The following is a 530,982-nucleotide window of genomic DNA, read 5'->3' as shown; positions in this document are numbered from 1 at the left end:
ATTTTTGCAAATATTTTTATGGAGAATATTTTTTCTTTGACGACATCCTTCTAAAATGGTGCTTTGATGCTGATTTTTGCACAAACTCACACAATGTACGGCTTAAACCTTTTAATACTTACTTTTAACGTCTTTTTGGACCTAACGTAGAATTTTATGATTTATTTTGATATGATATGATCACGTTTAGTCGGAATTTTTAGCCATGTTTATTAATCAGCAATATTGCCGAAGATAACCTAAATGCACGGATTCCGAGGAATCTTAATCCAAAAATGTCCACAAGTTTGGAATAGGGAACAGTTTATTCCCTGCAGGTAAGATACCCAAGGAATCCTGATCAGTGGTCTAGAAATCATGGAATTCTTTTCTTAAAAACGTGATTGCTGGGACTTTGCATTTTCATCTGTAATGAACACAAATACAGATATCAATTTTTCAATTGAGATTGGCCGATTTTTTGCATTCAATATCAAATGAGAGAATTTGGCCCAACTCCGATCCGGGTTAATTATTAACTATTTTTATAACCTCTCTATCCTTTAGCGACATTTTTCACCGGAATTGTTTCAAATTTGGTATTTGAAGTTCGTAATGGAGCCTATGACAGAAAATTGTCTGTGCAGGTCCACGTCTTCGTATAGGCCTCATATAACGGCACCTCCCAATATTCGGTATTTTGATGATTTTAGCGACATTATTCACCGGAATTGTTTCAAATTTGGTATTTGAAGTTCGTAATGGATACTAGAGCCTATGACAGAAAATTGTCTGTGCAGGTTCACGTCTTCGTATAGCCCCCATATAACGGCACCTCCCAATATTCGGTATTTTGATGATTTTAGCGACATTATTCACCGGAATTGTTTCAAATTTGGTATTTGAAGTTCGTAATGGATACTAGAGCCTATGACAGAAAATTGTCTGTGCAGGTCGACGTCTTCGTATAGTCCGCCTATAACAGTACCTTCCAAAATTCGGTATTTTGATGATTTTAGCGACATTATTCACCGGAATTGTTTCAAATTACGTATTTAGAGTTCGTAATGAGAACTACAGTCTGTGACAGAATATTGTCTATGCAGGTCCAGGTCTTCGTATAGGCTCCATATATCAGTACCTCACTATATAAGGTATTTTGACTATTTTAGGTACTATATTCATCGAAATTGTTTGAAATTTCGTTTTTTAAGTTCCTAATAGGTGCTACATCCTGTGACAGAAAATTGCCCATGGAGGTCCAGATTTTCGTACGTACCCAAGTATACCCAATATAACGATATCCCTATATTGGGTTTTTAATGATTTTAGCTACATTATTTACCTGTTTTTTTTCAAGTTTCATATTTGAATATTGTAATGGCTTATGACAAAAGTTCCCCATCTTCGTATAGACCTCAATATAACGGCTATATTCTGTATTTTTCAGATTTTAACAGAATTTTTAACGGATTTTCCTTTTTTTTAATTTCCAAAGTAGTTCCAAATGGTGGAGGGTATTCAAAATTCGGTCCGGCCGAAATTACTGTTTTTTTTTACTTGTTTTTAGGTAATTTTAGTAGCACCAAGTTTTCGACACAGTTCTATATTACATATACCATGCCTGGTACCACACCAAATTTGAAAACATTTTAATATTGCGTTGGCAATTAAGTAGAGATATATTTAAACATTGTTCGAAACGGGTGAATTTGAAGGAATATTTCAATGTTTTCAATCCCCGTGGAAGATGGTAACAAAAGTTTGTTCGGGCGCACTTTCCACCTCTTTTAATTGTTGAAATAAAATATGCCAAAATAATATGTAGAGGGAAGAACAGAACACATTTTTCCAATTATGTATTTATGAAGAGACAGTATACAAATTAACAAAATTATTTCCCTGCGATAGGTAATAGGATATGTTTAAATAAAATGGAATTATGTATTCTCCTATACTATTTGTTTTAGGCAATTACAAAATTTTCTCGTGGCCATTTGAATTTTGCCCAGATTTGTTGGTTCTTGCTGCCTTAATAGAAGAAACCCGTTGGCATTACGGATACAATTTCAAATGAGAGCATTTGCTAAATTAGTTAAAATTCAAAAAAAAAAAAAAAAAAAACACAACATCCGATGGATAGATGGATGGGATGTGCATGATTATACCAACAAATACCAGGCATCCAAGAAAATATAGCTAAAAAAACGATAGAATTCCATAAAAATGTGTATATAGGTGTACGTACACACAGTGTATACACTAGCTACATTGTATGTGTGTACATACATATAGACTTCGGAATATGTATGCGTTATAGAGATTTCGTGATACAAGAAATATGCAATACATATCGATGAATATTTTTAGAATTTCAAATAAATCGCAGACATATTCGTGAGAATTTCTTAACCCACACATGTAGCCACATGTGTGTGTGTATGTATCTATTTCCTCTCGCTGGTGTACACCACTCAAACAAAAGGTCATATTGGAAAATGCAAACAAGACGTAAGGTGTAACCGAGGAAATGATCTAATAGGGTAGGCGATCGCCCACAGACATGACGACAATGTCCTCTTGAGAGCAGTGGCTTCTGTTTTCAAGTGTGTGTTTCGAGGGAGGCAGTTTAGATTAACGCGCACACATGTGTTCTCAGCGGCAGCAGCAGCAGCCATCAGCAGACTTGAGGCCCGCACTTGAGGAGTTGAGATTTTATTGTTTTGTTTTGTAGTCTTGTTATTGTTACAGGGCCATGGCAGCCTCTGACGCCAGACAGATGCCAAACATCTGGTGGCCATATTTGAGTATTTTTAGAAATCACTTGAAATCAGTTTGAATGACAACCTAACCCCCTGGACTCCTTGGGCTGCAGCCAGCCATTTGAAATGGGGGGCGCATGCGTGTATCATTTTTAGACCTACACCAATCTGCTTCCTACACCACCCCCCACCCTCCCCTTCCAAGGGGGCAACAATGAAAATGCCCATTTTCTTATTTTATTTTAAGTGTTGTGTTTATCTCTCAATTTATGTTTTCTTTATTTTCTCGCATAGTTCTAAAAAAATTTACAATATCTTTTGTTCTCCTCTTTCTCAGGTCCATGATTTTTTGTTGTTGTTCTTCTTCTTTTTTTGTTGTTTTGATTAAACTTAAAAATAATTAAATGATAATAAAGGGGGGAAGGGGAAATTATAATAGAATAGTTAAAGTTAAAATGAAAATTGTAGAATAATTGTTTGTTGTTGGAGCGTTATGACCCTCGAACACAACGAGTGCATCCGTGGGAAGGCACTGGTGCTGGTCAGCAGGAGCAGCAACAGCAGCAGAGCATTCGTCAGCGAGTGTATCGGTGTGTGAGGTCGCCGCCAATGATGTTGTTGATGTTGAGTGCAGCTGGAGGGGGGCGTGTCGCTTAGAAACACTTGCGGTGGACAATGCCGGGGCCGGATTCGTCGTATTCTTGCTTGGAGATCCACATCTGTTGGAAGGTGGAGAGGGAGGCCAAGATGGAACCACCGATCCAGACGGAGTATTTGCGTTCTGGGGGAGCGATGATCTTGATCTTGATGGTGGATGGGGCCAAGGCAGTGATTTCCTTTTGCATACGATCGGCAATACCGGGGTACATGGTGGTGCCACCGGACATGACAATGTTGGCGTACAAGTCCTTACGGATATCGACGTCGCACTTCATGATGGAGTTGTAGACGGTTTCGTGGATACCGCAAGATTCCATACCCAAGAATGAGGGTTGGAAGAGGGATTCTGGGCAACGGAAACGTTCGTTACCGATGGTGATGACTTGACCGTCGGGAAGTTCATAGGATTTCTCCAAGGAGGTGGAGGCGGCAGCGGTGGCCATTTCTTGTTCGAAGTCCAAGGCAACATAGCACAATTTTTCCTTGATGTCACGAACGATTTCACGTTCAGCGGTGGTGGTGAAGGAGTAGCCACGTTCAGTCAAGATCTTCATCAAGTAGTCGGTCAAATCGCGACCAGCCAAATCCAAACGGAGGATGGCATGGGGCAAGGCATAACCTTCATAGATGGGGACGGTGTGGGAGACACCATCACCAGAATCCAAAACGATACCGGTGGTACGACCGGAAGCGTACAAGGAGAGAACAGCTTGGATGGCAACATACATGGCGGGGGAGTTGAAGGTTTCGAACATGATTTGGGTCATCTTCTCACGGTTAGCCTTGGGGTTCAAGGGGGCTTCAGTCAACAAGACTGGGTGCTCTTCGGGGGCGACACGCAATTCATTGTAGAAAGTGTGATGCCAGATCTTTTCCATATCATCCCAGTTGGTGATGATACCGTGTTCAATGGGGTACTTGAGGGTCAAGATACCTCTCTTGGATTGGGCTTCATCGCCGACATAGGAGTCCTTTTGGCCCATACCGACCATCACACCTTGATGGCGGGGACGACCTACAATGGAGGGGAAGACAGCGCGGGGAGCATCATCACCGGCGAAACCAGCCTTGCACATACCGGAGCCGTTGTCGACGACCAAAGCAGCAACCTCATCATCACACATTTTGGAGTTTTTGTGTTGTTACTGTACGAATTTACGGAGGGGGAGGGAAAGAAAATAAAAAATGTCGGTTAGGAATGCAACGATTGTGAGATTTTCGGGCGGGGAAAATATAAAAAATAACGTGGCGGTGAAGAAAGTAATTCTTTTGAGTGGTAGTTTTTTTTTGGGTGGGGGTAGTACTGAGAGTTGTTTCCGAGGTTTTTATTACGGAATAGAAAAGTATCGGAAATTATTTTCGAGTTTTGCCTTGTTAAGAGCTAAAATGGCCCAAGTAACGTAAAATTTGAATACAGACGTAGTTGAAATTTATCTTTTTTGAAAATAAAAATAATCTTTATTTTGAGTTTTTTCATCTGAAAATTCCAGTTTTTTTAGAATTAATTCTTTAGGAATATATTAGTGATCTCTTCGTGGGAGTTGAAATGACATTTTCGAAACGTATACTCTCTCAGTGATAAAATTATTTTGTGTTTTCACTTTTTTACCGGATTTCTTTTTCTGGTAGTTTTGAAATGTGGAAAAATATGCCTGAATTTCTCATCAGAATTTATGTTTATCCAATTTTGTTTTTAATTTCAAAATAAATTTATATATATTGGATTTTGAATTTCAAAAAAAAAATCGTTTCAATTTTTTTTCTTAATTTGAAATGTGGAAAAATATGCCTGGATTTCTCATCAGAATTTATGTATATCAAAAATATTCTGATGCAATTAAAATGTTTTTTTGAAATTTATATTTATTGGATTTTAAATTTTAATTTCTTTAAACTACTAAATTTATATTTATTGGTTTTTAAATTGTAATAAATTGAGTTTAAGATTTAAAAATTTTGTGCCAAAAAATTGTAATTTTTTAAATAAAATTTATTTAAATTAAATTTTGAAATTTAAATTTGTTGAATTTTAAATTTTAATAAAGATAGTTTTTAACGTTTTAAAATTTGGAATGTTTCAAGTCTTTCAGAATTTTTCTTTTTCAAATAAATTAATTTAATTTTTTTTAATATTTAAATTTAATTTTTCCAATTACGAAACATTTGCGGATTTTTTTTTTTTATAATTTATTTTTCATTAGATAATCCAGGATATATTTTTTTGTATTCCAAATGTCTGGGAGTAATCCTTTTTGAGATGTGTCTATGTGCAAAGATATCACTTTTCAAATTTTCACCAATTATTCACCACTTTCTTCAATACCACTTATATTTTTTTAATTTTTCAAATATTTTTTTTTTAATATTTTTCAAATACTAACCGTTTACAAAAGAAAAGCTAAGAGACTAAATCAACACTTTCGCTGTAGAACTGCGAGTGACTGCTGGATTCTGATGTACTAATATTTATACCAGACATTGGAATTTTTGTATCTGAACAATTGGTACATATGATTTTCGTTACCCACACAGGCTCACGGCGGCCTCCCATACTCTGACAAAAAGGCGATGGCCATTCACACACATGGAAAAAGGCGCAGGCGTTGCATAGTTTAAGGAGAAATTTCAATACTCACGATTTTGAAATTCATAATTTTTTTAGAGAATTTTTGAAAATTTCTCAGTGTTTTCACTCTCTCTCTCGATATAGGGTAGAGAGCATATGTTGTTCTCTTTGAGATTTGAATATTTATTTTTGTATTTTTTTGTTTATATCCTCCATGTGTGATCTTTCATATCTCTCAACAAAAATCTTAACACACAAATGCATTTGGCCACTGAGGAGGATGGTGTACGTGGGGTATGGGATAGTCTACATATGGAGGCAGAGGGAGGTTATATGAAAAATCCAACAGCGCCAAATTTTGCAATATTAAAAAAAGAATTTCTCTCGATAAAACAAATTATTACATATCTTGAAAGAAATTTGTTGCTGTTGCTATTCTTTGTCTATATCACAACATTGGAATCTCATCCCATACATGGGAATGGATTCAAGAAAATGGACAAACATGAAGTATTTCGAAAGTAACAACGAAATGCAATTAATCAGAAAATGGTTTGGAATACCTAAAAAAATCGAATCAGTTCTTAAATTTCTATTAAAATATATTTTATTTAAATATATTTAATTTATTCCTAAATATCCTAAATAAATTATAAGTTTTCATAATTATCTCGTTCAACCCTTTCCCAAATATCATTGTAATTGTTAATACATATGTTTTTTTTGATTAATTACTCTCTGAGATCGATCAATTAATTAATTATAGATGATCTCTCCGAGAGCCAGAGTCTCAAAATTACTCAAAAGAGCATTCGTTTGTTTGTTGTTTCTGTTTTATTTCTTCTGAAAAACATAATTATCTAAAAATAATTTAAAAAGTAGGTGGTTGTTCCGAATTATTAAAAATCTATTCGTTGTTGTTGCTGTTAACGCTGCTGTTGAATTTCTTTATAGAAAATTCCAACAACAACGACAAAAACTATTAACCAATACCATTGCATGGGATCTGCTCTCGTATAGTATCACAAATTCATATTTGTTTTTCGAGTTGGCACAGGAGAATTATTGAAAAACAAGAGGAAGAACAAGCAGCAGCAGCCGACCAAAAAAAAAAACGGCAATTCAATTTTCATAATTTCTGAAAATATCTAAATCAGCTTTGGTTCATTTGAGAGCAGTACAAATTTAACAACAACCCTACACAGATGTTGTCAACAATCAAAAATTACAAAAACAAAACAGAAAAAATATTTGCAAATGAACCTACACAAAAATATTGAGACATGTTCCCAATGCCTTCCTACAACACACATTCTCCCTCTTCGAGTCTCTTGGGCCCGGAACCAATTTTCTTTCTTTGTTGTTTTCTTTTTTTGCTGAAATTTGGTTTTAAATCTAATTAAATTATTTTTGGTTGTGCTTTTCTATTTTTATTCTCCGCCATCGATACATATTCGAATATTATGAATAAATCGCATAGTTTCCAATTCTATGTCTCGCTCTCGGCTGGGTGACATGACAAAGAAAATACCTTTTGTCTTTGGAAAACATTTTTAACCGATGATGCATAACCCTAATCAACGCCACCCACAGCAGTACTCAAGAGATCTCTAAGGCATTTTCCCCCCCAAGACAATTTGTTTACACCTGACGGACATGTTGTTAATTCCCAATGTGACAACAACGCTGTGGCGAGATCGTCAATTTGTCTTTGTTCCGGGCAGTGCAACTTGTTCAAAGGATATTTTGATCATTTCATAATTTAAGGATAGACATTTTATTTTTATGGTTCATAACTACGGAAAGGGTCGGAACTTCCCGCTATAACACATCTAAAGCGAAAAACGAACTTCTTGTTAAAAGTCAATGTTAAAATATTCACATTTAAGAACAGCTGTACTCTAATATACGATTGAGTCAAATACGTATTTATTTTCGATACCAAAAGAAAACATTCGAAAAACATGTGAAATGAAAACTTTTACCAAAAAATAGTCAATTGAAAAAATAAGATCTTAATTTTAACGAATATGGTTATTATTTTCTTATCAAAAAAGGACGCAATCACAACGGGAATATTCTTAATAGTGGGCCCATATTGGACACTTTTGGCAAAAAAATATTCTACCCAAAAAAAAAAAAAAAAAAAAAATGGGTCATCAATTTTTATTTTTGACAGTCGTACCCACTTTCAAGCAGATTCATTCCAACTGTTCGTGTTAGGTCTTTTAGTAATCAAAATGTAAAATTTGTTCACTTGGACAACATTTTTAATCAAAACTTCAAGGTTTTATATATTAGTTAATATATTTTTCAGAAAGAATACTAGGAAACCCCGAAAAATCTTTCATTTTGGAATTTACCGTGGGGGATGTTAGTAAAATCATTGCACAGTGGACCCAGATTTTTATCCAAAACTATCCAATTTCTATCCAAAACTATTTCAAAGTCTCCATATGTAAACTCTAGAAACCAACAGAGACCTAAATATAAAATTTCTTTCCCTTTACCCAATACCAAATATACTAACATCTAGTACACATGTCCGAAACAATCTACATCTCTCCATCCTAGACAGTAACAGTTATCTAAAATTAGTAGCATTTAGTACATTTCGAACAACTATAGTACACATTTGCAAAACCAACACCAGATACTAACAGAGACCTCTATATCAAATTAGAGGATTGCAGCTCTCTACATTCACTCAATACCAAATTTTGTACCATTTAGTAATTTTGTATAATTTTAAGCAGAACCGTTCCATATCCGACAGACATCAACAGTTATCGTAATATAAAATTTCACGGTTTCAGTTCTCCTAATACCAAATTTAGTACCATTTTGTACTTTTCGTACATATAAAGTACACAATTCAAACTTCACAATTGTATCTCTACCCCTTCAACCAAGACCAAGTTTTGTACTTTTCGTACAATTACAAACCACACATCGCATTTCAAACCACCCGTAAAACTGAAATCCAGATACCAAAAAAAAATCTCAATATCAAATTTCACAATTGTATATCTATCCCTTCAACCAATGTAAGTTTGGTACTATTTAGTACATTTCGTACAAATATAGTATACACCTCCATATTCCAACTTCCATTTTCCAACTGAGACACATTTAACAAATCCAGCGCAATCCCTTCAACCGGTAACAAATTAACATTCAGCACTTTTCGTACAAATATATAATGCATTTCCAAATCACCGCGAAATCTCAAATACATATACAATTGGCAACCTAAATATCAAATTTCAAAATTTTAACCCTATTCTCTATTCAACCATGACCAAGTTTAGTACAATTAAAGTACACATTTACAAAACCACCTCCATAGCACAATTCCAGGTGCCAACAGAAATCTCAATATCAAATTTGAGGATTCCAGCCCTATCCCTTCACCTAAAACCAAATTTAGTACAATTTAGTTCGAACAATTACCTCCATATCTTAACCACAGACACCAACAGTGACATCTATATCAATTTTCAGGATTTCAGCTGTATTTTTTCACCCAGTTCCAGTTTTAGTACCGTTTAGTACTTTTCGTACAAATATAGTATACATTTTCAAAAGCACCTACATATCTCAATTCCATATACCGACTAAGACCTGAATATCAAATTTGAGGATTCCAGCGCTATTCCTTCACCCGATAACAAATTTAATACCATTTCAAACTTATTTTCTAGCCTTGATTCCGATAACAAATTTCAAGTTTTTAGCTCTTTAGTTCCAAGGTCTATTGGCCTAATCCGTTTCAGAACATTTGGTTTCGATCTAGCGATGTCCGTCCGTCTGTCTGTCTGGCTGGTGCGTACAATAATTCTCGAAGAGAGTATCCGATTTATTCCAAACTTGGTACATCGTAATATTATTGTCAAATTCAACCGAGTTCGAAAATGGGCAATATGGGTCCACTCCTTTTGGTACCTCCCACACAAAATGTGGAAATTTTCAAAGAACAGATTTTATTGCACATAAAGGAAAAGGATGATCCGATTATGATCCAACTTTGCAAATACTAACATTTGCATTACTAGGTCAGGTGCGAAAATGGACAATATCGGTTCATTTCATCAAGTACCTCCCCCACAAAGGTTTACCCATTGTGAATAATTATCACTCGTATAAAATGTGATTTAAGAGTCTGATTGTCTTCAAATTTCACACATCCCAATATTTTCATTAACCCAAGGTCTGACGCTAAAATTGAATACATCGGTTTACTCGTTCTTGTACCTCCCACACAAAATATCGAAATTTTCAAAAAAAAAAATAAAATATATATATATATATATAAAATATATATTTTCTGCATAGAAAGATAAACGATGATCCGATTTTGCTCCAACTTTGCATATACTAAACTTTGCGTCAGTGCTAGGTTAGGTGCGAAAATGGAAAATATCGGTCCACTCCATCAAGTACCTCCCCCACAAAGGGTCAAAATTTTGAATAAATATAACTCGTATAAAATGTGATGTAAAAGTCTGATCAAATTTCACACATCCCAATATTTTTATTAACCAAAGTGTGAAAATAGAATGTATCGGTTCACCCCTTCTGGTACCTCCAACCTTCTGGTACCTCCAACACAAAATTTTGAGTAACCATGAAGCTCATAAAACGCAAAATTAACAGCCGATTCCATTCAGACTTGATACATCTCAATATTTCTATCAACATAAGATTTGTTATTAAGATGGTAGTGATCGCACAATTTCCTCTGGTACCTCCCCCAAATAGGGTTCAAGATTTTGAAAAACAAAAATCTCAAAGAAACTCTCTAAAAATTCCACACATCCAAATATTTTTGCGAACGCAAGGCCTGTTTTAAAGACAATATACATCGTATCTGTACAGGATGAAGTATGAAAATGGAATAATTCGGTCCCCTATATTCTATATTACTTTTCCAAAAATATCCCATATAAAGTACAGGAAGTAGTCGATATAGTTCAAATCTGGCACGTTTTAATATTTATATCAGTCTTAGGTTATATACGAATTGGTCAATATTGGCAAACTGATTCGGAACTTCCCCCATAAAGGTTCAACAGTTTGAATAATCATAACTCAAGGCTGGGGGTATACATCTGTTTTTTTTTTTTATAAATGTTATTGAATATCGCTTGTTTAATACCTGTATTCACTTACAACAACTACGAATTGCATTTATAAATAAATTATTTATATCTTGAGATATTTGCAATAAAACAATGTGCATAGGTGGTTCTGGTGGTAGAACAACCACGCAACGTTTGCTATTTGCACAAATCACAAATATTTTTGTGGGCTATTTTGAAAGGCAAAACTGAACATAATGAGATTTCAATTTGAATTCGTTACATTTTTAATGTAGACATTAATCAAAATTATAATTGTAAGCGACAACAACAACAACAATAAAAATGGCAAATATATGAAAACACTCCTCCTGTCAATTTTCCCATGTTTCGTTCGCTTCACCTGTTCAGCCTGGTTGCTACGATGTGCATCAGCGTCGTCATCATCATCATCATCGCCTCATTATGACAATAATGAGCATCTTTGAGTTCTTAGTCATTTCACAGATAATTCCTTTGCAGAAAATAACGATTTCTGATCTTTGCATAAATATTTGAAATGACATAAGAACAAGAAGAAGAATGCATGTCTATTTTTGGTACAAAGTACATATACGAACGAATGCAACAACAAGAATTATTTAATAAACATAAAAAACACATCGAGGTAAAAAAAAATAATAACAAACAACAACAAAAACGAAAACAAAATATGACAAAATCCATTTCGAGCAGCGGCGCACCTTTTAAGGATCGAATGCACCACCACAACACAAGACGCTCGCTCACAAATTGCAAGCAATAATCATTGGGTGATCACTTCATCGTCGAGTAGCTGGCTGGCTGGCCGGCGTTCGTTCATCCAGATAATGAGCATGGCGAACGTAATAATGACGACGTACCGATGATGATATTTGTAGATCCAATAAATACAACAACAGCCAACAACAAAAACGGCAAACAACAACGAAATGTCAGTCAACAGAATTATGATTGGAGACTAGAAACACATAAACGCCAAAATGAATAACATTTTCAGTGTCTGGTTAGTTGGGGCTGGTTTTAATGCAGGGTAATTATTTTTAAAATGGAATACTTTTGTGGCAAATAAAAAGCCATCAACGCACGGGCACTTATGGCGCGGAGCGGTAGAATGCCAACCTTTATGTTTTACAAATTGATGGCATAAACAAATTGTTAACTTGGCAAAGTGTTAATAAAAAAGGAACACAGAGTTTATAATTTCACAAATGGCAATAAAGGGTTGAGGAAGGTATTTGCATTACAAAAGTAGGAAGTAATTTACACTAGATTAGAATTACACTAAGCTACAGGAAATCACACCATGTCAATTCAAATTTAACAAAGATTATGGTTAAAATTGTTTAATAGCCGCATGTGAACAGATGGACACACATATATACATAGACATATTGACACCCAAAGGAAACCGTGAGCCATTATCCACACCAAATATGCCCCAGGATCCTCATTACCAACAGCGAAATGCGTCGCATAGTGGTTAGAGTGAGAAAGTGCCTCTCTGGCTGCAAATTTCAGATTATTAAGCTCGTTTCTCACCAAATTCAAATAAACCGCAGTTGATTTATTGGGGGTGACATTTTAATTAAATGACACCAAGGGTATACAAATATGTGTTATTATGAAATGCACAAAATCTGAAAAAGGAGCCTTGAGAAATTGTACAAAAAAAAAAAAAAAAAAAAAAAATAATAATAATAATAGTAAATGTAAACTAAGATTAGTATTAAATGAGTAAACAAGTAGTATTCAAAGTATTTTTATGGAAGTTCCGTCAGATGTGGCCTATACCTATATTACATTTTCTGAGTTCATTTACTCAAAAGAATCCAAAATAGTATCGGTCGGTTTTGCCGGCAGATGTATACCCTCAGCCCATGTTCGATTATTTTAAAATATTCGTATCGGTTCTAAATAAATATGATATAAATATATAAGACTAGTAAAAAAGCTGTAAGTTCGGCCGGGCCGAACTTTTAATACCCTCCACCATTTGGTACAAATTTGGCAATTTCCAAAAAAAAAAAAAAAAAAAAAAAAAAACGTTAAAAATTCTGTTAAAATCTTAAAAATACCGAATGCTTATACGACGACGTGGACCTGCATAGGCAACTTTTGTCATAAGTTAATACAATATTTAAATGCGAAACTTGAAGAAAAATCTGTTTATAATGTAGCTAAAATCATCAAAATTCCGAATATGGGGGGGGGGACGGTATATGGGGGCTATATGCAGACGTGGACCTACATGACCCATTTTCTGTTTTATGCTGCAGTATCTATTACGAACTTCAAATACCAAATTTGGAACAATTCCGGTGAATAATGCCGCTAAAATCATCAAAATACCGAATATCGGGAGGTACCGTTATATGGGGACTATATGAAGACGTGGACCTACATGGCTCATTTTTTGACTTAGGATGTAGTATCCATTACGAACTTCAAATACCAAATTTGAAACGATTCCGGTAAACAATGTCGCTAAAATCATCAAAATACCGAATATCGGGGGGTACCGTTATATGGGGGCTACACGAAGACGTAGACCTGCACAGATAATTTTCTGTCTTACGCTGTAGAATCCATTACGAACTTCAAATGCCAAATGTGAAACAATTCCGGTGAATAATGCTGCTAAAATCATCAAAATACCGAATATCGGGAGGTACCGTTATATGGGGGCCATATGATAACTTGGCCCATTTACGAACTTAACCTGCCTACTGGCAAAATATACATGTGTGCAAAATTTTAGCCCTCTATCTCAATTTGTTCGAAAGATAGCGTGATTACAACAGACAGACGGACAGACAGACAGACAGACAGACAGACACACAGACAGACAGACGGACATGGCTTAATCGTCTTAGAATTTTACGCTGATCATGAATATATATACTTTGTTGGGTCTGACATGAGTATTTCGAGGAGTTACAAACGGAATGACAAAATTAATATACCCTCCATAGTATGGTGGAGGGTATAAAAATCGAAAATTTATATCCAATTTATAGGAAATCATAAATTCCATATTCATCTCAGGATTCTGGTTGAGAGAAATAATTTTGGAAATTGGAAATTGTAAAGAATCGCTGAGTTGTTTCGCAATTTATGACAGATAAAAGTATTGAAAATTGTGTCCATTTGTGGGTGAGATACCAGAAGGTGTTCGCATATATATATCATCTTCATAACAGATCTTGGGTTAGCAAAAATGTTTGCATGTATGAAATTTGAAGAGGGTTGGATGCTTATTTCGCCTTCTTTGAGCGTTTTGGTTTTCAAAATTTTGAAACCTATGTGGGGGGATGTTGATTCCGCTTTTTTATGAACTTCATGGATATTCGAAATTTTGAGCGTTTGTGGGGGACGTAGCAGGAGGAGTGGACCGATATATTCCGTCCTACTACCAGATCTTGGGTTCATAAAAATAGTAGGAAGTGTGAAATTTGAAGACAATCATATTTTTAAGAGTTAAGAGGCACTTGATGGAGTAGACCAATATTATCCATTTTGGCACCTGACCTAGAACTGACGCAAACATTAGGACTTCTAAAAATAGAGAAAAATTAGATTTAGATTGCTTCCCTTTCTGTGTAGGTGGAAAATGGACAATATCGGTTGACTCTTACCTCCCCCACAAAAGGTCATCATTTTTAATAATTATAACTCGTGTAAAATGAGATATATGAATCCGATTGTCCTCAAAATACACGCATCACAATATTTTTTTAACCCAAGGTCTGGTGTGAAGATGGATAATATCGGTTCTCTCCTTCTGGTACCTCCCCCCACAAAGGGTCAAAATTTTGAATATCCATAAAGCTCATAAAACGCGAAATTAACATCCGATTTCAAGGGTCAACATTTTTAATAACCAAAACGATCATAAAATTCAAACTAAGCATCCGGTTCTCTTTAAATTTCACTCGTCACAATATTTTTTTAAACCAAGGTCTGGTGTGAGGATGTAATATATCAGTCCACACCTTATAGTAGTCCCCCCACAAAGGGTCAAAATTTTGAATATCTATGAAGCTCAATCGCGAAATTAACCTCCGATTCCTTTCAGACTTGGTACATCTCAATATTTCCATCAACGCAAGATCTGTTATGAAGATGGTAGAGATCGGATCATTTCTTCTGGTACCTCGTCCACATAGGTTTCAAGATTTTGAAAAACAAAACGCTCTAAAGAAGCGAAATAAGCATCCAAATCTATTCAAATTTCACACATCCAAATATTTTTGCTAACGCAAAATCTGCTATGAAGATGATATATATCTGCAAACCCCTTCTGGTACCTCAGCCACAAAGGGTTACAATTTCCAATACTTATATTTTTCATAAATTGCGAAATAAGTCGGCGATTCTTTTCAACTTGTTATATATAAATATTTCACTTAACCAGAAATCTGTATGATTTCGCATAAAATTGGATATAAATGATCGATTTCTTTTAAATTTTGCACAAACCAATATTTTTATCTGTGTAATATTGAGTATGAAAATGGAATACTTCGGTCCCCTATATCCGTTACCTCACGCATATTTCTACATTTAAAAAAAATGTGCACATATCTCACATAAAGTATAGGAAGTAGTCGATATAGTCCAAATCTGGCACGTTGTAATATTTATATTAGTCTTAGGTCAATGTTGGCCAACTGCTTCGGAACCTCCTCCATAAAGGGTCAACAGTTTTAATAATCCATAACTCAAATCTGGTGGTATACATCTATTGGAAAACCCGACAGATATTATTTTAATTGTTTTTAAAACCTTTTGGGTTTCGATCTGAAATCAAACCCCATTTAAAACTCTGTCTATCAAGCAATTATGTATCGAACTTTCATTATCCACCCATAAACAAACACATGAAAATATTTAAATTGAATGATATATGGCAAAGCTATAAAATAATCGAAATAATACGAATCCGATTAGTGGTAAGAAATATCCACAACCGTGTATGTGTGTGCGTGCGTATGTGTTTGGCACATCAATAGCCTAGCGACGCCTAGTTGTTAGCTAATTGCATCCTATTGCTAAATAATATAAAAATTCTTCTTCCATTACAGTGGTGATGGAATTTATTCGCCCAAAATATTTCTTGGTGAGATTGGGGATTTTGTTGTTGTTGTTTGTGTATGCTGTTTTAGAATATTGCCAGTAAAATTTATTATCCTCAAGTACATACGTTTGGAAGTACATACATACATATGTATGTACATTGGTCTACGTACATATGTATTTGGACTTTTTTATGTACACACCAATACATATACACGTTTTTATTTATTTTATCCAAATTTATGTGCGGCAATATTTATAGCAAAAAAAAAAAAAACACAAACAAGAAAATTTTCTAATTTTTCTTTTCTTTGAAATCTCTATTTGAACATTTTTCTCCAATATTCATAAGTGTTGGTCCGTATGTGTGTGTGTGAATGCATCTTGACCTGTAAGTTGTCGATCTTGAAAGAGATCATTTGAATGAGAGATCCCAAATCGGAGAGCAAAATCTGTTGGAGGATTATTCTCCAAGTTGTGGGAAATGCTTGTTAGGCGTTTCAACGTTGTGCGCATGTCCGTTTCCGCTCCGTGGTTCACTCTCACTCCGCTTGCCTTGTCGAAATTTAAATATTTTAAATGTTTACCCACCCATACAGTGACACCCCCCGCATATGAGACACATGTATACATGTGCATGTGAAAATATTGTTTTCCAAAGGCGGCGAAACCGAACCGAACCAAACCAAAACAATGTGTGTGAATAATTTTCGGTTTGTGTGAATGTTCAATGTCCCAATCCAAATGCCATGCGAAACCTAACCAAAACAGTTTGTGTGAATAATTTTCAGTTTGTGTGTGTGTTCGAGTGAGCGCAGTAGAAAGAAGATTTTGAATTTGTTTTTAGAAATGTTTTCAATTATTTTTGGAAATATTTCGTAGTGTTTATTTTATTTGTTTTTCTATTTTTTTTTTGTACATCCTTCTCCTCTTGTGTTTGTATGTACCGATGAACGGACGGACGGACGGACGGACGGGTGCATGAAGAGGCGAATGTATGGTCATAACGACAGATTTAATGGCGGGGGCACCGGGAGGCTGATACATCCATATTCGATTCACATTTCGTCTGCTGCTAGGTAGGTAGTTGGGTAGGTGGGTGTGGGAGTATTGCTGATTTTTTTTTCTTTGCCAAACGTGTATGTACACATATGTATATCGCGCGATCTTTACAGTGACCGATCGCGGGACAGAAGGCCGGACGGACGAACGGACGGGCGGAGGCAATATTTTTTAGTTTTGTTAAATTTTCTTTTGATTACACTATAGAAAGCCGTAATCACCGTCATTGCCTCAGTTTCGCCTACACATTGGTCTAGATTCTCTTTTGATATTTTTCGTAATTTGGAAAAAGTTTTGAAAACAGCAAAAAAAAAAAAATGAAAATTCCACGTCAACGAAAAAGAACTTTGAAAATAGAATCCATTTAATAACCATTTGTTGGCAATAATAGTTTTCATCCAAAAAAAGCAAAGAGTTATAGAAATTCAGTCAAGTCCATACCAAAAAAAATATACTTCTTTGCTGGAATCGAAGCGATTGTGGAAAAGATAAAAGTGTATTTGTGCCAGTATTAATTGTCAACGTAAACAGCAAATGTATCCAAATTTAAAAGTACTTTCATTGGAAATTTAGAAAAGCAATACGTCAAAAAATCAATCAAAAAATATTTCAAAATCCAGCTCCTACTTAAATTTTGAAATACGTGTCTCGAATGTCAATGGTCGTAAAAGTGTAACACATTGGAGCTCATCTAATTACTCTAATTTTATAATATAATATGAAAAAATAATTATTTTTTTAGAAGTTTCTAAATTATACGTTCGGAACTCTAGAGATGATATCATCTCGGTACCGTAAAGCAAAAGTCCAAATGTTGACCATAAATGTACAAAAACGTATCTACACACAAAACATTCACCGAATGTTAATAGTCGTAAAAGTGTTACTTTTGAAATATTTTTGTGGATTTCTGACCAAAACTAAACAGTAATTTTATTTCTAATTAATCTATTTTTTTAATATAACATAAAAAAATTATTTGCGTACTGAAATTTTTTAAAAGTGCTCAAATTATGTATTCAGAACTTATATCATCTCTAAAGTTCCGAACACATAATTTGAGCACTTTTATATACTTTCAGTACTGTCAAGCAAAGCCCAAATGTTGACCATAAATGTATAAAAACGTGCCTACGCATAGAACTCTCGTCGAATATTTTCCAACGAATGCAATGATCTTTTTACAAATTCTTTCAAATTTCAAGTCTTCAAAATTTCAAATTTCCCAAAACGTGACCGAAGATAATCATTGTGGTGTAAGCTCTAATGATGAAATAAGATTGTGGGTCTTGGGGGAGTCTAAGGGAAGTGGTGAGAAATCGGGTGAGATGCTCCCACCCTAATACAAAGTAAATGTTTATCAAATATTTAAAATAGTATCAGTCGGTTTTGCCGATAGATATATACCCCTAGCATTTGGTAATGATTATTCAAACTGTTGGCCCTTTATGGGGGAGGTAACAGAAGAAATGGTCCGAACTCTAGCATCTTTATAACAGATCTTGTGTTGATGGAAATATTGAGATGTACCAAGTCTGAATGGAATCCGATATTATTTTCCCGTTGTATGAGCTTCATTGATACTCAAAATTGTATCCTTTGTGGAGGAGGACCGGAAGGACTGACATCCTCCCACCAGACCTTGGGCTGATAAAAATATAGTGATGTGTGTGATTTAAAGAGAACCGGATGCCTATTTAGGATTTTTTAATTGTTTTAGTTCTTCAAAACTTTGACCCTTTGTTGGGGGGGAGGTACCAGTGGGAATGATCCGATCTCTACCATCTTTATAACAGATCTTGTGTTGATAGAAATATTGAGATGTGCCAAGTCTGAATATAATCGGATGTTAATTTTGTGTTAAATGAGCTTCATAAATATATTTAAAATTTTGACCCTGTGTGGGGGTGGTACAAGAAGGAGTGGACCCGTATATTCCATCTTCACTCCAGACCTTGGGTTAATTAAAATATTGTGATGTGTGTAATATTAAGACAATCGCACACTTACATCACTTGGGTAAAAAATATTTTTTTTGTCATAGAAGTTATTTTTAAAATAACTTCTGGGGAGAATATCCCAGACAAAAAAAAAAAAGGGAACTGATGAGGATTGGTGGCTCTTTCCGAAACCTTCCCTGCCTTACCCCCTGGTAAACATTACTTTCATTCTCCACTAATAAACAAACGTTGTTTTTATAAAAACAACAACAAAGGTATAAAGCCTGACTATTTTGCAACAAATGTTGTGGGGGAGGTACTGTATGGAGTGGACCGATATTGTCCATTTTCACACCTGACCTAGCACTGATGCAAATATTAGGGTTTGTAAAGTTGGAGCAAAATTGGATTATTCTTTCTCTTTCTTCCAGAAGGAGTGGACCGATATTGCCCATCTCGAACTCGATTTAAGTTCGACAATAATATTACGGTGTAGCATGTTTGGATCGGATAGTCCCTTCGAGAGTTACCGTGAGCACCAGCCAGCCAGACAGACAGACAGACGGACGGATGAACAACGCTAGATCGACTCCAAATATACTGAAACCGATTTGGTCCAAAGAGACCCATGGTCTTAAACCCTTATTTCGATGAGGCACGTTTTGGCCGTATCAAATAATATATACCCTCTCTAGATATATTCCTGAGGGTATAAAAACCATCATATATCATACTTACTTTCCAACCTTGATTCGCATACCAAATTCTCCATCCGTTCAAATAATAATAAATGGTAAAATTTTAGAAATTTAGTACCAATTTAGAACTTTTCGTTACCTAAAGATAAAATGTCCATAAACCCTTTGGTACATCTATCCTGCGCTGCATCAGTGACTGTCATTCGAATTTTTATTTCTAGATAATTTTTAACCCTCAGCTATATGTCTACAGAGGGTATATATGATTTGATACGGCCAAAACTTGTCTCATCGAAATAACTCTTTTAGACCCTAGATCTCAAGGACCAAAATCCGTTGTAAAGATGGGATCTGTCGCTTCACCCCCTCTGGTACCTCCAAAACAAAGTGGTCTAAATTTTGAATAGCAAAAGGCACATATAATGCGGAATTAGCATCCGATTTTCTTCAAAATTCACACATCCCAATTTTTTTTTTTCAGAATTGGAGGAAGTGGTTATTTTGGTCCACTATATTTGTCACCTCACACATGTCAACATTTTCTATTTAACCGGACAGATATTTTGGCCATATCAAATTATATGTGCCAAACGGCTGAAGGTATAAAATGTCAAGATAATTCCAGATTTTTACTCTTTCGGGACCTTTGGAGACACTAAAAGAATTTGAATTTTTGTGCGACTGGCGACAATAATTATAATTGATTTTATTTCAGATAAGATTATTATTTTACGTTTTTCTACAAGCCTGGAATTTATGCAAAAGCCGTGAATACCATCAAGATGTTGATATGTGACACTAGAGTACCTTCGAGTGAAAATATATCAATTTTTTAGTCCTTTTTCGGATATTACTGATGACATGACATTCCCTGACAAATACATTGTTCTGCGCCAGGTATCACATCTACGATTCTTTTTTTCAATTTACAGAATATTAAAACTCCTGAATAATAACGTTGATCAATCCTCTCCCTTACAGAAATTTCCTGTGAAGACATTTGGCAATCTTCAATCTTGTCCTCCGCTGCACCACCAGCCAGTGGACCAAGAGTTCCACGCCAAATACAAACAAGGCAAACAACAGCAGGATAAAATGTAAAGCAAACGGACCAATAACCTGGTCCAGGGTTAAACTTTTAAATGGCTCCTCATGGGCACGTTGGATTTCCTCAACGATTTTACGACGCATATCCAAATCACGGGCCCATTTGTGCAGATGACCCGACTCAATGATGTGCTGTATGACCGGATTGATTTTGTGCAGCAAATGGAACTTCTTCGGCAACAACATGGTCACCAGATAAACATAGATGTTCTCGTTGCGATCGAAGCAGTAGAGATTGTCACGCGGTATGCGGGGATTGTAGAAGGAGTGCTGTCGTGAAACTGCCACAGCCAATTTGGGATCAACAGCTGCCCGGTGCAGGCACTCTTCAATGTTGTAGCACATGTGGAAATGTTCGCGAACATAGCGGAATGTCTGAATGGGGAGAGGGGAAAAAATCAATTAAATTTTTCAAAATTGTAATTCTATTGATTTGTCGATTGGCCACCCACCTCACCCTCCTTGCTCAAGTGACGCACATTGTCCACACTGCCCATGACGTTCATGCGATTGGCGTAGATCTCTTCGATGTGACTAATTTGATAGGAAGATTTCGGCGTTGTAAGGGTGCTAATCAAAAAGCTCTGGTAAACATTGCTGAAAATGAGACCCATGAAGAAAGTGGTGCCAAAGCACAGCTGCAGGCTGGTAGGTATGCGGGGCAAATTCACCGCTTGACTCAGCACAACACCCATTACATAGATATTGATGCTGAAATAGCTTTTCATGATGTGCAAACGAAGTTTCAGGAATTTCTGGGACATGGCTATGCTCAGGGAGGCGGTAAGTATAAAGGTGAGCGTAAGTAACCATGCTTTGGCATCAAAGGTGGACATGAAATTGAAGAGATTATGCGAACGCCTGGCCTTGGCCACACACCACGTCAGGTCATCTTGCAGATAGGGTATTGTACTAGACACATATTGACTGATGCTGGGATCCTCATCGATGCCACCAATTACCATTTCAATGTCGCTGGAAAATAAATTTGGAAGTTTAAAAACTAATTATCTATTCAGGGGTGAAAATTGGTTAAAAAAATTTAAATTAGGTCATAACTTTGAATTTTTTTGGTTTGGGCGCCAGAAAGCAGTTTGAGACACCAGAAATAAATTAATTTTGCAGATTTAGCTACTATTTTAACGAGGTTAAAAATTTTAATTTTTAAAAAGTATTAGTCGGTTTGCTTCAGATTTATGCCCCGGAATGTGACCAAGAGTAGTGAAATAACTGACTGAGAATCTTGAACTTTTGCACGAGGGTTAGACGAGGCTGGCGTGTAATAAGGCTGTTTTTTTAATTCGTGCAGAAAGGGTACGAAAAGTTCTAAAATTTACAATAAAATAAATTAAAGTAAATTTGGAATAAGAGCCACTAATGGAATGCACATCACATGTTCAAAGGGTATTTGGAAATTTGAACTTTAAGGTTACGAAAAGTTCGAAAATGACACTAAACTTCAAAATGGTACCATTTGGTTTTATGTGACGGGTAAAACTAAAAACTTGAAAATTGAAACAAGGTTGGAAAGTAAGTTTATGAAGGTGATTTTGGGAATGTGTACTAAGTGAGTAAACTGTACTAAACGGTACTAAATTTGGTACAGTTTGGTTTGGGCTGAACGGATGGAGTTGGAATTTTGAAATTCTGTTAGTGGTTGATTTTTGATAAAAAGGTGGTTTTGAAAATGTGTGCTACAAGTATATGAAAAGTACTAAATAGTACTATATTTGGTACAAATAGGTACTGGGTGAACTGAAATCTGAAATTTGGTATTAGGGTCGATGTTCACATGTAACCAGGACATATGGAGGTGGTTTCGGAAATATGTACTAATAATTGTACGAAAAGTACTAAATGGTACTAAATTTAGTATTGGGTGAAGGGATAGATATAAAAATTCTGAAATTTGATATTGAGATTAATAATGGTATCTGAGTTTGAGACTTGGCGGTGGTTTGAAAATGAATGTGAGTATTTTGAATGGTTTGTAAATTGTTAGAGCTTCTGTGGGGAAGATAACAGAAAGAATGGACCGGTATATTCCATCTTCGAGAGATTAATAATGGTATCTGTGTTTGAGATTTGGCGGGGTTTTTTGAATGGTTTGTAAATTTTTAGAGGTTCTGTGGGTAAGGTACCTGAAAGAATGTCCCGATATATTCCATCTTTGAATCAAAGCTTGTTAGAAATATGCACCAATTTCGGACCATATCGGAATGTTATCAGGTGCACACACAGACAAACTCTAAATGTCTTAAAACGTATTAAGTCTAAAAAAATCTAAGAACCTACCCATCAATCAGCTGCTGAAACAAATGATAGACATTTGTGTTCTCCACCTGCATATCGATGCTGATGTGCAGTCGTTCGGCTATCGTCTGTATCATTTTATATTCAATGCCATTCAGACGGACTTCCACACCGATGGCAGTTAAATCATCCTCATATGACTTGTAATCCGACTCTACAGCATTATCATCACCCTCCATATAGTTTTCATCATCGCCGTAATCATCTTCGGCATTATTGTCCTCCGATTCTAAAGGTTTTTCATTTTTATTATTTGATGGTATGGCATCATGCAAAGCTTCGTTGAATATGAAGGGTTCCCAGGGACGATAGGCGGCCACCAAGGGGCAGCCACTTAAATCTTTAGGGAATTTATCCAAAAACAACGCCCGATACATTTCTTCAATGTAGAATTTGGGTTCTTCGGATTGCGTTTCACGTTTGATTTTTCGAGATGGGGGTTTTAAGGAATTAGATGTAACTGAGTTCAAATCTTCCGAATCAGAGCGGGAATTGAAGTGATAAGTTGGAGGAGTGGGTATTTGTGAGACTGGTTTCTGATTCTGAGAAGTGTTGCTGAGATTATTCATGTTAATTGTTTGGACCTCAGAAGTAATGAAATTTGTTGAATCAAATCCTTTATTTTTTGTAAATTTGCCTGAGAAGATTGCGTTATTTTTAGAACGAATGAGCCGTTTGTTATCTTTTTCCTCAACTTTAGAATTAAAGGCTTGCAGGTCTTCAGAATAAGCTTCTTGTGAGTTTTCTTGAAATGATACGTTCGTATCACCCAAATTCTCTTCGCTTTCATGCGACTCATTGGAAACATCTTCCTCCGATTGGCGCCCAATTGGTGATTGGGTAGTGTCGAAATTATTTGCATTTGTTGTTGCTGCATCTAATGCAGAATTCTTTTCGGTAGCCACATCAACGTTATCGTGGGAACCATGTTCTGTTGTGGGATCTAAATCTTCGGCATTTCCTTCAAGTTCGTCCGATGATGTTTCTTTGTCCTCGCTTGAGTATTTAGCCGTACTTTCATTTACATCATGTGAGAATGTGGTAGTAGACGTTTCTTCAATTAGATCGGTATTTACTTTGGGTCTCAAGGAGGAAATTTCTTTAGAAGTTTCAGACGAAGTTTCTTCCGATTTGTCGGAAGTTGTTTCCTTACTTTCATTGTCTTTATTAGATTTTTCTTGCTCCAAAGAAGTTTCTTCCTCACCCACTTCATCCCTATCATCATTGGGGTTTTCACTTTGAGTTTCATGTTCCGAAGCGGATTCTTCAACTTCTTCCGAGTGTGTTTCTGTTGTTTTTGAAGTCATTTCGTTGGGGTCCTCTGCAGACTCTTCCTGTGGTTGCTCACCTTTCCCTTCCATGTTTCCATCCTCTGGCATTTCATTGCTGTCTTCACTCTCCGATGTATTTTTCTCTTCTTCATCTTCTTCTCCTCCTTCTTTTCCACTATCATCATCATCATCCGACCCAGATTCATCTTCAGCCTTTGAATGATCTTCCTCTTCCCCTTCATTCTCCTCCCCCTCCTCCTCCTCCTCTCCCTCTCCCTCTTCTTCTTCATCCTCCTCCTCATCTTCATCCTCATCAAATTTATCTGTATCCTGATAATCACACAAATCTAATGTCTCTATGGTTATCACACGATTACCACAATTATTGTCCGGATGATAGGGAAACACTGACTTGCCATAATAATAGGTCTCCTCCTCATTTTGCCCAATCACATTAACGTTGTAGATCTTCTTGTTCATGAAATTCAAGAGAACTTCTATCATTATATCTGTCATTTCCTCGGCAGTCTCTTCCACCGACGACAAATACACCACAAATTGGGCCAACGGATTCCAGTTGATGCTCAACTTCCAATTTTCAAATATCTCATCCATATCCTCATCGTCCATATTGTCGATGATCATGAAATAGCACTGTGGCTTTTCGTGTAAAATGAAATTGGGCACATCGGAGTCACCTCGTTTATTGGACTCTCTGACCACAATGGACCAGGGGTTTTTTGGCAATGAATGTAGTGCCTGTAACAACGACTTTTGCAAATGCAACGATGCCGAGGTAATGGTATAATGTAGCACCGCCCCTGATAGGGCTTCGCCAGAATGAAAATATTTCTCTAACAAAGCCACAGTACAAACGATTTGTCCCGGATCATCTTCAGCCACCTTCATGAGATTCATGCCAAATCCTTGGGCGCTGCCATATTTCAAACCGAAACATACCAAAAGGTGAATCCAAAGATATTTCATCACGCCGATTGCAGGATGTTGAATCGTGTAATGTTACCAAATTACTGAACATGTTTCGAAATATTTCCAGTTTATTGTAATTATCGATGGAGGTATTTAAATATGCAGCATTGGCGTGTGCCTTTTGGTAAACATTCGATATTATCAGATACGAAACGGAATGATGACCAGTAAACTGATAACAAAGAGAAGCCTCATAAATGAAGCAAACAAAATTATCCCTAATGGCTTACAATTAGAATGAAGCAAGAATCTTGAAATTTTGGGTGAGGGCCACTCTTGGTCCGAAGGTTTGAGATAAGGCTGGGTTTTTGGAAAGTTCGGGAACAGTTCTAATTTAGCTATCACTTACGGATCGATCTGATTTTTTCCTGTAGATAGATCTTGGTCTCCTGATTAAAAAAATGGGGGTCATAAACAGGTTTCTTTACCCGAATTTTCGGCTAAAAAACCGAAATTCAACCGGGTTTTTGGACCCAGCATGGGTATCAAATAAAAGCAAGTATCCTAGGAAAACTAAAAATATACATTGGTAGCAGCCTTCGGTCAGAATTAAAGGCTTTCTCCTATGGACAGATATAAATTCCTAACTTTTTCTTAAAACTTAAAGTTTTTCAGAATAACCAGCCTTAGTCCGGGATTTAGGACTTTCTCCCTTGAACAGGTGCATATTTAGGAAACACCGACAAATGGTATAAATTTCAGACCGATTCGAGAGTAATAGCTAGGATTGAGCCGAAACTCGTAATAGAACGGTACGAAAAGTACTAAAATGTACGAGCTAGAACTCACTTCAATTTGGAATGAGGGTCACTAATAAAGCGTATGATGAATGTACTAAAGAGTTTTGGGAAATTCGCACTGTACGTGTACGAAAAGTACTAAAATTTACCAGATTTGGTACCATTTCGAATCGTGTGAACGGTTAAAGCTAAAAACCTGAAATTTGGAATGAGAATCAAGGTTGAGGAGTAGAATCGATAAACATATCGATTATACAAACCGGTTATTTTTCTGTTTTAGAATTAAGATTACTATTGCATTGAATGACTGACGTATGTAGGTATTTTTGGAAATTCGTTCTTATGTCTACTAATTAGTACTGAATTTGGTACAATTTAAATTTTGAAAAACCCGATAGAGCTGGAATATTTGGTCTTGGGTAAAGAGATAAAATTATTCTTACATTTGTTGGAATAGTACTAAATAGTCCTAAGGTTGGTATTGAGTTAAGGGATAGAACTGGAATCCGAAATTTGATGTTGTTCGTATCTAGAATTGAGATATGGAGGTGGTTTTGGAAATGTATACTATAATTGTAGTATATATATAATATATATAATAGTAGTATATTTGGTACTGGGTGAAAGGATAGAGCTTATAGTATGAAATTTGATAATTTGAGAGAAGGAGCGGGTTTTGGATATGTGTTCTATAGTTGTACGAAAAGTACTAAACTGTACTAAATTTAATATTGGATGAAAGAATAGGGCTGGAATCCTCAAATTCGATATTCACGTCACTGTTGGTATCTGAGGTTAAGATATGGAGATTATTTTGAAAATGCGTGCCTTAAATGTACAAAAGGAATTATATATTACTAAATTGGAATTAGGTAAAGGGATTGATCTGAAATCGCAAAATTTTATACTGTTGGTGTCTGTAGTGGAGAGAAGTAGGTTTGGTTTTCGAAATTCGTACTGTGAATGTACGAAAAGCGCAAAATGTGCCGTTGGGTATTGGGATAGAGATTGAATTTTGAAATTTGTTATCTAGGTCACTGAGAACTAGGTGGTTTTGGACATGTGTACTAAGATTGTTCGGAATGTACTAAATAGTACTGAATAGAGCTTAAATATTAAAATTTGATGTTGAGATCACTGTTGGTTGTTTGTATTTGGAAATGTGTACTATAATTGTACTAAAAGTACTATATAGTACTAAATTTGGTATTGATTAAGGGGTGAGAGATAAAATTCAGAAATTTGATATTTTGATAACTGTTGCAATATGAGGTTAAGATTTGGAGGTGAGTTTGGATATGGGTACTATAATTGTACGAACAGTACTAAATTACACTAAATTAGACGTTGAGTGAATGTATAGAGCTTGAATCCTGAAATTTTGATATTACTGTTGGTTTCTAAACGAACTGTTCGAACGAATCTAGAATTTTAGGGTGGACTTTTCGCTGACGAAGTTGTGGGCACTTGCTAGCCTTTTAATAAATGAGCGGTATGATAGTCGCTTTACCATGGCTAAACTCAAAAGTTAAAAAATGTTTTTTTTTTCTTCGGGAAAAGTTTGTAACTTTTACACGACAACAGATTCATTTTAATTTATAATTTCCATTTTTTATCAATAAATTGCCTTTTGGGAATAATTCAATTAATCCTATACAAAATTAAAAATTTTGTTTTTTCATAAGCCTTTCTTAGATTTTTTTGTTTTCACAATTTGTAGACCTTGGGGACATACCTGTCCCTTCCAAAATTTTTATAAAAAAAAGATTTTTGAAATCTGTAATGCCAAATTTTTTTTATAGGATAACCGATAATTTACTTGTTTGATCCTTGTAACGAATAACTCTTCAGATTTACTTTTGGATGACATTTTTCTGGATAAGAATGCCGAAGGTAGTATGTGGGTATTATAATTCTAAAATAAGTTTCGTTAATTTAACCCAAAATTTCCATTTGTTTTTAGTTTCCTTTTGTAGTGTAACCAAAAAAGGAAGGTAAAAGCAACAGTTTATGCCCACCATTTTGGGGTTTGTTGTAACTGTGATTGAGCCACTCCTTGGGGGATTGATGTTAGATTTCGTTGCGGCGGCAAATGTTTGTTGAACAAACAAGACCACCATTCCGTCAATGGAGACAAAAACCTTAATAAATTCAAATCACGAAAAAATCGAAAACAACTTTACCAAAAAAGTAAACCTTTTGTTTGGTTGGATTGCAAACATAACGGTAATGCTCCCTCCTTGTGGCTTTGTTGAAACAGTGCTATAACAAAGCTTTGGGGTCTTTGACGTTGACCCCACTTCTTTTTTATTCTAAGCCATTAACATCTTAACTGCATGTGGTGGCCATACTCAAGGAGCGGCTAATTACATGCAGCCTATCATGTGCACACTCTAATTATTTCATTTGTTACCGTTCTATGCAAAGTTATTTACAGAAAAATTTAAGCGATATTATATTAGAATCTAATATAACTAGCCATTCTCCACAAGTGGTGTGGTGATACAAGTTCGAGTTCGAGTACATGGAGCAATGTTGGAGTGCCAGCCAGCAGTCAGTCGCTTGATTAGCTATTTTTCTTTATTTTTTCGTTGGGAACAGACAATGGCCAGAAATTCATCAATTGAATCCGCCATCAAACTGGTTTAACTTGGCCTTTGATAGAATGGCAGCCAGGCAACAATCTCCGCGGAGTGAGAAATGCATAATTTATTTGTAATATTGGATTTTTATTTTGAAAAGTAGGTGAGAACAAATCGGAATCAAACCCGTTGTGACCAAAACTAAAATACAATGTTTAATTCGGTCCTAGACATGTTTCAACGTTCGAATGTGATAATGATTGACATTTTTGGAGTTAACGTGAAAAAAATGGAAAAGTTCGATTAGATCGAGAAGAGATCAATTTTAATCTGGTTTAGTCGAATATGCTGCATATTCGACTTTGAACAAAAAAAAAAAAAAAAAAAAAAATAAAAAAAAAAATAAAAAATCAGGATGCTGACGAAGTCTCATAGATATTGTTATGGTGAAGTAAAAGCTCTGGAGAGGACAATTGACATTCAAGGGAAAATTATATATTCGAAAGAATTGTAGAACAGGCTGTAATTCTCCCCTTAAATGCTTCTAACAATCAAGTTGTAGGGTATGGCCATCTACAAATACAGGGTGAGATAAAAAAAAACTACAACAAACTCAAACGCCACAAGTTTAACTTTTTGTTTTTACTTTTATTGAATGAAAGCGAAATATGTCGGAAATAACATTAAATTTTAGAAAAAGTTTAGATTTGTTCGAATTGGTCACCTTTGGCACGAATTATGGCCTTTAATCGTCACACGCTGCCCTAATGTTGCTCTGCGGTATTTTGGCCCATTCCCGGCGAATCGCTTGCTTGAGGTGATCGATCCTTTGGTATTTTTTAGTGCCAACCTAGCTTTCCAAAATACTCCAGACACAATAGTCCGGAGGATTGGTATTCGAAGATTTTGGTGGCCATTGTGCGCTGGAAATGAAGCGAGGAACCTCATATTGTAACCATTCTTGGGTGGCGTGTGCTGAGTGCAATGGTGCTGAGTCCTGTTGGAATGTCCAAGTTCTGCGGCAAAAATGTTTGCTTGCCCAAGGCTTTAATACACCCTCCAGAATATTTTCGCGATAATATTCTGGATTTATTCTAATGCCACGGTCGATTAATACGAGAGGAGAGCGACCATCGGCTGTTATGACGTCCCACACCATCACCATGGCCGGCGCTTGAGTTCTGGTGGCCAACCGAAGGTGCACATTTTCAGCTGACCTCTTTGGCAAGTAAACACGATCATTTTGTTTGTTTACAAACTCCTGGACAACGAATTTTTTCTCATCTAAGAAAACCAAGTTTAGCAGTCCACCTCTTTCGGCCAAGCGAAGCAAATCTTTAGCTCTTTTGAGTCGATTTTGTTTCCGTTGCGGTGTAAGTTCTTTTTCTTTTTGGAATTTCAATGGCTTTACCCCGAGCTCATTTTTCAATATTTGACGAATGGAATATTGCGATATGTCCAGCTCACGAGCCATTTTTCGGCCATTGCGACGCGGGTTTCGATCAAGTCGCTTCTTTACTTTTCGAACGATTTCGGCTGTTTACTTCCGTCCACTTCCTTGACGTCAGGCTCCGCTAACAGTATCACGGTAACGAGCGATGATGCGAGATACAAAAGACTTATTCACATTTAAATGCTGCAGTGCTCTAACGATAGCCACTTGTGGTTTTCCAGCCAAATGTAAAGAAATCACGCTTGAATAACTTTTTTTCTGGAAAATTCTCACCAAAAATGCTTTTGTACGCTTGTAAACAATATAATTAGCTGTCACTGGAATATTTTTAACAGCTGTCGGATGAGTGGCTTAGAAATGACAGCAGTCTGAAGTTGTTTGCAGTTTTGTCATCTCACCCTGTATGTATCAAATTTTTCAGAATACCACGTTCCCTTTTATAGCTTGGCGTTATGTTTAACAAATCAAATTGTTTTATTAATTTTCTTTTTGGTCTATGACAAAAGAGGCGGCACAAGGCAAAACAAATCCCATAATAGCTCATGTCCACCACTCTGTCACAGCGTCTAAGCTGATAGATGTAAGCGTTCCAAATAAAATGTGTGCAGCCGGCAATTGGTTTGAATGTGACTGAAATTGCAACAATAGCGGCTGGAAGCTGTAAATGCATTGATTTGCAACAATGTTGTTGTTGCTGTCGTTGTTCGTGTCTGTGTTGCTAACTGGAACAGGCCTTATTGGGAATTCTTTGGGCATATCGTTTTGGAATCTATAAAAAAATTAAATTAAAAATGTATGGGCATTCACAAGTGCTCTGCAATAAAAATCATTTGACACGGAAGCCATTGGTCAATGGAGGCAATTAGATATGAATGAAATTCAATTGGTCATGAGGTAAGTAAATCAATTTTGAGATTTATATAATTTTTGAGGACAAACTAGTTTCAGTCGATAAATTTGGATTGGACTTTTATTTAAATATTTGAAAATCAATTCAACCGGATTTGAGTTTAACAAGTAAAAAAGCAATTAAGATCGGCGATGCCGGACTTTAGATACCCTCCATTCTTAGGAAAAATACAAGTTTTTGAAAATACGAACTTTAGGGTTACGAAAAGTTTTAAAATGGTACTTTATTTCTAAAGATGTACTACTTAATATTAATTGAACAAATACAGGGCGAGATGAAAAAACTGCAACCAACTGGAAAACAACAAGTGGATATCGATAGAGCACTACAGCATTTAAATGTGAATAAATCTTTTGTGTTTCATATCACCGCTCGTTACCGTGATACTGGAAGCGTAGCCCGACGTTAAGAAAAGTGGACGGAAGAAAACAGCAACATCAGCAGAAATGGTTCGAAAAGTGAAGAAGCGACTTGATCGAAATCCGCTCGTGAGCTGAACATATCGCAATATTCCATTCGACAAATATTGAAAAATAAGATCGGGGTAAAGCCATTGAAATTCCAAAAAGTGCAAGAACTTACAACCGCAACAGAAAGAAAATAAACTCAAAAGAGCTAAAGAGTTGCTTCGCTTGGCCGAAAGTGGTGAACTGCCGAATTAGATTTTCTCCGATGAGAAAACATTCGTTGTCTAGCAGTATGTAAACAAACAAAATGATCGTGTTTACTTGACAAAGAGGTCAGCTGAAATTGCGCACCTTCGGTTGGCCACCAGAACTCAAGCGCCGGTCATGGTGATGGTGTGGGGCGCCATAACAGCCGATGGTCGCTCTCCGCTCGTATTAATCGACCATGGTATCAGAATAAATGCCGAATATTATCGCGAAAATATTATGGAGGGTGTATTAAAACCTTGGACAGGCAAACATATTGGCCGCAGACCATGGACATTCCAACAGGACTCAGCACCATCACACTCATTACGCGCCACACAAGAATAGTTACAAAACAAGTAAAAAAGCTGTCAACTTTTAATACCCTCCACTATTTGGTACAAATTTGGCAATTTAAAAAAAAAAATAAATAAATAAATAAATAAATAAAATCCGTTTAAAATTCTGTTAAAATATTAAAAATACCGAATGCCTACACGACGACGTGGACCTGCATAGGCAGCTTTTGTCATAAGTTATTACAATATTTAAATGCGAAACTTGAAGAAAAATCTGTTAATAATGTAGCTAAAATCATCAAAATACCGAATATAGGGGGTTCCGTTATATGGGGGCTATACGAAGACGTGGACCAGCACAGACAATTTTCTGGCATGGGCTGAAGTATCCATTACGAACTTCACATGCGAAATTTGAAACAATCCCGGTATATAATGTCGCTAAAATCATCAAAATACCGAATATCGGGGGGGTACGGTATATGGGGGCTATACGAAGACGTGGACCTACATGGCTCATTTTTTGACTTAGGATGTAGTATTCATTACGAACCAAATTTGAAACAATTCCGATGAATAATGTCGCTAAAACCATCAAAATACCGAGTATCGGGAGGTACCGTTATATGGGGGCTATATGACAACTTGGACCTACATGTCCCATTTACGAACTTAACCTGCCTACTGGCAAATGTGTGCAAAATTTTAGCCTTCTATCTCAATTTGTTCGAAAGATAGTGTGAATACAACAGACAGACACACAGACAGACGGACATGGCTAAATCGTCTTAGAATTTTACGCTGATCAAGAATATATATACTTTGTTAGGTCTGACATGAGTATTTCGAGGAGTTACAAACGGAAATGGTGGAGGGTATAATGAGTTTCCTTGCTTCATTTCCAGCGAAAAATTTCCGGATACCAATCCGTTGGATCCGTTGCATCTAGAGTATTTTGGAAAGCAAGGCTGGCACTAAAAAATACCAAAATACAGCAGAGCAACATTCGGGCAGAGTGTGACTGTTTCATAGGCCGTTTGAAGGCCATAATTCGTGCCAAAGGAGACCAATTCAAACAAATCTAAACTTATTCTAAAATTTGGTGCTATTTCCGACATTTTTTGCTTTCATTCAATAACATTTAAAAAATGTAAAAATGATCGCGTTTGACTTTGTAGCAGTTTTTTATCTCACCCTGTAGAGGAATTAAGCAAACTTGAGAAGGATTTATGGTGCAACTTTTTGTGTAATATCTTTGGAAGAAAGTTTTCTTTTTGAAAGTTTTGCACATAAAAATTTACGAAGTTGGGCTTTACCAGGGGAAAAATTATTGAAAATATGGTGGCCAATTTAAATTAATCTACATAATTGTTTGTAAATACGACATGTATTATTTACCAATATCCATTTCACATTGTTAATTACATATTATTGCAAATAAAAACGAATAATTCTTGATGTACAGCTGACAAGAAAATTACTAATTTGATTGAAACTCTCAATAACAATTGTCCACCATGAATGACAAATCAAACTACTGCCCATGCCTTTTTTCTAATTCGTTGTAGCATTTACTCCACCTGACAATTGCAGCGAATTGCAAATCACTTTTTTTTGTCAACAAAACTAATTAGAATTGCATTGTCAAGTCAGGATTTCCTGGGTTATTCCAATAGAAACGTCATTACGGCAGTAGCAACGTTTCGTTGGTCTCTCACATCAAATGCTCTTTTAGCACAATCTATGTTAATGGTCTATTTTGATTCGATTCGATACGATTTCAAATCATATATGTGCCGTGGAACAAAAAAAGAAGTATATCAATATTTATATTTTTTCTCATTGTCGTACTAAAAATACAACTTGTTTGCAAACAAACAAATAATCGTGGTGTGAACCCTTGTTGTTGTCGTCGTTGCTATTGCTGAACTGTGTGCTGCAAAATACCGCCAGGTGGTTTATGAGATTGGTAATGGTCATGTTATAGTTTGGCAAATAGAGGGCGAATTTAAATATCCCGCGGAAAAGACAGATATTTAAAAGGAAATAATCTTGAAATTTTAAAAACCGATTTTCATAGCGCTGAGAAACTTTATAAAAATATATTAAAAATTAAAACTTACATTCTTGATTCAAATGTTGGAGAAAGCAAGTATAACAGTTGAACCAACAGAAATATCAAAAAAAGAAAATAAAAAAATAGAGAGCTTTAGCCAAAATAGCTCAACCATAAAAAAATATGAATTCATATATTCAAAGCTCTGTGTATGGCAAACGTGTTAGTCTTACTGTGCTGTGACACAATTTTAATAAAAGATTTATTATTAGCTTGGCATTAAAATGTTAACAATTGATTTTGCTGGTAATGTTTACTTCAATGGACGGACATGTTCTCATTTAGGGATCATTTTTTGAAAAATTAAATCTATTTGAAATCGAACAAATGTTTTTTTTTCTTTTATCACAAAATTCAAATCATTGATCACGAAAAAAATTTAAAATTCATTAATATTTTTTAAAAGTGTTTGCCCATGATGTTAGGTACGTTTTGCAATTACATCAAATAAAAGTCTTATGTTCGAATATTTCAAAAAAAGTACCAAGAATATTAAATCAAAATACTCTCATCAATCGGACACATAAATATCCTCTACATGTGAACGAATCTATATGTAAACCAGCAAGGAAAGGTTATATTGCGCATGTAAGGGACTTTAATATCAAATCGGGTAAAACATGTGTATGGGAGCTATAGCTATATCTGAACCGATTTTCACCAAATTTTAAGTACTTACTTCAGTCGGAATTGCAAAAATTCAATTCAGTCTATTTGGGCTGATATTAGCCATTTGCCGTACAATAAACCTGATTTCGGATAAAGATATATATAGGAGCAATATCCAAATCTGATCATTATAAAATCTGATAAAGGTTTTTTGAGCTTCATAAGTTATCTGGTACCAAATATCATCCTTGTGGAGTGCATATTACGCATGTGAGGGACTTAAAACCCCAAATCGGATAGAACATATATATGGGAGCTATAGCTATATTCTAGGCCGAATTCGATTGGATGTGCTGAAACACATCCTATTTGGAGGAATACATTTGGCAATAATATGAAAATAGGACGAAGATATATATGGGAGCTATATTTAAATTTGGACCGATTATCACCAAGTTTAAAGGGGTTCGTCCTTGGTCCGAACAACTGATTTGTGGAAAGTTTCATTTCAATCAGACAAAAAATGCGACCTGTATTTTGTTTACAAAAATACACGGACAGACGGACGGACATGTATACATCGACTCAGAAAGTGATTCTATGCAGATCATCAAAAGGAACTATGGGTCTATCTCGCTTCCGTCTCCACGTGCACAAAGATATAATAGCCTGACTACAGTGTGGTGTAGGGTGACTGATCTAGAATCAAACCCGAGACGAAACGGCTGAAGCTAGGATCATAAAAAAAGGATCTTAGGTCTGTGTTAAAGCTGGAATGTTGGAATTTTGTACTAAATGGGTACGAAAAGTACTAAAATGTGCTAAATTAAATACATTGTATTGGACAAATTTAGAATGAGATTCACTCATGGAATGCAGGAAAGGTGTACGAAAGGGTATTTGGAAATTCGAACTTATAGTTATATTTTAAACTTAAAATTCGAATTTTCAGTTCTAAAATGGTACCGTTCCGTATTATGTGAATGGATAGTTCTAAAAACTTGATATTTAATATGAAAAGGATGGAAAGTATGTTTGACATATGAAGGTGGTTTGGAAAAATATTCGAACTATACTAAATTTGAACAGTTTGGTATAGGGCGAACGGATGAAGCTGGAATTTTTAAATTTTGTATTGGAGCCCCTTTTGGTGGTTGGTTTTTGATGCATAAGTGAATTTGGAAATGGGTGCTACAAGTACACGAAAAGTACTAAATAGCACCATATTTGGTACAATTTGATATTGTCTTAACTCATAGTGCTTAAAATCTGAAATTTGGTATTAGGGTCGCTTTTCATGTGTAGCTTGGTTAGATGGAAGTGCTTTCGGAAATGTGTACCATAATTATAATGTACAGAATGACACCGTATTTGGTACGCGGTGAAAGGATAGTAATACAAATCTGGAAATTGATATAAGATGACTGATGGTATCTGTGTTTGAGATTTGGCGACGGTTAGAAAATACGTCCTATATTTGTACGAAAAGTACTAAGTGGTACTAAATTTGGTATGGGGTGAAGAGATAGGGATAAAAGACTGAAATTTGATACTTAGATTTGAAATTTGATATTGAGAATACTAATGCTATAAAAGTACTAAATTTGGTATTGGGCTGGAATCCTCAAAATGTTATATTGAGGTCTTTTTTGGTAACTGGGGCGGTTTTAGAAATATGTACTATAATTGTACGAAAAGAACTAAATGGTACCAAATCTGGACTTAGCTGAAAGGATACACATAAAATTCTAAAATTTGGTATTGGGATTACTGATGATATATGCTGTTGAGCTTTGGCGATGATTTGGTAGTGCGTCCTATATTTGTACAAAAAGTACTAAATGGTACCAAATTCTGTATTGGGTGAAGGGCTGGAATCCTCAAATTTGATATTGAGGGTTTTTTGGTAACTGATGTGGTTTTGGAAATGTGTACTATAATTGTACGAAAAGTACTGATGATATAGTTATGCTTTTGAGCTTTGGCAATGATTTGGTAGTGCGTCATATATTTGTACAAAAAGTACTAAATGGTACCAAATTCTGTATTGGGTGAAGGGATAGGGCTGGAATCCTCAAATTTGATATTGAAGTGTCTGTTGTTACATAGACTTGAGATATGGAGGTGATTTTGGAAATACATATTATAATCGTACGGAAAGTAATAAATAGTACTAAATTTGGTCTTGGGTGAAGGAATAGAGCTAAAATCCTGATGTCATATAGATGTCACTAATGGTGCCTATAGTTGAGAGAAGGAGTTGGTTTTGGATGTACGTACTATGATTGTACTAAATGGTACTGATTAGGTTATGGTGGAGATTACCGAGCTGAAATCCTGAAATTTGATGTTAAGGTCATTGTTGGTATCTGAAGTTGAGATATGGAGTTTTTTTTGAAAATATGTACTTTAACTTTATGAAAATAACTAAATGGTACTTTTTTGGTATTAAGTGAAGGGATATATCGGAAATCCCGAATTTTTTTAAGAATGTAACTGTTGGTGTTGAGAGAACGAGGTGTAAAATGCCATTAAATGTGCCGTTGGGTGTTGGGATAGAGATGGAATTTTGAAATTTAGTATCGAGCACTGTTGGGTAGATGTGGGTGGGTGGAAAGTGGTTTTAGACATGCGTGCGATGATTTTAATAATTAAATAAACAATATTATTTATCCCGGAAGGCTTTGATAAAATATAAATCTGACCTAAACAATACAATTTGAACCTGACGTATGTGTGATATAATATTGTTATGTGCCTATATTGGGTTTTCCCTTCACTGTCTATGATTTTTTGCATTTCCAGCAATTTTAAAATCTTGTTAAAGGTAATTTTTGTATTTAATTATTTTCTTTTTTATATACAACAAAGTGTGTTCACAAGAATAAGTCAAAGGTTTTTTGTGGTCAACTTTAAAAATTTATCTCAGATGGTCCAATGACTTTACAACTTCCTCACGCAAGGTTACATTCAATTTCCTTAAAAATGGATTATGTAACAAAACAGAGTTTACTTCAACCCATTGCCCTTTCAAATACAACAAAAAAAAAAAAACAGAAGCAACAACAACATGTGCGTTAACTCGATAATGCTCTAATGAATTTAAATTACGGACCTCTGAAATGTTGTGATCATGGCAAGGTTTTTTCTTTTCCTTTCGTATTTCGATTCGAAAACACCCTCTTCTTTTACCAAAAAATTATATTTAATTGCATTAACTTGGCATGTTCATGAAATCGCCGAGATCAAGTTAAGTGGACAACGGACCTTGTTGTTGTTGGTTGTGCACTGAACTTCATAAACGGCGACCACGATTATTCCACCCTCGCCAAATTGGACAATATGCTCAAGATCGGTGGCCACCCATTATAAGGCGGACGGGCAGAATACAAAATAATAGCTTCCGTCATGCTTCAGGCAAAATCACACAAAAGAATGCGACGACGACAACAAAGACGGGCAGCGGCACTGTCACATTGTCTGCGCGTTCACATAACGCCAAGACAATGAACGGTCGAATGAATGGCTGGCCAGCAACGGCTATTATCTTCAAACATTTTTCAAATTATATCAACCAAAAGCGTCAAGTCACACAACAGCCAAGTTTTGAAGTTGAATTGCAGCGGCGAAAGGGGCAGCAGTAATCGTTGAACAGGTATCATTCACAGCTTGGCGTTTTATTTTTTGTCGCTTGAAAATGGTTAAGTGATTTGTTTCGAATTTTGTAGCCGAATTCAAAACTGCATTTCAAGAAAAATGCTAGACAACCCATTGACAGACATTGTCGCAACAGCAGCAGCAGCAGTCTTTGGCTCTAGATGTTCTAACAATTGGCATGATCAATTTATGTCAGCAAAACTGTCTTGAGCGAGTGGGTGTTGTTCGGTATCAACTAACCGTGAGATTTTTAAACTTTGTCGATAATTGGATCTATTCTTTTCGGAGCAATTATTTCTTTAGAATTGTTTAATGAGGTTTGCAGTTGTGTGTGTGTGACTATGAACTAAAATAGTGTTATAGATGGCATAAACCAATCACATATGTTATGGGTTTGATAGAAATAATAGGAAGCGACTTAAAAAAGAATGACATTATCCCATTGGAAATTTCGAAGTAGAACATTGGATATTTCTTTTGATGGGGGATATTATACCTTCAGCCATATGGCTACAGAGGGTATATATCATTTGATACGGTCAAAATGTGCCGACCCTAGGTCTCTTTGGACCAAATCCGTTTCAGAACATTTGGAGTCGATCTAGCAATGTCGGTCCGTCCGTCTGGCTGGCTGGTGCGCACGATAATTCTCGAAGGGATTTCGACCTCAAAAGGTCGAAATTTTCCAAAAATATATTTTTTACACAGAAAGAGAAAGGAGAATCCAATGCTGCTTCAACTTGAAAATCCTAATATTTGCGTGCGAAAACGGACAATATCGGTCCACTCCTTCTGGTACTTCCCCCAGAAAGGATCAACATTTTAAATAATTACAACTCTCATAAAATGTAATGTAAGAGTCCGATTGTCTTCAAAATTCACACATCCTAATATTTATATTAGCCCAAGGTCTGGTGTTAAGATGGAATATATCGGTCCACTCCTTCTGGTACCTCCACCACAAATGGTCTAAATTAAAAAAAATAATATTAAAATAATATATTTTTTCTGCACATAAAATTTTGTACAGATCTGTCTTTTGTCTTCAGGCAGGTCAAGTTCGAAGATGGGTTATATCGGTCCACGATATCGTATAGCCCCCATATATCCCCCCGATATTTTGACGATTTTAGACACATTTTTCAACGAAATTGTCTTAAAATCCACACAAGGGGTTCCTTCGGAGTACTTCTACCCCTTAGAAAAGAATTGTCTAAGTAGGTCTACGTTCTAGTATAGCGTACATATAACATTACCTCAGGATATTCGTTATTTTCATAATTATTGCGACATTACTCACCGGAATTATTTAAAATTTCGTATATAAAGTTCGGAACAGTAACTACAGCCTATGAGACGAATTATTATGCAGGACCACGTCTTCGTACAGAGTGAGATAAAAAAACTGCAAAGCAAAAAAATGTCGAAAATAGAATCAAATTTCAGAATGAGTTTAGATTTGTTCGAATTAGTCACCTTTGGCATGAATTAGGGCCTTCAAACGGCCAATGAAACCGTCACACGCTGTCCGAATGTTGCTCTGCGGTAATTTGGTCCATTCCCGGCGAAGCGCTTGCTTGGGATGATCGACACTTTGGTATTTTTTTAGTGCCAACCTTGCTTTCCAAAATAATCCAAATAATCCAACGGATTGGTATCCGGGTATTTTGGTGGGCATTGTGCGCTGGAAATGAAGCGAGGAACCTCATTTTGTAACCATTCTTGGGTGGCCATGCTGAGTGCGATTTTGCTGAGTCCTGTTGAAATGTCCACAGTCTGCGGCCAAAATGTTTGTGTGTCCTAGGCTTTAATACCTCCAGAATATTTTAGCGATAATATTTGGCATTTATTCTGATGCCACGATCGATTAATACGAGCGCAGAGCGACCACCATCACCATGGCAGTGCTCGAGTTCTGCTGGCCAACTGAAAGTACACATTTTCAGCTGACCTCTTTGGCAAATAAATACGATCATTTTGATTGCTTTTTCACTTGTTTTATAACTTCTTCCTCGGCTTTTTCCGAGTTGACGACTGAAAGTAACAGAAAAATTCGTTTTTGGCGCAATGTGTCAAAGAAAGAAATATTCTACACAACGTTTCACTATAAATCTCAGAATAAACCAAACATCTAGGTACAATGGTTTTTTAAGAAAATTAAATTCGAAAAAGTGAAAATGATGTGTTTGCTTTTTATACCCTACAACACTATGTGTTGGGGGTATTATAAGTTTGATTGGGCCAGAATTTATGTAACACCTCGAAATATTGGTTTCCCATATAGGAAAGTATATATGGATCTTCCTAGCTCGCCGAGCTTAGTCGATCTAGCTATGTATGTCCGTCCGTCCGTCCGTCTGTCCGTCTGTCCGTCTGTCCGTCTGTCCGTCTGTCCGTCTGTCCATGTTAATTTGTAATCACTCTACAGGTCGCAATTATGGCCCGATCTTCACGAAATTTAGAATGTAGGTGGGGTTAAGGTCAGAATAGAACCCTATTTCTTTTGGAGACGATCGCATAATATTTAGGGGTTGAAATGGACCAAAAACTGAAAAAATTCCTGATTTTGCAGTTGCTCTACAGGTCGCAATTATAGACCAATCGACGCGGAATTGCGCATGTAGCTAGAGTTAAGGGCGGGGAAGAAGCCTACCAATTTGGGTGGTCATCGGATAATATTTAGCGGGTAAAATAGACCATATCTTTTTTGTTGAAAAAATTCAAAATTTTTCATTAAACCGCGAATATTTTAAATCCCGGCAAAATCACAAAGCCATGACAAGGTTACTTCTGATCTTTACATTGATGTTAAAATCCAAAAAATCGAATATATAGCAAATATATGCGATATATATGTCTATCAAAGAAGATATGCTTGAAAGATCTCTTATATGTCGAGAACGGCTGAACTGATTTCGACAGTTCTCATTAATTCAGAATGGCCTCTTGGCAGGAAAGGAAAAACGTCTAAAAAACGCATACAAATATCTCTCTAAAGATGAAAATATTGATTTTGTAAAATTTTCTCATATTTTTTCAATTTTGTCATATTTTTGGCATATTTTCATTTTTAATTAAACATTTGGTCATATTTCTACAGCTAACAAAACTAAGTAGTTGAGATATTAGGATATCATATACAGATCGCATTTATGGCCCGATCCTTACGAAGTTTTGCATGGGGATAAGATGAGGGTCAGCATAGAAGCCTACTCTTTTTGGAGATGATCGCCATATATTTAGGGGTTGAAATGGACCAAAAAACTGCAAAATTGTCAGGAGGTCGTAATTATCTCCCGATCCTCACGCACATTTGAATGGGGGTTACCGGACATTGCAAAAGCCAAGCAGTTTTGGATGGCCATCCAAAAATATTCAATGTGTGAAGGAGTTTGCCAACTTTTGTAGACAACATACGAAAATGTCCATTCCAGTGACTTTTTGGAGAATTCACAAACACAGGAAAGACGCAATTCTGACTATTTCGTTAACGCTGATTTCATTGAAGAATATAGTCAAATGTTTGTATCTCATATAGATGCGTTTCAGTCAAAAACCAATAATAAATGTTAATATTTTGCCACTTCTGAGAGATTATAGGTCTTTGGGAAATATTGGTTCCAGATCTAGGAACACCATTTAATTTGCTATTATTTGAAAATTAGAGAACGAAACCTGATGGTGGAATTCTTTCGAGTATCTCGCCTATATAAACTGTATCGTTTATTATAGTGTTGTAGGGTATTCAACGTTCGGCCCGCTCGACTGTAGCCTTTGCTTACTTGTTTTACTATTAATTTAACACGTTCATCTTCCTTTATACTTATTTTTTTGAGAAAAGTGTCAAAGGAAGAATTATTCTGGATCAAAATGTATGGTAAGTCTCCGAACAAAAGAAACTTGTATAATCAATATTTACCAATAATATATACCATTAATTTTTTTTTTTTTATTGAAAAAAACTTAATTTTTGAAAAATTTGGCAGTTTTTCTTAATTTGCTGAAATTTCTTTTATAATTTCACTGTCCAATATTTAGTCTAATGGTTTTGTCTGATTACCTTTCTCCCAGTAATAGTCCAGCAATTTCTCTCTTAGAGAGTAAGAAATTTTGTCCGGCAATATTTTGCAAAGTCTCAGTAAAATAACTGTCAAAATTGCTCTTCCGAATTGTTCTCTTTTGCAGAACTACTACACGCTTTTTTATAGACTTCTTTTATCTGTTACATTTTGACATAAATCTCGAATGCCATTAATCGTTGTGATATTAGTATTTCTAGAAAATTACATAAACTGAAAATGTAATTAATATGGCAAGTGCTAAATGTTCAAATCATGTTTCTATTATAAAAATGTTTTAATTTTCATTTGCAGTCTCCGTGCAGTAGATGATGATCTAATTTTGGATCATTTGCAGTTGGGTCCCAAACCTCCTAAGTAGTTGTTATTCCAAACATGGCATCTAAATGACATGAAATACCATTCTAAAACGAAGTTGTATCCAACACCACATGTATACATACGGACATACACCTGTCAAATATGACATTAAATTCTAACATAACACTTTGCTATATTTTCTGTTGTTTAATTCTTAATGTCGAACTAAATAAATTAAAACATTCGGACATACAGGTGAAGTAGAAAATTGTGTGTGTGGCAAGCGAAGCGGTGTTAATGTGACGACGGATGGTCATGTACAGATACATACGTATGTATGTGAACAGTTCTAAATGTCATGTAAACATGCATTTCGAAATAAAATCGAGAAATCGGAATTGCGGAATTAATTAACAATGATAAGAAAAAATTATTCCTGTATAAATTTAGTGATTGACGGATTCATCAACGATAGGCGAAACGGCTTAAGTTAGGATCATGAAATTTTGCATGTGGCCAATGTTGGTGGGTAGGGGTGGTATAAGGCTGAGTTTTTGACATTTCTAGCGTGATTACAACAGACAGACAGACGGACATGGCTAAACCGACTTAGAATTTTACGCTGATCAAGAATATATATACTTGGTTTGGTCTGAAATGAGTAATTCGAAGCGGAATGACAAAGTTAATGTACCCTCCATAGTATGGTGGAGGGTATAAAATGTTGGTATTGGGTTTTTTTCTGGTGGGTTGGGTTAATATAAATAGCTGGAGATTGTGATAAAATGGAGATGGTGATAGATTTGTGATAAAGAGTTTGTTTGGGAAATGTGTTCTACAAGTTTACGAAAAGTACTAAATAGTACTATATTTGGTGACGGTGATGGGATAGAGATAATAATCTGAATTTTGATATCTCGATTAGCATATGTGTTCAAGATTTTGCGATGGTTAGTAAAAGCAACCTATATTTGTACGAAAAGTACTAAATGGTACTAATTATGGTAATTGGTGAAGTGATAGGACTAGAATCCTCAAATTTAATATTGAGATATGGGGATGGTTTTGGAAATATGTACTAAGTGTGGGAGGTGTACTAAATTGTACCAAATTTAACAGCTTGGTTAAGACTAAACGTGGAATTTTTAAAATTTGTATTGGGATCCCTGTTGGTGGTAGTTTTGTGATAAAGATGTGATTTTGAAAAAGTGCACGAAAAATACTAAATGGTACTATATTTGGTACAATTGGGTGTTGGGCGAAAAAATAGGGCTTGAAATCTGAATTTTGGTATAATAGTCGGTGTTCAGGTGTAGCCTGGACATATGAGGTGGTTTCAGAAATGTGGACTAAAATTGTCCGAAAAGTGCTAAGAGGTATTAAATTAGGTATTGGGTGAAGCGGTAGGGCTGGAATCCTCGAATCTGATATTGAGTTCTCTGTTGGTATTTGGAATCGAGAAGTGGAGGTGGTTTGGAAATATTTGTACCAAAAGTTATGGTGTTTAGGATGGGGAGATGTATAATGTTTTGGACATGCGTACTAAATGTTACTAAATTTTGTATTGGGTAAAAGGATAGGACTGAAATCCGGAAATTTTATATAGAGGTCTCTGTTGGTGTCTGTGATTAAGATATGGAGTTGATTTTGGAAATGGGTACTGAATGGTGCCACATATGGTATTGAGTGAAGGGATAGATCTGAAATTCTGGCAGCCTGGGAAGTCTGTAAACTTAGTACGATGTATTTGTTTGTATCAAACTGATCAAATTGTTAATTGGGAGTACTAAAACGGCCTCTCGTGTCACTATACAGAAACTGACGCACTTTGGGTTTGACACATACTTTTCATATTCGTATCAATCTCCATTTTATCACGCTCTCATACATATTTCTTTTATTGGCAATATAAATTGCACAATAGCGCCATGGCAATTACTTTCAGTTGGCCAACTAACAATGGCCAATTATCTCAAAAATTCTTGACAATAATGTTTTATTGATCGGCGGCCTGTCGCCATTGGTTTTGAAACAAAACAACAACAATTTCAACTAAATAATTTCCAATGCAGATAATGTCACTATTAAACGTTTTTGTGTTAACTGACAATTACCATTGTTTTGAGCCTAGCTGGGCATGCAACAATGTTGCACGTTGTGTCGTTTTAATTTGAAAATGTTTTCTTGGAATAAGTTTTAAAAGGAAGAATATAGGAATATAGGAATAAAGGAGGAATATAGGCAGGATGAATATAAGTTTTTTAGAACTGTCCCGAACTCATTTACTCAAGATGTAACAAAACTAAAAACAATCAGTTTTGAGATTAAATTCGTTTTAATTTGAAAATTTAAAAAAAAATTAAATTATTTTCTTTCGTGGAATAAGTTTTAAGAGTGACAGGACGAATTTAGGGTAACGTTTAGGAATTTCGCTAACTTTTAACTCAATTACTCAAAATTTGTCAAATCTTAAAAAAATCGATTTCGAGATAAATGCTTTAAAGTTATCGCTTGAAATTTGACTTCCATAATTTATATATACAGGGTGAGATGGAAAAACTGCAACCAACTTCAGAATGCTGTCATTGTTAAGCCACTCGGCAGCTCTTAAAATTATTCCAGTGACAGCTCACTATATTGTTTACAAGCGTAAAAAAGCATTTTGGATAGAATTTTCCAGAAAAAAAGTTATTCGTGATGGAATTCAAGCGTGATAGTGTGATTTCTTTATATTTGGCTGGAAAACCACAAGTGGCTATCGTTAGAGCACTCCAGCATTTAAATGTGATTAAATCTTTTGTGTCTCGTAACATCGGTCGTTACCGTGATACTGGTACCGTAGCCCGACGTCAAGGAAGTGGACGGAAGAACAACAGCAACATCAGCAGAAATGGTTCGAAAAGTAAAGAAGCCACTTGATCGAAACCCGCGTCGCAGTGACTGAAAAATGGCTGGGGAGTTGAACATATCGCAATATTCCATTCGGAAAATATTGAAAAATGAGCTAGGGTAAATCCATTGAAACTGCAACAGAAAGAAAATAGACTCTAAAGAGTTGCTTCGCTTGGTCGAAAGTGGTGAACTGCCGAATCTGGTTTTCTCCAATGAGAAAACATTCGTTGTCCAGCAGTTTGTAAACAAACAAAATGATCGTGTTTACTTGCCAAAGAGGTCAGATGTGCACCTACGGTTGGCCACCAGAACTCAAGCGCCGGCCATAGTGATGATGTGGGCCGCCACAGCCGATGGTCGCTCTCCGCTCGTATTAATCGACCGTGGCCTCAGAATTAATGCCGAATATTATCGCGAGGGTATATTAAAGCCATGGACACGCAAACATTTCGGCCGCAGACCTTGGATATTCCAACAGGACTCAGCACATCGCCACAGAACTCAGCACGCGCCACCCAAGAATGTTACAAAATGAGGTTCATCGCTTCATTTCCAGCGCACAATGGCCACCAAACTCTCCGGATACCAATCCCTTGCATTATTGTGTCTGGAGTATTTTGGAAAGCATGGTTAGCACTAAAAAATACCAAAGTGTCGATCACCTCAAGCAAGCGCTTCGCCGGGAATGGGTCAAAATACCGCAGAGCAACATTCGGGCAGCGCGTGGCGTTTAATGGCCATAATTCGTGCCAAAGATGACCAATTCGAACAAATCTAAACTTATTATAAATAATTTTTTTGCTTTCAATCGATAAAATTAAAAAAAATGTAAAATCCTTAAAAAATTCTGTTAAGATTTTAAAAATACCGGTGTCTATACGACATGGACCTACATGGGTATTGTTTGTCATAAGTCATTACCATATTCAAATTTCGAACTTGAAATAAACGGTGAATAATGTAGCTAAAATCATCAAAATATCGTATATAGGAAGGTAGCGTTATATCGGAGCTGTGCGAAGACCTGAACCAGCATAGACAATTTTCTGCCATAGTTTGTAGCATCCACGACGAACTTCAAAAACGCGTCTCAAACAATTTCGGTGGGTATTGTACCTAAACTTGTCAAAATACCGAATATAGGGAGGTACCGTTGTATGGGGGCTATACGAAGACGTGGACCTGCACAGACAATTTTCTGTCTTAGGCTGTAGTATCCATTACGAACTTCAAATACCAAATTTTAAACCATTCCGGTTAATAATGTCGCTAAAATCATCAAAATACCGAATATCGGGAGGTACCGTTACATGGGGACTTAATAAAAACGTGGACCTAAATGGCCCATTTACGAACCTAACCTGCCTACTGGAAAAATAAACATGTGTGCGAATTTTAGCCTTCTATCTCAATTCGTTCGAAAGATAGCGTGATTACAACAGACAGACGGACATGGCAAAATCGACTTAGAATTTTTCGCTGATCAAGGATATATATACTTTTTTGGGTCTGACATGAGTATTTCGAGGAGTTACAAACGGAATGACAAAGTTAATATACCCTCCATAGTATGGTGGAGGGTATAAAAACAGTTTTGAGATAAAAGTATTTTAAGTTACCGCATGAAATTTGACTTCCATAATTTATATATATTTAATTTCGCCACACTTTGAGTAAATAGGCGAGGGAAACTTACCTACTTTTCTCGTGTAAAAATTGTTAATTTTTAAGCATTCAAAATACACTTCAGCCGCTTTGAAAAAATTAACGGTTGATATATTTTAACATATTTTTAAAATACACTGTTAAACTGCTTTGGCTTCCTTGACATCTGGTCGGCATTCATGGCCATGCAAATTGGTTAGCATGCATGTTGCGTGCCAATAAATCCATTTATCTTCGTGGAACAAAACTGGAGCTAAAAACCGGACTTATCCGTAATCCTGTTAAACACAGCACGAATCATACATTTTTGTGCAGTCTTTTTTTTTGCTTGAATAATTTAACTAACCCATCACATCATGGAAGATAACCAACACCTGTTTGGGAACCAAAGCGGAGATTGCAGATAGAGAGTGAGAGAGCAAAAGGCGCCGCCATGAAAATTGAAATATATAAACAAATACGATTTAATTTACAAACTTCGCAATTCGGCGCATTCATTCCTTTCACTTTTTTCCTCTTTTGTCAAACTTCAATTTTTGAGTCATTTCATTTCTTGGTGGAAAATTTTGTAATGCTGACAGACGAGACAATTCAAGAAAAAAAAAAGAAAACAAAAATGACAACAAACATCGCATTTCCTTAACAAATCGTCATCACCCATACAAACCCACAGCAGATGAAAGCCTACAAAATTGAAATTCAATCGCAAAAGTGTGACTCCATATCTGAGGCAATATCTAAAAATAAAGGTACATCATATGGATAAAGTTTCGTGTCGGTTTCTTATATGGCTGTATTTATGTAGTACCAGTGTATGAGTGTTTGTGTGTAACAAAAGAAAATATTAAAACTTGTGGGCCCATATTTGAATTACAAAATTGCCAACTGAATGATAAATTACGTTATGCGACGCAAGTTCGCTTATCAAGGGAAAAATTAATAAAAACAAAACTCTCCCCATTTAAAGGAATGTAACTGTGGTATTTTGTACGATTTGTACTATTTTACCAAATGTGTACCACTAACTTTGAAAAAATCCTGTTTTAAGTTATATTGAATAACATATTAATATAAGTGGACAGCAGTTCGGAAGTACTCTAATGGAGTATAATACTTTTTATATATTTGTTGTCAATAACAAGTAAAAAACCTGTAAGTTAGGCCGGGTCGAACTTTGAATACCCTCCACCATTAGGAAAAAATTTGGCAATTTTCAAAAAAATAAAATCCGTTAAAAATTCTGTTACATTCAAAAAAATACCGAATATAGCCATTATATTAGGGTCTATACGTCGACGAGGACCTGTATAGGCAACTTTTGTCATAAGCCATAACAATATTCAAATACGAAACATAAACAAAAAATTCTGTGAATAATGTTGCTAAAATCATATATGGGGGCTACACCAAAACAGGGACCTGCACAGACAATTTTCTGTCAGAGGCTTTAGTACCCATTACGAACTTCAAATACCAAATTTGAAACAATTCCGGTGAATAATGTCTCTAAAATTATCAAATTACCGAATATCGGGAGGAATCGTTATATGGGGGTGCTATACGAAGACGTGGACCTGCACAGGCAATTTTCTGTCAGAGGCTGTAGTACCCATTACGAAATTCAAATACAAATTGAAAACGATTTCGGTGAATATTGTAGCTAATACCATCAAAATACCAAATATCGGGAAGTGCCTTTACATGGAGGCAATACGAAGACGTGGACCTGCACGGACAATTTTCAATACCAAAAGTCCTGCAGACATAACATACATTTGACTAAAATTCTATAAACTTACTCCATTTCGTTCGGAAGCTAAAGGGATTTCTGCTGAATCGAATGGAATGAGCAAAAATTGTGATGTTTGGAATCACTGATGCAGTGCAGGAATCTTGAAATGTTCCACGAGGATCAGTCTTGGTGCGTAGACGTGTGATGAGGATGGGTTTCTGGCAAATCTTACAAAAAGGTACTAAAATGTACTAGAGTACTAAAATGTACTAAAAATTGAATAAACGGAATGAGCAAGAAATATAAAAACAGTTTTTGGAAGTTCGAACTTTAAGGTTATGAAAAATTCTGAAATTGTACTAAACTTCTAAAATAAAAATTCCATTTAATATTACGTGAACGGATCGAGCTAAAATTTTGAAATGTAGTATGAGAATTGGGGTTGGAAAGTAAGTTTGAAATATGAAAATGGTTTTGGAAGTGTGTATTGCAAGTTTACGAAACGTACTAATTGATACTATATTTGCTACAATTTGGTATTGAGCGAACAGATACTGCTTGAAATCTGAAATTTGGTATTAGGGTCAGTGTTCCTGTGTAGCCTGGACATATGGAGGTGGTTTCGGAAATGTGTACTATAGGTTTACGAAAAGTACTAAATGTGTACTATAATTGAACAAAAATTTAATTATGACGAAGGAATAGAGCTGATATTCTCTAAGTAGATATGGACATCACTCTTGGTGCCTGTGGTCAAAAGAATGAGGTGGTTTTGGATATGCGTACTATGAACCTACGAGATATCCTGGAATCCTCAAATTGATATTGTGGTCTGTGTTGGTATCTAGGTTCGAGATATGGAGTTGGTTTTAGAAATGTGTACTATAATTGTTTAAATAGTACTAAGTGGTACTAAATTTAATATTGAGTGAAGAGATAGTCTGAAATACTCAAATTTTATATTAAGGTCACTCTTATTATGTGGAATTGAGATGTGAAGATGGTCTTGAAAATGGGTACTATAATTTCACGAAAAGTACTAAATTGAGTATTGAATAAAGGGATACAGTTGGAATCCTGAAATTTGATATGGATGTCGCTGTATCTAGGATTAAGATATTTTGGAAATATGTGCTATAATTGTTCGAAAAGTACTAAGTGGTACTAAATTTGGTATTGGGTGCGACGTACTAGGTGGTACTAAATTTGGGTGAAGGGAAGGGGCTGGAATTTTCAAATTTGATATTGAGATCTCTCTTGGTATCTGGAATTTAGATATGGAGGTGGTTTGAAACTATACGTACAATTGTACGAAAAATGCGAAACAGTACTAAATTGGCTTTTGGGTGAAGATAAAAATGTGGAAACCTGAAATTAGATGTTGATGTCTCTGTTGGTATTTAGAAATGAGATATGAAGGTGATTTTGGAAATGTGTACTATAATTGTACGAAAAGTACTAAATAGTACTAAATTGTGTATTGGGTAAAGTAATAGAGCTTAAATCCTGAATTTTAATATGGATGTCACTGTTGAATTTTGAAATTCGAAAAATAAAAAATTGTGTTCAGCGACGAAGCTCATTTTTGTTTATGGCTGTTTATGGGCTGTTGGCATCGTGTAATTGTACTTCTTTAAAGATGCTGCGAATCGTAACATTATATGGACATATTGAGAGGCGAGTTCGTGAACATTTGATTTCATGTTCGGGACCGGTCAATTGGCAACCTAGCTCCTTATATTTAATGCCTTTAGACTATTTTTGTGGGGCAATGTTAAAGCTTATGTCTGACAGAAAATCAATGCACTAGAAGACAAGGGAGAGCTGTTGTTCTTGAACAGCCCGGCTTTATATGTACAATCCGCTTTAAAATGAACTAAAGCTCTAATCTCCCAATATACACGTATACTAATTATGAGTTCGGAAATGGGCAAAATCGGTTTACTCCCCACAAAAAATCGAAATTTTCAAAAAAAAAAAAAAAATAAATAATTGTTTACTGCACAGAATGAGAAAGGGAAGTCCAATTCAGCTCCAACTTTGCAAATCCTAATAGTTGCATCAGTGCTAGGCCAGTTGCGAAAATAGACAATATCGGTCCACTCTATCAATTACCTCCTCGCAAAGGGTCAAAATTCTGAATATCCTTGAAGCTCTTAAAACGCGAAATTAACATCCGATTCCATTCAATATTCCATCAACACAAGATCTGTTATAAAGATGTTCGAGATGTGACCATTTCTTCTGGTACCTCCCCCACATAGGGTTAAAGATTGTGAAAAACCAAACGTTTAAAGAAAGCGAAATAAGCATCCAACTCTCTTCCAATTTCACACATCCAAATATATTTGCTAACACAAGGTCTGTTGTGAAGATGGCATATTTCTGCGAACACCTTCTAATACCCCACCAACAAAGGGTTAAATTTTTCACTTCTTATATTTGCCATAACTTGCGAAGGAAGTCAGCGATTCTTTATCACTTGCTATATCTAAATATTTCTCTCAAGAAAAATCTGAGATGAATATGGAATTTATGATTTCTCATAAAATTGGATATAAAGGTTCGATTTTCTTATAATTTTGCCGATACCAATGTTTTCATCCGGATTAGATGCCTTGTACCTCACGCACACTTTAATATTTTCTAATAATGATCAAATATGTCATATAAAGTGAAGGAATTAGTCGATATTCTCCAAACCTGGTATGTCGCCATATTTATATACTTATTTAGGTCCGATATTAAATGGACAATATTCCATCGGACCCTACTCCATAGAGGTCAACAATTTGAATGATCGAACATAACTTGTTTGTTGTACATTCCACATAGAAAAGTTATTTTAGATCTAGTTGAGCTCCCCTGAAATGGTGTATGGTATCATATAGTCAGTTGTGTCCGACTTTTGCCTATGTCTCGATTACTTTCTAATGGAATTTATTTACATACAATGGAATTTTATCTAAAATGTTTTTCCTTAAAGTATTATTTATTAGCTTTTATTTTACAGAAAATCGAAAAACTCCTACAGATTTTGTTCTGCAACAGAAATACAAAAAATATCCTACCACATAGCTAAACGTGTGCGAATGGTACAAAAAAAAAAAACAATTTAAAAAAATGCATTGAAAAGACATTAAACTACGCAGAGCAATCTAAAGATTTGCCGCTTTGAGTCGAAACCAAATTCGTTGGTCTTTCAGTGGCCAAGAGTATCACGCGTCACGCCAACTTCATTGAAAACAAAACAATTGCCTCCGTCGGTAATTGTGACATTAAATCATTTATGGCAATTCATTCCAAATGATTGTAATACACATTCATACATACATATTTTGTTTTTTGTAAATTTATCTATTGAAGACTTCTGTCCTTAGTCAGGGATTTGTAAATACCGAATTGTTGAAGTTGATGGCCACCATAGCCAGTTTGTTAGCAACATACAAACGTGAATTCATGTAATATGTAAATCTGTGGTATCAGCTACTGGCAGCATTATTAATTGACTGTGATTTTATCAATTGACTGACGACACTTGGAGGCATAATTTTGGCTAAATTGATATTTGGCATATCGGGTTATTCACAGTTGGTTAGTAAACCATTAGCTAAAGTGGATATAATTTGTTTTGGGAAATCGATACACCCAAGCAATTATGAAAGAAATATATTGCTGCCACTGATCATTGAGAGCCCTTGATCATTGAGGAATAATTTTAAAGGTTGACATTTCCAGACTCGAAATTAAGAATTCGTATTTGACGAGAGCTCAGATTCAAACCTATTTTTACGCAGGTTTTTTTCATTTAATTCTCTATATCCGATATTTTGCAATTGTAAAAATTGCATCTTCGGGGGATTTGCCAAGAAAAAACGTCGAATTAACTTCAAAACTATGATAGTTCTTTATATTCAATACTTTTTTGTAAAGCCCTAATTTTTCAATATCTGCTTGAACATTAAAAGTTATGCCTTCAAGCTAATTTCATAAATTAACACATTTACAGGAATTGAGACTTCACTCATGTTCGCTAGGGCTTGTTAACACATGTAAAGAGATTAGGAATAAAATCAATAGCTACCAGCTAAAAAAATAAGATAACATCTAATATTCAATGCAATTTTTGTAATTTTTAGGCTCTTGTTTCAATGTTGTTCAATGCAGTGTTGTCGTCTTGTTCGACGATTTTGTTTGATGTTGTGAATATCAGTTGCGTTGTGTTTGCACAAGTGTGCCACACACTGAAATTCCTGGCGCCTACCGCATTTGCCACTAGTTTGGACGTAATTTATTTAATACAACCATGTTTATGTCAACGTCTTGATCATTGACAAATTTGTCAATGTTTTTCGAGAAAGTTTATCCTCAAGGCCACAGTTTTTTGTATGTTAAACCATATTCGTCCATAAAGCAGTTAAAAGAACGACAAAAAATTTGTTTTATTTCAAAAAAAAAAAAAAAAAAAAAAAAACAAGTAAGGTTTTACAGGCCAATATTATCTCCGTTTTAACTAAAACGCCATCATACAATTTTGTGAGGAGCTCAATAGATGCAGCCTCAGATGAATATTTCCCAACCTTTGCTTCTTGTAATCGATATGTAATGGCATATTTTCTCTTTGGTTGATGCAGAAATTTATTTAGAAATACAGTTTTTTTTTTTCAAATTTATCAGGCCAAAAAAAAAAAAAAAAAACAAAGAAAAAATTATCGGTCGGTTTTGCCGACAGATGTATACTCTCAGCCAATGTTCGATTATTTTAAAATATTTTGACTTCTGTTATGAATTTTCAAACTCTTGACCCTCTATGGAGTGGGTTTTGAAAGAATGGATCAATATTGTCCATTTCGTATCGGACCTAAATAGATATGATAAAAAGATTATTATAAATATAAGAAAATTGAACATTTATATCCAATTTATGGGAAATCATAAATTCCATATTGACCTATATTTAGATAAGGCAAGCTGAGTTGTTTCGCAAAGTAATGACAGATAAAAGTATTGCAAATTTTGTCCCTTTGTGGGTGAGGTACCAGAAGGGGCTCGCAGATATATAGCATCTTCACAACAGATCTTTGAAGAGAGTTGGATGCTTATTTCGCTTTCGTTGAGCGTTATGTTTTTCAAAATTTTGAACCCTATATGGGGCAGATTGCCAAAGAAATGGACCGATTTCTACCATCTTATAACAGATATCTTGTGTTAATGGAAATATTGAGATGTACCATGTCTGGAATGGAATCGGATGTTGATTTCACATTTTATGAACTTCATGGATATTAAAAATGTTGAGCGTTTGTGGGGGTGGTACCAGAAGTAGTAGACCGATATATTCCGTCTTACTACCAGATCTTGGATTCATAAAAATAGTACGATGTGTGAAATTTGAAGACAAATCTTAATCTTATTTTTTTAGAGTTATAATGGGAGAGGTTCTTGACGGAGTGGACCAATATTATCCATTTTGGTACGAGACCTAGAACTGAAGGAGTGGACCGATATTGCCCATCTCCGAACTCGATCTAAGTTTGACAAAAATATTACGATGTACCATCAAATCAGATACTCCCAAAGAGAACTAGGGTCTTAAACCGCTATTTCGATTAGGAACCTTTTGGCCGTATCAAATGATATATACCCTCTGTAACCATATAAAAATCAAATACGCTTTATTGTTGAGGTAATATGGGCATGACCTTTTCTTCGGTCTCTTATTTGCCTTCAGACCGGAATTAGCTTCTTCTTCTTGGTTCTTCGACTCGAGACACGGAATACGGAAGCAGGGGATTTGGGATGGTTCATACAAGACTTCTGGATGGACTGTATGTTAGAGACCTTGATAAGTACTCAAGCATGATCTATGAGGGATCACAGAGGCTCCAACCCTTATGATTATAAGAATAAAAAAAGCTAGGGCTAAAAGTGCTCAAAGTACTCAAACAGGATATAAAAAGATATGCAATGTTTCTAAGGATACTCTGGATATTCAAGGATTGAGGACTTAGAGACATGGATAAGTACTCTAAGGAAGAATGTCAATGGTTAATACTGCTTTAGTCACATACAGTCGATCGATGTACGCTATACGACTGTCTGCAGTTACGAAGTCTAGTAAACGCATTTATTTATTTATGAGTCCATAGCTTTATTTATGGGTCCATAAGGTATATGTCCACTTAATATGTCCAAAATGTGCGAACGGTATATAGTGATTTAAGTACATCTGGTGGTGCACACTATAACTATCTGACATTCCCATATTTCTACCGGTATTAAATCTAGATCTCCTAGTGTTTCATATATTTCACTGTGATCCTAATAAGGAATGCACAATTCTAGCTCTTTTCCAAATTAAGTACCATTAAGTATATTTTGTGAATGTTATAGTACGCATTTGCAAATCAACCTCCTCAACCTCAAAATCAAAACAGTTGTCCTAGTCTCAACATTTATATATCCAGCTCCATTCCTACATTCCCTACCGAATTTTGTACATTTCCTACACTAAAAATCATAAATTTTCTATAACTGTCCATTGTCTAACCCATACTTATATTTTATGTCAAATTGAATACCATTTAGTACATTTCGTGCAATTGTGTCAAGATTTCTAAATTTGCCCCTAAATTTAATACCTCTTAATACTTTTCGTACACTTATTGTACATATTTCCAGTACGACCTCTCTGTACTAAATTTCCACACTTTAGCACTGTTCTTACACTTAGTAAACATTTCCAAAACCCCCTCCTTACATTAACCTCATTTCTAAAAATTGATTTTGATACTAAAGCTCACGATCGTACTCTATCTTTTCGCAAAATTCAAAAGTGTACCAAATTTAGTGTATTTTACTACGTTTGTTTATTTTATTGTTCGAATTTCCAAAAAGAGTTTGGGTCGTCTCACCCTTACGCAAATTTCAGATCTGGAAAGCAAAATTGTACGACAGTTAGTACCATTAGAACAGTTCTTACACTTAGAACACTTTCCCACAAATCACTTATTTATATCAATCCTATTCCCCTAGCCTTAAGAAATTTCGAGAAGATGCCTCTATCCGTTCACATAATTTCAAGTGGAACCAAATTTAGTGAATTTTAGGAGTGTACTCTGGGTACACATATTGTTTGAATTTCCAACAATTCTTTGGCTGGTCTATCCTATACAACATCTTCATTCCAAATTTCAGAATTCCAGCTCTATCCATTCTCCAAATATAATAATTTGTTTTGTTAATACAATTTTTTAGGTTTTGAGTTTTGTTGCCTCCAAATTCCAGTTGGCATTCAACACCCAACCTCGATTGACAATTTTAATAGTTTCTTCAAAAGAATTTTCCATTGCAGATTTCGAATGCTGCTTTGACAGTTGTGTGTCAATTAGCCCACTTGCCATTCTAAATAATTTATGAATTGTAATAAATAACACATCTAATTAATAAATTTGCAATAAAGTCTTAACTTTATATATTTTTGTAACATTCAAACCAATAAACCAATAAGCGCCGCATAAAATGTAATATTTTATTAGCTGCTATAAGCCATGTTGTGTCTTGTAATTGCCACGCAACTAGACAACCACACAAGACGCCAAAACGCACTCGTTAATGCTGGCCAAAATAGGAAGTATGTTTGGCCAATAATTATTCATTGAAGTGTGCGTCTGGGAAATAATTAATTTTATTTAAAAAAAAAAAAACAAAAATGTCCAGAACATTTTTTTTTTGGGAATTAAGAAAAATATAAAACAAGTAGATTGAAATTTATTCGTAGGTCACTTTTTAAATGAGTCTTTAACTCCTCGTAAAGACAAGGGACAAGGGTCTGCACTATAGACAGATTTCGTAAAAAATGTGTAACTCCAATGTGTCATATTATTGGCCGCACCGACATCCATCCATTAAATGACATCGTTGACGATAAGTCGACTTTTATATACAAAATTGTGCCACTGTGACTATCTCTAAGTTCAGATCGCCGAAGGTATCAGCTTTTTGCACTATGTTTACATTTCCAATTAGTTTTGGGGTTTTTTGTTTTACTTCGCGAGGTGTTAAAACCTAGCTAAGAAAGCAAAACCAACAAAAAAAAAAGATAATAATAATAAAAAATATGTAACAACAACGTCTTAATGACGCTGCAATGGTAGAGTAATTTGCTACGTAAAGTGTTGATACGCCATACCCCTTCTTCCCAGGCATAGGAGGTGAACATTGTTTTGTTATGATTCCATTTTCATTTACCACCATTCATTCCGTTAATAATAGCTTTGAGTTTTTGTTTTGGTTTTTTATAAAAAAATCTCAATTGTTTCATTTTTACCAAATGTTAAAACAAATCAACATTGAATCGTGAGATTTGTAATGTTCGTTTCGTTCGGTTTTTATAAGAGTTTCGTTCGGTGTTTCCATCTCTTATACGTATTGTTATTTTTTCTTGCAATTGCTTATTTACTTTTGTTTACGAAAATGTAGTAACAAAACAATGAAAAAATGTTATTGTTGCTACTGAATGCCAGTTGCTGGCATTCGGAATGCAAAGGTATTGAAGGTAATACTTGTCATTCTTTATGTGGGTCATATTGAGAGTAAAGGGTGCTTAGATTATTATTTCACTGTCAGACTACACCCTTTAAATTACTTCGTTAAATAGAGTATAATTTTCTGCCAGACTAGGGAAGAGAGCATTATGTCTGTGTGCATATGTATGTAACATTAAGGTGACAAGATAGACCCATCGATTCTTTTGATAATCGTCATAGAATCCCTTTGTGTGTAGTTTTGCAGCCCTTTTGTCTATCCATGATTTTTGTTTAAAAAAATCGTACTTTTTGTCTGAATGAGAAAAAATTTTCTCTATGTATTTCTTTGGCCTAAGAACGAACCTTATTAAAAATCCTGGAAAATCGTTCGGAATTAAATATAGCAGCCATACATAACTTAATACCAAAAAGATACGAAAAGTACTAAAATGTATTCAAAATTGAATACTTTGTATTGACCAACGGAATAAGCTAGAATTTTGAAATTTGTAATGAGAGTCTTTGAGGGAGTGCAGGAATCAATGCGAGAAAGCAAGTTTGATATAGAAGGTTTTTTTTTAGAAATGTGTACTAAGGGTGCAAACTGTACAAAATGGTACTAAATTTGTGACAGTTTGGTTTAAGGTGATCGGTTGAAGCAGGAATTTCAAGGTTTTGTATTGGGATTTCTGTTTGTGGTAGATCTGAGAATTAAAGTTGGTTTTGGAAACGTGTTCGAAAATTAGTAAATTCTAAATTTCGTACAATTTGGTATCGGGTGAACAAATAGTGCTTGCTTGAAATTTTGTATTAGGGTCACTATTCATGTGTAGCCTGGACACATGGAAGGGGTTATGGAAATGTGCACGATAATTGTTCGAAAAGTACTAAGTGGTACTAAATTGGCTAGTGGGTGAAGGGATTGAGCTGGAATCCCGAAAATTTGATATAGGGGTCTCTATTGGTATCTCGGATTCATATTTGGAAGTAGCTTTGGAAACATTGTACGATAAGTACTAAATAGTACTACATTTGGTATTGGGTGAAGAAATGAAGCTGACATCCTAACATTTGATATGGATGCCACTATTGGTATATGAGGTTGAGATATAGGGATTTTTTTCGGATTGGGGTCATTGTTAGTTTCTAGGGTTTACATGTGCCAAGATATGCAGGACAAATTCAAGAAATCGGATGAACAATATATATGGGAGCTGTAGCTATATCTGACCCGATTTTCACCAAATTTGACATGCTTGTTTCTAAACTCAATTTAATCGTAGGTGCCACATTCCATCCTATTAGGGCTAATATTAAACGTTTGCTGCACAATATAAGGTAAATCGGACGAAGATATATATGGGAGCTATACCCAAATCAGAACCGATCTCGATGAAATTTAGCAAAGATATTTATGAGTTGTATTTGGTATTTTTCCCCAAATATAGTTGTTGCAGAGTGCATATCACGGCTGCGGAGGGAAAAAATAACAAATCGGATGAACAATATATATGGGAGCTATTATTTTCTACTTATTTTCAAGCCTAATCTGGTCGTATATGCAGAATTCCATAATATTTGGGCTAATATTACACGTTTGGTGCACAATAAAAGGCAAATCAGACGAAGATATATAGTGGACCTGTATCTAAATTTTGACCGATTATCTTCATTTTCAATAGGGTTCGTCCTTGGGTCAAACAAATTATTTGTGCAAAATTTCACCTGGATCGGACAATGGATTGACGGATGCAGATCATCAAAAGGAATTATGGGTCTATCTCGTTTCCTTGTGGTATCGAGTATCCTAAAAGAAGACATTCGACATGAATATCTATGTGGAAGTTTGGATTTATGACTATCTTCTAAGCGGGGAAATTTTGTATGTGTCTTTTTTTACAAATAAATATTGCTTCAGGTTTTCTCTAGACATAATCTAGTATTTTTCCATTATAAATCATCTTTCTATGCCAAAACCTATTTAAAACTGGTTAACATAAAGTTATATACGCCTGTATGATTCAATGGCATTCGGTGTCCAAAATAATTTTCCAATCAGGCTCATTTATGTTGCGTTTCAGGATATTTGTTTATTTCCACTTCCTCTTTGTCACTGGCCGATCGTTAATGATTTAAAAGTGTTCGCAAATTAAATGGCCAATTTTATAGGAAATTTTCGCAAAAGAAGTGCAATAAAATTTTGTTAACTCGCCATAATGCCATGGACGGGATGCATTCGTTTCTGTTTTTGATGGGCGGGTGCTATGATGCACTACACCCGTGCTCCCATCTATCGGTTGCTTGGGAGTGAGCTGCTGCACAACGGCGCATTAGTCGCATTGCTCTGCGCGTTGCGGCGCACGTTAGACTCATTGAAGTTGGCACTCTTATAAAACCAATGGTTTTCAGCAGCGGCCATTCAGTCAAATAGCAACTTTTGAACAATACGTTCGGTCGGTCGGTCGCATGAACTTACCAACGCTGGTCGCTTGAACGAGATCAGTGGTGGAGCGCTTGTTTCCAAAGACGGTAGCTTAAAAACTCTAATTCCGACAAAATAATAAAACCATAACACTCACAAAAATGTAAGAAAATAGCATCGTTAAAAAATAACTCTAAAAAAATAAGGAAACCCGAAAAAAAGTAAAAACAAAAATAAAACTGAAGTACATAAACCGTGTGTATGAAGTATGTGTTTATGATGTGGTTCAGAGTAAATGTTAATGGCCTGTTTATTGTTTGATAATATCTGTAGTGGACTGGATACCGAAATGTCCAAAACTGAAACTAAAAAAAATGTGGAAAAGAAATTTCGATTTCATAGATTTGCATCCGGTTTAAGAAACAGCGTCTCTGTGACACAGAAACCATGGAGAAATGTCAATAACGCCGAAAACGTTTGCCGGCAACCACCTGTTATGAGTGGAATCCATATTTTGTTAGCTGTCAAAATGAAAGCCGCCAAAAAAAGTAAAAGCGCAATATTTTCATTTTCAAGTTTCTTCGCAATTTCGTGTGGGAAGTGCTGCTAGCCGCCAGATGTGTTTGGTTGGGTGTGCAATGTTCGCACTTTACATGACTTGTTTAATCTGCACACGAAATTATAATATCGATGGTCCTGATTTGATATGTAAAGGATTTTAAGAGTATGAAAATAATGCACCGTAAATTATTTTTGAAATATTAAGGAAGTGAAATTTTGATTAAATCTCTGCTGGAAGTTTCATCTGTTGCTGTTGTTGTTTAATTCAAATTGCATTCACTGTGAATTTAGAGACTGAACTATGAAAATTGTTTTGGGCAAAAAATTATTTGATCAAGATATCCACATATAAATGAATACATGTAATGTTTATCTACAAACTGTCTGTGTTGATTATAGAAATATGAAAACTGCCTTTTACACAGTAAAAAAATGTAAACAGTGTAGAGAGCTCTATAGGACCTGAGATAAGATCGTATAAGAAAGTAAAACAATTAAAAAAGCAGCTAAGTTCGACCGGGACTTTTAATACCCCCCACCATTTGGAACGAATTTGGAAATTTTCAAAAAATAAAATCCTTAAAAAATTATTTTAAAATTTTAAACTATTCTATTCTATTTAATGACGCTAAAATCATCAAAATACCGAATATTGGGAGGTACCGTTTTATGGGGGCTATACGAAGACTTGAATCTGCACAGACAATTTTCTGTCATAGGCTGTCCATTTCGAACTTCAAATATCAAATTTGAAACATTTCCGTTGAATATTGTCGGCAAAATCATCAAAATACCGAATATTGGGAGGTACCGTTATATGGGGGCTATACGAAGACGAGAACCTGCACAGACAATTTTCTGTCATAGGCTGTATTATCCATTTCGAACTTCAAATACCAAAGTTGAAACAATTCCGTTGAATATTGTCGCTAAAATCATCAAAATACCGAATATTGGGAGGTGCGTTATATGGGGGCCATATGAAAACGTGAACCTGCGCAAACAATTTTCTGTCATAGGCTGTAGTATCCATTTCGAACTTTTAAATACCAAATTTGAAACAATTCCGGTTAATAATGTCGCTAAAATCATCAAAATACCGAATATCGGTAGGTACCGTTATATGGCGGCTATATGAAAACGTGGACCTACATTGCCCATTTACGAACTTAACCTGCCTACTGGAAAAATAAACATGTGTGCAAAATTTTAGCCTTCTATCTCAATTCGTTCGAAAGATAGCGTGATTACAACAGACAGACAGACGGACAAGGCTAAATCGACTTAGAATTTTAAGCTGATCAAGAATATATATACATTGTTGGGTCTGACATGAGTATTTTGAAATTACAAACGAAATGACAAAGTATGGTGGAGGGTATAAAAAGGGGTATTAAAAATTCTAATTTAAAAAAAAATATTAAAATCGTTGACTAACATGGCAGATTTCCTATAAGGAAAGGTAATATAAAATGCCCTTGTGGAAGGTACTCAATTTCTTAAGATTTTTTACTTCAATGACCAGTAAACTGAAGTAGAAGCTATCATTTACGTTGAAGATTTGGAATTGAGTTATGGTGGAGGCATTGGAAATGTGTACTATAATGGTTCGAAAAGTACTAAATGTAACCAAGCACGAAATTTCATATTAAGGTCTATTTGCGTACTATAGCTATGCGAACTAAATTTGGTATTGGATATTTGGTATTTGATACTCCTGAAATTTGATATAGATGTCAATGTTGGTATCTGGTGGTGGTTTTGCAAATGCGTGCTATAATTGTTCGAAAAGTACTAAATGGTACTAATTGTACCCTCAGTCATATGGCTACAAATGGTATATTATTTGATACGAACAAAATGTGTCTCATCGAATTATTGGGTCTCTTGGACCAAATCCGTTTCTGGCTAGTGCGAACGATAACTCTTGAAGTGGGTATCCGATTTGATCCAAACTTGGTACATCGTAATATATTTGTCAAACCTAGATCGAGTTCGGAGATGGGCAATATCAAAAGGACGAAATTTTCAAAAAATATATTTTCTGCACAGAAAGAGAAAGGATAATCCAATTTTGCTCTAACAATAATATTTGCCTTAGTTCTAGGCCATGTGCGAAAATGGACAATATCGGTCCACTCCATCAAGTACCTCCCCCAAAAAAGGTCAACATTTTGAATAATTATAATTCTTATAAAATGTGATGTAAGAGTCCGATGCCTATAAATTACACACATGGCAATATTTTTATTAACACAAGGTCTGGTGTTAAGTGGGAATATATCGGTTCACTCCTTTTGGTACCTCACCTACAAAGGGTCAACATTTTTCATATCCATGAAGCTCATAGAACGCGAAGTTAACATCCAATTCCATTTAGGCTTTGTATATTCAATAGTTCCATCAACACAGGATCTGTTATTAAGATGGGAGGGATCGGACCATTTCTTCTGGAACCTCACCCCATAGATTTCAAGATTTTGAAAAACTGAACGCTCAAAAAAAGCGAAATAAGCATTTAACTCTCTTCAAGTCAGAGATCCTGTACAACTTCCTATATCTAAATATTTTTCTGACCAAAAATCTGAGATGAATATGGAATTTATGATTTCGTATAAAATTTGATATTTATTGTAATTTTGCCCATATCAATATTTTTGTCCGTATTAGATGAAGTATGAGAATAGAATACTTCCGTAGAACGTATCTGGTTTTGCGGTCGATTTTCGGTCAATTTTACTTATTTGTTTATTTCCAGCGCACAATGGCCACCAAAATCTCCGGATACCAATCCGTTGGACTATTGTATCTGGAAAATTTTTGGAAAGCTAGCTAGGCACTAAAAAATACCAAATTGTCGATCACCTCTACCAAGCGCTTAGCCGGAAATGGGCCAAAATTCCGCAGAGCAACATTCGGGCACGGTTTCGTTGGCCGTTTGCCGAACAAATCTAAGCCTATTCTAAAATTTGGTCCTATTTCCGACATTTTTGGCTTTCGTTCAATAAGATTAAAAAAAAAAAAATGTAAAAATTATGGCGTTTGACTTTGTTGCAGTTTTTTTGTTATCTCACCCTTTATATGTTTCATCCGATTTGGTGTTTTAGTTCCTCACATTCGTAATATGCATTCGTCAAAAATGATATTTGGTACCAGATATCAGATACAGCCCAGAAATACCTCTGCCAGATTTAATCAAGATCGGTTCAGATTTGGATATAGTTCCCACATATATCTTCAATCGATATCTGGTTAATTGTGCACCAAATGACCAATATCAGTCCAAAAGTCTTGAATTTTGGTACATCCGACCGAAATCAGTTAAGAAGCAAGTACATCGAATTCGGAGAAAATCGGTTTAGATATAGCTACAGCTCCCATATATAGGTTTTATCCGATTTGGTGTTTTAGTTCCTCACATTCGTAATATGCATTCGACAACAATGATATTTGATATCATATATCTTATAGAGCTCAGAGAACGGTAAATAGTTGGATAAAGCTCCCATATATAACCTTAATCCGATTTTAGGTTTATTGTGCAAAAAATGGTTAATATCAGCCCAAATGGAGTGAATTTCGGGACGTAGAATTCGGAATGTGGAATTCGGCTCCGATACATATTTGGTTTTTAATATAATCCTTCTCGAAGTGATATCATGCATTCTACAGCAATGTTATTTGGTGTAAAATATTAAAATGTCTCCGTCAAATTTAGTGAATATCGGTTCAGAATTGGATATGCCTCCCATATATTAGTTTCCTCTGACACCAAACTATAACTGCTCTAAACCCAAATGTTGATATGTGGCTTGATCTACTTCAAATAAATTATTGTGTTACGGGAGCTCTACTAAATATGCACAGTGGTCCTCGTCCGACTTTTACTTACTAGTTACTATTGAAGAAGATCTGTAAAAAACAATAATTTTGAAAACTACTATTTACCGTTGATTAAAAACTATTGTCGAAATACTTCAATTAGTAGGTCATTTTCTATTAACCATGACATTGACCACAATGTCAACTTTCTTCTGCCAAGAAAACAACCCACAAAATTAATGCTTCACTAACGGCAAAACAGAGGGCCTGTCTCAAGAAAGAAACGTGTGCTTTTAAAAACAATTGTTAACAAAAGTTGATTAATTAAACATTATTGCAAGCGATTTGTTATTTGACCAACAAAAATTGAAATGAAAATAAATTTCAAACTAAAATCATTCGAGATTTATTCAGGTGGACATATGCACATTACCCTCCCCACAGAGAGCATTTTTAATGAATGAATATGCATGGCTTGCGAAAATCAGTTTCGCTCACACCGCAATGGGGCCACCACTTGGAGCCCATTCATCAAAGTGTGAATCAGCAGAGATGGCATAGAATTGATTTGGTGTTAATTAAATGGTCTATTTCATTGTTAGCCAAAATGTGTTACCATTCTTTTTTATTGTTTCACTTTTTTGTACAACATATCATTGTTGTTGTTGCTGTTGTTACTCTACTTGTTCATACAACAAATATGTTCAAGCTGTCGTTCTTTTTTTTAAAAGCTACTGTTATATTTAAATCTTGATATGAGCCGACAAAAAAATTTTGTTCCCAACCTCATGTGTTTATTTTGTTGTTGTGTGTGTGTTTTTTTTTTTTTTGTTTCATTTCCCAAGCCACTCCAACAACTCCAACATAACACCAAAAACATTAATAGTTGCCCGCCTTTATTGTCTGCTGCTAAATATTATGCAACTGTTTCACCAACCGATTCTTGTTAAGTTTCAGGTCTCCACACTTTTTGTTGCTGCTGCTGCTGTTGTTGTTACCTTCAAGAATTTCGCTTTTAACCTGTGCAGGGTCGTTGTTGAAATAATGACATGTCGAAAAAATATAGATGGCAATTTACATATTTTCAGTTCTAGTCACAGGTTTTTTTTGAAGTTTACTGAGAAGGATATTAGTAAGACGAATGCAGAATGGACCCACATAAACATTTTCACATTTTTCGAACAATTATTGCACGCAATTGCAAAACCACCATCAAATCTCAACACCAGATACCAACAGGGACCTCAATTACGAATTTCGGGATTCCAGTTCTATACACTCACGCATTTCCAGACATATTCCATATTCCGATCCTAGACATCAATATACATCATAATATTAGTTTTGAGGATTCGAGATCTATCCCTTAATTCAATACCAAATTTAGGACTTTTCGAACAATTATAGAACACATTTCCAAAACCACCTTCACATCTCAACGACAGACACTAAATTACATATATATCAAATTTTAGAATGCCAGCTCTATCAGTACTTTTCGTACAATTAACGTACACATTTCCAAAACCAGCCGCATATCTCGATCATAGATTAGTACTTTTCGAACAATTATAGTGTACTTTTCTAAACCACCTCCAAATTTAAAACGTTGATCTCACATTATCCCTTCTCCTAATAAAAAATTTAGTACCACTTAGTACTTTTCGAACAATTATAGTACACATTTCCAAACCACCGCCAAATCTCAAACACAGATACCATCAGTAATCTAAATATCAAATTTCAGAATTTCAAGTCTATAAATTCGCTCAATGCCAAATTTAATACCATAAAATAAATAATGAATAAAAAATTTCAGATTTCAATCAGTTTCCGTTCACCCAATACTAAACTGTATCAAATACAGTACTATTTCGCGCACTTGAAGTACACATTTCCAGAACCACCCCTTTATCAAAAACCTATCACCAATACAAAGACATATATAAAATTACAAAAATTAAGATTCACCCGTTCACCCTGGACGAAACTGTTCCAAATTGAGTACAAATAAGTGCGAATTCCATAACAATAATCATACAATCCAATATAAATCTTATTTCCAAGCTTCAGGATTCCAGCCCTACCAAATTTAAATTGTACTAAATCTAGTAGCAATCATAAACTGTACCGATTTCAGTACTATGTACATATAACTACAAATTTCCAGAACTTCCAACATTCCCCAATCCTACATTCCAACAGTAATCTTAATTCCAAATTTGAGAATTCCAATTCTTCCGGTTTTCCCAAAAATTAAATTGGACCAAATATAGTACCATTTGGTACATATAAGTGCTAATTTCCAAAACTAGCTCTATATCCCAATCCTACACTCCGGCAATAACCTCATTTCCAATTTTAACGATACCACCTCTATTGGTTCATCCAAATTGTACCAAATATAGTACCATTTAGTACACATAAGTACGAATTTACAAAACTTCATACATTCCTTCGACAATGCAACAGCAGTCTTATTTACAAATTGCAGCATTTCAGCTCTATTGGCTCTCCCAAAATTTAAATTATACCAAATATGGTACGGAATAAAACAGCATCACCAGCAAAATGGTTCGAAAATTAAAGAAGCGACTTGATCGAAACCCGCGTCGCAGTGGAAAATGGCTCGAAAATGGCTCGTGAGCTGAACATATCGAATATTCCATTAGGCAAATATTGAAAAACGAGCTAGGGATAAAGCCATTGAAATTCCAAAAAGTGCAAAAACTTCTCCGATGAGAAAACATTCGTTGTTCCGCCGCCATGGTGATGGTGTGGGCCCTCATAACAGCCAATGGTCGCTCTCCGCTCATATTGGCATCAGAATAAATATTACAGAATGGTTACAAAATGAGGTTCCTCGCTTCATTTCCAGCGCACAATAGCCACCAAAATCTTCGGATACCAATCCGTTGGACTATTGTGTCTGGAGTATTTTGGAAACTAGGTTGGCACTAAAAAATACCTAAGCCTCCATCACCTCAAGCAAGTGCTTCGCCGGGAATGGGCCAAAATACCGCAGAGCAACATTCGGGCGGCGTGTGACGGTTTCATTGGCCGTTTGAAGGCCATAATTCGTGCCATAGGTGACCAATTCGAACAAATCTGAACTAATTCTAAAATTTGATGCTATTTCAGACATTTTTTCCTTAGATTCAATTAAAAAAATGTAAAAATTACGGCGTTTGATGTTGTTACAGTTATTTGATGTTGATTTTATTTCAAAGGTTACGAAGACTTAAGAACGCATTTCTTGAACACGACAAAAATAATTCATCCATACATGCAGCAGCCAATTAATGTCACCATAACTGGTATCACAACTTTTTTACGTCCTACAGAATGTCAGGCTAAGTAAAACCATGGCTTAAAAGGTTAAGAGACCCAACCTCTTTTTTCTGTTGTTGGTTTTTGTTTTATTTAACAGTTCTCCTTCAATAATTTTTCACAAACAAAAATATTCCAAAGGCAAACAATCATGCCGATGTAGATTTCTGCTGCTGCAGCAGCAGCTCCACCATTCTGTTTAGTATCCATAACGTTCACCGGTAGATAATTGCCTTCATTGGCTTATTTATTCTTGAGCTCATGGCTGCCGCGTACATTGGATATCCGTTGTTCGGCAACAACCTCACCCTATACTAGCACCCCAAACCATTTGCTCAATATAATGTTATTTATTTTAGAATTTCCACCGTTTCTTATCTGAAATGAAACAAACCGCACCGCACCACAAAGGCAACAACAATGAGAGCTTTATTAGCCAAATTTGTAAATGTCAGAAATGTGGTTTAGCAGAAGTGGGCGTGTCTATCTAAATGATTTTTACAAATATACGGTTTCGCAATAAATAAAGGTTTAAGCGGCGTGGGGGTGGGCGAAGCGATGTTCTTAACTATCTCTTTGTTGTCAATCTTTCGGAAAACGAATATTAATTTGGTGGACCATTTTTAAATATTACTTTTGAAACAAAAGGAACGAAAAAATTGATGCAACTAATTGCCATGTATGTTTGTGGGGGCGTGTGGTATCATACATTTGTTTGAAAATATTTACCGAGCGACTTTTGTGTTGATCTGTTTCATTGATCTATTGTTTTTTGTCCGTCTCTTTTTGCTTTTGCAAAAATAAGAACTGTTTTTATTTCAAATATTTTTTTTTAATTATTAGTTCAAAAACTCTTATTTGTTGACCAATTCAAATATTTAAAGAATGCAAGTATGTGTGTGCAAATGGCTTTTAAACTCTAATAATATAATGCTTTCATATGACTTGGTGTGGCAATGATCTCCAAGAGAAAAATGGTAGCAACAAATTGCAGACAACCAAAAATTTGGAAACAAAATTTAATGCTACGAAAAATTCTAAAATTTTACTAAACCTCTAAAATGGTACCATTTGGTACCAAATAAAATTTGGTATGAGAATCACGGTTGGAAAAAAATTGATATATAAAAGTGGTACTAGATTTGGAATAGTTCGGTTTAGGGTGAACGAATGAAGTTAGAATTTTGAAATTTTGTATTGGAGTTCCTGTTGGTGATTAAGATGTAGTTTTGAAAATGTTTACTAAAAGTGCATGAAAGGAAGAAGATAGTACCATGTTTGGTACAATTTGGTATTGGGTGAAAAAAGGCTTGAAATCTTATATTTAATATTAGGGTCGCTGTTCATGTGTAGATTTGATATATGGAGGTGACTTCGGAAATGTGTATTATAATTGTACGAAAAGTTCTGAATGGTACTATATTTGGTATATGTATAGAGAAAAAATTCTGAAATGTTATATTTAGGTATCTGTGTTTGAAATTTGACGGTGGAAAAGTACTAAAGGGTACTCAATTTGGTATTGGGTGAATGGATATTGGCTAGAACCCTCAAATTTAACATTAAGGTCTCTATTGGTATATGGAATTTAGAACATGTGTACTAAGTGTGCGAATTGTACAAAATGGTATCAAATTTAGAATAATTTGCTTTAGGGTTAATGGATGAAGTTGAAATTTTGAAACTTTGTACTGGTTGAAGGGTTTGTAAAAAGGGGTGGTTTTGGAAATGTGTACAACAGGTACACGAAAAATACTAAATAGTACTATATTTGGTACAATTTGGTATTGGGTGAATCCGAAATGTAGTATTTATGTGTAGCCTGGGCATATTGAGTAGGTTTCGCATATGTGTACTATAATTGTACGAAGAGTACTATAATAGAACTATATTTGGTATTGGATGAAGTGATGGAGATAAAATTCTGAAATTCGATATTTAGATAACTGTTGAGATCTGAGGTTGAGGTTTTGAGTTGGGTTTAGAAATTCGTCAAACATTTGTACGAAAAGTACTGAGTGGTACACATTTTGGTATTGGTTGAAGGGACATGGCTGTAGCCTAAACTTAGATCTAGTGGAAAGAAGGAGGTCCAATTTTTAAGATAAGTCCCCCAAAAAGGCGTTGTCTATCGGACACCGATTGAAGCCTTCTAACTTGGTACATATGTATCAGATGGTACGTATCATTTATTTGCCTTATCGATTTTTTGAACCCCATGCCTCTATGGATGAAATCCGCTACGGGACATTTAGAGTAGGATTAGTCATTTCCGCCTGGTGGTCTGCACGATAACTCTCCAAGGGGGTTTTCGATTTATTTAACAGGTAACACATTTCCATATTTTTGTCAAACTGGATCTGGGGAGATGGGCAATATCATTTCAATTCTTTGAGTACTTTCTCCACAAAAGTTCAAAGTTCAAACATAAATCTCTCGTAGAAAGTGACGGTAGAATATCGTAATATTATTACCAGAACTAGATAAGCTAAAAAACAGATTCTGTGTATCGGTCCATTCTTTTTTGGTACCTCCCTTGTATAAGTAAGTCCTAACTGGTAAAATTTTAAAAACTTGTAAACTTTATGTAAAATCCATACAGATTTTTTGAAATCTGAAATAAAAGAAGTACTTTTGTTTGGCGGTATCTTGACCAAATCCTCAGACTGTCAGATTTGTAGGCAAACCGACTTATGTCTTATCCATTTCAATTGTTTTGGTACAGTAGTCATTACTTCGATCAAAATCCTTAACATCGACCAAATTAAAAGTAAAAATATGGGGAATATAATAGAGTTTGCAAAATAATCAACTTCATCGATTTCGTATCATTACGGGCAATCTGATTTTGTAAACTTGGCTGAAACTGCTACAGGAGGCATATATCCTCGCCTAGTTGTAGAAATTGTTTTCCAAATGTAGAAGGTATGATCTCATTGAAAGTTGTGTTCTCCAAGATGACGGTTTAAGACTCCCCAAAAAAATAATTTGTTATGTTATCATTTTGGTCGGCCATAACACCTAAGATGTAATTTGAGTCCTAAGTTGCCAAATTTGACACCACGTATTACTTAACTAATTTGGATTGTCTTAAGCTTTTAATTTTAATTTCCGCTCTTAGTTTTAGTGTTCCAGAGCACTTTACAACATTAAAATGTGATTCGTGGTCATGTCAATTGCCTCATTATTTTCTTTGGTTGCTTTTCAAGGTCATTATCGCAATTAGCTCTGTTGCGTGCGAATAAAGTTTTCAATTAAGAAAAAAATTGGGTTCATTGGCTACGCACTTTGTGCTAATCACATTTTGCATTGTGGTCTTTTTGAGGGAATTTTCCAAAATGCGTGTTATTGACACTGCGCCACACAAAAAAATAATTGCAGGGAAATAAGAGGTAAAAAGAAGACACGTGTATTGGCGCTTGGAAAGTTTACATCGCAAAATAACCTAAATGTAGGTTAAGGTAAAGTTCCCCTCTCTTCCACACTTTTGGGAATTTTCGAATTGAAATCCCTCGGAGTCCGTGAATTTTATGTGTATAGTGTCATCGGCAATATTGCAGATAAAAACAGAATTATTTTTAACCATCAAGCATTAAAATATGGTTAAAAACTCCCTTTAAAGGGATCGTAGCAAGTTAAACTATTCTTCAAAGTTAATAATGGCACTAAACCTATAAATTGGTACTATTTGGTATTATGTGCTAAAAACTTGAAATTTGGTATGAGGTTGGAATTTAAGCCTGGTGGAAATTAAAGTGGTTTTGGAAACGTGTAATAAGTGTGTGAGCTGTACTAAATGGTACTAAATTTGAAACAGTTTGGTATATGTTGAACAGATGAAGCTGGAGTTTTTAATTTTTTTAATTGGGGTCCCTGTTAGTTTTTTTTCCCGCTTTTGGAAACGTGCACCACAAAAAAGTACAAGTAAAAGTACAAAAAGTACTAAATAGTACTTTTGGTATTGGGTAAACAGATAGTGCTTGAGATCTGAATTTTGGTATTAGGGTTGCTGTTCATGTGTAGCCTTTACATATAGAGGTGGTTTTGGATGTTTAAATTACAATTGTAAGAAAAGTACTAAATGATACTAAATTTAGCATTGGGTGAAAGAATGGAGGTGAAACCCTGAAATTTTATATTGAGATCTATGTTGGTATCTGGGATTGCGATTTGGATGCATATCCGTTGGAGGACGAAATATTAAAAATAATAAATAAATTAAAAAAATAAACAAAGACTTCGAACTCTATTTTATTAAACTTACAACATTTAAAATAAAAGTCGAATTTAATAACTCAAAGACAAACCGAAAAATATACCACCGGGATCAACTTTTATTACCCTCAACCTTTTGGAAGGAACTTGCAAAATGTAAAAAAATTAAAACAAGTAAAAAAGTATCTGTCGGTTTTGCCGACCGATGTACGAATACCCTCAACCAATGTTCAATTATTTAAAAATATTTTGACTTCTCTTATGATTATTCAAACCCTTGGCCCTCTATGGAGTGGGTTTTGAAAGTATGGGCCAATATTGTCCATTTCGTATCGAACCTAAACAAATATGATATAAATATTGCGACGTGCCTTCACTTTACATGAGATATGTGACCCTTTGTGGGGGAGGTACGAAGGAATGGTGGAAGGAATGTGCGTATACCCTCAGCCAATATTCAATTATTTCAAAATATTTTGACTTCTCTTATGATTATTCAAACCCTTGGCCCTCTATGGAGTGGGTTTTGAAAGAATGGGCCAATATTGTCCATTTCGGTACGAAAGAATGGTCCGATCTCTACCGTCTTTTTAACAGATCCTGTGTTGAGAGAAATATTAAGATGTGTCAAGACTAAATGGAATCGGATGTTAATTTCGCGTTTTATAAGCCTAATGGATATTCAAAATGTTGACCTTTTGAGGGGGAGGTACTAGAAGCAGTGGACCGATATATTCTGTCTTAATACCAGATCTTGGATTCATAAAAATATTAGGATATGTGAAATTTGCAGACAATTGGAGTCTTACATTACATTTTATAAGAAGTATAATTATTCAAAATTTTGACCATTTGTGGCGGAGGTACTTGGTGGAGTGGACCGATATTATCCATTTTGCACATTATCGTTTCTCTTTCTGTGCAGAAAATATATTTTTTGAAAATTTCGACCTTTTGTGGGGGAGATACCAGAAGGAGTGGACCGATAACACCACACTTTTAGTTAACATAAATATTGGGATGTGTGACAATCGGACTCTTGCATCACATTTTATAAGAGTTGTAAATATTCAAAATTTTGGGGGGTTCTTGATGGAGTGGACAGATATTGTTCATAGCACTGATGCAAACATTAGGATTTGCAAAGTTGAAGCAAAATCGGATTATACTTTCTCTTTCTGTGCAGTTAATTATATTTTTTGAAAATGTTGACATTTTGTGGGATGGAGTGGACCGATATTGCCCTTCTCCGAACTCGATCTATGTTTGACAATAATATTACGATGTGCCAAGTGTGGATCAAATCGGATACTCCCTTGTAGAGTTATCGTGCGCACCAGCAATACAGACAGACAGACGGACATCGCTAGATCGACTCCAAATGTTCTGAAATGGATTTGGTCCAAAGAGACCTAAGGTCTAAAACCGTTATTTCGACTAGGCACGTTTTGACCGTATCAAATTATAGATAACCTCTGTAGCCATATGGCTGAGGGTATAATAAAAATCTGCTGTGAATATGCTATATATCGGTTTACTCCTTCTGCTACCTCCCCCACAAAGGGCCATCAATCTCATAAAGCGATAAAATATCATCCGATTCCATTCAGACTTGGCACATCTCAATATTTCCATCAACACAAGATCTGCTATAAATATAATAAAGATCGGACCATTCCTTCTGCTACCTCCACACAAAGGGTCAATGTTTTGAATAACCAAAACGATCATAAAATCCGATATAAGCATTCGGTTCTCTTCTTATTTCACATATCCCATTATTTCTACTAACACAAGATCTGCTGTGAAAATGGGATATATCGGTCCACTCATTATGGTACCTTTCCCAGAAAGGTACTATAAACTCATTAAACGCGAAATTAACATAAGATTCTATTCAGACTTGGCACATCTCAATATTTCTATCAAAACAAGATCTGTTATAAAGTGATAGAAAACAGACCATTTCTTCTGGTACCTCCTCCACAAAACGCTCAAAGGAAGTGAAATAAGCATTGATCTCTCCTCAAATTTCACCCATACAAACATTTTAGCTCACACAAGATATGTTGTGAAGATGATATATATCTGCGAACCCCTTCTTATACCTCACCCACAAAGGGTCACCATTTTCAGTACTTTTATCTGTCATAACTTGCGCAAGAAGTCAGCGATTCTTTACAATTTGCTGTATCTAACTATTTCTCTCAACCAGAAACCTGGGATGGATGTAATGATTTTATTTTCTGAAAATTTCCGAATTCGTTCCGAATGGTGGAGGGTATTTAAAGTTCGGCCCGGCCGAACTTACTACTTTTTGACTTGTTTAACTTGTTTTATTCGTATTAGATGAAGAGGAATGCTTCGATCCCCTATTTCTGGCACCTTACGCACATTTCAACATCCTCTAAAAATTATCACATATCTCATATCAAGGGTTATAGTCCAAATATGACACGTTGTAAAAACCGACTGATACTCAACTACATAACTCAACTATGTATTTTGTCTATAGGAGTTTATAAAACATTCAATCCAATACAATGTAAAATTCAAAATTATGATCTGAGAACATTTGTAGTACAAGATCTCAAATGATCATGTGTGTCTACAATCACATATGAAACAAACTCCACTATTTACGGAATATTACGACGCACTGCAATAATAAAATTATAAATTTATTTTAAAATTGATTTGTGAATGTTTAACATTTTGTGTTCGGCAAACTCTTTCACTTGGCACACACACATCAAAATGAAAAAATTATGCGCTAATGAAGAAACAAATCAAATTTCCTCTCTCCCAAAAATGGATAAATTACAACACACACACATTTATATCAAATTATTACACCTCCAAACAACATTTCCCGTGAGTCCGCAAGAGATTACGTTGATTACAAGTTATGTTTCAAATCATGGAAAAATTTGCAGATATAAAACACGCATTTTATAACTTTCAACAATCAATGCTAATAAATTTCGAAAAATATTAGACAGAATTGGAATATGAGTGTTTGTTGTAAAGCATTTTTTAGCAAAAAGTTGACATTTTGCAAAATCAAAACGTTTAAACATTTGCATGCCCAGTTTATGGTTTAAATGACAAACTCCGGCAAACATAAACAAACAAATATGAATATTTATTTAAGTCTGTCAATAACTTGGCCGTAATACGACTCTAAGCTTAAAGACCCGATGCGGATCTAATTTAATTAAGAAATTGAAAAGGCCAAACTAAGAGAACCAATCTACACCAGACCACAGCAAAGCCGAAAGGTATTTTTAAAGGCGAAATAACACTCTTACCAGGCCATAATTATGGACGGACAGACAGGCGGACAGACGGCGAGACTTACAGGCGTTTAGACAAACTTAACACGACAAAACAGAAAACTTAAAATGTAACAACTTCAAACTGACAATATGTTGATATCGCAAGTGTCTAGTGAGTGCACCCAACGAACAAAACCGAAAGCAACAAAGAATCATGCCAACCCTCCAACAGACAGTCAAGCATTCATTCAGCCAAGCAACCAACAACTAGCCCGTCAATCGTCACATGGCAGACAAAACAAATCCACACGCTATTTTTAATGAATGGAGTGCAGACATGATCGTAGTAAAACCTCAAAATTGGTCCATGAAATATTTCTGCCAACTCTGATGCTGGCAACAGCAACAGCAACGTAACGACAAATATCAACAACGACAGCAACAACACAAAATGAAACCCATAATTGTAACAAATAGTGGTAGCCAAACAAAAAAAAAAAAAAAAACAAAAAAAAAATAAAAACGATATTGTTTAGTAAGTCACCGGCAAAACATATGCTGACAGTGGAATAGAGGGGCTAGTTTCGTTAGAGATTCAAAAGTACTGCTACATATAGCTAATTTACTTAAAGAGAGTCATTTTTCAAAATTTTGCAGAAAATAATTTTTAATTTTGATCGAAAAACGATCACTTTGCATTAAAAACAAAGCTTTTCAAACAAATTGGTTAAGCATTGATGCTCAGTGCCATTGCCAATCATTGATGTGGGAAATACAGGAATTATTAGGCCAAATATCTTAATAGACTTCCAATCTAATTTGATAAGCCTAATCGTGCCTCATAGAAATAATATCCCTCAAGATAAATTTAAATTTAGATAAAATTAGGGAAGACACAAACCTGGGTGATTTTTTTTAGGGCTAATATAGAGATGGATGGAGGGAGATATGTAATAAACCAGAAGAAGATTGAAGTTATTTTAAATTATTTTACTTTAGGATGGATACAAAGGAGTGCTTTCCAAATATCTGAATCTTATAGGCATAAATAGTTTCAGACTTAGGAAAACTTTCTGAAAAAAAAACAAGTTAAAACTTATCAGTCGATTTCGCCGACACCTGTATGCCCTCAGCCAAGGTTCGATTATTTAAATATATTTTGACTCATGATTATTCAAATTTTTGACCCTCTTTGGAGTAGGTTCAGATGGAATGTGTCGATATTGTCCATTTCGTATCGAAGCTATATAAATATGATATAAATATCGCCACGTGCCAGGTTTGGACTATATTGGTTGATTCCTTAATGTGCGTGATGTACCAGATATAGTCGACCGAAATATTCCTTTTTCATACTTCATCTAATACAGATAGAAGTATTGGTATGGGCAAGAAATTCGCTTTTATGATCTTCATGGATATTCAAAATTAGCCTTTGTGGGGGAGGTACCAGAAGGAGTAGACCGATATATCCCATCTTCACAACAGATCTTGTGCTAGTAGAAATAATGGGATGTGTGAAATAAGAAGAGAACCGAATGCTTATATCGGATTTTATGATCGTTTTGGTTATTCAAAACATTGACCCTTTGTGTGGAGGTACCAGAAGGAATGGTCCGATCTCTACTATATTTATAGCAGATCTTGTGTTGATGGAAATATTCAGATGTGCCAAGTCTGAATGTGTTCGAATGTTAATTTCGCGTGTTATGAACTTCATGAATATTCCAAATGTTGACCCTTTGTGGGAAGGTACCAGAAGAGTGGACCGATATATTCCATCTTAACACCAGACCTTCGGGATATATAAATATTCGGATGTGTAAAATTTCAAGACAATCGGAGCCTTTTTTCACATTTTATAATTAAATTTCAAATTCTGACCCGTTGTAGGGTAGTTACTTGATGGAGTGGACCGATATATACCATCTTCGCACCAGAGCTTAGGTTAAAAATCAAATTTTAGGTTTTAGGTTAATTTAGGATTTAGGTTAAAATCAAATTTTTAAATCAAATTTTATGAGAGTTGTAATTATTTAAAGTTTTGACCCTTGGTGCGGGAGGTACCAGATGGAGTGGACCGATATTGTCAATTTCCGCACCTGACCTAACATTGATGCAAATATTAGGATTTGCAAAATTGGAACAAAATCGGATTATCCTTTCTCTTTCTGAGCAGTAAAATATATTGTTTTCTGAAAACTTCAACCTTTTGTGGGGAAGTTACCAGAAGGAGTGGACCAATATTGCCCATCTCCGAATTCGATCTAACTTTGACACAATATTACGATGTGCCAAGTTTGAGTACTGTCAAAGTATGTCTCTCATTTTCCTGATTCCTGTGAAACACTGTTCCACATGGCACCGGCATTTCGTGAAGAACAATGATCACATAATAATGATCGAATACAACACCACCAACAAAAAATCAAAGCAAATGGTGTACTGACAGTTTTAGGGTATTGGTAACATTTCAAGCCAGCTATGCCGAAGTTTAGCCATGGGAGACGCTTGTTTGTCTTTTGAAAAAGTTTGTTTTTCTTATTCACATCTGTCCGTCGTTCGTTTGGTTGTGTTGCTTAAAGTCAAATTTTTTTTTGTGTAAAAACTGGAGTGCATGTTTTGTTTTTATTTTTGCTTTTCTTTTCATTTTCATCATTCTTATTACCTTAGTTTAGACGAGCGAGTCGTTTTGGTCACAGCCACCCTGGGGTTGTCACCAAATAAAGATTCTGTCGTTTCCATTCTGGCCCCCATAATGAGAATGGTGCTTTACAAATTAAGCAACATTTCGGGCAATTAAAATGTAAATTCGGAATTTCCAATTATGAATTGAATTCCAAAACTATGTGGCAGGTATGCTTTGGATTCTGGTATCATAAGGAATATCTTAATTTGCTTTATTTTCTGCATTGTCATTTCATTCCATTCCTTTGATCATTGATTTCCAAATGCAATTGAAATAACTTTAGAGATAAATCAAACAATGAAAAGTATTGAAACTCGTGTAGCTGCTGCTGCTGCTGCTGCATTTAAGCAAATGTTGTTGATTTCACAGTTTAGAGTTTTTTTTTTTTGCTACTTTTTTTATTTATTTATTTGTTTTTTTTTTTTTTTGCTGAAATGTTTATTTTTTTTGAGATGAGATAAAAATCTTTTATTCTGCACCAAATGCCAGGAAAACTCAAAAACAAAAAAAACACCAACTGCATTATATTGGTTACTGCCATTCTTGTGAAATCTTTGGAATTGTTTTTGTGCAGATATAAGATACAACCGCCGTCATCGGTTGTTGTTACATAGCGCTTTGCTTATGTTGGATTCGTCGCTGTACCCGTTTAATCGCACAGATTTCAATGTTTTAGTTTTATGCTTTTTTTTTGTTTCTTGCAGACCAATGTAATTCAAACACTCAGTACAGGGTTACTAATGTCATTAGCTAAATAAAATATATTTTTTTTTTTTTGCCACCACAACACAATCTGTGTTCCGATATCACAAATATCAAAACAGCTGGAGTTGGAAATAAAAAAAAAAACAACGGCAATGAAAACTGTTAAAGCCTGCCGAGGTATTAGAATTAATTGAAATGTATAAAGCAAATTTTAATCTGTATGCTAGCCTTTTAGGGTTGGCATAAATATATGAGTTCTCTTTTCCCATACCAACAAATTTTGTTGAAACATATCTTCCTCAAAAAAAGAACTAATATTTGGAAGCCAAAAATTTGGAGATGAAACTAACTACTTTCAGCATGACCAATACCTTAAAAATTGGCATACTAGCTTCTAGACTCAATTCGGTCGTAAGTGCTAAATTCCATTCCATTTGGACAAATATTAGACGTTTGGTGCACAATAAAAGCTAAATCGGACGAAGTTATATATGGGAGCTATATCCAAATCTGAACCGATCTCGATAAAATTTAGCAAAGGTATTTCTGAGCTGCATTTGATATATTTCGGATGAAAAATATATATGGGAGCTATAGCTATATCTGAACCGATTTCGATCAAATTTGGCATACTTATTTTCAGGCCTAATTTGGTTGTAAGTGCAAAATTCCATACTATTCGGGCTGATATTACACGTTTGGTGCACAATAAAAAAGCAAATCGGACGAATATATATATGGGAGCTATATCTAAATTTTTACCGATTATCTCCAATTTCAATAGGGTTCGCCTTTGGGCCAAACAAATGATTTGTGCAAATAAAAGCGACCTGCATTTAGTTCACAAGAATACATGGACAGACGGACGGACAGACATGCATAAATCAACTCAGAAAGTGATTCTATGGAGATCCTCAAAAGTAACTTTGGGTCTATCTCGATTCTTTCTTCATGTTTCAAACAAATGCACAAAGACATTTCACAGATATATATCATCATCACAACAGATCTTCTATTAGCAAAAATGAAATTTGAGGAGAGTTGGATGCTTATTTCGCTTCGTTTTTCAAAATCTTGAACCCTATGTGGGACAGGTAGCAAAAGAAATGATCCGATCTGTACCATCTTTATAAGAGATCTTGTGTTGATGGAAATATTGAGATGTACCAAGTCTGAAATGGAAACGGATGTTAATTTCGCTTTTTATGAGCTTCATGGATATTCAAAAATGTGAACCTTTGTGGCGTGGGTAAAAGAACGAGTGCACCGATATATCCCATCTTCACAACAGATTTTGTGTTAGTAGAAATAATGTGATGTGTGAAATATACAGAGAATCTGATGCTTATTTCGAGTTTTATGACCTTCATGGATATTCAAAATGTATACCCTTTGTATCTCTACCGTTTTTATAACAGTTAATTTCGCGTTTTATAAGCTTAATGGGTATTCAAAATTTCGACCTTTGGGTGGGAGGTACCAGAAGGGGTGGACCATCTTCACACCAGATCTTGAGTTTATAAAAATATTGGGATGTGTGAAATTTTAAGATAATCGGATTCTTACATCACATTTTATAAGAAATATTATTATTTAAAATATTTACCCTTTGTGGGTGAGGCACTATATTAGGATTTGCAAAGTTGGAACAAAATCGGCTTATTGCTTCTCTTTCTGTGCAGAAAATATATATATTTTTTGAAAATTTCAACCTTTTCTGTGGGTGGTACCAGAAGGAGTGGACCGATGTATTCCATCTTGGCATCAGACCTTGGGTTAATAAAACTATTGGGATGTGTGAAATTAGAAGACATTCGAACTCTTACATCACATTTTATAAGAGTTGTTATTATTCAAAATTTTGACCCCTTGTAGGGGAGGTACCTGATGGAGTGGTCGGATATTTTTTTCGCACCCAACCTAGCACTGATGAAAATATTAAGATTTGCAAAGTTGGAGCAAAATCGGATTATCCTTTCTCTTTCTGTGCAATAAATTATTTTCTTTGAAAATTTTGACATTTTGTGTGGGAGGTACCAGAAGGAGTGGACCGATATTGCCCATCTCCGTAGTCGATCTAAGTTTGACAATAAAATTACGATGTACCAACGTTGGATCAAATCGAGAGACAGACAGATGGACGGACATCGCTAAATCGATTCCAAATGTCCTGAAACGGATTTGGTCCAAAGAGACCTAGGGTCTAAACCCGTATCAAATGAAATATACCCTCTGTAGCCATATGGCTGAGGTAATAAACATGTAAACAAAACGAAAGACTTAAGACACAAGCACATCAATTAAGCTGTTATACCTTACACTGTCTTACAGAGAGTGTTTGTCCTTTTCATTTGCACCTTTTTTATAATAAACTAGCTGAACACGGTGCGCTTTGCCACCCCTATTGATTTGATATGCATTCAAAAATATTTGTTGGTTAAAAAAAAACGAAAACAAATTCAAATATTTAAAAACCTAATTATTGTAATACTTGTATGCGTAAACAAACAAATAGCTCGGTCTACCAACGTGTGAACGTGCCAGGAACAGCTGACCATGAGAAAAGTAGGAACATGTCAAATTTAGAATATGTCAAATTTATTTAATTTCAAAAAAATGTATAGCCTATGTTACTTTCAGGCGATTCTGTAGTTTATTTGAAACTTTCAGGAAAATCTGTTCAGCGGTTTTTGAGTCCATAACTTATAAACAATCAAACGTACAATCATTTCCCTCTTTTATATGTACAGAAGATTTAGTTGTATCAAATGTTTACAGTTTATGAACACCTGTAAAATCTTTCCAAAATTTTCAAAAAGAAAACCCTTTTAGAGGAATTTAAGAGAACTCAGATACGTTGAGAATTCAAATAATATTGTTTTTCTAAAAAAATATATATTTATTAAATTATTGAAAATTATATTTACTTTGTACAAATTGTTGTCACGATCATTTGATACATATCCAAATTGAAAATGGTACCAAATTTTGCGATTCTATCGTAAAGTACAACCGCAGCAATATGAAATAAATGACCAAACAAAACTGGCAAGAGGTTGTACTTGGACAAACAAAAACCAAAGAAACTCAACACAAAAAACATGCGTTGAACATTAAACAACAAGACTTTACAGTCCTTTCGTGGAGGAAAAAAAAATTGAATGCAAGTCCAGATCATGAAGGAATGCAAAACTTGGTATTTTTTTATTTTTCCGATACAAAATTTCGGCTAGACATTTTTCTCTTGAAACAAAACACAACTTTGCTTTAAACGTTGTTTTTTTTTTCTATTTTGGTTTTTTACAAAATATTCCAAAACATTGTTAAGACAACGGCCGGTCATTTATTGCTGCAAACAATGTTCGGAGCTTTGAATTTAGCTCTCGAAAATTGCATGACGTAATTGAAAGTTCAATGCAGAACTCCGAACTTATCGAAAGCAATAAATAACGTAGACAACATGGTGCTCCGATTGTGTCATGTCAAGTTGTTGGGTTTTTTCTTGTTTGGGTTTGGGTTTGTTTCTATTTTAGCTTTTAGATAAAAATGTCTGTCTGTCTGACCGTTTAGTCACATTTACGGTACTATGGTCATTTCGCAATAAGAACATTGCATTTACATGGCCATAAATTTTGGAATATTTATATTTTTATTGGTTCGATATAAAATAAAATGGGAATTATTGAATTGGAGTGATATGACAATTTGTTTTAAAGACCCTTAACTGATCAGTGAAAATAAAATCATTTTTTTTTCATTTGTCATTTCCAATTTTTTTTTTTAAATAATACAAATGTAAATTTAATATAGATTTTACGATACTCTTCTCAATATTCTTTTACTTGAAGCAGTTGTTTGCCATTAAAACTTAAACAAGAAAGTAACTACAACACCCTTTAATGTCAAAACACACGTATTGAAATACAAAATGCAATAAATTAATCAACCCAACAGAAATTCCTTTCTAAATGTAGTTCAGAAATGACATGGAAACGTTGATCAAAGCCCACTTATGAAAATAGGCCTGCCAAAATCAAAATGAAAACTAAGAGAAACAAAACTAAACAAATAAACGAAATACACCGACCGACCGACCGACATTTGCGACTCATGTAACTCTCACGCACGCATGCGTGCCTTAATCAACAAAACGCCAACATTTCGACACATGTAAATTGGTTGAAACAACTCGAGATGAAAGGATTACAGCGAACAAGTAACTGTTGGTTGGTTGGTGTTGAACAAAAGTTATGACTAGTGTTGTCTTGGGCGGAAAAATCGTTGTTAGGATTTGGACAGGCATTTATCATAAATGACACTATTATTTTATGATAAATGCCATTTAGGCAATTAAATCGGCGATAATTGTAAAATTACACATTTTATGTGGTATTATTGTTAATATTATTTTTTATTTTATGACAAATTTAGCAAAAAAAAAGTTAAAAAAACAAGTTAAAAAGCAGTAAGTTCGGACGAGCCAAACTTTGAATATCCTCCACCATTTGGAACGAATTTGGATATTTAAAAAATATTTTAATAATAATAATAAATAAATAAATAAAAAAGCTGTAAGTTCAGCCGGGCCGAACTTTGAGTACCCTCCACCATTTGGTACAAATATGGCATTATTCAAAAAAATAAAATCCGTAAAAAAGTTCTGTTAAACTCTTAAAAATACCGAATGTAGCAGTGTATTAGGGTCTATACGACGACGTGGACCTGCATAGGCAACTTAGCTATTACAATATTCAAATGCGAAACTTGAAAAAAAATCTGTTTATATGTAGCTAAAATCATCAAAATACCGAATATAGGGAGGTACCATGGAGGTTATAAAACGTCTGCCATACACTGTAGTATCCATTACAAACTTCAATTGCGAAATTTGAAACAATTCCGGTAAATAATGTCGCTAAAATCATCAAAATAACGAATATCGAGGGTACCGTTATATGGGGGCTGTACGAAGACGTAGACCTACATGGCCCATTTACTAAAATACTAATACCAAAAGTACTGCAGACATAATACACATTTGAGTAAAATTTTATCAACCTACATCATTTCGTTCGGAAGGTAGAGTGATTTCCACAGAAGGAAATACGGACGGACATTGCTAAATCGACATCGAATTTTATGCTGATCAAGAATATATATACTTTGTGGGGTCTAAAATGTATATTTCGAGGTGCTACAAACGCAATGACAAACTTAATATACCCTCCATACTATGGTGGAGGGTATAAAAATAGAAGCCGTTAAAATTCGGTTAAAATCTTAATAATAATAGGGAGTTACAGTTATTTTGGGGTCTTTACGAAGACGTTGACCTGCAATTTTCAGTCACAGGCTGTAGTGCCTATTATGAAGTGCAGTGAAGTGAAAAATAATGTAGCTAAAATCATCAAACCACCGAATATGGGGAGGTTATATTGGGGCTTTACTTTAACGTGGACCTATATAACCCATTTTCAATACCAAAAATCCTGCAGACCAAACACATATTTGAGTAAAATTTTATAAACCTACTTTAATTCGTTCAGAAGCTACAGTGATTTCCACAGACGGACTAACAGACAGACGAAAGGTTATCGTTAAATCGATGTAGAATTTTATGCTGATCAAGAATATACAGGGTGAGATAAAAAACTGCAACCAACTCCAGACTGCAGTCATTTCTAAGCCACTCGCCCGACAGCTGTTAAAATTATTCCAGTGAAAGAAAACAGCAACATTAGCGAAATGGTTCGAAAAGTAAAGAAGTGACTTGATCAAAACCCGCGTCGCAGTTGCCGAAAAATGGTTTGTGAGCTGAAGATATCGCAATATTCCATTCGGAAAATATTTAAAAATGAGCTCGGGGTAAAGTCATTGCAATTCCAAAAAGTTCAAGAACTTACACCGCAACAGAAAGAAAATAGACTCAAAAGATCTAAAGAGTTGCTTCGCTTGGCCGAATGTGGTGAACTGCCGAATTTGGTTTTCTCCGATGAGAAAATATTCGTTGTCCAGCAGTTTGTAAACAAACAAAATGATCGTGTTTACTTGCCAAAGAGGTCAGCTGAAAATGTGCACCCGTTGGACTATTGTATCTGGAGTATTTTGGAAAGCAAGGTTGGCACTAAAAAATACCAAAGCAAGCGCTTCGCCGGGAATGGGCCAAAATACCGCAGAGCAACATTCGGGCAGCTTGTGACGATTTGATTAGGCGTTTGAAGGCCATAATTCGTGCCAAAGGCGACCAATTCGAACAAATCTAAACTTATTCTAAAATTTGATGCTATTTCCGAAATTTTTTTTTCATTCAATAATATTTCAATAATTTGAAAAAAACAAGTTAAAAAGCAGTAAGTTCGGCCAGGCCAAATACCCTCCACCATTTGGAACGAATTTGGGAATAAAATCCTTTACAAAATCTGTTAAAATTGGTGTTTATACGACGTGGACCTACATAGGAATTGTTTGTCATAAGTCATTACCATATTCAAATTCAAAACTTGAAATAAACGGTAAACATCAAAAATCAAAATATCGTATATATGGAGGTACCGTTATATCGGAGCTGTGCGAAGACCTGGACCAGCATAGACAATTTTCTGTCATAGGCTGTAGCATCCATTACGAACTTCAAATACGACATCTCAAACAATTTCGGTGGGTATTGTACCTAAACTCGTAAAAATATCGAATATAGGGAGGAACTGGTATATGGTACCTACATGAAGACCTGGGCCTGCATAGACAATTTTCTGTCACAGACTCTAGTTCCCACTAAGAAATCTAAATACCTAATTTGAAACAATTCCGGTGAATAGTGACGCTAAAATCATCAAAATACCGCATATCGGGAGGTACCGTTATATGGGGGCGATACGAAGATGTGGACCTACACGGCCCATTTCCTATGCCTAAAGCCCTGCAGACATAATACACATTTGAGTAAATTTTTATTAACTTACTTCATTTCGTTCGGAAACTAGAGTGATTTCCACAGACGGACAGACGGACGGACATTGTAAAATCGACATAGAATTTTATGCTGATCAAGAATATATATACTCTGTGGGGTTTAAAATCTATATTTTGAGGTGTTACAAACGGAATGACAAACTTAATATACCCTCCATACTATGGTGGAAGGTATAAAAACAAGTAAAATAGTATCAGTCAGTTTCGCCGACAGATGTATATCCAAGATTTGAGTTATGATTATTCAAATTGTTGACCCATTATGGGAGAGGTTCTGAAGCAGTTGGCCAATATTGACCAATTCATATCTGCATAAGACAATGTGACAGATTTGGGCTATATAAATTTTGTGCTTTAAATGAGATATGTCACATTTTTTTTTGAAAATATGGAAATATGCGAGAGCTAACAGATATCGCTGATCGAAGATAAAAATATTAGTATGTGCAAAATTTGAAGGAAATCGAATCCAATTTTATGTGAAATCATAAATTTCAATAAATGACATATTCAAATCAGATTTCTGGTTAAGAGAAATATTTAGATAAAGTTTTCAAGAATCACCGACTTGTTTCGCAAGTTATGACAGATATAAGTATTGGAAATTGTGATCCTTTGTGGATGAGGTACCAGAATCTTTATAACAGATCTTATATTTATGGAAATGTTGAGATGTTTCAAGTCTGAATGGAATCGGATGTTAATTTCGTGTTATATCAGCTTCATGAATGTTCAAAATGTTGACCCTTTTTGGGGGAGGTACCAGAAGGTGTGGACCACCAGACCATGGGTTAATTAAAATATTGTGGCGTGTAATGTGCAGACAACCTGACACTTACATTACATTTTATACAAATTATAATTATTTAAAATGTTGACTTTGATGGAGGAGGAGGGGAGGTACTTAATGGAGTGGACCTGCTCGCACCTGACATAGCATTGATGCAAATATTAGGATTTGCAAAGTTGGAGCAAAATCGGATTATCCTTTCTCTTTCTGTGCAGTAAAATATTTTTTTTTTTTGAAAAATTCGGACGTTTCTAGGGGAGGTACCAGAAGGAGTGGACCGATATTTCCCATCTCTAAATTTGATAATAATATTACGATGTTCCAAATTGGATCAATTCGGATACTTGCTTCGAGAGTTATTGTGCACAGACGGACGGTCGTCCTGTCCTGTAACAGATTTGGTCCAAAGAGACCTAGGGTCTAAAACCGTTATTTCGATGAGACACATGTTAGCCGTACTAAATGATAATTAGACTTCTTCCCAAATAAATAATTTGAATTCCTCCTAATTGGTGTGCTTGTGTCTTAAGTCTTTTGTTTTGTTTTACACTCCGTTGTGGCGAATTTTTCACTACTTGTACAGCAACCAAAACTATTTCGTTCAAATATATTCAATGAGATTTTAAGTTGTTTTTTAATAGATAATTGTTGAAAACAATTTAATTAAGAATAACTAATAAAGAATTCATGACAACTGTAACACGCGAATTTGGTTAATATTGTAATTATGTCGGTTACAATGTATTTTATCTTGTTCGGAAACGCAAACATTTATTCTATGCAGATCTCGCCGTCTTTCTGCCCAGGTACTTCATTTTAATTGACCACAATCACAACGACATTACACAGTTAATTGAGCGAAGCATTGATTTTAACGCCACCAATTATGATATTTTCAATGCGAATTATGTCGACGTTGGTTTGGTGGTAAACTCCATAAAAAACACTTACAGATACCGAGTGGTCTATCAGCTCAGTAGCTCAGACGATTTGGTTGTTGGTCGCTTGGTTGACTTGTGCCACCAACTTGTAAATGTTTTTCAGATTTTTTTGTTCATAAAATTTAATTTGCATTCATTATTTCTTATCGGCTCATTGATTCAAATTTGTAGGCTTTCAATTCAATTAAACCTAATGATCGAATATCGTTAATGGATTCGTTACGAAATTTTGAATGGCAAGTCGGCAAGAAATAAAATGTAACTATCGTCTATTATGTTTCGATGGAATAAAATACTGTAATTATTATTTATTATTTATTGATAAAACAAATTATCATAATTCACACATAAATTAAGATTGCAATGAGGCATGTTTGATGATAAGTTCATGCTGTGTGAACTAAACATGTCGGAAGTTATGAGAACATTTGTAGTTAACGGAAAGCTATGTTAAATCTGTGTAAAATCAAATAAAACGAAATCAAATTAATGTTACAATTTGTGAAACTATTCGAAAAAGCGTGCATAATGTGCAGGTGTTTTTGTGGTTGGATAAATTATGCCGCCAATTAAAAATAATCCATTTGATTTACTTTCAAAAGAGGGCATATTACTTTTTTCCTTTTAGCGGAGTGAGACTTTCTTTCGACCTTGAGCAAAATGCAGGGGAAACCATTGTATTTTGTTTGACCTTGAGATTAAAATACACTTCTTCTTATGTGATGGAAAACTGTCTCCTAATTAATGTGCTCGTGTCTTAAGTCTTTTGTTTTGCTTTAGACTCTTCTGTGGTGAACTTTTTAAATTTTTTCATTAACCAAAATTAAACATTATATGTTGAATAAAGCGTAGTACAAAACCAAAAAAAAAAATGAATAATGAATAATGAAACCTGTTGGAAGTATTTGATAAAGATTAGCATATATGTTTTGTTCAAGCCAAAATTTGAGAAATTGGATATCACATAAAGAGAAAAAAAATTGTACGAGCGCTTTTAAAATGCTCTTCTTTTGCTTTCAAAATTTTGACCAATAATATATATATATATATATAGGTATATATATATATATATATATATATATATATATATAGATATATATATATATATACATATATATATATACATATATATATATATATATATATATATATATATATATATATATATATATATACATATATATATATATGTGCAATCATAAATTCCGATAAATTACATATTCATATCAGATTTCTGGTTAAGAGTAATATTTAGAAATAGCAATTTTTAAAGAATCGCCGACTTGTTTCGCAAGTTATGACAGATATAAGTATTGGAAATTGTGACCCTTTGAGCGTGAAGTACAACAAGGGGATGGCAGATATATATCATCATGTTCATAACGGATCTTGTGTTGGTAAAAATGTTTTTTTTTTTTCAAAATCTTGAAGCAGAAGACATTTCCGTTCTGTACCATCTTTTTAACAGATCTTGTGTTGATGGAAATATTGAGATGTGCCAAGTCTCAATGGAATCGGATGTTAATTTCGTGTTTTATGAGCTTCATGTACATTCAAAATTGTGAGCCATTGCGGGGAAGGTACCAGAAGAAGTGGACCGATATATTCCATCTTCTCACCAGACCTTCGGTTATTAAAAATATTTTAATGTGTGTAATTTAAAGACAATCGGACTGTTATATCACATTTTATAATTATTCAAAATGTTGACCCTTTGTGGGGGAGGTACTTGATGGAGTGCACCGATATTGTCCATTTTCTCACTCATGCAAATATTAGGATTTATTAGGAAAGTTGGATCAAAATCGGATTATACTTTCTCTCTCTGTGCAGTAAATTATTTTCTCTGAAAATGTTGACATTTTGTGTGGGAGATACCAGATGGAGTGAACCGATATTGCGCATCTCCGAACTTGATCTAAGTTTAATAATAATATTACAATGTACCAAGATTGGACCAAATCGGATACACCCTTCGAGAGTTTATGTGCGCACCAGCCAGCCAGACAGACAAACGGACGACCGACATCGCTCGATCGACCGTTATTTCGTTTTGACCGTATCAACTGATATATACCCTCCGTAGCCATATGGCTGAGGGCATAAAATTTGAAATTCAGAAAAAAATACAAATAACATTTTGGTCGAAAATTGTATCCCTCAAACGAGTTAACCAAGGGGTCTTTTTGGTCCTTTTTTAAAAAATATGGTTAAAAACGCGTTTAAGGGATAAAGCCGTACAAAAAACAAAATACTACGGTATCCCGAACAAACAAGCCACACTGTTCTATTAATAGACAAGGCACGGTCGACGAAGGGGTTTTTGTTGTAACAGACAAAACCAACTTACATGGTTATGCTACTTCGTTCAGGTTGAACGAAAGCATAACAAGTGGAGAAAGATGTAAATGTTTATAAGTGCGGTTGTAAGATTTAGAAGATTTTCCAAAAGAATTTTAGTATTATTTAATTCTTTGGTTCCTCTTCTATTGAGCTTACGATCTCGTCACTTGGGTAAAAAATGTTTTTTGTCATAGAAGTTATTTTTAAAATAACTTCTGGGGAGAATATCCCAGACAAAAAACAAGGGAACTGATGAGGATTGGTGGCTCTTTCCGAAACCTAGGTATTCCCAGTCTTACCCCCTGGTAAACATTACCATCGTTCTCCACTAATAAAACAAACGTTGTTTTTATAAAAACAACAATAAAGGGATAAAGCCTAACCATTTTGCAACAACAAAAAAAAGCCGTACATTATGTGCGTTTATGCAAAAATCATCTGCAAAACATCGTTTTAGATGAATGGCATCAAAGATAAAAATATCCTTCATCAAATTTCACTATAAGTTATGGCTTAACTCTAGTTTAGTAAAAACTCTTCAATTTTTTGAATTGTTTTCCAGTGATACGTAATTTGAGCCTGATTCTGGGAAACTTGGGGACGGCCTCGGGAACCCAGATTTTTGACCCAAAAGTCCGGGTTCAAGACCTGGGCTAGACCCAGATCCACTTACCCTATATAGACAATATAATTATCGTTGGAAAGGGTATGATAAAATATCAATCCAACAAGTGGTCACATGAGATTTTTTATTGAAAACATACTTTTAATGAACTGGTTAGAATCGGATTATGCGGGTGGAAAGACCCTTATCTCTGGACTCGAAAACAGTATTAGCTCAAATTGTATCATTTTGGAAATGTAAGAGTTTCAGCTATAATTTGGCACCATAATGGACCATTTTTCGATTTTTTGGAGTTTTATAAAAAATCTTGGTACAAAAAATTGATATACTGACTATAACTTCCGAACCGCTATTAATAACCCCGTCATGTGATCACTTGTTGGATAGGTAAACCTTCAAACGATATCTATATATTGCATATATCGGGTAAGTAAATCCGGGTCTAGCCCGAGTTTTGGACCCGGACTTTCGAGTCAAAAATCTGGGGTAAACACAAAATTAACATCCGATTCCATTCAGACTTGGTATATCTCAATATTTCCATCAACACAAAATCTGTTATAAAAATGATAGAGGACCATTTCTTCTGGTACCTCCCCCACATAGGATTCAAGATTCTGAAAAACACAACGCTCAAAGAAAGCGAAATAAGCTTCTAATTTCATTCATCCAAATATAAAACCACAAGTGGCTATCGTTAGAGCACTCCAGCATTTTAATGTGAATAAATGTTTTGTGTCTTGCACCATCGCTCGTTACCGTGGTACTGGTAGCGCCCGACGTCAAGGAAGTGGACAAAAGAAAACAGCAACATTAGCAGAAATGGTTCGAAATGTAAAATAAGCGACTTGATCGCAACCTGCGTCGCAGTGTCCGAAAAATGGCTCGTGAGTTGAAAATATCGCAATATGCCATTCGGCAAATATTGAAAAATGAGCTCGGTGTAGAGCCATTGAAATTCCAAAAGTGCAAGTACCTAGAACCGCAGCAGAAAGAAAATACACTCAAAAGAGCTAAAGAGTTGCGTTGCTTAGCCGAAAATTGTGAACTGCCGAATTTGGTTTGCTCGGATGAGAAAACATTCGTTGTCCATCAGTTTGTAAACAAACAGAATGATCGTATTTACTTGCCAAAGAGGTCAGCTGAAACTGCTCACCTTCGATTGGCCACCAGAACTAAAGCGCGGGCCATGCTGATGTTGTGGGCCGCCATAACAGCCGATGGTCGCCTTCCGCTCGTATTAATCGGCCGTGGCATGAGAATAAATGCCGAATATTATCGCGAAAATATTCTGGAGGGTGTATTAAAGCCTTGGGCACGCAAATATTTTGACCACATACCTTGGACATTCCAAAAGGACTCAGCACGCGCCACCCAAGAATGATTACAAATTGAGGTTCCTCGCTTCATTTCCAGTGCACAATGGCCAGCAAAATCCTCGGATACCAATCCGTTGGACTATTGTGTCTGGAGTATTTTGGAAAACAAGGTTGGCACTAAAAAATACCAAAGTGTCGACTACCTCAATCAAGCGCTTCGCCGGGAAAGGACCAAAATACCGCAGAGCAACATTCGGGCAGCGTGTGACGGTTTCCTTTGCCATTTGAAGGCCAAAGGTGACCAATTCGAACAAATCTCATTCTAAAATTTGATGCTATTTCCGATATTTTTTGCTTTCATTCAATAAAATGTAGAGAAAATGTAAAAATTATGGCGTTTGACTTTGTTGCAGTTTTTTTTATCTCACCCTCTATATGGGGGCTATACCAAAACGTGGCCCATTTTCAATACCAAAAGTCCTGCAGACATAATATACATTGGAGAAAAATTTTATCGACCTACTTCATTTCGTTCGGAAGCTAGAGTGACTTCCACAGACGGGCGGACATCGCTAAATCAACATACAATTTTATGCTGATCAAGAACATATACTTTGTGAGGTCTAAAATGTATATTTAAAGGTGTTACAAACTAAATATACCCTTCATACTATGGTGGAGGATATAAAAACAAACAAGGACCATCTCGATATTATTTTATTTAACTTTATATACTTTTCGAATATGGCGAAAATATGGACATGTTTGGAATTCATTTTTAAAAAATATTTTTACTGCTTGTTTTCAAAACTTTTTTTCCTAAAATCCTCAAAAATTTGGTTAAATTTGAAAAATTGTTACCCCATGGACACGATTTTGTAGAAAAAGGTACAATTTTTTTTTTTTTAAATCATCTCGTTATCTCGAATTTATCTCAATTATGGTACTTAAACTTCTATCCGTTACTTTGCCTTTCCTTCAAACAAGTTGACCAAACTTGGCCAATAAATCATAAACTGACAATAATTGACTACCGAACATAATGTTGACATTAAACGATTATAAAATATTGACGTTTAGCCAAATATGGCCGCTTAATGTGACCAATAAAATTAGCAAATTAATTACATGGTTGGGGCTGTAACGTTTTATTTCGATTTTTTCTCTTTTCAGACATTTACCCAACGCCTTTTAACGATCTGCCGAGCCGTTGTGGCTGCTACCGCTGTTGTTGTTGGTTCATTAACATTTTTACGAGCAAACATTTTTTCGGGTACGTTTCCATAGGCTCCAAAAAGTGCAACCAACCAGCAACACGTCGCAATAGTCAGTCCGTCAGTTCGTCACTCTGTCAGTCAGTTATTAAGTGCAGCAGAAGGCCATTAAAAACCCCCAATAGATAAAATACCAGCAACTTGTTGGCTGGCTGTGCTGTGCCGTGGTGTTGGGTAGGTAGGCAAAATTGCCAGTTGTTGGCCTCTGTGTCCGCCAAGATTGCTGTAGTCATACGGCTGCAACCATTATGACGTCTAAATTATGCTTTGGCCTTGTCTTGGCCATACTGCTGCCGGTGAACTTGTGCATTGGTGTGCACCTCAATGCTGCCGGCCATCGTTTGCATGGGCACGTGCAGACGCATGCGCATGGTCATGTTCGGCGATCATCGTTGGAAGTGGTTAAGCAATGGAAAGTCTTCACATACAACTTCCTGCCTCATGCTCCGGTCCAAGATGTGAACTTTTATAATCCAGCGAATATTTTATCCACCGGTTTGGCGGTTATGAATGATCGCATCTTTATGGCCACGCCCAAGTTGTTTGCTGGGGTACCATCAACGCTGAGTTGGATTTCCCGGGGAGAGTTCGATGAGTCACCTGTCTTGAATGTAAGTTATTATAACTTTTTTTCTTTGGCAGAAGTCATGGCAAACAATATTTTTTTCTGTTGCAGGCCTACCCGGATTGGTCATACTCCACCACTGGACGCACTGACTTTAATTGCAGCGACTTGGTTCTGGTTTCGGTTTATCGCATGCGCGTCGATTCTTGTGGTCGTTTATGGGTTTTGGATGCTGGTATTTCACGTTCCCTCGAGGATTATGAGAAAACCTGTCCGCCCAAGATCTTGGTGTTTGACGTCAAAACAAATCAAGTGGTGCGGCGCATCGATTTTCCTGCTGGCGTCCTCAGAGGCGAGTCGTTGTTTACCAATCTGGTAATTGATGAGACAACGGCCAAGGCAGGCACTTGCGATAATGTGTTTGTCTATATATCGGATACAGTGGAACCGGGTAAGTAAATAATGCATTTGGAAAAGTTGGAGAGAAGAAAAAAATAAAACCAAACCGACAACATTTTTAATTTATGCTTGGCCAAATTATTGGACTTCATTCTTTTGTGGTCATGATTAAATAACAATTCGCCGGTATTTGTTGTAAGAATCTTACCACAAGACTTGCCAAAGTCAGTAGACCATTGTTTGGTTTTTGTTGTTGTATTGAGGCAATTGCGTGATATAATTTATGGCAGTGGTTTAATGTTGATTTATTTGGTTGCAATTCAAGAAAAATAATTCAAAAATTCAGTTTTTTGGCTTTTTTTTTTTTTTTTTTTGTTTTTGAAAATGGTTTGATATTGAAAGCAGTTTATTTATTTGGTTGGTTTACCAAATTGGATTCATATCCGCCTCGATGATTTATTGGAATTTTTCCTTAATTTTTGAGGTTATAATTTTTGTTTAGGTTATAGTTTTTTGGAGATAGAGTAAATCACATCAATAGTTCCAAAAGAAAAGGCTATTATTTTGGTAGAACAGGGGATAAACTCTCGCATTGCTGTTGAGGTTGGAGAAAATACTCATACATAGGAATACAGGGTGAGATAAAAAAACTGCAACAAAGTCAAAAGCCATAATTTTTACATTGTTTTTAATTTTATTTTGAAAATGTCGGAAATAGCATCAGATTTTAGAAAAAGTTTAGATTTGTTCGAATTGGTTTCAATGACATCTTTGGCAAGTAAACACGATCATTTTGTTTGTTTACAAACTGCTGGACAACGAATGTTTTCTCATCGGAGAATACCAAATTCGGCAGTTCACCACTTTCGGCCAAGCGAAGCAACTCTGCAGCTCTGTTGAGTCTTTTCTCTCTCTCTCTCTCTGTTGCGGTGTAAGTTCTTGCACTTTTCATTTCATTGGTTTTACCCCGAACTCATTTTCAGTATTTGCAGAATTAAATATTGCGATATGTTCAGCTCACGAGTCATTTTCCGGCCACTGCGACGCGGATTTCGATCAAGTCGCTTCATTAGTCGATCGAAACTGTAAAATAGAGTTTGCTCGTTTTGTTTTTTCTACCCCCAGGACTTTGAGTGAGTTTTACTCTTTACTCTAATTCGAACGAGTTTTTCGGATGCTTTCAGAAAATTTCGTACGATTTTGAATGTCTAATTTATTGTTTCTCAATACAACAGAAAATACTTAGTAAATCTTATAAAGAAGATTCTGGTTGTGGCTCACTGACCAACACTTATAAAAAGTTTAAATACAGCCAATTCGCTTCACATAATACGAAGAGCATGTTTTCGAAATTTTCCAGATTCCAAAAAAATCGAACAAATTTCGATCACGAGTTGTACAAGTAGTTTACAATCTCTTTTCCCGTGTTAGAAATGCTCGCGAGTGGGTGCGCTAGAAGAATACGAATACATAAGCAGTTTACTTTATTGGGAGCGCTCACGAGTACTTCTGTTTAAACAACTATTAAAAAAACCATCTAAGCTCGGCCGAACCGAAACGATTCCCTTGAAATATACCGTTATAATTTTAAAATTCCAAATATCAGGTGTTACAGTTATATGGGGCTATACGAAAACATGGACTTTTAATGCCAATTGCCTGCCAGAGAAGGTAATGCCGTTTACAAATTCCAAACACCATTTTAAAGATAATTCTTTTGAAAAAATTAAGCTAAAATCATCGAAAATACCGAATATTGGGAGGTACCATTATACGGTGGATTTACATGAAAATTCACACCATAAATGTACGAAAAGTACTAAAGTGTACTACATTTCGTACCACTTCATATTATGTGAACGATTATAGCTAAAAACATGAAATTTGGAACGGGAATCAAGGTTGAGGAGTAGAGTCGATGATAGGAGATAGTTTTGGAAGTATTTACCTGTGTATATGAAATTTACTAAATTTAGTACAATTTGAATTGTAGAGGGACGGAGGGAGTTTCAAAATTTGTACTTATATGCACGAAAAGTACTAAATGATACTAAATTTGGTACAATTTTGATTTGAGTGAACCGGTAGATCTGAAATTCTGAAATTTAGAAATAAGATTACTATTGCATTCTGGGACAGAGGAATGTAGGTAGTTTTGGAAACGCGTACTTTTTTGTACTAAATTTGGTGCGAATTAAATTTTAGAGAACCAGAAGAATTGGAATCCGAATATTTGAAAATAAGGCTACCATTGCATTGTAGGACTGAGAAATGTAGGTAGCTTTGGAAATTCGTACTTGTGTCTAAATTTTTGGTAAACTAGTAGAGTTGGAATCCTGAAATTTGAAAATAAGACTGTATGATGTAGGTATTTATTAAAATTAGAACTTAAGTGTAAATTTTGTATTAGGGTCCCTGTTGTAGGATTGTAATAAAAATATAGTTTAGGATGATGGTGGTTATGTAGTACAAGTACACGAAAAGTACTAAATAGTACAATATTTGGTACAATTTCCTATTGGGTGAACATATAGTACTTGAATTCTGAAAGTTTGGAATGAGAGTCACTGATAGAGTGCAGGATAGATGTTTCAAAGGGTTTTAAGAAATTCGATCTTTAAGGTTACGAAAAATTTTAAAATGGTACCAAAACTCTAAAATGGCACTATTTGGTATTATGTGAAGGGATAGAGATTTGGTATGAGAATGAAGATTGGAAAGTGCGTTTGATATATGAAGGTGGTTTTGGAAATGTGTACTAAGTGTGGGAAGGGTGAAGCTGAAGCTACAAAATGTACTAAGCTGTACGAAATTTGGTAAAATTTGGTATTGGGTGTAGAGATAGGGCTGGAATCATCAAATTATAAGTGCAAGAAAATAAAGTACTTAAAATCTGACATTTCGTATTACAGTCGCTGTTCATGTGTAACCTGTACTTTGGCTTTAAAAAAGTCCTACTAATTCTTATAAAATATTTTGTCCTTCCAGGTATTGTTGTGTACGACAGTGTACGCGACACCACATGGAGAGTGACGCATCCAGCCATGTATCCGGATCCAGATTTTGCCGAGGCTAATATTTTAAATGATCGATTTGTGCTAATGGATGGCGTTGTTGGTTTCACATTCGATCCACAAAAGGCCATCGTGTATTTCCAGCCATTTGCAACAGATAGGTGAGCAGTACTTTTAAAATCAGTATCCTACTATGAAAACAACTTATTTTCATACTCTATTTTCCAAAAGAATATTTTCAGTGACCCGCGAAGTATTGCGTGCCGGACCCATAGCCATCAATCAAGTCTTGCCCGTTAAGTTGGTGGGCAAGAAATCGTCGCAGGGCATTAGTTTGGCCGTATCTCCCATAGATGGCAGCATTGTTTTCAGCCCAGTGACAGAAACTGCTGTGGCCACCTGGAATCCCATAACCAATGAGCAGCATATTTTGGCCCAAGATACCACCCATTTGCAATTTGTATCGGATATGACAGTAACCGAACACGACAGGGGTTATGTTTATGTCGTATCCTCGAAATTCCATCGATTCTTTTTGAAAAATCTCGATAAAGAAGAATTTAATAATCGGATTATCCGCATACCTCTGCCAGGAGGAGCGAAGGCGGCAGTGGCACAATTTCCACAAAGTTATCAAACCAGTTCTTTCCCCGGTCTACCAGTACCGTTGACTTTGAGTAACTATTATCAACTTACAAACTCCCTACAACCCAAGGCCATAAGTCATCATGCTCTGGATAATGGCTATTTCTCACGACCCTCGGGCACAAGTCATCCCTATGAGTTTGAAAATGCGGGCATCATTAATTATTCGCTAAAGAATCCTTTTAATAATCTTAATCAAGGTGAATCATTCCCACCACCCAAGGAGTCCAGAAATCAGGATCAATATTCGTTTTTGGAAAGTCTTGCAGAATCGCCCACACATCCAACATCCATTCCGCCAATTTTCTATCATCAAAGACATGTGCGAAATGTCAAAGGCGCCACGAAACACTAACCAATATTAAACAATTTCTATTTCCATCTCCCTTACATAAGTAAAGAACTCCTTCCTTCCATCCTTCATATGTATGTACAATAAGAATGTGTCGTTTCAAAAAGCAAATGCATCAGTTCAAATCAGTGTAAATTTATAACAAATATCGTAACTCGCTTTTACGAGCAGTGTGTGAGTGTTGTGCAAAAGCAGAGCATACCTTAAGGCGCCATCACATTATCAAATACTTGCCAGTAGCAGCACAACGAGGAGTCGTGGTGTGGTAACGAAAAAAAAAGAAACGTGTAAATATTTAAAATTCGTTTAAACTGTTATACTGTCATAAGTGTGTGTAAATAAATTATTTAAAATAAATATTGTATTCGTATCTAAAATAAATGGCTATGGCGTTTTCATTAGTTGAAAAGGGTGAGTACGAACTTGTGATTTTGGAAATTCAAGCTTGTTAATTAATTATCAATATTAATGGAAGGTAATTAATTTAAGAAACTACATAGATTAACACCAAAGAATATAAGACAAATTGCGAAAGTATTATTGGAAATAATATAAATCGGAAAATAACTTAGTTGTACTTTTTCACAATTTAAAAATAAATACAAGATAATATGACGTAAACCTTGAATTAACGAATTTTTGATTACCTCCTCGATATGAACGTTAAAATTATGACCCGATCGGTTATCTTTGAAATTCCCATAATTTGGGGAGAGCGTACATGGGCGATTAGCTACTACCCGGGTTGGCTGGAAGGCTGGGTTTTTGGTACAATTTGATACTGGGAGAACACAGAGTACTATACTATACTATAATATACTATACTACATTATATTATACTACTATACTATACTATATTATACTATACTATACAATACTATAGTATACATTAAGTACTAAATAGTACTATATTAGGTATTGGGTGAATAGATATAGATATAATTCTGAAATTTGATATGACATTACTCATGGAATATGTTTTTGAAAGTACGTCCCATATTTGTACGAAAAGTACTATGGTACTAAATTTGGTATTGGGTGAAGGGATAGGGCTGGAATCCTCAAATTTGATATAGATGTCACAGTGTGTGTGTGTGGTTGAGAGAAGGAGCTGGTTTTGGATATTCGAAGTATAATTGTACTAAATGGTACTAAATTTGGTATTGATCTTAAATAGTGAACGGTTTGATATGGAGGTATCTCTTGGTATCTGGAATTGAAATATGAGGGTGCTTTCGGAATTACGTCCAATATTTGTACGAATCGTACTAAATATTGAATTGATAAATATTGGGTGAAGCAATAGAGCTGAAACTCAGAAATTTGATGTGGATGTCAGTGGTGGTATCTAAAGTTTAGTTTTGTAGCTGGTTTCGGAAATGTGTACAATAATTGTTTAAAAAGTACTAAATTGGGTGCTGGAATACAGATGATATTAAGCTTTCTGTATTTAGTGTTGGTTTTGCAAATGCGTCCAATATTTATATCAAAAGTACCAAATGGCACAAAATTTGGTATTGGGTGAAGGGATAGGTCTGGTATCCTCAAATTTGATATAGATTTCAGTTTATGTGTAAGATATGGGGGTGGTATAGGAAATGTGTACTATAATTGTTACAAAAGTACTAAATGCTACTTAATATGGTATTTGGTGAGAGCCAAAGTCCTGCAATTTAATATGGATGTCACAGTTGGTTTCTTTAGTAGAGAGAAGGGGGTGATTTGGGAAATGCGCACTATGAACGCAAATGGGCCGTTAGGTGTTGGGATAAGTTGGTATTCTGAAATTTAGTATAGATTTCACTGTTAGTGTGTAGGGTGGAGAGAAGGAGATGGTTTTGCACATGCCTAATATATAACTCTAGAAAAAGTATGGTAATGAATTTGGGATTAGGTCTTAGGATAGAACTAGTATTCTGAAATATAATATGGTGGCCATTGTTTTGACATAGTTTTGGGAAAAAGAGGTAGTTTTGGGAATGTGTACTATGAAGTACTATGAAGTACTAAATGGTACCTAATTTGGTATTGGGTGAAGGGACAGGGCTGGAATCCTCAAATTTGATATTGAGAACTCTCCTTGTTGTGGTTTTTGGGAATGTGTACTATACTTGTACGAAAAGTACTAAATAGTACCAAATTTGGCAGTGGGTGAAAGAATAGAGCGGAAGTCCTGACATTTGATTTGGATGTCACAATTGGTGTCTGTAGTTGAAAGAAGGAGTGCAAGTTCGTACTATGCACTAAGCACTATGCAAAAAATCCTTTTTTACAGTTAGTCGTTTGAATAAGTAATAACATTTATGCACACACTAACCTAAAGCGGCTAAGAAACAAACAATCGAAAACCCATTTTTTAGGATAAAAATTATTGTTGGCTCAAGACAAAGTCTTCAAGTAAGGAGAAGACAAAAGTCAGGCTGGGACGAAAATATGATACCCAACATCACTATGCATACTTAGTAGAGCTTCTAGTAAAAAATAATTGCTGATTTTGTGTTTGAAGTAAATAATGTCAACAATGATCTTTATTGAATGATCAATATGACTTGAAATCGGGTGAAATGTATAAATAAGGAAGCTACATCTTAATATGAGTCGTTTTCCACTAAATGTAAAGGAGATATACTTATGCTGTAGTGACCTCTCGTATCAAATATAATTGCTTTTGGATAATATATGTGGGAGCGATATGTAAATCTTAACCGATTTCGACAAAATTTACCAAATGTATTTCTAAGCAGTATTTGATACCATGTACTGAATATCATTGTTATAGAGTTCATATTTCGACTCTGAGGAGCCTAAATCTCAAAGCGGATGAAAGTTATATATGGGAGCTATATCAATGTATATTCTTGGCGATTAGAAAGAAATTTGGCAGATGTTGTTCTCATCATAACCAGCACACAAAAACGAACTTTTGGAGTTCTCTCTCGTCCCTGTGATTTTTTGGCCTTTTTTTTGGACAGGCGTAGAATAACTTCACGAAATGTATGGTAATAAATTCGGTATTTGATCTTATGATAGAACTGGAATTTTTTAATTTGTTATATTCACAAAAACAAAATAAAAAAAACTTTATTTTAAATGTGTATTTTAAGAAGTCAGATTTTTAATAATATAAAAACAATTAAACAAATGAAATCAAACCTTCTTTATTAATTAACAATACAAAATGAGCCATCTGAGGGTTTAGCACTGTCAAATTCATTATGAATTCTAAACATTGAAATAAAGACATTAACATCCTCTAGATGTCAAGCTCAAATGTTACTTGTCATAAATGAATTTTAAAGGAAACACAATTCGTATGTACGTAATTTGTACTTGTTTTTCCATTAACTTCTTTTTTTCTCTTCTTCTGGGAAAATACCGTATCAGTTTCTACACAAACAAAAATAAATCAATAACCTTTTGTCATCTCAACAACCGCTTTTTAGATGACATATTGTCACCGCACAGAACAAGATTAATTGCCGGTTTTCTTTTTTTTTTGCCGGTTCGCTCAGAGAACTGAGAAAAACCCCAATGTCTAGACTGTTGGTGTTGGTATTGGAATTGGAATTTGTTGCTTGTCCGGTCAACTTTATGACATCTACATTAAACGTGTTTAGCCCGTGCTAAAAGCAAAAAAAACGAGAAATTAATAACAGCTGTGAGGCTATTATTCTGAGAGAGAGCTGATGATAGAAGATTTACGTTTGCATGATTATCTCATTTATCGAACGACATGCACGCAGCACACACAGTGTTTGAATTGGCAAATCATTTGAAAAATTGTTGATGACGAGGGAGTTAACAGTCTTTAATTATACAATATTTTATATTCCTATCATAAAATGTTAATCTTAGAATTTCAAACCTTAAAATCAGCTTTCGGATTTTTTAAAGATGTTTTATATTTTTTTATTTATATTTTAACGATTTCAAACCTTTTCTTAAATATTTTGCATTATGTGTCCACAGTTGTAGTTTAGTGTAATTCACCTGACGTTGTAAATGCTGTAATTGAGTAGTCTAGGTCATTATCTGTCATTGCACTTAAAGTAACCAAAAAAAAAAAAAAAATCTGGCATATTTTTTACTTTCATTTATGCTATACTTTGTTTTGGTTTTACAAATATACCAACAACTTGTTTTCTGTAATTTAACTACTACGCATTGAGATTAAACGTGTTTTAAAGGCAGAGTTTTTACCCAAAATACACTGCAGCTATTTAAGGTACTTACATGTGTAAAGACAATCTCAATATCATGGCTATGTGAGATTAAAAGGCTACACTAGGTCTTTAACTTAAATGAGTTTAAATGGGAATGTCAATGTTTTTTATTTTGTAAATACTTCAATGGGGACATACACATATTGTCGGTGTCACGATCATAAAGCATTGTTTTAAGAAAAACGCATTTCAGAGTTTGCATCTCGAGTTACTTAAAACACGTTGTAAATTGTTAGGAACAATGAATGAACTGGAAATTTTTAGATGCGTGCCTGTAAAAATAAAAAAAATTACTGGGTGTTTTTTTTCGAAACGTCTTTTCTTTCCAATTGTTATTTTTGACACGCTGGCAACGAACTACTACAAGTTATTCAAACTTTTAAGACTATGAATTCTTATTTTTCGAATAAACGAGTAAAAGGCAGGCCGAACTTTTTATACCCTCCACCATTTGAAAGAAACTTGAAAAATAAAAAAAAAAATCCGTCGGAAAATACCGCTCAAATGAAAACCGTTATATGGGGACTATACGAAGACTTGGTCCTGTATAAGTAATTTGTGTCATAGGCTGTAGTAACTGTTCGGAACTTTATATACGGCATTTGAAGCAATCAAAATCATAAAAATACCGAATATCGAGAGGTGCCGTTATATGGGGGATATAATATATCGTAGACCTATATAGACAAATCTCTTTCAGGGGGTAAAGTACTCACAAGGAACTCCTTGTGTGGATTTTCAGACAATTCCATTGAAACATGTGGCTAAATCATCAAAATACCGAATCTCGGGAGGTGCCGTTATATCCATCTTCGAACTTGACCTGCCTGAGTGCAAAAGACAGATCTGTGCAAAATTTTAGCTTTAATTCGTTTTGACTTAGCGTGATTACAACAGACGGACGGACAGGGCTAAATCGTTTTTTTAAGCTGATCAAAAAAATATATATTTTGTTGGGTCTAAAATTATTATTTCGATGAGCTACAAAAGGAATGACGAATTTAATGTACCCTCCATACTATGTATGGTGGAAGGTATACAAAATATTCCTATTTTTTAAAATGAATTTTTGCAGTAATCGAAATTGCCTGTTTTGCTTGTCAATCTCTAAAAAATTCATCATCACCGAGGTACAACCCGGACTCTGAATCGAAATTCTAACATTTAATTGGACCCGTGAATTTCGTTAGATGTTCATTATTAACAATTTATTTCAATTTGTAGTAAACCTCTTATTTATATCTTATTTATATCCTGAGGACCGCCAAATTGGCTCTCTGCAATAGGAGCAAATTTGACCATACTATTTTAATATATAACTATATTTTAACTATAAGATATTTCTAATTAAATTTGAATTGAACCCTACCTTTACATAAATATTAAAGAACAATTTTTAAGATATAAACGTGACCATTTGTTTTATTTTCTGTTTTCTTTTACAATTAGTTACCTGCAATTTCATGCACGGCGTGACAATATTAAAAATTCGTTCTGGCCGTGTTGAAACATTTGCAATTTTTGTAATATTCAACTGATCTCAAAACATGCGTTGTTTTTAAAATAAATTAAAATTCTACAAATTGTGGTTCGGGACATGCATGATATGTCCTGTTGTACCAAGTAAAATAAATAAAAGCGAAAAATTGGAATAACAGTCTCCAAGACGTGAGTATTGATAAAAATTGCATTAAATTGTAGACAAAACGTTCAAAATATCCTAAAGTGCAACAGCTATGCTGACCAAGTTCGTCGTTCACAAGGCAAAATAACCTAGAAATAGCCCAGCAAAATTTGGTAGGCAAATGTGTTTGTGAAGCACTACTAGTACAGGGTGAGATAAACTGGTAGAATGTCAAATGCCAACCTTGCTTTCCAAAATACTCTAGTGGCCTTTGTGCGCTGCAAATGAAGCGAGGAACCTCATTTTGTAACCGTTCTTGGGTGGCGCGTGCTGATTGCGATGGTGCTAAGTCCTGTTGGAATGTCTAAGGTCCGCGGCCAAAATGTTTGTGTGCCCAAGGCTTTAATACACTCTCCAGAATATTTTCGCGATAAAATTCGGCATTTATTCTGATGCCACGGTAGATTAATACGAGCGTAGAGCGACCATCGGCTGCTATGCTGCCCACACTGTCACCATGGCCGGCGCTTGAGTTCTAGTGGTCAACCGAAGGTGCACATTTTCAGCTGACCTCTTGCCAAGTACACACGATCATTTTGTCGAATGTTTTCTCATCGGAGAAAACCAAATTAGACATTTCACCACTTTCGGCCTAGAGAAGCAACTCTTTAGCTCTTTTGAGTCTATTTTCTTTCTGTAGCGGTGTACGTTTTGTAATTTCAATGGCTTTACCCCGAACTCATTTTTTAATATTTACCGAATTGAATATTGTGATATGTTAAGCTCACGAGCCATTTTTCGACCACTGCAACGCGGGTTTCGATCAAGTCGCTTCTTTACTTTTTTGCTGATGTTGCTGTTTTCTTCCGTCCACTTCCTTGACGGCGGGCTACGCTACTAGTATCACGGTAACGAGCTATGGTGCGAGACACAAAAGATTTATTCACATTTAAATGCTGGATTGCTCTAATGAAAGCCACTTGTGGTTTCCAGCCAAATACAAAGAAATCACACTATCACGCTTGAATTCCATCACGAATATTTTTTTTTTTTTTTTTTGAAAATTCGCACCAAAATGCTTTTGTACGATTGTAAACAATATAATGAGCTGTCACTGGAATAATGTTATCAGCTGTCGGACGAGTGCCTTGGAAATGACAGCAGACTGAATTTGATTGCAGTTTTTTCATCTCACCCTGTATATTAAACCGAAAATGATTTTAGTCGACTTTTTTTGAAAATTTAAAGTTTAAAATCGACAAAACTTTGGAAAATGAAGTCCCAACAATTTAGGATTTGAAAAAGTATACCCTGACTATATATTTAAAAAGTGAGAATTTTTCCTCTATATAATCGCAGCCATTTGGCTACTGAAAGCTTTTATCATTTGATACGGCCAACCTCATTAAAATTACGGTTTAGGTTCATGCAGTAGATCTTGCGGATAAAATGCGAAATGAAACAATTTAATAAGCAGTAAAATCGTCACAATACCGAATATTGGGAGGTTATACCGTTATATGGGGCCTATACGAAGACCTGGACCTGTATAGGCAATTTTCTGTCACAGACTGTAGTTCCCATTACGAATTATTCCGGTGAATAATGTCGCTAAAATTATCAAAATACCGAATATCGGGGCTATATGAAAATGTGGACCTACATGGCCCATTTACGAATTTAACCTGCCTACTGGCAAAATAAACATGTGTGCAACATTTTAGCTTTTTATCTAAATTCGTTCGAAAGATAGCGTGATTACAACAGACAGACAGACGGACATTGCTAAATCGACTTAGAATTTTACGCTGATCAAGAATATATACTTTTTTTTGGGTCTGACATGAGTATTTCGAGGAGTTACAAACGGAACGACAATGTTAATATACCCTCCATAGTATGGTGCAGGGTATAAAAAAAAATAATCAATATGTCGCAGGCAAAAAAGTACAAAATCCCTGCAAGTCATGAATTTTAAATTTTCCATTTTTAGGTCAAAAGTTCCCACTTTAGGTAACAAATTTTACTCAAATTTACTTTATATACGTACAATTTTTGGTATTGAAAATTGATCATATAGGTCCACGATTGACTGATCTTTGAAGTATATGATCTGCAAATATTTATATTCTTTATTATTACAAATATCAAGTTGGATATATATTCGATTTCTTCGATTTTGTCATTTGCAATCGATTCCGCTTTGACGCTCATATTTCTTCTATGGAAATTCCAATTTACCTCGAATTATTAATTCAACAAAAATCAACACTATATGTATTTTAAGATCTATGAACTAATAACTTCTATATTTGAGCTTGACACAAATCAATCGTAAATGCGGGCAAACTTCCCCAGCATTAGAACAAAAAGTGAATAATGAAGATACAAATATAGGCTTTGGCGGGCAACGAATTCAGTGTACCCTTCTAAGTAATATATTTATAATCAATACGTATTGGAATTGGAATATTTGACAATGATTAGTTTTAAAATTGTACACTGTCCCCAGCTTTCAACTTGACTGACTGCCCGCCTGCTGTGAAGAAAGATTAGCAAATCTTCTTCTCTTTGCTGAGAATTGCTGTTCAAAGCAAAAAATAAAAAAAACTGTCTCCCTGATGTTTTAACGATCGTCTGTAGTAGCCAGGGTGGTGTCATCTCCACTGGCAAAAAATATTCTTTAAAACCAGCTTCACAATTCATTCTGCAAGTGTGAGCCACAGAGAACGGACGCGCGTACGGAACACACAAATATTTTCGATTTTTCGATCTCATTCTCAATACGAAGTTCTGCTAATAAAATAACTTGTCGTGCTAATAAACAGCAGCAGCAGCAATAACGACAACAACCACCTCATAAAGTTAAAACAACAAATAAACAAATATTTTAATTAATTTAAAAGGTATTTAGCCAAAATTTCAAATATTTGGTAAAAAAAATTAAAACGACAACAACAATTCAAAAGTCATAAAACCAAATTCCACACTCATTGATGTGCCAAATGTAACAAGACAAACAGATCCAATGCCGGAATTCAAAGTGCGACAGATTCGATCGTAAATAAATCTCCGGATGTTTTTGTTTAATCAATGATTTTTGTTTGTTTGTTCAAATTTAATTATCAAAATACGCAAGATTTTGAAAAAAAAATGAATTGAAATGTGTAATTTTTTCTTTTGGTTTAAGTGAAATCATTTTGAAGAAAAAAAAGAAATTTCCTTTGTTGGTGTAAAACAAATCAAGATTTTTGGAATAAATTAATCTTGGCAGCAAAAAAAAAAGTGGTTTATCAAAATGAAATTATGTACATACATTAACAGATTAACTGATACACATACATATATAGATGTGCGTATATTAATGACATGAAGTTTTCAGCAGCCACTTGTTGAAACACATGGACTTTTTTTTGGGTGGTAAAGCGAAATCACCTTTTGTGCCCAAAATAAATCCGAAAATATAAAAATAACAAATGAAATTCAGTGAAAATCGCATTTACGTAATTGTGTAAACGACATCTTGACAAAAAAAGAAAAGTAAACAAAAAAACACAAGGAAACAGGTGTTTTATCTAGAATTATTTATCAATCCAAAAAAGTGTGAATTTTAAGAAAAAGAAAAAAGTGTGAAATACCCACATCTTCTCGTGTCAGCTACCAGTTTTGTTAAGAGCTTCTCAATGATGACCGGACCAATCATTCAATGTTGATTTATATATAAATGCAATAAGCGATGATGAGATATAACCAACAGACATGAGTATTTATAAGAAAAATATAACCTACAGATTTAGAACATGAAACAACATTTATTTAAATTGAAATACTAATTCAACTTTAAGTTCATGTACCTTCCATTATTTGGGAGAATTGCAAGAATATCAAAATTTTTACTAGGATAACCGATTTTTATACCCTCCACCACAGTTTGGAAGGTATATTAAGTTTTTGTCATTCCATTTGTAAAACCTCGAAATATACATTTTAGACACCACAAGGTGTATACAGGGTGAGATAAAAAAAAAATGCAAAAAAATCAAACGCCATCATTTTTAAATTTTTTTTTTTAAATTTTATCATCAAATTTTAGTTTATGTTGAGATTTGTTCGAATTGGTCACATTTGGCACGAATTATGGTCTTCAATAAAACCATCACACGCTGCCCGAATGTTGCTCTGCGGTATTTTGGCCCATTTTCGGCGAAACGCTTGCTTAAGGTGATCGACACTTTGGTTTTTTTTTTATCACTTGCTTTCCAAAATACTCCAGACACAATAGTCCAACGGATTGGTATCCGGAGATTTTGGTGGCCATTGTTCGCTGGAAATGAAGCGAGGAACCTCATTTTGTAACCATACTTGTGTGGCGCGTGCTGAGTGCTATGGTGCTGAGTCCTGTTGGAATGTCCAAGGTCAGCGGTTTGCATACTCAAGGCTTTAATACACCCTCCAGAATATATTCGCGATAATATTCGGCATTTATTCTGGTCGATTAATACGAGCGGAGAGCGACCAACGGCTGTTATGGCGGCCCAAACTAGTCTACTCTATTTGAAATTTCAATGGCTTTACCCCGAGCTCATTTTTCAGTATTTGCCGAATGGAATATATGTGGTTTTCTAATCAACTAAAAGAAATCACACTATCACGCTTGAATTCCATCACGAATAATTCAAATTCTGGAAAATTCTCACCAAAATGCTTTTGTACTCTTGTAAACAATATAATGAGCTGTCACCGAAATAATTTTAACAGCTGTCGGACGAGTGGCTTAGAAATGACAGCAATCTGAAATTGGTTGCAGTTTTTTCATCTCACCCTGTATATTCTAGATCAGCATACAAATCTATGTCGATTTAGCGATGTCCGCCCTCTGTGGAAATCTCACTAGCTTCCGAACGAAATGAAGTAGGTTGATAAAATTTTACTCAAATATATATTATGCCTGCAGGGCTTTTGGTATTGAAAATGGGCCATGTAGGTCCATATAATGATACCTCCATATATTGGGTATTTTGGTGATTTTAAAAGAATTTTTAACGGTTTTTTTTGTTCCAAATGGTGGAGGGTTTTCAAAGGGTTTTTTACCCGGCCGAACTTACAGCTATTTTATTTGTTTATGTTCAAAACGATTTCAACTTTTTTTCATAATCAGAATTGGCCACCACCATATCCAAGAGTGACCTCAGTATAATATTTCAGGATTATATCCATTCACTCAACGGCAAATTTAGTACAGTTAAGTACTTTTCTAACAATCATAGTACGAATTCCCATTTCACCTGCTTCTCTCAAAATTATATACCAACAGTGACTTCCATATAAAATTCCAGAATTCCAGCTCTATACTAAGATCCAATCCCAAATGCATTACCATACTTTTCATGCAGTAATACAAGACATGTCCGAAAACCCTCGACCGATAACAAATTTCAGAATTCCATCCCTATCCCAACACCCAACGGTACCTTCTCCTCTCCCCAGACACCAACAGTGACATCCATATCAAATTTCAGGTATTCTGCTCTATTCCTTGACTCTATGCTAAAATGGTACTATTTTGTACTTTTCGTACAATGTGTACTATTTTCAAAACCACCACAGGAAGCAACAGTGACCTCAATATCAAAATTGAGGATTCGAGCACATGTCAGTTCACCCATACCAAATTTAGTACCATTTAATACTTTTTGTACAAATATATACAAATATGTCTCCATATCTTAACCACAGAAAGCAACAGTGATACAGTCAGTCCAACATTTTTACATTTCAGGGTTCCAACTCTACCGGTTCTCCCAAAATTTAAATTGTTCCACATTTCCAAAACTACCCACATCATATTTCTAAATTTCAGAATTCCTGCTCTATCGGTTCACCCAAATAGAAATTGTATCAAATTTAGTATCATTTAGTACTTTTCATGCACATAAGAAAAATGTCGAAATCTTCCTCCATAATCCAATCATACACTCCGCCAGTAATCTTAATTTCAAATTTCAGGATTCCAGCACCATCCGTTCCTCCAAATTCAAATGGTACTAAATTTAGCATCGATTCCCATTCAAAATTTAAGAGTTCTAGCTCTACTGTTTCCTCAAATACAAAGGGTACCATATTTAGTACCTTTTTATACTTTTCCTACCGTTCTAGTACGAATTTCCAAACACCCAGCCTTATCTGACCCATTCGGACCTCACCCAAAATTTCAAAATTGTAGCTCCAGCCGTTACGTCTGTGCGTTGATGAATCGATAAGTCAGTCAGTTTACATGCGATGTATGCAGATTGCATGCATTATTATGCTTAGAGCTGAAAACAATGAATTTTATTTTTGTAATTGGAAAATAATGGGCCTACTCTGTCATGATCACTTAATGATAATCAGCGATTAATATCTTTGCGCATATTTCTAGGAAACCAAAATTGGGAAAATGTGTCACCAATTAATTGCCAAAAAAAACATGTTCTTCCAGAGCAAAACCGCAGAAATACCAATCAATCATTATTTGTCATCAATTGGTGTAAATAAATTGTGAGGACAGTTCAGAAAGTAGGTATGCACAAAAGGCAAAGATGACGTATTTGGAAATCACAGACAAGCCATGCTGCATTGAGTATTCAAGTGTGTTATGGCTTTTAAGTGTTTACAGTGGCAAACTTATCACACGATTTTGTGATCGTGGCTATGGTTTAATATATTTCAGGGATTAATTAGTTGAAAATTTGACCCGTTACGGGGGAGTTACCAGTAGGAGTGGTCAGTTAAATTACATCTTCATACCTGTGCCGAATTTGAAAAGAATTGGATCCTCATTTCGCGTTTTAGGAGCTTAATGGTTATTCAAAATGTTGAGCCATTATGGAGGTGAAGTCATTGAAATTCCAAAAAGTGCTAAAGAGTTGCTTCGCTTGCCCGAAAGTGGTGAACTGCCGAATTTGGTTTTATACGATGAAAAAACGTTGTCCAGCAGTTTGTAAATAAACAAAATGATCATGTTTACTTTCAAAGAGGTCTGCTGAAAATGTGCACCTTCGGTTGGCCACCAGAACTCAAGCACCGGCCATGGCGATGGTGTGGGCCGCCATAACAGCCGATGGTCGCTCTGCACTCGTATTAATCGACCGTGGCATCAGAATTAATGCCGAATATTATCGCGAAAATATTCTGGAGGGTGTATTAAAGCCTTGGGCAAGCAAACATTTCGGCCGCAGAGCTTGCACATTCCAACAGGACTCAACACCATCGCACTCAGCACGCGCCACCCAAGAATGATTACAAAATGAGGTTCCTCACTTCATTTCCAGCGCACAATGGCCACCAAAATCTCCGGATACCAATCCGTTGGACTATTGTGTCTGAAAGAAATACCAAAGTGTTGATCACCTCAAGCAATCACTTCGCCGGGAATGGCCCAAAGTACCGCAGAGCAACATTCGGGCAGCGTGTGACGGTTTCATTGCCCGTTTGTGGAGATAATTCGTGCCTAAGGTGACCAATTCGAAGAAATCTAAACTTATTCTAAAATTTGATGCTATTTCCAACATTTTTTGCTTTCAGTCAATAAAATTTAAAGAAAATGTAAAAATTCTGGAGTTTGATTTTGTTGACGTTTTTTTTATCTCACTCCAATTTTTTTATAACTTTTCATAAGTCATTTTTTTTTTCAATAAAAAATTGATATTGTAGAAGTCAATTTATTTAAGTTTCATTGGATAAAAACCCATCCTGAATGTTGGGCTTTTCCTTGTATACTTCCTGAAAGCAAGAAAGAGTCTCTAAACTTCTCATTTATAGGTTTGTTGAAAGACTACATTTTTTGTATTTTTATTTAATTACCACCTATAACCCAACCACTTTGACTTAAGGTTAAATTTGGCGTCTTATTGTTTGTTCTTGTAAACAATAACAGTACTTCCCCGTATTTGCCTACATGTGTTTGCCATATTGTTTATTAACAATACAATTGTTGCTAAATATTTATTTTTTTCGACATATTCCAAATAACTGTACAATTTTTTTTTAATTTCTCATTTAAATAACATTGAACCTAAACGGGTTATCGGACTATGGTAGTCAAAAAAGAAAAAAACGTCAATATTAATTTCATTGGAAGCATTTTTAATTTTATGCGACTGCAGAATTATTGGATGTATTTGAATTGTTAGAAATACCAAAACCCACCAAACAGAGAATAACAAAAATTGAAATTCCAAAAAAAAAATCTTATTCCAAGATGACGTTATGAATATTCATGACTGAAAAACAATTTTTAAAAACACTTGTTGAAAATAGATTAAATAAACACTGCGGATTATGTACAAACATAAACGCTAATCATAGCTTAATATTTATTTTTCCATTTTATTATCTGTGAAAATTACCCAACTCTTTGTGACCTAGTTGAACTTAGAAATGGGACTATACCAATAGAGCTGGAATACCCCTCGTATAATCGCTGCGTCATTAATGTCAAAATCGAAATTAAAAAAAAAAAAACAAAATGAGATAGTCACTCATTTTTTGAATTGATTAGAAGAGCATAGATGTTAAGTTGTGGTATAAAAAATAAAAAAAACATTATGCGTAATCCCTCACGGAAGTATCTCCTCAGAATTTTCAAACAGAAGGTGAATTTAAAAATATTTTATAAAAATAAATAAAAAAAATAATATTTTCATTTCGTTCGATAGTGCTATTACTATTTTTAGTCCTATTTGAATTTATTTTGATACGAAGGTTTCCGTTTTTGTATACAATATACCAATTACAGTGCAGTGATATGACAAGTGTATAATCGCGATAGGGAAAAAAGTAAATAGAAAAACCTCAAGTTTTCTTTGCGAATTTTTTTAGAGTTTTTGTAATTTTTTTGGAACGAAAAAATATGCAACGAAATTGTCACATATTGGTTGAAGAGTGGAACTTCGCTAGATTCCAATTTTCAATGCCATCTTCTTAGGGCATTACTCAACTCGAAGAAAACAAGTAAAATAGTACCAGTCGATTTTGCCAACCGACGTATACCCCCAGCCTTCAGTTATGATTATTCTAACTTTTTATGTGGGAGTTTCCGAAGCAGTTGGCCAATATTGACCAATTCATTCCTGACCTAAGACTGATATAAATATTACAACGTGCCAGTTTTGGTTATCGACTACTTCATATACTTTATATGAAATATGTACAAAATTTCGAAAATGTGGAAATATGCGTTAGGTAACAAATATAGCGGACCGAAGTATACTTGAACTAATAAAGATAAAAATCGAACATTTATATCCAATTTTATGAGAAATCATAAATTCCGATAAATTACATATTTATATCAGATTTCTGGTTAGGAGAAATATTTAGTTATAGTAAGTTATAAAGAATCGCCGACTTGTTTCGCCAATTATGACAGATATAAAAATTGAAAACCCTTTGTGGGTGAGGTACCAGAAGGAGTTCGCAGATATACAGGGTGAGATGAAAAACTGCAACCAATTTGAGACTGCTGTCATTTCTACGCCTCTCGTACGACAGCTGTTAAAATTATTCCAGTGACAGCTCATTATATTATTTACAAGTGTACAAAAGCATTTTGTTGAGAATTTTCCAGAAAAAAAGTTATTCGTGATGGAATTCAACCGTGATAGTGTGATTTCTTTATATTTGGCTGGAAAACCACAAGTGGCTATGGTCAGAGTACTCCAGCATTTAAATGTGGATAAATCTTTTGTGTATCGTGCCATCGCTCGTTACTGTGATACTGGTAACGTAGCCAGACGTCAACGAAATGGAAGGAAGAAAACAGCAACATCAGCAGAAATGGTTCGAAAAGTAAAGAAGCGACTTGATCGAAACCCGCGTCGCAGTGGCCGAAAAATGGGTCGTGAGCTGAACATATCACAATATTCCATTCCATATTGAAAAATAAGCTCGGGGTAAAGCCATTGAAATTCCAAAAAGTGCAAGAACTTACACCGCAATAGAAACAAAATAGACTCAGAAGAACTAAAGAGTTGCTTCCTTGGCCGAAAGTGATGAACTGCCGAATTTGGTTTTCTCTCTCTCCGATGGGAAAACATTAGTTGTCCAGCAGTTTGTAAACAAACAAAATGATCGTGTTTACTTGCCAAAGAGGTCAGCTGAAAATGTGCACTTGCGGTTGGCCACCAGAACTCAAGAGCGGTTTCATTGGCCGTTTGAAGACCAATTCGAACAAATCTAAACTTATTCTAAAATTTGATGCTATTTCCAACATTTTTTGCTTTCTTATAACAAAATTAAAAAAAATATTAAAAATTATGGCGTTGACTTTGTTCCAGTTTTTTTTTTTATCTCATCATGTGTATCATCTTCGCCACAGATCTTGTATTAGCAAAAATGTTTATATGTGTGAAATTTGAAGAGAGTTGGATGTTTATTTCGCTTTCTTTGAGCGTTTTGTTTTTGGGGGGAGGTACCAGAAGAAATGGGTCGATCTCTACCATCTTTATAACAGATCTTGTGTTGATGGAATTATTGTGATATGCAAAGTATAAATTGAATCGGATGTTAATTCAAGCGTTTTATGAGCTTCATGGATATATAACAGATACCAGAACGAGTAGACCAATATATCCCATCTTCACAGCAGATCTTCTGTTTGTAGAAAAATTGGGATGTGTGAAATTTGAAAATGACCTGGTGCTTATATCGGATTTTATAATCATTTTGGTTATTTAAAATGTTGACCTTTTTGGAGGAGGAACCAGAGACCTAGGGTTTAAAATCATTATTTCGATGGGGCACGTTTTGGCCGTATTAAAATGATATAAACCCTCTCCAGCCATATGGCCGAGGGTGTAATTAGTGTGTGGGTCTTGGTGTATACATTTGTCAATAGAACTGAAAGGTGAATTATTAATTGTTGAAGTGTATTATTTAAAAAATCATCTACTATAACAAAGTATTTTAATATATAATGAGTAAATTTACTTACATGTTAAAAAATCCATTCATTCTCTGGCCCTCCACTGTGCTCGCCACTCAATTTTGTCAATCAGGCAGACAGGCAGTTTGACGCTCATTCCATTAATATGCATGATTTAAAGGTCACTAAACGTTTTCGCCCACTCCATCCACCAAGATTTCATTATGCAATTAAACCGCGATATAAAAATGTCCAATTCTAAAACAAAACGAAACGAAAAATATCGTAAACAATGAAATTTATTATTTCAGGAGTCAGCATAAAAGTTATAAACAATAAATATTTCGGTTAAATTATAACGTAGTATTGTTTACATTCCATTTGCATTTTTGTTAGTATACAATGTTTGTAAATTATTTGTTAACTGGATTTTTTATTTTTCATTTTATGTTTCCTTAAAATGCGAGACATTGTTTCAAGTCCAGTTATCAGACGTTTTAATAATGACAATGCAAAAACAACAAGAGTGAGAGTGAGAGAGAGAGAGAGGGAGAGAGTTTCCAACGGTCATCAGTAAAAATATAATCAAATCTGCATGTTTCTCTATGACGATACGAAAGTGAATGCGAAAGGAGAAAATCAATAATAGTTAATTTTTCAAATTTATTTTTATTTTTTTTTTTTTAATTAAATAAAATACATAAAAAAACAAGTAAGCAAAGGCTACAGTCGAGCGGGGCCGACCGTTGAATACCCTACAACACTATAATAAACGATACAGTTTATATAGGTTCCGTTCTCTAATTTTCGAATAATAGCAACTTAAACTAATTTGCTCATTTCCAATTTATTGGTAGATGTTGCACTTAAATGGTCTTCCTAGATCTGGAACCAATATTTCCCAAAGACCTATAATTTCTTAGAAGTGGCAAAAGATTAACATTTATTATTGGTTTTTGACTGAAACGCATATATATGAGATACAGACATTTGACTATATTCGTTAACGAAATAGTCAGAAGTGCGTCTTTCCTGTATTTGTGAATTCTCCAAAAAGTCACTGGAATCGACATTTTCGTATTTCGTCTACAAAAGTTGGCAAACTATTTCACACATTAAATATTTTTGGATGGCCATCCAAAACTGCTTGGCTTTTGCAATGTCCGGTAACCCCCTTTCAAATGTGCGTGATGATCGGGCGATAATTACGACCTGCCGACAATTTTGCAGTTTTTTGGTCCATTTCAACCCCTAAATATATGGCGATCATCTCCAAAAAGAGTAGGCTTCTATTCTGACCCTCATCTTATCCCCATGCAAAATTTCGTAAGGATCGGGCCATAAATGCGATCTGTATATGATATTCTGATGTCATAACTACTTAGTTTTGTTAGCTGTAGAAATATTACCAAATGTTTAATTCAAAATGAAAATATGCCAAAAATATGACAAAATTGAAAAAATATGAGAATATTTTACAAAATCAATATTTTCATCTTTAGAGAGATATTTTATGAGATTTTTTTAGACGTTTTTTCTTTCCTGCCAAGAGGCCATTCTGAATTAATGAGAACTGTCGAAATCAGTTCAGCCGTTCTCGACATATAAGAGATCTTTCAAGCATATCTTCTTTGATAGACATAAATATCGCACATATTTTGCTATATATCCGATTTGTTGGATGTTAACATCAATGTAAAGGTCAGAAGTAACCTTGTCATGGCTTTGGGATTTCGCCGGGATTTAAAATATTCGCGGTTTAATGAAAAATTTTGAATTTTTTCAACACAAAATATATGGTCTATTTTACCCGCTAAATATTATCCGATGACCACCCGAATTGGTAGGCTTCTTCCCCGTCCTAAACTCTAGCTACATGCGAAATTCGGCGTCGATTGGTCTATAATTGCGACCTGTATAGCTACTGCAAAATCCGACATTTTTTCAGTATTTGGTCCATTTCAACCCCTAAACATTTGTCGATCATCTCAAAAAGAAATAGGGTTCTATTCTGGCCCAACCCCGACCTCCATTCCAAATTTCGTGAAGATCGGGCCATAATTGCGACCTGTAGAGTGATTACAAATTAACATGGACAGACGGACAGACGGACGGACGGACATACATAGCTAGATCGACTCAGCTCGGCGAGCTAGGATGATCCATATATACTTTCCTATATGGGAAACCAATATTTCGTGGTGTTACATAATTTTTGGCCCAATCAAACTTATAATACCCCCAACACATAGTGTTGTAGGGTATAATTAAAAATCACATTGGAATGGTATTTCTTGCCGGCATTAAATTTCAAAATCATAAAGGGTGAGATAAAAAAACTGCAACAAAGGCAAACGCTATACTTTTTACATTTTTTTTTAAATTTTATTGAATGAAAGCTAAAAAAAATCGGAAATAGCATCAAATTAGAAAAAGTTCAGATTTGTTCGAGTTGGTCACCTTCGGCACGAATTATGGCCTTCAAACAGCCAATGAAACCGTCACACGCTGCCCGAATGTTGCTCTGCGGTATTTTGGCCCATTCCAGGCGAAGCGCTTGCTTGAGTTGATCGACACTTTGGTATTGCTTTCCAAAATACTCCAGACACAAGAGTCCAACGGATTGGTGTCCGGAGATTTTGCGTGCTGAGTTCTCTTGGAATGTCCAAGGTCTGCGGCCAAAATGTTTGGGTGCCCAAGACTTTAATACACACCCCAGAATATTTTCGCGCTAATATTCGGCATTTATTCTGATGACACGGTCGATTAATAGGAGCGGAGAGCAACCATCGGCAGTTGTGGCGGCCCACACCATCACCCTGGCCGGCGCTTGAGTTCTGGTGGCCAACCGAAGGTGCACATTTTCAGCTGACCTCTTTGACAAGTAAACACGATCATTTTGTTTGTTTACAAATAGAAAAACAAATTCGGCAGTTCACCATTTTTGGCCAAGCGAAGCAACTTATTAGTTTTAAGTCTATTTCTCTCTCTCTCTCTCTCTCTCTCTCTCTCTCTTTGAGTCTATTTTCTTTCTGTTGCGGTGTAAGTTCTTGCACTTTTTGGAATTTCAATAGCTCATTTTTCAATATTTGCCGAATGGAATATTGCGATATGTTCAGCTCACGAACCATTTTTCGGCTACTGCGACGCGGGTTTCGATCATGTTTTCTGCTTATGTTGCTGTTTTCTTCCGTTCACTTTCTTGACGTCAGGCTACGCTACCAGTATCGGTAAAGAGCGATGGTACGTGGCACAAACGATTTATTTACATTTAAATGCTGGAGTGCTCTAACGATAGCCACTTGTGGTTTCCAGCCAAATATAAATAAATCACACTATCACGCTTGAATTCCATCACAACTTTTTTCCTGTTCTCTACGCTTGTAAACAATATAATGAGCTGTCACTGGAATAATTTTAACAGCTATCGGACGAGTGGCTTAGAAATGACAGCAGTCTGAAGTTGGTTGCAGTTTTTTTCATCTCACCCTGTATTTGTTTGAATGCTATCTCTTTCTACGTTTGTTTGTTTTGTTTAATAATTTTTATTAAATTTCTATATCTACTCATCATCATCATTAATAATTTAGCACAGAAATAAAATCCGAACAAGTTGCATATTTTGAATTGACACTTGAAGCCTTATCAACGCCAATTATTCTATTCTATCCGATTAATGAAGACATTATGATAATGATTTATAAAAAGAAAAATATAAGTAACAACAACAGCAACAATAACGAATTACAACCAGTTTTCGATTAACAACATGATTTTTTGTATCAATTTTTATTTTAATTAACGCATAGCAAGTAGCTTCGTTCGTTAACAACGGCAATACATGGTAACAAAAGATTATAAAAAAGTCAGCAAATGTTGCTATTTGAAAAAAATCACCGCGGCAAAATTAAGACTAGATCCCCGTTCCAGAAAGTATATGAATGAATCTACTCCACTTTCACAATTTTTGCAACTTTTTATTAGAAACCCGTTTCTGTACCCAAAAAAAGAACTAATTCAACTCTTGGGTAAATTTAAGGAATAAGATGGGTTCTTGAATTCGAAGTACTATATTATAGTAGTTATGTACATACATTTTTAACTTGAGCACCATATAACTACTAATGTTGGTGATTGTCATTTTCTGATTGTCTGATCAAGATCTTTACGTACATTTAAAGTACGTATTTTCAAAACAATCTCTTGAATCTTCAACCTCATATACCTAAAGTGACATCCGTGTCAAATTTCAGTACTTAAGCTCTATTCATTTACCCAATACCAAATTCAGTACCATTCAGTACTTTTCGTACAATTATAGTATACATTTCCAAAACCATCTCCATATCTCAAGCCGAGATACCAACATAGACCTTTATATAAAATTTCGGGATTTGAGCTTTATAAATTCGCTCCATACCAAATTTAGTAACATTTGGTACTTTTCGTATACTTTTTAGTAGTCATTTACAAAACCATTCCATATCTCAAGCCTAGACATCAAAATTTATCGCAATATAAAGTTTTCATGGTTACAGCTGTATCCCTTCACCCAATACCAAATTTAGTTCAATTTGGTACTTTTCGTACAATTATAGTGCATATTTCCGAAACCACCTCCATATTTACAGACTACACATTAACAGCAACCCTTCTGCCAAACTTAAGATTTTAAACACTATCCGTTCAACAAATGTACCAAATATAGTACTACTACTACTAATAGTACCAAATTTAGTACTTTTCGTGCAGCTTTAGTACACATTCCCAAAACCACCTTTTTATCAAAACGTACTTCCAACAGGGACCGTAATAAAAAAATTTAAAATTCCAGCTTCATTTGTTCAGCCGAAACCAAACAGTTCCAAACCATTTACCATTTAGTATAGTTCGCTCATTTAATACAATTCCCAAAATCACCCTCATATGTCAATCTTACTTTTCAACCTTGATTCTCATACCAAATTTCAAGTGTTTAGCTTTATCCGTTCCAACCAAATGGTACCATTTTAAAAATTTAGTACCATTTTAGAACTTTTCGTATCCTTATAGTTTGCATATCGAAAAAGCATTTGGTTCGAATTTCCAAAAAGCCTTCTGTCCTACACTCCACCGGTTATTCTCATTCCAAATTTCAGAAATCTAGCTTATTCCGTTTGTCTAGTACAGAGTATTCAATATTTTTTCGAATTCGAAATCGAAAACCCAGCCCTATCACACACCTACGCACCAAGACTGGCCTCGTGCAAATTTTCAAGATTCTAGCCGCTGTTTCGTACGAGCGTTGATTTCTGGTCAGTTATTTCACTACTCTCTTATTTATAGAGATTAACGTTATGAGCGAAATGCTCAAAGTTTGGGGAACTCCTTTGCCCCAATGAATGACTTTTTTAAAAAAAAAATCCCAGCTCTTTGGAAATATTTTTTTTCTAAGTCAATACGTGGTCCCGAGATGCTCTTTCAACACAATTAAAAATATTGCTTCAATTATCAGAAATTTTTTGGGGAAGTCCATTGCCCCAATGAATAACTTAATTAAAAATCCCAGCTTTTTGGAATACCCGGGAAGTGTTTTTCATTTTCGGGAAGAAATATTTTTTTTCTACTTTTTTAATTAATCTGTTATCACACAATATAACAAATACACTGTTTACACATATGTATTTGTATTTGTCATTGCTTACGCTTATTTATTGCAAACAAATATCAATGTAATAATAATAATAATATTGACACTAATGAATAATTTCTACTTCATCGTTTCAGTTAGAGATGACGATATTGGTGCCATTGATATTAGCGTTGTTGTTGTTGTTCAACAACATCGACAGCGGCTTTTCCCAGGGCTATGGCCGCAAACCGAGGCCGTCGCGGCAGGATAAAAATCTACAGGTTCCCTATGTTTGGAACATATTGGAATACAGTTTCCCCAGCGATTCGGATCGAAGGGCGGCCATTGCAAATGATAACTATGTCCAGAATAATGGTCTTCCCATCGATGTCCAGCCGCATTATTTGAGTGGGTATTTTGAAATATTGAAAATGTATTTGAATATTTTGACTTTAAAATGATTTTATTTTTATTTTTAGAAAATAAACCCGTAAGAACATTTGTGACCATACCCAGATTCCAAACGGGCATCCCCTATACCTTGGCAACCATATCGGATAAAATGGGTCCCAATGGCCCCATAATAAATCCATATCCTTCGTACAGGGCCCACAATGTCAATGGTGATGATTGCGATCAAATAACATCGGCTTTCAGAGTGGCGGTAAGTTCAAAATTCTATTTTTATAAGTTAACAAAAAAATAGTAGCCAAATAGTAAACCAAAGGGTCAAAATTTCTCGGTGTGATCCAAACTTAGTTGGTTGTTATTTTTCCAGGAAGACTACATCGACCTTTTCTTTTTTTTTGATATCCCTTCCAATAGCCGATAATATTCTCAAATTATCTTATTTTCAGATAACCGAATGCAATCAAATGTGGGTCATGGACTCGGGATCGGTGGGTTTGGAAACACGTTGTGCACCCCAACTGTTACTTTTCGATTTGAATACCGATCAGCTGATACATCGCTACCGTTTCAATACAACAGTTTATACGCCATCCGCTTCGCTGCTCGTCACACCCATTGTTGTGGTTAAAGATCCACCACCCAGGGGTAATTGTCGACGGGCCATGGTCTATGTAGCCGATGTCAACTATCACGGTTTAATTATTTACGATCACATGGCGAATAGCTCTTGGCGTTCTGAACATAAATATATGTATCCCGATCCGGATTATGGTACCCACACAGTGGCCGGTGAATCGTTTACCCTCATGGATGGCATCATTGGCATGACAACGGACAGAAGAAATCTTTTCTTCCACCCGATGGCCAGTATTACGGAATTTTCGGTGCCCTTACATGTTCTGGACAATTCATCACATTTCCTGCATGGCACGGGTGCGCTAGAATCTTTTATGCCATTGGGTAAGCGTGCCAGTGAATGTGTGGCCACAGCCACCGACAGTTGGGACAACGTCTACTGTGTAACCATGAATCCCATTGAGCTGATCTCATGGAATGTCAGCACACGCTATCACAATAAGAACTTCAAGAAATTCCCCATCGATCAGGATATTCTGGAATTTGTCAGTGGCATGAAAGTGGTGACCAACAATGAGGGCAAGGAGGAACTTTGGATGATATCCAATCGATTCCAGGTAGGCAATAATAATTTTCTTTATTTTTTAAGAGAAATTAATCACTTTTCTCGATCTTTCCCTTTAACAGAAAGTGGCAGCGGAAACTCAGAAAACCAACGAAGTGAACTTCCGGATATTAGTTTATACCTTGGGCACGGCGCGCATGAATCCCAATTCGAATCCCAATGACTTGCACACTAGACTAGTTTTTAGCAATTAAACAATGGAACCCCAAACAAAATTGTACAAATTACTGCATTATTTTTAGTTCTACTAAATTATTCATTTATTCGAATAAAATCAATATTTTCATAAAGAAAATAATTATTTTGTATTGAGAACGGAAGCATTTCTTTTCCCTTTTCCTTTTGACTTTCTTTGTTGAATCAGAGATATTTGGGTATTTCCAAAAATAACACTGACATGCCTATCACATCTCCAAAACCATTTGTAATTACTGCATCCGTAACAGATTTGTTCTCCAAACAACAATAATTAAATAAAAATATGTAATTATTTGAAACACATAATCATCATCACACATACCACGATTGCATTGATTGATTCTATTTCAAATTACCAATGAATTTTGATGTAATCTCGAAATAAGCCGCCTGTTCACATGACTGGATAATTAAAATTTAATTTATATTAAGACAGTGGGAATGATCTGATGAAGGGGATAATGTAACTTCCCCTTCATCACATCGCGGTTTTCAAATATTCATAATCAACGAAACAGAAAATTTGTTGTCAATATTGAAACCAATCGAAATAATTTATTTTTGATAAGACTTGGAAAAAAATTATCTTTATACGTGGATATTGGCGAATTTATAAAAAAAATTTTATTTGGAGAATTTTTTTGGTTTGGTTCCAAAAGTTTGTAAGGAACCAAAATAATGGCCAATTTAAGCATATCACCTTCTCTCCGGTGTCTATGTCGGTTTAAATAATGAAAAGCTATTTCTATCTCGGAGAGTAAGGCGATTTTGTTCTCTTTTGTAAATATACAGGGTGAGATAAAAAAACTGCAACAAAGTCAAATTTAAAATTTAAAACAAAAAATTACATTTTTTTTAATTTTATTGAATGAAAGCAAAAGCAAATGTCGGAAATAGCATCAAATTTTAGAATAAGTTAGATTTGTTCGAATTGGTCACCTTTTGACACGAATTATGGCCTTCAAACTGCCAATCAAACCGTAACACGCTGCCCGAATATTGCTCGGTCAATTCTCGGCGAAGCGCTTGCTTGAGGTGATCGACACTTTGGTATTTTTTAGTGCCAACCTTGCTTTCCAAAATACTCCAGACACAATAGTCCAACGGATTGGTATTCGGAGAGTTTGGTGGCCATTATGCGCTGGAAATGAAGCGAGTAACCTGATTTTCTAACAATTCTTGGCTGGCACCTGTTGGAATGTCCAAGGTCTGCGGCCAAAATGTTTACATGTCCAAAGCTTTAATAAACCCTCCAGAATATTTTCGTGATAATATTCGGCATTTATTCTGATGCCACGGTCAATTAATACGAGCGGAGAGCGACCATTGGCTGTTATGGCGGCCCACACCATCACCATGGCCGGCACTTGTGTTCTGGTGGCCAATGAGTTATTTTTCAAAATTGAATTGCGAATGTGTTTATTTGAATTAAAAATTATAAAATTCGATTTATAAATTTAATTTAATTTTTAGTTAAAATATTTAAATACAAATCGATTTTTTAATATCATTCTAGTTATTATAACAAATTTAATCCTTGAAATTACAAACAAATTAAATATGAATTGCTTAATATTACTTTTTTTGTGTTACGTATTTCACTTTAACGGATCACTTCAACATGGGCTACATATCAACATTGTAAAACTTGGCATAATTTTCACATACTTTATAATTATCATATTGTGTAGCATATCTTTAGGAGCACAATATAGCATGTTATTTAATAAAGAAAATTGTAATAATAAATAGATTGATAATAGATCAATATTAAATTTTATATTGGGGGAAAACTACAAAACATGAATGGAATGTTGGGGTTATTCCGCAAAATTAAATCTGAGGTAGTAAGACAATACTGTTTTGTCTAAAAATTTTAGAATTTATTGTCTATCAACACCGAAAATATGCATTTCTTCTGTAACTGAATTGGAAATAATTTCAAATTATTTTATTTTATATTCATAAGAATACACACACATATACAAACTGTGTGTATGTTTTGACAGAATAGGGGGGCACCAGAAGAAAAAAAATTGTATTTAGGGAGTAGCTTTGTTCTACTTTCTGTAATTGTAATTGGTCTTTGTTTTACCTTCATGCTTTGACTAGGTCCTAATAAATGTTGAACCATTTTCTTTTCAAAAAATGTGTCAAATAAACCTTTTTCTTTGTTCGAAGTGCACCATCATAGATAGGGTATACGATTTTGATTATACCGGTGTGGACACCGGTATATTTGTTGAAGCCACATAAACAATAAATATTCTTGAGCAGCCTTAAATTCTAGGTGCATTTAATAATAATAGTCGGGATCGAGCAATTAAACTAAATTTGTTATGTGTAGGTAGTATTTTAAATCCGCAAAAGCTATGGGATGTTGAAGGAAAAAAAATAATTTGATTCAAATTTGAAAATTTGGGCAACATATTTGAATTTGAATCGATTTTAACAAAAAATTACATATGTATTTGAATAATATTCAAATAACTAAACTGAGCGTATACGCTTAAAACCCGTAGTTATCGAGTCCAAGTTTCGTTGTCGGCAAACGGAGAAAAAAACGATAAGTTATTGAAGCAGATGATAAAATGGGTAGTGTCTTTTATTATAAAGTTGTAAGTTCAAAAGCTGCAGTGGACGCAAAAAGAGGAGATATTGATTAAAAAACAAGTAAAACAACATTAAGTTCGACCGGGCCGAACTTTTAATATCCTCCACCTTAGGGTAATGGAAACATTAGAACCAATTATGACCCACAAATACCAATTTTTAGACATATTCGTGGGAAAATGTGGCAAAAGTCATCAAAATACCGAATATCGGGAGATACCGTTGTATGGGGGCTATACCAAAGCAGACAGACAGACAGACGGACATCGTTAAATCGACTTCGAATTTTATGCTGATTATGAATGTATATACATTATGGGGTCTACGACGAATATTTAAACATGTTACAAACGGAACGACAAAATGAATATACCCTCCTTTTCAAGATGGCAAATTATTTTTTATTCGCCGCATTTCACAGGGCACAAGTATCAATTTATGTCTTGAAATTGTATAAAAGGTCTTCTCCACAACAATCAAATTAAATTATTAGCCGGGTTTAAGCTTCATTCATAGTGAAGGGTATAAACAATTCGGACCGATCAAACACAGCGTCCTTTCTACTTTCATGACTTAGTCACTTATTAAGATAGTATTAAAAAATGTAGAAAGCTTATAAACGACCTCCAGTACTAAGGTGTAAAGAGTTTAAAGAGTACAACATGCGTTATCTTGCCATTTGTACAAATGATTGGAAACGAACACACCAATTATTAATTTAAGTGCGTGAAAAAATATTAATAAATGTTCATAAAATAAACTTAAATCCTTAAGTTGTCGTGAATGACCTAAATTCTCTGCTCTATTGTCTCCGCAATATAAAATGAAGGGAGCAATGAAACATTTTTTGTATTTACAAATTCTCTCAATGCATAATCATGCATTTGTCAAATTAAAATTCAATTAACTAAAATAAAACCGGACTTTTAGTACATGTTTTGCACTGGCATTTCATTTCAATAAATAAACCGTGGCAGGATTTGTTTTTGGATGGCCGCAAAACGATGCATTACCACTTTACCATCTTTAGTCGGTTTTGATGTGCCATAAAAAGTAGTCGGTTGGTAAACGCTTATCTCACTCCAAAAAATCAAATTCCTCCCACAATGTATAAGAAGAATCGTTTAAAATGTGAAATGTGAGTTAAACGAATAAAAAAATAAAAAAAACTGGATCAATTACTAAAAAGAAATTAAATCGAAATTTGGGAATGCAGCAAAGAAAAATTAAAACACAGTAAAAAATATTTAAAAAGTTCGACGGTGTGATGAATTTAGATGGATGAATTTTTATTTACAAGATTCTTAAATGAATTAACATCGGAAATTCTTTAATATTACTGAGCGAAGCTAGAAATAAAGATGTTTTTATGGAAATTACGAAAAATATAACAAAAGAATGTGATATATAATTGGACAACGAATGTGAACATTTAAACGGAAAATAATTTTAAAGAATCGGTTTTTAGAAGATTACATTTTTACTTCTGGACTATGTAAAAGTAGGAGATTTGAGGAATCTACCCCGATTAAAAGACTTATGATTTCCTTTTCTGCATTAAAAATGAAAACAAAGTTCTCACTGGATAGTAAAATTAGAATCTTCGTTAAGTTTGTTAAAAGATTTTGTAACAAGAGGTGTTATTTGGATATTCGAAGAAAAAACACAAAGGAATGCACTTATAATGAACAAGTAAAAAAGCTGTTTAATACAGTAAGATCGAATTGTTAATACCCTCCGGCATTGGTAAAGTTACACTTTTTAAAATATGTTTGTAGGACCAAAATCGGATTATCAATTATCTTTCTGTGCAGGAAAAATTTTTGAAAAATTCGAAATTTTGTGGGGAAAGTACCAGAAAGAATTGACCCATATCGCCCATCTCCGAACTCAATCTAAGCTGAATAATAATATTACGATATACCAAGTTTGGACCAAATCGGATACTCCCTTCGAGAGTTATCGTGCGCATCAGCCAGACAGATGGATCGATTGAAATGTCCTGAAACGGATTTACTCCAAAGAGAGCAAAAAACGACAAGACACGTTTTGACTCCATAACCCTCTCTAGCCGTAAAATGATAAAACTTTCAAGGAGGCAATGTTATCTAAGGGATATATGAAAATCCGGGACCTTTATATAATTATATCCCACACCAAATAGTGGTATAGGGTATTATGTATTTGTGCATTTGTTTGTAATATGGAGAAGCAAACGAGATAGATCCATAGTTACTTTTGAGGGTCTTCATAGAATCACTTTCTCAGTCGGTTTATGCATGTCAGTCAGTCTGTCTATCTGTCAGTCCGTCCGTCCATATATTCTTGTGAAAAAAGTGCAGTCCAGACAATATTCGGCTCAAATTTAGATATAGCTCCCATATACAGGGTGAGATAAAAAAAACTGCAACAAAGTCAAACGTCATAATTTTGACATTTTTTTTAAATTTTATTGAATGAAAGCAAAAAATGTCGGAAATAGCATCAAATTTTAGAATAAGTTTACATTTGTTTGAATTGGTCAACTTTGGTATGAATTATAGGCTTTAAACGGCCAATGAAATCGTCACACGCTGTCCGAATGTTGCGAAGCGCTTGCTTGAAGCGAAGGTGCACATTTTCAGCTGACCTCTTCGGCAGGTTAACACTATCATTTTGTTTGTTTACAAACTGCTGGACAACGAATGTTATCTCATCGGAGAAAACCAAATTCGGCAGTTCACCACTTTCGGCCAAGCGAAGCAAGTCTTTACCTCTTTTGAGTCTATTTTCTTTCTGTTGCGGTGTAAGTTCTTGCACTTTTTGGAATTTCAATGGTTTTACACCGAGCTCATTTTTCAATATTTGCCGAATGGAATATTGCGATATGTTCAGCTCACGAGTCATTTTTCGGCCACTGCGACGCGGGTTTCGATCAAGTCGCTTCTTTACTTTTCGAACCATTTCTGCTGATGTCCCCTTCCTTGACGTCGGGCTACGCTACCAGTATCACGGTAATGAGCGATGGTAGGAGACACAAAAGATTTATTAACATTTAAATGCTGGAGTGCTCTAACGATAGCCACTTGTGGTTTTCCAGTCGAATGTAAAGAAATCACACTATCACGGTTGAATTCCATCACGAATATTTTTTTCTGGAAAATTCTTACCAAAATGCCTTTGTACTTATAAAGGTCTTTGCTTCTAAAAAATATAATTAGCTGTCAATGGAATAATTTTAACAGCTGTCGGGCGAGTGGCTTAGAAATGACAGCAGTCTGAAGTTGGTTGCAGTTTTTCATCTCACCCTGTATATTTGTTCCCTCTGAAACTAAATTATAGCTGCTCTAAAGCAGCTATAGATCGATAGATGGTATGGTCTACTTCAAATAATTTCTTTTGTTACGAGGGCTCTACTAAATATGCATAGGTGAAGGGTATCATATAGTCGGCCCGGGTTTTCCTTGAAATATTTGGCCAAAATCATACAAATTCCAAGAATTCCGAAAATAAAAATTCCTTTGAAATGTGTCTAAATACTGAATATCGCAATCAAGTCAATCAGTAAAGATTTTGATGTACCTCTTTTTTAAAATCCACGCTGTAATCTTTACAAAAATGATTTTAACCAGGCGACTATATTCTAAACTTGTTTGAGGTGTACCAAGAAAAGTTTTTTTTTTAATGAAATGCCAAGTTTAGACCCCATAAAATTAATATCGAAAATTTGTCTATTTTTCTAGCAAAGTGAAAGTGAAAATGCTCCTCTTGAAATTCATCCACCTTAGCCAATTTAAAATTTCGTGTAATCTTTTATAAAACCGTTGAACTCAAAGCAATTCCGGTCAAAAATGGTTTGGTAATCTGGTTTAATTGTTAAATCAAATCGTTTTTTTTTTTTTCATTTGCTTTCATAAAAACCAGTTAAAGAGAACCCATTAACAATAAATATTAAAGCAAATAAATTTTAAAGGAATGAGAATTTGACTTCGAATCAGGTCAAAAATAAACGTGAACAAATCTGCTTTCATGTTAATATTTTTTTTAATATTTCTTCTCTTATTTCAGTGCCAAAATGTGGCTATGTTTTTCACTGATACTATCACCCACCTCAGGATATGAATATTTACCACCGCATGTATCGTTCGATCCAGCCGAAAATTTTCACAATTCCAGTGAATATCATCTTAGCCCACAATTGGTACAGACCAAGGTTTCCGTGTACAAATACGATTATAATCCGGAAAATGAATTAGATTTCTCAGCAGGACATAGGAAAAACCCAGCCCATATTTTGTTGAAACCCTTACTTTCTGATAATCTTGATTTGCCTTTGATTAAACTACCGACAAGTAAAAATCGACCTATGGAAATAGTCTTCGAAGGCAATGCATTGGAATTTGATTTTCCCTCGGAAGAGGAGAAGCAGGCAGCCCTTAAAGATGGACGATATAAACCGAATAATATACTGCCCATAGATGTGGATGTCTATTCGCCAAGTGAGACCCCAATTTTTTCAAGAATTCCAAGGTTATAAAGAAAATAAAAATATATTTCAATTCCAGGTGATGGCAGTCGCACTCAGGTATTTATGACCATACCACGTTTTGATAGAGGTCCGCCATACTCTTTGGCGAGGGTTCGCAATGAACCTGGTCAGTCTGGCATAAAACTGGAAGCCTATCCTGATTATTCCTGGCACAGTTCATATGGAGCCAACTGCAAGGGTCTGGCCTCGGTTTACAGAGTTATGGTCAGTAAAGGCTGTAAATCCCATTTATGATTTTGTTTTCCTTTCTAATTTCAAATTTTTTTTTTCTCTTCCAGATTGATCCCTGCAATCGCATGTGGATATTGGATAGCGGTGAAATTGGCCGAAATCACACCTGTAGCCCCCAAATTGTTGTCTTCGACATACCCAGCCACAGAGAGGTCCATCGTTATGAGTTGCCACGCAAGGTATATGTCAAAGATTACAGTCGTCTGGTCACGATTGTGCTGGATGTGGCCGATCCCCCACCCCATGGACGTTGTGAGAAAACCTTTGCCTATCTGGCGGATGCAACCTCTTTTGCCCTCGTCGTCTACGATCATCAGAAACGAGATTCGTGGCGTATTGAAAACCGTTTTACCTATCCAAATCCACATTTCAGCAAACACACGGTGGCTGGTGAAAGTTTTGAACTGTTGGATGGGGTATTCGGCATGTCTGTGACTCCACATGGCTTGAATATGCAACGCATGTTATATTTTCATTCGTTGAGCAATGATCTTTTGGCTGCTGTTCCACTGGATGTTCTTAACAATGGCAGTTATTTTCGTATCGGAGATATATCGGCCCGCCTAAAAGATTTCCATGCAGTCGGCCAAAGAGGTGTCCAGTGCACGGTGTCCGCAATGACACCGCACGGCTATTTGTTGTGTGGATTCCTAAATCCAATTGGAATTGTTGGTTGGGATATAAGGAAACCGTACACTGCGGAAAATCGCATAACGCTGGCAGAAAATCACAAAACCCTGCAGTTCATTGGCGGTCTTAAAATTGCACCCAATGCCGAGGGTAAACTTGAAGTTTGGATGTTGTCAAATCGTGCCCAGAAATTCTTTAGCGGAACAAATAATTTGAAGGAAATCAATTATCGGGTGCAGAAATGTGGTTTGAATGAACTGTTGTTAGGTCTACCGTGTTAGCTGTAAGATGGAGGGGGTCCGACACCTCCAATGTACTGATTAGTTTTAATTATTTGTATTTTTATTAAAAAAAAACAATACAATTCGTTACTTTAGACAAGATATTTAGTATATCTGTTTACTTTTTACTGTTTTCATGCAAAAAAAGAGAGAGAGAGAGAGAAGAGAGAATTTGCAGCACAATTCTTCCAATCTGTATACATAAAAGACTAGTAAAATAACTGTTTAACTAAGAATCGTCACCCATATAAAATAGCTGAAGTTAGAATCTTGAAATTTTGAACAAGGGTCAGTATTGGGTTTTTGCAAATTCGTACTTAGAAGGTACGAAAAATACTAAAATGTACTAAAAATTAAATGATTTGTTTTGGACAAATGGAATGAGCTAGATTTCTGAAATTGGGAATGAAAGTCACTCATGGAGTGCAGGATAGATGTACCAATGGGTTTTTGGAAATTTGAACTTTATGAAAAGTTCTAAAATGGTACTAAACTTCTGAAATGGTACCATTTGGTATTATATGAACGGATAGAGCTAAAAACTTGACATTTGGTATGAGAATCTAGGTTGAAAAATCAGGTTGATATATGAATATGGTTTTGGAAATGTGTACTAAGAGTGCGAACTGTACTAAATGGTACGAAATTTGGAACAGTGTGATTTAGGGTGAACGGATGAAACTAAAGTTTTGAAATGTTATATTGGGGGCCCCTGTTGGTGGCTGGTTTGTTATAAAGAGGTGTTTTTGGAAATGTATACTACAAGTTCGCAAAAAGTACTAAATAGTACTGTATTTAGTACAATCTTACATTGGGTGAAAAGATAGTGCTTTCGGAAATATGTTCTATAACTGTACGAAAAGTACTAAATTTGGTATTGGTTGAATGAAAACCAGTTTGATATATGAAGATGGTTTTGGAAATACGTGCTAAGAGTGCGAACCGTGTGAACGGATGATGCTGTAATTTTGAAATTTTGTATTGGTGTTCCCAGTTGATGGTTGGTTTGTTATAAAGAGGTGGTTTTGGAAATGTGTACTACAAGTTCACGAAAAGTACTAAATATTACCGTATTTAGTACAATTTGGTATTGGGTGAACAGATAGTATTGAAATCTGAAAATTGATATTAGGTTTGCTATTCATGTGTAGCCTGGACATGTGGAGGTGGTTTCCGAAATGTATAGTATAATTGTACTAAAAGTACTGAAAGGTACTATCTTTGGAATTGGTTGAATAGATAAAGATTTAAATCTGAAATTTGATGTTTAGATTACTGATGGTATCTGTGTTTGAGAGTTGGTATTGGTTTGGAATGTGTCCTAAATTTTGTACGCAAAATACAAAATAGTACCAAATTTTGGTATTGGGTAAAGGATAGGACTGGAATCTTCAAATTTGATAGTGAGGTCTCTGTTGGTATCTGTGGTTGAGAGTTGGCGTTGGTGTGGATTGCGTTTCATATTTGTACGAAAAGTACTAAATTAGGTATTGGGTGAAGGGATAGAGCTGGAAAGTACTAAATGGTACTATATTGGGTATTGGATGAAGGGATACGACTGGAATCCTCAAACTTGATATTGGTATGTGTGTTTGAGATTTGGCATTGGTGTGGAATACGTTCTATATTTGTATGAGAAGTACTTAATGGTACTAAATAAGATATTGGGTGAAAGGATAGAGCTGAAATGCAGAACTTCGATCTTGAGGTCTCTTTTGGTATCTGGGATTGAGATATGGAGGTGACTTTTAAAAATTGTACAAAAAGTACTAAATGGTACGAAAGGAATTCGGTGGAGGAATATGGCTAAAATCCTAAAATTTGATATAAATTTCACTGTGGGTATCTGAAATTTAAACTTGGAGGTGTTTTCGTAAATTTGTACCATAATTGTCCGAAAAGTACTAAAATGTTACTAATTTTTGTATTGAGTGAATATATAAAGCTGGAATCCCGAAATTTGATTTGACGTCATTCTTGGTAACTGGGATTGAGATATTGAGGTTACTTTTAAAACTGTACGAAAAGTTCTAAATAGTACTACATTCGGAATTGGGTGGAGGAATGGAGCTAAAATCATGAAATTTGATATACATTTCACTGTGGGTATCTAAGGTTGAGATTTGGATGTGGTTTCGGAAATTCGTACTATAATTGTGGTACCAAATTGGATATTGGTTGAAGGGATGGAGCTAGAATCGCGAAATTTGATATTGAGGTCATTGTTGGTATCTGGATCTCAGATATTTAGATGGTTTTGGAAATGTGTACTATAATTGGATGAAAAGTACTAAATAGTACAATATTTAATATTATAAGGGATTAATAAGAGCTGAAATTTGACATTGAGGTCACTGTTGATTTCTAGCGTCTGTATATGTAGAAATTTAAATAGTTTTGGACAGAAAAATTGCATGTGGGTCCATTGTTCAATGATTTTACTAATATCCTCATCGGTAATCTTCAAAGTGAAAAATGTTCATGACTTTTTGGTGTAAAATGTAAAAATCTTACTCTAATTCTTTTCGAAAAAAATCTTGAATGATAAATAAAACCTTGAACGTCGGAAAATTTAATACGATGAATTAAGTTTTGATTAAAAAAATGTCATTGGAGCGAATCTAAAACTTTAAGGTGTTAAGATTTTACTGTACATTGTTCCTCCAGTAAACCCTCAGCAATACAACTCTAAAAATGTCTTTTTCTCCGTCTCTCAGGTTTGCAGAATATTGCATGAATTCACGATAAGTACCGTTAAACCCTAAAATGTGTTTTGTTGTATTCGCGTGTAGTAGAATTTTATGACAAATACTTTTGAAGAATAATTTGACTTGGACTCAGATGGACTTGGACTTCAAAATCATACAAAAAGGACCAAACATCCACTTGAATTTTGTTGCACAATGTAATTGTTTGCGGAATTTTATACTTGTTGTTCCCCATCTTATGTCCAGGTAAGCTTTTCTTCTATTCGAATTGTCCTTAGCAGCTGTCTATCAATATGCGTGCTACTTAGAACTTTTTGTTTGAAATGCGTGCAGACATTATCTAATTAAATATGGAGTTCAATATATGGTACCGGTAATCATTTTATTTTTACATTTTTTGTTTGCCGTAGTGATTTCTGTGGTTTCCTGATTTCGCCTACAATTTCTCTCAGGCGACGAAAAACAGTCACAATTGTTTACTTTTATTTCAAAACATAAGGGCTTAACGTACAAAAAACGCAGTTAATAAAATTTTCGTCACCGCACTTTCAGACAGTTTATACTTGAAAATATCCATATGTCGTTCGCTTTTCTCCATATCTTTGTAGATGTTAGAATATTGGACCTACAAACAAAATATATTGCTTCTAACTAAATAGTGATAACTTTAACTGCCATCAATGTAATGAGCCTTTGTTACATTCTTTGAAACCCTCCTAATAAACCTGTGTCAATAAAACTCAGGAATCAACATCACAGACAAGTTATGAACCCAACTCATTTAAGCCCCCGACCCCACCCCATCTAATCGCATGCTAATAAAACCAACGCATGTATAAATGCACGCCCACATTTTTCTTCTGGAAATTTTATCAAAGTGGTCATTTTTTTACCAAAACTGTGAGATTCGATATGGCCAATAAAATTATAAAGAATTCTTTGGGAAGAATTTGTTTTGGTTGCTTCTTATATTGGCTTCTATGTGGTTTTCCCCCACCGCGGAACCAGTAAATCAATTTCATGGCATTTTACAGTATTAAGTGGTTGGTTGTACGCAATCCGTGGTAATAGAGAATGGAAAACCTTTTTTCCACTTAATGGTAGCAACACAGCTATTTTGGCTTTTTCCCGTTTTGGGTTTTGTTTCGAAAATGTAAACAAATAAATAATCGCTATATGTGTGTGCGTGTGTGAACATCAAAGACCTTTTTTTCATCTTTTGACAGTTGTAATAATTCTTGGCCACACCACTGGTCACTTGATACCGTATCGAATGCCGCCAGCCCAGCATGATCGTTAATACCTGAGAAGTTATTGTGAGTGTGTGTGATAACAATGATTGAGTTGAAAGATTGGACAGGGTATATGGGTGTTTCCACTTCAAATCTTAAATGGAAATTACAAATTTGTGAAAAATATGATTTAATCAATAGAGAAATCTTAATAAAAAAAATTACGGAAAACGAATTGAAACTCTCTGAGAAACTAAATGATATTAGAGATAATAATCATAGACAAATAAAGGCATAGACTAAAAAGTTGTCTCATCTGTTATCTTCGAAAAAAGTGCTTCAATAGATGTCGTTCATGCTGTGTGAGAGCATTAAAATATTCACTCAATTTTCTCAAAATACAAAATATTGAATATTTTCATGATTTATTATTATTTATCAATTGAAAATGAAACAGTGACTTTGTTTACATTTACATTACCCAACTATGTCCTAAAATATAAAAATATAGAACTTAAATAGCAGAAAAATGAATAAATTGTTTTCGAAGTCGAGTGACTTCACTAGCCCTGAGTGACTTTACTGGCCCAAGATCAACCATAGTGACATCTGCCGGAAGGGGTAAATTTTAAAACTTTTTAGTCTATACCTTTATTTGTCTATGTAATAATGTCGCCGAATGCCCAATTGTGTTCCAGCTGATCGCTTTTTCTGTTGAGTTTATCGATAGCAATCGATCATTGTCATTTGACGTTGGTAAACCACCGTGTTTGGATTCCACTTTGCCTCTCATTTGCCTTTTTGTAATAATTTCTGTATTCTTGTGAACAAAATGCGGGTCGCATTTATTATCCGATTGAGATGAAATTTTCCAAACAATATTTGTATGGCCCAAGGATGAACGCTATTAAAATTAGTGAGAATCGGTTCATATTTGGATATAGCTCCCATATATATCTTCAACCGATTTCGGGTTAATTGTGCACCAAATGGCCAATATCAGTCCGAGTGACCTGAATTTTGGCACATGCGACCGAATTCAGTCTAGAAGCAAGTACATCAAACTTGGTAAAATCAATTCAGATATAGCTATAGCTCCCATATATATGTTTCATCCGATATGGTGTTTAAGTCCCTCACATTCTTAATATGCATTCGACAACAATGATATCCAGACATCTTATAGAGCTCGGAATGGTATATAGAGCTCGGAAATACTTTTTCCAAAATTTTATTGAGATTTGGATGTAGCTTCCATACATATCATTAATCCGATTTCAGGTTTATTGTGCAAATAGTGACTAATCTCAACCCAAGTGGAGTGAATTTCGGGGCGTACGTTTCCATTTTGTGGAATTCGGCTCCGATTTATATTTTTTCGAAGTGATATCATGCACTCTATAGAATCTCATTTGGTATAAAATATTAAAATATATCCGTCAAATTTAGTGAAATTCGATTCAGAATTGGATATTCCTCCCATATATTAGTTGCCCCTAAAACCAAACTATAACTGCTCTAAAGCCAAATAAATTCTTTTGTTACTGGGTCGGCCACGCCCGTCTTTTGTCTTTTTCCTTACTGTTTTTTGAAGAAATAAATATAACCATATTTACTGGCACGTTACAAGCCAATCTCCCAATTTTGGATTTTATTTAGTTACAGCCATAACAATATGGAACATCATACCTAAATTCAAGAATATACATTTATCTTTCCTAGAACTTTTTCATTGACGGGAAATAGTTTCAATATTGGTCTATTGGACCATAGTTCTCAGTATGTTTCATTGTGCTTGAAAACAAAATCAACAGTCTGTGACAACCACTAACAACTCAAACAAACACACAACATCAAACATGAAAACTCAGCAGGGAAGAACAAACAGTGGCTTCAACTGAGGGGGAGAAGAAATGTTTTCCAAACCAAGATTTCAAACTAAATACACCAGCATCTCGAAATGACAGTACATTTAATGAAAATTAACTCTCCTATAACAGAACTGTACAGGTACGAATTTTCTGTGAGTAAATACAAACTTTTCTCTGCTTCTAATATAACAGCTGATCATAAAAATAACAAAGCAATTAGCGATACTAATGTGGTTACACAGGTTCATACCCAAAAGTCTCCTCATAGACGAGCCAAAGGTCTTCTCATAGAAGACCCGACGATCTTCTCATAGAAGGCCAAGGTCGAAGGTCTTCCAACAGAAGAAAATTTGGGTCAGTTTCTCTCTTGGTCCAAAGGTGTCAGATGAGGCGTGATTTTCGGTAAGTCGTACTAGAATGGTATGAAAAGTACTAAATATGGTACCCTTTGTAATTGAAACACCAGTCGGGCTAGAAATTAAATTTGGGATGAGGGTCGCTGATGATCTTATATAAATGTCCCAAAGGTTTTATTTATTATTATTTTTTTTTGGAAATTGCATAAGTACTAACATATACTATACCAGTTCGTATCATGTTCATGTCGTGATTAAAGCTAAAATCTTGAAATTTAGAAAGGAGATCAAGTTTGACGATTATTGTCGATGTAAGGAGGTAGTTTTGGAAGTGTGTATTCACGTATTCGAAATGTACTAAACTGTACTAAATTTGGTACAATTTGAATTTAGAGCAACGAATGAGGATGGAATCCTGAAATTTGAAATTAACATTACTGACGGAGTGTAGTATTTGGATATGGAGGTAGTTTTCGAAATTTGTACTTATATGCACGAACTTATGTGAACTAAATGGTACTAAATATTACTATTGCATTACAAGACTGAGGTATGAAGGTACTAAATAGTAGTAGATTTGATACTATTAATGTTAAGCGAGAACCCATGGAGTTGGAATTCTGAAATTTGGAAATATTATAACTTTTGCATTGTAGGATTGGGGTGTGTAGGAAGTTTTGGAAATTCGTACTTATGTGTACTAAAAAGTACTAAATTTGGTAAAATTTAAGAACCAATGGAGTTGGAAGCCTGAAATTTGGAATTACGATTAGGATATGTATTAAGTTTTGGAAATTCGTACTTATGTGTACTAAATGTTATCAAATGCAGTACAAATTGTATTTGGCGAACCGATAGACCTGGAATCCTGAAATTTGGAATTAAGATTACTGTTAGAGTGTAAGACTGGGGTATGTAGGAAGATTTAGAAATTCGTACTTATGTGTACTAAATGGTACTAAATTTGGTAAAATTTTGGTTTGGTTTAACCGATAGAATTGGAATCCTTAAATTTGGAAATAATATTTCTATTGGAGTGCAAGATTAGGACATTCGTACTTATGTGTACTGTGTGGGCGAACCGAAAGGGTTGGAATTCTGAAATTGGGAAATAAGATTCCTACTAGATTCTATGATGCAGGTTGTTATGGAAATTAGTACTTATGAGTACTAAATAGTATTTAAATTGGAATAATTTGGTTTAGGTTGAACGGATGAAGCTGAATTTTGAAATATTGTTATTGGGATCCCTTTTGGTGGTAGCTTTGTGATAAAGATGTGGTTTCAGAAATGAGGTTATAATTGTAAGAAATGTGCTGAATGGTACTTTAATTGGTATTGGGTAAAGGGATAAAGATAAAATTCTGAAATTTGATATTTAGATTACTATTGGTATCTGTTTTTAAAATTTGGCGGTGGTTTGGAAATGTGTGCTATATTCGTAGGAAAAGTAATGGATAGGGATAGGAATCCTCCAATTTAATATTAAAGTCTATCTTAGTATTTGAAATTGAAATATGGAGCTGGTTTTGGGAAATGTGTACAAACATTGTTCGAAATGTACTAAGTGGTACTAAATTGGGTATTGGATGAAGGGATATAGCTGGAATCCCAAAAATGGATATTAATGTCTCTGTTGGTATCTGCGATTGCGATATGGAGATGTGTACTATAATTGTACGAAAGTTATTAAATTTGGATCAAGGTTTTTACTAAAAAAAATAGTACGATGTATGAAGTTTTGATTAAAATGTTTTGTCAATCTGAACAAATTGTGCATTTTGAGTACTTAACAGGACTATCACGAACTGTTGGAACGAATCTTAAAATTTAAGGTGGACTTTTCGCTGACGAAGTAGCGGGTCTGGCAAATGCCCGCTATTTTGTTTCCTTTTATGGGGGATAAGTTGTTTTGTTTTGAAAAATCAGCTGATTATCTGTTTACTTTCCATAGCTTAAACATTACTCTTTTAGAAATAAATTGCTAGACAATTTTTGTAGAAAAAGTAATCAGATAGAGCTAATATATCCCCAGTAAGAATTTGCAACACAAGTGTCAAAATTGTTCTCTTCACTCTCCGCCAGACAGACTGGACACAAAATGTTGTAATGATTTTCACAAATTATTGGCTTATCGTACTCACCTTATATTTCTGGTTTTCTCATGAAATGCACTGTAAACTTACACTGAACTCTATTCCCAAGAGCATTCGAAAGACAAAGCGGCATAAACAGTCAATTAGGCCTTGTTAGCGCCTATATGCACTCGCAAAGAGCAAACAAAGGTCTGCTGGGAATTTTCGGTATCGACAAGTGTAGTCAAGATCAAGGATCACTACACAAGACATTTTATCATTTCTTTGCCGCACACACACACACACACACATGTACACAAGTGTCTAACAGTGGGTCTTCTGTTAGAGTCAACGAATGTCTGAATAAACAAAACGACAAACTGGGAGGGCTCGTCAAACAACGAACGAGCAAATAGCGGACAGAAGGTACAAAAGGGTTTCTTCCTCTCTATGTCTGACCAACAAACAGTCAAGCCGGAACGAATTAGTGCTATGTGTGTGAATTTCAGTTGAGAGCTAAAACACAGTGGGAGAGTTTTTTATTGCACAGTTTTGCTTATTAAGGAATTAAGCTTAAAAACATGATGAATGATATGAGTTCGTAAGTTTAATTACATTTCGTTATAGCATTTTCGGACATGGCATTGTCCAATCTTTTGTTAAAGTTTTAAAATGGAAATTGAGGCCCTTTGTGGGTGAGGTACCAGAATGGGTTGGCAGATATATATCATCTTCACAACAGATCTTTGGTTGGCAAAAATATTTAGATGTGTGAAATTTGAAGAGGGTTGGATGCTTATCTCGCTTTCTTTGAGCGTTTTGTTTTTCGAAAATCTTGAACCCTGTTTGGGGGAAGTACCAGAAGATATGGTCCAATCTGGATCATCTTGATAACAGGTCGTGTGTTAATGGAAATATTGAGATATACAAAGTCTGAATGGAATCAGATGTTAATTTCGTGTTTTATGAGCTTTATGGATACTCAAAATTTTACCCTTTATGGGGGAGGTACCAGAAGGAGTTTACCCAGACCTTGGGTTAGTAAAAATATTGTGATGTGTGTAATTTGAAGACATTCGGACTCTTATGTCAGAGTTATGATTATTCAAAATGTTGAGCCTTTGTGGGGAAGGTACTCCATCAAGTACCTGAACCGATATTTTCGATTTTTGCACCTGCCCTAGCACTGATGAAATATTAGGTTTGCAAAGTCGGATTATCCTTTCTCTTTCTGTGCAGTAAAATATTTTCTTTTAAAATATTGACATTTTGTGTGGAAGGTACCAGAAGGAGTGGACCGACATTGCCCATCTCCGAACTCGATCTAAGTTTGACAATAACAATACGATGTACCAAGTTTGAACCAAATCGGATACTGCCTTCGAGAGTTATCGTGCGCACCAGCCAGACAGGCGGAAGGAGGAACATCGCTAGATCGACTCAAAATGTCCTGAAACGTATTTCGAAACGTTATTTCGATGAGGCACATTTTGGCCATATCAAATGATATATATCCTCTCTAGCCATATGGCTGAGGGTATAAAAATATAGATTTATGCCAAAACGATTCGAAATGATTTCCATCACATACCTGAATATCTCCACCACTGTGTTGTATTCCACACCTCCGATGATGTATGTGTATGCCTACATACATACACACACACACACTTCTTTGACAATCGGTCGGTCTTTTGGGCATCGATCTTCTTATTAGATGGATGCCTCTGAAGGTTGAATGCATTTGGAAATGGTTATTTGAGATTTCGATTTTGTTTTACGAGATTCGTTGCAAACAATGGCATCCCGCAGCTCATGATGTTGCAGCCAAGAGCATCGACATGAGTAAATGTCTTACCTTTCGTCTCTGTGGCATGTTCAGTTGTCATCCAACAAAGGTGTGGTAAAGACCTATCGCAGGCAGTTCTTTGAATTTGATTGAAATCGAATCGCGTTAAACCAAAAAAAATTATGTTAAAATTCAAAATTTTCGTTTTAATTGAAATAATATTTTCATATCTGGTATTTGCCAGCGAAAATGTCAATCGTTTGAAACAGAGACAATTCTACACATTGCACAAATGGACTCGGGGCATTGAACTGACATTCCCCAGTGAAAGCGAACGCAGTGCAGCCATAAGTGCCGGTTATTATGACTTGAATCGAATACAATTACCAGTGGATATTGATATTGAATATAAAGGTATATATGTATAAATATGAAGTGTGTCAACATTTATTCGAAATTCTGGATCAATCGAAATCGTAAATAATCTCGTTGGTGAAATATGCAGCACATGGCCAAATTGGAGAACATATGTCCTTACAGTTAATGATGGGTCGATGCAATAGAAATTTGAATAAAAATGACTAACAAAAACATATATTTTTATGCGTACTGTGAGAACTACCGTGGACACAGATATGGTCATAAATAATTTAATAGATTCCGAATTTTGGTAATTTTTAATAATCATATTAAAAATCACACTATAAAGATGTTGTAGAAAAATCTCGCAGTAAAAAAATAAAAAAATTAAATCGAAATATTACGGAATATTTCGCAACGGACTTTATTCAAGCAAGACCCATACTTATCCTTGCACCTACTCCTTGATGGAGTAGAAATTAAAAAAATTGTCAGTGATGGTACTTCAAAAAACTAATTGTGATTGTATGAGAGTACATTTCGTTCTCTCCCATGTTAAAAAAAGGATAGAAGTTGTAATTTCAAATTTTTTAGAGACAAATTTTAAAACTATTATAAAATTTAATGCCTTACGTTCAAAAAGATTAGCCGGGTATATGTTCATGGCTCTGCTCTGGCATTACTTGTTATGGCATTAAATACTTGATCAATCAATTCGAATCGGAAGAGATTCGAATCAAAAAAATATTTGTTAATGTGACCATGATCACTCAATTTTCTTTTAAATTCGGCGAAATATCTAAAACCGATTTATCGACATTTTCAACTATTCGCAGAGGGGAGAATCCATTGCACCGGATTACTTTCTTATAATTTGAAACATAATATAATTGTAAGAGGATTGTGTTTATAAGAAGTTCAGTCTTAACATGAATCTAAGATATAAATTTTCTTTTTAATGTTTCCAAGTCACGATAAAAGTTACGATCTGAAACATTTTCTGTTAGAGGTTGAAAATAAATTTCCACCTTAAAATTTTAAAGTCATTCCACCAGTTCAATTTAGTACTTAAAATGCACAATTTGTTAATTATTTCTACGACAAAATTTCAAAACCAAACTTCATAAAACACATGGTTCAATAAGGAGGTAACCAAAGGCTATGCCTGCTTTCCGTCAGAATTATTAAACATTCGATTCAACAGGTTGTTTTTTTTTTTTTTTATTCAATATTTTTCTTTTTTTATTGTAACATGATACTACGCATTTCCAAATTTACTAGCTTTTCTCAAAACTATATACCAACAGTGGCTTCCATATCAAATTTCAGAATTCCAGCTTATCTTAAGAACCAATATCAAAATTATTACCAAACCCACCTTCCTCACACCAACAGTGACGTCGATAACAAATTTCAGAATTCCATCTCTATCCCAACACCCAACGGCACATTTTATAGCACATTTAACTGTTCGCACGTTTATAACACGAAACAAACTGCTTCTTCTCCAACACCAGACACCAATAGTGACATCCATATACAAATTTTAGGATTTAAAGTCTATACCGTCACCCAATATCAAATTTAGTAACAGTTACTACGCATATCCAAAACAATCTACAACTCTACATCCCAGACGCCAAAAATGGAACAATTATAGTGCCGATTTGCAAAACCACCAGTAGATCTGAACACCAGACACAAACAGTGACATTTATATTAAATTTCAGGATTCGAGCCCAGCCAACTTTAGTACTTTTCGTACAAATATTGGACGCATTTTCAAACCACCGCCCAATCTCAAACACAGATTTCATCAGTAATCTAAATATCAAATTTAAGCATTCCACTGTATCCGTTCTCACACATTTTCAAAACCATCTCTTTTAGCTTAATCCGTTTACCTAAAAGTAAACTTCTCCAAATTTCAAAGTTTTTAGCCCTATCCGTTACCATTATACCAATTGATACCATTTTAGAAGTTTAGTATAATTTTAGAGTACCATTTAGTACAGTTCGCGCACTTAGTACACATTTCCAAAACCACCTTCATATATCAAATATTGATTCTCGTACCAAATGTCAAGTTTTTAACTCCATCCGTTCACATAATAGTAAATGTTACCATTTTAGTAGTTTAGTACCATTTTAGAACTCTTCGTAACCTTTAAGTTCGATTTCCCAAAAAGCCTTTGGTAGATCTATCCTGCAATACATCAGTGATTCTCATTCCAATTTTCAGAATTCTAGCTCAATCCATTTGTCCAACACAAAGTATTTCAATATTAGTACTTTTCATACCCTTTTCGTACGAATTTCCAAAAAACCTCTATTATCACATGCCTACGCACCAAGACTGCCCTTCTGGGCGCTGATTTTCAATCAGTTAGTTATTTCACTACTCTACTACTACAAATGTCGTCTATGTCGTTTCAGGGGTAGAGTGGAAATATTGAAGTCACTCAAATTTAAAATGTTAAGAATATAAAAAACTGTAGGATATTTGTCAGGTAGGGTAATGTAGGTATAATGATCAAGAATCAAATGCAATTCCTAAAAACGGAGAAATGTGTTTTTGAATTCGAGTAGGTTAACTGGTTCAATCTGCATGTTGGCTATGCAAAAGCGTGCCGAGAGCCATGTGGATAAAACAAAAATAAACCAACATTCCTTCGTCTACACTAATTTTACAAGATGGCTTTTGAATGGAGATATCTTCCGCAGGAATTATTCAAAAAAAATCACTGTGGCAAAACAAGTGAAAGTAAAAATAAATGTTAAGCTCGGCAAAGCCGAAGTTTAATCTTGAGTTTCAGATCATAATTTAAAACAATTTTGTGAAAAAAATATTTCTAAAATCATAAAAATAACAAAAATCGAGTTTTACTTTATCATAAATTGACAAGTATCATTGTATGGGAGCTACATCATACACTTTAAGTACCTAACATATATTTTAGCAGAATTTAATTAACCTACTTCATTCTGTTAGGAAGATAAGGTGATTTCCCCATTTGGATAGACCGACGAAATTTTGTTCTGCTTAATTAATATTAACAATAACTTAATATACCCCATATACTAAGGTGGAGGGTATAAGAAACCAGATCCAAGTAACGATTGTAAGCCCAATAAAAAACTAACCAAAAATTTCGGCAGCACGTGAGCGTATTTTTTAATTATGTCAGAAAAAGAAATGCTGCTGAATCAGGCTCAAAAAATTAGAAACTTTAAAATGAAATGCTTTCTTCGGCATCCTAAAAGCACCGCGAAAAATCTGAAATATTGCTTCCCAAAAGGGTGTAGTCAGTAATATCCTACAATCATGATTCAAACAATTCTTAACATCAACAGGAAAATTCCATATGGCATACATTTTACATCACCATTTTTATTCTGAAACTGATATCCGCTAATCGGCATCTTATTGGCTGATTTGTGCGCTCAAACATTTAACAACGAAGTTTATGTTTAATTTAAGCAAACTTAGGGCCTTACGCTGACTTTAATTTTATGATCATCCATTGCTTCAGTAAAGCTCAGGGATTTCTTAAAACGTTACACTATAAAGGTTTTAAAATGTATCTGATTTGTCTTTTTCTTTCAGAAAATAGTAATCATCGAACATTTTTAACAATTCCACGACTAAATTTCGGGGTACCCTATTCATTGGCCACGATAAGGAATGCGGATCATCAAACAGAACTAAATCCAAAGGTACAGGCGTATCCCAGTTATGAGTGGCATCATAGCCATGGAACAAATTGTTCGGCCATAACATCAGCCTTAAGGACATATGTAAATATCAATCACATTCTTTAAATATTTAAACATTCAATGTGAAATGTTTCCATTTTAGATCGATGAATGCCAACGTTTGTGGGTACTTGATTCGGGGCAAATAAATTCTCTACAATGGTGTCCACCACAAATTTTAGTCTTCAATTTGACAACAGATCAGTTAATTCAACGTTTTGTACTTCCATCGAATAACTATAAAGCTGGTATTTCCGTCTACACAGATATGGTGGCAGGTGTGGTGTCGGAAGATAAATGTAACCACACACATGTTTATATCTCCGATGCTTGGGGCCATGGGTTGATTGTCTACGACATGCTGAAACATAAATCTTGGCGCATTGAGCATGATCTCATGAAACCGGACAGGACGTTGATCAATAATGCTCATGATGGTATATTTACTGTCAGTTTGAGTCCCAAGAATACCAAATTACAAGGTAAAGATTACTTTTAGAAATATCCTTTATATTTTAATACCTTTTTTTATATTATTTTTTTTCAGTTCGTTACTTGTATTTCCACTCATTGAATAGCTTCAATGAGGTTCGCATACCTTTACATTTAATTAACAACGAATCGTTGTGGTATTATCCAAAAGAAATTTTAGCCACAGCTAAATATTTCACCGTTTTGGGTTCACGTGGTACGCAATGTGAATCGGAGATAATGGATGATTATGGTAATCTCTACTGCACCCTCATTGGGTCGAATGCTTTAGTTAGTTGGAAGGAGGGTCGCAAATATTCGGCGGATAATTTAAATGTCTTGGCTTATGGACCGCAACAATGGCGTTTTATCACCGGTTTGAAATTAACAAAACATCGCCAAAAACACCAGGAATTGTGGGCCTTAAGTACAGAGCCTAAGGTAATATTTTGATTTTTATTTAAAAATATTGATAAAAATGCTTGAGTTTTTCTTTATAGCTATTTATGGGTAATACTATGGCAGGTGAACAAGTCATGTATCAAATTATTGGTTGCCGAGTAAAAAATTTGCTTCGCAATGAACATTGTACTGTTGGAGCAATGGATACTACAACATCCAATCATATTTAATAATTATTACAAAAATTTAATATTTATGTAAATATCATTGTCGTTTATAGATATGTAAGTGTATGTATGTTATAGTATTTTAATAAATAAATTTTGTATTGATGTTAGATTGAAAAGCGTTAACTTTTTAATTATTGCATGGAGAGTGAAAATAAAATCAGAATGTGCACAATATTATGGACAAATAGCAAGTACCCGCTACTTTGTCAGCGAAACGTCCACCCTAAAATTCTAGATTCGTAACAAGAGTTCGTGTTAGGCCTTTTCATTATTCAAAATCCACAATTTTTTCAGTTTGGCCATGAGCATGCCAAAAAAAAAATTAATCAAAACTTCATGCACCGTAAAGAATTTTCAGACTTTTAATTTTTTTTTTACTTTTCGGAAAGAATGGTAAAAAATGTCTATCTTTTACAACAAAAAGTCTTCAAAATGTTTAATTTTGAAGTTTACCTAGGAGGATAACGATTGCTGCATTGACCCACATCCAATTATTGTGGCACAAACTATTTCAACGTCACCATATGTAAACCCTAGAAACCAACAATCTCCTCATAATCAATATTCAGGATTTCAGACCTGTGATTTCCCCCATTACTAATTTTATACCAATTACGGTATGCATATCAAAAAACCAGCTCCCCGATACCAACAGAGACCTCAATATTAAATTTAGGGATTCCAGCTCTCAACATTCATGAATAGCAAAGTTAGTAACATTTAGAAATTATACCCTCAGCCATATGGCTAGAGAGTGTATATATCGTTTGATACGGCCAAAACATACCTCATCGAAATAATGGAGTCGATCTAGCAATGTCCGTCCGTCCGTCTGTCTGGCTAGGGCTATACAGGCTGCTATAACTCTCAAAGGGAGCATCCGATTTAATTTAAACTTGGTAAATTGTAATATTATTGTCAAACTTAGTTCACCTTTTGGTACCTCACCCACAAAATGTCAACATTTTCAAAGAAAATAATTTGCTGCACAGGAAGAGAAAGGATTATCCGATTTTGCTTCAATTTTCCAAATCCTAATGGCGTCAGTGCTAGGTCAGGTGCGAATTTGAACAATATCGGTCCACTCCATCCAGTACCTCCTAAACAAAGGGTCAAAATTGTGAATAAGTAAAACTCTTATAAAATGTGATGTAAGAGTCGGATTATCTTCAAATTACGCACATCACAATATTTTGTTAACCCATGATCTGTTGTGAAGATGGATTATATCGATCCACTCCTTCTAGTACCTTCCACACAAAAGGTCAAAATTTCGAATATTCGTGAAGCTCATAAAACACGAAATACACACCCGAAATCATCTCAGACTTGCCACATCTCAATATTTCCATCAACACAAGATATGTTAAAAAGATGGAAAAGGGTCAAAGTTTAGAAAAGCAAAAACGATAATAAAATGTAAAATAAGTATCCGGCTCTCTTCAAATTACGCACATCACAATATTTTTATTAACCCAAGGTCTGGTGTGAAGATGGAATATATCGGTACTTCTCTCTCGTACCTCCCCCACAAAAGGTCAATATTTCGAGTATCCATGAAGCTCATTAAACACAAAATTAACATAGAATTCTATTCAGACATGGTGCATCTCAATATTTCTATCAACACAAGATCTGTTATAAAGATGGTAGAGAACGGATCACTTCTTCTGGTACTTCCCGCACATAGGGTTCAAAATTTGGAAAAACAAAACGCTCAAAGAAAGCGAAATAAGCATGCAACTCTATAAAAAGTAGTCGATATAGTCGAAATCTGTCACGTCGAATTATTTATATAAGCCTTAGGTCAGTTACGAATTGATCATTATGGGCCAACTGCTTCGAAACCTCCATTGACTCGTTATGAGGTTCAACAGTTTGAATAATCATAACTCGAGGCTGGGGCTATACAAAATGTCAGCTCTATTACTTAACCTAATACCGCTTTTAGTAGAATTATAGTACACATTTCCGAAACCACCTCCATATATCAATTCCAGATACAGAGACGTCAATATGAAATTTGAAGATTCTATACTTATCCCTTCACCCAAAACCAAATGTTGTACCATTCAGTACATTTCGTGCCAATATATCTACATCTATCCTGCACTCCATCAGTGACTCTCATTCCAACATTGGCTACAAACTTTACTGCTTGCAATCTTGGGCAGGCAAGTCAAAGGATAAATGCCGGCAAAGAAATCAATTAATCTATTCAATGTGGAATAATCTTGAGATTCATAGACACTCAGGACCATCATGAATTAATATTTTAAATGTTTTTAATCAAAGAAAAAGTAATTCTACACTTCCATGATTCCAATTCAAATTTATTCTACAGCGCCAATAAGACGGCGTATATTAATTATACTTATCATTTAACCTCCATCCACTCAAATAATCATTTAAGATCCAATAAAGCTTGTTTAGATTCATTCTCGAATAATAATCAATCGATTTTACCCAAATGTTCTAAATCATTTTCCCTGAATATTCTGAAATTAGCATTAATGGGCATTTGGTACCAAAAATTGTGTGAGTCTAATATTAAGTTCATAAAAATGATTATTAAAAACATTATATTACATACTTTAGTCGCCTTTATGTATTTTCATAAACGTTTCCATCTTAAATTAAATTTACAAAAAGACTATCAAAAGACAACTAACTCTATTTGCTTATAACATCACCCAATTATAACTAAGTACCACTAAAACATGTCGCACACGTTCTAAACAAGCCAGTCCTATGTTCAAAAATCCTTTGGTTCCAATTTGACAACGGCGGCGATGTCCTAATCACGAAACTTAAATCCTTTGGTAATCAAATCCTTGCGAGCCTCCTCAATTTCTTTCTGCAATTCGGCGGCAGCGGCGGGACAATCATTGAATGTAAATGTACGATACAGAACTGTACCAGCGGCATAAAACTGCAAACATAAGTAAATTTTGAATAATGTATGTATTCTCTATACTTAGATCCCGAAAAAATTGCATTAATTTCCATTCTAATCGAGTTACTTACGCCGAACATCAACACCAACACGTAAGGCAAAACTTGCAGAGGCACCAACAACGCCTGAAGTCCGGGCGTTTTTATGGCAGACGATAGCAAAAGAAAATATGGAATAAGGAACATTATCAAATACATCAGCCAACGTTGTAGATTTGTCATTTTGATGGAAGTCTTTCGTTTCTTTTCGTTGCTTAACTTAATTTACAAAAAAAAAAGGCAACGGGAATGTTAGAAATTGACATTCAAATTGGAATATTTTCACTCTATCTCTTATAATTTAGTTATTGAGCAGATTTTTTGACGATTATTTCAATTATTTCTGAATTTATTGTTAGGCGGCGTTTATTACTAGTTGTTTTTCTTCCCGTTTTTTTTTTGTGTGTGATTGGTTTACTCTCACCGTACGTTTTACACATACCATGGTAGAAGAATATAGGTAGATGCATCAACACTTGCGAACATTGATATGTAAAATTTTTAAAATTGTTTTGTCAAAAATAAGATTTTTATATATTTTCTTATACGATGCAAATCGAAGGTTGTTACAATATGCATTTCTCAACAATTTTTACAAATTTTAATAATTTTTCATTCAACATTTTCAATTCCAAAATCGGTTTGACAGTTCATTGTCCCAACAGCTGTGTCGAAGCGACTACCTGTATTCTTCTACCATGACACATACCCAAAGGCAGCTGCTGTCATTCCAATCACAATAATGCCTAATCAATTCCAACGGCGCTCTAAAAGTACCGGTGACGCCATCATGAATTGATGAATGTGTTGGCAGTAATCGGTAGTCACGTGTTGCATGAGTAACACATCGCAAACGGACAACGTATAACGTATGAACTGCATAGCGTATTCAGAAATGGAAATCTGTTACATTGTTTTGAATTTAAAAATAAGTTTTGAAAAATGTAATCAATATACAAAAGAATTATAATTATGTATACAAAAGAGCCATGAAATAACAGAGTGACTTATCGAAAATCAATGCTCTTGAAATTTTGCACGTGGGTCAGTCTTGGTGCGTAGGCATGTGATAAGTATGGAATTTCGTACTAAAAGTGTCTGAAACGTACGAAAATATAGCAAAAATTGAATACTTTGAATTGGACAAACGTAATGGGCTAGAATTTTGAATGATTTAGAAATTTTAAATTTTCCAATGTTTTTTTTTGGAATTTTGAACTCATAATAATAACAAAAAGTACTAAAATGGTACTAAACTTCTAATATGGTAGCATTTGGTATTATGTGAACGGATAGAGCTACAAACGAGTACGAGAATCAAGTTTGGATATTAGTTTGATACATGAAGGTGGTTTTGGAAATATGTATTAAGTGTGCGAACTGTACAAATGGTACTAAATTTGGAACAGTTGGGAGAGAGTGAACCGATAGAGCTGGAATTTCGAAGTTTTGGCATTGGGATCCCTCTTGGTTATAGGTCTGTAATATTGAGGTGGTTTTAGAAATGTGTACTACAAGTGCAGGAAAAGTACTAAATAGTACTATATTTGGTACAATTTGGTACTGGGTGAACAAATAGTACTTGAAATGTGTAATTTGGTATTAATGTCATTGTTCAAGGGTAGCCTGGAAATATAGAGGTGGTTTCGGAAATGTGTACTATAATTTTACGAAAAGTACTGAATGGTACTATATTCGGTATTGAGTGAAAAGATATAAATAAAATTCTGATATTTAAAATTTAGGTTACTGGTGGTATCTGGGTTTGAGATTTGCCGGCGTTGTCAAATGCATATTACGAATGTGAGGGGCTTAAACACCAAATCGGACGAAACATATGTATGGGAGCTATAGCAATATCTGAACCATTTTTCCCCAAATTTGATGTACTGGCTCATAGACTGAATTCGGTCGGTTGTACTTAAATTCAGGTCTTTTGGACTGATATTGGCCATATGGGATGTATGGGAAATCGGTTGAGGATGTATGGGAAATCGGTTGAAGGGTATAAAAAAAAAATATTGGAAAATTGGTAGAACCTTGCAGGTTTAGGAACAGACCAATTATATGCTAAATAACTCGAATTTCAAATAAAAAATGAATAGCCACAAATGCAAGATTATTATAAGAAATTAAACACCATTTGGAAGTAATATTGAATGTTGTATCAAAAATACATCCACGCCTTTTAGAGGGTTAAAATGCTGAATTTATCTTACGCTCATTTCGATTTATCCAACACTCAAGCAAGAGAGAGAGAGCATTAACCCTGCTCTCCAATTGTATTTTTAACTCAAAACTTGTTTTTCTGAATCCACAAACGAACGAACCCAACCCAGAAAATGCGTCAAGCTCTACAGATGGCTGATTAATTATTGTTGTTTAAAAAGATCCCCCCAAGTTGTGGCAACAAAACAACGGCTTAAAGTCAGCGGTGGCAGTTGGTTTTGAACAACGCAGTGGAACGGTAAGATTTCACGGATCACCGAAAAAGCGTCTGATAAAATTTTAATTATTTTTTCTTTCTAATTAATTGTTTTGTGCACAAAAACACGGTTGGCATTTAAATCATCGTCATCATCAGCCAGTCAGTCATGAGTCAAAAAATTGTGGGATTATTTGTGGTTTTAATTGCTGCAGCAAGTGCAGTCAAGGTAAGTGAAGTCGGTTTTTTAACTTGAAAATGTATTTTTAAACAAAAGCTAAGTTCGCTGCTGATGATTTCAGAATTAATAAAAATTAGCACGTATATTCTTGAGAACAAAACACAAAATACTGAAAAGAGAATCTTAACAAAAAAAAAAAAAATAAATACTAGAAGTAAGCAGTTAAGAAATGTTGTTAATTTTTTTGTGTGTTCAAATGACACAAAACTGGTCTTTGTTTTGAAATTTTCGATGGAAAATAACTGGGTACGGACAGGCTAGTAATAATAACAATGAGTAACGCCATAGGGAATGAAAGAAAAAAAAAAACAACAAAAACCCTATTCAGTTTTAGCCGGTATTTTTCAAATGGCCCAAAACAATGTCTCCCTTATTTCGAACAACGACATACACAACAGGTAACTTGGGCGACGTCACGATCAATGACCTCTTTTTTCATGCCTTACCTCCACCACTACTGAGAATTTTCCTTCTTTCAGATAAGAAAATCGTTTAAAACTGTACATTTTCTCGGTAAAGTGTAAGTGAAAATGCATAACCGGTTTTCCATAAAAAGGTTTGTTTTTCGTAATGCCACAACATGGAAATTGTTACGTCAACAACGACTTGTATGGGGAAGATAAGTTTGTTGGTGGAAACTCAACAAAAATAGATAAATATTTATCCATTTAAGCCTACCTTACACCGAGACCTAAATTACGTTTTTATACCCTTCACCATAGTATGGAGGGTATATTAAGTTTGTCATTCCGTTTGTAACACCTCGAAATATACATTTTAGATTCCGAACGAAATGAAGTAGGTTGACAAATTTTTACTCAAATGTGTATTATATCTGCAGGACTTTTGATATTGAAAATGGGCCACGTAGGTCCACGTTTTGGTATAGCCCCCATATAACGGCACCTTGCTTTTTTCGGTATTTTAATGATTTAAGCGACATTATTCACCGAAAATGTTTCAAATTTGGTATTTGAAGTTCGTAATGGATGCTACAGCCTATGACAGAAAATTGTCTGTGCAGGTCCACGTCTACGTATAGCCCCCATAACGGTACCTCCCGATATTCGTTATTTTGATGATTTTAACGACATTATTCATCGAAATCGTTTCAAATTTGGTACTTGAAGTTCGTAATGGATGCTACAGTCTATGACAGAAAATTTTCTGTGCAAGTCCACGTCTTCATATAGCCCCCATATAACGGTACCTACCGATATTCGGTATTTTGATGATTTTAACGACATTATTCATCGAAATCGTTTCAAATTTGGTACTTGAAGTTCATAATGAATGCTACAGCCTATAACAGAAAATTGTCTGTGCAAGTCCACGTCTTCGTATAGCCCCCATATAACGGTACCTCCCCATATTCGGAATTTTGATGATTTTAGCTACATTATTCAAGGAATTTTTTTATTCAAGTTCCGCATTTGCATATTGTAATGGTTTATGACAAAAGTTGCCTATGCAGGTCTACGTCGTCGTATAGATCCTAATATAACGGCTATATTCAGTATTTTTAAGATTTTAATAGAATTTTTAACAGATTTTATTTTTTTGAAAAATTGCCAAAATCGTTCTAAATGTTGGAGTGTATTCAAAGATCGGTCCGGCCGAACTTACTGCTTTTTTACTTGTTTCAAGTTACGCCGTTTATTAATTAAAGGAATTAAAAATTTTAAAAATGCGTTTTATCAGAACATGTAAGGTATAAAAAAAAACCTTTACCTGTGTTTTAAATTCAAAAGATTTGGCATCTTAAAACCATCGACCAATTGGTTTGGTGACAAATGGGTTGTTTGTTTTTTTTTTTTTGTTCACACACAAGGTTAGCAGTCAAAATAAAATAACAATTTATGTATGTATATATAGCGATTTGTACGTTTGTTTTGCTACATTTTTCGTTATTTGCCAACTTCATTGTTATTCAACGCAAATCGTAACGATTATAATTTAAATATTTTAATCGTTTCAACAAATCTCCCTCTATATCTCTAATGGCTTAAATGTGTGTATGTGTCGGTTCGTCACGAAGTGTCTTGCATGTTGGTCCGGCTAATGGTTTTATATGAACAAATTAAGGACTGAAATAATAAATTTGTCAATAACGCAAAACATCCAGCAATAAATCAGCTGATGTTGAACAAAATGTTTGCGTTACATTTTTGAATTGTTGGGAAAATGGAATCAAAATTTAAATTTTCAAAACACCAATAATAATGAATGTTTATTATCTAAAAAATATTTAATTGGTTGCCTAAAGTTTTAAAATATTTTCACACCGGCCATAAAACAGTGTTTTTCAATCAGCTGATGATAATGGAAAATTCTTACTGAGAGAAGCTTCCAAGTGAGAATTTGAAAACTCTCAATTACTCAACTGTAAATTTGCTCTCTTCATCGCTCTAACTACTAGAGTTTTGGATTATCGAGCAAGATTTGGTAATAATTTATACAAATTACTATTTTTGAGTAGACAAATCAACCAAAAAAGGCTTAGCCTTCCATAATTACAAAGTTCGACTATATTGGAAGACGGATGAAGACTATTTGAAAAACAGTGAATGGGAAGATTTTTGACCGTTTTGACAGCAAATTTCTCATTCGTCGAAAAAATACGTATTTTTATACCCTCCACCTTGGATTATTATTAATTATTATTAACTTTGTCATTCCGTTTGTAACACCTTAAAATATTTGTCATAGGCCCCATAAAGTATACTTATTTATGATTAGCATAAAATCCTCAGTCGATTTAACGATGTCCGTCTGTCGGTTGATATCGCGATACAGTTCACATTGTTTGATGTAGAGCTTTAAAATTTGAAACCGTTGTTTGCTTTGTATCTAGGATGGTTGGTATTGAAAATCAGATATATCGGTCCACGTTTTGGTATAGCCCCCATATAACGGGGCTATTCGGTATTTTGATAGTTTTAGCCACATTTCCACGGATTTGTCAAAAAATTATGGGTCCTAGCTCCGGTGGCGTAACATTATTTACATAGGTCCACGTAGCTCCCATATAACCGATATTCGGCTTTTTGATGATTTTTGCCAAATTTATACACGGATTTGCCTGAAAATTTGTATTTGTAGTTCCTAATGGGTTCTAGCTCCGGTGGCGAAACATTGTATATTTAGGTCTACGTTTTCGTATAGTCCCTATGTTACGGTACCTCCCAATATTCGGTATTTTGAAGATTTTTTCACGGATTTGTATGAAAATTGGTATTTGCCGTTCATAATGGGTTCTCGTTCCGGTGGCAGAACATTGAATATTTGAGTCCACGTTTTCCTATAGCGAACATATTACTTTACCCACTTATATTCGGTATTTTGATAATCGTAGTCACATTTACTCACGAAATTGTTCCAAATTTGGTATTTTAGAAGATTTGGTAGATGACAATACTTGAAGTATAAAATGGTCTAGAGAGGTGTTCCCGTTTTGGTAGGGCCCCCATATAACCCACTTAATGTTTTTTTTTTTCAGTTTAACAGCATTATCCAAACAGTCTTACTGGTATTTCAGATACGTTTATATAAAAATATTTAAAAATTGCGTTAATTCCATGGCGCAATAAAATGTTGGTACACCAATCAGCCGAAATGTGTTTGTTTACTGTTTGTTTATCTTTTCGTAATGTGATTCCCATCACAATAAGTGTTTGACAACTCATTTAGAAGATCAGCTATTGATTGCGCCATGGTTTGGTTCGATATGTACGTCAAATGCTAGCAAAACAAGTAAAATAGTATCAGTCGGTTCTGCCGACAGATGTATACTCCCAGCCTTAAGTTATGATTATACCCTTTATAGGGAAGGTTTCGAAGCAGTTGGCCAATATTGACGACTTTGTATCTGACCAAAGACTGATATAAATATTACAACGTGCCAGATTCCTATACTTTATGTGAAACATGTTAAAATTTTTGGAAAATATGGAAATATGCGTGAGGTGCCAGATATAGAGGACCATTTTTATACTTATCTAATACAGATAAAAATATTAGTACGTTAAAAATTTGATGGAAATCGAACATTTGTATACAATTTTATGCGAAATCACAAATTCCGACAAATTACATATTCATATAGGATTTCTGGTTAAGAGAAATATTTAGATATAGCACGTTGTAAGATATTTTTCAAAAATCTTTAACCCTATTTGGTGGAGATACCACAAGAAATGATTCGATCTGTACCACCTTTATAACAAGTTTTGTGTTGATGGAAATATTGAGATGTGCTAAGTCTGAATGGTATCGGAAGGAATGGACCGTATCAAATGATATTGCAATAGGCATATGGCTGCGGGTATAATTTTTCAGTAACATCAGCTAATTTAAAAATCTTTACAAATTTCGGGCAATAAATTAATAATATTTAGAAACATTCAACGTTGGATAATACTATAAATTAACTAATTTTACACTACTACATTTCCATCCATATTTTCCCCTACATCATTTGGACAATATGGGTCGTCTTCCCTTAAATTGTTACTCGTCTAAATTTTAACTAACCGGACATGCAAGTAAAACGTACAGAAAATAGTCAATAATACGTGCATATAATATTCCCGAGTGATTCCTGTCTCAATACCAACATTCTAACAAATTAAAAAAATTAATTTAAAATTGAATTTCAATGAAGCAAAACAAAAATTGACTAGCGATCTTGGGAATTAGCATGTTTTTCTCACAACATCTGTGATGAACATTTAATAACTTACTATTCAATTCATTGTTGCAGTGTAGGTACAAACGTAAACGTGATTTTTTTTAGATTTCACTAAAGAATCATTTAAAAATAAATGTGCATATGTTTTTATACATGCACACCTTTTTCAATACCGTTTCTCACAACAACAAAAATCCCGTCATTAAATGTCAATATTAAATTTCACATTTTATTCGCTCAACATTCGCGTTTGATTCTTTTGTTTAATTGAATTGACTTCAATGGCATGAACCATGGCTGCTGGACGCAAGGGAAACGTGTGTTTAGCCTGGGTTTGCCGGCTGCCAATATTGATGATCTAACCCCGTTGAAAGAAAGGTTAAACGGCGGGGTGTAGGGGGCAACCGGCAACGGTTGAGCAAATACAAATGTGAAAAGTAAATTCTTTATTGAATATTTATTTTAAAGAAGAAGAAAGCAACAACGGGCAAGAACTCAAAGCAATTGTTTTTCTGCACTGTATTCCAACACTTGTAATAATTCATCTTTTTGTTTTGTTTTGTTAATTCTTACTTGTTTTATTGTTATCTGCCGTGTTCCTCTTTTTTTGTTTTTTTTTTTCTGATTCGACCTAAAACACTCTATGTACATGAATGCTAATAAGTTATTTATTTTTTTGTTGGGTTAAAAACGCTTGTGCAAAAACCGGTTAAGAAGATTTATTTTAAGCAGTTTTTGTGAAACTTTGTTTCCTTTACATCATCGCCTGATATAAATTAAATGGAGATGACTACGATATATATAATGTTTGTAAATATACACCAATTATTATAATACAGCAAATATTTAGTTGGAAGCTGTATGAGCCGAATAACCCCCTGTCAAGGTATTGTAAACAGACTACTTTCTGAATTACCTGAGTATGGAAAATAATGGATTATTCATTAAATTAGTTGGTTTTGCCGAAAGATGTATACCCTCAGCCAATGTTCGATTATTTAAATATATCTTGACTTCGGTTATGATTATTCAAATTTTTGACCCTATATGGAGTAGGTCTCGCGGGGATTGGCCAATATTGTCCATTCCGTATCGGTCCTACATAAATATGATATAAATATTGCGACGTGTCAGGTTTGGACTATACTGGTGAATTCCTTCAATTTATAAGAGTTACAATTATTTAAAACTTTAACCCTGTGTGGGGGAGGTACCAGATGAAATGGTCCGATCTCTCATATCTTTATAACACATCTTGTGTTGTGGATCGTGCGCACCAGACAGACTAGCTCGACTCCAAATGTCCTGAAACGAATTTGGTCCACAGAGACCTATGGTTGTTATTTCGATGAGGCACGTTTTGACAGTGTCAAATGATATGAATACCCTCTCTAGCCATTTAAAAGACCAAAAGACCCCTTTGTTGACTCGCTTGAGAGTTAAAAATTCTGATAAAAATAATCATCGTGTTTGATATGCCATGTTGCCAAATCCACAACACACCTAAAATATACGATTTCAAGAAATCTTAATCCCAAAATTTACAAAAATTGCTCCCTCTATTTAGCTTACTTTGCGATGTTTATTTTCAAAACGCCGATACACTTCTATTTTTTACCCTCCATATATATATTAAGTTTGTCATTCCTTTAAAACACCTCGAAATATACATATATAAATATACATAACACCTCGAAATATAAAGTATATGTATTATTGATCAGCATAAAATTCTATGTCTATGAAAATCACTCTAGCTTCCGAACGAAATGAAGCAAGTTGATACAATTTTACTCAAATGTATATTACAACTGCAGGGCTTTTGGTATTGAAAATAGGCCATTTAGGTCCATGTTTTGGTATAGCCCCCATATAACTCCCGATATTCGGTATTGTGATGATTTTAGCGACATTATTCACCGGAATTTTTTCAAATTTGGTATTTGAAGTTTGTAATGGACACTACAGCCTATGACAGAAAATTGTGTGCGCAGGTCCAGGTCTTCGTATAGCCCCCATATAACGGCACCCTCCGATATTCGGTATTTTTGTTTAAAATTTGGTATTTGAAATTCGTAACGGATACTACAGCCTATGACAGAAAACTGTCCGTACTGATCCACGTCTTCGTATAGCCCCCATATAACGATTCCTCCCGATATTCGGTATTTTGATGATCTTAGCGACATTAGTCATCGGAGTTGTTTCAAATTTGGTATTTGAAGTTCGTAATCGATACTGCAGCCTAAGGCAGAAAATTGTCTGTGCAGGTCAACGCATTCATATTGCCCCCTATAACGATACCTCCCGATATTCGATGTTTTGATGATTTTAGCCACATTATTCACCGGAAAAAGACAGAAAATTGTCCGTGCAGGTCGACGTCTTCGTATAGCCTTCATATAACGGTACCCGCTGATATTCGGTATTTTGATGATTTTTGCGACATTATTCACCGGAATTTTTATAAATTTGCTATTTGAAGTTCGTAACGGATACTGCAGCCTATGACAGAAAATTGTCCGTGCAGGCCGACGTCTTCGTATAGCACCCATATAACGGTACCTCCCGTTATTCGGTATTTTGATGATTTTAGGGGCATTATTCACCGGAATTGTTTCAAATTTGTTATTTGAAGTTCGTAATGGATACTACAGCCTATGACAGAAAATTGTCTGTGCAGGTCCACGTCTTCGTATAGCACCCATATAACGGCACCGTCCGATATTCGGTATTTTGAGGATTTTAGCGACATTATTCACCTGAATTGTTTCAAATTTGGTATTTGAAGTTCTCAATGGATACTACAGCCTGTGACAAAAAATTCTCCGTGCAGGTCCACATCTTTGTATAGCCCTCCAATATAGCGGTATCTCCCGATATTCAGTCTTTTGATGATTTTGCGACATTATTCACCGGAATCATTTCAAATTTGGTATTTGAATTTCATAACGGATACTGCAGCCTATGACAGAAAATTGTCCGTGCAGGTCCACGCACGTCCCGATATTCGGTATTTTGATGATTTTAGCGACATTATTTGCGAATTTTTTTTTTCCAACTTTCGCATTTGAAAATTCTAATGGCTTATGACAAAGGTTACCTATGCAGGTCCACATCGTCGTTTAGACCCTAATATAACAGCTACATTTGGTATTTTTAAGATTTGAACTGATTTTGTTTATTTATTTATTTTTTTTTTTTTTGAAAATTTGCCAAATTCATTGCAAATGATGGAGGGCATTCAAAAATAAATAAATGCATTTGTAACCCCTACCTCAAAAAAGAAGTTGCAATTGCATACCCGCTAAAGTTTCTAATTGCTCGTTTCCTCTTGGGCAGACATAATACATAACTTCAAAGGCTTGGCCAGTGGGAAATTAATGCATCATTGAAATTGGCAGTGAATTTCGATGTCTCGAAGTCACTGTTGCATAAAATTCCAATCGCCCATTCTTGTTTGGGAACGCCAAATTAATTATTCGCCTAAATATTTCCATTTCACCAAAACCTGCTGATTTTCCTCTGAAACATAGTTATGCAATAATTTTATATATTTGCATTTTTTTGTAGCCGCACTTTATTTTATCACTCAATTTTCAACATTGCTTATATCTGCCTATAATGGCATTCAATGATAATATTTACAATATCTACATTTTTAAAATGTCCAGTTAGGCTCACAATACTGTAGATGCATCTGTAGTCAAGCCATTCACTCCAAATGCAAAATTACCCTGTAAAAGCTTTCATATAGGTGTAGTAATTTGTCAATATATATATATCAATTTTTATTTCAATTTTTTATTAATATTTGAAGTTTGAAAACTGTGCCTTTTCCATTAAAAATAACTTATTATTATTTTAAAAAAGTTGATTTCATATGCTGCATGATTTAAATTATAAACCGCTAAACATATATCAAAACGAAAAATTTTAAACAAAAACCCCCAACAAACCGACATTGGATCATATCGTGTCAATATCAAATTATTGATGGTGTCTATACAGTATAGGAAAATTAGCATTTTCCCCCCGACCAATCTCGACAAATTATAATTTATAGACCTGGCGGATGTCATGTTTAACATTTTATTTTCAAGATACCTCAACTACATGCATGCATATGTACTTACATATTTATGTATGTCTGTCTGCATTACAACTTTCGCTAGCTAACTGCAGCACAGCTACAGTTTTGAGATGTATTCATTCATTAACATTGTCCAGCTAATTAGAATTTGTATAGAGATTTCTATTATTAAAGCAAATGTGAATTGTAACTCTTTGGAATAGCTGGCTGACTGGCCCACTGACTGTATTCCGCATTCCCCTTAAGGGTCTTAATTGATTTCTCTCGAAGACAATGTCGTTGAGCTTTGCATTTTGTGGGTCAATGAGATGCCGCCTCTCATTGATTCAAGGGTTAAATGAAATTAATTTTTCGCCCGCATGCAGTTGAAGAAATTTTTTTGTTCTTTGGGATTATGGAGGGCAATAAACACTTTACTTCAAACTATAAAAGAAAAGTGAAAGTTAACCCACAATTAGTCACCGAATCCCTAAAATAACCCAGTTATGTTAACCGATATCACGCATATTCGGCAATATTTTTGTGAACATCCATCAAAAACTTATTCAAAGGCAATTTTCACCAAAAAAAAAAAAAGATTTCATGAAAAATAGGCCTGGTTAAACAGCTCAACGACACAGGCCTGTATATCTAATTTAATAGAATATATAAAATTTGTTTTGGAACAGCTCTCAATTTCCAATGTTTTTTTTTAAGCGACTTTCATTTGCCTTTCCTGCAAACATTTGTAAATATGGGCCATTGGCATAATTTTAAATTTTTTAAAGTTCCAATTAAAATTTCAAGCTTTTATCCATTTATTTTAATTAAATGATCACGCTACGCGATATCTTGTCAGTGTGAGGTGAAAACTTCATTATCTTTAAGGCGAATTTGATTTGAAATTAAGATATTCCTCATCTCCCAAAAGTCCACCAAATAAGAGTGAGTGAAGAGAGCAATGTTGACACTTGAGTAACTGAGAGCTGGGAAAATTTTGCTCTGAAAGAACCCTCCAGTATTATCATTTGATTCAAAAATCAGCTGGTTCTTGGCCGATGTAAAAATGTCCAACCACTTTAGACAATTTTTAAATTATTTAAATTATTTTATACTTGTAACACATCGAAATATACAATATAGACCCCAGAGATATTCTTGATCAGAATAAAACTACATGGACAAGACCTTTGCAATAACTTAAATCAGGAGGTATCAATATTAAAGTACTGTGCCCAAAGGTTAACCTAAATTTTATAAATAGCATTTCTACATAGTAACAACTCAAAATACCAAATTTTGGCAAAAATAAATTGAAAATATATTCAAATCATGAAAAATAAATCTAGAAATCAAAGTTATCCCTACACGAGTACTATTTCAAAAAGCGATATGAGCTATTTTCTGTACAAATGATTCTGGATGTAGTCCAAAGATCAAAAAGTGCAAGAACTTACACCGCAACAGAAAGAAAATAGACTCAAAAGAGCTAAAGAGTTGCTTCGCTTGGCCGAAATGTGCGCCTTTAGTTGGCCACCAGAACTTAAGAACAGGCCTTGGTGATGATGTGGGCCGCCACAACAGCCGATGGTCGCTCTCCGCTCGTATTAATCGACAGTGGCATCAGAATAAATGCCGAATATTATGTCGACAAATTTTTTGGGGTATTAAAGCCTTGGGCACGCAAACATTTTGTCCGCATAACTTGGACATTCCAACAGGACTCAGCACCATTACACTCAGCACGCCACCCACCCAAGAATGGTTACAAAATGAGGTTCCTCGCTTCATTTCCAGCGCACAATGGTCACCAAAATCTCCGGATACTAATCGGTTGGACTATTGTGTCTAGAGTATTTTGGAAAGCAAGGTTGGCACTAAAAAATACCAAAGTGTCGGTGACCTCAGGCAAGCGCTTCGGCAAGAATGGGCCAAAATACCGCAGAGCGACATTCGGGCAGCGTGTTACGATTTCATTGGCCGTTTGAAGGCCACAATTCGTGCCGAAGATGGCCAATTCGAACAAATCTAAACTTATTCTAAAATTTGATCCTATTTCCGACATTTTTTTACTTTCATTCAATAAAATTTAAAAAAATGTGGAAACTATGGCGTTTGACTTTGTTGCATTTTTTTATCTCACCCTGTAGTTCCTAGATAAATGGTTTATTCTGAGATTTATAGAGAAATTTTGTGTAAAATATTTCTGCTTTAGACGCCTTCCGCCTACATGCGATTTTTTGTTACTTTCAGCCGTCAACTCGATAAAAGTCCGAGGAAAAATTGCTCAAACATTAGGGAATATTTTCTTTTTTTTTTTTGCAAAATTGATGCAAATATTTTTTTTGATGTAATTAGGAATTTCTTTTCTTTGGAGACTTATATTGAAATTTTATAAAGAATATTTTTGCCTTTGACGTCATCATTCTAAAATGATTATTTGTTGGAGATTTTTGCACAAATTCTCACCAAGTACGGTTTTAACCCTAAAATGTGTTTTTCATATATATGAATTCCTGGTGTTTAGGTAGGACTTAGACTTTTGACGTCTTCTACAACCCATGGTAGAATTTCATGACAAATAATTTTATAGAATATTTTGACCTGCTACGATACCTTTAAAAGGAAGTTTTTTTTTATCATATTTAAAAAATAGCCAAAAAGACCCCTTTGATGACTCCCTTGGAGGATAAAATTTGTTAACAAAATATTACTCGTATTTTTATCGGTAACATTGCCAAAGACACAATGTATCCAAAATGCACGGATTCCGAAGAATTTTAAATTGGGTACTAGCACCCATGATAATATGAATAAGAATATAAAGAAGAATATATAGAATATTATTAGGAATATTAAAATGTTAAAAATATTTTTTTTTTATTTTCTTAATTTTGGTTCAGTTTAGATTAGGGTCGCTAGGAAGAAAAAAGGTTTTCCCTTCAAAGGGAAATTCCTAAGTTTATATATTTGAGTACTATTTTTAGTCTCTTCTCTAATAATTTATCATCGTCAATTTATTTCAATATTTCTTGTTAACAATATTTGTAACTTAAATCATGTTACTTATTTGAAAAGTGTATGCTTTTATAAAATAACAACAAATTGGCTACATTATGTGCATTGACACAACATAAACAACAAGAGGAAACGGAAATGCGTTCATAAAAGCAAAAACAAAACATGAAATGACTACCACTTACATTTATTTACGTCAACAGGATGAGAGCTGGATAACAGCACTTCAAATAGAGCAGATAATCGAATTCCAACTTTATGATGACAGCATTGTTTACAAGACTTCGCATTGTTTCAACGTTTTGTTTTTTTGCTTCCCTCTTTGTTTCAGGTGCCCCTTACCGTCTACTATGAATCGCTGTGCCCGGATAGTGCCAAGCTGATCACGGAGCAAATTTATCCAGCCGTTAAGGGTGAATTGAAAGACCACGTTGACATTGAATGGGTGCCATTCGGCAAATCTCAGGTAGGTAGTGGCTGCATTTTTACAATGTCCATAGGGGAATAATTAGAGTTGTATTTGTTCGGCATTTAGTTCTCCACACAAGGTTCGGATGTTATGTTCACCTGCCATCATGGTCCCAATGAATGCTATGGCAACAAGGTGCATGCCTGTGCCATTGAACACATTCAGGCCAACTCCTATCAGGTGGAGTTCACACGCGAGTCTCTCACTTTGGACTTTATCAATTGCATGATGAAAATCGGCAAGAATTTCCCCGATAATGTATATCCCGGTGCCAAGTGTGCCCGTGACAATCACATCAACGTGTGGGAGAACATTCAAACCTGTGCCAACAGCACCGAAGGCAGTCAGTTGTTGATGAAGCATGGTCAGACCACCAATCATTTTATGAATCCCTTGAAGAGTGTGCCCGTTGTGGTCTTCAAAAATGTAAGTGAAAACAATAATGCAAAACTAATGCAAATACAATTGCAATAATTATTATTTTTTGTGGTCCCTTTCCATTTTCTAGCAATACGATGTCAAAGTCAACGACCGTGCCCAAAGCGATTTCGTCGGTGTCTTGTGCAGCTACATTTCCCAACCCATGCCGAAAATCTGTGCCAGCCGTAACTCAGCTGTAAGCATTGCTGCCGTTTCTGCTCCTTTCTTGGGTCTCTTGGCTTATGCTTTGACAAAGCTTTTCAACTAAGCAAAACGCAAAAAAAACAAAAATAAATTTCAACATCTCTACTATAGCCATGCAAAATTACAAAGCTTTATCTTCAATACAACTACTCCTCAGTTTCATATCTGGCTTTAGGTAGCGTCTATTGGTAGTTCTTAGATTTTGTAGTTTTTTTTTTTTTTTGTATAAATTTTGTTTACAAACGTTTTTTTTATTATTAATAATTATTTTTATAATTACAGCAATAGGCAGTGTGAATTTGCTCACACACTGTCACAATGAAGTATTGAATGAATCTCAACAAAATAAATGAAATACAATAATCCAAGTAAATCTGGTTGGTGTTTCTTTCGTCTATTTTTAAGGAAAATTACAACATTCACTCAGAAATATTGAACAAATTTAGTAGGTATTTTTGTTTTCATATACATTTCCTAAATAACAAGTAAAATAGTATCAGTCCGTTTTGCCGACAGATGTATACCCCCAGCCTTGACTTATGACTATTCAAACTGTTGACTTTTTATGGGAGAGGTTCCTAAGAAGTTGGCCAATACTGACAAATTCGAATATGACCTAAGACTAATAAAAATATTCCAATATGCCTGATTTGGTCCATATAGACTACTTCCTATACTCTATATGAGATATATGCACATTTTTTGGAAAATGTGGAAATATGCGTGTGGTAACAGATATAACAGAACGAAGTTTTCCATTTTCATACCTCATCTAATACAGATAAAAATATTGGTATGTGCAAAATTTGAAGGAAATCGAATATTTATACCCAATTTTATGCGAAATCATAAATTTCGATAAATTACATATTTCAATGGCTAATTTCCTGCTGATGTTTCTAACTAATTTTTTTAATTTTTGCCGATTGGAATATTGCGATATGTTCAGCTCACGAGCCATTCTTCGGCCACTGCGACGCGGGTTTCGATCATGTGGCTCCTTTACTTTTCAAACCATTCCTGCTGATGTTTCTGTTTTCTTCCGTCCACTTCCTTGACGTCGGGCTACGCTACCAGTATCACTGTAACGAGCGATGGTATGAGACACAAAAGATCTATTCACATTGAAATGCTGGAGTGCTCTAGCGATAGCCACTTGTGGTTTTCCAGCCAAATATAAAGAAATTACACAATCACGCTTAAATTCCACCACGAATAGCTTTTTTTCAGTGGTTTTAGTGGTTCAAGTTTTTGAATTATTATATTGCTCATAAAATGTGATATAAGCACCTAATTCTTTCTAATCGTCGTGTATTTCAATATTTGTAATTATGTGTTTTACAATTTCTGGTTAAGAGAAATATTTAGGTATAGCAAGTTGCAAAGAATCGCTTACTTGTTTCGCAAGTTATGACATATATACGTATTGGAAATTGTGACTCTTTGTGGGTGAGGTTCCAGAAAGGGTTGGCAGATATATATCATCTTCACAACAGATCTGGCGTTAGCAAAAATATTTGGATGTGCGAAATTTGAAGAGATTTAGATGATTTTTTCGATTTCTTTGAGCGAGTTGTTTTTCAAAAATTCTTGAACCCTATGTGGGGAGATACCAGAAGAAATGGTCCGATCTGCACCATCTTTATAACATACTAGCTGAACCCGGTGCGCTTCGCTACCCCTTTTGATTTTATATGCATTCAAAATTTTATTTACGAATATATGTTGGATAAAGAAAAACAAATTTAAAAATTAAAAAAAAATATATTGCACTAATTTAATGCGTTAATAAACAAAATCATTACAAAAGCAGTAACATGACATGCATACACGAAGGGTTTGTCCTTTGGATTTATTTATTTCATAGCAAATACCAAGCGTGCAGGAAACTGCAATTTTTTTAAGTAGAGTGGTTTTTCTATTGCATTTAGTGAGATAGCAACATACTTCGCCGTAATAAGCGTATTTCAAATAAATTGTTGTGTTGTTTTTTTGTGTTAGCCTAAGACGTTGTGGGCCAATGGTTCTTATTAAAATCATATCCCAATCTGATCCGATTTAAATATAATTTTAAAAAAATTACTTTTACACAAAACTCCGCCACACCTTTCATAATTCATTGAAATTGGTGCGTCAAATATGTGAAATCGGCCGAGAATATATATAAGGGAGCTATATCCAAATCTTAACTAATATCCAATTAATAGAACAGTATTTGGCTTGCTTGTTTGGGATACCATAGTATTTTGTTGTTGCAAAATCGTCAGGCAAAATCCCATTATTGTTGTTTTTATAATCTGTTACAACAAAAACCCCTTCGTCGACCGTGCCTGTGTCTATTAATAGAACAGTATTTGGCTTGCTTGTTTGGGATACCATAGTATTTTGTTGTTGCAAAATCGTCAGGCAAAATCCCATTATTGTTGTTTTTATAAAAACAACGTTTGTTTATATTTGGGAGCTATAATCACATCTGAGCGTATTTGAATATAATTTGTCAAATTTATTTTTGTACCAAATTTAGCCACTCATGCCGAATTTCGTTGGAATCGGAAATACGTATCGTGTTTTGTGCATCAAATATGTGAAATCGGCGGAAAATATATATGGGAGCTATATCCAAATCTGAACCGATTTCAATTTAATTTGACAAATTCATTTTGGCTCCCAATTCCGTTACTTATTTTCAATTTCATTACAATTGGAAATACATGTCGTGTTTGGTCCACCAAATACATGAAATCGGCCGAAAATGTATATGGGAGCTATATCCAAATCTGAACCGATTTCAATATAATTTGGGAAATCAATTTTTTAGATAAAATTTATCACACGTTTCAAATTTCATTGAAATTGGGGATACATAGCGTGTTTGGTGCATCAAATGCATGAAATCGGTCGAAAATATATATGGGAGCTATATCCAAATCTGAACCGATTTCAATATAATTTGACAAATTTATTTTCGGATTAAATCCCGTCACACATTCCAAATTTCATTGGAATCGAACATTCATATTGTGTTTGAGGCATCAAATGAACGAAATCGGTCGAAAATATATATGGGAGCTATATCCAAATCTGAACCGATTACAATATTATTTGGCAAACTTATTTTTGTTCCAAATTCCGTTACGTATTCCAAATTTGGAAACTGTATCTTCAACCAATCAATAGATATGTTCATATAAAATCTAAATTTTTGGGAGGTACCTCCGATTCTGATGCTATATCTCCAGTTCCAAGTGGAAATTCAAAAATGTATATAGCCTATGTTACTTTCAGGCGATGTTGCAGTATATATGGAAATTTTCAGGAAAATCTATTCAGCGGTTTTCGAGTCCATAAATTACAAACAAACAAACAAACAAACATACAAACATTTTCCTCTTTTATAGATATAGATCCTGTGTTTATGGAAATATTGAGATGTGCCAACTCTGAATGAAAAAAAGCAATTTTCGCGTTTTATGAGCTTCATGGATACTCAAAATTTTGATACTTTGTGAGGGAGATACCAGAAGGAGTGATATACAATTTTCACACCAGACCTTAGGTTAATAAAAATATTGTGGTGTGTCTAACTTAAAGAGAACCGGATGCTTATTTCGGATTTTATGATCCTTTTGATTTTTCAAAACTTCGACCCCTTGTGGTTCCAGAAGGAATAGTCCAATCTCTTTCATCTTTATAACAGATCTTGTGCTGAAGAAAATATTAAGACGTGCCAAGTCTGATTGGAATCGGTTGTTAATTTCGTGTACTATGAGCTTCATGAATATTCAAAATTTTGACCCTTTGTGGGGGACGTACCAGAAGGAATTTACCGATATATTCCATCTTCACACCAGACCTTGAATTAATAAAAATATTGTGATGTGTGTAATTTGAAGACAATCGGAGTCTTATATTTCATTTTATAACTGTTGTAATTATTCAAAATGTTGACCCTGTGTGGGGGAGGTACTTGATGGAGTGGACCGATATTGTCCATTTTCGCACATGACCTAGTGTTCACGGATAAGTGAACATGTTTTTATAATAAAAGATAATAGCGGGGCTACCTAGTGTAGATGAGAGGGATTTGTTAAACTGGGATCTTCTTAATACAGTCCACATGAAATAAGATAAGAAAATGTGGTGAGCAGACCTTCGAGTTAGAAATAAATAATACAGAATTCTCAATTGCTGCATGTGTTATGGTGGAGTTAGATTATGGGATGTAATCTTTACTCAGACTGATAAGCAAGTGCAGCATGTTTGCTTGCCACATGTGAGATAGCTATGCGTGTGTATGACCTCCCCCTATGGTTTATGGTGGCATGGTGCATACGCATGTGTACGGTTGGTATCTATCTCTCTCTCTCTCTCTCTCTCTCTCATTTACACTTAATTATAATTTAGGTTAAGTCATATTATCACAACTAGTTCTTAAGAAATGTTTTTAATAAATAAATTTAGTGTCTTACAAACGCTCAAACGGAAAAGACTTTAAGTCTTTTGATCCCGGTTTACACCTAGCACTGATACAAATATTAGGATTTGCAAAGTTGGAGCAAAATCGGATTGTTGTTTGTCTTTCTCTGCAGAAAATATATATTTTTGAAAATTTCGACCTTTTGTGAGGGAGATACTAGAAGGAGTGTAGCGATATTGCCCATCTCCGACCTCGATCTAAGTTTGACAATAATATCACGATGTACAAAGTTACGGATACTCCCTTCGAGAGTTATCGTGCGCACCAGGCAGCCAAACAGACAGACGGACGGACATCGCTAGATCGATTCCAAATTTTCTGAAACGGATTTATTCCAAAGAGACCTAGGTTCTAAAAACGTAATTTCGATGAGGCACGTTTTGGTCGTTTTAAATGATATATAACCCATACCATCTCTAGTCATATGACTGAGGGCATAAAAATCTCTCTACTGAAGATTGCCTGGAAAATTACACACATGCCGTTATTTCTACAAACATAAGATCTGCTGTGAAGATGGGATACATTGGCCCACTTCTTGCCACCTCCCACAAAGCGTCAAAATTTTGAATATACATGAAGCTCATAAAATGCGAAATTAACATTCGATTCTATCCAGACTCAGTACATCTAAATATTTCCATCAACACAATATCTGTTGTAAAGATAACAGAGATCGAACCATTCTTCTGATACCTCCCCCACATAGGGTTCAAGATTTTGAAAAACATATTATCTAATATAAAGTGAAGGAACTAGTCGATATAGTTCAAACCTGACACGTCGAAACATTTATATCATATTTATTTAGGTCCAATACAAAATGGTCAATTTTGACCCATTCCTTCGGAACCTACGCCCTAGGAGGACAACAATTTGACAGAATCATAACAGAAGTGAAAATAAATTTAAATCATCGAACATTGGTTGAGCCATAAATGCATGCGTTGCTTTCATATTCGACTCTAACTAATGATTCACATTGTGGACTTTTCTCTTACAGCCTGTTCCACGATCTCGAAAGAAAATTTGTGCGAACGAAGGCTACTCACTCACTTTCGCATAAGAATGCGTTCCACTAACTTTCGTTCTTTCTTTCGCATAGCCTTACGTGATTCAGTGTTGCAAAATATTTTTTGGTAGAATTAATCGCGAAATAAGGCAAAAAAAAGCGCCAAATGTCTAATTTAAACGCGAAAAAGCAGCAGTGGCTCTGTCTCAACTGACAGTTCAGTTGTAAACAAATAAATTGTAAATAAACAAACAAAATAAAATTTCTAGTGATTGTGTTCAGATTATTTGTGTTCTTAAAAAAGAAAAAAAATGAATATTTCTGTAGCCCTATTTTTTATGGATGATGAGGAGGAGGTTCAAATTGTGCCACGGAGGCATTTAAGAGATGCTTCGAATTTATTTGAAGTACCTAACAACCAGTAAGTATGATTGTATTTTTACATTTTTGAAATAATAAAAAAATGATTTTTTCTAGGTTTGTGTCTTCCAGTGGTCTTCATGGGATTGCCTGCTGCTTCCAAAAATTGACACTCCTCTGGCGAACTTAGGATTCTCCCCCATATACTCAACTAGTGCCCGCAGCTGTGTAGTTTTTTCGTGCTGGAATTGAGAAAATAAAAAAATATATATTTGTTGTTCACAGATTAAATTGCATTTATTATTTTTACTTACATTTTTCTTTCCATTTTCCATCAAGGAATGTTTATGTTAAAACAATTTTCCTTAATTTTTATCATTCGACAGCAAACACACAAGTGACTGATTTTGACATTTGTGTTCGCATGCGTAAGAAAGAAAAAAGATAGTGGAACGCAAAATTACACTGAAACGCTTACGTTTTCGTTCGCTTTGATTTTCGTGCAAATTTTCGTTCTGATGGATTTTAGTGGAACGGAAATCAGCTGTTTGTCGTGTAAAAGTTGTGCGAACGTGTTCTTTCGACATCGTGGAACAGGCTGTTAGATTTCCATTTTTCCAATATTCAAATCATAGCCCAAAGTTACTGGTATTTCTTCAAATCTATCTAAGCAGTCATATTGAAATCATAATTTATGTAAATCAATTAACATAAATCACAACTTTAATCTTAACAAACAATCATCAGCAAATTCGTTGTGATAGCTGTTGTAATAGAATCCAATTGGACATAAACTAACAACCTGATAAGCTGCCGAACTTATTATTTATGATTGGCACATTGGGGTTGATGTAATGTTCAGTAAATGTATTAAGGAGGAAATTCTAAAAGAATTCGTATTCGAATTAATAACGAAAAAAATAGTTTTCCATTTGCCACATCAGTTTTCAAAATTAAAAAATAATGGCAAAAATCTTCGTATGGAGATTATCATGACATTTTTGTTCCATACAATTAACAACATGTTGATGACACTTTATTGAATAGTGTTTCCGGAAAAGCAAACTTTTTTAAGAAATTCCGTTCTGTATATCGGAATTTAAATAGACTCAGGCACAAAGCATACGATTAAATCCCGAGGTTGTTAATTCGGCAACCGAAACAAAAATTATTACAAGTTAAAAAGGGTCAGTCTGTTTTGTCGAGCGGTATATAGAGATATATTAAAAGTTGTGGGAGAGGTGCCAGAAAGGTTGGGATTTGTAAAATTTTAAGAGAATCGGACGCTTATTTCGCTTTATATGGGCGTTTTGTTATTGAAAAATTTTAACATACCGGAAGAAGTAAGCCCATATACCCTAACTTCACACCAGACCTTAAGTTATTAGAAATATTGAGATATGTAAAATTTGAATACAATCGGATGATTATTTCATATTCTACGATCGTTTTTGTTATTCAAAATGTTGACCCTTGGTGCAAGAAGTACCAGAAAGAGTTGGTCGATATCTACATCTTCACACCAGATGTTGTGTTAACCAATATTGGGTTGTGTGAAATTACAACAAAAACGGATGCTTATTTTGCATTTAATGAGAGTAATAATTATTCAAAATGTTGACCCGTTGTGGGGGGAGGGTACCAAAAGGAGTAGTACGACATATTCTATCTTCACACCGCATCTTGTCTTGATAGATAGGTAAATAGATTCTCACCAGTCTTTTATCTGCAGGCAGGTCATGTTCGAAGATGGGCTATATCGTTCCACGATATCGAATATCCCCCATATAACGATTCCCTCTCCCCCCCCCCCCCCCCCCTATTCGGCATTTTGATGATTGCAGCAAAATTTTCAATGGAATTGTCGGAAAATTCACAAAGTGAGTACTTTATTCCCTGGAAGAGAATTATCCATATAGGGCCACGATATCGTATATCCCCCATATAACGGTACCTCCTGATATTCGGTATTTTGATGATTTTAGCCACAGTGGGATTGTCTGAAAATCCACACAATGAGTTCCCTCTGAGTACTTTACCCCCTTGGAGAAAATTGTCTACATATGTCTACGTTTTTATAAAGCACCCATATCCAGCACCACATCTTCGTATATATACAGGTTTTCATTTGAGCGGTATTTTCCGACGTATTTTTCTTTTTAATTTTCCAGTGCCTTCCGAGTAGTGGAGATGCTACTTTTTTACTTGTTTATAGCAATATGGTGGGAAAGAAAATGGATGACGAATTAGCTTCAGATAATTTCCAGTTAATTGATCTACCGATCGAAGAGACTGTCTAAGCTTACATGTCAGTCGCTTAAAAACGCTATCATTGCTTAAAAAATGCTGGCAGAATTCGGTAATCTCGAGAAGAAGAACCAGCTCCCTTTTGCAATTAGAAGGTCTGACCTATGAATCACGGTAGGCTTATTGCAGTAATAAAAATCTGACGCCAAAATGGGATAGCAGGAGTGGTCCTGACTACTATAAACTATGTGATGATGAAATAGAGGTGAAGAAAGTTATGCAGATGTTCCATATTATCAAACAGGAGACATATGCTTTTTGGTGTACGAAATAAATAAACTATAAAGTTATCTTCTTAGACTTATATCCCATAATCTAATATGGGATTACTAAAAGCATCTCCTTGCCAAGCAAAAAGAAGATCTGTACTTTAATATTGTTACAAACATAACAGCAAAATAAATATACCCTCCATCTCAGGGCCGATATATTTATTACAAATTATGTCTAATTATGCTACGCAATTTTAGATTTGTTTATTGTTTTGATACCAAAAATGTCGATTTCGATAAACATAACTAAGACCAGTAGCCATTTCATCTGTTTGTAAACAATCTAATTGTTTTTTTTTTTTTTTTTCATTCTAGATTGTTACAATAATCTCACTTTGTGACGGGAATTGATTCGACGATAAACAGCTGACGTTAAAGGGTTAAACAAAGGGTGGTTGTAACAGTAGCCGTGATCATGATTGATTTTTAATGGTAATACAACACCCAGATATCACCCACATCATCATAATCATTATTATCACCACCAGTACATTGACACTGTTGCTGTGGAACTACTACTGTGTTACAACCACTTTTCCGAACAATATTCAAATTGATTAGCTTGATGAAAAAAGTAATTTACCTGCAAAAAAAAAAAACACTTGACACTTACCTCGTTGTTGATGACAGCACTAATCGCCGCGGTGATAATCGCAGTGGTGATAATCTGACTATTGTGTTGGGGATTTTGTGGTGACAAATTTACTGCTACTGAAGGGTTTTTTTTGCAAAACAATCTGAAGTGGTTGAGGGAGGATATTAATTAGAAAGGCTGTAATGAGAACGTGTTAGGGAGAGAGAGAAAATTATTTGTTGACAACACATATTTAATTACATCAAATTGGTTGCAAAAGATTTCGATTAAATACATTTTCATAGATTTAAATAAAAATATAACTAATATAGATATGAATATATACTGGATTTTTTTTATTAATTTCATTATTTTTAGGATTCATTTCTAATATATAATAAAAATGCATACTAATATTTTTCATTTGGAACATTCGATAATAATAGGTTACCTTGACTTCATATAAAATATCAATTCCCAGTGGCCTGTTTTTTGTTTTTTTTTTTTTTTTTTCTCTTTATATTTTGACCACGTTTACATTGAGTACCTTTTATCACAGCGTAATGCTTTATCATGATTTATTTGACGTGGATTGTATAAAATCTACGTCAAACCAATCATGATGGAGCAATTATCCTGATATAAAGGGGTTCAGTGTAAACATTGATTATGATCGAGTGTTTGACATTTCTTGGTCATTGTTTGAGTAACATCTGGTTATACAAGTTTGGCATTAGATCAAAACACGTTTTGCGATATCTCATTGGTAAACTAGGCGACCACTTGAACTTCATTCATGACGCCACAACACAGGGACCAAGGACATGTAAAGGGTGATTTGTTTAAGAGCTATATCAAAGTTTTTCAAAAAAAAAAAACATAACATTCAGAAAAAACTCATGAAATCTTTATTTATTATGGCAGTACGGTCCATAGAATTTAATGTTTGAAGATTATTCCTCACTTCATGTGGTCCATCCGATTAGTCCAAACTTGACATACCCTTTCCAACATTTCGGTTGATATCTCTCGAAGAAATGATTCAAAGTTTGTCTTTCAATGCATCAATTGAAGCGGTCCCGTCTCTATAGTCATGAGCTTTAGCATAGCCCCGTAGTCTAAAGGCTTTAAATCGCACGATCCAGGCTTTCAATAGTCCAATAGCTTTTCAATAAGTCCATTGTGGCACGTGCTGTGGGGATTGCGACATCGTCTTCTTGAGACCACATGTGAGCCAAGTCAACTCTTGTAATTTAGCCGAAATAGTTGGATACCATCTTCCGGTAGTGCTCGTCATTCACAGTTACATTAAGATTCGCAGCATCTTTGAAGTGCTACCAGCCCATAAACCTCACCAAACTCTAACTTTTTTGGATGCATTAATATTTTTACATTGCTGCTGGCTGATCTTGACTATAAAATCGACAATTTTACTTGTTTCCGTACCCACTGAGCCAAAAATAAGCTTCGTCGTTGAACAAAAAAAAGACCGAGATGAACTTTCTTAACATAGTACGCATTTTGATAATAAAATCCAATGATTTGCAACAAGCCTTGCTCGTGTATAAGACGAAAATGTTTGAAAGTGTGACAGCCTAGGTGTAGAATATTAACCAGCATTATGTACAGGGTGGGATGAAAAAAACTGCAACCAACTTCAGACTGCTGTCATTTCTAAGCCACTCGTCCGACAGCTGTTAAATTTTTTCCAGTGATATCTCATTATATTGTTTACAAGCGTACAAAGCATTTTGGAGAGAATTTTCTAGAAAAAAAGTTATTCGTGATGGAATTCAAGCGTGATAGTGTGATTTCTTTATATTTGGCTGGAAAACCACAAGTGGCTATCGTTAGAGCACACCAGCATTTAAATGTGAATAAATCTTTTGTGTCTCGTACCACCGCTCGTTACCGTTATACGTCAAGGAAGTGGACGGAAGAAAACATCAACATCAGCATAAATGGTTCGAAAAGTAAAGAAGCGACTTGATCGAAACCCGCGTCGCTGTGGCCGAAAAATGGCTCGTGAGCTGAATATATCGCAATATTCCATTCGGCAAATATTAAAAAATTAGCTCGGGGTAAAGGCATTGAAATTCCAAAAAGTGCAAGAACTTACACCGCAACAGAAAGAAAATAGACTCAAAAGAGCTAAAGAGTTGCTTCGCTTGGCCGGAAGTAGTGAACTGCCTAATTTGTTTTTCTCCGATCTCGTTGTCCAGCAGTTTGTAAACAAACAAAATGATTATGTTTACTTGCCAAAGAGGTCAGCTGAAAATTTGCACCTTCGGTTGGGCACCATAACTCAAGCGCCGGCCATGGTGATGGTGTGGGCCGCCATAACAGCCGATGGTCGCTCTCCTCTCATATTAATTGATCGTGGAATTAAAATAAATGCTGAATATTATTGCAAAAATATTCTGGAGGGTATATTAAAGTCTTGGGCACGCAAACATTTTGGCCGCAGACCTTAGTCATTCCAACAGGACTCAGCACCATCACACTCAGCACGCGCCACCCAAGAATTGTTCAAAATTAGGTTCCTCGCTTCATTTCCAGCGCATAATGGCCACCAAAATCTCCGGATACCAATTCATTGAACTATTGTGTCTGGAGTATTTTGGTAAGGTTGGCACTCGAGCAAACGCTTTGCCGGGAATGGCAGAGCAACATTTGGGCAGCGTGTGACAATTTCATAGGCCGTTTTAAGGCCATAATTCGTGCCAAAATGTTCAAAAAATTAAAATTAAAATTAAAAAAAAAAAATAAAATTATGGCGTTTGACTTTGTTGCAGTTTTTTAACTCACCCTTCACATCAGATCTTGTTTATTTTTTGTGTGAAATTTGCAGAGAGTTGGATGCTTATTTTGCTTTCTTTGAGCGTTTTGTTTTTGAAAAATCTTGAACTCTATGTGGGGAGGTACCGGAAGAAATGGTCGAATCTCTATCATCTTTATAACAGATCTAGTATAGATAGGAATATTGAGATGTGCCAAGTGTGCAAGAAATAGGTTGTTAATTTCGCGTTTTATGGGCTTAATGGATATTCAAAATATTGACCCTATGAGAGGAAATAACAGAATTTGTGGACCGATATACTCCATCTTCACACCGGACCTTTCATTAATAAAACATATTGTAATTTGTGTAATTTGAAGGCAATAGGTCTCTTACAACGCATTTTATAAGAGTTATAATTATAAAAAAATGTTGACCCTTTGTGGGAAATGTACTTGATGGAGTGGGCCGATATTGTCCGTTTTCTCATCTGACTGAAATATTCACTGATGCAAATATGTATTGGGATTTTCAAAGTTGGAGCAAAATTGGATTATCCTTTCTCTTTCTGTGCAGTAAGGAGTGGACCGATATGCCCATTTCCGAACTCGATCTAAGTTTGACAATAATATAACGATGTACCAAGTTTGGATCAAATCGAATACTCCCTTCGACAGTTATCGACTCCAAATGGTTTGAAGCGGATTGGGTCCAAAAAGAGACCTAGGGTCTAAAAGCGTTATTTCGATGAAGCACGGTTTGGTCGTATATACCCTCTCTAGCCATATGACTAAGGGTATAATTAAATCAGTGCCCGATTTCAAACTTTGTTTATTTTAATTAGAAAATCTAAGATCTCCCATGAAGATGTAATATGTCTCTCCACTCCTTCTGGTATCTCTTCCAGAATGGGTCAATATTCTTAATATCAATAACTACGACAAATTGTGAAATTATCACCAATTCTCTCAATGCTAAATTTGTACTAACATTATGGTTAAAGTTGAGTGTATGTATCAGTCGGAACACTGATTGTAACCTTGTTTAATTACAAATATTATATATTTTGAACAATATTTAACCGAGCGACCAATCAAAATGCCCTTGGATTTTTGTTTCTAACATTTTAAAATTCGCTTCTGTTAAAAAAGGGGTAAAAATTCCCATTTCCATAAGCCAAGAGGCAACATTATTTTTAGCCCTAAACACCTCTGAGAACTTAAGAATCCTACAGTAAACACTTCAACAATTCGGTGAAGCAGAAATTAAATACTACATCATAATGTTTTCTATTTTTACCTTCCGTTTTATGATCAGTGGCTTATTTCCGGTATTTATTTTTTTTGTGAAGACTTTTTTTAACTCTACCAGGAAAATGAATTTTTTAGAAAAAATATGATGCCAACATTTAGCGTAAAAAGTTAAGTTGTTTGCTTTGTGAAAGAATTCGAATGGTTCCGCTGATGGATAAATATGTTAATCGCATTTACTCAAGATATTCTTACAAGAAGAATAAGTCCATTAAATATGTGCATGGATAATTATTACAGCTATTAAAATATTACCAGAAGACACCACAATTTGCGGACATCAAGGCACTAGTACGTGAAGCAATTAGACCAAAGCGGAACCCTTTCCATCGAAAATTTTTGGAGGTAACAAAAACAAAAAGAGATGCAAAGTTAAGCCATTAATGAAAACCTCCTACATTTTTGGATACTAATTAGTAAAGCTGAGCCAAAAACAAACCACACACACACTCACGCGCCCAATAACAATAACAACAAAATACAAAACAGACAACAAGTGCAACAACAACAAACAGCGATTTCTAACCCGAATCCCCGTGGACGATTATTTGAAATTTCTCACATAAGCTGGGTAAATACAACGGCTAACAGGTGCATAAGGAACCTCTGCACAAACACATACCAATGTTAAAAACCCACGCATTCAACTTTATTTTTCCACACGCTCACACACATCATTGTATTTATGTACTTTTTGCACCCACGTTCAACAACAAAAACACTTTTGTCCATTCAGGATGGTGGGGTCCCGAAACGATTACCCATGGCACAGCTAACGAACGATACATGCGATGTGTTCGTAAAAGCTCTTCTGCTCTGATTGGTTGTGGGGATTCGGCAAAGATAACAACAACAACAGCAGCAGCAGTAGAGTGGCTACAACAAAAACACTGTGATATAACGGAAAATAGCTTTTACAGAATCCTGCCTTGCCACTGTTGAATGTTGTTGGTCCATTGCCTTGACCATCTATATAAAGCTACGTACGGCACTCAAGCCAACAGTCATTCAAATTTGGACACTTGTAACGAACAGTCGAATTTTCCCCCTGCAATTCCTCAGGTGTGCGCGTGAAAGAGTTAAAAGTCCCAAAAAAATAATTGTAAAGGAAATAATTTTGAGAAAAGTGATGTCTATACTCGCAAATTAATTGATAACTAAGGAAGGCTTAACGGTGGAAATTTGAAGAAAAAAAAAAACAAAACAAAAAAATCGAATTTTAAAGAATTGTTTTGAAATATTTTAGAAAGCAACACACTGGTAAGTAATTGTTAGAAATAAATAACGAAATAGAATATAGAAATAAATATCGAAATTTACTTAAGAAAGGGATATTGAAGTTTATGACGAAACAACAGTATTGGAAATCTACATTGAAAAAAATAATTAAAAACTATTGAAAATATAATTAAAAACTTTTTAAATACCCAAACTTAGAATTCTTGACTTATAAATAAAATACTAATACAAAAAGATATAATCAAGTCAAGTATAAATGGTTCAAATATTTAGATTTCGTTTACTATCGAAAACCAAACCCTTACTTTTGTATTTAAGGAAAAGAAAAAACTTCACAAACATCATTTCATAGGAAATTAGTCTGAAGACACTGTTTTGGAATGACTTTACAATAATTTTTCAGGTTAATTCTATTGGGATTGAGGAACTCTGAGTAAAAATGTTTGTTTTATGATGTTGTAAAAGGGGTAGGAGTAATTTTTTATTTGTCCTTGCTACGTAGAAAACTAATGTTTATCTTGGCCAGAAGGTTCGGACACGAAACGAAAAAATGTGGGGTCGTCTCTATATATATTTTTTGTAAATTTTCCTTTAGGTGCAGTGAATTTAGGGAGTTCAATCTTCTGTTTAAACTTAACCAAATTTTTTGTAATCAGAATCAAGCTGAAACACATGCTTAAAAAGTTGATAAATAAAATCAATAACTTTCGAAAGATTTCATACCAATGCCAAATTTCTCACAAATATAGGACGCATTCCTAAAACCAGATCCAGATTTTGACAAGAGACACCAACAGCGACATCTATATCAAATTTCAGGTTTCCAGCTCTATTCCGTCACCCCATACCAAATATAGTACCATTCAGTACTTTTCGTACAAACATAGTACATATTTTTCAAAGTATTGGAAATTGCGACCCTTTGTGGTTGAAGTACTAGAACGGTTGGCATATATTCATCATATTTACCACAGATATTGCGTTTGCAAAAATGTTTGGATGTGTGAAATTTGAAGAGAGTAGGATGCTTACATCGCTTTTTTGAGCGTTTTGTTTTTCAAAATTTTGAACCCCTTGTGGGGGAAGTTCCAGAAATAGTGCGCCGATATATTTTCATCGCAGATGTTGTGTTGTAAAAATGATGACATGTGTAAAATTTAAAGTGAACCGGATGCTTATATCGGATTTTATAATCCTTTTTATTATTCAAAATTTTGACCCTTTGTGGGGGAGGAATCAGAAGAAATGGTCCGATCTCAACCATCTTTATAACAAATCTTGTGTTGATGGAAATATTGATATATGTTAGTCTGAATAGATTCTGATGTTAATTTCACGTATTGACGCTTTGTGGGGAAGGTACTTTATGGATATTGCTCATTTTTGCACCTGACCTAGCACTGATCCAAATGCTAGGATTTACAATGTTGGAGTCAAATCGGATTATCCTTTATTATCCTTTCTCGCCATGTTGCCAAAAATCGCCATGTTGCCTAGTCAAAAAAAGTCGCCATACGCATAGAACAGTCACCATATCGGACAACACTGGGTGCACTGAATTTACAGAGTAAAATCGTCTCTTTAAAAAAAGAACTTATTTTGATGAACAACATAAGCTAAATACTTTTAAAAAATATAAATTAGTAATAAAATCTAAAAAATGAAAGTATAGATTTCAAAAATAACTAGCAAGTGCCCGCTACTTCGCCAATGAAAATTTCACAGAGACTTGAATTTCAAATTTGAATATGTTCATACAAATATAGGATGAATTTCCAAACCACCGCCAAATCTTAAATATATACCTTCACTAATCTAAATATCAAATTTAAGAATTTTATCTTCATCGCTTCACCCAATAACAAATATGATACCATTCAGTATTTTTTCTACAATTATAGTACACATCTCCTAAACCACCTCTGAGTGTCCAGGCTACAGATGAACAGGGACCTTAATACCAATTTATACATTTTAAGCACTATCTGTTTACCCAGTAACAAATTGTACCAAATATAGTACTTTTCGTGAACTTGTAATACACGTATCCAAAACCACCTCTCTATGTCCACTTTATTCGGGCACCTTGTTAAATAATTAAGACTTAGACAAAGGCATTTTCCAAGGCGAATTCCATTTTATGACCCAATTCGGAGCAGAGTTTACTAAAGATAATATATTTATGAAACCATTTTATTTTTAGTCCTTCCTGATAAAGGACCATGTGATACCCTACCACACTGTAACATGTTGGAAGCGATGTGTCCATTTTAGAGCTAAATATAATACAATGGTCAATCGAAAATGCTGTCCTTAACTGTCTCCTCATGCAAAATTCCGTGTCGATTGGTTTTCAATTGTGGCCTGTAGACCGACCGCAAAATTAAGAAAATTTAATTTTTTTGACCCAATTGAACCCTTAAATGTACATCCTCAAAAACAAAAGGCTTTAATTCTAACGGATTGGTATCTGGAGATTTTGGTGCCCATTGTGCACTGGAAATGAAGCGAGGAACATTTTGTAACTATTCTTGGCCGGAGCGTGCTGAGTACGATGGTCCTGAGTCCTGTCGGAATGACCAAGGTCTGCGGCCAAAATGTTTGCATGCCCAAGGCTTTAATACAACCTCCAGAATATTTAGGCGATAATATTCGGCATTTATTCTGATGCCACGGTCGAGTAATACGAGAGGAGAGCGACCATCGGCTGGTATGGCGGCCCACACTATCACCATGGCGGGCGCTAGAGTTCTGGTGGGCAACCGAAGGTGTTTGTTTACAAATGTCTGGACAACGAATGTTTTCTCATCGGAGACGGAGAAAACCAAATTCGGCAGTTCATCACTTTCGGCTAAGCGAAGCAACTCTTTAGCTCTTTTGAGTCTATTTTATTTCTGTTGCGGTGTAAGTTCGTACACTTTTTGGAATTTCAATGGCTTTACCCCAAGCTCATTTTTAAATATTTGCCGAATGGAATATTGCGACATGTTCAGCTCACGAGTCATTTTTCGGCCACTGCGACGCGGGTTTCGATCAAGTCGCTTCTTTACTTTTCGAAACATTTCTACTGATATTGCTGATTTCTTCCGTCCACTTCCTTGACGTCGGGCTACGCTACCAGTATCACTGTAACGAGCGATGGTGCAAGACACAAAAGCTTTAATCACATTTAAATGCTGAAGTGCTCTAACGATAGCCACTTGTGGTTTTCCAGCCAAATATAAAGAAATCACACTATCACGGTTGAATTCCATCTCGAATAACTTTTTTTCTGGAAAATCCTCATCAAAATGCTTTTGTACGCTTGTAAACAATATAATGAGCTGTCACTGGAATAATTTTAACACCTTTCGGACGAGTGGCTAAGAAATGACAGGAATCTGAAGTTGGTTGCAGTTTTTTCATCTCACCCTGTAGATTGTATTTTTAGTTTTTGGTCAATTTCAACCCCTAAATATTTTGCGATCATCTCCAAACACAATAGGCCTTTATTCTTACACTAACCACACCTCCATTTTCAATTTCGTGATGATCGGACCAAAATTGCGACGGACAGACGGACATACATAGCTAGATCAACTCTGCTCGACCAGAAAGAAATATCGATATATACTTTCCTATGACGGGGACCAATATTTGAACGTGTTTCATAAATTTTGATCCAATCAAACTTATTCTACCCCCAACACGTAGGGTATAAATACATATTTATCAACAAATGTGGGAAATTCGTATAAACATATTTCTTAGAAAGCCATCTGCAATTTTTAAGAAAATCTCCAATTCATATGAGAAATATTTACACAACTAAATTAATAATCACTTCATTAATACGAAAAACTCCCACAATTGCACATTAATTGCTCAAGAAATAATTTATTATTCGTTCATTGTACAAGAAATTAATTTACATAATTTTATTTCAATAAATACAGATAATTATGCAATTACTATTTCGGTAAAGTAGTTTATCTCCCCGAGATTAAATAATTGGACCACCCACACTGCAATGATGTTAATTAAGTGTAAATTTTATTTGACTTTTTTTGGACAAACACAAGAACACACACACACACAAACAGAACCTAACATTTTATAATTTCTTTTCTTGACAAATTCAATGTCGTAGGGTGTGGGTGCCTACAATGGAGAAAGAAAAACCTTGAGGCCATTATTTTTGTTGAACAAGTTTAGTGTAACCAGCAACAAAAAAGGGACTCTCTCTCTCTTTCCCTAATATAAATAATTAAATAATAACCCATTTGAAGAAGACTACATTTCAATTTGTGGCTATAGCTTTAAACAGCCAAAAGATGGTTGCTGGCTATCTCCAGCTAGCTGTGTTGCTTCCTCACCAGCCCAGCTAGACATTGCCGTTGGTTTTGTGGCAAACAAAAGGTATTCATTTCCAACTTCCTGCAGCATCTTTGCTGCCTGCCACAATGTCAATGTTTTGTTTCTCTTTCAAATGGATCTGTTTGTTTCCACGGAACTGTGTCAATAATGTCACGGCGGCTGGAAATTTTACCAACAAAACGGAATAAATGAGCAATATTTGTGAAGCTACCACCACCTGCAGTCAAGGTAAGACTGTGTCATTTGTTCGAAAAATCACAATTTTTAAATTTATTTACTTATCTATTAATTATTGAGGCATACATTTGAAATTTTGCAAAAAAGAATGTATGTGTGTTTTTATAAAATAAAGCAAGTACCTAACATGTAAAAGAACATTAAGTTCGACCGGGCCGAACTTTTTAATACCCTCCACCGTTGGGTAAAGAACACATTTTTATATAAAAGTATCTGAATTCAAACGTATTTTACTTTAAGCTAAATATTCCAGTAAGACCGTTTGGGTAATGATGTCAAACTTTATTAAAAAACCTATAAAGTGGCTGGGGTTGTTATATGGCTGCCATGCCAAAATGGGAACTTCCATAGATAATTTACTTTAAAGATTGTCATCAAGCAAATCTTCTTAAATACCAAATTTGAAACAATTTCGTGGGTAAATGTGATTAGGATTTTCAAAATGCCGAATATCGGTGGGTATTGTTATATATGCGGTATAGGAAAACGGGGACCTAAATATTCAATGTTCAATGTGCGCCGGAGCTAGAACCCATTATGAACTACAAATACCAATTTTCAGACAAATTCGTAGAAAAATGTGGCAAAAAACTTCAAAATACTGAATATCCGGAGGTACCATTATGTCGGGCTATACGAAAACTTGGACCTATACAAACACCAATTTTTGGATAAATTCGAATAGTGAAAGGTGATGTTATATGGGAGCTATACCAAAACGTGGACATATATATATATATATATATATATATATATATATATATATATATATATATATATATATATATATATATATATATATATATATATATATATATATATATACTTCTTTCCGCCAAAGGAGCTAGAACCCATTACGAACTACAAGTAACACTTTTTGGAAAAATCCCTGAAACAATGTGGCAAAAATCTTCCAAATACCGAATATCGGCAGGTACAGTTATTTGAGAGCTATACAAAACCCTATTTCGCCACCGGAGCTAGAACCCATTATGACCTACAAATACCAATTTTCAGTCAAATTTGGAATGAGAATCTTTCATGTTGTGTACGATAACCGAAGCAAACAATTTTTGGAAATTCAAATAAGTGTACCTAAAGCACAGAAATTAGTACTATTTGGAAATATGTCTAGGAATCTAGATATAATCTTGAAATTTGGTCAGGTTGGGAAAGTAGTTTTAACAAAGGCAGGTGTGTTTGAAAATGTGTGCTAAGTGTAAGAACTAAATTTGGTTTTGAGAGAACTGACGCAGCTGGAAATTTGAAATGGGTTCACTGGCTGAAATAAAAAGATGGCTTTGGAAATGTGTACAACGAGTACGCATTAAGTACAAAACGTACTTAGTGGTACTAAATTTGGTATTGGACAAACAGGCAAGGTTTGAAAACTGAAACCTTTAAACTTAGGGGTCGCCGGGGCTGAGATTTGATGTGGTTTTTGGAAATATGTACTAAGAAAGGACGAAAAGTACTAAATTGTACTAATATGGCATAAAGTGTAGGAATAGAACTGGAATTATGAATTTTGGTATTGGGACCACTTTGAAAACGAGGCGTTACGATAAAGGGCCGAAATATGTACTGTACAGTGTACGAAAAGTACGTTCAGATAAGGAGATTAATTTGGAAATGTTGGAATTGAGAAAAGTCCTTTTGAGAGAAGAAGATTATTTCGGAAATGCTAGAATTGAGCATTTTGATATTAGAAACACGGTGAATTTTAAAATCCCTACTATAATGTATACGGAAAGTACTTAATGGTACTAAATTTGATATTATGATAGGAAAAGAGCTGGATTTATGAATTTTGCTATGAGGGTTACTGTGGGTTGGACAAAGGACAGTTTTTAGAAGTGTGTAATATATAGTGTAAGAAAAGTACTAAATTCGATAGGAAGCATAGGAAATATATATTATACTCTCAGCTATCTGGCTACAGGGTTCTATATAATTTAATACGGCCAAAACGTGCCTCATCGAAATAACGGTTTTAGACACTAGGTATCTTTGGACCAAATCCGTTTCAGGTCATTTGGAGTCGATCTAGCGATGTCCGTCCGTTCGTCTGTCTGGCTGGTGCGCACGATTTGGTCCAAACTTTGTAGATCGCAATATTGTTGTCAAACTTAGATCAAGTTCGTAAATGGGCAATATCGGTCCACTGCTTCTGGTACCTCCCCCACAAAGGGTCAACATTTTGAATATCCATGAAGCTCCTGAAACGCGAAATTAACATCCGATACATTAATATGTCCATTGACACAAGATTTGCTATAAAGATGGTAGGACCTTTTCTTCTGGTGCCTCCCGTAAATAGGGTTCAAGATTTTGAAAAACAAAACGCTCACACATCCAAACATTTTTGTTAACTCAAAATCTTTTGTGAAGATAATAAATATTTGCCAACCCGTTCTGGTACCTCAGTCACAAAGGGTCATAATTTACAAAATTTATATTTGTCATAATTGCGAAACAAATCGGCGATTCTATACAACTTGCTATATAAACAGTTTTCCCTTAGCCAGAAATCTGATATAAATATGTAATTAATCGGAATTTATGATTTCTTATAAAATTGGATACAAATGTTCGATTTCCTTTAAATTATGCACTTACCAATGTATTAGATGAAGTATGAAAATAGAATACTGCGGTCGACTATATCTGTTTCATCACGCATATTTCCACATTTTCAAATAAATTTGCCCATATCTCATATAAAATACAGGAAGAAGTAGATATAGTCCATTTATGGTACGTTGCAATATTTATATCAGACTTAGGTCAGGTACGAATTGGACAATACTGGCCAACTGCTTCGGACTCTACCACATAAAGAGTCAACAGTTAGAATAATTATAACCCAAGGCTGGGGGTATACATCTGTTGGCTAACCCGACTGATACCATTTAACTTGTTTTTGTCTGATTTTACTGAATTTTATTCCATAACTTTAAAATTTGTACCTCAGAGAGAAGATTCTCCCGATACTAGTTACTGAATATTTTATACTAAAAAAATCATCATACGCACCTAATATTTGTAAAAGTTTGTCTGTTTATTGTTTAATTAGTCTAAATTAGCAATAATATTTTTAATTGACCCACATTAATAATAAATGTAATGCAGATCAAAAATTGTACTTATTTACTGTCTATAATATACGTATAACACCTATAATATACGTATTTACTACTTCTCTATAGTAAAACGCAATTTGACCCCCATTACGAACCCCGAGATTTATTTTCTTCCTCTTTAGTTTTATTTTTCCCACAAAACGAATCGATCAGGCAATTTTCCAGTACTCCGTACCAAGAACAAAAAATGTCAACGACGGTGCTGCAGTAGGCTGGCAAGCGTTCACACATATTAATTTGTTGACATGTCCACACACACACGCACAGATTCATTCGATTCGATTCGTTGTTATCATTTTCCGTATACAAATACCAACCAACAAAAATAACAACAACAACACATTTACATATGCCTATAGTGGCAAAAAGTAAAGAGTTTTTTTGCTACCTATTAAATGGACGCTGACGCTGGCGTTTAACTGGCAAGCATGAGCTGTATGAATGAGTCTTATCACCAATGCAAGTCTTCAAGTCTATTCGCCCAGACATGAAAAAGCATTGACATCTGCCTCCGTGTTTCTTGTTGTTCAAAAAGTGACACTGGCGTTCAGGTTCAATAGCGTCATGAGAACTGTTACACATTTGTAAACAATTCGGACATTTAAAACATTAAACGGAAGTGGCATACCCAGTAAAGAATGTCGTGAAAAAATATGTTTAAATTTTTTATACCCTCATCTATATGGCTACAGACAGTATATATAATTTGATACGGCCAAAACGTGCCTCATCGAAATAACGATTTTAGAACCTAGGTCTATTTGGAGCAAATCCATTTCAGGACATTTGGAGTCGATCTAGCAATGTCTGTCTGTCTTTCTGGCTGGTGCGCACGATAACTCTCGAAGGGAGTATCCGATTTGATCCAAACTTGGTACATCGTAATATTATTGTCAAACTTAGATCGAGTTCGGAGATGGACAATATCGGACCACTTCTTCTAGTACCCCCACAAAAGGTCGAAATTTTCAAAAAAAAAAAAAAAAAAAAAATAACTGCGCAAAAATAGAAAGAACAATCCGATTTTGGTACCTCCCCACGGAGGGTCAACATTTTGAAAAATTATAACTCTTATAAAATGTGATATAAGTGTCCGATAGGCTTCGAATTGCACAAATCACAATATTTTTATTAACCCTAGGTCTGCTGTGAAGATGGAATATATCGGTCCACTCCTTCTGGTACCTCCTCCACAAAGGGTAAACATTGGGAATATTCACGAAGCTCATAAAACACGAAATTAACATCCGAAAAAACAGTAGGACCATTCCGAAAAACAGTAGGACCATTCCTTCTGGTGCCTCCCGCACAAAAGGTCAAAGTTTTGAATAACCAAAACGGTAATAATATCCGAAATAAACATCCGGCTCTCTTCATATTGCACACGTCCCATTATTTCTACTAACTCAAGGTCTGATGTGAATATAGGATATATCGGTCCACCCCATCAAGTATCTCCCCCACGAAGGGTCAAAGTTTGGAATAATTATAACTCTTATAAAATGTGATGTTAGAGCCCGATTATCTTCAACTTACACAAGGTCTGGTGTGTAGGTGGATAATATCGGTCCACTCCTTCTGGTACCTCCCACACAAAGGGTCAAAGTTTTGAATAACCCACACAATCATAAAATCCGAAATAAGCATCCGATTCTCTTTATATTTTACACATCCCATTATTTCTACTAACACAAGAAGTGCTATGAAGTTGGGATATATCGGTCCACTCCTTCTGGTACCTCCCTCACAAAGGTTTAAAATTTTGAATATTCATGAAGCTCATAAAACGCGAAATTAACATCCGATTCCATTCGGACTTGCTACATCTCAATATTTCCATCAACACAAGATCTGTTATAAAGATGGTGGAGATCGGACCACTTCTTCTCGTACCTCCCCCACACAGGGTTCAAGATTTTGAAAAACAAAACGTTCAATGAAATCGGAATAAACATCCAACTCTTTACACACACAAACAATGTTCCTAACAGAAAAAAAATCGAAAGTTTCCCTTTTTCGCTGTAGGGAAACCCCAACTGTCGTTGTGACTGCAAACTTTCTTTAACGGTTTCCTGATTCGTCTTAGAAACAACAATTGTTGTTGCCAGTACTCACGCGAATTTTCCTAAGAACTGATAACAACAAAAAACAACATCATCACAGTTGGTCAGTTAGTGGGTTGGTTGGGCGATTGATCAAAGATCTTCGGTGATTTTTGTTTTTTTTTGCTGTTATTTAGATTGGAAATTTGTGATTAGTAAACAAACACACACACACACACATATGTACACACACGTACGAACACACATCCACCAGTATTTATGGCAACGTAAACTATTCTCTATACCCATCCATACCTCTTCTATCAATTTTCAAGATTAGCTCACAGCTTTAAATCGGAAAGATGCCGCTTTGTTTTCAATTATTTTTTTTTGTTTTATGTGCTCGCTATCAGCGATTAATCATACCTCGCGAAGACAACAGGTTTCGAGCTAAAAACAACAAATCTCTTCGAGCAATCCAATCCCAACCATGTGGTGGCGAAATGCAAATTTTATTGCTGCTATTATTTTTTAATGTTCTTTTTTTTTGAAAAGATTGGCAAATATTATCTTAGAAATGTTTCAACTGAATTGGGTGGAGGGGGGGTGCAATGTCAGATGCCAAACTACTGATAGTTTATGAAAAAAAAAACATCTGGCATTGTCATAGGAGTAGAAAAAGGTTTATGTGCGAAAAATTAAACGGAGCAAAGGTTTAATTTAACTGGTAAAGGATAATTTTAACAGCACTCAGGAAAATTGCAGAACAATACATTAAAATATTATTTACGATAATCAAAACTAAATATTTAGAATTTTTTACGATTTAAATGAGCCATATTTTTACCTGCTGTGTAGAAATAAATCAATTTTAATAGTCTGGTTTAAATCTGAGTTAACTGATGGCAATATTTCATATTTTCAACTCCTCTTGATTTAGATCTGATAACTATTGAATGACGCATGTATAAGGTGGCACAAAAGTAGTCCTCCTATCAGAAAATGGTATAAATTTTACGATTGGCCCCTAATGCCTTAATTACAGTGGTGCAGAATTAAATTTCCCATGGATTTTTTTTTTTGCTCTTATTATGATAGAAGGATTAATTTTGCGCCACCTTGTATATAGACAGTGGAGTACAGCATTGTCGATTCTTTCAAAGAAGTATCAGAGCGTGAGCATCACGCATTTATGGACGACCTATCATTCGTCGAAATATAATGGATAGAAAGCAAATATACCCACCATCAATTCATTAGCAAATGTCTTGCGCTTTTTAAAGCAGTTTTGTTGTAGCTATAACCGTTTATAAACAACAGTATTTTTTGCCGACGCTAAATGCAAAACAGAATCTTAAGTCTGGTCGGACTTAGACATTTTGCATGCGTGTCGATGCTTTTGTGTATGGGATGAGATTAGGCTAGGGTTTTTTGGAAATTTCAACTAAAAGTGTAAGATTTGAAGGTGACTTTGGAAGTATGTACTAAAAAGCTACGAAAAGCACTAAATACTACTAAATATGGTATTTGTGGAAGGGATAGTAGTGACTTTTAGGATTAAGATGTGGGCGTGGATTTAAATTTGGAAATATGTACTATAACAAGTAAAAAAGCAGCTAAGTTCGGTTGGGTCGAACTTATTATAACCTCCATAATTTAAAACAAATTTAAAATTTTTCAAAAAAAAAAATCCGTCAAAGTTCAGACGAAAAATACAATGAAAACCATAGCTATACGAAGACGTGGTCCTGCATAAGTAATTTTTGTCATAGGCTGTAGTAACGGTTTCGTACTTAAAATACGAACTTTGAAACAACTCTGTTGAATAATGCCGCAAAAATCATAAAAATACCGAATATCTGGGGGTGTTTATGGGCGCTATACTAAGACGTGGACCTATACATACAATGTTTCGCCACCAGACCTGGAACCCATAAGACATACAAATACCAATGTTTAGACAATTCCGTTGAAAAATGGGGCTAAAATCATCAAAATACCGAATATCGGGGGTACCGTTATACAGGGTGAAATGAAAAAACAGCTACCAACTTCAGACTACTGTCATTTCTAAGACACTCGTCCGACAGCTGTTAAAATTATTCCAGTGACAGCCCATTATATTTTTTACAAGCGTACAAAAGCATTTTGGTGAGAATTTTCCAGAAAAAAATTATTCGTGAGGGAATTCAAGTGCGATAGTGTGTTTTTTTTATTTATCCGGAAAACCACAAGTGGCTATCTTTAGAGCACTCCACCAGTTAAATGTGAATAAATCTTTTGTGTTTCGTACCATCGCTCGTCAAGAAGGTGGACGGAAGAAAACAGCAACATCAGCAGAAATGCTTCGCAAAGGTAAAACCATTGAAATTCCAAAAAGTGCAAGAACTTACACCGCAACAGGAAGAAAATAGACTCAAAAGAGCTAAACAGATGCTTCGCTTGGCCGAAAGTGGTGAACTGCAGAATTTGGTTTTCTCCGATGAGAAAACATTCCTTGTCCAGCAGTTTGTAAACAAACAAAATGATCGTGTTTACTTGCCAAAGAGGTCAGCAGAAAATGTTGCCCACCAGAACTCAAGCGCCGGCCATGCGATGGTCCGTGGCCTCAGAATAAATGCCGAATATTACAGCGAGAATATTCTGGAGGGTGTATTAAAGCCTTGGGCAAGAAAATATTTTGGCCGCAGACCTTGGACATTCCAACAGGACTCAGCAAAATCGCACTCAGCACGCGCCACCCAAGAATGGTTAGAAAATCTCCGGATACCAATCCGTTGGACTATTGTGTCTGGAGTATGGAAAGCAAGGTTGGCACTAAAATATACCAAAATGTCGATCTCCTCATCATCACCGTTTGAAGGCCATAATTCGTGCCAAAGGTGACCAATTCGAACAAATCTAAACTTATTCTAAAATTTGATGCTATTTCCGACATTTTTGCTTTCATTCATAAAATTTTCAAAAAAAAAAACTTAAAATTTATGGCGTTTAACTTTGTTGCAGTTTTTTCATCTCACCATGTATTCTCAAATATTCAGCTATTCCCTTTTTAAAATTGATATAGATCCCATTTAAAGGTATATACTGAATTTAAAAATGCTTACGATTTCAGTCCCATATTTAACTAAATTGGCTTTTCTTTGCCATTCTAGGTTTTCTTCGGTCCAAGTTTTTTTAAGCATTTTTTTGAAGTCGGCGAAAATTTTTGCAGTTGAAGTTTTTGTTTTTTTTTTTCAGTACAGGTCTAGGATTTGAAATAGCCCCCATACCATTAGTAACCATACATAACGACATTGGCTAGTGCTATTTGAAGTTACCATACCATCAAACGTAAAATTTTTTAAAAAATTTTATTTTCCATTTTTAATGCATTCGTCCTACACAAGTACCTTAAGTACGCTCTGTACGCTCGAAAATAATACCTCACATTTGTACAACCATTGTGACTTAACTCGTTTTCAACCCGAGTTTTAATTGACAAGTCACAATTTAAATTATTTACATACATAAAAAAAAACAATTTAACCCAATTTATACAAGAAACAGAAAAATAGGTTACAGGTCCACACCTTGAATTATCAAGGCACCAATAAAAACGCCTACCTTTTTGCAATTTACAACAATTTGTTGCATTATCAACCGTACAGAGTACAGTATGACTTATGTAATTATAATTGCCAACTGATAATGCAACGCTGGCCACAGTTGTTATCATTGTTGTTGCTGTTGTTTGTAATCTCAAAACAGATCCACTCCAAATATGTAGATTAGAAACGTTCCGATTGACCGTTTGACTTGTTTTCATTTCAATTCTATGCCGTTCTATTCATAAATAAATGTTACAAAGATTGGAAATTGTAGGCGATCCTATGCTCCAATAACAGCAACACGTTGTCTTCTTGACCTACATGATCGTATGCTAGGTTTCCATATGTTTTGAGATAGTGTTTTGACATGAAAAAAAAACAACACAAAATTTGATAGAATTTGAATGTTGTTTGTTACACGAATGGAGGGAATGATCAGTGCGTTTGGTATTATCTTTGAGAGAGGTTTGGACGGAAATTGGTCAGTATTTACATAAATCAACTCTAGAATGTCAACAAGTAAAAAAACATTAAGTTCGGCCGGGCCAAACTTTTAATACCCTCCACCTTAGGGTAAAATAAACATTAGAAGAAATGTGGCAAAAACCATTAAAATGCCGATTATGGGGAGGTACCGTAATATGGGGGCTACACCAAAACGTGGACCTATAATTACAATGTTTCGCCACACGAACTAGGACCCATTATGGCCCACAAATACCAATTTTTAGACAAATCAGTGAAAAAATGTGGCAAAAACTATCAAAATACCGAATATCGGGAGGTACCTTTATATGGGGGCTATATCAAATAATGGGCCCATGCATGCAATGTTTCGCCACCGAAGCTGGAACCAATTATGACCAACAAATACCAAATTTCAGACAAATCCGTGAAAAAAATGTGGTAAAAATCATCAAAATACCGAATATCGGAAGGTACCGTTATATGGGGGCTATACCAAATTTTGGACCCTTACATGCAATGTTTTGTGTGGCAAGGGACCTGCTATGACCTACAAATACCAATTTTAAGACAAATCCGTGAAAAAACGTGGCATAAATCATCAAAATACCGAATATCGGAAGGTACCGTTATATGGGGACTATACCAGAACGTGGACCGACATATCTCATTTTCAATACCAACCATCCTAGACACAATGCAAATAGCTCTGCTAAATTTTGGAGCTCAAATAATGTGGGCTGTATCGTGATTTCAACAGACAGACAGACGGACAGACAGACAGACGGACAGACAGACAGACGGACATCGTTACAAACGGAATGACAAAGTTAATATACCCTCCTTTCCAAGGTGGAGGGTATAAAAAACGAAATGGTTAGTTAAACGTAAAGGCAAGCGAAAGCGTAACAGTGTTGTTATTTGGGATACCGTAATCATTTTGCTGTTGCAAAATATTATCCCACGAATGTGGTTTATTTATAAATGGGGAAATATGATACCAGGGAGTAAAAATTAAAATTTTTTTGACTCTCAGTTTTAATTTTTTTTGTAATAGTTGTTGTTATTGCTATTTACAACTATAAAAAGGATTATTTATTAATTGTCATGCGATCACCAATCAACCATTTAAAATTATAATAATAACTTATCAACTAAAAATAGCTTTGGACAAAGTGTGTGAGAAATAAGAAGTAGAAGGAGGACACACGTCTGTGGCGTCTGGCCCGATGAGATTGCCTTCCACGCTCGATTAAATGGAAGTGTTTACATTTTCCGCTTCTTTTGTTGTATTTTCTTTTAATAAATCTTATTTACAGTTGTGGTGTTTACCCCGTGATGATAGACAACAATGCCAATGGTCTGCTTCTTTTTGATGGAAAGCTTCCGAAGTAAACAAGACATTTTAAAGGTTAATGCATTTCAGATGAATTATTTTAAAGATGTTGGAAAAGATTTCGACTTTGATTCTTTTTCTTGACCAAAATAACAGAATTAAATTGGGATTTAAAAAATGAGTTTCACTTTGAAAATATATAGAGGTGTTATGGAAAATTCCTGTTTTAGTTTACTTTGCAAATGAAACGATCTATCGCTGGGAAAAATGCTCCCACTACAGCCGAACTATGGCCCTATAAAAATTGGATTTTTCCGATTTCTTTATATTCTTTGAACCAATCAGACATCAACAGATGTAAACAAGCCAAACCTCTACATTATCTCTTATACCTTATCTCTTATAATTCTTGGCAAAAAAGAAGAGCAGCGTTGCCATATGTTTACTAAAAATATGGTAATTGCAATATTGGTCGCATTTTTAGAAAAAAAATTTTTTTTTTTTCCTTTGAGAATAAAATATTGAACTGGGACTAAATTTAGGTAGCAAAAAGTAGCAGTACTAAACTATTAATTTTTTACAAACATCGTGGCAACTGCTTACAGAACAACATCCCAACCCCTTATTTTAACAGGGACAAACTGCCGCCAAGTGCTAATAGATAAGTTTACAAAAGAAGACGTTATATATATTTTTTAAAGAAAAAAATCTTGAAATTTTGGACGAGAGTCAGTCTTGGTGCCTAGCCTAAGGCTAGGGTTTTGCAAATTCGTACTACAAGGGTACGATAAATACTAAAAAGTTTTAGTACTTTGAATAGTTTGTATTGGACAAACCGAATGAGTTCGAATTTGAGGAATGAAATATGGTATGAGAGTCACCGATGGACTGCAGAATAGACGTACTAAAGGATTCTTGAAAATTAGAACCTCAAGGTTACAAATAGTTCTAAAATGGTACTAAATTTCTAAAATTGTACCATTTGGTATTATGTGAATGGATAGAGCTAAAATCTCATCACATGCCATTTGGTAGGAGAATAAAGGTTGGAATGTAAGTTTGATATATGAAGGTGGTTTTAGAAATGAGTACTAGTGTGCCCTGCACTAAATGGTACTAAATTTGAAACACTTTGGGTCCCTGTTGTTGGTAGATTTATGATAAAGAGGTGGTTCTGGAAATGTGTACAACAAGTGCATGAAAAGTATTAAATAGTACAAAATTTGTGCATGAGGTCTAAAATTTGGTATTAGGGACGTTGTTCATTTGTAGCCTAGACATATGGAGGTTATTTCGGAAATGTGTACTATAATTGTAGGAAAAGTACTAAACTTGGTAATGGGTTCAAAGACCTTAAATGGTAAAGACTAGACAAAATGCATTCTGAGCAAATGGTTTGTGTCTATACTGTCTGGGTAACAGCTTATGGCAGGACCATGTTAATATAAAAAAATATATTTATAGAAAAAAATGACAAACAAAAGTTTGAAAAATCCAAAAATTGGGTTTCAAAATTCTATTCCATAGACTTTCCAAATTAATTGCATATTGCCTAAGCGGTTTAAATCGCATAACATTTCTAACTATGTTGTTACGATATCATAACAACAGAGGTATTTTCACAGGGTTGCCATATCTTGACTCTGTCTTGTCCCATCTTTATACTTCTATGTCTTTGATGGGTTAAGGGATAGAGATGCAATTCTGAAATTTGATATTTAGATTGCCCATGCTAACTTTTTTTGAGACTTGGAGGTAGGTTTGGAAGTGCGTCCTATAGTTGTACGAAAAATACTAAATGGTACTAAGTTTGGTATTGGGTGCAGGGATAGAGCGGGAATCCTAAAATTTGATATTTATGTATGTGTTAGTATCGGGGTTTGAGATATTGAGATGGTTTTGGAAATGTGTAATATAATTGTACGAAAAGTACTAAATGGTACTAAACTTGGTATTTCGTGAAGGGATAGAGATTAAATTCTGAAATTTAATATTTAGATTACTCATGGTAACTGCGTTTGAGATTTGGCGGCATATATGAAAATGTGTCCTATATTAGTACGAAAAGTACTAAATAGTACTAAATTTAGTATTGGGTGCAGGGATAGAGCGGGAATCCTCACATTTTATATTGAGGTCGGTGTGGGTATCTGGGATTGAAATATTGAGGTGGTTTTGAAAATGTGTACCACAATTGTACGAAAAGTACTGAATGGTACTATATTTTGTATTGGGTGAAGGGATAGAGATACAATTCTCAAATTTGATTTTAAGATTACTGATGATACCTGGAATTGAGATTAGGCGATGGATTGGAAACACGAACTATAATTGTACGAAAAGTACTAAATTTTGAATTGGGTGAAGGGATAGGACTGGAATCCCCAATTTTGATATTGAGGTCTGCGCTGGTATCTGGTATTGAGATATTGAAATGGTTTTGGAAATGTGTCCAATAGGAAAATGAAACAATGTACGAATAGAACTAAGAGGTACTAAATTGTGTATTGGGTGGAGGGATAGAGCTGGAATCCCGAAATTTGATACTGAGGTTTCGGTTAGTATCTGAAAGAAGGATGTTTGGTAATACGTCCTATATTTGTACGAAAATTACTAAATGGTACTAAATTTGATATTGGTGTCTGTGATTAAGATATGAAGGTGGTTTTGGAAACGTGTACTATAATTGTTCGAAAAATACCAAGTGGTACTAAATTTGGTATTGGCTGAAGAGATACAGATAAAATTTTGAAATTTGATATTTAGATTACTGATGATATATCTGTTTGAGATTTGACCGTGGTTTAAAAAATATGTACTATAATTGTACGAAAAGTACTAAATAGTACTAAATTTAGTATTCAGTAAAAGAATAGAGCTGAAACCGTGACATTTCACAGTGGGACTACTGTTGGTGTCTACGATTGAGATATGGGACGGCTATGTGAATGAGTGCTAAAATACGAATTTAGTACGAAAAGTACTAAATATTACTAAATTTGGTATTGTATATAAATATTACTAAATTTGGTATTGTATATGCGTACTAAATGTTACTAAAGTTGATATTGGGTGAAGAGAGAGCTAAGAGTTTTAAATTTGATATTGAGGACACTGTTGGTTTCTAGAGTTTACATATGGAGTCATTGAAATAGTTTTGGATGGAAAAATTCGATGTGGGTCCATTGTGCAAGGATTTTGCAAACATCCTCCTCCGTACACTTCAAAATTAAAGATTTTGAAGACTTTTCGGTGTAAGGGCAGTAATTGTGTCATTGTTAGTAATGGAGAAAGAGAGAGAGCTATATTGACTGAGGTAAACTCTTTTGATCCATAATAAATGACAGATTGACAAGGACTCAAAAAAAAAAAACAGAGAATGACGAATAATACAAAGACAATCTCTGGTGTTATAAACCCAACTAAGATCTGAATTTGAGACCGAATATTTGAGCACTCACATTTGGTAGAAAAAAAAAACCCCTTCATAAACTCTGGCAACTCTTCAATTAATCACATCGCTGGACTTCGTTTCAAAATCATTTCAATTCACTCCAGCTATTATAAACTCTGGATTTGCGAAACAGATTTCATTTTGTTTGAAACTTTCGAAAAATGAACAACGTATTTGATCGAATCAATGAGTTTTAACTGAGCTCATGATCTGATTTATTTTTGTAACGAAACGCAACGAAAAATTGTGACACGAACAACAACAACCACAAAGCAAATTACAAAAATTCTAAAACAGATCCGGCGGCAGTTTTAATTTCAACAACAACAACAGCTACAACGAAAATGCAAACAAAAAATTAAATAGAAATTTAAGTGAAAACCATCTGTGATTAACAAAAGTACCTTAAAAAAAAGAGTGGAAACACAAACACACACATACACCTCATACTCAAACTATTTTTTAAAAAGAAACGACTTAATTATTTATGTAGATTAAGGAGACAAAGAAATCAGTAATTTGTGCTTACGAACGAACAAAAAAAATAAATAAATCAATTATAAATTTAAAAGCTGCACTTTTTCAAAATCAGAAAAAGAAAATTAAAGTGCCAAAATAGATTTTATATTTGTGGATACGACATACAAACGAACATAAGGTGAGTGGAAGGAGATTATCAAGCACCCTCATACATATTGATTAGGAATATTTTTTTGAGAAACGAATTGACTTTGCCGACAGCTAAGGGTTTAGAAAGTGTAGTGGTTTCAGCAAAAAACGAAAAGTATAAATTCGAATAATTGTATTTTTGTAGAATATTTGTCATTTGTCAACTGCAGCTTCGGACAAAAGTCTGCTACAAAAAAAAATTAATTTGTCATTGTTACCTTGAATTAATTTTTGAATTGAGTTGATATATTGATATTGATAGCATTCATTGTTTTTGTTCTATATTAAGTATTTTTTCACTTGTAATTGGTATTTTTATATGACTGTAAATTACATTAGCTTTCCAATGAATATCCTCTTCAAAAATTCTAATAAGCTGATCTGTCCGCCAAGTTATATCTCGAGGTCCAAAAATTGAATGGTCTACCGATTTGACTGTTCACGGCATACATATAAAAAGCAAAAAAAGAGTGTTCAATTACTTGACTCATGGTAGAAGAAAACAGGTAAAGGCATAAACACTTGGGAACATGGGATATGTCAAAACTTTTAATTTTTTTTTTTTTTTTTCAAATATAAGTAGATTTGAATTTTGCATTCAAAATTCCAAAATTGGTATGACAGTTCATTGTTCCAGCAGCTGTCTCTCTGGTTATCCAATTTGCAACACAAAAGTGCTGCAAGAGATTGCGATTCGAGAGAAAAAATTTGCCAGTATTTTTACTGAGAGTTTGCTAAATTCTTGCCGGACATATTTCTTGTTGTAATTACTTTCGACTCTCCCTATTGAGTTTTGAATATCAAAGTGTAGGGGAAAATACGATCTTAAAATTTTAGATTCGTTACAACAGTTAGTGTTAGACCTATTTAGTACTCAAAATTCGTAATTTTTTTAATTTCACATTTTTTTAATCTAAACTGCATATATCGCAATACATTTTCAGACTTTCAAGGTTTTATATTTTATTTAAGTTTTTCCTTTTTCGGAAAGAATAATAGAAAAATGTTTACCTTTTACACCAAAAAGACTTCAAAATCTTTAATTGTGAAGGTTAGCGAGGAGGATATTAACAAAACCATTGCAACATGGACCCCTTCCAATTTTTTCCAAAACTATTTCAACGTCTCCATGTGTAATTCCTGGAAACCAACAGTGACCTTAATATCAAATTTCAGAATTACAGCTCTATATCTTTACCCAATACCAAATTTAGTACCATATTGTGTGGTATTTTTGTATGGCATATTCAAAACAAAATACATCTATCCATCCTAGACACCAACAGTGATCAAAAATTAGTATCATTTAGCACTTTTCGTGCAATTATAGTACACAATTCCAAAACCACCTTCATATCTCAATACCAGATACTAACGGAGATCTCAATATCAAATTTGAATGCACCAGCTCGGATTTGAAGCACCATCTGTTCACTTTTCGTGCACACCTTTCCGTGTACACCTTTCCAGAACCACCTCTTTATCAAAAACCCATCCACAACAGGGACCCTAATACAAAATTTCAAAATTCTTGCCTCATCAGCTCATCCTAAACCAACCTGTTGCAAAGTTACTACCATTTAGTACAGTTAACACACTTAATACACATTTCCAAAACCACCTTCATATATCAAACTTATTTTCCAACCTTGATTCTCATAATTTCAAATTTTTAACTCTATACGCTCATATAATACCAAATGGTACCGTTTTAGAAGTTTAGTATCATTTTAGAACTTTTCGTAGCCTTAAAGTTCAATTTCCAAAAAAAGAATTTTGGTACATCTGTCCTGCACTTCATCAGTGACTCTTATTCCAAATTTCAGAATTGTACAATAAAAGTATTCATTTTTTAGCGCATTTTATACTTGTCATACCTTTTTAGTACGAATTCCCACTAATCCAGTCTTATCCCATATGCGTAGGCACCAATAATGACCCTCGTGCAAAATTTCAAGATTCTAAATTCCGCCGTTTCGCCAGGGAGTTGATTCTCAATCAGTCAGTTATTTCACTACTCTTTTATATTTTTATATAAAAACTTTTATATAATTATAGTACAAATTTGGGAAAAACCATATGCTCCCAATCACATATCAGTATTACAAAAGTAATACTCATTTCCTCACTTTTTTCACTAAACACATTTTCCACAATTTCCGCGTAGGCAGCTAAATTTTAAAAACATATTTTACATATACATATATAAATCTCTTTATTTAATTTTGTTTCCTAAACTAGATATAATTTCCTAATTCCTGCTCAGCTTCACATACGTGACTTTCAAAATCCATTCATAATGTAAACAATATAAACTTTTTCCCTAATTCGACCATCATAAGGATTATAATGGGGATAGTTGAATTAGGAATCATCACAAAAAATACGTCAAATCTTTCTGTCCGCAAAATGTCATCGCTTGGCTCAAACTATTTAAGTGGGATTAAAACTGAAAGAATACCAAAGTCACCAAACGGGCCATCAAACAGACAAACTGAAAAGATGACAGCAATAATTTCCAAGTAAATGAATTGCCGATGAACCAGCAGCCAGTCAGCCATTCATTGACTTCAAATAAAAAGTTGTTGGCTATCTTTGGAACACGGCGGAGGCCAACAACATGTGTTTGCAACATCCATTTAATTGTTGTACAAATATTTTATTTATTTTCTTATTTATTTGTGTATGTCCAACATGCCGATGACAGACAGACAGACAGACGGACAGACAGGTTAACAGGTAATCCTGCCCCACTAAATTGTCTGATTGTTTTGTTTCATTTCTTTGTTTGCTTTCTATTCTTGTCAGAACTTTTGACCTCATGTGTTGTTGTTCTTTTTGTTGGCACAACATCACAAAGTCAATAGACACAGACGTGATGGGAATTTGCAAAAACATTTCGAATGACCAACAACCAACCAACCAAACAAACGGAACTTCAGCAGCCCAGTTATGAGTATCCATTTCACCTGTGATATTTATATGATTGGTGTAACGTTTAAATGACTTGTGTTCTTTTTTTGTATTTGATACACTTTGCAAAATTTAATAATTTTTAACAAAAAGTAGAAATGCTAAAAAATTAAACTTGCCAATACAACAGGTGTATAAGGTATAAATTAAACAAATAAAATAGTATCAGTAGTTTTTGCCAACAGATGTATACCCCCAGCTTTGAGTTGTAATTATTTCAACTCTTGACCCTTTATTCCAAAGCATTTGGCCAATATTGTCCAATTCGTATCTGACCTAAGACTGATTTAAATATTACAACGTGCCATATTTGGACTATATCGACTACTTCTTATACTTTACATGAGATATGTACATATACAGAGAAAAATATTGGTACGTGCAAAATTTAAATGAAATCGAACATTTCTATCCAATTTTATACCCAATCATAGATTCCAATTAATTACATATTAAAATCAGTAAATCAATCATAAATTCCAAATAATTACATATTCATATCAGATTTCTGGCTAACGGAAATATGACAGTTATAAGTGTTGGAAATTGCCACCCTTTAAGGTTGAAGTACCTAAACGGGTCAGCAGATATCTATCATCTTCACAACAGATTTTGCTTAGATTAGAAGAGAGTGGGATGCTTATTTAGCGTTCCAAAAAATAATGGCATGTGTGAAATTTGAAGAGAGCTTTATGCTTATTTCGGATTTTATGAACGTTTTGGTTATTCAAAATGTTGACTATTTGTGGGGAGGTACCAGTAGAAATGGTCTGATCTCTACCATCTTTTTAGCAGATCTTATCTTGATGGATATTTTGAGATATTCCAAGCCTAATTGGAATCGGATGTTCCTTTCGCGTTTTATGCTCTTCATAGTTTTGAAAAATGTTGACCCTTTGTAGGGGAGGTACCAGAAGGAGTAGACCGATACATACCATCTTCACACCAGACCTTGGGGTAATAAAAATATTGTTATATGTCTAATTTGGGAATGAATGCTTTTTCAGATGTTATGATCATTTTGTTTATTCGAAACATTGAACCTTTGTGGGAGAGGTAACAGAAGAAATGGTCCGACCTCTAGGAATATTCAGATGTGCCAAGTCTTAATGGAATCAGATGTTAATTTCACATCTTATGAGCTTCAAAAACACTCAAAATGTTGATACCTGGTGTGAGAGGTACCAGAAGGAGTGGACCGATATATTCATTCTTCACACAAGACATTGGGACAATTAAAAAATTGTGATGTGTATAATTTGAAGAGAACCGGATGCTGATTTCGGATTTTATAATCGTTTTGGTTATTCAAAACGTTGACCAGAAGAGGTACCTCTTTATAACAGATCTTGTCTTAATGGAAATATTGAGACGTATCAATGGCATTGGATGTTAATTTCGTGTTTTATGAATATTCAAAATGTTGACCTCTGGCGTGGGAGGTATCAGAAGGAGCGGACCGATATATTGGAGTTGGAGTAAAATCGGATAATCCGTACATTCTCTGTGCAGTTAAATTTTTTTTTTTTTGAAAATTTCGTGGGGAAGTTACGAGAAGGAGTGGACCTTCTAGAGTTATCGTTCGTACCAGCCAGAGGGACGGCTAGATCGACTCCAATTGTCCTAAAACGGATTTGGCCCAAAGAGGCCTAGGGTCTAAGACCGTTATTTCGATGAGGCACGATTTGGCCGTATCAAAAGCCATATGGTTGAGGGTATAAAAATTAAAAGCTGTTTGCAAGAATAGGTTTTAATTTCAGTAGTTCCAATGTAGAACGCGTTGCGATATGTGTTTCCTATTTTTTTTTCTCAGTGTACATAACATCAAATTTAATAAATTTCTTATAAATGTGTAAGATCCCTAATCATTTCATGTGCGTGGGAAAAGCTGGGTCATTTCTGATATTTAAGCTGAAGTCATTCGTGTCCAGTTTAACTTGTCATTTGGCAAAAAAATATTGTGTATAAAATCTGAAAAACAAGAATGGGCCATCCACAATTCTTTTGTTTTGTTTTAAAATAAATAAACTCTCTCCCTCTCTCTTCTATTGTTCTTCTTACAACTCCAGTTAATAGTGACCTTTGTTACAACAAGACGAAAGCTTTTCATCAGAACTGTATTGAGGTTAGGTTTTCAGAAAATAAAAATGAAGGTTTTTTGTATTGTAGTATTGATCATTTGTAAATAAAACCAAAACAAACAAAAGAAAACGATACTAGTTTTAAGGGACAGATGAATTTTTCTTTGAAACCTGTTTTTAGAGATTTTTTCTTAAAAAAAAGGAAATTTATTGTCGTAAAAACTAAAGAACTTGGCCAGATCCCGTCCACAGATGATTAATAGTCAGTCGATTACTATTATTATTATTATACCCTCCACCATAGTATGGAGGGTATATTAAGCTTGTCATTCCGTTTGTAACACCTCGAAATATACATTTTAGACCCCGCAAAGTATATATATTCTTGATCAGCATAAAATTCTATATCGATTTAGCAATGTCCGTCCGTCTGTCCATCTATCCATCTGTGGAAATCACTCTAGCTTCCGAACGAAATGAAGTAAGTTGATAGAAATTTACTCAAATGTGTATTATGTCTGCAGGACTTTTGGATTGAAAATGTAGGTCCACGTCTTCGTATAGCCCCCATATAACAATACACCTGATATTCGGTATTTTGATGATTTTAGCGACATTATTAACCGGAATTATTTCAAATTTGGTGTTTAAAGTTCGTAATGGATACTACAGCCTATGGCAGATAATTGTCATGGTACCTCCCTATATTCGGTATTTTGATGATTTTAGCTTCATTATAAACAAATTTTTTGTCAAGTTTCGCATTTGAATATTGTAATAGCTTGTGACCAAAGTTGCCTATGCAGGTTCACGACGTCGCATAGACCCTAATATACGGCTACTTTCGGTATTTTTAAGATTTTAACAGAATTTTTTAACGGTTTTTTTTTTTGTTTTTTGAAAAATTCTAAATTTGTACCAAATGGTGGAGGGTATTCAAAGTTCGTCCCGGTCGAACTTACAGCTTTTTACTTGTTTTTATTATAATTTCCTTACTAACACACTTTCTCATTGTGATGTTTATCTCTTTGTATTTTTCAGATCCTTGTAAACATGAAACTCTCAATATCCTTCTTCCTGGTTGTTATTTGTACCATGTGTTTGGCCGCACAACAAAGTCAGGCTAAGAGTAAGTATCACAAATCCCTCAAAGCATCTTCTTCTTATGTGTGCAACGACGAAAAATAGTTATTATGCCACTAATGTATCCAAAGTTAAGTAAGGAGAGAAATCGAGGAGGATTATTCTTCCACAAGTCGAAAACAACATTTGTTGCGGTTAAGAATAAGGAGATTCTAAACTGCCAACTTCTTTTTAACATAAAATCGAATTCCAAAAATAAAATTTTTGAAATGTCTACGCTGTAGATCCACTAAATTAATCCAATATTGGTATATATTTTTTCTTATTGTACGCCTAATAAAAATTAAAACAAAAAAATAAATAAATAAACATCTTACCTTTAATTCCAATCTTCTCTCAATCTACATTTCTTATGGAGAGCACAATATTATTCCCCCCTCCTTACATCTTTTCGCAAAGAAAAATGCAAGTGAAACCCACACACGGTACGGTCCAGCTGATTTCAATGCAATGAACCCAGAAAATCGCATATCAGGAAAAAAGAAATACGTGCGATCCATGAGTCGACTAGTAGAGAAATATTCACGTTCAGCTCAATGACAGACAGGCACTCAATATTTGTTTTGCATTTTTGCCTTTGCAAAAATCTCTTATCGAAAACCTGTAGGTCTAAAGATCAAGGAGTATCCCAAAAATTATACTGATTCATATGTATGCCAGGGAATACTGGCCAGTCACTGTGAAATCACATGCCAAAACAGTGTTGCCAGTGAATTTTGGGGTCCTTTTGCCCAGAATAGACTTTTTTATCTAAAATTTGCAAAAAGAAAAAAAGAAGACTGAACTTAACAGCAACGAAATTAAGGTCTGGCTTCCGTTTTTGAACTCCAATTTAACCTCGATGAACATATATCGGTTTAAATGTTGTTTTCCCAATGGAGGAGTCGAACTGTGTTCTTTTCTTTTTTATACCCTCAGCCATATGGCTAGAAAAGGTATATAACATTTTATACGGACAAAACGTCGAAACGTCGTAAGTCTACTTGGATCAAATCAGTTTCAGGACAAATCGGTTTTGGATGGCTGGTGCGCAAGATAACTCTCGAAGGACGTATCTGATTTGGTCCAAACTTGGTACATGGTAACATTTTTGTCAAACTTAGATCGAGTTCGGAGATGAGCAATTTCGGTCCACTCCTTCTGGTACATCCCCCACAAAAGGTCGAAATTTTCAAAAAAATATATTTTTTGCACAGAAAGAAAAAGGATAATCCGATTTTGCTCCTAATATTTGCATCAGCGCTATGTAAGGTACGAAAATGGACTCCATCCATCCATCAAGTACCGCCTCCCCCACAAAGGGTCAAAATTTTGAGCAACTACAACTCTTAAAAAATATGATGTCCAATTGTCTTCAAATTACACACATTTTTAATTTAATTGTTATTAACCAAAGGTCGGGTGTGAAGATGGAATACATCGGTTCACTCCTTCTGGTACCTTACCCACAAAGGGTCAACATTTTTAATAACCATGAAGATAGTAAAACGCGAAATAAGTATCCGATTCATTTAAAAAGTTTATACATCGCAATACTTCTACTTAAGCTAAATCTGGTGTAAAGTTGGTAGAGATCAGACAACTACTTCTGGTACTTCCCTTAAAAACCCTCAAAATTTCGAATAATTATAACGTTTTTAAAATATTAACTAAGAGTCCGATTATCTTTAAATTTCGCACATTTCAATATTTCCCCTAACACAAAACTTGGTATGAAGAACGATTTGAACGGACCACTGCTTCTAGTACCTCCCCCACAAATGGTCAAAATTTGGAATAACCATTAAGCACATAAAACGAGAAATGAGCCTCCCATTACTTTTAAACTCGGCACATCCCAATACTTCTAGCATCCCAAGATCTGTTGTGAAAATGGACAATATCGGATTACTCCTTCTGGTACCTAACTCACAACAGGTCAACTTTTTAATTAATTATAAAACGCGAACTTTTCGAAATAAATAATTTAGAGTGAAGCAAGTAGTCGATATAAAATCCAAATCTGATGCCTTTTAATATTTTTATCAGACTTGGCCTACTTCTTCGGAACCTCTCTTATACAGGGTCAACAGTTTGAATAATCATTACACAAGTCAAAATATATTTATATAACCAAACATTGGCTGAGGAATGCAGCTGTCAATTTCTTATTTCAATTTTTTGTTTGTTGTCCTGGCACGGGGATTCGAAGTAGCGACCTCAAATTTCGTAGTAGGACATGCTCTCTATATCTCTCTCTCTCTGTGCCGCTCTTACTCACAGTTTTGAATAGTCATGGGTCTCGTATATAGTCGAGGGGGTTCCCAAGCTATATAGACACTTAGATCAAAATCCATTACAGCACCATCATTTAATTAGAATCAGCAGTCGTATGGAGCTTATCCGTTTTTGATTTAACATGGAATCACCCATATGTCTATTCATGTTATTTCAATGTTGTAATTTATGTTACCGTTACCCACAGTATTTTCATTCCGTGTGCATATTTTAATTCAGAACAAATATCAATTGGTGTGGCTTTTTGCCCTGTTTGCAAGTCATTTCAGTCCGCAACATAAACAAACCAATATTTTTGCTGCATTCATTTGACGTCAATTGTCAACAGAGTGCCGGCATTTATTGTTGCAAAAATAGTTTTTCTAGTTTTTTTTTTTTTTGCATTTCTCTTTGGCTGTGGATGCATTGAACATTTGGCATAATGAAGGTGATGACGTTGTTGCAGGTTTATATGCAGGCGTGAATGTGTGTGTGCATGTGTGTTTGTCTACGTAGGAATAACAAAAAATGTTTGTTATCATTTCCATTCGTTCATTCGCTCGTTCGATAAACAAAATGACTACGCGCTTCCGTTTTATTCTGTTGTTTGTTTTTCGCAAGAAAGAAAAACGTAAACGTAATAAAATTATTAAAATGGAAAACTGTTGGCATCTCAGGAGAAGGAAAACAATGTCGAACAATTGGCACAGCAATAATGTTGCAAGTGTACACATAAGTGTGTGTGTGTCTGTGCAGAATAAGTAGAACACATTCATTGTCGAGTTTCAATTGAATATTAACGTGGGTCAAATCCTGATCATAATTTACAGTTCCTTTCTGAAAAAGGCACACATTACAAATGGCTACGTCTTCGGCCTATACCTCCTCTAATATCCCCCTTATTATGCTGTCATACCTTCAATGGCCCATCATTTCTGTTTCGTATTGATAAACAAACAAGAAGCATGAAAGTAAAGGTTCAACCCATTGTCTGCATTTCATCGCATTGTTCCGATTATTTGGCCCCAAAAAAATCGCAAAAGAAACTCGAAAATGAAATTTCCACTTTTGCAGCATTCATCGCTTCTATTAAATTTTATTTTTGTGATGTCATATTATTTGTGACACGAAATGGGGTTATCAACAACTTTGTAATTCACTCAGAACTTAGAACTTGGCTTTGTGTTTTAACCGTTCATCTATCTTCTCGTTGCTAAGCGTATGATTGTTGTGTGGCGAAACCAGGCATCGCAACACTCATACGTTAGTGTGGACGGGGGTGTGTGTGTTAGTTGATGACATCAAATCGGATCATTGAAATAAAATTTAGTATGTATTATTTTTCTGTTGGATCTCTGGCTGAAAAATAATGTAGCATGAGACTTTTATATTTCGTACAATGACAACACTGGCGCTACATGGACAACAGCCAAAGGAAATCATGAGGATTTTCACTTTATGATAATTTAAACTGTTGACTCTTTATAGGGGAGGTTCCGAATTTAGTTAAATTACATATTTATATCAAATTTCTGGTAAAGAGAAATATTTAGACATAGCAAAATGTAAAGACTTGTTTCACAAGTTATGACATATAAGAGTATCGAAAACTGTGACTCTTTGTGGGTTAGGTACCAGAAGGGGTTCGTGGATATATATCATCTTCAGATGCTGCGTTAGCAAAAATATTTAGATGTGTGAAATTTGAAGAGGGTTGGATGCATATTTCGCTTTCTATGAGCGTTTTGTTTTTCAAAATCTTGAACCCCATGTAAGGGAGGTACCAAAAGGAATGGTCCGATCTCTACCATCTATATAACAGATCGTGTGTTGATGGAAATATTGAGATGTGCCAAGTCTGAATGAAATCGGATGTTAATTTCCTGTTTTATGAGTTTCATGAATATTCAAAAGGTGGATCCCTTTGTGAGGGAGGTACTTGATGGAGTGGACCGATATTTTCCATTTTCGCACCTGACCTAGAACTGATGCAAATATTAGAATTTGCAAAGTTGGAACTAAATCGTATTATCCTGTCTCTTTCTGTGCAGTAAATTATTTTCTTTGAAAATGTTGACATTTTGTGGGGGGGGGGGGGTACCGGAAGGAGTGGACAGATATTATCCATATCCGAACTCGATCTAATTTTGACAATAATATTACGATGTACCAAGTTTGGATCAAATCGGATATTCGCATCGAGAGTTATCGTGCGTACCAGCCAGACAGACGGACGGACGGACATCGCTATATCAACTCCAAATGTCCTGAAACGGATTTGGTCTAAAGAGACCTACAGTCTAAAACCGTTATTTCGATGAGCCACGTTTTGGCCGAATCAAATGATATATACCCTCTGTAGCCATATGGCTAAGGGCATAAAAAGGAGCGAAAAAATCGTCAGTATAGGCATGTTGTGCGCACTAGACTAAAGTTATTGAAAGAGTGCAGTTAATTAAATCAGCAATTCAGTGACCTTAACAAAATTCCTTAACTGTTTTATTTTCACCTTATTATAATGATCTGATTAGAATGCGGCATAGAGTTCCTCAAGAATTGGGATCTGATATTTTCAAAAGCTGTTACTGATCCCAAATACTAATCACAGCACATTTGATTGCATAATGTGCCTGGGTCCTAGAAAATACCAAAAGATATGGGCCTTTCCGACACTTTGATCAGAAGTTTTTCGGCTATTCTCACGAAAATACCCTTCAATACAAGACAAAATCAGTAGCTTAAAATGACGAAAAAAGTCACACATACACTCGCATGAACTATTTTCATCTGATCTCATTTTGTTCGAACCTCAGCTTTGTTAATAAATTTTGCCCTGTTCCTTCAGATTCCCTAATATAATCTTACATTTGCACTATATTAGACCTGTGGTCCCCAATTTTAGATTTATGTCTATATTTTCGTCTGGAAATTTGTCAGAGTGACATCTTTTAATACCTTTCGAAATTCTAAATTAACCCTTCAAAATACAGAAAATCAGGAGACACCATTTTATGCATTGCCTCAATCTTTCCTCTTCTTAGTATTTTTGAAAAACTCTTAAGGATCCCATGTCTAAATTTGCTCAAACACCGCAACTTCCAGTCTAATGATTGATTCACCCTTTACTTCATTAACTTGGCTTTGTTTTATAATCAAAATGGAACTGGAACTCACCTGCAATTAAATTTTATTTGTAAATCTGTGAAATTCCCAAGACAAACTTCCAATGTTCGTCCACAAAACATTTATAAAACAAATTGGACAAATCTCCAGGGTTCTGGCAGAAACAAGTTAAAATTTGCAAAACACATGCAAGTGATAAAATAGCACAACATAGAAATTATAACAAACGTGATTTCGGAGCATACCACTCCAACAGGTAACCAATTAGACACATGCAGGGGGGTCATGTTATCTCTGCCTCCCACATTGATTCCCAATGGATGGTTTAACATTATTTTAATCTTTGAACCAATACAAGTCTGCCTTACAATTTTAAGGTAGCAAACACAACATTCTCACAAACATATTTATGCATATCAAGGATAGAAGGAAAATTGTATATTAAGTGGTTGATTAAGACATCGAACACACAACCAATAAACATCATTCACATGGTGGGAGGGCGCAACACAAAACAAATGGAAACGACCAAACATCGACGGTTATCAACAAGTCTCTCAAGGGTTATAAAATCAAACAACAGCAGCCACAACAATAACAATAACACCATGGGAATGAAAAGACCCAACAATATTGCATTTAAATTTGACATTAGATCCATGAGAAAAAAAAACATGAAAAGTTCGCCAAATTACTTTAACTCCAAAGTTCTGCCAAAAGTTATATCGAAATTTCTGTGGCATTTTCAAATAATTTCCAAAGATTAAACGGCACAAAAATAACCCTCAATTGCAGACTTATTAAAATTTAAATTGGGCCATACCCAAACAATTAAATTATGAACGGCTGGCTGTGTGTCTGTGTCTGTGTTAGTGGGTGTTGGTTGTTAAGGTAGGCAATGTGTTTGAATCTACATCTACTTCCACTTTTTTTTGTTTACCCGAAATTCCATTTCTGACAAGTCAAAAAGCAACCTTTTTCCATCTTCCATCCATTTCAAGTTTCTTAGCCCCGAGTAATGAATTGTAGAATTCCCTTCACGCCACGTCCGTCCATACATTGTGGACGGTGGGTGGATGACTTCGACTTTTCGTTTGCAACACTTTAACATATTTTCAATCTGTTGGCCATTTTCTTATTCTGTGTCTTTTTCCAATTTTCGTTTCTCTCTTTACAGAAGGCTGTAATGCATATGGCTATGCCTGCTATGGAGGACATGGCAAACGTTCGTTGCATTCACAAATGCCCGATATGGCAACAGGTATCGACCTGCAGAATGAACCAAGTCAGCAGCAGCAGCAACAACAACTGCAGCTACAACTACAACACCATACCAATCCCATGCTGCAAATGTATCCGAGTGAGGCCAACACCATGCTTTTGGATGCCGACCTGGAAGCATATCCCCGATATCGATTAATTAAAATGATGAAGTCTTGGGTAAGTGTTGCACGAAAGAGAAATGGCAATCGAAAGGACATTAATGTGAGAAATAATTTAATTGTAATTTTTTTGGATACCTATGGGGGAGTGGGGAGGAGTAATACACAACATGTGTGCATATCTAAAGCTGGAATATACCGTTGCAATAACAAAATAATGTTATAATTATACCCTCAGCCATATGGCTAGAGTGGGTATATATCATTTGATACGGCAAAAGGGTGCCTCATCGAAACAACGGTTTTTGATCCTAGGTCTCTTTAGACCAAAATCCTTTCAGTACATTCGGAGTCGATCTAGCGATGTCTGTCCGTCAGTCCATCCATCCGTCTGTCGGGCTGCTGCGCACGACAACTATCGAAGGGAGTATCCGATTTGATCCAAACTTGGTACATCGTAATATTATTGTCAAACTTAGATCGGGTTCGGAGATGGGCAATATCGATCCACTCCTTCTAGTACCTCCCACACAAAATGTCAACATTTTCAAAGAAAATTATTCCAACTTTGCAAATCTTAATATTTGCATCAGTGCTAGGTCAGGTGCGAAAATTGACAATATCGATTTACTCCATCAAGTACCACCCCCACAAAGGGTCAACATTTTGAATATCTATGAAGCGCATAAGACGCGAAATAAACATCCGTCTCCATTCAGACTTGGCACAGCTCAATATTTCTATTAACACAAGATCTATTATAAAGATGGTTGAGATCGGACCATTCCTTCTGGTAACTCCCCCACAAAGGGTCAAAGTTTCGAATAACCAAAATATTTCACACATGCCATTATTTTTACTAACACAAGATCTGCTGTGAAAATGGAATATATCCATCGGCTCCTTGTAACTATGAAGCTCATATAAAGCATTTCAGACTTGGCACATTCAGACTTGGCACATGTTAATATTGCCATAAACACAAGATCTGTTATAAAGATGGTAGAGATCGGACCATTCCTTCTGATACCTCCCCCACAAATTTTCAAAGTTTTGAACAACCAAAATGATCATAAAATCCGAAATAAGCATCCAGCTCACTATTTCCATCAACACAAGATCTGTTATAAAGGTGGTACAGGTCGGACCATTTTTTCTGGAACCAGAAATCTGATATAAATATGTGATTTATCGGAATTTATGATTTCGCATAAAAGTGGATATAAATGTTCGATTTCCTTGAAATTTTGCACATACCAATATTTTTATCCGTCATAGATGAAGTATGACAAGTAAAAAATCTTTAAGTTCGGCTGGGCCGAACTATGAATACCCTCCACCAGTTGGAACGAATTTGGCAATTTCAAAAAAAAAAAAATAAAATCCGTTAAAAATTCTGTTAGAATCTTAAAAATACCGAATGTAGCCGTTATATTGGGGTCTATACGACGACATGGACCCGCATAGGCAACTTTTGTCATCAAAATCATCAAAATACCGAATATTGGGAGGTACTGTTATATGGGAGCTATACGAAGGCCTAGACCTGCACAGACAATTTTTTGTCATAGGGTGTAGTATCCATTATTAACTTCAAATACCGAAAAATTCCGGTGAATAATGTCGCAAAAATCATCAAAATACCGAATATGAGGAGGTGCCGTAATATTGCCCATTTTCAATACCAAAAGTACTGCAGATATAAAACACATTTGAGTTAATGTTACTTTCTTTCTTACTTCATTTCGTTTGGAAGCTACAGTGATTTCCACAGTCGGACAGACGGACGGACATCGCTAAATAGACATAGAATTTTATGCTGATCAAGAGTATATATACTTTGTGGGGTCTATATATATTTCGAGGAGTAACAAACGGAATGGCAAACTTAATATGCCCTCATACTATGGTAGAGGTTATAATAAGGCTAAAATCATCAAAATACTGAATATCGGAGGGTACCGTTAATATACCCTCCATACTATGTATAGTGGAGGGTATAAAAATGAATAAAATTCATTGAGGTCGATTAGCCACAGCTGTGGTGTTGAAAATCTCGCGAACAACTAAAGGGCTAAGTACATAAGAAGTTTGAGGTCGTGGCTAGACATATCTTGTGACATTTCACAAAGGGATTACAGATCCGCACTAAAATCCTGCCGTTGTTTTCCATTATAGTTTTATATTAATATGCCTAGCCATGACTTCAAGCATTCATGTACTTGCATCTTGTCTTTTATTTTCTTCTTTGTTGTCTCTTCTCTATAAGGCCAGATTTTAATTTACGGACTGGGAGAGAGTTGCCACATTACGATCCGTCGATCCTATCGGTTTACAAACGTCCTCCGCATTTTCGCAAAACACTTGCTAATATATTTAATAGCTTAGAACATAATAATTTAATAGCATAGAACTGTTACAACAACAAATTCCAATAAAAATATTTTTTTTTCTCTTTTTTTTTCTCATTTTAGTTTGGTAACACCCATAGAAGGCCTGTGGCTGAACACAATGCCGATTCGGATTATCCTATATCAGATGATTTTTTCAATCGGGAAAATAACATCAATACCAACAACAACTCCTATTAAGATCATGTAACTTGTGCACGCCAAACAATTACAACTAGCAACCGACCGCAGACCACCACCACCACCACCATGTTATATGCCTACCAAAGAAAGATTTTATCTTAAAAAATCGATTTTCAAAAAAATTTCCTTTTGTTTTGTTTTTGTCTTCTGTATGACATAATATCCATCATCAACTATTATTTAGAAAAAAAGAAAGAAAATAAATGTTGAAATTGTAAATAAAACAAAACTTTAGAAACGGTCACAAATCTCCACGAACGCTTAACTAAACCAAGTACTATGGAACTGCTATTTTATCGTAAATGTTAAAACAAATGAAAACTTTAGCTGAAATTTTTCTTTTCTTAAAGAACAACAAAAACAACAACAAGAAACAAGGGCTGGTAAAAATTTCAGTTAAAAAAGCAAAACAAAAACCAAAACGAAACATAATCCTAATATTATTGTACTATATACTATAATTCGGTTTGTGTACAACTAAGGAAAGCAAAAGACTACATAAAAAATAATAAGAATATTTGAATAAATTCTTAACTAGCATTGTATGTGTATAAGACAATGAAATGTATAAGAAACAGAGAGGGAAAAAACAAAACAGAAAAATATATTATAGAAATACAATTTAACAAAATATGAATGTAAACGTTGAGATTTTAACGCGTTTTTTCAGAAGCTGTCATTTTACGATCATTACAGTTTTTTTAAATGCGATTGTATTTTTTCCTCATTTAGGAGTTTCTAATTATGGACTAGGGGGTTTCATTTAATAAAAAAAACACATTTGGCCTCAATACGACCACCTAAAAATTGGTATCTGGCCATAAAGGACAAAAAAATAACATGTAATCTCCTAGTAATACCTAAAACAATACATACATAAAAAAACAAAACGTATACAATTTATGAGCTTGATCTCCTATTAAAATATTTTATTATTATTAATTTATTTAAAAATAAAGAGTACCTATTTTTAAACTTTCCATTACTTTTAAGTATCACTAGACACACACATATACACAAATTTGCAAATACACCTACCTACCTACCTATGACCACATAAATACCTATGCAAGCTACTCAATTAGCCTTCGTTGCACAACCCCAACCTCTAATGAATCGATTTCATGCCACAACGCCTGTTAAACTTTGTAAAATACTGGAATGACTTCTCGAAGCAAAGAACAAATAAAAATGTTAGCAAATTTATATAGCTAAAATATTATACAACTACATGCATACATATTAATATAAAACTACAATTAAAAAAAATACATGTATAAAAATTTAAAAGAAGAAAAAAAAACGACAAAAATATACAAAAAAAAAAATAAAATAAAACAACACACAGATGGATGCAATTTTGAAGTTTTAATATTTATATAAATTTAGAAAGGAATGGTGAAAATAAAACAAGTAAGAAAGCGGTATGCTTCTAAGCCTTTGAACAGCCTCCACCATTTCGAACGAATTTGGCAATTTTCAAAAACAAAATTAAATCCGTTAAAAATTCTGTTAAAATCTTAAAAAACCGAATGTAGTCGTTATATTAGGGTCTATACGACGACGTGGGCCTGCATAGACAACTTTTGTCATAGGCTGTAGTATCCATTACGAACTTCAAATACCAAATTTTAAACAATTCCGGTAAATAATGTCGCTAAAATTATCAAAATGCCAAACATCGGGATGTATCCTTTTATGAGGGCTATACGACGACGTGGCCCTGCACAGACAATTTTCTGTCTTAGGCTGTAGTATCTATTACGAACTTCAAATACCAATTTTGAGACAAATCCGTAGAAAAATGTCGCTAAAATCATCAAACTACCGAATATCGGGAGGTACCGTTATATGGGGGCTATACTAAATCGATATAGAAAGTTATGCTGATCAAGAATATATATACTTTTTGGGGTCTAAAATGTATATTTCGAGGTGTTACAAACGGAATGTCAAACATAATATACCCCCCATACTTTGGTGAAGGGTATAAAAATAAAGGTGAGCCTCAAAAAAAAAACACTTAGGGGCAAGAACTGCAATTTTTCCAGTAAGATCGGTAGAAGAATTGTGGGAGCCGTTATATGCGTGCCATACTTAAACGGGAGCCTATGTAGACAATTTTATACTACAACGATTGTAATCTATTGGGAGTCTTAAATACCAAATTAAATAACATAATTTCGTGGGTAAATGTGACTAGGATGACAAGGACCAATATGGACAATGTTTTGAAGCAGGTTGAAGAACCCATTATGAAGTATAAATATCAAATTTCACACAAATCTATTAGAAAATGTGGCTTAATTTGTCAAAATACCGTATATCCGATAGAACCGTTATATGTGCGCTATAGGAAAACGTGGACCTAGATATTAAATGTTCTGCCATTAGACAAATCCATAGAAAATCGTGGGTAAAACCATCAAAATACCGAATGCCGGGGGTACCGTTATACGGCGACTATACGAAAACGTGGGCGTATATTTACAATATTGCTTTTATCGGAGCCAGAACCCATTACGAACTACAAATATCTTTTTTAGATAAATCCGTTAAAAAATGTGGCGAAAACCAACAAAATAACGAATATCGGGAGGTACGGTTATATGTCATATATTTCAAAGGTTTCGTCACCGGAGCTGAAACCCATTATAACCTACAAATACCAATTTTTAGACAAATCCCTAAAAAATGTGGCGAAAATAATCAAAGATCGAATATCGGGAATTACCGTTATATGGCGGGTATACCAAAACGTGGACCTATACATACAATGTTTCGTTACCGGAGCTGGAACACATATTGCAAGTGTGAGTGTGACAACATACATCAAAAACTCATTCCGTCTAATAGCGTCTTAGGGGCTTAAATATAAACGTTGCCTTGCGCTACGTTAAAATCGAACATTTCTTTTCATAATAAATAACCCATTTGCCATTGAAAATCATAGATATATGCCCCGTTTGCTTTCCCAAGTCAATAACTTTACATACTATCCGTACGTAACACGATACCAATACGACACGATACGTCCACCACTAATTTAACAAAATACTCAGTTCACTCTTTTTTTTACCGTGTAGCACATGTTGCGCCAGACGGTGTACACAATCAAAACAGAGAGAGCATCCACACGACTTCATTTGACATTTGGTCATTGGTTGTCTACATGAGAAAAACATTGGAAATTCTGGAGTTGGTCCGCGTGTTTTGAAACTAGATTGAAAATAAATTAAAATTTTTAAGAGGTGTTCACAGAAATTCCACAGCTACAATGACAAATCTAAATGGAGGAGATGTGGCAAAAGACCTAAAGGGAAAACAGCGCGACAGCAGTGTTATCTTCCGTCGAAATCGTGCTCTGGGTTATGTTAGCAATCACATCCCAGCCGTGGTACGCTATATCCAACGACGCAAAGATAATCTTATCACAACATGCATTGGTAGATCGTTCCAAGTGTACACGGCAAGTCATTTTCGCCTGCTTCATGTGGGCGGGCAGCATCCTGATGAAATCACAGCAATGGCTACCGACCGTTGGCACATCTATACCGCAAGTAATAAGTGCATATACGCCTGGCGAGCTGGCAAACATGTGCGACACATTTATAGGGGCCATAGCAAAAACGTCCATTTGTTGCTGCCATTTAATCGACATCTGATTGCCGTGGATGAGGCCAATGTATTAAAAGTTTGGGATATCAGAGATGAAGAGGTGTATCTGGAAATACCTTTTAAGTCGGAAGAATTTCTAGTGACAGCGGTGGCCCATCCTCCAACCTATTTAAACAAAATTGTGCTGGGTTCCAAACAAGGTCAAATACAGATATGGAATATTAAAGACAATCGTTTGATTTACACCTTTAATGGTCATCCTAGCAGAGTAACCTGCATTGAACCAGCTCCGGCCATTGATGTGGTGGCAGTGGGCCATCAGGATGGTACAACAATAGTGCTTAATTTGAAATATGATGAAATACTAATGGAATTCAAGCAGGATTGGGGTGCTGTAACGAAAATAACATTTCGAACGGATGGTCCGCCAATAATGGCCACAGCCAGCACCAATGGTTATATAGCATTTTGGAACTTAGAGGAAAAGAAAGTAAGTAACCCTATCTTTGTAATTATTTTTCGTAGATTAATTACATTTTATTTTATTTTAGATTGCCAGCCAATTGCAGGCTCACGAAGACTCTGTTACTACCACAATATGTCTACCCAATGAACCTTTAGTTCTTACAACTTCACCAGATAATTCCATGAAACTGTGGATATTTGATATGACCGATGGTGGAGCAAGAATGCTGCGCATTCGTGAGGGTCACACAGCTCCACCATTGTGTATACGCTATCACGGTATGAATGGACAAACGATTCTATCTTCTGGCGAAGACAGTTCACTGAGGTCATTTAGTACCATATCTGAGACGCTCAATAAGAGTTTCGGTAAAGCCAGTTATAACCGGAAGGCATCCAAAAAGAAGAGTATGTAACAGCATTATGGAATTGTAAAACGATTGTTTAATGACTGTCCCCGTCCCTTTCATTACAGATCGATTTGAAGAGGATAGCCATCGCATGCCTCCCATTTTGGAATTTACCACAGAATTAACACGCGAAAAAGAGTGGGACAACATTGCCGCTATTCACAGCGGCACCATACAGACAACAACCTGGTCTTTCCATAAGAATCGTATGGGCGAGCATCGTTTGATACCCCCTCAGTTTACTAACAAAAGTCGTAAAGATTTCAAAACGGAGACCACCTGTGTTACATTGACGCACTGCGGCAACTTTGTTATTATAGGTATAACCATTTCAGCTCTGCTTTTACGTGTTTAATATTAAATCTAACCGCTAATTTAAGGTTATTCGAATGGCGAAGTCGAAAGATTCAATATACAGTCTGGAATTCATAGAGCCAGTTATGGTAAGCCGGCCCATTCAGCAGCCATAAGAGGAATAGCATGCGATAATCTTAGTCAAGTGGTGGTAACTGGATGCAGTGCAGGTCTATTAAAATTCTGGCATTTCAAAGATAAAGGTAAGCAATCAAATTGACAGCTTAGTAAATGCATTACCGATAATAACGATTTTATTTCAGTGGAAAAGCCCTTCGCCATCAAAAAGTTATCAGAGGGCATTGTCTTGATGCGTTGTCATCGTGAAAGTGCCATGGTAGCCATTGCATTGGAAAATTTTGTTCTCGTGGTCTTTGATATGGATACCAAAGTGGTTATTCGTAAATTCGAGGGACATTCGGCAAAGATCAATGACATTGCCTTCAGTCCTGATAGCCGTTGGCTTATTTCTGCTTCAATGGATGCCACCATTAAAGTTTGGGATATACCTTCATCATATATGATTGATCATTTTCGAGTGGAAAGACCTTGTGTATCACTCACGATGTCACCGACAGGAGATTTTCTAGCCACATCCCATGTAAATAATTTGGGCATTTATTTGTGGGCCAACAAAATGCTTTTCAATCAAATTTCGTTGCGTTCAATCAATCCTAATTCAGTGGCACCGTACGTTGGCCTACCAACAAACATGGCCGATCAGTTGAGTCTCGAAGAAGCTGTTGATGAACTATCAATGGATGTAGACGACGGCGAGGAAGATGAAGAGGGCTTGGGAGATGAGGTCAATTTAAATTATGAAACGCCAGAACAGTTATCAAAGGAACTAATTACCATGTCCGGCGTGGCAGTGTCCAGATGGCAGAATCTATTGGATTTGGAAATTATTAAGAAACGAAATAAGCCAAAAGCTCCACCCAAAGCCCCCAAACAGGCACCATTCTTTTTACCCACAGTAGCTGGCCTAGAAATGAAATTTGATTTGTCCAATGCCCAAACTGATGAAGATTCAGAATCGAGAGTATTTAAGACGACAAATCTTAATAATCTTACAGCTTTTGGGAAACTTCTAGAGGAGACTGCCGCCAGCGAAGATTATGAAAAATGTGTCACTTTTCTTAAACAGATGGGTCCCTCTATGGTGGATTTCGAGGTGAAATCATTGCATCCCATTGGCGGAGGAACGGTCAAGGCTATGATTCAGTTCTTGAAAACCCTCAAATATATGTTCGAATCGAACAATAACTTTGAATTGGCCCAGTCATACCTGAGTGTGTTTTTACGTTCACATAGTACTGGTTTAATAGAATATCCCAGTGTAATAAGCGCACTGGAGGATGTGTCCGCAGTACAGGAGACTTCATGGCAAAAAATTGAACAAAATCTTATGTACGGTATGGGTGTAGTGGCGGCACTCAGAAATTTTGTACAATAAGTTTGGAGCTATGTTTCTTTTTAATATCTACGTTTAACTACTTCTTAAAAAATAATATATTTCCAATAAATGCCGATGTGAACTTTGTAATTTACCAACAGATGAACCTACATTGTGATTATTTTTCAATAATACGTATTGTATATGTGTTATGAATTACATAAACACCCACTGAAAGGTTTTTCTTTCAAACATTTTAAGTTGAATTCAGCTGAGCTGCACTGCATGATGTATATATATTTACTATAATTAATATCTATAAATTTAGTATTACATTGTCATGTGTGCATTATTGATTTCCTAAAGGAGTTACATACATAATTACATATTGTCTGTGTGTATACACCATTCGTTGTGTACAATAATCAAACAAATGGTAATAACAGACAAACAGGACATGTGTATATGCGAATGTGTTTTCCCACCACATCAGTCAATTGTTTGGGTACCCATGGCAACAACCCATCCGAAGCACAAAGCTGACCGATTGACCACCACATAAGGACAAAATATTAAATCGAAATATTGTTATAACAGTATCTTTTGGTGGATTGGTTCGAAAATCTCTTCAGTTGCAAAACCTATTAAATTATTTCATAAAACATTTTTAAAAGTTATCTCAAAAAAGGAATTAAAAATTGATTGTGGTTGCAACAAAATGAAACATCAACAAGTTGTTGTGGATTATTGGACGATGTTGAAAACATCAATTACCTGCTTACTATTGGCCATTTCAGGATATGTGTTAATTAAGTAAGATTTTTTTGTATAAAACATTTTTCTACCACATTTACATATGCATCATGTTCGAATTTCTAGGATGGTGCAAACAATATTTTTCCTACCCGGCTATTTGAAAAATAATCAAAAACGCCTTGAAGAGTTGGCTGCCAAATACAACTTGGATTTGGATAAAGAGCTTGCCGAGGCAGAAAAAGAAATCAATGATAGGGAGAATGTTGAAGACAACAAGGACAACCCATCAGCCGATTCTACCAGCATCGAGTCCGAGCCAAAGAAGGATAAATAGTCACAAACGAACCTTTTTTCATTTTATTGCAATTTTACAATATATCTAAAACTACTGTGTATTTGTAAAAATTAACTTATACTCACTTACTAATTACATTCAACCACAACGGGCATATCTTCGGGATCTTCATCCAAAAGACCTTCAAATGACCAATTCATACCGACCCTAAGTTTTTTCGTTAAATGTTCAGCACTTTTGTGCAATCCACATACATTTAAATTTACAAGCAAAGAACGAATATCCTTATAGATACTATTGTGTTCTGAGGGTTCCATTAGTTCCTCTGGCAGATGCGGTAATTGCAATGCCAATACTTCGGCATATTTCATATACAGTAATTTGTATTTTGTAACCGAATCTTGCGAATGAGAGAGTATTGTTAAGACCTTTCGCCAATATTCCAATGATTCTATGGAATAGCCAACAAGGAAAAATGCAAATGCCAACTGTATTTCCTCAACAAGATCTTGAGCTTGGGCAAAATTCTTAAGTAATCTATCACATGCATCTATGCAATCCAATGAATGTTTTGAAACCTCGGCAGGTGTACATTCTTTGGGCACCCGGTTGGGAACAGAACAAAATCGCGGAGCAGTACCTTCAACTGGCTTTAGATTGGGCAGCAGGCAACTCTCATCTATTATTGATTTGGCTGTCAGGGGAGGACGCGTTTGACTTAAAGGTCCCCTAGGCCTTTCGGAGTCGGGACATGATTGTAACTCTGCATTGGTTCGAATAACTCCCAACGACGGTTGACATCTTTCTAAGGTGCCTTTGGTAACTGTGTCTGTTAGTTTACTCCAATCATTCCAGTAACGAAAATCATATGGTGCCAAATATTTATCCAACGACTTTAGGTTTGCCTTGATCCGCTGTATTTCCAATTCAGCATCTTCCACATAACGATCTCTCAGTTCCTCATTATTAGCATCCCACTCTTTTACCAATATCTCTTGCTCGCCGAAATAGTGGGCAAACCCCACACGAGGTGCAGTGTCTCCATATGGTCCAGTGGCTGCACACCAAATGTGGTGAGGACCTGGCGGTATCATTTTTACACCACGGAAATTTTCATCCGTTGTGTACGAGCACAAATCAATGCCGAACTCTGTCTTCCTGGGCACACCAGTAATGACAAGAACAGCGCCATGCTCGAAAAGCTTTTTGGCGGTTTCTGAATCGATGTCCAAAGGCGAGGTGTTGTTTGTATTCATGCTCAAAATTGGGCTACAAAGAGATTCGCGCGAGATTCAAGAAAGAAAGTTGATGAGCATATTGAAATAATTGAATATCACAGAAAATAATTTTAAATAATTGTAAATACCTTTCAATTGCTCCTGAATAAAGGAAACTCTTTTAGGAAGCCTACTTCTGCCTAGTTGGAGAGGAGCGACACAGCTAGTTGTTTACAGCTGATAGTTGATGGAGTCCAGAAATTCACTAGGAATGGATAGCTTGCAGAGGCCATTGCTTTTGAGCATGGTAGAAGAATATAGGTAGACGCATCGACACATCTGCTGGGACAATGAACTGTCAAACCAATTTTGGAATTGAATGTTGAATTAAAAATTAAAAAAGATTTAAATTTGAAAAATGATTTGAAAAACCTCCGAATGACGTCGTTTAAAAAACATATAAAAATCGACTTATATTCGAAAAAAAACAATCAATGCTCCCAAGCTTTGATGTATTTTTCTTCGTTGTTGCATTTGGGACATACAAATAGGATGTGAGATGCATTTTCATCAACATGACGAGATTCGGATAACGAGGTTGGTTTGACATTTGAAGTTCTTAATGGATACTACAGCATATGACAGAAAATTGTCTATGCAAGTCCAAGCCTTCGTATAACCCCCATATAGCAGTATCCCCATCTTCACAGCAGATCTTGCATTAGCATCAGGATCCGGGAGGGACCTGAAGGAATGGTCCGATCTCCACCATGACGCTAAATGACGCCCACTTTATCCTTGGTTGTCCAAGGTGTATGCATAGCAAAGCAATTAGAATTACTAGAATTACTTACTTTCTTAACTGTTTTTTATGTTTTTTTAAACAATAATCCTGTACAACAAATGTGTCCAATCCAATTCTTATTGGAATGTAGATAGAACCTTATGGTCTTATGTTCACGCATGCGATAAAATATGTCACAAAATACTACAAAATCTATATTAACATCATTATTGGCATCTCTTTATGCGATTTTTTTAGATTTTATACTTTTATGCAAAAAGGGCATTCTATGGCCTATTTCACTCACTAAATAATTCCCGATGACCATTGGAAGGCTTCTGCATAACCTTAAGCTCTAGCCCCATACTAATTTCCGCGTCGATTGGTCCATAATGGCGACCTGTAGAGCAACTGCAAAATCAAGAAATTTTTCAGTTTTTGGTCCATTTCGACCCCCAAATATTATGCGATCATCTCCAAAAGAAATAGGGTTCTATTCTGACCTTAACCCCACCTCCATTCTAAATTTAAGATAATTGCGACCTGTAGAGTGATTACAAATTAACATGGACAGACGGACAGACGGACGGACGGACATACATAGCTAGATCGACTCAGCTCGGCGAGATAGGAAGTTCCATATATAATTTCCAATGTGGGAAACCAATATTTCGAGGTGTTACATAATTTTTGGCCATCAAACTTAGCAACACATGGTGTTGAAGGGTATTAATACCGAATACCAAATCAGTTGTTGAAATCAAACATTTGGAACGTTCACGAAAACGTTTTCGCTTTCAAAAAAATAAAATCCATTGAAAATTTAAAAATTTAAATTTTGAAAATACCGAATATAGCCATTATATTGGGGTCTATACGACGACATGGACCTGCATAAGCAACTTAACTTTGGTCATAAACCAATTCCACTATACGATACCGTGGATATATCGAATAGATCCTGCCTGCAGACAAAGGACTAAGCTTCTTATCTTTCCTATCTCAATTCGTTTTGATTCTAGCGTGATTACCCCAGTCGGACGGACATCGCTAAATCGACATCGAATTTTATGCAGTTGGTTGGCCCAAGGATATGACGTTGCCATTGGTAAATGGTTTACTATTTAAAATTGAACAAGTAAAAAAACTGTAAGTACCTCCACCATTTGGACCATTTGGTACAAATTTGGCAGTTTTCAAAAAATATAATCTTTTAAAAATTCTGTTAAAATCTGGGGCAAATTATTTTTCCAATCAAAATATTGAATTAAAAATTTTTCAAAATTGTTATTTTTCCTATTACAAAAGCAAACATTCAAAACTTCCATCATCGATTGAAAGTAATGCTGATGCCATGGGCTGTAGTACCAACGAAGCGAATATAAAGGCCAAAAAGCAATACTTGATAAAAAATAAACAGAAAGCAAAGACTCCGGGTACTCTGTTGTTTACGAATGAGACAAATGAGACATGAGAGAATTGAACATCTTCACAAAAGAGCGCGGAACTAGCTACAAATTAAATTGAATTCGCTGCAACCAAAAATCCCCAAAATCAAAAAAAGGTTTTCCCCAAATCTCCTCCAAAAACACAGAGTATTGATAGCAAATCCATTTCTTATATCTGGTATAAATTATTACAACTTTGTCTGGTTAGTGAGGAACATATTTTATTGATGCGTTACGCATGTGATGTAAATTTTATTAAAAAAAATCCCCACTAAATCCTTAAGTCCCCATCTTGAATTTTTCATCCCCAATTTGAAAAGAATATCCCCTTTTTGGGGAATATTCCTTAGTACTGGCAACACTGGTTTAAGTTGATAAATGATTAGGGATTCACAGATCGTTAAAGAGCATGTGTATTAGGGTTTTAGAGATCAATATTGACTGCAATAGTAATTTATGCTAGTCGATTGTAGATGTCACCTTTAATGTAATTAACATGGTGGAAGAATATATAGAAAAAGAAGAATTCTTCTATCATGGGTTATAAGCTATGTTTCTTTATCTGGGTTTTTGTAAATATAGTAAAAACACATATGCCTGTTAATAACGGTCAAGTTTCAGATTATCGATCTGTTTTGAACCTTCTTCTTGCATTTGTAAAAGCAAATTGTTTTTAGCAATGTTGTTCTTCATTACTGCCATTTTTATTTACATCCCTGTGAAAAATAAAATTAAATTGCCCCCGAATTTTTTTACATTTCTATTCCCCTTTACTCCTCTCTCTCTACCTCACAAAGGGCGATTTTCCGCAAGTAAACTGGCCTAAAACTACATGTGCAAGGTTAAATTAAAAATTTGATTTATTTGGAGAAACTTTCGACAGCAAGGGAAGACCATGGTCTAAATTTGACTTCTCTGCGACAATATTACATTTTTCTCATTTTTCTTGACTCAAAACATTGACATGTAAATTTTCATCTTCTGACAACGCAGACTAAATGTTGTTGCAATCCAAAATCGACTCCTATTTCTCCCTTTAAATACTTCATACATATATATCCTGAATAATAGTCGAGATCAACACATGTCCGTTTCCAACAGATTTTTAGCCATTTTACCGAAAAAAAAAGAAATTCCATTATTGCAAGTTTTAAACATGTTTAATTTATTTATTTTTTGAACTAACAGTTGATTTTGTTTCAATTGTTGTAAAGTATGATTTAGATTGTTTATTTGTAAACGACGTCGTTTGAGTTATACACTGTATCTTCTAAATTAAATTGCCAGAACATTTCGTATCTCCCCCTCCATCCAAACGAGTTTTCAAACCCCAAACTTATTGATGTATATAGTTGTTCGATTTTTGTTTTATTTTCATGAGTATCCCAAGCCGAATCGTTTTAAAGAACTGAGATAAATTTAGAGTGTGGTGTGATTAGATTTTGAGTCGCTGTGCTACGGATAGATTGTTGGAACAAAAAACAAAAAAGAAAACAAAAACACCAAATTTGGAATAGGAATGGGCAACCGAATCAAAAATGCATGCCATTCCATAAAATCAAAAAATGGTTGCATTTAATAATCAAATATAGTTTAAGTGGTATTACTACTATGAGTTATAAATATATGTAATATATATATAAAGTTACAAATACAGCGGTGTATATATAATGTACATTTATAAATTTTCAATGTTTCTATTTCTTGACGTAATTTTTAGATATTTTCATTTTTGCTGATTGGCTAAAAGTGTTGCAATATCTACTAATGAAACGGATAGGTAGATTTTAATTCTTCCAGCCCAAAATGATGTGAGGAGAGTTAATTTTCACCAGATATCCTGATGATCGCATATATATTGTGGCAATATGTATGTATCGAATCAGAAGACTGTTTTGGAAATAGCTTGCCACTAACAAGATGGTGGTAGGTAGGTGGTAGCAGTTAGCAAATAAATATAGACATACAAAAACTTTTGAAGTTCCAGTTCTAGATCTTGCAATATATTGTTTATGTTCGTGTTTCTGTTTGTGTTGTATTTCAAATGAATGTTCTAATTTTTGTTTATAAAACGAGGAATAGTGAGAGTAGTTAGCAATAGGGTTAAGTTACATGTATGATTTACTGCTGCTGCGTTCTTGCTTAGAAAGGGTTGTTTTCCTAGAAATCTTCTGATGGATTTTTCTTCTTGTTTTTTGTGGGAGTTGTATGATTAGTTGTATGATTATAAGCTGGTCTCGCCGGTTTTTAGGTTATTACATGCTTCTTAACTTGAGGAACATTGCTGCACTCTGGGTCCTTCCTCATAACGATCATCTTCTTCGTACGCCATGCGATGATGATGTTGATCCCGACGTTGCTTAGGATCATATTCAGACTGCAAGAAAAGAAAGACATATGAATCAAGTTATAGTTTGTCAAAAGGATTTCTTTCTTAACTAATTGTAGGATTAGGGTATTTAACAAACCCCACCCCCCATTACTATATTTAACGATACACCCTCATAATTATTAATCAATTAACTACTTCCTTAAATTCTTAAGAATTCAGAGTTTCGGACAAGAAAACTCGGTTTGAACAATTTTAAGCTGAATGGAATATATTTACTGTCCGTACTCCCCATAATTTGTACAAAAATGCCCCATCAAAATCCTACTACCCACATCAAATCCGAGCCATCCCATCTCATAATAAGTAAAGAACACAACTTACCAATGTGACCTGTTCAGCATCTATTGGAATGGTTACTTCTGGTCTAGGTGGCAAACATTGCTCCAAAGCGGGAATAATAGAAACTGGAATTGATTCGGGGAAGATCACCTCAAACTGGATGATGAGGCGACCCTTTTCGAGTGGATTCTTGTATAATGGCATACCCTCATCCATTACACACTTCGTCATTTCGTGTTTTATTACCTCGCCGGGTGGCGATGTGATAACCAAATCACGATCGTCCAATGTTTTGATCACTCTGCTGAAACCGCACAAAGCCTCTACCAATTGAATGGGCATCTTCATCATCAAATCTGTGCCAGCGTGAACGAAGGTCTGATGTTCTTTTTCGTCCAGTAAAATAATAATATCGCCGGGCTGGGAGTCGGGTTCATGGTCACCTTCGCCGCTAAATACGATCTTCTGACTGTCACGCATACCCTTTTCAATGTGCACTTCCAGAACTTTACGTTCGCGCACTGTCTTGCGGCCGTTACATTGCTTGCAACGATCTTTTTCCGAAATCATCTCACCAGTACCGGCACACTTGCGACAAACTTGTTCGATGTGTTGGACCAATCCGGGGCCGATTTGTTGGATGCGTGACTCCAAGCCGGCACCATTACATTGCATACACTTTTCAATAGCTCCTTTCCTGCCGCCACGTCCCTCGCACTTGTCACAGATGACATTCTTCTGCAGGGCCAATTTGCGTGTTGCTCCATTGTACAATTCTTCCAATTGAACTGACATCTGGTGAACAACATCCTTGCCGCGGCGTTCACGACGACGGCCCGATGCGAAACCACCACCAAAGAATTTCTCAAAGAAGTCCATAGGATTACGGAAATCACCGGTGTCGGCACCGCCCTTCTTGATGGCCGCATCACCACCTTCGTCATAAATGGCACGCTTATCGGGATCAGACAACACCTCGTAGACCTGAGAAATGGCTTTGAATTTTTCACCCTCATGGGGGTTTTTGTCCGGATGATACTTCAGGGCTAATTTTCTGTAGGCCTTTTTCAATTCTTCAGGCGTGGCGTTGGGCTTGACACCCAATAGGTCATAATAAGCAGTTTCTTTCACCATTTTGCAATAATTATGTGTGTGAGCTTATAAAACTAGAAGATAATAATTTCTTGTTGTTTCAACCGAATAGTTTCTTAGAGATTTGGAAGAGGAGCCTGCTTCCGTTAATCAGGTTGGTTATTTGTCTTCTTGGTCTTTGTATTGTTGTTGTACACACACACACAAAGATGACACAGGAATGAAAAGGATCTGAAAAATAAAGAACAAACCACAAAATAAATACCGTGCAAAGTGATAGGGTGGTTGGTTGCCATTTCATATCTCCTTTTCTGCTGGGAGGAGGGAGGGTCTGGCTTTCAATTATGCATTGTTATCAAATTACTTTGCCATGTTCTATCGTTGCGCTTTTACAAATATAATTTGTTTGCCAATCGATTGAATTAAATCATTTGTCAGTTTAGAACTGCACAGGCATAGATAAATGTGTGTTTGGGGAAATTACGACTGAACGTGTGACGTTGCGAAAAATCAAGGTCTTTCTTTGATGGTTTTGTTTCACAGGTGCCATTGGGGAGAGGGGAGAAAAATGAAAACACCAAGCGTTGTTTTGCTATTTGATACTGTGCAACATTGTGGAGGATAGTCGTAGTATGGGTGCCATACAGAAACTTTATATTGTTGTGGGGTGGAAATTTATTTTTTATATTTTTTGGGTATGGACCGACGATAATATATTCTCGCATATTAGTGCTAATCTAATGGGATACCTAAACAGTAATTCCAACTTTGGTCTAAAGATTTCTGGTTCTTAAAACACTTCCCAAAATATACCAACATCTTTCCACATTCGGGAAAGTGTTTTTCCGTTCTAACCTCTGTAAAAAGTTTTGACTAGAGTTAAGGAGATAAGACCAGCCTCTGAACATTTTTGATGGTTCTAAAAGAATTTCGGTTTATAGACATTAGGAGCGTTCGTTTAATGGATAATTTGTACAATTTGTTAATGAAATCTATTCGTTTACCCAAAAGTCCAAATTTGAATTGCCGAGAGTTTGCAAATTCTTATTGGGAGAATTTTCCGACTAAAAATTATCCAGTAACATCAGCTAGTCAATAATCAGTTCTTTTTGTAAACAAATAAATTTAACAAATATATTTTTTCCGGAAAAAATTTATTAAAATTGTTAACAACAATGGATAAAGAAAACCTAAGAAAAGATTAAAAAAAAAGTAAAATAGTATTAGTAGGTTTGCCGGCAGATTTGTACCCCCTATGGGGGAGGTTCCGAACGAGTTGGACAATATCGACCAATTTGTATTTGACTTAAGAAGAAGAAGAAATAGTCGATCTCTACCATCTTTATAACAGATCTTGTGTTAATGGAAATATTGAGATGTTATGAGCTCCATGAATATTCACAATGTTAACCCTTTGTCTACCCCACAGAAAGAGTGGACCTGTACATACCATCTTCACATCAGACCTTGGGCTAATGGAAATATTGTGCTGTGTGTAATTTGAAAGTAATCGGGCTCTTACATCACATTTTATAAGAGTTATAATTATTGACAATTTTGAACCTTTGTGGGGGAGGTGCTTGATGGAGGGGACCGATATTGTCCATTTTCGAACCTGATCTAAAACTGATGCAAATATTAGGATTTACAAAGTTGGGGCAAATTCGGACTGTTCTTTCTTTCATTGTGCAGTAAATTATATTTTTTGAAAAGTTCGACCTTTTGTGGGGGAGGTAACAGAGGGAGCGGACCGATATTGTCCACTTCCGAAATCAATCTAAGTTTGACAATAATATTACGATGTACCAAGTTTGGACCAAATCGAATACTCTCTTCGAGAGTTATCGTGCACACCAGCCAACCATACGGGCAGGCGGACGTAGATCAAATCCAATTGTCTTGAAACGAATATACCCTGGAATCAGGGTAAAGGTACCTACCTCTGGAAATAATTTCAAAAAAAGTTGTTACTAGAGTTAAGCCGAAAAAAAAAGTAACCAGACAGACCTAATACCAACAAATTTAAACATTCCAATTAGGCATGGCATGACTCTGCTGCGACTAAACAAAAAAAACTATATTCCAATAGTATAGTTGCTCGTCTCAATGTTATGTTCAAATAAAATCAAAGTCCGAATGTTTGGTCATTATAAAGCGTGGACAACAGACTTGGCATGAATGGACCCGCGATCGAGCATATTATCATTTCGAACACAATATGCATGACGTAAATATAAACAGAACATTTTTATAATAAACATACACATTATAGACAGTTCACGATAATATTTCTATTATTTTCTGAAGACTCAGTCATCGTGTATTTTCTAGATATTTTATAACGACGACGGTGAACAGACACCACATTGCACACATGAAAAGCTACGATGACTATGGCATTCTGTTTTTTTTTTTCTTTTTTGCAGTAAACCCAGCTGCTCCCTCTGCTGCTGCTACCATAACAAATAAATACAACACTGGGTTTGGGGATAACAACGAGTAAACAGACACACTCGCGCACACACATGTGTAAACAAGCAAATAACCAATGAAACCACGAACAAAAGGAACGCAAAAATTTTCTATCGGTTTCCACATGTTGTCGTCTGCTAGCAACTATAATAAGGAAATAAAAACTATTTTCCAGGTTGATGTTCTGTCTGATGAAAAACCAAGGAACATTTTTGAAAGAAACCAATTCAAAAACCATGCAGAAAATGTTTATTATTTCTCCCAATTGTCATAATAGGATTTTGCCGAAGTCTCGGTACAACCGATAAGTAGATACAGATATGTATATAGTCCATACCGTCAAAGGGCGATAGACAATAAAAGGGCAGGTGATTTCGTTAATTCTATAGAAAAAATGTGAGCAACGAATCTTAAATGAAATCGGCCAATATTGCGGCAAATTTTCATCTTCATCACATTTTCCCTTCACCCAATGAATTACATAAAATTTCCACATAAATTAACAAAAAAAAAAACAGATGAATGTCAGAGTCGAATCAGGGAAGAAAGTTGAAGAACCCATTCGACATACACACGCACGAATTCTCATCTTTTTTCTCACCACAAATGCGTCACTTGGTAACACAGTTATACAAAGAAAATGGTAAACTTTTTTCACTATTTTACCTTACTAGGTGTCGGGCAAATTCTCTCAATTCTTTTCGCAAAAATAGATTATTTTATAAAATAAATTAGAAAAAAAATACTATGTTCCTTGCAATATATGAAGTCTTCTTCCATAGAACACCTCAGAAAAAGTTCAATTTAATGCACACTTTGTCTTTTCTCAATATTGAATAAATATTCTTTATATTTGTGTAATTTGCCAGATAAATAAGTCTTTCCCCTTTTTTAACAAATAATTTAATATTTGACAAATGGAACTCACACAAAAAATGATCCGTCGCGCAATACTTTTATTTTACGAATGAATGATGGCGTTCTTCGTTTCTTCAATTTTCTAGAAAGCATTGCCATCCGTTCGTTTTTTTACAGGGACTCATAAGTCGGTAAATCGACCAGAAAAATGTAATCGATTACTCTGGTCGAAGTATAGGTTTGTTCGTTGCAACTATTAGTACTTTGTGAAAGTGGTAAATTTTTTCCTTGAAACACCAGAACCTGCATGTTACAATTGTTCTACTATAAACGATTTTTCCCTTATGATATCGCATTGAAAATTTATATCCCGAAATTAGTTACAAATTTGTTTTGTTTATTTTTTATTTCTATTTCTATACGATATAATCAAAGGAAGTAAAAAGCATATGCGAGTGTGTGATAAAAAAATTATGAGGTATATGTAAAATGCAAAGCCCATTCCATCCGATGGTGCCTTTAAAAATCAATACTTTTTTCATAAATCCGATTAATATTATATCCTTACGATATGTTTGCGTTAAAACTTTTTCCAGGGATAACCTACATCAAGAGGATTTATTTGAAGTATAAGTAATGGATATGACAATTTTAATCCAAATCCAGTAGGTTAACCTATTTATATGTAAACGTACTATTACAGTACGTTTACGTTGTAAAGGATTTTGAAAACCCAGTCGGATTAAATTGTCAATTCTATTGTATATACCTCAAATAAATCTTCACAACGAAGGTTATCACGGAAAAAACTCTAATGTAAACGTTCTTTAAGGTGCAAGTACATAAAAAGCTTGAAGTCATGGCTAGGTATATTAATGTCAAATTATAATGGAAAACGACGGTAGGATTTTAGTGCGGCTCTGTAATCCCTTAATGGAATGTCACAAAATATGCCTAGGGATGACTTCAAGGTTCTTATGTTTTTACACCCTAATACTATTATTAGACACATTATCTCGATTTTAATGCTTAACCTCTCAAATGTACTATGATGAAAGAGGTAAAGTAATTTAAAAAAATGGTAAAATTAAGGATGTAAAATCATTTAAAATAAGACAATCCATCTCTGCATTTTCTGTAATTTAACTTGAATAAAAACAGGTTGCCATCTCTGATTTCTAAATTTTGACAATGAGATGTTGTCAAGTGAATAATTTTGTAGAAATGTAAAACATTTGATTGATGACTTTACCTTCTTAATTCTACCATGATTACACTGTGTAGAACACAGATTCCCATATCCTCTTTGGTAAAAAACAAGGGCTTTGTTATGATAGAATCAAAAGATGAAGTCATAAGGACAACATCTAATTTTCAAAATATATATTTATAAATCCATTGTAAGTACACAAATTAGAAATGGAAACCTAGTTTTTATGCTGTGAAATTTGACATGGTAAATTACAGAAAATGCAGATAAGGGAATGCTTATTTGAAATGACTTTACCTTCTTAATTTTATCATGGGTTTTGTAAATAAACATTTTGACAATGAGATGTGGTCAAATGAATCATTTTGAAAAATAATCATCATATAATACAAAATAATATCACATTAAAACTAAATCCAATGTTAAATTGGAATATTTTGGAATTTAACACTACTTATTTCTCACGGTAGAAGAATACAGGTAGATGCATCAACGCTTGGGAACATTGATATGTCAAAAATGTTATTTTTTTTAAATAAGTAGATTTTTATATGTTTTCTTATACGACGCCAATCGGAGATAGTTATGATATTCGTTTTTCAACTCAATTTTCAATTTTCCGATTTTGAATAACTTTTCATTCAAAATTTTCAATTTCAAATTTAGTTTGACAGTTCATTGTCCCAGCAGCTGTGTCGATGCGACTACGACTATTCTTCTACCATGTTATTGCTGCAAATTCTGTCACTCGAGACCGCGAGTGATCATATATGTAGTGTTTTATAATATAAATAAAAAAGCTCCTGAAAAAGATCAGCCGACCGACAGTTAATATACAGGCATGTCACAGAATGTAAAATCGTTCAAGAGTGAAAACGAAAACGGTTTTAGCTTCTCTAAAAAACGGAAAACGCAAAAATTTTGCGTTTTGATATCACTTTCAAAAAGCAGGGTGAAATTGAAATGTTTAGTGATTTTAACGTAAAAAATAAACAGAAGACACATACATTTTACAGAAAATATTGTATTAACCAAATTCTCTTAGAATGAACATGTTTTTGGAATTTATTTTACAAAAAATCTATTATTTTTCTAATCCACGATGAAAAATAATAAAAAGGACTTGCGAGGAACTGGTGGTGGTGAACACGAGAACAGTTTAATCAGAATTTGCGGATTGTATAAAAGTGTCGATGGAGTTGGTGGTGCAGTAAGCTTTGCGGATTTTGTAAGTGAATTAGACCTCAGTTGTTCTGAAAAAGAAAACTTTGATTCGTCATCATCTACACATATTCCAAGAACTCGAAAAACAAGTCAATTAGTTTTAAGTGAATCTGAAAACGAAGAGCTTAATTTTTCACCCTAAACTTCAAAGCAGACCACTTCGATTTTAAATAAAAAAGATAGACCAAGATCATGCATTCCACCTGCTTTTAAAAATGTTTCTACATTGGCAATTGATCCAAGAACACCAACATTGGAAGAAAACCGTTCGCGAACACCTATTCAAAAACGACTTAGAAATAAAAGCTTATCGTGTTCTCCGCCATCTACACCAATAAGACAAGTGTCGGGCAGCCTAACAAAAGCAAAACCCACGCCTGCAGTAAAAAGACCCCGGGCAAGAACTCCCTCAAAGCAAGATCTAAATGCGCTTTTAGTTGAGGAAAATTCTCATTTACAAAATTTGGAAAAAATTTGTAAAATTCTAGAAGATAACAGTAAGGAAATGAAAAAACAAACTGAAAAGTTGGACAGACTTTGTAACATCCTGGAAAAAAAGTATGTGGAAGAGCAGTTACATAATATTGAAATGCAAAAGAGAATGCGTGAACGGAACGAAATGAAACTCAAAATAGTTGAACTTGAAACTCTTAAATATGCTGTAGAACAGGAAAAAGCAAATACGACTCGTTCTTAACTTTACATTATTTTACACAATGGACTAAAAATGGCGGATCCTTACTCTGCATTTGAGTGAGATAAAGGATCTAATGCGTTCCTCAATGTCCGGCGACGAATTTTTTCAGTAGACCGCTGATTTATTTCTTCATCCATTACAGCAAGTATTGAAGCCCCTGGCATTTTTACTTTTGGTGTTTATATTATAAAAACAATTTAAACTCTTTTTTTAATTGTCAATAATTTGTTTACGACTTTTTTTGCATGGAGTTACCATATTTTTATTTCAAAAATGTGAAATGATTTTTTTTTCGGTTTAGTCAAAACGTACGAGTGCTGAAGAAGCAAAAGCAAATCGTAACGATTTGGAAAAGGTGAAATAAATCGATTTCGTAAAACTTCTGTGACATGCCTGATAATTTCAAATTACATAGTACTAACAAAAGTGATTTGAAAAATAAAATTAAATGGCTAATTTAATACGGATACAAATTCACGTAGTCCTCTTCATTTTCATACAAATCTTTGTGTAAAATAAACGTGATTAATATTTAAAAATTAACGAAATGTATTTTACACAATCTCAAAATATTTTGAAGCGGCTAGAATGTGTTTCGGGATATTGATTATTATATTATCGATTATTATATTATTGATAAATACGCGCTTAGGCAAACTTGTCAAAGCCAATATTTGTTCTTATGACAACTAGTACAAAAAAGCAATAAAAACAAGTTTTAAAATTTATAAAGCGAAAAATTGTCAAAAATTATAACATTTTTACAATTTTGCAGGTACTGAAACAGAGTAATTTTTCATAAATATCCACAATGCTATCTTTTTTTATGTATAACCATGGCTCACTAAGGAAATATGCGTTTCTGTTGTCTCTAAATTGAAACAATTTCAAATATTTTTTTATACGCACACCAAAAGAAAAAAATTATATAGGGGTAGCTTTGCTCTACCTTCTGCTATTGTGCCATGTGTATAACAATATCATAAAACAAAACCTATTTACTTGGACAATGTGAACTACCCTTTTTTTCATTTAATAACCAGTACCCATACTACATTTTTAAGTACCTTTTTTATCCAGCCCTGGTAGAAGCGAAAGAGAAGAATAAAAATAAAAATGGCGTGTCAAAATAATAGCGTCTAATAATCGTATCGTATTTTTGTGAAATTATTTGTGATAACTTCTTAATAAAACGTTAAAAAACCATTCAAGTCAATAGCCATATGCAAAAACTAATCAATTAACCAATCAATGTGTGTTTCGAACAGTGGAGAATAGAAATAAAGTGAAAAGACGGCATAACCTCTAAATTTCGTGACATAAATATTGGTGGTAATATGAAAGAAGGTAAATTGCCGCCTAAAATGATGGGTGGTGTTGGCGGCAGTAGTGCACCGACAACAACAATGATCCAGTGTTCACCAACGATATCATCGACCTCGTCTAGAGGAGCATCTGCGACGCAATCCAGTCCGGTATCCTCGTCTACGCCGAGCAAGCAGCCCAGTGACGAAATACTTTCCTCCCTATTGAGAATGAACAATTTTGACTCAATATCGAGCATCAAAGATGAGTCTTTGGACATTGACTTGTCGGCTTGTGTAACAATCAGCGCCGATCCATCCGGTATGATAGGAGGCAACAGTTTATCATCTTCGGATTTTTGGAAGGCGCTCGATGAAAGTGCCCAGACATCGCAGTTGGATGTGAGCGGTGGTGGTGTTAGTGGAACAGCGAGTGGTGGCAGCGTTGTTGGTGGTGTCAGATCCCCACCGTCTCCCTCGCCGTCAAGTAATAACAGCATTTTGAATACCAGTGATAAAAGTGATCTGGGTAATGTGATCAAGAAAGAGCAAACTGATTTCAGTGGAACGTTTTTAAAGCCCTCATGTGGCATTACGTTTTCGCCATTGAAGCGTTGCATCAAATCTTCTGGTCCCGAACAACTGCACATGCTGAAGGACAAATCGCCCACCAGATTCACTAAATTGGAGGGACAGAATAACAATGGGCCACCATTATTATCGCCCATAATACGTTTAAATCAGTTTCCAAAGCCGACAGTGGATGTGCCTAGGTTGAACGGAAATACAACTATCAATACCATTGCTAGTGGAACAGTAACCATCAAGAAGGAGTCAATAACAACCAATGAACACTTCGTACAACCTCCACCATTGGCTGCTTTAGATTGCACAGTCAATAAAAACGAAGCAGCACCAGCTAAAATTATACTGGAACCCTTATACAAATGTTTAGATTGTGATGTTGCTTTTCAAGACAGTCAGGAATTGGCAAATCACAACAATCATCGTATCATATACAAATGCATGGAATGCGAACGTGAATTTGATTCAGAACCATCATTAAAGAAGCACTTGAAAACCCATCGACCAATTGATGCCCGCAAGGATGCATGGAAAAAGTGTCCCGACTGTGGAAAGTGGTATGTAAAAATTAGTGTAACTATATGGTGTTTTCCAACTCCAAGATTAATATAAGGAGGAAATTACTTAGGGATATGGGTTGTTTATGGAAATAGCTTAGTTTCCGAATACTCGGTAAGATATAAATATTTGTATTGGGAAGCATCTCAATAAACCTTAAAGGACCCATCAAAATTTGGTTGACCAAGATCCTGTGTTTTCATAGGTTATTGTTGTAGCAGTAGTACATGTAAGTGTTTACGTTCTGCTAATCTGGTTCCAGCTCCAGGATTAGAAATTCGTCTACTTAATTGGGCTGTAGCCAGAGATCTTCTGGAGTGAGTTAGGTAGGTTAGGCTGTGCAAGTGATCATCATTTCTGGCCCTTGCACTTCTTTTAAATAACTTTTGATCCTGAGCATGGAATTAATACCTTGATCTATTGGGTGTCTTTTCCAACCAATATTTGAGAAACCATTTTCTGCCAAACGCTGATTTCCATTTTCACCCATCTGTTGACCAACATTTTCTCCCAAATGTTTACATAAAATCTTAACCAAATTCATTTTATTCGGCAACAAACATGATATTGTGGAAATTCATATAGCTACCCAAAGAAATGTTTGAGGACAAATCATAGGGTGGATACTAAGTGTAGTGATTTATCATTGGATTTATTTTTGCCCTAGTATGACAGCAGTTCCTTGTCATACCTTATTTTTACCAAATCTGGATATCTAATATTTCTTCGTCAAGACTTCTGCCCTAAATTCTTGTTCATGTCATTCGTCACGAATTCTTTATTATGGCATATTATATTGAAATTAACAACCGATTCCAATCACACTTGGCACATCTCAATATTTCAATAAACACAAGATCTGTTGTAAATATGGTAGAGGCAGGGCCATTTCTTCTGGTATCTCCTCCACAAAGGGTCAAAAATTTGAGTATCCATTAAGCTCATAAAACGTGAAATTAACCTCCGATTCTATTTAGACTTGGTACATCTCAATATTTCTATCAACAAAAGATGTTTTATAAAAATGGTCGAGATCGGACAATTCCTTCTGGTACCTCCCCCACAAAGGGGCAAAGTTTCGAATAAATAAAACGATCATAAAATCCGAAATAAGCATCTGGTTCTCTTTATATTTCATTCACATTACAAAATTTTTATTAACCCAAGGTCTAGGGTGAAGATGGAATATATCGGCCCACTCCTTCTGGTACCTCCCCCACAAAAGGTCAACATTTGAATAATTATAAATTTTATAAAATGGGATGGAAGAGTCCGATTGTCTTTAGATCACACACATCACAATATTTTTATTAAACCAAGGTCTAGTGTGAAGATGGGATATATCAGTGCACTCCTTCTGGTCCCTCCCCCATAAATAGGCAAAATTTTGAGTATAATACGCAAAATTAACATCCGATTCCATTCAGATTTTGTAAATCTCAAAATTTCCAATCACACAAGATCTGTAATAAATATGATAGAGATCAGACAATTTCTTCTGGTACCTCCCTCATATAGTGTTCAAGATTTTTGAAAAACAAGCGGTCAAAGAAAGCGGAATAAGCATCCAACTCTCTACAAATGTCACACATCCAAATATTTTTGCTAACGCAAGGTCTGTTGTGAAGATGATATACATCTGACAACCCCTTCTGGTACCCCACCCACAAAGGGTTACAATTTCCAATACTCATATCTGTCATAAATTGCGAAAAAAAATCGGGGATTCTTTACAACCTGGGAAACCTGTGATGAATATGAAATTTATGAGTTTGCATACAATTGGTTTCTTTTGGTTTCGATTTTCTTGTAAATTAGGCCCATACCGATATTTTTAGATGCGTTAGATGAAGTGGAATATTTCGGTTCGCTATATATGTGGCCTCACGCATATTTATACATTTTCCAAAACTTTGTACATATTTCATATAAAGTATAGGAAGTGGTCGATATAGTCCAAATCTGGCACGTTGTAATATTTATGCCCGTCTTAGGTGAGATACGAATTGGTCAATATTGACCAACTGCTCCGGAACCTTCCCCATAAAAAGGCCAACAATTTGAATAATCATAACTCAAGCTGGGGCAAAACCGACAAATATTTGGCTTGGTATCCTCCCCATACATTTGCCCTGATACTGCAAGCTTTGTTTACATATACCTCTCTATAGATAAAAACACTGAAATTCTTCTTTTTGAAAGGTATTGGTTAAAATCTTGGGAGTCAATATTGAACTCATCAAAAGCTACCAGTTAAATCACTACTTCACGTGGAATCACTACCAAATGATTTTACCGTATAGCAGGACCACAAATCAGTAATTAAGTCAATTATTTCATCATTTATTTATTTATTATTTTTAGAAATGATTAGATTTTTTTAAGTAGCAGCAACATATGCTGCACAATATTTCTTTAATATAAATTCTATTCCCTATTTAACGTTATTCCTCTTTTTTCCTTTTAGCCTTAAACTGGGTAGCATGTGGATGCATCGTAAAATACACACAGAGAACAAAAAATACGGCTGTGAAATATGTGGTCAGAAATTTGTGCAGAAAATCAATTTGACCCATCATCAACGTATCCATACCTCAGAGAAACCATACGAATGTTCCGAGTGTCAGAAACGTTTTCAAGAACGTAGTCATTTGCAGCGCCATCAGAAATACCATGCCCAGACACGGTCGTATCGTTGCGAAAAATGTGGTAAAATGTACAAAACCGAGCGGTGTCTCAAAGTCCACAACTTGGTACATTTAGAGCAGCGACCATTCGCCTGCACCGTCTGCGATAAGTCATTCATATCCAATTCAAAATTGAAGCAGCATTCGAACATTCACACCGGAGAGAGGCCATTCAAATGTAACTACTGTCCTCGTGATTTTACAAATTTCCCCAACTGGTTGAAACACACTCGACGTCGTCACAAGGTCGACCATAAGACGGGCGAAATGTTAGAAAACATTCCTTCATATTGTTCCAAGAAATCAACACGCACGCCAAAGGAGAAGAAACCCACTGGAACAGCAGATACTAAAAATCCCTCAAATGCTGCACCAGCAAATTCTGCACCGCCGACCAATCCAAATGTAAATGATCTCAATAGAATGGACACGAGTGATTCCGGCACCACCACCAGTGCAAACACATTTGTTGCTCCTGTTGTTCCTCTATCAACAACTGCAGTCACCGTCGTTTCAAAGGCATCTATGACAACCAGCGTTTCTAATACTGCAGTTGTTAACAACATTGGGCCACCACCGTTGGCCAAAGTTCCGGCTAAACGTAAGAAGAAAATACAACCAGTTGCAGCAAATGCAACAATTAAAACCGAGAAGGATATTGTGGCAACAACGGCAAGTTATATCGTCAGTGCAGCTCCTAATTCACATATTGTGAATATGTCAACGTCAAATGGGATTGGTCCTCCACCTTTGGCTTTGGTCTTCAGTACAAAGCCCATGATGGTTTCGAGTAGTATGTCGGCCAACACAAATGCGCCAATTTCCTCGTCTCCCATCAACAACTCCCCCTTAATGCCCACTCAACAGCCGAATGTAAAAGTTGAGAAAGTTAAAAGAGATCGTAAGCAACCGATGCCAAAGCAAGTGCAACAAGTCCCTCCTCCAATAATTATCAAGAAGGAATTTATAGAGCCAAAGGCTGAACTGCATGCGGCACAAAATGATTCACATCGAACCCCACAGCAGCATGAATCGCAGCAACCACAGACCAAAACCCCATTCCCAGATTTGCATTGTCTGAGTATAACATCGGCTGAGGAGTTAATAATGGAACATGCCCTGGAAATGGAGGAATGTGGTCTATATAAACCGACCTCGGCAGCAGCTGCCACAGTTATGCCCACATTTGCCGAAACTGACAATGCCATATCTTCCGAATCTGTGGCGAATATGCACTTTAAGATCAAGGAAGAGAATCATGATATGGATTTAAAAACAGAGGAATATGGTAAGTTGTTTTTCCGCTCTTATGAATCCTTTGTACAAAAATAAGCAGAACCATTTAAACTTTGTGAAAATAGTGAAAATATTAAATTTACTAAAACTAATTTTTCTTTTCAGATTCCATTAAAAAGAACATATCATCCTTGGAATCATCTCCATTTTCATCACCAGCTTCCATGGAATTTGCTCCTTCATCTGCAGCTACAGCCGATTTCAATCCGGCCAATAATTTTTACTTGCCGCAGTTTACCATCACCAACAATCCAATTATTACCACAAACTCGCAAACAATTGCTGGGTCCATGAAGATGGAAGATGCCAACAGTACAACCACACGACAGCAAGTGCGACAACTAGTGGCAACCAATATCAATGGTGTCCCCGAACTCATACACATAACCAACAACGGTGGCAATTCAAGATTTGTTAAATCAAATATGGTCTCAAATGGTAGCAGCTCCACTGGCGCAAACGATAACACATCATCCTTTATCAATCAACTGTATTTACCGCTCACCGTAAATGCCGGCCCGGTGCTGATGAAGTCCCATCAGGCTCTGCCATCGGTTGATACGCTTTTATTCTCCCATTCGAAACTGGCGCTATTCAACAACCGTAATTTACCAAAACAAGCAACAACTGCTCAACACAATTTGTCCTAATCCAAAGTTGAAACAACTTTTAACTGTAAGACCACGTAAAATTTTATAAAAAATGCTTAGTTCTATTGTTTAATCTTGGAACACTTTGACTTTACTTCCCCCATTTCTATTTAAGTTTTGCAATTGAACGGTCCCCTCGATTACTTGTCAAAAAATATAAAAAAAAACACACATCTTATAAAATTAGAGTCCAACAACATTTCAATACATATGTATATTTTAAGGCCCTTTATTTCATAGTATCACAAAAATTTCCTTCTTTCCAAAAATCAATATGTGGTAGTTTTGTTTAATTTAGATTGTAGTAAAACATAAGCGAACGAATCGAATGTTATATATTAATATATACTATATATTTTTTTGCAAACCAATGTCCTTTAAACATAAGAAAACTTTTTTAGTCTTTGGTAGTTTGTACAAACAATTTTGTAAGAAAAAAAAATACGGTAAATAAAAATATGTTTTTCTCAGATTCATAAATACACATTCAGTTTTTTTTTTTCTGTGACATCATTGATGGTAAAGATGTTTGTCACTTTTTTCGAGAAATTTTCACAGAATGTTTTCTCATTAATGTATAAATGAACACCTTCCAAATCAAAACAAGTAAAATAGTATCAGTCGGTTTTGCCGACTGATGTATACCCCCAGCGATTCAAAGGAGGAGAGCTATTCGTATCTGACATATTCACAACAGATTTTGCGTTAGAAAAAATTATTGAATGGGTGAAATTTGAAGAGAGTTATTTCGTTTATTTCGCTCTCTTTGAGCGCTTTGTTTTTCAAAAATCTTGAACCCTATGTGGGGTAGGTATCAGAAGAAATGGTCTGATCTGTACCATATTTATAACACCTCTTGTGTTTATGGATATATTGAGATCTGCCAAGTCGGAATGGAATCGATGTTAATTTAATTTAGGCGGACGGACGAACATAGCTAGATCGACTCTGAATGTCCTGATGTGGATTTGGTTCAAAGAGACCTGGGGTCTAAAACCGTTAATTCTATGATATATACCCTCTTTAGTTGAGATGTGAATACGCATCCAAACCGAGCCTTTTTAGAAAAATATAAATCAAACCATAGTGTTTAATAACCTACTCCATGTACTAAGTAGTAAAATATAGACCAGAATACCACCCAACAATTTTGATATCGATTCTCAATTTTTTGCATTTCATATCATACTTTTAGGCGCTTCCAACAATATTTGTACAAAAATAGCTATTTTGTAATAAAGTAATATATATTCGATTTCAGCCGAATTAACATTTAATTCATTATAAGTAATCGACAGCTTAAGTTTCCATCATGGTAGAATAAAAGAACTAACTCACATCAAATAAGCACTTGCCCAATGTAAATTCTTACAAAGGCACTGTTTGAACGCCCTATAACTAAACTATCGATAGTATTAATTGCTACGTTCTTGAAATTTTCACAGAGTGAATATTTCGATCTCTAGAAGACTACTTATTTTTTCGAGTGGTTAAAAACCCCCTATCATAGTAGAATCAAGAAGGTAAAGTCATGAAATCATATGAATGCAATTTAATTTGACAACATCTCATTGTCAAAATATGTATTTATAAATGCATTAAAAATACACAAATCAGAGATGGAACCATTTTTCTATTTAGTGAATTTTGACATGGTAAATTACAGAAAATGCAGAGATGGGTATGCTTATTCAAAAGTCAACCTAAACCTCCTTTGTTCATTTCCGAAGAAGCCAGTCGATGACTTAAGCCAGCCAGATAAGCGCTTTATGTATTTCCACCTTAATATAAATTCGCAAAGAAATATATATTTTCTCTTTAATTATAGATCCTCTCGTTTTCGATCTCTAGAAACCATTAATCTTCTTGTTTTCGATCTCTAGAAACCATAAATTTTCTCGTTTTCGATCGCTAGAAACCATAAACATTGACACGGCCTTCAATTACAAAATTAATTTCGAGCAGAACAGAACAACTGCGTACATTTAAAACGTGGAAAACCAAATTAAATCTTACAAAAATGATGAAAATAAATAAAGGAAATTCTTTGTGAATAGGCAGTCAAAAAATTTACGACAAAGTGAGAGTTTTCAAAGCGAAAACCAGCATTACAAGAAAATGAAAAATATCAAATATTGAATGTGGTTTTTGATAGTCTTTACGCTTAATAATACGACGAAGAAGAAGGTATACAATCGGACGGTGTTGGTCGGGGACACAAACTCACTCGCATGCAAGTGGATTTCGAAGCGGAGCGAGCAAATGTTCAGTTGAAAAAAGACGCTTCCCGTGAATCATATCGTCGAACAGTTTTCAGTTTTTCTCGTTTCGTTTAATTTCATTTGAAATCGCAGAGTTCGTCGGATTGCATGTGAAACATATTGGAAAATCCCTAAAAAGTAAAAAATTGAAAACATTAACTGGTGGTTTTTTGACGGGCAAAATTACGCAAATTTAAGCAAAGATAGAAAGCTGGCAGTTGAGTAAAGCAAAAACGCATTTTAAGTTGACGAGTATCAAGTCGATCTCAAGGTTTCGCTGCAATTTTTTTGTATGTGTTCTCAATGCAATTTCGCGTGAATTTCGATGCATTTGTGATGTGATTGCTGAGTGCAGTGGGAGGTATCAGAGGAATCGGGTGTGTTTTCCTTGTTTTCTTTTTCTGGTGACTTAGACACACGGAAAGAAAGAAAGAAAGAAGAGTAAACCAACAGAGCGAACTACTTCTTTTTCATCATCCATCTGTAACCTCATTGCCTCCATTCCATTGTTGTTGGCGTAGTCGTAGTAGTACACACAACACCACGAGACGAGTGTTTGCAATTCCAACTTTCAATAATAATGGATACAATACTTAAATGGTTAAACAAGCCGAAGGTAAGGTTGCTGTTAAGACAAGTCAAACTTAAGACTTGAAAAAAAAAAACTTATTACGGACGTTCGTTGTTGTTGTTGTTATTGCTATTTTTTATATTTCGTTTTGTTTTGTTTCTTGCCTTTGTGTTGGGGATGTGTGAATAAGCGTAAGTGTGTTTGTTGTACGTACACGAGTGTTGGTAGTATCTGTGTTTGTGTGATTACTTGAGCAGCGACCGACTATGGCTGGCAATATCAACAAAGAAAAAAAAAAAAACACAAAAGCAATAACAACAATAACGCAACGGTGGTGAACAAAACAGTAATCATCATGTTTTTTATACGTGTTTTATATTATTTTTCTATATTTTTCTTTCGATTTCTTCGTGATTTACTCATTACGTCTCTTATTGCTTATTCGTCTTGTCTCTTTGTTTGCATTGAATAATTTCCCGTTTTTCATTTGTGTTTTGTGTGAAAAGTACAATGAAACATCAAAACGTCATAAATCCACAAATCCCAACAACGGCAACAACAATCTACAATCTCCATTAATATTACAAAACGTCATAATGAGTAACAACTACAAGGTAACAAAGCAGACAGACAGAGAGACAGACAGTAAGACAACAACAACAATGACAAAGTAATCAAACCATATGCTGCTGTTGCGCTGCCCTCGCTTCACTTCATGCAAAAATACATACAACACTGTCAAACAAATCTCCTCCACTTGGAATTGCGTTGTCTTGTCACATTGTTGTTGTTGCTATTTCTGTCTTGGAACGAAGTTGCCATTAAATAAAATACGTATTTAGGTGGTAACGCAATTAAAAAAGAGGGCAAGCTGCTGTTTGGATTATTTTTAATTTTTACCATATTGTGCAGAAGATTGTTGCTGCTGCTGTTGTCGTTGTTGTTGGCGCATTCTTGTTGTTGCTGCCAACAATTTCCTTCTTTCTTTGGGCTTTGAAACAACAGGTTTTTGTTTGGTATTTTATGTTAATTCCATTCCATCTTCAATTGAAACAAAAAAATGCGTGCTGAGCTTTGAAAGAAAAGGGGTCATTGTTTGGCAATTTCGTTTGTGTCCGCCTAAAAATATGACTAAAATACGAGCCAAAATCACTTTGTCGTTTTGTTTTTCGCTTACATTTTATTCATTTCGTTTCAATTGAAATGTATTTTATTGGCAGTCAGTGCGGGGGTTGAGAGTTGCTGCTGGCTGATGATAGTAGGGCCTGTGAATGTGACGATTCATCCAGAAGTAACAGTGACTCATGTCGTCGATATCAATTAGTCGGGGTTGTTTATTACTAAATTGGGTGGATGCATTTCACTTGCTTTTCATTATTTTTTTGTGGATTGAGATGCAAACCATTTGGAGAGATTACAACTGTTACTACGTCATCGGAGAAATGTATTTGAGTCATACATTTAATCTTCAATCAAAACACTGATTTTGGGGAATATGAGCTCAAACCCATGGAATACATAGGCTTTGAATCATAATGTATCCTGTTGTACATGATAACTTTAGGACAAAACAAGTTAAAAAATATCAGTCGGTTTTCCGTCAGATGTATGCCCTTAGGCAATGTTCGATTAATTTATTATATTTCGACTTCTATGATTCTTCAAACGATTGAACCTCTATCCATCCACGATTGATCTATCTATCCATCCACGGTTGATCTATCTATCTATCCATTTCATATCGGACCCAAAGAAATATGATATAAAAATTGGTTGAGAGAAATATTTAGATATAGCAAGTTGTAAAGAATGACCGACTTGTTTCGCAAGTTATGACAGAAATAAGTATTGGAAATTGTGACCTTTTGTGGGTAAGGTGCTAGAAGGGTTGCATATTTGCTCATTTCACTTTCTTTCAGCGTTTTGTTTTTCAAAATCTTGAAACCTACGTGGGGGGGAGGTACCAGAAAAAATGGTCCGATCTCTACCATTTTTATAACAGATTTTGTGTTGATAAAAAAATTATTGTGGTATGCCAAATTTGGATGGAATCGGATGTTAATTTCTACCATCTTTGTAACAGATCTTGAGTTGATGGAAATATTGAGATGTGCCAAATTTGCATGGAATCGGATATTAATTTCGCGTTATTTGAGCTTCTTGGATATTCAAAAATATTCGGTCCAAACCAGAAGGAGTGGACCGATATATTCCGTCTTCATACCAGATCTTGGGTAAAAAAATATTGCGATGTGTGTAATTTAAAGATAGTCGGATTCTTACATCACATTTTATAAGAGTTATAATTATTCAAAAAGTTGACCCTTTATGGGGGAGGTACTTAATGGAGTCGGTCCACATTTTCGCACCTGACATAGCACTAATGCAAATATTAGGATTTGCCAATTTTCAATTTTCGAACTCGATCTAAGTTTGACAATAATATTACGATGTACCAAATCATCAAATCAGCCAGACACCCAGACAGACAGACAAACGTGCGAACGGATATCGCTAGATCGACTCCAAATGTCCTGCAATGGATTTGGTCCAAAGAGACCTAGGGTCTAAAACCGTTATTTCGATGAGGCACGTTTTGGCTGTATCAAATGATATATACCCCCTCTAGTCATATGGCTGAGGGTATTTTTCAATAGAAAACTGAATTGCAAACTCGAGCACTGCTCGTTAAGAAATCTTCCTCCCCCCTCACTCTCTCTCTCTCTCTCGCTGTTTAATTGAATTCATTTCCAATATGAAATCAATTCTATCAAAAGACACACCATTACTCACTCATCTATTTAGTGATATGGCAATTATCTGTCAGATAATTATTTTGTTTATTTGTGTGTCTTCGCATTATTTGAGCGATATGATAAGAATGCCAATACCAACAACAAAAACAAAGAACAAGAAAATTGTACGTACCCATGTGTTGTTGTTGTTCGATAATTGAATATTTATTTATATTTTTTGTTGGTGGAGCATATGTATCAAACATTTATACGAATTTCGGACAGTAGATTTAATGGGTCTCTATATGTATAAGCTGTACAAACATACCTACATACATATGTATGTATGGATGTTTGTTTGTGGGACAAACAATTCTATTCTATTCATTTGAATGTGTTAAAAAGAACGTATAGCTTTTTGTACTAAATATTATTATGCGGAGTATGGAGAATGGACACAGTGTAGTGGCTTTAATCACGAAAAAATCCTTTTCCTATTAATTTTATGTGTGAATGTGTGTGCGCGCGTAGTTATGTGTCTGTTTGAAGGTTATTTTCATCGTAAGAGTCAGGGGGTGGAGGGTGGTGGCTTTGATTTAAATTTTCAAGTTTATTTAACACCCATCCTTACGTCTGGCTATGACGTCAGCATTTGTCACTTGTGTTTCGTGATGATGGTGATGACCTCAAAACACAGGATATTTTGATGGAGAATTAAAATACACACACACACACATTACCATTTAAACACGAAGATACCCATAATAGGTCACCACTTCAATAACCTATTTAAAGGTTTGACCAAAAATAGCCAAATCACTGATGTTCGAGTTATTGTGTGGTCTATGAACTGAGTAAATTTCATGGTGGCACAGGTGTCATTAGTACCGACATCGATTGGCCGAAATTGTACTTTATACCTTAACAAAAAAATCGATGCTGTTTATTTTGTTAATTATATTGGCCTGGTAAATAAAGTCTCCAGGGCCGTGTGTATTTGTTGGAAGTGGTGGTGTGCGTATTGGCAAAAGGTTTTTAAGTGGGATCGGCTATTAGATTTTGTTCAATTCTCAGTGGGTGGATTTTTTTTTTGGAAAAGCTTTTAATGTAAATCTACCCTTCGTCCTAGTCTCTATTTAAAATTTTCAAAATAGCTACATACCTATGAAAGTACACCTTTGACCATTTCGACCATTTGAAAATATCAGCCACATTTTTCATCTAAACGCTGCTTGAATATTGCTCTGCGATATTTTGGCCCATTCCCGGCGAAGCGCTTACTTGAGGTGATCCCAAATACTCCTGACACAATAGTTTTCCCAAATACTCCTGACACAATAGTCCAACGGATTGGTATCCGGAGATTTTAGTGGTCATTGGGAAATGAAATGATGTGGAAATGAAGAGAGGAACATCATTTTGTAACCATTCTTGGGTGGCGAGTACTGAGTGCGATGATCCTGAGTCCTGTTAGAATGTCCATGGTCTGCGGCCAAAATGTTTGCATGCCCAAGGCTTTAATACACCCTCCAGAATATTTTCGCGATAATATTCGGCATTTATTCTGATGCTACGGTCGATTAATTCGAACGGAGAGCGACCATCGGTTGTTATGGCGGCCCACACCATCGCCATGGCCGGCGCTTGAGTTCTGGTGGCCAATCGACTGGACAACAAATGTTTTTTCATCGGAGAAAACCAAATTCGGCAGCTCACCACTTTCGGCCAAACGAAGCAACTCTGGCTCATTCATTTTTCAATGGAGTATTGCCGAATGGAGTATTGCGATATGTTCAGCTCACAAACCATTTTTCGGTCATTGTGTCGCGGTTTTCTATCAAGTCGCTTCTGTACTTTTCGAACCATTTTTCGGGCATTGTGGCGCGGGTTACAATGAAGTAGCTTCTTTACTTTTCGAACCATTTCTGCTGTTGTTACCGTCCACTTCCTTGACGTTGGGATATGCTACCAGTATCATGGTACCGAGCGATGGTACGAGACACAAGATTTAATCACATTTAAATGCTGGAGTGTTCTAACGATAGCCACTTGTGGTTTTCCGGTCAGATATAAAGAAATCACACTATCACGCTTAAATTCCATCACGAATAACTTTTTTTTTTTGGAAAATTCTCAACAAAATGCTTTTGTACGCTTGTAAAGAATACAATTTTAACAGCTGTCGTACGAGATGCTTAGAAATTACATCGGTCTGAAGTTGCTTGCATTTTTTTCATCTCACCCTGTATATCTATATCAATTATAGTACAATTATAGTACACATTTCCGAAACCACCTCCATATTTCCAGCTAAACGTGAACAACGACCCTAGTACCAAATTTCAGATTTCATGCACTGCATCTGTTCACCTTGATATTGGGTATTGTACCAAATAAAGTACTATTTCGTACTTTTCGTGCACTTCAGAAAACCACCTCTTTAAAAACCTACCATCCGGTTTGAAAAGTTATTTCTAGCACAAAGTCGGGACTTGATGTAGATAATATGAGAAAAAATATCCGAATGTGATGCATATACGTGTTTAATTCCTAAATAGAGGGTTATTCTTGGTCTTTTGTCAAAGTAGGATATATCCTTAAATAATACGTTTTCAATAAATTTGTTTTTCCTCGTTGAGTCTTGCGGAAATCTTATTATATTTGACCCCGCCATACATGTTCCACCATTTTGGGTGATATATTTAAAAGTGAAAACGAAAAACAAATCTTTCATTTCCTACTTTATGGGTAACCTAACTAAATACATGTTTGTGTGCCGTAAAAACATTCACTTCTTTTATGACTCTACTAAGCAATTACGCTTTAAATTTTCCACACTTCTAAAGAACCAATGTTTGTTATAAAGTAAAAGTGAAATTTTGTTGCTAAATCATAGGTTAAGGTTTTATCTTTGTTTGCGTCGCCACTCGAAAGAGAAAAGTTAGCAATTACACATTTTTATGTATTTTTAGATGAGTGACTTTGGTAAAGAAACCCCTCCTGAGTGGTGGATGGAAGTGGAAAAGCAAACTCCAAGGGTTCATTAACTTGAACATTTTTGGCAATGCGAAATTTATATATTATGTGTTTCATTTTTTGCTTTTGTTTATGCACACACACATTGTGTACCGAGCGCGTGTAGGGAGGCAATGCTTGCAATGAATTGTTAATTACATTTTATTCCGTCTTTTGATTAATAAATTACTTTAGAGTTTGTTTTTGTCTGTTTGTAAATAGAAAAAAAAAACTAAGCCATGCAAATATAATATAAATTCCAATAAAGAACAAAGTAAATGCTTTCACACAATCACAATTAATTCCAATAATAGATTAATAATACCTAGCTGTCTTGCCTACCTACCTGTTCTTAGAATATATTTACATTTCTAAATACTGTTTTTGTTTATTTTCCCCCGACCCATTATAGTTTAAGTTTCTGTCAAGATAAAAAAGTTATTTTTCCATTTGAAATATTGATGCACATATTATTTTGAGCAATAAAATGCATTATTTGTTAGAAAATCAAGACACTTGAGATTACTTCAATATTTTTTATTTCTATAGCTTTTTGGCCACAGTAGACTTTCTATAAGAATATTTAATACAAGTTTAAACTAAGTTAAATGATCTACAAAATCGTTCCATTCCTCCTGAAACTTTCCGGAATCCTTTTCCAATCAAAAGAAAAAAACGGGTTTAGTCCGTAATATGTATTTTTATGAAGGTTAGACCCAGTTCGAGTAGGGATCAATATTGACTCACAATTTCTACAACATATCAAATACGACGAAGATTGTTTAGTAGTGGGATTCTCCAAAATTTTTTTTTCGTCACCAACAAAAGTCGAAAAGTTTTCATAAACGAGTAAAATAGTATCAGTCGGTTTTGCCGACAGATGTATACCGCCAGCCTTGAGTTATGATTACTCAAACTGTGGACCCTTTATGGGGAGCCGTTGGTCAATATAGACCAATTTGTGTCTGGCCTAATACTGATAAAAAAAAAATATTACAACCTGCCAGATTTGAACTATATTTGGACTTCCTCTACTTTTTATGAGAGAGATTTTTGAAAAAAGTGGAAATATGCGTGATGTAACAGATATAGCGGACCAAAAATATTCAATTTTCATACCTCATCTAATATAGATAAAACAAGTAAAATAATATCACTCCGTTTTGACGACAGATGTAAACCCCGAGCCTTGAGTCATGATTATGGTGGAGGTTCTGAAGCATTTGGTCAATATTGACCTATTCGTATCTGACCTAGGACTCATAAAATATAACAACATGACAGATTTGGACTTTATCGACCACTTCCTATACTTTATATTTCATACTTTATCTAACACGATAAATTACATATTCATATCAGGTTTCTGGTTGAGAGAAAAATTTAGATATAGCAAGTTGTAAAGAATCGCCGAGTTGTTTCGTAAAGTTATGACAAATATAAGTGTTGGAAATTGTGACCCTTTGTGGATATCATCTTCACAACCGTCGCGTTAGCGAAAATATTTAAATGTCTGAAATTTGAAGAGAGTTGGATGCTTATTTCGCTTTCTTTGAGCGTTTTGTTTTTCAAAATCCTTTATCTTTTTTTTTAACAGAAGAAATGGTCCTTTCTGTATCATTGTGGGGTAGATACTGGAAGTAGTGTGTCGATATATCCCAATTTCACACCAAACCTCGGGTTAATAAAAAATTTGGGATGTGTGTAATTTGAAAAGAACCGTATGCTTATTTCGGATTCTATGACCGTTTTGGTTGTTCAAAAATTTGACCCTTTGTGGGGGAGGTACCAGAACAAATTGTCCAATCTCTAACATCTTTATAACAGATCTTGTGTTTATAGAAATATTGAGATGTTCCAAGTCTGAACAGATTTCGTGTTTTATGAGCTTCATGGATATTCAAAATGTTGACCCTCTGTGGGAGAGGTACCAAAAGGAGTGGACCGATATATTCCATCTTCACACCAGATAATAAAAATATTGTGATGTGTGTAATTTGAAGATAATCGGACACCTACATAATATTTTATAAGAGTTATAATTATTCAAAAAGTTGATCCTTTGTGTGGAGGTACTCGATAGAGTGAACTGAAATTGTCCATTTTCGCACCTGACCTAGCGCTGATGCAAATATTGGGATTTCCAAAGTTGGAGCAAAATCGGATTATCCTTTCTCTTTCTGTGCAGTCAATTATTTTCTTTGGAAATGTTTTAACCTTTGTGGGGGAGGTACCAGAAAGAGTGGACCAATATTGCTCATCTCCGAACTCGATCTAAGTTTGTATCAAGTTTTGGTCAAATCGGATACTCTCTTTGAGAGTTATCCTGCGCACCAGCTAGTCGGACAGACGGACGGACATCGCTAGATCGACTCCAAATGTCCTGAAACAGATTTGGTACAAAGGGACTTAGGATTTAAAACCGTTTTTTTCGAAGAGGCATTTTTTGGCCGTATCAAATGATATATACCTTCTTAGCCATATGGCTGAAGGTATAAAAATTGCTATTATCGACACATTTTTGCTGCTTTTATGGGTCTTCTGAAGTGAGTGGGGTAAGTTTGGTATGTCTTGTATTACACGCCGGGCAGACGTTTCGCACATCTTCGTCAATTCGTGCCAAATTGAAATGACTGCACCACCCTCAACGTAATTGCGCCAAAACCTGTTGTTTGAGGAAGCCGAAGCCGACGTTCTTCATCTGCAATGGATGGGGGAGGACTCCATGAGCGGCTTCTGTGACTGCTTCAGCGTGAATTCCACTCAGAACTGTCTGATGGCTTTTTGGTCTGTAGGCTATCTGTTGTAGCGTTGGATCTTCCTCTCTAGATCATGTTTGTCCTTCCTGACACGCCCGAATAGCGGAGTATTATACACCAAATGATGGTTTGGGTGAATGCCACTATAACTCCCAAGCAGGTACTGCTGACGTATGACAAGGACCTTCGCTCCACCAGTGGTGTCATGAGAAAGTGTCATGAGAAGGCACTCTGTCGCAGTCCTCAGGGTCTGAATGTTCTTCCACTGTGTAGCACTTCTGTCCACATACCACACTGGGGCCGCATAAGTTACCACAGACCGACCTATCGCTTTATAAGAGGTTAACAAGATATCCTTCGTAACCCAAGTGCTGCCGTCTAGCTCCTTGAGGACCTTGTTCTTACTTTTCTTTTTCTCGATACTTATCAATTTTAATACTTCAAAAAGGCCAATATAAATGTACATTTGACAACTGGCCTTGCTGTATCATCTTGTAAAAACATCTCAAGTCTGATGCCTAAACTTTTAAGAATTGATTTCAATATCCTCGATGATTTTCTTTTCTGTTTTTTATATTTAAGAAAATATATTAATTTTTTATTTATTTTTGTTTTTTTTTTCACTATTTTTAGGCAGATGATAAATCGTTACTTGCTCGATTTTTTCATGCTGATCGCGCTCTAGCAGCAGTAGCAAGTGAGCTAGACAGTTTCGATGGCCGAGCTGAACCGGATCGATGTTCCCGATTAGTCTCCCGGCTTCGTCAAGGACAAGTGAGACTTAAGCATTTCTAAAACTCTAGCTCCACTCCATTAATATGCTCCCCTTCTTCTTCTTTTTTTGCCATTTAAGGATAAAGTTTTGGCCATTACAAACCTAATCATTGAAGAGCTACTGGGCGATGAACGTGACCAACGGGCATTTCGAGCCAAATTTCCCGAAGAAGTCCTTCAAGAGAATTTAGCCGGCCAGCTGTGGTTTGGCGCCGAATGTCTTGCCGCCGGTTCATCGATTATGAATCGCGAACAAGAAAGCAAAGAAATGCGCCCCCTGGCCGAGGCGGTAACGCGCAGTCTGAACAATGTACGCCATCTGTTGCGCGACCAATGCTTGCGCAACAATGTTCCGAATAGTGAACGCTTAAATTTGGATAAAAATGATGCTGCCACCGAACAATTGTACGAGAGTTTGAAACGTTTTGATCGTTTATTTGCCGAATTCGAATGGCGCTATGTCAGCGCCATGGTCCAGGTGAAATCAAAGGAGGAATACGAAATGCAAGAGTTAATATGTGTCCTCTGTTCGGAGACCCTACAGAGAGCTTTAAAACTTGGCCTGTTGGAGCAGGAGCAGGTTGATGCTTTTGATCCGGCATTAATGTTTTCTATACCGCGGCTGGCAATTGTTGCCGGCCTAGTCATATATCCCGATGGTCCTCTGAATATGGATATGCCAGCTGAGGAATTATCGGAAATGTTTCGACCATTTCGTAGCCTATTGATCAAAGTTCGCGAGTACTTGAGAAATCTCAATGAAACGGAACTGTTTTATTTGGAGCGTTTGCTCTGCACCAATGAAGAAATAAGTTTAAAGGTATTTCCCTACCTTTTGTTTTTGTAATTGTATTTGTTGTGATCTTTTTCCTCTGATTTTCAGGACACATTGAAAGCAAAACAAACAACATTAGTAGACAATAATAATGAAACCAACACTAGCAAATATTGTGGAGTAGCAAATAGTGAAAAAATCGACAAGGAAGATACAGCATCCTTACAACAAAACAATACTACCTCCAAACTACAACAACAACAACAGCAACAACAAAAGTCATGTAAAACGTTTAAGACAAAAAACAACGGTACCACCAATAGGAGAGCAGACAGTCCCTCGCCCGCACCGTCCACAAGCAGTTCATCGGATGATTGTTCTCCATATACAACACCCCTTTCATCCACACCCTCATCGCCAAGGTCTACACATTCGATGGCCTCCACTACCACTGCCGAGGAAACGAGTGGTGGTACAACATCTCCAGACAGTTGGATGGCCAATGACGATGTTGATGTCCATGAATATGACGACCACGACCACGATGATGATGACATAGATGCTCACTATGCTGACGATGATGATTCGGATATTAACTGTGATGACGACGATAGTGACGATGATGAGGATCACGTCAATGACGACCACCTATATGATTTGAACAATGTCGTTGAGCAAATCATAAATTTGGAAATAGCCTCAGCTGATTGTGCCTCTGGCTATTTAATCTCTAATACCACATTGGGTAATCTTTTGCAGCCCCAAGAGGTGCCTTTAACGGACAATTTTGTAGTAAGTGATTCGGATTTGCCCAATCAAGATGATTACAATGATAATCACGAAGTTGAGATGCCCTCGACGAGTGTCAGGGCTTTTACTTCCGCTGAACAGACGGAGAGGCAAGAACAACAGCATTCTAGCAACGAACAAGCAAATCGAGACAACAACAATTCAGCAGCTGTTGCCACCAACAGCACTAGTTTAAGTTTACAAGACTCGGATATCTCCGTATCGCTACAAAGTTCACTAAATCCATCCAATTCGTCAACGGTCCAACAACTGGGGCACAGACGTTATAGCGATGCACCACAGACATGCAGCAATGATAATCAACAACCACAACGAACCCATCATCGTCATCACCACCATCATCACAGGCATCATCATCACCATCATCGTCATCATCAGCATAACAGTTCGACAACGGCAAGTGCAGCGACGGCATCATCGGCACCCCAACTATCAACAGCGACTGCGAACAGTCGGAAACAGCATCACTCAAACCAAAGTCATCATAACTCATCGACGACAACATCAGCTTCGTCGTCGTCGACCCATTGTCGTCGTCATCATCACGCTCATCATCAGCGTCGTCCGCATCGACACGGTGGCGACAGGCATGAGCCAAATGCCACCGGCCCATTGCCGTGCGTTGAATGTTCGACAAGTACGAATAAACCCAAAGATGATGTTACTATATCAGATAGTAAAGCTGCAACATCATTGGGTTTGGACATAGAGACGCCGTCGTCATCTTCATCGCTTTTAGAGGATAATAAAACTGTGGTCAGATCTGGAGGACGTATGAAATTTAAGTAAGTAGTACGACGGATATTTCTTAGTTTTTTACTACATGAGGAGACGTAATTCTGGGACATATTGCATTGGAGCCACTTTGGTTAGAGATTATTTCAAATATTACATTCAAAGGAAGGAAGGAATCGCAAATATAAGTATTGGAAATTGTGACCCTTTGTGGATGAGGTACCCGAAGGGGTTGGCAGATAATATCATCTTCATAACAGATCTTGCGTTAGCAAAAATGTTTGGACGTGAGAAGATGAAGAGAGTTGGATGCTTATTTCGCTTTCTTTGAGCGTTTTGTTTTTTCAGATGTTAATTTCGCGTTTTATGAGCTTCATGAATACTCAAAATGTTTACCCTTTCTGGGGGAGGTACCAGAAGTAGTAAACCGATATATCCCAACTGAACAGCAGACTTTGGGTTAATAAAAATATTGTGATGTGTGTAATTTGAGGAGAAGCGAATGCTTATTTCGGTTTTATTGATCGTTTTGGTTATTCAAAACTTTGAGCGTTTGTTTGTAACAGATCTTTTGTTAATGGAAATATTGGGAAGTACCATGAATATTCAAAATTCTGACATTTTTGGACCGATATATTCCATGAAGTGGACCGATATATTCCATCTTTACTCCAGACCTTGGGTTAATAAAAATATTGTGATGTGTGTAATTTGGAGATAATCGGACTCTTACATCACAATTTATAAGAGTTATAATTATTCAAAATATTGGCCCTTTGATGGAATGGACCGATATTGTCCTTTTTCGCACCTGACCTATCACTGGTGCAAATATTAGGATTCCCAAAGTTGGAGCAAACTTGGATTATCCTTTCTCTCTCTGTGCGGTAAAGGAGTGGACCGATATTGTCCAACTCCGAACTCGATCTAAGTTTGACAATGATGCTACGATGTACCAAGTTTCGATCAAATGGGATACTTCCTTTGGAAGTTGTCGTGCGCACCAGCCAGACAGACGGACGAACCTCGCTAGATCGACTCCAAAATTTCCTGAAATAGATTTAGTCCAAGAAGACCTAGGATCTAAAATCGTTATTTCGATGAGGCACGTTTTGGCCGCATCAAATGATATATACTTTCTCTAGCGATATGGCTGAGGGTATCTTAAAAAACGGTTAAATTAGTCGGGGGAAGTTGTAATCGCATTTAAGACTGCATAAACTCTGTCTCCGGTATGTGTGGTTTGAAAATTTCAAAATATTACTAAAATCTTTTAAAGATGTGTCAGCAGCGAGTTTTCGAATGTGTACATTACTAATTTGTAAGGTGCTAATTATTTAGTTAATTCGACAACTTTTTCATCGACCACAATGGAATAACATGCAATGCAAATAAATGTGCTGCTAACATTGACCACTCCTCAATAATTTACTTCTTTTTACCACAAATAAAATCCTATAATTAATTTGCTTTTTGCTTTTTCTACATTCATTTTAGGAGCACTGAAAATCTGCTGCATCGTTTGTTTGTCTCAATTGCCGGAGTTGCTGATCAGTTACAAACTAACTTTGCATTTGATTTACGTCAAATATTGCGCAGTGTGTTCCTAATCAATATGTCGCCGGCCCTAGAAGAGCTCGACATACCAGAGAAACCGAAAGAGAATGAACTGTTTGAATTTCGGGCTTCGGAAAATGATGTGATACAGGAGAGTGCTGGCTCCAGCCAGAGCATTTACTCGGCTGAAGAAGTTAATCCTGAAGGTGATAATCAAAGTCAGAATAGTAACAGCAGCAGTAATAGTGGTAATAGCAGTGGCAGTTCCAATGATAGTAACCGGGTATATCGGCATTCGACGGGTAGCACTGCTGTTGTCTCACCACCAACACATTCTGCGGCTACGGTAGCCAGTGCCGCACTTCAACGTCAACAAATTGAACGTAGTCGTAGTCTGGATAATCAACAGATACTACCAAGCACGCACCAAAATCAAAGCACTCCTCCGCCACCCTCACAACATTCAGAACAAAATCACCAAGTGTATAGGAATCGTCATCATTCAACGGGTAGCAGTACAACACCATCGTCATCGGAAAATAATTCGCCTGTTTGTGAACGGTCCACAACAGCAACAACAACGGGGACAACGACGGCGACAAATGGAGGCGGAGGAGTCCATCGTCGTGTATCCGAATCAAATGCAAATAGTATGCCACCACAGCAAACTGCGCCGACATCAAGGCCGGTTCATTTGTCGCCACCTGCTTGGATACCGGATCAGAAGGCGCCACGTTGTATGTCTTGTAACACTCCATTTACTGCATTTAGACGTCGTCATCACTGCCGCAATTGTGGTGGGGTATTTTGTGGTGTTTGTTCAAATACCTCGGCCCCGTTGCCCAAATACGGTCTAACCAAGGCTGTGCGTGTGTGTCGTGCCTGCTATGTTCACGAGTTAGGGCCCAATTCAAATGGTAATCCCCAAAACCAATCGCCACAACATCACCGCCACCAACACCACCAGCCCCACCACCAGTTAGTTAGTCAAACAGCAACAACCAACAACGAACCTTCCCGTTTGCGTCGTCCTGTTACAACTACTAGAGCCTTTGATTAGTAGAGAATTTTATTTGTTTTATGCTTATTTATATGTTAATGTGTTGTTTTTTTTTGTTTTCTCGGTTAGGTAGTTTCCCTATGAAGTTATAAAGAGGAAGTGTTGATGGCAAGGAACGGCAAAGTTGCAAAATTTTAGGGTTCAATTTCTACGGCTTTTGTCCTTCTGGATTCAATGTTTAGTTTTTTTTTTATCAAATCTGACAATTTATATTGGTGTAATATTTGAGTAGGAACTTTTTAGGTATTGATATAGAGTTAGATTTTTTTGAACTTAGAATTGAAAAATTTGTTTTATCTTCGAAATGCTTTTATTTTTTTCACTGAAATCTATTTTAGTATAATGAAAACTGATTTATTTTAATTGGCACCTTGTTTTGTTCTGAATAACCTGTAGAGATATAACAATTTCGCCCTTTTTCGTTAATAAGTTATTTGGCCAAGCTGTAAACACCCCTCATATTATCAGATTAACATAATTTTTTATGATCCATCATAAATTTTTTATTTAGAATCCAGTGGATTTCCACTTTCAATACCATTGTGTGTATGTCAAATAAAATCCGTTGGATTTTCATATTTGACTTATGTGAGAAAGAGTTGACAGTAATGCAACTTTTGAAAGAAAGACAGTTTTCAACAAATTCTTTCAACTTTTGATTATTGGTAAGGTCCAGAACTACAAGGATGTAAAAGTTTTCCCTACGATTGCTAATTTTTCCCTTATTAAGATGTCAAAAAAAAAATTGCAAAACTAGTATATTCCTGCAGTATCTGGAAGAGATCATCTGTTTTTATATCAACAAGCATTTGGAGTTTAAACTCTGATATTCGATATCTAATTAATTTGTTATACCATCAGAAATTGATGCTTGGTTTATTTGTTTATTAGGCATTACTCCACGATTTCCCTGAAGGATTTTTTATGTATTTCAAATTAAAAGAGTATCTTGACAGAAGATAGTAATTCGTTTTGATAAAGACATCCAATTCGCCATGTTCCTTTGCCAGTTAGAAGCACTTCCAAACATAGAAGCAAACAAAAAAATGGGTTTGGGATAAAATAACTATTTTGTTTAGCTTTATTATAAAGTGTTATAATTTCTTCAATATTGAATTTGTGTTAATATCATTATTATTTGTATTTTTACTCAAAACACAATCTCTACCATCCGAACATGTTTTTTTTCTCGTTAAGATTGAACTTCCCTGTACAGTTGCGTTTTTTGTCGGTACCTTTTTTTGTTGGTAGAAGTTTTCCAATGCCCAAACTAAGATCTGTTGTAAATTTTCCATACATTTACTTTTTCTTTGTCAAGAATTTGTAATAATTCGTTTTTGTTCTCGTTTTATTATTATTACTATTATTATTATTGTATTTACAAATATTCTTTTTTTATATAATTATAGGACATACACAATATGATAATGTGTAGTAAAATGTTTAGTGTATATTATTAGAAATTGAAATGAGTATATAATCATAATTCAATGTGAATAAATTTACTTTTTTTTACATAAGACAATTAGACAATAACAAATTTCAATTTGTTGTAAAACGTATTCAATAATAAAAATTAAAAAAAAAAAAATCTAAAATTATTTGTTTTATTTGATCCTATTTTTATATTTATCCAGAAATTATCTTGAATTAGAGTTTTATAAAACTACATACATATTTAGGGAGAGATGAAAAATTGCAACCAACTTTAGACTGCTGTCATTTCTAAGCCACTTGTCCGACAGCTGTTAAAATTATTCCAGTGACAGCTCATTATATTGTTTACAAGCGTACAAAAGCATTTTGGTGAGAATTTTCCAGAAAAAAAGTTATTCGTGATGGAATTCAAGCGTGATAGTGTGATTTCTTTATATTTGGCTGGAAAACCACAAGTGGCTATCATTAGTGCACTTCAGCATTTAAATGTGTATAAATCTTTTGTGTCTCGTACCATAGCTCGTTACCGTGATAATGGTCGTCAAGGAAGTGGATGGCAGAAAACAGCAACATCAGCATGGTTTGAAAAGTAAAGAAGCTACTTGATCGAAACCAGCGTCGCAGTGGCCAAAAATGGCACGTGACCTGAACATATCGCAATATTCCATTCGGCAAATATTGAAAAATGAGCTCGGGGTAAAGCCATTGAAATTCCAAAAAGTGAAAGAACTTACACCGCAAGAGAAGGAAAATAGACTCAAAAGAGCTAAAGAGTTGTTTCGCTTGGCCGAAAGTAGTGAACTGTCGAATTTGGTTTTCTCCGATGAGAAAACATTTGTTGTCCAGCAGTTTGTAAACAAACAAAATGATCGTGTTTACTTGCCAAAAAGATCAGCTGAAAATGTGCCCCTTCAGTTGGCCACCAGAACTCAAGCACCGGCCATTGGGCAAGCAAACATTTTGGCCACAGACCTTGGAGATTCCAACAATACTCAGCACCATCGCACTCAGCACGCGCCACCCAACGATGGTTAAAAAATGGGGTTCCTCGTTCATTCATTTCCAGCGCACAAAGGCCACCAAAATCTCCGGATACCAATCCGTTGGACTATTGTGTCTGGAGTATTTTGGAAGGCAAAAAATACCAAAGTTTCACCTCAAGCAAGCGCTTCGCCGGGGATGGGCCAAAACACCGCAGAGCAACATTCGGGCAGCGTGTGAACGTTTCATTGGCCGTTTGAAGGCCATAATTCGTGTCATCTCAATGAGGATATTTAAGAAGCCTACTGCTATATGTCCTCGGTGAGACATTTTAAATGTGCTCGATTAGACATTTTGAATGTCTCCGGAGGGCTATCTACTCAGAGAAAATAATTTCAAAATCATGAATTTTCTGTTTTTAGCAGAACTAGCTACACCTGCAAACCTTTTTTAAGGAGTTTTCTATTTTATTTAAAGAAATATATGTCTGGAGAATTATTGTTGTCTATTGGAACTAAAAAAATAAAACAAAATAAAAACACAGAAATTTCCCCCCACCAAATATGCCGCCAAAAATGAAATTACCCCTCGCAAAGGCTGGAGCTGGCGGCGGTGATGGCAAAAAAGGAAAGAACGGCAAAAAGAAGCAAATTATTGAGCCCGAGCCTGAGCCTGTTCTACAAGATTCGGATACTTCCTTCTTGGAAAGAGAAGTCGATTTGATAACCGATCTTAATGATGACTTCTTTAATCGGGCTAATAAGGTATTTATACTGGATTGATGATTGCATTGACATAGTTAATAATTTATCTCTTCTCACCAACATAGACCATACAAATGCTAATGGAAAAAGGAAGGACTTTCGAAGCTTCCCGCATTAAAAAGTACACCGACATTATTTACAATCTGCATCGTCGTTATGTGGAACAGCTTAAAGAGAATGAAGAGTTGAGGCCGCAAGTCATTAGGGCGGAAAATAAATTTCGTTTAGCCTTGGAATTGACAGCTACTTCGGAGGAATCAATGGAATATCTAAAGGAAGCCTTGGGTAAATACATATTTTTTTAAATGTTTAATTTTCTCATCACATTTTTTCGAATAAGTTAACTATAATAAATTCTATTTCCATTCAAAGGCAATGCATGGAAAGAGTCGGACGCCTCCCAGACGCGAGAACAAGAAATCCAAGAAAAGTTCCAAGAGATTCTCATGAAATGTGAAACATTTGAGAGCAAGCAGGCGGAGAAACAGGATGATAGTGCTGAGTATTAAATAAGGCCATTATTTAGAGGCGGTGGAGATACAAATAACGCATTTTTTGCTCTCTTAGATTTGGCCATTTATCCAAATACAAGAATATCATTTTACGTGAACGTGATCGCATCAATGGTGAGGTTATTGATTTGGAAAAACGCCTACAAATTCAACGCTACTACTCTGAATCGTTGGAATATATAATTCACACCCATGAGGATACACTGAACAAGATGGGTGTTCGCGTCAAAGTTTTGGCATCGGAGAAGCAAAATTTGGACACAAAAATACGCACTCTAATGAACAATTTGGAGGATCAAAAGGAAATCAATCACAAGACCATGGATAAATTGGATGCAACCACAAAGGAGGTAAACAAATTTATGTTTGTTCGTATTATCTTTGTTTTGAAGGGTGGCTAGGGCTCTAAAAGACTAATTTGGAAAATATTCAGTTTCGTAATCTTAATCTATTTTTTTATATCCTCTACCATACATAGTATGGTAGAAATAAAGTAGGTTGCTAAAATTTTACTCAAATGTATATTATGCCTGCAGGACTTTTGGTATTGAAAATGAGCCATGTAGGTCCACGTTTTGGTATAGCCCCCTTTTAATGGTACCTCCCGATTTTCGATACTTTGATAATTTTAGCGACATTATTCACCGGAATCGTTTCAAATTCGGTATTTAAAGTTCGTAATGGATATTACTGCCTATGACAGAAAATTGTTTGTGCAGGTCCATGCCTTCGTATAGCCCGCCATATAACGGCACTTCCCGATTTTCGGTATTTTGATGATTTTAGCCACACTATTTTCCTAAAATGTTTCAAATTTGGTATTTAAAGTTCGTAATGGATATTACAGCCTATGACAGAAGATTGTCTGTGCAGGTCCACGCCTTTGTATAGCCCCCCATACAACGGTACCTCCCGATATTCGGTATTTTGATGATTTCAGCGATAATATTCACCGGAATTGTTTCAAATTTGGTATTTGAAGTTCGTAATAAACACTAAAGTCTGTGACAGAAAATTGTGCAGGTCCCGGTCTTCGTGCAGCTGTCATATAACGGTACCTCCCGATATTCGGTATTTTTATGATTTTAGTGACGTTATTCACCAGAATTCTTTCAAATTTGGTGTTTGATGTTCGTAATGGGTGCTACAGCCTATCACAGGAGATTGTTTGTCAGGTCCACGTTTTGGTATAGCCCCAATATAACGGTACCTCCCTATATTCGGTATTTTGATGATTGTAGCTACATTTATCACCTTTTTTTAAGTTTCACATTTGAATATTGTAATGCCTATGCAGGTCCACGTCATCGTATAGACCCTAATATAACGGTTTCGTTTGGTATTTTTAAGATTTCAACAGACTTTTTAACGGATTTTATTTTTTTTTTTTTTGAAAATTGCTAAATTCGTTCCAAATGGAGGAGGGTATTGAAAGTTCTCTGCTTTTTTTCTTTCTTTATTTTTTTTTTGAAAATTCTCTATTTTCCAGCTCAATGACACCATTGCCTCCCTAAATAAAAAATCTGGAGAATATGATCGCCTGAAAATAGCTGCTGATAAATTGAAAAATGACAATGGCCTACAGGCTAAACAATTGGCAAAATATGAAGATGAAATTGCCGATTTACATAGAGAGCAAAAAGAGGCCGACGATACAATTCGAGCACTACGCTTGGAGGATAAAGTCAAGGGGCATACCATCAATCAATTGACAAATAAATACAAAAAGGCAGTGCAAGATCACAGCTCCGTTTCCTCAAAGCTGTACAAAATCAATAGGGTCAACAATGGTCTGAATGAGGACATTGTAAGGATGAAGTAAGTAATTGGTGAGAGTGACAAAATTGTTTGAGAATTAGTTTAATGTATTTTTAATATTTCAGAAATCAGGCCAATTCCTTGGAAAAGGATCTCTTGAATTCGGCACAAAAATTCGATGAATTACGTCGTTTGAAGGATAATATCCAAAGGGAACGGGATAATCTGAGGAGCGATGTTACCAAGCTGAATAATCAAATTGCCGATTTACGTCACACCATAATGATGCAGAGCAATACCATAGACAGTCTGCGTTTGGATATCAATAAACTGAATATAAAAGTGGATGAGGCTAAAATCAATATTGCCAAGGCGGAAAAGGAGCGGGATGAAATGGCCCAAGAGGTTGAGATGTTGCATGAAAAAATTGAGTATTATCAAGGTTAGTGGATTTGTTGCTCAAAATCTTCTGTCATCGTCCTCATTCTGTGTTAAATCCTCATTCCCTTTCCAGAACAAATACAATTGAAAACTGGCCAGATAACGGATCTCACCGAGAAACTTCAACAAAAGCAACATGACTTGGTAAATATGAAAAAACAATTGGAAGCAGTACACTCGGAGAAGATGATACTTCAACGATCTTTGGAGACCTGTACACAGGAGCGGGACAATTTCAGGCTTCTGCAAACGGTATGCAGACATGATTTCCATTTTTTTCTCAAAAAAAATTAGCCATAATTTTGCATTTCAGAAAACTTCCCATCAAATCACCCAACTAACAAATGAAATAGCAGCCAATCAGAATAAAATCAACTCTCTCAATTTACGCATTGAGCATTTGAATACGGACAAAAAAGAACTGCAGTCGGAAGTGAGAAATAAAGAGAATCTCCTGAACGGCGTTCGCAAAGATTTGAAAGAGATGAAATTGAAAAATGAACATCTCATGAAAACCATTTCCGATGATGAATTGAAGTTCATGAAAATATCACAGGAATTGGAAGAGACGCGCAAAGAGAGGAATCTAATTGGCCTGCAAATGGTTAGACGTAACGATGAGATTGTCTTGTTGAAAGAGAAATTGTGTATAACACAAACGGCTCTGGATCAAGGTGGGTCTTTGGATTTTAATTGGTGTACCTATTCCCTATAAAAATATGGGTACTGTGTAGAGATCGTATGGATCTAGGAATCTGTGATCTGTCGACATATAAAAGAGTAGTAAAATAAGTAACTGACCGATTGACAATCAACTCCCAGACGAAACGACGGAACCTAAAATCTTCAAATTTTGCACGAAGGTCAGTTTTGGTGCGTAGGGGTGTGATGAGGCTGTTTTTTTTGGAAATACGTACTAAAAGGGTAGGGTACTTACAATTGAATACTTTGTATTGGACAAACGGAATGAGGTAGAATTTTGGAATGGTAATCTCTGATGAAGTGCAGACTAGATGTACTAAAAGATTTTTGGAAATTCGAACATTAGGGTTCTGAAAAGTTTTAACATGGAACTATTTGGTATTATGCGAATGGATAGAATTTTTTTCTGACGAAGGAGCGGACAGTTGCTGGTGATATTATAGTATATTTTAGTTTAGCTTCTTCTATATTTTAGTTTAGCTTCTTTTACTTCTTCTAAATTTTCTAGGACAAACCCAATATAATCAACGTGTTGAGGATATTCGCCTGCTGAAACTGGAGATCGGCAATTTACAGACAGAACGTGAATGTCTTTCACGTGCGATCAAAAGTACCGCGGATATGCGTGAGGAAATTATACGTTTGCAACGTTCACTAAATCAGGAGCGAATACGTGTGCGTGCCTTGACCGAGGATGCTAAGACACCCACTGGGGTGCATCGTTGGCGCATTCTAAAGGGTGAAGATCCACCGAAATTCCAACTGTTGTCAAAGGTGCAAATGTTACAAAGGTTTGTAAATTCAATATCAACTCGCTTTGACATTCAAATATTTTGTTGCAATTCGATGAAGGCTCCAATCCTTCAGGATTGGGCAATAAGATAGACGTCAAGCGCTGTCTTAGTACATATATTTCGGAGAGAGGAAGTCATCATATCGGACATTAATTTCACATTTTAAGGGAGGATCTTTTTAATTTTTTTCTAACTCTAGTTTAATAAAAACTCTCGAATTGTTATCACGCTAGAGTCTAAGCGAACAAAGATAGAAACCTCAAATTTTGCACAGATCTGTCTATTGTCTGCAGGCCGGTCCAGTTTGAAGATGTACTATATCGGTCCATGATATTATATGACCCCCATATAACTGTACCTCCCGATACTCGGTAGCAGGTCCACGTCTTAGTATAGCCCCCATACAACGGTACCTCTCTTTATTCGGTATTTTGATGATGTTAGCGACATTATTCACCGGAGTTGTTTCAAATTTGGTATTAAAAGTTTGTAAAGGATATTAGAGCCTATGACTGAAAATTACTTATCCTGCGCCTCGTTTTGGTATAGCCTCCATATAAAAGTTTTCATTTGAGTGGTATTTTCAATTTACTGAACAAAATCAGGTCAATCGGCTTGAAAGACCCATATCTCCGGATCCGGGAAAGATAATATCACATATTGTAGTATTTTGGAAAGATTATAATGTCAGCCATAATGGGACCTTTTTCGAGTTTTGGGGAATTTAAAAAAAAAAATTTGGTCAAAAAAATAGATAATTTTTAATTAACACCCAAGCCGTTTCAGATAACCCCAAATAACACATGTGATCACTTGTTGGATAGGTATTTTCATTAACTATTTTGTCCATATCGTTTTAGTAGATCCGGTCTAACCCGGGTCCTGAAAACGAACATTCGGCTCAAACATCCGTTTATCCGGGTTCGTCCCCCAATAAAAAAATACTTTCATGGAATCTGGCTACAAATACCTATCCCCGGGAAAAGTATTACAAAAAAAAAACTAAACTAGAGTTAAGCCAAAAATTTGAGGGGAGGTACAAAAAAGGGTGAAAATTTATAATACTTAAACTATATCCAATACTTCCACCGCTCAATACTTTCCCAACATTTAAACATTTTGTGGGGAAGGGGTACCATTTCGGAACTTTTTATACCCATAGCCATATGGCAAAAGAGGGCATAATGATACGGCTAAAACGTGCCTCATCGAAATAAGGGTTTTAGACCCTAGGTCTCTTTGGACCAAATTTGTTTCAGAACATTTGAAGACGATTTAGTGATGTTCGTCCGTATACATATGTCAGCAAACTAATACTTTTTAAACTGTTTCATTTTAAAATTGGCATTTGATAATTTCCTCGGGGAATTGCTCAATTTTCGATTCTTTCCAGACGCATTTTAAAACAAGAAACTGAAAAAACCAATCTACAAAAACAGCTACAAGAATCTCAGAGAATGAGCGAATCATTAAAGAGAATTTTGGAGAACTTACCAACCACACAAGTCAAACAGAAGTTAGTCGAAACTCAGGTAGGTTGGAGGAGGCTATATTGGAAGTTTTTTTTATCCTCTTTTCCTCTTTCTTGCAAAGCGTATCAACAAGAAACAGCTGAAGAAATTAAAAGCTCTTAGCGCCGAACTGGCCATCGATGCGATTGAGTTGAAGGCCCGCGAATGTATTATCGAGGAATTTAAAACCACGTTGAAAATGACCAAAACTCAGATGTGCGTCACGGAGGACACCCTCAATTCGCTGTCAAGTTTGCTAGAGCCCACAGAATATTCGAGTCAAGAGAATTATGTTGACTGTGTTTTTACAACCACAGATCCTTCAGTACAAAATACCGATTCGAATAAATCAAATGAAAAATTGGAAGAGGTATGAAAAATCAAGGTGGTTTTTAATCTTAATATAATCATAATTTGTAATTTTTTAACAAAAAAAAAATTAAAAAATATTATGGCATAATAAAAAAGAATTGGAACTGTGATGAATTTAGCTTTAATTACAAATCAGTCGATTTTTAATTAATCCAACCTCAAATACCATTTGGATGTTTCAGAGAGGGCGTAAAGTTTGTCTGCAGATGCGGTGGGGCCGACATACATTGCATTTGCATCTGCATTATGGTTTGCCGTTCCTGTAACAGCTTTTCTTTGCTTTTCCTTTCGTTGAGTAGTTGATTTTTTACTTTCGTCAAATCGTTTTTCAATTCTTCCAATTCCACAATATGCGATTTCTCTTCAATACTTTTTACGGAAATTTCAGCTTTCAGAGCTTTCAATTTACGCGTTTTGAGCGACAATGCAGACTGTGGAAAATAATCATTCATTAGGATTCGAATTTGACCGAGTCTTCAAATATCAACTTACCTTGACTTCATTTAATTCCTCCTTGATTTTAATGCTGGGCAGCTTGACAATGAACTCTTTTAGGGTACTATAGAGCCTTTGTGACTCCTTTAATGCTCGTTCCTGCTCTAAATTTGTTACGTTGTAGTGTAAAAGTTGTCTGAAAACAAGAATAAAATTTGTGATGCTCAGATACTCAGTTTGGCTATGGGAACTCAAAAAGCGATTGGAACCCGATTGGAAACGCAAAGAATATTCCATGTATTATATACAATTCGCTTGAAATCAAGAATGTTGTACTTTAAGATTCTATTTGCCCTTTAAGAGTAAACTCATACTGTATTTGAGCATTTTTTTACTCTCGCCATTAATATTCAAACAGGATTACCCGCGATCGCTCCCACATGAAACAAGAGAGTGGAGAGTAAACTTTTTGCAAAAATAGCACACTTCGGGCACTTCCGCTCGTTAGTATTTTTCACTGCGAGTAAAATTGACCAGAAAATAGCAATCCTGAAATTGAAATTAATTTTGTATTTGGAATTAATTTCCGAATTCATCAAAAGCTGTGGTCGAAATGGCCGCGAGATGAAATCTTATTCGAAATACTAATTTGTCCTCCGCTATGTTAAGGTGTAGATACATAAAAGACTTTTTTACGGGCTTGAGTCATCCGCTGGCTTCTCGATAATAGAATATTGTATGCTGACTTTGGTCCATAATTTAAATTTGTTCACCCTGTTCTTTTACAAAGAAGCAAGTCGATGAATTAAGCCATTAAGAAAAGCCCCAATTGTATCTGCTCTCTCGGATTATCCGCACTTTCCGACGTTTTTGAACAATTTAACTGTTTGTCATAATTTAATTTTGAAACGTTTTAGTTGTTTCAGTCATTTTTTAGAAAAGTTCATTTAGCAACATTTTGGCGACCAACGCTCTGTTTGCAAGTTTGTTCAGTGAGTTCAGAATACAGAGCAAAGCACAGATGAAGGCGCAATCAAACCTTTGGCGCCTAACTTACGCTGGTAGCAATGATATCTCTGTTGCAACTAACTTCACCAATATATTGGCGCCCAACGAACGGCAGGCGCCAATGACATTTCTGCTGCAAGTTTGGTGTTAACTCCGATATTGTTGTTGTAGAAGTAACATATTTTGGGGATTATGGAATGTTAATCAGTTCAATCAGTCGGATACTCCTATGAGCTGTAGCCAAAGATCCTCTCAAGTGAGTTTGGTTGGGCAATAAAAAAAATATTACTGCAGGCATTGTAACGAAACCATATAGTTATGCTGGCGTAAGGGAAGAACAACTGGAGTTATGATGAGGCACCCTGTTGCAGTTCTCAGTCCGGCATTCTGGCAGGCCTTACTACTTCTCCATTGTGTTGCATTCGTATCCGCAAACCACACTCATATCTTACCATACACCAACCTATCGCTTTATAAGAGGTCATGAAGGTTTCCTTATCCGCTATGCCCGGAACGACTTGAATATGCAATTAAATGTGACACAAGGAATTTAGCACCTTCAGCTGTATTCTCATCTTTGCAGTCCTGTTGTAAATAGTGTTGATTTGGTGGCGGATATTTTCATATTCCACGCATTGAAGAATGCCGCAAGGTCCGCGAGATAGGTTTTCACCTTGGCACATATGTCATTAACGACAGGACCCAATGCCATTATCGTACAGTCATCCGAATAGGTTACAATCTCAATGCCGTCTGGAGGAGGTGCGAAATTCCGGGAAGATAGAGATTTCTCTCTACGAGGCTTATTCCGGAAATCTACATACGACTGGCGTCCACACATTTATATGTTGACTATCCAATGTTTCGAACTCTGCCGGAAGGTGTGTCATCGTGGCATGATTAATAGTATCAAAGGCCTTTGATAAGTCGAGAGCAACCACTACTGTTCTATGGCACGGCCTATTCTAGTTGTGTCCTCGATTAATATGAGTGGACATGGCGTGTGGCACTGTGTGGCGGACGGAAACCGTGTTGATGGTTGGTAACTGGATAACATCATCTGATGCTGGCGAGGAGTAAATCTCAAGAGCCTTTGCTACTGGCAAATTGGCCTGTACAATTTGCCTTTGCTGGCATCCTTGCCTGGCGTTAGTAGCGGGACCACCCTGCCCATTTTCCAGGCTTTGGCAACTATGTAGGTGGCTAACGACAGGTTGAGGACCTTAGTAAGATATTCGACTCACGGTATATCCAGGTGTTTCAACATTACCCGACGCATTTGGTGACTTAGCGATTCGGATTCATAATTTCACCAATCGTAAACTTCGCTTCGACCTATCACTCTCAGGCTGGTCGTGAATTGGCGATTAATTACGTTGTTAAAAGTGTTCACTAACTTCGGGATCAGTAGGTTTGGCATGCCGGAGTTCATTATGCTCGTTCGCTAGTCTCGCTGTCTCTATTGGGAAATTAGGTCTTATTTGGGATATAAGATAATGTCGCGGAAAATCCTTTGTGCTACCCGAACATCACATGGTTGGGCGGTTTACGGTTTACAGTGATCTTTCCTATGGTTAAGGAATATGCGGCGTCCAGAGGTTATTATATGGGGCGATCCGCTTATGAAAACATTTAGCGGGATATGGTCTGCCCAAGAGAAATGATGGGTTGCCACGCTACATCAATTATCTGGAAGAGTGACACTATGGTTATGTCTGGTTGGGGGCATCCTTGATTACCGTGCAAAATGTGAAGCAGTCAATCTGCTAGCGCCAGGTGAATTCGATATTAAGGAGCATTGATGTAGTCGCAATTGTTGCATACGACCATCACCAGCAAATTGGCGCCCAACGTACGGCATCTAACAAATATATCTCTATTGCCAATTGTTTGGTGAATTCGCTATCTATAGGTAGAAGAATCCGTACGCTGGCATCAATGATATCTCTGTTACAAATTCCTTTGCCAATATGTTGGCGCCCAACGTAGGGCAGGCAGCAAAGAAATCTCTTTTTCAAATTCGGTTAGTGAATTCTATATTAGAGAGCATTGATGAAGTCGCAATCGAAGCATACCTTCCTTTACCAGCATGTTGGCGCCCAACATACGACAATTTAATAGACAGATATAATAATAGACATAGAATGTTACTGCAAACTTGAACTGTTTAAAATACCCCCAAACAAAAATCAGAATTATTTGACTTTTCACAAATTTCTGTTCTATAACAAAAAAATTAAAAACTCAATTTTCTCTTACCGCCTCAAAAACTGTATCTTTTGTATCAAATCACACTTGTGCGGATCTTTGCCCTTCAAATTGCGCCATCGGTGGACATTCATGGGTGTCATCATTTCTTCCTGCAAAGCTCGGGCCTTGACCCGTTGCTGATTGAACACCCGATGCATTTGCAACAATTCATGCCTTAAATTCGCCGCACTTTCACGATCTTTACGCAAGACATTGCGTTCGGTAAGTAAATTCTTAATCTCCACTCTCATCAGTTTCATATCATCGCAATTTTTGGAAAATTCCGATTGCAATATATCATGACTTCGTTGTAAATTTTCAAATTCTGTTTTTAAATCCGTGAATTGTTCCTCTTTGCGTGTCAGAGTGGCGCATATGGAATTCTTCTCATCGATCATATTGTCCAAATCTCGCTGGAGCCGTGTTAGCTTCTTCACTTCCTCTTGTTGAGATTTCAGGAATTTATCATTTTCTTTTTTCTTTTCGTACAGCTCGGCCCGGGTATGTTGATGATTCAGCTGGGAGGTGCGCAGTTCGTTTTTCAGTAAACGTCGTTCCTTTTCCATTTTATCAATTTGCAATTGGAGCTTGCCGATTTCACTATCGCGGTAGGATACCTTACCCTTCAGCGCCTCAATTGTGTTTTGTAGATTTTCAATATTGTTACGCAGCTTGGATTTTTCCTCATTTAGATTTTGTATCAAACGCAAATTGGAGTTATTTTCATTGACCAGAACATCGTGTTGGGCTTTCATACGGGAATATTGGGCCTCGGCATCACTGACGGTCCGTTTCAATTCCAGTTCGTAGGATTCCTTTAAATGGATTTTATCTGAAAACAGTTATTGCGATTTTTTTTGTTTTGAATTTATTTCAATCTCATTTCATGACTTACTTTGCAATGTATCCATTTTATCGAGCAGACTTTGTATTTCATCGGTCTTTTTGGATTTTTCATTATTCAGGATGATAATCTCTTCGTTGAGCTTTTTATTTTTCCTCTCTTGCAGTAGCAGAGAGTCTTTGAGTGCTCGAATTTCATGTTGGGTCTCTTGCACCGTTTGCTGAGACTCTTCAGCGGTTTTGTGTTCAGCCAACAAATCTATCTTGAGCGTATCTCTTTCCTTCGTCAAATTATTGTTGTTTCTTTCGAATTGTTGGACGAGTCTTCGCAAAGCTTCAAACTCCTTATCCTGGGTATTGAATTGCGTTCTAAAGAGAAAATTAAAAAGTTAAATAGTATCAGTGGGTGTTGCCGACAGATGTATACCCCTAGCCTTGAGTTTTATTTTCCAAAGTCTTGAACACTATGTGTGGGAGGTACCATAAGAAATGGTCCGATCTCTACCATATTTATAACAGATCTTGTGTTGATGGAAATATTGAGATGTACCAAGTCTGAATGGAATGGGATATTAATTTCCCCTTTTATGAGCTTCATGGTTGCTCAAAATTTTGGGGGAAGGTACCAGATGGAGTGGATCGATATATTCCATCTTCACACCAAACCTTGGGTTAATAAATGTATTGATAAGTATGTAATTTGAAGTGAACCGGATGCTTATTTCGGATTTTATGATCGTTTTGGTTATTTAAAACTTTGACCCTTTGCGCGGGTGGTACCGGATTTATAACAGATTGTTTATGGAAATATTGAGATGTGCGAAGTCTGAATGATATTGGTTCTTAATATTGCATTTTATGAACTTCATGAATATTCAAAATTTTGACCCCTTGTGGGGGAGGTACCAGAAGGAGTGGACCGATATATCCCATCTTCACAGCAGACCTTGGGTTAATAAAAATATTGTGATGTGTGTAATTTGCAGAGAACCGGATGCTTCTTTTGGATTTTATGATCGTTTTGGTAATTCAAAACGTCGACCCTTTGTGGGGGAGGTACCAGAAGGAAGGTCCGATCTCTACCATCTTTATAACAGATTTTGTGTTTATGGAAATATTAATATGTGCAAAGTCTGAATGATATCGGGCGTTAATTTTGCATTTTATGAACTTCATGAATATTCAAAATTTTGACCCTTTGTGGGGGATGTACCAGAAGGAATGCATCGACATATTTCATCTTCACAACAGGCCTTGGGTTAATAAAACAATTGTAATGTGTGTAATTTGAAGACAATAGGACTTTTGCATAACATTTGTTAAGAGTTGTAATTATTGAAAATTTTGACCCTTTATGGGAGAGGTACTTGATTGAGTGGACCATTTTCGCGTCTTATCCTTTCGCACCTTATTTTCGAATTATCCTTTCCCTTTCTGTGCAGTAATTTATTTTTGTTTTTAATTTGGACCTTTTGTTGGTACCAGAAGGAGTGAACCGATATTGCCCATCTCCGAACTCAATCATAGTTTGACAATAATATTACGATGTACTAAGTTTGGATCAAATCGGATACTTCCTTCGAGAGTTATTGTGCGTTCTAGCCAGCAAGACAGACGGATGGACGGACATCGCTACATCGACTCCGAATGTCTTGAAACGGAGTTGGTCCAAGGAGGCCTAGGATCTAAAATCGTTATTTCGATGAGGCACGTTTTGGCCGTATAAAGTGATACATATCCTCTGGCTGAGGGTATAACTAGCCATATGACTGAGGATATAAAAATATGAATAGAATTATAAATATCAGTTCTGAAATTTTTTTGGATTGCCTTTAAAGAAAATTATAAAATTTAGTTCAATTAAGTACTTTCCGAACAACTGTACATAGTGCGCATTTCCAAACCCACCTCCAAATCTTAACCTCAGATATCAACAGTGACAAATTTTAGGCTGTTTAATTTCTACCATTACCGAATTTGGTACCATTTAGTACTTTTCGTACAAATAAAGGGTACATCCCAAATCTCTATAAGCTAAATATCAAATTTCGGAATTTTATCTCCATCCAGTTAACCCATATCAAATATAATACGATTCCGTACTTTTCGCACAATTATTGTACAGATTTCCAAAACCACTTTCATATGTTCAGGCTACACATGAACAGCGACCCTTATTGCGAAATTCAGAATTCAAGGGCTCAATTCCAATTGTACCGAATATAGTACAATTTAGTACTTTTTATGCACTTGTAGTACACATTACCAAAAGGACCCCTTTACAAAAAACTAAGCACCAACAGGGACCCCAATACAAAATTTCAAAATTCCAGTTTCATCCGTTCATTCTAATCAAAACTGTTTCAGATTTAGTACCATTTAGTACAGTTCGTACACTTAGTATACGTTTTCAAAACCACCTTCATACATCACACTTATTTTCCAACTTTTATTCAACCAAATTTCAAGTTTTTAACTCTATCCTTTCACATAACACCAAATCGTACCATTTTCGAAGTTTAGTACCATTTTAGAACTTTTTGTAACATTGAATTTCAAATTTCCACAAACCCTGTGGTACAAATATCCGGCACTCCATCAGTGACTCTCATTTGAAATTTCAGAATTATACATCAATCCGTTTGCTCAATACAAAGTATTCAATTTTTAGTACATTCTAGTACTTTTCGTAACATTTAAGTACGGCCAGAAAAAAATCAAGATTCTTGCTTCGGCGTCTGGGCGTTGATTCTCACTTGGTTAGTTTTTTCACTACTCTCTTAAATCCTAAGGAATTATGTTTTGCCTTCACGGCCCTCGAGCCATGACTGTGGAAGAGGTTTTCTGTCTATGGGATATCCTTTAATGGAACCTTTATAATCTATATTAAATACTCTCTAAACTTGATCAAATCAATTAGAGTCTTTTGTTCGTGAAGAACTCCTTACGTCTATAGACGATATTGTCATGAGAACCTTAAAAGCGTTTTTTAGCCTTGGAAAAATTTTCAAGTTCTTTACATTCTCTTATACCTACTTCAGTCTTAGGTTTTCATCTTCCAGTTCCTTTCGTGATTCCTCCAAGGTGCAATATTTCCTTGAAGCATTGTCTTGCAGTTTTGCCAGTTTTGCATTCTCCTGCTTCCACTTGATTATCTCATCTTCCCGTATCTGCCAGAGAATAAGTTAATATCATTCAGCTTTTCTGTTACATTTCGAATTTGAGTTTTACCTTTAGCAGATTGGTCTTTTGTGCCAAATCCCGTTTGTTTTTATCCCTCTCCTGTATGGCATACTCCAAGTCCACCGTAATTTTGGCCAATTTATTACAGGTCACATTGTGTTGAGTATTCAAATGTTCCAAATTCGTTTTCAGCGATAGAATTTGAAGATTTTGCCGTACCTTCATTTTGGTGAGTTTTTCTAGTTGCAGTTTGGACATGGCAATTTGTTCGGTGTATTTCAATTCATCGGTTTTCATTTGGCTTAGATCTTTGGTGAGAGCGTCGATGCGTTTTTTGCTATTGAAGGCTTCCGTTGAAGTTTCCTTGGTTGAGAGAGGGAGAGATAAGATTACGATTAAGATAACGATTAAATCAGTCGTATATACGAGTATCCATTGGTTTCGCTGTCCAAAACAAGAGATCATTTAGAGAAAAGAAAATTCTATTTTTCTTTATATTTAACCAGCAGAGCCAAAAATCGTATTCGAGCAAATTAGTGGCAAGAGAGAACATTTAAGAGAATATTAATATTCTGTTTTCCTTTGTATTCTAAGATATATTTCAATTGTTTAAAAAAAAAAAATAAAACGATAATGAAGCAAATAATAAAACTGACGAGAGCTCTTGTTCTTGAACAGCCCTGGATGAAATCAAAAAATTGTAGTAATGTACCAGCAGGGACTAACAAAGTTATATATTTTGAAACCTTTTTTTCGGAATCCAACAAAAGTCCAAAAACAAGTATCAATCGGTTTTGCCGACAGATGTATACCCTCAGCGAATGTTCGATTATTTAAATATATTCTGACTTATGTTATGATTATTCAAGTTTTTCACACTCTATGGAGCAGGCTCCAAAGGAATGGGCAAATATTGTTTATTTCGTATCGGACCCAAATAAATATGATATAAATATAGCGGCATGTCAGGTTTGGGTTATATTGATTACTTCTTTCGCTTTATGTGAGATATGGGATCATATTTACAAAATGTTAAAATATACGTGAGGCACCAGATATAGTCGACCAAGGTGTGAAATTTAAAGAGAGTTTTTTAAAATCTTGAGCCCTATCGAGGAGAGGTAATAGAAGAAATGATCTGATCTCTACCATCTTTACAACAGATCTTGTGTTGATGGAAATATTGAGACTTGCCAAGTCTGAATGGAATTGGATGTTAATTTCTCATGGATACTGAAATTATTGACCCTTTTGCAGAGAGGTACCATCTTCACATCAGATCTTGTGTTAGTAGAAATAATGGGATGAGTAAGATATGAATATAACCGGATGCTTATTTCGGATTTTGTGATCTTTTGGGTGTTTAAAATTTTTACCCTTTGTGAGGGAGGTACCAGGACGAATAGTCCGACCTCTACCATCTTAATAACATATCTTGTGCTGATGGAAATATTGAGATTTGCCAAGTCCGAATGGAATCGGATGTTAACTTCGTGTTTTATGAGCTTTATGAATATTCAAAATTTTGACCCCTTATGGGGGAGGTACCAGAAGGAGTGGACCGATGTATCCCATGTTCACACCATACCTTTGGTTAATAAAAATATTGTGATATGTGTGCTTTTAAGAGAACCGGATGCTTATTTCGAATTTTATGATCGTTTTTGTAATTCAAAATTTTGACCCTTTGTGGGGGATGTACCAGGAGGAATGTTCCGATCTCTACCATCTTTATAACAGATCTTGTGTTGATGGAGGCATTGAGATGTGCCAAATCTGAATGGAATTGGATGTTAATTATGCGCTTCATGAATAGTCAAAATTTTGACCCTTTGTGGGGGAGGTACCAGAAGGAGTGAACCGGTGTATCCCATGTTCACACCAGACCTTGGCTTAATAAAAATATTGTGATGTGTGTAATTTGAAGAGAACCGGATGCTTATTTTGGATTTTTTGATAGTTTTTGTTATTCAAAACTTAGACGCTTTGTGGGGAGGTACCAGAACGAATGGTTCGATCTCTACCATCCTAATAACAGATCTTGCGTTTAATGAAATATTGACATGAGCCAAGCCTGAATGAAATCCGATGTAAATTTCGTGTTTTATGAGCTTCATGGATATTCAAAATTTTGACCCTTTGTGGTGGAGGTACCAGAAGGATTGAACCGATATATTCCATATTCACACCAGACCTTGGGTTAATAAATATAATTCGCATTCTCACATCACATTTTAAAAATTATTATAGTTAAAATTATTCAAAATGTTGGCCCTTTGTGGGGGAGGTACTAGGTGGAGTAGACCGATATTGTCCATTTTCGCAACTGACCTAGCACTAATGCAAATATTAGAATTTTCAAAGTTGGAGCAAAATCGGATCACCCTTCTCTTTCTGTGCAGAAAATATATTTTTTGAAAATTTCGACTTTTTGTGGGGGAGGTACCAGAAGAAGTGGACCGATATTGCCCATCTTATACATTTGATAATAATATTACGATGCACCAAGTTTAGAGCAAATCGGATACTCCTTTCGAGAGTTGTCGTGCGCACCAGACAGACAGACGGACGGCCGAACGGACAACTCCAGATCGACTCCAAATGTCCTGAAACGGATTTGGTGCAAAGAGACCTTGGTTCGAAAACCGTTCCGATGAGGCACGTTTTGACCCCATCAAATGATATATACCCTCTCTATCCACAAGGCTGAGGGTATAAAAATGACTAAAAGTAGGTAATTTTGAAGCGGGACTAAAGACCTCCACTTTGCGTACTTCCTTGTGCCTGGTGTAATGTTCATACTTACATCCAAAACCTTTATCAAGTTCTTGTTTTTCTCCTCCAATGTATGATTCAATGCCTCCAATTCGGTGGTGTAATTTCGTTGCATTTGCAAACGTTTGTTGAGATCTTTTATTTCGCCCTTCAGATTTTCCTTCTCCTTGTTGTCGTCACGGCGGCTGCAGTCAATTAAAATAAATGTTCATTACAATTTAGCTAGTCTTAGAAAAGCGTTACATACTGTTTCAAATTGGCCCTGGTATCGCTTAGATTTTTAATAGTTTCCGCTTGATCATCGACGATTTCCTTTAGTTTAGTCAGCTCATCTTGGGCTGTTTGTTCACGCAGCAAAGCGGCATCCTTTTGGCGCCAGGCACTTTCTGGAAAAAATGCCCAAAATAGTTACTCAAATTTTACATCATCTCCAACACTTACCAATAACCTCTCTCAATTGGGCTATGGTCTCCTGATCTAGTTCAGACATCTTACGTGCATCATCTAGCTGGCCATTCAACCGTTTGACCTCATCTTCCAGATCTTGACATTTCGTTTGTTCGAGAAACCAATTGCATTTGTAGCGATTGCTACAAATCAAGAGACGCTGAACATTATCGGCATTGTCTTGGGTGTCCTTTTGCCGCAATGCCTTGGTGGCCTGGTAAAGGAACGATTTGTGGAAATAAAAAAATATTTGAATAAAACCACCAATCAGGTTTTAAAATCTAATACTGGGGCAACGGGGAAAAATTATTTGATTTTGTTACTTGCAACCTAAAGGGGTGGGTACATAAGCAGCTAGAAGTCTTCGCATGGCATATTTTGTGACATATCATAAAGGTATGCCAGAGCCACTCTCGAATCCTTCCGTCATTTTTCTTGATAATTTCACATAAATATGCCTAGCCATGATGCCAAGCTGCTTTTGTACCAACACCTTAACATACATAAATTCTAAAAACTTATTACCTCGGGAATCTTACTAAGTAAATCTTTATAGAATTGATCATCGAATTCATCCGGCACTAGAGGTTCTTCCGAACCAGAACCTTTTTCACTTGCCATATTTCAATACTAAAATTTCATTTAGGGAAAATTCTTCACCATTCAACAACACCTCTAACTTACTTATGGCCCAGTCTCAAGGAAATGTTTCATTTTCTTGACTATGTTGTTATCGAACCGATTTGTTGTCACATCAAACAATTTACCAAAGCAACCAAACCAACCAACCAACCATCCAGCCAACTAACAAACCAAACAAACTACAAAAGACGGCGCCAAATCCATTGAGGAAATATTTGTAGTAGTTATTGCAAAGAGAGTCGGAGAAAGTGAGAATATTATAGAAATAGTGAGAGAAAGAAGAGACAAGTATTTCAGAGTTATGATGTAGGAAAGACCTGGGATTGATGTTATAACATTATAGTGTCATGGTAGGCTTATAATATCGCTATACCCTTCACAATTGGAGGGTAGATTAAATTTGTCATATCGTTTGCACCACCTCGGAATACTCATTGGAGACCTATAAATCTAAATTAACTAATTTTCTTACTTAATGATTCATCAACGCCCAGACGAAACGGCTGAAGTTAGAATCTTAAAATTTTGGGTAAAGATTACTCTTGGTCCAAAGGTGTCAAATAAAGCTGGGTATTTGGAAATTCGTAATAGAAAGGTACGAAAAGTGCTAAAAGGGACTAAATATGGTACCATTTGTATATGACGACACAATAGAGCTAGAACTTAAATTTGAAATATAGGGTCACTTATGGAATGTTTGATGAATGTACCAAACGGTTTTTGGAAATTCACACTATAACTGTACGAAAAGTACAAAAATGTACTATTTTTGGTACCCTTTCGTATCATGTGAACATTAGGGTTAAAAACTTGAAATTTGGAATGGGAATCAAGGTTTGGGAGTAGGGTGTAGTAGTATGTACTCATGTAGTAGTATGTACTCATGTATACGAAAAGTACTAAACGGTACAAACTTTGGTACAATTCGAATTTGGAGGAACGGATTGAGCTGAAATCGTAAAATTTTAAATTAACATTGCTGGCGGAGGACAGGATTGGGATATGGAGGTAGTTTTGGAAAATCCGTAATTATGTGCATGAAAAGTACTCAATGATACTAAATTTGGTACAATTCTGATCTGGCTTAACCAATAGAGCTGAAATGCTGAAATTTTGAAATAAGATGCATTGTAGGATTGCGGTATATAGGTAACTTTGGTAATTCGTAATTATGCCTACTAAATAGTACTAAATTTGGTACAAATTAAATTTTGGGAGAACCGATAAAGTTGGTATCTTGAAATTTGGAAATAAGATTACTTAAGCATTGTAGAATTGGGGTACGTAGGCAGTTATGGAAATTCGTACAATTTAAATGTTGACAGAACTGGTAGAGTTGGAATCCTGAAATTTGAAAATAATGTTTCTATTGGATTGTATAATGTAGGTAGTTATGACAATTTTTACTTATGTGTACTAAATGGTACTAAATTTGGTACAATTTCGATTTGGGCGAACCAAAAGATCTGGTAGGATTGAGGTATGGAGATACTTTTGTGCATTTGGAGTGTAGGATTGTGGGATGTAGGAACTTTTGAAAATGCGTACTTATGTGCACTAAATTCGGTACAATTTGGATTAGAGTGAACCGATAGAGCGGAAGAGATAGTACTTCAAATCTGGAATTTGGTATTGTGGTCGCTGTGCATGTGTAGCTTGGACATATGCAGGTTGTTTTGGAAATGTGTACTATACAAGTTGTACGAAAAGTTCTGAGTGGTACTATATTTGGTGTTGGGTGAAGGGATAGCGAAAGCGATTCTGAGATTTGATACTTAGATTACTAATTGTATCTACGTATGAGATTTGGTGCTTGTTTGGAAATGCATCCTGAATTTGTACGAAAAGTACCAAATGGTACCATATTGGGTATTGGGTGAATAGATACGGTTGGAATCCTCAACTTTGATATGGCGGTCTCTGTTGGTATGTGGGATTGAGATATGGTGATGCTTTTGGAAATGTCTACTATTGTTGTTCGAAAAGTACGAAGTGATACGAAATTGGGTAAGGGAGGGAGAGCTGGAATCCTGAATTTGATATCGGGGTCTTTTTTAGTATCTGGGATTGGATTCGGAAATGTGTACTATTATTGAAGGAAAAGCACTGAATACTACTAAATTTGATATTGAGGTCTCTGTTAATATCTGGCGATGGTTTTGCAAACTTTGTTCGAAATGCTAGTAAATTTTGTATTGGTTGTAGGCATAGAGTAAAATTCTGAAATTTGATATTTAGATTACTGATTATATCTGTGTTTGCGATTTGGCGGTGGTTACGGAAACTCATGCTGTATTTGTACGAAAAGTACTAAATGGTACTAAATTGGGTATTGGGTGAATAGATATGATTGGAATCCTCAACTTTTGGTATGTGAATTTGGAATATTGTGATGCTATTGGAAATGTGTACTATTATTGTTCGAAAAGTACTAAGTGGTTCGAAATTAGGTGAGGGGATAGAGCTAGAATCCTGAAATTTAATATTGAGGTCTTTGTTAATATCTGGGATACTACTAAATTTTACATTGATGTCTCTGTTGCGGTGGTTTTGCAAAACTTTGTTTGAAACAACAGTAAATTTGCTATTGGTTGAAGGGATAGAGATAAAATTCTGAAATTTGATGTTTAGATTAATGATGGTATTTGCGTTTTTAGAGTTAGAGGGGGTTTTTGAAATGTGTACTATTATTGTTCGAAAAGTATTAAGTATTATTGTTGAGTGGAAGGATAGAGGATAGAGTGAAGAGATGGAACTGAAACCGTGACATTTTATATTGCGATAACTGTTGGTGTCTTGGATTGAGATATGGAATGGTTTTGCAAATTAGTTCTAATTTTTTTTTAATTAATGATTCTATGCCGAATGTAGGGTATTTCAAAATGCCATAATAGCACGTAATGTGGACACGTTCCAATGCATTTGTAGTTAGGCGTTCGTTACCCATAATTTGAGTCCACAACAAATGCAATTTCTTTCTCCACCACACATTTCCTTTCTCGTACTCTCTCCAACACACTCTCTCTCTTTAATTTCTCTCCAACTTCATTTAATGCTAATGTACTCTGGCAATTTGTTGTTAATAACTTACTAAACACATTTTGTTGTGGTTGTTGTTATTATGTATTATGCAGAGTTAATGTTGTTATTGCATTTCCCCCGAAAAGAAAAAACATCTACTCTATTACTTCTCCATCTTTCTTTTGTGCCGGTTTTCTTTGTTGATGTTCGATGTGTTCATGACGACGAAACTCTTTCATGCTCGAATTGTTGTTATTCAACGAACGTGTGGGGGAGTGTGTGGGGGGGAGGGATTTTGTGTTATCTATTATGAGCGCACTTGGAGACTTGGAGCAATTGTTGCTTCTCTTGTTGGCGTTGTTGCTGTTGTTGTTTTTGTTGCATTTCGAGTAACAGTTTCCATTTCACTTGGCCATTTCATTCGTCGAATATTTGGCTTAAGACCACTTTTACGACGACCAGCACTTTCAGTTTCATTTTCAATTTCATGGTTTGTCGTTTGGTATTTGTTTGATCGTTCCCTCAATCTTCAATATTCTACGTGTGGTTGTTGTTCGCGCGGGTTTATGATTTGATTTCATTGTAACAATTTCTTTTTTTCTTCAAATCCAAATAAATAATATTGTGACAGAGTCCCAAATGATATTGAAAAAACTATCAAATCAATGAAATTTCAGTTAATAAAAAAATTACGAATGCAACAACAAATCAGTGTTAATTTCATTTGACCAGTTTAGGGTCATGTCACTCCAATAAGATATCGGTAACTTACCCGAAATAGTGAGTTTTGTTGTGTTCAATTACTCAGCAAAATTTGTGGAAATCACAAAAATTATTAGAAAGAAAAGAAAAACCAAACAAAAAGTCAAAAATTACTTAATTTGAAAACTCCCAAAGAAATTATGGCTCCCTTGAAAATTGTCATTGCCTCCGCCATCCATCTGCCATCTTCGGCAACGCTGTCATTGTCTGGCTCAACAACAGCGTCATCAGCGTCGTCAGCATTGGCCAGACCCCAACAAACCGTTTTGGATATTGAGAAAATTAAACGCCATTTTAGCTGGTCCGATTGTGAGACAATGTAAGTTGATTGAACTTTTTTTCCTCATTCGTTTCGTTTCTACCACTTTTACGACTAATAAGCTCCTTCGTTCGTTTGCACATGCACATGAGTTGGTGCATTCATTGAACAATGATGTGCAATATAAAATTGTATTTAAAAATGTTCAATATTCAAATAACAAATGAGTATTTTGTATGAAATTTATTAAATATTTATGGATTGTTTGAAATGCTCTCTGTTGTGTAGCAAGTCTGCAAATACTAGCCAGTAAATATGCGCCCCTTTCAGCACAATTGATAATGGCAACCACATACCCTCCGAATTACCAGGATACTGGTAATTATTATTAATATAATGAATTATTCCTAAAAATTTTATGAGGCTAAATAATTTACTTGTAAAATATCGAAAGTATTGACCAAAAATGAATGTTCTGAAGCAGTTGGCCAATATTGAAAAATTCGTATCTGACCTGAGACTGATAAAAATATTACAACGTTCCAAATTTGGACCATATCGACTACTACCTATATTTTATATAAGATGTGTGCAATTTTTTGGAAACTGTGGAAATATACGTGAGGTAACAGATATAGCGGACCATTTTAATACTTGATCTGATACAGATAAAAATATTTGTATGTGCAAAATCTGAAGGAAATCGAACATTTATTTCCAATTTTATACAAAATCATAAATTCCGATTTAAGAGAATCGCCGACATATTTCGTAAGTTGTGACAGATATAATATAGGAGGGGTTCACAGTTATATATCACCTTCACAACAGATATTGTGTTGGCAAAACTGTTTTTATGTGTGAAATTTAGAAGATCTTGTGTTGATGGAAATATTGAGATGTATCAAGTCTGAATGGAAACCGAATCTGAATGTTTTATTTTTTTTCGAACGTTCCCACGCCCCACATTCCCACCCCTGCCGACCGAGGAGGCGACCTCCCTTTACGAAGGGATCGCGTACACATCATGTTCCGCATCATAATGGGAATTTAGTAGGAAATTGAAAACCAGATACAGAACCTATTTCATCAGCTAGTTTGTCAAATAATAAAACATGTATTTTAATTCTTTAAAAATAAAATTATTCTAGACTTAATAACTTCTAAACTCATACCAAAATCTACATTACAGTACACAGAATTATAGTCAACACAAATTTTACTAAGAGGTTCGCCCATTGAATAATTATGATCCATGAAACTCAAAATGGTGACCCTTTTGTGGGGGAGGTACCAGAAGGAGTGGACCGATATATTACATTTGCACACCAGACCTTGGGCAAATAAAAATTTTGTGATGTGTTTAATTTGATGAGAACTGGATGCTTATTTCGGATTTTATGATCGTTTTGGTTATTCAAAAATTGAATCCTTTGTGGAGGAGGTACCAGAAGGAATGGTCCGATTTCTACAATCTTTATAACAAATCTTGTGTTAATAGAAATATTAAGATGTGCTAAGTCTGAATGGAACGGGATGTGAATTTCGCATTTTATGAGCTTCATGAATTAAAAAAAAATTGACGCTTTGTGGGGGAGGTACCAGAAGGAGTAAACTGATATATTTCGTCTTCACGCCAGACCATGGGTTAGTAAAAATATTATGATGTGTGTAATTTGAAGACAATTGGACACCTATATCACATTTTATAAGAATTATAATTATTCAAAATTTTGACCCTTTGTGTGGGAGGTACTTGATGGAGTAAACCGATATTGTCCATTTTCTTACCTTGAGCAAAATCGAATTTTTATGCAGTAAATTATTTTCTTTGAAAATGTTGATATTTTGTGTGGGAGGTACCAGAAGGAGTGGACAAATATTGCCCATCTCCGAACTCGATCTAAACTTGACAATAATATTACGATGTACCAAGTTTGAATCAAATAGGATACTTCCTTCGCACCAGCCAGACAGATAGACGAACGGACATCGCTAGATCAAGTCCAAATGTCCTAAAACGGAGTTGGTCTAAAGAGAGCCTTATTTCGATGAGGCATGTTTTGGCCGAATTAAATGATATACAGGGTAAGATAAAAAACTGCAACAAAGTCAAACGCCATAATGTTTACATTATTTTTTTTTAATTTTATTGAACGAAAGCATCAAATTTTAGAAAAAGTTTAGATTTTTTCGAATTAGTCACCTTTTGGCCCGAATTATGGCCTTCAAACGGCCAATGAAACCGATACACGCTGCCCGAATGTTGCTCTGCGGTATTTTGGCCCATTCCCGACGAAGCGCTTGCTTGAGTTGATCGACACTTTGGTATTTTTTCGTGCCAACCTTGCTTTCTAAAATACTCCAGACATAATAATCCAACGGATTGGTATCCGGAGATTCTGGTGGCCATTGTGCGCTGAAAATGAAGCGAGGAACCACAATTTGTAACCATTCTTGGGTGGCGCGTGCTGAGTGCGATGGTGCTGAGATCTGCTGGAATGTCCTAGGTCTACGGCCAAAATGTTTGCATACCCAAGGCTTTAATACACCCTCCAGAATATTTCCGCGATAATATTCGGCATATTGGCTATTATGGCGGCCCACACCATCACCATGGCCGGTGCTTGAGTTCTGGTGGCCAACCGAAGGTGCACATTTTTAGCTGACCTCTTTGGCAAGTAAACACGATTATTTTGTTTGTTTACAAACTGCTGGACAACGAATGTTTTCAAATTCGGCAGTTCACCACTTTCGGCCAAGCGAAGCAACTAGTTTAACTCTTTTGAGTCTATTTTCTTTCTGTTGCGGTGTAAGTTCTTGCAATTTTTGGAATTTCAATGGTTTTACACCGATCTCATTTTTCAATATTTGCCGAATGGAATATTGCGATATGTTCAGCTCACGAGCCATTTTTCGGCCATTGCTACGCAGGTTTCGATCAAGTCGCTTCTTTACTTTTCGAACCATTTCTGCTGATGTTGCTGTTTTCTTCCGTCCACTACCAGTATCACGGTAACGAGCGATGGTACGAGACACAAAATATTAATTTATTTAAATGTTGGAGTGCTCTAACGGTTTTCCAGCCAAATATAAAGAAATCACACCATCACGCTTGAATTCCATCACGAATAACTTTTTTTCTGGAAAATTCTCACCAAAATGCTTTTGTACGCTTGTAAACATTATAATGAGCTGTCACTGGAATATTTTTAAACGGCTGTTGGACGAGTGGCTTAGAAATGACAGCAGTATGAAGTTTGCAGTTTTTTCCATCTCACCCTGTATACCCACTCTAGCTATATGGCTGAGGGTATAATAACCTATTTCATGTTAATATCAGAATTTTTATTTTGATTGTGCTAAGCTATTCACAAAGGTACCCACATGCATGTTCCATGTAAATAGTAAATGCATCATCAGTTGTTAACCGGTCAACAACCGGTTTAGTGTGTCATTAAAAAAAGTTGTGCAAACTACGTCACACACTGCCAGCATCCGCAAATGTGTAATAATTTTTTCTGAAGAAACTTTTCATGTTGTAGTTGGATGGAATATTTTCTATAAAATTAAAAATAAAAATGTTTACTTATTATCTGGTGGGTATGAGGGTTATTAGCGGACTTAGTACGGCTTATACAATTATGTTAATATTATTGTTAGTTCGATTCCAAAAGAAAATTTATTCGGAAAATTTAATGGAATGAAATTCATATTGGATTTATAAGAAAACTCTTTCGGTATGACTCAGAGAGACTTTCTTGAATGACGTTTTACTTTGATAATATTCGAAAAAAATTAAATGTCCTCAGCTGATGAAAAATGTACCATACTCTGGTAAACTATTTGAAATATATAAATTTGTGATTGAGGCAAGAGCACAATTGTTTCTTTAACAAGGCCTGAAGTAATCCATTCTTTCTTTTTGTCAAGCCATGAAAAAGGATGAGGTTTAAATCCAGCCAATATCGTTAATGTTTTCAATTCAATTCCATCCGTTTTTATTTGAGTAATGTTGTTATCGAATTCGTAGTAGATGTTGTTTTGCAAACATTTTATACGAATTAAGAAAAACGACATCAACCGGATTTGTGGGCGTATTACTGCAAGCATTAGTTAACCGATGCGCAGTGACTACCTAAATGGGAAATCGAAATTATTTCTTCTTTTTGTGTGTTAAAATAGATTAATGATTAACCATATTTGAAAAAAAATGAAATTTGTTATTTTGAAATTTCTAAAATGTCAATCTAGGAGAGAAATGCAGTGACCATTTAGGGAATTATTGCTTTTCAAACATTATGTTGGACGAACATTATATACATGACTAACAAGTTCGCGCTACCTCATTGGGGAAAAGTCCTCCTTAAAATTTTGAATTTATTCCAAGAGTACATCTTAGGCCTTCTTTGTACTCAAAATTCAGAATTTGTTCGGTTTGACGAAATTTTTATACCCTCTGCCATATGGCTACAGAGGGTATACAGGGTGAGAAAAAAACGGCAACAAAGACAAACCCCATAATTTTTACAATGAAAGCAAAAATGTCGGAAATAGCATAAAATTTTAGAATAAGTTTAGATTTGTTCGAATTGGTCAGCTTTGGCACGAATTATGACCTTCAAACGGCCAATGCCCTAATGTTGCTCTGTGGTATTTTGGCCCATTTCCGGCAAAGCACTTGCTTGAAGTGATCGACACTTTGGTATTTTTAGTGCCAACCTTACTTTCCAAAACACTCTAGACACAATAGTCCAACGAATTGGTATTCGGAGATTTTGGTGGTCATTGTGCGCTGGAAATGAGGCGGGGAACCTCATTTTGTAACCATTCTTCGGTGGCGCGTGCTGAGTGCGATGGTACTGAGTCCTATTGGAATGTCCAAAGTCTGCGACCAAAATGTTTACGTGCCCAAGGCTTTAATACATCCTCCAGAATATTTTCGCGATAATATTCGGAATTTATTCTGATGCCACGGTCGATTAATACAAGTGGAGAGCGACCATCGGCTGTTATGGCGGCCCACACCATCACCATAGCCGCTGCTTGAGTTCTGGTGGCCAACCAAAGGTACATATTTTCAGCTGACCTCTTTGGCAAGTAAAAACGATAATTTTGTTTGTTTACAAACTGCTGGACAACGAATATTTTCTCATCGGAGACGGAGAAACCCAAATTCAGCAGTTCACCACTTTCGGCCAAGCGAAGCAACTCATTAGCTCTTTTGAGTCTATTTTCTTTCTGTTGCGATGTAAGTTCTTGCACTTTTTGGAATTTTAATGGCCTAACCCCGAGCACATTTTTCATTTGCAACCGATCTAGAGATGTTCGTCCGTCTGTTTGTCTGTCTGGCTGGATGGCTGGTGCGCAAAATAACTCTCGTAGGGAGTATCCGATTTAATCCAAACTTGGGACATCGTAACATTATTATCAAATTTAGATCGAGTTCGGAGATGGATAGTATCGGTCCACTTCTTCTGGTACCTCGCACACAAAATGTTAACATTTTCAAAGAAAATAATTTGCTGCACAGAAAGAGAAAGGATAACTTTGCAAATCCTAATATTTGCATCAGTGTTAGATCAGATGTGAAAATGGACAAAAGCGATCCACTCCCACAAAGGGTCAACATTTTGAATATTTATAACTTTTATAAAATGTGATGTAAGAATTCGACAGTCTTCAAACTTCGCAAATCTCAAAATTTCTACCAAAACAAGATTTGATGTGACGATGGAATATATCCCCCACAAAGGGTCAGCATTTTGAATATTCATGAAGCTCATAAAACGTAAAATTAACATACGATTCCATTCAGACTTAGCACATTTCAATAGTTCTCTCTCCGCGCAAGATATGTTACAAGGATGGTAGAGATCGAAACATTCCTTCTGGTACCTCCCCTACAAAAGGGTCGACGTTTTGAATAACCAGAACGATCACTAAATCCGAAATAAGCATCCGGTTCTCTTCAAATTACACACATTATAATATTTGTATTATTTTTATTTTGTCTGGTACCTGCCCATAAAAGGTCAAAATTTTGAGTATCCATGAAGCTCATAAAACGGGAAATTAGCATCCGATTTCCATTCAGACTTGGTATATCTTGGTATATCTATATATATCTTGGTATATCTCAATATTTCCATCAACACAAGATCTGTTATAAAGATGGTAGAGTTCGCACCTTCACTTCTGGTACCTCCCCCACATAGGAGTCACAATTTCCAATACTTATATCTGTCATAAATTGCGAAATAAGTCGGCGATTCTTTACAACTACACATTTCTTTTAATACGGAATTTATGATTTCGCATAAAACTGGATACAAATATGCTTAATTGTAGTAGGTGGAGTATGAATACCTTGGTCCGCCAACTCACGCATATTTCCATATTTTCTAAAAATGTGCAAAAATCTCAAATAAAGTAAAGGAAATAGTCGATATGGTTCAAATCTGGTACGTTGTTATATTTATATCAGTTTTAGGTCAGATACGAATTGGTCAATATTAGCCAACTGCTTCAGAACCTCCCCCATAAAGAGTCAACAGTTTGAATAATCATAACTCAAGGCTGGGGGTATACATCTGTCTGCAAAACCAACTGATACTCGGCGCTGAACACAATTTTTCGACAAAAAAAAAATCGCCGCCAATTTTCCAATTTAAAAATTATGCGTTGCGGAAGATTTTTCGGCTTCAATTCTAGCCCCAGCTGTATTTTGAAAAACTTCACATCTAAATCCTTCTGCAATATTTTCCTCGTTATTGAGAAATGCAATGATTCGCAAGCCTTGATCGTTTGTAGTACGATTTATGGCTAAATTATAGATCAATCTGAAAATATTTGACTGCGAAACAAAACACGAAATGTGCTTTAACTGTTTAAACCAGTGTTTTCAAAAAAGATAATATCTAAACCATCGCCCTTTATATGAATGCCATAGTTACCCATACGTCAGAATCCAAGGCAGTGTCCGAACCGGTAACCAATATTGCAATGATTACTAATCTGAAGAAATTAAATGAAATTGGACCGCTTTGTAAGTGCCAACCACTTAAAACGCAATCAAACAAATTCCTTGTATGCAAAGTTTGGGCATGATTGCGTATGAGTTTTTACAAAAACAAGAGAAAAAACTTTACAACAACAACAACCCCGCTAATATTATAACAAGTTGGCGGAAATACAAGCATTGCATCGTTCCCGACAAACCCACAAATCTTCAGCCATGTTGGAAATCTTCCAAATGTGACAATGGAATACCGGTCTGTCGGTCGGCCTGCGATCGGTGGGATCTCATTCAACGAGAAGATGCTATTGCCAAATGTCAAACTCTTTTTTTTAGGCCAAATATTGTCACACAAGCGAACACGAATACTCCATTTGTCAAAATAGAAAAAAGACGCCAGCTAAAGAGTTTAGTAAACCAATGGAGAAGAAGAAAAAACATTTGTAGATGGACGGATATGTAAATCATTTTGCCAAGCTGGGAACTGCTCACCTCATGTGAGTGGTTTGTTTGTTTGTTTGGTTTATTGACTAGGCCATAACTAGACAAACGACTGTGACAAAATACCACTGATATTTTGGCTAGAATTGTTGTTGTCGCATTAGCTGTGTCCGTAGCAGCAGCTAAGCAGCTGTTGTTGCGACAGAGCGCATACAAACCCGAACCATTCATCCAAGCAATTCCCAAATATAATTTGGTTGATTTTCTTTTCTTTTCGTGTTTTTTTTTTCTACATCATCCAGATGTAAAGCCAATATCGCCAAAGAAACCAAAGCAAATGAAAAAGCAAAAAAAAAAAATGGACTTTTTGTTTAAAATTGGAATTTATGGAAAAAAGAAGTCAAAACAAAAAAATTTAAAATTTTATATTTTCAAGGTCAGCCATAAATACGCTTTGTATAGTTTTGACTATTTTCGGATGGTCGTCGTCTGCCACGAATGAAGCTCATAGATATGCATTGATTGCCATTGATTTTTGACGATGGCCGATGAAATTTTTTTTTGGATGACAAATGGGAATTTCGGAGATGGGGGAGGAAAGAGGGGGCGGTCTGTGTATGGGTGTGTACTTCCTATACTTGGCTACAAATGAAATTAGATTCATATGGGGATTTTAGTTAATCTATTTCATTTTCATGAAATCAACAACAACAAATAAAATAGTATCAGTCGATTTTGCCGACAGATGTGTATCCCCAGCCTTAAGTTATGATTATTCAAACTGCTGACCCTTTATGGGGGAGGTTCCGCAGCAGTTGACCAATTCGAATCTGACCTAAGACTGATATAAATATGACAAAGTACCAGATTTGGACTATATCGTTTACTTCCTATACGTAATATGAGATATGTGCAAGTTTTTGGAGAATGTGGAAATATACGTGAGGTACCTGATATAGCGGATCGAAGTATTCCATTTTCATACTTCATCTAATACAGATAAAAATATTGATAAATGCAAAATTTAAAGGAAATCGAACGGAAATCGAATTTTATGCGAAATCATAAATTACATATTCATACCCGATTTCTGGTTAAGAGAAATATTTAGATATCGCAAGTTGTAAAGAATCGCCGACTTGTTTCGCAAGTTATGACAAATATAAGTATTTCGCGTTTTATGAGTTTCATGGGTACTTTTACCCTTTGTGGGGGAGGTACCAGAAGAAGTATACCGATGCATTTCATCTTCACAGCAGATCTTGTCTTAGTAGAAATAATGGGATGTGTAAAATATGAAAAGATTCGGATGATTATTTCGGTTTTGAAGATAGTTTTGGTTATTAAAAACTTTAACCCTTTGTGGGAGAGGTACCAGAAGGAATGTTCCGATCTCCACCATCTTTATAACAGATCTTGTGTCGATAGTAATATTGAGATGTGCTAAGTGTGAATGGAATCGGATGTTAATTTCGTGTTTTATGAGCTTCATGCATATTCAAAATGTTGACCCTTTGTAGGGGAGATACCACAAGGAGTGGATCGATATATTCCATCTTCACATCAGATTTTGTTTTAATAGAAGTATTAAGATATGCGAAGTATAAAGACAATCTGACTCTTACATCACATTTTATAAGAGTTATAACTATTTAACATTTTGGCCCTTTGTGGGGGAGGTACTTGATGGAGTGGACCGATATTGTCCATTTTCGCACCTGACCTAGAACTGATGGAAATATTAGGATTTGCAAAGTTGGAGTCAAATCGGATCATCCACTCTCTTTCTGTGCAATGAAATATTTTCTTTGAAAATATCGACATTTTGTGGGGGAGGTACCAGATATTGCCCATATCCGAACTCGATCTAAGTTTGACAATAATAATGCGATGTTTGAAGCAAATCGCATACTCCTTTCGAGAGTTATCGTGCGCACCAGCCAGCTAAACAGATGGACGGACGGACCGACGGACGGAAATAGCTAGATTGAATCCAAATGTCCGGAAACGAATTTGTTCCAAAGAGACCTAGGGTCTAAAACCGTTATTTCAATGAGACACGTTTTGGCAGTATCTAATGATATACAGGATGAGATTAAAAAAAAACTGCAACAAAGTCAACGCGATAATTATTCCATTTTTTATTTTTTTTTTAATGAAAGCAAAAAATGTCGGAAATATCATCAAATTTTGGAATAAGTTTAGATTTGTTCGAATTGGTCACCTTTTGGCACGAATAATGTCCTTCAAACGGCCAATGAAACCGTCACACGCTTCCCGAATGTTGCTCTACGGTATTTTGGCCCATTCCCGGCGAAGCGCTTGCTTGAGATGATCGACACTTTGGTATTTTTTGGTGCCAACCTTGCTTTCCAAAATACTCCAGACACAATAGTCCAACGGATTGGTATCCGGAGATTTTGGTGGCCATTGTGCGCTGGAAATGAAGCGAGGCACCTCATTTTGTAAACATTCTTGGGTGGCTCTTGCTGAGTGCAATGGTGCTGAGTCCTCTTATAATGTCCAAGGTCTGCGGCCAAAATGTTTGCCTGCCCAAGCCTTCATACACCCTTCAGAATATTTCCGTGATAATATTCGGTATTTACTCTGATGCCACGGACAATTAATACGAGAGGAGTGCGACCATCGGCAGTTTTCTCATCGGAGAAAACCAAATTCTGCAATTCACCACTTTCGGCCAATATCTTTAGCACTTTTGAGTCTATTTTCTTTCTGTTGCGGTGCAAGTTCTTGCAAATTTTGGAATTTCAATGGTCTCAATGGGCTCATTTTTCAATATTTGCGGAATGGAATATTGCTATATGTTCAGCTCACGAGCCATTTTTCGGCCACTGCTACGCGGGTTTCTGCTTATGTTGCTGTTTTCTTTCGTCCACTTTCTTGACGTCGGGCTACCAGTATCACGTTACCGAGCGATGGTACGAGACATAAAATATTTATTTATTATATTTAGTAGCCCTACCGAAACAAGGACAATAAATATATTTCGAATATTTAATTTTAAACAACAATGACTATCCCGATATCAAAAAAATTTCTTTTGTGAATAATAGGTGTAGAGATAGAGATATGTTGTAACGCGAAAAAGGCCGTAAAGACTTTTGCTCTACGTCTGAAGAAGCATTTTGTGATTACTGTTATTTTAAAAGAATTATTTTTTTCAGAAGTCTTTCGATTTGGCCTAGCAATAAATCATTTTCAAGAATTTTGTATGAAATCTTTGAAAAAATCAAAATAGTTTTGCTAACTTCAATATTTTTGCCTGAAATCATAATCACAAACATGTCTTTATTGTTTTTAAGTTCGCATGGATTTTTTTTTGTCAGACTACAACCTTTGATGTTTGATAACAATTTCAAAAAATCAGCCATTAAAATAAAGAATATTTCTAGACTTTAGTTAAGGAAGCAAATATTTTTATGTTTATTTTCAATTGCCAGAATTCTATTGTTAGTTTTTAGTTAAACCCGGCAATAGGCTTGCCCTCCATAAAAATCATAATCTTTCACCTCCTCCCCCCCAACCCCTGTACTCGTAGAGTCGCCTCCGTACAAGTGACAAGTCAAGTCTTTAATGGTTTCTTTGTTAAAATGAATCATAAAGTCATGTAATTTGTTTACCGGCGAGGGCAAAGCCCAACAACAACAACAACTTGAAAATAAACAGCAAACTTAAATATTATATAATAATTGTTTATTTTTTGGCCCAACAGCAACAACAACAACAAGCACATTAAAAGAAATACAAAATTGTTCGGTCAATGCTGTTGATTCTACGCGTTTCAGCGCGTGTTAATGTTCATGCGTACAGACGTGTCAGTATGTTTGCCATTTGCCTGAAAGAAGCTGAGCGTTGAGAAAGGGTGGTCAGTTTTGGAGTGATGAGAGAATTTTTTAATAAAAATTGTTATCAATAATATATAAGAAGGAAAGGAAAATACTAATTATGTCTGCCCAAAGGATTTGAGATATTTCCGAGATTGTGGACGGATATATAATTATATATTATATTTTATTATATTATAAATCTGCAACCAACTTTAGACTGCTGTCGTTTCTGAGCCACTCTTGCGACAGCTGTTAAAATTATTTCAGTAACAGCTCATTATATTGTTTACAAGCGTACGAAAGCATTTTGGTGAGAATTTTCCAAAAAAAGTTATTCGTGGTGGAATTCAAGCGTGATAGTGTGATTTCTTTATATTTGGATTGAAAACCACGAGTGGCTATCGTTAGAGCACTTAAGCATTTAAATGTGAATAAATCTTTTGTGTCTCGTACCATCGCTCGTTACCGTGATACTAGTAGCGTAGCCCGACGTCAAGGAAGTGGACGAAAGAAAGCAGCAACATCAGCAGACATGTTTCGAAAATTAAGAAGAGACTTGATCGAAACCCGCGTCGCAGTGGACGAAAAATGGCTAGTGAGCTGAACATATCGCAATATTCCATTAGGCAAATATTGAAAAATGAGCTCTGGGTAAAGCCATTGAAATTCTAAAAAGTGCAACAACTTACACCGATACAGAAAGAAAATAGTCTCAAAAGAGCTAAAGTGTTGCTTCGCTAGACCGAAAGTGGTGAACTTCCGAATTTGGTTTTCTCCGATGAGAAAATATTCGTTGTTCTGCATGATCGTGTTTACATGCCAAAGAGGTCGGCTGAAAATGTGCCCCTTCGGTTGGCCACCAGAACTCAAGCGCCTGACATGGTGATGGTGTGGGCCGCCATAACAGCCGATGGTCGCTCTCCGCTCGTATTAATCGACCGTCGCATCAGAATAAATGCCGAATATTATAGCGAAAATATTCTGGAGGGTGTATTAAAGTCTTGGGCACGCTAGCATTTTGGCCGCAGACCTTGGACATTTCAACAGGACTCAGCACGCGCCACCCAAGAACGGTTACAAAATGAGGTTCCTCGCTTCATTTCCAGCGCACAATGGCCACCAAAATCTCCAGATACCAATCCGTTGGACTATTGTGTTTGGAGTATTTTGGAGAGCAAGGTTGGCAAGCGCATCGCCGGGAATGGGCCTAAATACTGCAGAGCAACATTCGGGCAGCGTGTGACGGTTTCATTGGCCGTTTGAAAGGTGACCAAATCGAACAAATTTAAACTTATTTTTAAATTTTTGCCTTCATTCAATAAAATTAAAAAAATGTAAAAATTATGGCGTTTGACTTTGTTGCAGTTTTTTTTCTCACCCTGTATGTGTGCGAACTGTACTAAGAATTTGGAATAGTTTTGTTTAGGGTGAACGGATGAAGCTGGAATTTTGAAATTGTGTATTGGAAACCCTGTTGGTGGTAGGTTTGGTTTAAAGAGGTGGTCTTGGAAATATGTACCACATGTGCACATAATGTACTAAATATTACTATTTTTGGTACAATTTGATAATTAGGTGATCAGATTGTGCTTGAAATTATATTATTATTATGATATTAGGATCGTTGCTCATATGTAGCCTGGATGTATGGAGGTGGTTTCGGAAATGTGTACTATAATTGTACGAAAAGTACTGAATGGAACTAAATTGGGTATAGGCTGAAGGGATACAGATAATACTCTGAAATTTAACACTTTGTTTACTGATGGTATCTGTGTTTGAGATCTGTGATTGAGAGGTGGAGCTGATTTTGGATATACGTACTATAACTGTACTGAATGGTACAAAATTGGGTATTAGCTGAAGGGATGGATCTGGAATCACGAAATTTTATATTGAGATCTCGAATTGGGATATGGAGGTGGTTTTGGAATTTTTACGAAAAGTACTAAATAGTACTAAATTTGGTATTGGGTGAAGAGCTGGATTCCTGAAATTTAATATTAAAGACATTATTGGGATTTTGCATTAGGATATAGAGGTGGTCTTGGAAATGTGTTCTATAATTGTACGTAAAGTACTAAATTTTGTATTGGGTGAAGGAATAAAGCTGAAGTCCTGAAGTTTGATATAGATGTCACGGTTGGAGTCTGTGGTAAATATATGTGAATGGTTTTGGAAACGTGCACTATAATTTTACGAAAAGTACTAAATAATACAAAATTGGGTATTGAGTGATGAGATATAGCTGGAATCCTGAAATTTAATATGAATGTCACTGTTGATGTCTGTGGTTTAGAGATGGAGCTGGTTTTGGAATTACAGAGCTGAAATTTGATATTGCGGTCTCTGTTGGTATCTGGAATTTAGATATGGAGGTGGTTTGGGAAAAGCGTACTAAATAGTACTAATTTTGGAACATTGTTGGTGTATAGGATGGAGGGATGTATATTGTTTTGGACATGCGTACTAAATGTAACTAAACTTGGTTTTGGGTAAAAATACAAAACTTATGTTCCTGAAATGAGTAAAGTCGACAGAGAGTGTGCGCGTCCGAATATAATACCTAAGGCTGCCAGTTCGAGACTCGAGATTGGGAAACGAAAAAAAAACATTTATATTTGAAAGAATCATTAATCCTTGTATCCGGGATAATTTCTTTTTATGGCGGATAAATAGTTCTCTTTCATGAAATCAGTTAATTGCTTGCAGATTTTTGCAGACGTGCGTCTGTTTACTCTTTGCAGTTTTCTTGAAAAGAGAACAGACCTAGCTAACACTGTAAAAAATTATACATATACTGTTCAATTCCTGCAGGAAAAGTAACCAGACAAATATAATACCAGATTCGCGGTAGGTTTGGCACTCAAAACATTTACAAAGTTTTCATATTTTAATATTTGTATCGCCACTAGGATAAGAGATGTTACCTTCGGTAGCTTTTCCACAAAGGGTCGACATTTTGAATAGTTATATATCGGTTCTTCTTGTGGTACCTCATCCACAAATGGTCACCTATTTCTATCACTCCACACATACCATATCTGTTGTCAAAATGTTATATATCGGTTCGATCCTTCTGGTAACAGTTTTGAATTGCATATAATTGCAATTTTACTATCTCCACAAAATATACACATTCCTGTTAAAAACACCCTATTAAAATTAAAATTCATTTTCAAATATATATCCATACAATTACGCCTTATACTTGCCACGTACCTCAAAATGCACACACACTCACATCAAACATTCCACAATAACTCAGATGAGTTGATCTATTTGATATTTATTCAAGTTCACGTCAAGCCAACAACCGCCGACAATTTAAAGGAGAAAAGATCAAAATACGCGATCTCTAATATAATATATGTCTCTGTAAAAAATACACTGCACCTTGTCATCGTCACCGCCATCCTCGTCATTCAGTTATGATCTGGAATTTATTTTAGAATCCAAAACAAAGTTCATAATTCCGCCTTAAAAAAAATGCTCGCTCATACGTTGTCTGGTCGTTGTTGTTGTTGCTGAAATCTAATAATTTAATATGATTCTTAATAACTGCCAAGAGCAAATGTTGGCGAACTTTGAACCTTTCATTGGTCGACGTTGGGAATTGTGTGCGCGGTGACGCATTGGTTTCTATTGAAACTGTTGATTTTTTTCAGTAATTAGTCCAGGAATTATTCTAAAGGTGAGTTGGATATTAAAAGCAAACTACCTTCTAATTACTTGATTCCATTATAATTTTGCAACAAACAAATTGATCTTTGCTGAACCTTTGATAGCTGAACATATAGCCATACATACATACATAGGTATGTACATATGTATTTTTTCTTAATTACAATCATTCAAAATAACAACATTCCATTAACAACAGAGTTACAGACGTCCTAGCCAATGAAAATGTTCAGTTAGATCTAGAATATATTTTTCTAATATTTGTTTTGCTTTAATTAAATATATTTTAACAAAGCTATTTCCGCAATAACATAGATATATTTTTAAAAATATTTGTAAAAAAATATTTTCCATAGAAAATAGTTAGAAGCTAAATTGACTTATTCGGACAAATTTTTCATTTTTAATAAAGAAAACACATCTTTATAGCTACAATTTTATTCAGCTTAAAAATTTGTTTTTAGATTTCGAAAGCTCTCAATTTTATTCGATCTTATCAAACAAGACGTTTGTCTTATAAACATTTCGAACTTGAGGTTGAATTGTTGATCAAAATTCGTCTGTTGTAATACCTCGAGCATTCAAACCAATCAATATAAGAAACTTAATATGAACAGAGCTGTCGATTTTTGGCAGTCAGACCAGGTAGGAAGATGGGATCGGAAAGCTCGAAATGGTATCCTATTAATTTGCGATTTTTACAATTTTTTTCCAAAAGAAATATATGGAATTTAACATATAGGATTAATAGGAAGTCGAGAACCTTTATACAAAAATTAGTCCCATTTAAAGTAACTATAGAGCTACTGCTGAAATTTCTGAACGTTTGTTCATTTCCACGAATTTCACCACATGTTCTTGTTTCGGTTTTTGAAAGGATGTGGTAAGTCTCTTCGAAAAAAGGTAGAAATCTGCCATATTTTTACTCTCCCCCATCTAACGACACCGAAATAAAGGTATGACCAATTTTCCCGCAAACTTGTCTTTAATTTCTGTCTCGTGGGCGCTCATTGAATACATCTTTATCTTAGGAAAATTTTTCAGAATGAACTCTGGTTTGGAGATAGATATATAGAAAAATTTTATATTTTATTTTTTATTATTATATTTATAGGTAAATAGGCTTTTGCGTTTCCACAGTTTAGAAACTATCCTTGTAAAGAAACATTTTTATAAGTCCAAAAAATTGATCCAAAATTTTAAGACCAATATGCTAAATATGATTCCAGATGAACTCTAGGTTACGTTTTATTTTCAGTAGTTAATACTGGTTAGGACTTAGAGCTTGGGGGTAGCCTTTTGATACAAATTTTCACACAATCTGCTTTAATTTCGAATTTAGTAACAATTAAGTTCGGTCAGGACAAACTTTTAAAACTTCGCCCACTTGAGAAGAAACGCTTTTGAAAAAAAAAATTATTAAAGTGCCAAACTTAAAAAATATCGGTTAAAATGTAGTTGAAACTATTGAAACATGGAATATCGTCATATGAGCTCTATACGAATATCTCAGATATATACATGGTAGAATCAAGGAGGTTAAAATGTTTTCAAAAATTATTCATTTGACAACATTTCATTGTCAAAATTCGTATTTATAAATCCATTGTACATACACAAATCATAGATGGGAACCTGTTTCTTTGTAGTGAAATATGACGAGGTAAATTACAGAAAATTCAGAGATGGGAATGCTTTTGTAATATCCTTATCTTCTTAATTTTACCATAGATATATAGAAAATTTGCACACGAAACGATGGTACATATTACGAATTTCAGATATCAAATTTGAAAACATTATATTGAAAGTAGGTAGGTGCCCGCTACTTCGTTGGAGAAAATGGCGGAAAAAGTTAAACTATTATACCAATATTCATATTTCCAGTCCTATTTCCTGTATACCAAATTTAGTACCATTTTGTAGACTATAAAGTACGTATTTTCAAATCAATTTCCTTGTCCAAACATAAGACACTCAGAGTAATTCCCATACCAATAGTAACAATTCTTGCCCTTTTTCTACTCTATATACCAAATTTTGTATCATTTAGAACTTTTCGCACACTTCGGACAAATTCATCCTATTACCTAGAAGCTACACTCTCACGGTGATCCCCATATCAAAAGTATTAAGTGCCCGGTTCTGAAGCGAAAAGTCAACCTTATAGTCTTAGATTCTTTTCTACATTTCGTTTTGGGCCTATTTAGTACTCAAAATGCACATTTTTTCAGTTTTCAGATTTTCAAGAACAACAAGGAAAATTTTTACCATTGACACCCAAACCATTCTTTCATTTTGAAGTTTACCGAGAAGGATATTAGTATAACCGTTTCGCAATGGTCCCGCATCCAATTTTTCTGTCCAAAACTATTTCAATGTCTCCATTTACAAATTCTAGAAACCAACTGTGACCTCAAAATCAAATTTCAGAGTTCAGAATTCAAGCTCTATTCATTAAGTTAACGACAAATTTAGTACCATTTCATACGTTTTAAATAGCCATATTGCGCATTTTCAATTCCCCCTCCAAATTTCAACCTCAGATACCAGAATTTTAGAATTTTATCTCTATCCCCTCAACCAAGACCAAATTTAGTACCATTTAGTACTTTTCATACAATTATAATAAACACTTCCCCACCTCCCTGTTTCAAACCCATATACCAACAGAGACCTCAATATGAAATTTGAGGAATCTTCACTGAATATCAAATTTAGTGTCATTTATTTACATATTTTAATGCGTCCCTATTTCCAACCACAGTCAAATCTCAAACACAAATACCATTAGTAATCTTAAAATCAATTTTCAGAATTTTATCTCTATCCAATCCAATCCAATACCAAATATAGTACCACTCAGTACTTTTTGTACAATTATTTATAGTACACATTTTCAAAGTGACATCAATAACAAAATTCTAGATTTCAGCTATATTTCTTTACTCAATACCAAATTTGGACCATTAAGAACTTATTTCCAAATATATTATAGAACTTATATTCCAAGACCAATTCCAGATACCAGCAGAATCCTCAGTGGAGGATTCCAGTCGTATAACTTCAACAAATAGCAAATTTAGTTCCATTTAGAACTTTTCGTAAAAATGTAGTTCTCATTTTCAAACCACCGACAAATATCAAACATCAGTATTACAAATTTGAAATTTCCGAATTTTATCGCTACCCCTTAATCCAATACCATACATAGTACCATTCTGTACAAGTTCCAATACAGGCGTATGGACTTGTAGGGGTTCTAAATCTACAGAGTAGATTTAGATCCGAAAGTGTATTATTTGTTGCACAAAGACGAACAACAAAACTATGAATATTAGACAACACCACAAGTATACAGGCGATACTTATGTGTTGCTAATAAGGCACTGGTGGTTAAGGCTTTAATAAAACACTTGTTTTAATTAAAAGACTCTGACGGTCTGAATTTATATATTTATTAGTTAAAACAATTCTTTTGGTTGTGGCAAAGTTTAGCTTCTTGCTTCTTCTAGCTTAGCGATCAATCACCCTGGTCGACAGCAGTAATAGTTGAGGTATCGATTGTTGGCCTATCGGTGTAATGAACCAGGAACCTCAACACATTCAATTATAATACACCGAAACCACCTCTATATTTTCAGACTACCAAATTTCAGATTTCAAGCTCTATCTGTTCACCCAATACCAAATTTAACCAAACAGTACTATTTCGGGCACTTGAGGTACATATTTTTAAAACCAACTCTTTATCAAAAACCTACCACCATCAGGAGCCCTAATACAAAATTTCAACTTTTTAGCTTCATCCGATCACCCTTACCCGAACGGTTCCAAATTTAGTACCATTTAGTACAGTTCGCACTCTCAGTACACATTTCCAAAACCACACTTACCAATGTTGACAAACTTACTTTCCAACCTTGATTCTCATACCAAAATTCAAGTTTCTATTTGTATCCGTTCACATAATAGCGAATTGTACCGTTTTAGAACTTTTCGTAACTTTAAGTTCGAATTTTTAAAAACTCTTTGGTATATCTATCCTGCAAATTTTAAAATTTAACTCATTCTATTGTCCAACACATAGTATTCAAAGAATTATTTTTAGTACGTGTCCCTATACCAATTTTCACAATTTTATCGCTGTATGACAAATTTAGTACCATTTAGTACTTTTCGTAAACTATGTGGTACGCATTTCAAAATTCACATCCCTCTTTTTTTATAGACACACATACCCACAGTGATCCTTATACCAAATTGACTGCATCTCTATTCCTTTACTCTATGTGAGATTTAGTACCTTTTAGTACTTTTCGTACACTTATTCTACACATATCCAGAACGAACTGTTTATGTCAATCGTACACACTTATGAAGACCTTAATACTTAATTTCAGCATTTCACAATTACCCATTCACTCAGAACCATATTGTTCCAAATTTTGTACATTTGGTACTAATTTTTCACATCAGTGGGCCTAAAAAACAAAAATTAAATTTTGGATGATTTTCACAAATGCTCCATATAATTTCAATACCAAAGCCTTGTGTATATCACCTATCATACTTTTTTCGAAAATTAAATTTCTAATACACCTCCTTCCAGGCAAAACCCAATTCTGCATAACTGAGACTTTTTTGCTCTGAGTCTCGCGTGAAAAGCATCTAAATCTATGACTTTTAACCTAAATAGAGTACATATCAAGAATAAAAATTTATAAATTTTAAAAATACACAGGTGACAACAATAAATTACAAACTCCCCTAAGCTGAGCAGACAAGAGCGTTAAACTGGTCAACAATTATTCAAAACCACACACACACATAAACCACTGCGATGAAGGAATGCTTGAATTCAAAGTAGGTCAGAGTCAATGCATTCGAACAGTTTACACCTTTCCCATAACCCTGAAAACAGTTAATTTATTACACATACATACGAATACCATGCAAAAGACACACGCAGACACACACCCATACACCTGTAATTCCCAGCCGTTATTCATTCCGAATTATTTATTAACCTTAATGATGAATTGGTTGCAGGGTGTTGGTGGGGTGGTACTGGTCATTTCTCTAAACCTCAAAACAAATTCACACCTTTTTCTTGAGAGTTCCAATGAAAAGGTCCCGCCGGTCCGCATTGTTTGGCTGGTTACAAGTGCCACCAACAACAAAAGAGGCCTTTTGCCCAAAAAAATTGAAACAAAAGCCCAACACTTGACTCGTTATAAGAAGGGTCATAATCAAATGCTAAATGGGTTTCTAATATGCGGCTCATTAAAAGGCAATCGATTCCCGTACCCTTTAAAAGGCCAAACAATCGACCAAAACCCAAGTGCAGTATCTATGCCAACGGCCTTTTGCACCCAAATGTGGATGGCAAATGAACTTGAAATTTTATTTTCAATGTCTTCCAGAGCCTCTGATGAAATCTTTACATGACAGTCAGACAGACAGACAGATAGACAATGACCAGTGCGGTTTGAACGAACCAAAGAATTGCCAAAACAAAAAGTCACGAAATTCGAAAACAAAACATCGCCTAAACGCCTCTTGGCCATGGCTGTAAAAGTTTTATTTTTTGAGCCATCCATCGATCGGTGGGTTGGTGGAATAGAAGCGGGTACCATGTGCGTAAATTGAATTGTAACGTTGATGATGTACATGTGAACAGGGCCGCTCTTCGAAACTGTACAAATTACAGTGTGTATGTGTGTGTGTGTTCAGATGGTACGTTATTAAATGCGATTATCAAATTTGATACTCATACCTGTCCATACATAAACACATACATACACACAGAGAGTCATATGTGCATCATATGGTGTTATTGTTTAGGTTAAATATTTTCTTTGTTATATGGAAACACAGTGGGGTTCGTAGAAAATCGTAGACTTGGTTCTACATAAAGAAGTGCGGGTTTTAAAACGTTAAACTCGATGGTGCACATTATAGTCATAAGTATGAGGATATAAGTTTTAAAGAGAGGCATCAGACACATTGTGGCTCATCGTAGCAATTGTTCGCTACTTCGTCAGCGGAAAGTCCACCTTAAAATTTTCAATTTGTCCCAATTGTTAGATCTTTTTAGTACTCAAAATGCACGATTTCTCCAACTTGACAAAAAATTTTTAATCGAAATTTCAATTATCGTACTAAATTTTCAGCCTTCCAAGACTTTATGTATTATTCGAGTTTTTCCTTTTTCGAAAAGAATACTAGGAAAATGTTTACGTTTTATACCAAAAAGTCCTCATCATTTTTCAATTTGCAATTTACTTAGGACCATTCATCGCACAATGGACCGACATCCAATTTTACTGTCCAAACCTACTTCATTCAGAAACCAACAGAAACTTAAATAACGAATTTCAGCAATTCAGCTCTGTAATTCTTCCCATTATTTATAATTTAGTACCATAACCTAATTTAGTACAAATATAGTACGCATATCCAAAACCAGCTCCTCCTCAATACAAAACACACCCCAATAGTGATTTCCATATCGAATTTCAGGATTTCAGCTCTATTCCTTTATCGAAATACGAAATTCAGTACTATTTAGTACTTTTCAAAATTACCTTCATATCTTAATTTCAGATACCAACAGAGACCTTATAACCAGCTCATCCCTTCACCCAGTACCCAATTTAGTACCACTAAGTACTTTTCGATAATTTTGGTACACATTTCTTTAAAAATCCTCATATCTTAATCACTGCCACTAAGTGTAACATCCATATCAAATGGCAGGATTTCACCTTTATTGCTTCACCCAAATCCCAAATTTAGTGACATTTAGTACGCATATCCAAAACAATACACAACTGTAAATTCTAGACATCAACGGCACTTTTCGACCATTTAGTACTTTTTCGCATTTGCCAAACCACCACCAATACCAACAGTGACCTCAACATTTAATTTCAGGATTTCAGCCCCAATCCTTCATCGAATGCCAAATACACAACTATTTATTACTTTTCACACACATAAAGGGCGCATGTCCAAACCACCGCCAAATCTAAAGCATCGCATTTCAGAATTGTATCATTATCCCTTCACCCAATACCACATTTAGTACCATTTAGTACTTTTCGTACAATTATGGTACACATTTCCAAAACCACCTCCACATCATAAGCACATACACAAACGGATAAATCTTAAATTGCAGGGTTTCAGCCCCAATCCTTCACCCTGCACCAAATTGAGTACTATTTAGTAAAAATGCAATAAACATTTCCACGACCACCTCCATATCTCAATTCTGGATACCAACAGAGACCCCAATATCAAATTTGAGGATTCCAGTCATATCCCTTCACCATATACCATATATAGTACCATTTAGTACTTTTCGTACAAATATAGGACGCACTTCCAAACTACTGGCAAACCTTAAACACTGATGCCATCAGTAATCTAAATATCAAATCTCAGAATTTTATCCCCATTCCTTCACCCAATACCAAATATAGTACCTCTCGTACAATCATAGTACACATTTCCGAAACTACCTCTATAAGTCCAGGCCATACATGAACGGCAACCATAATACCAAATGTCAGATTTCAAGTTCTATCTGTTCAACCAATACGAAATTTTTTTTTAGAAGTTTGGTAACATTTCCCAAATTTAAAGTTCGAATTTCCAAAAACCCTTCGGTGCATCCATCCTGCACTTCATCGGTGACTCTTATTCCAAATTTCAGGATTCCAGCTCCATCGGTCCATCACAATTCCAATTTATAACAAATTTAGTACCATATAGTACAGATAAGTACGAATTTCCAAAACTTCCTACATAACCCAATCCTACAAATTCCAATTTTCAGAATTTCAGCTCCATCGGATCACAAATTTACCAAATTTACAACATTTTGGTACATATAAGTACAAATTTCAAAATACCTACAAATCCCAATCCAACACTCTGACAGCATTTTTATTTCCAAGTTTCAGAATACCAGCTCTTTTGGTTCACCAAAATCCAAATTTTTCCAAATTTAGTAAATGTTAGTACATATGAGTACAAATTTCCAAAATTACATACATATCACAAACATATACTCCGACAGTAATCTTATATCCAAGTTTCAGGATACCAGTTCTATTGGTTCACCCAAAATATAAATTGTTCCAAATTTAGTACCATTTAGTACACTTGAATAAACATTTTCATTGCTACCTACATCATACAGTCCAACAGAAATTTTATTTTTAAATTTCATGATTCCAACTCTACTGGTTCACTCAAAATCCAAATTGTACCAAATATGCTACCATTTAGTACACAAAAGTACATATTTCCAAAACTACCAACAATCCTACACTTCAACAACAACCCCAATTCTAAATTTTAGGTTTCCATCCATATCGGTTCGCCTAAGTACAAATTGTACCAAATTTAGTACCATATAGTACAGATAAGTGCGAAATTTAAAAGCTACCTACATACCGCAATCCTTATTATTTTATTTATTATTTTTAGGATGCCAGCTCTATTGGTTCACCGAAATTCAAATTGTAGCAAATTTAGTAAATTTTGGTACACATAAGTACGAATTTCCAAATCTACCTACATACCTCAATCCTACAATACAATTGTAATCTTATTTTCAAAATTTCAAGATTCCAACTCTACCGGTTCACCCAAAATTGAAATTGTACCAAATTATATACACGAGAACACACTTTCAGAACTACCTCCTCATATCGACGTTACTCCTGAAACTTGATACTCATTCGAAATTTTTAGTTTTTATCTTCAACCGTTCACATGGTACTAAATGGTACCAAATATAGTACTCGTTGGTACTTTTCGTACACCTATAGTGCGAATTTCGAAAAACTCTTCGGAACATCTACCCCTACTGCTTCCTCAAAATCCAAAGGGTACGAGTTTTAGTTCCTTTTAATACTGTTCTATTACGAATTTCCAAAAACCCAGCCTTTCTTGAGAAATAAAGCAATATGGCAAGAAAATGAAAAAAATCCCCCCACTGTGCCTGGCTCTTGTATGTATACGCGTGCGTGTGCGCATGCGCATATCGATTATTTTGATTTGCTCTTTTGGCCAGAATTCCGATACAAAGCAGACAAAAAAAGAAGTCTTTTATTTTTAACCGTTGATGGTCAGTCAAATGTCGTTGATTTGTTGTAATATTAACTTTTGACTCGGTTTTTGTGCGTTAGACTGTGCGTGTGTGTGTGCGTGCATGTGTTTTGAATCTTTTTTTATTTTGGTTGAATGACAGTCAATATTTAACAATTCTGTTGCGGATTTTTGTGCAATCATTGTAATTATTTTATGGCAGCGGAGGTTATTGATTTTTTTGATGTCATTAACAGTTGGTTTCTTGTTCTTGTTGTTGTCGACGTTGTCGGTGTCGTTGTTGTGGTTGGTGGAAGGTGGATGGGAGTGTGACGATGAATGGTGGCTTTGAAGATGTCGATGTCTAGGGTGCTGTTGCTGGCGATGGTGGTAGTGCTGGCGGTCATGAGCTAGTACAGGTATTGATTATTGTTATGGATTTTTAGTACCTTTATTGACATTTAATTCGCTGACGTCGTTTATGTTTTTATTGTTTTTGTATTTTTTACTTTTGCCATGAAGACATTGAATTGAGTACCGTTAAAAACCGTCTTTGCTAATTGAAAGAGATTTTAAAGAAATAATTAAAAGTAGGTTGTTATCAGTTGATTTAAAACGTTTTTTATTTTTATGAAGTTTTGTTTGAAGTTTGACAGCCTTTATGAGAATATCTTTATTGTTTTATAAGTTCGATGGAGGTGTAATTTTATTTTGTTTATTAATGGAGTGTAGATGGACATCAAAAAAAAAAAAAAAAAAAAAAAATAAAATAAATAAATAAATAAATAAATAAAATAGATGTAGAAGAAGATTTGATAAGTTATTATTTTTACATATTTTGTTTTAAAAATATAGTCAATAACTTTAAGGGGTTCCATGAAAAATGATAACCAATGCGGGGTTATGTTTTAGTTTTTTATCCATTTTGAAAAAAAAAATATTTTTTTGGAAGACTTTGCGAAAATATTTTCTTGAAACCCATTATGCGCCCTTTTTGATTGAGTTTCAATGTTAAATACGAATCGAAGGTCACTGGAATCAAAACCAATTTTTACACGTAAAACTAATAATATTTTTTTTTATTATTTTACACTTTTTTTTGCTAAACAACCATAAATGGTAAACAATAAATTTGTTTAAATGTTTGATGGTATAATACATTTGCAGACGGCATGACTGTGCAAATAAATTCGGTGTTAGTTGACCTTTAGAGAAAATGCAAACCAATTAAGTTGAATGACCCATTGCAGGGGAGAACAAATTGGGGATCCATTTATGAAATGAATAGAAATGGGAATCTATGAAATGCAGAAGTTAACAAAAACAAGTAAAAAAGCTGTAAGTTCGGCGGGGCTTGATTTTGAATACCCACTACAATTTGGAATGATTGTGGCAATTTTCAAAAAAAAAAAACAAATAAAATCCCTTAAAAATTCAGTTAAGATCTTAAAAATACCGAATTTAATTTGAAATTAATTTGAAATCGGATAAAAATATATATGGGAACTATATCCAAATCTGAACCGATCTCGATAAAATTTGGCAAAGATATTTCTGAGCTGTATTTGATATATTTCCCCAAATATTGTTGTTACAGAGTGCATGTTACGGCTGAGGAGGACAAAAATAAGAAATCGGGCCTAACAAATGTTGTTTGCAAAATTTCATCTCAATCGGATAATAAATGCGACCTGCATTTTGTTCACAAGAATACATGGACAGACGGACGGACGGACGGACGGACAGGCGGACTGACATGCATAAATCAACTCAGAAAGTGATTCTATGCAGATCATCAAAAGGAACTATGGGTCTATCTCGTTTCCTTTTGCCTGTTACAAACAAATGCACAAAGACATAATACCCTGACCATCCTGTGGTGTAGGGTATAATGACCACCTTGTGGTGTAGGGTATAAAAAAAGTTCGGTGAATAATGTTGCTAAAATCATCAAAATACCGAATATAGAGAGGTACCATTATATAGGTGTTATACCAAAACGTGGACCTGCACAGGCAATTTTCTGTCATATTCTGTAGTATCCATTGTGAACTTCAAATAACAAATTTGAAACATTTCCGAAGAATAATGTGGTAAAAATCATCAAATCAATCAAATCACCGAATATAGGGAGGTACCGTTATATGGGGGCTATACGAAGACGTGGACCTGAACAGACAATTTTCTGTCATAGGCTCTAATATCCATTACGAACATCAAATACCAAATTTGAAAAATTTCCGGTGAATAATGTTTCTTAAATCACCAAAACGCCGAAAATAGGAGGTACCATCATATGGGGGCTATACAAACAGTCCTGCAGACATTATATACATTCGAGTAACATTTTATAAACCTACTTAATTTCTGTCGGAAGCTAGACTGATTTCCACAGACGGAGAGACGCATAGACTGACATACATCGCTAAATTGACATAGAATTTTATGCTGATCAAGAATATATACAGGGTGAGATAAAAAACTGCAACAATGAAAGGAAAAAATGTCGGAAATAGCATCGAATTTTAGAAAAAGTTTAGATTTGTTCGAATTGGCCACCTATGGCAATTATGGCCTTCAAACGGCCAATGAAACCATCACACCAGTATCCCGGCAATGAGCGATGGTACGAAACACAAAAGATTTATTCACATATAAACGCTGGAGAGCTCTAACGATAGCCACTTGTGGTTTTCCAGACAAATATAAAGAAATCACACTATCAAGCGTGAGTTCCATCACGAATAACTTTTTCTCTGGAAAATGTTCACCATCACTGGCATAATTTTAACAGCTGTCGGAAGAGCGGCTTAGAAATGACAGCACTATCTACACATACTCCATTCATCGCAGCAGAAGAACCGAAAAGTTTAGATTATAATGATTAATAATTTAACCCCATTTTATTATTAGGGAATACCCATCTTGCCGATTAAGGCAATTGTGTTGAAGGTGTAAAAAATTGCGCGAAAAAAATATATAACCCTATTTAAATAGGACTTATTTTCACCAATTTTCTGTAAAACGTTTTTCAAAATAATTTAATTTTTTATTTCACGAAATTAATTTTTCTTACATTCACCTAGCGTACGAATTGTACTATTTAATTCGAATTTACCCATCACTAGCACCATGTCTGTGGTGAGCTTCTCAACATGGCTAAAACAAAAGCTTTTATTTGCACTGCCTGACCGAGAGAGAGATAGAGAGCGAGAGCAATGCAACGAAAGCTTTGCCTCTAGGAAACGTGAATAAAATTTTTAACTTCTTCTATTGTGGGGTGGCTTGGCTCGCCTTTGATGGAAACTTAAGAAAACTTTTGAAAGAAAATGAGAGTGTTGTTTTTGTTGTTGTCTATTAGGGTAGCATACAAAGAGGAAATTCAAGAACAAAGAACTGTTGGTTGTATTTTCGGTTGGAATGGGGCGATGATGGTGACTGGCCACTGGTTACTGTTACATGGTTTTGTATTTTCTGTAATGATTCGTGGGGGATTTTTCGAGAGCTGGAAATGCATGTGAACACCTTCGTGGAACGTGTATGTGTGTGCGAGTGTTACAAAGTCCAGTTGCAGTTTGGAGGCCGTTCGGTTTTTGTTTGTGATGTTGTTGCTGTTGTTGTATTTGCTTAATTGTGGTCAGTGCAGTGGAATGCATCTGATGATGTTGAGAACCTTAATGGTTGGTAATTAAAGCTGTGGTGCTGCTGCTGCTGCCGCTGCGACCACTGCCACCACTGAGATTTGTTTGTTGTCAACATCTTTTGAGGGTCTAAAGCTATTGCCGTTCGCTCGTCTCGGTCAGTTGTGTTTGAGCCGTAAAGCGCTACAGTTGTACATTCGTCTCGTCGCCGTTTACCGAAACGAAGAAAAGCCCAGTAGAGCAGTCGCAAAGAAATCGTTTATTTTTCGGTTGGTGTATTTTCTGTTCGATTTCTGTTTTTTTTCTTGAGTTTCTTTTGAGCGTGTGGCCGTGTTGTGAAGTCTCTGCAAGCGTTTGCAAAGAAAAGCCCACAATACAGGAAAAACGTCAACAAGAGTACAACCAACTTTTTGAAGACTCTTCTCACCCGCCCAGCCAGCAAATGCCTGGCGTGGTGTACAAGTGACTTGTACTAAATGAGTGAGCAAACACGCTCGCACACTCTTACAGACAGCCAGACAGACATTGTGATATTTTTGGTGGTATTTCACATAGAGGGATTGCATACTTGTTGGCTATTTGTTCATAGCGAGCTTGTCCCCACCTCCCCTCCCCTCTCTACGCTTCGCTTCTAAGCACTCCACAAAAATATTAACGTTGTTAAGACGGTGGCTATGGCTAAGTGTAAAGTGCGAATTTAGCAACGTTGAAAGAAAACAAAAACAACAACAACAAAGTTTTTTTATGCTTTTTGTACAAAGTATTGCCGATCAACCGAACGAGCAACCGAAAACATTAAGAAATCAACTGAAATATCGGACTCTGTGTGCAAGTGAATGAATATAGCTGGCTCCGTGTGAGTGAAGTGCGAACGCCTGGCATCTCTTTTGGTGAGAAAAAAATAAAAAAACACCAGAGAACAGCGGTCAGCATTCAGCCACAATGACAGAATCAACGCTGCCAGCTGTGCTTTGTTGACGTTAACGCCAAGTGTCGCCACGACGTTTAACTTGGCTTAACAAAAAAACGCTAAGATTTAGTACCAATTCGTCGTTGTACTGAAACACATGGTAAACGTGGTGTTAGCTTGAGAATTTAGTGGTTCGAATCAAAAAAAATTTTGAAATAAATTTTGAAAAAAAATAAAATTTTTGACTAACCAAAAAATATTCTTAAAATTTTGTAAAAAAAAATAAAAAATAAAAAAGTTTGGCAAAAGTAAAGTGACCAAAGATCCTCTCTCTCTTGGATGGAGCGGGTTTGACAGTGAATGACAACGACCAATCAATCGATAGCCAATGCAATAACAAGTGCTTGTGTCTTAAGTCTTTTGTTTTGCCAATAGACAAACTTCTTCTCTCGTTTAACTCTCAACTCCCCCACCAGTCAAAGCAAACGAAGAAAAAAAAACACACACTCACGCAACTTAATAAAGTGGAAATAGTATGAAGTTTCATTAAAGTACAACAACACCAAAAATAAAAAACGATAAAATTATTACATAAAAAAATACAAACAAAAATAATATAAAAAAAAAAAGTTATTAAAAAGGAAATTTGTTTTGAACAACCTCCAGCACCGCCACCAAAGAAGTAGCGAAAAAAGAAGCGAAAAAAACGAAAATAAAATTAGCACTAATAAAAAAAAATCAAAGTTAACCTTTTTTTTATTAACAAAAAACGAAAAGAGATCGATAGTTGTTGAAGTTATTAACAAAAAAAAAAGAAAAAAAAAAAAACAAATATTAAATCATAAACGAAACCAAAGAAACAGACTAAATTTTGGGATTTATATGCAAAATTGTAAAAGGATTTAAATAATAAAAAAAAAACCAAAACAAGTAAGTAAATTTTTATAAAATTTGAAAATTAATAAAAAATAATTTGCCATCCAAAATCACAACTGATACATCGAATAAATTTTAATTATATTTTTTTTTTATTTCAACATCAAGAACCTTAAAATCGCCCCATTATCGCCTTTATTCCTAGGCAGCCAATTTGTTTCGTTTCCCGCAAAACACTTTATTCGCAATTCATTTGACGAAGATCGCTTTTGTGTTCGAGGAATATAAATTTGTTAATTAACAAATTGAGGCTACGTCAGAATTTTGTTGTTCGGATTCTCACTTTTACCCTTCATTTACATTTCTATGTGTATTGGCTTGCGATTGCTGTAGTTGTTTTTTTTTTTTTGAGTGCGATTTTTTTATAAATTGTCAAAATGTGCGCGCCCGCTAAGGAATCGAAAAACCAAAAAAAAAAAATGTTCAAAAGATTGCCACTCACATACACGCAACATTCGTACTGGCAATTTAGCTATAAATGACAAGTTTAGACACAAAGCGACAATAAAATTTTGAGAGAAGACGAAAAAAATGGCTTAAATTACCTTTTTTACACTCGAGGAAAAATTAAAAATTCAAACTAAAAAAAGAGAATAAATTGTCTATAAAATTTAAAAAAAAAAAAAATAGTAATAATAATAAATAATAAATTAATAAATAATAATAATAATGTAACGGGTGTTTTTCTAGGAGATTGCTGATTTTAAATTTCAATAAAACAAATTATAAAATGCCAAAAAAATGATAGAAAAAATGGTCTTTAAAATTTAAAAAAAAAAATTAAATAAATAAATAAAATAAATTTAAATAAAACAAATTATGCCAAACAATGAAATGGCCAAACAAAAATTATTTGATTGATATTTTTTTGTCATATAATATTTTAATATAATTTTGGGAATATGGACATTACGACTATTTTCCACAAAGGTCATTCTTGAGGTCCAGTTTTCGACCACCTTTTCTAGCAAAAAAGAAGCAGAATTAACTCGAACTTTTTTATTCCATTGCAATTCTTCGAAAACGTTTCTGTGATATAGATTTAATTTTAATTGTGATTTATAATTAGCTATTGTTAATAATATTAATATTTTTGTGTCTAGTTTTTTTTTTATTAATTTTAATTGGCAATAAATATTAACGATAACTCTCAAACAAAAAATATTAAAAAAAATATTTTTAAAACCGGTTTCTTCTTTAAAAATACTGCTGAAAAGCTAAAAACCCCAGCAAAACGTTGAGTAAATAATGTAAACTATTTTTTTTATTGTCATAAAAATTTTTTGACAAAAAGAAGTTCAAAATATTAATTAAAAAGGTCCACGAAATTACAAAACTTCAAAAATAAAACATATTTTTTTATTTCATTTTTGAACTTTGCGTTGTTAAGGAGTACACAGAGTACATTTTCATGATAGTTTCCTTTTCTTTTAATAACTTGTCTATTTTTCGATATTTCTTTAAATTTTATTGAACCTAATTTTTGTTTTAGAAAATTTGAGGATTTCGGTAAGAGAGACTGAAATTTGCAAGGATAGTTGTACCAAATTAAAAAAAAAAAAACTTAAAAATATATATTTTTTTAATTAAAAGAAAAAACAGTGTCCGCAAAATGACCTTTTTTAATATTTCCAAAATCAAAGCAAAAAAGACTTTTTTAATATTTTTTCAAAATTCGTTTATTTTAATTTCATTTAAATGACTGACACGGCTGGTCATGTTCTACACGATCGGTCAAGTTTTTAAACACATTTCCGATTGTATGACGACACCCCACAAATAATGGTTCAAAGTTATCAAATCGCGGCTTACAACAAATGTTTACTTTTTATCTTAAAAATCTTTCATTTTGGAAAAACAATTGGTAAAACCATTACACAATGGACCGACATCTAATTTTTCTGTTCAAACCCATTTCAACGTCTCCGCATGTTAGCTCTAGAAACCAACAGCAGCCAAAATCTGACATTTCAGGATTTAAACTCAAACCATTCACTCAACGGCGAATTTAGTACCATTTAGTACTTTTCCAATAATTTTAGTACCCATTTACAAACCCACTTCCAAATGTCAATATCAGATACCAACCGTTATATCAAATTTCAGAATTGTATCTCTATCCCTTGAACCCATACCAAATTTAGTACCATTTAGTACTTTACGTACAAAAATAGGTCGTATTTTCAACCCACCGCCAAATCTCAAACCCAGATACTAACAGAGATCTCAATATCCAATTTGAAGATTTTAGCCCTCTCCCTTTGCTCAATACCAAATTTAGTACCATTTAGTACTTTTCATACAATTATGCTACACATTTTCAAAACCACCTCCATTTTTCAATTGCAGATACCAACAGTTATTTACATATCAAATTTTAATGATTTCAACCCTATTCCTTCAACCAATACCCAATTTAGTACCATTTAGTACTTTTCGTACAAATATAGGATGCATTTCCAAAAGATATATCCATTAGTAACCTATAAATCAAATATCAGAATTGTATCTCTATCCTTCACCCCATACTAAATTTAGTACCATATGGTAATTTTCGTACAGTTATAGTACATATTCCCAAAATCATCTTCATGTGTCCAGATTACACAAACAAACACCCTTATATCAACTTTCAGATTTCAAGCGTTATCTGTTTACCCAATACCAAATTGTACGAATATAGTACTATTTAGTACTTTTTGTGCACTTGTGGTACATATTTCCAAAACCACCTCTTTATCACAAACCTACAATATCAAATTTCTAAACTTCAGCTTCATTCGTTCACCTTAAATCAAACTATTCCAAATTTAGTACCATATAATACAGTTTGCACACTTAGCACACATTTCCAATACCACCTTAACCTTCATATTATCAAACTTATTTGCCAACCTTGATTCTCATATCAAATTTGGAGTTTTAAACTCTATCCGTCAACATAATACCAATTGGTGCCATTTTGCAAGTTTAGTACTATTTTAAATCTTTTCGTAATCTTAAATTTCGAATTCTCAAAAACTCTTTGGTATATCTATCCTGCACTCCATCAGTGGTGCTCATTCCAAATTTCAGAAAATTTTTAGTATTTTTAGTATTTTTCGTACCCGTTTAGTACGAATTTTTAAAAAACCAACCTTATTATAGGCCACGGACCGTGCAACATTTCAAGACTCTAGCTTCAGCCGTTTCGTCAGGGCTTTGATTTACGGCCAGTGAGTGAATAAGTCAAAGTTTCGCCTTTAACGAAATTTATGCTGATTCCCACACTCCTCTCATGAGTCCAACTGCCGATCTTTTATTAGCTGGCATTAATTGTGCTGTTTCATTTGTTACCATTGCCCCCTGAGACAACCTTTGAAGTCAAACAAATATATCCGCATCCTCATTAACCGAAATGAAAATGAGGAAAACTTCTATTATTTTTTTCTAACCGCAACAACAACAAAAAATAACCGTTTACCAGAGACATGCTCATGAAATTAGTGTGACACGCAAAGTTTTGTGACAGCGACTCATTAGAATGTGCACCGCTTTGTTGTAGTTGTTGTTTTTGTTGCTATTCTCCATTGGAAAATAAAAACAAATGTAATCGCTTAGGATCGTTTAAAATTATGAAACAGTTAAAGTGTTTTTTTATAGGAAGTTTTGAGTTTTGGTGGAATTTAAAATTTGTAAATCACATAGTTGTAGGTCATTAAGTGAGAGAGATACTGGGTTTTGGCGAGAGAGGAGAGAGTTAACGAAAATTCGACTATTTATGAGAAATATATATTCATTCCAGAGAAGCGGGAGCATTTAACAAAATGTCTATTTAACAAAAAAGTGTATCATTAACAAATTGACATTAGACCTCTTTCTATCAGCCTAGAATCTTTTCCAAAGTGGCTTGCTAATGTCCGACCTTTGATCATAATTATCATAATTGCTAATAATTTTATAAAATTTTATTTTAATAATTAACCAGAAGTCAATCAGACAGTCTGTAATTACGAGAGGCCAAACAGCAACAAATCTCCGATTTCAAAGTGGTTTTATTCCGCCTTCCATCTCAGGGCTAATTACCAGCTGCAATTTTTAAACAAATCGAGACAGAATAATCCATTCTAACTATTTGCCCTTTCATTCAGTTCTATGGCAGATATTTCCTTAATATTAACATTTGAATGCAAAGGGGCCCTCCATCTAACCTGTTGGACGGACTGTCTTACCAGTGTTGAGGGAATAGTCAAAGTCCATTTTGAAAGCGGGTAATTAAAATATTTATACACATATTTGCAAATGACAATTTTGTTGTTGTTATTAGTCGGCATGGAGGGAGCTGCTGATGTTGATGATGGTTGTGGCCGGTGATTGTGGGTCGAATGTCAATTGCCGGTTTGGGGGGCAATTGTTCGGAGACATGAAACATCATTAAAAGAGAATCTCAAATTTATACAATGTTTTGTGTTGTGCTTACCTCGGTAAGTTGTTCTCAATTGAAAGTTTTATATATATTTTTTTTTTGTAATTTGAAGAGGAGGTCGAGATGCCAACAAATACAAATTTAATTGTTTGTGTATTTTACTCGGTGGGTTTGGTTTGAAAATTTAATTTTTTTAGTGTCACTTAAGCAATATGTTGCTACTGTGATATGATGCTTTGATAAAAGTATCTTTAAATCTTTAAAATGTTTTTAATAAGCGTGTTTTATTAAAATTTTAAAATCTTTGTCCATTGAAACATAATTTCTTCAAAAATCTCCATCTCTTGGACTTTTGGTCATTAAAAATATTTTAAAAACAAAATCCAGGTTTCTTGGACTTTAGGTCATTGAAAAAATATATTTTTTTAAAAAAATCCATTCTTCTTGGACTTCTGGTCCTTGAAAAAATATTTTTTTAACAAAAATCCAGGTTACTTGGAATTTTAGTCATTGAAAAATATTTTTTTTAAAAATCCATTTTTCTTGGACTTGTGATCCTTGAGAAAACTATTCTTGAAAAAATTTACGTTCCTTTGACTTTTGGCCCTTGAGAAAATACTCTTTAAAAAATCCAGTTTTTTTTACTTTTGGTCCTTGAGAAAATATTTATTAAAAAAATTCAGGTTTCTTTGACTTTTGGTCCTTGAGAAAATATTCTTTAAAAAATCCAGGTTTTTTGGATTTTTTGGTCCTTGACAAAATATTTTTTTGAAATTCTACGTTTCTTTACTTTTGGTCTTTGAGAAAATATTCCTTAAAAAATCCACGTTCGTTTGGTCCTTGAAAAAATATTCTTTAAAAATCCACTTTCGTTTGGTCCTTGAGAAAATATTCCTTAAAAAATCCACGTTTGTTTGGTCCTTGATAAAATATTTTTTAAAAATCCACGTTTCCTTGGTCTTTGAAAAAATATTCTTTAAAAAATCCACGTTTGTTTGGTTCTTGAAAGAATTATTCCTTAAAAAATCAACGTTTGTTTTGTTCTTAAAAAAATATTTCTTAAAAAATCCACATTCGTTTGGTCCTTGAAATTAAAGATTTATAATCTTTATTTTCATTAACTCCTCAAGAACTAATTCTACCCTCAATCATGTGGCTAGAGAGGGTATATATCATTTGATACGGCCAAAACGTGCCTCATAGGATGACGGTTTTAGACCCTAGGTCTCTTTGGGCCAAATCCGTTTTAGGACATCTGGAGTCGATCTAGCGAAGTCCGTCCGTCCATCTGTCTGGCTGGTGCGCACGATAACTCTCGAAGGAAGTATCCGATTTAATCCAAACTCGAGTTCGGAGATAGGCAATACAGGTCCACTCATTCTGGTACCTCTCGTACAAAACGTCGGCATTTTCAAAGAAATAATTTATTGCACAGAAAGAGAAAGGATAATCCGATTTTGCTCCAACTTTGCATTTCCTAATATAGCCATCAGTGCTAGGTCAGGTGGGAAAATTGACAATATCGGTTCACTCCATCAAGTACCTCCACCCAAAGGGTCAACATTTCGAATTATTTCAATTCTTATAAAATGTGATGTAAGCGTCCGACTGTCTTCAAATTACACACATCACAATATCTATCATAATGTCCACTACTTCTGGTACCTCCCCCGCAAATGGTCAAAATGTTGAATATTCATGAAGCTCATAAAACACAAAATTAACATCCGATTCCTTTCAGATTTGGCACATCTCAATATTTCCATTAACACAATATCTGTTATAAAGTCAGTAGAGATGGGACCATTCCATCATAAAATCCGAAATAAGCATCCGGTTCTCTTGAAATTACACACATCACAATATTTTTACTAACCCAAGGTCTGGTGGGAGATGGAATATGTCGGTCCACTTCCTCTGGTACCTCAAGGCTGGGGCTATACATCTGTCGGCAAAACCGACTGATACTGTTGTAATTGTTTTCCTTAAATTTGTTGTCGATTGATATTTTTTCAAAAAAAAAAAAAAAAAAGATTTATTTTTTTTCTTTCGAGATGAGCTGAAATTCACAGTGAAAAGGAAAGCCATTGAAAACAATAATTGTTTTACTTTTATTTGACATAAATTTTAAGAATTAATAGTTGATTTGCTAAAAACCAGGCTAAGGCTTAAACAAACTTTTCCACACACACTTTTACTGAAATTAAAAAAAAATCCTCACTCTCATTAGATAATCCATGCTGTTTCTTCGCCAACTGGTTTGAAAGAATTCAATAATAAAAAAATGCCAGCCATGCCACTAAATACATATTTATGTTTAACACACATTCTAAATTTCAGATAAATTATGCAAAGAAAACAAAAAGAAGAATAGAAAAACAAACAAAAAACCAAAAAACGTTGCCAACTAACCAGTTTCCAAGAGCAGGTCACTAACATTCAACTTGGCTCACACTATTTGCATGTTTGTTTTTTTTTTTGGTTTTTCTAATCTACTTTGTTGCTTTTCTATCGGAAGAATACAAATCAATTAATTAGTTTTTTTTTTTCTATTTTCATTATTATTTACATCTTCTTCTTCGGTCATGGCAAAGGGGAAGTAAAAATGATTAGAATCAAAAGCATTTGGTTATTTATCGTTTTGGCCTCCTTGGGGGCTATCGGAATCACTAATGTTATTAAATTTATGTTACGTTGGAAAGGTTGCCACTGAAATGACTCACACAATTAGTTAAATGAAGTTATTTACGTTGGGGAATTGTAAAATATATTTTTAATTCAAATTAAGTAGATTACATTGGGTTAATTGGATTTGGGAGATAGTTTAGAAATATGGTCTTTACTTTTATATTAGAATATTTCCTCAATAGACGATTATGTAAGAGAATATTTTTCAATTTTAGAAAATTTTGAATAATATTAAGGAGCTGTACAAAGTAATGATGATTTTTCTGAAAGCCTACTGCTCAGGTCCTATCTTAATCGCAAGAAGCCAATAAACAATTTTCAACCAGATGGAAAAATAAGAGAAGACATCTGTATCTGCATTTTCAAAGTTTATATCAGAAAGAAGAAGATTGTTTGTATAGGAAAACGTTGACCTATGTATACAATAGTTTGCCATCGGGGCTGGAACCCATTACGAACTACAAATACCAAATTTTAGACAAATTCGTTAAAAAATGTGACTAAAAGTAACAAAATACCGAAAATCCGGAGGTACAATTGTATGTGGGCTTTAAGAAAACGTGGACCGATAAACATCATTATCTATAACAAACATCCTGTGCCATTAATTGAATCTTGAATTAATGTTAACATGGCGGATATACAGGGTGAGATGAAAAAAACTGCAACCAACTTCAGACAGTCATTCCTAAGCCACTCGCCCGACAGCTGTTTTTATTCCAGTGACAGCTCATTATATAGTTTACAAGCGTACAGAAGCATTTTGGTGAGAATTTTTCAGAAAACAAATTTTTCGTGGTGAGCTGAGCATATGGCAATATTCCATCCGGCCATTGAAATTCCAAAAAGTGCAAGAACTTACACCGCAACAAAAAGAAAATAGACTCAAAAGAGCTAAAGAGTTGCTTCGCCTGGCCGAAAGTGGTGAACTGCCGAATTTGGTTTTTTTCCGATGAGAAAACATCCGTTGTCCAGCAGGTTGTAAATAAACAAAATGATCGTGTTTACTTGCCAAAGAGGTCAGCTGAAAAGGTGCACCTTCGGTTGACCACCAGAACTCGAATGCCGGCCATAGTGATGGTGTGGGCCACCATAACACCCGATGGTTGCTCTCAGCTCGAATTAATCGACCATGACATCAGAATAAGTGCCGAATATTATAGCGAAAATATTCTGAATGTTGTATTAAAGCCTTGGCCGCAGACCTTGGACATTCCAAAAGGACTCAGTACCATCGCACTCAGTACGCGCCACCCATGGTTACAAAATGAGGTTCCTCGCTTCATTTCCAGCGCAACATTTTCCACCAAAATCTCGGGATACCAATCCGTTGGACTATTGTGTCTGGAGTATTTTAGAAAGCAAGGCACTAAAAAATGACAAAGTGGCGATCACCTCAAGCATGCGCTTCGCCGGGAATGGGCCAAAATACCGCAGAGCAGCATCATGTGACGGTTTCATTGGCCGTTTGAAGGCTATAATTCGTGCCAAAGGTGACCAAATGACCCAAAATGGGCTGAATTTTGGTACATCTGACTAAATTTAGTCTAGAAGCAGGTACTTCAAATTTGGAGAAAATCGGTTCATATATAGCTATAGCTCCCATGTGTTTAATCCAATTTGGAGTTTAAAGTCCTTCACACGCGTAATATGCGCTCCTCAAGGATAATACTTGGTACTAGATAACTTATGGAGCTCAAAATATTTCTGCCAAATTTTATCGAGATCGGTTCAGATTTGAACACAGCTCCCATATATCATTCAAACGATTTCAGGTTAATTGTGCACCAAATGGCTTATACATACATCTGACTGAATTCAGTCTAGAAGCAAGTGCATCAAATTTGTACAAGTCGGTTCAGATATAGCTGTAGCTCTCTTGTATAGGTTTCATCCGATTTGGGTTTTAAGTCCATATCACATTCGTAAAATGCACCCCACAAAAATGATATTTGGTATCAAATATCTTATATAGAGCTCAGAAATACCTTTGCAAAATTTTGTCGAGATTAGCTAATATTTGGATATAGTTATATCCTCAATCCAATTTCTGGTTTAATGTGCAAATAATGTCTAATATCAACCCAAATGGAGAATATTTCGGGACGTACGTTTCCATTTTGTGGAACTCGGCTCCGATACATATTTTTTTAATATAATCCTTCTCGAAGTGATATTATGCACTCTATAGCAATGTTATTTGGTATATACGATTAAAATGTCTCCGTCAAATTTAGAGAAAATCGTTTCAGAATTGGATATACCTCCCCTTTATTATTTCCCTCTAATACCAAATTATAACTGTTCTAAATCCGAATGTTGATAGGTGGTATGATCTACTTAAAAAAAATTCTTTTGTTACGGGAGCTCTACTAAATTAGCAATGTGGTTTAGGGTATCATATAGTCTGCCCCGTCCGACTTTTGACTTTTGCTTACTGTTTTTTTTTTTGATTTTTTTGTGTTTGCAGATTATAGAATAAATTTGAATGAATATTTGTAATTATTAATTAAAATTATTTTTTTTTTGCTGAGGCTATCTTTATCTTGTATATAACCATCAACAGATCGTACCCAAATAATCATATTATCATTATTAAATATTTTTTTTTGTTATAAATTTTTATCTTTAAAGCTTAAACGTGCTCAGATGAAAGAATAATTATATTTGTAATTTAATAGCTCTCTAGATTAAGGAAATTATTTCCTAAAGTCGGCGCGAGTACTTAACGAAACGATGCCATTACGAAACGAAGGTTAAAGGTCATCTGATTGCTTTGCAATTTGATCTGACGAAGTTGTTTGCTATAATTTCCTCCCTTTTTTGCAAATTACTATAATTTGCGTGTGTTCTTTGAATGTGTGTGTGTGTGTGTAATGGCATTTAATAGTGCACTTGCACACACACACTCGCAGTACATTCTAAGCTTAACTTACATTATGTTTGTGTGCGATAATGGCAAGTGCAAAAAATGCTTACAACGATTTAATGGTATTTTGTTCGCTTTTCAATTTGCGTAAATCGAGTTGTAGATTTACGCAAAACATTTGAGGTTGCTGGGTGTGAGTGATTTTTACAAGGGTGTGAATTAAATAAAGATTGGATTTGGATTTTTTGAAAATTTATTGCATTTTATTTCGTGTAATTTATTTTTATTATTTTTTTATTAAAAAGTCTGTTCAATTGAAGCTATAAAAAGATCAGAGATTCCAGACATTTTTTTTTTATGATTCTATTGTTTTTTATTCATTCTAATAATAAATCACATTTGCACAAAGCTGCTGCTGCTTCTGTCAAAAATGTCTAATTAACATTGAACATTGTTTACATTAATGACATGCATGTCTGTCGGGGTGTGTATGAGTGTGTGTGTTTGGAGGAATACTGCGTCATTCATTGACAACTCACATCTCTAACAATAATAAAACTAATCATGTCTACTGGATGCATACCTGGGCAAATTCCTTTTATTATTTGTTATTTTCTTAGACAGCACTCCCTTGATCCCTGGAATTTTTATTATAAATTCTGAAGTCAAGCGGGATTAATTGTACAAATTTCGAATGTTTTGGCAAAAGACGAAAGAGCACAATACAATCCACACGGTGGGAAAATGTGTTTTAATCTTCAAAATGACGTATTTTTGGACTTTGCTCTACCCATCATTGCCTGTAGTTTGAAAACACTTGATTATTTCCCAAAAGAGTACAAAGCGAACAAAATGTATTTCCCTCATTACCAAGTAATGAGCAATGTCGCCACAGAGAGTACGCGTTCGACTTTCCCACCGAAGGTTATGAGTTCGAAACACGGTGTGGGAAACGAAAAAAAAAAAAAAGAATAGCAAATAAAAAAATCCATTTACAGAGTATTTGGTCGGAAAATCTTCAAAGAGACGAACATATGGCAAATGGCGGACTTATATTTTCTGTAGGTAGTGTTTATATTCTCCAGAAACTTTAAGCACTAAATAATAATATTAGATTTTTTGAATAATATTTTTCAAACCATTTGGAACAAATTTGGGCTTTTTCAAAAAAATAAATAAAATCCATTAAAATTCTGTTAAAATACCAAATATAGCCATTGGGGTCTATACGAATACGAGGACCTGTATAGGTATCTTTTGTCATAAGCCTTTACAATATTCAAATACGAAATTTCAAACAACTCTGGTGAATAATGGCGCTAAAGTCGTCAAAAAATCGAAAATTGGGAGCTAAAGTAATAGGAGGGATATACGAAGACCTGGATCTGTATAAGCAATTTTCCGTCACAGGCTGTAGTACCTATTAAGAACTTCAAATACGAAATTTCACACACTTCCGGTGAATATTGTTCCCAAAATCGTCAAAATGCCGAATATAGGGATGTACTGATTTATGAGGCCTATACGAAGACTTGGACCTGCATAGGCAATTTTCCTTCACAGGTTGTAGTACCTATTAGGAACTTCAAATATGAAATTTCAAAAAACTCCGAGAAATAATGTTGCTAAATCTTAAAAATATCGAATATTGGGAGGTGAACGTAGTAGGGGGATATACGAAGACGTGGGCATGCATACGCAATTTTTTGTCATAGGCTGTAGTACCTATTAGGAACTTCAAATACGAAATTTCAAACGACTTCGGTGAATATTGCTCCTAAAATCGTCAAAATACCGAATATAGGAAGGTACTGATATATGGGGCCTTTTCGAAGACGTGGACATGCTTACGCAATTTTTTGCATAGGCTGTAGTACCCATTACGAATTCTAAATACGAAATTTGAAACAACTCCGGTGAATGGTGCCCTTAAAATCGTCAAAATATCGAATATCGGGGGGTACCCTAAATGTGGGGACATACAATATCGCGGACCTATATAGACAATACTCTTCCAGGGGAAAAAGTACTCATAAGGAACTCCTTTTGTGGATTTTCAGACAATTTCATTGAAAAATTTGGCTACAATCATCAAAATACAGAATATCGGCGGGTAACGTTATCGTGGACCGATATAGCCCATCTTCGAACTTGACCTGCCTGCAGACAAAATACTGATCTGTGGAAAATTTTAACTTAATATCTTTATTCGTTTTGACTCTGGCGTAATTACAACAGACGGACGGGCGGTCAGGTCTAAATGGTCTTAGAATTTTATGCTAATCAAGAATGACGAACCTAATATAAGAAAAAAAATAAGAAAATTAGGAAGAAACGAAACCTACAACGTTTGTTATTAAAATCGGAATAAATCGATTTTTCCCTCTTTTTAAAATTTCGGGTGCTCCGTTACCAGATAAATTTCTATTTAAAAAAAATATTCAATGTAGGGTCACTTTTCTTTTTAACACCCGAACACATATCAAGAGGAAACGTTTTCCTCTTGATTTTCAGCATTTTGCAGGAATCAGCCCCGATTTCAAACAATATCATCTGTAACTTGATATTTCGGGTTCTTAGTGAATAGATGAAAAAATATTCAATGTAGGTATGGCATTCCAATTTTTTTGATTTTTTAAGAATAGCTGATTAGATCATAAGACAAAATTTTAAATTTTAGAAGAATACAAATTCAAGTCGAACCCTTTTTCTGGATTTTCAATACCCCATTTTTTTCAAATTAAGCATTTAGAAAAATTCTCATTTTACCTCCATCCCCAAATTTTGTACCCAAACATCGTCACAACTTCTAAATATTATTTACCTCGAAAAAACTCACCTAAGAACCGCCACACACAGCAAAATTTTGATGAATCATTTCCTGGCCAACCAAGACACACACAACGACAACAATAAAATAAGCTGGGCAAAAATGTTGTATAATGTCGCAAACGATCGTTAAGATTGCATGATGGACAATGGCTTTGCCAGCTTAGAGACTTACTCACACAAACACACACCCACCTACCCACCCTGATTAATGAAGATATGAAATCATTGATCGTTAAGCAGACGATTTCTAAACTTATCCCGTCGTCGTTGGCAATGCCGCACAAATATGGCAAAATTGATTGATGTGCGAAGAGCAATAAATTTGCAATTTTTCTCAATACTGTCGTTTCATTAAAAATACAGTAAAAGTGTGCTGCATTCACTCGCAGGGTGAGTGTTGGAAAAATTCTAAATTGCAAATGGAAAAAGACAATTGAAAAAACAAAATACTTTATTTTTTAAGTGTTTGTTTTCTCTTTCGAGACGAGCTTAATGATCTGAAAATTAACAAGGCAAAACTCAAAATACTTTATTGTTTTTCTCTCAAGTTTGCTATAGCAATAAATTATGCAGATCAATTTTAGTTTTATTTTCTATATTTAATTCATATTTATTCATAGTATAAATATTTTATTATATTTCTCTCAAAGTTGCTATAGCAATAAATTGTGCTAATCAATTTTAGTTTTATTTTCTATAATTAATTCATGAATGGTTTTTATAATTTATAATTTTAAATTTTTATGAAGGACATTAAAAAATCATAAATTCAAATGATCACGTCTTTTGTTTTAATATTTGTTATTAAATTTTGTATATTTAAATTATATTAATCTAGCCGTTGCATGTTGAATGTCTCACTTGATCCAACATGTCGTTTACAACATCTACAACAAAATTATTATTTTTTTTTTAATAATTACGGGTTAATTCCAGCAGATTATGGAAGTAGAGCTAAAAACCGAAGACACGTGAGTGGGCGTTTTGAATGTTTATATCGCAAAGTAACATAAATAAAGAGGGGGCAAGTTCCCCCCTTCTCGCAACTTTTGGAAATGTTCGAATTAAAATTCCTCGGAATCCGTGCATTTTTGGTTTATAGTGTTTTCGGCAATATTGAAGATAAAAATATGAGAAATATTTTGGTAGACAGTTTTAACCCTCAAGCGAGTCAACAAAGGGTTCTTTTTGGTCCTTTTTATAAAATATGCCTAAAAACTCTCTTTAAACGGGATCGCATCAGGTTAAAATATTTTACAAAATTATTTATCATCAAATTCTACTATGGGTCCGAAAAGACGTCAAGAGCCTAAATCTTACATAAACGTCAGAAATTCATTTATATCAAAGAGTCATTTTAGGGTTAAAACCGTACTTTGTGTGAGTTTGTGCAAAAATCTCCCACAAAGCATACTTTTAGAAGAATGACGTAAAGGACAAAAATATTCTTCACCAAATTTTACTATAGGTATCTGAAGAAAATAAATCTCTATTTCTATTGCATATCAAAAAAATTTGCATCAATGTTCCCATAATAAAACCCGAAAATCTTCCCTAATTTTTTATCAATTATTTTCGTTGGACTTTTTTTGTTGTCTGAAAGTAACATAAAATGTTGTTTTAGACTACACAAAATTTCAGTATTAATCTCAGAATAAACTACATATCTAAATACAATAGTTTCTATGAAAATTTCATTCGAAATGTATGTATTACAAGTGAAAATCAAGCGTATGCTTTTTTCACTCTTAATTTAACACGTATTCAATCCGAGTCCATATCTGCCTTTATATTTCATTTTTTGGGCAAAGTGTCAAAGTTAGATTTATTCTAGATCAAATTTCATTGTGAGTCTCCAAGAAAATAAATCTAAATTTGCATTGTATATCAAAAAAATATTTGCATCAATTTTCCCAAAAAAAAACCGCAAAAGTCCTCAATTTTTGTTTAAATAAATTTTTCCTTGGACTTTTTTTGAGTTGACGCCTGGAAGTAATATAAAATTTCGTTTTAGGTGAAAGATATCAATGGAAGGAATATTGTGTACAAAATTTGACTATAAATCTCAGAATAAACAGTACCTCTAGGAACAATAGTTTTTATGCCAATTGCATTCAATATTTATGTACTAAAAGAAAAAAGTTAACTTACTTTTTCACTGTTAATTAAACACGTATCCAATACGAGTCAAAATCTCCCTTTTTTCTTCATTTTTGGGCAAAGTGTCAAAGTAAGAATTATTCTAGATCCAATTTCATTACGAGTTATCAAAGAAAAGACATCTCTATTTTCATTGGATATCAAAAAATATTTGCATTAACTTTCCCAAAAAAGACCGAAAATATTGCCAAATTTTTTTGATCAAATTTTTCGTTGGACTTTTTTCGAGTTGACGCCTGGAAGTAATAAAAAATTTCGTTTTATGCGGAAAATGTTAAAAGAAGAAATATTCTACACAAAATTTCACTATGAATCTCAGAATAAACCATATATCCAGGCACAATAATTTTTATGAAAATTACATCCAAAATGAATGCACTAAAAATGAAAAGTATGTGTATGATTTTTCACTCTTAATTTAACACGTATCCAATCCGAGTCAAAATCTCCCTTTTTTCTTCATTTTTTGGGTAAAGTTTTAAAATAAGAATTATTTTAGATCAAATTTCATTGTGGGTTGTCCAAGAAAAGAAACGTTAATTTACATTGTATACCAAAAAAATATTTGCATCAATGTTCCAAAAAAAAAACCGAAAATATTCCCTAATTTTTTAAAAAAAATTTCCTTGGACTTTTTTCGAGTTGACGCCTGAAAGTAATATAAAATTTCGTTTTTGGTGGAAAATGTCAAAGGAAGAAATATTCTACACAAAATTTCACTATAAATCTCAGAATAAACCATATATCTAGGTCCAATAGTTTTTATTAAACTTACATTCAAAATGTGTGTACTAAAAATGAAAATTGTATGTTTGCTTTTTCACTGTTAATTAAACACGTATCCAAACCGAATCAAAATCTCCCTTTTTTCTTCATTTTTTGGGCAAAATGTCAAAGTAACAATTATTCTAGATCCAATTTCATTATGAGCTAGCAAAGAAAAGAAATCTCTAATTCCATTGCATATCAAAAAATATTTGCATTAACCTTCCCAAAAAAAAAGACCGAAAATATTCCCTAATTTTTTTGATCAAATTTTTCGTTGGATTTTTTTCGAGTTAACGCCTGGAAGCAATATAAAATTTCATTTTAGGCGGAAGTTGTCAAAAGAAAAAATATTCTTTACAAAATGTCACAATAAATCTCAGAATAACCTGTACCTCTAGGAATAACAGTTATTATGATAATTACATTCAAAATGTATGTACTAAAAGTGAAAATTGTGTTTGCTTTTTTAAATATTAATTTAACACGGATCTAATTCGATTCAAAAATCTCCCTTTATACTTCATTTTTTGGGTATAGTGTCAAAGCAAGAATTATTCTAGATCGAATTTTATTATGAGTCTTTGAACAAAATAAATTCGATTAACTGATATGTACCATATAAAAATGGCATCAATTTTTGTTAATAAAAAAACCTGTTCATTTTTGAAAAAATTTAGCACGTTTTCCAATTAGCTGCAAATATTCTTAAAATTTCAGTGTATAATAGCTAGTTTGGGATGCGGAAAATGCTAAGTGGACCTGAAAGTACTTGTTTTTAGATAAAAAGAAAAACAAAATCAAAATGAGTTTTGGGTTCATAGGCCAAGTGTTCTTAAAGCCCTTATATAGTTTTGACCATATACAAAGGGCTCCTATAGTTTAAGATTTAATTATTAATATTTTAGAAGAGAGCTTTGAAATTTGATAGAAATCTTTGGATTACATGGGGTTTTTTGGAAATTGATATTTTGATTTAAAAGTCACTAAACAAGTAACCTGTCAGATATTTATATATCTCTCATATAAAACTTTATATAATTTCGAGTCGGAAAAAAAGTAAAAATTAATATCCTTCAAATACTTTTCTGCTAATGTCCTTCATTAACTTTTCTGCAATCTTTAATTAATGAAACTAGAATCTGTGCATTTTTTACAACATTCAATTAATTAGCGGCAATTTTATACTTTTTATTTCAATTTTATTTTCAATACATTAATATCTACTATACCTTGATCAGAAATTCTGGTTTGCATTTTTTGTCCATGGTTCAAAAAATTCTTATAGGTCTTGAATTTTATATTCAATATCAATACTTCTTTTTTTTTGGTGGCATTAATTACGAAATTCTGTCAGCTAACTAAGCAGGTTTGCTTTCGGTTAAATAACAGATAACATGTATTTTTTTTATTTTTCGATTTGAAACCTGTATTAAAATACCTAAAAGTCTAGTCTTGAAATTAGTTAAACCAACCCCATTTATAATAAGTTTTGATTAAAAAAAAAGAAACAAACTTGTTAAATTTACCAAAGAATATCATTTTGGTTTTTTTGAATATTTTTTTTTGTTTTTTTTTTTTTATACATGGACATGCAAATTTACATTGTTGTTACTTGGTCAACATATGTATGTAGGTATGTATGTTTGTATAAATTATTATCTAACTTTGCTGCAGCCTTAGACATAAAAAAAAATATTAGTCTCAAGTCTCAGCAAAGTATGCCGGCAATACCAAAGCCATCAGGTTAGTTGGATATTAACTTTTGATTTCAAAGCGTAAAATAAACTCTTGTCATACGAGTTTATGGTGTGTGTCTTGGTTGGTTGGTTATGTCGCACAGTGTTTGGAAATAAAAATGGAATATTGTAATTCTATAATATTTTCATAGAACAAAATTCAATTGTTGGAGTATTAAATGAAAATGTTTGGGAATAATAAACCTAAAAAATCCAAAATAGTTGCAAGAATCTTAAAGAATATATACCAAAGTAAAAATAAAAATATAAAAGTCATGGCATAAAAATTGTCTGGCAATGCCTTAATAATATTTTCATAAAAATTCCATTGAAAACAAATTTTTAATATATCGAATATTTTTTTTATCGAAAATTTTTTTTTAATATATCGAATATTTTCTAGAATTTCGAAATATAGTAATATACAGTTTTAATAATTATTCTCTATTATAATTTCAAAAAAATAAATAAATAAAATACTTCAGATATTTTTTAATAATTTTCCACGCAAAAGCGTTCAAATCATTAAGAAATTATGAGCAAACTGCTCGAAATAACAATAACCTGGGATGTACAAAATATGTGCCAAAAAGTAGATCTGAATTAATATTCTTTTGCCAGTAATATTTCTATATAATAGGAACTCAAAAAACAAAGATTAGGTGAAATTACATTAAATTAATGACCGAAAAATAAAAAAAAACTCGAAATTGCAATTATTCTTACAAGGGAATAATTCCAAAAAGGGGACCGCTTTGACCCATTTCATGTACCAATGATTCTATATGTAATTAAAAAAATAAAAAAAATTTATTTTATTCACAAAAAATAATTATATGTTTTCATAATAAATATTGAGTATACAAATTTCTTTTGTTCAGAGACTCACAATGAAATTTGATCTGGAATAATTCCTCCTTTGACCTTTTCCCCAAAAAATTATTAAAAAAAGGTAGATTTTGATTTGGACTGGAGGAGTGTTAAATTAGCTGTAAAAAAAGCAAAAAACATAATTTTCTTATTCAGTACATACATTTTGAATGTAATTTTCATAAAAACTATTATACCTAGATATATAGTTTGTTCTGAGATCTATAGTGAAATTTTGTGTAGAATATTTCTTCTTTGACACTTTTCCCAAAACATAAAGTATGAAGTGAGATTTTGACTCGTTTTGGATATGCGTTAAATTAACCATTAAAAAAGCTAAGAATAATTTTCACTTTTAGTGCATAAACTTTTAATGTAATTTTCATAAAAATTATTACACCTAGATATATGGTTTATTCTGAGATTTATGGTGAAATTTTATATAGAATAAGTCTTACTTTGACATCTTTCCCAAAAATGGAGTTTAAAGAGAGATTTTGACTCGTATTGGATACGTGTTAAATTAGCGGTACAAAAATCATATAGACATTATTTTCATTTTTAACACATTAATTTCAAATGCAATTTGCATAAAAACTATTGTATCTAGATATGTAGTTTATTCTGAGATATACAGTTAAACTTTGTGTGGAATATTTCTTCTTTTGACATCTTGCGCCCAAAATGAAATTTTATGTTACTTTCAGGCGTCAACTCGAAAAAAGGCCGAGAAAAAATTAATCAACAAATGTGGGAATATTTTAGGTTTATTTTTTGGGAGAATTGATGTTAATATTTTGTTTATATACAATGCAAATTAAGATTTATTTTCTTTGATGACTCACAATGAAATTTGATCTAGAATAATTCTTACTTTAACACTTTTCCCTAAAAATTAAGTATAAAGGGAGATTTTGCCTCGTTAAGTTAACAGTAAAAAAACAAATACATAATTTAAATTTTTAGTGCTTTAATTTCGAATGTAATTTTCATAAAACCTATTGTGCGTAGACATATGGTTCTTTCTGAGATTTATGATTAAATTTTGTATAGAATATTTCTTCTTTTCAGACCTTCTACCTAAAATGAAATTTTATGTTACTTTCAGTCGTTAACTCAAAAAAAGTCCGAAAAACAATTGATAAAAAAATTAGGGGATATTTTCGTTTTTTTGCTAATATTGATGTAAATATTTTTTAGGTATTCAGTGGAAATAGAGATTTCTTTTCTTTGGTGACTTATAGCAAAATTTGGCGAGGAATGTTTTTGTCTTTGACATTATTCCTCTAAAACTACGCTTTGTTGGAGAATTTTGCACAAAGTTACACAAAGTACGGTTTTAAACCTTAAATGTTTTTCTAATGTTAATTCCTGACATTTAATTAAGATTTAGACTCTTGACCTCTTCCAAGACCTACAGTAGAATTTTGTGACAAATAATTTTGTGGAATATTTTGACTTGCTACGATCCCATTTAAGGGGAGTTTTTAAGTATGTTTCGAAAAAATTACTAAACAGACCCCTTTGTTGACTAGCTTGAGGGTTAGAATTGCCCACAAAAATGTCCCTCGTATTATTATCTGCAATAATGCCGAAGACGCCTAATACATAAAATGTTCATGGGGGAGGGTGTGCAAGATCCCCCTCTTGAAAACTTTTGGTAATTTTTGGATTAATTAACACTATATGCCCAAAATGCACAGATTATGAGGAATCTTAAACCGAAAATTAGCAAAAGTGTTGAAGAGAGGGAAATTGCCCCCCTCAAACTTTTTAAAAACGCCACAAACATACGCCCCTGTAGTTATTGAATTCTAACAAAATCATTTGTACGCACTCAAAGTACCACTTGATTTTTGAAATATTAATATTTTTTGATAGATTTTTTTCACCTGAGTTTTCTTGAGAAATATTCTTCAAAATTCGGGAATTATTACTTTTACTAAAATTGTGAAAGGTGATAAATTGGAAATTTTTAAAATGGGAAAATATTTGTCTTGGAAATAGCCTTTGTTTAAGTTGCAAATATTTAATACCATTCAAAGGGTATTAAATAAAATTTTACAAAAAATATTGAAAGGGGGACCAAGGGTCTTTTATGTGACTAGCATAAAATCAAAATTCCAGAATGATGTAATTTATTTAAAAGAAGTCGTTGAAAGAGCTGTTAATTCAAGATTTTTGAAATGTTGAGAAATTTTTTTTCTTATTTGAACTTGATTTGATTGTGGTGCAGACCAAACGGTGCAAGTAATTATGATGTGCATATAAGTCGGTTCATAGTTTCATAGTCGGTTCTAGTCTAGTTTCTTAAAAAAAAAACTAAATCGTAAATCTCTTGATTTTTATTGAAATCACTTTCTATTGGGCGCCAATACATTCCTCAACCTCCTCCTTGAGTTAGACTAATAAAATTACAAAAATAATTTCCATGATATTGGGAAAATTCCCACAAGTCATCATCAGCTTGGCAGTGTCCATATCACAAAAAGTCATGTTTGCCCAGTTGCACCTCGATGCATTTCCTGGCAAAAACAACAAAATTCTAACTAACTCGATAAATCTAACGTTAATCGCTGTCTGTTTTTTTACGACATGTTTACCTTCTAATCATTCAGTTGTGTGTAAATATCATCCATTGAGGGGTTTTGAGTTTCGAACAAACATTAGCAGAGACTACGTAAAACGGCGGATATTGCAAGCGTATTTGAAAATCGAAAAAAACGGTGTTCTCATGTGTTCAAAAAGTAACAAGATTCAAGGTTACAAAGCTGTAATGGCAGAGAAATGAACTTTGGACATCTTCGTTGTGGGATTTTTACAAGTCAAGATTGCAGTTTGCAAGGGGATAAAAAACACTGTGTCACACAGTGACACTGTAAAGTTGAGAGCAACTACAACAGCAACAACAACAACAACAACAAAAATAATATAAGTTTTATATATATTACATTTTTTGTTGTTGTTCGTTTGTTTACTTATTTTTTTCTGTGTTTACTTAACTGACCACTTAAACTATTCATGGTACTCGAAGCTCCACACAAGTGTGTTGAGACCAACACCATGCACCACAACATATCTAGCCCAGGCCCAGTACATGTGTACCAGTGTCGCATCGGAGTGTGTGTGCGTTTCTGAGCGTGTAAACAAGCTAGTCCACAATAACGACTAACTAAACATTATATATTCATACCTACATACATGCTTAGTTTTGTTTACTGGCTATTGTACACACAAAGATATATATTTCGTTGAATGTCCATTTGATCCGCCTAGTCGTCCGTCTCTTATAGTTTTTTTTTTTATTTTTTTTTTTTTGGTTAGCCATAAAAAATGTCTGCTGAAAAAATTTCGTAAACTGGTATTAAACGATTGCAAAACGCATTATTTAGCCATGCTGTTTGTTGGCTGCATGATTCGTTCGCAGCAGAGATTTCTGTCGGAGATGTGACAGTAGATTGTCAAAGATATCAGTCTCTGTGGGGTAGGTACAACCACTGAATAATACCCAACATGCATGAATAATGGTTGCATGTGTGGAGAGCATGCATGTTCCAATTTTTCATTTCTGCAGTGTTGAGTCGTCGTATGTTTTTTATCGGATTTTTTTTTAATTGTTCATCCATCTGGTTTTATTTTCTAATGCAGTCTTTCTTGTCTTTCCGTGCCACAAGCGTTTGGTCTATATTTTTGCGTTTTCATTTTCATTTTTGATTTCGTTAGCCAAGTGGTTTGAAGTTTGAGTTTTACGATATGTGTTGTGGTAGAAATTATTTAATCGGAAGTTGGGTCAAATCATTTTTAATCGTACAATTAAATGCTGAGAAACCTACCGCAACAAAAACAATAACCAAGCCACTTATTTGTGGGCATTTAACATTTTTTTATTCAATTAAGTAAATTATTTGAAATTTAACTAAAATTTTGAAATGTGTTAAATTGGAAATTTTGAAAATAGGAAAATATTTGTTTTGGAAATAGCTTTTATTTCTGTTGTAAATATTTGAGTTAAATGCCAGCAAAAGTATTGTAATTAAGATTTCATAAATAACATTGAAAGGGGAACCAAGGGTTTTGTATGTGCCTACCATGAAATTATAATTGGAGAATGATGTAATTTATATGAAAGAAATTGTTAAAAAAGGGCTGTTTATTCCATAAAATTATTAATGAAAATGTTGTTTTAGCCTGCAAAGTAAACAAAATAGAGGGTATCAGCTCCCTCTCCCTCTTACACACTTTTGGAAATTTTTGGATTAAAATTCCACGGAATCTGTGCATTTTAGGTACTCGACGGATATTGAGTACTCGGCAATTTTGTAGATAAAAATATGAGGAATATTTTGGTCGAGAATATTAACCCTCTTGTCAGTCAGCAAAAGGGTGTTTTTGTTTTTTTTTTTATAAAATATGCTTAAAAACTCTCTTTAAAAGGCATCGTAGCAAGTCAACATATTCCACAAAAATATTTGTCATAGAATTCTACTATAGGTCCCAGAAGACGTCAAGAGTATAAATGGTACCTAAACGCCAGGAATTCATATATATTAAAAACACATTTTAGGGTTAAAGCCGTGCTTTGTGTGGATTTGTGCAAAACAGAAGGTTGGTCATTTTAGAAGGTTGATGTCAAAGACAAAAATATTCCTTACCAAATTTTACTGTAAGTCACCAAAGAAAAGAAATATATATTTCCATTGCATATTAAAAAAATATTTCCATCAATATTTCAAAAAAAAATCTCTAATTTTTGATCAATTTTTCCTAGGACTGTTTTTGACTAGGCGCCTAAAAGTAACAAAAAAGTTCGATTTAGGTGAAAGGTTTCAAAGGAAGAAATATTCTACACAAAATTTCACTACAAAGATTGAGATGAAATTTTCCAAACAAAAATTTTTTGGCCCAAGGTCGAATCCTACTGAAATTGGTGAGAATCGGTTCAAATATAGATATAACTCCCACATATATATCTTCAACCGATTTTGGGTTAACTGTGCACTAAATGGCCAATATCAGTCCAAATGACCTGAAATTTGGCATATCCGACCAAATTTAGTCTAGAAGCAAATACATTATATTTTGGAAAATCGGTTCAGATAGAGCTATAGCTCCCACATATATGTTTCATCCGATTCGGGGTTTTAAGTCCCTCACATGCGAATTTCATAACAATGATACAGCCCAGAAATACCTCTGCCAAAAATCTATCAAGATCGGTTCAGCTTATGATATAGCTTCGATATATATTTTCAACCGATTTCGGGATAATTGTGCAACAAATGTGCAGTCAATATCTGTCCAAATTACATGCATTTTGGCACACCCGACCGAATTCTGTCTAGAAGCAAGTACATCAAGTTTGGTGAAAATCGGTTCAGATATAGCTATAGCTCCCATATATATGTTTCATTCGATATGCTGTTTAAGTCCCCTCAAATTCGAAATATCGACTTTTGACTTTTCCTTACAGTTATTTTGGGAAGATTCTGATCCCGAAGACCAGCTTCTTTTTAAAGACCAATTCATCTTCTCCTATTAAAATAGGAGTCATTCACTGAAATTTAATTTTTTTGGCATTTTTAGGTCCTTCAAAAATATGCACAATTTTTTGCAAAATACTTATATCTATTATTGAAGAATAAAAAACAGCAATTTTGCTTGAAACCCTATGTAAAATACAACCTTTTTACAACACTCCTCTGTCATATATTTGTATTATGTTAAAAACCAGTTTCAAAATATTTTAAATTAACAATATTCGAAATGTCGATAAAGACAACATTTTACAAATCATTAAAAATGAGTCAGTTCGATAGGTGAGTCATTGACCTCTTCGCTGGTGAGACCTTCAAATATTTAAAACACACACATATGTAAATGCCTCTTTTAAAGTTTAATATTATTTCCAAAAACGATGGAATGTCCAACACATTCTCGCATTGTTGGAACTTTTGTGTAACGACGTCCTTTATGACCTCCAAACACAAGTCCTTGAATTATTAAATGGTATATTGTTGTTGCTTAATTAAATTATAATAAAAAAATAATTTCCCTGTTGTCTTCTGTTTTGAATTGTTCCCATGGCCTTAAAACCTTACAAAAACACGTACGTATGTACATACTTATATGTACATTTATGTTACATGAACTCGTGTAATACATTTTATGTATGTTTGTAAAAGTTATTGTATGTCGTTGTGTACATTTTTTTTGCAAATTCTTGCATTTCCATTCTTTTGGTTTTTATTTTAATATTTTTTTTTCTTTGGCTGGTGTTTTTGCTAACTCGCGTGTTTGTGCCCATTGCCTACCTCAACGTAACATCAGACCGGTTGTAACTCTTGTTTTGTGTCTTCGTCGACTCTCCCTCATCTAGCAAAGAGAGAGAGAGAGAGTATTTTTCCCCATTTCGAGTGTGGTGTGGCATCCAACATTATGGTGATTAAGTGGCGGTATAAATAGGTATGTTGTGTGTGTGAGTGTATGATTTTATGCGAATGAATGGTTTTCTTGTGGATTTTCCGATGACATAATTCCCCAAATTGTATATGTTGCTGCAAGTGTCGAGGCGTTGTTGTTGTTGATGCCAGTATTTTACTTTTGATTTCAAGCCTAATACATGTGCTTTAACAAGTCTGGGAAAAAAGCGAAGAAAAACCAAATAGCACACACACATAAATAAATATGGGTAAAATTGTAAACATTATCGAATATGGATTGAAGTGACTGTGTCGCTGATTGACTTACTGACCAAATCCATGAATGAACGAACGAATGGAGAAAAATACACAATTCGCAAAAACAAAACCCAACCAAATGACTTATTAATGACTTAACAATATTTGTCTGACCCAAATACACTCACACACACATACACACTGAAGGAAGTGAAATAAAGACTTATTGAAAATGCCCCTAGGTCAGATCGTGTAAATATGAGATCTTTTGTGCAAATGTGGATCACTTCCCACTCAAATACATAATAGATGGCGGATATAGGTTACTGTGACTTGAGATTCACATTTGGGTATATCAATTATTATTGCCGGCTGTGAAATAAAAAGTAATCATCGCCATCGATGAATGGCTTACATTTTCATAATATTTTGGCAACCAAATTTAAAATACGAAAGGGGCTTCCGAAACATCTTCTTAAAATTTTTCAATATTTATTACGAAATTGTTGATGGGAAAAAGTAAATAAATAATTCTCGACTTTTATCTCGAAATGTGGATTTGATTACAATCCAGCAAAAATTTGGTAGACCATTTTCAGAATTACTAGTAATGACTACTGCATTTCCAGTATCGTAAAAATAAAGACAACTACATACTCTTTGCATCACCAGATACTATTGCCAAAATGTACTTAATAAATGAGATTTTTAGGTGGGGTCGATATGTGCCACAATGTAGGCCATATTGGAGTTCGTTTTTCTCTTTTTGATCATGAACGATCCTAAAAATAGCGTTTTTACACACTAAGAACTCAGAATGCCAAAATTTGGCGACACTACTATTCATAAACAAAAAAAAATGGTTGGAATCGGAGTTATCCTTTCAGGGGGCTTTTCCAAAATTTGGACCGATATTTTTTGTACCAAGCACTTTGGACTTAATCCAAAAACCTCTATCAAATTTCAGAGTCCTATCTTTAATGTTGCGAAATATATCTCAAAATATTGAAGTTCCTTTGTATACAATCAAAATAATGTAAAGGCCTTAGCTACCTTTGGCCTAAGAATCCGGAACTTCTTTGGAGTTTTGATCTACAAACGAGCTCTATAAATTCGGCTTCGAATTTTTCTCAATTCAGACTGGCTAATGTCCAGTGAAGTTATAAGAAAATTTGTAGCGAACTGGGAGAAAGTGCTAAATTTTCAGAAATTATTATTAAAAAAAATTTTTTTTAATAAAAATAGGCTATTTTTTTGTGGTAAATATTGATTATATTTTTTTTTTGTTTAGAGACTCATAATAAAATTTGATCTTGAATAATTCTTACTTTGACACATTCCCTAAAAAATGAGGTATAAGAGGAGATTTGGACTCGGATTGGAAAAGTGTTAAATTAACAGAAAAAAAAATTAAACACATCATTTTCACTTTTACCACATTAATTTGGAATGTAATTTTCATAAAAACTATAGCGTCTAGATCTAGACTTGATTCTGAAATTTGTAGTGACATTTTGTGAAGAATATTTCCTCTTCTGACATCTTCCACCTAAAATGAAATTGTATGTTACATTCACGCGTCAACTCCTTAAAAGTCCGAGGAAAAATGAAAAATGTTTTTCGATTTTTTTTTCAACATTGATGCAAATATGTTCAGGTGATATAATGGGTATAGAGATTTATTTTGTTTGGTGGCTTATAGTGAAATTGAGTAATGAATATTATTGTCTTTCACGTTAACCTTCTAAAATTATATTTTGTGGCAGAATTTTACATACATATGAGGTATGTTAAATTAAAAGTAAAAAAAGCAAACACATAATTTTCACTTTTAGAAAATACATTTTGAATGGAATTTCCATAAAAACTATTAGACCTAGATATATGGTTTAGTCTGAGATTTGTAGTGAAATTTTGTGTAGAATATTTAATTTTTTGACAAAGTCTGCCTGCCGAAAAAAGGCCGAGAAAAAAATTATCATAAAAATTAGGGAATATTTTTATATATATATTTTTTTTTTTTTGGATATGCAGTGGAAATAAAGTTTTCTCTTCTTTAGTGACTTATAGTAAAATTTGGTGAGGAATATTTTTGTCTTTGAAATCATCATTCTAAAATGTTGCTTTGTAGAAGATTTTTGTACAATCTCACATACAGTACGAATTTAATCCTAAAACTACTCTTTGTGAATATATGAATATGCATTCCTGTCGTTTAGGTAATATTTAGATTTTTTGATGTGTTCTAGGATTTTTAGTAGAATTTTGTGACAAATAATTTTGTCGAATATGAAGGGATCCCGTTTGAAGGGAGTTTTTAACCATATTTAAAAAAACTGACCAAAATGATCCATTTGTGGACTTGCTTGAGGGTTAACATTTTTGAGCAAAATATTCATTGTATTATTATCTGCAATACTGCGAAAGACACTATATACCTAAAATGCACGGATTCCAAGGAATCTTAATTCGAAAATTTTCAAAAGTGTTGAAGAGAGAGGGGCAAGTTCCCCTGTTTCTGTTTAGTTTACTTTGCGATGTAAACTTTGAAAACGCCGATACACGTGTCTTTTTCTTAGCTCTAGTTTTATAATTTGCTGGATTTCCCCCCTAATTATTAAAAAAAAATTAATTTTGTCGCACAGTGTAATAGGTACATTGTTAAATTTTATACTATTTACGAATATGGGGTCTTTGGCGTAGAGGTTATAAAATCACCAAATTTGCTGACAACTCCATTGAAAATTTTGGTAATTCGATCAAATTACAAAAAAAAAAAAAAAAGGTTTATGTCCACCATTTATCAAGACAGGATTCTACTCTGGGAGTCAAATTCACTTTTCCACAATAAAATTCGGAATTGTTTCATTTTTTATTTGATTGATTCTTTCAATTACTCGCAAACGCAAAGGCGTATACGTTGTGACAACACTTATACGTATAGGTGTGCCATATGTTTTAAATATCTGCTTATTTCAATATATTTCCGAAATCAAGAAGAATATCTGAAAAATATCCCCAAAATTCTTAAATTTCCCAAAATTTTTTGCTCAAATCCAACCCATTGTGTATTGGATTACGAGAGGCACTAATAAATGCCAAAACCTGTTGCATGTTACATTTGTATTTGTGGCATGCTGTAATGTTTTCAATTTTCTTGTTGTTGGTGTTGCTGTTATTGCAACTTCTTTAAACATCTCACTTTCTGAATGCTTTTATGTTTTTTTGTTGTTGTTCGTTCGTTTGTAAGTGTATGTGTGTGAGTTGTATTTGCAACTTCTTGTTCCCAACCACAACCAACAGAGTGAGCGAGTAAGTGACTGGTGTTACCACTTTTGTTTGGGTGGCTTGTTTATGGTATTTACAAGCGAATGTGTATTGCGGCTTCTTCTTCATCGCTAATGTTGTTCACATTACAAAGAAGAGAATTTAGAGTTGCACAAAAATAAAAAATCGAAAGCAAAATGCAATCAGCTGCTTAGTGCTGCCTCAATTGCAGCTGGCGCAGCAGCGGCTGCAACGACTTGTTGCAGATGTTTTTCTTCTTTGCATTCAACAACACTTTTCATAAGCTTATGAGGATGATTACAACATCGAAGATGTGTTGTTGATGTTGTTGTGCTTGATTTAAACAATGTTATAAGAACTATTATTAATATTCGCATTGTTTAATATTTTGCATGTTAATTTCGTGTTGTTTTTGCAATTTGATTTCCATTTTTGTTATTGTTGTTGCTGTACTATTATTTAAGCGTGTCGTATTTTTAACTGATTCATCCAACAAGAAAATTATAGTTATCGATAAAATGGGCAATTGCGTTTTACTGTTACGTTTTCCATCTAGATATGTTCTTCTTGGAAGACAAGCTAAATTATCGTAGATTTCAGGGTTGCAGGTGGAACAAAGGGAGATTTTGTGATCTAAAAAATAAGAATATAAAAATATGAAATAAAGTTATAAAATCATTAAACTTTATTCCAGACATAAATCGATATATGATTACTGAGTCTCCAGAGTTTCTAACAAAATTCGGAGTTCCTGGCGGTAGAGGTCTAGTGGTAATTGCCAACACATTTAAATATTTTGATCTAATTTTATAATTTCCATAGTTCGAATATTTTTGCTCTTGAATTTAGATCACAGAAGAACTTGCTCGCATTTGTAGAAAGAGTAAAACTCACTCTAATTCGAGCAAGTGCGCTCTTGGGAGCAGAAAAAACCGAGCAAACTAAATTTTTCGATGTCACTCGAATATGAGTGAGTAAATGTTCCTGGTTTTTGAGTGGTAGCTAAATTCGTTCAAAATCGGGCAGGTTCTTCTCTTTTCGAACACTCTTTCAGTTTTTGTCATGCCGATGTTGTATTTCTATGTATGTGTGTTTTTCTGTGCATACCCCTCCTCACCTAATCTTCTACTGCAAGTATCTATTCTAAAACATGCTTGCCATAACACGCAAACGCACACACAATTGAGAAAACCTTAGATTAAACTCTTTCTCATTTTTGAGCGATTTTGCTCCCCCTCACATTTTTCAAATAAGAACGACTAGGGAATGCTCTCTCACAAACAAATAAGTAAAGAGAGAGAGAGAGAGGCTCCATAAAAAACTCCGACTCTTCGAAAAAATTCTGCTCACGAGCAAGTTTCACTCCCAAGTGAAAATGAGCAAACCTGTGCTCTGATTGAATTTCATCAACAGTTTTGGAATCGTAGACCTATTGGCCAAAATCCTCAAGTTCTGTCTTTAAAGAATTTTATATATTTTTTTTTAAAATCTTGTGATTCATGGTTTAAAAACAGTTTTCCGCATTTTTTATTTATTTTTAGAATTAAATAGGATTGTGGTGTCGTATAATTTAAAATCTCTCGAGTGCACTTACAATATCTTATCTATGAGGACCAACAATTGAAACTATTCATAAATATATGATTAATAGCTCTGCCGTCCACAATATCAGTTACATTTGGTTTACCTTAAAACAGTTGTTTACTATTATCTGTTCAATTCGTTTGAAAAAAAAAAAACAATCAGTTGTCCAATATTTAATATCCAGAGAAATATTAGAGCATATATTTTAAATTAATAGACAAACCGGAATAATTTCTCACCAACGAAAAATAGTACATCTTTTGAAGTGAAGCAAAGGATTTAATTTAATATTAACAAATTATTGCTATTTTTTATTAAAAAAATAAAATTAAAAAAATATATTTTATAATCCCATCACACATGTATAGACAACTTGTTAGCTGACCGCATTCCATTGCTGTATTGCACTTTGAACGGACATTGAAATGATATTGACAACTTCCTCTCCAAAAAGTACAAAATACAACAATTTGCAACAATCAAAAATAATTTACAAAATTTGTGTTGCCAAAGTTTCCGACGTAAAAAATGTGAGTGTGGTTTATATTTCACGAAAAACAAAAAAACACATCAACAAATACCAGTTCCATTTTCGTGGCTATAGTTTTTTTTTTGTGGCACTAAAAATGAATTACAAAATGCAAAAATTAAGCAAACAATTGAAAACGAATTAACGCCACAAACATTTGTTACATATTTTATGGTTTAAATTAAAAAAAAAATAATAATAAAAAATAACTACAAACTGAAATTGTTATTGTAATGACAGTGTTGCCAATCTCTTGCGAATGTAAACGAAAATTGGAGTAAGTTTAGGAGACATTGTAATCCTATCTAAGAATGAAAAGATACACTTCTATAAAAATATTCCCATAATTGAAAACAAAAAACTTTTTCGATTTTGATTGAATTTCTGGATTTTTCGTTGAAACCTTATTCCCCTGTGTTATTTACATATTAATATTCCGCCATACAGTGATTTTAGTAATAAATTTTCTTTTATGACTTTTTTGTACATTTTGCATGGAAAAGTTAATTTCTTGTCAGTTTAATGCTCCGAAAATGCAGGTAAAAGGCGAAAGTCATGGCATATTAGTAGTCAAATAATTGCAAATGTAGGTCCAAGTTTTAACATGGACCCACCAAAATAATTTATATTTATTTTGAATAGTGTGAGATCTTGGAATTTATCTCTCAACCAGAGCAATGAAGTTGTAGTCTATGAGCCAACATTTTATATCTGAAGTTTTGAAAATAAAGACACTTTTGGAAAATTCAATGAGAGAATAATTTAAATCAAAATTTAAGTACCTGCTACTTCGTCAATCTAAAAATTTTAGATCAATTCCAAAAGTTCGTGTTAGGTCTTTTCTCTACTCAAAATGCACAATTTATTCAGTATTTACCTTTTCGAAAAGAATAATAGGCAAGTGTTTAACTTTTACATCAAAAAGCCTCAAAATATAAAGGGATGTTAGTAAAACCATTGCACAATGGACCCACATCCAATTTTTCTGTTAAAAACTATTTCTACGTCTCCATGTGTAAACCCTAGAAGAGGCAGCAGTGATCTCAATATGAAATTTCAGAATTTCAGCTTTATCCCTTCACCTAACAATGTACAAATTAGTACAATTTAGTACTTTTCGAACAATTTTAGTATGTATTTGCAAAAACACTACTAGATCTTCACACCAGATACAAACAGAGACTTCAATATCAAATCTCAGGATTCCAACTCCATCTCTTTACACAATACCCAATTTAGTACCACCTGGTACTTTTCAAAAAATAATTGTATAAATTTCCAAAACCACCTTTATATCTTAACCACAAACACCAACAGTGACCTCCATATCAAATTTCAGGATTCCAGTACCATCACTTCAGCGAATATCAAATATAGTACTATTTAGTACATTTCGTACAATTATTGTACACATTTTCAAAACCAGCTCCATATCTTTACCGCAGACACCAACAGTGTCATCTATAAAAAAATTTTCGATTTCAGCTCTTCAATTTCCCTCATTACCGAATTTAGTACTGTTTACAACTTTTCGATAATTAAAATACACTTTTTCAAAAAAATCTCTATATCTCAACTTCAGATACAGGATTATAATACTTTTTCAAAACCATCTCTATATCTCAACTTCAGATACAGGATTTCTCAGGAGCAACAGATACAGGATTTCAACTCTTTTCCTTCACTCAATACCAAATTATGTAATATTTAGTACTTTTCGTACAATCATACTGCACATTTCCAAAAATCAAATCTATATCTGAATTCCAGATACCAATAAAGGCTCCAATATGAAATTTGAGGATTTCAGTACAATTAGTAAAATCTAGTACTTTGCCTACAAATATAGGACTCATTTCCAAACCACCACCAAATCGCAAACAGAGATACCATCAGTAATCTTAATATCAAATTTCAGATTTTTTTCTCTATCCATTAACCCAATACCGAATATAGTACGATTTAGTACTTTTCGTATTATTATGGTAAACATTTTCAAAACCACATCCATATCTCCGTAACAGATACCTACAGAGGACTTAATATCAAAGTTGAGGTTTCCAGTACAATTTAGTACTTTTCGTACAAATATGTACGCATTTCCAAACCACCACCAAATCTCAAACACAGACACCATCATCAATCTTAATATCAAATTTCAGAATTTTATTTTTATCCTTTCACCCAATACAAAAAATTGTACCATTCAGTACTTTTGGTACAATTATAGTACACATTTCGGAAACCACTTTCATATATCCAGGCTTCACATGAACAGCGACTCTAATAACAAATTTCAGATTTCAAGCATTATCTGTTCACCCAATAGTAAATTGTAAATATAGTACTATTTTGTACTTTTCGTGCACTTGCAGTACACATTTCCAAACCCAAATCTATTTCACAAACCTACCTCCAACAAGGACCCCAATGCAAAATTTTAAATTTCCAGCTTCATCCTTTTACACTAAACCGAACTGTTCCAAATTTAGTATCATTTAGTACAGTTCGTACACTTAGTACATATTTCCAAATACAACCTTTATATATCAAACTTAATTTCCACATTTTTTAGCACTATCTAGTCACATAATTCCAAATGGTACTGTTTTGAAAGCATAGTGCCATTTTAGAACTTTTCGTAACCTTAAAGATCGAAATTCCAAATTGCCCAATTTTTTAAAAAAATTTAGCTCATTCCTTTTTGTCTAATACCGAGGATTCAATTTTTATTAATTTTTAGCATTTTTCTTTCCGGATTACGAATTTCCAAAAACCCCGCCTAATCACACACCTACGTACTGTCCCTCGTGCAAAATTTCAAGATTCTAGCTTCAGCCGTTAAGTCTAGGCGTTGATCAGTTGTTCCACTACTATTCTATACATTTATAGATGAAGGAGGTAATTCGTAAAATCTTTTAGATAATGTATAGTATGATATGTATAGTATGATAGAAACCCGTATAAAATTTATTTATTCAAATCATGGAAATAATTTGCAATCACCTTAAATTTAAATTAATCTATTTGTAATAATTTAAGTATTACATCAGCTTCTCTAATATATTTCAGTAAAATCTCTTATAAATAGAAACACTTCAGAGAAAATGTTGCTCACCGCACAAAAAAGAAATAAAACTTCAATTTGATTAAGTCATTAAAAATATAGTTTATTTTTGTAAACTCCAGGCCATTTTCTCTTTCTTCTTTTCATCAATAATTGACTTATGAGTGTGTGCGGTTCATTTTTCGCACCTTCACATGACGGCGCATACTTCACATCATCACAACTATTCAATACGTAATGGCGCCCAAGAAGTGAGTAAAATAATTGTATAACCCAAAGCATAATGGGGTTTACCAATTATGCTGGATCTTTTTTGGTACATTATGCCATTATGGATAAAAATATAACAAAAATGCCTTTGCAAGAAGGTCAGATATATAAATGTATATTACGCACATATATGTGTGCGTAACACATATTTTACATGTGTACACACACCTTGACGAACGCATGATTTAATTTCATTTAATATGGCATTTAAAGTCTCCACTGTACTCCAATACGAGTTTGATGGACTAGCTAAAATACGCATCTTTTATTACGAATCTTCATTGAAATGAGCGTAAGCTATGTAGAGGTGTGTGCTCGCACTTCTCTCATTGCTATCGACTTTGATGTATGTGTGCAATTTAAAGATTTATTACTTCAGAAATATTTTACACAAAAACCTTCATACGTAATGTAATGCAATATTTAATGGTGACTCAACAGCCTGAGTTTTGTAGAAAACCGAGTCAGATCTAGTTCGAAGAAGAATCGTTTAAAATTCTACAAACGAAGTTTTCGGTTTTTTGTTGTTATATTTCATTTATAAACATTTAAAAGGCCTTAATTAATGACAGTGTAATATTTTCACTTGTTCACTTGTTTTAAACCTTCAACTTGGACTGTGAACCCAAGCGTTTGTTTAGGGGAACCAGGAGAATATTTAAAAATATTGTGTATTGTATATTGTGTATAGTATAGTCATGAAAGAACAATATTATGTCGTGGTGATTGATTGGGAAGCGAGGGCATTTTTTAAACTAAGCGGCTTTTTTGGGGTGAATCTTTGTTAATCGAACTGCCCATCGTTAGAACTTTCAAATCCCTACATTAAAGGCCAGTTATCCGCATTTTGTCCCTTGACAAGATTAAGAATATAATCACTTTCCGTTTAATTAATTATGGAAGCACCTTTTTAACTTCTAAGTGGGATGACAGCAAAAAGGGGTGGTAAAGGTAGGTCTACTTCATTTGAGATCAATAGAACCGTAAGACAGATATCAAAGAGGGCAAAAACGACAAGAAATATCCTAAAACGTATTTCATTCAAAGAGACATGGGATCTAAACCCATTTTGATCTATAATATATTTTGATCTATAAGACGGTAGCTATTTTGGACAGATCTCAGAATTTATCGAAATATTTAAATAATTAAAAATTTTGTTATTGAAACTTTAGTCTTGAGAAGACATACAGATGATATCCGGGCTCATCTACTGTAGAGTAGATGACACATGGATTCATCTAATAGAGTAGATGATATCAGGGCTCATCTACCATAGATAAGATGACATCTGGCTGCGTCTACTCCAGAGTAGATGACTTCTGACTGCATCTACTCTACAGCAGATAACTTCTGACTGCATCTACTCTACAGTAGATGACTTCTGGCTACATCTACTCTACAGTATATGACTTCTGGCTACATCTATTCTACAGTAGATGACTTCTGGCTACATATATTCTACAGTAGATGACTTCTGGCTGCATCTTATCTACAGGAGATGCCTTCTGGCTGCATCTTATCTACAGGAGATGTCTTCTGGCTGCATCTACTCTAGAGTAGATAGCTTCTTTCTACATCTACTCTACAATAGATGGCTTCTGGCTGCATCTACTCTACAGTAGATGACTTCTGGCTACACCTACTCTACAGTAGATGGCTTCTGGCTGCATCTACTCTGCAGAAGATGGCTTCTGTCTGCATCTACAGTAGATGGCTTCTAGCTGCATCTACTCTACAGTAGATGATATCTGGCTGCATCAACTCGATGGTAGATTATATCTGGGTTCGTCTACACTACAGTTGATGACTTCTGGCTACATCTACTCTACAGTAGATGACTTCTGGCTACATCTATTCTACAGTGGATGACTTCTGGCTGCATCTTATCTACAGGAGATGCCTTCTGGCTGCATCTTATCTACAGGAGATGTCTTCTGGCTGCATCTACTCTAGAGTAGATAGCTTCTTTCTACATCTACTCTACAATAGATGGCTTCTGGCTGCATCTACTCTACAGTAGATGACTTCTGGCTACATCTACTCTACAGTAGATGACTTCTGGCTACATCTACTCTACAGTAGATGGCTTCTGGCTGCATCTACTCTGCAGAAGATGGCTTCTGGCTTTATCTACTCCACAGTAGATGGCTTCGGGCTGCACCTACTCTACAATAGATGACTTCTGGCTGCATCTACTCTACAGTAGATGATATCTGAATACATCTACTCTACCGTAAATAGCATCTTAGTTAATCTTCTCAGCAGTAGATGTCATCAGGTGCTATATACTTTAAAGAAGGTGGAATCTGCGACTATCAGAATTTTTTTCGTTTCTCCATATTTCTTCCATGTCTAAATCACTCCCCTAATTTTTGCATTGGCATCGTGAGGTCGCTTTGAAAATAAAAATGTAATTCAATTTCAATATTTGTTGCGCCCATTGAAAATTATAATGTGTGAAATTGCATTGAATTTTTAACGGATCAGCCTCCGATCATTATTTTCTCATTGTGGCCATCGACAGCGAGTAACGCATTGCATTTCCATCATCATCATCGCCATCGTCATCATCATTATGACCATTAGGGCCACAATTGTGTTGACGATGATGATGTCGATGATTGACTGTTATGGGCTTAATGTTGCTACCAGAGTTTCGTTGTTGTTGTTGCTGGTGCTGCTAATGAAATCGTCAATGTCAACAACTAAATGCTGAGCTGTTGAGTCGGTAAACAATTTTTGTTTTATTATTTTTTCTACTTTGGTCAGATTTCTTTGTTGTAGCCATTACTTCTGTCGTCGTCGTTGTTGTTGTTGTTTACTTGTATTCCACAGAGATAAACGTTCCGTCTGATTTTTGTTTTCATTTCAATTTCTGCTGACTTAAGTAGATTATACATTTTTAACAGCTTTGACGATGATGCTGTTAATGTTATTGTTGTTATTATTATTTTGGCTTGGTTTTGTTTAAGCTATAATGAGACGAGCTTCAACATTGACCGAACTACAGTGTCGAAAACAAGGTTCAATTTTTTTATTTGGCCACACACACAGATAAATACCTGCATTAGGGTGGAGCATTGAGTTCTTGGGTATTGATTGAAAAAAATTAATTTTTTGTGGAGAATTTTCAGTTAAAGATTTTCAAAATGTATTTGGAATTTCAGACCATTACGAAAAAGAAAAACTATATTAGAAAATACATTATTTTATCTTTAGTTGGATAAACCCCATAAAATTCGTGTTAAACAAACGATGGAGAAGCTCTATCAAATAAATTGAAAGTGAGAAGAAAAAAGGCCAAATAAACCCCCTGATGGAGACTATCGAAGATAGTCGAAATATCGGAAAAATAAATTGAAATATAAAAAATCGTCTGTTTTTTTTTTAAATTCTGACCAAAAGCCAAACGAAAACCCAGAAGAAAATACATCGAACAAAGGTCAAGTGAAATAATATTATAATAAATTAAATCAAATTAAGTACTTCATATAGGTTTTTTGAGGTATTGGAGGTATAATCTCCTGATAGTCATTATTTTCAGAAAAATTAACATTTTATGTTCCACCCTATTGTAGAACACAACAACATGATAAGCCACAAAAATATTTTGAAGATCAACTTTTAGACACTTCAACAAAGTTCTCAATTTTTGTTTTTCGCATCGGCCAGAACAAAACAACCTTAACAATAAAATTGGACGATGGAAAGGTTAAAAACCAATGACCACATGAAGAACGGAGATAACAAAATGACAACAAACAAAGCTTGTGGCTAATAACATTTTCAAGTCAATGTAAAATGAAGACTACCTTCAGCGACGAAATACTAGACTTATATCACAGCGGACGGATCTCAAATGTGAGTCATGTCGGGGAAGTTGAAGTGAATTAAAGTTTTTTGGTAGTTACCAAAAAAATACGTAAACAAAAAGTGTTTTTTTCTGGAGTTAATTTTTAATTGATGAATAAAAACAAGTACAATAAACAAACAAAATTATAAAGTGTCAAAATAAGTGGTGACCATAAAATTACTTTATGATGTAGAACAATACGTCTATTTATTCTAAAACTTTGAAAACCTGTCTGTGGGAAGACATAAAAAAGCAAAACAATTATAAAAATTACTAAACAAATTGCTTAAAGTAACAATTTACGATAATAAAAATAATGTTTAATTTTTCAATGTTTAGTTCCGGTCAATAAGGTTTTCCAGAGAGTACAAGCTTTTCAAAGGATTATTGATTCAACATGAGAAAAATACTTGAGAGAGTAAAGCTATCTTTCTAAAGGAAAAAAGAGAAAAAGTTTGCACTCCAAAAAAGAGAAGAGCACAAATTGATTGCTGTACTAAATGCTCTTGGCATATATTGACATTTGTTCAATAGACAATAGATTTTACATCCAGCAATACTAGAATTTCCATACAAACCAAAAACTTTAACATATTTTATTTTATCTCCATTTACGCCATTGTATAAGTTGGGGTCAGTGCTATTTTGAATTTAGATCCTGTTTTTAGTTTATAGCATAATTGCTATAATTTTTATTTCTGTTTCCCAATATTTTTTTTTTGGCAAAACTTTTTATTTCTATTTTCCAATATTTTTTTTTGCAAAACTTAATGAGTGCTCATTCTCTCAATTATTTTAAAAATTAAATATCATCCAAAACCACTGTATATCGTTGCTTTGTCGTATTTGTTGTTGCCGGAAACTATCGAAGTGTTGAAACATACACACACAAATGTTATATCGCGCCAAAGATGCATTGGTGTGACAAACATCTTCAGTCTAGGGCACGTTCTCTATGAATACCATATAATTCAATGAAAACTTAAATAGATACTCGTGTCGGATGTGGGTAAAATACCACCACAGAAATTCAAATGCAGAGTAAAATATCGTCGTACGGCAAAGAAAATTCAATGAGAAAAGATTATTTTAAATATTACTATAAATCAAGCCCTCAGATCAAAATTTGAATCTTCTCTTGTAAAGGAATTTATATCAAAAACAAAGTTTTTCAGAATTTCATCAGAATTTTTTTATATTTTCCAGGGCAGATTTATTTAATTTTTATTTATACTAACAATGAATTTTGTATACCCTCAGTCATATGGCTACAGAAGGTATATATAATTTGATACAGCCAAAGCGTGCCTCATCGAAAAAACGGGCTTAGACCCTAGGTCTCTTTGGACCAAATGTGTGTTCAATACATTTGCAGTCGATCTAGGGGTGTCCGTCCGTGTGTCTGGCTGGTGTGCACGTTAACCGCATAAGGGAATATCCGATTTGGTCAAATTTTTTTGGTCAATTTTTTTTTCAAATGGAGAAACTATGAAACAATTTTCTACCAACTTTCCAAATCGTAACAATCGTATCAGTGCTGGATTAGAATCGAAAATGGACATTATCAGCCAACCCTATCAACTACCTCCTCCACAAAGTGTTAACATTTTGTTTAATCACAACGCTTATAAATAAAACGTTAATAAAATACGAAGTAAGAATCCGATTCATTCCGAATTTCACAAATTGCAAAACAAATTGCAATTTACAGAATTTTTTTTAAAAATCATTAATTTTTATACTCCGCAACGCTATGTTTTGGGGTATTATACGTTTGATTGGGCCAAAAAGTTTGTAACACCGAGAAATACTGGTCCTAGACCCACGATGTTATACAGGGCGAGATGAAGAAACTGCAACCACCTTCAGACTACTGTCATTTCTAAGCCACTCCGACAGCACGCAAACATTTTGGCCGCAGACATTAGTCGTTCCAAAAGGGCTCAGAACCATCGCACTCAGCACGCGCCACTCAAGAATGGTTACAAAATGAGGTTCCTTGCTTCATTTCCAGCGCACAATGGCCACCAAAATCTCCGGATACCAATTCGTTGGACTATTGTGTCTGGAGTATTTTGGAAAGCAAGTTTGGGACTAGAAAATCCGAAAGTGTCGATCAACTCAAGCAAGGGCTTCGCCGGGAATGGATCAAAATACCGCAGAGCAACATTCGGGCAGCGTGTGACGGTTTCATTGGCCGTTTGAAGTCCATAATTCGTGCCAACGGTGATCAATTCGAACAAATCTAAACTTATTCTAAAATTTGATGCTGTTTCCGACATTTTTTGCTTTCATTCAATGAAATTTAAAAACAAATGTAAAAATTATGGCGTTTGACTTTGTTTTAGTTTTTTATCTCACCCTGTAGATCTTCCCATCTTTCCGACCCAAGTCTTTCTAGTTCCTGACCCAATTCTCATGAAATGTAGCATGAAGTTTGGCTTAGGTTCAGAATAGAAGCTTATTTTTAGGAATATATTAAAAAAAAAGAATAAAATAGATTTTGGCCTAAGGGGGTTTCCCATATTATAGTGTATTACAGTGTAGTAGGGTATCACATGTTCGGCTCAACTTGGGATTTATAAAAGTTTTTACAGTAAATCTAATACTCATAGCTTAAAGTGTTTTAAAATATTTTTTTTTTTAAATAAATAAACATAAATAAATATTTACAAAAAAAAAAATAAATAAATAAATTAAATTGAAACTATTTAAAATTATGTTGAAAATATTTTAGCCATCGTTATTCAACATTTTCGGTACTTTTTTTGATCATCGCCATGGAAATATTTGTTTATACAAATAAAAGAGAGAATACTTTATTTGTATCTTATCTTTTGAATAAACAATTATAAAACATAAAAATATTCTAAAAATAAAATTCCCAGATATTACAAGATATACATAATTTTACATAGAAAATACATAAACGAATTAGAAATTCATAAACGTCATGCCCCCAACAAAGAATTTTTGATTTTATCAAGCAAAACCGTTCTTTTAAGGGGATTTCAAAATAAAATAAAAAAACAAAAATTCCCAGTTATATTAATAGAATTTTAAGAAGCTTTCGAACACAAAAAAAAACATGATTTGCGGTGTGAACGCTGGCGACCGAGAATTTGTAATCAGTTGTGGTTTTTTTTGGCAAAGTAAAATAAAAAAGAGATTGTCAAGTGTATGGAATTAATTGAAAATTTTGTTTTTTTTTCCTTCTTTTTCTTTTAGCAAAAACAAACAAAAACGTGATTTCTTTGGTGGCTGATAAATTGTTAAAAAAATAAATATTGGATTGTCTTTTGGGGGAAAAGAAAATTTTTGATTTATTTTTTATTGGAAATTTTAGTTATAATTATTTTTTTATTAAATTATTTTAGGGTTTTTTCTTGTTTTCAGTTTAATTTTTAATTTTTATTATAATTGTGCAACGACAAAAAAATACAGCAACAGCAATTAGAAAATAAATAATCAACATCAACGCCATCGAAATTAGGGGGAAAAAACAACGACAAGTCAACGACTTAGAAAAATAAATTAAAAAACAAAAACACATATACACACAAAATTTTCACATCATGCTAATAACAACGTGAGTAAAATTAAATATTATTTTTATTTATAAAAAAACTAATATTTTTTTATGTTTTATTTTTCTATTTACTTATTTTAAACATATTTATTTATTAAACACATTGTGAAAATAACCAGGCAACAGTATTCAATAATTCCAGCCAGCCATCCCTCATCATCATCATCATAAATGAACAACAATAAATATTTATTATTTTTGTTCCAAGTGAGCGACACGAAAAGTATTTATTAACTAAATATTAAATTGCCGATTAAGTTTTTACCCATCAATGCATCCATTAATAATATGTTTGGAATTAATTAAAGGGCTTTGAATTTTGTCAAAAATAATTGATAGAATTTGGACATCCACAAAATATTGTTACGGTGGTTCTATTATTGAAGAAAATAATTTAGACTAAAATTAGAGATTGATAAGAAAAAAAAAAGTTGAAAGTACCAGGAGATTGCAGTGGTTTTTTGTCAAAATAATTTTTTAGTGGAAGATAAGTAGGGAATCTCAATTGGCATTTTCGAACTATAAATACTCCTGACATAAACATTTTCAGTATTCCCTGTACATAATGTATAGATCTTTTCTGATTTATGATATGTTGTACATAATCAAAATTTATATCTTAGATAAAAATTACAAACATTCTACCATTCATATGCTTCGTTAGGTACACATAGATGGACTTTAAGATATTTTTCATTTCCATTTGTTTTACCATCAAAGAAATAGTAATTCATTTAGGGTTAATCTGTTTATTAAACAATCGTTCAACATCTTATGGTCAACATTTTTAATTGTCGTAACATGTTTATAATCATTCAATATTAGATCCGCTGGAAAGCTGATATAATTGGTTCAAAAACTTCAACATTTTCAAAATAAATCGTATATCTCAGGCAACTTCTTATCTGGGCTTTATTACCATTACCTACATCGGTGTTAGTTATAATTTGGATTTTCTTGTAAAAAAATGTATTTTTGAAAATCTTGAAAATCAGACATTTTTTTTACATTGGCCAGGATAACGATCTGATATAACGTTCAACATGAAAGTGAACATTTAGGGCCTAATGACAGTAGTTGTGGCACACAGTGATTTAGAACTGGATTTGTTCGATAATCGTGTGATTATCGTGTGCACCAACCACATCGAACCAAACTGTCTCGGTACGAAAACTGTTAGAAAATCTGATAAAACTTCCCATGTCGGATGCGTATTCGATCGGACTTCTGAACGATGGTGGAGAGGTTGTCGTGTTGTCTGACCGAAAAGTCGGATAAAAGTCTGAAGTTTTCGCCGACTTTCGAATCGAAGTTGGACCTAGTTCGCGAGGATATCCATGTGAAATTTGGATTGAATTAAAATCGTGCGCATTTCTGAATACTTTTTGCCGACTTTCTAAAAGGTTTCGTACATTTCGTACCAGCAATTATGCATTTATTTCAACCACAAGGTATGATCACAAACAAACTCTCAAAGAGAGAGGGAGAGAGAGTAACGCACTCTATTTATTTTATTACTACAACATAAAAAAATCCCTCAGACAAATTGCTCAGATTTCGGAAATACGTTGGTCCGACGAGTTGGACAGAACTGCAGACTTATAGCAGCTGTTTCGGACGTCTGACATTTGGTTCCCTTTAGTTCCGTGGACTCCACTCGTTTGTATGAAAATACTGCGTATGAGTGATATTAAATTTGTGCTCATCACTCATACGCTTAGGAACTGGCGTACTGAACTATGAACTAAATTGACACAACTTTAATGTGTGGTATACATGCGACTATGTGCTACCTTTTAACAGAGGACACTTTTTCTGAAAAAGGGGTATTCTCTTATCAACTTTTGGTGAAATAGAAATTCATAGACACGCCGTGTTAATTACGCTGAAAGGTAGCTGGAATTGTCCTCTTGTTTCACACACATCTAAATCTTTTTACATCCTGGTTTTCAGATGAAGGAACAAATAAGCGTTGAATACCCCAAATGAGACAACTGCTGTCGGAAACTGTCGGAAATTCTTAGGCAAATACTTAGACATTTAGGAAGGAAGTCAAATATTATAAATACGTCCTGTATTTATAATAACAAATTGCAGCTTCTTCCGACCTATATTTCTGCAAGGAGTGTTTATATCCTCTAAAGAGATGAATCAGTTTGCCAATTTTTGATCCAACATTTTATTAAGAAATTCATCTGAAACCATTAAAATACATTACATATACATACATTCCTCTTTTCAATCTATGAACCATGGGAAAACTACTCTAAACTGGATTGTTCGATGATACTTTAGGTGCTTTTTTCAAATTTGTATAATTTCTTTCTTGAGATCCCAATCTACAGATTTTTGGTACACTTTCTAATTGCCCTATTTTAAAATTCTACTCAAAATCGTATTTAGTTTCATCTTGATAAATTGAAATGTTACTGTCTCAGGTTAATAGACTTTGTCTTATCTTCAATTGAGAATCTCACGCGAATGCCAATAGCTTAGAGAAATGTCACACGAATATTTAATTATTAAAACAATGTTGTTTACTTTAATTGTTGTTGATAGTAACATACAAATTGAAAGTGCAGGAGATTAATTGCAAAATCAAAACTGGGTATTTCGTTTCATTTGCCAAGACATGCAAAGGTGTAAATGTTTATTAATGTAATTCTTTTTATAAAATAAACAAAGGAAGAAGATGCAAGTGTAAGAAACGTGAATTTGTTAGTATCATCCGTGATTTATTTACTTTTGTTTTAGTTTTCTTTAAAAGAAAACAAAAGACTTAAGACACAAACACAACAGCGTTGGCGTTTGTTGTAGGAATACCATTGTTATTTGGCAATAATAGTTTTTATCATACCAGTTATTTTAAAATAATTCCGGGCGAGAATACCTCCTGACACAACCCTTATTTTTTATCTGACAAAGATTAATTGATCTTTCCGGAACCATGGTCTTACGTGCTTTAACTCTGGTAAACACGCTCATTTTTTTCCATTCATATATTATAAATATTAAATTATATATATTATAAAAATTATTAAATTTTACAAAAATTATTAAATTTATAAAAATTTTAAATTTTATAAAAATTATTAAATTTTATAAAAATTTTTAAATTTTATAAAAATTATTAAATTTTATAAAAATTTTTTATATATAGTCTGAAATAAATGTTTATTTTGAATACACTTTATTTTTGTAAAAAATAAACAATTGTTATTGTTCAATTCCTCACTTAATTACTTATAAAAACATTTTTTGTTTTTGTAAAATAAAGTGTATTAAAAATAAAATTTATTTCGCACTATAAAAAAGTTACACATAAAATTATACATAATCTCCCGACATAAATCAGCCATGTGGATATTTATGTATTTGCAAACACCGGCTCCACACTGTTGAGGCTAATGGCGGTTGTCAACACGTGATGAATTTTAAAATTGTTTTTCATAAAAGATCTCTACCAGTTCCTGGTCGTTTTTTATTGCCTATAGAATATTTATTATAGTTTTGCATAAAATCTTATTTCTGGTAATTGAAAGAGAACGCAAGATATGGAGATATATTTAAAACTCCTTGAAAGACATGATGTTTAATATTTTAATTGCATTTCAGAACGATCGAGTAGGCTATAAAGAATGGCTTTAAATTGCCATTTCAGTAGTGTGCCTATGTGGTTTCAGGTTTTTTAAAATCAAGTTTATTTCATGAATAAATTAATCTAGAAAAAAAATAATTTAAACAAGTAAGCAAAAGCTACAGTCGAGCGGGGCCGGCCGATGAATACCCTACAACACTATAGTAAACTATACAGTTTATATAGGCGAGATACTCGAAAGAATTCCAAAGATATTGTGACAAATAATAAAAGAAAACCATCAGGTTCCGTTCTCTAATTTTCGAATAATAGCAACTTAAACTAATTTGTTCATTTCCAATTTATTGGTAGATTATGCACGTAAATGGTCTTCTTAGATCAGGAACCAATATTTCCCAAAGACCTATAATCTCTCAGAAGTGGCAAAAGATTAACATTTATTATTGGTTTTTGACTAAAACGCACATATATGAGATACAGACATTTGACTATATTCTTGAACGAAATCAGCGGTAACGAAATAGTCAGAAGTGCGTCTATCCCGTATTTGTGAATTCTCCAAAAAGTCACTGGAATGGACATTTTCGTATTTTGTCTACAAGACATATTTCATACATTGAATATTTTTGGATGGCCATTCAAAGCTGATTGGTAACCGGTAACCCCCATTCAAATGTGCGTGAATATCGGGCGATAATTATGACCTGCTGACAATTTTGCAGTTTTTTGGTCCATTTCAACCCCTAAATATATGGCGATCATCTCCAAAAAGAATAGGCTTCTATTCTGACCCTCATCTTATCCCCATGTAAAATTTCGTAAGAATCGGGCCATAAAAGCGATCTGTATATCATATATCAGGATATCCTAACTACTTAGTTTTGTTAGCTGTAGAAATATTACCAAATAATTAATTCAAAATGAAAATATGCCAAAAATGTGACAAAATTCAAAAAAATATGAGAAAATTTTACAAAATCAATATTTTCATCTTTAGAGAGATATTTTTATGAGATTTTTTAGACGTTTTTTTTTCCTGCCAAGAGGCCATTCTGAATTAATGAGAACTGTCGAAATCAGTTCAGCCGTTCTCCACATATAAGAGATTTTTCAAGCATATCTTTTTTTGATAGACATATATATCGCACATATTTTGCTATATATCCGATTTGTTGGATGTTAACATCAATGTAAAGGTCAGAAGTAACCTTGTCATGGCTTCGTGATTTCGCCGGGATTTAAAATATTCGCGGTTCAATGAAAAATTTTGAATTTTTTCAACACAAAAGATATGGTTATTTTACCCGCTAAATATTATCCGAAGACCACCCAAATTGGTAGGCTTCTTCCCCGCCCTAAACTCTAGCTACATGCGAAATTCCGCGTCGATTGGTCTATAATTGCGACCTGTATAGCTACTGCAAAATCTGACATTTTTTCAGTATTTGGTCCATTTCAACCCCTAAATATTATGCGATCATCTCCAAAAGAAATAGGGTTCTATTCTGACCCTAGCCCCACCTACATTCTAAATTTTGTGAAGATCGGGCCATAATTGCGACCTGTAGCGTGATTACAAATTAACATGGACAGACGGACAGACGGACGGACGGACATACATAGCTAGATCGTCTCGGCGAGCTAGGAAGATCCATATATACTTTCCTATATGGGAAACCAATATTTCGAGGTGTTACATAAATTCTGGCCCAATCAAACTTAAAATACCCCCAACACTTAGTGTTGTAGGGTATAAAAATAAGTAAAAATGTATCAGTCAGTTTTGCGGACAGATATGTACCCTAAGCCTACATCAGATTATTGAAATATATTTTGACTTACATTATGATTATTCAAAATTCAAAATTTATGGAGAAGATATCGAAGGCGTGGACCAATATTATCCACTTCTCGTCTGAACTAACTCTGATATAAATATCACTTTATATGAGATATGTGATAATCTTGGCAAATGTTGACATAGGCTTCAGGTACCAGATACAGTGGTCCAAAGTATTCCATTTAATTTAATACTGATAAAAATGATGAGGTGTCTATAATTGGAAGAAAATCAGAGATAAATTGCCATTTTTGGAATTATTATTATTTATAATTGTATCCATTTGTGGAAGAGGATCCAGAAGGTATAGGAACATATCTATCACCTTCACTTCAGATCTTGCTTTAGTAAAAATATTGTTATATGTGAAATCTAAATAGAATCGGATGCTTATTTCGTATTTTATAAAGGAGGTACCAAAAGGAGTGGTCCGACATTCACACCTGACCTTGTGTCGATAGAAATATTGGAATATGCCGAGTCTCATTGTTATTCAAAATGTTGTCCTTTGTGGGCAAAGGCCACAAAAGGCCGAAATTGTTAATCTCTATTATTCTCATAAATAGCGAAACCTACATCCGATTCCATTTAGACTTGTCACATTTGAATGTTTCTATCAACGCAGGATTTGTTATAAAAACGGTAGAGATCGGACAATTCCTTCTGATACCTCCCCCACAAGGGGTCAACGTTGTGCATAACCAAAACGTTTAAAAATCCGAAATAAGCATCAGGTTCTCCTTATATTTCACGCATCCCATTATTTCTACTAACACAAGATCTGTCGTGAAGATGGGATATATCGGCCTACTCCTTCAGGTACCTCCTCCACAAAGGGGGGTATTTTATATATTATTTATATTATATTTTCCGATCGATTAGGCTAAATATGTGTCTTCTGAATTTTTTTCTCTGATAAGAACTCATAAAATGTTTTGGTTTTCCAAATAATTTCTCTAAATGTTGACATTTTGAGTTCTTTTTATGCGGAAAGCTGGAACTATAGTTTTTGGTACAGCCATTATAGTAAGTAAGTAATTCCTACCCTATTTTCCAAACGGCTAAATTTATAAAACCGAACCACTTTATAACAAAATTATACATGGCTTCTGAATTTTTTCCTCCGATAAGAACCTATAAAAATAAATTAGAATAAAATCCTTTGATGCTGTCGGATTAGTGGCGATCTCCCACCGTTTGTTTTCTCAACTATTACTCACATTCTAAGGCGATCTTTGCTTTAGTTTTATTATTTCTTAGAACTCAACCTAGTCACAAAAAATTGGCAATAATTTTTTTTACGACTATTACTACTGGCTGTTTTGACACTAAAAAGTCAGTAGAATTACTTATTTGAGTGTGTATGTGTGTGTGGGTAATTTACAATACCATATTTACTTATAACTGCTAACAATGATGTTTATTATTTCCATTAGTATTAGTTGCAATAACTGCAATGGCTATTGTTTTTAATGTAAATGACGCAAATAAAGCTGACCACCAGTCAAATTAAATTGTGGAATTATTGTTTTCCTCTCAGTTGAACTACTCATATTCTAACAGGGAATTTGTCTCTCTTTCTCTTCTCTCTTTTCTCTCTCTTTTTCTGTTAACCATCATTGTTCATTTGTTTTCCATTATGATTTTTTTTTGTCGTGTGTGGCGAACAATCGATCGCATGTGTAGAATAGTTACATGTATGGAATATTTAAGCACACATTTATTCCAAATATGCCGATCATCATTATATGCCACGTAATGGCATTTAAGTGTGTGTACGGGGGGGCCAGAAGAAGAAGGGTGTGGGGGCACGTTCGTCACCAGCAAATCGATATGTCAGCCAAAAGATACAAATTCACTAAATTATTGAATGGAGTGGGAAAGAATAAAAAAATTATATTTTATATATTTTATTTGCCAGACATGTTCTGGCATAATAAGTACAAAAGCAATTTAGAACATCTACCGGCTTTGCTTTATTCCCGAAATCAATATAAGCATGTGCATACATAAATATGTATGGAGGGAGAGAGAGAGGGAGGCGGTGTGTTTGCATATTTTTTGTTAATAATTTCCTTATACTGGGAATTGCCAAAAATAAGCTGAGTTTTTTTTAATTTTAAATTTAGATTGGAATATTTCACACACACACAGATACGTAGCTTATTATGTATTCCAGGGATAAATTGTACGTAACGTCACATTTTGTTCATACTGTGGATTATATATGAATATTGACACACGAACGTATTGTAAAAAAGCAGAATATCTTCTTGTGTTATTTTTGGAAACAATAAGAGTAAAATATTACAAAAAAAAAAAAAAAATAATAATTTATCATTATTTATTTTTTTTACTTAAGAGACAAACTCTTACGTCAACTGAAAAAACGTGTGTAATCTTTAATCATTCTTCAATTTTTTTGTGCTGTATTCTCTTTTGTATTTTGTTTTGTATTATGCTTGGTATTCAGTACCAAAAAAAATTAATAATAGCAGAAATGATTACAGGCTTCAATGAATCATAGTTTTGTAAGAAGACTACCTCAAAAAACCATAGCCTTTTATATTTATTAAATGTACGGCTTTTAAAAAGAATAATTATACCGGAAGTTTGTTACTTAAGTCTTTTGTTTGATATGCTCATTTGTCCAAGTTTTTGCTCATTCATGGTATCACTTGGATTTTTGGGTTACATAGAACATTACCAGCAACAAAAATTTTGGAAGATTCCAGAAAACATCCATTAAAAATATATTTATGGCAACATGAAAAGCGAAAGCTTTGCTTTTCTTAAAAAAATCATAAATTCTAAATATATATTCAAATTTAAATGCAAAGTTGGCTAACTACCTTTAGCACACATCTATCACCCAATAATGAAGAGTAATAATAATTTGAAGTATACCAAAATTTTGGCAAAGTCTCATTATAAGGTGTGTAGCTCATTTGCTGATAAGTGGGGATGCAACGAATCGGAAATGTGCAAGGAAATTGGTGATAATTCTTTCAGATTTGGAAATAGTTCCAACATATATGTCTTCATCCAATTTCACATCTATTGTATGAGTATACCAAATTGCAAAACATAAAATATATTCGAAAAAATTGCCAAATTCGGTATAGATCCAAGTATTCGAAAATTTTGAGGAAATTGGTTCAGTTATGTCTCTTTTATATCTTTTATCAGATTTGAAGTTTATGTATTCGCTTGCCGTCATATGTATTCCACGACCATGATATTCAGTAGATAAATCATATATAGCCTAAACACACCAAATTTTATTGAAATCTGTTCATATTAAGATATAATCCCCAATATATATTTCCTCTAATTTAAGCAATTGGGAATATTGATGGAATCTACCAAATTTCTGAAATATCGACTATAAGTCTACCAAATTTGAATCATAGCTATCGGTTAGCCTCCCAAATATATGTTTCATCCAATTTGATATTTTACCCCCCCTTCCCCCTTAAATCCATAATATGCACTTTATAGCAATGATATTCCCTACAAGATATCCGATACCGGTTACAAAACCCACAGCCAAATTTTGTAGAAATCGATTTAGATTTCGATATTACACCCTCATATTTTTCCCTCCGTACTGATGTAACTAAAGTACCAAAAATACTTCAATTTCTAAATTATATTAAATTGTTGTTCTGATTAGAAACACGTTAAATATAATATAAAGATTGCGACGGGTCAGGTATAGTCCAAACCTTGCATCACTTTATATGAGATGTGTGACAATTTTTAAAACATGTTAAAATGTCCCTGGGGTATTATGTATAGTCGACCGAACTATTCTATTTTTATACTTCATCTAATACAGCTAAATAATTGATATGGGCAAAATTAAAAGAAAATCGAATATTAATATATAGCAAGTTGTAAAAAATCGTAGACTTGTTATGACAAATAAAAGTATTGAAAATTTTTACCCTTTGTAGGTGAGGTATCAGATGGGGTTCACAGATATATGTCATCTTCACAGCAGTTCTTGTGATAGCAAAAATGTTTGTATGTGAGAAATTTGAGGAGATGGATGGATGGATTTAGATGCTTATTTCGGTTTCTTTGCGCGTTCTGTTTTTCAAAATCTTAAACCCTATGTGGGGGAGGTAGCAGAAGAAATAGTGCGATCTTTATAACTGTTCTTGTGTTGATGAAAATATTGAGATGTACCAAGTTCAAGTTTTATGAGCTTCATGAATATTTAAAAATGTTGACCCATTGTGGAGTGGACCGATATATTCCATCTTCACACCAGATCATGTGTTTATAAAAATATTGTGATGTGTGTAATACTTAGACAATCGGACTCTTACATTACGTTTTATTAGGGTTATATTTATTCAAAATTTTGACCCTTTGTGGGGGAGTGGACCATATGGTTTATTTTCGCACTTGATCTAGCACTGATGCAAATATTAGGATTTGGAAAGTTGGAGCAAAATCGAATTATCGTTTCTCTTTCTGTGCAGTAAAATATTTTCTTTGAAATTTTCGACCTTTTGTGGGGGAGGTACCAGAAGGGGTGGACCGATATTGATAGACTTCAAATTTCCTGAAACGGATTTTGTCCAAAGAGACCTAGGGTTATTTCTATGAGGCACGTTTTGGCCGTATTAAATGATATATATGAAGCTAAGGGTATAATAAAAATTGCGCACAAAAGTTGTGACCCTTTTTCCCGCTAAAAATTATCCAAAATGCTAGGCTTCTGCCCTGTCCTGAATTTTAACCTCATGTAAAATTCCGTGTCGATTGGTCTTTAATTGTGGCCTGTAGGGCGACTGAAAAATCGGGAAAAACCACTTACATATTTTGCGAACATCTTCAAGAATAATTTGCTTTTATTCCGGCCCTAAGCCAACTCTCATGCAAACTTTCGTGAGAATCGGATGACAACTCCGAATTGTATAAAATACCCCAAACAGATAGTGTTGTACGGATGTAAAAATAAAAAAATAAAAATATACACTTTATATAGCGGTACCTACTGCTATTCAATATTTTTAAGTTTCCAGACCCAATCGGTCCAGATTTGGATATAGCTTCTATATATTTTCCCTCTTCTTTGATGTACATGATAATAATACACCATCAATACCATAATTGTCCAATTGCGTAGAATTTGGATCATACGATAACGTTTTGACCGGAACAAAGCTTGACAAATTTTGAACCAAATTCGTTCAGATATTGCTATAGTTCCCAAATATATGTATCACCCTCTAGGCCATAATGTGCACTCTATAGCAATGATATTTGGTACGAGAGATCACATGTACCATAAAAATAACTCTGTCAAATTTGATGGAAATATTAAATTAGGCCTAATTTCCCGTTTTATTTAGCTCCACGTTTAGCTTTTGGATCGTGAAAATATCATCTACTTTTTTCGGTAATCTTATGTAAAATCCTCGGATTAATATTGCCATAGAACTTGTCAACCTTGTATAAAATGAAAAACCAACAATTATAAGGGGGGATATTTTTATGGAATCGAAATGATCTATGGATAGGACATAGGGAGAACAAAATATAACCCCAACGACAGGAAAAAATTAACTTTGAAAACATCGAAAGCCAAAGATGTTTTTGTGTGGGCATATGGCTAACTCTTTGCTAACTCGAAACCCTTAAAATCATGACCTACTATATTTTATAAGATCGTCCAGTAAGCCCATCCGAAAACCAAGTTTGCTGTCAAAAGTCTTATTGTGATTTGAAATTCAAAGAGAGTCAAATCACACTTGCGCAAAAAACTACTAAGTTTTATTCATTTTCATTTCTTGAATCTTTAGAAGCAACAACATTTTTAATTTAATTTGAAAACCTGTTTAAATAAATGCCTGTCATCTAAAGGCCAACTTTATGGGTGGGTAGAATATGCCATCATCAAATAATTTTTGTAACTAAACATTTCAAATCTAAAACAGCCATTCAAATTCCCATAAGTATTTAAACTTGGGAACAACAACCTTCGGCGCTGATTGTCCGTATACGCCCCTCACATGGCGTACATTGTAAAGAGCTAAGAAAATATTAATTATTGTTTATAATTTTTTTATTATTCTTTTTACTACCATCTAATTTCAAAATTTTATTATTAATTGTTATTTGAACAATGAAGCAAAAACAGGGTGTTTATTGCCATAATCACAAGCTTTAAATGTAATAGTTATTTTGAAAATAATTAAATTAAATTATAAAATATGTTGTCACATTCAAATAAATATTTGTCACATAAAAGTAAATATAATTGCACACAGACATATGGAAAGACCCATTGGTATGGGTTATTAATGACTTTTAACGGCAAACAATTAAATAGAGATTTTATTTTTTACAAAATTAATAGTTAAAAATAAATAATAAAAAATACAAACAAATACAAAAATAATAAAAATACAAAATAAAAAATAATAATTACATGACAAGTATTGAAATATTCGAGTTATTTTGAAAATAATTAAAAATGACAAATGATTTAAAATTTGTCACATTTAAGTAAAAATTTGTCAAACAGCTGCACACAGACATATGGAAAGACCCATTTGTTGTAGATGAATGTCTAAGACATTAATTACTTTTAAAGCAAATCAATTAATTGAAGTACCTTAAACAATTTTTTAGAAGTGCGAAGAGCTGGTTGCCAACTAAAAGCTCGATTTTTGTTTTGTCAGAGTTAATTTTTAACGTATAAAAATGGTAAACAATGTTTATAATTGGTAAGAGAATAGAATTATTTACGATCGAACAGGTTTGTGACATGCTCTCTTTATTGGCGACACTATACGACATACAAATGATCACAACAGAAACCGAGGATATTTTGAAAATAGAGCTAAAAAATTTGAGTATCAATGTTTTCAAAGTTAACATATGTCACACCGAAATGGTAAACCTTCACATTTTTTTGAGGCAATTGCTTAAAATCTCATTTTTGTCGTTTGAACACTTCTGGCTGCGTCTGTGATCTGTAGGCCTATTGTGGACACTTCTGGCTACCCAAGATCTAATATTAGTAGAAATTTTGCAATATGCGAACTTTGAAAAGAACTGGGGAATAATTTGATGATAGTTACCTCTACCCTTTGTGGGAGAGGTGGCATAAGGATTGTACAAACCTATCTTCATGAGAGATCTAATTTGAAGTGAATATACGAAACGTGAATACTTTTTACATACATTTTAATATATGCCCCTGGTCTAAAATTGGTATAAAAAATACCATCTTTTAGCTATATCTAGTAATCGATTCCTTCTTATGATATTTTGAAAATTTTAAGTTTTTTGTTAAAGTTCCAGGTAGATCTGGCCGATTTATTGAATTTACACATTTATTTAAAATTGAATATTGGAATGTCGGTGAGATTCAACTAGGGGTGGGCAAATGTTTTTAGTTTCGCACCAAAAAAATATGGATCAAATCATCCAAAAAAAAAAAAAAAAAAAAAAAAAAAAACCGGGTGAGACGAAAAAACTGCAACTAACTTCAGATTGCTGTCATTTCTAAGCCACTCGTCCGATAGCTGTTAAAATTATTCCAGTGACAGCTCATTATATTGATTACAAGCGTACAAAAACATTTTGGTGAGAATTTTCCAGAAAAAAGTTATTCGCGATGCAATTCAAGCGTGATGGTGTGATTTCTTTATATTTGGCTGGAAAACCACAAGTGGCTATCGTTAGAGCACACCAGCATTTAAATGTGAATAAATTCTTTGTGTCTCCTGCCATCGCTCTTTACCGCGGTACGACGTCAATGGAGTGGACGGAAGAAAACAGCAACATCAGCAGAAATGGTTCGAAAAGTATAGAAGCGACTTGATCGAAACCCGCGTCGCAACGGCTCGTGAGCTTAATATATCGCAAAATCCTATTCGGCAGATATTGAGAAATGACTCGGGGTAAAACCATTGAAATTCCAAAAAATGCAAGAACTTACACCGCAACAGAAAGAAAATTGACTAAAATACCTAAAGAGTTGCTTCGCTTGGCCGAAAGTGGTGAACTGCCGAATTTGGTTTTCTCCGATGAGAAAACATTCGTTGTCCAGCAGTTTGTAAACAATCCTATTGATCGTGTTTACCTGCCAAAGAGGTCTGCTGAAAATTGTCACCTTCGGTTGGCCACCAGAACTCAAGCGCCGGTCATGATGATGGTGTGGGCCGCCATAACCGTCGATGTACGCTCTCCGCTTGTATTAATCGACCGTGGCATCAGAAAAAATGCCGAATGTTATGGCGAAAATATTCTGGAGGATGATTAAAACCTTATGTACGCAAACCTTTTTGTCCGCAGACCTTGGACATTCCAACAGGACTCAGCACCATCGCACTCAGCACGCGCCACCCAAGAATGGTTACAAAATGAGATTTCTCGGTTCATTTCCAGCGCACAATGGCCACCAAAATCTCCGGATATCAATGTGTTGGACTATTGTGTCTGGAGTATTTTGGAAAGCAAGGTCGGCACTAAAAAATACCAAAGTGTCGGGCCAAAATACCGTAGATCAACATTCGGGCAGCGTGTGACGGTTTCATTGGCCGTTTGAAGGCCATAATTCGTGCCAAAGGTGACCAATTCGAACAAATCTAAACTTATTCTAAAATTTGATGCTATTTCCGACATTTTTTGCTTTCATTCAAGAAAATTAAAAAAATGTAAAAATTATGGCCTTTGACTTTGTTGCAGTTTTTTATCTCACCATGTATATAGACAATGTTCTGTCGAAGGAACTACAACCCTTTACAAACTCTAAGTACCAAATTTTTAACAATTTGTTTTAGAAAATTTGAATTAAATACCGAATATTGGGATGTACATTTACACGGGAGCAGGAGACAAGAACTTAATATGAACTATAAGTAGTCTTTTTGAATTATATGAAATGTCACAAGTGTGCTTTAAATGAGGAGGCGGCATTATGTGGTTCTCAGAGGCTGTTTACAGCTTGATTAAAAGTCCACTCTCTCTCTCCCTCTCTCTCTTTAACTCATATTTTCCCAATTCCAAATTTTATATTTTCCAGTGTTCGACGTCTGCGTACACGGAGGCCAAATTAAGATAAAGGACCTCATTTTTTATTCCGATACATTCCTTAGGATTTATGGTGTCTTCAAAAATATAATCATGCGCATTAGGAAACCCAACCTCATTTCACAAAAATCTTAGCAATCGAACCTCTTGCAATCTATATCAAATTACATATCGCAATTATGAATCAAACATAGATAATTGACATGCATATCAATGTGATTTGGTTTCGTTATTAACAAGATACTGTGATTATGAGATAATTCACATTAAAACGAAGTTGTAGCGAATGTGGAAAATTGCCCCAAATAAAAATTAAAAACCAGCTGGGCAAAACATAGCAACATAGCAAAACAAAATTTGTTGGTATTTGCCTGTCATGTAAATGACCTCTCCTTTCAAATGTTTCCTTTACCCAATGTTGTCGTTAGAAACAAAACAACAGCAAAACAGTTGCAAAATTTTGAACTCAAACCAAAAAAAAAATGAAGTTAACCGAAAAAAACTCAAGTCGAAAAGTTCATTTAATTACGACTGCTGTGCCCCGCTGTTGTTAATAAAGTGGTCGCCGCCGACAACAACCCATTGACCAGAGTGACGAACGACACCGATCGACATGATGATTTTAATTTTAACCTACTTTGTCTTTACTTTTGGTTGGTGTTTTTTTTTTTTTTGGTTGGATATTTGTATGTATTTGTATGTGTGTTCGTGTGGAGAGCAACAACATTAAATTTGTGATTTTAACCCTGCAACTTATTGTATGTCAGTGTGAATGATCAAATGTGTGTGCGTGCGTGCGTGTGAGTTTGTTTTATGCAGTGACCTTGTGTTTTGATCATATGCCAAAAGCTACAAAAATATAACAAGCTAACACAAACACACACACACAAAAACCAAAAACACGCGTTTAGCGTGTATATTGCCTGCCTTTTATGCATAACAGTGATGTCAACTGGCTGAACAATTTTTAAGCTAAAATAAGGATATTTTTAAACATATCTTATACCACAATTAGATATTCGAACCAAATTTAATATTTTCGGAATATTTATAAAAATGAGAGGAATATTCTCCTCTTAATCGATTTCTACTAAATTTGTCGAGACATTTGTGCCTTTTTAATTCAGGATTGTATTACCCACTTGGTGTACAATTAACTTGAAATCGGATACAGATATACATGAGAGCTACATCCAAATCTGAACCGATCTCGATAAAATTTGGCGAAGGTATTTCTAAGCTGTATTTGATATATTTCCCCAAATATCGTTGTTACAGACTGCATATTACGGCTGTGGAGAATAAATAAAAATTTCTTGATCGGACAAAAATATATATGGGAGCTATATCCAAATCTGAACCGATCTCGATAAAATTTGGCAAAGGTTTTTCTGAGCTGTATTTGATATATTACCCAAATATCGTTACTACGTAGTGCATATTACGACTGTGAAGCACAAATTCAATAAATCGGATGAAAAATATATATGGGAGCTATAGCTATATCTGAACCGATTTCGATCAAATTTGACATATTTGTTTCTAGACACTATTTGGTAGTAACTGTCAGATTTCTTGATATCGTACAAAAATATATATGGAAGCTATATCCAAATCTAAACCGATCCCGATGAAATTTGGCAAAGGTATTTCTGCCTGTGGAGAATATATTCACCAAATCGGATGAAAAATATATATGGGAGCTATAGCCATATCTAAACCGATTTCGATCAAATTTGTCATACTTCTTTCTAGACACTATTTGGTAGTAGCTGCCAAACCATTTGGGCTAATATCGCACGTTTTGCGCACAATAAAAAGAAAATCGGACGATGATATATGTGGGAACTATATCCAAATCTGAACCGATCTCGACAAAATTTAGTAAAAGTATTTCTGAGCTGTATTTGATATATTTTCCCAAATATCGATGTTGCAGAGTGCATATTACGGCTGCGGAGGATAAAAATAACAAATCGGATACATAATATATATGTGAGCTATAGCTATATCTGAACCGATTTCGATCAAATTTACCATACTTATTTTTATGCCTAATCTGGTCATATGTGCAAAATTCCATACTATTTGTGTTGATGTTACACGTTTGGAGCACAATAAAAGGCAAATCTGACGAAAATATATATGGGAGCTATGTCTAAATTTTGACCGATTATCTCCAATTTCAATAAGGTTCGTCCTTGAATCAAACTAATTATTTAATGCAAAATTTCATCTGGATCGACCAATAAATGATCTACCTGTAGATCATCAAAAGGAAATAATTGTCTATCTCGTTTCCTTTTTCCTGTTACAAAGAAATGCACAAAGGCATAATACCCTGACCACCTTGTTGTGTAGGGTATAAAAATATTATAATTATTGGAAAGCCTGACCATTTTACAACAACAAAAAATTATTGAAAAACTTTCCTTGGAGCCAATAGGAAATCCTTTTTTTCTTAAAGAAATACATAAAGTCTTGTGGTGCTTTATCATTGTTCTCCGTATGAAATATTCAAAAATGCATTATTATTCGTCTATGGAATTAATTTAATTGGAAGAGAATGATTTGCATATCATGTCATTTCCTCCCTCTCTCTCCCTCCCAAAGTAGTATGACTGGTTTTGTTTTTGGTAAAATTTACCAAAATATTTGCAACACTGACCGAAATATACACAAATCGATTCATTCTCCACCACTCACATGGCACATGGCGTATATCTCTCGGCTCGATGTGAGTGCAAATAATCAAACAGAAATCACCTTTTTTACGCAATACCATTATTGTAGTATTTGCTGTGGATAAACAAAAGATCTCTTCAGGCCAAGTAACAAAAACAATACATAAACAGCAATAACAATTATAAATGTTATCATAGACAACAACAATCTCAATCTGCTCTCGCGTACACACATCGAATGATATGCAAAGAGATGTACATACACACGTTGTGGCTAAAGAAGTTGATTAGAAACAAAAGACTTAAGAAACGAACTTGATCTGTTTTTTTTCTTTGGTTGGGGTTACTCTCGCCTTCATCGCAACGGCTGTTGTTAGTCTGACGTGTGAAGTGCTAACATCTTAAAGCGTAAATACTGTTTGTGTTGTCTGATTGTTTTTGTCATATCATTCTTTTTGGTGTGTTAAAGTGATTGTCTTCTTCTTTAGGAGATAAGATTCGATACTTTTGACATTTGTTTGTTAGCATTTTAATATTTGTTTAACAAAAAAGTTTCCCGGTAAACTTTGGTTTTTTTGTGGGAGTATCTTTTATATATATATATTTTTTTTTTTATTTTTGGTTTTACTATTAAGGAGTGGTTTGATTTTTTTTTTTTGGGATTCTTCCAAAAACAAGAAGTTATTTCTATGTGCAATTAGAAAAATTAAATAATTAAATACCGAACAAAATAACCTTTAAAATTGCAGTAATAACAAATGTTAAAGTAATTATGTGGTAATTAATTGGTTAATTTAATTGGATTTGATAATGAAATAAATGTTTTTGGTTTCAAAAATAAACAACTTGTACGAAAGTTATAAACAATTCAAGGAATTAATGGAGTGAAGTGGCTACAATTTTTTTTAAATAAAATAATATTTAAGGAACAAATTTAAGTTAATAAAATAAAAAAAAATCACTACAATGATGCAACAATAATAAGAAATTAGAGAGTTTTCTACGACAGACTTAGATGTCAATTTCAGTGTGTCAAAAACATTTCTAAAAATCAATTTTGAAGAAAAAAGTGGAAATATATCCAATCACTTATGTAGCTGGAAAACTATTTCGGGGATCCAACTAATAAAGAGATTTTCAAACAAAAAATATTAAAAAAATTAACATTTCGGAGGAGCCCCTGTCCTCTAGGCCCCATAGTATGGAGGGTATATTAAATTTGTCATTCCGTTTGTAACATCTCGAAATAAAGCTTTTAGACCCCACGAAGTATATATTCTTGATCAACATAAAATTCTATGTCGATTAGCAATGTCCGTCTGTCCATGGAAATCACCCTAACTTCCAAACGAAATGAAGTAGGTTGATAAAATTGTACTCAAATGTATATTATGTCTGCAGGACTTTTGGTATTGAAAAAGAGGTATAGCTCATATATAATGGTACCTCCCTATTTTCGGTATTGTGGTGATTTAAGCGACATTATTCACTGTTTCATATTTGGTATTTAAAATTCGCAATGGATACTACAGCCTATAACAGAAAATTGTCTGCTCAGGTCCACGTTCTGGTATATTCCCCATATAACTGCACCTCCCGATATTCGGTATTTTGATGATTTGAGCGAAAATATTCAACGAAATTGTTTCAAATTTGGTATTTGAAGTTCGTAATGAATACTACAGCCTATTCCAGGAAATCGGCTGCTCAGGTCCACGCCTTCGTATATACCCATATAATGGTACCTCCCGATATTCGGTATTTTGACGATTTTAGCGACATTATTCACCGGAATTGTTTCAAATTTTTGCATTTAAAGTTTGTAATGGATACTACAGCTTATGACAGAAAAATTGTCTGTGCAAGTTCAGGTCTGTCTATATCCCCCATACAATGGTACCTGCTATATTCGGTATACTGACGATATTAGCGACCGGAAAATTTTCAAATTTAGTATTTAAAGTTCGTGATGGATACTACAGCCTATGACAGAAAATTGTCTGTGCAGGTCCACGTCTTAGTATAGCCCCCATATAACGGTACGTCTCGATATTCGGTATTTTGATGATTTTAGCGACATTTTCGACCGGAATTGTTTTAAATTTGGAATTTAAAGTTCGTAATGGATACTACAGTCTAAGCCAGAAAATTGTCTGTGCATATCCACGTCTTCGTATAGCCCCCATATAAAGGCATCTCCCAATATTCGGTATTTTGATGATTTTAGCTACATTATTCACTGATTTTTTTTCAAGCTTATGAAAAAAGATGCAGGTCGTCGTATAGATTTTAACAGAATTTTTAACAGTTATTTTTTTTTGAAAATTACCAAAATCGTTCCAAATGGTGGAGGGCCGGTCGAACTTACACCTTTTTTACTTTTTAAAACTGTATTAATTTTTGCAGGACAGTTTAGACTGTGTTTCCTCATACACGAAAATTTTTAATTTTGACACTCTTTAACTAAATGCTTTTGATCACTAAAAATCATTAAATTCCTCAATTAGATTTCTTCAACACAGATTTATTTATTCAATATTGCATATCACAAACGGCCTATTTACACAATCAGAAAATAAAATGCCTATATATTGCTGCATGAAATACAACATTTAAAAATATTTTGAAAATAAATTTTTGTTTGAATACTATTTTATTCATCCAAATGGTCTGGCGTTTTTTTATTATATTTGACATGGTTTAGTTTTGCCATTAGGTATTTGCTATTGAAATTTCATTTCATGATTTTTTAAGACATTCACAGAAAAAAACCCTCACCAATACCGCGTCATTGTCATTGCGTCTGCGGCCGGCAAATCAAGCACAATAACAAAAACAATAAAACGATTTGCATACATTTTTGTCGGTTCATTCGTTGGTGGTAATCTACAAAATAGCCGTGACCTTGAACTAGTTTCATTTGCTGTCAAAAAAAAAAAGACGACGAACGAACGAAAAAAATCATATATCTCATTTGATTGTTTACCCTTTGTCGTTGTTGTTGTTGTATGTCTTTCGTTCTGTCAATGTTGATGGCGAATGCAAGTTGAATGATAACATGAAAAAAAGGTTTAGTGTTTTTTTTTTTTTTTTTAATATTTGTAACGAACCAAAATGATAATTGATATGGGAATTCATAAAACAAAACGCGAACACCGCGGGGTTCAACGCAATAAACATGATAATGTAGCCCTTGCAGCTTTATTCTCTGTTTCTCTTCCTCTCACTCTCTCTCTCTCTCTCTCTCTCTCTCTCTTCAGCATTAATGATCATTTGCCTCATAAAATCACAACAATAATGTATTTTTTTTTCAAGTTTGTGTCTTAAGTCGTTTGTTTGGTTTTGTTTTTAATTGGCCAATTTTCTTCTCTTCTCCAATTCATTTGAAGAACATAATGATGATAATAACAAAACAACAACAGCAGCAACACACAATGTCAGCATGCTGTATTTGTTGTTTGTCGGTGGCATGTGTTATGTATCACTTGACCTAAAGATCAAGTTCGTTTCTTAAGTCTTTCATTGTTTATTTGAACAATAAAACCTAACCTTACGGTTTCTTTTATTCAAAACCTTTTCATCACTCAACGACACTCAAATTATTATCCGAATGAAGGCAGGTTATTAAATAGTCTAGTCAAATTGGGAAAAATTAATTAAATATAATTTTGTTGGACTATATTGTAATTTGTGTTATTAGCATAATTATTTGTGCTCTAAATTTGTGGTAAAATATAGGCACCGAAACGATATCACATCAAATGGAAAGATGTAAATTCATACGATTGAGGAAAATTTTTAGAAAATTGCTTCGATTTTTATTATTTTTTTTTTCCTATTCTAAATTATGTAGTGAAATTTCATGGTAAATATTTTTAAACAAAATATTAACCACTGTAACCATTGTTAAATGACATTTAACTCTTTCAGTATAAAGAGATCGATGTAAGACTTTCATACTGATTTTTTTTATTTATTTTGTTAAAATAATGGTTAAACTAAGGTCTGGAAACACTCATGTAGTCATGGAAACACTCATATCAATCCAAAAATGTTATTTTTGGTTTATGACCCCTATATTTAGGCCCCCTTTCATGCTGATAAGCATTCAAAAAATTTCACACAACACTAGTGGTCCATTTTACCCTGGCCTGTTCTAAGCTCAAACCTCATGCGAATTTCCGTAACAATTTGTCTTTTTCAATTTCAATTTTCTTATGACCTCTAGAGCGACTGCAAAGTCAAGAAAAATTTGATCAATTTCAACACCAAAATATTTTATGATCATCTCCCAAGGCAATAGGTTTCTATTCTGACCCTAACAAATTTTTTTTGTAACAAATTTTTTGGACCAATCAAACTTAAGGTGGGTCCTTATTTTTAGGGGACTTGTTACAGCCTCTTTTTAATTCCAGTTTCATTTGAAGATATTCAAATTAAATTTGAAAATAATTGCCCTGGCCATTAATTGACCAACATTTCAGCCAATTATTAAAGAAATCTCAATCTGATTCCTCCTGAAATCGTGATTACAATACATTAGAAGATAACTTGGAATCGAACATTTTTTGAAGATATTTTTAATAAACGATTGTATTTAAAACATTTTGTCAAAATAAATTTCCAAAGGTAAAATGTTGGTAAAAATATAAATTTCGTATACGAATGTAAGTGCAGTTCGGGTATCGACAATACTTTAGATAGAGAATTCAAATTTTGAACATACATTCATATCACTCTTATGATATTTAATATTGAAGTTGGTTTTATTTGGAATCTAAAATCTCTCCATCATAGACACCATGGGTGTTGCAAAATTAGTACCATTTAGTACTTTTCTAACAATTATAGTACGGATTTACAAAATCACCAGCTTATTTCAACACCAGATACCAAAAGATACCTCAATAACAAATTTGAGACCTATGCCTTCGCCCAATACCAAATTTGGTACCATTTAGTACTTTTCGTATACATTAGGTATACATTTTCAAAACCACCCACATATCTCAATTTCAGATACAAACATAGACTTCAATAAAAAAATAGGATTGCAGCCATATCCAATACCAAAATTCATTCAATACCAAATTTAGTACAATTTTGTACATTTCGAACAATTATGGTACAAATTGTCAAGGTAATTCCCATGTCTCAGACTCAGATACCGGCAGTTTTATAAATGTCCAATTACAAATTTTCCCCTCCATCCCTTGAATCTAGATCAAATTTAGTACCATTTAATACTTTTCGTTTAATCCTGGTATACATTTCCAAAACCACCTCCATATTTCAATTTCAGGTCGCAAGAGAGACCCCAATATCAAATTTGAGCATTCCAGCCCTATCCCTTTACCCAACACCAAATTTGGTACCATTTAGTACTTTTCGAACAATTATAGTACGAATTTTCAAAACAATCTTCATATCTCAATCTCAGATACCAACAGTTATGGAAACATCAAATTTCAGAATTTTATCTCCATCTCTTCAAGCAAAACCAAATTTAGTACCGTTTAGTACTTTTCGTACAATTACAATAGACACTTCCAAAACTACCTCCATATATACAGGCTACACTTGAACAGCGACACTAATACCGAATTTTAGATTTCAAGCGCTACTGCTCACCCAATACCAAATTGTAGCAAATTCAGTACCACTTAGTACAGTTTGCTCATGTTTCCAAGCCCAACTATAATTCTCACACCACAAACAGGGATTCCAATACAGAAACTTCGAAATTCCACGCCATTCGTTTACCCTAACCTAAACATTTAGCTCTATCCATTCACATAATACCAAATGCTACCATTTTAGATGTTTAGTACTATTTTAGAACTTTTCGTAACCTTAAAGTTCGAATTTCCAGAAATTTTTAGTACAGGTTCGTACTTATTGTATCCTTTAAATAGGAATTTCCAAAAACCTAGCATTATAACAAGTCTGAGCACCAACACTGACCTTCGTGCAAAATTTCAAAATTCCAGCTTCAGCCGTATCGTTTGGGCGTTGATTTTCAGTCTGTTAGTCAATTATTTCACTACTCTTTTTATGTTGGCCCTGATACTACTTTGCTACTACGTATCGAAAACTTGTAAAAATATCAATATTCTTATATGTAATACAAGAAAATGTTCGCTATTTCGTTTGCGAAAATGTGAAATATTTATGCCCTTATACCAAAATGTGTACCATTTAGTACTTTTCGTACACTATAAACTACGCCTTTTCAAAAACAACCCATTGTTTAAGTCCTTCACACATTTTTGGGAACATTTTATCAAAATTCATTTTTCCACTTTCATTCCGACACTTAATACCAAATGTTGTACATCTCGTACCCTTCTACTCATTTGGTAATTTTCAGACATTTTAAATTACACATTTCCAAATCCACCTCGAATTCTAAACGGTTCAAACTCAAGAGGCAAACGTCTCACACACAAAGTGGTGCTTACAGCAGAATGAACAATTCCACCTCTTTTCCTGTGCTATTCACAACATTTTTGTACTGTTTAGTACTTTTCGTGCACAGTATAGTACGAACTTCAAACTCCACCCTTTATGTAAACGTAGCACAATGATTCTATAACAATGTCAACAATTATACTTATATTTTTCCAAATTTAGTACAATTTAGTACTTTTCGTACCCTGTTTAGTACGCATTTTCAACCCAACTTCTTATCTTTAAGCTACACACAGTAATAACAATACCAAAATGTATAATTCCTGCCCTTTTCCTAAATTATGTATCAAATTAAGTATTTTTCGTACACCATATAGTACGCACTTCGAAATTCCCTTCTCATCGAAATACCACACTTTCATAGTGATCTCTATACCAATATTCATAATTCTAGCTCGTTATTTTCAAATTTATTACCAATTAGTACCATTTGTACACATATTGTGCATATATCTAAAACCAACTCCTTATATCAGGCAAACTTCCCAACTCTATTCGTCATAAAAAAATTAGTTCCAAATTAGTAGCTTTTCGTAAACTAAAATTCGAATTTCCGGAATCTTTGAAATCTAGCTATACTTGTTCACCTAATATTTAGGGTACCATATTTAGTTACTTTTCGTATCCTTTTAGTAAAAATTTTCAAAAAAAAAAACTTATATCATCCCTACTTCCAACTCCATGCGTCACACAAAATTGTTAGATCAGTCAGTGAATCATTCGATCTCTTAACTCTTTTTATTAATGGAAATAATATTTTTATTAAATTTTCAATTATATTTTATTTACATATCAATAATAATTCCTTTTTTCCCCTCTTTCCCTTTGCAGAACAACCGATTCAGTCATGACCACAAACAACGATGGCGGAACAGGACAGTGGCAGCGCAGTTGCCAAGCAGCAGTCTCAGTACGACATGCCTTCAAGACATACGGCAAAAAGAAGAATGCCTTGCCAGTATTGAACAATCTGAATATGACAGTACCAAAGGGAACAATGTAAGTAGAAAATCGAGAACCAAAACAAAACACATTTACATAAACTTCAGATGATTCAAAACGAACTTTTAAAAAATATGGTGGGGGGGATGTAGTTGGTGAATTCTTAGAAATTATAAAACCATTGTGGTGACTCTTTTTGGTAAGGGAATAAAAACATACATTTTTGAAACATAAAGCCCTTTGTTTAAAACACGGTTATTTATCAATGAATTGAGAACTTTCTAAAGAAATTCGCACCCAAGTTGATTAATAAATTACATATTATACATCGAATATATGCTAAACGAGTTGACATCAAAATATCTGTCTTCCAACAGATTTCAAGCAGACATTTATTTCATTTTATTTTTTCACAGAAGTGACTTATTCGAAAATCGTATCCTCAACCATTCGACACACCACATACGACATGTATGTAGGTTGTGTCTTAAATGCACAGTAATTGCAAACCAGAACAAATTCCAATTTACCTTGGATCACAGAAAATTTTCCACTAACTGAGTTTTTTTTTTTCGAAATCAACAAATAATTGTTTTTTCAAAATGTCTTATTTATGCCCACAATAAATATTAAATAAGAAATTAACGTATTTCTGGTTAAAAAAAAACAAAAACAACTTTTACTTCCACTCGATTCTAAAATAGTCTGATATCCTCTGCTCTTTTAGCATCGACAAGCTATTATCGATTTGATTGCAGGATTCTCAAAAGGCAATTTTTACATCGAGAAAAAAAACGAACCGGTTTGTTTAGTTTTTTGTCTCTAGTCGAGATTATTTAGCAGGAAATGTATACGGCATAACTTGAGTATGCAAGCAGAATGCATCTGACGATTTGGCCATGTGAATGTCTGTGTGTGTGTTTTTATGTTAACAGCAGTGGAAAATTTTCTTGCAAAGTGGAAAAAATAAAAAATTCCTTGGAATTTTTTTTTTTGTTTTTGCTTTGCATTCTCTCAGCAATGACCTATGGTGACGTGTTCAGTTCGGTTTGGTTGGTTTTTTTGTCGTTTGCATCTGTGTGAAATGAATTTGCAGTTAATGATGCATTCATTCACTTATTTACTGTTCGAACAAAGTTTAAACCAGTTCAACAACCTTGAATAAAATATTGACGTTAATAAGTACTTATTTAGAAGATGATTTGTGGACCTTTGGATCCAGGGTGGCTCATCATGAAAGTGATTTTAGATTGCAAAATATTTAGACCTAGAAGATTTTTTTAGATTTTTTTTGGTGTTACCGAATTTATTCTGTTCTTTCATAATAGGGATTAACAACGTTGTTTCTTGTTTTTTTTTAAAAACTACCTTTTTTATTAGTTGAAAACAATGTTTTCAGTTATAGTCCTCACAAATTAAAACTATATAGATTGGTTAAATAATCCTTTTAGCGAAATAGACCCATAGTTACTTTTGAGGTTCTCCATGTATTTTTGTGAACAAAATGCAGGTCACATTTATTATTTTCCAAACAATATTTGTGTGGCTCTAGGATGAACCATATTAAAGTAGGTGAGAATCGGTACAAATTTAGATATAGCTCCGATATATACCGTTGATTGAATTATGGCACATCCGAGCGAATTAATTAATCTAGAAGCAAGCGCATCAAATTTGGTGAAAATCGATTCAGGTATATCTCCCATATACATGGTGAGATAAAAAAACTGCAACAAAGTCAAACGCCGTCAATGAAAGCAAAAAATGTCGGAAATAACATCAACTTTTAGATTTGTTCGAATTGGTCACCTTTGGCACGAATTATGGCCTTCAAACGGCCAATGAAACCGTCACACGCTGCCCGAATGTTGCTCTGCGGTATTTTGGCCCATTCCCGGCGAAGCACTTGCTTGGGGTGATCGACACTTTGGTATTTTTAGTGCCAACCTAGCTTTCCAAGAAACTCACAATACACAATAGTCCAACGGATTGATATCCGGAGAATTTGGTGGCCATTGTGCGCTGGAAATGAAGCGAGTAACCTCATTTTGTAAGCATTCTTGGGTCGCACGGTGCTGAGTGCTGTTGAAATGTCCAAGGTCGGCGGCAAAAATGTTTGTGTGCCCAAGGCTTTAATACACCCTCCAGAATATTTTCGCAATTATATTCGGCATTTATTCTGATGTCGATTAATACGAGCGGAGAGCGAGCATCGGCTGTTATGGCGGCCCAAACCATCACCATGGCCGGCGCTTGAGTTCTGGTGGCCAAGCGAAGGTGCACATTTTCAGCTGACCTCTTTTGCAAGTTAACACAAATCATCTTTACAAACTGCTGCACAACGAATGTTTTCTCATCGTAGAAAACCAAATTCGGCAGTTCACCACTTTCGGCCAAGCGAGTCTATTAGCTCTTTTGAATCTATTTTCTATCTGTTGCGGCGTAAGTTCTTGCACTTTTTGGAATTTCAATGGCTTAACCCCGAGCTCATTTTTCAATATTTGCCAAATGAAATATTACGATATGTTCAGCGCACGAGCCATTTTTCGGCCACTGCGGCGCGGGTTTCGATCAAGTCGTTTCTTTACTTTTCGAACTATTTCTGCTGATGTTGCTGTTTTCTTCGGTCCACTTCCTTGACGTCGGGTAACTATTGTACGAGACAAAAGATTTATTCACATTTAAATGCTGGAGTGCTCCAACGATAGCCACTTGGGATTTTCCAGCCAAATATTGCACTACACTATCACGCTTGAATTTCATCAGGAATAACTTTTTTCTGGAAAATTCTCACCAAAATGCTTTTGTACTCGTGTAAACAATATAATGTTCTGTCACTGGTATAATTTTAACAGCTGTCGGACGAGTGGCTTAGAAATTACAGCAGCCTGAAGTTGGTTGCAGTTTTTTCATCTCACCCTGTAGTTCACGGCTTGAGCTCTATCTTTTCAACCAATACCAAATTTATATTTCCAAAACCACCTCCATATCCCAATTACAGATACCAACAGATATCAAATTTCAAGATTCCAGCTCTATCCCTTCACCTAATAGCCACATAGTACTTTTCGTACAATTATAGTTCACATTTCCAAAATTACTTCATATCTCAATTCCAGATACCAACAAAGACCTCAATATCAACTTTAAGGATTTCAGCCCTATTCCTACCACAAATAACAAAATTAATACAATTTAGTACTTTTCGTACTATTATGGTACACATTTCTAAAACCACCTCCATATAACATGAGCACCAATACCAAATTTCAGATTTCAAGCACTAAATAGTACTATATTTGGTACACTTCTAGAACTCATTTCCAAAATCAAAAACTCTTTATCAAAAACCTACCACCAACAGGCACCTAATACAAAATTTAAAAATTCCAGCTTTATTCGTTCACCTCAAACCGAACTATTACAAATTTAGCTCTATCCGTTCACATAATACCATATGGTACCATTTTAGAAGTTTAATACCATTTTTGAACTTTTCGTTACCTTGAAGTTCGAATTTCCAAAGACCCTTTTGGTATATCTATCCTGCACTCCATCAGTGACTCTCAGCCTAAATTTCTGGTTGACAGCACTGTTGCTATCGGTAGGATTGGTTTTGGTTGCTAACTTGCCGTAAAATTTCGTTAATTACTGAAATTATGAGGATTTTATTTTTTGTGATTTTTGTCGGTAACTGAAAAAATGTGTGAGAGCATCGAACTACAGATTTCATTACAAAATTAAATCACTTCTTTTCCCCAAAAAGAAAAGGCCCGCATCAGACTGCGTTGAAAATTTTGAATATATTCTTCCATAATTTGGCTACATTTGGGCGCCATTTTACGCCTCGTTCTTTCCAGTACCATTACCACTTGGGTATTTCCTTCGAAATTCTTCTCTGGGATCCTCTGATCCTTCCCAACTATCTACCGACTCAAAAAGCAAACCAAAATCTCAATTATTTTGTTTTGGTTTGAAAAATCTCCTATTTGACTTTCCACCCTCGCTCCCCAAATAAAATAATATTCAAATGACCAGATAACACCAGCTGCAATAACAGTGTCATCTCTCATAATATTTACCCACCGAATTGCACAATGGTCTGAAATTACATTTGGTTAGCGAATTGCTAACAAATTTATTGTGGACTTTCTCGAGCGTTTCTTTTTCTTCCAAAACTTTGACAACAACAACAGCAAAAAAGATTTGACACAAATTTATTTACTTGACAATAGACAAACGACCACAAACACAAATTTAATAACATTCGTAGTCTTCTTAGATTTCGACGAGTTATGGCAAAACAAAAACATTTCTTTAATCTTTTGCCACAACTTGTCGGCAATTGTTTGCTGTTCCCATCGGCAAAGCAACAAAAACAAAGATGATATTTATAGCAGAAAGGTATTGTTTTTTGGATTTAGTTTGCAAATTGTGAAGATGGAGGATGTAAGAAAAAAAATAAATAAAAGTATGTTAGTGGAAAACAATAGAAAAAGGGCTGCATTGTGTAATGAAGTCAAAAAAAAAATGTGGAAGTCGGATACATTATATAACAGGCCGGATTACAATTTCCATGTGGGAGTTGAAAGGCGAAGTGAGGGAGATATTAAGAGATTATTTTAATAGATTGTGGAAATTATAGGTATTGTGAAAATTAATAAACTTAATAATATTTTTAGGCGATCATCAAGTCAAGAGAATTAGCTCTAATATGAAATTCATATTAAAACCGAAATACAGGGGAGATGAAAAAACTGCAACCAACTTCAGACTGCTGTCATTTCTAACCCACTCGTCCGACAGCTGTTAAAATTATTCCAGTGACAATTTATTATATTGTTTACAAGCGTACAAAAGCATTTTGGTAAGAATTTTCCAGAAAAAATAGTTATTCGTGATGGAATTCAAGCGTGATAATGGAATTTCTTTAAATTTGGCTGGAAAACCACAAGTGGCTATTGTTTGAGCACTCCAGCACTTAAATGACAATACATCTTTTGTGTTTCGCACCATCGCTCATTACCGTGATACTGGTAGCAAAGCCCCATGTCAAGGAAGTGGACGGCAAAAAACCGCAACATCAGGAGAAATGGTTCGAAGAGTAAAGAAGCGACTTGATCGAAGCCCGCGTCGCTGTGGCCGAAAAATGTCTCGTGACCTGAACACATTGCAATATCCCATTCGGCAAATATTGAAAAATGAGCTCGGGGTAAAGCCATTGAAATTTCAAAAAAGGGAAAGAACTTACACCGCAACAGAAAGAAAATAGACTCAAAAGAGCTAAAGAGTTGCTTCGCTTGGCCGAAAGTGGTGAACTGCCGAATTTGGTTTTCTCCGATGAGAAAACATTCGTTGTCCAGCAGTTTGTAAACAAACAAAATGATCGTGTTTACTTGCCAAAGAAGTCAGCTGAAAACGTGCACCAGAGCTAAAGCGCCGGCCATGGTGTTGGTGTGGGCCGCCATGACAGCCGATGGTTGCTCTCCGCTCGTATTTATCGACCGTGGCATCAGAATAAATGCCGAATATTATCGCAAAAAAAAATCTGAAGGGTGTATTAAAGCCTTGGGCACGCAAACATTTTGGCCGCTGACCTTCGACATTCCAAGAGGACTCAGCACCATCGCACTTAGCACGCGCCACCAAAGAATGGTTACAAAATGAGGTTCATTTTCAGCTCACAATGGTCACCAAAATCTCCGGATAGCAATCCGTTAGACAATTGTGTCTGGAGAATTTTGGAAAGAAAGGTTGGCACTAAAAAATACCACAGTGTCGATCACCTCAAGCAAGCGCTTCGCCCGGAGCCAAAATACCGCTGAACATCATTCGTGCAGCGTGTGACGGTTTCATTGGCCGTTTGAAGGCCATAATTCGTGCCAAAGGTTACCAATTCCAACAAATCTAAACTTATTCTAAAATTTGATACTATTTCCGGCATTTTTGCATTCATTCAATGAAATTTGAAGAAAAATGTAAAAATTATGGCATTTGACTTTGTTGTCAGTTTTTTTATCTCACCCTGTATAATATTTCGAAAAAGCTATACATTTATAAATTACTTAGATAATATTTGGTCTGTCCCAGAACTTCAAGAATGTAAACATTTCTACTACGATAATCAATTTTTCCTTTACGATATCGAAAAAAAAAACTGCTAAAACAGTAGTTTCTTAAAGGTTCTGGAACAGAGCCGTTTTTATCGGACCTAAAATCGTTTAATGACGGAATGAGGATGTACTGGATCTATACTTCATTCTTCACTGTGACACCCTAAATTTAATTACATAATTACCCAATTGACTAAAAGTTTCATTTCAATAAAAATCCTTTGATATAATGCAATGGCAATTCTCTAAAATTCCACCGGATGTCTAAATTTACTACACAAAAAAAAATTAAGCGAATTGCAAAAAATCTACAATTTGCAATAATTTCGGTGTCTGAACGCCAAAACAACAACAAAAACTTAATTCATTCTTAATGATTTCAATAATATTTTTTGGTATTGGGGTCAAGACGAAATGCGTATTTTACAAGAAAGCAATTCTCGAAAATTGCTCACAATACCCAAGTGTATGAGTGTGTGTGAGTATGTATGAGTGCTGATAGCATAAAAAGTGATTGGTGGATTACCAACAAAAGACTTAAGCAAGAAACATCAAGATAAGCTGACCAAACCAAACTTTTAACAAACCGTTCAACAATATTGTAGTTGTAATACAATAAATTTCATTTGATTGTTGTAATTTTGTCTTGTATATTACAACTGTAATAAGTTTATGCATTATGGAGAATATCAAGTATTAAAAAATAGTTAAGAGTGTTATTTATTGCAAATATTTCATCTATGTTTTTTTTTTTTTGCAAAATATTACCTCCTTGGAGCATGACTGAAGTTTAAATAGAAGTTTCATTGATCATGGAATAGAAAATATACATTTTGTTAAATTCTTTATTAGTGATGTAATTTAGTTATTTTTATGATCCGTAAATACATCAAAAGATGTCATATATATTTTGATTCTTAAATTAATATAATTGGAAAAATTGAAATAAATTAATGATAAAATAATTAAGGACGAATAACTTATTTCTTTTAAGATTTTTTCGAAATTCAAGCATTCCCTTTAGAAAAAAAATCTTTTTTTCCAACCAATTACCCGTGTTTTTTTAATCTGGGGGCTATCAATATTGTAATTTATATCAATATTATCAACTTTCCCATAAAAAATCTCTTTACACCCTTTGGGTATACTTTTTGAAAACCCAAAATTTAAGTATTGAAGATCTACATGAGTAGATCCCATAGGACTATACGGATCTTTTTCAGTACCAGACAACTGTGGCATAATATCACACTTTAGGTTAGTAAGAGTAAACATCGTACAACTTTACCAATTCGGTACTGAAATTTTCACCTTTCTAGTGTCATGAATAGCTTCTCCATCAAGAGGAGAATTAAAATTATATTCAAATCGTTTATAGAATGCCCCTTAGAACCCAAAACATTCTTTCATTGGGTTAATTTATAAGTACAAACTTATACGGATAGCGAATATTTTTGCAAATTGTATCAAATAAAGTACTATTTAGCACTTGTAGTACACATTTTCAAAACCACCTCTTTATCACAAACCTACCACCAACATGGTCTAATACAAAATCTCAAAATTCCAGCTCCATCCGTTCACCCTAAACCAAACTGTTCCAATTTAGAACCATTTATTACAGTTCGCGTACTTAGTGTAACCAACCTTTATTTCCATACCACATTTAAGATTTTAACTCTATTCGATCACATAATAACAAATGGTACCATTTTAGAAGTTTAGTACAATTTTAAAGCTTTGCATAACCTTAAAGTTCGAATTCTCAAAACCCCTTTGGTACATATACTATGTACTCTATCAGTGACTCTCATTGAAAAAATTTGTTTTTAGAATTTCCAAAAATGCAGCCCTTTCAAAAGCCTACTCACCAAAACTGACCCTCATGCCAAATTTGAAGATCCTAGCTTCACTTGCTTCGTCTGGGCGTTGATATTTAGCCAGTCTATCATATTTGGATGTGCAAATGAGAGAAATATTTAGACATACCAAGTTTGAAAAAAAAACGCTTATTTATTTCGCAAGCTATGAAAGATACTAGATACAGGAAATTATGACTTTGTGTGTGGATTGTTCCAGAAGGGTAGGGTCTATATTTATCATATTGACACCAGGCCATTTGTTGGAATAAAATGGGATATGTCAAATTTTAAGAGAAGTGGATGCTTGTTTTGCTTTTTTTGAGAGTTGTAATTATTCAAAAATGTTGACCCTTTATGGGGGAAATACCAGAAGGGGTGTATCGATATCTACCATCTTCACACCTGATTTTGTGTTGCTAAAAACATTGAGATGTGCCGAGTTTGAAAGTAATCGGATGTTAATTTCGCGTTTTATGAGCTTTATGATTATTCAAAATGTTGATCGTCGTGGGGAAGGTACCAAAAAGAGTGGACCGAAATCTATCATCTTCACTCCAGACCTTGGGTTAATAAAAATATTGTGATGTGTGTAGTTTGAAGACAATCGGACTCTTACATCACATTTTATTGGAGTTATATATATGACCCTAGGTGGGGGAGGAACTTGATGGAGTTGACCGGTATTATCCACTTTCGCACCTGACCTAGCACGGATGCAAATATTAGAATTTGCGGATTATCTTTTCTCTTTCAAAGAAAATATTTTCTTTGAAAATGAAGGAGTGGACCGATATTATCTATCTCTGAACTTAATACATGTTTGATAATAATATTACGATGTACCAAGTTTGATCTAATTCGGATACTGCCTGCGAGAGTTAAAATCTCCACCTATATCCACCCCAATTCGTCGGAAACTGTTATTTAAATTCGACACATTTTGACCGTACCAAATGATATATACCCTCTGTAGGCATATGGTGAGGATATAAAAAATAAATCAGTTAGCACCATTGATGGTCGGTTTTTAATGTTTTCGACTTTCAGCAAGTTGTAAATGTCAAAATACCTGTTTAAAACGTGGAAAAAGTAAAAAAACCCACGATATGCGACCCAAATTATTTGTTATAGGTTTAGGTCGAATATTTAAAACCTCGCTTTTCATAATGAGAGGTTGGATTCCTTGTTTAAATTTTCCAAATCTCATTCATTTGTCGGCATTATAGAAGTTTTGATTTCAGATTTTTAGAGTACAAAAGCTAAGACTCTGGGCTTTCTTATTGCTTAATAGTCAAGCTTGGTCCCATTGATGTTTATAAAAAAGAAAAGTTGTTGTTCGGCTACAAAATATGTTCCTGTATCGAAAAACCAATGTTTTTTTACTAAAAATTTGGCAACAAAATTATAAAATAATCAAGGGGTTCTTATTGCATTTATTGATATTGCATCTTATTGATTTATATCCTCTCGTTCAAGGCAATTCATAATAAATGTCGTAAAATGTTCCACATCCTATTAAAACAAATGGCCTCCAGTTCATTGCACTGTCATCGAACCTATTTAACCCATTCACATATATTTCTTAATTACTGAATTTATGGAAAGGTGATAAAACTTCTTTCAAACAATTTAAAAGTTGTTTTCTGTTTGACCTTTCCTGACAGTCCATTACTCAGAAGAGTTGAAGTTCATAAAATCTCCAAATTTTATTGACCTTAATAATCCAGAAAACCCTTATTTTAATTATGATCCCTCAATGTACAACCAAATAACAACAAGTTCATTGAATTCTGGTTTTGCAATATTATTGACCCAATTTCAATAAATTCCAGTTTGATTTATGTATGGGAAATTTGTTTTGTAAATTAACCGTACAGTTAGAAAGTCATCGGATTGTATTGATCTTCGAACAACGAACTGTTGCAATCATAAATTTAATTTAGTAATTTTGATAGGCATAATTAAGCTAATAAAACTAATTGGCACGTGACCATTATCTGTCGCTTATTGAAAAAACATTTTGAAAATTTATATTTTTATGGAGACAATTATTTGGATTATCAAAAATTGAAGGCAGAACAGATTTTGGTGTTTCGTAGTAATGAAAAATGCTATGGGTGAGGTATACATATATATAGATCGTTTTGTAACTCCTATATCATAAATTAGGTATTTTTGTGGCTAGTTCATACTGATATGTCACTGATGTTGCAAAATGGCGCCCAATTCGTTGCATTGCCATAGAACCTTTTTAACCCATTCCAATATAGTTTTTTATTACACAAATTATGGAAAGGTGAAAAAATTAAATTCAATCAAATTTAAAGTGATTTGAACTTCTCCGACAGTCTGTTATTCAGATGAGTTGCATTTCATAAAGTCTCCGGGTTTTATTGACCTTAATAATCCAGAAAACACTTATTTTAATTATGATCCCTCAATAATATCAAGTTCATCGGATTTGCTGGTTTTTCAATATTGTTGACCCAATTACAATAAATTCCGGTTTGATTTATGTATGGGAAATTTGTTTTGTAAATTAACCGTACAGTTAGAAAGTCATCAGTCTGAAATTTTAATAAGTACCTTAATCGATCTTTAGCAATCATAAATTTGACTTGGTTTACTAACTGCATAATGTTTTGGAAATGATTTGATAGGCATAATTAAGCTTCTCACTAATTGCCACATAAATAGCAGCAAAATTTCCACACGTGGAATTGAAAAAAAAAAACAATTTAAAAATTGGCATTTTTATGAAGACAATTAGTTCGATTACCGAAAATGAATGGCTTTCCTATAAATCATACACACACACAATTAAAGGCCATAATATTTCCAAATCTGAATTATTTTCCAAATCTGGTATATTTGTGGTTCGAATTGAAGAAAAATGTAAGGAGGAATAAGATATAAACCATTTTGTAACTCAAAAATGTATTGAAGTGTTTAGTTCATACTCATTTATTATTGTCCTCGCAAAATGTTTACAATGGCGCCCAATTTGTTGCATTGAGCCTATAGAACATATTCAACAAATTCAAATACCTTATTTATTTACACAAATGATGGAAAGGAAATAAAACTTATTTTAGAGCAATTTAAAATTGATCTCGTAATATGTTGAGAATGACGCCCAATTCGTTGCATTGTCATAGAATCTATTTAACTATTGAAATATTTTTTTTAATTAAAGAAATTATAGAAAGAAGATAAAAATTCTTTCAATCAATTTAGAAGTGGTTCTGTTTGAACCTTCCGATAGTCGATTATTCAGATGAGTTGAAGTTTATAAAGTCTCCAGGTTATATTGACCTTAATAATCCAGAAAACCCTTATTTTAATTATGATACCTCAGTAATATCAGGTTCATTGATTTTGCTGTTTTCAAATATTGTTGACCCAATTTCAATAAATTCCGGTTTGATTAATGTATGGGAGATTTGTTTTGGAAATTAGCCGTACAGTTTAATAAGGTCCCTTATTGGGGTAACATATGTGATCGTTTTGCAATCATAAATTTGGCTAACTTTGGCATAATTAGATATCTCACTAATTGGCCAATAAATAGTAGCGACATTTTTACACGTGGACAATTTATGTTCGGTTATTGAAAAACATTTAGAAAATTGACATTTTTATGGGGACAATTATTTTGAGTACCAACAAATTAATAGCTTGTAAATTGATAATTTTGAGTACCAACAAATTAATAGCTTGTAAATTGACACATACACTATTTGGGGGCCGTTATAATTCCAAAAACACATTTCGTTTATATTCAAAACCATTTGAACTTTAAATTTCAAAATCTAATTTAAACTTCAAAATCTGTATACATATTGCACCAATTCTGTAACTTGGCGTTAACTCCTTCATATAGTTGTTATAAAAAAGTGTTATTGATCTGCTCCAGAATCTGCAAGAAAATGCAACAAATTCAAAAGCCATAATTTTTATGATTTTTTTTAATTTATTAAATGAAAGCAAAAAATATCGGAAATAGCATCAAATTTTAGATTTGTTCGAATTGATCACCTTTGGCACAAATTATGGTCTTCAATCGGCCAATGAAACCTCAACGAATGTTGCTCTGCGGTAATTTGGCCCATTCCCGGCGAAAAGCTTGCTTGAGGTGATCGACACTTTATATTTTTTAGTGGCAACCTTGCTTTCCAAAATATTCCAGACACAATAGTTCAACGGATTGGTATCCGGAGATTTTGGTGGCCATTGTGCGCTGAAAATGAAGCGAGGAACCTCATTTTGTAATCGTTCTTGAGTGGCGGGTGTTGAGTGCGATGGTGCTGAGTCCTGTTGAAATGTCCAAGGTCAGCGGCCAAAATGTTTGCGTGCCCAAGGCTCTAATACACCCTCCAGAATATTTTCGCGATAATGTTCGGCATTTATTAATACGAGCGGATAGCGACCATCAGCTGTTATGGCGGCCCACACCATCACCATGGCCGGCCCTTGAGTTCTGGTGGTCAACCGAAGGTGCACATTTTCAGCTGACCTCTTTGGCAAGTAAACACGACCATTTTGTTTGTTTACAAACTGTTGGACAACGAACGTTTTCTCATCGGAGACGAAGAAAACCATATTCGGCAGTTCACCAAATTCGGCCAAGAGAAGCTATTCTTTAGCTCTTTTGAGTCTATTTTCTTTCCGATGCGGTGTAAGTTCTTGCAGTTTTTAGAATTTCAATGGCTTTACCCCGAGCTCATTTTTCAATATTTGCCGAATGGAATATTGCGATATGTCCAGCTCACGAAGCATTTTTCGGTTATTACGACGCGGGTTTCGATCAAGGCGTTTCTTTACTTTTCGAACTATTTCTGCTGATGTTACTGTTTTCTTCCGTCCACTTCCTTGACTTCGGTAACGAGCGATGACCACTTGCGATTTTCCAGCCAAATATAAAGAAATCACACTATCACGCTTGAATTCCAACACGAATAACTTTTCTCTGGAAAATTTTCACCAAAATGCTTTTGTACGCTTGTAAACAATATAATGAGCTGTCACTGGAATAATTTTAACAGCTGTCGGACGAGTGGCTTAGAAATGACAGCAGTCTAAAGTTGATTGCAGTTTTCTCACCTCACCCTGTAGTTGTTATAAAAAAAATATATTGTTGATCTGCTCCAGAATCTACAATTTTTCAGATTGTTGTCAATATTTGTCCTGATCCAAACCTTACAAGATTTTTTTCGATGTCGTAAAGGGAAAATTGGTTATCGTAGTAAACATTTTATATTCTTCCAGCCCTGGAACCGATCAAATAATTGCTTTATTGCATATTCAATATCTCAAAATCGATTTAAATCTGTGTTCAAATTTATTCTTAATTTTTATGAATTTTTTTTAATATTACATTTTTGATATCTTCGTAAAATCATACAATGTCGAAATCATCAATTCTTAAAAATTCAATTTCACATCAGTCTTAGCATTGAAAAGCTACACAAAATGGCGTTCTGGCCTTTAAACGCCAATTAACGGTTTAATAGAAAATCTTTGCAAAAAACCAACTCTTGGTAGCAGTTCAACTTTGATACGTTCATTTCCAGTTTGTTTACTTCGTCGATGCTAGTTTTGAAATCGTTCAAAGGTGTTTAGACATGCGATTGTAATTAGAGCGATTATCTAGATATAAATACGAAACGACATTAGCTACTGTAACTAGTTAGAGGGTGACGGAGTTTGGGGGGGAGGGGTGACTGATCAAAATGTATTTACCTCTAATAACAATAGTTTCAGTCAGTACAGTTTTCAATAATAATTTCTATTAACTTTGGGTTTAAAAAAAAATAATAAAAACAGAAATCAAAACCAAATAGTAAAATCTAAAACGGAATATTTCGAAAAAAAAATAATTCAAAGCTAGATTTCAGTTATGTTTAGTGTCTTTTGGTAGCATTTAATAAATATGAGGATGATGGTAATTACTCTGGGTTGCCTTGTAGAATTATTGAAAATAATTAATAGGATTTATTTCAAGTATTTTGTTTAGACTGGTTTTTTAGTTTATGTTTTTTCAGCTGAGCAAAATTAACATCAAAGCGAAATGAAAAATCAAATAAACTTGGCAAATAAAAATAATTTACATTTTCAATTGCTTTAATTTTAAATAAAAAAAAAAACACATAAATCGTTGTTTTTATTTTATATAAGTTATTATTTTCAATGTATGAAGGAAACCGAGTCATAACTTTCTCTATAACAAAATGATCAACACAGAATTTAGGGGGTGAAGATTTTTTTTTTTTTTGGAAAAATTACTACTCTTGCATTTGCTAAATTTTACTCGCGAGTAAAAAACGCTAATTTCAAAAAAATATTTATTCTCCTCTCTATTGTTTTGACTGGGAGCTCTCGCGAGCACTCCAGTTTGATAAATAAGAGTAGAAGTCAATATGTTCGAAAAAGAGAATAGTTTATTAAATGTATTTTTTTACTGATATGTAGGTTTGTGTGTGGGTAGTAGTAGTAGCAAACAATTTTTAAGGTTACTCTTGGCTGAAGGTTGTGAGATCTTGTTCAAAAGTCAGGAAGAGAAAAACAGCAGATTAAGTAAGTTATGCGGTATTAAGAGGGATCGGTGGTTATGTGTACGAAAACAACAAACGCTACCACTGTTGGTTCTCTTCGATGTTTTTTTTTTTTTTTTTTTTTGTTTGCTATTGTGGAATAAAAAAAGACACATACTTACATATTAAAACAACGGTATGGCTAAAACCAAAAGTATACACGTCAAGAGCAGAATTTGGTCAATTTTGAGAGAATTTTACTCCCACTCAAATATAAGAATGTTATACTAGCTGTTCTTCGAGTGGCATAGAAAAATAGAGTATATTCGACTTCTTCTATCAACTCCCAGGAGTGTTCCCGGTCTGACCGAATTTCACTCCCTATTCTAATTCGAGACAGCAGTTTGGAGCTCTGATTTAAACCCATTAGTGTTTGATGTTAATGTAACTCAGAGGGCTTATGTCTTTTCGAATTTCTTTATTTGTAACCGAGGTCTCTTATCATATTGTTAGTCGAATTATACATATCCGTCCGTATGTCCATATATTTTCATGACAGAGTACAGGTCAAATTTTATTCCCCGATAAAGATAAAATTCAACACAATACGAAAATTCCTAATATTCGATTCAGATTTGGATAAACGCCTATTTTGATTGCAAAAAATTCAAATCGGCAAATAGAGCCTGATTAATGCTAAGGGATACTCTGGTTAAATTGTTGCAAAGGAGCTTCTTATATTGATCGCTTCTTCCTATTATATATAAATAAATCTAAAAATCTGTCATTATAGGTTAAGACCACTAGAGTTAAATTTGTAGGTTCACGTTTTAGTGAAGCGTCCATAAACGGGACTACACTCTTTCTGGTGTTTTAAAGACTTCGACAGCATTCACTAGCCGATGTCATTGGCATTTGTAGTTTAAAATGGGCCGGCCGAACTCCATGTTATTCAATTTTTTTATTTATTTATTTGGCCGATGTTGGGGTTGAAGTGGCTCTTTTCTGATTTGTAGTCAGGCCCACAATGCGCTCAGATTTTGAAATACGTAGTAAAAAGTACGAAAAGTACTATATGCAACTAAATTGAGTATTTGAAGCCTAAATTTGGCATTAGGATCACTTTTTGTGCGGTTTGGTTGATACATAACGGGAGATTTGTAAATAGATACGAAAAAAAGTACTAAATGATATTAATTTTGATATTTGGGGTAGAATCAGGGCTCAAATTTTATTTTGAGGTGTCTATTGATATCTGGAATTTTTATATGGAGGTAGTTTTAGAAATGTGTACTATAATTGTACGAAAAGTACTAAATGGTACTAACTTGGGTATCGAGTGAATGGATAGTGCTGCAATTCCGAGATTTGATATTGAGGTGTCTCTTGGTATCTGCGAATGAGATATCGAGGTGGTTTTTGAAATGTGTACTATTATTGTACGAAAAGTTCTAAATTGTACCAAATTTGTTATTGGAATATGGGATAGAGCTGAAACAGTGAAATTTGATATTGCGATAGCTGTTGATGTCTAGAATTGAGATTTGAGAGATTTTGTAAATGAATACTAAAATTATACGAAAAGTACTAAATGTTACAAAATTTCATATTGAGTGAATATATGGAGCTGGAATCTCGAAATTTGATATTGACGTCTCTTCTGGTGTCTAGCGTTGAGATATGGTGGTGGGTTTGAAAATGCCCACTATAATTGTCCGAAAAGTACTAAATGGTGCTAGTTTTGGATCACTGTTGGTGTCTAGAATTGAGAGAGTAGATTCTTTTGAATATGCGTACTATATGTTTCCAAATTTGGTATTGGCCGGAGTTATAGAGCAGAAATTTGATATTGAGGTCACAGTTGACTACTAGGTTTTACATATGGAGACGTTGAAATAGTTTTGAACAGAAAAATTGTATAAGTGTCCATTGTGCAATGGCTTTACTAATACCCTCCTCGGTAAACATCAAAATTAAAGATTTTGAAGACCCTTTATTCTTTCCTAAACGTTCATCGAAATTGTAGGCGCGAAGATTATAAGACATCACTTTAGTTTTTGAAGTCAAACATGCACATTCTGAGCCGGGGTTACTCAATACTTGGGAAGCGTGCCCTAGCAAAATTTTACCTAAAAAACTCAATATTTTTTTTATATGACTTACAAATATATTTTTATTAAGACTTACAAATATTCCAAAGTCTTAGGTTTTAATTTCAATTTTGTGATGACTCAAAAGAAAAATAAATACGAAGCGCTCGTGCAGGAAAATCCCCTTTAACCTTGACCATGAATTCCAAATAAAACAACATTTTAATGACTACGAAAAAAATTAAATTATTATTTTTTTTAAAAAACATTTCAAATTGTAAGTCCACATATTTATGGTAGCTGTATTTTTTTCATTTGACCTTTTTTACAATTTAAAGATCGCAGTTGCATGACTAGGCAACTTTTTTTGATAATTCATATCATTGTTTTTTAAAGGTAGCTGTCATTATTATATGTTTCCACTTCTCATCTTTATTTCCAGTTATGGCCTTTTGGGTGCTTCGGGTTGTGGCAAAACCACCTTGCTCTCTTGCATTGTTGGGCGCCGTCGTATCGATTCTGGTGAAATATTCGTTTTGGGCGGCAAGCCTGGATCTCGTGTATCGGGTGTGCCCGGCAAACGTGTTGGCTATATGCCACAGGAAATCGCCCTGTATGCAGAGTTCTCCATACGCGAAACCATGATGTACTTCGGTTGGATTTTCGGCATGGAAACGAAAGAGATCAATGAACGTTTGCAGTTTCTGTTGAATTTCTTGGATTTACCCTCGGAAAAGCGTCTGGTGAAGAATCTCAGTGGTGGCCAGCAGAGAAGAGTGTCGTTCGCTGTGGCTCTGATGCACGATCCGGAATTGTTGATTTTGGATGAGCCCACAGTGGGTGTGGATCCGTTGCTACGTCAAAGTATTTGGAATCATTTGGTTCACATCACAAAATCGGGACAGAAGACCGTTATCATTACCACACATTACATTGAGGAGGCCAGACAGGCGCATACGGTAAGTTTAGAAGAGAGGGAGCTATATAAGAAAATATATGATATTTTGGAATAATCTCTTTTAGATTGGTCTAATGCGTTCCGGCAACTTGCTGGCCGAAGAATCACCTAGTGTCTTACTTTCCATGTACAAATGCATCAGCTTAGAGGATGTCTTCTTAAAGCTTTCCCGTCTCCAGTCACAAAAGGGCGATGTATCTCAGGTTAATTTCAGGTAGGCCGAAAAACCCAAAAATTATTAGCATGTAATTATTTAAATGAAATGTCATCTTTAATTTTTTAATCCCAATTTAATTTGTTCTCATTTTTTGCATGTAATTTGTTAATTTATTAATTTTTTTAATTTCTTTTTTTTATTGATTTACTTTCATTTCATTGCACTTCAAAAAAACCCAAAAAAAAAACACTTAACAACAACTACCAATCAAACATCAACAAAAACAACAACAATAATCAATCAATCAATCGATCGGTCAACAATGGTATCAACATCAAACTTAATTATTTATCTCAAATCGAATGGAAACACAATCAACAACTACAACAACAACTCAACAACAATCACAAATCAAACATTGCCCATTTATCAACAAATTCGTCAATCTGCCATAATTATTTGTTTTATTTATTTTTTGTATTTATTTTGATTTGTGTTAATAATCTGTGGGTGGTTATTTGGTATCTATGTGTGTGTGTGTGCGTGTGTCACTATCTGTGTTCAATCATTGCCATCCCATCCGGTCTGATCTCTCATGATCGACCACTCTCCCCGCGGCCATGAAATCGAATTTCCAACTAACAGTAATAATATTTCGTTACATGCCATGGGATTCGGCAGTAAAATGGACAAACCCAGCGGCAGCCAAGAGGGTGGCGTTGTCGGTCTCAATTTCCATCAAAGCAAAGAAATCCTAATCAACGATACCAATGGATCCATATATACGGTATGTATACATAATTGCATTAAAAAATATAATTAATAATAATTATCATAATTTGTCGATCAAAGAATATTAATGTGAGATTTGAAAATTCAAGAAATAGATTTTGGGTAGAGATTTTTGGAAATATATGCATGCCAATAGTTTGTAAGATTATGTGTTGCAGGAGTTTTTATGAAATATATAGATGAATTGTGAGACCTCAAAAATGTTTACACATACACATGATCTGCATTAATTTCCATTTATATACAGTCTATACTCTCATTAAAATCACGATTGACAGGCGTTTGAACCTTTGCACAGGCATTGAAATTGAATCTTGAAAATGTTATTCAAAACGTTTATATTGCTTAACGTTTAGCTTTTTTTGTATTTTAAATGTCTCAGCCTCAGTTTTGCCGATTCATCCTCCGCAATATAGGATCTCCATAAGGAAAAAAATGTTTTAACCCACATTAATTGTGTCACATTACAATTAAATTTAAGATTATCAAAGCTTACAAACCCTCCCTCTACAGTAAAATGTTCAATAAAGATACCCTATTCGATATATCGCCCATATATCAGTTCCTCTACTTCGTCTTTATGATCTCTAAGTTAAATGTCCCAGAACGACTTTAAGCTGAAATCACTGTAAGCTTATATATATGGTTCCATTGAATAAGAATCTGCTCTTTCTTATGGCTACCGAGGATATTTTTCATTTCATCCGTCCAAAAGGTGCTTCATCGAAATTTTTTAGACCCTGGATCTCTTTGGACCAAGTCCCATTTAGACACATCGTAATAATATCATCAAACTTAGATCGAGTTCGGAGATGGGTAATATCAGTTCACTGCTTGTGGTCCCTCTCCCACAAAAGTTCAAAAATTTCACAGAAAATAATTTTCCGTATAAAACAAGAAAGAATGATCCAATTTGTTCAAATTTTACAAATCCTAATATCTGTATCAGTGCTATGTCAGGTGCAAAAATGGACAACATCGGCACAGTCCATCAAGTACTTGGAGGAGGTACGAGGTGATGGAGGGTCAACAATTTGAATATTCATAGCTTATCTAAATGGTGAAATAAGAGCACAATTTACTTCAAATTTCGCACAACTCAAAATTTATACCAACACAAGTTCTGGTGTGAAGATGGAATATATCGGTCCACTCCTTCTGGTACCTCCCCCACAGCGTGTCAGAATTTTGAATAATTATATCTCTTCTTAAGCATACGATCCATTCTAAACTTCACGCATCCCAATGTTACTACTAACACAAGAGCTGATATAAAGATGGTAGATATTACCCCTGCCTTCTGGTACCTCCCTCACACGGGTCAAAATTTTGAATAACAATAAAGTTCATAAAACCGGAAATGAGATTCGTTTTAAACAACGCAATCTGTACCTCTCTCACAATTTTTAATACTAGTATCTCTCAACTTGCAAAATAAGTCAAACTAGGTATTTCTAAATATTTCTCTCAACCAGAAATCTGATGTGAATGGAAAATGGGAAGAAGTGAGCCGGTACTTCTTCTCGTGGCTCCCCCACAGAAGATTATGAATTTGATTAGCAATTCTAAAAATATTGCATACGTATGTAATATATCTCGCGAAAATATGCAATAGGGTAAGTGTGCCTAAGTTCGGCATGTCCCAGTAGTCGGCACTTTTTATTTTTAAGCCCAAATAAATGAAACTTTTATAACTAAATGTATTTTGCTTACTTCAAATATATTGTCAGCTATCTTTGTGTACAATTTCGCTAAGAAAAGATAATTTATTCTAGTAAAAATTAAATTTTTGTCTGTGAAGGTCCTCGATAATTCATATTCTTAAGAAAAGTACAATAAAGACGTCGAATCAGTTTAACTAAACAAAAATATTATATTTTAATGAATTAATTTATTATTAATTATTCTTAAAAAAAAATTGGTATGCCGACTGTTGGAACATGCCATACCGACAATTAGCAAGTGGTGCCGACTACTGGCAAAAAAGCATTGTTTTAATAAAACTACAAATTTATGAAATTTAATAAAAAGTTATTAAAACTTTATTTATTATTGCAAAAACTATACAAAATTTCGAATCTGAATAAATTAACTTTGTAATAATTGAAAAGTTCCACTCAGAATGGTGAGCGATTAAAAACGCGAAAAGTGCCGACTACTGGTACACTTACCCTATTTTTCATAAGAAAACAAGTAAAAAAGCCCTCCAACATTTGTAACGGATTTGGCAATTTTCAAAAAAAAAAAAAATAAAATCCGTTAAAAATTCTGTTAAAATCTTAAAAATACCAAATGTAGTCGTTATATTAGAGTCTATACGACGACGAGGACCTGCATAGGCAACTTTTGTCATGAGCCATTACAATATTCAAGTGCGAAACTAAAAAAAATCGGTGAATAATGTCGTTAAAATCACAATCACCGTTATATGGGAGCTATACGAAGACGTGTATCTGCCCGGACAATTTTCTGTCATAGGCTGTAGTATTTATTACGATTTTTGAAACAATTCCGGCGAATAATGTCGCTAAAATCATCAAAATACCGAATATCGGCAGGTACCGTTATATGGGTGTCTTAGGCTGAAGTATCCACTACGATTTTCAAATACCAAATTTGAAACATTTCCGGTGAATAATATCGCTTATAACACCAAAATACCGAAAATAGGGAGGTACCATTATATGGAGGCTATAATAAACGTGGACCTAGATGGCCCATTTTCAATACCAAAAGTCCTGCAGACATAATAAACAGTTGAGTAAAATTTTATCAACCTACTTAATTTTGTTCGAAGTTAGAGTGATTTCTATAGACGGACAGACATGGAATTTGATACTGATCAAATCATGTTGTGGGGTCTAAAATATATATTTCGAGGTGTTACAAACGGAATGAAAACTTTAATATACCCTCCATACTACGGTGGAGGGTTTAAAAATAGTGAATGTGAAGTGTTGTGCTATAACAAGGCATTTAGGCTCCCTCCCTTAGTCGATTAATACTGCCCTTAAAACTTTACTTCAGAAATGCCATCGGAAATTGAGTTCTTTCATTATTTGCATCACATCGGGATTGCGTTCTCACAATTTTAAATCCAAATTGTTATAACATTGACCTAACATAGAATGAGTATTTTTACCATTTGTCCTATAAATGAACAAATATTCAGGTAGTAATGTAAATGAAAACCTAGTATGGGTAGAAATTTGGTTCAATTTTTACTCTATATATTTTTAGTTTGCATCTTTTTGCTCACAATTATATAGTGAAATTCTTCATTGAGAATATTTGTCTAGTAAAATTTTTCCTATCATTTATTTCAAAATATAGTACTTTTTTTAACTATAGTTTAGAAATGATTTTTTCCATAATATTTTAAGCTTGAAATTTAGCAAAACATTGAATATCAAGCCATAATTAGAATAGGCAGATGTTTATTTCATTTTTTGCATTTTCTTAAAAGAATAACAAACATAATTTTTATTAGATTTTCAAATAAATGCGGAACTTTATTTTCAAATAAAAACATTTGTCGAGGCTATTCATTGCTTCATATGGTATCATTTATTGTTTAAAATAATACAACAAAATTCGGAAATACCTAAAGTTGGCAACAAAAAAACTCCATGTGGCTCTCGAGTCGTCACTATACCCCCAGACATTTTTTTATTTAATTTACTATTAGTAAAATTAAGCAAATCAAATGAATCGATTGGTTCATTCACATCTACGTTGTGATAACCTTGACATAGTTTTGGTGTGAAACCAAAAAAAAAATAATGGATTTATTTTGACATTACACAATTATAAAAAAAAAAAAACACGTGTATATTTGTCAATCCCTTCAATTTGAATTAGTTTAAACTAAATTTCAAAATCATAGATTTTTTTTCTTTATAAATTTATGATAACAATTTAATTGCCTCTCACATTTTCTTGTTTTTATTTTTTTTTTTTTTTGTAGAATTAATCCAAATCTGAATGATTGTTTCACATAAATTACCATGCCGTTTTATTGCTTTCCATTCTCATTTCCATAATGCTAGTGAATGTTTGTTGTATTCGAGAAATAAGCGTGCCTTTGAAATTTGTAATTCCAATTGACTGAAAAAATATGGGAAATTTTATTTCACCGGCTCGTTTAAAATATTCACTTAATATTATTAGATGAATATATTTGAATCGTACTGGTGAATGAAGTTTAAAATGTGGGAATTTCTAATAGAAACAATGAAATTTTAAAAGCCGAAACAAAAGAATTAAGACACATTGTAAATATTGAAAGTTAGGAACACAAATTTAAAACAATAGGTATAATTTAGATATCAAGCTTTTGCAAAGTTCAAAGATATATTTCGGTCCAAATATATATTTGCTGCAAAACCTTCTTAATCTTCCACCATTTTATCTTATTCCATTTGCATTCACATGAATAAATAATTTCATAAGGTTAAGTTCGAATACCAGCTATATAAGTTCCCGTTATATGGGACCATTTTTTATACTATTCTACTTTATGTACCTGCTCTCGTATCATTGAAAAACCTAAATACAGGGTGAGATGAAAAACTGCAACCAACTTCAGACTGCTGTCATTTCTAAGCCACTTGTCCGACGGCTGCTAAAATTATTCCAGTGACATCTCATTATATTGTTTACAAGCGTACAAAAGTATTCTGGTGAGAATTTTCCAGAAAAAAATTATTCCTGATTGAATTTAAGCGTGATAGTGTGATTTTTTTATATTTGGCTGGAAAACCACAAGTGGCTATCGTAAGAGCACTCCAGCATTTAAATGTGAATAAATCTTTTGTGTCTCGTACCATTACTGGTAGCGTAGCCTGACGTCAAGGAAATGGACGGAAGAAAAGAGCAACATCAGCAGAAATGGTTCGAAAAGTAAAGAAGCGACTTGATCGAAACCCGCGTCTCAGTGGCCGAAATATTCCATTCGGCATATATTGAAAAACGAGCTCGGGGTAGAGCCGTTGAAATTCCAAAAAGTGCAAAAAATTACACCGCAACAAAAAGAAAATACTCTCAAAAGAGCTAAGAGTTGCTTCGCTTGGCCGAAAATGGTTAGCTGCCGAATTTGGATTTCTCCGATGAGAAAACATTCGTTGTCCAGCAGTTTGTAAACAAACTAAATGATCGTGTTTACTTGCCAAAGCAGTCAGCCGAAAATGTGCACCTTCGGTTGGCCACCAAAACTAAAGCGCGGGCCAAGGTGATGGTGTGGGCCGTCATAACAGCCGATGGTCGCTCTCCGCTTGTATTAATCGACCGTGGCATCAGACTCCATCGCACTCAGCACGTGCCACCCAAGAATGATTTCAAAATGAGGTTCCTCGCTTCATTTCCAGCGCACAATGGGCACCAAAATCTCCGGATACCAATCCGTTGGACTATTGTGTCAGGAGTATTTTGGAAAGCAAGGATGGCACTAAAAAATGCCAAAGTGTCGATCAACTCAAGCAAGCGCTTCGCCGGGAATGGGCCAAAACACCGCAGAGCAACATTCGGGCAGCGTGAGACGGTTTCATTGACCGTTTGAAGACCATAATTCGTGCCAAAGGTGAAAAATTCGAAGAAATCTAAACTTATTCTAAAAGTTTATGCTATATCCGACATTTTTGCTTTCATTCGATAAAATTTAAAAAAAATGTAAAAATTATGGCGTCTGACTTTATTGCAGTTTTTTTTCTCACCCTGTATATTTTGGATAAGCGTAAAATTCTAAGACGATTTAGCTCAGTCCGTCTGTTGTTATTACGCTAGAGTCAAAACGAATATAGATAGGAAACTAACACTTTGCACAAATTAGTCTTTTGTCTGCAGGCAGGTCAAGTTCGAAGATGGACTATATCGGTCTTCAATATCGTATAGCCCCCATAAAACGGTCCCCCGATATTCGGTATTTTGATAATTCTTCAATGAAATTGTCTGAAAATCCACAAAAGGAGTTCCTTCTGATTACTTTACCCCCTGGAAGAGTATTATCTATATAGGTCCACGATATCGTATATCCCCCAGATAGCGGTACCGCTCTATATTCGGTAATTTGATGATTTTAGCAACATTTGTCAATGGAATTGTCTAAAAATCCATAATAGAAGTTCTTTCTAATCACTTTACCCCCTGGAAGAGAAATTTCTATATAGGTTCAAGATATTGTATAACCCACATGCAACGTTACCCCCCACCAATATTCGATATTTTGACGATTTTAGGGATTTTATTCAAAAGAGTTGCTTCAAATTTCGTATTTAGAATTTGTAAGGGGTACTACAGCCTATTACAGAAAATTGTCTATGCAGGTCCAGGTCTTCATATAGGCCCCATATATCAGTACCTCCCTATATTCGGTATTTTGATTTTGGGCACAATATTCACCTCACATTCACATTGAAATTTCGTATTTGAAGTTCCTAATAGATACTACAGCCTGTGACAGAAAATTGTCCATGTCTTCTTATAGCCTCGATATAACGGCAATATTCGGTATTTTTAAGATTTTAACAGAATTTTTAATGGATTTTACTTATTTATTTCTTTGTGAATTTTTTCCTATTTCTTCCAAATGGTGGAGTGTATTTAAAGTTCGGCCTGGCTGAACTTACTGCTTTTTAATTGTTCGATTTATGATTGGCTGATTTGTTCATTTTGGGGGGTTGGCATGAAGTTTTGAGATTTGTTACTAGTTTTTTGTTTCTGTAGTTTCTGGGTTCTTTTAGTTATGGCATTAAAGCCGTCCCTACTACTTTTATTCTGATTAGACAAAAACCAGAATACACTTGGTTATTTAAAAATTTAAAAATGTCCTGCATTTATTTAAAAAATAACCCTTTGCTAGAATTTTTGTTGCTCTTTTTCTTTCTTTCTTTTTCCGTTGCACCTTTTGTCAGAGAAATTCGAACGAAATAAAGGTATTTAACATAAATCTTCATAAAAAATACCATGACCTTAAATTTTATACTGAAAATTTATAAAAATAATTAATATTCTTTACAACAAAATTGTATTATTGGAGCACATTGAGAGAATACCGGATTAGGATTATTTCAATTTGTATTTTCAAACAATAATGATTGCAGTAAATATTAATTTTCCATTTATTTCTTTATTTAACAGCTAAATCAAGAACCCTATGAACCTCCACCAAACAAGAAGAATCCCAATGATGAGGAAAGCTGTCAGGATTGCTATGCCAATTTGTGCAAGGTAAGTTAATATCACGCACACACACACAAAATAGACTCCAAATCATTTTTAAAATTTCTTCCCCCCTTACACCACATTTAGGTTACAACCAAGGGCAAAATCAAGGCCTTACTGAATAAAAACTTTTTACGTATGTGGCGTAATGTCGGTGTGATGCTATTCATTTTTGCCTTACCTGTCATGCAAGTTATTCTGTTCTGTTTGGCCATTGGTCGGGATCCAACAGGTTTGAATTTGGCCATTGTTAATGGTGAAATGAATAATACGGTGAGTTTGGATGTTTATAAATAAAATGAAATGACAAAACAACAATAATAAATATTTAAATTTGTTTTTTGGACGGATAGGAAAATTGTTACTGGGATGATGGTTGCCACTTTACCAATTTGGGTTGTCGTTATTTGAATCACTTAAATCACAGCGTGGACAAAACGTATTACACGGACATAGAAGATGCCAAGGAGGCGGTGCGACTGGGCAATGCATGGGGTGCCATTTATATAACGGAGAACTTCACAGACGCCTTTACTGCCAGAGCTGCCTTGGGTATGTTTTATGCGGGAACTAAGATTCAAATGTTATAGCTTTGCTTGTTTCTGTTGCGTAGGTCGCGACTCGGATGATGAGACCATCGATCAATCGGAAATTAAAGTCTGGCTGGATATGTCTAATCAACAGATAGGTGTTATGCTTAATCGTGATATTATGTTGGCCTATCGTGATTTTGCCATGGGTCTGCTGGAGCAGTGTGGTAATAATCCAAAACTGGGAGATGTTCCAATTCAGTTCAAGGAACCAATTTATGGTACCATGAATCCATCGTTTACTGATTTCGTGGCTCCAGGTGTTATTTTGACGTGAGTATTTTAGTGTCAAACAAAAAATAAACGATTGTAATGACCACTTGTATTTTTCAGCATTGTTTTCTTCTTGGCGGTGGCCTTGACTTCATCGGCTTTGATCATCGAACGTACGGAGGTAAGTCCTGAATTTTATTTAAATGTTTCCTGATATCTAATGGCTGGTTGCTTTAGGGTCTTTTGGATCGTTCCTGGGTAGCTGGCGTAGCACCAAGTGAAATTCTACTCTCCCATGTGCTCACCCAATTCGTGGTCATGTGTGGCCAGACAACATTGGTGCTCATCTTCATGTTGGTGGTCTTTGGAGTCACCAATAACGGCGATCTGATCTGGGTTGTGGTTTTGACCCTGCTGCAAGGTCTGTGTGGTATGTGCTTCGGTTTCCTCATCTCTGCAGTGTGTGAACTGGAACGTAATGCCATTCAATTGGCCCTGGGTTCATTCTATCCAACACTGTTGCTGTCCGGTGTTATTTGGCCCATTGAGGGCATGCCAATTGTGCTAAAGTAAGTTTTTTGTACTTTCAGCAAAACATTTCCTAATTTAATATCATTTCCTTATTTGTTTTGCAGATACATCTCCCTGTGCCTGCCCTTGACCCTGGCCACATCATCGCTGCGTTCAATATTAACACGAGGATGGGAAATTGCCGAAACAGAGGTGTACACCGGTTTCCTCAGTACATTAGCCTGGATTTTAGGATTCTTAATTTTAACATTGGTGGTGCTGCGTTCGAAACGAAATTAAGAGTTTCGTTAAAACATGGATCCCTGGGATCTTTAAACAACCTGACAAAGGCTTTTGTATACTTAAATATTCCTCCCACTTTGTTGTCTTCTGTTCTCTCTTTAATTTATTTGATCTTTGTTTTCTCTCTCCTTCATTTAGAATTTCTCTTGAAATTATGTCTCTTCTCTCTCTCTCTCCTTTTTTTTCTCTCTTTTTACAAAAGCCTGAATTTTGTAAAAATTATCGTTAAACTAAAGAGAAATCAAAAAACAAACAAACTAGTATAATTTTTTTGTTTAATGAAATAAGTTAACAAGTCCTAAAGTTTATTATTATAATAATTTTTTTTATTATTATTATCATAATTTGTATTACAGCTGTCCGAGTGTACAGCTCGCAGAGACGACGATGACGAAGTAGAAGAAGAAGATAACATATAAGAAGTTGAAGTAATCATCAGTTTTAAGCTAGATTTACTAGGTTAAGGTGCATTGTGTATTTTTTTATTTTGTCGAAAATCAACCCTCATCACTCATCCGATATTTAAGCATCACGAACAGTAAAACAAAATGTCAAGAAATGTCAACAAAAATATTGTCACAAAAGTGCCTTTATTTTGTTATCAGAGAATATCTTTTTCATATTTTAATTAATTAGAACCAGTTCATTAATATATGTATGTATGTGTGTATTTTGTATGACAAAGTATGGTTAAGGTTTTAAATTTTTTCTATATACATATATATAAAAGAGTATATATAAGGCAAAGTGTACATACAACAACAAACATATTTCCTAATAAAAATTTGTCAAAACTTATCTGTCAATTCGTATAATTTTCTCACTTTGTCTATCTCCCTCACTTTCTATTAACAATCTCTCTATTGATTTTTGTTTGGGAGAAGAATTTTCAACATCAATTTTGAAATATGTTGAGTTTTTTTAGTCAAATTGGTTCTCGCTCCCAACACTACATCCTTATTTCAATACCAGTTTTTTTCTCTCTTTCCCCCCTTTCTTTATTAACACTCCAAAAGGACTGTGATTAGTGTTTGTTTCTCTTCATTCGCTCTTGTCTCTCTCTCTAGTAATACACAGTGTGTTTTTTATCTCATTATAAAATATTTCACAATTTTTATTCCATAATAATTTAAAAAAGAATATTTTTGAAGAGAAAAATTAATAATATTATTGGAATATTATATTGTTTTTCATTTATTGTGGGGAAATATAAATATATATTTGTATGTAGTAGTAGTTTTTTTTAAAGAAAGATATCCTTAAATTATCTGTCAACGAATTCGAAAGAGACACTTGTCTTGTCAAGATTACTAAACTTGGTTTTTTCCATAATTTGTTTAAATATATCTTTCTCATTTGTATTAGATATTTAGTGAATATTTGTAAATTTACCATTTGTATAACGAAATGTAGATTGCAAAAATATTATATTATAAATTGAGCTTTTTACAATAAAAATTCTGTGAAAATATTAAAAAAAATTGCTGATGTGTTTTATTTATTTTTAAAGTTTAATTTAAGAAATTTTTGAAATATTAAGATAGGCTTCAATAAAAAGCATCGACACAGCTGCTGAGACAATGAACTGTCAAACCAATTTTGAAAATGAAAATGTTGAATATAAAATTTCTAAGAGTTATTGAAAAATTCATATCATATGGTCTGTTCCAGATCTGAAAGAATGTAAAAATTTTTACTACGATAACCTATTTTCCCTTTATGATATCGAAAAAAATTGCAAAAGTTGTGGATTCTTGCAGGTTCTGGAATAGAGCAATAACAACATGCATATCATTGAAAAACAAAAACATTTTAAACAAATAAAAAAGCTGTAAGTTCGCCGGGCTGCACTTTAAATACCCTCCACCATTTGGAACGAATTTGGCAATTTTCAAAAAATAAATTCCGTTAAAAATTCTGTTAAAAACTTAAAAATACCCAATGTAGCCGTCATGATAGGGTCTAAACGACGACGTGGACCTGCATAGGCAACTTTGTCATAAGCCACTACAATATTCAAATGCGAAACTTGGACAAAAAATCGGCAAATAATGTAGCTAAAATCATTGATATAGGGAGTTACTATACCAAAATATGGAACAGCCTAAAGCTGCAGCATCCATTACGAACTTCAAATACCAAATTTGAAACAATTCCGATTAATAATGTCGCTAAAATCATCAAAATACCGAATTTCGGTAGGTACCGTTATATGGGGGATTTACCTGGATGCACAGACAATTTTCTGTCATAGGCTGAAGTATCCATTTCGAACTTCATACAATACCGGTGAATAATGTCGCTAAAATCATCAAAATACCGAATTTCGGGAGGTACCGTTATGTGGGGGCTATATGAAAACGTGGACCTACATAGCCAGACAGACGGACATCGCTAAATCGACATAGAATTTTACGCTGATCAAGAATATATATACTTTGTTGGGTCTGACATGAGTATTTCGAGGAGTTACAAACGGCATGACAAAGTTAATATACCCTCCATAGTATGGTGGAGGGTATACAAATATTTGAAATATTAACGAATTGATAATTTGTATTATTTCAAAATATTTTGGAGTATTTTAGATTTTGAAAACCTTATTTCAAAACTCTACGTCAAATAAAATGGAAGTGATTTCAAAAGACAGACTGATATCGTTATGTTGATCATGAATATATATGTTTATGGGGTCAAATGTAGCAAACGAAAAGACAAATTAAATATACCCTCCTTTCAAATACGCATGGGTAGTAAAATACAATTCGACTCATTAAGATTTGTTTGGTGTAAACGCGAACATATAAAAAAATCCACGGACTACGAATATATGTGCTATTATGGGGTTTAAAATATTGTTTTAATAAATTCGAAAATTAAACAAATATAATATACATTCGCTCTCTTACCCTTTGTAATCGAGTGGTTAAGAGAAAAATGTGTCATTCCAAGAGAATTGATATCTGCTGAGTAACAAATGAACAACAGGTGATTACAAATAGGGATTTCTAGTTCCAGTCAAAATAACAAACAAACAATTTTTCGATCTATCGAACCCTTCTCTAGTTGTTTTTGTTTTGATTTTGATCTTTATCACTCTTCACCATGCTCTTTAGTGAAGATGTTCAATTTTCTCTCATATCTCATTCGTAAACAACACAGTACCCCGAGTCTTTGCTTTCTGTTTATTTTTTATCGGGTATTCCTCTGTGGCCTTCATATTCGTTTCGTTGGGACGTTTTTCATTTTTGTTTCAACGTCATTGTTTCCAACACCGGAGAAGTCTTTGCAGGAAAAAAAGTGAAAAAGTTATTAAATTTGGAAGAAATATGTTCCAATTGTGTGGATAAAGTGGATAACAATAGATTTCGTTAACGTCCACACCATGGACAAGACCAATATTGTGAATACTTTCACCGAGGCTGTGGATCAATTGCGAAACACGGAATGCAGGTGCGTCCCATCCGGTTGTAATTAATTTGCATTTTGATGCAATTTACATTGCCAAACATTTGTTTTTTGTTTCCTACAGCGAAAAAGAGAAAATAGCTTGCTTCCAGAAAATTTCGGAATGTATTACCTCACCGCTGATGCATGGCCACCTCAACTATGCCACATTTTGCAGCAAGGCGACCAATATTTTATTGTTATTTTGCGAAGATTTGGATCCAACATGCCGAGTGCATGCAGAGGAGAATTTGAATAAAATATTTCGGGTGTTAGAGAAGACAAGGGCACATCGCATATTAATGGATTTGTATGGAGAGATAAAAAGGAATGGTAATCATAGGTAAGTATGATGATGACGCAGTGAAAATGTTGTGTGTGGTTTTGTATGCTACTCTTGGGCGATGAGTGTTCAAGTGATGTGTACAATAGGGTGGTAGAACTAACACCAATAATAACACAGTAGCATGTAAAATTCCGAAAATTCCGGCACATAACAATTAGGGGGGCTTAACTTGTTCCGTACAAAAACGATAAAATCGGAAGACGTTGTTGTGATAACGCCAAGCCTTTAATTTTTCTAAGCCTATTTTATGAAATACTTCCAATTTCGAATAGATTATGACCGGTACAAACATATTTATTAATTTAATTACCATTAAAATGAATTCTTTTTCATACAAAACACCTCCGTAGCATTTAGTTTTTAAGAACCCCTTAATATTAGAATTAGAATGGTAGAATGGTAAAACAAACATTTTATAATCTTCCTAATTAAACCTAAAAATCCCAACTTCGGAGAAAATTTCCAGCAAAAGAGTATATAACTAATAGAGACATTTTATAACCTTTCCAATGATTTTGAAAAAAAGAAAATTATAACGCGATCTACACTAATGTTAAATTAACAGTCCGATAAATCTTAGTATTAAAAAAGACTTAATTTTCAATTTAGTTTATTAAATGTTTGCGATGATATTGGGGGTTGGATATGCTTTTCGAGGGAAAGTTGAAAATACGTAAATAAACGTGGTATGAAAACCATATTTTTTATAAAAAAATCTTTCGTTTCATAATTTTAATAATGATTTTATTCTTCATTTTTCAATATTTTCAACAAAAAAGAAAAAAAATAAATATATATAAAAAAATTGAATCGATTTAACTAAAATATATCTTGATGCCAATATTGTACCATTGAAATGCATGTACTTTTTGCAGACGTAATGACATTCCTTTTTTATTCCTATAACCCTATTGTATTTAATCATCAATTATTCTATTATTTATTTTTTAGATCACTCCGCATATGCCTGCGAATATTTGGCTACTATGCACCGCGTATACGTGAACACAGTGTGCGTTGGTATGCACAAAATCTTTGGCCCTGTCTGAGAGTTATAAGCAGACGCAAGGAAACCTTACTGCAGGAGACCCTGAGCGAATTTGTCGTGAAATTCGGAAAATACATACAACAAGGTTTAACCGATAGCGAAACTTGTAAACTTTTCGAGGTAAGAATCAAAACTTTATAATTCATTAAGAATAGTGTGTGATGTTATTCTTTTTATTTTATTTCAGGCATTCATAGAAAACATAGGATCCGATTGTGCCGTAAAACGTAGATGTACAGCTCAAAACTGTATTAGCTTAATTGAGTATGCTAGCAACAAGCCTTTGATGGCTAAATATGCCCTTAACAAAGTGTTGGGTAAGACAGTCTCTGCAAATTCAACAAATAATCCATTCACATCACTAATCGTATATATTTTTTTAGAAATTCTTATCGCTGACCAACAACCAAATACAGTTATTGGCGTTTTGGGTTTCTTGCGACAATTGGTTGTTGTGGTCATCAAAGGTTTGACCCTGGATAACAATGACAACGATGATACATTTGCCACAATTAAATCTACAAAATCAAATAATTCAGAGGAATCTCGTCAGCTGCTGGAAATATACGACTATTGTTTGTATTTAGTTAGCTCTACTCCCTCATCCCAACATTCCATTATAAATGCAGCATTGGAAGTGATAAATTCAGTACTACAGTCATTGGAGGGCATTTCTGCAAAGGACACAAAAAATACCCTACACATTGGACCTCAGCTATTGCAATGGATCAATGATAAAAATTTAAAACATGCTTCCATTCTACGCAACAAAAACACACTAAAACATAGAATATTTAGTGTGGAACAATTTGATGAAGTAGATAGAATTGGTTTAACTACTGGAGGTAGGTATTGGAATATTTTTATGGTGTGATAAATTCATAACAAAAACGAAATTAACACAATCATACACAGCCGTATATGTTCAGCTTCAGTAAACTAATCATTTCACTAACATGACATACATTTACATTATTTTAAATATTATTTTGTATATCGTTGAAAGGTAATAGTTATGTAAGGTTGGGAGTATCTTACAACATGATTTAAAATGTAATTATAAATTGTTATTTTTAATTTTTTCCAACATGCTTTTAAAGTACATACATTTTATTTAGAAATACGATTGTCAGTACCCACAACCTCAAGCTGGACAGACTGAGAGCTTTCACTATGAAAATATAGAGAATGTTACATGATACCTTACATAGGTTAAAAAAGAGATTAAATGCAAGACATGTATTAGGATAATGTGACATATATTTTATGTTTATGATCTGTAGTTCCTAAAGTGAAAAAAATTTACCTCAGCCGGCTTAAAAATTTGAGAAAAGATATAGAAAATATTGATGACAAGAGAAGTTAGTAGGAGGTTACTTTTTTGGCAATATATGTGCAAATATTCGGTAGAAATTGAGTACTTTTTTTGAAGTTTTATATACGACAGTCAGCGTTAATTCAGCGACCACAAACCTCAAAGTAAAATTTGAGTGGTTAACTTTAAATTTTTTGTGTAATATTCGGGTTCTCTATATTTGTTTGAGACACTGTTTCAAAATATTAGGTATTTGTGTTTGTATATTAGAAATTTTGCGGTGAAAATGTGGTTTAAACTTACTAAACAATCTTAAAGAATGTGAAGCTGTTTAGAAAATTTAAAGAAGAATTTAAACTCTGATCATTCTCTTAGAAAGTTTCTTATCTCTAACTAGTAAAGAGATAGGGAGGTAGTCATACAGTTTTGACAGACAGGATCCAACTTATTTCATCTGAGAAGATCTTCGAGTCGAGCTTTCCAATAAAATAATACAAAGCCGCCCGTTAGACTTTCCTGGACCTGGAGTGCATTCCAGCTCCTATGTATCATGAGGTCGGAGAAAATGGGAAACTATTCTATAACGGTTAGAGCAATTTTGACGACTCCAGTCCCGTGTTGCATACAAAGAAAACTGGTAGTAGTTTTGAATACAAAGTCTAAACGGAGACTTTGTTGATACCGCGGGTTTAAGTCATGCCTAATTTTGTTAATTTACTCCGTGTAGGAGTCAGCAACTGCTTCACTCGGAGACATTTGGTCCATTATGTTCATCCTAGTTGCTGTTGATAGGAGATATATATACAGAAGTAATGTTAGCAGGGTGATCTGTCTGAGAATGTTTGTGACCTATCAAATAGACTATGTCACTTGTTGGATAACATGGGACATTTTCATAATAGGGTTTCACTCGTCTATACCTCTTTTTATACCCTTAGCCATATGGCTAGAGATAGTATATAAACGTGCCTAGTCGAAATAATGGTTTTAGACTCTAGATCTATTTGGACCAAATCCGTTTCAGGATAGTTGGAGTTGAATTAGCGATGTCCGTCCGGTTGTTTGTCGGATTGGTGCGCACGATAATTCTTGAAGAAAGTATCCGATTTGGTCCAAACATCGTAATATTATTGTCAAACTTAGATCGAGTTCGGAGATGGGCAAAATCGGTCCTTCCTTCCTCTTTCTGGTACCTCCCCCACAAAAGTTCGAAGTTTACAAAGAAAATATTTAACTGCACAGAGAAAGAACGGACAATTCGATTTTGCTACAAATTTGCAATTCCTAATATTTGCATCAGTTCTTGGTCAGGTGCGAAAATGGACAATATCGGTCCACTCCATCAAGTACCTCCCCACAAAGGGATACAATTTTTAATAATTATAATTCTTATAGTGTGATGTAAGAGACCGATTGCCTTTAAATTACACACAAGAGAATATTTTCTTCAGTCCACTCCTTCTGGTACCTCCCCCAGAAAGGGTCAACATTTTGAATATCCATAAAGCTCATAAAACCGGAAATTAACGTCCGATTCTATTCAGACTTGGTACATCTTAATAATTCCATCAACACAAGATCTGTTATAAAAAAGGAAGAGGTCGGACCATTCCCTCTGGTACCTCCCCCACAAAGGTTCAAAGTTTTGAATAACCAAAACGATTATAATATCTGAAATAAACATCCGGTTATATTTATATTACTCACATCCCATTATTTCTACTAACACAAGATCTGTTATAAATATGGGTTTTATCGGTCCACTCCTTCTGGTACCTCCCTCACAAAGGGACAAAATTTTGAATATCTATGGAGCTTATAAAACGAGAAATTAACATTCCATTCCATTCGGCCTTGTATTATCTCAATATTTCCATCAACACAAGATCGGTAATAAAGATGGTAGAGATCGGATCATGCCTTCTGGTATCTCCCCACATAGGGTTCAAAATTTTGAAAAACCAAACCCTCAAGGAAAGCGTAATAAGTATCCAATTCTCTTCAAATTACACACATACAAACATTTTTGCTACCACAAGATCTGTTGTGAAGATGATATGTATCTGCGAACCCATTCTGATACCTCACCCACTACAAGTGTCAAAATTTTCAATACTTTTAACTATCATAACTTGCGAAACAAGTCAGCAATTCTTTACAACTTGCTATATCTAAATTTTCTCTCAATCAGAAACCTGGGGTGAATATTAAATTTATGATTTCGCATAAAATTGGAAATAAATGTTCGATTTTCTTGTAATTTTGTCCATACCAATATTTTTATCTGTATTAGATGAGGTATGAAAATGGAATACTTCGCTTTGGATTGAGGATTGGTGGTGAGGTTTGGTGGCTCTTTCCGAAACCTAGGTATTCCATGCCTTACCCCCTGGTAAAAATTACCATTGTTCTCCACTAATAAACAAACGTTGTTTTTATAAAAAACACCAATATTTTTTTATTTGATCTATTTTCAATTTGTACAGTAACCTAGACAATAGGGACTACTCTAAATTAATTATAATACCCTTCATCTTAAAAGTCTTATTTAAAATTAGACATTAAAAAAAAAAACAATTAACAATTGAATGACGGTTCCAAAAACTTCTATAAACGACAACTCTTTACTTTTTAAACCTTATTTTAAACTATACATTAAAACAAAAACATGGCGTCCTATAATTAAGCCTGACAATCTTGCAACAATAAAAATTGCCACATACCTTATATAAGGTGAATGAAGCAGTCGATATAGTCCAAAACTGGCACATCGCAATATTTATATCATATTTATTTAGATCCGATATGAAATGGACAATATTGGCCCATTCCTTCGGAACTTACTCCATAGAGGGCCTACAATCTAATATTTAAAAAATCGAACATTGGCTGAGGACATACATCTGTCGGTAAAATCGACTGATATTTTCTAACTCGTTAAATATGATGAATAACCCAAAATATCGAGAATATTCTGAATACGCTTACCAATTTGAATGTGACTGTTTTTACAAAAACAAAAAAAAAAAACTTTATTTAAATATATATTTTAATTTAAATGTATTAACTTTCATTTCCGCATTAGAAATCCCTATTGGAAGTAACACAACAAATTATTGAATTCTATTCCAATTAAAGCATAGCTAACTAACACTCAATAAAATCAATCCTCTTCTTAATATTACTCCCAATAACAATTTGTAATCTGCATTGACTAATAAATATCCATGTTTGGAATTTTTGGTTCTTTATTTTATTGTTATTGTTGTTGATATTATTGTAGTATATGACAAACACCTATTCATACAAAAGAAGAAAAAAAAAAACAATCTCACACAACATGAGTGTTATTATTCGGTGTATTAAATTCTTTTTCGCAACTATTTTCCTATTCCATTTCTCTTTGTCTGCTTCTGTTGTATGTTTCTAACGTTCGATTGCCTATGTCTTGGGCGTGTGTGTGTGTCTATGCTTACTTGTGGTTATATTTCGAAAAGATATCACAGCATCGCAAACATCCAGTGATATTATCCTATTGCAACCACACCAACGACAACAACAACAGCAGCAGCAGCAGCATTTGAATGCGGCAGCGAAAACATCTGGCATTGGTGTGGAACATCGTTCGAAAAGACATACGGCTCGCAGCATTAGTGAATGTGTCGATATTGATTATGTAGATGAAGATGGGACACCAGCATCATCCTCAGCGATGACAGCCAATGCTAATAGCAGCAACAAGAATGCCGATGCCGATGATGATGAGAATGACGAGGACGACGACGATGGAGATTTTACAACATTGTCTGAAATGAATGATGATTCGCAGCACACACAGCCCTCATTGTTAGGAAACATTGATTTCACCACAAAAACCTCTTCAAGTGTAATCAACGAAACTATTTCCGGCCTTGTTGATGGTTCGGCGGCTTCGAAGATACAGCAACGGCATCAGGATGATGTTGGCAGCGATGGTGGTGGTGGTGTTGGTGCCACTGTTGATGGTGATAGACAAAAATTCCTTGTCAACTTTTCGTCAGATGATGAAAAGTCAACTCAACTGTGCAACACAGACAATGAATCTCTGAATAGTATTGAATTTAAGGCTGACATCTCCAGGGGTTTAGTAGTTCAAGGTGTACATTCGAGGAGTGATTACAACAATGATGATGATCAGCAACAGCAGGGCAAAGCGGAGGAGACATCAAAATCGAGCAGCACTGATGCATTTACCACATTCTTTAATAACTTCAATGCAGGTAAATAAGTCAACAACTGTTTTTTCCCTAAATGTAAACGATGGAACATGTATTCGATTCCACGAATACACCTTAGCATGCTAATATTCTTAATGACGTAACATTGACATGAAATTAGTATTGTTTAGATTACACAATTGGAATCCAATTGGATTTTTTTTTTATTTACAAAATAGAATTGCAAACTAAATTAATGTCACACACATTTTTACAAATTCACATACTATAATGAAGCACATTATGCACTAGAAAAGAATGATGTTTAATCAATTACCATAGATCTACGAAAATTTAAATCCATATCGTTTAAAATGATCCATTAGGTTTGGAAATTCAACATATTTTTTCATTCAATCATTTAACTTGTAAAAAGAAAGTAGACAGACAATTAATGCATGTCCGCATCTTTAATATTCCTGCCTGTCCTTGAATATCGGTTTAAATATATCTTCCGCAGATTTATGCCATTTTATATAAGTGATATAACAAATGTGTAAACTTTGTCCAAAAATCTCCCAATTATAGTTAGATGGGCATGCAGTAGGAATTTTGGGTCCCCTATTTTAAGGGCTCAAGTTTGGTTTAACACCCCCTAAAAGGGTTTACACCGATTTCAAGTACTTTTTATACTTAAGCCATATTTTCCAAACAAATTTCGGCAAATTTTGGTAATTTGAGTTCTTAGTAAGAAAAACTATCCTCGCAAAAATATCAATATAGACGTTTTACTATAACCCTCAGTCATTACCTGATATCAGTTATTTCCGGGGCCGTGGCCACATTATGTAATTTATTATACCCTCAGCCACATAACTAGAGAGGGTATATATCATTTGATACGGCCAAAACGTGCCTAATCGAAATAATGACTAAATACGTTTCAGGACATTTGGAGTCCAAAATCGAATTTCTTTGACTTAAATACCCATCCCATTCTGTAGGAGGGGAATTTGTCAATCATCACTAATCTTATGTCCCGAGCCTCGATTTCGCGATTTACGCGAAATTTGGCAGATGATTAGAGTTTCAAATATAAAACAACTAAAAAAGCTACATATAAGTTCGGTCGGCCGAGACGAACTTTGAATACCCTCCACCATTTGGAACGAATTTGGCAATTTTCAAAAAAAATAAAATCCGCTAAAAATTCTGTTGAAATCTTAAAAATACCGAATGTAGCCGTTATATTTGGTCTATACGACGACGTGGACCTGCACAGAAAATTTTCTGTCATAGTCTGTAGTATCCGTTACAAACTTCAAATACCAAACTTGAAAGAATTCCAGTGAATATGTAGCTAAAATCGTCAAAATACCGAATACCGGGAGGTGCCGTTATATGAAGGCTGCATGAAGACGTGGACCTGCTCATACAATTTTCTGTCTTATGCTGTAGCATCCATTACGAACTTTAAATACTAAATTTGAAACAATTCCGGTGAGAAATGTGGTTAAAATCATCAAAATACCGAATATCGGGATGTACCGTTATATGAGGGCTATACGAAGACGTGGACCTGCAAGGACATTTTTCTGCCATAGGCTGTAGTATTCGTTACGAACTTCGAATACCAAATTTAAAACATTTCCGGTGAATAATGTCGCTTAAATAATCAATATACCGAAAATAGGGAGGTACCGTTATATGGAGCCTATACGAAGACGTGGATCTGCACAGACGGGTTTCTGTCATATGCTTTAGTGTCCATTAGGAACTTCGCTTAAATCGTCAATATACCGAAAATGCCCATATAATGATACCTCCCTTATATGGGAGCTATACCAATATGTGACCTACATGGTCCATTTTCAATACCATAAGTCCTTCAGACATAATATACATTTGGGTAAAATTTTAAAATTAACCTACTTCATTTTGTTCAGAAGCTAGATATACTTTGGGGGGTCTAAAATGTATATTTCGAGGTATATAGTGTAGGGTATAAAAATGTTGTGTGTCACGATGTACAGCTATTCCAAGCCTGAATCTGAACCAGGAGGAATTATTACATAATCGGAATAGTTCAAATATATTTTTTGCTCGCTTGTTCTTCACTGTATTTCGTAAAGTTAAGAGTCCTGATTGGCAAATCGACTCTAAAATACTTGAAAAGTATGCCTTGACTTAATTAATACTTATTTGAGTTTGTTCTAGTACAATTTAAGCTTTGCTTTTAAAATGGAAAAAAAATTCAAAAATTTATTTTCGAATATCAATTATTCTTTTAATAAATAACTATTTTCCTATAGACAGTATCATATTTGATTTTATGGCCATGTCGTGTTTATCAAATTGTGTTACAGTTTCTTGAAACACAAGCAGCATCGATATATGGCTAAGTGAAATGCAAAGCAATTGCATTACACACGATATCATGTTGGGTTAAAAGTTTTATTCCTTAAACGAAAACAAATACGAGTGGAGTCTGGAAAGGGAGAAATGTAAGAATTTATTAATGAAACAAAATTTTCCAAAGATAGTTTTAACACTTTTTGGAAATGCAGACATAAATCATTTAAACAAATTATTAAACAAACTGAAATTTTTCATAAATTTCTCTTTTGTTCTTCAATGTAATTTTCCATAAATTTCTCTCATCTACCTCCTTCATTGCATACATCCATCCGTTGCGAATAACCAACCATTTGTGGGTTATCCATTTCAATTTCATTTCTTGTTGTTGTTGTTGCTGTAGTTTTTGTTCTGCTTTCAAAACTTTAACCACAAGAAGGATGTTGCATGTTAAAATGTAATTGTTGTTTATTTTAAAGATGATCATCGTCGCTGTCCGAACAAACACTTCTTCCTGCATCTTTCGATGATGCTAAACGAACAGGAAATACATTTTCATTTTTTTTGTGTATGTGTTGTGTCTCTGGTCATTGTTCGGAACGGAATGAAACATTTACAAAAATATTTACTTAAAGCATGTTGTGCATGCCACAATTGCCAGTCTGCTGTTTTAATAGTTTATGTTCTACTTACTACACATATGTATGTATGTATGTGTGTATCTTTGTAGAGATATGTGCATGTTTGTTGTTAACACTTTTAAAGTTTAAAGCTTGAGGATGCATGAAGAGGATTTTACTCTAAATTTTGGAATTGTTTTTGTTACAGCTTCTGAATCTGTTACGAAATTATTTCGTCCCAGTGGTTCCACTTCATCCAGTGCTTCGAAAAATGTCATCTCTCCATCGACTACGGCTGACTCGCTGTCTTTGGCCTCAAATGTGAGTTCCCTAAAACGTACAGGAACCGAAGTGGAAGTGATTGAAGATTCATCTCCGGAATCCAGTAAAACATTTCCAACACCCTCAACGGCCATCATGGGAGAGATACGTTCTTTGGATTCAATTGACATTCTGAGTACCACTGACCACAGACCGAATGAAGGAGTAACACCAAAGGATACTCCCTCGAGGATAAGCAGTAAATAATCAAGAAATTGCATATTTCAAAAAGACACATTTTTTGTAATTTTTATTCTAGAAAATCCTTTCCTTAACACTTCCCCTGCGACAAGAGATAATGTGGAGTTACCAATTCTTCCTGTTGACATTGGCAGCCCCTATGAACAAGCTTTAGTTATATATACCGCACGTTTGATAGCAGCAAGATTTCTATTAACGGGAAACCCAAAAGGCTTGTACGACGATGCGACTGTCAGAGTTTCAATAAAAAATATTTGCCTAAATGTCATCTCACAATGTATCCGTTTACGTCCAGAAATATTGGAAATATCATTGAAGTTCATGCAATCGGAAAAGCTACAAGAAAAGTGTACTTTCGAAATGGCATCTGATCGTCAGAGCCCTTTGCAAATCCCAAGTGATTCCAGCTCCAATGTTGGTCAAGACTATGAACATTTGGAGGTGATTACAACTGTGGAACAACCTCTGTCAACAGAAGTTCCTAGAAAATCCTCTTTTACCCAATTGGACGTTTTTCGCATGGACGATGGCAATGAAGCACCTCTATTGGAAATCATTGACGATCATTTTGGCAAAAGCCCAAATGATTTCAATTTCACTGCAACCACAACATCTACAACAATGACAAGAAGTGCCGATCCAATATTGTTTAGTAAATCCGAAGACACTTCAAATAGTTCTCCAATTATGAAAACTAAAAAAGATAAATTGTCCACCTCTGAGATCTTGGGAGTTGATACAAAGCTAAGGGGTTTTGTTGAAATCACAAATGCCGATGAAGATATGCCTCCAGAAATGTTACCACCCAAACCTCCAAAGAGAACAAAAACTTTTCGTAAATCCCAAAAATACAACAATGCAAAGAAGAATGAATTGAACTACGGCTCATCAACTACTATCATGGGTGGTATACAATATATACAGGATATTTTATATTTTTACAATCACGAAGACCCGATTTTACGTGCCGGAGTTCAGAGTATCATTGGCCATTATTGTAGATCCAATCAAGCTGGTCTTATTGGAAGTTCGAGAGTAAATTTACAATATTTATTGGCCATATTGTGTGTGGTAAGTGGAATATTTTCTTTTTTGACATAACTAGGTTTAAACGCAATTCGTCTATGATAATACAGTAATAAAAGCTTCTCTTTGAAGCCAATTATAAGAAATATGTCAAAGACGCGATTTCCATCTTATTGACTTATAATATACAGGAATTTGATGTATAATTACTGAAAAATATATTTAAAGAGTCCAAATGTAGTTAGTTCCTTTTACATATTCAACCATTACGTGGCCATACCATTTTTTTTAAATAAATTCAATCCTTAGTGCGGCTTTTAAAATCATACCCATGTACGATCACTTTAAGTGCAATGCAAATGCCTTATAACGTTTAATGAATGCGAGAAGATGGAGAAAAGGTCACAGAAAATGTACTCTGGCCTTTGCGGAAATTCAATCTGACATAATTCATTTTCTTGTCTGTGTGCTGTACACCCAAACAAACACACACATAGCCATTTGCATTTCTTAAAGGATATTGTACATTCTTGGCATGTTCAATTTTGTTCACTTATCCACTTCTTGTTGTTCATTTTTTTTTTTGCTTCTTTCCTTTTGCTTCCAGGGCTTACAAGATGACATTCACACAGTGGTCATACAGGCTTTGAATACATTCGATAAAATATTTCCATATGTGTTATTTAAATATATGACCATTACAACAGGCGGAATGGGAGCGGCAGTGGATGCACAAGGACACAGGCAAGTCGCATGTCATCGTCATCATCAACATCATCGACATGGAAGACAACACAAAGAACCGACGACGATGCACAAGAAGGAAGAACAACATTGCCCCGAGCCAGAAAATTGTAGTGCTGCCGATGCTGCTATTCATCGAGCATCGAGTACCAAGTTAAAGTGTATTTCAGGGCACTTTAACGATAATGATGGGATTATAGCTGCGCTTTTGAATGCTTTTCAATTGCAAGCGTATATCAACAACAGCAACAACAATGATAGTCAAGCATCACAAAGCAATGAGGCTGGAGGAGCACCCCCCAATAATCATATTATGAGTAACGATGGTGGTGGTGTTGCTGCTGCATCCGTTTCCTACGATTGTTGCTCCGCCTCATCATTATTGGCAACATGTTGTTGCTGCTGCTGCTGTTTTTCTTCATCTCCAACGGCAAGTCATTGTTGTGGCAGCAACTTACTTTTCATATCACCAAAATTGCTATTGAATAAACTTCGTCTGTGTCACTACAACAAATATTGGTTGGTCCAAAATAAATATGCCGAAGTTATTTCAAATTTAAATTATGCTTCACTACATTCTTATTACGGAAATAACTATACCACCAACAACAACAAGACCAGCTGCAGCTTTATCAAAGGCCTTTGCTGTTCAACATCTTCAGACGGCTGTCAATTGGGTTGTGGCGGCTGCTGCTGTAGTGTTGGGTTATCCAATATAGTGTTGGATGATGATGATGTTGATGGTACCGATTTTGTCTGCAGCTTAGAGGTTAGTACTGTTATTATTATGTTATGTATTTTAAGTGTGTGTGCATGTGTGTTGTATTTGTTTATTTTGCCTTTATTTCTGCCTTTCGGAATATTCGCATTGATAAGAATGAAGAATGGGAGAATAGAAGCGAACGAATTCCACAAATAACCATTAAACTGTTTGAATATTCAACTACCATCTGGGTAAATAAATGCTGACTAGATATATATCTCTATATATGTGTTAGTTTAGTTGGATTACTTCACAAGTAAGTTATTTTTTTTGCATAGAATAAAAATGTAGTCTTGAAAGGGACTGAACAAAATTTGAACAGGGTCAATAATGAATATACTTTGGAGGCAGTCTTCTTGAAACAGGAATTGTCTGAAGGATCTGTGATTACACAGTGGGACATAAAATATAATTAAAGGATAATAAAATATGTTAAAGTAAGCACTCCGGGGTCTATATATTCGCAAAAGATATTTATTTTTTATTTTATTTTATTAATTTTCTCTCGTTTTTATTTCTGTTGTTAGAAATACCACCAAAATTCCGATGTAAGGCTCCGAATGAAGTTATGCGAGTTTGGTGGGGTGGGTTTTGAGTTAAAATGTCCATAAGTATACATAACTCTTAACCGGTAGTATACGTAACTCAAAACCGGTACTCTAATCGACGCAAGGGAGAAGGGGACTGAAGATCTGGCCAAGAACTCTAATCAGGGCAGATATTTCATCGAAAACGGTTGAAGCTGAAATAATCTATAACAGAAAGAAAATTGGATCAAAATGATCGAAAATATTGCCCCACAATAAATAAAGAAATTAAATGTCATTTCGCAGAAGGCACACCCTACACAGAAAATTTGTTATAGTTTTGCTGAGCTAGAAGGCATTAATTTTAATTTAAGTTTTATATAATTTGCGAAAATTTTCAATTGTGATATTAAAAATTTTAGAGTCTGATTTGTTGTTAACAATATCCCCCATACAACACAATTATATTCGTAAAAAAACTTATTCTCGGAGTCATTATAGTGATTTCATTTAAACTCTTTTCTTCGTATGTTTTTTTTTATTGAAAATTTCTTTGGTAAAAATGTATGTATGTTGAGAAAAAATTGTATCTTTTTATTGGCGTTTTGTGCCTTGAAGCATAAATAAAGGGTATTTGTAAAATAAATACTTGGTCAGGGTGAAAAAAAAGCCACAATCATTGTGAAGAAAAAGTAAATATTTTCTATGTAAACTTTATTCATGGATAGCGTGCAATAATGCATTCTCTGCATATGAATGTGGATGGTTTTTATATTGCCAGCATCAGGATATGCCGGAGAACATATTTACTTGATTTACTTAGTACTAAGTTTTTCCTCTCTATCTCTTTTTTATCATATTGGAATTCACTAAAATTTGTAATGGGGAAAAAGTCTGTGCAAATAATAGAGCGAATATTGGATACGAAAAATAACTATATATTATATACAAAGGAACACAGCGAGAAACTATTTTCACTATTTAACTTTAGAATTGAAGTCCGTTTTAATTTATTTGTTATGGGATACCCTACTCATTCTTTTAAAAATTATATAAAAATATAGTCGAAAATGTTGTTTATTATTTTCCAGCCTAGTTTTTTTTAATGTCTTTGTATTTATGTCTCTTCATTTCTAAACTAACATTGTAGAAGCATCTATGTATTACTGCTAATATATTCCTCCCATTTTCTACAAAAACTTCGTTACAGAATTCATTTATTGAAGAACTTTTACAACTGATTGCTGAAGATGATGTTCGTGTCAGAGAATGTGCCTCGAAATGCTTGTGTCGTTTTATTATCCAAAATGCCAAACATTCTAATTCACATGACCAAGAGCAACGACAACAAGAATATCTACAACAACAGCAGCGCCTTCCCTTTGTTAGTCAAGATGATGAAAATATTTTGCATCGCACATTTTCTGATAATCTGAGAATGTTACAAAGCTTCTTCGAGTACAGCATCTTCAACGATATGTCACCCGCAGTGCGTTATTTATTCAATCCCGAGAACCAACAGCGAGATGCTGATGATGTATCAACACTGTGGGATAGTAATGGTGGTACAATGACAAAGCGCAAGGAAGCCATCCAAACGGTGTTGTCCAAAGTTTTATATCGTCTCAGCAATAAGTTGATGTCACTTAAAGACAAAAATGTTCAGGTAAGTTTATAGTCTTATATAAATAACTAAAGTCAAATGAATGTCGATTGTGGTAAAAGGGATGTTAAAGGTATTACATAACAAGGACAAGTAATAAGTACTTTACAATGTTTAAATATTCAGAAATTTTGCACAAATCATTTGTTTGATCCAAGGACAAACTCTACTGAAATTGGAGATAATCGGTCAACATTTAGATGTAACTCCCATATATATCTTCGTCCGATTTACCGATTTTTATTGATTTTTATCAGCCCAAATAGTATGGAATTTTCAACATACGACCTAATTAGGCTTGAAGATAAGTATGCCAGATAATTTGTTCGAAATCGGTTCAGATATGGCTATAGCTCCCACATATATTGTTCATCTGATTTGTTATTTTTGTCCTCCGCAGCCGTAGAATGCACTCTGTAGTAACGATATTTGAGAAAATATATCAAATACAGCTCAGAAATACCTTTGCCACATTTTATCGAGATCGGATCAGATTTGGATATAGCTCCCACGATACTATGGAGGGTATATTAAGTTTGTCATTCCGTTTGTAACAAACAAATTATACATTTTAGACCCCACAAAACATATAGACATGGAATTTTATGCTGATCAAGAATATGATCAGCATAAAATTCTATGTCGATTTAGCGATGTCCGTTCGTCTGTCTGTCTGTAGAAACCAATCTAGCTTCCGAACGAAATTAAGTATTGAAAATGGGTCTGTAGGTCGGGTATTTCGGTATTTAATGATTTTAGCGACATTATTCACCGGAATTGTTTCAAATTTGGTTCGAAATGGGTACTACAGCCTAAGACAGAAATTTGTCTGTGCAGTTCCACGTCTTCGTATAGCCCCCATATGATAGTACCTTCAGATATTCGGTATTTTGATGATTTTAGCGACATTATTCACTGGAATTGTTTCAAATTTGGTATATAAAGTTCGTAATGGATACTACAGCCTAAGACAGAAAATTGCCTGTGCAGATCTACATCTTCGTATTGCCCCCATATAACGGTACCTCCTGATATTCGGTATTTTGATGATGTTAGCTACATTATTCACCTATTTTTTTTTAAGTTTCGCAAAAGTTACCTTTGCAGGTCCATGTCGTCATATAAACCCTAATATAACAGCTACATTCGATATTTTTGAGATTTTGAAAGAATTTTTATCGGATTTTATTGTTTTTGAGAATTGCCAATCTCGTTCCAAATGGTGGAGGGCATTCAAAGTTCGGCCCGGCCGAACTTACAGCTTTTTTACTTGTTAATTACACTATTTTTCCATTCTTAATATCTTAATGTTGTTTTCATTGCAGTTCGGCATCATAAACTGTATAAAACAATTGCTGGGACAATTTCCATTTGCCGATTATGCCGACGCTTGGTCAGAGTTCAGCTTTATGGAAATCTTCGTTAAATTATCTCAATATAATTACAACACTGCTGTGGACTTGGCATGTCAGAGTGATTTGATTGACGTCAGCTGTAAATTAATAGTTGGTAAGTGCATCTCTTGAACAATGCTCACAAGAAGCTGCAGCATGTCCATCACTTTAAGGCGAGTTAGTTGCTCGTCATACATAAGCGACAAGAATAACCGTTAGTTACTTAGTTCATATTATGAATGATATGATGACGATGACGACAATGCTATTTTCAAATTGTGACGTTCAAAATCTCGTATAGGTTCGCATGTTTGTGTGTGTGAATAATTTGTATATTTACATTCATATCCCGTCCTGTAATGATGCAATCTCTTGAGTTGTGTCCATTTGTGAGCCTGAAAGCAGTTTGCCAAATGTATGCCCAAGAAGTATAAACGACTGAAACGACGGCCAACGGATTTGTGAATTTATAATGAAATATTAACTGGCCAGTCTTCATTCCACAGAGGCCGGCCATAGAGAGACACCGACCCCATTCACTCACTCAGCAACTCTCCGTTTGCCATTTGCATCTACAACTGGCATTAGATGCACACACTTGAGTAAATGTGAATTAGAAATCTTAAACTATGTTCGCAAATTATATGTTAACATTTATGCTAAAAGGCTGTTAACTGCTTTCTGCCATCACTTCTGCTGACAACCACTCGTTTTGCCTACATACAGTGCGTTTGTGGAGATTGGATGATAGAAAAAAGAACCTGGAGATGAAACTTTTGAAGTTGTTATTATATTTTAGAGTCTATTAATTTTGTGAAAACTACTCTAGAATTGTTTTTTATACCTCAGCCATATGGCTAATATCGGTCTACTCCTTCTGGTACCTCCCACACAAAATGTCAACATTTTCAAAGAAAATAATTAACTGCACAGGGGAAAGGATAATTCGATTTAGCTCCAACTTTGCGAATCGTAAAATTTGCATCAGTTCTAGGTCAGGTGCAATATTGGTCTATTTCATCAAGTATCTCCCCCACAAAGGGTCAACATTTTTATAATTAGAACTCTTATAAAAGGTGATGTAAGTGTCCGATTGTCTTCAAATTACACTTATAACAATATTTTTATTAACCCAATGTCTGGTGTGAAGATGGAATATGTCGGTCCACTTCTTCTGGTCCCTCTCCCACACAGGGTAAAAATTTTGAATATTCAAGAAGCTCATAAAACGCGAAATTAATATCCGATTCCACTCAGACTTGGGACATCTCAATATTTTCATAACCACAAGATCTGTCATAAATATGGTAGAGATCGGACCATTCATTCCGATACCTCCCCCACAAAGGGTCAACTTTTTGAATAACCAAAACGATCATAAATTCCGAAATAAGCATCTGGTTCTCTTCAAATTACACTCAACACAATATTTTTACTAACCCAACTATACATGGTACACCACGCACATTTTAATATTTTCTAAAAATTATCACATATCTCATATAAAGTGAAGGAAGTAGCTGATGCAGTCCAAACCTGGCGCCTTTCAATATTTATATCATATTTATTTAGGTCATATACAAAATGAGCAATATTGGCCTATTTTTTCGGAACCTACTTCATAGAAGGTCAACAATTTGAATAGTCATAACAGAAGTCAAAATATATTTAAATAATCGGACATTGGCTGAGGGTAAACATCTGTCGGCAAAACCGTTTGATTCTTTTTAACTTGATTCATCTGATTCTTCAGCAGACAAGCTCTATTTCAGTTTTTCGTATCGAGGCTTTGGTAATTTAAACGGCCGGCATAAAGTAACAAGTGATTCTCTGAACGTAGGGTTTGCAAAGTAGTTATTTGTGTGGTACAGGCAGACCATTCCCCTTCAACGCACTGTTGTATCACTTCTACATTAGATCTCGTCGCTTCTTCATTTATGTTTTGTGCAATCTACTCAGAAATCGTTGTCGTTTACTTAACTTTGGTATTATGACTGTAGTGTAGCTACATCTGTTTGTGTAAGTATGTGAGTGAGTGTGTTGATGCAAGACTTTGTAACAACCTCTAGTTTGCCGGCTATGTGTTTGCGAGTGTGTGTGTCGCTCTGTGTGTTTGGAGAAATTTAAATAATCGCAAGGATAAACTTTGTTGTAGTGTTGATGGTTTAGAGTTTTGTTAATGGCAAATGGTTTTTAGTTAGTTAACTATGTCATTATGAACAAGTGGTTTTCTTAACTGTTTTATGAACCAACCAACGAACATACATACATATATGTTATCCAGATTTTTCCTTGCTTGGGTATGGTATTTTAGCAGAGTGCAAATATGTGAGAGTGCATGTGTTTAGGTTGGGATGTAAAATGAGAAAAAAAAAACATCTTACTAAACGATGCAATAACGACAAACATACTTGCAAAAGATTTAGCCAAATTATTATATTTGGAACATATTTTAAGAAAGAACAAAAAAATATTTTTAAACTAAAAAAATAAATAGACACAATTTTCAGTAGTTTATGGTAAGGGATTTATTAATTACCTTTTAAGCCTTCTTCGAAAAAGTTAAAAATATTCCAGTTATTTATGCACATGTTGGTAGGTATTGTTCGTATTTAGACTACAAACTTCCACAGACTATTACAAATAATGAATATAACCAGTAATACACTACACCCTTTATGATACCCTACACCACTTTGTATATTTAGAAGAGCTTCACATAAAAAATAAAGTTTTTTTGTAGGGAATTTGTGAGAAATACATCATGCCAATTATGATTATAGTTATAATTTAAAGTCCAAAGGACTAAATTTGCTGAGGCATTTGTGTCTTTTCAATTCGGGCTTGTATTAACCATTTTGTGCACAATTAACTTGAAATCAAATAAAGATATATGGGAACTATATCCAAATCTGAACCAATTTCGATAAAAGTTTCACTGATTTTGATATATTTCCCCAAATATCGTTGTTACGGATTGCATATTACAAAAATAATGAATCGGATAAATGATATATATGGGAGCTACAGCTATATTTGAACAGATTTTCACAAAATTTGACATACTAGTTTAATTAACTTAATTTGGTCTTTTACCCGTTTGGTGCACAATAAAAGACAAACCTGACGAATATATATGGGAGCTATATCCAAATCTGAACCGATCTCGATAACATTTAACAAAGGTACTTCTGAGCTGTATTTGATATATTTCCCGAATATCGTTGTTACAGAGTGTATTCTATGGCTGTGGAGGGAAACAAATCAAATGAAAAATATATGTGGGAGTTATAGCTATATCTGAACCGATTTCGACCAAATTTGGCTTACTTATTATTTATTTTCAAGGCTAATTTGGTTATATGTGCAAAATATCACATTATTTGGGCTGATATTACACATTTGGTGCACAATAAAAGGTAAATCGGACAAAGATATATGTGGGAGCTATATCCAAATTTTGACCGATTATCTCCAATTTGAATAGTATCAAACCAATAATTTGTGCAAAATTTCAACTAGATCGGGCAATAAGTACGACCTGTACTTTGCTTACAAAAATACTTGGAAAGATGGACGGACGGACATACATAATCGACTAAAAATGTGATCCTATGCAGATCATCAAAAGATCATCTCGTTTCCTTTTGCTGTTACAAACAAATGCACAAAGACATAATACCCTGACCACCTTATAATACCTATATAAATACCTATAAATACTGAATTCTGATGTTTTTAAAACATAAGTAAGGCAAGGCCAAATGGCAAGCATTTCATATCTCCCAAAATTAAAATATTGATATTATAGACGATATTCATAAAATCGGTCTGTATCTAATTCGATGTTTAGGGTATTACAATAAGAGGACTCACACCGAATGTTTGTGAGGTAAGTACCTTCAAAATACTTTGGTACTACCCTTCAGTGGAAACCAATATTGGATACTTTCCATAGGATCTTTCACTAGTAGAGAAACACGTTTTGGTTATTCCAAACATTGACCTTTTGTGGGGGAGGAATGATCCGATCTCTACCATCTTTGTAGCAGATCTTGTGTTTATGGAAATATTGAGATGTGCCAATTCTAAATGGAATCTGATGTTAATTACGTCTTTTATGAGCTTCATGAATATTCAGAATTTTGATCCTTTGTGGGGGAGGTACCAGAAGGAGTGGACCGATATATTCCACTTTCACACCAGACCTTGGGCTAATAAAAATATAGTGATATTTGTAATTTGAAGACAATTGGACACTTACATCACGTTTTATAAGAGTTATAATTATTTAAAATTTTGACTCTTTGTGAGGGAGGTACTTAATGTAGTGGACTAATATTGTCCATTTTCTCGCCTGACCTGGCACTAATGTAAATATTAGGATTTTGCAAAGTTGGAGTAAAATCGGATTATCTTTTCTCTTTCTGTTCTATCAAAATGTTGATATTTTGTGGGGGAGGTACCAGAAGGAGGAGAACTGGATCTAAGATTGACAATAATATTACGATCTACCAAATTCGGATCGAATTGGAAAATCCCTTCGGGAGCCAGACAGACACACGGACGGACATTGCTGGATCGACTCCAAATGTCCTGAAACGGATTTGATCCAAAGCCTAGGGTCTAATACCGTTATTCCGATGAGGCACGTTTTGGCCGTATCAAAGCATTTATACCCCTCCAGCCATATGGCTGAGGGTATGAAAGGCGGTTCGAGACTTAGCTAATAGTCAATTGGTACAGTTATATGAGAGATATTTCTAATCGATGTCTCGAACAAAAGCTTGCTGAAAAAATATTATCATTGCGTAGTATTAGAAAAACTGTTTAATTATCAAATTAATTATCAATTATCACCATTCCACATAAGACAGTGTTCTTCATATGCATATCATTTTATCGAACTGTATGATTTTTACCAGAATATATATTACTTTGCTGAAAAGCGCAACCCACTGATAATGTTTTCATTCCTTAAAATATATCTAAAAATTTCTTCTTTGTTTATTTTACTTCGCTGTTTTTAGGTTCCTCCATATTTTATGCTAATGACGCCGACCGGCAGTTACCACGAGATCATGTAATAAGCCTGCTTAAGCACACAATGAAAATTATAAATATTTACTATCACATATTTACCAATCAAAAGCCATTAATTATGGCCAAAAGCCAAAAAGTCGAAATATTTAGTAATGCCAAAGAATTGGCCGTAACACAGAGTCTGGGCTATTTTGGCAACGAATCTATTTATCTGAAACTCTATCAAACTTTGAAAAGTGCCTATGATAATTATAAGGTGAGTTGGATTTAAGCGCTAGCCAAAATAAACGTCCAGCCCAGAAGAAGGAGGTCATTGTTGACGGAATGTTGATAATGGCGTTCATTGTCCTGTGGTTGGATTTCTCTTCTGTTTATTTTGAATTCAATTTAATTGGGTTTTCTTGTCTTTTTTTTTTTGTCTAAATTGGTTTTTGTTCTCCCTTTGTTTTTCTTTACAAATTTATCTAGATTACGATTAATGAGGAAGCTGGCAGCAAATTAATTTCCCTTTTGAAAACAGTTCTAAACTCATTGAGTTCTTGCATTGAAATGCTGCCACATGAAGCAACTTTGTCAGCAGCATCATCAACAACAACGATAAACAGTGTCGGCGGTGGTGTAGGGGGTGGTGGAATTGCCAAAAATGCAATGGATGCAACGACATCAACAACATCCTTTACATCGTCGTTGTCTTCGACGTCATCTTTGGGACAGGCTGGCAGCAGTCAGGGCTTAGACTCGGTACCAGTATTGAAATTAATTGAAGAAACTCTTCAGTACTTGACCAAAGTCATAAATTATGCACCCGATGAGAGCATTGGATGTCTGCGACAACTGTTGAAATATTTGTTTGCCAGAAATTATGGCAACAGGCAGTACCAACAGCAACAACCTTACAAGCATCAAATGAAACAAGGCCATTATCCGGCATTTATAAAATCGTATTTTAAGGCCAAATGTAAAGAGCAACATTGTGGTCTAAGCAACAACTACAGCAATGATGATGTTGATGTGGGTGGAGGCGGCAGAGGCGGCGGGGGTGTTAGCCCAACAATACAAAACAATCAAACATCAACATCCTCCCCGGCAAATGTTACACAAAAAACATTAACAACCATACAACTCCAGTCCATAAAGTCCGGACTGTCCGGCAATGTGGATGTGTTTAGCAGCAATACTGGTGGCTATTCTTCTGCCACCGCTGCCACCACAGTTAGCCCACAAGACGATTATCTATTGTTATCCGAGTTATTTGCAAGTGGTCTGAAATATCATGCTTGGAAGTCACCACACGAAACAGAACTGGCAAGGCATATTAAGCTATTTGAACCCTTGGTCATCTACTGTTTGACGGTAAGTGTAAAGTACTTTAATTTGGAATTTAATATGTTCTGGAATTGGTTAACACGATTTGAAATGTTTAATATTAAAGACAAAAGTACGCAAATGTATTTAAGATCGTGTATTTAATTAGAAATTAAAATTATTTGATAAGATATTAAAAATAAAAGAGAAAGTCTAAAATGAATGCCATTAAAATTGTCTGATCCGCATGAAACGCTTAAACATTTGTGATAATAAAAACTATATTGGTTCGACATTGTTCAGAAAATTTCTCAGTAGATATGTTCAAAATAAGTCCATGTTTACACAATATTAACGTTTTAGTTTGTACAATGTAGGTGCTTATAGACGTCCGTTTTTAATTTTTTAAGGGTGTGTTTAGCATGCATTAGCTTAAGTTCAATCGTAATGGAGATCAAACCTAATTATAGTTAAGGCTTTGATACGACCAAACGTCCCTCCGATTTTGCTCCAACTTTGCATATCCTAATATTTGTATCAGAGCTACGTCAGGTGCGAAAATGGACAATATTGGTCAACTCTATTAAGTACCTCCTTCACAAACGGTGAAAATTTGGAATACTTATAACTCTTATAAATTGTAATGTGAGAGTCCGATTGTCTTGAAATTACACACATCACAATATTTTTATTAACCCAAGGTCAAGTGTGAAGATGCGATATATCGGTCCACTGCTTCTGGTACCTCCCCCACATAGGGTCAACATTTTGAATATCCATGAAGCGAAATCAACGTCCGTGTCCATTCAGACTTGGTACATCTCAATATATCCACCAACATAAGATCTGTTATAAAGATGGTAGAGATCGGACCATTACTTCTGGTACCTCCCCCACAAAGGGTAAACATTCTGAAAAACTAAAACGATCATAAAATCCGATATAAGTATCCGGTTCTCTTCAAATTACACACATCACAATATTTCTATTGGGCCAAAGTCTGGTGTGAATATGGGATATATCGGTCCACCCTTTTTGGTATCTCCCCTACAAAGGGTCAAAATTTTGAATTTTCATGAATCTCATAAAATGCGATGTGAATATACGATTCAGATTTGGTAAATCTCACTATTTCCATAAACACAAGATCTGTTATAAAGATGGTAGAGATCTGAACATTAATTCTGGTATCTCCCCCACAAAGGGACAAAGTTTTAAAAATCCAAAACGATTAAATATACGAAGTAAGCATCCGGATCTCTTCATATTTCACACATCCCATAATTTCTACCAAAACAAGATTTGCTGAGAAGATGGGTCCACACGGTTCTCTTCACATTTCACACATCCCAATATTTCTACCAACACAAGATCTGCTGTGAAGATGGAATATATCGGTCCACATCTTCTGGTACCTCCCCCACAAAGGGTCAAAATGTTGATTAACCATGAAATTCATAAAACGCAAAATCACCATCCGAGTCCATTCAGATTTAGCACATCTCAATATTTTCATCAACACAATATCTGTTATAAAGATGGTAGAGATCGGACCATTTCTTGTGGTACCTCCCCCACAAAGGGTTCAAGATTTTGAAAAATCTTCACATTTCACACATATTTTTGGTAAAACAAAATCTTTTGGATATAAATTTTAGTTTTTTCTTGTAATTTTGCCCATACCAATATTTTTAGCCTTATTAGATGAGGTACGAAAACGGAATACTTCGATCGGCTATATCTGTTACCTCACGCATATTTTAATATGTTCCAAAAATTTTGCACATATCTCATATTAAGTGATGAAAGTAGTCCAAATCTGTCACGCTGCTATATTTATATCAAGTTTAAATCAGATACGAATTGGTCAATATTGGCCAACAGCTTCGGAAGCTCCCCCCAAATAGTCAAGAGTTTGAGTTAACATAAGTCAAAGCTGGGGGTATACAAAACGACTGATACTTTTTGACTTGTTAAGTTTCAGTTTAGCATGCATTAGCTTAAGTAGTGGAGAGCAAACCTAGTTATAGTTATATAAAATACATTTTTGCTAGATAGCCTAAGCTATATAAGTTATTACGGCTTAAATATTACACTATATTACATTGCTTTTACACCAATCAATCTTCCTTTTTTCAGCTGTTCCTAAAATGTAATGGACGAGTTCAAGCCTCCATCCTAGATATGCTGATATTGTTACTGGATTTCAATGTTACCTACAGTAGTCTGGATTCAAAGAATGTAATATTTGAACAAATAATCAAAAGTTTGGATATAATTGAGGGGGGAATTGCACGGTAAGTTTCAAAATAAAAACAAAATATATATACATTTTGTGATGACGAAAGTCGCCCTCTCGTTTTCGCCACAACAATATTATGAATTGTTAAATAAATTAAATTTTTCAAATCATTAATAATAAAATGAATTCCCAAAACTTATTCAACTACCCCCATACTTGTTTAACAAGAAAAGTTCTAATAATTCGCCGGCCGTTAAGTTCAATGACCGATCATTTCAAGGCCACATAATTACAACATAGCCAATGACAGGCAAAGAAGAAAAAGCGACAAATACGCAAAATATGCACAAACAACTTACAAGCATTACAACGACGGTAACTGCATATCAGCAAACGACACTAACAATGCTGAATGTGAAAGTGATGTTTGGTCAACCAATGGTAAGTGCGTTGGTGGAGTTTAATAGAAGTCGTTACAGTTATCCCCACTAACAAAGAACATTGGCAGAAGACGGCAGTGGGGAATAACAACAACGAAAGGTATGTTTATTTTCCTATAAAAGGGAAAGTTAAATTAGAAAAGGGGATCAGTGAGTCATCTAAGCGAGAACAGCTAACAAGTGCGCGAATTCAAATAAACGTGAGAACGAAGCAAGTCATAGCCAGGTGAGTCAGAGTAGTGATCCCCATATCCTCCCGAACGAGTGGTGTTTATATCCCTTCGGTGTCCTTCGCGAAATTTTGATTAGAGCTAGTTGTGCCCGACTCGTTTAGTAACCCTCTGTGGAGTTGGTATCCTTTGGGCCCGTATCGTTAAATCATCGGAAGATTTCGGCTTTCTTAAATTAACCCTCTGTGGAGTGTGTATCCCTTGGGCCCCCGTCGTTAAGTTCTCGGGAGACTTCGGTTTTCTTACATTAACCCTCTGTGGAGTGTGTACCCCCTTGGGTCCATGTTGTAGAAAACTCTCGGAAGACTTCGGTTTTCTCAAATTAACCCTCTGTGGGGTGTGTATCCCTTGGGTCCGTGTCGTAAAGAACTCTCGGAAGACTTCGGCTTTCTCGAATTAACCCTCTGTGGAGTGTGAATCCCTTGGGTCCCCATCGTTAAATTTTCGGAAGACTTCGGTTCGTGTCTTTAAACCCGCGAGAGACTTCGGTTTTCTTGAATTAACCCTCTGTGGAGTGTGTATCCCCTGGGTCCCCGTCGTTGAATTCTCGGGAGGCTTCGGTTTATTTACATTAACCCTCTGAGGAGTGTGTATCCCTTGGGTCCGTGTCGTTAATTCCTCGGATGATCTCGTTTCTCCATTATTAACCCTCTGTGGAGTACGTATCCCGCTGGGTCCGACTCTTTGGACTTTCGGAACTTCGTTTCTCTGTTATTAACCCTCTGTGGAGTGCGTATCCCTTAGGTCCGTGTCGTTCACTTCTCGGAAGATCTCAGCCCTCCATTATTAACCCTCTGTGGAGTACGTATCCCTCTGGGTCTCGACGCTTTAGATTTTCGAAAGACTTCTTTTTCCCTCTTATTAACCCTCCGAGGAGTCCGTATCCCCTGGGACCCGTAGCTAATACCCCTGTAAGGCCTTATTTTGAACTTAAATCCATCGAAGGGTCCGGTGCCCCGTGGACCCCTGTCGCTAATACTCTCGTTAGCCCTTGTCTTTTGGACTTTAACCCTCTGCGGAGTCCATAAGCCGCAGGGTCCCCCCGATCTTGCTGGCTTTGCCTATCGTTGGCTTCGCCTATTGAGTCGGAAGAGTGAATCTGGAGTACTTATCCAGGTCTCCGTCGAATATTGTTGGAAAAAGGGAAGATACCAAGAACTCCGGAGACGACACCAGAGCCCTCATTGGCCATATCAACGGGAGTACTGATCCAGGTCTCCTGCGATTACGGGAACGGAAGAAGGAGCCAGTCAGCTAGAGGATTTATCCAGGACATCTCTAACGTAGGAAGAGAAGACAACCCGTACGGAGATTCTACTTCATAGATGCAACATAGAGTTTTATAATCAGCACCATATCCGCCAATAAAGCCGCAATTTGACTAAAAACCAAAACCAAACTGTGTTATCACTCTCTCGGTCACTCAATATAAATTTCTGTGACGAACTCCGGCCCCTTGCAAGCTTACCCCAGCAACCGGAGGAAATTCGTCGTTACAGTGGCGCCCGAGCAGGGACATGAGAGAGTGAAGCCGGCTTTAAGGATTGTTAAGATTATAATCTCCCAGAGAGTCACGGCAATAGTAAGATGCCGGCTACGTTGCGTGTGTCCTGGGCCTACACCCTGAGGAAGGAAGACCTACTGGCCTACTTAGAAGAGTTTGATTGTCAAACCACCGGTACCGTCGAGGAACTACGCAGGCGTTTTGGTCTACTATTGGGTGAAGAACACGAACCAGAACGACTCGAGCGACTTCTGGAATTGCAAGAACGACACGAAAAGGTGTCTCCCAACCCAGAGGCGAAGTATCTTACCCCCATAAAAACGCCGGCTATTGTATTGCCGGAACCTACGCCGTCGCAGATGGAGGGGAGGGTTGGCCGTAGCGATACAAAGAAACGACCAAATCCTCGACCTAGTACTTCGGATACTACCGCTGCACCCTCAGGAGAGATGATGAGGGACGCCAGGGCATTAGCGGAACAGGTCCGAAAGTGGGGTATAAGTTACGATGGCTCGCGCGGTCCACTCGAGTTCGTGGAACGACTGGAAGAGCTGGCTCGTATGTATGAGGTGCATCTGAACGACATGCCCCGAATGATGCCCGAGGTATTGCGGGACAACGCCCTGATTTGGTTTCGCGCCAATAACCAACACTGGCAGGAGTGGAAGTCATTCCGCGAGGACTTCTTACGATTTTTCTTACCGGCTCGTTACTTTGAACAGTTGGAAGACGAGATTAGAAAAAGGAAGCAGAAACCCCGGGAGACCTTCAAAGCCTACACCCTTAGCATGCAGAACCTCATGCGACATACGAGCTATGACAATGATCAGAAATTGGAACGAATCTTCCGCAACGCCCTCCCGGAATATTTATGGTATATCCGACGCCGGGACTTCCATACTCTTAAAGACCTGCTCGAAATGGCAGAGGATCTGGAAAGTTTGCCACCTGGGACAGGTCCTGTTAGGGAGCAACACCGTCTGTTAGATCCTGTAGAAAACGTTGAGCCGGATTCTCGCATTGACCCTAGGACAGCTTGCCGACGCTGTGGACGGAGTGGTCATTTCGCGGCACAATGTAAGAACCCACAGTTACTATTTTGCTGGGATTGTGGTCAACAGGGAGTCCGAACAATAGACTGCTGCCGATCTGCTTCGGGAAACTACAACCGGATGCGCCAGAGAAGAGGGGAGGCGGGTCCGATGAAGTAAAGGAGTGCCCTCTATCACAAACCTCACTACATGTCGAAACAACCAGGCTGGTGGCAACCATAATACTCGCGGGCGAACGGGTACCAGCTACAGTCGACACCGGAGCCACCAGCAATTTTATTAGCGAGAAGTTGAGGGATTCGCTGCAACCCAAACTCCAGAGCGTACCATATGCTGCGACGGTCACTTTAGCCGACGGATCCCAAAGACAAATTCTGGAGGCTGCCGACGCAACCATTGTGTTTGGGTCGCGGAAACTGCAGTTACGCTTCCTTGTAATGCCTGATGCTACCGAGGAATTACTTCTGGGACTGGATTTCTTAACCAAAGGCGAAGCCCGTCTCACCTGCGCTGGACTTACTTGTAATTTCGGAGTTTCGCGGAAAACACACCATCACCGAACTATGATAACATCGTTGGCGGCCAATGAACCAATTGTCGAGGGAAGCAAAACCCCTGGGCACAGGACGATACCATAATGTCGAACACTCCACAACCCCAACGTACCAAAGCCTATTACAAACAACAATGGCAATTGATGGACTCGATGAAGCCTTGTTCGGTTCAGCTTACCAGACTAAGCGAAAAGCAAATTGACCACGCTTTGGTAGTCGGTGGAAAGGCAGACTCACCTCACCAACCAGTTAATGGGGCGACTACAGTCTGTCGGCCTATGACCAGCTTGATTTCCAAACCAATTAAGCGATCCTCGTCAGCTAATCTGTCGCTTAAGTCGGCCAAAAGTACTCCAGCACCCAAGCCCACAACGAAATCAGCCGAGAAGATATTTATGGTCTGCCCGCCAAGCACAAACCAACCCAAAAGACATGTTGCGAAGGCCTCAACATCCAAACCAACTAGGCGGCAGCCACTTATCAAGCCAAATCCTTCCCTTCCGAAGCCAATACAGATGGTTGTTGATACAATCGTCATATCATCTGATGATGAGCCGAAAACGCCGCCGCGCAGACCGCCGCCAGTGCAGGACAACCCTATCACGCCCCCTCCATTTGTATCACCCTTATCAACAACCGGTGACGTGGGTACCGACCTGCCGCCTACTCCCGGCCGCAGTCTATTTCTGGAATTTGGAGTGCCTACAACATCCAGTCGATGCGCGTCGGATTCCGATTCGGAGCCACAGGCTCCCAGGATAAATCGGAGGTTGGAGAGTTCACGAGGTGAAGGGGGGTCCAGGCTTCCAAGGACAGTCGTCAGCGGAAGGGGAGGTAGTGTGATGACGAAAGTCGCCCTCTCGTTTTCGCCACAACAATATTATGAATTGTTAAATAAATTAAATTTTTCAAATCATTAATAATAAAATGAATTCCCAAAACTTATTCAACTACCCCCATACTTGTTTAACAAGAAAAGTTCTAATAATTCGCCGGCCGTTAAGTTCAATGACCGATCATTTCAAGGCCACATAATTACAACATAGCCAATGACAGGCAAAGAAGAAAAAGCGACAAATACGCAAAATATGCACAAACAACTTACAAGCATTACAACGACGGTAACTGCATATCAGCAAACGACACTAACAATGCTGAATGTGAAAGTGATGTTTGGTCAACCAATGGTAAGTGCGTTGGTGGAGTTTAATAGAAGTCGTTACAGTTATCCCCACTAACAAAGAACATTGGCAGAAGACGGCAGTGGGGAATAACAACAACGAAAGGTATGTTTATTTTCCTATAAAAGGGAAAGTTAAATTAGAAAAGGGGATCAGTGAGTCATCTAAGCGAGAACAGCTAACAAGTGCGCGAATTCAAATAAACGTGAGAACGAAGCAAGTCATAGCCAGGTGAGTCAGAGTAGTGATCCCCATATCCTCCCGAACGAGTGGTGTTTATATCCCTTCGGTGTCCTTCGCGAAATTTTGATTAGAGCTAGTTGTGCCCGACTCGTTTAGTAACCCTCTGTGGAGTTGGTATCCTTTGGGCCCGTATCGTTAAATCATCGGAAGATTTCGGCTTTCTTAAATTAACCCTCTGTGGAGTGTGTATCCCTTGGGCCCCCGTCGTTAAGTTCTCGGGAGACTTCGGTTTTCTTACATTAACCCTCTGTGGAGTGTGTACCCCCTTGGGTCCATGTTGTAGAAAACTCTCGGAAGACTTCGGTTTTCTCAAATTAACCCTCTGTGGGGTGTGTATCCCTTGGGTCCGTGTCGTAAAGAACTCTCGGAAGACTTCGGCTTTCTCGAATTAACCCTCTGTGGAGTGTGAATCCCTTGGGTCCCCATCGTTAAATTTTCGGAAGACTTCGGTTCGTGTCTTTAAACCCGCGAGAGACTTCGGTTTTCTTGAATTAACCCTCTGTGGAGTGTGTATCCCCTGGGTCCCCGTCGTTGAATTCTCGGGAGGCTTCGGTTTATTTACATTAACCCTCTGAGGAGTGTGTATCCCTTGGGTCCGTGTCGTTAATTCCTCGGATGATCTCGTTTCTCCATTATTAACCCTCTGTGGAGTACGTATCCCGCTGGGTCCGACTCTTTGGACTTTCGGAACTTCGTTTCTCTGTTATTAACCCTCTGTGGAGTGCGTATCCCTTAGGTCCGTGTCGTTCACTTCTCGGAAGATCTCAGCCCTCCATTATTAACCCTCTGTGGAGTACGTATCCCTCTGGGTCTCGACGCTTTAGATTTTCGAAAGACTTCTTTTTCCCTCTTATTAACCCTCCGAGGAGTCCGTATCCCCTGGGACCCGTAGCTAATACCCCTGTAAGGCCTTATTTTGAACTTAAATCCATCGAAGGGTCCGGTGCCCCGTGGACCCCTGTCGCTAATACTCTCGTTAGCCCTTGTCTTTTGGACTTTAACCCTCTGCGGAGTCCATAAGCCGCAGGGTCCCCCCGATCTTGCTGGCTTTGCCTATCGTTGGCTTCGCCTATTGAGTCGGAAGAGTGAATCTGGAGTACTTATCCAGGTCTCCGTCGAATATTGTTGGAAAAAGGGAAGATACCAAGAACTCCGGAGACGACACCAGAGCCCTCATTGGCCATATCAACGGGAGTACTGATCCAGGTCTCCTGCGATTACGGGAACGGAAGAAGGAGCCAGTCAGCTAGAGGATTTATCCAGGACATCTCTAACGTAGGAAGAGAAGACAACCCGTACGGAGATTCTACTTCATAGATGCAACATAGAGTTTTATAATCAGCACCATATCCGCCAATAAAGCCGCAATTTGACTAAAAACCAAAACCAAACTGTGTTATCACTCTCTCGGTCACTCAATATAAATTTCTGTGACGAACTCCGGCCCCTTGCAAGCTTACCCCAGCAACCGGAGGAAATTCGTCGTTACAATTTTCAAAAGCTCGTTTATACATATAGAAAACATAAAGATAATTGTTTAATGCTTTGGTACATTTCTTTTCATTTTAGCAATGGCTTGATTATTGTCACCCCAATGATACGTTTCTTGATTAAGCTGTCGTCAAAGAACGAACGTAATCTAATAACAATACCAAAAATAATCAGCATTACCAACAATTTATTGGCCAACTATAGCATACGAGATGTGGCTGTGCGGGCCCTGAAAACATTAACCTATGAAATATTCCTTATGACCTTACCCGATCATCGTCCCGATAGTGATGGTAGTTCGTTGCGTCCGGGACAGGGTACGGCTGCTGTCGATGACCCCAATTCATTGGCTGCCATTACCGAAAATCTGCTAACACTCAACGATGAACTTGACACACAGAAAGAAGTCATTTTGGGGATGTTGGAGAAATTCATTGAATCCCAAGATTGCCAACAACTTTTCTGCTTACTATTGCTAATTGAGCAATTGCAACAGCTTACAATGTCCAATGTAGGTGGAAATATCATGACAACAAAAGAACAAAAACTGCCATCTTATGACAATATTGAAGTAGATGGTGCTGGTGTCGGGGGTAGTGGTAGAGGCAATGCCCGGCAACGTCATGAACAAAAGACAACAAAATGTTTGCCAAATCTCGATACGGTCTGTAATATGATATGCCAGTCAATATATACAAATCGTTTGTGCATACAAGACTGGCACACATACCGCCTGCTGGATACATTCTTTAAAAACAATGGCAAATATCTGTTGGGTAATAGCAGAGAATTTATGGCATTATTGAAATACATCATTGAGGCGGTAAGTTCCTATTATGAAAGTATGAAAATTGTTGATATTTTTCGATATAAGACAGAATAAATTGACATTGAAAGGGACTTATGTTGATAAATTTTAGAGCAATGATATGCATATCGTGTGTGTTGATATTTTGTGCAATATTACAATTATTAAAATGCAAAAAATGTTTTTAAATATATATCGAAATATGTTAATTCCGATGGTATTATAAAATCAGGCATTTAAGAGCAGATTAAGATATTAATAAATGAAATAAAATTTGGACCAAATAGGAAATTTCATACAGTACTTTTATGCTAACACTCAACGATGAACTTGACACACAGAAAGAAGTCATTTTGGGGATGTTGGAGAAATTCATTGAATCCCAAGATTGCCAACAACTTTTCTGCTTACTATTGCTAATTGAGCAATTGCAACAGCTTACAATGTCCAATGTAGGTGGAAATATCATGACAACAAAAGAACAAAAACTGCCATCTTATGACAATATTGAAGTAGATGGTGCTGGTGTCGGGGGTAGTGGTAGAGGCAATGCCCGGCAACGTCATGAACAAAAGACAACAAAATGTTTGCCAAATCTCGATACGGTCTGTAATATGATATGCCAGTCAATATATACAAATCGTTTGTGCATACAAGACTGGCACACATACCGCCTGCTGGATACATTCTTTAAAAACAATGGCAAATATCTGTTGGGTAATAGCAGAGAATTTATGGCATTATTGAAATACATCATTGAGGCGGTAAGTTCCTATTATGAAAGTATGAAAATTGTTGATATTTTTCGATATAAGACAGAATAAATTGACATTGAAAGGGACTTATGTTGATAAATTTTAGAGCAATGATATGCATATCGTGTGTGTTGATATTTTGTGCAATATTACAATTATTAAAATGCAAAAAATGTTTTTAAATATATATCGAAATATGTTAATTCCGATGGTATTATAAAATCAGGCATTTAAGAGCAGATTAAGATATTAATAAATGAAATAAAATTTGGACCAAATAGGAAATTTCATACAGTACTTTTAAAAATTTTGGCCCTTTGAGCGCCTTTCTATGCAAATGATTTAGTTATGAGATATTTCTGTGATCTAAGTTTATGGAAATGGAAACAACCCCTATTTGCATATATGCGGGCGAACATGGTTATATTAACCATAAACCTTTTAAAACGGTTTCGAATATTTTTAACCGAAGAGGGTTATGCGTGCAAAGGTATTGGTATCCAAATTTGTTTATTTTGCCATGTTTACGTTAGAACATATTGTAGTGTTAACCTACTTTAAGAGGATTTATTTGAAGTATAAGTTATGGATATGACAATATTAATCCAAATCCAGTGGGTTAACCCTTTTATGTGTAAACGTACAGTTACTATTTAACCTTAAACTAACGAGGTAGTGGCAAATTTTACCCTCCACGTTTTGTAAAATTCTCTTTTCTATTGCGATGAATAAAAGCCACATAGCTAGAGAGGCTGTACAGGGTGAGTTGAGAAAACTGCAACCAACTTCACACTGCTGTTATTTATAAGCCACTCGTCCGTCAGCTGTTAAAATTATTCCAGTGACAGCTTATTATATTGTTTACAAGCGTACAAAATCATTCTGGTGAGAATTTTCCAAAAAATCGTGATAGTGTGATCTCTTTATATTTGGCTGGAAAATCACAAGTGACTAACGTTAGAGCACTCCAGCATTTAAATGTGAATAAATCTTTTTGTGTCTTGTACCATTGCTCATTATCTTGATACTGGTAGAGAAGCCCGTGCCTCATTGAAATAACGGTTTTAGACCCTAGGTATCTTTTGGCCAAATCCGTTTTAGGCCATTGGGAGTCGAGCTGTCTGGCTGGCTGATGCACAAGATAACTATCCGATTTGATCCAAACTTGGTACATTGTAATATTATTGTCTAAACTAGATCGAGTTCGAAGATGGGCAACATCGGTCCACTCCAGCTGGTACCTCTCACACAAAATGTCAACATTTTCAAAGAAAATAATTTACTGTACAGAAAGAGAAAGAAAAGCTCGATTTTGCTCCAACTTTGCAAATTCTAATATTTGCATTAGTTCTAGGTCAGGTGCGAAAATGGACAGTATCTCTTCACTCCATCAAGTATCTTCCCCACAGAGGGTCAACATTTGCGATAATTATAATTCCTATAAGATGTGATGTGAGTGTCCGATTTCCTTCAAATTACACACACCACAATACTTTTTATTAGCCCAAGGTCTGGTGTGAAGATGGATTATGTCGGACCACTTCTTGTATTACTTCCCCCACAAAGGGTCAACATTTTGAATATCCATTTTAAATTAACATCCGATTCCATTCAGACTTGGCACATCTCAATATTTCTATTAACACAAGATCCGTTATAAAGATGGTACAGATCAGACCTTTTCTGCTGTTACCTCTTCCTCATAGGGTTCAATATTTTGAAAAACAAAGGGTTCAAAGAAAGCTAAATTAGCATCCAATTCTCTTCAAATTTCACATAGACAAGATATGTTGTGAAGATGATATATATCTGCGAAGCCCTTCTGGTACCCACACCAAATTTTACCCTCCACGTTTTGTAAAATTCTCTTTTCTATTGCGATGAATAAAAGCCACATAGCTAGAGAGGCTGTACAGGGTGAGTTGAGAAAACTGCAACCAACTTCACACTGCTGTTATTTATAAGCCACTCGTCCGTCAGCTGTTAAAATTATTCCAGTGACAGCTTATTATATTGTTTACAAGCGTACAAAATCATTCTGGTGAGAATTTTCCAAAAAATCGTGATAGTGTGATCTCTTTATATTTGGCTGGAAAATCACAAGTGACTAACGTTAGAGCACTCCAGCATTTAAATGTGAATAAATCTTTTTGTGTCTTGTACCATTGCTCATTATCTTGATACTGGTAGAGAAGCCCGTGCCTCATTGAAATAACGGTTTTAGACCCTAGGTATCTTTTGGCCAAATCCGTTTTAGGCCATTGGGAGTCGAGCTGTCTGGCTGGCTGATGCACAAGATAACTATCCGATTTGATCCAAACTTGGTACATTGTAATATTATTGTCTAAACTAGATCGAGTTCGAAGATGGGCAACATCGGTCCACTCCAGCTGGTACCTCTCACACAAAATGTCAACATTTTCAAAGAAAATAATTTACTGTACAGAAAGAGAAAGAAAAGCTCGATTTTGCTCCAACTTTGCAAATTCTAATATTTGCATTAGTTCTAGGTCAGGTGCGAAAATGGACAGTATCTCTTCACTCCATCAAGTATCTTCCCCACAGAGGGTCAACATTTGCGATAATTATAATTCCTATAAGATGTGATGTGAGTGTCCGATTTCCTTCAAATTACACACACCACAATACTTTTTATTAGCCCAAGGTCTGGTGTGAAGATGGATTATGTCGGACCACTTCTTGTATTACTTCCCCCACAAAGGGTCAACATTTTGAATATCCATTTAGGTTATAAAACACGAAATTAACATCCGATTCCATTCAGACTTGGCACATCTCAATATTTCTATTAACACAAGATCCGTTATAAAGATGGTACAGATCAGACCTTTTCTGCTGTTACCTCTTCCTCATAGGGTTCAATATTTTGAAAAACAAAGGGTTCAAAGAAAGCTAAATTAGCATCCAATTCTCTTCAAATTTCACATAGACAAGATATGTTGTGAAGATGATATATATCTGCGAAGCCCTTCTGGTACCCACACCCATAAAGGGTTACAATTTTCTTGTTCCCTCGAACTAATTTATCAGAAAATTGCTCAAAAATGCAGAGTTTCAATGATTCAATAAATAAATTACATGTCTGTTTTAAAATGGGTAGTTTGTGACTCGATGTCTTCATTCTTTTATTTATTTTTTATAAACGTTTTCCTGCAATCGTTTAGAATATATATTTTACAAAGTTTTATTTCCAATTCAAATTCGACCCATAAATATACAACATAACAAATGTATGTATGCATACATACATACAAACTAGATTTAACTTTGAAATAATTACAAATGTAAACATTTTCCACACTTTTATCATGGCTAACAATGGTGAAAATGTGCACTTTTTGTGTAAAATCACATTGCACTCATCAGCACACACATAGTACGTACATCGTTACCTACCTTGTAATACAAAATTGTATCACAAAAATTTTTCAAAAAAAAAAGTTATGGACTTTTTAACTCTTTCTAACGATCAAACTTTTTATGTTTTCCCATTAATATTTTGTATTCCATTGCATTTTGTTTATTTCATGTTGCATCATGATGGTCTGTCGGTCGTTTGCTGAATCTCTCTCTTCGTGTGTGTCTCCTACCATCATTTTTAATGGTGGCACCTCAACTTTGAACAACTTTTCTTTTTTGGAATACTGCCTGCCTGCGGTCTACTTCCTGCCTGCTTGGTTGGCTTGTTGATGGGCCATGGAATACACATTGGACTGTTTATGTGTCTGTGAATGGTTGACAACATCACTTGTTGTTGCTGTTGTTGGGATAATGCCTTATTTTGCCAACATCAACTGCAAATGCAACAATAAACAATAACAACACCAACAATTCCTTTCGCATACAAACACCCTCTACCCTCCATTTTGCTGTTGATGACGATGGTCCTGCAATGCTAAACAAAACAATATTGGTGTTCGGCTGATGCTATGGGCAATGGTGGAACACAAATACATACATGCACATGCTCATGGCTCGGCTCCGGCTCTCTATATAAAATAAAAACAACAATAACTTGCGATAACACGGTATCTGTTATTTGCCTAACACGAATAAAACACAACTACTACAACAATAACAAATGTGAACCAAAAAGGATGTTACAAACTTTAGTGATTTATCGTATGCAACGATTATCCTGTCGAATGTAATCCTCAAAACCGAGGAAATTTATTTAGTAAATCACATAAAGCTCTATTTGAAAAATCACCCAACTACAGTGGAAAAGTTGAAGCGAAAGCAACAGCAACGCCAGCAAACCGCTAACACCGTCAGTGTCGGTTCTCAGCAGCAACAACATCAACAACAACAGAAACATCAGCCGTGGCTACCGGATGTTGGCCATGATAAACCCTCAACATCATCAGCAGCTCGAGCTGCCGCAGCCGCTGCCTTCTCCGCCAGCAGCTCACCATCACCATCATCATCATCAACATCCTCGTCAGCGTATAATTCAAGTGGCCTAAACGAGTACAACTACTTCCCAACCGTTTTATGTGACGTCCTATTCGAATGTCTTCAAACACTGGCCGAGCATCGTCGAAACTCAAATTCGTACAGCCATCCGTTTAGCAGCCAATATTGTCGACTAGTTGGTAATTTTGTTAAAGTTTTGAACAAACTTTGCTCGAACACACGTTCGGATGATTTTCTACTTGTTTCCATGCGTTCCATTCTAAATGGCTGTGAATCGAGATTGTTAAATGAATACCATAATTTGTTGATGATGTACTCGACACAAGGCTGTCCTCCCAATGCGACGTGTTGTGCCCAACTTTCTGGCTCTACGTCTATGTCGTCTGCAACGATGGGAAATTCTACAGGAATTTCAATGAGTGGCGGTGGCAGCGGTGGCGGGGGAGGTGCCGGTGGGGGTGGTGTGGCTTCCTCTTTATCATTAGCAATAAACGATGCTGCTGCCACAGCCATGGTTGATAATGTCATGTTGCAGCTACAATTGGAATTGTTTCAGTTGTTAAAATCTGTTGGTGTTTTGGATACATTGGCCTTGTTGCAACGTCTGCAATCCAATGACATTTCACATCACGTTCGACGTGCTCTCTTAAATAAGATTTGCCAACAAAGTGTGGTAAGTAGATTTTTTTTATCGTACTAATAATAGCTATTACTGTTGATGTAAATTATAGAGAGAAAGAGAGTAGGTGTGACAAATTGAAATTGAAATTGGTTGGATATATTTGTAGGTATTTCCCTTGTCGGATTAATGAAATTGTATACAGACGGGAGTAGCTAAATATTACTCGCGTATGCAATGCATAATTTTTGAGGCTTAAATCGAATTTCTTCAAATAATGGGATATGCTTACAACGTTCCACCCCACAATCGTCAATTCAAGTAATAACAAATCATATGATGATCATGATTTTAAGATAAATAACACCTAAGGACATAGAAAGCCTATCTAAGTTCTAAATTACTAAGAAAACAATAGGTGTGTTCCAGAATATGCCATATAGTACTATATTACACTAGTTTTAAAAATTTATACTTAAACAGAAAGCTTAGTAAAACTTATGGACAAAATGAAGAGAGACAAATATGTCATTCTCTTTTACTATATCTACTCGCTGAATTTGGTTGAAAGAAATATTGGAGCTTGATTGCCAGCATCTAATTTGCTGAAATGTAGTTTTCGTACTTTTTAAAGTAAAGCAGTTATCTCAGGGCGAATATGACATTTCTCTTTTTTACTGGTTTTATCAATAAACAAGTAAAACAGTATCAGTCGGTTTTGCCGACAGATGTATACCCCCAGCCATGAATTATGATTAATCAATCTGTTGACCCTTTATGGGGGAGGTTCCAAAGCAGTTGGCCAATATTCACCAATTCGAATCTGACCTAAGACTGATAAAAATATTACAACGGGCTAGATTTGGACTATATCGACTACTTCCTATACTTTATAATGTGGAAATATGCGTGAGGTAACAGATATAGCGGACCGAAGAATTCCATTTTCATACATTCTTCATATAATACAGATAAAAATATTGGAATTTGCCAAATTTTGGAACATTTATATCCAATTTAATGAGAAATCATAAATTCCGATTAATAATTTATTCATATCAGATTTCTGTTTAAGAGAAATAGTTAGGTATATCAAGTTGTAAAGAATCGCCGACTTGTTTCGCAAGTTATGACAGATAAAAGTATTGGAAATTGTGATTCTATGAGGGTTAGGTACCAAAAGGGGCTCGCAGATATATATCATCTTCACAACATCTTTATAACATATCTTGTGTTGATTGAAATATTGAAATGTACCAAGCCTCAATGGAATCGGATGTTAATTTCCCGTTTTATGAGCTTCATGGATACTCAAAATTTTAACCCTTTGTAGGGGAGGTACCATAAGGGGTGGACCGATATATTCCGTCTTCACATCAGACCTTGGGCTAATAAGAACATTTTGACTTGTGTAATTTGAAGAGAACCCAGTGCTTATTTCGGATTTTATGATCGTTTTGGTTATTCAAAGTTTAACACTTTGCAAGGGAGCTACCAAAAGGAATCGTCCGATCTCTACCATATTTATAACATATCTAATGTTGATGGAAATATTGAAATGTACCAAGTCTGAATGGAATCGGATGTTAATTTCCCGTTTTATAAGCTTCATGGATACTCAAAATTTTGACCCTTTCTGGGGGAGATGCCAGAAGAGGTGGACCAATACATTCCATCTTGACACCAGACCTTGGGCTAATAAAAACATTGTGATGTGTGTAATTTGAAGAGAACCGGATGATTATTTCGGATTTTGACCCTTTGTGGGGAAGGTACCAGAAGGAATGGCCCCATCTCTAACATATTTTTAACAGAGCTTGTGTTAATGAGTTGTGCCAAGTCTGAATCGGATATTAGTCTGAATCGGATGTTAATTTCGTGTTTTATGAGCTTAATTTATATACAAAAGTTTGACCCTTTGTGGGGAAGGTACCAGAAGGAGTGGACCGATATATTCCATCTTCACACCAGACCTTAGGTTAATAAAAATATTGTGATGTGTGTAATTTGAAGACAGTCGGACTTTTACATCACATTTTATAAGAGTTATAATTATTCCATTTTCGCACCTGACCTAGCATTAAGATTTGCAAAGTTGGAACAAAATCGGATTATGCTTTCGCTTTCTGTGCAGCAAATTATTTTCTTTGAAAATTTTGACATTTTGTGTGGGAGGTACCAGAAGGAGTGGACCCATATTGCCCATCTCCGAATTCGATCTAAGTTGGACAATAATATTAATATGTACCAAATTTTGATCAAATCGGATACTCCCTTCGAGAGTTATCGTGCGCAGCAGTCAGACGGACAGAAGGACACGGCTAGATTGACTCCAAATGTCCTGAAACGTATTTGGTCCAAAGAGACGTATTTCGATGAGGCACGTTTTGGCCGTATCAAATGATATATACTCTCTCTAGCCATATGGCTGAGGGCATTAAAACAAAATTACACCTGGGGGCATATTAAGCCTACCCATGTTGCTGATTACTAAGTATCTATTATACTAAACTCAATGCATAATGCATTCCCTATATTTGTATAATGATTGGACTCGAAAAAAGAAAATGTTAGATTTTTCATTTAATTTAAAGAATTTTGTTAGATATAGAATTTTTAGTTCACTTTTTTATCGTCATACAGCAACAGGTTGTTAAAATGTTCGACAAAATATAGAAATATGGGTCCAGTGCAATTAAATTTTCTTTCTTTTCTTTGAAATGCCCTACCTTATTAACATATCACATTTAATATCATAGCTCCAGATGGATTTATGAATAGGACAACAATCCTTGTACAGCACCTGTTTAACTTCCCTTTCAAATTCTTCAAACATGGAAATTGACCCTAATTGCACTTACAACTTTATTAGCAACAAATCAAACAGACATAAATTAATGATACAGTGCAGCAGCACATTAACGTCAGCAGCAATAGTGTATCTAAAAATATCCTGTAGTATAGTCCTAACATAGATGCTGCTGCTGTTGTTGTTGTTGCATATCCTTTAGAACACTAATGAGTTGTGCTTTATTTAAAAGCACATTAAATGATTCGAAATCAATCTACAAAATCCCTTCCACAGAACCTTATGGACACGACATCAGTATCAGCACAACATCCCGATTAGTTAAAATGTTTGGATGCACTTTAAACAAAACTACCTGTAGGTCTGGGGTCTGGGAGTGAGATTTATGTTTACATCTGAAGTTGTGTGTTTTTTTTTTTCTTATTTCTTCTACTCCTTTCTCTGTTGTTCCTTTCATTAATTAGTTTCAATATAAACTTAAAAACTCATTTAATGTACCTGCTCTTGTTTTATTCCTGTTTTCTTTCATCCTCTTACACCATATAGCCGCATGCCACGATGGAATGGAACCTGCAACAAGTGCAGCAGTTGTTCAATGGCAATTTTCTGAATATTTTAATTGTTGAACAATTTGCATTCGTCTGCAATTTATGTGAAGTGGACGAGGAGTTTTGTGCGCTGTTCCAGTCAACGGTTCTAACGAACATTGGAGTGCTCAATAAGGTTGGTATATTTGTGTGTGTGTGCGTACCCGCCATTTTTAATTCCAATGGCTTTTGTATTTATGTATTGCTGTATTGTTATGGTAATGATAATGTTATCCTTTATATTGACATTGATATTTGACCATAATATATTTTAAAAGGCTCCAGATATTTTGGGTGATAAAAAAATATAGATTTAAAAAATTTGGATTATTTTGGGATCAACTTTGAAAATGGTCGTACAAAATGACGCCAGACAACTTGAAATATAGATTTTCGAAGATATGATATACATGAGAAAAATAAAATATATGAGTGATTCGTTCAGTAATTCAGAGCAATTCAGACCAACAAATGCAAAGTAATTTTCTATTTGTTATGCTTGCCCTATGCCCTCGTGTCATATGCCTCTGAATAGGCAAAATCGTTATCATCTACGTAAACTGTCTGGTCGAACCTGAACCCTATCCTACAGTAGAAGTTAAAGCATTATAAACAAAAAAGAACGATCTGTTTAATATTTTCCTTACAACTTGACTTCTTTTACATTTTTACATAACTCGAATTGGATTTTTTGAATATAGGATTATTTTTTTTATAAAATTTTCCTTGTGACAGGAAAATCTGATGTTTCTTAAAGTATATTAAAGCAAACATTAGTTTAACAAAGTTAGTTCTCAGCAATCACTACTTTTTCAAAATTTTAGTTTGGTTCCATTTGTCTGGAATCAAATGTTTTAAATACAGCGTGAGATGAAGAAACTGCAACCAAACTCAGACTGCTATCATTTCTAAGCCACTCATCCGACAGCTGTTAAAATTATTCCAGTGAGAGCTCATTATATTGTTTACAAGCGTACAAAAGCATTTTGGTGAGAATTTTCCAGAAAAAAAGTTATTCGTGCGGAATTCAAGCGTGATAGTGTGATTTCTTTATATTTGGCTGGAAAACCACAAGTGGCTATTGTTAGAGCACTCCAGCATTTAAATGTGAATAAATCTTTTTGTGTCTCGTACCATCGCTCGTTACCGTGATGATGGTTACGTAGCCCGACGTCAAGGAAGTGGACGGAATAAAACAGCAACATCAGCAGAAATGGTTCGAAAAATAAAAAAGCGACTTGATCGAAATCCGCGTCACAGTGGTGGAAAAATGCTCGTAAGCTGAGCATATCGCAATATTTCATTCGGTAAATATTTTAAAATGAGCTCGGGGTAAAGGCATTGAAATTCCAAAAAGTGCAAGAACTTACACCGCAACAGAAAGAAAATAGACTCAAAAGAGCTAAATAATTGCTTCGCTTGGCCGAAAGTAGTGAACTGCCGAATTTAGTTTTCTCCGATGAGAAAACATTCGTTGTCCAACAGTTTGTAAACAAACAAAATGATCGTCTTTACTTGCCAAAGAGGTCAGCTGAAAATGTGCACGTTCGGTTGGCTACCAGAACTCAAGCGGCCATGGTGATGGTGTGGGCCGCCATAACAGCCGATAGACGCTCTCCGCTCGTAATTATCGACCGTGGCATCAGAATAAATGCCGAATATTATTGCGAAAATATTCTGGAGGGTGTATAAAAGCCTTGGGCACGCAAACATTTTGACCGCAGACCTTGGACATTCCAACAGGACTCAGCACCATCGCACTCAGCACAGTTACAAAATGAGGTTCCTCGCTTTATTTCCAGCTCACAAAGGCCACCAAAATCTCCGGATTCCAATCCGTTGGACTATTGTGTCAGGAGTATTTTGGAAAGCAAGGTTGACACTAAAAAATACCAAAGTGTCGATTAACTTAAGCAAGCGCTTCGCCGGGATTGGGCCAAAATACCGCAGAGCAACATTCGGACAGCGTGTGACGGTTTCATTGGCCATTTTAAGGCCATAATTCGTGCCAATGGTGACCAATTCGAACAAATCTAAACTTTTTCTAAAATTTGATGCTATTTCCGACATTTTTTGTTTTCATTCAATAAAATTTAAAAAAATGTAAAAATTATGGCGTTTAATTTTTTGCAGTTTTTTATCTCACCCTGTAGGCCCGTAATGGAAAATGGAGGCACATAGAAACGACAATGCATAGTGTTTTGTGTTTTTTTTTTCAAATATTCGAACTGGGTTTTTTCATTTGAATTCTTCTTTTACATACCTAAACAGGCTCTTAAATATATGTGCCTCTTTATTTTCTAGCCATTTACCAATTACATTTCATGAATTAATATTTCTCTAATTTTTTCTCTTTACTTCCCACAGCATTCAATTATATATCTGTTGCGTCTGGTGGAGAATCTGTGCAAGAAAACGGAAGAATGTTCCATTCTACGATTTGCTAAATGTTTGCAAATTTTAAATAAACTATACAGTTTTGTTGTAATGTCATCATCCGCATCATCGTTATCTTCGTCTTCTTCTTCGTCAGCGTCAGCATCTTCAGTTGACAAACGGCCACTTCAATTACAAATTGAGCGTTTAGCTCGACATTTGATCGTTAATTCGTCCGATACTTACGATAAAAATGCTATTTACGATACATTTGTCCATTTAATCGAAGAAGACGAAGAACAGCAACAATTGTTGACGACTACCTCAAAGGAAGGAACTGCCGCATCATCGTTAACAACATCAGCTGGAGCGGCAGCAGATGAAACAGCATCGTCGTCATCCTCATCGTCCTACCACTTTAACTCAAGTGAACATTTGCAATTTATGATGTAAGTCAATTACACTTTGATTCTATTTCTATGAAAGCATCAAACGGCTTTTGGAATACAGTATCCAGTAGAAGGAAATATTACCGTTTATGGGATCACATATTTATTCAAAGAGTTTCCAAAAAATGAGCAAAGATCTGAGTTGGAAACATCTGTAAATTTATATGGTTTGGAAAAAGAAAGTGTTAAATGCGAATTATTTTCATATTTATGTGACTTATTGATCAGATAAATCCCATCCTCATTAGAACTAATTATATCAAGGTTCGGGGAATGTTATTTTAATGAGGTGCATTTGGAAAATTCAGAACCACATGGGCTCGATGTTCAAAACTACTTCATAAGGTATTGTTTTCTGAAGAGTTGATATATTGATATTCGTCCAACAGGTGATTGGAAATTGGCGAATTTTAAAAGAACAAGTAAAATAGTATCAGTCGGTTTTTGCCGACAGATGTATACCCCAGCCTTGATTTATGATTATTCAAACTGTTGACCCTTTAGAGGGTAGGTTTCGCAGCAGTCGGACAATGTTGACCAATTCGTATCTGACCTAAAAATATTACAACGTGCCAGATTTGGACTATATCCTCTACTTCCTATATTTTATATGAAATATGTGCAAATTTTTGGAAAATGTGGAAATATGCGTAAGGTAACATATATAGCGTACCGCAGTTTTCTATTTTCATACCAGAAGGGGTTGACAGACAACATATCTTGCTTTAGCAAAAATGTATGGATGTGTGAAATTTGAAGAGAGTAGGATGCTTATTTCGCTTTCTTTGAGCGTTTTGTTTTTTAAAAATCTTGAACCCTATGTGGGGGAGTGGTCCTATCTCTACCATCTTTATAAGAGACCTTGTGTTAATGGAAATATTGAGATGTACCAAGTCTGAATGGAATCGGATGTTAATTTAGCGTTTTATGAGCTTTTGACTTTGGTCCTTTGTGGGGAGGTGCCAGAAGGTGTTGACCGATACATGCCATATTCACAGCAAATCTTGTGTTAGTAGAAATAATGGGATATATGAAATATGAAGTGAACCGGAATCTTATTTCGGATTTTAGAACAGTTTTGGTTATTCAAACTTTGACCCTTTGTGGGGGAGGTACTAGAAGGAATGGCCCGATCGCTACTATCTTTATAACAGACCTTGTGTTGATGGATATATTCAGATGTTCCACGTGTGAATAGAATCTGATAATTTCGCGTTTTATTATCTTCATAGATATTCAAAATGTTGACCCTTTGTATACCTAATGGATTTGACCGATTTATCCCACCATCACACCAGACCTTGGGTTGGTAAAAATATTGTGATGTGTGTAATATGAAGAGAATCGGAGACTTATTTCGAATTTTATAAACGTTTTAGTTATTAAATATTTTTACCTTTGTGTTGGTGGGGGGAGGTTTGGGTTGGAGCCGTATCAGAAGAAGTGGTCCGATATCCATATTGATACTCAAAAATTAGATCCTTTGGGGGGAAGATAGTAGAAGGAGTGGACCGATATATCCCATTTTCACACTACACCTTGGGTTAATGAAAATATTACAATGTGCTCGGACTTTTACATCACATTTTACAAGAGTTATAATTATTCAAAATGTTGACCCTTTGTGGAGGAGGTACTTGATAGAGTGGACCGATATTGTCCATTTTCGTACCTGACCAAACACTGACGCTAATATTAGGATTTGCAAAGTTGATGCAAAATCGGATTATGGTTTATCTTTCTGTGCAGAAAAAAAAATATTTTTTTTTTTGAAAATTTCGACCATTTGTGGAGGTTGTACCAGAAGGAGTGGACCGATATTCCATCTTAACACTTGACCTTAGGTTGACGTAAATATTGGGATGTGTGAAATTTGAAGACAATCGGACACTTACATCACATTTTATAAGAGTTGTAATTATTCAAAATTTTGATCCTTTGAAGGGGAGGTACTTGATGGAGTGGACCGATGTCGTCCATTTTCGCACTTCACCTAGCACTGACGCAAATATTAGGATTAGCAAAGTTGGAGCAAAATCGGATTATCCTTTCTCTTTCTGTGCTGTAAAGTATTTTCTTTGAAAAATTCGAGCTTTTGTGAGGTACCAGAAAGAGTGGTCCGATATTGCCCATCTCCGAATTCGATCTAAGTTTGATAATAATATTACGATGTACCGAATTTGCATCAAATCGGATACTCCCTTCGAGAGTTACCGTGCGAACCAGCCAGCCAGACAAACAGATGGGCATCGCTAGATCGACTCCAAATATCCTGAAACAGATTTGGTCCAAGACTCCAAAACCGTTATTTCGATGAGACACGTTTTGGCCGCATCACATGATATTTATCCTCTCTGAGGGTATAACTAGTATGGCTAAGGGTATAAAAAAAATTCTAGTCTAAGTCTAGTTTTTTGAAAAGAATGAATCAGATATTAAATGAATATGAAATTTATTTTTTTTGAATGTCGGATGTAATCCCTATTTGAATTCGATTCTAGTTAAAAAGAAATGTTCAGTGAAATTTACAATTTTTGGAAGTTTGACCAAAGTTTAACTATTCTAGAATAGTCCATTTCCGAGCTAGTTTTGGGGTATTTATGAATAATTGGATTTGTTAAAATGTCAGGGAGATATCCAAATGAAGAAAAGTACCAGAATAAGTTTATAGGCAAAAATATACCTTCGAACCTGGAGTTTACATCCAGCACATATACAATTTTAACTTCTAAATTCGATGCACACACAAAGCGGTACTAGTCTTTAATAATGAGTTATAGAGTTTGGTTACATCTACCGATTCACAACCCTGCGTATACGCTATATAGGAGTTACTACGATATCTTTACAAAAATTGGTTTATTTTCTATTCTTTTAGAATTTTTATTTCTTTCTTGATACTGTATTCAAAGCTTAGCACTTAGCTGTAGTTATATTTATTTATATTGTATTTAAGTATCCGTTCTTTGGCCTCACTCGCTGTGTGTCTGTGTCTGTGTTTGGGTTTTTGTATTCAACTATTTATTGAGTGCTATTATTAGGATGCATACTTATATATTTGTCTTTGTGTGTCAGTTTGAATGGATGAGAAACCTTTTTATGTTTGTTCAAGTGAAACTTTCTTTCTCTTTCTGTTATTATAATTTCAATTTTAGAATTGTATATTTTCTTGGAAAAAAATTTCCTCACCGGAATGATGAGATGAGGAGGTTGGGTGGGGAGGTAGCTACGGGGTTCCTTTTAGATTTTCTTCTCTCTTTCGATTTATTTGATTTTTCATTTAATGTTCGTGTCTCTCTTTTGTGTTACAGCTTAAATGATTTGGAAAATTCTTGTGAGCTAAACGATGATGATGGCACTCCTCCGTTGGGAAGTGGTTCCAATATTGTTGACGAGAAATGGATATTTAATCAGGTGAGTAAAAGAGTAATTCCCATTGTCGCAATAATTCTTTGTCTTTGTCTTTGTCTTTGTCGTTTGAAGGATGGGAGGGGGAGGTAAACTGAAATTGTAAGAAAAGTGGTTTGGTATTCGGTCCCATAATTAAGGCCAAGACAAGGCGAGCACTAATTTCTGTTACTATTTGCAATTAGTTGTGTGACCTTGTCTAATGAACATGCGCCCCTTTTTAAAACATGTTCAAGCTGCCAGTAAATTTATTTATAAATTTCTCTTTCATGCGTTTTGTGTTTGTTGTTCTGCAAACATTTTTTTTATCTCAGCACAGATCTTTTGCTGAAATGCTTCGAAACGACCACATGTGCGTATACATGCTGCTGTGAAATTAATATTGAAATTAATATCACTCATACGCAGTTGCATTGGCAGACAAACGGAAAAGTGCCAACTCTCCTCAATGTGCACAATTTGTTCTCAATCGAATAATCATCCATTTGATATGCATGCACATGTTTTGCACATTGCTATTGAATTTTCTGTGCCCCCACATGGAAATGGCATGATGCTTCGTGTCATTCCATTCAGTTAAGAGTCGACACTCTACACTTCAAACGTGGTGTGATATGGACACAGCTGTTTACATTGGCATTTTACGATTGAAAATCTTATCCCCATTTGGTATAATTATATCCTCAGTTATAGCTATATCATTTGACCTTAGGTCTCTTTGGACCACATCCGTTTCAGGACATTTGGGGTCGATCTAGCGATGTCCGTCCATCTGTCTGTCTGTCTGGCTGCAGTGCACCTTAACTTTCGAAGGGAGTATCTGATTTGATCCAATATATTGGTCCATTCCTTCTGGTAACTCCCACACAAAATGTCAAAACTTTCAAAGAAAATAATTTACTGCTCAGAAAGTGTATGGATAATCCGATTTTGCTCCAACTTTGCGAATCCTAATATTTTCAATAGTGCTAGGTTAGGTGAGAAAATGGAAAATATCGGTCCACTCCATCAAGTACCTTCTCCACAAAGGATCAAAATTTTGAATAATTATAACTCTTATAAAATGAGATGTAAGTGTCCGATTATCTTCAAATTACACACGTCACGAGTTTTTCAGAGGTCTGTATTTGAGTGATATTGAAAAATACATTACGGAGGATTTTTTCCTACTCCCTGCCCGAACTCGATTAGAGAAATAAATTACTCGAATTTCGAACATTTCGGAGACATGATTCTTTGCTATGTTCCGATTTGTCATCCCAGTCTTCCGAAATGTTTTCTCACTTTCGATATTAGATTAATGGATATGATTCAAATTTGATGTTCGCCCTCGAGCGTGTTTCGTGCTCGAACGAGTTTTTTTGGAGTTTTTTTTCCTACTCCCTGTTTGAACTCGAGAAGACACAAAACTCGCTCGAATTTCCAGCATTTCGGAGATATGGTTTTTTGATATATCCCGATTTGTCTTCCGATAAGGATCGCCCTCACCTTTGATTTCTTCATTTAGGCACTTCGATTCGACCAGAACGAGTTTTGCGGAGGTTTTTTTTCCTACTCCCTGTTCGAACTCGAGAAGAGACAAAACTCGCTCGAATTTCAAGCAATCCGGAGATATGGTTTTTTGATATGTCCCGATTTGTCTTCCGATAAGGATCGCCCTCACCTTTGATTTCGTCAGTTAGGCACTTCGATTCGACCAGAACATTTTTTTCTCATATTTTTAGAAAAATGTTATGTTGTGGCTATTTCGATCAAGGGTATTAATGATTCGATGCAACCAATCGTTCTCTTCTTTCGTACTTACTGCGTATTGTGTTTCGCACTCACCCTGGAGATATTTTCAACTAAAAGAAAACAAGGAAACGGTTCGTAAATAGAGCCAAGGTCTTTGTCGTCCATCGCCTGGCAATGAGAGTAAGGAAATGGGTGAGGGTATGGGTTTGCCTCTACTCTGGGTTTTTGTTAGTGTTACTATTTTTGAATTGTTGTTGTTGTTATCATTAGCAATGTCATTTGCAGATACACTTGCTAGAATTTCTGATAATGTTCATGTTCTCATTGCTGTTGTTGTTGTTTTTCTTGTTCTATCTACCATTACAGTTAATTAAATTCTCGACACAAAACAACTATGATCCTGGGCAAATAGTGAAAATCCTTTTGGAGATACAATCGGAAAATAAGCTACAAAAGATATTCAACACGGCCAACTTTGATGCGGAGCGTATTTTAAAGCACACAATTTCCCATTCGCTGCAGGCGATGCTGCAAACATTTCGCAATAATTGCATACAATATAATCCGCACATTCACTACATGCGACCGAATCCATTAGCGCGAGTTTCACTTGCCCAGCTTATGACACGTATCGTTGAGGCAACAATTGTTGGCGATGGTGGCAATGACAATAAAGCAACAGTTTCCAGTACCACCACCGGCCCTAGTTCCACCACCGCTGCTGATACTGATGGTCGTCGCAAGGCATCGTTATCGTTCGTGTTGTCGTTGCTGTTGCCCATACATTTGTGTGAAGCTGTAATCGCATTAATGGAAAACATTAAACAAATTGAGGTGACGGCCCTAATTTACATCGAATCGAAATTCATTGATAAATTCTTGAGCGAACACTTGTTGCGACCGGAACATGTAAACGTCCTGGTGCGCTTTATCGGTTACTGCTGTCAACGTGTTGTGGCCTTGTGCCACAATAGGCCTCTGCTGCTAAACAACCAGGAACAAAGGAACTCCCTGACGATAGGTCTACGCTGCATCGATGCATTGTTGCAACAGAAATTCATTTGGAGCGCCCTGAACCAACAGCAGGCGACATTGGCAAAGGCACCCTCCAGTGGTGGTCCTGGAAGTGCCATGGATGCTGATGAAGTAGCATCGACACCACTGGCAAAGTGTGAACTAAATACAATTATTTGTTCTCTACTCGATGTTGTTAGTTTGGCAGGCACTCTGCTGCTGGAGAATACACCATTCTACAAGAAATATAAAAATGTTTTGAGGTCTTCGACAGCAGCCGCAACGACCCATTCCCTGGCAAGTGAACCACCACAAAAACATCAACAACACCATTGCTGTCGACATGCAGCAAGGCCACCACACCAACCACAAAAGGAGGAGTGCAAATCGACAACGACGACGACTACGACGACGAATGAGGAAGAAAACTTTGAAAATATTGCCTGGCTAACAGCAAAATACAATTCGAAAGCTATTTTTCTGGGAAAATTAATTGAAACGAAAATTGGCAACTATGATAAAGGCATTTGTTTTGGTGAATACAACAACTATTCGTCTACGACTTTTACATTTTGTCCGGCAGCCAGCAGCCGACCGGGTGATGTTGAGGCGGTGCAGGACCTCAAAGGCATAAATAACCAGTTTGATTTCATTTCATTGGTAAGTTTTACAAAATTTTAGATTTTCTCTCAAAGCCACACTAAATAGTATTAACCCTTTGGGATTCGAGCACTCTCAAAATTGCCAGTTTGAAAATGTTCTGTAAAATTTGTAAAGGAAAGCTAAATGCTGAGAAGGTATATCAAGTCGATATACATTTTTGGCATAAGCCAATGAAGGGTATTTTAAGGGTTAACCTAAAACACACACACATACACATAAATGTTTTCATCTCAATATTTGTCGATGCGAAGGAGAGCTTTTAATTTAAGTAATCGAATATTTTATTGCTTTGAAATTTGTACCTTTAATTAAATGTTGAACATTTTTCTTTGAATAGCAAAATAGTTCATCAAAGTGGTTTAGATGTGTAGCCATTGAATAATTTATTAGATTAATAAATGGTTTATCCTGCGGAAGTGGTTAAATCAAATTATATATATTCTTGTGTAAATATTTTGGTGCGGAACTAAATTGTATTATTTTGAAATCCTAGCTGCAGGGTGGAGTGTTTTAAAGACAATCTAAGGAGGAATATTTTCATATTTTAGTTTTCAAGGAAATGTCTTTAATATTAAGAAACAAAGTAAAAAAAACATTAAGTTCGGTCGAACTTTTAATACTCTCCATCATTGGTTAAAGAAAAAATTTGAAATAAAAGTATCTGGAGACGAGTTCCACTTTAAACTACGAATAGAAGTAAGACCGTTTAGATAATGCAGTTAAACTTTTCCAAAAACCATAATGTGTATGAAGCGTTATATAGAGGCCCATACCAAAAAGGGGAACCCATGTAGGCAATTTTATACTACAAGGATTGTTATCTATTGCGAGTCTTAAATACTAATTTTGAAATAATTTCGTGGTTAAATGTAACTAGGACTATCAAAATACCGAATATCAATTGGTATCGTTATATGTGCGCTATAGGAAAACGTGAATCTAGATATTCAATGGTCTGCCAATTAACAATAACAATTTGAAGCTCTACGTCAACATTAGACTGTATTGTGATTTCAACAGACAGACATAAAGTGGATCTTATGGATCGCTTGAGCAAGTCCCTGATTAACCATATAGTAGATATATATTTCCCCAGTAAAAGCCTATTAACTAATTAATTGGGCAGATTTTCGAAAGCAACAACCTCCTGTATTAAGGGATTTCAATACCCATTGCGAGTTGTAACATCCCGTTTTTTGTAGTGACCACAGGGCATCGACGCTGAAAGAGCAATGTGAGAGCGTCACTGTTCGCCAAACATAACCAAGTCCCATAAATCACGTTAATTGAAAGCCCTTAATACTTCTTCCGTTGTCGTTTCCATCAGCTGATATCAAAGAGAGTTATTAAAAAAAATGAGTTAACCATTTTTTAAGCCACTTGAAAAAGATTGAATACGTTTTACGATTGAATACTGCAGGACTTTAGGTATTGAAAACGGGCTATATAGGTCCATATGACTGTACCTCAAGATATTCGGTATTTTGATGATTTTAGCGACATTATCCACCAGAATTGTTTCAAATTTCGAATTTGAAGTTCCTACAGTCTATGACAGAAAATTGTATATGTACGTTCAGGTCCTCGTATTCCGTATTTTTATGATTTTAGCAGTTAGTACGTTAGACGAGCCTCCCAAGTACGGGGTGTTCTGTTGTCTCACAAAATTGACTATTTATAAAAGGGAAATCTTATCTCATGCTGTGCACCTGTTGCTCAATTATCCCAAACTTAACCAAATTTTTAGAAGGCTACTGGACTAGCGAATTAGGATTATGAACTTTGGCAGTTAAATTTTATAGAGTCTGGAACGTTCAACATAAATTTAGCTACACCATCTGAAAGGTTATAGTATTTTGGGCAATATAAACTAAGTAGTTTTTAATGGGACACAGTCACGTTTAACCACTTAACTGTGACTGATGCAAAAAGGTTCCCGCTTATATTAATTGTTGAAACGTGGAGTACTTCGAATATATTATCGATTACCTCACCAAAATTGTCAATTTATGCTACCCACCCACTTTGCTAACAAGGATGTCAGCGAAAGGGTGTTTTAGGGAACAATTTTATTCTCAGATTATTAAGAATTCAAATAGTTCAGAACTACCCAATCTTCTGATCTACTCAACCTTCTTAATATCAGAATAACAGAATTGATTTTTGCTGCTGTCGAATACCCGAAATGTAACCAAATTTTCCAGCAGAGGCTGCGAGACTAGCGTGATAAATTTACTCGGCCTAAATCTACTGATTTCAGAATCTGTAAACTGAAATTCTGAGTCAACAGGTTGGTGCCAGAGTATAACAGGGAAAAGTGTTAGACCATTGTAGCATTCGGTTAAATCACTCACACATCTTAACGGTTAAACCACTCTCGTACCCTGAAAAAAAGCAACAACGTAACGGTGCGCCGGTTTTTTATTGCCGATTTGTAGAGAACCGCGAGAGCGATATGACGAAATAATGATTACTACGACGAATCCCAGAGAGTGGAACTAGGGTCACCTAGATGGAATTATAAAATTTCTTCCCTCTGCATTTCCACATTGTTATTCAATATCGATCATGGCGTTGGGTTTGTTAGTTGAGGACACATGTGCAAGATTAAGCTCTTATCTAATCAAACATATAACCTTCTTGAATGCCGGAAATTTGAGATAAATCTTTTAACTGGGACAATCTTGGAAGGATTGTATTTCGAAACAAGTAAAAAAGCAGGTAAGTTCGGCCGGGCTGAACTTTTTGAAGGAAATTGAAAAAATTACGTCGGAAAAGAATTCCGGTCTATAACTAAAATACCTTAAAATAGCGTCGGAAATTACCGCTTCAACGAGAGCCGTTATGTAGAGGCCATACGATGACGTGGTCCTGCAAAAGTTTTTTTGTCATAGCCTGTAGTACCGGTTTCGAATTTCAAATAAGAAATTTGAAACATTTCCGGTCAATAATGTCGCTGATATCATGAAAATACCAAAGAAATGGGAAGTATCGTTATATGGAGGGCTATATGAAGACACACAATTTTATGGGGGTTATATGAAGACATACACATTTTTTTGTCAAAGGCTGCAGTACTCATTGCGAATTTCAAAAGAATTCCGGTCTATAACTAAAATACCTTAAAATACCTAATATAGAGAGGTACCCTTATATAAGGGCTATCCGAACACCAGGACCGACATGGCACATTTACGAACTTAATCTGTCAATGGCAAAATACGCATGTTTGCAAAATTTTAGTCAGCCCAAAACTCTAAGCCGATTAATTGATGTCCGTCTGTCGATTGTAATTACTGTCTTATTCGAAAGATTTGAGATAGAATCTCAATTTGAGATAGATAGAATCTCAGACTTTGTAGGGTCAATCATAAGTATTTCGAGGTATTACAAACGGAATGACCATAGAATGGAGGAGGTTTGACCATAGAATGCTGAGATTTTTAGACTAAAATAAGTAAAAAAAAATACTTCACGTAAAAATTCTTTAAGTTATTCAGTCGCTTATCACGTGAATGCATTGAACTGATGTTTCAAAACTCACGATTTAAAGTCTTTTCACGTAAAATTACTCATTACTAAAATAACTGTGCTCCTCAATTCCCCAATAAAAGATTGCAAAAAAGCTATTCTAAAAGAATACCAAAGTATTTTCATGAAATATTGATGTTAATTTAACACCACACCTGCACAAACTACACGGCACGGTTCTCCATTGGCCATTATCCTTTACTCATGCATTTTTTGTATGTATTTGTGTTTACTTTACTTGTTGTTTTCTGTTTTATTTTTTCTCCTGCAGGATGTTTTGCTATCGATTGGTATTTCAACACTGCGAACGAATCTGTTTTATGCAACAGCCGTAACACCCCTTGAAATCATGCAGCAGCAACAACGTTTACTATCTTGTCCACCAAGTGCTGCCGCATCACCATCCACATCGCCATCGCATCATAAAAATCAGTCGGTCACTGGCGGCGGCACGGCTATGGTAACCAGCAATTCAATGTTGCCAATTATTCCAATTGAAAGTCTAAGTGATGTCGATATTTTGAAGAGCTTTGTTCGAAGGTAAGAACGCTAACGTTAATTCCCTGACACCCAGAAATGTAGAGCCAAAGCAATTGGACCACAACAACTTAATGGAGGTGTAACAGAAATAGAGAGGAAAGGAAATTTAAAGAGCTGCAAATAAAAAGGAATTGAAATTGGATTTTGTTACAATCGGTTATTTTCCGAGTAGAAGTGGGTGTTTTTTGTGGGGGGGGGGGGGGGGGGGGGTGTAGAATTAAAATGGTTCGATATACCCTACATTACGGTAATAATTTCTCAAAGTGATATTGTTTTAATAACTTTATAGGAATAGATTATAGACGGACTTTCGGAATTTCCAATGTCAGTCCATTTTTATACCCTACAGTCGGGGTATTATGTCTTTGTGCATGGATAGACCCATAGTTACTTTTTAGGATCTTCATAGAATCACTTTCTGAGTCGATTTATGCATATCAGTCCGTCTGTCCGTCCGTTCTTGTGAACAAAACGCAGGTCACATTTATTATCCGATTGAGATGAAATTTTCAAAACATTTTTTTTGGCCCAAGGACGAACCCTATTGAAATTGCTGATAATCAGATCAGATTTAGATATAGCTTTAATATATCTTCAACCGACTTCGGGTCAATTATGCACCAACTGGTCAATATCTGTCCAAAAGTACATCAAATTTGGTGAAAATCGGTGCAGATATAGCTATGGCTCCTATTTATATATTTCACCGATTTGGTGTTTAAGTACTTTGCATTCGTAATATGCAATCGATAACAATGATATTTGGTACCAGATATCAGATACAGCTCAGAAAAACCTCTGCCAAATTTAATCAAGATCGGTTTATAGTTGGATATAGCTCCCATATATATCTTCAACCGATTTCGAGTTAATTGTGCATCAAATGTTCGAATTCAGTCAAGAAGCAAGTAAATTAAATTTGATTAAAATCGGTCCAGTTATAGCTATAGTTCCCATATATATGTTTCATCCGATTTGGAATGTAAGTCCCTCACATTCGTAATATGCTTTCGACAACAATGATATTTGGTGTTATACATCTATACTTTCGACTTTTGACATATCTTTGACAAATTTTATGGAGATCGGCTATGATTTGGATGCAGCTCCCATACATATCCTTAATCCGATTTCAGGTTTATTGCGGAAATAATGGCTAATATCTGCCCAAATGGAGTGAATTTACGCCGTACGTTTCAATTTTGTGGAAATCGACTCTGATACATATATTTTTAATATAACCTTTCTCGAAGTGATATCTTGCACTTGCTATAGGGTGTAATTTGGTATAAAAGATTTAAATGTCCCCGTCAAATTTAGTGAAAATCAATTCAGAATTGGATATGCCCCCCTATATTAGTTCCAAATTAGTACCAAATTATAATTGCTCTAAAGCCAAATGTTGATTGGTGGTATGATATACTTCAAATAACGTCTTTTGCTACGGGAGCTCTACTAAGTATTCATGGTGGTGTAGGGTATCATAAAGTCGGCGCCCATCCGACTTTTGATTTTTCCCTACTGAGTTTTTCCCAATTTTTATATTAGCTATTAAATTTTCAAATTCTTTTGAACTGTGTGTGTGTGTTTCGACCCAGTCATCCTTGAAGAATTTTTGACTTCTTACTATACATTTCCTCCTTTCATATTCCTTTTGTCTCGACTTCGTTTTTTTATTAATTCTTTTTGCGCACTTCATCTTTTTTTTAGATTGTCGATTTTTGGTTTTACAACACGTCAACAATTCGAAGAATATTTTATGACATTCCTGCTGCTGATCAATAAAGTTTACGACGAGAATATGGTGGACCAGCAAGAACAATTTCAAATACGCAGTATTTGCTTGGAAGCCATTATGGAACTTTTAATTACCTACAAAAGTTTTCCAATTGTGGGCAATAAACTTTCACTCTATCATCACACGACACGATGGAATCGTATTAATTGTGATACCATAAGGTAAGTGCGAATGAAGTACCGTTACATCATAAAAACAAGAGAGAAAAAAAAAACCGGAAAAAACGTACGCAGTGAAGTGCATTTGTCCAATGTTCGTTCGTATAGAGTAATTATATAAATGACCTTGAGTGGGCGGAGAGAGTGCGAGAGAGTTGGGGGTATGATAATTTTGGGAAAAATAAAAAATGCAATTTGAGAACAAAAATTCAACACCAATTTAAGCCGATATGGGGCTCAATTATTATGTAAGCACTCGCATAGTCTTTTGGTATTGTGTGCAAAAATTTTTATACATCTGACTTCGTTAAAGATTAGCCGTCAACGGTATGTGATAATTTTCTACATTTTGAAGGTTCTCCTTACAATGTCTAATTTAACATTTGGGGTTTCTATTCAGAAAAATCGCTACAAATAAGATAGGTGATATTATTTTGACATTTGCACTCTCGTTTCTTACAAGGAAATGACAACATAGGTATATATTTTGGTATAGTCCCCATATAATGTCACCAAACCACAAAGTACCTCAGCTTAGAATTACCCAACCCCCCGAAAATAATGGTTGAGACTATACCAAAATAAATACCTATGTTCTCTATCCCCAAAATAGCCTAAATACAAATGGTTAGCCAAATCGATTGGAAAATGTGGTTGCAACATTTATATCGGCGCTACTCTAAAATATTGACCTATATTGAACATTTTCTTCGAAGAGGTTTTACCAATTTTGATAATTATTTTCAAGGATGATTTCTTCTTATAAAGAGCTCAAGTTATCAACATCTGCCGAATGTAATATGAACATGTAAAATAGTATCAGTCGGTTTTGCCGACAGATGTATACGCCCAGCCTTGTGTTGTGAATATTTAAACTGTTGACCCTTCCGAAGCAGTTGACCCTACCGAGTATAGATATAAAGCGTTTTGTTTTTCAAAATGTTGAACCCTATGTAAGGCAGGTATCAGAAGGAATGATCCCATCTCTTCCATCTTTATAACAGATCTTGTGTTATTGGAAAAAAAGGTTGACAATTAGTTGACAATTCCATCTTCACACCAGACCTTGGGCTCATAAAAATTTTGTGGTATGTATAATTTGAGGATAACCGGAAGTTTATTTCGGATTTTATGATCGTCTTGGAAATCAAAACTTTGACCCTTTGTGGGGGAGGTACCGGAATCTCAACCATCTTCACAACAGATCTTGTGTTGATGAAAATATTAAGATGTGGCAAGTCTGAATGAAATCGGAGATTAATTCCACGTTTTATGAGCTTCATGAATATTAAAAATTTAGACCCTTTGTGGGAGTGGACCTATATATTCCATCTTCACACCAGACCTTGTATTAGTAAAAATATTGTGATGTGTGTAATTTGAAGAGAACCGGATGTTTGTTTCGGACTTTATTATCGTTTTGGTTATTCAAATCGGATTATCCTTTCTCTTTCTTTGCGGTAAATTATTTTCTTTGAAAATGTTGAAATTTTGCCAGCCAGAGAGACAGTCGGACGGACGTCGCTCGATCGACTCCAAATGTCCAGAAACGGATATGGGTCTCATGATATATACCCTCTCAACCCATATGGCTGAGGGTATAAAAATAATCGGAAAAATGTAAAATGTTGGTATCTCATATTTTATATAAGTTATTGGTATTGAATGATGCCTCCTAGCTCGTCCCAAAAATTCAATACAAATGTTCGGTATTTAGTGTATTTTAGAAATCTTAGTACCATTACCCCACAACTACACATTTCAACCTATTTCAAGCCAACGGTGCAATATTTAGTACTGTTAACGACAATCTAGTTCATAGTTCGGTACACCAGTTCTCAAGCGTATGAGTAATTTAATAAATGTCATATCACTCATACGCATAGTTTCCATACAAACGACCGGAGTCCAACTCTAGTTGGAACAACTCAACAACTGAAGTTGGCACAACTCTAGCTATGTAGTTTGACAGATCTACATCTAACTTAATTTTGTACAGTATTCCGTTCTCATAGACAAACCCACATACCGAAACCTGCAGTTCTAGTTCTTTCCAATCACTTTATGAATCTTTATCTAGCTGTTCTAGCTAAAAATTATCATTACCAAATAACGTGTTTATTAGATGAAAAAAGGTGTAGTAATTCTAAAAATGACTACCAACGTTCGCTGGCGTGTTTGAAACGTCAGATCCACGAACTTATTTTGCCGATTGCAATTGCATTTCGTGCGTAACCTTTCTTATCCTTAAGAATAAATTTTTAAATCTCATCTCTTCACACAAGCAGTGAAAGGTCGTGCAATCATTTCGTTCCGTTTCGTCTTACCTTACCCCAACTTATCATTCAACCCTCGTAACCCCGGTTTTTTGGTCTATTAGTTGCAAAGTAACATCGAATCGTAATGAAAAACTATTAGAATTTTGTTGTTGTTCTTTGCGAGGAAAAGAAATTAAAAGACATTTGCACACTTGCCAAATCTATGATGATGTTTTATGTAGGGGTATGTACGGGTATGTGTGTGTGTCAGTGTTCAAAAGCATGTCTGTTCATGCTCTCTTAAATGTTACGAGTACAATTTAGATAACATTATGGCACTTAAGGGCTTTTCACAAAACTGCAAACGAAGTGAACATCCTCCTGAAATGCTGCTGCTGCTACCTATGTTTCAGTTGTTGCTTTTGTTGCCGCCATTGGCATTGTTCTTCGCTGTGCGAGCCAACGTTGGAGCGACAATCCTTTTTGCCGTTTTTTGAAACAGGTGTCGTTTTTACGGAAATGGAATACAAAACGTTTTACTTATGAAACTATTTGTATTTTGCGTGGCATCGGTGGCACCACTAACACCGTGGCACACCACCGACAACCAGGGCGCGACTGCAACCATGACTGCAATGAGTGGGCATTGTGGGAGGGAGGAGATTTAAAATTGTTTCAGGGTCGCTGTGCCATTACATTATTCAGTCGTTGGATTGGAGGTGGGCTTTGTGCTGATGCTACTGCTGCTGCTTTCAAGTGCACGCCTTTCCCTTGTGGGTCTTTTGCTTTCTGTGATCATTGTCTAATGAGTGAATTTCTGTTCATTATAACTTTGGTTAATTTATGACATTTCTTTTTCGCTGTAAAATCAAAAGTAATTTTAAGAAATTAAAATTTCGTTTCGAAAAGGTTAAATTTTTGCAGGAGATGGGAAAAGAAGGAACTCTTTAACAAGTTGGGGTGTGCATATGTCATAATAAGTGATTTTTTTAGCAATCTTGAAGCCAGTCTTGGAAACATGGAGGATAGGTGTGACATGTAAAAAAAGTAATTTTAATAATTTAATTAAAAAAAAAAAAAAAAACAATTAGTCGATTATAAATTTATTTAAGCTATCCAGAGTATGGTTCGAGCCATTGTACAACTACGAAGTTAGAACAAAGTTACCCCCTAAATTAAATTTTTGGTGTCCCTATTCTTTCAAACACACATACACATTTTGCGAATGTGTGTGTATTGTTTTGAATAAAAAATAAGTTAAAAAGTATCAGCGGGTTTTGCCGACAGATGTAAACCCACAGCTAATGTACGATTATTTAAATATATTTTGACTTCTTTTATGAATATTAAAATTGTTGACCATCTATGGAGTAGGTTCCGAAAGAATGGGCCAATATTGTCCATTTCGTACCGGACCTAAATAAATATGATATAATTATTGCGACGTGCCAGTTTTGCACTATATTGGTTACTTCCTTTACTTTGCATGAGATATGGGCAAATTTTTAATGTCAAAATGTGCGTGAGGTGCCAAATATAGTCGACCGAAGTATTATAATTTCATAATTCATCCAATACAGATACAAATATAGGTTTGGGCAAAATTACAAGAAAATCTAACATTTATATCCAATTTTATGCGAAATCATAAATACCACGTTCATCTCAGGTTTCTGGTAGAGAGAAATATTTAGATATAGCAAGTTGGAAAGAATCGCTGGCTGCTTTCGCAAGTTATGTCAGATAAAAATATAACAGTGTTGGCTTCTTTGTTCGGGATACCGTAGTATTTTGTTGTTGCAAAACGGTCAGGCTTAATCCCTTTATTGTTGTTTTTATAAAAAACAGCGTTTATTAGTGGAGAACAATGGTAATGTTTACCAGGGGATAAGGCAAGTTTTTTGTCATAGAAGTTATTTTTAAAATAACTTCTGGGGAGAATATCCCAGGCATTAAGCAAGGGAACTGGTGAGGATTGGTGGCTCTCGTTCCTCACTAAAAAACAAACGTTGTTTTTAAAAAAACAACAATAAATGGATTAAGCCTGACCATTTTGCAACATCAGATAAAGTATCACAAAGGGTTTGCAGATATATATGTGTTTGTATGTGTGAAATTTGAAGAGAGTTGAATGCTTACTTCGCTTTCTGTGAACGTTTTGTTTTTCAAAATCTTGAATCCTATGTGGGGGAGGTTCCTGAAGAAATGGTCTGACCTATACCATATTTATAACAGAGCTTGTGTTGATGGAAATATTGAGATGTACCAAGTCTGAATGGAATCGGATGTTATCTTCACGTTTTATGAGCTTCATTGATATTTAAAATTTTGACCTTTGGTACCAGAAGAAGTTGACCGACACATCCCATCTTTACAGAAGATCTTGTATTAGTAGAAATGATGGGATGTGTGAAATATGATGAGAACGGGATCCTTATTTCGGATTTTGTAATCGTTTTGGTTGTTCAAAACTTTGAGCCTTTGTGGGGGTCGTACCAGAAACAATTGTCCGATCTCTACCATCTTTATAACAGATCTTGTGTTGGTAGAAATATTGAGGTGTGCCAAGTCTGAATGGAATCGAATGTTAATTTCGTCTTTTATGAGCTTCATGAATATTCAAAATTTTGACACTTTGTGGGGGAGGTACCAGAAGGAGTTGACCGATATATTCCACTTTCACCCCAGACCTTGGGTTTATAAAAATATTTGGATGTGTGAAATATGAATTTTATAATCGTTTTGGTTATTCAAAACTTTGACCCTTTGTGGGGCAGGTACGAGAAGAAATTTTCCGATCTATATCATATTTATAACAGAGCTTGTGTTGATGGAAATATTGCGAAGTACCAAGTCTGAATGGAATCGAATGTTAAGTTCGGGTTTTATGATAATCATGGATATTCAAAATGTTGACTATATGTGGGGGAGGTACCAGAAGGAGTGGACCGATATTGCCTCCCAGACCTTGAGTTAATAAAAATATTGTGATATGTGTAATTTGAAGATAATCGGACACTTACATCTCATTTTATAAGAGTTATATTTATTCAACATTTTGATCCTTTGTGGGGGAGGTACTTGATGGAGTGGACCGATATCGCCCATTTTAGCAGCTGACCTAGCGCTGATACAAATATTATGATATCCAAAGTTGAAGCAAAATTGTATTATTCTTTTTCTGTGCAGTAAATTATTTTCTTTAAAAATGTTGACATTTTGTGGGGAAGGTACTAGAAGCAGTGGACCGATGTTGCCCATCTCCGAACTCGATCTAAGTTTGACAGTAATATTAGGATGTGCCAAGTTTGGATCAAATCGGATACTCCCTTCGAGAGTTTTTGTTATCGGATTTGGTCTAAATAGACCTAGGTCAAAAGTCGTTATTTCGATGAGGCAAGTTTTGGCCGTTTCAAATGATATATATCCTGTCTAGCCATATGACTGAGGGTATAATAAAATAATTTAAATATTATTTCAAATTCAGGTGTAACAGAAATCCTAAATTTCGACGCTAAAGGACAACAAACTTTACAATTCTAAGATAAAGTCATATGGTACTTTTATCATGTCGAATAATCCCAACATTTCATTCAAGGTTTGTGGCTTTTCCCAATATACGAATTTTTCTAAAACAAGTTAAAAAATATCAGTCAGTTCTGCCGACAGACGTATAACCTCAGCAAACCTCAGCAACCTCTGTTATGATTATTGTAACTTTTGAACCTCTATGGAGTGGATTCTAAAGGAATGGGCCAATATTGTCCATTTCATATCGGATCTAAATAAATACGATATGAATATTGCGACGTCCCAGGTTTCATCTTAAGTTTCTGGTTGAGGTAAAATATTTAGATATAGCAAATTGTAAAGAATCGCAAATTGTTACTGATTAAATATTGACATTTGTGGGTGCGAAATTTGTCAATTTTCCAATTTGACTTAAGCGTAATAGAAATATTACGCTGGGATTGGACTGCATCGGGTACTCACTTCGCATTTTTTTTAAAGTTTGTTGAGCCAACAATATAGAGGAAAACCTTTGTATATTATATTATTTGTATATTAATAGTTTCACTTGCTTCATTTTCTGTTCACAAGCCTAACGAATGACGTCAATATTCCTCTTTTTATTGGTTCATTGATTATTATTTCCATTTTTAATAATAAACAACTGAATTACCTACAAAATTAAATATTAAAAAAAAAATTGTTTATAAAATTTCGGCCACTTCATTTGCAACAAAAATAACATATCAAATATTTTACATTTGCTGAAAATTCATAGAATCCTTTTGAAATGTTTCTATGTGTTATAATTCCATGTCCTTATCATTTGCCAAATCCACTTCATTTCAATGGTTCGTCCAGAGATGCAATTTTAAAAACTTATTTTTTAAGTGGTCAATCGGATTGATGATATCAAGTTGCTGTTGTTGTTTTTGATGTTAATCTCATAAATGTTGTTTAAGAACACACACATGCATATACATAATACAACAACAACAATTACAAAACATATACATACTCATCAAATACTTGTGGCTTATAACAAATATGTTTTTGTTTAATTTTGGCCTTTTTAAAAAAAGTTCAAACAACATCCAAATTTTATTTTTGCTGATTTTTGATGTTGTAGTTGATAAAAAAAAAAAACATCAAATACATTTACGGTACTTTCGTCCGCACACACACACATTTACGTGTGTACATATTTACATGCAAGTCTGTACCTAGCAAAGTAATAAAATTCAACCAAAAAAGCAGGACATAAAAAGGATATGCCGTAAACACACAACAGATGCTTTAACACTTTTTGTTGGCCACAATTTTGCCACTATCATTTAAAACTGAAACTTTTGGGAACTATGAAATGTTGTGAACATTATTCGTATATTAATATAAATATTTTTTTTTGGAAATTGGGATCTAGCAGAATTTGGATATAGGAAAAATGTAGAATTCAAGGCAATGACCCTCTGACATACTCCCAAAAATATCCATTTAAGGCCAACATACGTTTTTATATTTTGTTGATCATCTTCAAAATTATCGATTTAAACATATAACAAGTAAAAGAGTATCAGTCGGTTTCGCAGACAGATTTATAACCCAAGCCGATTGACGATTTATAGGGGAGTTTCCGAAGCAGTTGGCCAATATTGACCAATTCGTACCTGACCTAAGACTGTTAAATATATTACAAAGTGCCAGATTTGGACTATATCGGCTTCTTCCTATACTTTATATGAGGTATGTGAAAATATTTGGAAAATGTGGAAATATGCGTGAGGTAACAGATATAGCGGACCGAAGTATTCCATTTTTATACTTCATCTAATTCAGATATCGGTATTTCTATTTTTTTGAACGTTTTGTTTTTTAAAATCTTGAACCCTATATGAGGGTTCATATATTGATGGAAATATTGGAATGTTCCCAATTTGAATGGATCCGGATGTTTTATGAGCTTCGTGAATATTCAAAATTTTGACCCCTTATGGGGGAAGTACCAGAAGACCGATATATTCCAAGAAATGATACGATCTGTACCATCTTTATAACAGATTTTGTGTTAAAGGAAATATTAAGATGTACCAAGTTTGAACGGATTCGGATGTTAATTTCGTGTTTTATGATTTTCATGGATATTCAAAAATTTGACGCTTGTGGGGGAGGTACCGGAAGGAGTGGACCGATATATTCCACCTTCACCCCAGACCTTGGGTTTGAAACAATATGGCGATGTGTGTAATAAAGAGAACCGAATGTTTATTTTGGATTTTATTCTTGTTTTGGTTTTTTTCAAAACGTTGACCCTTTGTGGGGCAGGTACCAGAAGAAATGTTCCGATCTCTACCATTTTTATAACAGATCTTGCTTTGATGAAAATATTTAGATGAGCCAAGTCTGATTGGATTCGGATGTTAATAAGATTCATGAATATTCATTTTGATTTTTTTTTTAATTTTGATCCTTTGGGGAAGGTGCCAGAAGGAGTGGACCGATATATCCCATCTTCACAGCAGACCTTGGATTCAAAAAATATTGTGATTTGTGTAATTTGAAGACAATGGGACGCTAACATCACAATTTATAAGAGTTATAATTATTCAAAATGTTGTCCCTTTGTGGGGGAGGTACTTGATGAAGTGGATCGATATTGTCCATTTTCGCACCTGTTGTAGCACTGATGGAAATATTGGGATTTGCAAAGTTAAAACAAAATCGGATTATCCTTTCCTTTTCTGCGCAGTAAATTATTTTCTTTAAAAATTTTCACATTTTGTGGGTGAGGTACCAGAAGGAGTGGACCGATATTGCCCATCTCCGAACACGATCTATGTTTGACAATAATATTACGATGTACCGAATTTGGACCAAATCGGATACTCTCTTCGAGGGTAATCGTGCAAAGCAGACCGACAGACGGACGGACGGAAATCGACTCCAAATGTCCTGAAACGGATTTGGTCCAAAGAGAACTAAGGTCTAAAACCCACAAAGGGTAAAAATTTTGAATAAGCGGAGCGAACAAAAAACTCGAAAGAGTGGAGAGCTTTTTGTGTGAGCGTAGTCTTAAAAAACTCCCACTCGCGAATAAAATCGGAGCTCTTGCAAAGAGTATAAACTATCAACGAGCCCACTAATACTGTCTAACTTGTTTTTCCATCTGACTTTATCTATTTTTCCGTTCCGTTCCGTTCCGTTCAAACTCAGATATGACTTAGGTCAGATGCAATAATATCGACCTTCCTCTTGTAGTACTTTTAACAACAGGTCAGCATTTTTAATAACTTTTAAATGTCCCAATACTTCAAACTTTTTACTTTCCAATATTTCTGCAAACAAAAGATATGTTGAGAAACGAAGCAGTCCAGCACCCAGGCTTCAACAACATCAAAAACTGCTTGGTACAATACACACTAACACATCAATCACCAAAAATCTAATTTATTTTCTACTCGGTTTCACTTTCCCATGCGCTCCTACATAGAGTAAAAGAGAGGAAAGTAAGCTTCTTCTATAAGTGTGGTCTTCAAATACTGCCACTCGCAACTAATTTTCAATTGCGAATAGAATCGAAACTATAGCTAAAGGTATATATCTGCCGACGAGGCCACTTGTTGTTCCATCAAGGCCAATTTTTTTACATTAAAATTTCCATTCAATCCAAAAACGATCAAAATTATCAATAATTCATATGCGTTCAAACAAACAGGAAACTTGATAGTTTGAGTGTGTGTGAAAATCGCACATGTCCTGTAATCTGTGGCAGAGAACTCCTGTTAAAAATAATGTCCAATCACTTCAGATACCAAAAATTGCTAAAAGCAGTTTTGTTTCGTCAACAACATTAACCCTAACCATCTGCCGGCCCCAATTTCATGTCTAAATTACAACATGGCGAGTTTTTCTTAACTCTCTCTCTCTCTCTCTCTCTCCGCTGGTTGCCCTAATGCAAGGATTCTGTTGTAAAACTGTTTTATTACACATTTCCCAGAATAAAACAATAACCCGCCACAAAAAAATTAAAAAAAACTGCTGAAAAAAGTGAAAAACTTTTTTTACCCAATAAAGTTTTTCTTTTTGGATATAATTTTATGAAAAATTTACACTTTAATGTATTCATCAGCAGCAGCAGTAGTAGCAACAACAACATGAAAATGGAAATTAATATAAAACCAAACAATTAATTTTTTTTCTCTAGGAAAAATTAATTAAATCATTTTTGTTTTTTTTCTCATTCTTCCTTTTAGCCTCAAGAAACTGCATGAAATCCAATTGATTATATCACCGCTCAATGTATTCTATCACGGCAATTTGGAGCGCAACTTGAAGACGGATACGGTAATCGGTACCCATTACTTTGGGGCAAATCAATTTGATTTGAATTTCATATGGCAACAAATGGAAGTGAGTTCCGCATCGCGTCAATCGTCGATTGACGACAGCGACAGTGTCAATGAGGAAATTCTTGCGGCAAAGAATTCGTCAACGTCACCCGAAATTGTGGCCAAACATCTGAGTGGTGTTGCTGCCAATACCGCCTATCGGAATTATCAGTATTTCACCCGACAATCTGGAGTGGATTACAAAAGTAGTTCCCAACTGATATTCGACGTTCTGATGCAAATGATTGAGGTAAGTAAACAACAGGTTTTTTTAATTTTTTCCGGTAATAAAAAATTGGATCTAATATTGGTTTTTGGAGGAGATAATGTAAACTTTTTCGTATATTCTTATATAAGGGTTCCTATTTCTTCGGCATTTTGAAGATTTCAGCCAATGTTCCAGCCGAATCGGCAGCAATTTCAAAAGAGAAATTTATTTAGTTTTTAATATTTATTTTAGAGATGTCTTTTTTTTCCAGTTTTTCAATTATTATTTCTTGGAATCGCTTAAAGATCCCTTACCTGACTTTAAACACATCCAAATATCTACATGTGTATCCTACACATCGAAATCTGTTGTTATATCTAAAAAGATTTCAATCGTTTAACTGGATAGATTTCATGACTCTAAAACTTAAAATAACCATGGAGTTGAACAAATTTATAGACGAATATTAGAACAAGGAATAGGAGAGGTTGTGGTAGGGGGAAAATTCCTTTTGTGTTTTTGGAACGTGATGCTTGTATAAAGACTTAAATGCAAGGATGTGGGATGACTTCCATAAACATAAGAAAGAAAAATACAGAAAAAAAGAGGGGGAGGGGAACGAAGGTCTACCAAAGAACGGATAAATTCTTTTGAACGGATGCACATTTCGCACATGAATGTGAAACTCACTCGGTTGTAAGTAAATTTTACAACACACATACGTACTCATATACATTGCTATAAATGTATGTTTGTAAGTTGCTGTTGTAAGAAGTAATAATGTAAGAAAAACATGAAAAATACGTAGCTAAATCCGACCAGGTCGAATATTGTATACCATCCACTACATAATAACTTGACTTATAGCTAAATCGGATATCACCAAAATTTGGAAGTTCCGTTATATTTGAGTGTTATTCCGATATTGAATAGTTTTTGAGGCGTTAGTCTTCCCACTAGCAGGTCCCCCTACTTCATTAGCGAAAAATCAATCTTAACATTTTAGATTCGTTCCAACAGTTCATGTTAGACCTTCTTAGTACTCAAAATACATAATTTGTTCAGTTGGACAACATTTTTTAATCAAATCTTTTTAATCAACGTACTAAATTTTCAGACTTTCAAGGTTTTACATATTTTTCATGTTTTTTCTCTTTCGGAAAGAGTAATATGAAAATGTTTTCCCTTTATAGCAAAAAGTCTCCAAAATCTGTCATTTCCACATTAAATTTTTCTGTCCAAAACTAGACCTAGAAAACAACAGTGGCCTCAATATTAAATTTTAGGATTTCAACTCTGTATTCCCCCATTACCATTTAGTACAATTATATCTCGTATATGTAAAACCAGCTCCTATTCGTAACCACAGATTAACAAACAGTGACATCTATATCAAATTTCAGGTTTTCAACTCAATTCCTTCACCCAATACCAACTTCAGTACCATTTTCTTCATACAATTAATGTAGACATTTTCAAAAACATCTTCATATCACAATCCCAGGTACCAACAGAGACCTCAATATCAAATTTTGGGATTCCGGCTGTATCCCTTCACTCAATAACTAATTTAGTACCACTTAGTACTTTTCGAAAAATTATAGTGCACATTTTTAAATTCATATTTTAATCTCAGATACCAACAGAGACCTCAATATCAAATTTGAGGATTCCAACCCTATCCCTTCACCCAATACCAAATTTAGTCCTTTTCGAATAATTATAGTACGCATTTTCAAAATAATCTCCATATTTCAGCTCTGTATATTTAGTTATATTTAGTACAACTATAGTACATATTTCCTCAAAATCAAATTTCGGGATTCCAGCTCTATAGATTCACTTAATACCAAATATAGCACCATTCAGTACTTACCGTACAATTTAGTACAGATTTTCCGTATCTCAATTCTAGATACCAAAACATATCTCAATATCGAATTTCGTGATTCCAGCCTTATCGCTTCACAGAATACAAAATTAAGTATTATTTAGTATAGGATGCAAAATCTCAAACACAAATAACATCAGTAAACTATATATCAAATTTCACAATATTATCTTTTTCCCTTCACCCAATACAAATTTTTTTACCATTTAGTACTTTTCGTATAATTATAGCATACATTTTCCAAAACACCGTCAAATCTCAAACACTGATACCATCAATAATCTAAATATCAAATTTCAGAATTTTTTCTTTATCCTTCACCCAATACCAAATATAGTACCAGTTAGTACCTTTCGTACAATCATAGAACACATTTCCGAAACAATCTCCATGTGACCAGGTTACACATGAAAAACTATCATAACACTAAATTTCAGATTTCTAGCACTATATATGTGCACCCAACACCAAATTGTACCAAATATAGTACTACTTATTACACTTGTAGTACACATTTCTAAACAATACAAAATTTCATCTTCATCCATTCACACTGAACCAATATTGATCTATATTTCATTTTCAATGCAGTTCGCACTTAGTACACCTTTTCAAAACCACCTTCATATGTCAAACTTACTTTCCAACCTTAATACTCTTACCAAATATCCTTTCGTATAATACCAAATGGTACCATTTCAGAAGTTTAGTATCATTGTAGAACTTTTCGTAACCTTACAGTTCAAACGTCTAAAAACCTTTTGTACATCTATCCTTCTGTCTATCAGTGACTCTCATTCCAAATTTTAGTATTCTAGCTCATTCCATTTGTCCATACAAAGTATTAAATTTCTTGTACTTTTCTTACCATTTTGGTACGATTTTTAAGAAAACCAGCCTTTTGACAAGCCTACGCACCAAAATTTGTTCTTCTTCCTCATCCGTTTCGTCCGGTCGTTGATTCTCGGTCAGTCAGTCAGTTATTTCACTACTCTTTTATATAAGGCTTCAAATTACCGAAAATCTTACGGTACCATTATATGGAGGCTATAATCAAAAGGGAATCCAATGTTCAATTTTCTGTTATGTATATATCCTTAAAGAATAAACCTTTAAAAAATCTGTAAGTTCGGAACTTTAAATACCCTCCATCATTTGGAACAAATTTGGCAAATTTTAAAAATCAAAAAAAAAAAAAATCCTTTAAAAGTTTTGTTAAAATCTTAAAAATTCCGAATGTAGTCGTTATATTTGGGCCTGTACGACGACGTGGACTTGCATAGGCAACTTTTGTCATAAGCCATTAAAATATTTAAATGCGAAAGTTAAAAAAATCGGTGAATAATGTAGCTAAAATCATCAAAATACCGAATATCGGGAGGTACCGTTATACGAAAGCGTGGACCTGCTCGGACAATTGTCTGTCTTGGGCTGTAGTCTCCATTACGAACTTCAAATACCAAGTTTGAAACAATTCCGGTGAATAATGTCGATAAAATTATCAAAATACCGAATATCGGGAGTTGCCGTTATGTGGGGGCTATACGAAAACGTGGACCTGCACAGACAATTTTCTGTCTTGGGTTGTAGTCTCCATTACGAACTTCAAATACCAAGTTTGAAACAATTCCGGTGAATAATGTCGATAAAATTATCAAAATACCGAATATCGGGAGTTGCCGTTATGTGGGGGCTATACGAAAACGTGGACCTGCACAGACAATTTTCTGTCACAGGCTGTAGTATGTATTATGAACTTCAAATACCGAAGTTGAAGCAATTCCGGTGAATAATGTCGCTAACATCACCAAAATACCGAACATCGTGAGGTGCCGTTATATGGGGTCTATACCAAAACGTAATACTACATGACCCATTTTCAATACCAAAAGTCCTGCAGAGATAATATTCATTTGAGTAAAATTTTATCAACCTGCTTCATTTCGTTCGGAAGCTAGAGCGATTTCCACATACGGACAGACGGACGGACATCGCTAAATCGTCATTGAATTTTATGCTGATCAAGAATATATATACTTTGTGGGGTTTAAAAGGTATATTTCGAGGTGTTACAAACGGAATGACAAACTTAGTATACCCTCCATACTATGGTGGAGGGTATAAAAATCCGAGATCGAACATTGAAAAATACTCGAATTCTTGGCTATCTAAGTTCCCTTAAATTAAACTTCTTTTTCATTGTATCAAAAATCTGTATTTTTCCAATATAAAGTGTTTTTACGATTCGACTTTGCTCTCTATTTTAGCTTCTTTAAATTCACATTTAAATTTTATTTTCTCTGCCTTTTCTCTCCATTTATTTTCCTTTGTATTCCAGCAAAACCATATTTTAATTTTACCAAATTTAGTGAAGTTCACAGAAATCTGTGAGAATCGTGAACAAATCAAACAAATTTGGGAAAAGGCTGACTATCTGAAGTCGCACATACCCATGGATGATACCATTTCGCATCAGTATTTGATTTATTTGCTTTGCAAGACCAAGGGCATGCTGATACCCTCGCATCTGGAAATGTTGAGTCTGGAAAGTCTAATCAAGAACTATTTAAAGTCTTCGCATTTGTTTGTGCGCTGTGCTGCGTTAAATGGTCTGCTCAGTCTGTTGGAGAGTTATAGCAAAACCAACACCACCATTGGCAGGTTGAGTGATGAATTGATACGTCTAAAGGATATTATTCTATCGTACATCGATAAACATGGTCTCATCGAGGAGAGGTAAGGACAGTGGAAACAAATTTAAATTTATGAATTATTTAAAAATTTGTATTGTTTATTGCCTTTTCAGTCCCCTGCACTGCAGTGACTTGCATACGAAATTAATTTGGACCTTAAATTTCTGTTTAATGGAATGGACTTCCAAGTTGGATCCCCACTGTAATGTGGCCTACCACACAAAAATGATGGTTAGCAAGCTGCTGAAGAAGACAAGCAATGAACAAATATACTTGTGCATTTTGCATGTAAGTATTGCAATCAACGGGCTTATCAAACATGCTAAACGAAAGTGAATATGTAATCTTGTGACTCTCATTTACATAACAATAAATGTTATGAATATTTTCATAGCATACTACTACCACGCTCAACAAATGTTATTTGTATAAAATTGGATATTCACTCAATTATCTTTTGGTATATTAATTTCATTAAGCCTGTACAATTATCCGCATCCCCCACAGCGTTCCATTCAATTATTTTTAAATCAGCGACACAATAAAAACCACCATCGTTGCAGTCGGAAAACAAACGAACTGAAAAGAAAAAAATGGAATAAAAACAAATTTGAAATCCTTTTTTATTATCCGACATTGATTTCGTTTCTGGATACACGATTTCAATGAGCTGCTATTACAACATGGAGAACAAAATAAACCCCAGTGCAATGGCAAACTACAGCTACACACCGAGTGACAGAGTGGCTTTGAATTGCCACTTTGCCAGTGGTGATGGTCGTTGTCTCAGTGTTGTCGCTTCATTGGATTTTTGAAAATCGACCAAGAAACCCAAACAAGAGAATCATAATTGAAGAGTTTTGTAATACAAATGCTTTAATATGTTTAGACTTGTATTAAAAACCCGTTTTTATTGGTTTACACGAAACCAAGAAATTCAAATCTTTTAAAAATATTAGTGATATTTATTCCCATTCAAATATTCGGAGTCCCAATAGACGCACAAGATAACCCATGAGTTGGAATTGTTATTGGATATCAGAAGGATGGTTAATACAATAAAACAAGTAAAATAGTATCAGACGGTTTTGCCGACAGATGTATACCCCCAGCCTTAAGTTATGATCATTTAAACTGTTGACCCTTTATGGGGGAAGGTTCCGAAGCAGTTGGCCAATATTGACCAACTCGTATCTGACCTAAGACTGATATAAAAATACAAAGACTACTTCCTATACTTTATATGAGATATGTGCATTTTTTTGGAAAATTTAGAAGTATGCGTGATGTGCCAGATATAGCGAACCGAAGTATCCCATTGTCATACTTCATCTAATACAGATAAAAATATTGGTATGGGCAAGATGTGAAGGAAATCGAATACTTTTATCAAACTGTATGCGAAATCATTAATTCCGATAAATATATTATCAGATAAATATTCATATCAGATTTCTCGTTAGGAGAAATAAATATACCGAGTTGTAAAGAATTGCCGAATTGTTTCGCAAGTTTTGAAAGATACAGACATTGTATCTTTCATTGTATTGTATCTTAGTTTAGGAGGAGCTATTTCTTCATGCAATGGTTTGAGATTTTTCTTTATTTGGAATTGTAATCCATTCGCTTTAACTTGGACATATACCAAATCCAAAATAACTGCTGTTCACTCTTCCGTAACATAAGCCTGCAATCATTTTCTAATTGGCATTACTTCACAAAGCCATGAAATAAATACCAAAATTCCTTTCAACTTTCAATGTCATGTAGTAACTATTTCAATAACTTTGATAATTTTTGGTCCAACCAAAAAAAAAAAAAATCCAAATTAGCTACACTGGTTGTCGCCTTCATATGTGCATACGATGTTGATGCTCTCCAACCAATACCCTGCTCTGCTATTCAATTGCAATTGTTATTTTTATTTTTATTGTTATTATCTTAATTTGTTTTAGTTTTATTTCATTCGCTTGGCTGGTTGGCTGGTTGGTTGGTTGGTTGCTTCTTCAACCAACTTTGCCAAATGATTTCGGCTGTTTCTTATTGTTGTGGTTGGTTGTTTCAGTTGTAGAGTACTGCTGTTTACATGTGGCTTTTCAAAAAGCCCAAGTGAGGACAAACAGGACAAAAAAAAAAAAAAATACACAGAGCAAAATATAAAAAAACCCAACCTCAAAACATCTAAAATCCATCCATTCCCCATTTTCAATGACAAAATAAAAGAAACAACAACGTCATGGACCACAACAATGCCAGTAACTACAACAATGCTGAAATAAGCAACAAATCTAAATGGAAACAAGAGCCAAAAATCGTTTACATAGAAAATTTCCCACACATATATGTGTATGAGTGTTTGTGTGTGTGTTTTTTATATTCCGTTGTAACCAATTTCGATAGTTATACAATATGTAAATATATCCAGGGTGGTGTGGTAATTAAAGGGGAGTATTATACAATATTGAATACCACAACATATTTTTTTGAATGTTATATGCGGAACCTTGTAATTACAGCCCCTTTCAAAATTAGAGTGTACTTGATATTTTATAATAATGACGAGATTTTACTGGATGTTTGGTATTAACTCAAAAGTTTTCTTAATTAGATATAATAAGAATAATGTAATATAATAATAATATAATAAGAATAATTCGAGAAAGTGGGTTTGACAATTTTTATATTGAAAATTATATAGTTTTACGTGAAAAATGTATTAAAAAAATTTGGAAAGTTGCGCCTGGTGGGTTTCCAACCGATTTTAATTTTTTTGTAGAAAAATATTTTACATTTCTTATGAAATTAAAAGTTTGAACTGGACTGCAGTAAAATTTGTCTCCCGAACGAAGGCCTATTTTATATGGACACAAAGGAGGCGAATTTACCCCAAGTCTTCTCTTGCTGTCAAAAGTTTTTCGCCTTGATATCCATCAGTAAAGAAAACAAGTAATAAAGCTGTAAGTTCGGCCAGGCAGAACTTTGGATACCCTCCGCCATTTGGAACGAATTTGGCAAATTTCAAAAAAGTAAAATCCGTTGAAATTTCTATTAATATCTTAAAAATACCGATTGTAGCCGTTATATTAGAGTCTATACGACGACGTGGACCTGCATAGGCAAATTTTGTCATAAGCCGTTGTAATATACAAATACGAAACATGAAAAAAAAAAAAACCGGTGAATAATGTAGCTAAAATCATCAAAATACCGAATATCGGGATGTGTCGTTATATGGGGGTTATACCAAAAAGTGGACCTGCACAAACAATTTTCTGTTTTAGGCTGTAGTGTTCATTACGAACTTCAAATACCAAATTTGGAACAATTCCGATGAATGATGTCGCTACAACCATCAAAATACCGAATATCCGGAGGTTCCGTTATATGGGAGCTATACGAAGACGTAAACCTGCACAGACAATTTTCTGTTATAAGCTGTAGCATCCATTACGAACTTCAAATACCAAATTTTAAAACCATTCTGGTGAATAATGTCGCTTTTCTGTCATAGGCTGTATCCATTACGAACTTTAAATACCAAATTTGAAACATTTTCGGCGCATAATGTCGCTTTTAATCACCAAAATACCGAAAATAGGGAACTACCTGGACGTGGACCTATGTGGCCTACGTTCAATACCAAAAGACATGCAAACATAATATGTATTTGAGTAAAATTTTATCAACCTACTTCGTTTCGTTCGTAAGCTAGAGTGATTTCTACAGACGAACGGACATCGCCAAATGACAAACTTAATATAAAACTTAATAGTATGGAGGGTATATACTATGGTGGAGGGTATAACAATTCACAAATTTTACATTTCGACTCATATTGGACATTGGACTCATATTTTTTTAAAGGAATATTTTTAATAGCATTTATGCCTATACAACAAATATTATAAGTAAAAAAAGTCTAAAGTAGATTCGAAACGATTTGCTCTCAAATTTTAATCGATTCATAATTAATTGGAACATCTTTATTTTCAACCACTACCATTTACATAATCTTCCATTTTTTTTTTGTTTAGAACCCACTATTGCATATCACATTCCCCCCACTTATCATACTACCCTCACATCTATTGGTTTTATAAAATAACTACAAATGTGAATTTTTGATTTTACATTCATTGTTCTATTTTCACGTTTGGCTTTTTTCACTATCTTTCTCTCTCTCTCTTTGGTTTCGTTCATTTATAGGGTTTGGAGCGTATGATTGTCCAGGACAATAAAGTTAGTAACGTCACCAGCAGTGGCGGCGGCGGCAGCGGTGCAGACAACCAAAACCAAATGTTGAGGCCCGCAACTGAAAAACTTGCTCTTGAACTGGCCAAATTGGAAAACGAGAAATTTTCAATTCCCGCACTGAAATTACTTTTGTCCTGCATTTATGTGGGTAAGTGTTACAAAAATATATGTGAATGTATGTATGTATGTGTGTTGTATTTCTAGCTCGTACATTTTTAGCTGATTTTTTACAATGATTTGACAACTAACTGTGATGGGAAAAGGATAAATGAAAAGGACTTGCTAGGAGTTTATTTGCATTTATGCTTACAGACCCACACACATACATACACTGTGTTGTTGTTTGTTTGTATGCAAATGTGTGTCGAAATTGTATTGGCTACATTTTAAATACATTTTTGATGTTGGCCGTAGTTGTTGTTGTTGTCATTTTTATATTAACAATCTCAGATATTGATTTCGTGGGAATTGTCGTCTGCAAAGGGCTGAAGGACAGACTGACTGGTACTGGTGTTGATGGTTATGTGATTTTTTGTTTGTTTTTTTTTTCTAATTTCATTTTCATCATCACCACGATTGTTGTTATTGCCTTTGTTGCCGTTACTGCCACTGACACAACAATATTTTCGTTACATAGAAGTGATGTTATTTCACTTTCACAGTTTATTCATGAAATTGCTTCCGACCCTTGCATTATTCTCTTTGTTTGTTTTGGTGGGTGTTGTGTTACAGTTTTTCAATTTTCATTTAGTATGTCAGGTCAAAAAACAATGATCGAAGAGCTATTTACACACCAAGGTCACTGGGCTAATGCAGTTTTTAAAAGTCTGTTTTTGGGACACACAAATTGGGTAGATAATTTGGAAAACATTTTGTGGTTTTATTTTTAAAGTTACGCTGTGGAAGGAGAGTATATGTCTAGTTTGTATTTGGCGAATCGATATAATGGTTAACACACACTTTCATCATTACGTTAAATAAGAATAAACAGTATCTCAGAGCTCTAATAAAATCAAAATGATTGAAGAAATTTCAATATCCTTATAATCAACGAACATTGCAAAAAGTATGTCGCCATTTTTCCCCTTTAGATAATCTATGGACTGTCGATCCTTGAAACATATATTGGAAAAAGGTCATTAAAATTACGAAGGTGCGACATAAACCGATATTTTTTTTGGAAAAGTTGTTACAGTCGTTCTAATATTTAAATTCAGGAAATTTTGTTCTAGAAACGAAAGGTAGGGGTATACATCTGGGGTATACATCTGTCAGTCGGTTTTGCCGACAGATGTATACCCCAAGACTTGAGTTATGATTATTTAAAATGTTGACGCTTTATGGGGGAGGTTTCGAAGCAGTTGGCCAATATTGACCAATTCGTATCTGACTTAAGACTGATATAAATATTGCAACGTGCCAGATTTGGACTATATCGACAACTTCCTGTATTCTATATGAGCTATGTGCAAATTTTTGGAAAATGTGGAAATATGCGTGAGGTAACAAATATAGCGGACCGAAGTATTCCATATTCATAACTTATCTAATATAGATAAAAATATTGGTATGTGCAAAATTTGAAGGAAATCGAACATTTATATCCAATTTTATGCAAAATTATTAATTCTGGTAAGATATTTAGATGTAGCAAGTTGAGATATAGAATCACCGATTTTTTTTTTTTTTTGAAGTTATGACGGATATAAGTATTGGATATTGTGCTCCTTTGTGCGGTCACAATTTCATCTTCACGACAGATCTTGTATTAGCGAAAATATTTGGATATGTGAAATTTGAAGAGAGTTGGATGCTTATTTATCTTTCTTTGTTGGTTTTGTTTTTCAAAATCTGGTCCGATATCTATATCATGTGTTGATGGAAATATTAAGTCTGAATGGAATCGGATGTAAATGTCCCGTTTTTTGAGCTTTATAGGTACTCAACATTTTTACCTTTTGTATGGGACCCTTTGTGGGGGAGGTACTTGATGGAGTGGACCGATATTGTCTATTTTCACAGCTGAGTTAGCACTGATGCAAATATTAGGATTTGCAAAGTTGGAGCAAAATCGGACTATCCTTTCTCTTTCTGTGCAGTAACACATTTTTTTAAACATTAGACCTTTTATGGAGGAGTGGACCAACAATGCCCATCTCCAAACTCGATCAAAGTTTGACAATAATATTACGATGTACTAAGTTTGGGTTAAATCTTATACTCCCTCCGACAGTTATCATGGACACCAGCCATACAGACTGATGGGCGGACATCGCTGGACCGACTCCAAATGTCCTGAAACGGATTTGGTCCAAAGAGACCTAGGGTCTAAAACCGTTACTTCGATGAGACACGTTTTGGGCGAATCACTGATGCAAAAAAAAAAAAAACATAAGTACAAGGTGTTCAATCTTGGTTCTGTATCCATTGAGCTACCAAAATATGACCATAGAGCCACTGCAGATCGAAATGGTAGTATAATCTTCAAAATTTTATAAATCAGATCCCTTATTGTGGGTGTTTTATTAAACGCAAACTTTGCCGAGAAAGTCTGACAGGAAGATGGAGCATACTTTTAGGCAGGTTCTAAAATAAACAAAGATTAACTCTTCACACCCTTCGCCACAAAGAAAATTCAACAATACCTAAAATAGCGTGGACATCGAACATAAAATAACAAAACAAAATCTATTGAAATGTGGGTTAATTCTTAAAGAAATCTTATAATGGTCCGGTTTTGTTGTAAGTAAGATATTCGTATTCAATATTTAAAAAAATGTATGGTTATTATGGGAAGATTTTGTTTATGGTACGTATTTAACAATTAATATAGCATTTTCATATTAAATGAAACCTTTTGCAATTCAAATGAAACTTTTTGCAGCGGAAATGAAACCTTTTGAAGTGGGATTGAAACCTTTTGCAGTGGAAATGAAACCTTTTGCAGCGGAAATGAAACCTTTTGCAACCGAAGTGAAACCATTTGCAACCGAAATGAAACTTTTTGCAAATCAAATGAAACTTTTAAATTTATAAAAGGAAAAATAACAAAACATTTTTATTTTCAGTAGTTTTTAAATTAAATCAATTATTTATAACTAATATATTGACAAAGAGGATTTTTTATTGATTATAAATATGCTACATTTATTTATATTATTTCTTAAATTTTCAATTATTGTAATAACAAATGGTTCTTTATTGATTTGATATAAAATGCTTCCATATTATTAAATTCCAAACGCTTAATGCTAAGAAGAGAAATTTAAACAAATTTTGGCCTCTATAGGTATAGCCAGGACTGACATGTGAAATTAAGCTTTACCACAATTTTTTATAGTTATATTATACAATTAATCTTACCTAATAAATGATTCCCGCTTCGCAGCTTTGTTGATTATGGAGATAGAGCAGTCGTGATTTCAATAGACAAATTAGTGGAAATCATTAAATCAACTATGATCATGATTGTATATACTTTATGGGGTCTACGACGAATATTTAGAGGTGTTACAAACCGAATGACAAATTTAATATATAATCCTTTCCATGGAGGAGATTATAAAAAGGTACCTTTGAAAAAAATACCTTGAAAAACTTTTTTCAATCTTTCTGCATCTACACTTGTATTTTATGGAAGCTTTAAGAAAAAAATTGTATAAAAACATAGATATTAATAATCAATAAAAATTCTTCTTTAACTATATATTAGTTATAATTAGTTGATTTAATTTAAAACCTACTAAAAATACAAATGTTTCGTTATTTTTCCTTCTAAAAATTTAAAAGTTTCATTTGATTTGCAAAAAGTTTCATTTCGGTTACAAAAGGTTTCATTCCTGCTGCAAAAGGTTTCATTTCCACTGCAAAAGGTTTCATTTCCACTGCAAAAGGTTTCAATTCTACTGCAAAAGGTTTCAATTCCACTGCAAAAGGTTTCATTCCCGCTGCAAAAAGTTTCATTTGAATTGCAAAAGGTTTCATTTAATCTGAAAATGCTATATATGTTTCTTTACGCAAATCTAGATCAGTAGATAAACCAACGACATACACACGTACCCATTTGAATTGACCAAATTGCCCTAATTTTACAACACGCTTGCATCAAATTTCAAACCATTTAATTTCTGCTCAATTTCAATTTGCCCTATGATTTCTAATAACATTTCCGTTTTCTTCTTCTTTCCCTGTTTTATTTATTCTCCACTAATAGGCTCTTCAAAACAATTGGAGAATACCGAATTAAGCAATGGCATTGTACAAGACGACCCCGAGATAATCGCCCAACAAACGGATAAGGTCGATATTTTGCTGCAATGCATTAAAACCGCAAACGAAGAAGCGGCTTGGATTTATGGCCAGGTGTTGTGCCAAATGATACGTGATTTAGTACCGCCCAAAGAAATATTGACGAAGGTCATAAAGGAGTTCTTGGCCATAAATCAACCACATAGCGATGTTATTGCAATGATTGTATTCCAGGTAAGTACTTGAACTCCGTTTTCTGCGCCACAGCCACCCCACAAATTGTATTATGTACCATTGATCTCTGGGTTCGTTCGTTCGCTCGCTTGTTCAGTCGTGTGTGTAATTGTGTTTGTGTGTGTGCGGTTATTTTTACTAGCCAATATGTTGGCCAAGTTCTTTCCATAACTACGGCACAAGCACACACGCACTATCATGTTCTCCTTCGCCCATAGAATTATTGAGTTCAGGCGAAATTGACGTTATTTGCCATTTGAATCATTAAATTTCAATGCGAAATAAATTACAGGGTTTAGGAAGAGAGTCAGTCAGTCAGCCCGACGTCTATGAGTTGTTCTTTTGTTTTATTTAATTGCGGTTATTTGCAAAAACATTTTATGATATCATTCAAGTGAAATTAAGAGTGTCTGTCTGTCAATAGAGATAACTGGGAGTTCTAATGATGACTAAAGAGAGGACTCACATTGAAAGCATAACTGCATCTAAAGTTAAGTGTAACCACTTAATTATTTATAAAATCTTTATCTTAATAAAAAAGTGACAACCAAATCTATCCAAAGTTTGTGATTAGTGTACTCTGAATGTAAGCCTTACGACCGCTGTTGGTTTTTCGGGATGATGTATGAAAAAATCTAGGGAAATAAGTACTATAGAGTTAGAGCAAGTAAAAAGCTGTGGCCGGGCCAAGCTTTGATATCCTCCACCATTTGGAACGAATTTGGCAATTTTCAAAAAAATAAAATCCGTAAAAAATGCTGTTAAAATCTTAAAAATACCTAATGTAGCCGTTATATTAGGGCTTTTCGACGACGTGGACCTGCATAGGCAGCTTTTGTCAAAAAAAAAAAAAAAAAAAAAAAAACTTTACAATATTCCAAAGCGAAACTTGAAAAAAAAAAACCGGTGCATAATGTAGCTAAAATCATCGAAATTCTGAATATAGGGAGGCACTATTATATTGCGGCTATACCAAAACCTGGACCAGCACAGACATTTTTCTGTCATAGTCTGTAGTACCCATTACAAACTTCAAATACCATACTTTAAACAATTCCGGTGAATAATATCGCTAAAATCATTAAAATACCGGGAATCGGGAGGTACCGTTATATGGGGGCTATACGAAGGCGTGGACCTGCACAAACAATTTTCTGTCTTAGGATTTAGTATTCATTGAGAACTTCAAATAACAAAATTTGACACAATTCCGGTGAATAATGTCGCTAAAATCATGAAAATAATGAATATCGGGAGGTACCGTTATATGAGGACTATGCTAAGTCGTGGACCTACACAGACAATTTTCTGTCATAGGCTGTAATATCCATTACGAACTTCAAATGCCAAATTTGAAACAATTCCGGTTAATAATGTCGCTAAAATCACCAAAATGCTGAATTATCGGGAGGTACCATTATATGGGGACTATACGAAGACGTGGACTTGCACAGACAATTTTCTGTCATAGGCTGTAGTATCCATTACGAACTACAAATACCAAATTCTCACCAAAATGCTTTTGTACGCTTGTAAACAATATAATGAGATGTGACTGGAATAATTTTAACAGCTGTCGGACGAGTGGCTTAGAAATGACAGCAGTCTGAAGTTGGTTGCAGTTTTTTAATCGCACCCTGTACTTTCTATAGCCATGTGGCTGAGGGTATAATGAGAACAAAATCTCTCCCATAGAGAGGAACTTGGATATAAATATGGAGAATAATACGTTTTAAAAAAGAAAATGCTAAGAATGTTAGAGGTTCGATCAGGATAGCCTTAGTATAAGATGTATAAGAACATTAATTTCTAAGGCATCGACCAGAAACAGTAGCTTCTAAAGATGAATTTGAATACTCTCCACTCCCATTTCTGTATTCGTATAGACATTGCAGTACCAAAAATGCTCTCATCTCCATGCATTTCTAAGAAGGTTTAATCAGAATGTCTCATTTTTTTAATGAGATGTTCAATTTTTGAAATGTCATACGCCAAGTAAATTAGATTTCAATGAATAATTCGACGCCATTTTCATGACATTTAAAATACCATAAAATAACAATTAGCTGCTTTCGCTAATGTCCTAGTCGGAATGGAATTAAAGCTCTTAATGTATCATTGAAACGAAATCTCAAATTAATTCCGTATAATGTTCGGCTAGTAAACACGATACTATTAAATTAAAACCCATTAACCTCTTCTTCTACTCGTCGTCGAAGTGTTCTTCTTCCTCCTTTGCTTCTTCCTTGGGTCCTGTGTAGACACATTCTACTTTGTATTTTCTGATTTAATTTCATTTTATATTTGTAGGTGTGTGGGTGTGTGTGCATTAATTTATCAGCAAATTTAATCTTTTACGTGAACGCCAGCTACCATACGGCGTTAATGACATCTGGCTCTTATTGTTGTTGTTCTTGTTGTTCTGTTTACTCATGTTTGTTGTTATTCTCTTGTTTTTCTCGTTTTTCAACAGGTTTTCCGTTCGGCCATTGATTCTTCATTTTTGCAACAATTACAGGATTGGCTTACCTGTTCATTACCCACGTTCTTATCGTTGCCGGAGCAGAAAGCCGTCTGGAGTCTTAGCGTGGTGTTCCTTTCGGCCTCCATAAATCTCCATTTAATGAAACTGTTTCCATTGCTGTTGAATGGCGTAAAGGCAGCCACAGCCACAGTGGCGGCGTCATCAACAGCAGCAACAACACAAACAACACCGCTGACACCAACAACACCAACAGCAGCAAAACGAATGAGTTCAACAAAATTGGGTCATCACGAAATTGCATTGTTCGTGACATCTGCCCAGGATTTCTATGCGAAATTGGGCACTGAACAAAAATTACGTTTTCGCGATGCCTTCAAGGAATTTCATCATATTAAAGTCTACAACAAGATGTTACAAAGTCTGTGAACAACCAAACAAACACTGAGAGAGAGAGAGACACACACACCCACACACTGGAGCATATGCCTGCTAAAAGAACCCATGCTTTACCACTTCCCCTCACGCACACTTCCAATTTGAAATATCAAAGCCTTACAAAACTAACACGAATCCAGAATGATGAATATGATGAGAAATCATCATAATGTGCTGCAGCTACATAGCCATCCAGTCAAGTCAGCCAGCCAGCCATGTTTAAGGGGGTGTGAAACAGCGCTCGCGAATATTATGCAAATGAATGAGTAGACTGAATGCATGTTCTTCCTCCACTGCTACTGCTCCTTATTTGATTTTCTTTCTTTGCAAAGAGAGCATGAATATTTGAAAGTGTGTGGGTGTGTGCGAGTACATTTGTAAAGTCTTTGAATGAAGCGACGACTAGGACGACAAAAAGAAACTCTATTTAAGCTTAAGGCTAAAATTGTAATTTATATGGGTCCCTACATACCCAATTTTATTTTTATGAACATTTTTTTTTTAATTTTATTTATTTAGTTATTTTTTTATTTCCATATAAATATATATATTTAACTCAATACTAATTGGGCAGTTAGGTAGTTGTTTTGCAAGTGTATTAAAAAATACTCTTGATTGTTTTTGAGCGTTATTTTTAATGTTCTATAGCTGGAACTCATTTATAACTAATACTCATTTGCGACTCATCGGGTTCCTAAGTAGAAAATTCGTAAATGATTGTTAAATACCTGTTGGATAAAAATGTGAAAAACTTCTTTATTGTAAAAATTTTGGATTTTTGGAAAATCTACATAATAAAACAAGTAAGCAAAGGCTATAGTCGTGCGGGGACGACCATGTGGTGATACCCTACAACACTACAATATGTTGTCCTTATGTCAAAAATTTATTTTTGAAGTTTTCGATTTTGAGATAAAGTCATAGATCCATGCCCAGATGTTACCCTTATTTACGCACTCCGCCGTGTTGTTATGTATTCAAAAAAAAAAAAAAAAAAAAAATCACAAAAGTCGTGATCCATTTTACAGTTAAATATAATCCAATGGTCATCTAAAATTCTCGACCCTGACTCTGTCCTCATTTAGAGCGAGTGCAAAATCAGGAGAATGTTTTTTTGGTCCATTTGATCCCTTAAATTTACATATACATAACGGTGGGGTTTAATTCTGACCCTAACGCTACCCCATGCAAAATTTCGTGAGGATCGGACGATAATTGCGACACATAGGGGTGTTGGTGGTGTAGAAAAGCTTTACAAAAATGTAGAGTTACAAATTATAAATCAAATTTAAAAAAATCGCATGCAAAAAATAAGAAAATATCACAAAAATTGAAAAAATATAACAAAAAATATTCAAATTAAAACAAAATTATTTTATTTTGTATTTTATTCCCGACGTTTCGTCGCTGTTTTGGCGACTTCTTCTGGGGAATTCGTCTATTTAAATAAATCAAAAATTAACATTTCAATTTCATATTAATTCACAAGATGGGATAAACTTACAATATAATTTTTAAGACGAGTTTACATAGAACATATAATAAACTACACTACTTAAAAATTAATATCACAGTTTTTTACTTTATTGCCACTCCATAGCACGAACTTATGTTGTCAGTATCTTCTTTTAGGTTCATCGTCTTGTCAATATGTTGTTGTATTCTAAGGCTCTCAATCATTAGTCTTTTCTTTTCTATTTTCTCTTTGTCTAATATTTCTATGCTATCAAAGTCTGGTGAGTGGCCAGTGTGAAAGGCATGTTGTGATAGCGCTGTTGTCTCCTTTTGTTTTTCTATGTCCGACTTGTGTTCGCTCATTCGTGTGCTTAGTGATCGCTTTGTTGTTCCAATGTATATTTTGTTACAGCTTTCATTCGCTTTGCCTTTACATGTAATTTTATAAACAACGTTGTTCTGTTGTTGTTTGTCAATAGGTGTTTTTGTGTTTGTAAATATTGTGCTTAACGTTGTGTTGGATTTATATGCAAAGTTAATGTTGTTGTTGTTAATGATTTGTCGCAGTTGTTTGTTGTCAAATAACCCAGGGATGTAAGTTACACCGTAAAAACTTTTTGGTTCTGTCTTTTCATTATCCGCCGGTGTTTTGACATCTCTCTGTATTTTTGTTTTAATTTCGTCAGTTAATGTCCATATAACTTTATATGGAAAACTATTGTATTTTAGAATTTTAAAAATTGTGTCAGTGTTCTTATTATGGAATTTTGCGTCACTAATGCTGAATATTCTATGTATGAGATTTTTGGCAGTATTAAGGATTTGTGTTTTCGGCTGTGTTGCATGATAGTTGATTATTCTACCAGATGATGTGTCTTTTGTGTACCAGTCGAATTCTATGTTTTGGTTATTTCTAATTAATCTTGCATCTAAGTATGATATTGAGCCTTCTGTTTCAGTTTCCATGGTAAATTGTATTTTGTTGTGGTATTTGTTCAATGTGTTTAGAATTTCATCTGATTCGTCTTTTTTAATAATTGCTAAAATATCATCTACATATTTGACTATATATTTGATATTTATGTCCTTACTTTGTAGCTCAGCTAGTGTGTCGTCAAGTAGTTTGTCTAAGACTATGTCCGCTATTGTCGGTGATAGTGGATTTCCCATTGGCATTCCAAATACTTGGTTATATATTTTATCGTCGAACATGAAATAGTTGTTGTCTTGGAGGCAAAATTGTAAAATTTGAAGAAAACGTGATTTTGGTATTTCTGTATATTTTCTTATTTCATCCCATTTTTCCATTATGATTTTTATTGCGGTGTGGACAGGAATATTTGTGAAAAGTGACACTACATCAAATGGGGAATTCGTCTATTTAAATAAATCAAAAATTAACATTTCAATTTCATATTAATTCACAAGATGGGATAAACTTACAATATAATTTTTAAGACGAGTTTACATAGAACATATAATAAACTACACTACTTAAAAATTAATATCACAGTTTTTTACTTTATTGCCACTCCATAGCACGAACTTATGTTGTCAGTATCTTCTTTTAGGTTCATCGTCTTGTCAATATGTTGTTGTATTCTAAGGCTCTCAATCATTAGTCTTTTCTTTTCTATTTTCTCTTTGTCTAATATTTCTATGCTATCAAAGTCTGGTGAGTGGCCAGTGTGAAAGGCATGTTGTGATAGCGCTGTTGTCTCCTTTTGTTTTTCTATGTCCGACTTGTGTTCGCTCATTCGTGTGCTTAGTGATCGCTTTGTTGTTCCAATGTATATTTTGTTACAGCTTTCATTCGCTTTGCCTTTACATGTAATTTTATAAACAACGTTGTTCTGTTGTTGTTTGTCAATAGGTGTTTTTGTGTTTGTAAATATTGTGCTTAATGTTGTGTTGGATTTATATGCAAAGTTAATGTTGTTGTTGTTAATGATTTGTCGCAGTTGTTTGTTGTCAAATAACCCAGGGATGTAAGTTACACCGTAAAAACTTTTTGGTTCTGTCTTTTCATTATCCGCCGGTGTTTTGACATCTCTCTGTATTTTTGTTTTAATTTCGTCAGTTAATGTCCATATAACTTTATATGGAAAACTATTGTATTTTAGAATTTTAAAAATTGTGTCAGTGTTCTTATTATGGAATTTTGCGTCACTAATGCTGAATATTCTATGTATGAGATTTTTGGCAGTATTAAGGATTTGTGTTTTCGGCTGTGTTGCATGATAGTTGATTATTCTACCAGATGATGTGTCTTTTGTGTACCAGTCGAATTCTATGTTTTGGTTATTTCTAATTAATCTTGCATCTAAGTATGATATTGAGCCTTCTGTTTCAGTTTCCATGGTAAATTGTATTTTGTTGTGGTATTTGTTCAATGTGTTTAGAATTTCATCTGATTCGTCTTTTTTAATAATTGCTAAAATATCATCTACATATTTGACTATATATTTGATATTTATGTCCTTACTTTGTAGCTCAGCTAGTGTGTCGTCAAGTAGTTTGTCTAAGACTATGTCCGCTATTGTCGGTGATAGTGGATTTCCCATTGGCATTCCAAATACTTGGTTATATATTTTATCGTCGAACATGAAATAGTTGTTGTCTTGGAGGCAAAATTGTAAAATTTGAAGAAAACGTGATTTTGGTATTTCTGTATATTTTCTTATTTCATCCCATTTTTCCATTATGATTTTTATTGCGGTGTGGACAGGAATATTTGTGAAAAGTGACACTACATCAAATGGGGAATTCGTCTATTTAAATAAATCAAAAATTAACATTTCAATTTCATATTAATTCACAAGATGGGATAAACTTACAATATAATTTTTAAGACGAGTTTACATAGAACATATAATAAACTACACTACTTAAAAATTAATATCACAGTTTTTTACTTTATTGCCACTCCATAGCACGAACTTATGTTGTCAGTATCTTCTTTTAGGTTCATCGTCTTGTCAATATGTTGTTGTATTCTAAGGCTCTCAATCATTAGTCTTTTCTTTTCTATTTTCTCTTTGTCTAATATTTCTATGCTATCAAAGTCTGGTGAGTGGCCAGTGTGAAAGGCATGTTGTGATAGCGCTGTTGTCTCCTTTTGTTTTTCTATGTCCGACTTGTGTTCGCTCATTCGTGTGCTTAGTGATCGCTTTGTTGTTCCAATGTATATTTTGTTACAGCTTTCATTCGCTTTGCCTTTACATGTAATTTTATAAACAACGTTGTTCTGTTGTTGTTTGTCAATAGGTGTTTTTGTGTTTGTAAATATTGTGCTTAACGTTGTGTTGGATTTATATGCAAAGTTAATGTTGTTGTTGTTAATGATTTGTCGCAGTTGTTTGTTGTCAAATAACCCAGGGATGTAAGTTACACCGTAAAAACTTTTTGGTTCTGTCTTTTCATTATCCGCCGGTGTTTTGACATCTCTCTGTATTTTTGTTTTAATTTCGTCAGTTAATGTCCATATAACTTTATATGGAAAACTATTGTATTTTAGAATTTTAAAAATTGTGTCAGTGTTCTTATTATGGAATTTTGCGTCACTAATGCTGAATATTCTATGTATGAGATTTTTGGCAGTATTAAGGATTTGTGTTTTCGGCTGTGTTGCATGATAGTTGATTATTCTACCAGATGATGTGTCTTTTGTGTACCAGTCGAATTCTATGTTTTGGTTATTTCTAATTAATCTTGCATCTAAGTATGATATTGAGCCTTCTGTTTCAGTTTCCATGGTAAATTGTATTTTGTTGTGGTATTTGTTCAATGTGTTTAGAATTTCATCTGATTCGTCTTTTTTAATAATTGCTAAAATATCATCTACATATTTGACTATATATTTGATATTTATGTCCTTACTTTGTAGCTCAGCTAGTGTGTCGTCAAGTAGTTTGTCTAAGACTATGTCCGCTATTGTCGGTGATAGTGGATTTCCCATTGGCATTCCAAATACTTGGTTATATATTTTATCGTCGAACATGAAATAGTTGTTGTCTTGGAGGCAAAATTGTAAAATTTGAAGAAAACGTGATTTTGGTATTTCTGTATATTTTCTTATTTCATCCCATTTTTCCATTATGATTTTTATTGCGGTGTGGACAGGAATATTTGTGAAAAGTGACACTACATCAAATGAGACTAGAATGTCTGTGTTGTCAAGTTGGATGTTTTTTATGTTTTGTTTTAAAGAAGTAGAGTTTTTAATATTATAGTTCTTCGAGATTAGGTTTTTTAAAATCTGTCCAAGATACTTTGAAAGTTCATAGCATGGTACATTCATTGACGAAACAATTGGTCTTAGTGGGATGTTGGGTTTGTGAATTTTCGGCAACCCATATATTCGAGGCGCGTTAGCTGCGGTGCAAGATAATTTCTTTTTTTCCAACAAAGTTATATTCTTGTTCTTGTATAATTCTGAGACCAAATTGTTATTCGCTTTTTGTAGTTTTTGGGTTGGATCTGTTCGTAATATTTTATATGTGTGTTTGTCCTGCAGAAGAGTTTCCATTTTAGAAATGTAGTCCTTTTTATTCATTGCTACGGTTTTATTTCCTTTATCGGCTTGCAAAATAATAACGTCTTTGTGTGCTTTTAGAAATTTTTTGGTATTTTCGAATGTAGTTTGAATGAATCTTTCTTTTTGGTTGTATTTCTCATTTCGTTTGTAGTTACTTATTCTGTTGGCAATTTTTATTCTACATATTTCTTTTTCGTTTTCTTCAAGATTTGAAATGCATTGTTCAATATCGGCAATGGTATGTAGTGGTGAAAAATTAGATTTTGTTATTGGTAATGCAAATTTTTTGCCCAGGGAGAGAATCCATTTGCTTTCAAAAGGGAATTCAATATCAGTTAGAATACAACAACATATTGACAAGACGATGAACCTAAAAGAAGATACTGACAACATAAGTTCGTGCTATGGAGTGGCAATAAAGTAAAAAACTGTGATATTAATTTTTAAGTAGTGTAGTTTATTATATGTTCTATGTAAACTCGTCTTAAAAATTATATTGTAAGTTTATCCCATCTTGTGAATTAATATGAAATTGAAATGTTAATTTTTGATTTATTTAAATAGACGAATTCCCCAGAAGAAGTCGCCAAAACAGCGACGAAACGTCGGGAATAAAATACAAAATAAAATAATTTTGTTTTAATTTGTATATGAAACCTAAGGTCAAGAAGCTAAAACACACAAACAATAGAAATAATCATTGGCCAAAAAATAACAACAATAAAAAATATTCACTTTTTTACTGGCATATTTTTATGCGATGTTCTTGGATTTTATCCTTTTTGGGCAGGAGGCCATTACAAATTTCTGAGAATTGTAAAAAGCCCTTCAAGCCGTTCTTCAGTGGTTAAGAGGTCTAACTAACATCCCCTTCATTGATATATGAGATTGTATATATTTTGCTATATATATCTTTGATATGAGCATCAATGCAACGGTCAGAAGTGACATTTTCGATCATTTGTGATTCCGGAAAAATTTTCCTATAAATATTATGCGATCATTTCCAAAAACAAAAGGCTTCTATTCTGATCCAAGCCCCATTTCCATGCAAAATTTCGGGGATCGGGCCATAATTGCGACCTGTAGAGTGATTACAAATTAACATGGACAGACGGACGGACGGACATACATAGCTAGATCGACTCATCTCGGCAAGATAGGAAGATCCTTACATAGTTCCTATGTCGGGGACCATTATTTCGTGGTGTTACATAATTTTTGGCCCAATCCAACTTATAATACCCCCAACATAATGTGCTGTAGGGTATAAACAGTAATATAACTACATAGAAGAATATTTGGAAAGTGGTCACCTTACATATATAGGATCAAAATTGGTGGGAATAATTCAAGTGCTTCATAAACGCAATATGCTGTTTTGTTGATTCATTCCAAGTAAAAAGCTGAATGGAAAAAAATTAAGAATTTTAAAAATATTTGTTTTAAATATTTAAATAAATCAAAATATTTTAAAAGAAAAAAAAAAGATTTACAGATTTAATATCGTACAAAGGTTAGTTCGTGCATTTTTTTTGCAATCAAATTTGGAAATTCTATCCATATTTCGGGGAACATTTAACTCTGTCTGTTTTTCCAACTGCAGTTTCAAAACAGCAAAGAATAAATATGGGCTTCCTTTGAATTGTTCTTCTGTTTTGTGCAAATAAACACGTTTCCAGTTAAAGTTAATATTTAAAAAAAAAATATAAAAACATTCAAAGATTCTCAAATATCAAGCCAATACCTTCGTAAACAACTCACTGCTGCCTAGACAATTGTAAATTACGTTTTAATAATTTATCTATTTATTAAACAAAAACTAACAACATATTCTATGGTAATAAATGATAAACTCTATATATATTATATAATGTAAACTGTTATTGAAAATTAACCAAACAATAAATATTTGAATAAACTATTTTCCTTTAAATATGTTTGTTGTTTCTTGATTTTAAATAGACCGGAAATGCATTTTAAGAAACGGTAAGTTCATTTTTATCCCTTCTTAGTAATAATGATATCAAAACGCAATGATATTTGCAAAAATCGGATAATGATGTTTGCGAGGGCGTAGGACCTCATCAGAAATGAATATATATTTTTTTCATTTTTTTTTTTTTTTTTTTTGATATTTTATATAGAAATTTAATTTAATCTAATTTTTTGAAAGTCCTCCGTCATTTTCGCATTTTTAAGAAAGTTGTCTGGATTTTTCTCCATTGTCGCATGGAGGAATTGGTACATCATAATATTTTTACCAAGTTTGGATAATGTTCGGAGATGGGCAATATCGGTTTTTTGTAGCCCATTCTAATATTTTTGTCTATGCTAGAACAATTTTTCTTTCTAGTATCTCCCCCGAAAAAGGTCAAAATGTTGAATAAAAAATAATAAATTCATTGTCCAATTTTATTAACATTTATTCACATCTCAACATTTTTTTGTATATTAGAGCTTATATAAAAATGGATTATCGGCCCACTCTGCTTGGTACCACCACACAAAAGTTCAAAATTTTCGAAAAAAAGTCAGAAATACATATATATGTATTACATTAACCCATTACATTCCGATATTTAATTTTTATTTTATTTAAAGGTTTTTGGGGCAAGTGATATCAAAATTTTACTCAGAAAAATTTTCCGATTTTTCGTTTTTCCAGAAACCAGTGTTCGAAATTTCGAACTGTTAAGGTTAAATATATGTGCATGAAACCATGTTTTTTATATTTAGTGTAACGGTTACATATATTGACAATAATTCCTCATCATTATTTTTCCCATTTATTAATGTGCCCCTACCATCGAGGGGGAGGGGAATAATTTTTTAAGGATTTTTAGATCGGATTATCGTATCTCTTTCTGTGCAGAAAATATATTTATATTTTTAAAAAATTTCGAGCTTTTGTGGATGAGGTAGCAGAAGGAGTGGACCCATATATTCCATTTTCACACCAGATCTGGGGTTAATAAAAATATTATGGCGTAAATATTATGATGTGTGTAATTTGAAGAGAACCGAATGCTTATTTCGGATTTCCTAATCGTTTTTGTTTTTCAAAACTTTGACCCTTTGTGGGGGAGGTACCAGAAGGAGTCGACCGATATATTCCATCTTAACACCAGACCTTGGGTTTATCAAATTATTGGGATGTGTGAAATTTGAATACAATCGGACACTTACCTCACATTTTATAAGAGTTGTAATTATTCAACATTTCGACCCTTTGTGGGGAAGGAACTTGGTGGAGTGGACTGATATTGGCTATTTTCGCACCTGATCTAGCACTGGTGGAAATATTAGGATTCGCCAGGTTGGAGCAAAATGGGATTATCGTTTCTCTTTCTGTGCAGAAAATATATATTTTTGAAAATTTCGACTTTTTGTGGGGTGGGTACAAGAAGGAATATACCGATACTGCCCATCTCTGAACTCGATCTAAGTTAGACAATAATATTTAGATGTACCAAGTTTGGATCAAATCGGACAATCCCTTTGAGAGTTATCGTGCGCACCAGCCAGACAGACAGACGGACGGACATCGCTAGATGGACTGCAAATGTCCTGAAACGGACTAAGGGCCAAAAACCGTTATTTCGACTAGTCAAGTTTTGACCGTATCAAATGATATGTACCCTCTCTAGGTGTTTTTACCGTTCGAAAAATCGAAGAGAGGGGCGAAATGGGTTAATACGAGTTAATTGATTGACTGATTCACTAAAGACCGGACAAAACGACTGAAGCTAGAATCTTAAAATCTTCAAATCTGAATAATGTTGCTAAAATCATTAAAATACAGAATATCGGTAGGTACGGTTATATGGGGGTTATACAAGACGTGGACCAGCATATGCAATTTTTTGTCACAGGCTGTAGTACCCATTATGAACTTTATATACAGAATTTGAAACTTATCCGGTCAATAATGTCTTTAAAATCATAAAAATACCGAATATTGTGTGGTATCGTTATATAAGGGCTACATGAAGTCGTGGACCTGCATAGACAATTTTATGTCTTAGGTTGTAGTATCTATTACGAGCTTTAAATACGAAATTTGAAGCAATTCCAGTCTATAATATCTTTAAAATCATAAAAATACCGAATATTGTGAGGTATTGTTATGTAGGGGCTACATGAAGTTGTGGACCTGCATAGACAATATTATGTCTTAGGTTGTAGTACCCATTACGAGCTTTCAATACAAAATTTGAAGCAATACCGGTGAATAATGTCGATAAAGTCATCAAAATACTGAATTATTGCCTCAAAAAAGATAACTTATTTCTGCTGGCTTAATCCTCCCTTAAACACCATTCCATGACCACCACACCAAATAACATAATCGAACTATTTCTGTCACTTAATTAGTCTGTAAGGATAGATGAACTTTTTTTTCCAGTTTTTAAATATTCATTGTTGTACAAAACTATTTCCTCAAAAATAGTTTTCAATCCCCATGCACAATGTGGTGAGATGAAAAAAAAACAACAAAAACTATTTCAAATTACCACCTTTCCCGATCCAGTGTTCGTAATTCATATTTAATTGAGTGACTCTAATCGCTTGAAAAAAAGGGTTTGAAATTTCCTACGAGTGGATGGAAATTTTGTACTAAAATCCATAGACACACACACACATCAAAATAATCGTTGGAATAGAATATTCGGAATTTTTAAATGCAGCATCATTTTTTATTCAGAGAACAAAAAAACAGAAAATCAAAAACACCCATCAAATGGACTGCGACTTCTGTACGTGGCACATCCTCTGCTTGGCCGCCCGCTTGGCACGTAACTCGTCAGCCGAACGAAAAGCGTCCATCTTCTATTATCTTCTATTTAAATATGTAAACGCCAACGAAACAATAAATGACGAATGAAAAATCGACATTTCACTCGCGGCATAACGGGCAAAAAATTGGCCCCGTTCTTCGTTTTTTGCTTTGTGTTTGCCGGAAGCCAACAACAACAGCAATAACAACAATGGATTGCTGAGGATTTTTAGCACGTAAAACAAAAATGTAAAGTAGCAACCTGCATTGGTTGATGGAGGAAGGGAGGGGGAAGGCGATGGTGGTTGGGGTTACTGGTCGCTTTTTTGTTGGTTGGTTTCGTTGACCGTGATTTATAAAATCTGACAATGATTGATTTTACAATTTGGTATCTTCATATTCTTCATTTGTTCGTTGTTGCTCTCTTGTTTGCTGTCAAAGCAATATTTGGAAAATAGATTTTGTTTTTTTTTTCTTTCTTTCGTAAAAAATAAAGATAATGAATGAATTGTTTTTTTTTTTTTTGTTGTCGAATTTTATCGCATTGAAGGGGGTAAATGTTAATTGTTTTTCGATTTCTCGATTACTTTAATTGGTATTATCATGAAATTGGTATAATTGTTCATATTCAATAATCAAACCTGATGTTGAAAATATGCTGTGCAAAATTTTTGTAATTCAAAACCAAAAAACTAAACACAACTGAGTTTAAATTATACAAATAAATTTTTAATAGAATAATTGTAATAACAATTGTATGAAAAAATATACATAATAGTTTTAAAGCAATAATTTTGTTATAAAACAAAAAATGAATCAATCATACCTGCACGAAAGACATGTGATATTCCGACAGCATTGATTTGTTGTAATGAATTGATAAATATTCTATTACCTTGTAAAGGTTTTAATATCTGTATAGGTGCTCAAAATGCTGCAGAATATGATTATCTAATGTTAATATGCATATCAAATATTTCCTATACTTCCACCCCTAGAAAACCAAAATTTTAGTAGTTTCTAGTTACTAGTAATGACTACCACTTACGCTCTGTATTACCAGTAAACTAGAAAAAAGTTAATCATTAAAAATTTACAGGGCAAAATAAATTTAATTTAATCCGGCAATATAATCTAAGGTCCATGCAAACAAAACGGGAAAATGCGAAGAGTTTTCAATTGATTAATCAATTCGAAATTATTTATTTAGTATTGGTGGCAGCACTCCCTACAACTTGTCCATGTCGAGATAATTGGTTAAGGTGCCAAGATGTACTTAATTTGGAAATGTACTTTTATATAGGAGTTTCATATGGACATTCTAATTTCTTTAATTGACTTTTGTTTCAGGAAATATTTACGGACTCTAAAATGAAACAACTCGATGAAAGCAGTCAGAAATTATTACTAAGATATGTACGGATCTGTACCAAAACGCGGTAGTAACGATAATTCAAAAAGTATTTAAATACATTTATCATATATTTGAGTTCAGTTTTAAATTGAAATTCCTCGTTCTTATTCAAATTTTAAACAGTTCATAGGAAAGTTTGACAACCCACAGAAAATACAATTATTACATTAGAAACGAACAAAGCTTACTAAAGAGTGGAGATGCGTCGCCAGTCAGATTATCCCTTTTAAACGGTTCGTAAAAAGATGGCGCCCAACGTGGGGCACGAGCCCAGAACTTTTAGATTAATAGTTTAATATTCTAACGACTGAGCTAGCCGGGCCCAAAGCTAGTAAACGTACTGCTTTATGACTTTCACAAGATTCGAGGTCAAGTAGCTCGACCATTTTCTTTTCACTACATGTAAGTTAAACAAGCTATTACGGTTTTTTTTTCATTGGGTATGTGTCCATTTCACCCGGTAATCAAAGGCAGTCATAATTTTAAATTAAATAGAGTCAAGATCTAAATAGTTGCTTCGCTTGGCCGAAAGTGGCGAACTTCCGAATTTGGTTTTCTTCGATGAGAAGTTTGCAGTTTGCCGCAGTTTGTAAGCAAACAAAATGATCCTGTTTACTTGCCGAAGAGGTCAGCTGGAAATGTGCACCTTCAGTTGGCCACCAGAACTCAAGCGGCGACGATGGTGATGGTGTGGGCGGCCATAACAACCGATGACTCTCTCCTCTCGTATTAATCGACCATGGCATCAAAATAAATGCCGAATATTATAGCGAAAATATTCTGGAGGGTGTATTAAAGCCTTGGCCACGCAAATATTTTGGTCGCAGACCTTGGACATTCCAACAGGTCTTAGCACCATCGCACTCAGCACGCGCCACCCAAGAATGGCTACAAAATGAGGTACCTCGCTTCATTTAGCGCACAATGGCCACCAAATCTCCGGATACCAATCCGTTGGACTATTGTGTCTGGAGTAATTTGGAAAGCAAAGTTGACACTAAAAAATACGAAATTGTCGATCACCTCAAGAAACGCTTCAACGGAAATGAACCAAAATATCGCAACATTCGGGCAGCGTGTGACGGTTTCATTGGCCTTTGAAGGCCATAATTCATGCCAAAGGTGACCAATTCGAACAAATCTAAACTTATTCTAAAATATGATGCTATTTCCGGCATTGTTTGCTTTCATTGAATAAAATTAAAAAAAAGTACAAATTATGGGGTTTGACTTTGCTGTAGTATTTTTATCTCACCCTGTATTATTTTACAAAAAATCTCATTAGATCTCTTTGAGGAAGTGCTTCAAGAATAATCTACAAAGCTGCAAGTAAATATATTAGGTTTTTTTCAAAATACTTACCAATACTTTCATCCTCACCATTCACCCAAAACCAATTTCTATCGTATCCCTGAAAAATTCGATTCAGAGCATAATAATCAAATATTCATAATTGTATATACTGCAAAAAATCTTGTAAGTACATCTGCATCCGGGAATTCATTCATAAAATGCACATACATATTTCATCCAACATTACGCTCGCATCACTTCCCTACATTGCATATTTGTGTGCATTCTGCAGCTACACATTGAAAACTGTTACAGGCTAACATTAACAGGACATTTAAATAGCTCCAAAGTTAACATGAACACCACTTTATTCTGTTACCAATGCTGTTATTAACTCACCACACTTTTCGGAGTTATGTTAACAACATACGGCACATGCCTCTCTTTTACTCTCTCTCTCTCTAGCCAGCGTAACAGTAACGGTAACAGAAATATTAATGAATTCTAATTTCGTTCCGTTTCCGCTGAGAGCTGGCAGGAATTTGTCGTGGAAGCGGAAACGGAATGTGGCATGTTGTTGGCGATGTTCTCAACCATCTCGATGTTCGACGAAAGCAGCCAACTGAACAATGTTTCATTTTATTGCCAGGGAGCGAAGAGAGAACACACAACACATAAATATTACCGCTATTTTTGCATTATTTAATGGCAAATTTTGCACTTGTTTTGTCAATGTTGTTTTGTTTCTGTGTTTCCGTGTGTCTCACACACCGATTGTCCGTGTAAGGATTCGGTCGTGTGCGGAGGTGTGTGTGAGTGCGGAATTGTGTGAGTCAATGTTTTGGATAAAAACGAAAGCGAACAACACCACTTGTTTCTCGTTTTTCATTGTTCTTTTTGTTGCTGTTGCTGCCGTCGTCGTCGTCGTCATCCTCGTCGCCACCGACGTTGCCATCCATCGTCGTTGTCTAGGTCAGTAGTAGAAATCTGTAGCACTTCACATTGCATCTGTTCTCTTTTACATGGAAGTGTAAATGTATGTAGACGAGTGTGTTCATTCGGGTATTGGGTGTGTGTACGGTTGTGTGTGAGTGTTTCGAAAGTGTGAGGTTGGTGTTCGATGCTTCGGTTAGGTAAGGCTTGCAAGTGTAAATGTTTGCATTGAAAATGCAAAAATGTGTGGGTTTTATACGCATCGAAAGCGTCACACGCACCGACTAACTCACGCAGCCACATGCCCGGATGTGTGAACCATCAACAGTGTAGGACATTAAATGTTGCTGCCACTGTTGCTGTTGTTTTTGTTGTTGGTAGTAACTTCCTGTTGTTGTGTTTTGTCATAAATTGTACACGATGGTCGTCACAGCGAACATCATAGAAAAAAAAACTCAAACGAAATGAGAAATTAAAACGACGACTATAACAGCGACAAGAAAAAAAAACATGTGTGAGGATGTACCTTTTATTCACTTGCTGGGATCATAAGCGTGTGTATATTAAAGATACATGTCTATGTTTTCTAATCCTTGAAAGTAAGACATCCTTAAGACAAATGGAAAAATGCAGTACTTTGAAAAGGATACATTGATTTAAGATATATTTAAATCTATTATCAATTCTAAAATAAAATAGACAAAAAAACTGCAAGGAATTGCCGGAAATGCCGAAGAGCATTTCATTTCAAAATTGGACATTCCACACTTTGGACAAAGGTGGAGCAAAATCGGATTATCGTTTCTCTTTCTGTGCAAAAATTATTTTTTTGAAAATTTCGACCTTTTGTGGGGGAGGTACCGATATTTTCCATATCAACACCAGACTTTGGGTTGATAAAAATTTTGGGATGTGAAATTTGAAGACAATCGGACTCTTACGTCACATTTTATAAGAGTTGTAGCTATTCAAATTTTTGACCCTTTGTTGGGGAGGTACTCGATGGACCGACAATGACCATTTTCGCACCTGACATAGCACTGACGCAAATATAAGGATTTGCAAAGTTGGAGCCAAATCGGATTTTTTCTCTTTCTGTGCCGAAAATATATTTTTTTGAAACTTTCGACTTTCTTGGGTTAATAATATTATTGCGATGTGTGAAATTTGAAGACAATCGGACTATTACATCACATTTTATAAGAGTTGTAATTATTCAAAATTTTGAGCCTTTGTGGGGATGGTACCTGATGGAGTGAACCGATATCGTCCATTTTCGCACCTGACCTAGCACTGATAAAAATATTAGGATTCGCAAAGTTGGAGAAAAATCGGATTATCTTTCTCTTTCTGTGCAATTAATTATTTTCTTTGAAAATTTCGACATATTGTGTGAGAGGTACCAGAAGGAGTGGACCGATAGTGCCCATCTCCAAACTCGATCTAAGTTTGACAATAATATTACCATGTCCCAACTTTGGATCAAATCGGATCTCCCCTCGAGAGTTACCAGCCAGCAAGACAGACAGACGGACGGACATCGCTAGATCGATTCTAAATGTCCTGAAACTGATTTGGTCCAAAGAGACCTTGGGTCTAAAACCGTTATTTCGACTAGGTACGTTTTGGCCGTATCAAATGATATATACCCTCTGTAGCCATATGGCTGAGGGTATAAAAGCCCTGACCAAGTATTAAAAGTAAAATAATTACGTAAGGCGCAGGAGGGGGAGAAATGACAAATTCTGTTATTAAATAATGTTTTAGATTACATATATTGAAATAAGGAAGAAGGAAGCAATTTATGGAGGACATACAGGTTGCCCATATTCCACGGACCTTTGGGCCCTTTGGGCCCATTCCAATCGACGAGGCTTGTCCGCAGGCAACATTCTTTGCGTCAATTGAATTTTGTACGGGAACAAATGCAAATCAATGCGAATAATCCGTTGTAAAGTGGACCGAGAGCCAAGCCCAACTGCTGAGAACGGAGTTTTTGGGATGTTCTTGGGGACCTCTTAACACTGGCTCGTACGGCAGCGATATTCTCGGCCGATCGCCTTGGTGGACTTTTATATGGCCTCTTCGGATTAGAAAGAGCCTTACCAGTCGAAAATTTTTCGTATAAACGCTTAATGGCGTTCTTAGAAGGCGCACTTGTCACATTTTTTAATGTTTTAAAAGCACGTTGAGTTTTCACAATTGACTTCTTCTGTTGAATGTAAATTTCAACTATTTCAGAGCGCTCGCGTTGCGTGTATTGGTTCATGGCAAAAATCTGCTTGGACTGACGCTTCAAACGAGGTATGTCATTAAGCGATGTGACATTTTGATGATTTTAGCGACATTATTCACCGGAATTGTGTCAAATTTTGTTATTTGAAGTTCGCAATGAATACTAAATCCTAAGACAGAAAATTGTTTGTGCAGATCCACCCCTTCGTATAGCCCCCATATAACGGTACCTCCCGATAATCGGTATTTTGATGACTGTACCTACATTTTTCACCGATTTTTTTTTTTCTAATTTTCGCATTTGAATATTGTAATGGCTTATGAAAAAAATTACCTATGCAGTGTCCATGTCGTCGTATTGACCCTAATATAACGGTTACATTCGGTATTTCTATGATTTTTACGGATTTTATTGTTTTTGAGAATTGCCAAATTCTTTCAAATGATGGAGGGTATTCAAAGTTCGGCTCGGACGAACATACAGCTTTTTTACTTGTTTTATTTAGTTTTACTTGAATAAAAAATTGCAATAAACATAAAAAAAATTAAGTTTAATTGTAATTTCATCTTATCTTTTCTTGTTTTTACTGCAAGTGACCGCAGAGCGACGTAGCAATAGTTATTACCTTTTTTGTTTACTTTTCGTATTCTTAGGTATAAAATAAAACCATACTTTTTTATTGTTCGAAAATTGTGTATTCGAATATTTATATTTATTGAAATATATTTTTAAATTTATTCTTATACTCCACAAATTTCCTTATATCTCTCACTAAATACATAATCTTAAATATAAACAATTAACTTTTAGTTATTTTTTTCCTGGTGATTTAAGTAAGCTTATGCAACAAACTATTTCTTATAAGATTCTTATAATCTAAAAAAGAAAAAGAAAAACGTTCAAAAAAGATAATAACAAATGCTTGGCATCTTGAAACAATAAAGACAATTTAACAATTTTTTTTGGTTTGGATTTTACGACTACAATACTTCAATACATTCACACATAAACACACACATATTCTCTTAAAGATGTAAGCACTCCAACACACAACTATACATATGTATTTATGATGTCACAAGCCGCATTTAGAAAAGTGACCATCTAAGTAATTACACTCCTTCTTTAGACGCCTGTCGTCGATGTACGCGCATATGACGTTTTCCTGGCGGGTGGCAAATCTGATGTGTAGTCCTGGAAACGTTTTGTACAATTGATGGCCTAGAAAGATAAAAACGGCAGAGAGAGGGAGAGAGAGAGAGAAAAAAAATCATAAGACACAAATGAACAATCGTTTCATGATAACAATGCAAAATGTAGTCATTATATTGTGATAATGTACAGAGGAATCGGAGAAAAGTAGCAACAACAACAATAATAAGAACAATACATTTAACCAGTTATTACGGCTTTTAATGGCCTTATGGTCAAATAAGATGAGCTTTAATTTGCTATAATATTAAGATGACTTTTATTTTGCGGTTTATATGCGGGAGGATTTCCAATCTCTTTTGTTCTATAAGACTTCGAAATGTTTGACCCAGTCGGTATTTATACCCTACAGCTCACTGTTGTCAGGGTAATATGTCTTTGTGCATTTGCTTATAACATAGGGAAGCAAGCGAGATAGTCCCATAGTTCCTTTTGATGATTTGAATAGAATCACATTCTGTATCGATTTATGAATGTCCGTCCGCCTGTCCGTCGGTCCATGTATTTTTATAAACAAAGGATGAACCCTATTGGTAATCGGTCAAAATTTAGATATAGCTCCCATATATATCTTCATCCGATTTGCGTTTTATTGTGCACTAAATGTGTAATAACACTAACCAAATGTGTTATTTGTAACTCTAGCTGTCTTCGTGTGATCAATACTTTGGAATCAATTTTCAAAAACCCACCCTTTTTGCACGACCTCATACCCACATTGATTATCATGCACCATTTTAAAATTCTAGTTCGAACCGATTCGCCGAGTCGTTGGTGAATCAGTCACTATTCACCCTACTTTTTTTATATAAAACAAGTCAAAACACAGTTAAGATCGTCGGGGTCGAACTTTTTGTTATATTTTCCACATATTTTTCTTAAGATATCCATTTAAAATGACAAATTTGAAAAATATAATCCAAATATATCCATTATTGCAAGGTTAAGAAACCCATCAAAATACCAATATGCTGACCATTATAAGGGACAAATCCATTGAAATATCTGACTAAATTTATCATATTGAGATGAGAGAGAACATTTGCATAAAACATTTGACAAAAATTATGAAAATATGGAATATCTGGGGGTAATTTTATGAGGGGACTATAGAAAATAGTAGACCTTTTTAACGAATTGTTCCACAAAAAAAGTTATTTGTGATGGAATTCAAGCGTGATAGTGTGATTTCTTTATATTTGGCTGGAAAACCATAATTGGCTATCGTTAGAGCACTCCAGCATTTAAATGTCAATAAATCTTTTATGTATCGTACCATCGCTCGTTACCGTGATACAGGTTGCGTAGCCCGCCGCCAAGGAAGTGGACAAAAGAAAACAGCAACATCAGCAGAAATGGTTCGAAAAGTAACAAGTTAAAAAGCAGTAAGTTCAGCCGGGCCGAACTTTGAATACCATCCACCATTTGGAACGAATTTGGAAATTTTCAAACAATGAAATCCTTAAAACATTCTGTTAAAATTTTAAAAATACCAAATATAGCCGTTTTTTGGGGTCTATACGACATGGGCCTACATAGGCATTGTTTGTCATAAGCCACTACCATATTCAAATTCGAAATAAAAGGTGAATAATGTAGCTAAAATCATCAAAATATCGTATATAGGGAGGTACAGTTATATTGGAGCTGTGAGAAGACCTGAACCTGCATAGACAATTTTCTGTCACAGGCTGTAGCATCCATTACGAACTTCAAATACCACATCTCAAACAATTTCGGTGGGTATTGTACCTATAATTGTCAAAATACCGAATATAGGGAGGTACTGATATATGGGGCTATACGAAGACCTGGACCTGCATAGACAATTTCCTGTCACAGACTGAAGTTCCCATAACGAACTCTAAATACGTAACTTGAAACAATTCTGGTGAACAATGACGCTAAAATCATGAAAATACCGAATATTGGGAGGTACCGTTATATGGGGGCTATATCAAGACGTGGATCTGCACAAAAAATTTTCTGTCTTAGGGTGTAGTATATATTTCGAACTTCAAATACCAAATTTGAAACAATTCCGGTGAATAATGTCGGTAAAATCATCAAAATACCGAACATCGGGAGGTACCGTTATATGGGGGCTATACGAAGACGTGGACCTACATGGCCTATTCACGAACTTAAACACGTGTGCAAAATTTTAGCCATCTATCTCAATTCATTCGAAAGATAGCGTGATTACAACAGACAGACGGACATCGCTAAATCGACTTAGAATTTTACGCTGATCAAGAATATATATACTTTGCTGGGTCTGACATGAGTATTTCGAGGAGTTACAAACGGAATGACAAAGTTAATATTCCCCTTCATAGTTGTATAAAAGTGACTATAAAAGTGGAGGGTATAAAAAGTGACTTGATCGAAACCCGCGTCGCAGTATCCGAAAAATGGTTCGTGAGCTGAACACATCGCAATATTCCATTCACCAAATATTGAAAAATGAGCTCGGGGTAAAGCCATTGAAATTCCAAAAAGTGCAAGAATTTACACCGCAACAAAAAGAAAATAGACTCAAAAGAGCTAAAGAGTTGCTTCGCTTGGCCGAAAGTGGTGAACTGCGGAATTTGGTTTTCTCCGATGAGAAAACATTCGTTGTTCAGCAGTTTGTTAACAAACAAAATGATCGTGTTTACTTGCCAAAGAGGTCAGCTGAAAATGTGCACATTCTGTTGGTCACTAGAACTCAAGCGCCGCCATAACAGCCGATGGTCGCTCTCCACTCGTATTAATCGACCGCGGCATCAGAATAAATGCCGAATATTATCACGAAAATATTCTGGAGGGTGTATTAAAACCTTGGGTTCGCAAACATTTTGGCCGCAGACCTTGGACATTCCAACAGAACGCAGCACCATCGCCCTCAGCATGCGCCACCCAAGAATGGTTACAAAATGAGTTTCCTCGCTTCATTTCCAGTGCACAATGGGCACCAAAATGTCCGGATTCCAATCCGTTGGACTATTGTGTCAAGAGTATTTTGGAAAGCAAGATCGGCACTAAAAAATACCAAAGTGCCGATCACCTCAAGCAAGCGTTTCGCCGGAAATGGGCCAAAATACCGCAGAGCAACATTCGGGCAGCGTGTGACGGTTTCATTGTGCGTTTGAAGGCCATAATTCGTGCCAAAGGTAACCGATTCGAACAAATCTAAACTTATTCCAAAATTTGATGCTATTTCCGACATTTTTTGCTTTCATTCAAAATTGGAAATAAAAAATGTAAAACTTATGGCGTTTGAATTTGTTGCAGTTTTTTTATCTTAAGCTCAAAGTTACGCTATGACTCGCCGCTTCTTTGAATAAGTACGGTCCGATGATGCCACCAGCCAATAAAAAGACCCAACCTGCGACGTTTGCAATGCTTCTGGCTGATCTTCACTCTAAAATTTGCAATTCTACGTATTATACCTTCAGCCATATTGCAAGAGAGGGTATATATCATTTGTTACGGCCAAAACGTGCTTCATCGAAATATCGATTTTAGACTTTGGTCTCGTTGGACCAAAACCGTTTCAGGATATTTGGAATCGATCTATCGATGTCCCTCCGTCCGTCTTTCTGTTGGTCTCTCTGCTAGCTGATTCGCCCGGTAACTTTCGAAGGGAGTATCCAATTTGGTCCAAACTTGGCGCATAATGTTTTTGTCAAATTCAAATCGAGTTCGGAGATGGGCAATATCGGTTCACTCCTTCTTGTACCTCCCCCACAAAAGTTCAATATTTTTACAGATAATTATTTACCTCACAGAATAAGAAAGCTTCGTCGCTGAACACAATTTTTCAATTTCGAATTTCCTTTCAAATTTCAGTGATTTTATGAAGATGTTTATTTCTCTTTCGAGAAGAGCTATATAATCTGAAATTTACATTGAAAGGAAAGCCAGATAGACAATATCACACACCCACCACCATGTTTCGCCGTTGGTTAAGCGGTTCATCGGGCATATTTGGTGTGTAAAGAAAATTACCCTTTATATATAGATTATAATAATGGCCTTGTGAGGAAGGTAACACAAAAAGTGGGCCCGAACTGTCCATTTTGGATAGTATTCATTTTCGATGTCGATCTAAGTCCAGATTTACATAAGGCTATTATAATTACCGCTAGTGTAATATTGTTGGTAATGGAGATGAGATGTTATTAGAAAATTTTCAATCATTTTTTTGGAAAGAGGGGTTCAATTTGTACAAACTACCCACGAACTGAAATTCGATCATAACTAAATCGACTTTAAATGGTCTGAAATGGATTTATTAAAAAAAAAACAAGTAAAAAAACGTTAAGTTCGGCCGGGCCAAACTTTTAATACCCTCCACCTTAGGGTAAAAGAAACATTAGAAGAAATGTGGCAAAAACCATTAAAATGCCGAATATCGGGAGGTACCGTTATATGGGGGCTACACCAAAACGTGGACCTATAATTACAATGTTTCGCTACACAAACTAGGACCCATTAGGACCCACAAATACCAATTTTTAGACAAAACAGTGAAAAAATGTTGCAAAAACCATCAAAATACCGAATATCGGGATGTACCGTTATATGGGGGCTATATCAAATCATGGACCCATGCATGCAATGTTTCGCCACCGAAGCTGGAACCCATTATGACCAACTAATACCAATGTGGCAAAAAATGTGGCCAAAATCATCAAATTACCGAATATCGGGAGGTACCGTTATATGGGGGCTATACCAAAACGTGGACCTATAATTACAATGTTTCGCTACACGAACTAGGACCCATTATGACCCACAAATACCAATTTTTAGAGAAATCAGTGAAAAAATGTGGCAAAAACCATAAAAATACCGAATATCGGGAGGTACTGTTATATGGGGACTATACCAGAACGTGGACCGATATATCTCATTTTCAATACCAACCATCCTAGACACAATGCAAATAGCTCTGCTAAATTTTGGCGCTCTACGTCAAATAATGTGGGCTGTATCGTGATTTCAACAGACGGACAGACAGACAGACGGACAGACATAGAATAGGGTCTAAGACGAATTTTTAAGGATTTTACAAACGGAATGACAAAGTTAATATACCCTCCTTTCCAAGGTGGAGGGTATATATATATATATATATATATATATATATATATATATATATATATATATATATATATATATATATATATATATATATATATATATATATATTATATATATATATATATATATATATATATATATATATATATATATATATATATATATATATATATATATATATATATATATATATATATATATATATATACCCTCCACCTTGGAAAGGAGGGTATATTAACTTTGTCATTCCGTTTGTAAAATCCTTAAAAATTCGTCTTAGACCCTATTCTATGTCTGTCCGTCTGTCTGTCTGTCCGTCTGTTGAAATCACGATATATATATATATATATATATATATATATATATATATATACTAGCTGAACCCGGTGCGCTTCGCTACCCCTTTTGATTTTATATGCATTCAAAAATTTTTTACGAATATATGTTGGTTAAAAAAACAAATTTAAAATTAAAAAAAATTATTGCACTACTTTAATGCGCAAATAAACCAAACCATTAGAAAAGCAGTAACATACACGGATTTATTTCATAGCAAATACCAAGCGTGCAGGAAACTGCAATTTTTTAAAGTTGAGTGGCATTTCTATTGCAATTAGTGAATTCGAGATAGCAACATACTTCGCCGTAATAAGCGTATTTCAAATTAATTGTTGTGTTGTTTTTTAGTGTTAGCATAAGGCGTTGTGGGTCAATGGTTCTTATTAAAATCATATCCCAATCTGATCCGATTTAAATATAATTTAAAAAAAAAAATTACTTTTACACCAAATTCCGCCACACCTTTCATATTTCATTGAAATTGGTGCGTCTAATATGTGAAATCGGCCGAGAATATATATATGGGAGCTATATTCAAATCTTAACTAATTTCCAATTAATTTGTCACATTTATTATTGTAACCAAATTCCGCCACACATTCTGAATTTCATTGGAATCGGTCATATATATCGTGTTTGGTGCATAACATGTATGAAATCGGCCGAAATATATATGTTAGCTACACCCAAACCTCAACTGATTTCAACATAATTTGGCATTTTTTTCTGGTGCCAGATTTCGTTTCTCTCGCTTTGGGTGCATCAAATATGTGAAATCGGCTGAGTATATATATGGGAGCTATAATCAAATCTGAGCGTATTTGAATATCATTTGTCAAATTTATTTTTGTACCAAATTTAACCACTCATGCCGAATTTCATTGGAATCGGAAATACGTATCGTGTTTTGTGCATCAAATATGTGAAATCGGCGGAAAATATATATGGGAGCTATATCCAAATCTGAACCGATTTTAATATAATTTGACTAATTTATTTTCTAATCCAAATCCCGTTACATATTTCAAATTTCTTTGGAATCGAACATACATATCGTGTATGGTGCATAAAATACATGAATCGGTCGAAAATATATATGAGAGCTATATCCAAATCTGAACCGATTTTAATATAATTTGACAAATGTATATTTGTTTTAATTTCCGCCACACATTCAAAATTTCATTGAAATTAGAGATACATAGCGTGTTTGGTGTATCAAATACATGAAATCGGTCGAAAATATATATGGGAGCTATATCCAAATCTGAACCGATTTCAATTTAATAAGACTAATTGATTTTGGCTCCCAATTCCGTTACTTATTTTAAATTTCATTAAAATTGGAAATACATATCGTGTTTGGTCCACCAAATACATGAAATCGGCCGAAAATGTATATGGAAGCTATATCCAAATCTGAACCGATTTCAATATAATTTGGGAAATCAATTTTTTAGATAAAATCTATCACACGTTTCAAATTTCATTGAAATTGGGGATACATAGCGTGTTTGGTGCATCAAATGCTTGAAATCGGCGGAAAATATATATGGGAGCTATATCCAAACCTGAACCGATCTCAATATAATTTGACAAATTTATTTTCGGATCAAATTCCGTCACTCATTCCAAATTTCATTGAAATCGAACATTCATATTGTGTTTGAGGCATCAAATGAACGAAATCGGTCGAAAATATATATGGGAGCTATATCCAAACCTGAACCGATTACAATATAATTTGGCAAACTTATTTTTGTTCCAAATTCCGTTACGCATTCCAAATTTGGAGACTGTATCTTTAATCGATCAATAGATATGTGCATATAAAATCTAAATTTTTGGGAGGTACCTCCGATTCTGATGCTATATCTCCAGTTCCAAGTGGAAATTCAAAAATGTATATAGCCTATGTTACTTTCAGGCGATGTTGCAGTATATATGGAAATTTTCAGGAAAATCTATTCAGCGGTTTTCGAGTCCATAAATTACAAACAAACAAACAAACAAACAAACAAACAAACATACAAACATTTTCCTCTTTTATAGATATAGATATATATTTATGAGGCACATTTCAGCCGTGTGAAATATGTCCACAAATTGAAATTGTCAATTTCCACCCCCTCCCAAAAAAAAAAAAAAAAAAAAAAAAAAAATTCAATAAAAACTCCAATAACTTCCATGTTAATATCAATCCACCACTCCATATGTTACCCTTCAATCGCTACCAGAAAAAAAATTACTTCCAGCGGCAACCCACAAAGAAACACTAATTCAGTTATTTTGTGAAAAGAACAACAATCAGCACTGGCGCCATCATTGTTTAAAAAAAATGTTTGTTCTCTGTTTTGTTTGTGTATGCATATCATCATTCATATGTGTATATGATCGATTGTTTTCCGAATGTATGTATGTGTGTTTGTCTTGTTTTTGTATTTGATGTTTTAATTTGCAAGTAAATAACTTTTAAATCTTTTTCTAATTGATTGAAATCTACCGCATTTATCAGCCACAAACACAGCAGCAGCAATAACAACAACAGAAAGAACTCCACCAAGTAACGGCAGCTAGGCAACGAATTAAGGATAACAGCAGCAGCAGGGACGGCCAACCAGGAACTGAGAGAGCCCTGGCTCCCACAAAACAAAAAAAGAGAATTATAAAAATGCATAAAATTGTTTAATATTCTGTTTTTGTATTTTTTAATTGACAATTTTTTATGGCATTTGTTTAATTTCATTAAATTGTTGTATAATTTCAGTGATTCTGTTTTTTTGTTTCGTTACAAATATTTGGTTGTTGTGCTTGTGTGTGCGTGTCATGCCGTGCCGTGCGTGTAGGTGTCGTCCGTCTGTTTGTTTACTTTCCTGCTGCTAATTATGTTAAATAGTTTTTGTGGTATTTGTAGCCATAGAATGTTTTCGCAAATTAATTGAAAAATTACAATAATTAACCGCTTATCAAACAAACCTTTTGTATCTCTGCCAGGCTGAATTGTGGGTGTTGGCGAACAGGTCGTTATTGAATGGTGGAGTGATGAGGTAGCGTATACTTCACATTGCTAATTGAACGGATTGCAAATAACTCATACGACATAATCAAATTTAAATATTTTGTTTTTTTTTTTTTTAACATTTGTATCCTAGCCAAGTTTTATTAACTGCCAATTGGGTCTATTATTTTTATTAAATATATTTTTAAAAGTAATTTAGGAAAATGCTTTAGGCACAGCCTTAGACCCTGAATGTCAGAGCTGTTTACATTAATTAATTAATAATTAAAAAATTATAAAAAAATAGCAATAAAAAATATGGTAGAGATATTTGTTTACCAACGGCTATAATTAGTTTCTAATCTCATCTGCATAATAACCAATTAAATTTATTTGAATTTTCTAATAACAAACAATGTAAAAAAATCTATGAGAGAGTGCAGAATTGAATGTCATTGGCCCGAAGTTATTTAAAAATTAAAAAAAAAAAAAAAAAAACAAAGAAAAAACATTTAAATAAAATAATGACATTTGTTTAGATTTTGTTTATCTAAGTAAAGGAATATATACCAATTTCTATTTGCGATATACAACTAGTGTAAAAATGAAGATTACTGTATCCGAGGTACACATTACTCCACAAAAATTATCATTAGGAAATACATGGGATTTCAATATAGCAGTTCCGTAGTTTTTTTTTTTTGCATTTTCGAGTCAAATTTGTTCAAATATGGTGTCGTTGGTTATAACTAGCTAAGACGACTTTTGCCCCCGCAAATATTGTCCAATTTAATGGAAAATATGACTAGAAGGCCAAAAATATCGCTGAAAGGCCAAAGATACTTGATAAAATGATATTAACTACTGGGTGAGATAAAAAAAAAACTGCAACAAAGTCAAACGCCATATTTTTTTTTAATTTTATTGAATAAAATGGCCCTGAGTCCTGTTGGAATGTCCAATTTCTGCGAACAAAATGTTTGCATGCTCAAGGCTTTAATACACCCTCCAGAATATTTTTGCGATAATATTCGGCGGTGGTGCACATTTTCAGCTGAACTCTTTAGCAACTAAACACGGACAACGAATGTTTTCTGATCGGAGAAAACCAAATTCGGCAGTTCACCACTTTCGGCCAAGCGAAGCAACTCTTTAGCTCTTTTGAATCTATTTTCTTTCTTTTGCGGTGTAAGTTTTTGCATTTTTTGGAATTTCAATGGCTTTACCCCGAGCTCATTTTTCAATATTTGCCGAATGGAATATTGCGATATGTTCTGCTCACGAGCCATTTTTCGGCCACTGCAACGCGGGTTTCGATTAGTCAGTGAAATTAAAAGAAAATTTGCACCATTTTTATTACCAGGTTTATTTTACACCAAAATTGAGAATATTTTTATGAAATTTTATCTAGATTTCTTTTCTTTTGCACTTCCCCAAAAATTAAGTATAAGTAGAAGAATAAGTGGAGAATAAGCAGAATTGAAACGCGTGAAATGAGTAGTAAAAATGTCGATACATAATTTTTTGCACCTTCATCCATGTTACCAGAGAGGTAATATATCATTTAATACGTGCCTCATCGAAAAAACGGTTTTAGGTCTCTTTGGACCAAATCCGTTTCAGCCTGGTCCGGACTATAACTCTCGAAGGGAGCATCCAATTTGGTCCAAACTTGGTACGTACCAATATTATTGTAAAATTTAGATCGAGTTCGGAGATGAGCAATATCGGTCCACTCTTTCTGATACCTTCCCACAAAAGGTCAACTTTTCCGAAGAAAATAATTTACCTCATATAAAGAGAAAGAATCATTCAGTTTTGTAGAAACTTTGCTAATCCCAATATTTTTGTCGGTGCTAGGTCTGGTGCAAAAATGAAAAATACCAACCTAATCCTACAAGTACCTCTTCCACAAAGGGTAAAAATTTGAATAATTATATCTCTCCAAAAATGCGAAATAAGATCACATCACTTCTATCAACTCAAGATATATTATGAAAATTGTAGATATCGGCTTATTCTTTCCAGTACCTCCCGTACAAAGGGTCAAAATTTTGAAGGACAAAACGCTCATAAGAGGAATGCAATCAATTCTCTTTAATTTCCACACATCCCAATATATTTACTAACGATATATCTGGTGTGAAGATGGAATATATCAGCCTACCTCTTCTGATACCTACCTCACAAAGAGTCGCAATTTTTAGTATTTATATCTCTCAAAACTTACGAAACAAATCAGCAATGCTTTTCTACAAATATCTTTCAACCAGAGATCTCCTTCCCACTCCTTCTAGTACCTCCCCTATAAAAGATCAAAAGTTCGAACACTCATAACGCTAGGCCGAGGGTATACATCGACTGATACTTTTTGACTTGTATTTGGGGGTATATATCATTTGATACGACCAAAACGTCATCGAAAAAACGGTCTTATCCGTTTCAGGATATTTCGAGTAGATCTAGCGATGTCCGTCCCACACGCACGATAACTCTCGAAGGGAGCATCCGATTTCGCCCAAACTGGGTACATCGTAATATTATTGTCCAACTTAAATCGAGTTACTTACTCCACAAAGGTCAAAATTTTTAAGATAATCTGATTTACCTCCAACTTTGCAGATCCTAATATTTGCATCAGTGCTAGGGCAGGTGCGAAAATGGGCAATATCTGTCCACTGCATCAAGTACCTACACCACAAAGGGTAAACATTTTAAATAATTATAACTCTTATAAAATTGGATATAAGAGTCCGATTGTCTTCAAATTAATCAAATCACAATTATTTTATTATGGTGTGCAGACGGGATATATCGGTCATGTATCCTTCTGATACCTGTCCAGCAAAGGGTATAAGTTTTGAAAAATCAAGAAGCTCATAAAACGCGAAATTAGCATTCGATTCCATTCAGAATTGGTACATATTAATACTTCACCATCAACACAAGATCAGTTATAAAGATGGTAGAGATTGGACCATGTCTTCTGGTACCTCCCCCAGATAGGTTTCAAGTGTTTGAAGTGAACACAAGAACTGTTGTGAATATGATATATATCTGCGAACCCCTTATGGCACCTCACCGACAAAGGGTCACAATTTCTAATACTTTTATTTGTCATATCTTGCGATTAGGAACTCATACGATTAGGAACTGGAGTCTGAATTATGAACTAAATTAACACAAATCTATATAAGTATTGGCTGAAGAATAATGAGACAGCGAGATCTCATAGCCTATGCGCCGAGCTGTTTAAAACCTAAAGCCTATGGTCAATGAAATAATTAGACAATAACAATGTGGCTTTAGACCTGAAAAGTCGATCATTGACCTGCGGCATTGTCTACAATTCCAAACTATGTCTGAGTTTCGTATCCCCGCAAAGCTCATCCGGCTGTAAAATGGCTTTAACTACCACGAGATCTTTAATTAAAACAAATAAAAAAGCTGTAATTCGACTGGGCCGAACTTTGAATACCTCCATACCCACTTTGAATACCCACCATTTGGAACGAATTTGGCACTTCTCAAGAACAATAAAAACCCTTAAAAATTCTGTTAAAATCTTATAAATACCCAATGTAGCTGTTATATTAGGGTCTATATGACGACATAGGAAACTTTTGTCAGAAGCCATTACAATACACCAATGCGAAATTTGAAAAAAATCGCGGAATAATGTAGTTAAAATCATCAAAATACTGAATTTCGGGAGGAACCGTTATATGGGGGCTATACGAAGACGTGGACCTGCACAGACAATTTTTTGTCTTAGGCTGTAGTATCCATTACGATAGTGTGATCCTGCTGGCAAATGTTATATGAGAGGCTAACTTCAAAAGAAGCGGCACAGTCCAGACCAATAGCCACATGTTACTAGCTTATTCTGATGATGTAGATGTGTGATCATGGGACTATCAGTAAAATAAGTAACTGACACATTTTGTGAAGGTTGAAGATGAATGTGCTAAATGAAGATATATTGTTCATTTCATATTTTCATAGAACAAGAATCCAGCCCAAGGTGTTGTATATAAGATTCGAGGAGAGCTATGACCCAGTAAGTAGAATTTTTTTTCTATGGTCAACATTTTGAGTAATTATAACTCTAAAAACATGCAAAACACATCAACTTCTTATCTCACTCTACAGGTCGCAATTATGGTCCGATCTTCACGAAATTTAGAATATAGGTGGGCTAGGACCACAACAACTAACTGCACGACGGAGTTCGTAAATATTGGGCAAATATTCCTGATCAAAAACCTAAGGGTAATATCTGGGCAGTGCTCCATGGCATTATTTCAAAAACGAAATCTTCCAAAATGGATTTGGACATAAGGGGCCTTTTAACATGTTGTGGGGTATATCATGGTCGGTCCCGCACGGCTATAACCTTTGCTTACTTGTTTCTATTTCGATTAGAAATTTCCTGCAAGTTGAACTTATGCTGAAAATAAGCCGGAATGACAACAAAAAAGTCACATCATAAAAATTGAAATTGATTGAATTTCCTAAGAATGTGTTTTTCAAATGTGTAATTAAATTGATATAAACAACAACGCATTTAAATGTTACTACTCAAAACAAGACACTTTGAAATTTTCTAAGAAGTCTGTTTGCAGTCTGCTTCATTTCCAGGCATGCATATGCATGAGCTGAAAAATGTGTTGATTTGTTATTGAATTTTCTTCTTCTAATAAACAGAAATAACAAATAACATCACAAAAAAAAAAAAAAAATCAACAACAACAACTTATTTTTTTGCGATAGTCAATTTTCATTTTCAATACCAGAATTGCAATATTAAATTTTATGTTTTTAAATTCTCTTCAAAAGCCCCATTTCGATTTGCCTGATGGGTAGCAATGCCGCCGAGTGTGAAATTCCTTTGGAAAATCCCCAACAAATTTTTAATGTTTTAATTTGATGTTGGAAACATTTTTTTGGTCCGGATTTCATTTTTGCGTTTAATGGCATCGTAAAAAATCGATTGGATTTGTTTTTGTTGTTGTACATGAAATTGGTTTTTAATCATGTCACATATGTGAGTGAGTGTGTGTGTGTCTATATGGTATGTTGGCAATTTAACAGAATTGTCGTAAACTATTAACAACTTGAGAGAATTTCAAAGTCAATTTGATTTGTTGCTATTTGTTGGAAATCGTTTGTGAATCTAATAAAAAGAAACTATGAAATCATTTGAGCCACAGTATTTGACCTGCCGATGAACTGAGTTTTCTAGCGTTTGGAATATAATATTTGTAGTATAAGATTTGATGTGGGCCATACAGGGTAAGATGAAAAAGTTACAACCAACTTCTGACTGCTGTCATTTCTAAGCCACTCAACCGACAGCATTTTGGTGAGAATTTTCCAAAAAAAATTATTCGTGATGGAATTCAAGGGTGATAGTGTGATTTCTTTATATTTGGCTGGAAAAACACAAGTGGCTATCGTTAGAGCACTCCAGTATTTAAATGTGAATAAATATTTTGTGTCTCGTACCATCGGTAGCGTAGCCTAACGTCAAAGAAGTGGACGGAAGACAACAGCAACATCAGCAGAAATGGTTCGAAAAGTAAAGAACTGACTTTATCGAAACCCGCGTCGCAATGGCCGAAAAATGGCTCGTGAGCTGAACATATTCCAATATTCATATCAAATATTGAAAAAATGAGCTCGGGTTAAAGCCATTGAAATTCCAAAAAGTGCAAGAACTTACACCGCAACGGAAAGGAAATAAACTCAAAAGAGCTAAAGAGTTGCTTCGTTTGACCGATAGTGGTGAACTGCCGAATTTGTGTTTCTCTGATGAGAAAACATTCGTTGTCCAGCAGTTTGTAAACAAAAAAAAAAAAATTATCGGGTTTACTTGCCAAAGAGTTCAGCAGAAAATGTGCACTTTCGGTTGGCCACCAGAACTCAAGCGCCGGCCATGGTGATGGTGTGAGCCGCCATAACAACCGATGGTCGGTCTCTACTCGTACTAATCGACCGTGGCATCAGAATAAATGCCGAATATTATCGCGAAAATATTTTGGAGGGTGTATTAACACGCAAACATTTTGGTCGCAGACCTTGGACATTCCAACAGGAATGTCCATTTCTTGGACATTCCAGCACCATCGCACTCTTCGCTTCATTTCCAGCGCACAATGGCCACCAAAATCTCCTGATTCCAATCCGTTGGACTATTGTGTCTGCAGTATTTTGGAAAGCAAGGTTGGCACTAAAAAACACCAAAGTTTCGATCACCCCAAACAAATGCTTCGCCGGGAATGGGCCAAAATACCACAGAGCAACATTCGGGCAGCGTGTGACAGTTTCATTGGCCGTTTGAAGGCCATAATTCGAACCAAAGGTGACAAATTCGAACAAATCTAAACTTATATTAAAATTTGATGCTATTTCCGAATTCTTTTGCTTTCATTCAGTAAAATTAAAAAAAAAATTAAAATTATAGCGTTTGTTGCAGTTTCTTTAATCTCACCCTGTATAAAATATTTGTACCCCACAAGAAAGGCTTTGCATAAACTTCCATCCAACATAAAAATAATACATAAGTAGCTTGCAATTGTTTCAACGATATATTTACGGTATTTTTGCCTATTTTTAATACCAAAATGAAATCAAAACTTTATAAATCTCATGCATCATTGTCTTTTTTTTGCCGAACAACAAATACCCCAGATGTAGTTAAATTTTATGTCCATTTCTAAATATAAGAAATATACAAACAAAACCAAAAAAAAAAAAGAATCGAAAATTCCAATTGCCCCCCATGGTGTAGCATCTTGTTCATCATTTCGCACATTAAATATTAAGAATGTATTTTGGAATATCAAAACAATGGCATGTTTGCATGTTTTTCACACTTTTATGGTGGCTCTAAATTATTTCACCTTTCAGCAGCGTAAACAAATGATTGAATTTTGGCTGCCACGACCACAGCCAGCCATCCATCCACCAACCGAGCGTAGCCGGGTGGGGAAATTCACTGGCTGGAGAATTTTCGATAAATATTTGCAAATTTGTTTTTGTTGGCGTCGAAATTAGCTTTTTATATGAGGTATTTAGGGGGTGTATTGAAATAAATTATGGGTTGGATCCAAGGAAAGGGTTCTTTTCATTTAAATTACTTTTAAAGGCTAGGCCACTGAAGTTGGAGAATTTAAATATATCCTACAAAATAGTAATAAAAGGGTTTCCATTTGGTAATCCAAATCTATACAAATTCATCCATATACGTGGCAACAATTTCTGTTCGAGGATTTTGATAATTGGGTACAAACGTTATAGAATATAGGGCTAGTAAATGTCTCATCTTCGTTTGCGTAATGTTTTAATAAAGTTGTAAACAAGTATAGTATCTTTTTTTAAAATTTTGTGATATGTTGTTGCAAAACCGTCAGGCAAAATCCCATTATTGTTGTTTTTATAAAAACAACGTTTGTTTATGAGTGGAGAACGATGGTAATGTTTACCAGGGGGTTAGGCAGGGAATACCTAGGTTTCGGAAAGAGCCACCAATCCTCATCAGTTCCCTTGTTTCTTGCCTGGGATATTCTCCCCAGAAGTTATTTTAAAAAAATAGAAGAGGAACAAAAGAATTATATAAAACTAAAATTCTTTTGGAAAATCTTCTAAATCTTACAACCGCACTTATAAACATTTACATCTTTCTCCACTTTGTTATGCTTTCGTTCAACCTGAACGAAGTAACATAACCATGTAAGTTTGTTTTGTCTGTTACAACAAAAACCCCTTCGTCGACCGTGCCTGTGTCTATTAATAGAACAGAGTTTGGCTTGCTTGTTTGGGATACCATAGTATTTTGTTGTTGCAAAATCGTCAGGCGAAATCCCATTATTGTTGTTTTTATAAAAACAACGTTTGTTTATGAGTGGAGAACGATGGTATAAAAAATTGGTTGTAAAAAGTAACGCTTTTAGCATATTACTTCTTAACAGTGTTCTTCTATGCTTTCAAGTGCTCTTGGATGTTATTTTCGAAGTGCATGGCAATATTTTAATATATTACTGGATATGGGGATTTTTATCAGAAAATTGAAAGAAAGCCGAAGAAACATTCATTAAAACATTACGAGATATTTCAGCATTTTTGGTTTTGTCTTTATATACAGGGTGAGATAGAAAAAACTGCAACAAAGTCAAAAGCCATAATTTTTACATTTTTATACCCTCCACCATAGTATGGAGGGTATATTAAGTTTGTCATTCCATTTGTAACACCTCGAAATATACATTTTAGACCCCACAAAGTATCAGCATAAATTTCTATCCATTATAACAATGTCCGTCCGTCTAATCGCTCTAGCTTCCGAACGAAATGAAGTAAGTTGATAAAAATTTACTAACAAATGTATTATGTCTGCTGAATTTTGGCATTGAAAATGGGCCATGTAGGATTTCGAATAGCCCCCATATAACGATACCTCCCGATATGCGGTATTTTGATGATTTTAGCGACATTATTTAACGGAATTGTTTCAAAATTGTTATTTGAAGTTTTTGAAGGTCCACGTCTTCGTATAGCCCCCATATAACGGTACCCCCATATTTTCGACATTATTTACCGGAACTATTTTAAATTTAGTATTTGAAGTTCGTAACGAATACTACACCCTACGACAGAAAATTGTCAGTGCAGGTCCAAGTCTTCATATAGCCCCCATATAACGGTACCCCCTGACATTCGGTATTTTGATGATTTTAGCGACATTATTTACCAGAGCTATTTTTAATCTTATATTTGAAATTCGTAATGAATTCTACAGGACCACGTCTTCGTATAGCCCCCATATAACGGTACCCACCGTTATTCGGTATTTTGAATGATTTTAGCGACATTATTTACCGGAATTGTTTCAAATTTCGACTTTGAATTTCATAATGGATATTATAGCATGTGACAGAAAATTGTCCGTGCAGGTCCACGTCTTCGTATAGCCCCCATATAACCCCCTATGCCAGAAAATTGTCTGTGCAGGATTATGACAAGAGTTGCGTATGCAGGTCCACGTCGTCGTAAATACCCTAATATACGGCTAAATTCGGTATTTTTAAAATGTTTAACAGAATTTTTAATGGATTTAAATGTTTTGAAAATTGTCAAATTTGTACCAAATGGTGGAGGGTATTCAAAATTTACTTGTTTTTTTTTTTACTTGTTTTTTTTTTTTAATTTTATTGAATGAAAGCAAAAAATGTCGGAAATAGCATCCTATTTTAGAATAAGTGTAGATTTGTTCGAATTGGTCACCTTTGGCACGATTTATGGCCTTCAAACGGCCAATAAAACCATCAGACGCTGTCCGCATGTTGCTCAGCGGTATTTTGGTCCATTCCTGGTGAAGCGCTTGCTTGAGGTGATCGACACTTTGGTATTTTTTAGTTCCAACCATGCTTTCCAAATACTCCAGACACAATAAATTTTTATTGATGCCACGAGCGGAGAGCGACCATCGACTGTTATGGCGGCCCACACTATCACCATGGCGGGCGATTGAATTCTGGTGGCCAATTTAAAGTACACATTCTCAGCTGACCTCTGTGGCAAGTAAACACGATTATTTTGTTTGTTTACAAACTGTTAGACAACGAATGTTTTCTCATTGGAGAAAACCAAATTCGGCAGTTCACCACTTTCGGCCAAGCGAAGCAACTCTTTAGCTCTTTTGAGTCTATTTTCTTTCTGTTGCGGAGTAAGTTCTTGCACTTTTTGGAATTTCAATGGCTTTAGCCCGAGCTCATTTTTCAATATTTACCGAATGGAATATGTTCAGCTCACGAGCTATTTTTGTGCCACTGCGACATGAGTTTCGATCAAGTCGCTTCTTTACTTTCGAACTATTTCTGCTGATGTTGCTGTTTTCTTCGGCCCACTTCCTTGACGTCCGGCTACGGTACCAGTATCACGGTAACGAGCGATGGTACGAGACACAAAAGATTTATTCGCGTTTAAATGCTGGAGTGCTCTAACGATAGCCAATTCCGGTTTTCCAGCCAAATTTAAAGAAATCAAACTATAACCCTTGAATTCTATCACGAATAACTTTTTTTTTGGAATATTCTCACCAAAATTCTTATGTACGCTTGTAAACAATATAAACAGTTGTCATTGGAATAATTTTAACAGCTGTCGGACGAGTAGCTTGGAATTGCCAGCAGTCTGAAGTTGGATCAGGATCAGCGTAAAATTCTAAATCCATTTAACGATGTCCGTCTGTGTGTCTGTATGTGATAATCACGCAATCTTTTGAACGAAATTGAGATAGAAGGCTAAACTTTTGCACACGAGTGTATTTTGACAGCGGGCAGGTTATATTCGTAATTGGATCAGTCGGGTGGGTAAACAGTTGAACCTGTTCCAGCCCCTTTTCAACTATCTTTCTAACTAATAATAGAGTTAATGCATGAGGTCATAATCAGAAACTTATATTATTTATTCGTGGGAATGCTATACCAGGAGCTCCTAACATTAAAGGAACTAATTCCTTTCCAAATCCAGAATTGTTTCATATTTCCTATTTGAAGATCGTAATGGGTACTACAGCAGGTACACAGGTCTTCGTATAGTCCCCATATAACGATTTTCATTTAAGATATACTTCTCGGAATTTTGTGAAATTATTCAAGTTCCTTCCAAATGGAATTAAATTTCGGTGCGACGAAACTTAGCTGCGTTTTTACTTTGTCTTTATACATACGTTTAACATTTGGTTATATCAATATTATGGACAACTTGCTTCATAGAGAAGTATTTTATTAATTTTTCAGAATTTTCAATTTACGACTGATATTGGTACAAACATATTTGACGGATAAATTATAGTATATCTCTTTCATGTTTATATATTATACATGTATGCATTAGCCTAATTTAATCATCGACATTTACAAATCACACACATAAATAGCTGTATCAGCCATTCTCCTTCCCAAAAAAAAGCAATAAAAATTAAATTATCTCCCACACAGCCATCACCTTCTATCGAT

General features: G+C 34.9%; 20 protein-coding genes and 1 long non-coding RNA gene across 31 annotated transcripts in view; 14 read left to right on the top strand and 7 right to left on the bottom strand.

The window, feature by feature from the left end:
- Nucleotides 1-2,968: 2,968 nt before the first annotated feature.
- Nucleotides 2,969-5,939, bottom strand: LOC101887443 (actin-87E). The gene is made up of 2 exons (XM_005180521.4): nt 5,783-5,939; nt 2,969-4,546 (listed from the first exon to the last, which is right to left on the bottom strand). The coding sequence occupies exon 2, from the start codon at nt 4,523-4,525 to the stop codon at nt 3,395-3,397; it is 1,131 nt and encodes a 376-aa protein (XP_005180578.1). The 5' UTR covers nt 4,526-4,546; nt 5,783-5,939; the 3' UTR covers nt 2,969-3,394.
- A 14,762-nt stretch (nt 5,940-20,701) lies between these two features.
- LOC101891574 (uncharacterized) lies at nt 20,702-25,823 on the bottom strand. The gene is made up of 4 exons (XM_005180545.4): nt 24,635-25,823; nt 23,269-23,686; nt 21,426-21,948; nt 20,702-21,348 (listed from the first exon to the last, which is right to left on the bottom strand). Exons 1-4 carry the CDS (start codon nt 25,542-25,544, stop codon nt 20,842-20,844), a joined length of 2,358 nt encoding a protein of 785 aa, XP_005180602.1. The 5' UTR covers nt 25,545-25,823; the 3' UTR covers nt 20,702-20,841.
- Nucleotides 25,824-60,174: 34,351 nt separating this feature from the next.
- LOC101887619 (major royal jelly protein 1) lies at nt 60,175-98,369 on the top strand. Its single transcript, XM_005180522.4, has 5 exons — nt 60,175-60,347; nt 92,948-93,659; nt 93,725-94,064; nt 97,001-97,187; nt 97,258-98,369. Exons 2-5 carry the CDS (start codon nt 93,297-93,299, stop codon nt 98,024-98,026), a joined length of 1,659 nt encoding a protein of 552 aa, XP_005180579.1. The 5' UTR covers nt 60,175-60,347; nt 92,948-93,296; the 3' UTR covers nt 98,027-98,369.
- Nucleotides 98,370-106,555: 8,186 nt separating this feature from the next.
- LOC101891747 (protein yellow) lies at nt 106,556-122,294 on the top strand. 2 transcript variants are annotated; one of them, XM_020035714.2, is made up of 5 exons: nt 106,556-106,776; nt 120,544-120,792; nt 120,864-121,048; nt 121,242-121,988; nt 122,059-122,294. In XM_020035714.2, exons 2-5 carry the CDS (start codon nt 120,546-120,548, stop codon nt 122,188-122,190), a joined length of 1,311 nt encoding a protein of 436 aa, XP_019891273.2. In that variant the 5' UTR covers nt 106,556-106,776; nt 120,544-120,545; the 3' UTR covers nt 122,191-122,294. The 2 variants fall into 2 exon arrangements, with proteins under 2 accessions (XP_019891273.2, XP_005180603.2); XM_005180546.4 differs by having other exon boundaries at nt 106,558-106,776; nt 120,540-120,792.
- LOC101888471 (protein AAR2 homolog) lies at nt 114,919-222,202 on the bottom strand. 3 transcript variants are annotated; one of them, XR_009342753.1, is made up of 4 exons: nt 222,095-222,202; nt 220,854-221,997; nt 173,302-173,460; nt 114,919-115,031 (listed from the first exon to the last, which is right to left on the bottom strand). XR_009342753.1 is itself a non-coding variant. In XM_059125331.1 (3 exons), exon 2 carries the CDS (start codon nt 221,982-221,984, stop codon nt 220,857-220,859), a length of 1,128 nt encoding a protein of 375 aa, XP_058981314.1. In that variant the 5' UTR covers nt 221,985-221,997; nt 222,095-222,202; the 3' UTR covers nt 209,491-209,509; nt 220,854-220,856. The 3 variants fall into 3 exon arrangements, 2 of the variants coding, with proteins under 2 accessions (XP_058981314.1, XP_005180584.1); XM_059125331.1 differs by lacking the exons at nt 114,919-115,031; nt 173,302-173,460 and adding an exon at nt 209,491-209,509; XM_005180527.4 differs by lacking the exons at nt 114,919-115,031; nt 173,302-173,460 and having other exon boundaries at nt 220,777-221,997.
- LOC105261634 (major royal jelly protein 1) lies at nt 128,723-130,549 on the top strand. Its single transcript, XM_011292977.3, has 3 exons — nt 128,723-129,285; nt 129,352-129,539; nt 129,614-130,549. The coding sequence occupies exons 1-3, from the start codon at nt 128,862-128,864 to the stop codon at nt 130,475-130,477; spliced, it is 1,476 nt and encodes a 491-aa protein (XP_011291279.2). The 5' UTR covers nt 128,723-128,861; the 3' UTR covers nt 130,478-130,549.
- Nucleotides 140,397-146,233, top strand: LOC101891920 (protein yellow). Its single transcript, XM_020035717.2, has 5 exons — nt 140,397-140,922; nt 144,476-144,666; nt 144,728-145,106; nt 145,172-145,536; nt 145,596-146,233. The coding sequence occupies exons 1-5, from the start codon at nt 140,691-140,693 to the stop codon at nt 145,725-145,727; spliced, it is 1,299 nt and encodes a 432-aa protein (XP_019891276.1). The 5' UTR covers nt 140,397-140,690; the 3' UTR covers nt 145,728-146,233.
- Nucleotides 148,040-149,131, bottom strand: LOC101887786 (dolichol-phosphate mannosyltransferase subunit 3). Its single transcript, XM_005180523.4, has 2 exons — nt 148,755-149,131; nt 148,040-148,659 (listed from the first exon to the last, which is right to left on the bottom strand). Exons 1-2 carry the CDS (start codon nt 148,902-148,904, stop codon nt 148,525-148,527), a joined length of 285 nt encoding a protein of 94 aa, XP_005180580.1. The 5' UTR covers nt 148,905-149,131; the 3' UTR covers nt 148,040-148,524.
- LOC101887952 (GILT-like protein 1) lies at nt 151,103-164,347 on the top strand. Its single transcript, XM_005180524.4, has 5 exons — nt 151,103-151,188; nt 151,306-151,375; nt 163,499-163,633; nt 163,703-164,062; nt 164,145-164,347. Exons 2-5 carry the CDS (start codon nt 151,316-151,318, stop codon nt 164,322-164,324), a joined length of 735 nt encoding a protein of 244 aa, XP_005180581.1. The 5' UTR covers nt 151,103-151,188; nt 151,306-151,315; the 3' UTR covers nt 164,325-164,347.
- On the top strand, nt 169,746-170,400 carry LOC131803725 (uncharacterized). The gene is made up of 2 exons (XR_009342754.1): nt 169,746-170,170; nt 170,227-170,400. It is a non-coding gene; the product is annotated as an uncharacterized LOC131803725 (long non-coding RNA).
- Nucleotides 178,366-214,234, top strand: LOC101888121 (neuropeptide CCHamide-2). 2 transcript variants are annotated; one of them, XM_011292979.3, is made up of 4 exons: nt 178,366-178,611; nt 203,978-204,065; nt 210,636-210,898; nt 213,315-214,234. In XM_011292979.3, the coding sequence occupies exons 2-4, from the start codon at nt 203,990-203,992 to the stop codon at nt 213,429-213,431; spliced, it is 456 nt and encodes a 151-aa protein (XP_011291281.1). In that variant the 5' UTR covers nt 178,366-178,611; nt 203,978-203,989; the 3' UTR covers nt 213,432-214,234. The 2 variants fall into 2 exon arrangements, with proteins under 2 accessions (XP_011291281.1, XP_005180582.1); XM_005180525.4 differs by lacking the exon at nt 178,366-178,611 and adding an exon at nt 197,348-197,871.
- LOC101888296 (WD repeat-containing protein 36) lies at nt 216,545-220,441 on the top strand. Its single transcript, XM_005180526.4, has 5 exons — nt 216,545-217,542; nt 217,604-217,925; nt 217,993-218,247; nt 218,308-218,484; nt 218,545-220,441. The coding sequence occupies exons 1-5, from the start codon at nt 216,712-216,714 to the stop codon at nt 219,735-219,737; spliced, it is 2,778 nt and encodes a 925-aa protein (XP_005180583.1). The 5' UTR covers nt 216,545-216,711; the 3' UTR covers nt 219,738-220,441.
- On the top strand, nt 220,356-220,842 carry LOC101888640 (uncharacterized). Its single transcript, XM_005180528.4, has 2 exons — nt 220,356-220,490; nt 220,557-220,842. Exons 1-2 carry the CDS (start codon nt 220,396-220,398, stop codon nt 220,765-220,767), a joined length of 306 nt encoding a protein of 101 aa, XP_005180585.1. The 5' UTR covers nt 220,356-220,395; the 3' UTR covers nt 220,768-220,842.
- Nucleotides 222,203-226,150: 3,948 nt separating the features above from the next.
- Nucleotides 226,151-231,459, bottom strand: LOC101888818 (dnaJ homolog subfamily A member 4). The gene is made up of 3 exons (XM_005180529.4): nt 231,341-231,459; nt 226,891-228,171; nt 226,151-226,554 (listed from the first exon to the last, which is right to left on the bottom strand). Exons 2-3 carry the CDS (start codon nt 227,980-227,982, stop codon nt 226,444-226,446), a joined length of 1,203 nt encoding a protein of 400 aa, XP_005180586.1. The 5' UTR covers nt 227,983-228,171; nt 231,341-231,459; the 3' UTR covers nt 226,151-226,443.
- Nucleotides 231,460-235,495: 4,036 nt separating this feature from the next.
- Nucleotides 235,496-241,961, top strand: LOC101888996 (serendipity locus protein H-1). The gene is made up of 3 exons (XM_005180530.4): nt 235,496-236,847; nt 239,316-240,823; nt 240,937-241,961. Exons 1-3 carry the CDS (start codon nt 235,739-235,741, stop codon nt 241,479-241,481), a joined length of 3,162 nt encoding a protein of 1,053 aa, XP_005180587.1. The 5' UTR covers nt 235,496-235,738; the 3' UTR covers nt 241,482-241,961.
- Nucleotides 241,962-243,400: 1,439 nt separating this feature from the next.
- Nucleotides 243,401-260,546, top strand: LOC101889174 (lateral signaling target protein 2 homolog). Its single transcript, XM_005180531.4, has 5 exons — nt 243,401-244,358; nt 253,456-253,596; nt 253,676-254,416; nt 254,480-255,966; nt 257,414-260,546. The coding sequence occupies exons 1-5, from the start codon at nt 244,323-244,325 to the stop codon at nt 258,531-258,533; spliced, it is 3,525 nt and encodes a 1,174-aa protein (XP_005180588.1). The 5' UTR covers nt 243,401-244,322; the 3' UTR covers nt 258,534-260,546.
- An 889-nt stretch (nt 260,547-261,435) lies between these two features.
- LOC101892095 (cilia- and flagella-associated protein 58) lies at nt 261,436-267,904 on the top strand. The gene is made up of 11 exons (XM_005180548.4): nt 261,436-261,715; nt 261,781-262,000; nt 262,088-262,217; nt 262,283-262,577; nt 263,717-264,045; nt 264,111-264,427; nt 264,500-264,678; nt 264,740-265,100; nt 265,637-265,919; nt 267,316-267,454; nt 267,516-267,904. The coding sequence occupies exons 1-11, from the start codon at nt 261,515-261,517 to the stop codon at nt 267,807-267,809; spliced, it is 2,748 nt and encodes a 915-aa protein (XP_005180605.1). The 5' UTR covers nt 261,436-261,514; the 3' UTR covers nt 267,810-267,904.
- Nucleotides 267,873-279,513, bottom strand: LOC101892267 (cilia- and flagella-associated protein 58). Its single transcript, XM_005180549.3, has 10 exons — nt 279,272-279,513; nt 278,741-278,960; nt 278,547-278,685; nt 278,331-278,484; nt 275,573-275,887; nt 275,378-275,511; nt 272,394-272,710; nt 271,508-272,330; nt 268,298-268,436; nt 267,873-268,236 (listed from the first exon to the last, which is right to left on the bottom strand). Exons 1-10 carry the CDS (start codon nt 279,365-279,367, stop codon nt 267,964-267,966), a joined length of 2,610 nt encoding a protein of 869 aa, XP_005180606.1. The 5' UTR covers nt 279,368-279,513; the 3' UTR covers nt 267,873-267,963.
- Nucleotides 279,514-283,296: 3,783 nt separating this feature from the next.
- Nucleotides 283,297-407,616, top strand: LOC101889472 (ABC transporter G family member 23). 7 transcript variants are annotated; one of them, XM_059125325.1, is made up of 13 exons: nt 311,287-311,436; nt 354,009-354,201; nt 378,686-378,853; nt 395,837-396,353; nt 396,418-396,566; nt 397,155-397,296; nt 404,436-404,525; nt 404,607-404,792; nt 404,873-405,071; nt 405,133-405,382; nt 405,443-405,503; nt 405,560-405,891; nt 405,958-407,616. In XM_059125325.1, the coding sequence occupies exons 2-13, from the start codon at nt 354,188-354,190 to the stop codon at nt 406,130-406,132; spliced, it is 2,283 nt and encodes a 760-aa protein (XP_058981308.1). In that variant the 5' UTR covers nt 311,287-311,436; nt 354,009-354,187; the 3' UTR covers nt 406,133-407,616. The 7 variants fall into 7 exon arrangements, with proteins under 7 accessions (XP_058981306.1, XP_058981305.1, XP_058981308.1 ...); XM_059125324.1 differs by having other exon boundaries at nt 311,302-311,436; nt 353,990-354,201; XM_059125329.1 differs by having other exon boundaries at nt 311,375-311,436; nt 354,057-354,201.
- Nucleotides 407,617-409,423: 1,807 nt separating this feature from the next.
- LOC101892436 (uncharacterized) lies at nt 409,424-494,682 on the top strand. The gene is made up of 28 exons (XM_059125279.1): nt 409,424-409,588; nt 409,668-409,925; nt 410,880-411,096; nt 411,164-411,293; nt 411,360-411,821; nt 415,789-416,550; nt 419,671-419,982; nt 420,043-421,055; nt 421,618-422,523; nt 424,255-424,710; nt 426,033-426,216; nt 431,132-431,400; nt 431,613-432,497; nt 434,589-434,746; nt 441,465-442,209; nt 447,067-448,059; nt 451,361-451,537; nt 453,769-454,226; nt 457,538-457,640; nt 459,735-461,042; nt 464,848-465,116; nt 466,827-467,075; nt 477,091-477,475; nt 481,663-482,060; nt 482,131-482,305; nt 486,224-486,419; nt 490,485-490,753; nt 493,227-494,682. The coding sequence occupies exons 1-28, from the start codon at nt 409,521-409,523 to the stop codon at nt 493,662-493,664; spliced, it is 12,243 nt and encodes a 4,080-aa protein (XP_058981262.1). The 5' UTR covers nt 409,424-409,520; the 3' UTR covers nt 493,665-494,682.
- Nucleotides 494,683-511,025: 16,343 nt separating this feature from the next.
- LOC101892145 (allatostatin-A receptor) overlaps nt 511,026-530,982 on the bottom strand; it is a 42,415-nt gene continuing 22,458 nt past the window's right edge. The window contains exon 4 of the mRNA XM_059125476.1: nt 511,026-511,542. Within this exon, the coding sequence (XP_058981459.1) occupies nt 511,447-511,542 (96 nt within the window). The 3' untranslated portion in view covers nt 511,026-511,446. The remainder of the gene's footprint in view (nt 511,543-530,982) is intronic.

This window comes from Musca domestica, unplaced genomic scaffold (assembly GCF_030504385.1).
Source record: "Musca domestica strain aabys unplaced genomic scaffold, Musca_domestica.polishedcontigs.V.1.1 33, whole genome shotgun sequence".
In the NCBI taxonomy this organism is placed as follows: Eukaryota; Metazoa; Arthropoda; class Insecta; order Diptera; family Muscidae; genus Musca; species Musca domestica.
The sequence above is the reverse complement of the archived record's forward strand: the minus strand, read 5'-3'. Positions and strand labels throughout refer to the sequence as shown.

Bases quoted from the DNA above. Each gene is read 5' to 3' on its own strand.
- LOC101892267 (XM_005180549.3), bottom strand. From the start codon at position 279,367: ATGGCAAGTGAAAAAGGTTCTGGTTCGGAAGAACCTCTAGTGCCGGAT. The intron at 278,961-279,271 runs GTAATAAGTTTT...TTCCTTTACCAG, and splicing joins TACTTAGTAAGATTCCCGAG to GCCACCAAGGCATTGCGGCA. The intron at 268,437-271,507 runs GTAAGAGAAAAT...TCTTGTTTTCAG, and splicing joins AAGATACAGTTTTTGAGGCG to ACAACTTTTACACTACAACG.
- LOC105261634 (XM_011292977.3), top strand. From the start codon at position 128,862: ATGTGGCTATGTTTTTCACTGATACTATCACCCACCTCAGGATATGAA. The intron at 129,286-129,351 runs GTGAGACCCCAA...TTTCAATTCCAG, and splicing joins TGTGGATGTCTATTCGCCAA to GTGATGGCAGTCGCACTCAG. The intron at 129,540-129,613 runs GTCAGTAAAGGC...TTTCTCTTCCAG, and splicing joins CCTCGGTTTACAGAGTTATG to ATTGATCCCTGCAATCGCAT.
- LOC101887952 (XM_005180524.4), top strand. From the start codon at position 151,316: ATGAGTCAAAAAATTGTGGGATTATTTGTGGTTTTAATTGCTGCAGCA. The intron at 163,634-163,702 runs GTAGGTAGTGGC...TTCGGCATTTAG, and splicing joins TGCCATTCGGCAAATCTCAG to TTCTCCACACAAGGTTCGGA. The intron at 164,063-164,144 runs GTAAGTGAAAAC...TCCATTTTCTAG, and splicing joins CCGTTGTGGTCTTCAAAAAT to CAATACGATGTCAAAGTCAA.
- LOC101889472 (XM_059125322.1), top strand. From the start codon at position 283,312: ATGGCTCCCTTGAAAATTGTCATTGCCTCCGCCATCCATCTGCCATCT. The intron at 283,491-378,685 runs GTAAGTTGATTG...TTCCCTTTGCAG, and splicing joins TGGTCCGATTGTGAGACAAT to AACAACCGATTCAGTCATGA. The intron at 405,072-405,132 runs GTATGTTTTATG...TCTGTTGCGTAG, and splicing joins TACTGCCAGAGCTGCCTTGG to GTCGCGACTCGGATGATGAG.
- LOC101892095 (XM_005180548.4), top strand. From the start codon at position 261,515: ATGCCGCCAAAAATGAAATTACCCCTCGCAAAGGCTGGAGCTGGCGGC. The intron at 262,001-262,087 runs GTAAATACATAT...TTCCATTCAAAG, and splicing joins ATATCTAAAGGAAGCCTTGG to GCAATGCATGGAAAGAGTCG. The intron at 262,578-263,716 runs GTAAACAAATTT...TCTATTTTCCAG, and splicing joins TGGATGCAACCACAAAGGAG to CTCAATGACACCATTGCCTC.
- LOC101891747 (XM_020035714.2), top strand. From the start codon at position 120,546: ATGACGATATTGGTGCCATTGATATTAGCGTTGTTGTTGTTGTTCAAC. The intron at 120,793-120,863 runs GTGGGTATTTTG...TTTTATTTTTAG, and splicing joins TGTCCAGCCGCATTATTTGA to AAAATAAACCCGTAAGAACA. The intron at 121,989-122,058 runs GTAGGCAATAAT...TCCCTTTAACAG, and splicing joins TGATATCCAATCGATTCCAG to AAAGTGGCAGCGGAAACTCA.
- LOC101887786 (XM_005180523.4), bottom strand. From the start codon at position 148,904: ATGACAAATCTACAACGTTGGCTGATGTATTTGATAATGTTCCTTATT. The intron at 148,660-148,754 runs GTAAGTAACTCG...TTATGTTTGCAG, and splicing joins TGTTGGTGTTGATGTTCGGC to TTTTATGCCGCTGGTACAGT.
- LOC101888640 (XM_005180528.4), top strand. From the start codon at position 220,396: ATGAAACATCAACAAGTTGTTGTGGATTATTGGACGATGTTGAAAACA. The intron at 220,491-220,556 runs GTAAGATTTTTT...TCGAATTTCTAG, and splicing joins TCAGGATATGTGTTAATTAA to GATGGTGCAAACAATATTTT.
- LOC101888121 (XM_011292979.3), top strand. From the start codon at position 203,990: ATGAAACTCTCAATATCCTTCTTCCTGGTTGTTATTTGTACCATGTGT. The intron at 204,066-210,635 runs GTAAGTATCACA...CTCTCTTTACAG, and splicing joins ACAACAAAGTCAGGCTAAGA to AAGGCTGTAATGCATATGGC. The intron at 210,899-213,314 runs GTAAGTGTTGCA...TTCTCATTTTAG, and splicing joins TTAAAATGATGAAGTCTTGG to TTTGGTAACACCCATAGAAG.
- LOC101889174 (XM_005180531.4), top strand. From the start codon at position 244,323: ATGGATACAATACTTAAATGGTTAAACAAGCCGAAG. The intron at 244,359-253,455 runs GTAAGGTTGCTG...CACTATTTTTAG, and splicing joins AATGGTTAAACAAGCCGAAG to GCAGATGATAAATCGTTACT. The intron at 253,597-253,675 runs GTGAGACTTAAG...TTGCCATTTAAG, and splicing joins CCCGGCTTCGTCAAGGACAA to GATAAAGTTTTGGCCATTAC.
- LOC101888996 (XM_005180530.4), top strand. From the start codon at position 235,739: ATGAAAGAAGGTAAATTGCCGCCTAAAATGATGGGTGGTGTTGGCGGC. The intron at 236,848-239,315 runs GTATGTAAAAAT...TTTTCCTTTTAG, and splicing joins TGTCCCGACTGTGGAAAGTG to CCTTAAACTGGGTAGCATGT. The intron at 240,824-240,936 runs GTAAGTTGTTTT...TTTTCTTTTCAG, and splicing joins TTTAAAAACAGAGGAATATG to ATTCCATTAAAAAGAACATA.
- LOC101888471 (XM_059125331.1), bottom strand. From the start codon at position 221,984: ATGAATACAAACAACACCTCGCCTTTGGACATCGATTCAGAAACCGCC.
- LOC101887619 (XM_005180522.4), top strand. From the start codon at position 93,297: ATGACGTCTAAATTATGCTTTGGCCTTGTCTTGGCCATACTGCTGCCG. The intron at 94,065-97,000 runs GTAAGTAAATAA...TTGTCCTTCCAG, and splicing joins ATCGGATACAGTGGAACCGG to GTATTGTTGTGTACGACAGT. The intron at 97,188-97,257 runs GTGAGCAGTACT...ATTTTCCAAAAG, and splicing joins CAGCCATTTGCAACAGATAG to AATATTTTCAGTGACCCGCG.
- LOC101888296 (XM_005180526.4), top strand. From the start codon at position 216,712: ATGACAAATCTAAATGGAGGAGATGTGGCAAAAGACCTAAAGGGAAAA. The intron at 217,543-217,603 runs GTAAGTAACCCT...ATTTTATTTTAG, and splicing joins GGAACTTAGAGGAAAAGAAA to ATTGCCAGCCAATTGCAGGC. The intron at 218,485-218,544 runs GTAAGCAATCAA...ATTTTATTTCAG, and splicing joins CTGGCATTTCAAAGATAAAG to TGGAAAAGCCCTTCGCCATC.
- LOC101888818 (XM_005180529.4), bottom strand. From the start codon at position 227,982: ATGGTGAAAGAAACTGCTTATTATGACCTATTGGGTGTCAAGCCCAAC. The intron at 226,555-226,890 runs GTAAGTTGTGTT...CTTTTCTTGCAG, and splicing joins ATGCTGAACAGGTCACATTG to TCTGAATATGATCCTAAGCA.
- LOC101891574 (XM_005180545.4), bottom strand. From the start codon at position 25,544: ATGAAATATCTTTGGATTCACCTTTTGGTATGTTTCGGTTTGAAATAT. The intron at 23,687-24,634 runs GTGAGCAACCAC...CGCAATCCGAAG, and splicing joins TGGAAACATGGAAGGGAAAG to AACCCAAATTCTACATTGAA. The intron at 21,949-23,268 runs GTAGGTTCTTAG...TTTATTTTCCAG, and splicing joins TTTCAGCAGCTGATTGATGG to CGACATTGAAATGGTAATTG.
- LOC101887443 (XM_005180521.4), bottom strand. From the start codon at position 4,525: ATGTGTGATGATGAGGTTGCTGCTTTGGTCGTCGACAACGGCTCCGGT.
- LOC101892436 (XM_059125279.1), top strand. From the start codon at position 409,521: ATGGACAAGACCAATATTGTGAATACTTTCACCGAGGCTGTGGATCAA. The intron at 467,076-477,090 runs GTAAGTGCGAAT...TCTTCCTTTTAG, and splicing joins ATTAATTGTGATACCATAAG to CCTCAAGAAACTGCATGAAA. The intron at 486,420-490,484 runs GTAAGTGTTACA...CTCCACTAATAG, and splicing joins TTTGTCCTGCATTTATGTGG to GCTCTTCAAAACAATTGGAG.
- LOC101891920 (XM_020035717.2), top strand. From the start codon at position 140,691: ATGTTAAAATTCAAAATTTTCGTTTTAATTGAAATAATATTTTCATAT. The intron at 140,923-144,475 runs GTATATATGTAT...TTTTTCTTTCAG, and splicing joins TATTGATATTGAATATAAAG to AAAATAGTAATCATCGAACA. The intron at 144,667-144,727 runs GTAAATATCAAT...TTTCCATTTTAG, and splicing joins CATCAGCCTTAAGGACATAT to ATCGATGAATGCCAACGTTT.